Here is a 505,752-nt window from a genome sequence, read left to right on the forward strand (position 1 = left end):
TGTTCAGTCATTACAGTTATGTCTGATTTTTTGTAACCTTATTTGGGATTGTCTTGTCAAAGATAGTGGAGCAGTTTGTCATTTCTTTTTCTAGATTTTACAGATGAGGAAACTGATTAAATGACTTGTCCAAAGTTAGAAAGTGTTTGAGGCCAGATTTGAATTCATGAAAATTAGTCTTCCTGACTCCAGTTCTGGCACTCTGTGACAATGGCATCACCTAGCTGCATTACTGTTCTTTAATCCCCTTTTGGCTCCTTGATAGGCAATGTAATATAATTGAGAACCATTCTTGGAGTCAAAAAACTAATGAGGCTGAGGCATGAAAAAGCATTTTTAAAGAACCTATTCTAAATCATTATTCTAAGCAACAGAGATAAAAACATAAGCAAGTAAGACACTTTCTGTCCTCAAGGACCTTCCATTCTAATAGGGAAAAACAATACACAAAGAGGAAACAGGTAGTGTAAGGCAGCAAGCCTTGGAGATGACCAGGAAATTTTATGGTAGGCTCAGGACTGGGAAAGATACTCACCAGTCAGAGTCCAGGATCCCAAGGGCAGAAACTGGACTTCCAGTGCAAGGAGGAAAAGGCAGAAGCCAGAATGCAGGGTCTGAGATGTCCAGAAAGAGCATCTTAGAAAAAAGAAAGTGAAAGTCCAGTGGGATTTAAAGCCACTTTCTCTTGTCCCTTGATGCTGTTTGCTTTCCACTTCACTTTTTAATTTTCATTCATTCATTCATTTGTTAATTAATTTATTTATTTCCAACTATTATTTCCTAGTGATAGGAAACCCACTTTCTTCTGAAACAGCCTTATTACTCTTTTGGATGTTCTGATTGTTAGGCAGCTTTTCCTTACATCAAAAGCAAATGTTTCTTTCTGTCCATTCTCCCATCTTTCCTGCCCATTGATCCTAATTATACCCTTATTTATCTAGAGAATATGATCAGGTTTTATCATTTAGTTTTCATTTTGGTTTTTTTCTAAATTACACATAAGCAAAATTTTTTAACATTCATTTTTAAAAATTTTAAGTTTTAAATTCTCTCCATCTTTTAACTTCCCTCTCCTTGAGAAAGCACGCAATTGTACATAAATTACATGTGCAGTAGTGCAAAATATTTCCATATTAGCTGTGTTGCAAAAGAAAATACAGACCCAAAAAGTCAATATAATTTTTTTTCAAAAAGTGAAAACAATATTTTAAAATCTGCATCAGTTCTTTCTTTGGAGGTAGATAATATTTTTCATCATAAGTTCTTCAGAGTTGTCTTGGATCATTGTATTACTGAGAATAGCTAAGTCATTCACATTATTACTGTTACTGTGTACAAAGTTCTTTTAACTCTACTCACTTCATTTTGCATCAGTTCATATAAATCTTCCTAGTTTTTTTTTTTCAATTAGGTTCTATCTAACTTCTGATCACTTTGTCATTTTGGGGAAGGGGAACTCCAAGTTCCATAACCAAGGCTTGACCCCATAACCCTCTATTACCAATAAATACACATAGCAAATAGGAAAAAACCCATTACTCTCTCATTTATCCAAATCTTAGCAAAACAGAAATCAGAGAAGATATATACAGGAGAATATATACCAGACAACACAGAGTGAAGTCTTTCTCAGTGGGAGAGAACCAAGAGAAAGTGTTATGGATCTCACTCAAATAGAAAATTCCAAGAATAGCAAACTACTCTAGAAGAGCAAACTGGGGGATAGGAACATGATGGAGACTAAATACTGCTCTCATGTCTTCCCAGAGTGCTAGTCGTAAGCACCCTAAAGTGGGATTTCCTTTTTCATCTTTTTTCTGAAGCTGAAAGACAACTGGACACTACATTTGAAGAAGACTCTGGATTGAAGAGTTCTCAAAAAGGGATTCCACTTGAAAAGTCCCCAGAGGTGGACTAGTTGAGAAGTTCCCAGATCTCAATAACTTCATTCTATCTCTTACACAGGACAAAGTTTTCATCTCCACTAATAGCTAGAGAATGCCATACCAAATGGGCTTTGGGGAAGGGGTTACATTCATTACCATTGAGCTTGAAAACCGAGATAAAAGACATTGTCAAGGGATATCTCTGAACAGAAAAGAAGGTGAACTGGTCATATAGGGAGAGCAAGGGGCCATAGGCAGAGAGCCCAAGGAGCATGCTGGTAGCTATGAGGATAAGAAACATCAGAAAAATGCTGGTTTCTAATGTGTTTGGGGATAGACAGACAGATTAAGAATTGCCCAAGATGAGAAGGTATAGAGGAGTTATGATCTGATTCTGGGAGGAAACAAGTACCCACATCGATGAGATTATGCATCACTAAATTACTAAAGTGAATGCTTATGGATGTGTTACAATTAAAATAGTTAAGTGGTACAATGGATAAAATACTAATCCTGGAATCAGGAAGAACTGAATTCATATCAGACATTTTTTAATTCAGAGACCTTGAGCAAGTCACTTTATTGCTGTCTGCCTCAGCTTCTTCAATTATAAAATGATAATAACAGCACCTACCTTGCAGGTAGGTTCCTCCTTGTGAGGATCAAATGAAATATTTCTAAAGTGTTAATACCATGCTTGGCACATAGTAGGTGCTGTATAAATGCTTACTTCCTTCCCTTCCCTCTTCATTTTCCCATTAGATCATAAATTCCATGGAGATTGGTACTGTGTCTTATCCCCCAGATCTTGAGCACAAGATCCTGGATATGAGACAGTTAATAATTGATTTGAGATGATTTGAATTAACCAAATTCTCAGGAACATTTTCTGTCATAAATTGGAGACACTTCTCTTTCCCCCCTCCTCTTCTGAATTCTCTCATCCTATCTCACTCTAGCTTCATCTCTCCCTGGTCTCCAACCTTCTGGTCAAGTTGATTTGGTCTCATATTATCCTCCTACCCCATTACATTAATTCCTAGCTTTAATCTGGGCATCAGGGTGAGAAGGGGTCCCAAAGGGAAGCCATTTCCCTCCCCAGTGCTCAGAGTCTCTGTCAGTAAAAGCAGAACATCCAATCCGATTTATGTTTTTGGTGCTAAAGATACAATAACAACTTTTTCTTCGGTTTTAAGTTTCTGGTCTCAATGAACCTCTTCTTGAACATCTCTAGTGAAAGAGAGCTGATCAAACGGTTCATTGCATTCATTGTTGGACAACCTGAGAGTTATTGAGTACTTGGTAAACTATCCCTGGAGGTGTTCAAGCAGAACTCTCAAGTGTCAGGAAAGCGGTGGAGCAAAAGTCACAATGGAAAGGGCTAGATGCCTCTGTGGGTCTTTCCAGCTTTAAGGGTCTGCCAGACACTAATGTGGAGACTTTTACATTGTATTAACACACAGAGACACGTAGGGAACATATTAAAAAATTGAAAATGTTTTCCTGACAATAGCCCTGTGGAGGATGGAAGGGGAAAGGAGGATGACATATACAATCATACCCATTTTACAGATAATAAAACTGAATCTCAATGGTATGTGGACTTAACTGAATATGCAGTGAGTCAATGGTAAGAATTCGGGTCTCTTGGTTTCAGATTTAGCACTCTATCTTATCCCCTTCATTGCACTGCCTCTTAAACAGTCCTGGTCTCATTTCTTTCCTCCTTCCTTCTGCCTCTCTCTGGCAAGCTACACAAATTCCTATAATTCTGCACATCTGGTGCCTTCTAAAAACATCACTTGATCATTCAGCATGTCTCAGGGGCAGATAGAGCAAGTTCAGTGCCCAAAATAGCACTGGGCCAGACTTGGGCCAACACCCAGCTAGGGAGGAGCTCTCAGTCCTTCACCTACCAGTCATGATTTGGGTCATTCTCCACCCAGCCTCCTCCACAGAAACCGAGCAACGTTATTGTCCCCACCTCTGAGAACCTCAGATTCCTGACCCTCAGAACTAGCGCACCCTCCCTCCGACAGCTCAGGGTCCATTCTCCTTTCCAGTACAAGAATTCTGCTTGCAGCCTTCCTGAGTCCTACTTAAGCCTGACATTGACAAAGCATTTGTGAGGAAGAATAGCAAGGTGGCTGAGAATTTTAAGAGTTTTTTCTTCTCCAGAAACAGAATTTGGAGCTGGAAAGGACCTTAGAACAAAGAAGATCAGAACTGGGAGAGCCTAGAAACTTAGGGATCATCTAAATCAGGGCTTCTTAAATTTTTTCTATTCTGATCCCTTTTCACCAGAGAAATTTTTATACAACCCCAGGTACATAAAATAGGTACAAACATTTACTGATAATAAATCATAATTTCACAACTCCCATATTCATTTATAGGATCCCAAATGGAGTCACAACCCATAATTTAATCTTTGATCTCAGCTAGGGGTTCTTTTTGTGTCAGGAACCACATGAGTAGTCTGGGAAAGCTTATTATTATATTATCCTTCTCAGAATTAGTATATTAAATTCATAAAATAAATGGCATAGGATTATAAAGGATAGCAATTATCTTTATGTATATAACACATTTGTAGCATATATACTATCCATATACATATGAGATATATGTGCATATTGATATGTATGAATGTATATACCTATATACATACATGTATAAATAGATATAGACATAGCATCACACTTCCCTCCACTGCTGCCCATCCAGCTCACTATGGGGATGCACCTTGGACCCCTCGGGAGATGCTGAAGCAGCATATGCATATATATTAAAAACAAATTCCCAGACCCCAGGTTAGAAACTTCTGACTAGAATAACCATCTTATGATTTGCAAATTATTTTATAAATATCTCATTTATGTCTTCACAACAATTCTGTGAAACAGATGCTATTATTATCTTCATTTTATAGATAAAGACTCCTTCAGGACTTAAGCAAGATGTATTACCTTGCTCTGAGTCACAGAGCAAGTAAGTGTCTGAGGCTATATTTGAACTCAGTTCCTCCTGACACTGGGTTCTTTGTCCTATCCACATGGCTGCTACAATTATATAATTATATAATGTATATGATGAGATAATAAGGAATCACAAGCATGTTAGGCCCTCTCTAAGCTTATATCCAGGGCCATGTAAGCAGCCTGTCACTGATCTCTGAATGAAGATTAGGTAACTTGGACTCAGAACCCCCATGCTCATCCCCTGCCCAAAGATGCTCACAGAAGTAGCTCAGTCCATGGCAGCAGGTAAGGATCCCCACAGGGCCAATTTACTTTTAGGCAGAGGAAATACCCACCTCAGTGGTTATTCTGTGACACTGGAGGTCTCACCCAAACCACACCCAGCCCTTGAAACCGTGGCCCTTGAAGAGTCACTAATAGCACAGAATGTCAGAGCTGGAAGGAACTTTAGAAATAGTCCAACCTCCTCATTTTAGAGATGAGGAAACCAAAATCCAGAAGTGGGGAAGGGCCTAGATGGCCCAGCCAAGGCCACCAAGCCAATTAGCGGCCAGCTGGACCCAAATATAGAAGTGGATCCTAGAAACAAAGTCTGTCCTCAGCATCTCACTCTCATTTTACGTATAAGAAAGTCAGGACTCAGTAGGGCAGGGGCTCGGCCTCCCTCACTTGTTGAGTGACTGAAAGCACTCACATCTCCTACCACTCACTGAAAAGGTCTCTCTCTGCCAGGACTCCTCTGGCTTAAGCACCCCTTTGGCTTTGTTTCTGGTTTAAATCCCAACTCCCCTACATGGGGCCTCAACATTCACAAATATTATCTGTCTTGGCTGACTCTCTTTGGGCCCTTTCCTGAAACAAAATTTTCCAGGAGACAGTAGAAGGAGACTAGGACAGAGGAGGTGGAGGTATTGAGAATGGGATTTATTATGTTATTGTATTTATAGAGAGCAAAAAAAGTCCAGGATCCCTTTTCACTCTTAAAAATCGTTGAAGACCAAACTTCAAAGAACTTTTGTTTATGTGGGTTTTATCTATAGACTTATCATAGAAGAAATTAAAACACCTTAGTATTATGAAAATAGTCTTGACCTAAAGGACTCCCTACAAGAGTTTTTGGTATTGACCCTGCTTTGACAGCCACTGACTAAGGTGATTGCTTTAGAATTGCCAGGGACTTGACATGCCATTTTGTCTAACCTTCTTATTTTTAAGATGAGGAAACTTATATGATATATGAAAGTAATGGAATATTATTGTTCTATAAGAACAATCAACAAAATGTTCTGGAAAGATCTGATGAGACTTACATGAATTGATACTAAGTGAAGTGAGTATTAAAAAAGAGAACATTGTACACAACAACAACAAGATTATACGAAGATAAATTCTGATAGAGGTGGCTCTTTTCAACAATGAGGTGATTCAGGCAAGTTCCAATAGACCTGTGATGGAGAGAATCATCTGCATCCAGAGAGAGGACTATGGGGACTGAGTATAGATCACAACATAGTATTTTCATCTTTGTTGTTGTTTGCTTGCTTTTTTCTTTCTCCTTTTTTTCTTTTTGATCTGATTTTTCTTGTGCAGCATGATATTGTAGACATATGTATACAAGAATTGTGCATGTTTGATCTACATTGGATTACTTGCTGTTTAGGGGAGGAGGGAGGAGGAAAGGAGGGAAAAATTTTATAACACAAGGTTTTGCCAGAGTAAATGTGGAAACTATCTTTATGTGTATTTTGAATATTAAAAGCTATTATTAAAAAAAAAAAAAAGATGAGGGAACTAAGGTCCAGAGCACTTGAGTGACTCTTTAAGGTTACACAGGTATCTAGCAAACATCAGAGAAGGGATCTGAAAACTCTTATCATCTTGGTTATTCCAACTGATACTCTTTCTACTCAACCACACTGCCTCTCCCCATTGGTTTAAAATATTCAATTAAAATTGCCTTGCGATTCCAATAGACTTGGAATGCAAAATGCCATTTGCATCCAGAGGGAGAACTACAGAGAGTGAAGGTGGATTGAAACATAGTATTTTCACCTTTTTCTTTTTATTTGCTTGTTTTTTTCTCATTTTTTTTCCCCCTTTTTGATCTGATTTTTTTTTTTTTGCAACATGACAACTTTGGAAATATATTTAAAAGAATTGAACATATTTAACCTACATCAAATTGATAGCCTTTTTTGTGAGATTATGATAAATGCTTTTTTGCTTTTTCTTACTCTGAAAATCTGATTTTTTTGTGGTTGATACTGTCCCACACAGTTTGGAGACTCATCCAGGATATTTCCTGTTCATGCTGGATCTCTTGGACTTAGTTTGGGAACTCCAGCTCTGACTGACTCCCAAAGAGAGGCACTGGGAGAAAGCAAAAACAGAAGTAGATTAGCAAAGGTAGAAGATTAATTTAGCCCAGGAGATAAAGTTTGAAATCAGTCAGGTAGGTTGTGTAGCACAGCCCAGATGAGCAAGAACTTGTGGGGGTTGGGGGGAGTCTCTCTCCATAAGAAGATTATCCTCTGCCAAGTAACTGGTGAGCCAGCTGGCTCTAAACCTATCTGGTATCCTGGGAAGATAGCTCTTTAGGAAGAATTGGGATTAAGTACCAAAATGTACAGGGAAATACTGTTGTTTTGTTTGAGCAGGCGCAGAGAAACTGCCCATCCCCTGAGGGTTGGGTGCAAATCCAACTGACTCCTAAGATTTTGGCTCCAGAACTCCCCTCCTCACTTCCATTCCAAGGTGGGGCTTGAAAATGGGAGCTATATTGATTTAGAAAAGCAGTGTGTGTCTGTGTGTGTGTGTGTGTGTGTGTGTGTGTGTGTGTGTGTTTGTCTTCTGTGTTTCTCTCAGTCAGATGAATTACAAAGAAAAAAATTTGGCCACTGGGGATTTTAAAAGTGCTTATTTTGTACAAAGGAAGGACTAATTCTGAAATAGGGAAAGTTTTTAACTGCCACACCAAAAAGGAAAAAAAAAACCCTGATATTTCTGTGGAACTAGAACTGGCCAATATGGGTCTGCAGAAATAGTTAAAGTTATAGGACTGTTAAAACATTTTAGCAATTCTGGGGGTTTTGAGATTTAAGTAAAGTTGGTCTATTATATTTTAAAGTAGGCCTAATTTATATGATTAAAAGCCTTTTGAGGGCCAGAACATGAGGCTTATAAAAGAAAAAACAACTGCAGAAGAAAAAGGTCATCCTCTCTGGGATTTTCCAAGCTTCTCAGGTTTGTGGTATATATCCTGGCTAGAGGTATCCCTGGCTGGCCTGAATTCTTCTGAGGTTTGTACTGGTGCCCCGACATCTTTGACATGCCTCCTGCCCCCAGCATTTCTGGCATGGAAGGTAGGCTTATCACTGGGCCACAGAGCCAATGGGTCCACAAACACCTGGGTCCCGATTTCTCTGACCCTCTTCCTCCAGGGTCCTAAAGGCTGCAATTTCTTAAAGTCCTGTAGACGGACTTGAAAGGGCAGTTTTCTGCCACCTTAAATTTGGGGACTGTGTGTCTTTAAATTGGATTTCTGATTCTGAAATTGTATGAGATAATTACTATTACCTAGTGCATGCTAAAATTGTGAATTTGTTCATTCTGGTATACAATTTTAGAAATATTGTGTGCACTGATATTGAAGTATTGTTACTAGAAATTTAAATCTGTATTTGATTTAAGTTAAAAATTTTTGGTTCTCTGGTAACTTCCCTAAGAGGTCACATGTTTGTATCTCCTCATTAGATACTATAATTAGATAGTATATTAAAGCTACTATGTTGCTTGCTAAATTGTAAATTGGACAATTTGTAAAAATTATATGAGCTGTTCATTAACATTTTATCAATCCAGCTGGATATGTGGTATAAATTTTGTGCAATTTAGTCCAAAGCTATTTAGAATATTAATCTCAAAGTTTGTTTTGCTTTCTCCCTTTAACAAAGAGGTAAAAACAAGAAAATTTGGCATGTAGGAATACATGTAATTGCATATAATAATAATACATATAATTCAAATTATATCTGAAAGGTGTGTAATATGTCTAAAGATAAATAAGAAGGTACTGAGGAGGTGTCTCTCTGGCTTCAAAATATTTAGGTTAGGTTTTAATGAAATGATATAACTGAGTTATAAAGGATAGATAGAAGCTTTCCCCTGGGCTCTAATGCTTTAAGAGGGGTTAGTGGAATAACATTGGAACAAATTGTACCTAAGTATAGATTGGTAGAAACTATTGATTCTGACATACTTTACTTCTAAGGTTTTATAAGAAATAATGGGGAGGGATTGCAAATTGAGTAGCAATTCCATACACTTGGGCATCTGCCCTCATCTGGGAAAGTGGAAAGAATAAATTAGATTCTTAAGAAACGGGTTACTAAATTGATGTTAGAGACTAAATTGTCTTGGACCAAATGTTTGCCTATTGTGCGGTTAAAGAATTATAACTGTACCCAGAAGTCATGTGGGACTTTCCCCATGAGATACTGTTTGGTTTACTTTTATTTGGTAAGGGAGAAAAGGGAAATACCCTTTTTTGAAATAAAGGATAAATTTTTAAGGAATTATGTACTAGCCATGTCCTCATTCCTTTTTAGCCCTTAGGAAGCAAGGATAACTGACCCATACAACACCTTTGGAGTTTGCTGTTCCAAGAGTCCTGAAAGAAGCAGAGTGGAAAGGACCTTACAAGATGTACCAGATGACTAAGACTGCACTTTGGAGGCTGAGAGCACCAGGCCTAAAGAACCTGTGGAGGAACCTCAAGAATGGATTGTTGAAAGAGAACTGTTCAGTTCTGCACACATATATTGTATCTAGGATATACTGCGACATATTTAACATGTATGGGACTGCTTGCCATCTAGGGGAGGGGGTGAAGGGAGAGAGGGGAAAAATCGGAACAGAAGTGAGTGCAAGGGATAATGTTGTAAAAAATTACCCTGGTATGAGTTCTGTCAATAAAAAGTTAGTATAATTTTTAAAAAATGGACTGTTGAAGACCTTTTATATCCTCTAAAATGGACTTTGCAATTAGGAATGTTTTGGTGGGAGGTGAGAATATTTGTGCTTAGAGGAATTTTAACAATATTGATGTTATATCTGTTATTTATAGGGACTCCTTGACTGGAGGAAGTTGAATTAACACTTTTTAGGATGAAGAAATTATTAATGTTAATTCGGATAGGGTTCTTTAATGTGAGGTTAGGACAGTATATTCTATATTCTATGAGAATTTTAATTGGTTGTATTGAGTCATTTTAAAGCTGTTCCCATTATTTAGAGAGATTCTGAGAGCAGTGGTCTATATTTTTGTCCCTTTGGACGTGACTGATAACATGTTTTGATATAGATTGGTTATTGAGGATCTTAAAGTAAAATGATTTGTGTAATGTTGAATTTAAAACCCATCTACTTAGATATGAAGATAAGCTGTGAACTTTCTAGAATGAATCTCTTACTCTTATCAATGAAAGTAGGTATAGTCATTACTAATTTAGGACATATGATCCTTGAGAGCTAAATTGACTTGAAGTTTTGATTAATGACACCTGATATTTGAGATAAAATCTCTTGGAGATTTATTTATTATTATTTGGAGTTTTAAATTCAGATATGATTGCTGAGAATCATCAAGCCAGTAATTCACCATCTGAAAGGAATATGCCACAAGCTACTCAAAGGAATGTGATCCTGAATTGTTACAAGTAGAGGTTAGTATCTGGGCAAGCATTGAGAGGACAACTTTGGCCTCTGCTTAAGGTGGGATCCTTCTGACTCAGCTTCCCAGTAGTATAAGAACTCACCTGATTGTTCCTGAATCTGGTTATAAGGTGGAATTGTTATACTGAGCTAAAGATGCTTTATCCTGTCCTGTATGTGCTCTCAGGCTGAGGCCTGAAGGATCAATTTTTGATTATAATCATGTCTCTGCTTTTTCCTCTTATAGCAAATTTCTATAATAAGGGCAAGTGTTCAGTAGATGTAAGATCTTGCAGTTTCCTATATGAAAACGTGTGGTCATTATATCCTAAATAAGTAGGTGAGTATTTGGCCTAGTCATCTATCTGTTGCTAGAGGCAGATATCTGTCTGTTGCTTTTAGTATTTTTGTTGTTGTTGTTGATAGGCATTTTTATTTGTAAAAGGTTACCTACTTCAATCACTGGGGACACAAATGGACACAAAGGGGTGATAGATGGGAATTGGGGTCCCAGATGGGAGTTGGAAGTACAGAACCCCAATTTGTATGCTGAATAGGCTCATTAGACTCCATGCCAGGCTCGAAATAATTACTAACTGGATGACAAAGGCAATGGATTTGTTATAGAATTGAGAGAGCAAGAATTGAAAGTTAGCAAGCAAAGGGCTTTTGTAACTTCCTTGATATAACTCACAATTTCCCAGTAGAAAGTAAGTATCCCATGAGGTTGTGGTATACTCTTAGCTGGCAGGCTAAATCCTGAAAGGGACTTAGCACCCTAAAAGAGTTGGCTGTAAGGAGAAGTGGGGTCGGAAATTATAATGGAGTTAGGAGAGATACTATGTGGTAAGGGGAAAGGGAAAAACACCACAAAGCAGCCTGCCTTGGTGGACTGACCCAAAGGACGGTGGCAGCCATGGAATGGTGCCCAAGTAGGTTTTATAAAAAAAAAATTTAACCTTAGGGACATGACTAGGATATCCACAAAAGAAAGACTGAGCAACCTGGAAAAGGAAGTCCATCCAGTTAGACAAGGATGGATCCTAGTAGAGAAAGAGAACAAATCAGGTCCAGAGGGATTGGAGACTGAGAACAAGATAGCTGAGGAAATGCATCAAAAATGATGTGAGAGTCTTCAAAGGATAATAAATACAAGAGGAGAGAATAGATGGCATAAACTGAGTGAAGACACTCCCACGAGAATATAGCCTTAAACTATACCTGAATTGTTACTTGAAACTTCATAATATCAAGGAGAGCTATAGCTTAAAAAGTTGCAGGTGTTCCTCTCCTCCTGTTTCTCACCACCTCTTAATTAGCATTTAAGTGCCTCTTTTAAAAACAATATATTTTTTTATTTGTGGGATAGATTTCCCTTTGATTAGAATGTAAGCCTGGATTCCTTCAAACTAAAGGGGGGGGGGGGAGGATGCTATTCTTGTGTGCTCGAGTTTGTGTTTTGCCGTTTTTATTTTGCATTCCTTTTACTGATAAACATCTTGACAGATGGAAGATGCCCTTTCTCGACAGATTGTAATAAACTTTTTGCTTTCTCTTATTCTGAGAGTTTCTGTTTTTGTGGGCAATACTGTCCTACACAATTACTAAAGGATTTTTTTAATCTGTAAAATGAGAACAATAGTCTTTTCATTAATTATATGAGGTTGTTGTGAAGTCAATCAATAAACACTTATTAAGTGACTCTCCTGTTCCAGGCACTGTGCTAAGCATGGTGATTTTCAGGTCCAATCATATCATACACACTCCTACTCAGTAAACTCTAGTGGCTGCCTATTACCTCTAGGATCAAATATAAATCCACTGTTCGGCATTCAAAGCCCTTCATTATATAATCCCTTACCATCTTTCCAGTCTTTTTATTCCTTATTTCCCACCACATATTCTTCCATACAGTGATACTGGTCTCTTGGTTGTTCCATGAACAAGACACTCTATCTCTGGCTTAGGACATTTTTCCTGGCTGTCCCTCATGCCTGGAACACTCTCCCTCCTCATCTCTGTGTACTGGCTTCCCTGGCTTCCTTTAGGTCCCAACTAAAATCCCATCTTCTATATATGGGCAGCCTTCCCCAAGTCCTTCCAAGTACCTTCCCCCTGTTATTTATTTCCTATTTATCTTGTACATAACTACTTTGTACATACTTATTTGCTTATTGTCTCCTCCATTAGATTACAAGTTCCTTGAGAACAGGGACTGTTTTTTGCCCTTTTGTATCCCCAAGGCTTAGCACAGTGGCCTGGCACATACTAAGCACTATAATAAATTTTTATTGACTGGATTATATAAATTATGTTCCGATTATTGTTTTCTCAAATTTTCCTCCCCTTCCCCAGATAGATAGGATTTCTGAAATTCCAAGATCCTGATAGGAGAAGAAAGCATTCATGTGCACCTTCCACTTGTTCCTTGTGATAACTTTGGTCCACTCTCAGGGTCACTGGAAATCCCCTGGCCCTGGTAGCTGAAGAACTAGACATTTTTAACCCCAATTCAGACTTATGGAACAGTGCACACTTCAGGGGAGCGGAGGGAGTTTCTGCTAGTGGCTTCTACATCAGAGTGTGGGGGACTTTCCAGCTGTAGCCAGTGGCCCTGTTATGAATTGAATTTCTGAGAGATAATCTGGTGAGAACCATGGGGCCTCAGACTTTTAAATAGAGCCATGTCCTTCATTAAAATGAATCCCCTACTCCAACACAAAAAAGTGACTGGGCACTGAGGTTCAACTTGTGACTCTGGGAAAGCCATTAAACCCTGTCTCAGTTTCCTCATCTATAAATGATCTGGAGAAGGAAATGGGAAACCACTTCAGTATCTTTGTCAAGAAAACCCCTAATGGGGTCATGAAGAGTCAGACACATTTGAAATAACTGAACCACAGTGCTAGAAAGGTAGATTAGAAACCAATTATGAAGGACTTTTTTTTTTATTATAGCTTTTTATTTACAAGATATATGCATTGGTAATTTTACAGCATTGACAATTGCCAAACCTTTTGTCCCAACTTTTCTCCTCCTTCCCCCCACCCCCACCCCTAGATGGCAGGTTTACCAATACATGTTAAATATGTTAAAGTATAAACTAAATACAATATAAGTATACATGTCCAAACAGTTACTTTGCTGTACAAAAAGAATCGGACTCTGAAATAGTGTACAATTAACCTGTGAAGGAAATAAAAAATGCAGGTGGCCAAAAATAGAGGGATTGGGAATTCTATGTAATGGTTCATAGTCATCTCCCAGAGTTCTTTCACTGGGTGTAGCTGGTTCAATTATGAAGGACTTTAAATGCCAAACAAAAGAGTATGTATTCGACTCTGGAGGTAATAGGGAACTATTGCAGCTTATTACGTAGGAGACTAACATGGTTAGACCTGAGCTTTAGGAAAATCACTTTGGCAGTTGAATGGAAAATAAACTGAAGCGGGGAAAGCATTTGAGGAAGGGGAGGAAAATTCATTAAGAGGCCAGTGAAATTGTTCAGATAAGAGGTGGTAGCCATGTAAGTAAAGAGAAGAGGACCTGTGAGAAATATTTTGAACATAGTAACAAGAATTGGCAACTGATTGGATATGTGGGATTGTAGATGACAACATCATGAATCTTGGCTATCTAAACAGAAAAAAGCTAATCCCTTTAGCAATAACAGACTTTCATATACTTGAAATATCTAATAATGATAATGCTACCCATAAATTTTCTCTTCTCCAGACTAGAAACCCTCAGTTTGTTCAATTCATTTTTGTATGGCATGGTCTCTTAAGTTTCTCACAATCATTGTCATTGTCTTCTGAATTGGCTCCAAAGTGTCACCAGCCTTCCTAAAATGGTTTAATGTTTAGTTGTTTTTTCAGTTGTGTTCAACTCTCCAATTTTTTCATGAAGTTCAAGTTCACTAGCCTATAATTCTCAGATTTAGCTTTCTTCATTTTTTTTAAAAGAATGACAACATTTTTAGATCTGAAGTACTTTTATTCTCCACATTTTTCAAATATTATTGGCATCAATTCATCAATCACATTGACCAGTTGTTTTGGTACCCTGAAATGAAGTTCATCTTGGCCTAAAGACAGTGAAAATAATAGCAATAGTAGTTAATGATAGTAGCTAGCATTTGCAAAGTATTTAAAAATAAACACATGCTAGGCATTGCATTAAGCATTTTTACCAATATTATCTCACTTTATCCTCACAAAAATCCTTGGAGGAGGTGCTATCATTATCTTCTTTTTTATAATTGAAGAAACTAAGGTAGAAAACTGTGACTTGCCCAAGGTTACAGAGATAGTAACTGTGTTAATTCAGGTCTTCCTGACTCAGGGCCAGCACTATATCTACTTAGCTGCTTCTAGGTGGTGATTTGAGCTCATTAGAGACAGTAGGTATTTTTTTTTAAGGATTTCTTATCATCTCTGTGTTTATGTCATCACTTATGTTCTAAGAAAGTTTTTATTAACCATTTTCTATTTGATATTTCTTAATCTTAAATTTTTTGTAAATGGTTATTCATAGCTACATCTTCCAGGGTCATTGTTCCAACTTAAATTTGGGATTTGGGATTCCCAGTGAGGTAGCTGATTACTTATACTTTCAGGATTCTAGGGGCAGGAAGGTCTGGTTTTCCAGTCTTGCATTCATGAATTCCCACAAATGCATTCCCCCCCAAATTAGCTCCCAATTCTTTCTGAAAGTACAAAGCCATACTCTAAACTTGGCATCATCTGAATCTAAAGGTACAAGATGGAAGTGAAGTAATATCTATCAAGGTCCATCAGTGTACAGGAGAGTAATATCCAATAAAACCTCTGAAACCAACATCAACAGGAATAGTAAAAACACATCAACAGTCTTGATCCCATAAGTAGAAGAGACATGAGATTCCTCTTCTCACATATGTCTTGGCCATATGTATTCCCTACATATATGCTTCTCCACTTTTAATATAAATGTAATGCCTTTCTCTGGACCATGGAACTGAAGAAATATCAGAAGATGTTTTCTGAAAATGAAGCTAGTAGTCACTACCACCTCTAAGTTGGACTTATCTGATATACAAGTTAAAAATATTGTTCAGCACTTTTAGAAAGAACTGGAGACCAATTGTTTATAAAGAGCACCCTGATGGGGATTCATAAATTACAATACTGAAAAACACATTGATGGTTGTATATTCATGAAACAGTGTATTTCAGGCTCATGGAAAGGATTTGTTGCTACTGTTCTTGATATGCTATTTTAGTAAATGACTATTTTTCACCAAAAAAAATCCCCAGGCTTCATTAACTTTTTTAAATTAAATTTTATTTTTTCAATTACCAAATTTTTTTCCCTCCTTTGTATACCTCAAAATATTCATCCCAGCTCAGCCCCTACCAAAAAAGAAATGAGTTTAGATAAGCAGACCAAATTCTCATATTGGCAATGTCCCCAAAGTAACAACTCATTCTTCATATTAATCCAACACTTTTTGTCAAGAGGTCATTAATACCCTTTATCGTCAGTCCTATGAGATCATGATTAATCATTAATCATGTTGATTGGAATTTTAAATGTTTCAGAATTGTTTATTTTTATTATGTTGATATAGTAAGAATTCTGGTTTAAGTTGATTTCACTCTTCTTCAGCCAATGCACGTCTTCTCAAGTTTCTCTAAAACTGTTGTTTTCTTCATTTAAAAAAATTTGTTCAAAAGTATTTTATTACATTCATATATCATAATTTGTTCAGTCATTCCTCAGTTGGTAGATACCCCTTACTTTCTAGTTCTTTTCCACTCACAAAAACAGTTGCTATAAATATTTCTTATGGACATTACTTTTTCCTCTTTCTTTACTCTCATAAAATACAAGTCCAGTATTGCCAGGATGAATAGTATGCACAGTTTAGCAACTTTGGGGTCCTTATTCTAAATAACTTTCCAGAATGACTAGATCAATTCACAGCTCCACCAGTAGTGAAATACTGTGCCTGTTTCTCACAGCCCCTCTAGCATTTGTAATTTTCCATTTTTGTCAACTTTACCAATCTGAAGGCTGTGAGGCAGAAACTCAAGAGTTGCATTTCTCTAATTATTATTAAATTTAGAAGAAATTAAAATTAGAAGAAATTTTCATATGGCTATAGTTAGCTTGGATTTTTTCCATTGAGAATTGACTGTTCATATCTTTTGACAATTTATCAGTTAGGGAATGATTCATTTATATACAGATATCTTTCTTATTTTATAGTTTAATTTTTTTTAACTTTCAGTTCCAAATTCTGTCCCTCCATCTACTGCCTTCCCCATAAATTGAGAAGGTAAGAAATAGAATACCCATTACACATATAAAATTATGCAAAACATTTCCATTTTAGCCTTGCTGCCTTTAAAAAAAATGACTAAAAGTGGATTAAAGTATTTTCACCCTTTCTTTCTTCTTTCTTCTTTCTTTCTTTCTTTCTTTCTTTCTTTCTTTCTTTCTTTCTTTCTTTCTTTCTTTCTTTCTTTCTTTCTTTCTTTCTTTCTTTCTTTCTTTCTTTCTTTCTTTCTTTCTTTCTTTCTCATGGCTTCCCTCCCCTATTTTGGTCTGATTTTTCTTACACAACTTGACAAATATGGAAATATGTTTAAAAGAATTGCACATATTTAACCTATATCAGATTGTTTGCTGTCTTGGGAAGGGGAAAGGTAAGGGAGGGAGGGAGAAAAAATTAGAACACAAAGTTTTACAAAAATGTATATTGAAAACTATCTTTTACATTTATTTGGAAAAGTAAAATACTAATTTAAAAAATCTCTACTTTGGAGTCTTTGACCCATTCTGGATATAGGACTTACCAGGGAAGATAATGCTAAAATCTGAATTTGACAAAAATTCACTTATGAGAAAAGCCCTGCTTTCTAATGACACCATTTAATGAGAAACTCCTGTGGCCAAACCCCATAGTGTCCTAATATTGTTGAAAAATGTCCCTACCCAGAAGTCCTCTCTTCTTGGCAGAGCCAGATAATTAACTTGTCCCTACCCCTGAATTCCTGACTCCCAAAGATTCTGGATAAAGGAGTTCCTTCTGTCTCTAGAATCCCTCCTTCCTTCTTGGTGATTCTGGATAAATGAGTTGTCTTTGTGTTTAAACCCTTAACTCCCTAATTGTACTACATAAATGAAATATTACAGAACCAGATAGATGAGATCTTTGTGTCCTAGAAACTTCCTGTTCATTAATTCATTGTTGGTGAAGTTGTGAACAGATCCAACCATTCTGGAGAGCAATTTGGAACTATGCTCAAAGGGCTATCAAACTGTACTTAAGTACCCTTTGATCCAGCAGTGTCTCTGCAGGGTCGTTTCCCAAAGAGATCATAAAAGAGAGACAGGGACCCACATGTACAAAAATGTTTGTAGTACCCCATTTTGTAGTGGCTAGGAACTGAAAATTGAATGGATGCTCATCAGTTGGGAATAAACGAATGAATAAGTAATGGAATATGAATGTAATGGAATACATATGAATGTATTGTTCTACAAGAAATGATGAGCAGGCTGATTTCAGAAAGCGTGAAGTTACATGAAGTGATGCTAAGTGAACTTGAGGGGGTGAACCCTGAAACTGTCTTCCTTGACTTTTGGGGGAAAATAATTGGGGTCAGCTCTGAAACTCTGTCCCTTTTAATCTGTAAAAGAAGGGAGATTCGGGGTCTCAGATTCCAAAAAGTCTGGAAAAGAGCATACTTTCCAGAAAAACTTTTCTAAGATAAGCAGCGTTATTCAATTGATGATCTTGGTCAAATCACTGTCCATTGATCTTTTGGGGAATAGCCAGATCCTCTTCAGGAAATTCCAGATTCTGAAAAAAAAGGCCTTCAAAAATTATTTCAGTCAATTGGAGATCTTGGTCTGATAATCAGCTCAAACTGCCTCCGGCCCCCTGGCCAGGAACAGCAACCAAGTAGCTGCTGTTCACACACGTTTTGCAAATCTCTTCATTAAGAATTTGCCCACTAAGGGAATTCCCTCTTAGAGAACAATAAAACTTCCTTTTGCCACAAACAGATTTCAGGGTCATGAATTCTTTCACATTGGATCTACACTGAGACCAGAGGGGATTCTCACATCAATCCTCTACCACAAGAATCGCATCAAACTGAGCAGAACCAAGAGAACATTGTATACAGTAACAAGATTCTGTGATGATCAATGGTGATGGTCTTCACTCTTTTCAACTATGAGGTGATTCAAGGCAATTCCAATAGGCTTGTGATGCAAAGTGCAACCAGCATACAGAAAGAGGACTATGAAGACTGAATGTGAATCAAAGCATAGTATTTTCACCTTTTTGTTGCTGTTGTTTGTTTGCTTGTTGTTGTTTTTTTTCTCTCCTGTCTTTCTTTTTTTTTTTTCCCTTTGATCTGATATTTTTGTGGTAGCATGATAAATATGGAAATTTGTTTAGAAGAATTGTACATGCTTAGCCTATATTAGATTGCTTGTTATTTTGGGGGAGAGGAGGGAGAAAAATTTGGAACATGAGGTTTTGCAAAAGTGAATATTGAAAACTATCTTTGCATGTATCTGGGGGGGATACTATTAAAAGAAGAAAAGAAAGGAAGGAAGGAAGGAAGGAAAAAAGGAAGAAAGGGAGGGAGGGAGGGAAGGAGGAGGAGGGAAGAGGAGAAAGTCTTTCTGCTTCTCAGAAGAACCAAATAATCTAGCACATTAAGGTATGATGGTGAAAAAAAATGTCCTAACATCTTTTATCATTTCTTGGAGTTCTTTGCCTTACAGAGACAGCTTAGGTAGTATTTCATTTGCTCATTTGGAAGATGAAACTCATGGGTAAAAGTTTCTCTTACCTACCACAAAGAGGTTAGAAATAAAACTGAGTTGAGGTGAGAGGGAAGAAGACAAAAAAAAAAAAAATTTATATGTGAAGAGAATGGGTGTGGATGTGAGTTAAGTGTTAGTCTGAAGGGAAATGAAACATTATCTTAGGCCTTTAGGGAAGCCAGACCACAAAAGCAGCCACAGCTACTGTGTGAATGAATATGTGTGGTGGTTAGTTGTACTGAATTAATCTTTTTTCTTTGTTGTGAGTACAGCTGCTTGGATAAGGGAAGAGGAAAGGACAACATTCATAGGACCATAGGAATCAGAGCTAAAAGGAGCTTTAGCAAGTTTGCCTACTCTAATCTAGGTAGCACAGAGGAGAGAATGTGGGCCGGAGTCAGGAAGATCAAAGTTCAGATACAGTCTCAGACACTTACTAGCTGTATGATCCTGGACCAGTCACAGAACCTGCTTGTCTCAGTTTTCTCATCTGCAAAATAGGGATAAGAATAGCACCTCCCTCCCTCTCAGAGTTGTGAGGGTCAAATGAGATAATAACTGTAAAGAGCTTAGCACAGTATCTGGCACACAGTAAACAATCTATATAAATGTGAGCTATTATCAGCATTTGGGGATATTAAGTCCCAGAGAGAGAGAGGAAATAAATTGCCTGATATCCTAAATATGGTAAGAGGAAGAGCTGTGATTTGAATCCAAGTCCTCTAATTCCAAATCCAACTTCACAATGCAAAACTTCACAATGGCCATTTCAAATGTCATTTTATAGAAATATCAACAATAAATTCATAAAAATAGAACCTAATCTTACTTTTATAAAAGTTATAAAAGGTAGATAGAAAAGTTCATTTGAATCATATACAATTTAATTCCACTTCATCTTGTAAAATTTAGAGAAAGAATAGAAGCATGGTGGGGGATGAGAGCAGAGACACCACTAGTCTTGGGGCAGGGGGAAAGGGAAAAACTATCCCTGTTTTTCTGTAGTGGGATACCAAGAGGAATTCAGCTAAGATGGTGTGAGCCATAGACAGATTTATAGGGGAAGGTTTTACATAACTCGGATATCTGACCAGACATAGCAAGGTGGGGCCATCCATGATCTCCACAGATTGTGGATCCATGAGCCTAAACTCATCCCCAGCAGTGCTTTACCTTGCCTGCCTCAGGGCAATACTTCATTCTTTTGCTGCCAATAGCACCTAGTTACTTAGGATCTTATCACTAGGAAAAACCCCACAAATCACAATAGCAGTATTGTGAGAGTAAAGAAGCCATTCTTTTTGGGAACTGTGAGGAAGATGGATCATCAAGTTTATATTTTAGCTCTTTTATTTATAATTTTAAAATCTTATTTATACTTTTGGTTTTTTTACACTATAATCATTTACCAATTTACCTTTTATCACCTTCCAAAATGGAACCCTCCTTTGTAACAAAGGAAAACAAATAAGAAAACCCAACTAACACATCTGACAGTGTAAGAAACATTTTGCACCCATACTTCCTTCTACTGAAAGGAGAGAAAGAGGTTTCATCATGTGTCCTCTGGGACCAAAATTAGTCATTTCATTTCCTCTGAGTTCAGTTGCCTTGGGCTAGGTTAGAAAGTTTATTTTGGAGTTTTTGTCTTTAATCTGCCCATCTATTGCAATGGTATGTAAACTTTTTTTGGATCTTGTACTCAAATCAAAAAAGGATTTTTGAACACGTATAATTTTACTTACTGACAAATTAAATATGTGTTTTACTAAATTCCATTTGAAAACATCAAAAAATAGGCATTTTAAAAGGCTGAAATAAAGGCGAAATATTCTCTTCTAGGGGCAACAGACACTTTCTGGAACTTTTTGAGTGACAAGAACACTGGGGAAGATGGATTGGAGAAGGGAAATACAATAAGGAGACAGTTTAGGAGGTAATGACAAGACGTGATTTGTGAAAGTGGAAAGAGAGGGGAATACTGAGAACAAAATAACTGGAACGACTATAGGTAAGAGGAAGTAAAGCGTAAAGGCTGAGGTAGTGAAGCTTTGTGACTGGAAGGATGGTGGAACCTTTAATAGAAATGGGGAAGTTTAGAAAAGGCAAGGCTTTGGGGGTGAAGATAATATTATCACAAGTCAGACATGTACCTTGTGCTGTTGGAGGGGTCTCGCCCCTTTGCCACGGCTCCAGAGCATAGAGCCTGTTGCAAGAAGGATTGCAGCAACCATAGGCCAATGGCAGCCAACAGAAGAGTAGTGTAGGAGCAAAGTACAGGGTAGTGGGGCCATCTGGGAATTCTGCCTGCCAGTAGTTCTGGCTGCTTCCAGTATCTGGGTTGGGGATAATTTATTTATTTTTAACTTTGATTTTTATTTTATTTATTTTATTAAAGCTTTTTATTTTTAAAAAACATATGCATGGATAATTCTTCAATATTAACCCTTGCAAAACCTTGTGTCCCAATTTCCCCCTGTTTTCTCCCTCTTAGATGGCAAGTAGTCCACTATATGTTAAACATGGTGGAAATGTATGTTAAATCCAGTATATACATACATATTTATGCAATTTATCTTGCTGCAAAAGAAGAATCAAATCAAACTAGAAAAAAAATGAGAAAAAATTAAATGCAAGCAAACAACAGCAAAAAAAGTGAAAATGCTATGTTGTGATTCACATTCAGTTCCCACTGTTTTCTCTCTGAGTGCAGATGACTTTCTTCATCACAAGATCATTGGAACTAGTCTGAATCATCTCATTGTTGAAGAGAGCCATGTCCATTAAATTGATCATCGTACAATCCTGTTGTTGCCATGTATAATGATCTCCTGGTTCTGCTCACCTCACTTAGCATCAGTTCATGTAAGTCTCTCCAGGTCTCTCTGAAATCATCCTGTTGGTCGTTTCTTACAGAACAATAATATTCCATAACATTCATATACCACAATTTACCCAACCATTCTCCAACTGATGGGCATCCATTCAGTTTCCAGTTTCTAGCCACTACAAAAAGGGCTGCCACAAACATTTTGTCCCTTTCCCATCTTTAGTATCTCTTTGGGGATAAGCCTAGTAGTAGCACTGCTGGATCAAAGGGTATGCATAGTGTGATAACTTTTTGGGCATAATTCCAGATTGTTCTCCAGAATGGTTGGATTCATTCACAACTCCACCAACAATGCATCAGTGTCCCAGTTTTCCTACATCCCCTCCATCATTTAGCATTACCTTTTCCTGTTATCTTAGCCAGTCGAGAGGTGTATAGTAATATCTCAGAGTTGTCTTAAGTTGCATTTCTCTGATCAATAATAATTTAGAGCATCTTTTCATATGACTAGAAATGGTTTCAATTTCTTCATCTGAAAATTGTTTATATCCTTTGACCATTTATCAATTGGAAAATGGCTTGAATTTTTATAAATTTGAGTCCATTCTCTATTGGGGATAATTTATAACTAGCTCATGTGGGCTATATCCTGTTGACTGAGTAGGCCACCAGGTAGAGGAAGGGAGAGTTTATAAGGGGTGCCCTTATTTATTATTTATAGATAATATATTGACATCATAACTTGGCTTTCTGACTGGATATAGTAAACTGTGGGGTCATGGTGATTTTGTTAAAGTAAGGGACAAAAGGCCCACATTGCCCCTGAAGTAGCTTGGTTTCCAGACTGTTCACAGTAATTCAAGATATCTATGAGCACCTAATACCAAGGTCCAAGACATCATTAGTTTGCCATTTCCTTCTCCAGTGGATTAAGACAAACAGGTGAAATGATTTACCAGGGTCACATAGCTAGTAAGTATCCAAGGCTGGCTTTGAACTCAGGACTTCCTGACACTAGGTCCAGCACTCTATCCACCTAAGTCACCCAGCTGGCACACAGGTGGCACTTAAATGTTTATTGATTGATTGGAGATGTGGGGAGGTGAAACTAATGGGATAAACTCGGGTAGGAAAACAAAGCTATTTTTGTGCCACTTATACTCAAAACTCTGCAATGGCTCTCTAATATTCAGCAACTAACAATCCTGATCCTGGCATTCAAGGTTCTCCCCAAACTGTCACCAGTCTGTTTTTCCTCTTATTCCCCTCCAGGTATTCCTGACTTCAAACAAATCTGATTGCTCCCAGATCCAGAATGTGACCTTTGTTTAAGCTGTTCCTTGTTCCCAAAATGCCCTCCCCCTCAGTCCCACCTGGGAATTTTTCAAGGATCTGTGATTTCATACATGTTGTTCCTTCTTCTATTGACATGCAGAACTCCTTCATGTCTTAGTAGGCAGTTGCATAATGACCACTCCTAAGGTAATGAGTCTCACTAACAGGAGTAGCTAAATTGATGCTTAAATAATGAACCCATGGGCCTTCCTTGGGCAATCCTTGTGCTCTGCTACCATAGCCTTAGAGAATCCAGGGTCACTCCCTTTCCAGGGCTGAGGCCTCGGAGGACCAACCATTCTTTGAAGCTCATCTGAAAAATCTCCTCCATAATAGTTTTCCAGATTCTACACCTACACCCACATACACCTATATACTCCCCCCTTACCTTACCCCCACCACACAACCCTTTATAGGCAACAACCTTGCCTTGGGACCTTACAACCAACTTGATTTGCACTTCTCCTTTGCACTTATGATATCCTGTTGTTAGCTCTCTGGATCTGAGTTTTATTCTTCTGCTAGACTGTAAGCTCCATGAGAGCAGGAACTCCATTTCTATCTCCTTCGGCCCTCAGCATAATACTCTGAATTCGGCAAGTGCATAATAAGTGTCTGTTAACAGAATTGAATGAGGAATAATGAAAAGATCCATGGTTTGGAATCAAAAGATTTGGGTTTGAGTTCTGGTTTTGAGACCTGAAAAAGAGTAAATTATTTCACTTTGCCTCGCTATCTATTACAGAGAGGTGGAAGTGATTCAGTTCAAGTAATTTCAACACTCTTATTATGTACCTCTCCTATAAGTATAAGAACTCATAGAGTTCTTGTGACAAAGTATTTTTGTAAACCTAAAAGCTCTACAGAAATACAAATTATTCTGTGACAAGTTGTGTTTGCTGTTTGAGACCAGCCCAGCTAAGTCCAGTTATGCTGTTGACCATTTGGGGATAAATTCTTTGACTTTGGAAACCTGCCATCATCCCAGCAGAACAGTTCTTTAACATGTTGGTTCCAGTCATCAAGAGTCCTTCTTCCTTCCCCTTTTGGAAAGACTAAAGGTGATCCCCTCCAAAGCCTTTCCTGTGAGTCAAGTCCTGTACCCAGCCAGGGCATGGGCCAGACAAGAAAAGAAATTAAAAGAGGTCAAAGAGCTCTTTCCTTGACCATCTTACTTCATACACAGGAAGGAGAAGGACAGGGCAAATGAGGATGGGCTTGAGGGACCCAGTGGTACACTTTATAGTAAGAAGATCTAGATGGACATTCTAGCCTCTTTTCTTCCTAACTGGGTTATGCCATTGTCAGTCACTTAGCCCTGTGAGCCTTGGTTTCTTCATTTGTAAAATAGTAATATTTACATCAACTAGCTTGTGAGGAACATGCTTAGGAAGCATAAAAGCAGAAGAAAAGGGGGTTGATATATTCTTTCACTAGATGTTTACTGGACTTAATACAAAACCAGCTGTAGACTCCGTGTGTGTGTGTGTGTGTGTGTGTGTGTGTGTGTGTGTACGTGCACACATAAAGCACAGTAACCAACTTGGCTAAGTGAAGGGACTCATTACTCATTAGCCACCAGGAAAAAGATTTTTTTTTTCATCTGGAAGTCTACCAAGACATGGAGATTTTTACTAGGAAGGAATCACATAAAAGAGTGCAAAAATCTTTGAAGTTTCAAAGTAAGAGTTTGCATTTCACTATTGCTTTAAAGTTTACAAAGCACTTTCTCTAAATTAATCATGTGAAGTAGTTTTTTTTTTAAATCCCTTTCTTACAGATGAGGAAATTGAGATCTTGAGAGGCTATTGAACTTACCTAGAGCCACCCAGTCTGAAAGTATTGTGGGCAGATTAGAAAATCTGGCTCTTTGACTCCTATTCAGAGCCTTTTCTATTATTATGTCTGTCATTAAGGACTCATCACCAATGTAATGATTTTACTGTGTCCTAAAGTTTAGGATAATCCCTATCCTTCTGGCCAGTGAAGAAGAGGCAAATATAAGCCAAGATGACATACAAGACCATTTAAGTCAGGATCAGATGTTGTCCGGGGGGATTAGTTTCTCAAGGGGACCTATCAAGGAAGTGTGACTCAGGAAACATTGTTAGACTTTTTTGATTACAATTAGAAAAGAGAGTGGGGTGCCAAAAATGTAGAGAGAGAAAATGCCAACACATGCTTGAATCAGGGTCTTGGTCATTGGCTACATAACAAAAGTCACAATGGACTAGTTTTGAGAAAGAAGATTTAGAGTTCCTTTTCATATGACTAAGCACTACATTATTATTTCTTTGACTGAATGTAATTGTTCCATATCTGATAACACTAAAGTGGTTTTAAAATGCCAGTTGTAATAAGATTAATGATTTTGTATGGGACAATTTGGTAGCATAATAGAAGTTTTTTCCATGTTTTAAATACATATTATTGTATTTCTAAATTCTCTTATATTATGAAGTGATCATTGTAACAAATGCTGTTAGACCAAAAACATGCTTTTTAATCTGGATGCTATTACACATGAAGTGTGCATTTTAAGAGAGGCTGTTCTTACCAGAATGGCCCAAGATAAAACAGATCATGGAAGGACCCTGCAGTTTTCCTAACAAGGAATGGTGAGTCCAGCCAAGGTGGGAGCTCAGAAGATTGGAGCAGGGACAAGACAGGACTCATTGGACAAGGGGGTGGTCAGACTCCAGAGAAATAACCTTCCAGTGGTGCTTAGTCCATTCCTGCTGGTATCAGAGAGTCCAGTGGCCTGGTTCTGTGTCCAGTACAATATCTGATGTGAATTAATGTCAATTGGACTGAAATGACCTCTAACTTGTGGATGACTAGAGCCAAACACAGCAGGAGAGACAGGAATCAAACAGAAGTTTGATTTCAGAATTAGGGAAACAGCTCACAAACAAGGACATGTGTCCCAATGGAGGAACCCACCTTAGGGTGGTCAAACCTCAATACTTACCCTAAGGACTGCTTGTGAGCTGGAGCCCTGAGGGTTAACAGCAACAATGTGACAAATCTGATTCACTGCTGGCTTTATGACCAGAACATGGATACGGTAGGTGAGGGTCTGTGCTCAGAGAATACCTGCTGCTAGTCAAAGCAATGCAATCATTATATGAAACAACTCTTCTATGACTGAGTTTGCTTGCTGGAACTTAGCTCTGGAAAACAGGAAAATACCTGGACTCCACTTATTATTATAAAAGGTGTCATCAAAGAAATAGATGATCAGAAGAAGGGCCGGGCAAGTAGTGAGACCACTGGATGACCTGCTGGGACGCTTATACTATTAGGAGAACTGAAGGAACCCCGGTGGTAAGCATTTGGGAGGAGCTGGATAAGAGTGGCATAGACAAGAGAATGGAGAGGACTTCATCACTGCTGGAGCTTATGACACGCAGCTCTGCTGTAGTACACTTAGGCTTACTGGATCATAGATTTAGAGTTGGAAGGGCCCTTTAAGCCATATCCAGCTCTAGATAAGGAAACTGATGCTCAGAGACATTAAGTGGTTTGTCCAGGATCTCCTAGGAAGTGTCAGAGGTAGAATTTGAACTCAGGTCTTCCTGAATTTCAGGATGCTTAGTATCCCACCACACTTGCCCTCTTTATGTCACAAGATTGTTGTAAGACTAGCCTTTGTAAACCCTAAAAGGGCTACAGGAATGGGGATCTTGTTTATCTCTTCTCGGGTAGCTTAGAGATGGTTCAACTCTGGCCATAATAAATATTGGAAGTCCTTTCTCATTCTGAGAAAGAAGGAGTTATATTGCCCTGTGGCTAATTAATAGAGAGTTCTAGTTAGCCTGAGAGAGCTCAGCAATGTAGGGGCCTCCTTGTGCCAAAGTCTCCAGGATCAGGAGAAGTCCCAGCCCTGACTAACCCAAGATTCTGGATGAGAACTGGAGCACCCTCAGAGTGGTCTGTTAATGACTGGGACAGTGACTAGGGCAGGAAACAGAAGCATCCATTTAAAAGTGAAGACAAGCCCAGAAGGAAGGTTGACTCCAGAGGGAATCCTTCAGACAAACTTAGGTCGATCTTGGCTGAAGGCAGAACTAATCCTCTCAGGGACCATTGAAAATCTGTGCCTAGGTTTGAAGCCAGCTGGCTAATGCTCCCCTGGCCATTCACCCAGGAAGAAGAATCTCTTGGGCCAGCTGAGCAAAGATAAAGGCCAATTCTTTGATTATCTTCTTGCTACTATGATTGAGATTTGCCTGTATGGAGGAAGTGTTGATGTCAATGAAATGAAAGATCCATTGAAGCTTATTAATCCAGCCTGGTTGCATATTACTTTCCCTCAAGCACTCAATGTTCCAGCCAAGTTGAACTATTTGGTATTTTCTGAAGGGCAGCCCACCTCCTGCTTCTGTCCCTTGGCAGAGACTCTTCCACATACTCTCCTTCCTCACCTCTGGAATCAAGGAATTGATTGATTCCAATCCCTTGTTCCTCAAGGCTCAGATCAGCTACAATCTACTTTTCTGTAGATCTTATGAGCTTTTATGAGCTGGTTCCTTAGCCCTTTGGTTTTTAATACTCTTTCCTCAAGAAATCACATTGTTCCCTTACTCTGTACATGTTCTATCCTCCTATTACAGAATAGAATGTAAGTGCCTAGAATGAATTAATCAGTGAAAGAGGAAAGCATTTCTTAAGCACTTACTGTGTGAAAAGTGCTAGGGATACAAATTGAAAATTCTCAAGGAGCTCACATTTTAACAGGAGAGCCAATACATATGGTAGGTTTTGGCTGCAGATTCCTGAGCACAAGGATTGTTTCTTTTTCTTTTCTATTTTTGTCTCCTATCCCTAGCACTTATCCTGGTACCTTGTACATATTAGGCACTTAATATATGCTTCTTAAATTGAACACTTAGATATTTCATCAGAGCAACTCATAGATCATCTATGTCTTATCACCCATCCTGTGTGATTCCTGCCTGTATATTTCCCATAAAATCTCCAAAGAGGATATGGAAGGCTTTCCCTTATTATTTTAAGATTTCATGGATACTAATATAGTAGTTGGGATGTCCTCCCTCACTCTTGCTCTGTGATTGGTTCCCTTTCTTTTTTCTATCACATCTGTCATTGTTTTGTTTTTTGTTTATTTAAAAAAAATTTTTATTAAAGCTTTTTATTTTCAAAACATTTTCATGGATAATTTTTCTTTTTTTCATAATTATAACTTTTTATTGACAGAACCCATGCCTGGGTAATTTTTTACAACATTATCCCTTGCACTCACTTCTGTTCCGACTTTCCCCCTCCTTCCCCCAGATGGCAAGCAGTCTTATACATGTTAAATATGTCACAGTATATCCTAGATACAGTATATGTGTGCAGAACCTAACAATTTTCTTGTTGCACAGGAAGAATTGAATTCAGAAGGTAAAAATAAACTGGGAAGAAAAACAAAAATGAAAATAGTTTACATTCATTTCCCAGTCATCTTTCTTTGGGTGTAGCTGCTTCTGTCATGGATAATTTTTCAACATTAACCCTTGCAAAACCTTGTGTCCAAATTTTTCCCTTTCTCCCACCCCCTCCTCTAGATAGCAAGTAATCCAAAATATGTTAAATATGCAATTCTTCTATACATATTTCCACAATTACTACACAAGAAAAATCAGATCAAAAAGGGAAAAATGAGAAAGAAAACAAAATGAAAGTAAATAACAACAAAATGAGTGACGAGTGAAAATAGCATATTGTGCAGATTATTATTTGATATCATTGGAGCTGAAAGGTTCCTCAGATACCATTTAGTCCAACTCATTCATTTTACAGATGAAAAAGCCAAAGCTCAGAGACATGAGGTGATTTACTTGCTCAAGGTCACAGACATTTCTGATGTTCTTTATGATATTTCTTAAGCATACATTATGACTGGTAATGTACTATGGCTTACTTCTATATGTTATTATGAAGTGCTTTAGAAAATAATTATACTTATCACAGAGGTTAAGCTCAATGGAGTCTTTGGAGGCACTTTCCTATTCTAGGATCACAGTAATAATAATGATAAGTTTTATAGCACTTTAAGGTTTACAAAATGTTTCGTTCACAAACATCTCATTTTGTCTTTACAACAAACCTGGGAAGGAGACACTAGTAATAGCTCATTTTATAGATGAAGAAAATGTGGTAGACAGTTTCTGAGGTGTAACTACACTAAAAATTTAACAATCAGTTCTCCTGAGCCAGTACATCTTAGCTCCACTATACTCTAATTCCTTTATTCACTGCTCTCCCTGTTTTACTCTGTTATTAAAATAAATGGGCTTGCAGTAAGTATTTCAGTAGAAAAGGCTCATTCAGAGAATTTAGAAATTTGTAAGAGTGACTAAATTTTAATCTGGGATTAACTGTGTGATGTTGGATCAGTCCTTTCCCTTTGATGGGCCTCAGTTTCCTCCACTGCAAAGCAAAGGCATAGAGATTAGCTGAATCCAAGTTTTAAATCTATGATTCTATCATCTTAATGGAGGGCAACTAGGTGGCACAGTGGATAGAATGCTGGACCTGGATTCAAAAGGACCTGAGTTCAGATCTAGTCTTAAACACTGGCTATATGACTCTGGGTAAATTACCTAACCCTGTTTTCTTTCTCATCTGTAAAATGAGCCAAAGAAGGAAATAGTTTCACTTCCAAGAAAACCCCAAATCGGGTCACAAAGAGTCAGAAGAATAATTATCTTAATGAAGACCAAAATTCCATGAATTCAAAGATAAATTAGATATCCTGTTTCTAAGTTTAGCACTCTTCCCATAATACCACACATGACTTAGCTGTGCTCTAAATTTCCTCTGACTGGTTAGATTGGGTTGGGTAAATAAGTAAGAGTTGGGTTGGTGCCAGAGATCTTTATTAGCCAGTTCTAGGTGCTCATTCTAAATATTCAGCAAACATGGGAGAAGACTCTGTTATTTCTGAGATTATGTAAGAATTAAAGATGATGTGTCACATTTATGCTCCATCATTAATTCATTCATTTATTAAACAAATGGTCTGCAAGCATCTACTCAGTGTTGGGGTACAATAAGAGGAGACAAAGCTGGCCTCCCCTGCTTTGTCTTTGGTAGTTCAAAGTCTTTTGGGGAGGCATAGAAATATCATCCATAGGTCTTTAAGTCAGAGAACTCAGCATTATGATGGAAGAAGGAGGAGGAGAGTAATTCTAAGATCTGTTCTCTGGAAGTTCATTTTTTCTTAAGGGCAACAGACAGGGATAACTCTATCCACTATATTAGGCAGAATCTGAACAAGACCATGGAATTGGTGGTGAGTGAGACACATAGTGTTATGGGTATTCAGTGGGAAAAGAAAGCATTTTTGGTCTGGCGAGATGCAGGATGATTTCTTGAGAAGTAAAGATGAGTAGTGTTTCAATAGATAGGTGGATCAAAAAGTGTGGGAGTTTGTTGGGGAGGGGATAGTAAGTGAATCAAGATGTATAGGTTGGCTTGGGCAGGGACAAGGAGACTGGAATATTGAATGTGGATTGCCACAGAGAGACTTTGAATGGCAGGTTAAGAAATTTGATGGTCCCAATCTATTTCTTTCCTTTCTGTCCTGTCCTTCACAGGCCACATTTACAAAGAAGTTGGAGTATATATTGATAAAGAAAATAATAAGAGTTTTCTTAAAAGAGAGTGTAGATTTCATTGTAAAGACCCCTTGTCCCTTCAAGATATGGCTCTAACACTACCTTCTAATAATATCTAGCATTTATATAGTACTTTACAAACATCTCATTTGATCATCACAACAATCCTGGGAGTGGAGGTAGATGTTATTATCATTCTCCTCCTCCTCATCATCATCATCTTCACCATCATCCTCATTTTACAGATAAGGAAAGTAAGGCAGACAGAGGTGAAATAACTTGCTAAGGCTCACACAGTTACTTAGTGTCTGAAGCTAGATCTGAAATCAAATATTCCTGCCTCCAGACACAGGCATCCATTGTGCTATTTAACTTCTTTTACATGATGCCTTACCTTATCACTTCAGCTACTAAAATTGTTCTTTCTAAACTACTCTCTCTCTATCCTATTAAAATTTTTTTTAAATTGATTTATTTTAAACATTCTTTAAAAAACCTCTTTTTTTTGAATTCCAACCTTTTTCTCTTTCAATTCCTCCCCCACCCACTGAGAAGGCAAGCAATATGATGTCATTTAAACATGTGAAGTCATACAAAACTTATTTCTATATTAGCCATGATGGTAAAAAAAAGTAAGAAAAATAAAGTGAAAAAATTATACTTCAATTTGCACTCAGAGTTTATCAGTTCTCTCTCTGGAGTTGGAAAGCATTTTTTTTTTCATCATGGGCACTTTGGAATTGTCCTGGAAAATTGTATTGATTAGAATAGTCAAGTCCTTCACAGCTGATTATCTTTGTAACTATTCTGTTGGCTGTGTAGCCAGAAGAAACTGCATCTTTAAAACTAACCACATTAAAATAGTGTCTCTTTTTTGTGCTCTCTTGCCTGCTGTATCCAGAAGGTGAAGACCACTTATAGTGCAGGCTCCATGAACTGGAAGCTCTCTTTTACAATCCAGCTCTGAGAAATGAGCCTGGAGTTCTCTGTTCTGTGTTGTTTATCCTCAGATTCAGTTGGCTATGGGAATCCCCACAGGAGTTCAAACCACAGTGACCTTGGAGGCAGGATGTTCATGGGTATGTTGCCACCAGCCCATACTACATGAAAGCCCTGAAAAATCAGGACGCTTAAGATTTGAGTCTAAAGTGGTCTATGGATTTGAAATACAAGACTGGGCTCTATAATACCTGAGCTAAACAATAAGTCCAATTCCTTGCCCCTTCCCAGAATGAGGTGGTGCAGCATGAAGGACTAAATTCTACATACCTTTTAAAGTAACTATTGCTTTGTGAAGCTAATTTGACTGTTAAATGGTTAAATAGAATAGGAGTGCAGAGAACCTCTTCATCAACATTGAAGAGAACACAATCTGTGGAGATTGGAACTATTTGCAGAGAGCCTAGACATCCTTCTAAAGAAATAAATCTAGCCAGTAAACCCCAAAATATCTTGGGAAGATTCAGGAAAAGAAGGAAGAGAAAGCCTGAAGCATTGAGAGGATTATAATACTCCCTAAGGCAAGCAGGGAAGGTCAGTGATGGGATCATCTCAGCTTGAAGTGAGCTTCCTGGATCTAAATAGGTCTCATGTTCAAGTGCACTTTCAATTCCCAAATGGGGAAGTGGCCTTTAGAAACCCCACTTTTACTTATTTAATCAGAAAGCTAAATTATGATTCAAACCTCTGAGATTATATTTCCCCTATAAAAGGTCTGCTCATGGTGTAGATCTTCATTAACTCCTGTTTAGGACCAGCCTATTATGAAGTATTTTTTTCTTACCTCATAGCATCTTCTGTTTAATGGCTTCTTCCTCCAGGTTAATTGTGAGTTAGCCTGCCATGGAGTATAATTCTTTTAAGATGCTAAATCTCTTCTAGAGTTAGCCTGTCAGTCAATGGTGAGCCAGTTAACTATCTTTTGGGTTTAGTTTGCTAAACTTCTCTAAGAATTAAGCCCACCAATCAATGGCTTATTCTCATTTCTTGGTGTCTTCCCTTTAATGGCTTCTTCCTCCCGATCAACTGTGAGTTCCACTAGGGAACTTGTCTTTCCCCTTGTTAATTGTTTAAACCCCTTCCCTTGGTAATTCCTGTGTGCTATTCACATATTAAAATAGCAGAGTCTTAGTAACCTGTGATGGATGTCTTGTCATGATTGATCCATGTCATGAACTCTTATATAATATTCTTTTATAATTATGTTCTCCCAGACCACTCCTGGTGCCTCTATTCTATCACCTCATTCTTTGATCAGTAATATATCTCCTGCTGTCCCTTGAACAAGGCACTATCTCTCAAGATATGCTTAAGAATGTTTTTCCTCCTCTTCACCTATTGGATTTTCTGGCTTCCTTTAAGTCCCAACTAAAATTTCATCTTCTACAGAAAGTCTTTTTAATCTCTCTTACTTTCAGTGCCTTTCCTCTTTTAGTTATTTCTTGAGGGTCTTCCCCTCCCAGACTGGATTTGTTTGATTGTTTAGTTTTCAAGGAAAAAGAGGTCATTCTTTGCCTCAATTCTTATCTAGCCATAATTTCTGAAACTGTTGCCTCAGTCAAACTGAGACCTGTTAAAGGCCAAAGTCTTCCACTACATTCTGGGCCATCTAGATGTTGTCCTGATCTACATCTGGCCACTGGACACAGATAGCTCTGGAGGAAAAAGTGAAGCAAATCACCTTGCCCAGCCCTCCCTCAATTAAATCTTATTCACTTGCAAGTCAAGACTCTCCTGATATCATTGGTCCACTTGTAGAATGAAGGAAGAACTGCATTTGTCTTGTATTTGGCTTATTTGTACATATTGTTGTCTCCCATTAAATTGTGATCTCCTTGGGTTAAGTGAGGAGTTTGTTTTTTGTCTTTTTTTGTATCATCAATGTTTAGTGCAATGTATGTGCTCAATATTACATGCTCAATAAATGTTTTTTTTTTATTTTATTTTCTTTCCTCTGAGGCAACTGGGATTAAATGACTTGTCCAGCTAGGACATTTGAACAGTTAGGAAGTGTTAAGTGTCTGAGGCCAGATGTGAACTGAGGTCCTCCTGACTTCAGGGCTGGTGCTCTATCCATTGCCATCTATCTGTCCCTTAATAATTGTCTATTTCCTGACTGACTGAAAATAACATCAACACTATATAAACAATAAACTTTGAAAGCCTTAAGAACTCTAATACAATGACTATATGTGATCCTAGAAGTTCAGTGATGAACCATGCTACTTCCTAACTGAGAGGCGATAGATTCAGGTTAGGCAATGAGACAAGTACTATGTGCCAAATCTGAAGCTAAAAATGAACCAGTTTCTGCCTTCAAGATGCTTCCATTCTATTATGGAATATTAATGTTTTATAAGAAACAACAAGTAGGATGATTTCAGAGAGGCCTGGAGAGACTTACAGGAACTGATGCTAAGTGAAATGAGCAGAACCAGGAGATCATTATGCAAAGGCAACAACAAGATTATATATTGATCAATTCTGATGGATGTGGTTCTTTCCAGCAATGAGATGATTCAGGCCAGTTCCAATGATCTTGTGATGAAGAAAGCCATCTACACCTAGAGAGAGGACTGTGGGAACTGAAGGTGGATCACAACATAGCATTTTCACTCTTTTTGTTGTTGCTTGCTTGCATTTTATTTTTTCTCAATTTTTTTTTTTTTTACTTTTTGATCTGATTTTTCTTGTGCAGCAAGATAATTGTATAAATATGTATGCAATTATTGGATTTAACATATATTTTCCCATGTTTAACATATATTGGATTACATGCCATCTAGGGGAGGGGGGAAGGAGAGAAAATAGGAACATAAGGTTTTTCAAGAGTCAATGTTAAAAAATTATTCTTGCATATGTTTTGAAAATAAAAAATTTCAATAAAAATAAATTTAAAAAAAGATGCTCCCATTCTACTGGGAAAGAACAACACATATATAAGATCAATTAATGCAAGGTAATTTAGGAGAAAATAAAGGTTAACAAGTGAAAAGATCAAAGACACTGATGCCAACAGTTACCCATAGCTGCCAAGTAGGAAAGAAGGCTGACCAGGTTCCTTTTAATGCTGACAACCACTTTTCTATTGAAATCATCATGAAATAAGGCATGTCACAGTTATCTTTCTTTGTATCTTATCCCTTTCTCTACTGGTCTAAAAAATTCTTTAAAGGTTGAAACTCCTTCTTCTAGTATTGTGACCATAATTATAATAAAAAACATTTATACAGAGCTCTAAAATTTACAAGCCTTTTACCTATATCATCTCATGTCATCCTTTCTACAATTCTAAAAGGTAAGAATTTGGGGAATTATTATTCCCATTTTATAGAGGAAGAAACTAAGGATCAGAGAGGGTAAGTACTTTGCATTAAGTCAAACAGCAAGTGTCAGAGGCAGGATTTTAACACAGGTCTTGCCCAAATACAAGTCCAGAGCTCTTTCCACTTTTGATCTTCCTTAGAGTACAGGGTTCTGCACATAATGGGTATTACATAAATGTGAATTGCTTTAAATGTAATGCAAGGTAAGTGAAATTATTGTGAGGCTTGTTGCACTAAGTCCTAACTTGGTAGCAAGTCCCTGACCTTTTTCTAGGCTTTTTCCCCAGGAGGTCCTACCTGAGCTGCCAGTGGATTACATGACATCTATAGATAAGATGAAAAGGCATAGGCTAAGAGATATCAGTGGGGGTTAGGGAGAGGATCCCAACAGTTCTCAGAATGCAGCAAGGAGGGATCAGTGAGAGGAGAGGAGAGGAAGGAGGGGACCAAGAAGAAAGGTGGCAGGGTAGCAGTCTCTGCAGGGATTTTTGAAATTCAGTTGAGCTTGTGGGAGGGATCCCTGCACCAATTTGTAAACCTGTCCTTTGAGCATAGCATCAAGTCATGAATCACACTGGACCATTGCCTTGCAATGCAGAGAGTACCCACTTACCAATCCCCTCCCCCACCAGTCCCTAACCTTCTTACTATTCTGGACACATTAGGAGCTTCCATCTTTTTTGCTCATTTTTTCTCCCCTCTGCAGCCCCTGCAGAACAGGATTTTGTGCTGCATTGGATAGAAAAAACAGCTTACCTAGGAAGAGACTGTGTCTGTTTCTAGAGTTTGAGGCTAGATCTCTGATTTGTTCAGGGCATCCTAGAACTAAAACTCAGAATTCTAGAAAATCAGAACCAGAGAGTTATAGAATCAAAGAATCTTAAACCTTAAAATCATAGAATGTTGGTAACCTACAAACTTAGAATCACTGAGCTTTAGAATCAAAGAGCCAGAAGGAAATTTAGAGGACATCTAATCTCACCTCTTATCTGATACAACAATATCTTTGGTGGAAATTTATTAACCCAGGATCCATACATGAATTCAGAATTTCAGGCCCATGAACTTTAATAGAGAAAATATCTTATCTCTGTTTTCATTAATCTGTAATGGAAAATTAGCCTTTTCTTTAGTTATAATTTTTTAAAAAGACCATTACTTTGAAAAGATGTCTATAAGTTTCACTGGACTACTCATAGGGGTTCATGCCAGACAAAAAGTTAAGAACTTTGCTCTCCAACCTGCCTTGTATACTCCTGCCTGAACATCTCCAAGAGGCAAGATGTTCTCTCTCCTCTCTTCTCCTTCTTTATGTTAAGGAAACCAGTGCCTGAAAAGGCAAGAAAATTACTCATGGTTACAGAAGTAATAAGTGGCAAGAGTACTGTGTTGAGGTTGTGCAATTTAAGGGAACCATGATGAGTATCATAGAAGATCAGAACTGGAAGAGACCTTACAATAAAGAATGTTAAAGCAAGAAGATAGATTTCTGTCTCACTCTCATAGTTCTGGAAATAAAAAGGACCTTTATAGTTGTGGAAAGTAAGTCTCAGCAAAGCTGGTTAATTGACTTGCATGACTTGGTCATGCAGGTGGCAAGGTGAAATTTGAACCTAGGATTTCTGAAACAATATGTTTCCCCCATTGCACATTGTATATTTAGGGGCCAGAGGAAGAAAATGGCTCATGTCAAATCACTAAGGGAATTCATGAGAGCTGGAGTTAGTATCTAGAACACTCCTCCTAATTCACTTTCTATTTATCCATTAAGCCATAGAGGCTACATGATTTATTTAAAGTTCTACAAGTTAGCAAGAAGTAGATTTAGGATTTTACCTAAAGCCCTTAAACTCTAAGTCCTTTGCCCTTATCAATATATCATAGTGCCTTCTGGAGTTCATCATTTCTGTAAAAAATCCAGATTCTTTCCTCTATCATTCAATGATCTGTCTGATTTTCCTTCCCTAAAACTCATTTCTCACTATTTTCTAACAGAGGCTTCCACTTGGTAATGTAAATGTGAGGGGAACAATAGAATGTAGAATTCATATAAAACAAACATTTATGAAATGTTTACCACTTGTGTTGTAATAAGACATGATACTTGTCATCTAGTATGGAAATACTAAATAATGAAACTAACGTGTAGTTTTACATGATAAGTAAGTACAAAAAAAGTTACAAAAGAAAATAAATTTGTAAGGTCTGAGGTTCAAGATTGTTTCCTGGAAGAGGTAATATGTGAATTGGACTTTAAAAGATGAGCAGTAATTCATTAGGTAAAGAGAAGTAGTAAATTCCACACGAGATGAGCAGTATGAATATAAGAGAGTACAAGACATGTCCCAGTGGGAATACTATGAAATTAGGATAGAAGAGTAGAGGAGGAACTTGACTAAATGAATGAATGAAAAGACTGTATTCAGCACTTACTGGGTATGAGACATTTTGCTAAGTGCTGGGGATTTGAACAGAAAAGGACAGATGTCCCTATTCTGAAGGAGCTTACATCCTAATGGCGAAGAGACAGCCATAAAAGAAAGTTCATTTGCGGGCAAGATAGACTGGAAATCATAAAGGCTTATGTGTGGGTGCTTAGCAAGATCCAGAAATGTTTAGCTCACTTAGTTAAGATGGAAGTATGGGAAAATTGCTGGGAAGAATAGATACTACAGATGGAAAGACCTAGATTCTTTTCTTTCATCATAAGGAATGGAATTGTTGACTTCTGTCTCTTCCAAAACTTGGGAGCAGTCAAGTAGCCCGGGCATAGTATGCCAATGATGGTGGCAACTCTCCCCTGTGTCTCAATTATTCTGGATGAGTCCTGGGAACAATTCTGGAACCTAGAAAAGCTAATCCTGCTAGTCATATGAAGGGCAGATTAGAGAAGGAAAGAGAAGAGGATGGAAGACCTATTGGGAGGTTAATTTGATATTTTAGGCCTCCTGTAATCAGAGTGTTATGATAATAGTAGGGGAGGTGTTCAAATGGTGTTTTGAAGATAGAAGAGATAAGACTTGGTGACTCACTAAATAAAATAATGATGATAGCTGACATTTATATAGCATTTAAAGTTTGCAAAATTCTTTACATACATTCTTTCATTTGCTTGGTTAAGTATTACAGGACTCTCTCCCATTTTACAGTTGACAAAACTGAGGTTTAGAGAGGTTACAACTTGTCCAAGCTTTCATAGATATTAAATATTTGAAACTAAATTGGAAACCAAGCCTTTCCTGTCTCTAAGTCTAGCATGTGTTTTCCATTCTACCACAGTATGAGAAACAAAAGGGAAGTGATATCATAACCCTGATGATTAATAATCATGTGGGATCAACTGTATAGTGGGGCTACACAAAAAAGGGGAAGTTGAGGAGGAAAGGAATACTTTTGTCAACTGTAAAAGGATGGAGCTCAGTTATAGAGGGGTTAGTGGGGGTGTCAGTGAACCATGCCAATGGTCCTGCAGGCAGTGGAAGACGCAGATTTGGAGAGCAAGAGAGGTCAAGGATGGAGATCTAGAGTGAGGAGTCATCTGCATGGAAGGGATGGGACCATGTATGTAGATCTAGAAGGGGCCTCAGAGGTTGTCCAACCTTCTGTTTTTAAAGATAAGAGATCTGAGACCTAGAGAGATTAAGTAGCCTATCAAGGATATAAAGGAAAGAAGGAGCAGAGCTGGGATCTGGACAAGATTTGGGGGGACCCAAGATCAGTGCTTTCTCCATTTTACCAGGCTGCTCTAGGGAGGGCAGGGAAAGGCCTGGGTCAAGTGTGAATGGCATAAAAATGAATGTGTCAGAACACAAAGGCATCTTAGAACACAGAATGTCAGAGCTGGGAGGACCCTTAGGACATAGGATGTCAGAGCTGGGAGGGCCCTTAGAACATGGGATGTCAGAACTGGGAGGGTCCTTAGAACACAGTGTCAGAGTTGGGAGGGCCCTTAGAACACAGAATGTCAGAACTGAGAGGGGCCTTAGAACAGAGATGTTAGCTTTATAACTCTTAAAGTGATCTATGAATGCGAGTTATAATTACACAGCTAGAAAGAAGGTCTTCAAATGAAAACTGAGACCATTTTTGGGGGGGAGAAGATTATATTCAGCTATAGATTAGATGAGTTGATACTATACACAGCAATAGTGTCAAACAAATAGAAATTGGGGCCTCTTATTAAGGATTAAATAAGGATTCTTGTAGCAGTAGAATGGAACCACATATTATCATCTGTATCATAATATATTATTTTTAATTTTGTTAAATATTTTCCATTGTCATGCTTCTCCCTGGATCTAACATCTCTGGTGCAGGATTAAAGCAAGAGAGTCTCTAGGTCACAATTCTGACTCTATTGGCGCTTCCCACCTTGGGTAAGTCATTTAAGCTCTGAAATTACATCTGTAAGACCATATGTTCTCTAAAGTCACTTCTAGGTCTAATATTCTATGCTTCCTTCTAGTCCTAAAATCTGTAAGTGGTAGAGAATGATATTTCTTAGTCTGTCAAAAACAGCAGCAATAGTGGATAGAACCCTTTGAAATACCCTCAGGGCAGAGCATGGAACAAAGCCTAGAGATAGACACCTTGCCTTTAAAATCAATCCACAAGCCTATACTATGCACCAGGCATTGTGCTCTATGAGACTTAATAGTCTCAGAAGAGAGACTGCAGGGGAAAGAAACAACATAATCAGCAGAAATACATGGGAAGTAGGATAGATCTAGATGTGTGCTTTTAGGGGAGGAAGGGGATGCAGCAAAATTGACAATTAGAAGATGAATAGAAAGAGACAAAATTTCTAAGTGGAGAACTTGGAAATTTATTTTTTGTGGGAGAGGGGTTGGACGGGGAGAAATGAACATTTCTTTCACACTATATTTTTCGAGCAGCCAGGAACATGATTGAAGCCAACTCCTTTATTTACTAGTTTGTAAAACTGAGGTTCAGAAAAAAACAAAAACTGGTCAAGTATCACACAAATAGGAAGTAGTGCTGTGACTTGAATTCAGAAATTTTGATATGGAATGATTAGTACTCCTATACTTAACTCCCTATGTATTTGCTTATCTGTGAGTAGGTGATATTCCTGTATTAGAATGCAAAGTCCTTGAGGGCAGGGGCTGTCTGTTTTTATATTTGTATCTCTAGGGCTTAGCCCAGCACCTAACACATAGTTGGGACTTAATAAATGCTTGTTGCCTGAAGTACAAAGCACTTTACTCTTACCACTCAGCCAGACATGGGGAGAGGGGTTGTTTGGGACACATTAAAGCATTTCCATTTCCTCTATCACAATAATCTGAGCATGTGCCACATGTTTTTTGTCCATGCTAGGTCTTTGGGGATCGAGTTGTCCCTGAAAGCTGTTGAAAGGGTGGGTAAATGAGGTCTGCCTATTTAATATGAAAAAATTGAGCAGTTGAAGGCATTTAGCTTACCCTATCCCCAACTCTCTGAGTAGGTCAGTGAGACCACCTTCTGTGGTCCTTTTTCAGCTAACATTCTGTACTCTAGAATCTGAGGCCTTTAAACTGTTCCTGTGTGGGAGAAAAAAGAGAGAAGAGGAAAAGGTCAGGGGAGGGAATAAGATTGTTTCCTGTGGGGCAGAGTTCAGAATTTTATTTCAACTAGAATTCTTAGAAAACCACTCTTCTAGGAAAAAAACTTTTTTCCTCAGCTTCTGTTCTCAAGGAAATAGGATAGAGAAGAGGAAGAGAAGAGGGAACAAAGTCTTTTTTTTTTTTTTCTGTTTTCCTAAAGTTTTTTTTTTTTTTTTTTTATTTAATAGCCTTTTATTTACAGGATATATACATGGGTAACTTTACAGCATTAACAATTGCCAAACCTCTTGTTCCAATTTTTCACCTCTTACCCCCCCCCCCTCCCTCCCCTAGATGGCAGGATGACCAGTAGATGTTAAATACATTAAAATATAACTTAGATACACAATAAGTATACATGACCAAAACATTATTTTGCTGTACAAAAAGAATCAGACTCTGAATTATTGTACAATTAGCTTGTGAAGGAAATCAAAAATGCATGTGTGCATAAATATAGGGATTGGGAATTTAATGTAATGGTTTTTAGTCATCTCCCAGAGTTATTTTTCTGGGCATAGCTAGTTCAGTACATTACTGCTCCATTAGAAATGATTTGGTTGATCTCGTTGCTGAGGATGGCCTGATCCATCAGAACTGGTCATCATCTAGTATTGTTGTTGAAGTATATAATGATCTCCTGGTCCTGCTCATTTCACTCAGCATCAGTTCGTGTAAGTCTCTCCAGGCCTTTCTGAAATCATCCTGTTGGTCATTTCTTACAGAACAGTAATATTCCATAATTTTCATATACCACAATTTATTCAGCCATTCTCCAACTGATGGACATCCATTCAGTTTCCAGTTTCTAGCCACTACAAAAAGGGCTGCCACAAACATTGGTGCACATACAGGTCCCTTTCCCTTCTTTATAATCTCTTTGGGATATAATCCCAGTAGTAACACTGCTGGATCAAAGGGTATGCACAGTTTGATAACTTTTTGAGCATAGGGGAACAAAGTCTTAATGCAGTTTTTTTTTTTTTTTTTTAGGTATTTATGCTTGGGACACTATATATAAGTATATAGAAAATAGATAAACGATCATTACATTGGGGAGAGCGGGCTCTGTGGCATAGAGTAGTTCTTGGGCCTTCTTTATGAGTTCAAATCTGGCCTCAGACACAGTGTGTGATTCTAGGCAAGTCACTTAACTCTGTTTGCCTCAGTTTCTTCATCTGTAAAATGAGCTGGAATAGGAAGTGGCAAAACACTTCAATATTTCGGGCAAGAAAACCCCAGATGGGGTCACGAAGAGTCTACCACTGAAAAGTGACTGAATGACAACACCTCAGGGACAACACTTTGGGGAGGGGAATCTAGAAAAGCCTCAGTCTTGTGTTTTACTTAAGTATAGAAGGAAACTCGTCTTTGTAAAACAAGCATGTCAGCAGGGATAGGGAACAAGGAAGGAATTCCAGGAATGGGGCTCAGCCGGGTGCAAAGCAGGGGAGAGGGGAGATGGGTCATAAAGTACAGGAAGGGCAATAATGTGTAATTTAGCTGATAAAGTAGTTTAAAGCCATCAGGTTAATACTTTACATTTAAAACACAGGGGTTGAATTCTGATGGACCAGGCCATCCTCAGCAAGGAGATCAACCAAATCATTTCCAATGGAGCAGTAATGAACTGAACCAGCTACTCCCAGAGAAAGAACTCTGGGAGATGACTAAAAACCATTACATTGAATTCCCAATCCCTATATTTATGCCCACCTGCATTTTTGATTTCCTTCACAAGCTAATTGTACAATATTTCAGAGTCTGATTCTTTTTGTACAGCAAAATAACGTTTTGGTCATGTATACTTATTGTGTATCTAATTTATATTTTAATATATTTAACATCTACTGGTCATCCTGCCATCTGGGGGAGGGGGTGGGGAGGTAAGAGGTGAAAAATTGGAACAAGAGGTTTGGCAATTGTTAACGCTGTAAAGTTACCCATGTATATATCCTGTAAATAAAAGGCTATTAAATAAAAAATAAATAAAATAAAATAAAACAAAACCCAGGGGTCGGCGTTTGACCCTAGAGGCAGTAGCAGACGAACTCAATGGATCACAGGGAGCAAAGGGAAAACCGCCGCTTCTCGTAGTGTGAGCTGCAGGGCCGGGCAGCCCTTTCCCACCCCGAAAGCACGCGCCATCCTGCGGGGATACACTAACGGGTCTGAAGAGCCAGGGATGCACGTGGATCTCTGACACCGGCATAGGAACAAAATTGGGAGGGGGGTGAGGGTAACGTATAAAAAAAAGATGCTCGCAACAGCGCAAGCCCAGAGGCGACCCAGCAAGCCCGCTCCGCCAGTCCAGCGGTGTCGCCCGCACGCCACGGCGCACGCGCCCCAGCCCCAAGCACTAGCGAGTCCCGCACAGGCGCAGTGGCTCCCAAGCTGACTGGGGGGGGGTGGGGGGAGCAAAAAGTGGAAGGGGCGGAGCTTATGCGTACGCGTATTAGCATAGTTTTCCCTCTCACCCTCGGCGTGGAGGCGTGTGGGGGGTGGGGGCGTGAGCGAAGAGACGGAGTGGAAGGCTCCCGGAGCCTGCGCCCGCCGCGAACTGGCGGGAAGGCGCGTGTAACGTGTCCCTGGTGCATGAAAGGGGCTGAGGGGAGTGTTTGGGGCGTTCTACACGCCAGTATTCGTGGGGACGGAGGCTGCCCTTGTGTCCATCCGCCTCCTCCTCAGTGCAGTGCGTACAGCCCCACCCCCACCCCCAGCTGCTTGTTCTTCACGCCCGGCTGTTACGAGGGGAAATGGGGGCGCGGGCTCTAAGGTGGCAGAGGCCCCGCCCCTCAGAGGAGGCGAGGAAGCGCAACGAAGCCTCCACTGAGGAGGAAGGGGTCGGGCCAGTTCGGCTGCGCTACCTCCCTCTGGCGGCTTGGCGGGGCGGAGCGGCGAAGGGAAGAGGAGGGACGTAGGCGCGGAGCCGGGCCGTGGGCCTGTCAGGTCCCCCAGGCCGCGGGCCCGGGGAGGGGCGAGAAGGCAGAGTTCTCTCCTAGAACCCCGGCCGAGGCCGCCACTCTCCCGGAGGCACCGCCCCAGACCCGGCCCCTTGGGACCTGCCCCTCCTCCCCACTTCTGGCCAGAGAGGATCCAGCCTTGCCTCTTGTCGGCCAAGGGGATCAAAACTATCCCCTTCTCTGGTCCAACCCTCTACTCTGTCCCGAGGGGACAGAACTGTCTCCTCCTCTTGACCCGAGGGGATCAGCACTGCCCCCTTTTCTGACTCGAGGGGACTAGACCTCCTTGCCTCCTTCACCCAAGGGAATCGAGCTTGGTTCGAGGGGCCCAGATCTATCTCGTTAGTGACCCCGTGGGGACCAGACTTCTGACCCAAGGAGACAGAACTGCCCCCTCCTCTGGCGGACTAGGCTTTGGTCTCCTGTGACATTGGGGAAGAGGGGAAACCAGCCTTCTCCTACTCTTCTCTGACTTGAAAAGACCAGTCCTGCCCCTTCTGAGGGGACTAAATCTTTCTTCATTTGACCTACGGGGACCAAATCTGTCTCTTCCTCCTCTGATCTAGAAAAACCAAATCTGCCCTTCTCTGACCATCGGGGACCAGACCTAGTTCTTTCCCCCACACCTACAAAACTAGACCCCTCCCTTCTCCTTCTCTGACCTGAAGGACCAGACCTAACCTTCTCTTCTTCCTTTTACCTGAGAGTATTAGACATTTTGCTCTTCATCCTCTAACCTGAGAAGGAATGATTACAAAAGTATCTGGGTTTTCTAAATTTAAAAATTTTCCCCTTTCAAAAAATGAGGTTTAAGTCATTTGACAAAGAACACGTAGGAAGAAACAGAATTTGAATTCAGGTCCACTTGATCCCAAATCTAACGTTCTCACGGTATTAAACCTCTCTTGTCCTCGGAATAGAGAGACTAGAAATTCCTTTCTTCTGACCTGAAGGGATCAGATTCACTCCTAAGGCCTGGAGAGAACTCTTTCCTGTTCTTTCCCGGAAAAAGGGAGGAAGCTGCAGACTTTTCCCCTCGCCCACTTTGCCCAGAGTCGTCCTCCTCTCGTATCTTACTCCAAGCTTCCCCTTCTTTCAGCCCACTTGTATACCCAGTAGTAGACACTCCCTCGGGCAGGACCTGTGCCCCTGCCTTCCTTTCTAACTCCTGGGGTCTTCCCCCACCCCCACTCCGCTCAATTCCCGCCTCGATTAGGCCATACAGACCCCCTTTCCCTGTTTCCTCTCTCCCGGGGTTCCTCCTTCCCCAGCTATGGGAGAGAGTCAGCCCCCCGCCCCTCCCAGTTGCTAGCAGAGTCCAGCCCCAGCCCCCCGCCCGCGCGGGGTCCCCGCCTCTTCGGGAGCTCGCTCTCTGGCACACACACGCGCGCACACACGCACAGCCTGGGGTCCAGCCCAGCCCTCCCCCAGGTCTCCTCCTCCTCTTGCGGCCGCCAGGGAAACCTTGCACACACAGAGACAGACACACTGGGAGACACACACGTACCGGGCCCAGCCAGCCCTCCCCTGGGTCTCCTTCTCCTGGGGCTGCCGGGGAAAGCGGCATACCCGCACACCCCGGGGTAGGGTCCGGCCCGATCCCCTTCCCTCTTCCTTCTCCCCCTCCCCTTCTCCTTCCCCAGTCTCTTCTTCTGTTGCTGCTGCCGCTGCCGCTGCCGCTGCCGCCGCCGCCGCCGCCGCCGCCGCTGGGAGAGGATTCATGTCCCTCCAGCATCATGCAGCCGCCGCCGAGGAAGGTGAGCGAGCCGGCGGGGCTGCGACTGGGGCCGGGCGGGGGCGGGAGCACACGGGGAGCTGTGGAAGTGGGGGCGGCGGGCTCTGCAGCTACTGCGAGCTGGGAAGGAGAAAGGCTGCTAGTCCTGCTGTCGGCTTCTCCCCGCCTCGGGCGGGATCTGCAGCTCCGGGACTCGCGGCTTCCCTTGCCGCAGCAGCCCGGGATGTGGATCTCTTTCCTTGTCCAGTTATAACCCCGCTCCCCCCGAGGCCCATCTCCCCTCCGCCCTCACCCGCTCTCTCTCTGGGAATGAGGTGGAAGCCTGCTCTGTTTGCAGAAGTTGTATTGATGTGTGTGTGTGTGTGTGTGTGTGTGTGTCTGTCTGTGTCTGTGTCTATGTTTCTGTATGTTGTGCGCGCGCCAGGAGAGTGCATTCTCGTTGCAAAGTGCATTTCGGGGTTGCACGAAGGCAAAGCGAGCTTAGGAACCCAACAAGCCTCTGCAATTTTGTAGAGCCCTGTGCGAATCAGTGTATTATTGTTTAGTCTGCACCAAGGCTTCGCCCTCCGCTCCCGCCGCCCCCCATTTTGCAGGATTTGGTTGTGTTCTCCACTCCTCTGCTGGGCCTGGTTTTCCTCTGAGAGCCAGAGGGGAGAAGTTGAAATGGTCACACCCCTTCATCTCCTCACCGTCTTCCCCCCCCTCATCCTCCCCTCTCGAAATGAAGGTTTACGGGGCTTTCCCAAATAGACAAGCGTGGTAGAGTGAAAGAAGCTGGGTCTAATGTGAAGAGTCCTGAGTCTGAATCTTGCCTTTGACACTTCCTCTCTAGAAGCGTTATCTGGAAAAGTCCCTTTCCCTTTCTGGCCCTCAGTTTCTTTATGTGTAAAATGAGTGAGTTGTGCTAAGAGACCTTTAAGATCCCTTCCTTACTAGTAAAATGAGGCTCTATTTTTCCCCATTCTGGGATCCTATTCCACAAAGGTCCACATTTCTAAATACCCTTACCTGGTCCCTTGGGCAAGGTGTTTCAGGCCGAGTTCCCCATTATCACTAATATGGGTGGGTGGGTGGGGGAAGTTGTGTATTCATTTGCGGTTGTTTCTAGTCTAGGGCGGGTGAGTGAAGCAATAGGAGTGAGCGCCCAAGATAGAAAGAAGGAAGGATTTGTGTCAGGTGTGCCTGCTACCTTTTCTCCCATCACAAACTGCTATCCTTTCACCCTAACCCCAACCCCCTATAGCCTTGTAGAAGGGGTTGTTTCTTTTATGACGTTAAATGTTTGCTTAATGTCATATTCACTAATGTGTGCTCCCCCACCCCCTTTTTAAAATTTAAATCTGGGTTTCTTTAACAAATTTGGTCCTTGTCTGCTGGGAATGTCAGTCACATACAGACAGCCCCTCAGTGTAGCTGGGTAATAATTCTCAAAGTGCTAGACAAATTCTCATCCCAACGGCACTGGCTTCAAGACAGTGGTAGGAGATATTCTCCTGTCTTTCCCCCACCAAAAGCCTCAGTCCACCAAATAGACGTTTAAAGTAAACATTTAAAGTCATTAGGATATTAGTTTACTGCTTGGTTAAGGGGCTAGCCTTCCCTCTCTAAGTTAGCATGTATTCTCTTTTGTGAGAGTGTTTCTAATTGTTTGGGCTGTCAATGAAATGAGTGTATCATCCTCAGGCATTTTGCTACATGCAGCCATTATGGAATAATTTATTTAATCGATGCCCATTTCATGACTATGTAACTAGTATTTATTAAACATTATGTATGTGAGGAAGGACGGTTTCTTTTCATTTCTCTTCTCTCTACTCTCTCCTTGATTTTTGCGGATGGATATATCCATTTAGATTTGTGGAAAAAGAAAATTAATTCTTTTAGATGATAATAAGAGAATATGGGTGCCTGGTTGCTCAGATGATGATCCACCTTGACATCTTTTAAATAACATTGGTTATCTACCCTTTAGTTAAACAAGTACTTTGGCCTGGTTGGCTAGTTTATTTGTAAAACATTTTATTTTCTGGAAGTTCTAATACAATTAGTGAACTGGAAGAAGAGCATATAATATTTTAATTTAGTATTTTTTTGTCTTGTTCATATTTCAGTACTTCTTATTTACACCAATTTCTGGTATATTGTAGGTGAAAGTTACACAAGAACTGAAAAATATTCAGGTTGAACAGATGACAAAACTTCAGGCCAAACATCAGGCAGAATGTGATTTACTTGAAGACATGAGGTAAGGTCACAGCAAACACCTTTAAAAATCCTATGATATCTCCCTTTTGGAAGAACATTTGAGTTACAAAACCCCAGGAACTGATGATGGAATTTCCTCTTGGATTTCCTGCTTTTCGACTGCTGGAGCTTTGACACAGCTGGAAATTATAACTGAAGCAAGCACAATACAACCCTTTTCTTCAGTGGGGGAAGTTTACAGTATATAATGCAGTTGTGAAGAAATCAAACAAATGTCAAGCATCATAACAGTGAATCTAATTTTAAATGGCCTCTCAGCTGAATGCCTGAGATGTATATTTAAAGACAACTATTTGGTTGTCTTTAATCCTGTTAAACTGTTGAATTCTCAAAACCATTGTACACCAAAGTGGGCAGTTCCAAGGATTGCTGATAATGTCTTTGGGAATCAACAGAAAGTAAAAAAAAAAATATTCACTGGAACTCCCCCCCCAAAAAAATCTGACTTTAGATCCTGGAATGCTTAATTCAGGAGGGAAATTGAAAGTATTGGATGTAATTTTTGTTGTTGAAGCTTCCCTATGTTTATGGTTAAGGTAACATTGCAGTTAGTGGATGACTACCTTGCAAGATGGTGGAATTAGATAATTTTAGTTATAGAGGGAGTAGTGACTATCAAAAGAGAGAGTCTTTATTTCTTGTATTAATGTTCTAGAAATTTTGTTAAAAATCTCAACTGACAGTTGAGTGGACAAAGGTAATGATATGTAAAAAACAAAAAATAATTTCATATTAAAGAGTTAAATGAGAATATAGCTCTTGAAAATTTACAAAGTACATCATCTCATTTGTACAAATTGTACAAAGTACATCATTCCTTACATCAGTCCTGTGATAGATTATTTAAGTAGTATTATCCCCATTTTATAGATGAAATCTAAATGTAGTGGTGGTGAGGCTACAACAGAGACAACTGAGTAGTACAATGGAATTGATATCAGGAAGATCTGAGGTCAAATCTTGTCTCATATACTTACTGAGAGATAGTTATCTAGATGACCCGAGCAAATCACTTAGTCTCTCTCAGCTTTAGTTTCCTCATCTAAGCAGCTGAGTTCCAATGTTGCATGAAACACTTACCAGCTCTGGGATTCACCCTGGACAAATTAATTTAACCCATGTTTGCCTCATTTCCTTCATTTATAAAATAGGGATATAATAATGGCTTCTACCCTTCAGCTTTATTGTGAACATGAAATAAGACAGTGCTTACTGCCTGGAACATAGTAAATACTATATAGATATTAGCTGTTATTGTTACTGTGTCAAGTGAGATAATATTTGTAAATCTTTTTGCAAATCTTAAAGTTATGTAAATGCTAGCTACTATTACTGCTACTGTCATTATGATCCTCTGCCTCCTCCTAAGGGATAGGATTCAGTGGTTTATAAATTTCCTTTTGGCTCTCTTTGTTTCTGTGATCCTATGACTTGCTTGTAGTAACAAGTATTAGAAGTAGCATCTTTTCTGAGTCCAAATCCATTGCTTTTTGTCCCATTTTGGTATTTCTGGTTTAATATACTATTTGTTTCCTTCAATAATTGCTTAAAATATAATTAGGAATATGCTCAAATCTTATCAGAATAACCTTAAGGAAAAATTTTCCCATGTATTAGTTTAATGCCAACCCATATCTGCGTTCATAAAATGATTAACAGGTGACTAATGAATAATTTTTACTACTTGAACAATTTTACAGCCTGTAAACATTTTCTTTAAAAAGATTTTTTTTTTAATGTAGCCTAGGTAATACTATGGTTAGATTTTCTGAGATTTCTGATATGTATTTTTATTTTCAGGAAATAAAAATGAAATATTTAAATGTCTTTTGTAAAACAGCATATAGAATTATTAGCTTCACCTTAAAAAGTAAGGTATTTTTAATTTATACTGTTTTCTCTTCATTCTCATAGGGTGGCTTGATATGCATTCATATTGAAAACCTTTTCATTATTTTGAATTGATTCTTATGGTTTTGAAATTGTCCAGTCAGAGATTAGATAACTTAGCAAAATAGGTAGAGAAAGTAAATTCAAGTGTCTAGAAGGAGTATAAGAATACATAATTAAATCTGAATGTGAAGATCTCTGGGATAAACTGTTTCTCTCAGATGAGGTAATGAACATGAAAGTACTATATGAATGTGAGATTCAGTGTTATATTGTATCCTAATTGGTTTTCCTGCCTCGTTTCTTCCTTTTGCTATTTTTTGTTCTCTACATATCTGTCAAAGTATGTTCAGTATTTTATAACCATGTTCTCTTCCCTAACTCTGCAAAGAATTAGGGAAAGTGTACTTTTTACATTTACTTTTGGGGGCCATGATTGGACATCATGGATCATAATTGCATAGCCCTTGATTTCAAGTGTGTTGTTGGGTGTTCTTTCTATTTAAGTTATTGTAGCTTGTATATATTTTTTTCTGATTTTGGTTACTTTGTATCAGTTCATTTAAATCTTTCCAAGCTTCTCTGTGTTCATTGTACTCATTGCTTTTTACAGCACAATGCTAGTGTTATTACATATACCACAATTTGTTTAGTTATTCACCAATCAATGAGCATATATAGTATTTTGTTTCTAGCTCTTTGCTACTACAAAAAGTGCTGCTGTAAATATTTTGGTGTATATGGGACTTTTCCTTTTGTCATTAACTTCCTTACAGTGTGCTCCTAGCAATAGAATCTCTGGGTCAAAGGGTATAGACATTTTAGTCATTTGGAAATGCTTTCCAGATATGTTAATACCAATTCACAGTCCTACTTGTTTTAGTATGCCTATCTTTATACCATCCCTCTCACATTGACTATTCTCATCTTTTATAATTTTTGCCAATTCTCTAGTTCTGAAGTGACCTAGGATTGCTTTGATTTGTATTTCTCATATTATTAATGATTTGTTGTTAATCCATTTCAGAGTTTTTGTTTGACATTCAAGGCTTCCTACAATCTGGTGCTGTATAACCTTTCCAAATTTAGTCTCATATTACTCCTTAACAGTCATTCTATGTTCTAGCTGAACTAAACCCTTCTCATTCCCTGAACATGTCTGTTCTTGACTTAATGTCTTTGCTCATATTACTTCTTATGTCTGGATTATTCTTCCTCCCCTTTTGACCTTTTTTTGACACCCTTGAAACCGATTTAAATGTTACCTTTTTCCTGGAGTCTTTATTTGATCTTTTAACAGTTAGTGAGGACCATCCTCACTTCCCCACTATCTCACTTTGTAAGACCTCTCCAATATATTTGAATTTTATTGTTTTTTTATGTCTGTATTTCTATTGTATTCTACTATGACAAATAGTCCTTGGGAGACTATGTCTCATCTAAACTTTTTATCTGTTCAGTGTGAGGCACTGAATGTTATATACCATTGCTGCTCAGATGTTGAATGAATGAATAACTTTAAGAATAATTACTTCATAACATATTCATAAGAATAACAATAACTTCAATTTGTATAGCATCTTCCTATCTAATATTACCTTATTTAGTCTTTAGTGTATCCCTGTGACATAAGCAACAGTAGAATTACTCACATTTTCAAGTTTGATCCATAGATCCTTTAGAAAGGCTGACAAGATAGCTCATAGGGCCTAGGTTTCAATCTCAAGTTTTTTCCTACATTTTTGATTGTGAGTCGGTAATTTAACTTCTTTTGAACTCTTTTTCCTTCAAGTAAAGGGAACTGAATGACCTTTAAGATTTTTTTGCACTTTTTGCACTTCTTAGTATATGACTTGCCCCAAGGCTTTTATTTTTAGCTGGGAAAGGATTGAGCTGGGAAGGAACAGGAATTAGATACTCTTGACTCCCCACCTCATTGCCTTTAACTTGGGAAGACCTGGGTGAAGATTTAGGATCACATGATCTTTTCTCCATTATGCTCTCAAGAGTTCAGTTTGAATTATGGGAGAATGATAATCATTTTGTTAATATCTTTTAGGCCAGGCTTATCATTAGTTATATTGATTTTAAAAAAGACTTTTGAAAAAAAATTCTTTTTTTTATTGTGAATCTGTTAGACCTCAATAAACTTGAACACTTCATGAAGAATATGAAAAAAAATAGAAAAAAGAAAACTGTGTGTGAAACTATGAATCGCTATTATGAATAGCTTGATTTTTATTATTTAACATGATATTATTTAACATGTTATATTTATTTAACATATTATATTTAACATGATAGCTTCAATGCTGCCCTGCTTATCTGATACCTTCTGAATTTTCTTCTGCTTTCTTTATTTAAAAAAAATATTTCAAGGATGTTATTTTCTTTTTGGGGTCATTATTAGTCAATATATTAATCTGGAGTCTTGCATCTTATTATGACTATAATATTGTAGTTATTATATAAATTGTTCTCCTGGCTATAGTCTCATCACCCTATATCAGAAGATAGAATAGACATAGAATAGTAACTAATTAAATGAAATTTTTTGCTTTTAATAAAGTCACATTTCTCATGAGTACAGTTCATATTTTAATTTCTCACTTTCTAAACTCATTGCACTCTTGAATTCTCTCTGACTTGGAAATGTTCTGGTAGGATCCATACAGTTTGATTTGAGAAGTTAGATGTGGAATGAAAGGAAGCTAGGGATTTTTCAAGCCTTCCTAGCTTCCTCTGAATCTGCCCCCTTTGTTACTTCTGAATGCATGATATTTCGTTACATTTGTATATGATAACTTGAGCTATATCTCAATTGATGCATAACTACTTTGTTCCTAATGCTTTGCTACAATAAGAAATACTACCATCAGTATTGTATCCTTTCTCTTTTTCTTGATCTCTTTGATATATATGCATAGTAATGTGATATCATTGAAACAAAGATTTTGTACAATTTGGTAACTTTTGAATACAGTTCCACATTGCTTTCTTGAATGTCTTGAACTCTCTATAAGTCTCTAGCCATTAGCACAGTTCCTATATTTCTGTATCTCCAGCATTTTCCTTTTCCTTTTTTTGTCATCTCTGACAGTATGATGGGTATAAAATGGAACCCTAGAGTTGTTTTAATTTGCATTACTCTTACTACTAATGATGTGAAACGTTTTTTACATCATTGTTGGTAGCTTGCATTTCTTTTGAGGATTTTTCACAGACTTAGGGAACAATTGAGATGAATTCATCTTCACTCCATTCTTACTTTGGAAACTTAGCATAGAAATTTATTCCTTTTTCTTTAGTTCTATTTCTATATGCTTTAATTGACATGCCTGTCATGACAAAGGTCAGGACTAACCTTGCTGCATTTTGGTTTATACTTGTTTTTAGTTTATTATGGGTGTAGCACTCCTTGGAGCTGTTTAGCTGTGCTTTATTTGAACCTTCTTTCGGATCTCTTCTTGGCACATCTGTGTGCAGTTGTCCTCCACGTGTTTTCTGTTTTGTAAGCTCTGCAGTAAACTCAATTCCCAAGAAAAATGTTATTTCTACCATTATGAAAAATGTTACCATGTCCACTATTGCACAGAATCTTTTTCCTGCCTTTTTTCCTCTAGCTATTTTTTTTTTTTTTTTGCTATTACATTTGATCTTTCCCTTAGTAAGGCTGAGAGAAAATTTGAAATTGTAGAGTCATTATGTGTGTCCTCTACCTTCTCTTCCCCCACCCTGCCCCCAAACAATATCCAGTGCAATAGAGGCAAGGTCATTAACTATCACCACAATGTTGCCACTTCATAATTTTGAAAACACACAAGACAATAAATGTGTTAGCAACTAATTAAATTACATTTTTTCCCCTTTTAATAAAGTCACATTTCCCATGAGTTCAGTTCATATTTTAATTTGTCACTTTCCAAATTGATTGGACACTTGAATTCTTTCAGACTTGGAAGTATTCTGACAGAAGCCATACAATTTTGTTTGGGTGGTTGGATGTGGAATGAAAAGGAGCTAAAGAGTTTTCAGAGCAAAAGGGAAGAAATTAAACTCATTTGCTCAAAAATTGTTTCATGTGATATACCCATAATTCCTTTTTTTTTTTTAGCAGAAAATATTATTGAAATTTTTTAGTGCAGTATCTGTTCCCATTGATTGAAACAGCAAGGTTCATGAAATGCTGTTATGAAGCATTGCTTTTACCTATTACAGACCCCAATTTGACCAGATTTCTGAGTTTTCAGTCCATATGATCCAGAACAGAATACAAGAGACTTGAGATGGGATATAGCCCAATTTTTGCTGGATGCATCCTATACTAGTGGTACAAATGAGTCCATCCCACTGGTATTGTGGAGAGCAGTGTGTGTTCTCTGAGGTGAGCAAAAGGAGCTAGGTTATGAAAAAGTTGCCTCCCTTTCTCAGTATGGCCACAATTGTAGGTGGGAGGAGGTCATGGAGAAGTGAGAGCTTCGGGAGAAAGATTTTCATTTGTTATTTGTTCTGTACTTACCCCTTCAGAAAACCTGAAACATGGCCACATGTTTCCACTTTAAGGATTTTGTGGCCTGGCCTGAGACCTAAAGCCTATTTAGAACATTATTTCTATAGGGAAATGCTTTGAGTATTCCCCAGACTATTTAACAGGCAAATGAACAAGCAATAGTTCTGTCTAACTGCCCAACTTTTGTACTCTTCAGCTTTATAAATTTAGTAGTTATATGAAGATTTTTTTTTAAAAAACAGATCTCTGTCTTGACTGAAGAGGAACCTTACTATTTTGTATATTAAAAATCTGTATTATCTAATGATCGGAATTACAAATCATACAACCTTTTTGGTGTATTTCCTGGGGTATGCTGGTAAATGTTTAACTCTGCCAAAAAATGTTACATGCCACACTTTTCACTTTAATCTGCATTAGTAACATTTTAAAAATATCATTTTCTTAAAACAATAAATCAAGTCCTAATTATAGCATTTGACAGCTTCCCATATATAAATGCATACCTTGAATATTTATCCATCCCTGAGTGGGTATGAGCTGGAGTTAACTTACCCTTGTTACTGGACCACAATAGGCTAATAAATTGCAGAATTTGATTTTAGGAAAAAAATTAATTCTTCAATTCCTCCTCATGTAGAACAACTTAAAAAAATTTTTTTTAAAAGGTGAATTTGTAGAAAACCACCTTAAGTTGAAAAATTCTAGACAATATATCAAAAGTCATATCCATTGTAAAATATGCTATATATATGTGTGTAATATATATACGTATGTGTATATGTGTATATATGGAAAGTATTAATGCTTTTTAATTAAATTATTTATGAGGTGCTGCAAAATTCATCATGTAATCACATCTGTAATTAGACCATCATTTAATATGATATTCCTGCTCTTAAAAGTATTAAATTTTGGTAATGTTTGGGCTTGAACTAAGAACTGTTTGAGGAAAGAATGGGATGGGCTGAATTTATCTTGCCTGCCAGATACAGAAATTGAGATTTGCATGCACAGTTCTATTGTAAACATTTCAAAAATGTACTTTATTCTACATTAGTTTAGAACTACCTCATTTTTAACCTGCACATTCTTAATAATATCTAATATGTTTCCTGATCTCTAGTCTATTCCCATTCCAGTTGATCCTTCACAATGTTGCTCAAATGGGAAGAGAAAAGAAAGGAATAAACATAGCTAGCATCTGTGTGCCAGGCACTGTACTGCATATTTTACAAACATATTATTTGATTCCCTCAACAACACTTTTAGCTAGGTGCTATTATTATCCTCATTTTATAGTTGGGTATACTAAGTTGACAGATTAAGTGACTTGCTCAGGATCAAACAGTTAAAAATTTAGTTGTATGTGAACTTAGATCTTCCTTTTCTCCATGTTCATCGTTTCATGCACTGCTGCCTAGTTATCTTCCTAATACACCATTCTGACAGATGTCAAACAAGAAAGTTTTTTTACTAGAGACATTCAAGCAAGGCTGACTGATTGTGAGTCAGAGATGTTCTACAGAACTCTACAGAACTCCTTCTGCATCTGAGAGTTGATGATTCTATAATCTTCTTAATAGGTAGCCTGCAGTGGCTTTAGTTCAGAGGGTAGGCAGAGAGATCCCTGTGTTTTTAGTTCCAACTTTTTTTTAATTGGGAAAATACATTCTATGTTATTAAAAAATAGTGGCTACACTTGATAGTCTGTCACCATTTATATAACATTGATTCTGTGAAGAAATGTTCCAAATGCCAAAGAGCCATATTAATATTACTATCCTTATTTTGCTGTTGAAGACATAGTTCACAATGTAGGAGCTGAGATTCAAACCCACATCTTCACATCCATCGAGTGCTTTTTCTTGCTCTCTATTCTGTTCATTAAGGAGAGGAGCCATGGCAATTCCATTTCCTGCCCAAAGAGAGTAAAGAAAAACTATCCAAGAAAGCATTGTTGAAAAAGTGAGATTTTAAATGGTGGGAGAAAAATGGCATGTTTAGCTGATCAGGAAAAACATTCTAGGTACAAAACACTGCTTCAGAGAAAGCCTAAAGAAAGAATTGGATTGAGAAAATGAAGGGAGTTTTGAAGAGGATATAGAAGACAGATAGAGGGGCTGAGACTGAAATAAATTGGAATATGTGGAGAAAATCTGGAAGCCTGACTAATATATCATGGCAAGAGTATTTCAAGATAAGGAGGACTGAGAATTCAGGAGTAAAGGAGATGTCTCCAGCACTTCTCTTATGGGCCATAAAGAAAGAAACATTTTCTATTATGTTTTTGTCCTGTTGCCTAAAGGGATACTTAATTTGGAATGTTTGTGGTTGACTGTTAGGATCTTTGGGTGATACCTTACCAGTCAGAAAAAACAGAGAATATAGAGCTGCAGGCTTTCATTGAATCAGAGATTGACATAAGGCTCCCTATGGGCAACATACTGACTTATTTTTAAGATGTAGTGTTATCTATGTTTTGTTGTGGGTTTTATATATTTTGTTAGATATTTTCTATCTATAGTTTAATTTGGTTTGGTTTGCTAAATGTTTGACATTTCTGTCTGGTCCAGCCACCTCATTTTACAGATGAGGTAAAAATAGGTCCACAGACATTGTGACTTGATCAGAATGATACTGATAATGAGCCAGAACTGAGATTTGAACCTAAGTTCTCTAGCTTCAATTCTAGAACTCTCTACAATACCATGCTTCTTACCCCAGCCAGGTTTCTTCTCTTTTTTCAAGATGGTAATGACTAATGTCCTTTGAAATCAAATGGTGTTTCCCCAATGTTCTAAAAATGTGGGTATTTAGTCAGCTTGTTCCCATTGAAGAACTTGATAGAAACATATCCAGCATAGTTTTGTTACAGGTTTTTTTTCCCCCTTTTCCATTACTGATTTTCTTGGAAGAAGAAGGCACAAAATTGTCTGACTTCATGAATTTATTTGTAGACTTGAGAATGGAGCATTTTAGTCATGTGACAGCATGGTGGAATATAGTATCTAAGAAAGTAATCTTATTTCTAGACATATTTCTCACAGGGAATGCAAGATAGAAGGTGTGAGAGCCAGCATTTCAGCAAACTTGCCAGTCATCCTAACGAGAGAGGGACTAAATAGAAGTGCATCTGTGATCCAAGTCTTCAGTTTCCTTAGATGCAGTATTATTAGGCCTGTGGGAAATATTTTTTAAAACAATATTTTGTTATATACAATATAAACTAGAATGATATTTAATATCATCATAATGGATATATTATCACAAAATATCACTGTTACATCTGTGGGAAATATTTTAAGTTTCCTGCTTAATAGTATAGAAAGTGAAACTAACATTATTGAAAGTGAATTCATAGGTCATCTAGTACAATCCACCTTTGAACAAGATTCCCCTTGACAGCATCCCTAACAAATGAATATCCAGCCTCCTCCCAAAGACTCCTATGCTGGGGAATGCTCCAATGCAGACTGTTCTACTTTTGGATAGCTCTAGCTGTTAGGAACTTTTTCTGATGTTGAGTCTGATTTTTCTCCTGGGGAATGGGAAATGTATTCTGTCCCTTTCCCATGTGACAGCTTTACTGATACATGTGTCTTCTAAAATAAGTCTTGTGTCTTCTAAATCTACATTGGGTTGAAGTTGTCTTCAAGGTAATTGTGTGCTGAGAGGGACTAATGCCGGGTTTATGAGTTCACTAGTGTTAAACATTTACCTCCAGCAAAGGTCCATAGAAAGGGATTTTTGGAGGACCAACTAATAACATTTAATTATGAGCTTAATAATGCAAATATGATGGTGATTTGATAAAGTGAAGTTAATTCATTTTAATATAGGACCAGGTCATTTTGAGTAGAACCATGAATGAAATTTTATGTTTAATATTTTTTTGTTTATTTTTAGTACCTTGAGAATAAGCCTGCTTTACCATGCTAGTTTCTTTAACTCTCTGAATCATGTGAAAAAGCAATTATAATTAAAAAATTAAATTTACTGATAAATTTTGATATTAGTTATTTCCAGTTAAACAACTGTTGCATAGTAGTACCTTCTTGTAAAACTGTTGAACAGTCTCTAAAAGAGTGATTTCTGTTACTCGTCCATCTAACCATACATTTGTAGCTTATCATTTGTTTAACAGAAACAAAACTTAACTGATCCGAGACAGTTTTGAAGGACTTATGATGAACAATGCTATCCATATTCAGAGGAGGAACTGATAAGAGTCTGAATGTAGATCTAAGCATACTTTTTCACTTTATTTTTCTTTTCTTTTTTTGATCTGTTTTCTTATGCAATGTGGCTAATATGGAAATATGCTTGTCTTTACTTGTTTGATCTATGTCAAATTAGTTGCTTTTTCTAGGAGTGGGGGAGGGAGGGAGGAAGAGAGAAGTTAGGATTCAAAATTTTGAAAAATTAATGCTTCATTAAATTTTTTTAATTAAAACTTTTTATTTACAAAACATTTGCAAGGGTAATTTTTCAACATTGACCCTTGCAAAACCTTTTGTTCCAAATTTTTCCCTCCTTCTCCCTACCCCTCCCCTAGCTGGCAGGTAGTCCAGTACCTGTTAAATATGTTAAAAATATGTTAAACCCAACATATGTATACATATTTATACAGTTATCTTGCTGCACAAGAAAAATAATATCAACAAAGAAGAAAAAAATGTAAGCAAACAACAGCAGAGAGTGTGAGAATGCTATGTTGTGTTCCACACTCAGTTCCTATAGTCCTCTCTCTGGATGTAGATAGCTGTCTTTATCACTGAACAAATAGCACTGGTTTGAATCATCTCATTATTGAAGAGAGCCACGTCCATCAGAATTTATTGTTGTATAGTCTTATTGTTGCCTTGTATAATGATCTTCTGGTTCTGCTCATTTCACTTAGCATCACTTTATATAAGTTTCTCCAGGCCTCTGAAATCATCCTGTTGATTGTTTCTTACAGAACAATAATATTCAATAACATTCATATACCATAATTTATTCAGCTATTCTTCAATTGATGGACATCCATTCAGTTTCCAGTTTCTTGACACCATGAAAAGGGCTGCCACAAACATTTTTCTACATTTGGGTCCCTTTTTCTCCTTTAAGATTTTTTTGGGATATAAGCCCAAAGTAGTAGTAACACTGTTGGGTCAAAGGATATGCATGCACAATTTGATAGCTTTTTGAGCATAGTTCCAAATTGCTCTCCAGAATGGTTAGATCAGTGCACAGTTCCACCAATAATGTAACAGTGTCCCAGTTTTCCCACATCCCCTCCAACATTCGTCACTATCTTTTCCTGTCATCTTAGCCAATCTGACAGGTGTGTAGTGGTATCTCAGAGTGGTCTTAATTTGCATTTCTCTGATCAATAGTGATTTGGAGCATCTTTTCATATAACTACAAATAGTTTTAATTTCTTTATCTGAAAATTGTCTGTTCATTTCCTTTGACCATTTATCAATTGGAGAATGGCTTGAACTATTATAAATTTGAGTCAATTCTCCATATATTTTAGAAATGAGGCCTTTATCAAAACCTTTGAATGTAAAAATGTTTTCTCAGTTTGTTTCCCTTCTAATCTTGTCTGCATTAGTTTTGTTTGTACAAAAACTTTTTAACTTAATATAATCAAAATTATCTATTTTGCGATCAATAATGATCTCTAGTTCTTCCTCCTCCACAGATCTGAGACGTAAACTATCCTATGTTCTTCTAATTTGTTTATAATATTATTCTTTATGTCTAGATCATGAATCCATTTCTACCTTATCTTGGTATATGGTGTTAGGTGTGGGTCAATGCCTACTTTCTGTTCTGTTTCTTAGCTAGTACCAAATGGTTTTGATGACCGCTGCTTTATAATATAGTTTTAGCTCTGGTACAGGTAGGCCACCTTGATTTGCTTTTCTTTGGATTAATTCCCTTGAAATTCTTGACCTTTTGTCCTTCCAGATACATTTTGTTGCTATTTTTTCTAGGTCAGTAAAATAGTTTCTTGGGAATTTGATTGGTATAGCACTAAATAAATAAATTAGTTTGTCATCTTTATCATATTTGCTCGACCCATCCAAGAGCACTTGATATTTTTCCAATTTAGATCTGACTTTATTTGTTTGTAAAGTGTTTTGTAGTTTTGCTCATATAGTTCCTGATCCTCCCTTGGCAGATAGATTCCCAAATATTTTATCCTATCAACAGTTATTTTAAATGAAAATTTTTTTTGTATCTCTTATTGTTGGATTTTGTTAGTGATGTATAAAAATGCTAATGATTTATGTGGATTTATTTTGTATCCTGCAACTTTGCTAAAGTTGTAGATTATTTTTAATAGTTTTTTAGTTAATTCTCTAGGTTTCTCTAAGGATACCATCATATCATTTGCAAAGAGTGATAATTTGGTTTTCTCATTACCTACTCTAATTTATTTAATCTCCTTTTCTTCTCTTATTGCAAAAACTAGCATTTCTAATACAATATTGAATAGTAATGGTGATGGTGGGCAACCTTGTTTTACCCCTGATCTTATTGGGAATGGTTCCAGTTTATCCCCATTACATATGATGCTTGCTGATGGTTTTAAATAGATGCTTCTGACTATTTTAAGGAAAAGTCCATTTATCCCTATACTCTAGTGTGAAAAGTTAATGTTAAGAAATTATTTTATATTTAATTGAGACAGAATTTTAAAAGAAAAAATTAAAAATGTGTTTAAAATCTTTAGAATTTACATTCTTTTATTATTTTATAGGAAAATTCTGTAAATTTAAAGAAAAATTAAAAAAAAACATTTTGCTTAAATAAAGAAAAAGATCAAACATTAACAGTGACTTTTTTCAGCATTTTTTTTTTTTTTTTTTTACAAATAGTCTATATGTACAATACACAATATGTATTGCTTTAGGCTTATTCAGGTTAAGTCCCCAACCTTTTGTGTATTTTGTGACAACATTCTTTTAATAGAAGAGGAAAAAAGGCTCAATGTCTCATTTTATATGAGTAGCATGACCATGTAGGGGACTCTGCAAAATTTATGATGGAGCTTTTTGATATGCTTCATTTCTGGTACCAATATGTAATTTAAAGATAATGAATAAAATACTATATGCACTTGGAATCTTGAAAGACAAGCAATCTTAAGCAAATTATCTCTGTATTCTCTTATTTATAATAAATACCAAGTGTATTTGAGCACACTGAATGTGCAATAGGCTATGTGACAGATCTTAAAGGGGAGTGCATAATGAATTCCACTTTATTAAAGGAATGCATAAATACATAAATGCTTCTCTCTTTTCTTTGCAACAGAAATAGACATCTATTTAAAAAGACTCAAAAAATAACATTTCTCTATAAAAATAAATGAAAATCATAGTATTTAAAATGAGTTCTGATTATAGAGCTACAAATAAAGTAATTTTGATGAATGATTAAAAATTTTTTATCATTTTTTGTAGGTGCCTGGAAGTATCTTCATTCTTTTGCTGACCTTTTTTACTTAAAAACTGATCTTTAGTTGCCATTCCCCTTCTCCTTATTAGTTTATTCCTCTATGCCTGTGGCATCATTTAGAAAGCCAAAGAAACTAATGTTAAAGACACTTTATTTTATCATGAGATTTGTACAAAGTGTGCTACATAAAAGTTACTCAAATCATATAGTATTTGAGTAAGTTTAGTTAGCTGAAAGGGAGCATCTCTTTAAAACTCCTTATTTTTTCAAGGAGCCCAGTGAGAGAGAAAGTAACTTGTATTTCAAGTAGAAAGGTCAGTAGGACAGAATTATTATCCAGTATGACATTTGTCTTCCATAGGGAATGATTAATCATTTTAATCCATTTATCAAAATCTCTTAACAAGGGGACTACAGAGCCTGAACTAGATCATTGTATATCTATCCAGGAATAAGATCCTAGTGATATAAATACTTTTATATTTAAGTGAGACCATTATGTCATGTGGATGTCTTATTTGGCAGTGCAGATGATTTCTTCCTGAACTTCTCATCTTGTGTGATTTTTGTCCATGGTTATTCCATAAAAGTGTCCAGTGTGATTCTTCCTTTGAGAAGACTGTTATAATTGATTTTGCCATCATCAAAGATGGCTAAATTAAAAATGTTTTTAAGTACATTATCTTTATTTTCTACTTAGCCCTACTAGCTTACAAGAAAACTGTTGCTGCATTTTATCTTGTTTCCCTCTAATTCCTTTTAGCTGCATTTTGTGTTTGAAATTGTCCAGCATAGCCATAACTGTACTTTATTGGTTTACCCAAGTGTTGAGATTCCCATTTTTCAGGTTCATCATTGTGGGCAGCATTTTCTTGTTATTTTACCACAATTTGCTCAATAAAATAACAGATTTTAAATTTGACTTTTTAAAAAATTTGCCTTCATAGTAGTTATGGTTGAAATTCAGATTAATGTGATCTTATTTTTAAAAATACATTAATTTTTATTAGTAATATTCTCTCAAAAATTCAGGTGATGAAATCAGATATGCAATCCTAAATAGGAAGATGAAGAATAAAATTATAAAATCAAATATCTCAGAGATCATATAGTCTAGTCTAACTTTAGAGGGGAAGAAACTGAAACCTAGAGAGAAGTGATTTCTTTGAGGTCATGCTGGTTGGCAATGAATGTTTGGCCAACAATAGTCATTATATGGGCCTTGATGACTCAGAGTAAAGTAAGTGGCAATCATTTCTGTTCTTGCCAGAAACTCTGAAGGTCTCGCCCTCCCGGATTGATTCTTTTGAGAAGGTGTACTAGGCCATTTTTCGTCTCAATTTTTACCTAGTCTTAAATCACTGAATGGGTGTTGCCTCAGACAAACTGAGATCCAAGAAAGAAACTTCAAAAGGCCGAGATCCCCCACTGGTCTTCCCAATCTATATTTTGCAACTGGATGCAGATAGCTCCAAAGGAGAAACTGAGGCTGGTGACTGCACAACCCTGACTTCATTAAATCCAATTTGTTTGCATGTCATGATATCCCCTTCCTGATATCATGGCCCTCTTTGAAAATAAAAGACAAACAAAACAATGAGAAACAAATTGCACTTTCCTACCCTTAAAGAAAAAAGCATGAGATGTTTAGCTGGCACATTTAGCTTGGAAAAGGACCACTGTATTTAGGCTGACACTTTTAATCAGCTTGAGGTGTGATGTAATTTTTCCTTAATGGTGGAGAGAACAGAGGGCTGAGCTGAGGTGACTTTCTAGTTCTTCCTGAATTAGCTTTTTGTAGTGTAGCTTCATTGTTTTATTGGAAGTGTGAGTTTGCAGACTATCAGAAAGAACCACACATTCTACCATTATTTATTACAAAACCAAATGTGTATGGTTTTTAAAAAACTTACCTTTAGATTATTCATGTTAATACAGGTAATCGAGAATTGACTATAATTCTGCTTTGTTTCTTTTTTTACCTATAATCACTAGGGCCAGGTCTTTTAAAATTTTTTTCTGCTTGAGACTCCTTTTTGCTCAAGAAATTTTTATGTGACCCTGGGTATATAAGTATGTCAATAGGTATACAGACCAAACATTTACTGATGATAAGTCATATTTTCATGAACCCCACATTCAGTTACAATACGCCATAGGGGTTGCAGTTTAAGAAGTTGGGATTTAGACTACTTTTCTCCATCTTGTCCATAAAAACAACATGGGAGATATACCATATGCCTTACTGAAATGTAGATATGTCCTTGGTGTCTTTGGAAAACCAGATTTCAAAGGTGTTGAAATGAAGGGATAGATAGAATCTCATGGACTATAAGGCCATAGAGAAAGTCAACCCAAAAGGGATGAGAGATGCTCAAGAATGAAATTCTGAAGATATGAATGCAGAGGTCAGTGAGAAACATGGAGAATTATCATCCCAAGTTAGATTTGAAAAAGAATTATACAAAAGATGAAAGTAAGATGATGTTACATAGGATAATTGTGAAGATGTGGCATGGTCTTATAAAAATAGATTTAGAAGTGCAATAAATTGGAAGTACAGAATGAGTTTATATTGGAGGGTAAAACTGAGGGAAACAAAAAAAAGTTTTTTTTTCAAATTTCCTATTATTGCTATTTATTGTTTTGTTTTTATTATTATTATTATTATTTTAAGCAAAATTGAGAGAAAAGGAAGACCAGAGAAAGGATAGGACTTTTGCTTAAAGTATATGGGACAATGATAACTGACAGTGTAGAAGAGGCAGAGCTATCTTTTTTTATATTTTATTTTTAGGACAATGAAAATGACTTTTGCATTAGAAATTGAACAAAAATGGCTAACAAGGAGTTAATAGCCATGTTATTATATGAAGATAGTAAGAGAACACCTCTTTACCTTGATAAATTTGGGTTACTTTACCCAGATGAACTGTGTCCAGTTTAAAAAAACTCCCCCCAAAACTGGCATATAGGATCTCTTTGTTAGTTATACTTGAAAAATTGTGGAAAATGAGGAAGGTACCACAGGATTGGAAAAGGGCAAAGGTTGTCTGAATTTTCAATAAGAGGAAGAGAAGAAAAATACAAATTATAGGTCTCAGTATGACATTGATTCCTAGGAAAATACTAGAAGTAATTGTTAAAAAGGTAGTGAATATTTTTAAAGGGAGTTCTTTTCATAGTGGCAAAGAACTGGAAATGAATTGTAGTTATACATGTAGATATGTCCATTTATTAGAGAATGACTGAACAAATTATGGTTTATGAGTATAATGGAATAAATAACATTCTGTGGTAAGAGATGGTTTCAGGAAAACCTGGAAAGCCTTGTATGAATTGATGCAGAAGACTGTGAAGAATTTATGTTATAAGGGCAATATTGTAAGAAGGAACAATTTTGACAGACTTAACTCTGAATAATGACATGAGCAATCATGATTGAAGAGACTTGAGGATGAATGCTGTCCATCTTGTTCCAGGGAGGTGATGGATTATTATTCTGAATAATACATTTTTGGATATGGCCAATATGGGAATTTGTTTTGCTTGGATATACTTATTTGTTATAGGAAGCAAATTTCTTTTTTCCTTTTCAATGGAGAGAGGAAGTGGGAGGGGGAAAATGCTTGATAATTTTAAAAATTAAATTTAATTAAAAAAAAAAGGGAATCAATGACTACAAAGAACCATCATGGCTTTATCAAAAACAGGTCATGACAGATTAAGTTAATTTTTTTGGACAGGCTTACTAAAGAGGTGTAGATGAGGGGAATTTTATTCATAAATTTTTTCTAGCTTTTAGCAGTTTTTGATAAATTACTTCATACTGTCTTCATGGAAAAGATAGAAAACTATGGATGAGGTTAAAACAGTTATATGGTTTCATAACGGGTCATATGGTTGGACTCTGAGAAGTTATTCATGGTGCATTGTCAGCTTGGAAAGAGGTCTGTCCAGTGATCTGTGTTTGGCTCTCTCCCATTAAATATTTTTTCATTAACATGGAAAAAGGCATAGTTGGCATGCTCATCAAATTTATGTAGGAGGGATAATGAACACTGGTTGTCAGAATTAGGATCTTAAAAAGCTCTTAAGAGGTTAGAATATTGGGCTAACTAATAAAATCAGGAGAGTTTGGGACAGAAAAAAAATTAACTTGACCAGTAATGATGGGAGAAATATGATTAGATAGCAGTTTGCCTGAAAAAAAATCTGAGGGTATTAGTGGATTGCAAATATTAGTAGTTCAATGTTATATAGTTTAATTAGTAGCCAGAATGATTCCAGAGGACTGATGAAGCATGATGCTACCTTTCTGGTCAGAGAGGTGATACATGGCAAATGTGAGAGGGTCTTTTGCTTGAACATACAATACTCCCAAATGGAAGAGAATGGGAAGAAGAGAAAATAAATTTTTAATTGGAAAAACTAAAATAAAATTGAGGATTAATTCAGGCTTGGGCTAAATTGAATAGTAGTATTTTTTTCTTTCTTTCTTCTTCTTTTTTTTTTTTTTGGCTGAAGCATTTGGGGTTAAGTGACTTGCCCAGGGTCACATAGCTAGGATGTGTTAAGTATCTGAGACCAGATTTGAACTCAGGTCCTCCTGACTTCAGGGCTGGTGCTCTATCCACTGTGCCACCTAGCTGCCCTAGTAGTAGTATTTTTAGAATGAAATAGAATTATGGTCTTACTGAAGTCAGCTCTGGTCAATTCTCAACTAGAATATTACATTCAGTTCTGGGTTTTAATTCTTGAACTGTTTGACTCCAGCTGGCAAATTGAGCAGTGCATGGAAGTTATAAAAAAACCAAAACAAATCAAAACAAAAAACAAACTATGCTTAAGCTTTATGTTAGGTGAAATAATTAGGAGTTGTCCAAGAGTAGGATGAATTATTTGGAAAGGTGTTGGGCTCCCCCTTATTGGAGGTATTCAGGTACTCACTGGATGACTACTTGGTGAGTATGTTATAGTAGGAATTTTTTTTAGATCTAGGTTGGACTAAATAGCTTGAGATTCCATATAACCTTCAGATACTTAGATTTTGTTATTCTATGGAGTCGGTGGCTGTGGTTGTTGATTTCATGTCTTTTAGTGTTTTGGTTTTATAATCTACAAAATAAAGTGCTCAGACCCCTTTCAACTCTAAATTCTTATAAATGCATAGTACAAATTTATGTAAATAGAGATCTCTTTGAGAAGGAAAAAAAATACACACACACACACACACACATATATATGTATACACTGAAATTAATGACATAAGCATTTTTAATCAAACATATTTACTCTGAATTTGCTAAATATTTTTTTCAATTAAAATAAGTTCATGTATCCAAATGGATCTGTGGTCTCTGGGAATTTCCTCCAACATTACAGAATGAAAGCCATTCATTCCCACCTATTCTGCATGACTTGTTGTTTTCTTTAAGGGGCCTGCCTAATATGCTGGAGGTTTTCCTCTCTTTTTCTTGATATTACCAGGGTACCACTGGAGTACCTCTGGCACTCCACCTGTTTGTTATTTTTCAACTTGGCATAAACCCAGCACAGCCTGTCTTTCTGTCTTATAATTTTTTGATAATCTCTTTTATTATTGTTAGTCATTCAGAATTTCTTATTACTTTTATTTTTCAGTCTATACAAACCTAGCCATGTATTTCTCTATTTAATGTAAAGTTGATTTAAAATTCTACATAGTCAGTTGTATTTTATGTCTCACTGACATATAACAACACTGATAGAATGTTAGTGCTAAAAAATAGATCTTTTGTTTTCATGGGTCACAAAGTCAGGAGAGGAGCTTTGCAATTTTCTGGAAGTCGTTCAGTCAATTCTTCTTCTTCTGTTCATCTCTGGGTCACTCTCACTATACATCTGTACTGTCTGCCCTGATATACATACTAAAGAAGAGGCTCCAAATGCATAATGACATTCTTAATCTTTTTGGTTTTTCTTATGTGGGAAGACAGGCCAAACTGTTTTGAGTGATTATAGATCGCATCACTTCTTTACCTTTTTATTTTCATTTTTCTCTTATTAAGAATAATTGTAATCCATATTGAGGTCTCCTATTGAAGTTAGTTTGAATATTGAGGGGGAGAATGCTATTTTTAGACCAGTTTGGAGAATGATCTACTTGCTCATGTCAATATTGCAGAGACTACCATGTAGAGACTCTTTAGGAATACCTAAGGGCTTTCCCTAAGATATCTCGTAAGATTTTTAAATGCTGCAAAGTCTTCATTATGGAACATAGTCATTTTCTTAATAGTTACACCTTACATACTCTTAAATACTATGTATTTAAGTCAGGTCAGTTAGCTTTCTGGTATTAGGGATGCAACGTGTAGTGGGGGAAGAGAGGTTGTTTTTCTTAAAAAAACAAACAAACAAACAAAACCAGCTTATCTTGGTTTGGGAGCAGGGAGAGCAGAGTGAAACGAAAGATTTGTCTTATTGTTTTGTATTTAGGACACAAACTGAGGGCTGGTCTTGTCCCAGTTGATTATGGTGTTGCTCTCTATTACAATCACTAGGATGTACCTCATTAACTGTATATGACCTCAGATTGCTCTGGATAGCCTGAAATTTTAGAGTTTGGTATTAGTTTTGAACAAGTTTTTTTACTGCCCAAGAGGACATGGAATTAAATAACTATGCCATTTTTTCTTTTTAAAAATTGAAAGAAATTTATTTTCATTTCTGATTTGGTTAAGTTGTGGGCATCATTTTAAAAAGTACACTTTTTTGATTCCACTTCTGGGAGAGCAGTTTTATATTTTTCCTATCCCTTCCCCTATTGACTTAGAAAGGAAGATGAATACATTACATCTAAAATTGATAGTCAAGAGTTTATAAAAGGCTTTGAGTTATTGAGAATAAAATTAAGATTATAGTAAGAAAATTTTGGTTTTAGTTTAGCTACTCAGTGTCACTAGGATCTGCCTCCCTTTCACCTGGGGGAACTAGTGAATTATTGCTTCATTATCAATTTTATTGATTTAGATGAGCAGTTGGCCAGATCATAGTCTACTGGTTAACCTCTTTGCTTTCATAGTGTGTGAGGTTGAGTTTTTAAGCTTTAATTTGAGTTTTTAAGAGGAGGGGAGTGAACCAGGGATTATCATCCAAAAGAAAACCTGCTTAGTAAGACTTTTTTCCAAATCAACTGCAATTGCCAAATCTGAGCCAGCTTCATGAAATGGTAAATGAAAAGCTCGACATACCCTTCAGTTGTATGAAAAGAGGCAGTTGTATTTTTAATCTTCTACTAGAGCAACTTAGCCCACATCTGGAGCACTGGGTTTACTTCTGGGCACTATGTCTTAGGAAAGCTAGTTAACAAACTGGAATCACACGTAGGAGGTTAAGGAACTGGAGGGTATGCTTTGTGAAAAATTATCAGTTGAAGGAATTGGGGATGTTTAACCTAGAGAAGAGAAAACTTATAACTGGAGGAAAGGTCCATGATAGCTATCATCAAGTATTTGAAAGGCTTCCATGTGAAAGCAGAATTCAATATGTTCTTTGTGACCCCAGAAGCAGAACTAGAACTAATAGCTGTAAGGAGACAAATTTCAACTTGATGAAAGGAAACTTGGTAATGGTTAAAACTGTTCAAAAATTTTACTGGTCTGCCTCTGAAGGTAATAAAGGCTAGATGACTTCTGATCAGGGAAGTAGGAAAGACTCATGATTAAATATGAACTAGATGGAATAGACAATCTCTGAGCTTTCTTCTAAGTTTGAAATTCTGGAAACTCAGTGTGATTTGTGATATTTTTGGTATTTGCCAGGCATACTTACTTATGGAAAAATATTTAAACTAGAAATTTGATACCATCAGAAACTTCCTCCTTGCTTACCTACTTTCTGATCATGCAGAAATGGAAAAAAAAACCTGCTGTTGTGGTAGTTTTGAATATTGTTAGTGAAATATAATGTAACACAGCTGGCAGTCCCTAAGGAAATAGTGATGGGGCTTGATTTTGTGGGAGATTTCTCTGAAACTTTTTAATGGGCTTTAAAGTTTTGCTTTTTAAAAGAATTTTCAGGGAAGTAGTCAAATAAGATTTTTTTTAAAAAGCTAGTAGTTTTAACTTAGATTTAGAAGCGTTATCTAGAAACCATTGTTAATGGATTTTTAAAAAAAAATGCATAGGCTTAAATCATTAGAATATGCTAATATATTTAATAATAAAGCTGAATGATCTGTTTCTAAATAAGGTTTTTCTTTGAGTCCATTCAGGTTAGGCAATATAATGCATGTATTAGTTATCAGTTTGTTCTGAAAGCTGTAGGCCTTCAAAGGGGAGAGCAAGGCAAATGAAATGGGAAATTTTAGTTTTTCTACTTCCTTGAACTTTACAATAGAAGTGTTGACAACATAAAGTCACTTTAACTGTGTCCTAACCTTCTAAATGGATATGTATGTATGTGCTGTGATGTGTGTGCTGTGATTTAAATTCATAACATAGCATTCCCAAGCACCATCCTCTGCCCCATTACCTCTAGTCTTTGTCCTCCCACCTTCATTTTCTTTAACACTGTGTACCTGTTGTCCCAAAGAACAGAAATGTATACAGCATCTGACAACATAAGTCTTGAAGTTGATATAACACTGCTTTGAATGTGTAGTCTCTCATAGCTCCTCTGACTTTAGCTTAATTGGTTAAAACATCTGTGAGTTAAGGGTCCAGTCCCCATGTGTACTAATTTGCTTTGCTCTGTTTCTTCACTACATTGCAACCTAACCCTGGAAGTTTGTCTTACTGGATTCTCATGGTCACAAAAAGAGATTCATTGGAAAGTAAAAATCAATTCTTGTGATGAGAAAAACTTAGCTCAAGGTAGGCTGGCTTTATATTGTGGGGTAGCACCTTAGCTCATTCCCTTTGTACATCCTTGAGAATCTACTGTTTGCTAGTCACTGCATTTGGGAGATTTAGCAGTAAAAACAGGATGTTTCACATTGTAGGTACTCAGTAAATATTTGTTGAATATGATAAATACTTCCAGTACTGACACATGTTCTAACTCCTCTGTAACTTAGTAGTGGGAATAATAGCCCCAATTTATAAATCACTATCTGTAATGTTCTTCTCTAAAGTGTAATGTTCTCTGGGAGCAGTTTTCTTGGGGGGCTTCTGGGAGCAGCCTTCCTTTTAGCTCAGTAATCACCCCAAATTCATGTTAAAGTCCAAATCCTTTATTGTCTCCTTTAAAGTCTTGTCTCCTTCACTTGGGGCTTGGCTAGTTTTTCTGGAGGCCTATCTCTCTCCTTGGTTCTGAGAGGCCTGCCTTCTCTGGCTTCTGAGTCTCTTGGACTCCAAAGGTTTCTGCTTCAGCCTCCAGCCACAATAAAGGTGGAAGATGGAATGAATCTGTCTCAGCCTCTGAGAGCTTCTAGTGTGCTTGTCCTTTCTGGCCCTGACAGCTCTTCCTTATATGTTCCACACTGAGTATACACCAATCATTATATCACTAGGAAACCATCATTTGTTGTAGGATTAAATCAATGCTAAACTAGATTTAACCATTGTCTCCTCAATTCCACTTACTTAGCACCTTGTAAGAATCCTAACAACTATCCCCATTTTATTCATGAGAAAACTTAGCCTGAGATAGGTTAGGTGACTTGCCCAAGATCAAACAACAAGTAAGTGTGGGAGTAGGGATGAGTTCGAATTCTGCTGTTCTGGCTCTTAATCCGGTATTCTCTTTCCTTTTTCCCCCTACATATTACATCATATTTTTGAGTTGTTGTAGTTGAAAATTTCTCTGTGCCTTTGAAGGTGATGAGCTCCTCTAGATATAGCAAGTTTGACCCTCAGATGTTAGTAGGTCTGTGCTTACCATCTTTCTTGCTTGGTTATTATCGGCCAGAGTTTGTGCCTCACTGGTGGAGCCTTTAAGAACCCAACTACATTCATATCTTAGGTTAGTATTGACATGCAGAATATGTTAAAAAGATGAAGATAATGAGGACAAGTGCAAGGGAGGATAATTTGGTTAAAAAACAAAACCTGGACCACTCTGATACTAAATGAAACAAGGAAGTGATGGAGTTTATGTAATCTACAACGAGAACTACATTCCAGCCCCATGTGGGTTTTAAAATGTTTTTTGGTACTTAGGCATGAATATAGTTACAAAAGATAGAACTGGAAAAGTCTTCCATTTCCCCATCAGGCTCCCTAGTCATCTCCTTCCAGAAGCTTATTCCATCCTGGAGGATTGGATCATTCAAGATTTACCTTCTCTTAGAACTTCCCCAATGCTGGAGAAGTTTGGCCAGTTTTAGGAGTTTCCAGAAGGCTTCCTCTTGACTGTAGTCAGTATTGTAAAGTCTAACCTCTAGAGCTACTTGAGAAAGGAATCATTCTGGACAAGAGACAAAAGCCTCTTTGACCCTTTGCATTTCAAATGTTAATTATTATTGCTTTTTTGATTGCAGTTTCCTTTCCCTGATTTTTTCTTAGAACCTTGACATTAATTAGTGTTTCTGCTTGATAATTTAAGATTATCATCTTGAGCATTAATTGTATTAGACCATAATTCAGCAGATATAGGTGGTGTGATTGCTTTTTCTTGTGATCATATTGCTTTGAGGGGAGAATACTTTGCTTACCTCCAGACTCTATACTCTTTTTACTTTCTCCTCACCACAGAAGTTCAGTACCTGAACTTTTAAGGTTCTCTAGTATTGAGGTATCACCGTTTGTATGCCTCAACCCAGATATTTTTTTAGTAGTCATTTCAAACTTAACATGTCCAAAACAGAATTCATCATCTCTCCCACACAGCACTCCTGATTTTCTTATTACTGTTAAAGGCACGACCATACTAGTCTTTTGCACTCTTAGTATCATCCTCAATTTTTCTCTCTTGTTCACCTAACGTATCTAGTACATTCCCAGATCTTGTAATTTTTATTTTTATAACATCTCTCATACATGTTCCCTTCTCTGCACTCACACAGTCACAACTTTGATTTCAAGTCTTCATCATCTCTTGCGTCTCTAACCTATTGGTCTCTCTCTGTTTCAACTCCTTCTCTGTTCCAGACCATGCTCCAGTTGTCAGAGTTGTTTTCCTAAATGATAGGTTTGCCCATGTCACAATCTACCTTCTTCCCCAATTTCCCACTCAGACTCCAGTGACTTTCTGTTATACCCTGGATGCTGATGAGAAGACCTTCCATTGACATTCTTTAAGATAGTAGACAAGTGTGTAATCTGTTTTTGAATGATTTCTAAAATGGTTAATAACTCTTTAAAAGTGACACTTATGAAAAGGCTTTAGATATTTGGAGAACTCACTTTATATAGGCACCTCATTTCCCTAAATAATCAGATATTATTAATTATGGGGCAAATTCTACACTTATATTATACATATTATGTGTGTGTGTGTGCGCACAGATTAAATTTAACAAACTTTTAAAAACACAACTTTTGAGAAGATAAGTAGTAGCCCTACTAGAGCTTACAATCTAGTAGTAGTTGTAGTTCATATTCATATATTGAGAAATAGCACATATGTTAAAAATGATGAAATTTAATGGAATTATGAAGTTGTTTATATTCAGTGTTCAAAACCATTAAGTTTTATATATTGGTATTTGATTTTTAACTTATAGAATTTAGTTTTTGTTTAGTTGCTTTGAGAAATTCATGATGATACACAGTTAACTTTTTTTAATCTTTTAAAAAATTTTATTAAAGCTTTTTATTTACAAAATATATGTATGGGTAATTTTTCAGCACTGACCTTTGCAAAACTTTCTGTTCCAAGTTTTTCCCTCCTTTCCCCTATGCCCTCCTCTAAATGGCAGGTAGTCTAATACATGTTAAATATGGTAAAATATAGGTTAAATCCAATATCTATATATATACACATTTATACAGTTATCTTGCTGCACAAGAAAAATCACGTAAAGAAGGAAAAAAAAACCTGAGAACAAAAACAAAATGCAAGCAAACATCAACAGAAAAGGTGAAGATGCTATGTTGTGCTTCACACTCTGTTCCCACAGTCCTCTCTCTAGGTGTAGATGGCTCTCTTCATCACTGAACAATTGGACACAGTTAACTTTTTAAGGCCTTCTCACTTTTGTCCTATTGTTCCATATGCCTAGAATTAACTTTTTTCATCTACCTGTTGAAATCCTATGGATACCCATTGCAATCGGTACCCCTTCCATTTATCTTTTTTTTTGTAGCTTTTTAAAAAATAGTTAACAGGCATTGTAACTTTGCTTATTTATGATTCACATTTCTATTAAATTGCAACCCCCACTTGAGCAAGATCCATTATTTTTTTTTATCTCACTTAGCACAATGTTTGCATATAGGTACTTTTTAAATATTGAAATGAATGGACTACTCCTTCCTAGCAAAGGATAGGGAGAGATTTGCATATCTCAGGTATTTTCACAGGTATATATTCTCTATTTTATGTGTCCATGGCCTTCTTTCCCTTACTCCCTATCTTCTAAAGGATAGGACCATTACTTAATTTTTATTTCTTCCACAGTAGATTCTCAGAAAATGTTTGTTGGATTGAAAATTTAGCTTAAATCTTCACAGAGTATTTAACCTATATAAGTGGAACAAAGAAAACATCTGGCCAACTTTTTGGTAACTAGAAGCTGCATTGCATTCTCTAGCCTTTCCAGCTGTTGGTTTTGGTTTCTTAAATACAAATTAAAGTGATTAACCTTTTTACTATTAAATTTATAATATAATAATAATAATAATAGAGGGTTGATAATGGACTCAAGAAGAATAGGGTTCAAGACTTAATTTGATACATATTGCCTTTGTGACTATGGGCAAGTCATTTAATGTCATAGTTCCCCAGGCCAGTGGGATCAAACTCAAATAGATCCTTGGTTGACATTTATATCTATAGGGTTTTTTTAAATTTTGATAAATATTTCCCAATGACATCTTAATCTGGTTAAGGCCATAGCTGGGAGTATTAAGGCTGCTTTTCTGACAACTCTGCTCTATGACTAGAACTAAGTTGTCAGTCAGATGCTGAATCACTAGAAAGTGTTTTTACATTGGTATGAACCTCCCATTTCCTTAAGACAGTTGTATACACCCAGCAGCCCAGGATATACTACTTAAATTGTTTTGTTTTTACCATGAATATATGTGCATTCTCCCTTGTTTAAGAGTAAAATAGTTTCTTAATATTGCTCCTTTTTTAGGCGGGGTAGAGCCTGCTTCCCTTTTTCACATGATTTATCTATACATTGTATTTTATCATTTTGCATATATATTTCTTTTACTTTCTCCTTCTTCCCTACAGTTACTTTTTGGGGTACAAATTCTTCTGTTAAGTGTTTATATAAGACTGGATAGCCTAATAAGCAGATACTTTTTCAAAAACAATTCTGCACTGTTAGATTGCCTGATAGATGTTGGTCATCTTTGAGTGTAGTTTCTGGGTGTTTTTATCACTTCGAAGGGTGCCATTTCCCTTCATACCACACCAAGTTTTCATATGGTAGAAATAGCTTGATGAATGAATGGACAAAGAAAATTAGAACCTTTAAAAATGGATTTAGAAATAACATTGGAAGTAAATGTTGTAATGTTGAATGTTATAATACTGTTATAAGCAGCTGGACAATATAGATAAATATACTAATTGAATCCATGGGATGATTAAAAAATAGAAATTTTTGAACCATGCCTGCCATCTTATCCTAAACCTCAAAATCTTGTTTAATTCTGTCTCAGGACTGCTAATGTGCTTTATCTATAAGAGGTTGCTTGGATCAAAAGAGCTAATGGTTATAAAGTAATTTATAAACTGTTGGAATCCTTACAAAGTGTTAACTCATTAGAGTTGATAGAGACAATAATTATCTAATTTAGCATGGTTCAGTATGATTGATCTAATCTTACAAGAAGATGTTATGGGCCAGAACTTGAAACAAGGTACTAAGTGGAACTGATAGAAACAATGCTTGTGTTCACACCTTTAGAGAGCTCATATAAGCAAGAAGCTCTTGGGGCCAAAGAGCACTCTGGGAAGAAGACCACTAGCCCACTCTCGGAGGTGGAGTCAGATTTATTCACTTCATCTCACACCACCGTGGTGGCTGGGCTCCTGCACTTCCCCCACTGAGACCAAGGCTGGTCTGAAAGGCTCTCCAGAAAGCTGCCCAGCGCCCAGGCAAGGAGACAATAGATTCATTCCATTTTCCACCTTTGTGCTGGCTGGAGGCTGAAGGATAAACCTTTGGATTTGGAGACATTCAGAGGGAGCTTTTGGAACCAAGCAGAGAGCTAGGCCACCAAGAAAACTAACCAGGCTATTTTGGAGGAAGCAATAAAAGATCTGAACTTTTAACACCTGACTGCATTTGGAGTGATTATTACTTTTAACTGAAACTAAGGCTGCCTCCTGAAAACCTCCCTGAGAAATCTGCTCTCACAGAGAACCATCTTATATTATATAAAAGAAGAGAACACCACAATAAACTATAATGCACTATAGAAATGCCAATTATTATTATTATTACCGATTTTACCTTCTTCTTGATTTTAATCTTATTAATTTTCCCATTCAGATTTGCCTTTCTTAACTTAATTCAACTCTCCCAGAATTTAACAACCTCTTTCCAGTTTATCCTCCCTAAATAGAGACTTGTATTGTGAGGTAATGAATCGGGCCTCTTTGTTGACTGAAGCTCTATTCACTTAATACATTTTCCCCCAGAAAAGGTGTGGGGTTGCCTTTAGGCAGTGTTAGGAACATCTTTTAGGGATTACCCTCTCTTCAGAAACAAGACTAGAATGTTTTCCTTTCTAAATCATTTTGAAAACACACATAGACTCTACTAATGATTTGTAGTATTTTTGTTTTTGAAAACCACTTTATGACATATTATGACCCTTTGTCAGTGTCATGTTCTTTATTAGCCTACAGAATTAATATGCTTTTTAACTTTTGAGGGAGCTTTGGAAATAGCAGAATATAGTGGAATGTGCTTATTTTGGAACCAGCATACCTAGGTTTGAATTCCAGCTCTGATGCTTCCTTCTTGTATAGCTTTGGCTAAGTCACTGGCCCATGCTGAACTCCATTTTCCTCATCTGTAAAATAAGGGGCTTGGATTTGATGGCCTCCAATCTTTTTCCAGCTCTAAATCTATGATTCTATGAACTTAGTGTATCTTAGTGTGTCTCCTCCTTGCTTTTGAACTTTTCCTAGATCTTTGCTGTTACTGAAACATAGCTTTTTATTTTCTTTCTTCTTTTTTTTTAAACACTAGTATTCTCTGGTTAAGCCTTAGGCTCAAAATTTTGGAACACAGGAGTTCCAGAAGAATTCAAGTGAATGAAAGAATGTGCTAAGTGAAAGTAAGCTACTAAAATTACATTGAGTTCATTAGTGTGTCATATACATACATACACACACACACACACACACACCCCACACACAATGTGTGTATAAATATATTTTTTTTTTCCTGTTTTTACATATTGTTTCGTTTAATGTTAGGTAAGCTCCTTGAGGGTAAGGACTATTTCCTTTTCAATATTATATCCCCTGTGTCTAGGTATTTATTAAATATCAGTCAACAAACTTTTTTAAACTCTTACTCTATGACAGGCACTAGGGCACATTAGGTATACAAAGAAAGGCAAAATCATTTCTGTCTTCAAAGAACTCGCATTCTGATGGTGCATTTAAATAAGTAGGTACATAAAAGGTATATACGGTTGGAAGGCATTAGCAGCTGAAATAACTGGGAAAGTCTTCCTGAAGAGCCATAGGAGGCCACAAACATGCCCTAGTGCTCCCAAGCTAGATTAAAATGTAATTGGGAAGTGTTTAACAAAATAAAAATTCATTAGAACACTGAGAATGTTAATACTTGCTTTTTTGTTTTTTTTTTTTAAGTTAATATGTAGTATAGGGATCCAGAGGTTCCATTTAGTACTCCTGTTTCTGTTTAAGTTTGATACCACTACTGTAGAGAGTAGGATTAGAATAGATCCTTAAAGGAACCCCGGGGAGCTAAGAGGCAAAAGTAATTAGGGAAAGCATTCCAGGTTTGGATAATGTCCAGAGCAGATTCAGAGAGAGGAGAAATGGAGTGTCAGTTCCAGGAACAGCAAGTTGGCCATTGAAGCTAGATTAGAGAATGTGTGAAGGAAAGTCAAGTAGAAGAATATTTAGAAAGTTAGGAAGGGCTCACATTATGAAGGACTTTAATAACAAATAGAGGATTTTATATCTTTTTGTGGAGTTGATAGAGAACCACTGCAGTTTATTAATGTGATGAGAAAAGGATGACATAGGTAGATCTGTGTTTTAAGAAAATTTCTTTGGTGACTGAGTGAGGATGGGTTGGAATAGAAAGATTTGAAGGAAGGAAACCAGAGGGGTCAAACTTGAGGCACGGGTTTTATGGGAACCAGATTAAAATGTAATTAGGAACTATTTATCAAAATAAGTGAAAAGATAATATGACACAGGTAATGTTAATTTGTGCTTCTCTGGATCAATGTGCAGCTTGCAGGGAACCTTTTTCTATTTGACTTTGAGACCAGTGGCCTAAGCTGGGGGGTGGGTGAGTGGGTTATTGTGCAGGTCAAGAGAAAAGAACATATACAATTATAGCAAGGATTGACATAAATGCCTCATTGAGGATATAGGTATAACTTGAAAAAGATGTGGGCTGATTGTTCAATGAGAGTGAAGGAGAGCAACTTGAAGTTTGAACTCTTGAAGAATAACCAGAGCAAGTGCTTTAGTGTGTTGTATCAGTCTTTCGAATAAGAATCTTTTCTATGGCTGATATGTGGTCATTCACCTTTGAGTGGGGGATGTCTGAACAAGTTGTGTTTATGATTGTGATAGAATTGTGATAGAATACAACTCTGCTATAAGAAATGATGAACTCAATAATCTTAGAAAAGCATGGAAAGAGTTGCATGAAATGAGCAGAACCAAGAGAAAACTAGTAGTAGTAACAGCAATATTGTTTTAAGAACAACTTTAACTGGCTAAATCATTTTGACATTTTTAAATACATAAATTAAAAATAAAAGACATATGAAGAAAGTCACTATCTGCATCCAGAAAAAGAACTGACAAATTGAAGTATGTATAGAATATTACACACATATGCCTACTTATATCTAATGGTAGCCATCTCTGGGAAGAGGAGAGAAAAAAAGAAAAAAAAAAACAAGAAATATACATGATAATTGTATATTTGGAAGAAATAGTAAGTTGTATATAGTATATTTGTGGTTTATGGTACTGTTTTGGAAATGCTTGTTTCGTTCCATGAATTGAAAATAAATTTAAAAACAAAACAAAACTTTGAGTGGCCATTGCTAGCAAGGGGAACCAGCTACTATTTAGATACTTTGAAATACTATCTTGTTATTCTTGAGGTACTGAAAGGGAGCAGAATGAATTATTTTCCCTTCCCATTCTGATCTTGCTTTGTGACTATGACATTCTCCTTGGGGGGTCATGGGTGGTATACATGTGTGTTCAGCATGTTTAGCACAGTGTTTGCCACATACTACACATTTAATGTTTATTGATTCATTTCTGTCTCCCATAATACTTGTGATTTCCCTCTCTTGAGTGTCCCCATGTCATCTTGTCCATATCTTGTTTAACCATATTGTTTGCATGTTGTCTTTCCCATTAGACTGTGAGGTTCTGGAGAACAGGGATCATGTTTTTTGTATCCCTAGCACTTGGTACAATGCCTAGCACATGGTAGGCACTTAGCAAATGCTTATTGACTGATTATCCTTACTTAGTACATTTAAACATTCAGAAGCAGCTATGTGACATTTTTCCTGTGAATGTGAATATCTTTTGGAGATAACAAACAAATGTTCCCTATTTTTCACATAAGAAAATGGAATTCATGAGAAGTAATGGCCAGCTATAAGACATAAAGTGAATCAGCTACCACCTGAGTGACCACTTGAGTGACCACTCAGAGTTCCTGATTCACACGTAAGTTTTTGGATGGTAGGGTATTATTCAGAGGCTTCTAACGTGTCTGAGCACAGAGGACTCCAAGAAACAGACAGGCAGTCAGATTCAGGGGAGGGAGTGGACTCCAAAGTCAGATAGATCACTTGGCTGTATTTGAAGCCTTATAATATTTACACTATCTGGAAATAATGAAACTTTAACATTTAAAGCACTATAGAAATGCAAATAAAATACATAAAATGTTAGGGGAAAATTGATTAGAGAAATGCAAATTAAAATAACTGAGATAGGACCTCATACTTATCAGATAGGTTAATGTGACAGGAAAAGATAATGATAAATGTTGGAGGGGATGTAGGAAAACCGGGATACTAATGCATTGTTGGTGGAGTTGTGAATCCAACCATTTGGGAGAGCAATTTGAAACTGCTCAAAGGGCTATAAAACTGTGCATATCCTTTGATCCAGCAGTGATATTACTGGATCTGTATCCCAGAGAAATCATAAGAGGGAAAAGAACCCATATGTACAAAAATGTTTGTAACAGGTTTTTTGTGGTGGCAAGGAATTGGAAATTAAGTGAATACACATCAATTGGGGAATGATTGAATAAGTTATGGTATATGAATATAATGGATAATTATCATTCTATAAGAAATGATGAGCAGCTGATTTCAGAAAAGCCTGGGAAGACTTATATGAACTAATGCTGAGAGAAGTGAGTAGAACAAGAGAACATTGTACATACACAATGACAACAAAATTATGTGAGGATCAACTGTGATGGACTTAGATTTTCTTCTTTTTTTAATTTTAATTTTATTAAAAGCTTTTTATTAGCAAAATATATGCATGGGTAATTTTTTAGCATTGACCCTTACAAAACTTTCTGTTCCAAGTTTTTCCTTCCTTCCCCCCATATCCTCCTCTACATGGTAGGTAGTCTAATACATGCTGAATATGTTAAAATATGTTACATCCAATATTTATATATACATATTTATACCATTACCTTGCTGCACAAGAAAAATCAGATAAAGAAGGAATATAAAGACAAAGAAAACAAAATGCAAGCAAACATCAACAAAAAAAGTGAAGATGCTATGTTGTGCTCCACACTCCGTTCCCCAGTCCTCTCTCTAAGTGTATATGGTTCTCTTCAACAGTGAACAATTAGACCTGGTTTGAATCATCTCATTGTTGAAGAGAGCCTCGTCCATCAGAATTGATCATCATATAGTCTTGTTGCTGTGTATAATGATCTTCTGGTTCTGCTCATTTCACTTAGCATCAGTTCATGTAAATCTCTCCAAGCCTCCCTGAAATCATCCTGTTGGTCATTTCTTATAGAACAATAATATTTCACAACATTCATATACCATAATTTATTTAGCCATTCTCCAATTGATGGGCATCCAATCACTTTCCAATTTCTCACTACTACAAAAAGGGCTGTGACTTGGCTCTTTTCAATAATGAGATGATTCAGGCCAATTCCGATAGGCTTGGGATAGAGAGAGCCATCTACATTCAGAGAGAGAATGCTGGAGACTGAATGCAGATCAAGGCATATTATTTTTCATCTTTTGTTGTTGTTATTTGCTATTTCTTTCTCTGGGTTTTCCCTTTTGATCTCATTTTTCTTGCACAGTATACATGTTTAAAATGATTATAGATGTGTATAATCTGTGTCGTGGGGAAGGGGAAGGGAGAAAAAATTTGGAACTCAAAATTTTACAAAAATGAATGTTGAAAACTATTTTTACAAGCAATTGGAAAATTGAGTAAAAAATGTTAAGGAACAAATGGGCCCTAGAGTTAGTATCTCAGTTAACATCCCACTTCTAGTATTTTTCTAGGAATCAATTCCCTCATATTTCAAATGAGGAGTTCTCACTGGATGATTTTTGCAGGCCCTTCCATTTCTGTATCTGTGATCCTATGATGGCTTAATTCAGTTTCATCATTTATAGATGAGGATTAGGGAAGGGAAGTGATTGGCCTCAAGACACACAGCATTTAGAGTCCATTCACGTGTAGAACCTGGGCTTTTCAGTGTTCTTCCCACCACACCTTATTGTTTCCCTTAAAGTCACAGATTTTAAGGTCAGAATATGTATATTTCATGTTAGGTTATTATGGGATATATAAATCAGGGACTTGCTCTTCCCTGATCAGAACAGGTAAATTAAGATATTCAAACTTGTCAACAAATCCAGGTGAGTTGGTTTTTTATAATATTATTAGATGCTATGAATATTAGCATATATAATTACATGAATGCTGAGGGAAAAATGTTATGCTTAGTTCTCTGTTGTATCTTTATATGCATATGTTTAAAATGCCAATTTGAGATGAATGAGTAATCCTGTTTTTGGCAGTTCAGAAATTCATAAAACTGGAGAGTTGAAGAGGGATCTTAGAGAGCATCTAGTCTAAGTCTCCTCCCCCTCCATTTTACAGAAAAAGAAACTGAGGCTCAAAAATGTGAAAGACTTTGCCTGATGTCACTGTGTGAGGACCTAGTACTCTGAGAGATCAGTGTAGGTAGAACAGTGATGTCAGACTCAAAGAGAAATGGATCCTTGCAGGCCATATATTTATTTTGAAAACTTCAAATTAACATTACTGTATTACATTTTGTTGTTGTTGTATATGTATTTTTTATTTGGTTAAATATTTCTTTATTATATTTTTATCTGGTTCAGCAGAATTGGTGAATTTGATACTTCTGGTATAGAGAATAGAATAATGGGGATGAAGTCAGCAAGATTTGGATGCAACTAAGTTGTTACCTCTCTGAGCCTTAATTTCCTTACCTTTAAAATATTCAAATGTGATTTCTTAGTTTGGGATGTTTCTTTCAATGATGAAAATTCCAGCATCTTCATGCCTATCTGTCTTGGGCCATTCTTGTCCAGATCTCCTAAGTTAGCCCAGAAGGGTCCAGCCAGACTTGGTTTCTTTCTTTCTTTTCTTTTCTTTTCTTTCTTTCTTTCTTTCTTTCTTTCTTTCTTTCTTTCTTTCTTTCTTTCTTTCTTTCTTTCTTTCTTTCTTTTTTGTGAGCAAAATCACATTTGCTATTTTATTTATCTATTTACTTATTTATTATAGCTTTTTATTTACAAGATATATGCATGGGTAATTTTTCAGCATTGACAATTGCATAACCTTTTGTTCCAACTTTCCCCCTCCTTCCTCCCACCCCTTCCCCCAGATGGCAGGTTGACCAATACATGTTAAATATGTAAACATATAAGTTAAATACAATATATGTATACATGTCCAAACAGTTATTTTGCTGTACAAAAAGAATCAGACTTTGAAATAGTGTACAATTAGTCTGTGAAAGAAATAAAAAATGTAGGCGGATAAAAATAGAGCAGGATTGGGAATTCTATGTAGTGGTTCATAGTCATCTCCCAGAGTTCTTTCGCTGGGTGTAGCTGGTTCAGTTCATTACTGCTCTTTTGGGACTGATTTGGTTCATCTCATTGTTGTAGAGGCCCACGTCCATCAGAATTGATCATCATATAGTATTGTTGTTGAAGTATAATGATTTCCTGGTCCTGCTCATTTCACTCAGCATCAGTTCATGTAAGTCTCTTCAGGCCTTTCTGAAATCATCCTGCTGGTCATTTCTTACAGAACAATACTATTCCATAACATTCATATACCACAATTTATTCAGCCATTCTCCAATTGATGGGCATCTACTCAGTTTCCAGTTTCTGGTCACTACAAACAGGGCTGCCACAAACATTCTTAAACATACAGGTCCCTTTCCATTCTTTAAAATCTCTTTGGGACATAAGCCCGGTAGTAACACTGCTGGATCAAAGGGTATGGACAGTTTGATAACTTTTTGAGCACAGTTCCAAATTGCTCTCCAGAATGGCTGGTTGTGTTCACAATTCCACCAGCAATGTATCAGTGTCCCAGTTTTCCCACATCCCCTCCAACATTCTGCATTATCTTTCCCTGTCATTCTAGCCAATCTGACAGGTGTGTAGTGGTATCTCAGAATTGTCTTACTTTGCATTTCTCTGATTAATAATGACTTGGAGTATCTTTTTATATGGCTAGAAATAGTTTCAATTTCTTCATCTGAGAATTATGTGTTCACATCCTTTGACCAAATTTATCAATTGGAGAGTGGCTTGATTTCTTATAAATTAGAGTCAATTCTCTATATATTTTGGAAATGAGGCCTTTATCAGAATCTTTGACTGTAAAAATGTTTTCCCAGTTTATTGCTTCCCTTCTAATCTTGTCTGCATTTGTTTTGTTTGTACAAAATCTTTTCAGTTTGATATAATCAAAATTTTCTGTTTTGTGATCAACAATGATCTCTAGTTCTTCTTTGGTCATAAATTCCTTCCTCTTCCACAGGTCTGAGAAGTAAACTATCCTATGTTGTTCAGATTTATTTATAATCTCATTCTTTATGCCTAAATCATGAACCCATTTAGACCTTATCTTGATGTACGGTGTTAAGTGTGGGTCAATGTATGCATTTCTGTCATTCTAATTTCCAATTTTCCCAGCAATTTTTGTCAAACAATGAGTTCTTATCCCGAAAGCTGGGGTCTTTGGGTTTGTCAAACACTAGATTATTAAAGTTATTGACTATTTTGTCCTTTGAACCTAACCTATTCCACTGATCAACTAGTCTATTTCTTAGCCAATTCCAAATAGTTTTGGTAACCACTGCTTTATAATATAATTTTAGATCTGATACAGGTAGGCTACCTTCATTTGATTTTTATTTTTCATCAATTTCCTTGAAATTCTTGACCTTTTATTTTTCCATATGAACTTTGTTGTTATTTTTTCTAGGTCATTAAAATAGTTTTTTGGGAGTCTGATTGGTATACAGGCTTGGTTTCTTTTGACATCACAAGAGATTTGGAGCCTCAGCTTTCTGCTAGTGTCCTTCTCTATCACTGGCACAATTCTTTTCACTTTTATCCTTCAGAGTTGTTTCTCATGGCTTTGGTTTGGCAGCCTACTCATGCCTGCCACTCCTTTACATTGCCCTTGGCATTTTTTTAAATTCTTCTGTAAAAATTCTTTTTATAAAGTGTGCATAATAGTAACACTTAGGTCATAGGATATTGTAAAGACTAAATGTAAAAGTGCTTTGCAAGCTTTAAAACTTTATAAATAGTGGCTAGTATTATTCTTAGAGTCAGGATTTATTCAAACCCATGTTTTCTGACTTCAAATCCTCTGTTTTTATATTATACCACAAAGTTTTAATTCATTTTCTCTTAAACATAATAGAGAGGTTCAAAAATATGGAAGTTTACATGGACTTGTCTCCTTTTCTTACAATGTAGCAGAATGAGGATTTAAAAGCCCCTGATCCATTTTATGGTACCAATGGGCAGAGAAAATATAAAAATGTATTTTTTTCCTTCTTGCTGTGCTCAGATAGTAAGGGATTAGAAATGACTTTATAATGTTAGGATTCCTGTTTTGGGGTTAAAGAGGAAAAGTGAGTAAAAATTCAAGTCTTTATGAATTAAGATGTTAACACTGATTCAGAATCACATTGCTTATTCTGTGGTCTTATTCAAACTCTATGTGCAAAGTTTCTTCTTTGCCCCCCAGGCAAAGTACCCCAGGATCATGAAATCAGAGCTGGAAGAAACATTTAGAGATCATTTAGGCCCAACCTTCTTATTTTACAGATAAAGACCTTTCTGAACCTTAGTTCTAAGTGACTTAACCTTAGTTCTAAGTGACTTAATATCATCTGATATTAATTGATGGCATCTTCACAATTGATGCCACCAGAAATAGCATATTTCACTTTTTGGATAACATTGATTGTTAGCTTTTATTTGTCTGATGTCAAACCCAAACTTATCTTCTTTCCCTAGCATACATACTGCATTTTTTTCCCTGCTTCCAAGTGCAAAATAAAGCCTTTCTTATTTCTCCTTCTTTCTCTTCGAATATGAGAAGACAGTGAAATATTTGTTGATTGATCACTCCCTTCGTTTTCTCCAACATGTTTATCTCTACATGGTTCCTTGATCTTTTACCACCTTCCCTATTTACCTCTGCTTCATACATTCGGGGAGTAGCCCTAGAAGTACCCTCAGAGGCCATATAGCCCAATCTTCCCATTTTATATTTGAGGAAATTGAGACTCAAGGAGATTATGCCATTTGCCTGAGGTCATGTGGATAATATTAGAAATGGGGCTGGGATTTGAATCCAAGGCCTCTAACTCCAGGGTCAGTACACTTTTCACTGATTTATCGATATCTTTTAAAAATGCAACCCTAGAAACCTATTACAGTATTTAAAATGGAATGTTAGGTTTTATATAGTCAAGTAATGAGTGCATTCTTATTTTTTAGGATTTAAACAGAACAGAAGAAAGTTTACTCATCTGATAAAGCTAGTTTCTAGTTGAGTGTAAGAAAAGATTTGTCTCTTTATTTGTGCACATTTATGGAACAAATGCATTTCTGAAAAGTTGCTTGTAAAGCACATTTATGTTTATTAAATCCTATTCACATTAACATAATGAAATTGAATAATATTTCATTTTTTCCCGATTACCTGTGAAAACACATTTTAACATTCTTTTAAATAAAAATTTGAGTTCTAAATTTCTTTCCCACTACTTTCTCAGAGATAGTAAGCAACTTTAATAAAATTGAAGATGGGTGTCAGCATGAAAACCTTTATCATTCTTCTCTGCTCTACTTTTTCTCCCCATCTTCCCCTCATCCCCACCCCATTGCAATTTACGCTTAAAAATATACCAATTCATTCAGTTAAGTTCTATAAATTTGGTTGTGATAGGGAATATGGGTCTAAGGAAATGAGAGTTCCATGGAATCTCTTTGTAGATGAGGGAACCTGAAGCATTGGCTATCCTCTAGGCATTGTTTTCTCTTCTCCTTTCACTCTTCTCCCCTCCTCCCCCATTTCTTTCAGATTTTAAAGTCTTTCTCCATTCTCAGTACTTTTGAACTCCAGGGCTATAACTTTTTCTTTTGAAAATAGATACCAGTCTAGTACTTGTCAGAATGGTCAATAGGAATATTGAGCTCTGTGTGAGTGATTCATCAGATCATTGAACTTGGAGGCAGAAGACCTGGGTTTGAATTCTGGCACTGCTACTTGTTAGCTGTGTGCTCTTGAGCAAATTGTTTTTTCCTCTCTGAAACCCGGTTTCTTCATCTTACAACTGGGATAATAATTTGAACTATTGTCTTCATTTAAATGTTCCATTTAGCAGAGATTTTTGAAGGGATGGGACTGCATCATGGGGTAGATTGGTTGCTGATAACTGAAAAATGACAGGATTGCTCAATTCTTGTTTTGCTTCAGTTTTCTTGGCCAAGGACACTAACTTTTCCCCGGAAGTAACTAATGAGGAGTTGACAACCTCTATAGATAAATAGGGTGATGGTAAGAGAACACCTGGTTGTCATGGATAAACTCAGTTCACCAAGTCCAGATAAGTATCTGCTCAAGTGCTGGAAAAATTGGCAGGTGTGATTGCTGAGATTCTTTATAGAAGCACTGCAGGATGAAGAAAGTCAAATGTCTCTATTTTCAAGAAAAAAAAATAGAAGACACTATGTAAGTTCTAGTTAGTATTTGTCTTTCATTTCTGGTAAAATTTTAGAATACACTATTAAAGAGATAATTATTGAGCATCTAGAAAACGAAGTGGTAATTCTGACTTTTCATGACTTCACCAAGAAATAGTTATAAGCTATGCTAACCTCATTACCCTTCCTTCTCCTCCTTATCCTCTTCCCCCTCGGCTTCTTTTTCCTTCTTATTCAGCAGATAAGGGGAATGAATGTTAGACTCTTACATAGGTAGATGGATCTGTAACTACTAGGATAGTTGAATTCAAAGGAATTGTTTCTGGTTGGAGGTCACTTTGGCAGCAGTTCTGCAAAGGAATGCCCTGGGGAATCTGTTCTTGGTGTTGTGCTATTTAATATCTAGTATCTTTGATAAAGACATAGACATTATGCTTATCAACTTTGCAGATGACACAAAGGAAGTAATTGCTAACATCATTGAGGATACGTTGTCCAAAAAGAGCTTGATAGACCAAAACATTGGGCTGAATCTAACAAGATAAAATTAAGTAGAAACAAATTATGTTTGGATTCCAAAAATGAACTTTATAAGTATATTATTAAATAGCAATTTTTAAAACATCTGGGCATATAAGTGGACTACAAGCATGATATGAGTCAGCAATGTGATATGGCTGCTAAAAAATTAATATAATTTGGGGTTAATAAAGGCATAACATCCAGGAATAGGAAGGCTTATATATAGTTCCTTTGCACTCTGATCTGGCTAGATTATGTTTAGTGTATTGTATTTAATTCTGGATGCTACCATTTAAAAATGACATCTATAAGTTAGAGAATATCTGAGTCTTTTTCATATGAAGATAGGTTGAAGGAAGCTTGGAGAAGACACTTCAGAAGGGCTGTGACAGCTATCTCCAGTTTTTGAGGAGCTGTCATATGGATGAGAGACTAGGCTTACTCTCTTTGGTCCTAGAGGACAGAACTTAGAGCCATAGGTGGAAATTGCAAAGAGAAAAACTGAGACTTTATATTAGGAAAGCCAAAAATATAGAGCTGAATAAGATGGGCACTGTACTACTTCTGAAGGTTGAGGTTTCCCTGTCAATGAGGATCTTCAAGAAAAGGCTTTGTGGAGTCAATTATAGTTGGGATTCTTTTTGTATAGGACTTAGGTCAGATAGAAGTTGAGATTCCCTCTCAGTCTAAATGTTCATGATTATGTGGTATTATACAGGGTTTTTATGAGGCTCATAATGAAATGAAATGATGATATCTCATCTTCACATGTGAAATGGGGAATTATCTAAAAGTTTTAGAAAATCATAATATTTAATTCAGCAGTATGGTCATTCAGTAGCACCCTTACACAGTACCATTATTGTTTCATAGCATTTTGATTAGGAAACATTGACTTATGGTCTTAATTGAAGGAGATCCCTGTGTTTTCCATTTTAATCTGTTACACTTTGGCTTCTGTGAACACTGTTAACTGCTCTTCAGTGAATTGCTGCTCTTTGAACTTCAGGTGATATCTGAAATCTTATTTTGTTTACATTGTAAAGAGCAAAGGTAGCATGACATTTATATAAAGCTGAGCTTTGTAATGGATAAGGTAGAAGACAGGTAGAATACAAACTTTAGCTTCAGTTCATGTCAACAAATTAAGTATCTAGCAGATAGAGAGTATTAATAGAGAAATGTATAGAAGCTATGCCTTCTCACATACAATTTTAGGATTTTCTGGAGTCCTGAATGTTAGTGATAACTTATTGACTCAAACGTCATAAATTTTTTGAGACAACTCACAAAAGCAGTAGACTTTTGGATTTGGAGTCTGAAGACTACTGCTTCATACACTTACTAGCAGTATGACCTTGGGCAAATCATTTCGTTTCTCATTCTCAACTTCCTTATCTATAAAATGAGGCTTCTTATCTATAAAATTGACTCAAAGGATTGGGTATGTATATGTATTTTTTTGTAAGCCTATGTAAATTATTATTTTTATTGTAATTCCACAAATAAATTGGGACATTAATATTAAGTAGGAAAATTTTCAGCTGGAAAGGAAAATAATGTAGGTCTAATAAGAATTCATTTTTCCTCCATTAACTAGACAGATTTTCTAAATGTATGTGTAAAATTCTGTTTATAACAGTAGCTTTTTTTTTCCCCAGGAAAATCTTTCTAGTAATATATAAAGGATCTTTTGGATAGCTAGTAAATCCTGAGGGAGGATGGCATTTTTCCTGCAAGAATCAGGTAGAAGGGAGACAAACAAAGCAGTAAGAATCTTTCTGACGTGGAAAGGCCATGGAACCAGGAAACAGAAATTCCAGTTTCCTTCTAAAATTCTTTTTCTTTTTCTGGGCTTCAGAAGAATCATCTACAAAATGGAGACTGTTGGGAAGCAAGCACATGGTCAATCTTAAATCATTATAAAAATATGAATTGTTAGAATCATTAATGGATGGAGAATATTAGAATAGTAAGAGAAACTCATTTGAGAAGTCATAGTACCTTGGCTAAAACGTAAGTCACATCCTGATCTTTGGATCCAGTCTTTACCATCTACAAAATAAGGAATTTGGATACATTGTAACTTTAATGTAATCTTTCTTCTTACTTTCATCTTGTGGGAAAGGAGAATCTGGGTGGTCATGCTGGCCACTATCTCTGTGGCCTCCAGACACCTTGTTTATTCCTCTGACAAATAATGCACATAATCATCAATACCTTGCCTACCCCTCACTGCTCAAGAAAGAATAGATGATAAAGTGCTTTGAAAATTCTAAATGTATACTCATGGAATTATTGTTACTTTCTTCTCTTTATTGCTCAGGCTGTGTTACTTTATAAACAGCCAGTCTTAAATATAAACTGCTTTACTTCAAATGTTTTACAATTTAGATTGATTTTCCCCTTTGTTGTGCTTTCCCCTCCTCCATTTAAATGAGTGAGGCTTTACTGTCAGTTTAGGAGGAACAAAGTAAAGTGATATTGTCTTCATTGGTACTTAACTGTATTAGGTGTAAAATGTCCTTTGTGTTCCTTGGTTACCCCAAATGGGAGGCTCGTTAACTGGGTTGGAATTACGGATGTTAGCCACCGGTGACTCTTTTATAGCCTGAGGGTAAGATGAGTAGCTCTTAGTAGTAAGGAGGTGTGCTTACAATACCCTGGAGAAATGATTAAAGCTAGGACTGAGATGAAACTGAGCAGTTGGAGTGTCTCTCCTGCCTCCTGCCTTCTTAATGTTTTCCCCCAGCACTCTACCTTGCTTTGTCTCTACTTTCAAGACCAGCAAAAAGTACAAGAGCCTGGTGTACTGAGTAAAAATGGAATGTTAATTAACCATATAGTGAAAATTTCTTGCAAGGTAGTGTCTATTTTGGGCCCCAAAATTTGTATGTAGTGTATGTAGGATTTGACCAGGAAAGAGAGAGTTATAATGAGTTCTAATAGGTGATTCTCCAAATCAAATGATTAATGATTCTCAGAAACAAATTATGCAAATTTAAGCTGAGTTAGAGTAGAAGCAAGATCTTTACTTTTTGAGAGCTGGCATAGGTATTGCTTTTCTTTGTATCCCCACAGCTTAGTACTTATCTGGACATATTAAACACTTAATGAATATTTGTTGCTTGATTAATTTTTCAAAAGGAGAAAAACCTTTGTTGTGTACAGGCTAGAGTCAGGAGAGAAGAAAGACAATATCTTAATACTAAATAACATGAATTCAGTGCGCATATTAAGCTTCTGCTATGTTCAGAACTCCTGGTTGGAAGCGAAAATAAGGGAGAGATTTGTCTTCATTTACATCTTGATTTACTTTAATGTTTTTGTTTATTTACTTTTTAATAGAAATTTTATATCATTTCAAGAAAAAATAGGAACTGATTTTTAAATCTCTTTTTGAGGCCAGCTAATCTGTTGAGCTCCTATTTTGAAAAATATTTCCACATGTGAGTAGCAGCCATCTTTGCTAAGATTTAAGTGATTTTTACCCCTTTATGGAAATTATATAGCTGTTAAAACAATGGCCTGAAAGTAGTCAACATGAAGACAAACTATATATGCTGTGGCTCATAGTGGACGCAATATGGACAGGATTTAAGTCAGAAGGACCTGCAGTGGAGCCTAGCTCACTTAGCAGTGTCACCAGCTATCTCAATAACTTGGCCTCTGTCAACTTCCTTTTTCTCATCTGTAAAATAAGGGGTTGGATTGGGGGATGCTCTTAAAAGTACCCTCTCTTTTGACATTTGTATTTTTCAGTTCTCAATGGGGAAAGAATGTGGAATAAAGATATGTGATATATTGGAGGTTGGTGCCAATTTTTACACTTTTGAAACTATTTAATGAAATCAGTTTATAAATCTCTAAATTTTGTCAGGATTTCTTGATTTACCAAAAAAAAAAAAAAAGAATAGAAACTACTTTGTTTCATGGTTGGTCACTTCTTGGAGGACTTAATTGGTATGATATAAAAAAGATACCATCCTTCTCTAATTCCAGTTAAATGAGCATATGCAAAAGATTTAAAGGTTGTTGGGCTGTTTTTTAAATAGCCTTTTATTTTTCCAAATACATGCAAAGATAGTTTTCAACATTCATCTTTGCAAAAAATGCATCTTGTAATCCCATATAGTTTAAACATGTGCATTTCTTCTAAATATATCTCCATTTTCATCATGTTGTGCAAGAAAAATAAAATCAAAAGAAAAAAAACACAAGAAAGAAAAAGCAAACATACAACAGCAAAAGGTGAAAATACTATGCTTTGATCCACATTCAGTCTCCATTGTTCTCCCTCTGGATGTGGATGACTCTTTCCATTCCAAGTCTATTGGAATTGCTTTGAATCTCCTCATTTTTGAAAAGAGATATGTCTGTCAGAATTGATCATCACACAGTCTCATTGTTGCTCTGTATGATGTTCTCTTGGTTCTACTCACTTCATTTAGCATCAGTTCATGTAAAAACTTAAAAGTTGTGATGAAGGAAATATTCTTCCCCTCCTCACCTCCATATACACTCTTGCCTATCTACCTGTCACTTTTGCATCTTACTTTGATGGAATCATAATTTCATAGGTATAGTTCTTTTCTTCACTGAAAATGTTGCTGTTGACATCCTATCACTATCTTTATGTAAATCCACCATAAAGGAGATAACTCAAATACTAGAAGCCTTCCTCTGACTCTTTTCATATCTCGTGAGTACCTGTGTAATACTTAAGTTGTCTATAAATTAATCTTCTTTCATGGTACAACTTATCCACTTCCTTTTCTGGTCATATATTTCTTTGATGATGCTATTTATGACACTCTCCCCATACAAGTCATTCTTTCTAATGTCCTTTGATACCTACCATGTGTCTCTATTACTTCTTGTATTATTTAAAATTTTGATTCTTCTTAGACAGTTGTGATCCATGGTTCATAGCTGTACAGCCATATACTTTCACTAGGAGAATATTTTAAATAAATTAACTTTTGTGGCTGGTAGTTTGGGATCATTGGAAACACTGAACAATTTCCTAAATATGATCTAGCCTTATGTCTTTCTTTTAACTTTGAGCTCATCCTGTTATACATTTATGATACATTTCCAAGGAATAGATACTTATGACTCACTTTATAGGCTACTTCTTATAGTTTGGGCATTTTGTGGCTACTAAATATTAATATTTAGGAATAGTCTATTCATAATTAACTTGCTAAGTAGAGGATCATAGCTTTAGAGTTGTAAGGAACCTCAGAAACCATCTAATCTAAGCCTTTCTTTTTACATGTGAAGAGACTGAGGTCGAGAGAAATTAACTAAGGAGAGGATGGGAATGAGAATTTATGTGATGCTTACCATGTCCCTGGGCAGTTAATGGGTACAGTGTTAGGCCTGAAGTCAGCAAAACCCACCTTCCTGTGTTCAAATTTAGTCTCAGATACTTACTACCTTTGTGGCCTTGAGCAAGTCACTTAATCTTGTTTGTCTCAGTTTTCTGATTTGTAAAATAACCTGGAGAAGCAAATGGAAAACTTCTTTTATATTATCTGTCAAGAAAACCCTCAAATGACTTCATGAAGAATCAGACTCAACTGAAAACTATGGGTCAGGCCTTGTGTTGTGCACTTTTTAAAAAAACAAATATTATGTCATTTGATCCTTACAACAGCCCCTTGGGAAGGTGCTATTATTATTTCTATTTTATAGTTGAGAAAATGGAGGCACTTCCTGGGTAGTAGATGGTAAGTATCTGAGACAAGACTTGCACACAGGTCTTGGCTCATTAGATAAAGCACTGGGCCTAGAGTCAGAAAGACCAGAGTCACTTAACCCCTACCTACATAAAAACTAGAGAAAAATTGGCAAACTACTCCAGTATGTTTGCTAAGAAAGCCCCATGGACATATGGTGCATGGGATCATGAATAGTTGGACTCAATTGAACAACTTCCTGATTGCAGATCCATTGCTCTATCCACTGTCAAGAGCTTGTATCTGAACCTGGTCATCTGACTCCGGGGTGCACTCTTTTTACTGTATCTTAGGACACCCACACCAAAGGCATTCCAATTACTTCTCATTCCTGCTGTGAATTGAATGAGTTGTATGCCCTTCAGAATGTGTCTACTGGTGGTAAAGTGAGCATTGCACACTGAGTCAAGTCCACTGCTTCCTCTTTTGAACTTCCTCTTTTGGAGGTCAATTTTTCCTTCTGTAAAATGAAGGTAATAATACTTGCACTGTGTTATCTCAGGGGAGTTGGGAGGAAAGGTCTTTGTAAACTGCAGAGCACTATGTTAAGGTGAAGTATAAAACTGATCTGAAGTATTTGCATTTTAAGAGTGGGGGAGCCCATTGCTTTGCTGGGCATGTTTTATCATATTCTCAGATTTCTCTGTATATTTCCTGTTTCCTTTCTTTCCTTTGGAAGAATGGATGGGAGGATGTCGAAACAGAAAAGGAGTGGGGTGGGGAGCAAACTAAAGAAAAAGAATCGGTAAACAAACTTAATTCTAGTACATTTATGTATATTGAATTAGCATTCTTTTCACAAGGGAAGTCTTCTAAGTAGTGCATACTTCCTTCTCCTGTTTATAGCCACAGAAAGACTTGAATTGTTTTGGTCCTTTTTCTGTATTTAGCTGCAGTGATCAGATGGTGTGCAACTGAGAAGCAAGAGGCCCTTACTTTAATTTGAATTTGACCTCAGTATACATTGTTTGGGAAGTAATTATCTTTAATTTTTCTATCTACAAAATTTACATGGTAATAGAAGCAGTTGTGGCATTGTGGAGAAAAAAAATTGGGTTTAAAGTCGAATCCTTCCTGTCTCATTAGATATGTTTCATTTTGGGCAAATTCCTTAACATACTTTTGGACCTGTTTCCTTTGATGCAAAATGGAGACACTAATATCTGTGTTACCCAATTCACAGTTATTCTGAGGATCAGTTGATTTAAGCAATGGAAAGCATTTTATAAATAAATTATAGAAGCAAAGTTTTTGTATGTTTAGTTTTGTAATTTATTTTTGTCACATTATTTCTGACAAGCAAATTTGTTTTTTTTTAAAAACATTAGCACATTGTAAGTGGTCATTATTGTTTGTTCATTCTAAATATCTGAGATAGTCTTGCTAAGGAATTCTGTCACAAATTTACCCCATATGAGCCAGTCGGCTGAGCTTTGTTTTCTTCCTTGGAGCTAAATTATATTCACATCTCTGTCACAGATTGTACCCCCAAATCAGGTAAACCATTGTGAAAATGTTTACCTTTGGTCACAAGGGAAATTTGGTCAGAAAAGCTGTATGGGTACAAATAATCCATGACAGCTATTAAAAACAACTCATAAGCTTGTCATGTTGAGTGGGTCTACAGTGTTTTTATATACAAAGAAGACATTAATGTTTGACTCTTGTTGACATTGTAAAGGAAAAATGGGAGAATTGATGTAAAATAGGTATGAATAGACGTGGTAAAGATGAGTAAATCCTTTTGTGATTTTTAGGAAGATATTAGACATTTTACAAAATCCTCTGCCATACTGCAGTCATTTAAGAGGATTAAAAAGCTAGAAAGGTGAAAGAGAATTAGAATAATACAGTGTTGTTTGGAGATAATAATTGGAAGAATCTGACCCTTTTTTCTAGGTAAAATTATATTTATTTGCAAAATCTTTGGTTGGAGGTCAGCAGATTGGAGAGGTTGATGGATCTAATTGGGCATTTCTATTTTTCTGTCCTGTTTGTTTATATCATATCTATCTTAGTCTAAAGTTTATTTGAAGCTGTTTTTATTCTCTTTTATTAATCTCCTAGAAATGGGAAGCCAGGACAATTTAAAATCCAATCCTAGCTATAAAAACACTTAAAAGTTATTAAATGAAAGCAAATGATGTTGATAAAATTCTTTTCCCACACAGTTTTCAGGGTCTCCTCCTCATCCCCAAACATGCATTTAGTTCCATGGAGTATGTATAGGAATACCAAGTAAGATTGGTTTGTACAGAACCTCTGTTGTTTGTGGGAGTGTCTGCTCTGCTTGGGTCCTTGTTGTCCTGACTGCTGCTTCCAGCTGTCAGCTGGGAGCATCTGCCTTCCCTGGCTTCCTCTGTATCCCTGTGTTGCTGGCATCTCCCAGAGCTCCCAGAGAGGGCAAAACTGATCTTCTTGCCAGATCTGCTGCCTTTTTTCTCTTTGGCCTGGCCTCAGGTTCCCACTTCTTTATATGTGTTATAGTCTAGTCTCATTAGTATTAGCCAAGACCAATCTGCTAAAGGAAAAGATGCCTAGACAAGGCCTTTCTCAGAGACAATAGAATAAGCTAAAGCTTAGAACAAGTACATTCAGTGAATTTTGTCATTATGTTCTGTGTTCTTGGTAAGTTTATGAGACAGTCTGGACAGAATATTCCTTAAAAGAATTCTTAGGTGATTTGGTTACATTTTGAATTAGCACTTAATGATCCTAAAGGGATATATTTTTCTCTAATCATGTCATGTTCAAGCTGAAAACAAACAGGTTTTCTAACTGATCTTAACTCTCCAGTCTATGCTCCATAAAACTACCAAGTAAACTTAAAAGCATAGATGATAGGTCCATATCACAACCCTTATCAAGAATCTTTACTGTTTCCTTTTTGGCTCAGTACAAAGTACTAATTCCTCTGTTTGACTTTTCAAGTATTTTGTCATCTGACTTGGGCTAACATTTTTTAAAAAAATAATAGCTTTTTATTTTTCCAAATTCATGCAAAGATAATTTTCAACATTCATTCTTGCAAATCCTTTGTTCCATTTTTTTCTCCCTACCTCTCTATCTCCTTCCTCCCCTAGACAGTAAGTAATCCAATATGGATTAAACAAGTACAATTCTTCTAAACGTATTTCCACATTTATCTTGATGCACAAGAAAAATCAGATCAAAAAGAAAAAAAAATGAGAAAAAAACAAGCAAAAAAAAAAAAAAAGAAAATTCTATGTTATGATGCATATTTAGTCCCCATAGTCCTCTTTCTGGATGCAGGTGTTGAGCTGACTTTTTTAGACTTATTTCCACTTTTTCTTCTTCTTGAACTCTGGCATTTTAGCCAGCTGGACCCCATATTATTCTCTAAAATCAGTATTTCATCCCTTTCCTCTAATCTTTGCCCAGGCTGTCCTTCATGTGTTCCTTTTCCTTACTTGATAATCTTTCAAGGCTCATCTTATTTACTACGGTTTGTGGGTAACCTTTCTGGATCAATTTGTTAGTGTGCTCTCTCTCCTTACATTATCCTATATTTACTTATTTGTTTACATGTTGTATCTCACTAGTTGAATTTTGGATATTTTTTAGCTGTCTTTTTATTTCCATTTCCTAACATAGTGCCATACATGTAGTAGGTACTCACTTAATGATTGAATTGAGTTGATACACATTATATACTTCAACAACAATACTATATGATGACCAGTTCTGATGGACCTGGCCATCCTCAGCAACGAGATCAACCAAATCATTTCCAGTGGAGCAGTAATGAACTGAACCAGCTACGCCCAGAGAAAGAACTCTGGGAGATGACTAAAAACCATTACATTGAATTCCCAATCCCTATATTTATGCCCACCTGCATTTTTGATTTCCTTCACAAGCTAATTGTACAATATTTCAGAGTCTGATTCTTTTTGTACAGCAAAATAACGTTTTGGTCATGTATACTTATTGTGTATCTAATTTATATTTTAATTTATTTAACATCTACTGGTCATCCTGCCATCTAGGGGAGGGGGTGGGGGGTAAAAGGTGAAAAATTGGAACAAGAGGTTTGGCAATTGTTAATGCTGTAAAGTTACCCATGCATATAACCTGTAAATAAAAGGCTATTAAATAAAAAAAAAAAAAGAATTGAGTTGATACAAAGATGGAAAACTTGAATGCCTTTTACTGTATGACATGGCCTACTTGGTGACATGTTTCTCCATCTCATAGTGTTGAAGGATCTCTTCTGAGATTTAGACAGGACAGATGAAAAAGTCCTATAGATCTTGTCCAGTTTTTAAAATTAGTAATATTAAAGCTGTTCATGTTTTATTTGAGGCAATGTGATGTAATGGAAAGAGAGCTGTATTTGGAGGCAGAATCTGCATTCAAATTCTGACTCTGCTATTTGCTATATTTTTGACTATGGGCAAATCACATAGGCTTCTGGAACTCAGTTTCCTGATTTGTAAATTGCTATGGTAGCATTATATGACCTGTAAATACCCTTCTAAGTCTGAATCTATAATCGCATTATCCTAAGGTACTTAAAATCCATTAGACACATAGTTTAGAATTGAATCATAAAGGGAGAAGATCAAATAATGGATTTCAGATAGATTCATAATCTAACTGAAGAGATAGATTTGGAATAGATCTGAAGAGATCCAAAGGAGTCAGGAGAGTTGTTGCATGTTATTATATAGCTTTTGATTTTTGTAAACTGTTTTCTTTCCCCACTGTATTATGCTGCCTCCCAGCTAGACAAAAGGTTGTTAACATATGGTCTCCTTCATCTGGATTAAATTGTAGCAGGAAGAATTTATTTTAGATGAGTGGAACCAGGTCTTTCAACCCAGAATATGGATTAGCTGTAAAGATTATTGCTGAAGCATCAAAAGCAGTAGTCCTGTTTTTAACTATCTTCACAGATAGATTTCTTAAGTTCTTTTTACTAATTTTAACTGTGTTTTTTTCTGAAAGTTATATATTTTTTCATATTCTTCTTAGAATACAAAGCTCAGTAGTGGACATATATCACAATATGGGGCTGACCCATAAGTCCTCTGCAGAACCTTTTTTAATCTTTTAAAAAATATTAATCTGGGTACAGAAATAGTTAGATATATTTGTATGAATAAAAGAGAGTTTGTTTATTTTTTCCACTCTATTTCCCTCTCTTTAAGTTTCTTTTTTGTTCCTAAAGTAACTGGGAAATGGACAGGGAGCAGAATGCTTCTCACAATTTGTTACTGATCTGAAAGTAATTAGACTATTATTAGATAGTCATAATCACTGAAATATCCCTTCCCCTCACCCCCTTGCCTTCATTTTTATATTCTCTCCAAGATAAGTTGTATTACTGTTTTTATTTCATTTTTCCTTTGTGGCCTTTTTTTTTAAGTGCCAAAATCTGCTGTTACTGCCAGCTCTCTCACCCTTCTTATGGCTAAAAGAACCATAAAGAGTCCTGAGGATTGTCTATCTAAATACTAACAGCTGAAAGCTTGAACTGCAACAAGCCAAGGTCTGTTTTTATAGAAGTCTTGTTTTTTCTCCCTTAAAAGTTGGAGTAGATAGGCCTGGAAGATGCAGTGGAGAAGGCAAGATTGGTGAGTCTCTAAATTTAAGAGTGGAAAAATGTACTAACTTTATGCTTCTGAAGCAGCAAAATGTGCTGAGAATGCTAGGTTCAGGGACTCAAAGCTTGTGCATCATGCGACTTTACATTCCTGGAATACCCTTGGCATTCCTGGATCTGACCAGAGGAATGAATGGTGTTAGCTTAAATTTCCTCACACTTGTAAGATGACTAATAATGCTCTTGAAAATGAGGAACTTCCCTGTGTTAATTAAAGCCAATTGAGGAAATTGATTGGGAGATAGGTGCTATTATTATCTCCATTTTACAGATGAGGAAAACTGGACAGACAGAAGTCATTCGACTTGTCCAGAGTTAAATAGCTAATAAGTATCTGAGTCAAGATTTGAATTCAGATCTTCCCAACTCTGGGGCCAGTGCTCTATGTACCATGGACCACTTAGCTGCTATTCAAGCATTTTTCTTGTTAGCTGATTGGTCTACTGCTTTTCTGGTAATATGTGTGTCTTATGATTTCTCTTAGCTTTTGTATATTCATTGTTCTTAGTAATAATATCACTACAGTAATAGTAGAAATATCACTTTATTTGATGTCAAATCTGGTTTCTGATTCTAGTTCTGCCACTCTTATTATATACATAACACTGGGCAAGTCAACCTTTTTGGGCCTTAGTTTTCTCAGTCCTCAGTTAAGGAAGGGTTGGGCTGATTAACATTCTGTGATGCCTAACATTCCAAACTAAATTCCATTTTGCAATGCTGCAATATACTGGGCAAATTGCTATTGTCTTTTGGGAATGTTTGTAATTTTAACTTTTCATAGATTCATAGTGTTCTAATATTTATAGCCAAGAGATTATGGGTATTAAAATAATGAGCCTTTGCATAACAGTTTAGTTTGGAATTATAAAGAAATAAAACAAAAAAGTATACTATTTCCCAAATACTCTTAAGTATGGTCTAGGTCTGCTTTTGAGAACTGATAATATTATCCATCTAGTCTACCTATTAGAAGCAGTTCTAGAAGTTCAAATTAGTCTTGAAGACAAACATGGAGACCTTCATTGATAGACTTGGTAAGTGTAGTCAATAGATCTCAGTTAAATCTTTTCCTTTTTTTGCCAAATCTGGATCTAGTTTGTTAATCTGAGGCTGGAATCTCATTCTTCTTCTTGGTTCTTTAACTTTTAGGGAGTTTTATCTTATATCAAAACTAAAAAATGACCTCTTTACAATTTTCTTAGATTGACGAAGTCATTTAATTCAGTAAATGTTGGTTAAACATCTCTATTTACAAGACACAGTGCTTCTAAGTGTCCAAACTGTAACTTGAACATGGATTTCTAATATCAAGTCTTCAAGATTTGGATAGATGGATCAGGGTAGGGCAGGAAGACGGGAGAAGAGCTCTAATGATCAAGTTTATTGAAGCTAATGACTATGTTCTCTGTGCTTGCCTTTAAGCCTAATTTGGGCCTCTAGGACCATTGGTAATTAGCAGACTTGATGACTAGTATTACCTTCTCTGGTCCTGGAATCTCAAAAATAGGTTTAAAATAGACTTGAGTCAAGTAGTTAAACCCATACATTGAAATGTTCCTTCATCTTGCCTAGTTTGCTATTTACAGAGTATTCAAGAAATACAGGAAAAGAAGTTTTTGTTTGAAAATTTCACAGAACAGGGAATCCATTATATATCCTGAGGCAGGCTAGTTTACTTCTGGATAGTTCTAATTATTACAGACTTTTAACTTTATATCAAGCCTAAATTTATCCCATTTCAAGTTGTTCCTATTTCTGCCCTCTGGCATTAACCATAACAAGTCTAATCCTTCTTCCATCAAAAGTCATATTTCCTCCTAAGTTTTCTTTTTTCTGTGCTAAATGTCCCTAGTTCCTTCAACCAATTCTCATTTGTTAATATTTTTATGCTCATCATCTTGGTTGTCCTTGTCTGAATATTTTCTAGCCCTTCAATAGTTTTTCTAAAATGTTGCACTTACAACTGAACACAGTGCTCCAGATTTGGTCTGAATGTAGAAAGAGCAGTGAATATATATCATCTTTTTAGTCTTGGTCATTCATCTCTTAATATAGCCAACTCAGAGATTTTTAAATTTAACATGTGGCAAGATTGAGTTTGTAATCCACTAGAATCCCTAAAAGTTTTTGTAATACTATTTTATTTTTCCAAATACATGCGAAGATAGTTTTCAACAACCTCCTTTATAAAACCTCGTGTTCAACATTTTTTCCTTTCCTACCCCCTCCCCTTGACAACAAGCAATTCAATATAAGTTAAACATATGCAGTTCTTCTATATATATTTCCATATTCAACATGCTGTGCAAGAAAAATCAGATCAAAATAATAAAAAACACAAGGAAAAAAACTCAAGTAAACAACATCAAGAGAAAGAAGAAAATACTATAATTTCATCTACATTCAATCTCCATAGTTCTCTCTTTGGATACAGATGCCTTTTTCCATCCCAAGCCTATTGGAATTGCCTTGAATCATCTCATTATTGAAAAGAACCAAATTCATCACAGTTGATCATCACATAATTTTATTGCTATGTACAATGTTCTGTTGATTCTGCTCACTTATTTCACTTAGCATCAGTTCAGGTAAGTTCTTCAGGCTTTTTTGAAATCAGCCTGCTCATCATTCCTTATAGAACAATGATATTCCATTATATCCATATGCTATAACATTCAGCCATTCCCCAACTAAGGGGAATCCACTCAATTTCTACTACAAAAGAGGCTGTTACAAATATTTTTGCATTTGTGAGTCCTTTTCCCTCTTTTATGATCTATTTGGGATATAGACTCAGAAGAGTCACTACTAAATCAAAGAGTATGCACAGTTTTATAGTTCTTTGGGCATCCTACAAGTTTTTCAGATGAACTAGTCATGCCTCCTCCATTTCATTTTTGTGAAGTTTTTTTGAACTCAAGCATAAGACTTTACATTTCTTTCTATTATATTTCTTCTTATGAGATTTAATCCAACATTCTACGTAGCAGAAATATTTCATCTTTCATTACCTTAGCTGTAAGAAGCATACTATCTTTGCCTTTATCCAGACCATTGATTAAAATGTTAAATAGTGTCAAGAATACTAGAGACCTTCTGAGTTGACATGGAATCATAGTAGACTTTTCTTTGGACCCAGTCATTCAACTAGATTTTCATCTACATAGCTTTATTATTATTTAGCTCATATCTCTCCATCTTATCCACAGAATTGTATGATAGATATTGTCAAATGCTTTGCATTTTGCAATCTAGGAAAACATTTTCCTATCTATTAAATCTAACTTGTTAGAAAATGAAATGTTACCAAACTCAAAACTAAAGCAATATTTAATCAAGAACTCAAAGGAGAAAACTTCCCTTTCTCTCCCTTTTAGAGGGGTAGAGGATGAGAGGTAGAAACTACAGTTGTTTTATTAGCTGTGGTGCTCAAACTTCCCTTTTTAAAAGACAAAAACTTGAAGGGCAACAGGAGGGCTAATATTAGGAAAAAAGTGCTGATTTTTTTTTTATAAAAAGGCATAAATAGGGGAGGTAAGAAAATGAGGGTAACAGTATTATCTTTTCTTTACAAAGTCATGTTTTCTTGATATGTTTGGAAAGAAATAGGCTATTTGAAATGCTGAGGGGACATCTAATTGGAAATATTTGATAAATAGTTAAATATATGGGATGGGAATTGAGGCATATATTTAGGAGTGGCTATGTGGATTTGAGAAGGATCTTGGAATCTTAGATTTACAACTGGAGGGAACATTAGAGACTGTCTTGTCAAAAACCTCTCATTTTACAAATGAGCAAATGACTTGTCTATGATTGAACTGGTTGTAAATTTCAGAGCCTAGATTCTCTTGTTCTAGTCCTTATGTTTTCACTATTTGAGAGTTCTAGAAGAGTAGGTTTTAGCCTTAAAGATAATGAACTGTGCTTTGGACATAATGAATTTGAGTTCAAGTGGTGAGGTTTAAGTCCTATAGAACCAGGACTTCTGATTGTTCAAATAGTTGTAGTTGAAATGGACCCCTAGACACTAAAGCATTGTTGGTGAAGTTGTGAAATGATCCAACCACTGTGGAGAGCAATTCGGAACTATACTGAAAAGGCTACAAAACTCTGCATATTCTTTGATCCAGCAGTGCCATTGCTGGGTCTGTATCCCAAGGAAATCATAAATGAGGGAAAAGGACCCACATATGCAAAGATGTTTGTAGCAGCTCTTTTTATGGTGGCAAAGAATTGGAAAATGAGTAAATGTCTGTCAGTTGAGGAATGGCTTAATAAGTTATGGTATATGAAAGTAATGGAATATTATTGTTCTATAAAAAATAAACAAGCTGATTTTAGAAAGGCCTGGAAAGATTTATACAAACTGATGTGAAAGAAAAAAGCAGAACCAGGAATACATTATATACAGTAACAGCAAAATTTTGCACTGATGAACTAGGAAAGTCTTAGTTCTCATTCGTTCAGCGATCCAAGGCAATCCCAATATGGGGTTGAATGGGAACTTTGAATGGGAAATGCTGTTTCCAGAGACAAATATAGGGATTAAATGTAATAATACATATTTTATGTTCACGTTTCCCTTTTTTTTGTTTTTTTTTTTTCCGCTGATTTTTTTGTTCAGGTTTTTCTTTCCCAATATGATTCATAAGGAAATGGGCTTTTTTTTTTTTTTTAAAGAATGTATATGTATAATCTCCCAAAAAAAGAAAAAAAAAAAGAAATGGACCTCTAGTGCCCTTTGTTTTAATGTGTATTTAAGGAATATCCTTTCTAACATTCACTAGATCTTATCCAGCCTTAATTTGGAGATATCAGATGAAGGAAGTTCATTCTACTTTTGGAAAGTTCTAATTGTACAGAAGTTTTGGGGGTGGTTGTTGTTGTTGGGGTTTTCTTTCTTTCTTGATGCCTTAATTCCACCTATGATTTTTTTCCAACTGTACTTAGCCAGGCCAAACAAATTTCATTCCTTATCCAACTTGGACATCTTTCAAATACTTGATGACAGCTATTGTGTCTCCTTAAGTTTTTTCATTTTCAGCTTAAAATTTCCTAATTCCTTAAGTTAATTAGTGTGACATACTCTTTCAGGACAATTCCATTTGAAGGTTCTAAAGCTTGTTAATTCTAATATGGAGTTTAGAATTTAATATTGTATTCCAGATATGTGACCAGTGCACAGTACACAATGATCTGTGTAGATCATTGAAATGATGGAAATAGTTGAGATCACCATAAGAGAGGAAAAAAAGGGCTCAGGACAGAACTTTGTTAGGACATCCATATTTGGCAATAGGAAATGGATGACTAAGCAGAAAAGAATACTGAAGAGTGGTCACATAAATAACACAAAAACCAGGAGAGATTGGACAGGACAAAGAGGGTGATTAAGACTGTTGAGATTGTTGAAATTGACTAAGAGGTCAAGGGTACTGAGGACTGACCTTAGGATCGAATATTTAACATTTAAATTTTTGGTAACTTTTCAGGAAACTCTTTTATTTATTTATTTATTTTTTGCTGAGGCAGTTGGGGTTAAGTGACTTGCCCAGTATCACACAGCTAGAAAGTATTGTGTTTGAGGCCAGATTTGAACTCAGGTCCTCCTGCCTTCAGGGCCAGTGCTCTATCCACTGTTTCATCTAGCTGCCCTGAAATATTTTCAATACAAAGAGGAGGGATGAGTTCAAAAGTTGGATTATAAGAGAATGAAAAAGAGCTGGACATATTTGTAAGTATTGGGAAGGAATGTCTATCTATTTGAAGAGGTTGGAAAGAAGAAAAGGAAAATAATTACTGTGTTAAACTCCTGGAATAAAGGGCCTGAGTGAGAATATGGACTCAATTAGAGGAGCTAGCTTTGATAAGGAGAATGGCTGCCTTTTTTTGAGCGACTGGAGCAGATGAAGAGAGGATAATTGAAGCTATAACAATTTTGAGGTCTTAAGGAATGGATAAAAATAATGTTGTGTTAATAATAAAGTCCCATTTGAGGTTATATTGATAGTATCAATTCTTAGTGTTTTGTTGACAATGTTGTATGATTTCCTCTGTTATGCAGCATTATGGGATTAGGAACAAAGAAGGCAGATGATGGGGGAAACCCTACATTGAAGATTAACAGAATATGAAGGGAGTATTGCAAGGGAGTAGTAGAAGACTTTCATAATCCCACTCAAGGACTTCCAGTTTACTCTGTATATATATCTCATAACTGAACAATTACTTACATATTGTCTTCCCCACTAGACTGAGAGTTCCTTGAGGATAGCGATGGTGTTCTTTTAAAATTTAATTTATTGTGTTTTTTTGGTCACATATTTAGTTCCAAACTGCTTTTCTTCCTCCCTCCCCATACTAGAGAAAGACACACATATATAACCATACTATGTGTACTTTTATTTATCTGTTCTTTCTCTGGAGGCAGATAGCATCTTCTTTTATAGGTCCTTTGTAGTTGATGTGAATGGGAAAATAGCTTTGTCATATATAGTTCTTTGAACAATAGTACTGTTACTGTAGCAACAATCTTTGTTTTTGCTCATTTCATTCTTATTACTTCATGCAAATCTTTCCATGTTTTTCTAAAATAACCTGCTTTTCATTTCATATATACACTAGTATTCTATCATAGTCATATACCACAATTTGTTTAGTCATTCCACAATTGATGGACATCTCAGTTTCCAATTCTTTGGAAATATTTTAAATATTTTAGAATATATAGGTTCTTTTCCTTTTTCCTTGATCACCTTGGGAAACATTCCTACTATGTATATTGATATCTATCTATAGATTTAATTTATATGTCTATATTTATCTCTATTCATGTATCCATCTGTGTATCTATCAACCTTTTAAATAAATAGTTTTATGACTCTCTGAGCATAATTTCAGATTGCTCTCCAAAATGGTTGGATCAGTTCACAGTTCCACCAATGGGTCCCAAATTTTTTCACATCTTCAACATTTGTCATTTTCCTTTTCTATCATTTTAGGGAATCTGATAAGTGTGAGATGATATCTCAAGTTGTTTTAATTTAAATTTCTTTAATCAATAATGATTTAGAGCATTTTTATGAGTATATATAGCTTTGATTTCTTCATCCAAAAACTACTTGTTCATATCCTTTGGCCCTTTATCAATAAATGAATGACTCATATTATAAATCTGAAAAAAGTTCTCCATTTATTTGATACGTAACTTTTATGTGAAAAACTGACCTTTTCTTAGCCCCACCCAGTCAGTGTTAGTGCCTTCTCTTTGAAATTGCCTCCAATTAACCCTGTATACATCTTGTAAGTGAATAATTATTTGTATGTTTTCTTCTTCATTAGTGTTTTTGGGTCCCCCCCCCCTTTTTTTTGTATTGCCAGTATTTAGCACATTGTAAGTGATTAATGTTGGCTTATTGACTTGACTCAAACAAGAATAATAATGAATAGTCATACTTTTACCAAGACTGAGAATGGAGGAAAATGAGACCAGAGACTTGGGAGAAGAGGTTTGGATGAAGAGATTAAGTAAAAGTCATTTTGAGGATAAAGAATAGATTTGGGAGGTATGACCCACATGGAAAGAGATTTCTATTTCTAATTCACTTCTACTCAATCCAATTAATATGTTGTTATTTGTGAATTTAGAAAAGAAAACTTAACATGGTAGGCAAAGACTTTTTCAGATTTAATGGAGGGACATCTTCCATGATGTTGATAAATGCTTTTTTAAAATTATATAGCTCTTTAATTAATATCTTGCTTCATGTTATTATTTAGTCAATTGTTGAATAAAGTTAAATGCATAGTTGAGTCTTTTGTGGAATCTTATATTATTTTGATATTTTCTTGAGAGATATTTTAGTGGAGAAGAACTTTCTGTGTTCAGATATGTTAAAAATTGAATATGTTATTTAACCAGTGTCAGGAGACATGAAAGTTGGTAGTTGCTGCTGTCATCTTGGTTCCTTTGAGGTAGTAAAAGTTCTGTTTGTGGTTTTTTTTTTTTTTTTTTTTAGCATTCTTTTGCAATATTCTTCTTCTATTACTTGTTTGTCCACAAATATATTTTGAACATAGATAGATAAACAGTTGTCTCATTTTGAGTTCTCAGTGTGTCTTCACAGATGTATCTCCTCCAAAGATTACTTCTCTGTGTTCTTGGTTAGGTATAGCCATGTTTCCCTATTTTGTTGGTACTTCAGGTAAGGAAATGATAAGAGTCCAATCGTTGTGGTTCTTCTATTTTTGTTGTTGAAAATAAATGATTATAAAAAAATAAAGAAAAGAAAATGAATGATTATAAAAATGATGGCAGATTTGTTTTATGTTTATTCTATTTGTTGTCCTCTTCTAATTTCATTTGTAAATTAGGACAGTCTGGGTTAGCTGAATCTCATGTTAATTTCTGCAGGCTCATTTTCTTTAAAATTCTTTTCAGAGATGATATTGTTCATAGTTTTCCATCTTCCTTTCCTTAGAATTTTGTAGATTGAATTTACACTCAAAGCTAATGGACCCCTTTCCATTTACCTAGGAGAATATGTGTTAGTGACTAAGACATTTTCTGGGTTCTTTCAATCCCTTGGTTGTGGCAGCTATTTTAGGAAATTATTTGGTAATGGAGTCTATGTTTCTGTAATTATCTTCCTCTCCCTTTCCCTCTTCCTCCTCCTCTTTCTTTCTCTCTCCTTCTCCTTCTCCCTTTCCCTCCCTTTCTTTCTTTCTCCCTCTCCCTCCTTTTCTTTCCTTCTCCCTGTCCTCCTCTTTCTCTCTTTCCCTCTCCCTCTTCTTTCTCCCCCTTCCTTTGTTCCCTCCCTCCCCCCCTCCCCCCCATACTGTCTCTCATCATGAAAGCATAGGAATCAGAGCTGGGAAGAACTTTAGAGACTATTTAATTTTTCAGATGAGACATCTCAGGCCCAAAAAAGTTATGTGATTTCTCTATCTTGCTTTTAAACAGGTTAGCTTGGAGTTCCTGAAATTGAACATTGAAAACCATACATTTTCATCTTTATATTTTTGTCCAAGTTTTTTTTTTAATTTATTAAGTTCTATTTGTTAATGACTGTAACATTACTGATTCTGAAATACTGCAAAATCTGTACATTGGTCGAGGGAAAAGTAGAGTGAATTTGTAGTCTATAGGACTTGGGTTTAAATTTTGGCTTTGTATGAATTTGAACAGGTTCTTTTATCTCTCTTTGATCTTAATTTACTAAATGGAGGTGTCTGACTATATGAAATCTTTAAGGTCTAAGGTCTATTATTCTATAAATAATACTTTTAAAACAAAATTAAGTTACTTTTTAATACATTGATAGAGCTAATCTCTATAAGGAAGTCATCTTGCCTTTTGAGCAGATGGACAAGTGAGGTTGTAATACTGACTGAACAAAGGATTTTCTTTCAAAATATGAGATTCAGACTTTAGAACATTCTTCAAAATACATAATATATCCTTTGTTTGAAAGACTCTACTTAATTTTCTCTCAGTTCCCTCCTAGATTCATCCTGTATGTTAATAACTAACATAAAAATATAAAAATTTAAGAATTGTGTACTATATCATTTCTGGCAACATGATTAATTTTCTTCCCCTGGAAAAAGGGAGGAATATATACAGGTATGTTTTATGACAATTGTAAATATTATATATTCTATTTAGATTGTCCACCATTTATATTTTCAAGATTTAAAAAACAAAACCAACTTACATTCTTTTTTCTTGTATACTATTTAAGAAAACATCTCCATTTGAGAATGACTTGATGCTAAGTTTAAAAGGATAAGATCATACATTTAGAGATAAAAAGGAGCTCCAAGAAAATCTAGTTTAAAATCTTCATTTTACATATATTTTTTACATTTTTAACATATGGAAAATGGAGACTGAGAACTTTAAGCAGTTTGTCTGTCATCACGGGTAGTTACTGTTAGAGATAACTTTAACTTGGATATTTCTGACTTCATTGATGTAAATTGTTGGCTTTTGGGGAGCAATGGGGAAAAAAACTCTGAAATCAAGGATTTCAGGGAATCAAGTGATTTCATTCTGTTATCTTGGTGGTGACTAGCTGCACCCTCTATTGAGTAGCTGCACCCTCTATTGAGTTGAAAATTAGTCTAGGACCACTCCTAGGACCACTTAAGTGGTCTCATTTAACTGGAAATCTGGGCCAGGGGGCATTGACAATAGAAGCCTCAGTCTCATATTTCTTATAAAATGACCATTTTGAACTCCAAATCTTTGCAGAAGTCTGAAGTAGGAATTATGCTTTGCTAGGGGACATCTCCTTTTGGCATAGCTACCTACCAGGACTCTTGCCTGCTGTGAAGTTACCCTCTTCTCAGTGATAACCTCTGTTTCTCTGACAGGACCTTGCCACTAAAAAATCTGTTTTCCTAGCAAAGCTGGCTTTTCAGTGCCAACAATAAAGTTCCCTTTTGCCATTCAGACTTTTTGGGTTTGTGAATTCTTTCATGTTGGACCTGCGTCGACCAGAAGGGATTCCCACAACTCTCTGCACTGCCACTAACTGCATCATCATGACCAACACACTGTACATTAGGTGTCCTCTTAGTGTCTTTTAATGTCTAAGCAAATAAATCTTAGCTATAAATACAGTAGAAATTAAATCATGTGTACCCAAAGCTAGATGTTGCCTGTTGAAATTTCTAAATTTAAACTATTTTAAGACTCTTATTTTCTGTCTTACATCCATATAGCTTCACCAGAACATTGATATTAATTTTTTAAAAAGATCTTGTTATTATAAATGTTTTAGAATATTGTCCTATAAGAGATGAAGAAATAAAATTTCAGGGAAATCTGTGAAGATATGTATAAACTAGTGTAAAATGAGCTGAACCAAGGGGACAATTTCTAACATTAATATTGTTCAAAACAAAACAGTTCTGAAAAATTTAATGTTGATCAATGTAATGATCAACCATGATTAATGATCAATCATGATTCCAGAGGTACTGAAGACTGCTACCCAATTCATGCCAGAGAAACAATAGATAGATATAGATTGACATTCAGAATGAGGCACACATTGTAAGTCAAGGCCAATATTTTGCCCAATAATTTGAAAAAAAAAAGTTTTTTTAAAGGGCAAACATTTAACATAGAAAAAAATGTTAAAACAAATAAGGACTTTGTTTCAGGGAGTTTAGGATCATTAAAAGCACTGTTCACTTTACTGGATTACTAAAGTAATCCAGCTTATTATCCTCCTCTCTTTATTTTCAATTATGAGCCTAACTTATTGTCCATTTATAGTGCTCATTTTATAGTACTGATTGACATGAACAAATTCTGTAAGTAACCAATCCATCCTACTGCATAGAGGTAGCTTTCATCTTGTTGGTTTTTTTTTTTCCATGTGTGGATAGGACAAGCTTTTCCCATGATTTATAGATCTCATTGAGGGAACACTGCAATAGTACAACATTTGATATAATCAAAACAATGTTATCCTTAAACAGGAATATCTGGAGCATCTCACCATCTGTAGACAATCCCTCTTTGATTTGTTCTTTATGCTGGACACCCTCCATGATGGTAGCAAGACTATTTTATTCACTGATATTAATAACTATACTTTCCTGAAACAAAGATATCTCTGTTGTAACATTTTTAAGGGATCTTGAAATATACATGGAAGGTATCCTGTTAAAAAAGAGCATTTAAACCTATATTTTGCTATTTTGAATCAGTTTTTTTTTAAAGATGTCACCCAAGCCTAGTAGAAGCTTAGATTCTTCATACCTTTCAGCTAGTTGAATGAACATAAAGAAGTGGTCTCCACTATACCAGATTTTTGGAAAGCCCACCTAGACCTCTGTAAAATGATGGAGTTGGATCAATTGATCTTTATAATTCCTTAAACTATCAGTTTATAGTCCTATGATTCTAGAGTCATGCAGGATGCTACCAGATGGTTTTTTTTTAAACAATTGAAAGTATCAGCTAATTTATATTCATTTTGTATCCTAGTATATATTGAATGTATTTTCCCCACATGTTGGTTTTGAAATTGCTGAAATAATATTAGTTGAGAAACTGTGTAACTTAATTCATTCCAACTCCAATTTGGGGAGGGAGCAATCATGTAGACAGGGAAAAGAAATAATTTCTTTGAATTACAATAAATCTTTTTCTGATATGTCATTGTGGCTTGGACGGGGCATAAGGTTCTCAAAGGCAATGCTGGATGAATGCAAACTTTAGCATGTCTTACTAAGATGCAAAGGTTACCAGGACAGACAGACAGAGGGACGCACTGATAATCACAAATATATTTTAGGTGCTTACTTTGTGTTAGGCACTGTGGTAAAAGACTAAGAATACCAAAAAATGTTAAAATCTGGTCTCTGTCCTAGAAGAGCTCACATTCTAATGAGGGAGATACCACTTAAATAGCTATGTAAATAAAGCATATATATCGTATTGTATAAAAGGAAGGTAATCTCAGAAGAAGGTCATCACTAACAGTGGGGAGAGGGAAGGGATGTGGGATGGACCAAGAAGGAAAAGCTTATTGCAGAAGATGACATTTGAATTGAGTATTTAAGGAGTCCAAGGAAGCTAGAAGACTGAGGTGCAAGGGGAGACCATTCAGATATGAGAGAACTAGTAAAAATGCATGGAGTTGGAAAATAGAGTATCCTTCGTGAGAAGCAGTAATTAGACCAGTTTAGTAGAATTGTATAGGAGGGAGAGCAAAGTGTAAGAAGATGGAAAAGATAGAAATGGGCCAGATTATAAAAGACTTTAAATGCCCAGCAGGATTTTTTATATCTGATTCTAGAGGTAATAGATATCTCCTGGAGTTTATTATGAGTGAGGGGGTATTGACATGGTCCTACAATTTAGGGAAATCACTTAGGTAGTTGAGTGAAGAATGGATTGGAATAGAAAAAAAATTGAGGCAGGGAGATCAACCAGAAATATTTTGTAATACCGTAGTCGTGAAGTAGTGAGGGCTCATACCAGAATATGACTGAGTAGAGAGAAGGGCATGGATATGAGAGACAGAAGAAAAAAGACTTGGCAAGAGATTGGTTAGATTGGGTAAGTTGAGTGAAGAGTCAGTTGAGAATAAAACCTAGATTGCAAACCTGCTCGATTTGGGGATGAGATGGGGGTAGGACTAGTAGTAATGCCTTTGATAGCAGTAGGAAAATTGTGAAGAATAGTTTGGGTGAAAAGACAATGAGTTCTGTCTTGTACATATTGAGGTTGAGATGTCCAAGAGGTGGTGTGGGACTGGAGAAAGCTCAGGCAAGAGACTAGGTCTGGATAGAATGATCTGGGAATCAGCAAAAATAAATAAATAAATAAATAAATAAATATTAGTAATATTCACACCTTTGGGTACTAGTGAGGTCACTGAGCAAGCTTGAATGGACAACTAGCTAGCTAGCTAGACAGATAGATATCTATCTTTTTATTTCCTGCCCAAATTCCCTGAAATCTATCCATATACTCCTTGAGGGTCCATGGACTGCAGATTAAGAACCCCTGATTTTAAAAAACCTATAAATTTTCAGTGAGTTCTAAATACTCAGTTTTTCCAGTGGCAGAATAAAGTTGTGTCAGTATTGGTAAAGCCCAATGAAAATGAAAAGTAAGAAATTTTGGTTAGTCTCTGAATTGTCTGCAACTATCCTTTTCTTATTTTGGGGAAAAAAAAAACACTCGTCAACTTAAAATAGTCATTTTAACATATGAATATATATTTAGGCCTGGAATTGTTGTATTTAATTATATTGCCCTCAGAGTTGTCAGTCTGGTAAATCATTAGAGTGGAGGAAATAGTTTTGTGTTGATATATGTTGATTATTGAGAACCTTTTATCATAAGAGTATGAAATTCTTTTGTGTAATTTTCCCTTTTCTCCTTGGTGAAACAAAGAATGTTTGAAAGTTATTTTTTTCACTGAGTTTTTTACTTATTGTGCATTTTTTTTGAAATAAATGTTTGTTCTTTTTTAGGACATTCAGTCAAAAGAAGGCTGCAATTGAGAGAGAATATGCACAGGTAAGGGCAAGATTCTTTATCACGCTCATTTAAGGTATTTTAAAATGATTGACTAAGGAAATCAGAGTTGCCAGAGGCTGCCCTCTTCTCCCATGCTTTGATGGCTGCTCTCTCTTGGAAGTCCCAACTGATTCCTTCTTCACCTTCTATTTTTGAGGATTCTCATGAGGCAGTGAATATTTCCTTACCAGAAAGTTACTTCTTCTCTGGAAAAAAACATCCTTTATTATTATATTCTATGATTATAATTCTGTAAGTAATTCCTGTGGTTGCCAGTAATTTCTATGGATAGTTAGAATCCTTAACTTCTAGAAGCTTCCCTCTTCTCCACTATCTCTCCTCCCCCCCACCTCTATTCTTGTACTGTCTTCCTGCATAAGAGGAATTGATTTAAATATTTTATATTCTGTAATAGTTATTGAGTTTCTAGCTCTATTAGTAGAACTTATAACCACACCTTAGGAGCAAGTGGGAGTATCTGATAGAACTGCAAGGATTTTCTTTAAAATTATAGCCTTGGTTAGGCCAAAATTGTTAAATGCTATCTGTGCCAGCAACATACTGATAAAATCATGCTATAAGTGTACAGGAGTTAATAAGTATATGTTCTAGCAAAGAATAGCTTGTTGGAGTTTGAAAGGTTCATATGTGTCCATTAGAGGGAATTACTTTTCTGCATAGAAATGTTAAATTTTAAAGTCTCAAACTTAAGCTTGTTTAGACACATTATTTCACTAAACCCAATCATAAATAACCAGTTTAGTGACTTGAGACAATTGATTACCCAACTTTTTGTGACAATGTCTGACAACATTTTATGGCAAACAGAAGATGTATGTGTATGTGTTTTTATGTTTATAGAATATCATCGTGATTTTAAATTTTTGCTTTTTGCTCTTGCCCCAAACACTCATCTAAGGAATTAGGAGTTTTAGCATGGGGAGCAGAAACAATTTTGGGACCTAGTACTCTTCTAGTTTAAGGTGGCATGCTATAAGGCATGGGAATGGAAGAGGAATGGTTTACTTTTTACTAGGTGCAGATTAGGAAAATATTAATACATTTGTGATCTTAAAGATTCTATTTAAATCTCAGAAACTTTTAACAGTAGACATTTTATGAGATAAAAGAAGTAAGGAAATAATTCTATGTTATAGCATTCACATTAGAACCCCAGGACTATTCTTAATAATCATAGATGCCTAGATTTTAGCTCTGGAAAGGACCTTAGAGATTAACTAGTTCAATCACCTTATTTTTTTAATAATAACTTTTTATTTCAATCACCTTATTTTACAGATGAGCCAACTGAGTTAGTGAGGCCAAGAAAGGTTAAATGATATCAAAGGTCATAGTAGTAAGTGACATCTGGTATTTGAACGCAGGTCCTCTGCCTGCAAATACAATCCTTTTGTGCTGCATCATACTGCTTTATAGTGTCTTTATAAACAGCTGGTATACCAACACATCTGGGAGTGATTCCTTTCTTTCTCTTTGCTATCATTATTCTTCCTTTTTAGATGCAACTCCCTTTTTAGATGGAATCTAGAAGAATTAAAATACAGGATTGGGAGGAATAAATGATCATCCTACTTGAGATAAGTAGAAGGGAAAGAAAGACAAAGTTTAAGATTAGGGAATAGAAAAGGAATGGAAGTAAACTTTTAAGAATTAATAAAACAATTAGGAAGTAATATGCAACTTAAAGAAAAAGGACACCTAAGGAGAAGAAGGGACAATCCCACTCTTATCTGAAAGAAGAAAAGGTAAATGCTATTTTAGCTTAAGTTTTTGAATTGAGGCACAGGTTCAGTTTAAGAGAGAGCTATTTAAGTTATCAGTCATTTTATTGCTAAATCTAAAAAAGGAAAGGACCTCAGAGGGGATTGCTAAACGATATCCTGAAGACTGTGCAGATGCTTTTTTTTTTTTTTCTTTTAATCCTTGAACAAATAACAAGAGGTCAAAATTCTTGCCATCTTAGCTGTCAATAATATAGCCCTTAACTTGAAAGTGAAGTGGGGGAGGAAGACCTCCAAAATAGTCACATCTTACCACTGCTTGTTTCTTTAATCCTCAAGTCCTTAAATCCTTAGATTTATTTTTAAATTTTTAAAATTTTTACTTTACTACAATTCTAATAGTCTTGGTTATCTGAATTTATAATCTGTGACCTATTGAAGGTTTTTTATGGGGATTGGGCCTGTCAGAGATAGGTACAATGATGCAGAAGTGATAGCAGCCTTGATAAATAAGATGGAGGTAGAAAATATAAGTAGGCATATATTTATATTCTGTGTTAAAGCTGAAGATGGCAACAGTTGTACATTAAGATGAAGGCATATGCTAAAATGTCTGAACTCGATTAAAAGTTATCATTATGACAGGGAGGCAACCTTTCACAAGCTCTGCAGAAGAGCACTAAATCTGGGAGATTCTGCTAAGATGGTAAATCTTTAGGCAAGGACCTGGTATATCTAGATGTTGGCATCAGTGCCCATGTTGATGTACTCCATGCAAGCGTATACATGTACTCCAGCCAACAGTTAAAAAAAGAGCAGTTGAAAGAAAAATGATCAAGAAATCCCAAAACAAAATAGATTAAGCCTAGCCCAGAGCTCCACAAAAAGACAGCCAGGGTTACTAAATAAAGCAGAAAGAGCACAGATGTCTATGTCATTAATGTGACAACATAGAAAAGAGATACTCTGGGAGAACATGAAACCTGCCACAAGGCCTCTGGATCCTGGGGCAGGAAAACTTTATCCCTTAAATGAGAAACTACAGGGTGATTATAAAGCCATAGCCCTCTGACATGGCTGACTGAAGGGCATAGGGCTGGAAACTATCAGCCTTCCAACTAGGATGCCCTGTATTACCAGAAGGTTGCAGCACTCAAAACTTTGAGGGATCAGGGGGGCCTAAAACTTGCTACTTCTTTGAATACAGAAATATTGGGGGAAACAGAAGCTGGCAGCACAGAACAATGGATGGGTCAGGAATATCTAAGCTCAAACACCAGCCCAAACTAACTAGATGTATGACCCTGAGTAAGTCACCACACTACTCTGCTCTGGTTTCTTATTTCTAAAAAATGAGAAGTTTGGACCCACTGGCCTCAAAGGTGTCTCTAAAATTCATCTCATTTCTTAGTCTGTAATCCGTAAGCCTGTGAACATGAGGTCAGCATCAATCAAGGTTTTCCCAGACTATCCAAGAGTGTAGGTGGCCCAGAGACAAAATACCAAATCATAAACTAAAGCTGGAGCTATGAATAAACAAGATACCAAATATGAAGAAATATCATGAATCTAGAGATACCCAAGAGACAAACTGAGATGTAGAGAACAATTCAAAATCATTGTGAGCCCAATTTTAGGGAGAAGAAAATTAGCCTAGTCACAAGCACTACAAAAGTAACTGGGAACCCCTACCCTTCTCAAAAATAAATTATAAATGAAATAAGAGTTCTGAAAGAAGGAACTAGAAAAGAATAAATAACTTCTGAAAGAAGATGGAAACTCTTACCCAAATAATGGACTCTCTGAAAATTAGAATAAACCAAATAGAAATCAGTGACTCAACAAAACAAGAAAAATTATAATAAAATCAAAACATGGAAAATAAATTAGAAGAGACTTTCAGATATCTATTATTAAAAACAACTGAGCCAAAGAATTGGTGAAGGAGAGATCAGAATCCCTGAAAACTATGACCAGAAAAAAAAGCCTACATATCTTTCTTTTTTTAAAATAATATTTTATTTTTCCAAATATATGCCGAGATAGTTTTCAAATTCATCTCTGCAAAACTTTGTGTCCCAAATTTTTCTCCCTCTCTCCCTCCTTTTCCTCTCTCCCTTCCTTCCCTCTCCCCAAGACAGTAAGCAGTCTGATTTAGGTTAAACATTACATCCCATTCTTCAGGAAATCAATTGTCGAGAATCAAAGGGCTAAGTGAAAATAGAAGGAATCTACTTTTCACTTCTTGAATTCTTTGTAACTCTAACATTTAGCAGTGTCTGCCATATAGCAGGCACTTAGTAAGTGCTTGTTGAGTTGACTAAAATGAAAGCTCTCAAGAATATCACAGTCCAAATTTAGAGATTCCCAGTGGAAAAAAAAAATAAGGCAAGCAGTCAGAAAAAAAAAGAGTTTAAATACTCAAGAACCCCAGTCAGCATGACATTAGGCTTAGCAGCTACTCTTTTTAAGGACAAGAAAATTGGGGATAAATTATTACAAAAGAGAAATGATAAAGTTTATAACCAAGAATGATTTGCTCTGCAAATCTGAGTATAGTCTTATGAGTTGGGGGAAGAAAGGGAAGATTAATAGAATACTGGACTTTCAAATAATTTTGATGAAAGACCAAAGTTTAGTAGAAACTTTGAAATGTAGAGAGAGAGATTATAAGGAACTTGAAAAAGTAAATCCGTTTGAGCCATTGGAAAAGGCTATACAAATTTAACGTGCTTATATAGGAGCATCCAGGAAAGGAGAAAATAGGGATAAGTGACAATAAGTAATGATGCTCACATTGTTCCATGTATACTAGTGGTTATCCCTTGGACTAAATGAGCTTGAAGATCTTTTGTACTCTAAATCCAATGATCTTGTCTTTCAGCAGAAATAGCTGAAGTTTTCTTACAGATCTTCTTCACATTCTGTAAGACTCTAAATTCCTTTAGAGCCAGCTTTCAGAAACACTGATTTAGTCTAACCTCCTAATTTCATAGGTGTAAGAACTGAGCCCAGAGAACTGAAGTGAATCATCCCAGGCAATAATGAAAACAGATCTCCCAAGTTGATTAATTGCTCTTTCCACTAGACCACGTGGGAATATCTTCATGACACTTGGATAACATTTCTAACACTTATACTATTTTCAAAGAGATTTTTATGAAGGAAATGATTGAAAATGTGTCTCCTCATTCTCTGTATACTGATTTTTTTTTTTTACATTTTCAACTATTAGTTTCATTAACATTTTTATTGCATATTTTCTTAGAATCAAAATTATTCTTTTATCATTGAGAGTGAAAAAGCAACCTGTTTTTTCAGCCCCTATTTTCTTGGCTTACTGTACAGCCAGAGAATCTTTCTATTTCTTCTCTAACTGGGAAGAGTCTAGCCTCTGGATGAGGCTGAGTGACTTTAGCTCCTTGAAGGCTTATTGATAGTCTTCTTTCTCTGCCTTTCTCTCCAACTTCCTTAGAGGAGCTATCCAACAGATTGGCATCTTATCTTTTATTTTGGTTATTATATCAGGATATTGGTTATTATATTGGTTATTATCTCAGGAGTATCAGTTCATCTTTGACTAATTTTAATCAATGTGCCTGGAATATATGAAGACTTACATGATGAACATCTTATTTATTACTGACTTACATTACCTCCTATTCTGAATCACATAACTATTATTACATTATTTCATCTGACTAGCTGTGTGATCTTGAGCAAATCCTATTCTAGTTTACTTTAGCATTTCATGTCCTCCCTCCTTTCTGTTGTAAAAGTATCAACAGTAACTTCATTTTAAAAACAAATTTGCTTTAAACAACTTTTATTTTGCTAACTTAAAACTGTTTGATTTTTGTTTTTTGTTTTTTTTCCTGAGGCAATTTGGGTTAAGTGACTTGCCCAGGGTCACACAGCTAGGAACTGTTAAGAGTCTTGAGACCAGATTTGAACTCAAGTTCTCCTGACTTCAGGGCTGGTGCTCTATCCACTGTACCACTTAGCCATCCCCTCAGGTTTATTTTTAATATATAATTATTCTAAAAGCCAAGTCCCCTTTTTCACACATTTGAACATTTGCAAAAGACATCCAGTTTTTGAAAGATTTTATTCTTCATTTTTAAACACCTAATTTAACAAATTCCCAAATGAGGAAGCTTCCCCTTGCCAATGTCATTGTCTTCTTTGAAACTTGTAGTTTTACCAGTTCCAGTTGTTCAGTCATGAAGAGAGCCATCTACAGCCAGAGAGAGGACTATGGGAATTGAGTGTGGACTACAATGCAGCATTTTCACTCTTTCTGTTATTGTTTGCTTGCATTTTTGTTTTCCTTCTCAGGTTTTTTTTTCTTTCTAGATCCGATTTTTCTTGTGCAGCAAGATAACTATATAAATATGTATACATATATTTAGCATGTATTGGACTACCTGCCATCTAGGGAAGGAGGGGTAGGGGGAAGGAGGAGAAAATTTGAAACAGAAGGTTTTGCAAGGGTCAGTGTTGAAAAATTATCCATGCATATGTTTTGTAAATATAAAGCTATAATATTAAAAATAAAAAAAGAAACTTAGAGTTTTAGAAAGTTGCCTTGAGCACTGAGACAGAGCACTGGGCTTGGAAGACCTGAGTTTAGATTAAGCCTCAAAAACTTAGAAGCTGTATAATACTGGACAAATCACTTACCCTTTTTGCCTCAGTTTCCTTATTTGCAAAATGAGAGAATCTTCCATGGTGTTTGTGAGGATCAAATGAGATAATAGTTATAAATCACCTGGCACATGGTAAGTACTATATAAATGTTTGTCATTGTTGTTTATTATTATTATTACTTGCATAGGGTCACAAAGCCAGTATGTGTAATAGATAAGATTTGAACAGATAGGTCTTTCTATCTAGTTCTATCTGCTACACCATGCCAAGCTGTCTCTCTGTAAATTTAATAATTCAATATAAATGCAGTGTAGAATACTAATTATACAAGTGCCTTGCCATAGCCAATTTCAGATGTTCATCCCCTGGGAAAAAGGGAAGGGGATTTCACTGATGTATATGTAGAGGAGGGTTTTACATGGTTTCTTGTGAATATTCAAAGATAAAAATATAAAGTATATTCTATAGAACATGCCTAAATTAACCCCTTGATTATTTTTTTCTTTTATTTTATTAAAGCTTTTTATTTACAAAACATATGCATGGGTAATTTTTCAACATTGATCCTTGCAAAACTTTCTGTTCCAAATTTTCCCCTCCTTCCCTCCATCTTCTCCCCTAGATGGCAGGTAGTCCATTACATGTTAAATATGTTAAAATATATGTTAAATCCAACAAATGTATTCATATTTATATAATTATCTTGCTGCACAAGAAAAATCATATCAAGAAGGAAGAAAAAAACTGAGAAAGAAAACAAAATGTAAGCAAACAACAACAGAGAGAGTGAAAATGCTTTGTTGTGATCCACACTCAGTTCCCACAGTCCTCTGTCAGAATGTAGATGGCTCTCTTCATCACTGAACATTTGGAACTGGTTTGAATCATTTCATTGTTGAAGAGAGCCATATCTATCAGAATTGATCATCATATAGTCTTGCTGTTGCCATGTAAAATGAATGATCTCCTGGTTCTGCTCATTTCACTTAGCATCAGTTCATGTAACCTCTCCAGGCCTCTCTGAAATCATCCTGTTGATTGTTTCTTACAGAACAATAATATTCCACAACATTCATATACCATGATTTATTCAGCCACTCTCTAATTGATGGACATCCATTCAGTTTCCAGTTTCTTGCCATTACAAAAAAGGCTGCCATAAACATTTTGACACATGTGGGTCCCTTTCCCTCCTTTAAGATCTCTTTGGGATATAAGCCCAGTAGAAACACTGTTGGGTCAAAGGGTATGCACAGTTTGAAAACTTTTTAAGCGTAGTTCTAAATTGCTCTCCAGAATCTGTTGTGATATGGGAGCCACCTGCCAGTGACTGATGGAGGTCTAACTTAGATCTGTAGAATGGATCTCTTCATGTGAAAGGATGATGATGATATAAGGAGACTCAGAGGCAGGTGCTTTCTCTGACTTTTCTCCTCTTCCCTCCAATTTATTTCATTCCCAGTCCACAAGCAACATCTGTGTCAGTAAAGGCTGTTTTGCAACTTCTTCAGATGTTATGATCCACAGCTGTGGAGGCTCTTGGAGAATTGACCTGTCTCTTCACTTAGGCATGGTCCTTAATAATTCTCTGTTTTTTGTTTTAGATGCGATTATTTCCTCCCCAGAGCATGGTCAATAAGTTTGTGCATTTGCTGTTATCTGAGTTCACACACTGAGGAATGCACTCTGGATTAGGGTGAAATACTATAGTAGGTGTTGATCTTGTAAGATATCATGGAGGCAAACTTTCAAATGAAGAAGAGGACTACAGTCAGAACAGGCATTTAAGTCTTTCATCAGTATCCTGTCTAGGCCCTTTGATGTGCTAGCCCATTTAATTACCCTGACTAAAAAAGTCTTACCGAGGTCTCTTCTCCCTTTCCGTCCCTGCATGTTACCGAAGGAACTCTGGGAGGATCCTACTCACGAACAGCTCCTGGGGGTGCTGCTGTGTCTTTGTTTCTTGTGGTTCTTATGTTCCACATTCAGGTGCCATATGTTGTGATATGGGAGCCAGCTGCCAGTGGTTGCTGGAGATCTTACTCAGACCTGTAGAATGGATCTCTTCATGTGAGCAGATAATGATGATGATACAAGGAGATTGAGAGGCAGTTGCGTTGTCTGACCTCTCTCCTCTTCCCTCCAATTTATTTCATTCCCAGTCCACAAGCAACACCTGTGTCAGTAAAGGGTGCTTTGCAACTCCTTCAGATGTTATGATCCATAACTGTGGGGGCTCTAGGAGAACTGATCTGCCCCTTCACTTAGGTATGATCCTTAACAAGAATGGTTGGATCTGTTCACAGTTCCACCAACAATGTATCAGTGTCCCAGTTTTCTCATATCCCCTCCAACATTTGTCATTATCTTTTCCTATCATCTTAGCCAATCTGCCAGGTGTGTAGTGGTATCTCAGAATTGTCTTAATTTGCATTTCTCTGATCAATTGTGATTTGGAGCATGTTTTCATATGACTACAAATAGTTTCAATTTCTTCATCTGAAAATTGTCTGTTCATTTCCTTTGACCATTTATCAGTTGGAGAATGGCTTGAACTATTATAAATTTGAGTCAATTCTCTATACATTTTAGAAATGATGCCTTTATCAGAACCTTTTAATGTAAAAATGTTTTCCCAGTTTATTGTTTCCCTTCTAATTTTGTCTGCATTAGTTTTATTTGTATAAAAACTTTTTACCTTAATATAATCAAAATTGTCTATTTTGTGATCAGTAATGATCTTTAGTTCTTCTTTGGTCATAAATTCCTTCCTCTTCCACAGATCTGAGAGGCAAACTATCTCATGTTCTTTTAATTTGGTTATATTATCATGAACCCATTTCAACCTTATCTTAGTATATGGTGTTAGGTATGTAATTCCTTGATTATTATAAGGGACAGTTTTCAAGTATATACATATACTTCTAAAGAAATATTCTGAGAATGCACTGTTGGTGGAATTATGAATTGGTTTTGATAATCATTCTGGAGAACAATTTGGAACTCTGCTCAAAGGGGTATAAAACTACATACCTTTAATCTAACAATACAATTACTAGGCTTGTATCCTAAAGAGATTTTTTTTAAGGAAAGGGGTCTATTTGTACAAAAATATTTATAGTAGCTCTTTTTGTGGTGGCAAAAAATTGGAAATTGAGGGAGATATCCATCAATTGAGGAATGGCTGAACATAACATTTATGATGTCTCCCTTCCCCAATGAATTATAGGTTTCTTGAGGGCACAGACTAGTGCTTCATCTTTGTATTCCTAGAGCTAAGAACTTACCATACACATAAATAATATCTTATAAATATTCATTGAATCAAATAGAAAAGAGTGTGGGGTGTCATGTGCTAGGACTAAATGATGTCCTTATTATCTCTTCTTTCTTATCTAAGTGTGTACTGGCCTTGGAAACTGTCATAATTCATCTAGAACTTCCATATACAATTTGTGTAGACTTAAAAGTTTATTTTTAATGGGAATTTTAGTATATAGTGTAATATTTTAATCAATTGGCTGGACAATGTAAGGAATTAATTGGATGAGTGTGAGAGAATAGCTGGATGATAAGTGATGACCAGTCAAATGTAGAAATGTCAAGCAGAGCATTGGCTTTATGATGACAGTGGGAAAAATAGGAACTTCAGCTCATTCAAGGCACAATTTCTAAGAATGATAATAACATTATGCCCTTTTCAAGGAATACTGAAGTAAAAGATTACACAACTTGGCAAATAATTATTTATACTGGATGAATATGCGAAAAACTGCTTTTCAGGGTGCCTCTATATTACTTTATTATTATTTATTTATTCAGAAACTTTTTTAGCTGACTATTTCAGAGTTAATATCGTTCACAAGTCCTATTAGTTATAATAGAGAAGTGCAGCAAATTTACCAATATGATTATTTACAAAAAGAGAGGGTTTTTTGTTTTTGTTTTTTGCATTGGGTGATAGATTTGAGTTTAGCTTTGATGTTGACTACCTGAATTGTGAGTCAATTACATAAACTCCTTGGGCCCAAATTAAAATTAGGAGGTTGAACTAGATGATCTCTGAATTTCCTATCAACTCTGATTTTAAATCACTTAATGGCTCTGAGCTTTAGTTTCTTCTGTTATAAAATGAATAAATTGGATGCTGTGATTCCTAAGCTAAAAAAACCTGTAATTCTTTGAGTTAATTATGAAGTCTATTTTTACAAAATGTCCAAGGATATCTTTCATGTTAGTAATTCTTTCATTCAAACAAAATAAATGTATCTTTAAAGAAAGAAAAAGAAAGTTTATAACAGCCATCGAGTAGAATGAACAGCTGTTGGGATAAAAATCAATGCTAGCTACTGACTCGACAGGTAGTTAACCACTGGGACATCAGGAAAATCATTTGGGGTGCTCAAATAGAAATTGCTACAAGCAAGTCCTGTCTAGGAATTCACTCCCTGAAGTCTTGATAGAATGTGGCCAGTGAAAGAAGGATACAAAAGGTTACTGTGGTTGTTGAAAAAGCAGGAAAAGACTGTAGACTAAGGGCGGCTCCCTGCCTCTGGACAAGCATTGAAGGAGCAGACGTGGTCCCACTGGCAAATAGCCTGTGGTATTACACCACTTGTGGTATTATGCCAGTGTAGAGAAGTGATTTGTCTGCTATTTTTATTCCTAAAGGAAATTACTTTATGAATAAATTAGACATACTGTACTAATAAATTCCTTACTCCTTATTTTATTCCAAAATAAAAAAATTTAGTTGGCTCTTGTTTTCTTATCTTTAAGGATTTTTATTTTCTTGGTGAATTCTTTTGGGATAGGGAGCTTTTAAAATGCTACTTCATTTAAATTAGTTCTGTCAGGTCTTGATTCTATATTCCTTTGGTAGCATGCATTCACATAAAAAAATACAAAATAATGTGTAATCTAATGAAAGCAATCCCAGTGACAGAGATTCCTAGTGAGACAAATGAAAAATGATATTGGGGGAAGAGGTCCAGAAAGGAGAGGTTGAGAATGGAAAAAAAATATTTCTGACACTTATATTCTGAATAGTCCCTTTCAGGTCCTTATCATCCAGCATTGGGTAATAATGACATTTCTGGGAAGACTTTGCTGATACTATCATAGATATGTAATCATATTGATGTAGGTATTCCTTCCGGAATGAAACTCATTCTCATCTGCCCATCCTGTTAGATTCTTATCCTTCCATTATATTCACCCCTGGGGACCTTTCCAATATTTGGGTGGGAGAAAGGACTTTATGTTCATTTTATTATGGCTGTGATATTAGTGGAGCTCACAAACTCCATCAGTTTATTCCTTACATTTACCACATGATCAACCAAAGTAATAAAAATTAGTAGGCAGACAAAATTGTTTTTTGTTCATTAAAGATTTTTGGCCTTTGCTCAATAGTTTTTTTATAAAAATGGGAAAGAAAAGGAACCCTGACTCCTGTAAAACAGACTGATTAATCTTTTCTCTAATAGATAGTTCATCACAAATCTACTAGCAAAGTCATTGAATAGAATTTTGGAGGAAGAGAGGCAATCACCCATTTCACTCCTAATCTAGTTCTTTCCCTTTTCCAACTTTTCATTCTCACCACTTGATGAAGGAAGTGTTAGGCCTGGAATAACATGGAAAGAGGGAGGAGGTTGACCTTATTGATATCTTTTATGGAAATGAATCTTCACTTTTCAAAACCTTTTTTCCAGGGCAAGGATTTTGACATAGTAAGATTTCTTTAATCCACTCTCTTTTTTTAAATGCTATGGTGGTATTTTTACAATTTATCTAGTATACAGGTCAGATTTCTAAACTTTTCTATGTAATACTGACAGTCCATATTGGGGCATATGCAAATATACACATAATATCAATCACTATACTTTGGTTTATTTGCTTAAATCTGCAGGAATGTTGGCTTACACAAGAGAGAAAAAAAAGAAATATTGTCCTTTGGGTTCATAAAATGCATTTTATCTGAATCTTAGCTTGCCATTTATGGTAAAACAAAATTTTTGGGTACAAATTTTCTTTTAGCTAAGCTTAAGTATAGGAGAGTTGGTGAATATTGGAAAAAGTTCTGCTGTCATTAGTCCTGGGTCATGGTAGTGATAGCTGTAATACTCTTAGCAAGATTTTTTACTAGCTAAAGTCTTTACTTTTTAAAGATATAAACTGATTTCCTTTCACTGTCTTGCTCCCCTTAGCTTGACACCTTTCTTTGTCATTCTATATTTCCTCAAAATTATGGAAGGCAGGGAAGAAGAAATTTGTTTTTTGACTTGAAGTATAGTTTGTGTCCATAATCTCCATTCTACATGGTAAGGAGGGCCCATGAAGAGATCTATCTTCCAGAACTAAAATATCCTAGTCCTCCTGGTAGTGAGTGGGTAATCCCATTTGACAGCCAAGAGAGCATCTTTATGCAGTGCTGTTGTCTTTATCTCTGATGACATTTCAAAAGGCATATTCTCTACTAGCCAACATTTAGCTTTAAGTTTGCTAAGTGCTTTATACATGTTATTGCAATTAATCATCCTTCCCACAATCCTGGGAGATAAGTTCTATTATTTCCATTTTACTGAAGAGAGAAATGAGGTTGAGAGAAGTTAAGTTACATACCTTGCTTCAGGAAGCTAAGTAATTTAGATGGACTTTGAATTCTGGTCTCCAACTTTAGTTATCTACTAGGCTACATTTAGCAGCTTCATTTTGGTGAATTCACACTATAACACTAAAAACTCCCTTCTGTTTGGCATTTTGTAGTTTACAACTTTTATATCCATTTTTACATTGGAACATCAGAGAGAGAACATGATTGTGTTTGACTCCCAAGACAGTCTACTATCCCAGGCTAATCTAGGCTGTCCTTGGACTTACCTAACCTGTATTACCAATAGCTTCAGAATAGACACCATATAAGTTTTATATACTAAGGTCAAGTGTGGTGCATTGGGGAAAATGCTAGATTTGGAATTTGAGGACCTCTGTTTATATTCTGACTGCCACCTGTGTGACCTTGGCCAGTCACTTACGTTTCTATGGATCTCTGTTTCCTCATCTGTAAAATGAAGGAGTAGAATAAATAACTTGCAACATCCCTTCTGGATCTAAATTAATGACCTTCTATATAGGAATCTAAGAGTTGGTGGCTAATATAGCAGGTGGAAAATAAGAACTGGGAGGTCATGTTGGATAGAAGCAAGTTATTGAACCTTTCTGTGCCTTAGCTACCTATTCTGTTAAATGTGGACTTTGGACTTGAAGATTTTGTCTGTCTACAAAAATGCACCAATTCTACTTGTTAGTTTAGAATTTTATATTAAAAGTATAAAACAAAATGCTATATGAGATTGGAAGGAGAAATGTTTCTGATGGGGGGGAACAGGAAAAACTTTCTAGAAGAGGTAGCATTTGAGATGGACTTTTAAAAAGATAGGAATGCAGTCATAAAGAGGAAGGAAGCAGGTTATTCCAGACATAGCAAAATATCTGAATACTGAGGGGCATATGCTCAGATTTTGTTTGTTTGCTTGTTTGTTTTTTTGCTTATAGTCATTTGTTATCAAACTTTGGAAACCACTGCTTTAAAGATTACTTTTTATATTTTACATTTTCTACATTTTACAAATGGGGACACAAAGTTAGAGAGATTGTGACTTGTCATAGAACTAGTTCCTGCTAAACTCGGAGCTACGAAACTAAGGTTTTCTTCACACTAGTACTTTTGGTGGAATTTGTGAATAAAAATGTTTTTTCCTCTTGAGCATAGAGACTTACTGTCGGTTGCTGTTTTCTGTGAAAATATTTAGCTTTTAAAAAAAGATTTCATAAGAACTACATTATAATCCCAAACTCCAAGTACCCCCCTCCCCTGGCCTCAGTATTTCTGAGGACAACTTCTTTTTAAGTTAAAATCATGAAAATGAAATTATTTGAGGCTTTTGTGGCCATTATTTTTCTTTCCAATTAGTGCTTTAAAAAAATTACTACCTTTTAAAATCTGGTATGCTTAGGTATTAAATTTTGTCTTCTAGCAATTCTAATATACAATTTAAAAATCTATTCATTTTAAAAACTGAAATATTATTTCCACAAATTGTATTGAATGGGTCCTGGACTGATAGGTAAAGCATTTATATAACACTTTTTGATTTGCAATATAACGCATTTGTAGTTTGAAGTCATTTAAAAGGTTTAAAAGAGAATTGTCGAAGTTTACAGATATTTCTAAATCCAGTTCAATGGTTTTAGTGACAATGATGTGCATAACTAACTTTATAGGACTTTATTTTATCTTTAACTCTTCTGTTACAGTTATTTGTGAATCATAATAGTGATAACTTACTTTTACATAGGGTCTTATGGTTTATAAAGCATTTTATATATTTTTGTTAGGTTCTCAAAATAACCCTATGGTTCTACTATAGTCTCTCTGAGATCTCTTCTTTGTGGATATGGTCTCCAGCCATGCAGACCCCCATCCATCCATATGACAGGCATCTTGCCATAAGTTTGCCTTAAAGTCCACCAACATTATGGGAACCTTCCTTGGAGTTCTTGGGAAATCATGCAGCTGCTTATCAGTCACTCTTCACTTTCATGGCATGACTCTTTCCAACCATATTTTCTTAATGGCATCCTTTACAGATGTGCCAAGCCCCTTTCCTTCATAATTCCTTGTTTGTAATATATTACATTCTACTTACATACTATAGATTTTATTTTCCACATATTTTAGTTGTGGAAATGGCATTTCAGATTAGCTAAGTAACATGCCTATCACAATTAGTAAATGTTAGAGGTGGAATTTGAACTCCAGTTTCATCAGATTCCAAGGTCAGTGAGATTGTCAACTCTTCAATAGCAGAAACTTAGTATTATTTCAATCAATCGACATTTATTAAGTGCCTGCAATATGCCATGCCAGGCATTATTATTAGCACTGGGGTACACCAAGAAGGAAAAAAAAATTTGTGCCTCAAAGAGCTCACTTTGAATGGATTTTTAAAAATGCAAATAATTATTATTTTATCTTCTCTTTGATATGAATATATTTGTGATATGTGTATATCTTTTTCTTTTTAAAATAATATTTTATTTTTCACAATTGCATGTAGTTATATTTTAATATTATTTGTTGTTGTGTTTTTCAATTTTGAGTTCCAAATTCTCCCTCTTCTTTCCCCAATCCTGAGATAATGAGTAATTTCATGTAGGTTTATATATATATTTTCTATCCATCTATCTTAGATTGCTTTACATATAGTGTTTAGTGAACATTTGTTGAGTGAAACACATATGTGTGTGTGTGTGTGTGTATATATATATATATATATATATATATCTTGTAGTATTGGATATGAAAACCTTTGTCTGGATTAGTTTTTATTGTTTTATCTAGTGCTATTAATTTTTGTTTAAGGGGGGAAATATCATCACTTTTATCCTAACCATCTTAGTAGTACCTGTGACATTTTGGGTACAGTAGACTTCCAATTAGTATTTGTTCATTGAGTGACTGAATTTCCCCTGTTCATTTTTTTTTTTATTGTATGTCTTCATGAATTCTATTATATTCTCATGGTATAACAATATGAATGAAAAGTGAATAGATCCTAAGAAATAAAGTATGAGGCAAATCCAGAGTAAATATAACTCAAGGATAGACTAAAAATACCCACAGAAAGTTGATAGTTTGAAAATTACCTACAAATAGTCTCCTTAGGCATATGTGCTATATAGGCTATTTCTGAATATAGGGCACATTCCTAAAATGAGATCTCTTTGAAAGGAAAAAAAAAATAGCAAGACACACCAAACACCAATGTAACTCCATTTTTAGACCTCATTCAGGATTAATATGTTACGTAATTAAAGGGGAAATAGTAAATATGCAGTTTTTTTTAATTACATTTCTATGTGAAAGCTTTAAGTAAATTCCTATATATTAAGATGCCACATTCACTTGATAGTAGTTATTTACATGTCCCTCATAAAATGCCTTAATCATTGACATTATCTTACTTTAGCCTCACAGTCCTATGAGGTCCTGTGGAATTACAGATGAGGTACCCCATACTTCAGGAAGGGAAGGAAATCGAGATTCCATAGCCCAGGAAGTGGGGGAGCTGGCTTACCATTATATATATTCTAATAAAAAAAAAGTCCTTGCTAAGAGTTAGCTAGTTGTGGTGTAAGTCTCTTCTTTCTGCCACAGCCTGGGGAAATATGAAATATAAGCAGTTTGCTTCCAGAGAGAAAAAAAATAATGTTGAACTAGAGTCATCAAAATAATGGCTTCTGGCAAGATAAAAGATGGGAGAGCCAAAAAATGTACCATGATCTATTCTGTACTAGCTACATTCCTAAGTATCACCGTGAAAATGTGGCGTGTGTATTGGGAAGCAGGGTTGATCTTAGCTTATCTAAACAAATAATATTTCTTTTGAATTGATGCATTGTTTATCAAACTTATTTTACAAAGTATTATTTGTAGAGAATTTTTGGGACTACAAAAGAGTTTAGATATTCATTGAAAATTATGTCAGAAGATTTGACCTCTACATATATTCCTCAGTCAATAAACATTTATTAAGTGCCTACTATCTGCCAGATATTGCTAACCCCTTAAAATTTTTTTTTGAATTTTTTATTCAGAGTTAATAACCAAAGGAATCAGAAAGAAAAGTATAGGCAAGTAGAAAATAGATAGTATAATATGGGGAACTAAGGGCAAGTTGAGAAATAAGTCAGGAGATACTGGTTTTGGCAATTAGGAAAGAGGACATCATGGAGATAACGAATTCAGAGACAACTGTTTGTTAAGATGTAACTCCTTATTTAAAAATATAACCTTGCAACATTATTCTCCTATTTAAAGATAATAAAGTAGATAAAAAGAATAATATGCAGCATTGGATATTCACAACATAGTCTGATAAGGAAATCTGTGAACTGGAGGGAAGAATAGCAATGTAAAGCATTTTGTGATATAATGATTAGATATAATAGATTACAGATTACGATAGCAGAAAGAAGAAATATGGAAATTAAAAACAAACAAAAATAAAACCCTAACTTTATTTAGCCCTAGAATAATCATGGGTTTAACTTTTTAATACCTTGTTCTATTTGTACTCATTTACCTTTTATGTATTTCCTTTGTTTGATGAGTTTCCATGCCGAATGTCCTTTTCCCTTCTGGTTTCTTTTAAAGAAACAAGTCAAATTCTTATTTTAAAAAGCCCATTAAAAAAGCTTAATTTTATTGAATATTTCCTTTTAAAGACAGGCTGCAAAGAAATTTTTGCTTTTAGAATGTCATATTCCAGTTTTCCCTTTTAATTATTAATAAATGAAGTATAGTTTTGAGTAATTTGGATTTTTTAAAAAAGAATATGAAGGGTTTCCTTCTGGCTGACTATCATATTTGTTATTTAATACTGAATTTCTGAAAATTAATTCCATTTCTTAAAGAACTAAATATGTAATTTCTCCCTGTCCATATCTTATAATTGTCTTTGCTTCTACTACTAATATGTTTGTTTCTTTTTCTTTTTCTTTTTTGTTGTTGTTATTAAAGCTTTTTAATTTACAAAGCATCTGCATGGATAATTTTTCCATCATTGACCCTTGCATAACCTTTTCTTCCACATTTTCCCTTCCTTCCCCCGTCCCCTCCCTTAGCTGGCAGGTAGTCCAATACATGTTAAATATGTTAAAATACATGTTAGATCCAATATATGTATACATATTTATACAGTTATCTTGTTGCATAAGAAAAAGCAGATCAAGAAGGAAGAAAAAGAAAAACTGAGAAAGAAAACAAAATTCAAGCAAATAACAACAGAGAGTGAGAATGCTGTGTTGTATTCCACACTCTGTTCCCATGGTTCTCTCTCTGGGTGTAGATGGCTCTCTTCATTACTGCAGAAGTGGAATTGGTTTGAATCATCTCAATGTTGAAGAGAGTCACGTCCATCAGAATTGATCATCTTATAGTCTTGCTGTTTTCATGTATAATGATCTCCTGGTTCTGCTCATTTCACTTAGCATCATTTCACATAGGTCTCCTACATCCTGCTGGTTGTTTCTTACAGAACAATAGTATTCCATAGCATTCATATACCATAATTTATTCAGCCATTCTCCAATTGATGGGCAACCACTCAGTTTCCTATTTCTTGCCACTACAAAGAGGGCTTCCACAAACATTTTTGCACATGTGGGTCCCTTTACCTCCTTTAAGATCTCTTTGGGATATAAGCCCAGTAAAGATACTGTTGGATCAAAAGATATACAGTTTGATAACTTTTTGAGCATAGTTCCAAACTGCTTTCCAGAATGGTTGGATCAGTTCACAATTCCACCAATAATGTATCAGTGTCCCAGTTTTCCCACATCCCCTCCAACATTTGTCATTATCTTTTTCTGTCATCTTAGCCAATCTGCCACGTATATAGTGGTATCTCAGAGTTGTCTTATTTTTCATTTCTCTGATCAATAGTGATTTGGAATACCTTTTCATGTGGCTCCAAATAGTTTCAATTTCTTTATCTGAAAATTGCCTGTTCATATCCTTTGACCAATTGGAGAATGGCTTGAGCTATTATAAATTTGAGCTAATTCTTTATATATTTTAGAAATGAGGTCTTTATCAAATGGCCTTTGGATGTAAAAATGTTTTCCCAGTTTACTGCTTCCCTTGTTATCTTGTCTGCATCAGTTTTGTTTGTACAAAAACTTTTAAACTTAATATAATCAATAAAGATCTGTGGTTCTTCTTTGGTCACAAATTCCTTCCTTTTCCACAAATCTGAGAGGTAAACTCTCCTATGTTCTTCTAATTTATTTATAATATCATTCTTTATAACTAGATCATGAACCCATTTTGACCTTATCTTGGTATACGGTGTTAGGTGGGTCTATGCCTATTTTCTGCCATACTAGTTTCCAATTTTCACAGCAGCTTTTGTCAAATAGTGAATTCTTATCCGAAAAGGGTTTGTAAATTACTAGATTTTTATAGATATTGGCTATTTTGTTCTGTGAACCTAACCTATTCCACTGATCAACTTCTCTATTTCTTAGCCAGTACCAAATGGTTTTGATGACTGCTGCTTTATAGTTTTAGATCTGATATAGTTAGGCCACCTTCATTTGCTTTTCTCTTCATTAATTCCTTTGAAATTCTTGCTGTTTTGTTCTTCCAGATGAATTTTGTTGTTATTTTTTCTAGTTCAGTAAGAGTTTCTTGGGAGTCTGATTGGTATAGCACTAAATAAATAGATTAGTTTAGGGAGTATTGTCATCTTTATTATATTCGCTTGACCTATCTAAGAGCACTTGATATTTTTCCAATTGCTTAGATCTGACTTTATTTGTGTGGAAAGCATTTTGTAGTTTTGCTTAAATAATTCCTGACTTTCCCTTGGCAGATAACTGTTGATAATATAGATTTGGGAATTTATTTTAAATTCCATTTAAATTTAAAATTTAAATTCCATTTAAAAATTTTTTGTATCTTTGTATCTCTTGCTGTTGAATTTTTTTAGTGATGTATCAGAATGCTGATGATTTATGTGAATTTATTATGTATCCTGCAACTTTGCTAAAGTTGTGGATTATTTCTAATAGTTTTTTAGTTGATTCTCTGGAGTTCTCTAAGTATACCATCATATCATCTGCAAAGAGTAATAATTTGGTTTCCTCATTACCTACTCTAATTCCTTTATTCTCTTATTGCCAAGGCTAGCATTTCTAATACAATATTGAGTAGCAGTGGTAATATGGGCTATCTTGTTACACCCCTGATCTTATTGGGAATGGTTCTAGTTTATCCCTATTACATATGATGCTTGCTGGTAGTTTTAAATACATGCTACTGACTATTTTAAGGAAAAGTCCATTTATTCCTATAGTCTCTAGTGTTTTTAATAGAAATGGGTGTTGGATTTTATCAAATGCTTTTTCTGCATCTATTGAGATCTTATATGGTTTTTGTTAATTTGGTTATTGATATAGTCAATTATGGTAATAGTTTATTGAACCAGCCCTGCATTCCTGGTATAAATCCAATTTGGTTGTGGTATATTATCCTGAGGATGATTATCTGTAATCTCTTTGTTAATATTTTATTTAAGATTTTTGCATTAATATTTATTAGGGAGATTGTCCTATAATTTTCTTTCTCTGTTTTCATCCTACCATGGTATCAGTACCATGTCTGTGTCATAAGAAGAATTTGGTTAGGAGTCGTCCATTCCCTATTTTTTCAAATAGTTTAGATAGTATTGGAGTTAATTGTTCTTTAAATGTTTGGTAGAATTTACATATAAATCCATCTGGTCCTAGGGATTTTTTCGTAGGGAGTTGATTAATAGCTTGTTCTATTTCTTTTTCTAAAATGGGGCTATTTAAGTAATTTATTTCCTCCTCTGTTAATCTGGGCAATCTATATTTTTGTAGGTATTCCTCCATTTCACTTAGGTTGTCAAATTTATTGGCATAAAGTTAGGCAAAGTAATTCCTGTTAATTGCTCTAGTTTTCTCTTCATGAGTAGATAGTTCTCCCTTTTCATTTTTGAGACTAACAATTTGATTTTCCTCTTTCCTTTTTCTAATCAAATCAACTAACAGTTTATCTATTTTGTTGGGTTTTTTTTTCATAAAACCACCTCTTAGTTTTATTTATTAATTCAATAGTTTTTTTTAGTTTCAATTTTATTGATCTCTCCTTTTATTTTTAGAATTTCAAGTTTGTTATTTGGTTGGGGGGGTTAATTTGTCTTTTTCTAACTTTTTTAGTTGTAAACCCAATTTATTGATCTTGTCTTTCTGTATTTTGTGCAAATAAACATGTAGAGTTATAAAATTTCCCCTTATTATCACTTTTGCTGCATCCCACAAATTTTGGTATGTTGTCTCATTATTGTCATTCTCTTGGATGAAATTATTAATTGTGTCTAAGATTTGCTGTTTTATCCATTCATTCTTTAGGATGGGATTATTTAGTTTCCAATTTCTTTTTGGTCTATTTTCCCTTGGCCCTTTTTTGAATGTAAGTTTTATTGCATTGTGATCTGAAAAAAATGCATTTACTATTTCTGCCTTTCTGCATTTGATTTTGAAGGTCTTATATCCTAATATATGGTTAATTTTTATGTAGGTTCCATGAACTGTTGAAAAGAAAGTGTACTCCTTTCAGTCTCCATTCAATTTTCTCCAAAGAGCTATCATATCTAGTTTTGCTGGTATTCTATTTATTTCTTTAACTTCTTTCTTTTTGTGGTTTGATTTATCTAGTTCTGAGAGAACAAGGTTGAGATCTCCCACTATTATAATTTTGCTGTCTATTTCTTCTTGCAACTCTCTTAACTTCTCCTTTAGGAATTTAGATGCTATACCACTTGGTGCATATATGTTTAATATTGATATTGCTTCATTACCTATGATAATATAGCAAAATATAGTTTCCTTCCTTATCTTTTTTAATTAGATCAATTTTTCCTTTTGCTTGATCTGAGATCAAGCCTTTTTTATTTCAACTGAAGCATAATAGATTCTGCTCCAGCCTTTTACCTTTACTCTGTATGTATTACTCTACTTTACATGTGTTTCTTATAAACAACATATTCTAGGATTTTGGCTTTTAATCCAGTCTGCTATCCACATACGTTTTATGGGAGATTTCACCCCATTCACATTTACAGTTACAACTATAATAATTCTGTATTTCCTACCATCTTATTAATCCCAAATTATACTTTTCTCTTTGCTTTTCCCCTTTCCTTCCTTCCCAGTATTTTACTTAAGAGCACTACCTGCCTCAAGCAGTCTTCTCCTTTTAGAGATTCTCCTCCTTTTTTATACCTTTCCCCTACTATTTCTTTTTTCTCTTCTATTTAGCTTACCCCCTCCCTTTTCCACTTTTCCCTCCCACTTTTCTATAAGATGAGAGATGTTTCTCGGTGAAACCAAATATATTCTTTCTTTGGGCCAAATCTGATGAGAATATGATTCACATAATATTTGTTATTCTCCCTTCTTTCCCTCAATTATAATATGTTTTATTTGCCTGTTCCTGAGATATTATTTCTTATTTTACCTTCACTTTCCCCCTTTATTCTGTTACAATCCCCTTTCCATCTCTAATTTCTTTTTCATATTATAACAGTAAAATCATATTATACATGTACTCTCAATGTATACCCATAACAGAGTTCTCTAGAGTTTTTTTTTTTACCTTTTTATATCTCTTGAAAAAAAGGTCAATTTTTTTTTTAGCTCTGATCTTTGCATCAAAAATAAATGGAATTCACCAGTTTCATTGAATGTCCATCTTTTTCCTTGAAAGAAAATGCTCAGTGTAGCAGGATAATTTATTCTTGGCTGCATTCCAAGTTCCTTTGCCTTTTGGAATATCAGATCCCATGCCCTTTGATCCTTTAAAGTGGAAGCTGCTAAGTCCTAAATAATCCTTATTGTGGCTCCTTGGTATTTGAATTGTTTCTTTCTGATCCATTTTTTTTTTTTTTTTGTCCAATAGTTCTCAAATTTAGCCATGATATTCTTTGGGGGTTTAATTTTGGGGTTTCTTTCAGGAGGCGTTTGGTGAATTCTTTTAAAGTCATTTTACCTTATGATTCTGTGACACCCAGGCAGTTCTCTTTGATGATTTCCTGAAAGAAAGTGCCTGGGCCCTTTTTTTTTATCATATATTTCAGAGAGTCCAATAATCCTTAGTTTATCTCTCTTAGATCTGTTTTCCAGGTCGGTTATTTTCTGAATTAAGTATTTTACTTTTTTTTCTATTTTTTTCATTTTCTTTTTGGTTTTGCTTGACTGATTCTTATTGTCTCATTAAGTTATTCATTTCCATTTATTCAGTTCTGAATTTTAGTGAATTATTTTCTTCATTTACTTTTTTGCTTCTTTTTGTATTTATCCAACTTAATTTTTAAATGAGTTGTTTTGTTCTATGGAATTTTTTTTTCCCATTTCACAAATTCTGGTTTTTAAGGAATTATTTTCTTTTTCTGCTTCACAATTATGTTTTTCTAGGAGTTGCTTTCTTTTTCAATGTTATCAAATGTATCTTTTAATGAGTTATATGCTTTTTCCATTTAACTAAGTCTATTTTGTAGTGAATTTTCTTCAGATAGTTTCTGTGTTGCCTTTTCCAAACCCTCTTGCAAATTTTTTTATTTCCTTTCCCCATTTTTCTTCTAGCTCTCTTTTAAGACCAGATTATATCACCTTTTGGGGCTTCATCTAGAGAAAATCTGCCTTTATTCTCCTCAGGGTTTGAAATCTATTCTTCTCTTTCATCATAGAAGCTGTCCATCATCAGCATCCTCTTTACTTTTTTACTCATTTAAAAAAAATGTTAAGGTCTGCCTTTAGGGCAGAGGAAGTTTTCCAAGAGGCTGCTGCTTGTGCTGGGTCAGTGCTGATTCACTCCTGGTGCTGGGGGATCGTGGCCAGCTCCCGTGAGATTCTGAAGTTTTAGGGTTCACTATTGATCTTTCGTGTTGGTGTTGGATGTTTTATAATTTCTCTGATGATCTACTGGCTTGCAACCAGGGCAGAGTGGCCAACATTGCTGTATATTCCTGTAGATTCCTCCCTATAGATTCTCTGCCCATGGAGACTGTACCACCCTGGGACTCTGTGCTGTCTGCACTGAGGTTTGTACTCAGCTGCTTACACTAGCTGCCTCCCTACTATTTCCAATTGAAACAGACTTTTTCTGGCAGTCTTAGAAATTATCTTCTGCTGATAATTTGTTGCACTCCCAATATTTGTGGGTTCTGCTGGTCCAGTTTCGTTATTAGTGTGAGGGTTGTAGAGAAGGTCAGAGAGAAACACGTGTTGTCTATGCCATCTTGGCTCCACCCCTTAAAATTTAACTTGATCTTAAACTGCTTAATGGAAACATAATTTCTTTCAAGGGAATTAATATTCTTCTTTTGTTCTGTGCTTCTTAGGACACTTGTATAATGTATTCACTTTTTCAACCCACATTTCAGAAAGGATGACACCAAATGAGAACCTGTTTAGAAGAAAACAACCAAGATTATGAAAAGCAGTTAAGACCTTGGTGGATGTCCATCTTTGGGAATCAGTGCTTTTTTACTTTGAGTGGCTCCTGAGGTTCCTTTCTGTCTGATACCTGAAAAAGAATCCTCTCTCTAACACTCTTAACAAATGGTCAGCTGCTTTTTGCCTTAGACTTCTAGGCATCTCAAGGCAGCTTATTCAGTTTCCAACTAAACAAATATTTATTAAAGGTTATGTGTCAGGCATAGTGCAAGAGCCCAGGAATACGAATACTGACTAAGGAGAAAGTACTATAAATAGAGCTATAAGTGATAATCTTCTGATTTCTGAAAGGTGATAATGGACCAAAGGAAATAAGCTTGTTCTTTCTATGTGACTTTCAAGGGCAGGGCTGCAACAAACAACATAGGGTGAAATAAGAATTTATCTTCACATAGGAAAGAACTTCTTAATAAGTTAGGGGTGATCCTCAAGGAAATGAACCATCAATAATTTTGAACAAATCTGGATTGCTGTGTTTCAAGAAATATTTTTCATCTGGAACCAGGGATCCTTGTTTGAATTCAGTGATCTTGGGAGATTTCCATATATGAATTATATTTCAATAAAATATATCTCAGTGCTTGATTTTGTAAATGTGTTTCAGAATATCAGTGAAGAGAACTGAGATCAGGACATTTGAGAAGATGGTACAATTCTTCTTTATGAAACATTTCATAGATTCTCTGTGTGTGTATACATGTGGATATTATATATATTATGAAATAATATTGCATAGATGAAACTATATTCATATATAGTATATATAATACATTATATTTATTTTAATCAGTTCAGTTTTTTTTTCCAATTTTGTCTGACTCTTTTTGGCCTTATTTGAGGGTTTTGGGGAAAAGTACTGGAGCAATTTTCCATTTCCTTTTCTAACTCATTTTATAGATGAGGAAATTGAGGCAATCAGGGTTAAGTGACTTGCCCCAAATCACATGGCTGCTAAGTGTCTGTGGCTAGATTTGAACTTCAAAAGATAAATTTTCCTGACTCCAGGTCTGACACTCTATTCACTGTCACCTGTCACGTTTATAATCAATATCTATCTAAATATTTCAGTAACCTTTTCCAGTCCCTCCTAATTCTGGTGCTTTCCCTCATGATTATTTCCTATTTATTCTAGTAGCTTATTGTACATAGTTGTTTTATCTCTCTGTTTGGACTACTTGTTTATATGTCGTTCTTTATTAGATTATGAGCTCCTTGATTCCAGGGATTTTCTTTTGCCTTTCTTCATATCCCCAGTGCTTAGCACTGTGCCTGGCTCAGAATAGACACATAATAATTGCTTTTTGATTGACTGAATAGCCTTATAAATATCTCTCTATATAATTTAGCTAGCCCCAGTGTTTCCCATGAACTTCAGCCCTATGTCACCAGTATTCTTTCTCAAACTCAGTATATCTAAAACTGAATTCATTTTTCTTTCCCAAATTTTTCTCATCTTCCAATCTTCCCTATTTCTGTTGAAGGGACTACCAGCCTTCAAGTCTCTCAGAATCATAATCTTAGCCATATCTTCCAGTCTTTGATCTTCCTCATTTCACATAGCCAATTAGTTGTCAAATCTTGCTATCTCCCTCTTCTTTTTCTTCTTCTTCTTCTTCTTCTTCTTCTTCTTCTTCTTCTTCTTCTTCTTCTTCTTCTTCTTTTTTTTAGGCAATTGGAACAACTTGCTCAGGGTCACACAACTAAGAAGTATTTATTGTATCAGGCTGGATTTGAACTCAGGTCCTCCTGATTCCAGGGCCAGTGCTCTATCCACTGTACCATCTAACTCCTGGGAAATCTTGCTGTTTCTAGCTCTAAAATATTTCTTGAATTTGCCACTCCTGTTTCAAGCTCACCTATTTCTGTAGAAGAATATTATCATTGTATTTCAAGTTCATAACGCCAGTGCTATTTTCCATTCTTCATTCTCTCCCACTCTAATCCACTGCCCAATTTTTTTTCTACCTCAATAACATATCTCCTATCTGATCTTTAAAATTCCTTCTTTTCTTTAGAAACCTGGTCAAGCAATCCTTTCCACATGAAGCTTTTTCTGATTCTGTCTCATTTAGCTACTAATATCTTCTCAAAAATGTATGCAGTGTATATATGTATATATGATATATATACACATATATATTTACATATCTATTTCTTTACATGTTATCTGTTGTGATTGATAGTAAGAACTATAGTCTTTAAATTTCCTTATAGCCAAAACCTGGTTCAGTTGTTGATATGTAGCATTTATTTAGTAAGGACTTACTGAATGAATGAGTGAATGACTCAATTCTAATACAAAGTACAGGTACAGATGAAAGATACATAGCAAAACCTCTTTGACTGAGATACTAGAAATAGAGGAATTTGTGGTGATTAAGTATGGCTTTGTGAAAAAGGTGGCTTTACACTTTAGATTTTAACAGGAAAGTTTTAACAGAAGATGTTGGAGAATCAATTTCTGCTATAAGGAATATCATGAGCCATAGAAAAGGTTGGGGAGAGAACAATGGGGAGGGAGAGTAGGCCAGTTTGGCTATAGTGAACAGTATGGAAAGGAAGTAAAGTCATGTGAAATATGTCCTGCAAGAGGATTTGGAGCTCAGTCATGTGCTCTGCCCTTATCATGAAGGACTTCTTGGAAGAAATAATTTCTATTCCTTTTCTCTGATGCTCTAAGAGGAAAATAAGACTGTTTCCTGGAATAGTATTCTATCTCTAGAAGGAGTGGAATGAAACTGAAATCTTCTTAAAAAAAAAAAAAAAGACCTGGTGCTAATAAAACAAATTGGAACAGGACCAACCTGGAATGGCATTTATCTTTATTACATACTGTTTTGAATTGTATATTCTGGAAAAAAAAAAGTTTTCTTTTTGATTTAGAATCATAGGCTTTTTTTTTTTTTTTTTTAGAATTGAAAATCATCAGCTCTTCTGAAGGGCACTTTGGAACTCTGTCCAAAGGGCTATCAAACTGTACATATTCTTTGATTCAGCAATGACACTACTGGATCTATATCCTTTTAAAGCACTCATAAAAGTAGGAAAATAGTTTCAATGTACAAAAATATTTTTAGCAACTCTTTTTGTGACGACAAGGAATTAGAAATTGGAGGATGCCCATCAATTGGGGAATGGTTGGATAAGTTGTGTTTTACTGTTGTTCTATAAGAAATGAAGAGGGCTGATTTCAGAAAAATCTGGAAAGACTTACATGAATTGTTGCTGAGTGAAGTGAGCAGAACTGTGGCAACATTGTACATAGCAAGAGCACCATTCATTGTTTGATGATCAACTATGATAGATTTAGCTCTTCTCAGCAATACAATGATCCAAGTTCTAATAGACTTGTACTGGAAAATGCTTTCCATTTCAGAGAAAGAACTGTGGAGATTTAATACAGATCAAAGTATTTTGTATAACCTATATCAAATTGCTGGCTTTCTTAAGGGGGAAAAGAGAAAAATTTGGAACTCAAAATCTTATAAAAGGAATGTTGAAAACTATCTTTTCATTTAATTGGAAAAATAAAATGCTAATAAGTGAAAATAAATTGAAAGGGATCTTAAAACTCCTTAATTCTAAGACTGCATGGTGAGTTTATGGCAATATGGCCACAAACCATGTCTCTTGATTTCTATGAAAAGAGTATAGACATGAGCATATGAAAAGAAAAAAAGTCTTTGTTTTCTAAATGCTAAAATACAGTGTAATCACAATTCTTTTTTCCTTTATTTTTTATTACAGCTTTCTGTTTTAAAAATATATGCAAGGATCATTTTTCAACATTGATCTTTGCAAAACCTGTGTTCCAAATTTTTCCTCTTTCCTTTCCCCATGCCCTCCCCAAGATGGCAAGTAATCCAATATATGTTAAACATGTTGAAAATATAATTAAATCATACACACACACACACACACACACACACACACATTTATACAATTGCCATGCTGCACAAGAAAAATCAGATTAAAAAGGGGAAAAAAGAGAAAAAACAAAATGCAAGCAAAACAACAAAAAGAGTGAAAATGCTATGTTGTGATCCACACTCAGTTCCCACAGTCCTCTCTTGGGTATAGATGAGTCTCTTCATCACAAGATCCTTGGAACTGTCCTCAGTCATCAATCTGTTACCGAATCACACAGTTCTTTAAAATGTAACCAAAATCCAAGACACTCCAGTACAGTGGGAAGAATGTTGGGCATCGAATCAGGAGGTCTGGATGTGAGTACTTGGCTCTGCCAATATTTATAGGTCTGACCTTGAGCAAGACAATTATCCTCTATAGGCCTCAGGCTTCCTTATGTGTAAAACAAAAGAGTTAGACCAGATAGTAACAGATGAAGAGGTGAATATTAGGCACCCCAGGTTTAGGGAATCAGATGAGAATTCCAATTATATAGGAATCTAGGTTGGGTTTGAGGGACTCAGTTTGATGATCTCTTTAAGGTTTCTTCCAACTCTAAAATTCTCTGAGCTGTGATTCATGTTCCCTTTTAAGCATGTTATTTTCTAGGGAAAATGACTTAGTTTTAATCCTATGATTATCCTCCTAACTTCCTTTTCCTTAACCACAATAAGGCAAAAGACACTAGGACTCCTTTTCTATTGTGTTATATAATATGATATCTGAAGCAAACCTGTTTCACTTGATTTTTCTGAAAGACTTCAGAAATGATACTGTTTTCAGTAGTATAATGTTTATTAAGCTTTATGTGTAACAGACTTATGTGATGCCTGGGAATTTGTGTTCATTCTGTCAGTGTGACACAGTTGACTTAAGAAAAATTTCTGTCTCTATTAGCAAGACTTGGCACAAGACCTTGGCTAAGGTAAAACATTCCTCATGTTTTAGACTTTGGATTATTAGTATGTACAATCAATCCATTCTGTCATTCCTTCCCCTTCACTCTACTTGCAGAAAGGACTAATATTTTAGACTGTTAAAGCTTGAAAGTGTGGAGAGTTAGAAAAAACAGAAAAGGTTTAATAAAATTCACCATTAGCCAGTTTTTCACTACTTTGGTTCGAACTTTTCTCTTGGCTGATTTACTTTGCCTGTGGAATCGAGAATACAAATGTCGGAACTACATAGAATCACCATAGGTGACATAGCTACCATTTCTGCATACTGTGTTTCTTGGGCAAGGATAGACAGCTTTGGTCCTTAAGAGAATGTATTTTTATCCCTAATAAAGTCAGTATTAGAGAGTTAGAGCAACAGTTTTGTTTGATAGAAATGAGGAAAATGTTTTTATTTTTTATATATTGATACATATGTATCTGTGGATATTTATAGAAACATCTCTACAGATAAAGATATGTATATATGTTTGTGTGTGTTTGATTTAGAAGTATGTTTGTGTGTATGTGTTTATTTATACACATACACACCTAAATATTTGATTTAGAAATAATAACAGAGAACATCTAGCTTGAACCTTTCTTTTTACAGATGGAAAAAAGAAGACCCAAAGAGAAGCTGAATTGTGATAGAGCGGGAAGAGTCCTGGGTTAGGAAGCAGGGAACCAAGTTTAAGTTCCGGCTCTGTTACTAACAGTATGAGTTTGAGTGAGACACATAATCTCTCTATGATTTAATTTCCTTATCTGTAGAATTAGTATTTTAGGCTAAATCATCTCTAAAATGCTTATCAATACAAAGTTGATATGCCCAAGATTTAGTATTTTAGGCTAAATCATCTCTAAAATGCTTATCAATACAAAGTTGATATGCCCAAGATTTATACATCTCAGTGATAACTAGGTTTAGGCTAAGAACAAACAATAATTCTCATTATAGTAACATTTTACACTGTACAAAAGGATCATTTGATAGTGAACAAATAGTAAACATTTGTTAAATATGTACTATATATACCAGTAATTACACTAGAGTATACAAATACAAAAAAGCAACATTCCTTGCTGTCAGAGATTATATTCTTTTGGGGCATGTTCACACATATATGTAAATACAAAGTAGACATGAGGTAATTTGGGAACAACTTATGAACAACTTTAGTAGTTGACAGAATCAGGAAAGTCCTCATGTAGGATGTGAACTTTGAGGTAAGTGAGGGATTTTAAGAAGTGAAAGTGAGAAGGATGGACATCCCAGGCTTTCTCTGTAAGGGTAGGATTGATTACTCAGGGCTTCTTGGATATCAAGTAAATCTTACCCTATGGACCTGTAATCTAAAATGATTACAAACTAGAACTGTTTCAACGGAAAAAAAGGGTAGAGGGAGGAGAACATTGATGTGCTGTAGCAGTGGGTGCTTGTACACCCAAGGCAAACTGCTAGTAATTCAATATTTTAGAGATGCAAGATTCATACTTCTCATATTAACTATAGTTCCTATGGTTATCTTTCTGAACTGAATGAAAGCTGTTTTTCATTCATTTCATTTTAGTAAAGGCCAGTGCCTCTAATTGCATCTGGGGCCATCTCCAGTTGTTCTGATTTTTATCTTTCCACTGGACCCAGATGGCTCTGAAGGAGAAAGTGAGGCTGGTGACTTTCCACAGCCCTACATCACTTAAATCAAATTCACTTGTAAGTAATGACTCCACCTTCCCAATGTCATGGTCCTTTCTGAAAATAAAGGGCAAACATCAATCAATTATAATTCACTAGTTCCCACCATTGCATTTCTTATGCTAATCAGTTGTGAATCATTTGCTTAGACTTTAGAAATAGATTTTTATATTAAGTTGGTATCAAGGTTGATACAAAATACACGCCCAATCTATGACACACTCTCCCATTAGTATGTCCAGTTTCCATGGGAAATTATACTCAAGCTTAGAAAATACATGTGGTATCACTTCCATGTCACATGACAATGAAAGAAGGGTTAGATACTTTTCTCTGATCTTCAAACTATTTCAAAATTTTCCAAAATAAAAATTATGTCAAATATAAAGCAATATCAACTGACTCTATAACTTAGGATACTAACCTTCTTTTACCAGAAGAAAGCAAAAACTTTGTGAGATGATATCTAACTTGTGATCATTCGACACCCCTTCCCCCACTGCCTGTCGTGCTTACAGCTATAAGGCTGCACTAACCACCTGACTTACAGGCTTGCAAAAGCATGCATCCTCATACACTGATTCCCTCTCCTTTTTTTCCCCGATGACTAGAGATCCAAAATACCAGACTGAAAAAATTTGATAAGTCCATGATCTGTGTGCTTCAAGAGTTGTATGCATAGCCACTCTCCCATTGATAAATGGTCAAAGGATATATAGAACAGATGATTTTTAGACAAAGAAATTAAAACCATCTCTAATCTTATTAAAAATGCTCTAAATCACTATTGATTAGAGAAATACAAATTAAGACAATTCTGAGTACAGTGGTACCTCACTTCTGAAGAAGTACCATATTTCTCAGATTGGCTAAGATGACAGGAAAAGATAATGAAAAATGTTGGAGAGGATGTGGGAAAGCTGGAACACTAATATATTGTTGGTGGAATTGTGGACTAATTCAACCATTCTGGAGAGCAATTTAGAACTCTGCCCAAATAAGCATAAGTAGCACAGTTTGATCGGGCAGTGTCTCTACTGGGTCTGTATCCCAAAGAGATCATAAAAAAGGAGAAAGGACCCACATGTGCCAAAATGTTTGTAGCAGCCTTTTTTATTGGCAAGGAACTGGAAACTGAGGGGATGCCCATCAATTGGGGAATGACTGAATAAGTTATGGTATAGGAATGTTATGGAATATTATTGCTGTATAAGAACCAATCAGCAGGATGATTTCAGAAAGGCCATGAACGGATGCTAAGTGAGTAGAACCCAGAGAACATTGTACATAGTAACAATAAAATTATGTGATGATCAACTGTGATGGATTTGATTCTTTTCAACGATGAGGTGATTCAGACCAATTCCAATAGATTTATGATGGAGAAAGCCCTCGGCATGCAGAAAGAGGACTATGGGAACTGAATGTGGATCATCTTTTTTGTAGTTTGCTTGCTTTTTTTTTCCTTTTTCCTTTTTTTTCCTTTTTGATCTGATTTTTCTTGTGCATCATGATAAATGTGGAAATATACATAGAAGAATTGCACATATTTAATTTACATTGAATTACTTCTTGTTTGGAGAGGGATGGGGAAAAGGGAGGGAAGAAAAATTTGGAATACAAGATTTTGCAAGGGTGAATCTTGAAAACTGTTTTTGCATTTTTTTTAAACATAAAAAGCTACTTTTTAAAAACTCTTATGCAGGAGAGTGAAGAAACAGAAGGAAAGAACAAGTAGATAGTCCTGTAATAGAGTTCAACCTCACATGCTCCAACCAATCCCTTTTCTTTTCAAGCATCAAAGATCCAAACTCCAAATATCCATCCTAGCTGTAGTAATACCAGTATGGCAGCATTCTGTACTGCTGAGCCAAAGAATTGAACAGAAGGAACGGGACAGAACACTATGTATGTAGGACTGTGTGACACTACCCTAACTATGAGGGAAAGAACCCAGAATTTAGTGGAGTCCGGTTTTTCTTCCCCAGAAATCACTTGGAGTAGAGAAATAAACTGGTGAACCATTCATTGCCCCATGTGAGAGGAGACTAAGACACTTTAAGAGAGTGAGACAGAAAGTTAACAAAAGGGAGAAATAAGAAGAAAAATTAAGACTTAAATCATCAAAGATCTCATGAAGAAGAAAACTTGAAGATCTTGTTCATAAGCAGACATACTAGTAGGGAAAACATTAACAGTGTAAGGAAATATGGCTTCCAAATCTAGTAAATGAGTTCAGACATCTATGAATAGACATTGTAAAACAAAGGAAAATGATTCAACATATGATTAGGCAGAGAATCCCTGTGGATCTTTTGAGCAAAACATGGAACCGCAACATACTTTTCCTGAATAGTTTAAAACAGAAATGAGACTTAAGAGAACAGAATTTATGATTTTGCACAGTTGAAATAATTGGTAGAATGGAAAAACTTGATTATGTAGTAGCAAATCTTGTCAAAAAAAAACCAGAAGATAAAGATAAGTGATCGCTTGCTAATACACAAAAATGAAGGAATAAATGAACACATAGAGCAAAGGAATAACTCAGCTTTGGGTTACTAAAAGTCCCTTTTTCTCCTTAGAGGAAATTACCCTTATTCATGGTATAATTTGTTTCTTCACATCTTTTATAATTGGAATCTATGTCCAGTTTGCGTTGGTTCCCAATGCAGATATTACTGCCAGCCTCTGCTATTCCAAGGAAGTGAATGTGGTGGAGTTGGGAACAGTTCTAGGCTCCTGATGGGAAGATAGGAAATCCAAAATTCTCTAGACCCTTTGCAACTTGAAAAGTTCTTCTTTGTTTTCTTGAAAAGGATAAGGGGTGGAGGAAGCCAAGGGTGAAGCTGAAATATCCCCTTTTCTTATCTTTCATATGATTTCTTACATAATTCAATTGGACTTTATTCTTAGAATCCACTTAAGTTTTCAGTTACTTTAGATTTAACTGTGCTAGCTGATTCACCAATCAAGACAGTGTAGCTCCAGGTTAGTGGTTCAAAGTTGAGTGTATTAAATCATGGAGAATATGGTCTTAGGTGGTCCAAGGGTCTGCAGTACAATAGCAGACCAGATGGCAAAAAAAAAATGGTCATGGTAAATACTTAGATTGGGGGATATAAGATCCAAATTGAGAAGTTTGTATTTTATCCTAGAAGAAGATAAAGAATCACTGGCTCTTTTTGGACTACAACCCTAGTAATATTTGCTCCTTTTTTCAAATGTGGAAACAGTTTCACATAAATGAAGCTCCAACTCAGATCCTAGTCTTATGACTCTGAATGTCAGGGCTTAACTTAACTGAGGGTTCTCAGCTGCCAGTACTCTTTCCTATGAAATCATGTCATCCTTTTGCTTTCTTTTTTCTTCCAGGTTAATTTTCTTTTGTTTTTGTTTTTTACATTTCCACAATGATAGGATGTTTTACATTTTAAGGCAGAAAAAATATGTTTTGCTTTCAATTTCTATTAACTTACCCTCTATAGGTATGACTTAAAATTAATCCTCCCTTAATGGTTTTATGGCATTTTGCATTCTTTCCCCTCCTTATAATTCATGATATTGCTCTTATCTATTTATTTTGGTCTGTCATACTTTTTCTAATTTTAAGTAGTATTTTATATTTTCAAATACATGTAAAAATAGTTGTCAACATTAATTTTTGTAAGACTTTGTGTTCCAAGTTTTTATCCCTCCCTTTTACCACCTCTTCCCAAGACAGCAATCTGATATAAGTTAAATATATGCAATTCTTTTAAATATGTTTCCATATTTGTTATGTTGTGCAAAAAAAAAATCAAATCAAAAAGATGAAAATACTATGTGTCGATCCATATTCAATATCCATAGTTCTCTCCTGATTATTGGCATGGGAAATGATTGGCATTTCCCATCGCTAGACCATTGGAATTGCCTTGAATTGCCACACAGTTCAGAAGAGCCAAGTCCATCATAATTGATCATCATAAAATCTTGTTGTTGCTGTGTACAATGTTCTCTTGGTTCTGTTCACTTCAGTCATCATAAGTTCATGTAAGTCTCTCCAGGACTTTCTGAAACCATTCTGCTGATTGTTTCTTATAGAATAATAATAATTTCCCTTTTTTATCATCTGTTTGGGATACAGGCCAAATAGAGACACTGCTGGATCAAAGGGTATGCACAGTTTGATAATCTTTTGGGCGTAGTTCCAAAATGTCATATTAATCAGTGTCTTTATCTTAACATTTTTAGAATGTCATAGAATTAGGGTTAGTTCATCTCTTTAATTTAACAGAAGACAAAGCAGAGGCCCAACAAAGTAACTTTATTACTTTAAGCTAGGCTGTAAGTTTCTTGAGGATAGAGACCATGTTTACTACTAATCTTTGCATCTTTCTCAGAACCTTACATAATATTCTAAACAGGGTTTAACTATTTGTTGAATATATACATAAGAAATACTCTTTTGTATTCATTCAAGAGCATACTTTGTTGTCATATTTTGTAGCCCCTATTGAGTGTTGCCATTCTCCATCCCATTGTGGCTGCTGAAAATCTATTTTGAGATAGACATATTAGTAATTGTTTATGAGTACATGTTATTTTTTATACATTAGTTTTAGAAAAAATCTATCTCATACTGAAAAGTGATCACTTAAATCTGTATTTTATAATTTTAAAGCTCTGCCCTTCAAAATATAGTCTTCAGGTTCTGACAAAATTGCAAAACATCTTATGAAAGAGATATTTGGTGAGCACTGAGAGTTGCTATTGCTGGCAGTTGGTATCAAGAATAGATCATATCAGACTCACTTGATTTCCCCTGTATCATGTTACTTAGTAGATCAAATGGAGAATATTATAGTGTGAATTTTGGCAAGGCATCTGACAAGCTCTCTCTCATGGATGAGGAGAGCTATCAATTTGATGATAGCACAAGTGGTCAGAATTGGAAATGGTTGAGACATCTATAGGGCTCTTGGAATAGCCCAGGAATGTGTCCTTGTCACTAAACTGTTCTACTTTTTTTGTTTTTGATTTTGAAGGAGACATAGATGTTGTTCTTGTTTAATTTATAGATGACATGAATCTGAGAAGGATTGGTCACATTAAATAATAGAATGCAAAAAAAAAATTTTGGAAGGCTGGAATAAAGGCTTGAATAATGTAGAGAAGATTGTAGTCTTATATTTGATTTCAGAAAATTTGCTGAATGATTTCAGGATAGCATGACTAGATGATAGTCCTTTTTTAAAAAAATATTTTATTTTTCATTATATTTGATTCAAAACAGTTTCTCTTCTTTTTTCCCAGTCCCACACTAGAGAAAATCAATGTATGATTCTGATACATGTGTGACACTGTACAATTTATAGTTATAGCATCTTCCTTCTTAGATCCTTTGTAGTTGATTTTAATATTCAGATAATTGCTATCTGCTTAGTCGTTTACATTTACTCTTCAATCAGCATTGCTGTTATATAGACAACATTCTCCATTTTGCTCAATTTACTCTTCATATATCTTTCCATGTTTTCCTAAAATCAACCAGTATTCCATCACAACCATAGTACCATACCTTATTCAGCCATTCTCCAATTGATGGATATACCCTCCATTTCCAATTTTTTGTCACCATGAAGAGAGCTGCTATAAATATTTTGAAACTTAGAGATTCTTTCCCGTTTTCCATGATCACTTTGAGGAGACAGACCTAATAGAGTCTTTGCTTGATCAAAGGTTTTACACAGTTTTATAACTCTTTGGGCATAATTCCAGATTATTCTCCGAAGTGATTAGATCAGCCCACAGTTCCACAGTGTATTTAGTCTCCTTTTTTTTTTTCACATTCCCTCCAACATTTTTTCATTTTTCCCTTCCATCATTTAGTGACTCTGATCAGTGAGACATGATATCTGAAAGTTGACTTAATTTGCATTTTCTGATCAATAATGATTTAGAGCATTTTTTTTTATATTACTCTGTCTTCCATTGGGAGAATGACTCATATTATTTTAAATTTGACAGAGTTCTCTCTGTTTATTTGAGATATGAGGCCTTTATCTGAGAAACTGTATAAAATTGTCCCCCCCATCCCAACCCCTCTCCAATTTTCTCCTTTCCTTCTAGTTTAGGCTATATTGCTTTTGTTTGTATAAATCCAGTGTTCTCAATCTCTTATTCAAAAATTCTTTTCCTATCTATAAATTTGATAGGCAGTATAGACAATAATTTTAATGAAAAATACCTAAGGTTTTGTGATGTTCTTTAGTAGACTGCAAGCTTAGTATTAGTCATTCTGCAGAGAAACATGATAACCAACAAAGCACTCAGGCTGCATTGATAGGTACTACCTCCAGGGAGGTTGCTTTCTTTCCTTGAAATGATTCAGGGTCTTCTTAGTTACCTTTGGGATCATTTGTTGGTATTTAAAACTTTATACAGTTTGTTCCAGAGTGTTTTTTGGTTTGTTTGTTGCTGAGGCAATTTGGGTTAAGTGACCTTCCCAAGGTCACACAGCTAGGAAGTGTTAAGTGTCTGAGATCAGATTTGAACTCAGGTCCTCCTGACTTCAAGGCTGGTGCTCTGTCCACTGTGCCACCTAGTGATTTTTTTTAAAAGACTTATTAGATAATATTCTTCTTCAAGGATTTTTATTTTCCATCCATGTTGGCATTTAGGTAAGATTCCCTCTCCTTTCTCAGTGTCTTTGTACAGGCTATTCTTCTATACCTTGAATATATTCTCTTCACCTTTACTTCTTAATATACATTGAAATACAAGATAACTTGAGGATAGGGAAGAGTACTTCTAAAAAGATTAGGAAAGGCTTCCTTTGGAGGCAGAATTAGAGCTGAGTCTTGAAGGAAATGCAAAATATAAGTGAACCAAGTTTGGGATGGGGGAAAGGCTTGGGGAAACATCTTTAGACTAAGAGATAGCATGATGAGTTTACTAACAGCAAATAAGACCATTGGGCTAGAGCACAAAGTATGTAGAAGAGAAGATTGTGGAAATAAGTATGGTATCAGATTAGAGACAATAGGGAGCCATATAAAATTCTTGATAAAAGGAGTAACATAGTTTTACCTGTGCTTTAAGAAGACTATTTTGGCAACCCTCCAATTAAGAAGTTATTGTACTAGATCAGATGAAGGTTTGAACTAATGTGGGCTGTGTGAGTGGCAAGAAGGGGCCCATGCAAAGGGATCTTGTAGAGGTATAATTGACCCTATCTGTCAACTTATTGAAAGTGGGAGTTGACACTGAGATTGTAAACTTGTGTGACTGATAGTATCCTCAACAGAAAAAATGGAGTTTGGAATAAGGATAGAGAAGACAAATACTAATTTGTATATGTTGAATTTCCTATGTCATGGAGATAATCTGAGTGGAAATGTCTAACAGCCAATTGCTTATATCAGACTGGATTTAAGGAGAGTTAGGGATGAATATATGGATTCAGGAATCATCTACATAGAGTTGATAATTAAACCCATGAAAACTAATGGGATCACCTCATGAAGGAAGACAAGGACATATGACTGTCTTCTAGTGGTAGGGGAATACCCATAGTTAGGAAGAGGAATATGTATGATGATCCATCAGAGAAGATTGAAGAGAAATTAGTCATATCAGCTCGGGGAGAACCAGGAGAAAACAGCCTCAGAACAGCATACAGGGAGAGAATATTCAGAAAAGGAGGGAGTAGTTAGTCAATTGTGTCCAAAGCTGCAATGAAATGAAAAAGGTAGCAGAATAAGAAAAGGCAGTTTAATATTTACAAAATTATTGGCCCTCTTGGCGAAAGCTGTTTATGTTGAGTACAGAGTTGGGAAGATTGTATCCCCTTCATATTCTCCTTATCTTCCTCTTTTAGATCCTTTTTTTAGTGTCTTACTCAGGCTTCAGATAGAAGATAAAATTACAGTAGAGCCATTGTATCCAATATATGTCTTTCTGATTGGAAGAGACACTTGTTGTTTTAAGGATTTGAATACATTGGGGAATGGGGGAACAGGTGGATTTCTCACATTAGCTAAACAAAATGCATTTAATTTCTGATTGTGTTGAAAAACACCTTCCAGATATTTTGATATACTTCGCTGCATTGACTTAAAACAAACAATATTCTTAAATAACATTCATACTTATGATAGCCAAAAGAATTCACACAGACCAAATGTTCAAACATGAAAAAGTCATTGAGAACAAATGATCTGAATTGTAATAACAACAGCTTCTGTTTCTGTACTACATTAAGGTTTACAAAGTGTTTGTCTCACAGACCATTACAATACATTGTGTAATTGTTACTATCTTCATTTTTCAGATGAGGAAGTTGAGGGTTACTAGAGTGATCACAAAACTAATGGCAAAAATAGGATTTGACCTTGTATTTCTTGACTTTCAAGTCCTGCTCTCTTTTCCACTATAGCAGGTTACTTTGAACAGGGACCTTCCTAGTTCTTGCTTTCAGTTTCTTTATCAGTAAAATTGGAAGCTAGATCAAAATGCTAGGTTCAGAGTACATAAGACTTGAATTCAAATTCTGCCTCTAGCTCTGTGAACCTGAACAAATCACTTTCCCTTAGTTTTAGACTCAGTGTCTTCTAAATCCCCTCTACATCTAAATCCATGATTTTTTTTTGATGCTGTAGCCGTGGCCTCTTCCAGCTCTGATGTTGTGTGAGCATCTGTGCATTATTTACATGTACAGATATAAGATTTGCTGACATGTGATATATAAAAAATATAAAAAAGACTGCTTAAGTTGCTTCTACACTGAATTTATATAGATTGACTACAGTTTGTGGCTACAGTTGCTATCTTTGCTATGGTTCGACATTTGAAGCTTTGTATTTGTATGTTCCAGTTTGATACTTTTGTTCATTTTAGATGAATAAAAAATTATGGTATCTTGAAAATGCCAATCTTTCAAAAAATTGGAGTTATAGTCCCTATTTTTGGTATGCCCTTGAATTTCCTATTTTCAGCTAGAGGCAGAAGTATTGAAATGTACTGTACAATTCTATTCCTTTGGGATCTCTGAATAGCTGAAACCAGGAAATGCTACAAATTTCTCATGAGAGTCTATACTCAAGGGAATTTAGAATGTTATCTAGAAAAATAGAGTGATTAGAATGAAAGCCCCTATCTACTATAGAGATCAGAAATGAAAAAACAGCCTTCATTCAGTTAAGAAAAGTAGCTAAATGGTCACCAACTCACATTTAAGAGAATCCAGTGAAAACTAAGAATGGAGGTCACTGCAGTATGGTGTAGGAGACAAAATGCTAGGCTTGGAGTTAGGAGAGATGACATTTTTAATCTTGACACTAATACTTCATGGGAGAAAAGGGTAGCTGAGAAGATAGAATGGAGTGGCAAAGCCCAATGCTTACATTATGTCTCTGAGATTAAACATCAAATGATTCTGTAAATGTGAGTGATTGATGTTATTATATACAAAATATTTGCTCTCTATATATCTTATCTGTGCTAGTTGTTTGCATGTTGTCTCCCCAATTAGAATGTGAAATCTTAGAAGGCAGAGGCTAGGTTTTTTTTGCCTTTGTACCAAAGTGTCTAGAACAAAGTACTTAATAGATACTTGTTTTTTTGACTGACTCTCAGATACTGTATTATTCCTACTCTAAAAGTGGGGAAACTGAGGCTCAAAAAGTTGGCCTGTCCATGAACACATAAGTTATAAGTGGCAGGAATTAGCTCTTCTTTTTGTAATAGTGCTGTGTAACTGGTGCTAATCAAGGGCTTGGAAAAAGGACAGAGGAAAGAGACATTAAAACTGAATGGTATTTGTTCTTAGATTTTAAAATAGTATTTCTGGGAATTCATAGCTCTTATCAAAATGAAGCAACCATACTGTGAAGAGACAGTATAGGAGGAACTTGAAAGTGTCAGATTTCTCCATTTAGGCATTTGCTCACTTAATAACTCCTTGCTCAATGGAATTAGAGTTTAATAAATATTTTTTTAATGACTCAAGTCAATGACATCACCATCCAAATAGAGACCAGAAACTAGTCTGTATTTATTGCTTAGTCTTTTTGTTGAGATTTGCACACAGCCTAGCTTTCCTAGAAAAGGTAAATCAGTATTTAGGTTTAAAAAATGGGAGCCTCAAACTCTCTTCCATTCACTAAATAGGATTTAGAACTTGAAAGGATCTTAGATTATATATAGTCCAACTCCCTTATTTTACAGATAAGAGTCTGAGGTTAGAGAAGAGGTTTTATTCTCAAATCACATAACTAGTAGTAAGTATTAAAATTCAAACCCAGAAGACCAGATCTACTGACTGGAGAATTTTTTCTACTACTTCAACTTCTTGCTTCTAGCTACTATGTGGGGTACTGTATTTTACCAGGAGAATTAATAGACATAATTATAATATTCTTTAAGCAGAGAAGGTGGTAATGTCAAAAGGAAATTAAAAGCAAGAATGGACATGGGAATAATTTGTCTTCCAGTAATTGAGAATTGGTCACATGTAACTTATATAATAAAGATTTTTAAAATATGTCCTTAGAAATGAATATTCCAATGTTGTTTAAGGGAATTGAAGCTAATTAGCACCACCAGTTCCCCATACTTTTAATGCTATAGATTACCTATTCATAGTAAACATTTTTCTTTAAGTGCACCTTTTAAATAAGATTAATCTTACTTCTTTTTAATAATAGTCATGGAACTCTCATGTATTATGGAATCTTGTATGATAGTAACTGATGTGGGTGAGTAGATTGACTTTTTAAACCAATTCTTCCTGGCAAGATGTGTCTTTTCCATTGAAAAAAAGTGATGTGATAATCTTTATGTTGTGCAACAAAATACAAACAATTGAATACCCTTTCTTTTGCTCTTCTAACAGTGCAGCAGGATAGGCAGAGTGTGACAGAAAGGCTTCTAGGCTTCCAGGGAACTGCTGAGTTAAAACACCACATGTTAGTTGTGGAACCATTGGGCAAGTTAGAATCACAGAATCTTAGGGATGAAAAGAACTTCAAGAGCCAAGTGATTTCATCTCTCAACCTCAGTTTCATTATCTGTAAAACAGAAATAATATTTCACAGTCTATCCCAAAGGGATGTTGTAAGAGAAGTGTTTAGCTAAAACATTTGGCTATATAAATATGTACAATACAAAAATAGTTTTTACTAACATTTAAGCTCATATTATATCAAATGTGTTGTTTAAGGTTCTAGAGGGAATAATGTAGCTTAAAAGAAAGACATAAGAGTGAAGTGAATAGTTAGGAAAGTTGGGATTTGCATGCTACCTCTACCACATCTTGACTGGTTGTGTGCCCATGGTGCCCCTGGGACTTATTTAAGATGATAAATGGCAGAGAAACTTATCTTCATAGGCATAGGAAATTCCTCACCAGGAGCTCTTGATATCTATGAGTTCCCAGGTTGAGGAGAAAAATTTGCATTGTACTATGTTCACAATACAATTTCAGTTCAGGTCTATTCAGCAAGCATTTATTGCATGTCTGCTCTGTGCCAGGCACACTGCTAAATTCTGAGAGATGTAAAGACAAAGTGATACTTGCCTGAAAATAACTTAGTCTTTCTGGGGAAGAGTGTGTGTGTGTGTGTGTGTGTGTGTGTGTGTGTGTGAGAGAGAGAGAGAGAGAGAGAGAGAGAGAGAGAGAGAGAGAGAGAGAGAGAGAAAGGGAATAAGAGAGGGAGGGAGGGAGGGAGAGAGAGGGAGAGGGAGAGACTGTGTGATATATACAATGTGAATAAAGATAATTATACTTATTCTGAACTTAAAAAAACACTAAATAAAATTAAAATTTCTACATGCCAAATAGAACCGAAAAGGATTATGCATGAAATGGTGACTGTTACATATATCACTTGCTTTTTAAGTATACAAGAAATTCTACTTCTAAAGATAACCTTCTTATCTTTGTCTCTTTCTTATGTTCTCTTCTCCACTTAAAAAAATTCTTCAATGACCCTTGTTTCTCTTTCTTTTCTTTTTTGGCAGCCCTATCTATCACTAATTTCTTTTTAGTCTCTTCTACATCTTATCTCCTATTGTTTTTTTTTTTTTTTTTTTTTTTTTGTTAAGTCAGATTTCTTCGAATATTCTTGGTTTTTCTGAGTTTTTAAAAGTGTTGCCCTTAAATTTTTTTTGTTATAGGGAGAGGTAGGAGAAAAAATAAAGGTGAAATCTAGGTAATTTAAGAACAAAAGATACCAGTAAAAGTCCATTTTCCATAAAAGAAAAAAAGCAGTTAAATCCTGTAAGCATATATGCATAGTTGGGTAAAATAAATTCCCACATTAGCCATATCTGAAGATATTTCTTATCTTCATTTGTCAGTGGATAAATGCTTCACCATCATTCTCTGGAATTGTGTTTAGTCACTGCATCAATTAGAGTTCTCAATGACACAAAATTTTGTGTCATTGTAGTGTTGTTCTTGTATGGATTGTGCTTTTGATTCTACTTGCTTCTTTGTAGGATTCATGGTATTTTAACAAGAAAGAACTGGAAAAGGAGGAATTCTGGATTTAGGCAATGATTTGAGCAAAGATAATGGGGTGAGAAGGCATAGGATATATTTGGGGGAAGTGAATTATCCAACATAGTAATAGCAGAAAAGAGTAAGGAATGACAAGTGAAGGAAGTTGGAGTCAGGTAAGTCAGGTAAGGTAAGTGCGTCTTGAACTCCAGTGTAAGCATTTGGGTGAGTCATGTGTTGATATGGCAAGTTGCCTGAGTAAGGAAAGAATATGTTTAGAATTGACTTATGGAAAGATAATCCTAATTCTGGTCTATCAGAAGAGGAGGAGCAAAAACTGGAGATGGGGAGTCCTTGGAATGGATTGTTGCACACAAAAGGTAGTGCATGATGCACTGGTATAATTTCATTATTATTTTTAAAACATTTTATATACATAGACTTCTTCTCTGTGGACATTACTTGTCATAACAGGAGGAAAGGTATTAATTAAAAACAAGAATTTAATTCTCAAGATTTTGTACTTTAATACTTGTTAAAGACCATGTAATTCATAGTCTTTATTCATAATTCATATAGTTTGCTAATCTCAGTATAGCTATCTATAATTTTTTATAAAATCTGAGTATGGTCTGTGATTGCATAATATTTATATAAATTTTTTCTTTTAACATAATTTTGATAGCTTCTGTTTTTATCTCACCTTTAGTTCCCACCATTTTTAACTTTCTTCCCTATTCAGAATCATCCCTTTGAAAAAATAGTAGCTCAGAAAAAGTAATTGCTATAACATTCAAGTCTGACAGTATATACTATGTTTCTCCATTGTAATCCTCTAGTTCTGCAAAGAAGGGAGGGAGGTTCATTTTTATATCTTCTTTCAGGTCTGTTTCATCATTATAATTCTATAAGATTTAGTGCTTATTCATTCTTTTCATTTACATCATTTTTTTCTGTCTGTGTTTTGTTTGCTATTTAAAGCACTCATGTTTCTGCCATTATTAAAACTTAGAGTCCAGTTTACATTTTTCCATATGTATGTTTTTCTCCTTGCTTTCCTTTATTTTTTTAAGAATTTAAAAAATTCTGAACTGCACAACCACCAGATAAAATCAGCACATTTATAGTTAGTCTATAAGCATTTGTTGAGTACTTATTATATATCAAGCATTATGCGAAGTATTGGGAAAATAAATAAAAGAGACAGATCCTACCCTCTAGGAGCTGACATTCTAATGATAAAGTCAGCCAGTAAAAAGAAACTGAAAAGAGTTGGCAGGAAGGTACCAGGCACAGCATCATGATGGAAAAATCCTGAGGAGTGCAGCCTGCTAAACAATGATGAGATGATATGATGATCAGTTCTGACTTAAATAGCACTTTTCAATAGCGAGGTGATTCAGGCCAGTTCCAATGGTTTTGTGATGAAGAGAGCCATCTGCACATAGAGAGAGAATTGTGGAAACTGAGTGTGGATCACAACATAGTATTTTCATTTTTTTGTTGTTCTTGTTTGCTTGTATTTTGTTTTCTTTCTCATTTTTTTCTTTTTGATCTGATTTATCTTGTGCAGCATGATAATTGTGGAAATATGTAAAGAAGAATTAATTTCATATATTTAACATATATTGGATTACTTTCCATGTAAGGGAAAGGATGAGGGGAAGGGAGGGAAAAAAATTTGGAACACAAGGTTTTACAAGGGTGAATATCGAAAACTATGCATATGTTTTGAAAATAAAAAGCTTTAAAACTAAAAAAAAAAAAAGAAATGATAAGATGATTGGCTTGGGTACCATCTTTAAATGGAAATTTGGAGTAGCTGTCCAATTTAGAGGGAGGGATCCTCAGGGCAGAGGGCACTTTCATGGTGTGAGTTTTAAAACTGAAGTGATCTTCCAAGGTGGAAGGTAGATGGCAAACAGAAGTTAATGACTTGTCCAGGGCCGCATACTAAGAGTCTGAGCTCAAATTTGAATTCTGGTCTTCCTGATTCCGAGGCGAGATTTTGGCTCAGGACATCTCATTTCTCCCCTGGCTGTAGTACTTTAGGACTTTGATTTCTCTTAACCATGCTTCCAGAAAATACATTAAAGAAAAGCTCATCATCTTACAAGATGTCATGTCATCAGACCCTCTAAATGAAGAGCAAAGCCATGAACTCCAAAACCTCCATTTAAGGAGGGAGTTCAGCTCAGAATATCTCATTTCTCACCTGGCAGCACTATTTTGAGATGTCTCTGACTTCTTTATCATACTCTAGCAAATTCATTATTGGGAAAATCTCATCATCCTGCAGTTCCATCAATATGGTATTTGGCATTGTATCTCATCACTACCACCACCCCTTCTTGGATGGTGGGGCCATAAACTCCAAATCTTCCATAGAGGAAAAGAAGAGGGGTTAACTCAGACACCTCATTTTCTCATCTGGCTATTCTACTTTGGGACTTCTCTGACTTATCCATCATACTCTGTGTTGGGTTCCTTTCCCTTTCCTGGACTCTACCCCCTACTCTTACCCCCTATCGGACTTTCAGTTTCCTTTTGTATGCTCTTCTCCTTAGAGTGGAAGATTCTTAAGGGCAATGCTGTCTTTTTCTTATTTGTATCCCCAGTACTTAGCATAGTACCTGGCACATAATTAGTGCTTAATATATATTTATTGAATTAAATTGAATCTCTCTTTACAATATAAAGAATTCATACTTTTATATTCTCTTCTGATTACTCATTTATATTGGTTTTTTAAAAATATTTCTCTTGATTTTTGTGTTTGTATTTCAAAGTTTCTATTCAGCTGTATTCTTTTTAATAGGAATACTTGGAAATCCTCTAATTCACTAAATGTTTGCTTTCCCTCTGTAGTATTATACTCACTTTTGATGGTTACTTTATTCTGGTTAGTAAGTTTGTATATTTTGCCTTTTGGAGTATGACATTTCAAATTCTCTGCTCCTTAATAATGATACCTACTAAATCTTATATAAACCTGATTGTTGCACCTTGATTATCGAACTTTTTCTTTGTCTTCTTGTAGTAGCTTTTCTTTGACTTAGAAAGTTCAAGATTTTTCTTATGAAGTCCTGGAAGTTTTCATTTCATTTCATTTTAGGAGGTTGATGATTAGGTTCTTTCTTTTTTCATTTTTCCTTCTGGGTTTTTTTTGTCATGGTTTTCAGAAAGTTTGACTATTCTGTTTACCTCTGTTTAACCTGTTTTCTAGGTTATTTTGTTTTCTTTGTATATGCCTTATTTTAATTTTTTTAATCTTTGATTTTGCTTTAATATTTCTTGTCTTATGGAGCCATTGCTTTCTCTTTGGCCCATTCTAAATTTTAATGGAGTTTGTTTCTTGAGAAAGACTTAATACCTTCTGTTCAAAGCTATAACTTTTTGTGTGTTCTTTTCTCCTGAGCTATTGTTTTCCTCTAATATTGCACTTTGTATTTCTGATTTCAGTTCGTCCAAGTAATCTTGTCATTTTTGTGGGCAAGACTTTTTTTTTTTCTCTGACACCTTATTTGAAATAGCTTTAGGATTGCTTTTTTTTCTGGCTTTATCTCGTGAGCTTCTTTCAGCCCAAGGTATTTCTTCCTTGTGCTTGGTATTTTCTCCTATTTATTCTTTTCTCTAGTGTTTCTGGATTGGGATTTTGTGTTTGGGTCATCTCTGCTCCCTTTCTTATTGTTGGATGATGCCAGCAGATCCTTTTTTGTCCTGACTGTAATACCTAAGTAATTACCAACCTTCTGCCTGGATGACTGGATTTTGGCTCAGTCTCCTGGTAACTTGTCTTTGGTTTTGACCTTATCTCCTTCTTGCAGTTCTCAAAACAGTTTTTGGCTTTGTCCCTTTGCTCTTTTTCCAGATAGTTTTCACCCAGACTATGTTTATGGTGCTAGTAACAGGCTTCCTGGGAGACCCTTGGTGCATGTTTTCCCAGCTGCTTCCTTGGCCCACTATCCTGCTATGGTTGTCTCAGACGAGTTATTTAGGTGCCAAACTGTCAGGACACTAAGGATCACTTACTGGGTTCTGTTCTTGGCTTTTATAGGGCTATTCCTTAATAGGAACTTCCTCTCTGCTCTGGTCTGGCAGCATTGCTTTTCTTAAAGGAGGGTTTCTTCTGAGCTGGGGGCTGAACTGCTTGGGTACTGGTTTGCCCTGCCTCCTATGCATTTGGCAGGGTGCTTAATTCCTAAGCTGCCCAGGTGCTAAGCTATCTGGACACTGGTCATTTTGTCCTTGCTCTAGATCCAGAATTTGACTTGTGCCTGCCTGGGCTTCTCTTAGCTCTGAACTTCCAAAGAAGTCTAGCTATCTTTGTGTGCAGTACTAGGACTACGTAGCGGAACTCATACTTGTTTCTCTTTGGTTTTCTTTATCCTTGTTTCTTCTGATATGTTACTGGAAATTTTACTGAGGAGTTTTTTTTTGAGGGGGGGAGTGGAACAGAGGGAGTGGGAGAGGATTGGAACTCTTCTTGGTTAAATACACTGGTATCTTCTTATCTTCTTGCTGCTAAAAATTAGGTGATTCAACCCTCATGTTAATCATTCTTACTCACTTTTCTTTTATAGTATTATTTAGTCACATGAACTGAGTTCACTCCAACAGTATTTGTCATGTGTGTATATGTGTGTCTCTTTCATTCTCTTTCTCTCTTTTTCTCTCTTACTAGTTTATTTCCCTCACCCAAACACATTTTATTTCAGTCAATTTTGGTAGGAGAAGGGTCTCTCTTTTCAACATTGCTTATTTATGCAGTTCCCAACCAGAGTAGTAGATTTTTTTTTATCAGATTCTCTCTTGTTGAAAATTATATTTCATTCAAATTTCTCATAGCACTTTGTCTGGCTTTCTTTTCTATCTTGCATCATATTTGTCTGTATAATAATAAAAGTTAAAATTTACATGGTACTACTATGTAGCAAGTACTTTACAAAGATGATTTCATTTTATTTTCACAACAGCATTGGGAAGGAGATTCCATGATTATCTCCATCTTATGGTTGAGGAAACTAAAACACGTAGAGCTGAAGTGACTTCCCCAGGGTCTCACACGGCCAGCAGATGTTTGAGGCTGGATTTGATTTCAAGTCTCCTCAACTCCAGGATCAGCACTCTGTCATTTGGGGTGTATATGTCCTATCTCCAGTGTCCCCACTAGACCACTTTTCCTAAGGAAAAGGACTTTATCAAGTTTTAGCTTTGTATTTGATCAGCATCTTACATATATCCTTAATGAATTTTTTCTTTTATTTTATCTACTTGCCAAATTAGAGGACTACCACTAAGTAAGCGTTCTCCTTGTAGGATCATATTCCAAGAAGCAGCAGGAGCATGGAAAGAGTACTAGACAGTAGAGTTAGTAAAATCTGAGTTTGCGTCCCAGCTCTGTCCTGTGTAATGTTGGGCAAGTAGTCTATGGATCACTGAAAATCATGAAGTGGATTTTTAAGAGAAATAGTTACATCACACTTTGTGGAGTTCAGCAGACAATGCCTTCAATGCCTGAAGGATTTCAGTGATAAAGAATAGAAGTCTTTGCCCTCTAAAAGCTTATATTTCACTAAGGCTGATTTGTTAATGACATCACTAATTATAACAGATATGGGATAAGTAATAAAGTCATTAATAAGATGAAAGTTCCTATATACACCAAAATATTGAGAGCAATACTTTTTGTGATAACTAAGAATTAGAAATATAATTAATGCCCATTGATTAGGGAATGGCTAATCAAATTATGGTACACGAATGTAAAAGAATATTACTGTCCTGTAAGAAATGATGTATATAATGAATACAGAGAAGCATGAAAAGACTTACTTGAGTAATGAACTAAGAATTAGGAAAACAATACATACATTGACTACATTACCCATTTAAATGGGGAAAACAACCACAACATAATCAAAAATGAATGTTGCAACATTACATAGAACAAATTTGACTCAAAAGATAGATGATATTTATACCCCATCTCTCAAGATGAGAGGTCCACAAGTATTGTATACTGCACATATTTGTAGACTTTAAAAAATGTATTATGTTTTACCGATTTTTTCTCCTCTTCCTGCTGCTTCTTTTCCTCCTCCTCCTCTTTTTCTTTCTCCTCTTCCTCCTTCTCCTTGTCTTAAAAAATAATATTTAAGCTGCCCTTTTTGTAGTGGCAAGGAAGTAAAAATTGATTCTATGCTCATCAGTTGGGGAATAGCTGAATAAATTATCTTTTAAATAATGAGGTGATGGTGATTCAAGACAATTCCAAATGACTCATCATGGAAAGATTCATCGGCATCCAGAAAGAGAACTATGGAGACTGGATGTGGATCAAAACATAGTATTTTCACCTTTTTTTTTGGTGGTGGTGGTAGAGTTTGTTTGCTTGTGTTTTTTGTCTTTTTCATGTTTTTTTTCTCCTTTTGATGTTATTTTTCTTGCACAGCATAACAAATGTGGAAATATGTTTAGAAAAATTACACGTTTAATCCATAGTGGATTGCTTGCTGTCTAGGGGAAACAGGGAAGGGGAAAATTTTGGAACATAAGGTTTTGCAAAGGTGAATATTGAAAACTATCTTTGCTAGTATTTGCAAAAATGAAAAGCTATTAAAAAATAATACTCTGTAGAGGAAGAATGGGGAGGAATACTCAATTATGATATTGTCTACAAAATAAAAGATATCAATAAAAACTTAAAGAATACAACAAAGTACATTTGAGAAGAAAGCCCATTTATCAGGAAAGGTGAATAAAGGCCTTAGGATGAAGTTACCAGAGTTCAGCCTTGAAGGAGAGAAAACATTTATCCAGGCAGGGATGCAGAGGTATTTTGTTTTTTCTGTCAAAATTGTTCCACTTAATTTAGCTGATTCAATTCCTTTCATTACATAAATTGCTAGAGAAACTAGTAAACCAGTTACTAGAGGCCGAATACAGGGGCAAATTAAAAAGACTGATTTTACATTAAATGCTATTTGGCAGTGTTCAGTGATATGGAGATGGGAATGGGATTGCAAAAATGAATGGAAAGATACAATAACTGCTTAGGAATACCAGCAGTATTTACTCAGTTTTCGGATGAAAATTTTGGGATTTGGGGTCTTTTTGTTTTATCTGAGATAATGGGAGGATAATCTGTATTCCCTTTGAAACTTACCTTCTGCTCTATTATGTTCATTTTTCTTTATGTGTGATTTAATGTGCCATTTTTAGGCAAGAACTAAATTTAGGAAAGTGAAAATTTCCTCAAACTTCTTATTGTTTAGTATTGATGTATGTACAGATATTTTAGATGTACTGAATTTTTAGTATATCTTAACAGCTTAGAAAACCTGTTCAGAGCATGATGATAGGACAGAGAATATTGATCTAGGAATATGGAGAGTTGTGCTATAGGTCTGATAAAATCATAGTCAAATGGATTGTTATTAGTTAAAGGAATTTTTCTTAATATCTAGTCCAGCTCTTTCCTTTTGTGCAGTAGAAAACTGAGGCCATATACTACACATGGTAGCACAGGGACTTCAGCCCAGAACTTCCAATTCTGAATAAAGTGCCTGTTACGATTAGATGTAAGAAAGACAAGGTTCTGTAAAGGGGTTCCTAAGAGATTAGGACTCTAACCCTGTCTCTTAGTGCTTAGAAATTATGTGATCCTGGACAAGTCACTTCTAAATTTTCAGATTTTTCATTGCAAAATTGTAAGCAAGTGAAGAACATACTTTGTAAACATTAAAGAATTTTTGTCTCTCTAGTGTTAGTAAGAATGTAGTTATTTTTCTGGGGAAGATCAAACAGAAGACTAAAAGGAAATTTAAAGAGGAGAAAGGCTGCTTATACTGGAGGGATAAGATATGAAAAACTAAAGGTTCGATTAATCACAAGGAACTGCATTCCAAGGGTAGAGATTGTCTTCTGATAGTTCTGACATACTGTTTTAACAATAAAAATAAAACAATAATTGTCACATTTTGGTCTTTTAAATTTTGAGTATACATATCCATGACACACCAGAAAAGAAACTGGATTCTTTTCTTAAGGAATTTGTACAATTTTCTTTACTTTTAAACTCTTTTCAGAGTTGTCTGTCTAGGATTCATTTGAATTGATGGAGTCCATTATCTTTATCTCCTGGAGCATTTGTTTAATAAAAGTGAATTTGGCTTTCCTCAGCCCTGTTCTATATGATTTACAAATACTTAACTGAACCATGTTTTATGTACCCGTGATTTACCAGCAAATTACAAGGTAAGCATTTTGTTTCAAACTGATGGAGAAAATCTTTTGCTCAAGATGTTGAACTCAAAGGATGTGTAAGATTTTGGAAGGCATGTGGGATATAGTTTTCAATTTAATGCATTCAAGAAAAGGAAAACTAAAGCTTAGAAATATTTTCTTATTAATTGCTTTCTAGGAATATTTTCTAGATTTATAGGACATTTTCTTAGGAGGTGATTGCTCAAGATCATCCCAGATTGCTCAATGCAGATAAATAGTTGAGATCTTGATTCTGATGCCAGCTTGAAACTCATTCTTGCTGTGACTTTGAACCTATCTCTTAATTTTTTTGATGCTCTCTTCTCAGGTTTTAAAAAAATCCTTTTGTAACTCTTCATCCTTAATGTTAAGCAGGGAGCTTTTCAGGGCACTGTGCTGGTCTTCTTCTCTTCTAATTCTATATTATTTTACTTGATGATTTCTTCAGCTCTTATGTATTGAGTTATTATCTTGTTACTGATTATGCTCAGATACACTTGTGTAGCCCTAACCTCTGTTTAGTCTTTCATCTCCAACTGCCAGTTAGATGTCTTAAACTGAATATCCCATATTCAGCATGGATAAAATGAACTCATCTTTCCTCACAAATTCTTTCCTCCTCCCAAGTTCTTATTGCTGAAAAGTTAATACCATTTTATTAAACCTCTAGGGTCACAACTTAAGTGCCATCCTGGACTCCTCACTCTTTCTCATCACACCTCCCAATATTTGATTTGTTGCCAAAACCTGTTGATTTCATCTTTCAGTGCTGAAAATTGAATGGATGCCTATCAAGTGGGGGAATGACTGAATAAATTATGATATATGAATGTAATGGAATATAATTGTTCTGTAAGAAATGATGAGCAGGCTGATTTCAGAAAAGTCAGACTTATTTGGACTATGTTGAATGAAGTGAGTAGAACCAGAACATTGTACAAGTAACAACAAGATTATGGGATGATCAACTGTGATAGCCTTGATTCTTCTCAACAATCTGGTGATTCAAGGCAGTTCCAATAGATTTGGGATGGAAAATGCCAGTCATATCCATAGAGAGAACTATGGATATTGAATATGGATTGAAGCATAATATTTTCATCTTTTTTTGTATTTGTTTTTTTCCCTTTCTTGTGGTTCCCTCTCCCCCAGTCTGGTTTTTATTTTACAACATAACAAATATGGAAATATATTTAAAAGGATTGCACATGTTTACAGATTGTTTGCTGTCTTGGGGAGGGGGATGGTAAGGGAGGGAAAGAGAAAATTTGGAACACAAATGTTGAAAACTATATATATATATTTGGAAAATTTTTCTGAAATCAGTCTGCTCATCATTTCTTATAGAACAGTAATATTTCATTACATTCATATACCATAACTTATTCAGCCATTCCCCAATTGATGGGTACAGTAACAAGATTATGTGATGATCAATTACGATGAACTTTTCTCAACAATGTGATGATTCAAGGCAATTCCATTAGACTTGGGGACTGAATATGGATTGAATCATAGTATTTTCATTTTTATTTGTTTGTTTTTCTTTCATACCTTTTCCCCCTTTGGATTGATTTTTGCTGTACAATATGGTGAATATGGAAATGTGTTTTATTTTTTCAGGATTTCCTCACATGCCTCCGTTTTTTTGAAGGTTCACCTTTCTGTCATTAATTAATGATTAGGCTTAGCTTTGCAGGATGTTATTTTTCATTGGAGTTTGATTCTTTGATCTTTGAAATGTCCTGTTATATTATTTCCTCTTATTTCTCATGACTATAGAATAATACTTTTTTTACTGGAATTAGTATTCCTTCACAGATGACAGTACTTCTCCTAGCTACTGACAAAATGTATTGTTTCTTAATAAAACTAGGAAACTTAATCACTACATGCCATATACTTTTAAATGTGGATTTTTTGGTCTGATGAAAATCCATGAATTCAATTGGTCAAGAATTCTTCAGTTTTCTTGTATAATTTCTTTCAGTGTGATATTCAGTATAGTATGAGAATCTCCTGAGCTTTTAAAATATTACTATCTTTTGCTTCTCTTCTGCCAAATTTTCATATACTTAGGTATTTTTGTGTTCTACATCTTCCATTTTTTTCTTTTAGATCCTTAACTTTGCAGAAAATCTTGATGTAGTATTCTATTTTTTAAAATTTCTGTATTAAAAGTTCTGATTGCTAACCTAATTTCATTCCTAATAACTTTTTTTTTCTTTTTTGAACTAGTATGAACTTTGTTGCTGTTGTTTCATGATCTCTGTGGAATCCTTAATTTGTTTTTTTGTTTATTTTCTTGTGGATTCAGCTTCAGCTATTTAGCTATTCAATATTGCACATTTCCTTTTCCTGAGGTTTTTTTGAGTTATAGTGTTTTGCAGGAAAAAAACCATTCTCTTATCATGCTAATCACTAAAAATCTTTAATAGCCTCCTTAAAAAGTTCAAATTGGAGTTTTGAATTCTATTTTCTCATTTATTCTAGTTTTTAATTGGTTTTTGCTCTAACAAATTATTAGTCTTAACTCTCTATAGACACTTGCTTCAGGAATGACTCCCACATCAGCTTTAAATTGTTTCTTGTCTGTTAAAACATAATCCATGTTTTTGATGATATTATTTGGTAGTCATCATAGTTAAAGCACAAATTAGTTTCCAAAATATTTGTGATATATTGGTGTGAAACTTATGTGTATGTAGTCTGTCCTCTAACATTCTTTACTACTAAACCTTATTTTTCCACATTTTTTTTACCTTCCTAATCTGTGCCTACCTTTGCATCAAAGTCACAGAATATTAAAGTATATGTTAATTTTCTTTGAATGGTCTATTTGAGTTCTTGGAAGAATGTCTATCATCTCTCTCTTCTTCAACAGATATTGGTAGTCTTTTTCAACTACTTATCATGAGTACTACAATATGAACTGACCAAATGTTCCACAAAATATTTTTTGTTTTCTTTGAATGCATGATAAAATCAATTCTACTAGTGTGATGGGCTGAGGCTTGAGTTGATGCACTGAGTTCCCAAGCACGTGAGGCTAAATAGTAATTGGACTATACTCTATTAATATACATGCTTGGATAAAGAATGCCCCCCGCCCATTCTCTGTGCAAGTCCTGATGTGTTGTATAGGAAATGACGATTTTGATGGGTGGAGGCAGAGGGAGACAGGAAGAGAAGCTGGGGGGGATTGGGCCTGGGTTCTATGCTGGTAGCTGCTGGTCGTGTGGGTGCTGGTCTAGCTAGCTTCTTGACTCAGCTACACACATTGCTATTGCCCATTTTCTTCCACCTCCGATCTTTCTTCACTGAGAATAAAGACTGACGATTTTCTCCTAACCTGAATTCCTGATTCTGGCTGATTTTAAAATACGCGGTCTTCACATACTAGTTCCTTTCTTTTATTTTCCAAGGAATGTCCTTAAGCTCTCCTTTTATTTAATTATGACTTATTTATTTTGATTTCATTTATAGTGAGGGCAGCTAGGTGGCACAGTGGATAGAACACTGAGCTTAGAATCCAGAAGACTCATCTTCATGAGTTCAAATCCAGTTTTTAATACTTACTAGCTCTGTGAACATGGGCATGTTCCTTAACCCTATTTGCCTCAGTTCCTCATCCATGAAATGAACTGGAAAAGGAAATTGCAAGCTACTCTAGTTTCTTTGCCCCCCCCCCCCCCCAAATAAAGAAAACAAACAAAGGAATACCAAGAAAACCCCAAATGTGGTCATGAAGAGTTGGACATGATTGAAGTGATTGGACAGCAAATTTATGGTGAGCATGTCAAGATTGATACAGTTCAGTTTCTTTAGTTGGATGTCCACTAATTGAGCATTGGAAAAGTATCTCATATTTAGAGTAACTATCTCACATTTATCGATTGTCTGAAATGGATGATTCTTATTACTCTCTTGATCTTTTTCTTTGATTCTGAAAGAATTAGAAAGAACCTGTACAGAACTGAAGGTCATTTTGTATTTTGTTTCTTTTATTGTATACATGGTCAAAAATCATATTAATAAGGGACCAATCCACAGATGATGAGAATTTTCTGGAATACCACATAAACATACACATGTGTGTTTACATATATGTGTATGTATATAGGTATGATTGATCTATACATATATATGCATGTATATATCTACCAATGATTCTTATCATCAGTGAATTGGTCCTTTAGTATACTATACAGTGTGTGTGTGTGTGTGTGTTTGTGTATGTGTGCTGTCACTTCTTTGGACCTTAGTATCTCCATTTGTAATATGTAAAGCTGAATGATTTCTGAATTCCTTTTTTAGTCTTCACTTTCAGTGATTCTCTAAAATAATTTATAGTATCAAACATTTGTTTGTTTAAAGTGTTCTGATTTATATTTTATTTCGTGTTTAAATTGTAGATTAATAAAGAAACGAATGATGCTATGTAGAAATAGAGTGGAGTTAAAAAAAAAAAAAAACCAGGCCTAAAAAACTAGAGATCCAGGTTCTAGATCAAGTCAAGGTCAGACCTTTTGGCCCAAGTATGTGACCTTGGACAAATTATGTGACTTCTTTGGTTCTTAGTTTCTTCTTTTGTTTCATAAGCATATTGAATTAGGAGCAGAGACAGAGTTAGAATGAATATTAGAGATCATTTAGGCCAGATGAGGACATTAAACCCCAGAAAGCATGAATAATGCTCTGTCTGAATTCACACAAATACTGTCAGAGGCAGAACTCAAAATTAGGATCTCAGATTCCTGACGCAGAGCACATCATCATCATCATTGTTAACCTTTAGCACTTTAAAATTTTCAAAGCACTTTACAGATATTAAAATATTATCTCATTATATCCTCCTAATAACCTTGGAAGATAGATGCTATTATTCCCTCCATATTATAACTGAGGCAACTGAAGCAGAGTTTGAAAGTGACCTGCCCAGGATCACATAGTTATTAAGTATCTAAAGCTGGATTAGAACTCAGGACTTCCTGACTTCAGGTTCAGTGTTCTAGTCACTGCATCATGTAGCTGTTGTTCTCTGTGGTCTTTTGGAGCTCTAGCTATATGACTTATTCTCTGTATATATATGGGTACATGTACTTGTTGCATAAATACATATACACATATATGAGGGACAGAGTAATACCTGATTAAATCCATTTATTGAAATTTCCTTATTTGACCATCATAACATTCATTCATATTGCTGATAACTTTTAAAAATTGAAACATAAAATAATGATGTGGTAGCTAAGGTGCTAGATTTAGAGTCAAAGAATCTGTATTAGAATAAAAGTTTTGCTACTTCCTACTTGAATTCATTTAATTTTTCTGGACTTCAGTTTCTTAATAAAGTCCCTTAATTTTTTAAAGTCCCAATTCTAAATCTGTGATCCTTAAATAAATTTCCTATTTACTTTAATGTTCTTCAGGGAAAAGAATCAAACACAATTTTAATATCTTTAAGCTTTATTTGAAAAAATCCCCAATTCCAGGGCTAGTACAGCTCTGGAATTGGTTTTCCTAGAAGGCATACTGTCGGTAAACTGTACCTTTGCTCCCACCTAGGTTACAAAGGCAAGAGCCTAGCCATTATATAAAAAAATTGCATTTCCTGGGGTCTGTCACTTGGCTGCCTCTTACTTCTGAAAGCCTGAAGAATATTAGTCCTCCACAGATGAGCTCCAGTCACTGAAAATAATTTCAGAAAGAAATGAATAAAAACATGTGGGTGTCATGTGTGTTTGTGTGTCTGGTGCCTATTCTAAAGCTCCACTGGGCATTTATGGAAGATTGAGTGGCAAGATGATGACAGAATTATAAGATTTAAATCTGTATAGGTCTTCCAGAGAGCATCTAGCCTAGATCTTATTTTGCAGAGCAGGAAACCGGAATATATCAGGGTAGAATGATGGAAAGAACACTGATCTTGTTGCAGTCAGAGGCCCTCGTTTGGGACTCTTTCTTCTATACTTACTTCTTCTGTGATTTCAGTTTTCTCCTCTGTAAAAGAAAGAATCTGGCTTGGATCATCTTTCTAAGGTCGTTTTTCAGCTCTGAAACTTATGGAAATGGCATATATGAAATCCCACTGTTAAAAAGCAGTAGAAGGGGAACTTGAACCCAGACCTTCTGCTCCCAAGTCCATAACTTTTGCTACACAAAACAGGGTCTTTCTCGCAAAACACTGTTTCTTCTACACTCTTTGTGTAAGCCTTTCAGCACCCCAAAGTGTAACTGGCCTAGCCTAGTAACTGGCACATGCATAGTAAGTTCTATTTAAATATTAGCCATTCACTACTGAGCAATAACAACTTTAGCATCATTACTGTCATCATTATCACTGTCAGGTTCAGAATGTTTTTGTAGTGGGCAGTAGTAGGGCGCCTTGCACCTCATATCACATGAACGTATCTCTTCTTGTGCTTTCATTTCTTCCTGTTAAGTTTCACAGGTATTGTACATATGCTTCAGAATTGAAAGGAACCTCTAAGATCATCTAGTACAGCTCCCTCATTCCACAGAGGAGGGAATGGCGATTGGGCAGTTAGTAGCAAAGCCGGGATTTTAACCAAGGGCCTTTGAGTCTAACGAAATCTAATGTTCTGCTCACATATTATATCCTGTAGTGAGAGGCTAGTGAAGTGCTCCAACTGCAGAATAAAGCCTGGCCCAGTGTATTTTATGTATCTATTTAGATACAGTGCTCTTCTTGTATGCAGTCTCCTTCTGGGGAGAGAAGGGGGAGAGCCTCTCCAGGGTTTGTTTTTCCACATGACTGGGAAACAATCACTGCTTCCACCCAGAGCCCTTCTCCTCTTCCTGGGAAAATAGCGGGGAATGGTGCTCATTTGCATAATCGTCTTTAGTGCTATTGTGGGCGGGCTGGGGATGTCAGCATAGCTCTGCAGACTGGCCACCTGTCCAGAACAAATGAACTTAGCCTTTGTGCAACATTATCTGTTTTGCCACAGTGTGATTTCTAAGTAATGAAGAACTTGATTAAAATATTATAAACTACAGCATTCAGGAAGTATTTGTGTTGGCTTAAAACCTTCTTTCAGGAGGGGGAAAATGCCCTTCCTCTCCCAAAGACACAGTTATATTTGCTGGCCCCCACCTCAGAGCCTTATAACTGCTTTGTGAAATTATCCTCATGAATATTAATTAGGGGTGTGGGAAGAAAAACTCCAAACCACAAAATGATTTGCATTCACTCTTGTATAAATTATAAATTAAATGTTGTCTAATGTTTGCTAATGGTCCATTTCACCTATGTGAAACAATTAATTATGCAATGACAGTCTTTCCACTGAAGAAGGAAGGAATAACATAAAGGTATCCTTACTCCGTTCATTTGCTTGGAAAATCATTCCTATTATCCCTACCCTCTGTCAGAGTGTGTTTTTATATGTATTAATAGTGCCAATATATTGCTGTGCAAATAAGAAATATTAACTCCAAGCCCATTAATACTGATTATAGGGTTTCATAATTAATAAAAAAAAGTTCAATAAGTAGAAAAAGGAACTAATTCTTATACCAGGATTAGAGGAAATTGCAAAAGTTAAAATAAATAATTTTATATTTAGTAGCAGTAATTATTTTTTCCATTTACATTGTACTAGTCATTCTGTACACTAAGATTGTTTGTATGAATGAAATTAGTACAACTAGAATAAAAATGGAAATAACTATCAGATATCCTTGATAAGCAGCTAAGATTTATAGATAATAATCAAGGACCAAAATCCAGTTCCCATTAAATAACTATTACAATAGCATGTGAGTGCGTCTGCCTGACACAAGTCTCTCCCTACTCCAATCTACCTTCCCTTTAGCCAACAAAATAATTTTTCTAAGCTCAGATCTGACGCTATCACCCCCCTATTCAGTAAACTCCATTGACTCCCTATTGTCTCCACAATCAGATAGCAGATTTCCTATTTGTTGTTCAAAGCCCTTCATAACCTGGGGGGCTATCCACTTCTACCTTTTCCAGTCTCTACATCTTACTCCTCAACATGTAATTTTCAGTCTAGTGGCATTTACCTCCTGGTTATTCCTCTAAGAACAAACTCCATCTTTTTACATCCTAGCATTTTCTCTGGCTGTTTCCATACCTGGAGTGCTCTATGTCTTTATCTGTGCTTCTCAGTTTCCTTCAAGTTCCTGATAAAATTTTGCCTTTAATAGGAACTCTTTCCCAAAGCTTAATTCTAGTGTCTTTCCTCTTATTATCTTTTATTTTTCCTTATGTAGCTTATTTGTATGTGTTTGCTTGCTATTTTTTTCATTAGATTGTATGCTCCTTTTTATCCCAGTGCTTGGTGTTTAACATATGTTTATTAAGTGTTTAATATATGCTTATTGACTAATTGAAATAAGAGGTCAAAGAATATGAGCAAACACTTCTTAGGAGAATTTCAAACTTTTAACAACTACGTGAAAAACTGCTCTAAATTATTAAAAATTTTTAAAACATGTAAAAATAACCCTGAGTTTTTACCTTAAACCCAAAAAGCTGGCCAAGAAAAAAAAAAGCTGAGAATAGTCAGTGTTGAACAAGTTATGAAAAGACCCTCCTGCATTGCTGATGCAGTTGTTAACTAGTCTTACCAGTTCTGAAAAACAATTTGGGATTTTGCAAAAACAATCAAAAAAAGAATGAACTATTTAGTTGAATCCAATGTTTGGTATAAGCTCCAGCTAGATCAATAACAAAGGAAAGATCCCATATATACCCAAGTATTTGTAGCAGCACTTTCTGTAGTAGCAAAGAAAAGAAAACAAATAGATATCTGTCAATTAGATAATGGTTAAACAAACTGCAGTACATAAATTTAATGGTATATTTTTTACTCCTCTCTTTTAAAAAGTAGTGAATATACTGAATACAGAGAAGCATGGAAAGATTTATACAAATTAAGAAACGAATGTACAGATTAACTACTACAGTATAAATGGAAAAAAATAACCACTACTGCTACCAAACATTTGAAACTGAATATTTCAACATCACCACCAAATGGTTTATAGTAACTAAATTTGACTTCTTCAGAAAGGTATGAAAAGTCAGTAAAAACTTTCTCCCCAATTCTTTCTAAGGGAAGAGGCATAGTTGTAGAATACTTTATAGCATTAGATATTTTCTACATGTTGATTAATCATGCTGAGCTTTTTTTTGTCTTATTGTCTTGGTCCTGTGTTATAAGAGATGGAGTTCAGGGGAGGAAATGGGAGTAGTAAGAGTGGGTTTAAAAAATATGTGAAACAAATACAAGTAATATGAAAATAAATAATTATAATTAAATATATTTAATTTATATAATAATAAGTAACGATAACTCATTTTGATGAAACTTTACAAATCTTAAAGTCCTTATAGAAATTGAACTATGATTGGTGTAAGTGGAAGTAGAGAGCTAGATTTAAGAGAACAAAGTCCAAATTTTTATGCTGAGGTTTGCAAACTATGTGACTTTGGACAGTTTGCATTAATCTTAGTTACCTCATTTGTAAAATTTGGACGATAATTCTTGTGCTCTCTTCCTTACAATATTATCAACAAAATTCTTTGCAAGACTTAAAAGACTATAGAAATGAGGATTCATGTTATTTGACAACAAAGGCAACTAAACCTCAGAGAGAAATGACTTTGCCACAGTCCCACAGATGGAGTGAGTCTTTTGACTCCAAGTCCCCTGGATCTGTACTGCATTAACTTATATTATGTGTAATCTGAGATTTAGAGGTCATGGAGCAAATAATAGCCACTATTTGCTGAATTTCTATGGAAGAAGATCCTAAGCAAGCCTGATTCCTCCAAATACAATGCTTCCCAGAAGTCTTATTGAACATAACAGTGTTTGATGAATTTTGAAGAAATAATTTTAAATTAGAGAAGCACTATTTTTTCTTGCTATTCATTTTAATTTTTATACATGCAGGTAGACAAAATTAGTTAATAAATCTAGAGAATCTTAAACGCTTTATCATATTCTTGATATTCAAGGATATCTAAAATGAAGAACATTGTAGTATTTCTGTGTGACATTTGGAATATTATATGTATTTATTGGTAGACTTCAGGAAAGATGTTGCATTGAGAGGAGGTTGATATGAATAGGGAAGGAATTGGGATTGATTTCATATGAAGATCAGTTAAAGAAACAGAAGACATTTAATCTGGTCAGGAAAAGCAAATGAGTTGGGTAAGATATCTGAAAGATTGTTACATGGAAGAAAGATTAGATTTTCTTTGCTTGATTCCAGAAGTGAGAACCAGTCAGTCATAACCATTTTTAAACACCTATTATGTGCCCGGAACACTACTCAGTTCTGGGGACACAAAGAAAGGTAAAAGATAAGCACTTCCTTCAAACTCACCCATCCAATAGGGTGGGAGAGAACAACATGCAAATAACTATATATAAACTATATATAGGAAATTTTGGAAATAAAAGAGGGAAGACACTAGAATTAAGAGGGCTTAGGAAAGGCTTCCAGTAGGACTTGTAGGAAACCAGAGAAACCTAGAGGTAGAAATAAGCAGGTACCTTCTGTATGGGAGACAGAGAAAATGCCCAAAGCTGAGAGAATGGAGCACTTCATTCAAGGAACTGCAAGGAGACCAATAATACTGGATCACATAGTACATAATGGGGAATGAGAGGTTAAAAGAAAATGAAATGGGAAGCTGGGAGAGATGATGCCTTAGGTTATGCTATGAAAGGCTTTGAATCCCACCAAATAGAGGATTTGTTTGTTAATCCTGAAATTAATAGGGAGCCACTAAAGAAAGTCACATGGTTGGTCCTGAGCTTTGGGAAAATCACTTTGGTGGCTGAATGATGGGGAGAGACAAGGCAGACAGACCCCATACCAGTGTTCAGTGATATAAGGATCTGCTCTAGGATGGTTGCAATGTCAGCAGAGAAAAGGGGGAATGTGCAGCATCTGAGATGTTTTAAAGATGAAGTGAATAGACCATGGTAATAGATTAATGTGGAGGATATTAAGTTTGGAAGTCTAGAAGACTGGGAAGATGGTGGTGCCCTCTACACTAATAGGAAATTTGTAAGGGAGGAATTTTTTAGGGGAAAACTGATAATATTGGCTGCCTCAAAAAGTAATAGATTCCTGGTCTTTGAATATCTTCACAAATCAAATTACTATTTTTAGTGCATTGTAGAGCAGTCATTCATCAATGAAAGATGGGTAAGATGACCCCTGAAATCCTTTGAATCTCTAGAATCATAGATTTTCAGAACTGAAGGAGACCTTAGATATCTTTTTAGAGATGGAAATTACTCATTTTACGGTGAAGAAACTAAGTCCCAGAGAGGATAAGTAATGCCATCTCCCACCCTACATCTCCAAGGTTACATGGCTATTACTAGAATCTAATCTCGGGATATCTGCCTACAAATCTTATGTTTTTATCTATTTAATCCCACTCGCCCTCTAGCTCTGATATTTTACTTTCTGTGACCCAAAGTAGCAGAATAAGATTCTTTTGTCTGCAGAATCATAGAATAAAGGAAAAAAGAGAAAAGTTTGGGATTTATATATTTAGGATCTGCAGGCTAATGTGAAATAGTTCTCATTTTGGGGGTTTTTTTTCATCTTTTTACAATTTCCTGTCTACTAGTGAAAGATTGGTTTGATTTTCACTTTCTGTCTGCTAAGAACAATGTGTCATTGCCAAATCTCTCTATGTCTTTAAGCATCTTGAAAGTGTGCTGATAAAGTCAACTTTAAGAATTATTTCTTATCTCACCTATTTACTTAAACATCTGAGTAAACCAAAAATTTTGTTCTGTTACAAAAAAGTTATTTCAGGTGGCTATCCTAGCATGTCTTTATGAGTTTTACCTACTATAAAGAGCCTAGACTTTACAGTATTTTAAACTGGTGAATTATTTGTACTAAGTACAATTCTAGTTATATAGATCTTAGGTTCATAACATGTGAACCATCTTCAAGCTCATTTTGTAACTTTCTCTAGGCTAGAGTTCAGTGGTGGAAGATTATCCAAAGTTGAGGTCCTATTTGGTGAGCATAGTGGCACTTACTTGTGTGAGACCTACTTTAAACAACAGAAGGCTTATTAATTGTTCCATAATTGCATTATAATTTGTGTTTTGGTGATCAAGAATGTATAAAGAATCTTGGTTTTTATTGGTGTTTATCCTTCATTCTCAAAAGGGACCATGACATCAGGGAGATGATGCCATAGCATGCAAGTGGATTGGATTTAAGTGAGTGAAGACTATCCAAAGTCACCAGCCTCTCTTTCTTTTCCAAAGCCATTTGGGTCCAGTGGCAAGATATAAATCAGAACTACTGGAGATGGTCCTGGATACAGTGGGGGACCTTGGTCTTTTTAAGCTAAGTTCTTTAACAAATCTCACTTTGACTGAGGCAATGCTCCATTAGTGATTAAAGCTGGACTCTTGGACTAACTTGGTCTAGATCCAGGTCTACTACATACTAGATTTGTGACTTTGAAAAAGTCATATTAGATAATGAGCCTTGCTTTTCTTATCTGCAGCAAGAGACCCTTTCTACAGTAAATTGATCCCTCTAAATCTCATTTACCATACTGTTGATTCATATTTGGATACATTGTATTTATCTATCTCTCAGCCTCCTCTGAGAAGTCCTAATCTGGTGATTCTTAAGTTGTTATTTCTGTTGTTATTTTAACATATTTGACCTGTTTTCCAAGTTGATTGTTTTTGCTATCAGTTAGCCATATGTTTTCTCCTATTTTTCTTTTAGTGTTTTTGTTTTGCTTTAATGTTTCTTGTTTAACATTTAATGTTCAAATCTGTTTGATGCATTCTCATTTTCAGGCAGTTTCTTACTTGGGTAAGATCTTATATACTAAATTATTAATTCTCCTTCTCAGTCTTTTCTAAAGTGCTCTTATTTGCCTCCCAGGGTTTTTTTTCCTAAAGATCTTATTTCATTTATAATTTTAAAACTCTTGTTTTATTTCTTTCAGGAATTCTACATAACTTGTCACTAAACTATACTTTTCTTTGATATTTTGCTTATAAATGTTGTGCCATTATTTTCTTCTTCTGGGTTTATGTCTTTGATGTACCTGCTTTCATAATATTTATCCTAGATGTCTTTTTTAAAACTCATTTTTTAGCCTTACTAAAAGGCTAAATTGGTACTTTGTGTTATGATTAAGCTCTATGCACTTCTAGAGAGTATGTTGAGGCCTTGTTTGGTCCTTTTCTTTGTTCTCTGGATTCTTTTTGTTACTTTCTTTGGGTATTACTTTTTTTTTCTTCTGGGATCTCAGAGGTATCTCAGGACTGAGATCTATGTTTATCAGAAAAAAGACTGATTGCTGTCCAAGTCTGAGCTTTGCAGGATCTGGCTGACATAACTGCAGGGTTGTCTCTGGTTGGAGTTCTAGTAGACTGATCATGGTCCAGTCTTATATCAAGTGGAAAATTTAGTAGGTTCAAAGTGACAAAACTACAGGCTCCACTTTTTTCTGAGCTTTCTTTCCTGGTTCTTGTCTTTGTTCCTATCCCCTGTCCAGTACAAGCCCTCAGAATATGCTCAATTGATCCTCCAGGGTCTGACAACACAGCTGCCAGATAGCTCTCATTTCTGTTCCCTGAATACATCAAAGCTGGATCTGTAATTCTGTTCCTTATTTGGTAACAGCTATAATCTACAATCCTGTCCCCAAGATGGAAGTCTCTGTGTGATCCTTCCTGACCATACTTTCCATACCCTTCTTCCCAGTCCCTTTAGGCTTCTGATTATCTCTTTATACTAATTGAACTGGAAAAATAATTCATTGGTCACTACATAATCTGGTGCTTTTTCTCAGTTCTTTTTGGAGTAGTTATAAGAGAGCTGAGTTATGCTGCTTCCTCCTACCTATTTTTCCTAGTCTTGAGTTGAGTCTGAAAAGAAGTCATAGATTCTATCTCCCTTGCTGATATTAATAAAATAATTAATAAATAAATAAAATCTTTCAATAAAATATTAATATTAATAAACAGCAAAATTATCTAATACTTTAAAGGAATTTTCTGAGGTTTTTGATATATATATGGGAAATACTTTTTGGGAAGAGAATCTTTAAGCTGATTTGTAATTGTCCTCATTCAAATGCTATTTTTAGTTAAACAAAAATTACAATGAGATCATAGAATTGGAGCTAAAGGACCTAAGAGATGATCTAGTCCAAGACTTTTATTTGATTGGTGAGGAACCTGAGGTCAAGAGAGCTTGTAACTTGTCCAGAGTCACTTAGCTAGTATTGCTTATTTGAACTAGTAGGCAGGTCTTCTGAATGTGATCTTTTCTCTTACATTACTAAGTTTTTCTAAAGAAATCCTGTTGATGATTCTAAATGAAATGAGCAGAACCAAGAGATCATTGGACATGGCAACAAGATTATACAATGATCAATTCTGATAGACGTGTTTCTCTTCAACAATGACATGATTTAGATCAGTTCCAATGGTCTTGTGATGAAGAGAGCCATCTACAGCCAGAGAGAGGACTGTGCCCAGAACTTGAAACACTGAGTGTAATTCACAACATAACATTTTCACTCTTTTTGTTGTTGTTTGCTTACATTTTATATTCTTTCTCATTTTTTCCAGTTTGATTTGGTTTTTCTTATACAGCAAGATAATTGTATAAATATGTATGCATATATTGCATTTAACATCTATTTCTACCGTGTTTAACAAATTGGATTATGCCATCTAGGGGAGGGAATGGGGGAAGGAGGAGAAATTGGAATTCAGCGTTTTGCTGTTAATGTCAAAGAATTATTCATGCATATGTTTTGAAAAATGAAAAGCTTTAATAAAGAAAAAAAGAAAAGAAATGGAAGGTAGAATGGCAAAAATCTTAAAGAGAGAGAGAGAAAGAGAAAGAGAGAGAGAGAGAGAAATATAGTTGAAGGACCTTCAGTCAATATGTGGAAGATGCTCATTGAGAGAAGGATCTCTTGATCCTAGAATAAGAATTTGTCAAATAAAAGTTTGAACACAAATTTTGAGGAATGTCGTATGGTTGTGGCTTCTAGATGAGTTTGGTCATTGCCTACATCAAATAGAACTTCGAAGTATTCAGATGCCAAAAAAATAGTCCTAGAACAATAATTTCTAGAAGGAAAAATTGAGTACAAGTGTCAGTTTCTCACTTCCTGAATTTCTTAACTCAGATTTCAATTTTGTTATGTAAACACAGCTATTTCTGACAAGTTTTCTAGTAGGCTTTAATAATTTTTGAAGAATTACTAAATGAATGACAGTTTCTATCATTTCTTATGGGAACACAAATAATGAATAACTAAAGATAAGGCCCCTAAATATCAGAGAGGTACTAAATTGCAGAGGGATATTAAAAAAAAAAGATTTTGAATATAATCACCATTAGCTTTTCTAAGTCCAATCAGGCTGGTTTATAGACCTTCAGGGATTGAGAGAGGCCCTTTTTTCCCTTAACCTAATCTGATAAACTCAATTCAGTATTTATTGAACACCGACTTTGAACGAATTACCCTATTGTTCTTTATGCTTGTGATTCTTTAAAATTTTGTTTGGCAGCTTAATATCAGGATAGCCAAACTAAAGCAGTCTGCCAGTTTCCAGTACCCTTATAAACATACACAGAACAATACTTTGTTCCCTTAGCCATAGAAATTGTAGCAAGATATACAACTTTTGTAAAAAAAAACTAAATGTTAGATCACTTTTTCAAATGTTTGGGCTTTCCTGATTCCTTTTTCAAGAAGGCTGAAAAGAATAAATTCTCTCTGTCTTTGGGGCCAAAGTGATATTAAGGCAGTGCTGAATGAAGCATCATGACATGCATTTAGAAATGCATTGGATCTAACATTTCCTTTCTTTTAGGGTCCAGATTGAGCAGTTTCTTTTCCATAATCTTTCCCTAATTTGTTCTTCCCAAATAGAAAGAGCACTAGATTTAGAATCAAAGGAACTTGAGTTCAAATTATGATTTTGGTTTTTACTATCTGAATGACTTTGGACAAGTAATTTAACCTGTTTGTACCACAATTTTCTCATTTGTAAAACTATGTGGGTTGGACCAGATGACCTAAATTCTAGATCAGTGATTCTGTGTTCTTTAATTTATTGAATTTATCATAGCACTTTTCCTGGAGCCCTCTTTTCAACTTAACACTTATTAAGTACTTGCTGTGTACAGAATAGATAAGACAGCTTTTGTCACAAACTTTAAAATTATAATAAAAGGGTAAGACACAAATAAAGTCCACACATATATAATGTGATGTGTGCAATAAAGAACTGTGGAACAAGGAAATTGGACAGAGTATTAACAGATTGGCACAAGAGATATAAAGACTTACCCAAACATCAAATTCTCTAAAAATCATTCCTTAAAAATTAAAATTGGGCAAATAGAAGCTGATGATTCCATGAGATAATAAGAAAGATTAAAAACAAAATTAAAAGGTTGAAAAAACCTTGAACCTTGAAAAGCCAAAATGTCATAGCAAAAACTGTTGGATTGGAAAATATATATTGAGGAGGAAAAACATGCAAAAATCATTGAACTATCTGAACATTGTGACCAACCTTCCCTTTCCCTCCCTGCAAAGAACCCTATTTACCATACTTCTAGATCTCTTAGAACGACAGAGAAAAGTGGAAAAAGAAAGAATCCATTAGTCCTCTCCTGAAAGAAACTCTCAAGTACAATTCCCAGAAACATTATAATTAAAATCCAAAGTTTCTGGGTCAAAGAAAAAAGTATTACAAGCAATCAGAAAGAATTCAGGTCATCAAGGAGTCATAGTTTAAGGTCACACACAATTTAGCAGCTATTACTCCAAAGAAGTGGAGAGCTTGGAATATGATATTCCAGAAGTCACAGGATGTGGGATTTACAGCCAAGAATAACTTTAATAAAACAACAAAGTATATTTCTACAGAGAGGAAAATGGACATTTAATGAAAGAGAAGACATAGAAGTATTCCTAGTCCTTTATTTTTCAGTGAAGTATTTTATATTTTCTTCTATTTTTTCATTTTTTTGCTTTTGTTTGATTAATTCTTGATATGTCATAGAGTCATTAGCTTCTAATTACCCAATTCTGGTTTTTAAGGAATAATTTTTTTTAAGTTAGCTTTTGTACCTCCTTTTCCATTTGGCCAATTCTACATTTTGAGGAGTTGGTTTCTTCAGTGGATATTTTTTTTCCACTTGGCCAATTGTATTTTTTAAGGAATTGTTTTTTTAATCAATTCTTATCTTTCCTTTTCTAAACTATTGACTTTTGCATGCCTCTTATTCTCTCTTCCCTCTCCAATTTTTCTTTTACGCTCTTATTTAACTTTTAAAGTCCATTTTGAGCTCTTCCAAGAAGATTTGTTGGGCTTGAGCCCAATTCATATTACCCTTCGAGGTTTGCCTCTTTTGAGTTGGTACTCTGATCTTCCCTCTCATCGTAGTAATTTTCTATGGTCAAGGTTCTTTTTCTTTTTCTATTTCTTGTTTTTTTTTTCCTTTTGTTTGTTTCTTGGCTTTAAAGTTGAGTGTTTCTTTTGGGATACAAAGGGTGCTGTTCCAAACTGCTTGTGCTATAGACCTGGGCCTGGGTCACTCTGGCTTTTGAGTTCTGGCCCCTCAGATGCTGGCAGTTTGCTGGCTGCTCTGGGGTAGTCCATCTTAGTCACACCTGTTGTTGCCTTATTTCCAGGGCTAGCAATTTGCCTGAAGGCTCCACTGCTGGTCTGCTATGCTACTGGCCTATTGATCTTGGATGAAAGGCCTATGATTACTGAGCTGTGTGGTTGTCTAAGAGCCTCATGTTGGCTTGCCCAGACACTGTCAGCACTGGGCTGTGCTCTCTTTTTATCCAAGTGAGATAGACCACTCCTGAAGTCCTTCTAAGTTATCTTAAGCTGGAAAATTGTTTTACTCCAGTTTTTTGTATGTTCTGTCACTCCAGAATCTGTTTAGAGGCTTGATTTAATATTGTTGGGGAGAGAGAGATCTCAGGCAACTTCTCCACTTCTCTCTACCATCTACATCTAAACATTCCTGGTGAAAAGACCAAAGCTCTGCAGAAACTTTGAGGTTCAAACATAGGGATTAAGAGAAATATAACAAAATAAGCATGAATGCACATTTATAAGGGACTAAACAAATATAAACTACTAATCTTAAAAAAGTAGAGGTGATACTTGTGTTTCTTCTGAACTTTTTCATTATCAGGGGTCATAGAGCTTGTCTAATTAGACAGAATGCCTGGGAATGGTTCTGTTATGTGTTGATAACCTTAAAAGACAAAGAAAGAGAAGGGAAGAGGAACACATTAGTGGGGGAAGGGAAAGGAAGATTAGGAGTAATTATCTTACATAAACAGGATATGGGAGTAGATGTGTCTGTACTAGGAGTCTGGAAAATGCTGAGACTTGAACCTCACTCAGATAAAATGGTCAAAATAGGGAAGAATATATAATACACAAAAATACATTTTACTCAACAAAGAAGAAAGGAGGAAGAGGAAGAAGGGATTAGAGGGAAGAAAGATTAAATGATTTAGCACTAAGCAAAACAAACTCAACTAATAATGTACAAAAATATTTGTTAGTACCTATTGAAATGCCAAAGAATGGAAATCTAAGAAGTATTCATCAATTAAGGAATGATTGAATGTATAGTATATGGACAATTATATTGTGCTATAAGAAATAATGAAGTAGATGGTTTCAAAGAAACCTGGGAAGATTTTGTATGAACTTATTCAGAGTAAAATGTACAGAGTAGAAAATTTATATAATGACAACAATATTGTAAGGATAAACAATTTAGAAAGAATTAGTTACTATGATAAGGATAATGACTAACCATGATTCTAGAAGACAAATGATGCAACATACTACTTACATTCTGAAAAGGGAAGGGAAAGTACAAAATGAAGGTATGTGGGTGTGTGTGTTCAGATTTAGCCAATGTACAAATTTATTTTGCTTGACTATAAATGTTTGTAATGGGGGCTTTGTTTTTTTCTCATTCTCAATTGAGGCAGATCTTTGCCTCAATTAATTTAAAATTAAATTAATTAAAAAATTAATTTAAAAAGTACAAAAGAAAGTCTTGGACACAATGAAAATCAATGTTACATTAGCAAAAAAGGATTATATCAAATAAACTTTCTCTTTCTGCTGTAGATTAGTAGATTGGGAGAATACTGTAGATAAGGTTTACTTAGGTTTTGGCAAAATATGTGTTCCAACATGAAGGAGAGATTCTAATCTTTGACTTGGGAACCTAAAGAACAAAAATAGCTAACTTTTGCTATGTTTTGGTTCTCAGTTGTTCAAGCCATTCATTTGTAAATAGGAAGTTTGTTCTTTTCCAATCTGTATTTTCAGCTTTGAATCTTTTTTAAAGCCCTTTAGCCTTAATCCGGAAATTTGAAATAAAAGAATAATTTAAATTTAAATTTGTGGTAATATGCAAAGACTAATTTAAGTCATTAAGTGAGGGATTAATCTTTGTTTGTGACCCTCCAAAAATCATGTAATGAGTAAGCTAACTTGAAAAGCCACATATAAAACCTTAGACTTTGTTAATTTGCTATTAACTGGGGAGGTTAGGTTGAAAGTAAATCATATCTCTTTAGTCATTAAGAGTTATTGAGAACATCACTTCTGTTTTTCCCATCAATCTTCATCCAAAACATTTTTATGTTTTCTTAATCTGGTTTTTGAGTTACCTCTCATGAACATACCTTCTCACTATATAATGCTACTTTAATTGAGTATAAAATACTATATAGTAAGTGAAAAGGTTGAAGCAGTGTATCCATAAATATGTATTAATCACTTAATATGTATTAGGTACTTTGCTAAGTTTTGGGGATAAAAAGATAAAATGAAACAGTTCTTGCCCTCAAGAGGCTTATATTCTAAGAAATAATCTATACATATGTAAGTATAAAAAAGACACATACAAAGAGTGTCTTTGAAGACATAGTGAGTATCTTGAATAGGAATCCACTAGTAACTATGGGATCCAGGAAGGTCAAAAAATTTAGGCGGAAAGAACAATATAAATGATATTTTATAAAAACCAGTCCAAAAATATAACTAAACCATAGACTTTATCACTAAAAGCTTATCTTATAGAGAGGAATTACCTACCATCAATTGAACATAGAGTTCCAATCACTAAAAGAAGAGCATTTTCAAGCACATTTAGTTTCTGAAGTGTTCCTTAAGTTGCTCTCTCCAGCTATGCAAATCATACATTAAAAGAAGACTCCTCCTTTAAGGCTTCTTCCTATGATGTTGATTGTTTGCTCCATACCATCTATGTCTTCATTACTCTCTAGGCTGCATTCAGGACTCTATCAGACTTTCTCTACCATTACCTTGCACTGGCACCTTCATCTCCCCTTCATCATCCTTCCCTTTTCAGCTTCTTTTTATAAGTTGCCTTGCTCTCATTAGAATGTAAGCTTCTGGGGGACAGGGACTGTCTTTCTCCTTGTATTTATTTTCAGGGCTCAACATGGTGACTAGCACATGGTAATAATATGCTAATAATAATAACTGTTTATTGACTGACTGAATCAAATATATCTATTCCAGCAATTTCAGCAATATAACAGTATCCAGTTTGGGTAGAGTAGCATGAAATAAAGCTAGAAATGCTGGCATCTAATTGTGAAGAAAGATGTTTGAACTAGAGTTTGAATTACAAGATATTTTAGTATTTAAATCTGCAAAAGACCATTAAAGTCATCTAGATCAGAAGTGTCAAAACTTGCCATCTATCCCTAGCTGCAGCAGAATTTCCATGGGTGCCAGAACTAGAATAAAATGTAATTGGAAAATGTTTAACAAAATAAATTAAAATATAGTACAACAGATATATATATGTGTCTGTATATACATATAATGTATGTATGTGTGTGTATATATATATATATATATATATATATATATATATATATATATATATATTTGCTGAGGCAATTGGGTTTGTCACTTGTCCAGGATCACACAGCTAGGAAATGTTAAGTGTCTGAGGCCAGATTGGAACTCAGGTCCTCCTGACTTTAGGGCTGATACTCTATCCACTGTACCACCTAGCTGCCCTGAGATATGATTTTTCTAAGTCAGTTTTTTTCTATTTGAGTTTGACATACCTGATCTAGACCAATCCCCTTATTTTGAAAATAAGACTCAAACTCAGAGAGTATAATGAACTTACCCAAGATCACATTAGTCTATAAATGACTAATAAAATTTGAACTCAGGTTCTTCATATCTCAGTTCTAAAATTGTTTCTGGGTTTAATATCTGTGTAGAAGAACCAAGTCTGGCATAACCTATGTAAACAAATTGATTGTACTTTTTGCCCTGTCCCCTGTGTCTACTGGGCTAAAGGTTAAGCAATCAATACATTCTCCAGTTTAAGCCAACAATTGCCTTCTTTGTACTGTTCCCCTTGCTGGAGCAAAACAGCAAATCATTGAAAGAAAAAACAAGGAGTCTCTTACATACTGTCCAGACTCAAGTAGAGATGGAAGTAAAGCAAGGCCATGTGGTACAATGGGAATGGTTCTGGATTAAGAACTGAAAGACTAGGGTGCTTGACTGCACTCTTTCATTAACCAGTTTTATGATGTTGGACAAATTATTTTTTTTCTGTGGACTCCATGTGAAAAATGAGAAGGTGGATTTGGGTGATCTCTAAGATCTCTTCCAGTTCTTAAAGTCTGCATTGTATTGTAAGGGTCCTTCCAACCCTTTAATTCTATGATTGTTTAGAAAGAATGCTGGACCTGGAGTTAGAATTAAATTCTAATACTGCTTCTGACTTTTATTGGTTTTGGGACCAAGGTATATAAAGGATATATATGTTGGCGGCAACAGGGTTCTGAGGACTTTTAGGGATTAACAAGATATTTGAAAGACAGAGGAAGATAACTAAGCCATGGAAAACAAGAAGATGTATACCAAAAGAGATCCAAGACAAGGGCTCAACTGGTATTACCCAACGGGCTGTGAAATCTTCAAATGCTGTTGTTTATGAATGATATTGTGCAGTCTGCATTAAACCACAAAAATTTGCAGATTCCTTTGGAAGAGATTTATGCTAATTCAAAAAGTGACTTTATATATCTATCTATATATATATATATGATTCTGAAATATACAAATGGATTCTTGATATTCAGAATTAAAATAGAGAAAGAGAGCAGACAGAATTGCCTTCAGGAAATTTTAAAACTCATTTAAAGATCTGAAGCTTCTCCTGAAAATAAGAGCTTATCTTTTTAACACCAACTTTCTACCAGTGAACACAACAGTTTTTGAATAATTGAACATGAATATCATAAAGAAGGCAAATAAGGAGAGGTGTATAGTAGTTGTGAGCAGGTTGGTATAACTAATGAGAAATTTTGAAGAAATACTATAGCAAAATATATCAAGAAAATATGTGATGGAAGACAGGGATAGAGAAAAGATAATGCATTCTGTTTAGGATATGTTGAGTTTGAGACAGCTACAAGGCAATCTGTTACCACATATCCAAAAAAGCAACTTATGATATGAAACTGAAGCTCAGGAGAGATATTAGGATTGTTTTGGGAATCATCTTCATAGAACAGTATAATAGAACTGTTGGCAACTGATAAGATCACTAATCAAAGTTGTATGATGAAAAAAGAGAAAAGTATCCAGGGCAGATGGTTCTTACAAAGGAGACTAAGAAGGGATCATCAAAGAGGTAGGAGGAAAGCAAGGGAAAAAGTAGTTTTCCAAAAGTAGAAAGGATTGTATCTGGGATTGTATTCCTTTGATAGAGTACTTTGATCATCCATACCTCTCTATTCATGTACTCTTATTTTGTCAAAAATAGAATAACAATTTCTTGACTTGCCTTAATGATTATTTTCAAAAAGTGGAGGAATCAACAAGGGTAATTTCCATTTTGAATCTCATTCATTAAGAGTGTTACTGGTTCCTAGGATAGAAGTAACTGGAACCTTGTAGCCAGAAATGACTAATTCATTTTAGAATTTATAATAAAAGATGAGGAAAAGAAGATACAATGTGATGTATATCTTAGATTTTGGAAGAGTAGATTTCAAAGGGCCCAAAGACATAATAAATAGGATCTTATGAACCAAATCCTACAAGGGAAATCTTATCAAAAGGGATAGGGGCATGTCAAGAATAAATTCTTAAGCCACAAAAGGAAGTAAGTCTGATAAGGGAGGAGCACCTAGGCAGTGCAGTACATAGAGCATCAGGCCTGAGTCAAGAGACCTTAGTTCAGATTAAGCCTCAGATTCTTACTAGCTATGTAACCTTAGACAAATTACTTAACCTCAAATGCCTCATCTCCCCTTTCCCCCAAAAAAAATCTGGTAAGGGGAATAGTAGAGGTTGTCTCAAGAACACCAATGTGGATGCAACAACAACAAAATACAACCAAACGCACTAAAGAAGTCAAATTTTACAAAGAAATGCACAGAAAATTGAAACTTGGATAATCAAAAATGCAACAAAGGTGTGGCATAACATTCTAAAAAGAGTGTCAAGTGTTAATTGATTAACTGATTGATGTAACAGGGTTCTGTATCAACTCTCAGCTATTTTTTCAGTCATACTTTGGTTCTAATCTACCTTTCTGTGTGAACAAATGCCGGTGAGAGCTGAAGTTATGAAGGAAAGCTTAAGGCCCAAATCAACAGATGTGTTTGAGCTGTGTTGGAGAAGAGGAGGAACAAAGGAGGGAAAGACTCATTGCTGAGGATAGATGGTGTGATAATTGCTGATATAGGGAGAAAACCAAGCAGTTCAATTCCTAGTTAATTTCTTTTTTGTTCTTGGGCTGGAAGGGACAGAACAAAAATGACTAAAAGTTTGTTTTTTAAACTGAACCTGTGATTACATCAGTGTAGGGAACCTTGAGTGAGGAACTTCCTACATTAGTAGAGGTAATCCCCTTTGGGGAAACATATAATCTTAGAGAATTGCCTGGGACACTGAGAAGTAAGGTCACATAGCCAGGATGTGTCAGAGACAGGACATAGGCAGCAATAGATTTGCCATCTAATGTAAATAAAGAGATGTTGAGATCACCTAGCTTACTTTACTGAAAGAACTAGTGTATAGAATTAATGAATTATTTACTATCAGTGATACTTGAAAGATTGTGAAAAATGAGGGAGGTGCAGAAAAATTGGAAAAAGACTAATGTTTGACCCATTTTCTTAAAAAAAAAAAAAAAGAAAAAGAAAAAAACTGCCATCTATAACTAATGACCTTGACTTTGATTCCTGGAAAAATTCTAGGTTATCTTGTTAGAGAGACAGTGAACATTTGAAAATGGAGGTAGTATCGTAGAAAGATGGTGTGGCTTCATCAAGAACAGGTCGTGCTAAGACTAACTCAGAATGATAGATCAGGTTAATGATGTAGAATAGCTTACCTAGATTGTAGAAAAGTATTCAGGAATGTTATTGATAAGGTTTAGGTTTTGGGATTCCCTTTTGTCAGGAAACCAAATGATGAGGTCTAGATTTAGGGAACCAAAATGAGATTAGGGTTTCTGGTGGCCAGAGAGTTAAATGATAAGGTCTAGTGGCAGGTTTAGGGAACCAAATACACCCCCTTGGGATTCAGCGCAAGGGTAGGAGTTTTGGGGACTCCCTTCTGGTGGTACAGAGATTCTCTGTAAAGGAATTTACAAAAAAAGCTAGATTGATAAAAGAGGTTTATTATTGGCATGGGAAGTCAGCCTTTACTATGCAAGAATAGAAAGCCAAAGTCTGACAGAAAGTTTAAAGAAATCCCAACAGAAGGGCATAAGTTTCGTTAGGGAAATAGGTGAAGATAAAGAGAGGGCAACACTGGAAAAGAATATTATTCCAGTGGCAGAGGCCTGGTATGCCAGGAAGAAAGAGAGTTTCCTTGACATCTTTGGCATCCTTTGCAAAGAAATGAGTTTAGAATTGGCTCTTTTATAATAGGAGCTTTGGCTACAAGCAGGGTTTCAGTTTGAGCTGAATTTGAATAGAATTGAATGAGTCTCTTCAATTCAATAGGGTTAGCTCAGGACTGAACCAACCCCACCTAGATAACAGAATGAAGCTGTTTATCTTGTTTCCTCTGTGGAGCAGGGTCTCACACACACAGGGTTCAAGGAGAATCTCTCTTTCAAGGAGTTTTAGAGTTTTGGGGTCCCTTTTTCAGTTATGTATGCTGTTTTTTTAATAAGATGGGAAAGAAAGTTTTTTTTTTTTTTTTAATAAGATGCTACACTATTGTACAGATAGATGGAATTGAAACTGATTGGCTAGATTTAGAGTAGTCATTTATCATTTAATATTAACTAGATCTGAGATCTCCAGTGGTGTACCCAAGACCAAGGATTCTGTTCTCAGTCTGGTGCTGTTTAACATTATTATTAATAAATTTGATAAAGACTATTTAAAAAATCTTTATCAAATTTGCAAATGACATAAAGCTGGTAGGGATAACTAACACTGAAAGCTAAAATCAAAAACTAAAAAGCTCTTGACAAGTTAGAAAAAATTGAATGAATCCAATAAAGTGAAATTTAATGTAAAGTATTGTTCTTGGTTTCAAAAGTTGGCTTCATAGGTACAAATGAGGAGAGATAGTTAGATTTTAGTTTGGAAAAGAACTAGGGGTTTTAGTGGATTACAAGTTAATAATACATGAATATGTAATATGGTAGACAAAAAAAAAAAAAAAAAAAGACATTCAAACCTGACCTCCATTAAGAGAGTATCTGGGAAAAAGAAAATGATTATCTTGTCATTCTATGCTCTAGTCAGACCACATCAGCAGGATTGTGTTTTGTTTTGGGCACATTTTTAAAAGAACATCGACAAGTTGAAGAGCATTCTGGGAAAAGTAATCAAGATGATACTAGTTCTTAAGTCTATGCTGTTTCCTTGTCCCCAATGAAGTTCATCTCATAGATTGGACGGCCAATTGATGGTTTTTTACAAGTATTTTTTTTTTTTTCAGTTAATCCTTTGGCTAGATAGCTAATTAGATTCTTTCAGATTGTACATTTTTATCATTCTGATTTTTTGACCAGTATTGTATTTTAGTTAATGTGAAATATATTGTAAGGTTCTCTTCAGCTTTGATATGCATTTTATTTAATTAAGGTCTGTTGCTTTAAGCCCTGACATTTCAATTTTGAGATTCCTCCTAGCTCCAGCATGCTGTGTTCTTCAATTTTTTTCTGTTGATTTCTAAGGTTCCTTATAGTTCTGATGTCTATTTTTTTTTTAATAGCCTTTTATTTACAGGATATATACATGGGTAACTTTACAGCATTAACAATTGCCAAACCTCTTGTTCCAATTTTTCACCTCTTACCCCCCCACCCCCTCCCCTAAATGGCAGGATGACCAGTAGATGTTAAATATATTAAAATATAACTTAGATACATAATAAGTATACATGACCAAAACATTATTTTGCTGTACAAAAAGAATCAGACTCTGAATTATTGTACAATTAGCTTGTGAAGGAAATCAAAAATGCAGGTGTGCATAAATATAGGGATTGGGAATTCAATGTAATGGTTTTTAGTCCTGATGTCTATTTTTAAGATCCTTCTAGCATTGATATTCTTTGTGCAGAGTGATGGGTTTATTCAGAAGGGGCATCTATTGTTCCTTATAGCTACCTATTCATGCTTTCATTGTGAAGCTGCAAATCAAGTCATCTAAGAGCATTGTTAAGTCAGATTTTCCTTTTCTTATAAACAATATCATAATGTGGAATGCCTATAGTTTACCATCTTCACAGATTAGTATAAAATATCTATAGTTTTTTAAAGTGAGATTTTGTGGTGGTGGTGGTTAAAGAAATTATAATCTACAAATTTCATGTTTACATAATTTTGGCTTCCTTTAAAAATTAACCACTTAGAAGTCAAAGGAGAGCAAGAGACCCAAAGTATACTGTAGCGGGTTTCCTGAGGCTGCCAGTGTTTTTCCAGTGGTCCCTTTGCTCTGTCTTCAGTTTTGGGGATTGAGTACCTACTCTGTATTCGATATTGTATGAGAATTTCCATGTGACATACTTTAGAAATACAGGAGCCTCATTTAAATGAAGGCTTTCATCTAAAAAGCTTAATATTTCCTTACTGACTTCTATGACAATTTTGAGATTCTGATATGCTTATTACAAGTCTGTTTTGTATCATTAGGCCCCTGAAGTCTCTAACAGATTTTTAAAAACAGACAATTTTAAAAAATAAAATAAAAAACAAAGAGTTTGCCAATTTCAGAAGTGTAAAGTTCTCTTCCAGTTCTTCTACATGTTTTGATTTGCATTTTTTGTCAATATTTTTCCAAATGCATGTAAAGATAGTTTTCAATATTCATTTTTTAAACTTGGTGTTCTAGATTTTTCCCCCTCCTTCCCTTATCTCTCCCCTCCCCGAGACAGCAAGCAATCTGAGATAGGTTAAATGTGTGCATCTGGTCTGTAATTTCAAACATTTTTCAGACAAGAAATAGCACCACAGAGTAATCCACTAAATATCAGGAGAGCTGTAGCAGTGGTATTAGCTAATTATGCAACTATATTAAAAAAAAAACCCAAAAAATCCTACTAAAGACTAAAAAGAAATTATAACTTAATAGGTGGTGATATGGACTTGGTCTCAGAGCACTTGAAGTGGGGGGAGAATTTCATGGATGTAGTATAATCATTTAACCATAAGAGCTACCTCTTATAGACTCCTTTTTAAGGAGCCTATTGTTAAATTTTCTGTGTTAGCTTTTATACTTCTGAAATTGGCAAATTCTGCTGCTCTGGGCTTGATTTGTTATTTTGTTGATTGCCTAGATTTAGAAAAGTGATAGAGTAAATGTTCATTAAAATGTTAATAATGCAGATTAAACTTAAAAGTCTATCCTGCAATACATACTCACCCCTCCAAACCCAAGCAATAATCAAACGCTTATGAGATTAGAAGCTATAAAGAAATAGAATTGGGACAGCTAGGTGGCTCAGTGGAGTGGCTCACCAGTCCTGAAGTCAGGAAGAACCGAGTTCAAATCTGGCCTAAGACACCTAATACGTCCTAGCTGTGTGACCCTGGGCAAGTCACTTAACCCTAATGGCCTCAGGGGAAAAAAAAAAGAAAGAAAAGAAATAGGGGGTAGTAGGTACCTGCTTTTGGGGTGTCTTTAAGCAAAAGGTTAGATAACTGATGTTTTATAGTAAGGATATCTGGCAGATAACCCAGATGGCTCTGAGACCCTTTCCAACAAGCAAAAAGATAGTGCTCCTGTTTGATTAGAACATATTGTTTTTTAATATCCATTTCAAAGTCCTTTCCAAAGGATCTATATATATTTTAAAAATATTTATGGAGAACAATAAACCTGAAGATAATTCCAACTCTGCCACTTACTACTTTGTGAATTGAGACAAATCTTTTCCCCTCTGCCCCTCAGTTTCTTCATTTGAAAAAAAAAATGGAATGAAATGGATAAACTATCATTCTGTGAGTCTGGGTATTCATGATGATAGTGGTGATTGCAAAGTAGAAGATAGAACTTGATGGTTCTATCTTTTATGTCATCATGGTTATGGTCACACTCCCTGAGTGTTTCCTTTTGAAAGGACGGTTATTCACACCTGACTCACATTTCATTTTGAGGGAGATATTAGGTAATTTTCTATAAGAATTCCTATAAATCCCTTCAACTGATAAGAAATATAATTCACATCTCATACACTCAAATTGACATCTCATTACTTCAATTGTCCGCTTTGCTGCTTGTAATAGAAATTATTTAGTGAGTTAGAAAAGGAGTTTTTTAATTCATTCAGAGTACCAGCTGTTACAGAATTTTTCTTTCTACTCTAAACTTTATACTATGTGGCAGGGAATTAAATTTATTAATATTTGCAGGTAAAATCCATGAATTTAGCTTTCACTTCTGCTATTCAGCTGTTAAAGAAAGGAAGGAAAAAAGAAAGGAAGGAAGAAAGGACATTTTTAAAATTCCATAAATGATCAGTCCTCTAAAGGAGGTAGGGAGCTAGTTGTTTTTACATAGCTTACATAAATGTTTAAAGATATTTAGATTAATTTAGGTCACTTATGCTACTATGAAATTAGTCAATTCTAACTCTGTCATCATAAATTTCATGATTGACAATCACCTCAGAATACCTCTAACTAAGTGGGTTCCTCAAAAATGATGAGAAACCTCCATTTGAGGAGAGAAATACAATGCAGTGGGAAAAGCTCTGGATTTGGGGTTAGAGATTTGTTTGATTCCCATTTCTATTACTGCCCTTGGATTATGGACTAGTCCTTTAACATTTTGGAGCCTTAGTTTCCTGATCTGTGAAGTGAGGGGTTTGTCCTAAATGACCTCTAAGGTCACTTAAAGCTGTAAATCTATCTTCCTATGACCTGTGACTTTCCATGACCTATGACCTTTTACTTCTTGAGGCAGCCCATTTTTCATTTGTAGATAAGCCTAACAAGACTTTTTTTTTTTCTTATTATCAAGCAAAAATCTGCCTTTTTACCTTCCCCTTTTATTGCTTGTATTTTCTGAATCTGTGTGTCAGCTAACAAGTATTAGTGAAGTCCTTACTATGGGACAGGCCATAAGCTAATCTCTAAGGATACAAGAAGGCACCCCAATTTTTGGTCTCTCAGGGAGCTCACGTTCTAGTAGGGGCGGCAGTATGTACACACTATGTCGTCTTACAGACTAGATGGAAGGTGATCCCAGAGGGGAAGGAACTGGCAGCTGGGGGGACAGGGAAAAGCCTCTTGTCTGAGATAAGATTTGAATTGAGACTTGAAGCAAGCTGGTGAAACTAAGAGGCAAAAGTGAGGAGCCAGAATATTCCAGGACTGGGAGATAGTGAGTCTAAAGGCATGGAAATGGGAGAGTACCAACAGGGACACCAGTATAGCTAGATCACACAGTTCATGAGGAAATGTAAATTAGAAGGTAGAAGTAAACTTCTGTCTAATACTTCTATCCCAGGAGATTCCTTCAGATATTTGAAGATAGATATTATATATTGCCTTTCCCCTGAAAAATCTTTTGTTGCCTCCAATTTTCTTAGAATACCTTATCTGTATTTTTCCTTTACTCCATCATCCCTTACCTTGTATTATATTCTTGTAACCACACATTGTCTTCCTATCAAATAAAATGCAAGCTCCCTAAAAGAGGGCAATATATAATTTTTAATCTCTGGAGTGTGTGTGTATGCTCCCTGTGCCTGGCATATGGCCTTATACATACTAAATATTTAATAAATAGTTAATGAATTTGTTCAAATGAAATATTTGCATTGATTTCACTTTAAATATTCTAAGAGCATTTTGTCCAAATCTTGTCTCTCTCCCCAGTATTCCATATCTTATATAATAGTTAACTTTTGTACATGCTTTGTACATTCCCTTACCTGCCCCAACAATAAACAATAGAATGTTATATCTTTGAAAGAAGAGACTATTTTTTAATTTTTAATACACATTTCTTTATGAATCATGTTGGGAGAGAAAAATTAGAATAAATGGGGAAAACCATGGGAGAGGAAAAAAAAAAACAGAAAAAAAGAAGTGAATATAGCATGTATTGATTTACATTCAACCTCCATAGTTATTTTTCTGGACTGAGATGGCCTTTTCTATCCAAAGTTTATTGGAATTACCTTGAAAGCAGAGACTGTTTTGTTTTTATCTTTGTATCCTCCTTCATGGAAGCTTTAGCACTCAGTCATCTGCTCTGTTAGGGAGATGACTTTGGGTTCTCAGAGACTGTGATCAAAGAGTAAAGCTCTACTAGATTTTACTAATCTGGAAAGGTATGGAGTAAGACCCAGTTAGGGCCTGTGCATGTCATTTGAAAACCAGCCCAAGCAAGGGAGACTTATTTATTAGAATAGCCAGGAGAGGATGGATTTTTCAGTCCAGCAGTTCTTGAAGACCATCTCCTAAATTGTAGAGGAGTTACAGTTTTTGTCAGTGGGAGGAAGACCCACACTAAAGAAAGAAATAGCAGTGAATCCCTGATCCTTCACTCTGGGTTATTCCTTTCAGCACACATTCTTTCCTATCGCAGAAAAAATATTAGTAGACTGAAAGCTGCTGTCCAGTCCTTGGAAGGGAACAAAAGTGCTCAAAACCCAAATCTGTCATTTCAAAAAGAAGAGATTTTTAAACATGTCATCATCTTTCAAGTACTTACAAATCATCTTCCTTTATTAAGGGGAAGAATTACTAAAAACGGTATTTTAGGAGGACTAGATCTCAGTTTACTTTACCAGTGAGGTCATCCTTTATCACAGTCATACTTAAACAAGGAAGCAGAGAGGGTTGGGAACATAAAAGATGACCAAAGATGGCTCTGGATGGAAAATCAGATGCTTGCATAAATAGACTATTTCAAAGTAAAATTATCAGATGGAAAGAAAAGAAAAAATGTTATTACTATATGCACTTATATATAAAGTACTTAAGATAAAGCTGAGGCATGAGTTATAAAACTAAAAAAGAAATACCTTTTATGATTCTCAAAAATCAAAGATATTAAAGCTATATTTAGGTTAAATATGTTAGGATGGTGAGAGTTCTAGATTTCCAAATAGATACTCACATTCAAAAACTGCTGTGATGTTAAAGACATGACAATAATTTTAACTATTCTTAAGCTTCAGTTTCCTTATCTGTGAAATAGGGACACTACTTGTTCTGCTTATTTTATAGGTTTGTTGTGAATAAAGCAGTTAATTTTAAATCACTATGAAAGTAGAAGCTGCTATTTCAACAGATTCCACAGAGTAAATTAGAAAGAGCATTAACTGGAATCAGGAGACCTTGGTTTAGAAATTATCTCTGACAGTAACTGTGTGATGTGCCCTACTTGAACTCTCTGAGCTTTAATTTCTCCATCTCTGAAAAAGATTGAATATTTCTACTCCTATTTCTTACAGTGCTTTTAAAAAGAAAGTACTTTGTAAGTCTTAAAATATTGTATAAAAAGTATAGTATTATTGATTTATGTACTTTGCTATATTCTGGGGCTGTAAAGATTAAAAAGTATCCAGAAAAATTATACACTCCTATATTATTGCCCCTAGAGCAATTACAGCTTGATAGAAGACATATACCATATACAATAAATGAGTTTGAAACAAAATAGAATGCGATGAGGGCAGATAAATCTATACTATGTGATGAGAAGGAAGAAATCACTTTGAAAAAGGCTTCCTGAAGGACATAGCCCTGGAGTTGGCTGAGTCTTGAAAGAAGAAAGATTAACAAGTAGAAAGGAGGAATGAATGTCTGTTCTGGTAGACAACCTGTGGGAATTTTATAAGGGCTAAGTGCTCAGATCAAATTTGGGAAACTGCTGGTAGTCCAGCTGGACATAGAGCATGGAATCCTTGAAGGAGAAGAAAATGAAGGCAGGCTGGAGCCATGCTCTGAAAGGCCTGAAATCTAAGTTTCATGTTTTATCTTAAAGGGAAGGAGCCTGTGAATTGTTTTTGAGCCAAAGAATGATATGGCTAAATATGAATTTAGGAAAGCTTCATGGTGAAGAGGGAGAGATTAGGAGTAGGGACACTAGTGTATTGGGCTGTTACAATAAGATTGTAGGCAAAGGCAATAAGGACTTTAGCTAGGCTGGTGAGATTGGGAGAAGAAAGGAGGAGAGATATCAGACTTCATCAGTCTGACTAGCACATACTACTAGATCTCTCCTAGACTTTTTTGGGAATATTCTTGGTGTCAAATAGTCCTGAAATTTGTTTTTTGTTTTTTCAATACTAGCATACACCAAATGCTGTAAGTAATACTTAAACCCTGGACTAGGAATTAAGAGAGCCCTTGTTGTAGCACCAGTTCCACCACTAACATCATCTAGATCAAAGTTTTCCTTTACCTTTTTATGGCTTCATTTTTTTTCAAACAAAGTATTAAGACTTGGTGGCCTCTAAGATCCCTTCTAATACTGTCTAAATTTAATTAGTGATTGGGGTCATGTTGAATTTATTTGGGTTTTACTTGACTTAGGATTTACTTGACTCTGGATAATTTGTCCTTCTGTTCCAGTAGAAGAGGGTTTTATGGGGACATATTGATATATGAGACAAGCCTAAGTTTCAGTGCTAGGCTTTGCAGTTTATTAGGGATATAATATGGTGGTCACTTTATGCCTTTGGTCCTCAGTTTTCCCCTCTATAAAGTCTGAAGTCCTTACAATGATGCTACCTCATAGCATCATTGTAAAATTTCAAGTGCTATCTAAATGGAAGCTGCTATTTACTCTTTCTTATCTGTCAAAAGAGAGGGTTAGACTAAGTGACCTCCAAAATTAACTCCAGCTCCAAGTCTTTGATCCTTTTAAAGAGATGCCCATGTAAGAAAGTCAGCTTGGCTGATTCAATGGATTTCTGAATTCCTGATTCAATCAACTTATAAAATCTACTCTAAGTCTTAAAGTCATTCTGTTGCTGAAGAATGAAATAAGAACTTGAAGGGAATAGAATGTGGGCTGTCATGGTTCTGCTTTCATAGCAAATTAATTTAAATTTGATTCTGAAAACAGGTATCAAAATGAGCAGAACTGTATTTTGTTTATGGAAGAACAAAAAGTATATAGACGAGGACTTTGTTATTAAGAAACAGCTTCCTTTGATTTCATACTTATGTTGAAAAATATCTTCCCTCCTTTGTCAATAGGGCATCCAGAAATTGGCTAGTCAATACCTGAAGAAAGATTGGCCTGGAATAAAAGCTGATGAGCGGAATGATTACAGGTAATTCAGCAAGTGGGTCTTGACTTTTTTTTTTAATGGCAACTTTTTTGCTTTCCATTTCACAAACTGACATTTTAATTCCCTGAGGAAAGATAGTACCTTTACTGAATGACATTAAAATTATATATCTTTCTAAAAATCTAGAAGATTTTATAGCTAAAGCCTATCATTAGAGATGTACTGAAATTGGATAAATCCTTCCAGAAAGATGAAACAGGGTTTGGGAAAGAAAGGAAAGTTTACATGCTTTGTTACATCATTTTGTTATATCATTCACTCCTAAAAGTTCAGTTATCAACTCAATGTAGTTTCATAAGCTCCTAGGTTTATAACCTTGGTATTTTTCTTGTTCCCTATCCCCTGTATTTGGCAAATATGACCACTTCTCTCTACTCACAGAGCCATCCCATTAGTTTAGTCTCTCATCACCTCTTACCTAGATTATTGCACTATACTACTACTTGTTTCAGGTCTCTCCTACCTTCAGTTTGTCCCCCAGACTGTTGCCAAAGAGATTTTCCTTAAGTATAGATCTTAATATTTAATCCCCTACTGAAAAAAGTTCCCTATTGCCTTTAGGATCAAACATAAACTCCTCTTTTTAGTATTTAAAACCCTATATAGCCCGACTCCCTTATTTTGTTACTCCTACTTCTACTCTTCAGTCCTCCAAAAATAATATTCTTTCTCTTCATCAGAAATAGCCCAAGGTCATAAGTATTTGAAACGGGATTTGAACTCAGGTCTTCCTGTCATCAGTGAGGCAATTAGGTGGGACAGTATATAGAGTGATGGGCCAGGAGTTAAGAAGAAAGACCTAAGTTCAGAAGTGATTCAGATCACCATCTTTCTCCTGAATTGTTGTAATAGCCTTCTGATTCATCTCCCTGCCTCATATTTCTCCTGTTTGAAATCCATATGGCTGCCAAAGTAATTTTTCTGAAATGTAAGTTTTGACCACATTGATCCCATACTTAGTAAATACTAATAACTCCCTATTATCCCTAAGATCAAATTTTATTTCATCTTTATCTCATCTTTTTAAAAAATTCTACTTTTGTACAAGTTTTATAATACATATAATTATCACTATAATAACTATGCATAATTTATGAATAAACAAATCCATGCATATTTAAGATACATATTCAATTTTTTTAAACTGATGGGTATCTAAAATATTTGGATATTTTTATTCTGTAAATTAAAAAGCAAATCCTAAACCTTGTCATTCAAAGCCTTTACAATTAGCTCTATTTCTAGCTCCATTTCCCTCTACTGTCCTTCCTCTACACAGACTTCCCTCCTATCCCTGGAATACAAGGATCTCCATCTAGTATCTTAAAAGGACATACATTTTATCTCCATAGATTAATTACTTTTCTTTAAAAGCCCAGCTTAGGTGCTTTCTTTCTCTTTTATGGATCTTTTCCTGATTTCCCCAAGGTCAAAAATTACCTCCTCTGGAAATTTCTTATTCAGTTTATCTATTATAGACTGCATAATACCCAGTGCCTGATGCATAGTAAATAACAACTGCTTGTTAACCCACTAATAGCCCCTTGGTCTTGTTGAATTCTTTATTAGAGAAGTATAAACATCTCTTAATACATGAAGCATACTCTCCCCTAAATTATGTAAGTCAAGGAGGAAAGTGCCCAAACTTAAAGTGCTTTGTCTATAGCACCCATGTTAGCATCAGGGTAGCTAAGTGGCTTGGTAGGCAGAATGCCTCACCAGGAAGACCTGAGCTCAGGGGCAGCTCACTTACTAGCTGGATGACCCAGAGCAAATCACTTGGCACTCAATTTTCTTCAGTTTCTTCACCCAATAAATGGAGATAATGCCAGCTTCTACCTCAAAGGGTTGTTGGGATCCAATAATGTAAAGCACATTGCACAAGTGCCTGGCATATAGTAAATGCAATGTAAATGTTAGTTGTAAATTAATCCAAAAGGAGGAAAGAACAAATGCACAGAACATAGGCCCATTTTCATGGGATGAATGTTGGAAGTAGTTTGGGAAGTAGAGGGGTCCAAAATCTCTTTATCAAGAGATTTATAGCATGTTTCTCATTTGATTACAACCAGACAAGAAAAGGAAATTCCTGTGTCAGTTTGTCTTTTTTTTTTAAGTATTCTCAGTTCTGGCTCAGCCACCTGTAGAAAAGTTCCTTTTCTTGACATGGTATAGGAACCAGAAACAGAATACCTGCCTGTGCCCTGGATCAAGGAACAAAGCCCTTCAATTACATTTCATCACACTTTACCAGACACATTCTTCCTTGCCTCTTTCACACGAACAGCCCCAAACAGAATCCTGCATATGATCCAAAGATAAAGCTACAACAGGTCCTACTTATACTGCCTCAGATGGGAAACTCCTTGTGAGTAAGCTTTTATCTTTTTACATCCTCTATCATTGATTTCAGGCTTTGTATTGAATTCAGTTGAGGTTCTGTATGTGAAAGAGCTTTAAAAACTGCTCCCATACAAATGTATGAAGTAATTAGTCAATAGATAAATCACTTTCTAAAAAGTGGCTTGAAGTATGGAAATGAAAAGCAGTTGGGAATATCTAGTAAGAGCTGGTAAGAATGGTTTTGCCTCACATCTTGCCAAGCTTACCCAAAAGATGTTAATCTGGAAAGGAAAACTGATGGAGAAAATTACCCAAGCCTATCCAACACATCAGATACCCCAGAAAATAGCCATATTGTAGGGAAAATATCAATAGAGACACCTAAGAATTCACAGGAAACAAAATCCATAGCTTCAGATGATTATGCAGATGCACAAAGCATGGATGTAACACTAAAGTAAGCCATATAGCTTAATATAAGGAAGCAAATTCAACCTATTAGGACTCACTAAAACATGGTAAAATGAGACCAAATTCTAGAATTACCTCTAGAAGAGGATACCTTATTAAAAGTAAATAGGATGGGTAAAGTGGGAAGGAGGGGGATCAGCATAGTAATATGATATAGTAAGGATTAAGGATATGTCCTCATGAGAATAAAGATGGTGTAGAGAAGTGAAGTATGGAGGAAATAATTTGGATGGAGATCAATGGAGAAAGAAATAGAAGTGATAGCTTCAGTAGAACATACTACAGACCAGTTGGACAGAAAGAAAATAAAATAAGCGAATAGTTTAAGAAACAGATTTACAGTCCTGGTACAGAGGAGTGATAAAATAGTGATAGAGACTTTCTGTTATCTAGACTTTTAATGGAATATTTCCTTTGCTAAAAGCAGAGCAACTCTTAAGTTTTGCCTTAATGATTTTAAAAGTTAGTAAGACCAAGGAAAGGAGCTTCTGCTTTGGATAAGATTCTTCTTTTTTTCCCCCCACTTAATAGTATTTTATTTTTTCTAATTACATGTAAAGATAGTTTTCAACATTCAATTTTGTAAGTTTTTGAGATCCAAATTTTTTCCCTTCCTCCTCCCCAGTACAGCAAATAATCTGATATAGGTTATACATGTACTATAATTTTAAATGTATTTCCATATTAGTCATTTTATGAAAAAAAATCAGAATAAAAAGGAAAAACCATAAGAAAGAAAAAAATGGTGACAAAATTATGCTTTGATCTGCATTCAGTTTATATAGTTCTTTCTCTGGATATAGATGGCATTTTCCATCACAAGACTTTTAGTATTGATCACTGTAGTTCTGAAAAGAGCTAAGTCGATCATAGTTGATCATCAGACAGTCTTACTGTTACTATATGCAATGTTCTCTGGGTTCTATTCACTCACTGTCAGTTCCAAGTTTTTCTAAAATCTGTCTGCTCATCCTTTCTTAGAGCATATTAATATCTTATTACATTCATATATCCCAACTTATTTAGCTATTTCCCAATTGAGACCCCCTTCCCCATCAATTTCCAATTCCTTGCCACCACAAAAAGAGCTGTTATATATTTTTTGCATTTGTGAACCTTTTTCCCCTTTTTAATTGTCTCTTTGGAGTTTAGATCTTGTGTTGGCACTGCTGGATCAAAGATACCCTTTGGGTATAGTTCCAAATTCCTCTCCATTATGGTTGGATCAGTTCACAACTCACCAATATTCATTAGTGTTCCAATTTTCCCATATCCCCTCCAAAATTTATCATTTTCTTTTTCTGTCATCTTGGACAGTGTGGTAGGTGTGAGGTGATACCTCAGAGTTGTTTTCATTTGTATTTCTTAATAGTGATTTAGAGAAATGATTCTTCTAATAAGGGGTTGTTAGTTCCTGAGTTGGAAATTATAGGAATCTTGATAGGGAGTGGGGTTATCAGAAGTGGACAGTAACACTGTGTTTTAGGTTTTGTTATAAAAAGTATAGTCTGACATTTACCATAAATAGAGGAAGAACAGATTTTGAAGGATTTTTTTTAAAAAGAATACATAGAATCCATTGATTAACATTCTCTAGCAGTCTACTTAGGAGTGATGGAAAATACAGAAGCCATTCTGAAGAAGATTTTCTACAGTGTGAATATTAGTGTGGCTACACAGAAATCATGAAACAATTTATTAGATTTTATAAAGAAATCTACACAGAAATAAGGGCAAGTTAAGAGAGGGTGAATACAAAGTTTTGACAAAGTTCTGTAAAAATAATACTGTGTCAAGATGGCTAAAGTTTAGAATAATTAAGCTTTGATCAGTACCAGTTAGGAAAAACTAAGAACTGAAAGTTTTTAAAGTGATGTTGAAGAAAAGAAATAAGATCAAAGAAAGGATAAAGACCATTGCTTGTTGTGAGTGGCATTGGGATATCAAAAAGGGGAGAGATGCTTAATTAATTCATTCTTTTGCTTCTAAATATTCCATTTTTAATGCTACAATTTTTGGTGCTACTTAATGGCAATGAAACATGGAATAGAAATCTCTAAAGTAATTAAAAATTAATATCACACAGAGGTTAATGGAGAAACATGTGGTGGATGTGAGTAGGTTGTAACATATAACCAATGAGGCAGTTGGATGAAGGACAGGAATGAGGTATGTCATCACAAAATGATTGGAAGATTATATGGGTTAGTCATATGGTAGGATGAGGGATAAAGAACTAGAGTATATCCTCACAATAGAATGAGAAAATGAAAAAGGTCATCAACACATTAAGTGGATCTCTATGATGTTATGGGAAGACAAGTACAAGAGTCTCACAGGATAGAAAGGCATAGATTTTACAATCTAAACTGTTGAAGAGAACTTCTGAATCACTGAGATTACAGATACAATTTAAGTATTTGATTTTTTCAAGGAAAATGATATTTGGTAAGGATAAAAATAGGTTTTAGGCAATAGAATCCCAAGACAATAATGCCTGGTGTTTATGTAGTGCTTTAAAGTTTGCATAATGTTTTCTATGATATGGTAATTAAAAGAATTCTATGAGGGGGATATACTGCAGGTATTCTCGTTTTACAGATGTGGAAACAGTCTCAGAGAGGTTTAAGTGACTGACATATGATCACACAGTGTCTAAAGTGGAAATTGAATCAAGTCTTCATGACTTCTATCCACTGTACCACAAAAAACTTTCAGTAGACAAGATAAATCAACAGAATAGTCATAGAACATCTGCTTACCTTGATTAATCAGTTAGTCATTATTAACTGCCTATTATGTATGTCAAACTGGGCTAGACATCAGGAATATTAGTGCATAGAGTGAAACAATTTTATACATTATCAGATCCAGATGTACTTCATCTAAGTACTGAAATGACTAGGCAGAAATGATTGTTAAGACATTTTGAGTGAACTTCAGAAGATTGTAGAGGTTTTCATTAAAAAAAAAAAAAAGGAAAAACCTATGAAAAACTTTAAATATCTTGGAGTCATTTTTCCAAGGCACATTGAAGACATACATTATTGTAACCATAAAACACTTATTAAAAATAATGGAGGGGGATATTCATTCTTCATAATTGAGTTATGCAGTATAATGAAAATGAAGTTACTGTTTAAATTAATCTATAGATTTGATTATCCCAATCAAAATACCTAGAAAATACTTTATATGGATAAAAGGATAAAATTCATTTAAAGAGACACTGTTGTCTAATATCTCAAGGAAAATAATTGGGGGGAGGAGAACAAATGAAGAGAAAATAAATACCCCACTTTTCAAACCACTTACAAACAATAATCATCAGAGCTATTTGATACTTATTAATTATAAAGTACATTCTTGGAACAGACTAAACCAGGAAGAATCTAAAACAAGCTAATTCAGCAACCCAATATTCAATAAACTTGAAAGCATTAATTACTTGGAGAACTCTCTATTTGATAAGAACTGTTTGGGAACTTAGAAATAAGTTTGACAAAAATTAGGTTCAGATTAAAATCTTAGATCATATGCTACAATAAGCTAGATTAATATAATCAGTGACTATTTTGTCTTATGAACTTAATCTATTCCACTGATCGACTACCGTATTTCTTAGCAGTACCAAATGATTTTGATGATCAGTGTTTTTTAATATAGTTTTAGGTCTGGCACAGTTAGGCCACCTTCATTGGCAATTTTTTTTTCATTTATTCCCTTGAAATTCTTGACCTTTTGTTCTTCCAGATGAATTTTATTATTTTTTCTAGATCTGTAAAATAATTTCTTAGGAGTTTGATATGGCACTAAATAAGTAAATTAATTTAGGTAGTAATGTCATTTTTATTATATTCACTCAGCCTACCCATGAGCACTTGATATTTTCCCAGTTGATTAGATCTGACTTTATTTGTGTGAAAAGTGTTTTATAGTTGTTGTGTTCATATAGTTCTTGACTTTGTCTTGGCAGATAAATTCCCAAATATTTCATAATATTGACAGTTATTTTAAATGGAATTTATCTCTGTTTCTCTTGCTGCTGGTTTGTTGACAATATATAAAAATGCTGACGATTTATGTGTATTTATTTTGTATCCTGCAACTTTGCTAAAGTTGTGAATTGTTTCTAGTGGTTTTTTAGTTGCTTCTCCAGGGTTCTCTAAATATACCATCATATCATCTGCAAAGAGTGATAATTTTGTTTCCTCATTACCTACCCTAATTTCTTTAATCTCTTTTTCTTCTCTTATTGCCATTTATTAATTGGAAAATGGCTTGAATTATTATAAATTTGAGTAAATTCTCTATATAGTTTAGAAATGAGCCCTTTACCAGAACCCTTGAATGTAAAAATTTCCCAGTTTATTGCTTTGGTGGTCTCTTCTTGGCAAAGACACTGGGGTGCTTTACCATTTTGTTCTCCAGCTCATTTTACAGGTGAGGAAACAGAGACAAAGCGGGTTCAGTGCCTTGTCTGGGATCCCATAGCTAGGAAGTGTCTGAGGCTGGATTTGAACTTCGGAAAAGGAGTCTTCCTGACTCTAGGTTTGGTGCTCCATCTACTGGGCCTAACTGCCTTGAGGAAATTGAGACTCAAAGAGGTTTAGTGTCTTCCCCATGATCACATACCTAGTAAGCATCAGAAGCAGGATTTCAATCCATATCTTCCTGATTCTGATCTCAGAATTCTTTCAATTTAAATTCAATTTAAAATCTGCTCTTCTCATTGCTAACGTTTATTTGATACTTTCAAATTCACAAAACACCTAACCTATGTTATATAATTTTCTCACAACTCTCTGAAATAAGTAATGTTTTTACCCTCACTTTACAGATGAGAAAAAAGGCCTAGAAATTGTGAGTTGCCCAGGGTCACATAACTAGTAAGCACTTCAAATGAACTTCAAGACATTGAAGGTCTTCTAGACTCCCAGGATTAGCTCACTATGCCACCTCCTAAAGTTCTTAAGAAAGTCATTCATACTATTTTTGTGGAAAAGATGGAGAGAGATGATCTAAAAGTGTGGTAACAAACTCAAGTAGAAACAGGAGCCACCTGGACTAATCTTCATAAGCATCATTGTAGGCCACATAATGATTTAATTTTTAAAATGTAACATCTTTGTTTTTTATATTGTTTATTTTATTAAACATTTCCCAATTATATTTTAATTTAATTTAATTTTAATATAACAATTTGAATTGTTTGTGCCTCCATTGGTTTAAACTATAGGTATAATAGAATGAATTTGGAAATTTGAAAGGCCAGTAGTAGTCATTTTGGGTTAAATGGAAGCTATTCATGAAGTATTCTTTCTTCTCTCCTTCCCATCTCATTTCATTCAGATGCCTTCCCTCACTGTCTTCTCTTTTGTCCCAGTCAAAAATGAAGAGGTAGCTCTTCTCTTTGCCTAGCCAAAGCAATCCCTTCTCCATTCATCCCTAATCCAATTCCATCCTGTCTTCTAACAGATTAGCTCCTCTGTCATTACTGAATGTCTCTCACAAATCTTGAATCTTTCCTATCAATTGATGCTAACTCATATCTCTCTCATCCTTTAAAAAAATCTCACTTGATCTGTCCTTCCCCTTTAGCTAGCATCCAGTATGTTTTTTTCCTTTCATGACTGAACTTCTCAAGAAATCCATCTACATTTCCTCTTCTCTTAGACCCATTCAATTGAAATTGATGTCCTTCAAGTTACCAGAAGTCTCTTAGTTGCCAGACCTAATGATGTAGTCCACATCTCTCTTGACCTGTCTGCAGTCTGACCTGTTGGTCCTTGATACTGTCTTCTCTCTCAGGCTTTCATGATGTTGCCCTTACCTGGTTCTGTTCTTTCTCACTCAGCTTTGCTGGATCTTAACTCAGATAATCCCATCTAAGGTCCCCAGGGCTCCATCTGAGCCTCTTCTCTTCTCCCTGTACATTGTTTTACTTGGTGATATCATCACTTCCCATGAATTCAATGATAATTTCTATGCAGATAACTCTCAGATCTATTTATGAAGTCTCAATTTCTCTTCTAAATCTTCAGTCTTACATTTCCAACAGCTAGGTAACACAGTAGATAGAGCACTGGTCTTGTAGTCAGGAAGATCCAAGTTCATATCTGGCCTCAGGTAATTGGTATGTCACCCTGTGCAATATCTGCCTCTGTTTCTTTAACTGTAAAATGGGGAAATAATAGCATCTATTTCCCAGGGCTATTATGAAGATCAAATGAGATAATATTTGTAGCAGCATGGTGCCTGACACATATTTAGTGCTTATTAAATACTTGTTTCCTTTCTTCTTCTTTTCCTACCAGATGTTTTTACCTCTAAAACTGATCCTTTTTATATACTTCTTTTTTACTGTGGAAGACCCTAGCAACATTATGCTCCATATTCTAACCCAACTGACCTAATAGCTATTCCCTTAATTTAGCAGTTCTTGTATGCCTTCTGTGTTTAGAATGATCTCCTTTTTTACTTCTACCTAGTAGGATCATTATCAAGTTTCCAGGGTCATCCCAGGTAACAGCTCTTACATTAAATCTTTCCTTTTGTCTCAAATTCTCACTTTCTTTTCCACCTGAAATCTTTTTTCACTTTTTTTTTCATAAATATTGTATTGCCTCAGTTGAATGTAAACTTCCTGAATGAAGCAACTTTTTCATTTTGTCTGTCTCCAGTACCTAATACTACATAGACTTTTGATAAATAATTGAATTAAAAGAATCATATAAACCACAGAAGCAGCAGCTCCATTTGTTAATCAGAAATCCTTGTTTCTTGGGACCTCCATACTTGAACAATACAATAACATTCCTAACTTATGACCTAAGTCCTTTTAAGGAAGATGCAATCCTTATCAGTATCATTTTAGTGTAAGGGGCATTTGATTGTTTTGTAATTTGAATATGTTATACTCCTAATATGGTATATTTATGTGATATTATGGTCATCCAAAATATGTAATAAGTTGAATCACCCCAAAAGAGTTTCAAGCCATACAATAAAATACAATTAATCATATGTTATTTGTTGTTCTTGAATCATTTCAGTTTTATCTAATTCATTGTGATCTCAGTTGGGATTTGTTTAGGGTTTGTTTTTGTTTTTGTTTTTGTTTTTTGGCAAAGATAACATTTTCTTCTCCAGCTCATTTTATAGATGAGGAATCTAAGGCAAACAGAATTAAATGACTTGCCCATGGTCACATAGCTATTAAGTGTCTGAGATTGGATTTGAACTTAGGCCTTCCTGACTCTAGGCCCAGAAGACCTGAGTTCAAATGTGACACCAATTCAGTAATAAATATGGTTAAACTATAAAGTAATGCTATTTCTCAACAAGTTTACAATTATAATCAAGACTACATTATTTCTACTCTTTTGTGAATAATACTTAATAATGCTCTTTATGAGACTTTAAGATTTGCAGAGCATTTATATTGGAAAGCATTTGAAATAAGTAGTACGAGGATTATTTTCATCAGTTTACATGGAGGAAATTTTGACTTTAGATAACTGATAGGATAACTGTGGAGCACATTGCTAATATTGGAGCAAAGAAATGGTTACCTTTCTTCCTTACTAATTCTTGTGTCCCTCTCTTGGTTTTAGGAGCATGTATCCTGTTTGGAAATCATTTTTAGAGGGAACTATGCAGGTGGCCCAATCCCGAATCAATATCTGCGAAAATTATAAAAACCTTATTTCAGAACCTGCCAGGACAGTGAGAAACTTAAAGGAACAACAGCTAAAAAGGGTAATATTTCCATTTTTGTCCCATATTCCCCCTTCTCCTTTCATCCCATCGAAGACTTGAAGTAGCTTTAAAAAATACTAATGATAAATTTATAATTAATACTTTGTCAAATTAGAGTTGTAAACCACAAGTGTACAAATATACCTTTTTACATGACATTTTTATTATGTTTAGGTTTGAAATGGAACATTTTATAAAAGTTTTTCCATTTAAATGAAAGCCCTCTAATTATATACAGCATCTCTGCTCATATGAGTTGGATGTTTTTTCCCTGGAACCCTGTGAACCTTCACCTTAGATGCATGGTAAAAGACATTATCTTCTGATTGGCTGAGGGAATACTGAACTATAAAACTACATACCTATATAAATGGAGAAGGGAATTCTTCAGAGATGTCCAGAGAATCTCATACCTGTCTTGGATGATGGGTTAGAGAAGGAGGAAATATTCAGCCACTCCCTCCTCTGGCTCTCCACAGAAGTTAGAAATAGGAATCTTCCTTAGAAAGGTGGTCCAGAATTATATCTATCCAATTAGTATTGGTAGTAGAGAGGTACAGTACTTTAGTTTCTTTCTTTCTTTTTTTTGGCAAGGCAATTGGGGTTATGTGAATTTCCCAAGGTCACACAGTTAGTAAGTGTTAAAGTGTCTGAAAATAGATTTGAACTCAGGTTCTCCTGATTTCAAGGCTGTGTTCTATGCACTGTACTAGCTGTCTCAGTTCAGTACTTTAGAGCTCAGGATAAAAGCCACTTTCTTTAATCATTCTCAGAAAGGGATGGTACTACTTTTAGCCAACTGTCAGCAGTATAATTCTCTCCCATCACACAATGATTAGACAAAAGATTATCACACATAGTTAATATACTTATTTATCAGTATAAACCAAAAACAGATATTGGGGAAGTTATACTGAATAGAAGAGACCAAAGAATACACTAGATGAAGTTGAATAAATGAGATGAGATTTCTGCTCCCAAAGAAAAAGAATACTGTGACCAAGGGGAGGCTGCTCTTAGCACTGAAAGTCAAAGATTGTGGGCCAGATCCCTGTATGACTGTGACTGAAAAGTTTTCTCTCCTATTCAAAAATATGAGCTTGTTTCTCTCAATTTCTTCTCCTGAAGTACTTTAACTATTTCTGAAGTGTGTTGTCTTGTAATCTAGTATTCTTTCAGCCAGTTAGCAGTCACATCATCTTCTGTGATTATAGCCTACAGTTTTACAACATCTTCCAGAACTCATTCATGTTGTTACACCTTTACTATGTTTAATATTAATAATTAAGCTGATTTAATAATTTCAGTCAGCACTAGAGAGCCTTCTTATTTTGTGATCTAATGAAATGGCACAAGGGAAGCATTTTGCAAATCTTAAAGTTCTTTAAGTATTGGTTACTATTGGCTACTTTTATTATATGGAGTTATGTATATTAAAAATCATAAAGTCTTTTCATTGATCATTTCAAGGATAATGCCACTAATAATCATTTCCCTTGAATTACTCATCTAGTATGAAGAATCAGAATTGCTTCTGATTGGAAGTAATAGAGCAGGAGTCACATGACCTAAATCCTACTGTGACCATGGGCCTTACTTTTTCTAGGGCTCAACAACTTCATTTATAAAATTAGGGTCTGTCCACAAAGTGGAATAGACTGCTAGAGTTACTGAGACTTCTGTTACTGGAGATCTTTGTGAGAATGCCAGATAGTCATGTTCTGGGAATTTTATAAAAGGACCATACATTTAGAGCTGGAAGGAACTATGTAGTTATACTTAGTCCAACTCCCTCAAATTTTAGATGAGGAAACTGAGGCACAGAAGAGTCAAATTACTTATCTAGGAGTTACATAGCTAGTTTGTAGCAGTCCAGACTCAACCCCAGGTTTTCTGAATCTTATTTCCCTGTTTCTGACAACATTTTCCTTATCAGGAGATTACTTTTCTTCAAGTAAGAATTAAACTAGGTGACTGATTTCTGATAGTCCCTTTCTTCCATCTCCTTAATTCTCTAGTTCTGCCATTTGTTTCAAACCTATTTGCATATCTGTACCACTTCTTCTTTTCTCAGATTTCCCCTTTTTCAAAATAAATACAATAAGAAAAATATTTTTGATAGAACAGTGAGTTCACAGGAAAATACAAATGTTGTATGTAGAGTGAAAGACTGATAATGGTCTAACTTTATGGATCCCAATGCTCTGTTCATATGGCTGGGTGAGTAATGAGAGGAAATATTGGGTTTCTGATTCACAGAATTTTAAAGCTAAGTATAGAAATATTTTAGTGCAAATTCCCTCCCCTATCACTTCCCCCAAAATTCAAAGACTGTCATAAAAATTCAAAAGAAAATTTATTTTTTCAACTTTTTTCAGGTTGCCTTAAAAGGATTTATCTACATTTCATTTTAATGCACCTATCAAACTATGTTTATGAATGAAATATCCAAAAATCTTTAGTATCAAAAGAGAGTTTTATTTAGGGCAAAAAAATAGTATAATTTCGTATTTGTATGATGTTTTATGGTTTTCAAGGCTGTTTCCTTAAACTAGGTCTTTTAGGTAGGTAGTGAACATTTTACAAATGGGGAAACTGAGGCTAAGCTTGAGGTGAAGGGTTTTGCCTGAGGTGGACCTTTTACTTATGCTATGTCGTCTTATGTTAGTACAAGTAGTGTGCAAATATTACTTTTACAGAGCCATTTATACTTTGGAGCTGCAGAAGTTTAGGATAGCCTGCATCAGATATAACTTGATGTTTGTTAAAGCTGGAATTCTTGTAAAGGGCTCTTAGCAACTTGAGTGAGGACTAGGCTTCTTTTCTCCCCTGGAGAAGCATCAAACACATAATCACTTCTTCTTGTTACTCAAAGAGATAATATCATTAGGGATATGGAAACACATTTTTCATTAAAGTGGAACCTTTTTGGGTAGAAATACAAATAATCCCTTTTTTAAAGAATGTGACTCTAATATGAAAAAGCAGTTCTTTTCTTTCCTTTACTTATATGACATTCTAAGTTTGGTCAACAGAGACATGAAATTTTCCAAAGACCATCCTTATTTCTGGGTTCCTTTCCAGTCTTCAGATGAAATCTGATTCTTTTGACCTTTCAGCCACTATGCAAAATCTTCCTCCAATTTATCCCCTCTCTGGTATTCCCTGTGGCCTGACCAATATGAAGTGATGCCTCTGCATGTCCAAGGAACTGCCTTCAGCTACAGGTTCTTCTCTCCTTGAAGCAGCCTTCTTTCTTTTTTTCCCCCTTTTACTGCTAGCTGACATTGATTACTGAACATCAAGGAACACCTCCCTACTTCCAGTTTAGCCCAACCAAGGATTTTGGTGGGGGGAAAAAGTAAACATAAATAAAAAGAATGAACAAACGCATCAAATGAACATAGTCTCCCATGTTACTGCCACCATGGCCCTGGCCTCACCTTTGGGTTTTTCTGAATCTGGGTTAGTAGTTATATTCCCACAAAGCCTTGCTTATTTTACATTTGCCCTATATTCACAAGACTTATTTGTGTAGGAATGGGAAATCTGAGATAAGCTCAGTTGGTATTAGTCAGAATTTGACTATGGTCATATCATAATTAATAGCCCAATTGCATTGGGCATGGGGGCAACCCAAACTATGACCCTAGCCTAACACAGGCTTTGGGAGGGAAGCCAGAAGCTAAATAGCTGCATCCCAGAATTCCCTTTTTGGGGGAATTCTATCAAGGGCATTCCCTTTTTTGGTATGTTGAACTATATCCCTCTGCTTCCAGTTCGACTCAATCTTCCTTACTTTATTAGCTTCTGAGTCTTGATAAGACCTCATTAGGTCAATTCAGCACCTTTACCTAAAGAGATATTCAAGCCAATATAGGCCCAGGCAAGCCTAGGCAATATTTAATGGCTCTAAGCCAAACCTTTGAATGTCTTCTTCCTTTCCCTTCTTTCTAGAATTTACTTACTGGACTAGAAGTTTCAAGCAGCTGGAATTAGATATTAATGGAGATTTTCTCATTGCTAACATCCTTCTCAGTACTCTATATACTTTACTTTTTACACATTTGGCCAAGTTGAATGTAGTTAAATTCTTTTCTTATTTCAAAAGATTCTGCTTCCCACCAAGTTCTAACTCTCAGCTAAAGATATAGTTTTTCATCTGTCTCAGATCTAAAGATCAGTATTCACTGTGTCCAGTTAAGCTCTCACACCATTCTAGTACACTGTTTCAAGATGATAAATCATCATCATTCTTTCTTAAAACCTGAATTTGTAGACTTATGATACATTATTATTAAACACAGAAATGTGTTTCTATGTATAAAATACACAGAAAAGTTTAGAAGGAAATTCAGAAGAGGACATAAAAAAGATAATGTTGATACTACTTGATTAAATTTTGCACATATGCATATTTAAATATATGTGTTTAATACATATATCATATATACTTATATACACATATCATATGTACTTTATGTCATATACACTTATTTTTAAAATAAACTGTTTATAATAGATTCAGGTTTTTATATACAGTCTCCTTTTTCTGTCCTTTGCATATGGAAACTTTTTCATGTTTGTTGATCATTTCTAGTTTATAACAAAAATATTTAAATATTAAATACTTTAAAAGTAATGTAGTTTTCAACTACAATGGCAGTTAGCATTTTATACTACTTAACACTTAAAGATTTACTGATTCCTTTGCATACATTGTCATTTAAATAGCACAAGTGTTATTGTTCCTATTTTAGAGATGAGGAAATGAAGGTGTAGAAGAATGTTATAACCCAAGTACTTTTTAAACTGTAAAAATGCTAACAAATAGCAGCAACCTGTTCTCTCTAAGGTCCTCTTCCACTTGTATTCTATGTACCTGAAATGTATATTGTTGGTTGCAAGTTATCTCCTCCAGGAGAATGTTTCTGTTTTTGTTTAGGTTTTGTGGAAGCAATGGGGATTAAGTGATTTGTTCAGGGTCGCTCAGCTAGTAAGAACCTCAGGTCACATTTGATCTTGGGTTCTCCTTATTCCAGGACTGGTGCTCTTATCCATTGTGTCACCCAGCTACCCCTTTCCCCATGAGGGTAAGACCATGTTTTTTGCCTGTCTTTATATGCTTAATGTTTAGCTCAATATCTGGAACATAGTAAGTGCTTGATAAATGTTTGTTGACTTGCCCAATGACACACAAAAACATGGAAGAAATGAGTAGCAAAGATGGAATAACCATGTTTTCTCACTCCAAATCCAGTTTTTCTTTCCTTTGAATTATAACTACTTCTTTTTGATAGTTAGTCAGTCCTCTCTATGTTTTAGGTAATTTGGGGCTTTTCATTTCAATGTAAAAAAAGAAACCTGATGCTTTACTTGATAGAATCATAAAAATTTAAGATTTGAAGGGTATTTAGAGGTTCTAGGTGTTAAAATCAAGAAAACTGGATTTAAACCACAACTTTAATACTACCTATTAAATATTAACTTTGATCATAGCTATTTTAGCTATGTCATCTGACCTGCTCAGATTTTGACCATTTGACCAGAGTTTACATCTCTGTGAAATGGTGATAGTCCTTAACAATGACTACCTTCTAGAGCCTATATTTTTTAAAAGTTTCAGAAATCCCAAAATGCTATATATATTGTTATATTAATTAGCAGTAGCATGTTCTACTAGTGCAACAGATTTGTAATCTTAATTCATCTCTTCTAACATTTCCTAAGTGTGAGACTATGGAGACTTAACCTTTCTTAGCTCTGTTAGACTTAACCTTTTGGAGTTGTTATGAGACCCAAGAAGTATAATGTGCGTAAAGTATTTAATAAATATGATAGCTTTCTGTAAATGTCAGTTATCATTATTATTTGATCCAATATCTTCATTTTGCTAATGAGGAAAATGAAGCCTCCGGAGTAGTGACTTTCCCAAGGTCACTCAGCTACTGCAGGACAGGCCTGGGTCTTCTGACCAACCTGAAATCTAATCTCCTTCAATGGTCCAGTATTTCCTTTGTCTTTTGCACCCATCTCTCATTCTTGTTAACGTGCACTGTTCATTCTTGCTCCCTCCTTACCTTCTGTAATTCTCAGTGCTTCTCTCCTGCTATTTTTCATTTTCTGCTCATCTCAATTTGTCAGTAGCATTTCTTTTATATTTTGGCCTGATTTAATAGAGAGCATGTCAAGCCAATACTAAACTAGATGGAGCAAGTTCTAAGTACTACCCAATGTGCTCTTAATTTGTGTAAGGGCAAGAAGGCTAAGAGGTCAGTGGAAAGGTCATTCTATTTAACAGCTAATGGCAAATAACCTTGAATAGAACAATTTGAATCTAGTGGTACACTTGAAAATCAGATTTCAGTATTTTGAAAAATGAGTAAATAGTAAGCAAGTGGAGGCAATAAATATGGATAACATTTTCTAGTTGTTAAGCTATGAAAGGGAAGAAAGATATAACATTAATACCTTTAAATGATAGCAAGGTCAAAGGAAGGTAGTTTTTTGGTTGTTTTTTAAGGGAGGGTGGTTTTGGGGTTTTTTTGAGGCAATTAGGGTTGTGACTTTAAGGGTCACACAGCTTATAAATGTTTGTATTTGTATTCAGGCCTTCCTGACTTCAGGACCTATGCTCTATTCACAGTACCTCACTGCTCTCCTCCCTTATTTTAAAAAATAAGGAAGATTTAGAACTCTTTAAGTAGTTAATAGGAAAGAAATCAATAGATCAAGAAAAATGATGAATCATAGAATTTAGAGCTGAAAAAGATCTAAAAATAACATTTAGTATAATTAATTGTGAGATGAGGAAATTGCAGCTGAAGTAGTAAATAACAGAGCCAGAATTTGAACTTAGGCCTTGTAGCACTAGATCCTTGTTGTTTACACTATACTATGTTTTCTGTCTTGGCACTTGTGTTTTATACTACTCTTTGCTAATTTTTTCCTGTCAAAACTACATTACTGATTTTTAAGTAGAATTTGGTCTGACTCTCATGGTTTCTCCCCTCCTTTTGGGCTAAGTACCTCTGTATGCTCATTTTTCCTTCCTCAATCATGCCACCTTAAAGTTCTGTATTGAACTTTGTCCCTTTTTTGATGGAGTATTTCTCTAATATATTGATGACTAATATTAAAAGTTACCCGTCTTCAAGGTGAAGCAGGTTGTGGTCTCTTTAAGAAACTATTTCCTATTGATCTGTAATCCCTTTCAGAATCTCAACCATTCCTGGGGAAAACATATCCTCCCCAAATAAGTTATCTTTCCAGGATGCCAGGGCCTTAGATTCAATTAGAAATCTGGTCAAAAAGCATCCCTTTGAAGAATTGTTAATTCTAATAGGAGATCTGGGCTGTCCCAGCCCCCACTGGGTCTGACCTGCTTGGGCTGTCCCAGCCCCCACTAAGACTCAATATAATAGTTTCCTTCAACAAAGGTCTTTGCAGATGGACCTTGGTAGCTCCCCTTAGCTACCAAGACCTTCTGTTCACTGAGAATTTTCTCAGTGCAAAACTCCATTTTCCATAGATCTGCCACTATAGAAGTCAGTCTCTTGGTAAACTGATTTCTATCTAACAATAAACTTTCATTTTGCAACTAATAATTCGGGAATGAGTGAATTCTTTCACTTCTAAAACCTGCGGCTGATTCAAAGGGTATTCTTAACAACTTATAGCCACTAACCTCTAGACCACTAGGAATTTAGACCACTCAAACCACATCAAAGGTATTCATAGTCCACTGAAGTGTCTTCTACAAAACTTAATTTAAAGCCCTTCATAATTGGATTCCAAACTCTCTTTTCAAACTTATTAAATGTTATTTACCTTGACAATCTACCAGCTAACTATATGTACTGTTCTTCTAGTCTGTTCCAGATCTCTTTTCTGGAGCCTTAAACAGAGTGTCCTCCATCCCTGCATCTCTCCTCTCCTCCATATCTCAAAATCTCTAGCTTTCTTCAAAGTCTATTACCTCCTATTTGAGATATCCCCTGATTTGTATTTATTATATTTGTATTTTGTATATATTTATTTATGTACTTGTTTTCTACTTCCCATAAAATGAAAGTTATTTGTGAATAGGGATTGCTTCATTTTTTGTCTGTGTACCCACCAGCACCAAACATAGTGCCTAGACTTTTTAAAAATTTTTTTTTATTTTTTTAACATTAATATGTGATTTTCTTTTTTTATTATAGCTTTTTATTTACAAGATATATGCATGGGTAATTTTTCAGCATTGACAATTGCAAAACCTTTTCTTCCAACTTTTCCCTTCCTTCCTCCCACCCTCTCCCCCAGATGGTAGGTAGACCAATACATGTTAAATATGTTAAAGTATATGTTAAATACAATATATGTATACATGTCCATACAGTTGTTTTGCTGTACAAAAAGAATCAGACTTTGAAACAGTGTACAATTAACCTGTGAAGGAAATCAAAAATACAGACAGACAAAAATAGAGGGATTGGGAATTCTATGCAGTGGTTCACACTCATTTCCCAAAGTTCTTTTGCTGGATATAGCTGGTTCTATTTATTACTGCTCTATTGGAACTGATTTGGTTCATCTCATTGCTGAGGATGCCCACGTCCATCAGAATTGATCATCATACAGTATTGTTGTTGAAGTATATAATTATCTCCTGGTCCTGCTCATTTCATTCAGCATCAGTTCCCATAAGTCTCTCCAGACCTTTCTGAAATCATCCTGCTGGTTGTTTCTTACAGAACAATAATATTCCATAACATTCATATACCACAATTTATTCAGCCATTCTCCAATTGATGGGCATCCACTCAGTTTCCAGTTTCTGACCACTACAAAGAGGGCTGCCCCAAACATTCGTGCACATACAGGTCTCTTTCCCTTCTTTAAGATTTCTTTGGGATATAAGTACAGTAGAAATACTGCTGATCAAAGGGTATTCACAGTTTGGTAACTTTTTTGAGTATAGTTCCAGAATGGCTGGATGTATTCACAATTCCACCAACAACGTATCAGTGTCCTGGTTTTCCCACATCCCCCCCAACATTCTGCATTATCTTTCCCTGTCATTTTAGCCAGTCTGACAGGTGTATAGTGGTATCTCAGAGTTGTCTTAATTTGCATTTCTCTGATTAATAATGACTTGGAACATCTTTTCATATGACTAGAAATAGTTTCAATTTCTTCATCTGAGAATTGTCTGTTCATATCCTTTGACCATTTATCAATTGGAGAATGGCTTAATTTCTACAAATTAGAGTCAATTCTCCATATACTTTGGAGATGAGGCCTTTATCAGAACCTTTAACTGTGAAAACATTTTCCCAGTTTGTTGCTTCCCTTCTAATCTTGTTTGCATTAAAACTAAGACTTTTAATATGATGTGGATTAATATTGGCAGGGAACAGTTGAATTGATTCTAAAAAAATATTAATAATACTGGGGTGAAGATGGACTATAGCAGAGATGGTCTTCTACTACCCCACTGATCTAGAATTGATCCATCTCTCCCAAAAGACGGAAATCTGTTGAAGACCTGCCTTTAAGGTCCAGTTCCTCTCTGAAGCCTGCCTCACTCCCTGCCAAAGATGAAAGGGATTTCTCCTCCTTTGATTTTTCATAATACTCTGTCTTGACCTCTCTACCTCACAATTTTCTTAATTTCCTTTGTTTCATACTTATGTATATCCTGGTCATCCTACAACTAGACCTGTTCCCTCTACTTTCATGGATTTGAAACTCAGAAATGAACCTCGGTCATAGCATCTCTTTATTCCCCAATATTAAAGACTGACCACATAAAAGGGATTAAATAAATGTTTGCTAAATTAAATTGAACTCTACTTTTCTTTTAAATAGACATTTAAACATCCATTCTATAGGAAAGACAAAGCTACTCATTTAAAGGAAATCCTATGTTTAGTTAACAAAGCCACTTATATTATGCATGTTTCACACATTCCTGGCTTTTAGTCAATTCAATTCAACAACAAATGCTTAAGTGCTTATTATATGCTGTTTTAGGAATTAAATACTGCCCACTTAGAGTTGTCTAAATGGGGGAGCTAGCACATATACATATCAAGCCAATTTAGCAAATATGTTAAGCACTAGCTACATGTCTGCATTGGTAAAGATACAATCATCAAGTATTACAAGTCTTACAACAACAATACTGTATGATGAACAATTCTGATGGACCTGGCCATCTTCAGCAATGAGATGAACCAAATCAGCTCCAATGGAGCAGTAATGAACTGAACCAGCTACACCCAAGGAAAGAACTCTGGGAGATGATTAAAAACCACTACATAGAATTCCCAATCCCTCTATTTTTGTCCACCTACATTTTTGATTTCTTTCACAGGCTAATTGTATACTATTTCAGAGTTTGATTCTTTCTGTACAGCAAAATAACTGTTAGGACATATATGCTTTAACATACTTAACATGTATTGGTCAACCTGCCATTGGGGGAAGAGGATGGGGAGAAAGAGGGGAAAAATTGGAACAAAAGGTTTGGCAATTGTTAATGCTGTAAAATTACCTATGCATATAACCTGTAAATAAAAAGCTACAATAAAAAAAAATTTTTTTAAAAAGTCTTAGTTTTTCTCATCAGTAGGTACCTTTTTTTCTAATCCTAGGTTGTTTGGAAAATGGGTATAGCACCAACATTTAGTGGCTACAACAGATTATTACAATGGCCCTTTTATAATAAGGGTTGGTTATGACATAGAAATCAATCAATTCCTTAAATGGTGGGCATTGCAGTAGGCCCTAGGCATACAAAGACAAAAATGAAAGACAACCAGCTCTAAATGGACTTATAGCCTATTAGGGGAGACAGCATATACATTATACAGCTATATAAAAATGTAACAATAGCTTCTCCCACAACAATTATAGATATTTATTACTACATCTTTAAGAGATTTTGGAATTATGAGCAGTGATTGTTAATAGCTGATCCCTTGAGGAGGCAATGGTGAATGTATTTATTTGAAATCTGATTTTTGAGGAGTTTATGAAGATGTATTCAGGGCAGTAATTTCTAGTTCCAAATGATGTGTTTAAAGTTTCACTTCAAATGTTGGGGTTTAATCATGTGAAGAATTCACAGTGACTATTCTCTTTGGCCAAAGGCAGGCTTATTTAGGAGAAGAGGTAACAGACAAAATGAAGAGATACAAAAGATATCAGGAATGGAAAATATGAAATAGAATTGGGAGAGCAATAAGATTACCAAGCAAAGGGTTTTTTTTTTTTTAACAATTAACAATGGAAAAGACAAGTTAAAGATTTAAATTTAATTTAATTTTTAAAGTAATTTAAGTTAAGGACAATCAAAGAGGAACTAGACCTTGAAGGAGGGACTTTTAATAGTTGGAAATGCTTCTTGGTGGATGGATCCAATTCTGGGAATGGGGCAAAACCTGATAAAAAGATTGCTCTTATTAATTAATAGATTATGTTTTTTCAAAAGATTCCAAATGTTCAATAAGAAGTCAACACCATAGTTTACTTCAATTTGGAAAAACTCTTGTTGTAAGTTTACTATCAAGAAAAGCTGATTACAAAAGAAAGCGCTTCCATTTACAAAATGTAACTTGGTAATTTCAGCACAAGGAAAGGATTCCCTAGAAATAAATACAATTTTCCTGATGAGACTTTTATAAAATCTATTTAAGGAATTGAATTGTCAACAAATTCAATTTACCTCTGTGCTTCTTGTATAAAGCTAATTAATTAATGAAATCAATGAATGACTAGTCTCCAGAGAATGTTCAACCAGGATATGGATATGAAAGTAATGCTTCATTCAGAGACTTTAGCATAGATTAAAATCCTCAAGCTGATACCTGAACTATTGTGCCTGCCATGCCTACCAGACATCTTGAGATGTGAAATCTACTTAGCATCTACTCTTTCACAGCTTACATATCGTGACAGATATCCAAGTCTGTGACACTTTGGACTATGGCAGACATCCTGAAGTTTGGCAAATATTTATTAAGTAATTACTTATATACATGTAGATATTTATACATTGTCTCTCTAATTAGAATGAGTGCTTCTTAAGAGCAAGAATTCTGTGTATACGTGCTGTGTGTGAACCTTTCTTTATATTCTCAGTGCCTAGAACATGGTAGTGTTTGTTAACTTATTATACACAATATCCTGCTTGGTTCCCAGGGGCATAGGAAGAGGCCTATTAGGAGCTTATCAGATGTATAATATTTACAGAAATGATTACAATACAAGGCAAAATATGACAAGGACAGAAGAGATCTCTAGATCAGGTAGTACTCCAGGAAAATTTAAAAAGAGGAAGACTTCTGTTTGGGAGAGGAAGAATCAAAAAAGGCTTCATGGAGTAGCATGGTTTTCAACATAGATGGCAGATAAGGAAATTGATTTTGTTTCCCTTAAATACAGGAATATAGGCTGGTATTTCAACTTATAAACAGCATTTATGTTGTCCCTTTGTGTGGGTATTTTAGAGAGGATTCCTTTTGGGTCCACCCCCCACCATCCCTTTGTCTTATGGCTCTCTGCTCTTCGATCTATCTGCATAGCTGCCAGAGTGTTTTTCTACAGCACCCATTTGATCATGTCACTACCATGTTCAGTATAAAGTCCACTTCTTTTATATTCATCTCCTCAGTTCATGCCTATCTTTTCTTATCTCTATCTCTTACAATCCCTCCCTTGACATTCAAAATTACTTTATTTTTACTGTGTATTTACTTTTATTTATAATTGTGCAGGCCTGTATTATTTTTGTCTTTGTTTAGTCCCCAACACAGTGCCTGATCATAAACTCTTCTCTTTTCCATAGATCTGAAAGATAAAGGCACATAATAATCCTTGCTAGTTGTTGAATCATTGTCAGATTGATTCATTTGAAAGAAACAATTACATAATGTAGACTAAAAGATAATTTATTTTTAGACACAAATGATGATATCATAAGCAAATTAGATGAGCATGGAAAAATTATCTTTTAAACCTATTGATAACAGAAGAATGGCTGAACAAGTTTTGGTATATGAATATTATGGAATATTATTCTTCTATAAGAAACAATCAGCAGGATGATTTCAGAGAGGCCTGGAGAGACTTATAGGAACTGATGCTGAGTGAAATGAGCAGAACCAGGAGATCATTGTACACAGCAACAAGATAATATGATGATCAATTCTGATGGACATGGCTCTCATGAACAATGAGATGATTCAGGCCAGTTCCAATGGCCTTGTGATGATGAAAGCCATCTGTACCCAGAGAGAGGACAGTGGGAATTGAAAGTGGATCTCGACATAGCATTTTCACTCTTTTTGTTGTTGTTTGCTTGCATTTTGTTTTCTTTTTTCATGTTTTTTTTCCTTTTTGATCTGATTTTTCTTATGCAGAATATTGTGGAAATATGTATAGAGGAATTGCACATGTTTAACATGTATTAGATCACTGGCTGACTGGAGGAGGGGGTGGGGGGAAAGGGAAGGAAAAAAATAGAACACAGGGTTTTGTAGGGGTGAATGTCAAAAATTATGCATGTATATATTTTGAAAATAAAAAGCTTTAAATAAATAAAATTCCATGCTCTATAGGAAAAAAAAATAAAAAGACTTCACCTTATTAATGTCCCTTCTAAAAAAATGAAATGATGAAGGGGATAGATTTAGTAACACCAAAGGAGTCTTTTGAGCTGATTCAAATGAAGTAACCAGAACTAGGATATCATTGTATACAGCAATATTGTAATAACAATCAACTGTGAAAGATTTAGCCACTCTGATCAATACAATGATCTATGACAGTTCAACCAAGTGAACTGAATTTCCTTCCTCCCTAAGCCCCTAGTTTCCTATTTTCCCTCTAATATTGGATGTACTGGTTTTGTTTGTACAAAACCTTTTTAATATTTTATAATCAAAATGAACCATTCTACCTCCTGTCTCTAGCTCTTCTTTGATCATAAACTTTTCTCTTATCCATAGATTTGAAAGATAAACTCATGATGGAAAATGCTACCTACCTCTTAGAGGGAGAACTAATGGACTCTGTAGATTGAAGCATATTTTCCTTCATTTCTTTATTTTTCTTGGTCTTTTTCTTTTCATAATATGACTAATACAGAAATATGTTTTACATGACTTCATATATATAATGGTCATCATATTTCTTGACTTCTCTATATGGAGTGTTCAGAGGGGGAGAGAATTTGGGACTGAAAGTAAAAATTAAAAATTAAGTATATAAATTCAAATAAAAATCTAGTATAGAATTTAGAGTCTAGAGAGATCTTAAGTAGCTTCTTGTCTAGACCTTTCTTTTTATATATTGAGAAAGAGAGGTTCAGAGGTTTCCCTAAGTATGTGTGTATAGCAAGTTTCATAGAAGTTATATGAACCCCCAGACTTTTGACGATACATATCACATTCTTTTTACTACATCATATCTGTGTTTACATACAAATGTGTAGAATTTTCTTTTTATTCACAAGTTAGATTTTTTGTAAGTGGTAGGAGATGAAGTGAAAATCCATAAAAATGAGATAGGAATGTAAGTTATAGGAAGAGCCATGCACATAGAAAGAAAAGATAGGTAGAGGTCCTGATCCTGAATCTTCTATATACTGGCTATGTGAAACCAGCAGAAATCATTTAATGATGCAGGAGGGCCCAGTTAATGAAGGACATTAGAGAATGACTAAGGACTCTTCTATTTCTAATATTATGCACTTCTGAAAATAGCTAAAAAAAAAAAAAAGGGGGGGTGGAGGGGGGAACAGAATTAGTTGGATTTTTTAAGAGATGGAGCAGGAAGTCAAATAAAAAACCATGGGTAATCAATTGAACCTAGATTTCTTGCCTCTAAGTTTACTGTTCTTTATCCTGTAATACACTAGCTTTTAACTTTGAGATGTTGAGCCCCTTATTTTAAAGGTGAACATTCTTATAAAGTCCTAAAGTCAAATGATTTGTCAAAAGTTTCAGCATTTTGTCATAGATCCTGCCTATGAGTCTAGACCCCAAGGCCAGTGATCTTTCTCCTGTGCCAATCCTTTTCTCTTTGTACAGCTGAATTATTCATTTTTCCCTTAGCCATCTAAGTGGGAACTTGAGTATGGGGTAAAAGTGAGAAGATAGGAAGTAACAGAGAAAGAGAGAGAGAAGGGACAGAGGGGGAGTGGAGACAGAGACAGTCACAGATGGAGAGAGATAGAAAAACTGAAATACTGCCATTCTTCTTTTCCTGCCTCCTGCTGGCATTGTAGGCATCTAAAAAGGAACAGGGTCCCATGTTGTTCATCTCTTGCCAGCTTTAGTGTAGTCTCTGTCAATTGCTGGCAGCTCTCATCTTCTTCCCCTTGCCAGAAGAGAGAAAGGCAAGGCACTCTTCTTTAAGGAAAGCCAAAAGTATTGACTATAATAGCACAGTACAGTGCAGTGGAAAGAACATTGTACCAGAACTTGGGAGACATAGGCCTGACTCCCAGCTTTGACCCTAACCAGCTGATAAACCTTGGCCAAATCATTTCACTTCTGGGCCTAGTTTCCTTATCTGTAAATGGGATTTAACTAAGGTAATGCCTTAAGGTCCTTTCCTTCTCTAAGACTGTAGGTCATATTTAGGCTGCTCAGAAGACAAAGCCAAGAGATGTGTGGTTTCACAGCTCTAACTTGAAGGTACTGTGCCCAGAGAAAGCTCATTTTGTTTGAAATTGACTGCTAAAATACTGATTATTTCACGTTCTCTTTTGCAGTGTGTGGACCAGTTGACAAAGATCCAAACCGAGTTACAAGAGACAGTAAAAGATTTAGCTAAAGGCAAAAAGAAGTACTTTGAGACAGAACAGATGGCTCACGCGGTCCGAGAAAAAGCTGACATTGAGGCCAAGTATGTGTTTCTGAAAAACTTGTATGTCATTATTGAAAGTTTTGTTGCCTGCTTTTATTATGAGATAGAAATTTGCTTTTCTGTCTCAATATTGTCTTAGACTTTTATAGTGACCTTTCCTTTTCGACTGACATCCTTCAAATGGAAAATATGCAAAAAAGATATTTACTAAGGCATCTCCTTATTTGAAATAGACTATAGAAAATATTCAGAAGAAAAATGATATAAGGGCTGAGCAGAGGGGGCTGACCTTGTAATTAGCAAGACCCAAATTCAAGCCCTGACACTGACATATACTGGCTGCCTTACACTGGTCACAAGTCATTTAACCCTCTCTTTGTCTTCAGTCAATATTCTAAAGTTACTCCCCTTCTGGTTTATACCTCATATCAGTGAAATGCCAGCCTATATTCTCCCTCTCCCAACCTCTGCCACATTATTATGCTTTCAGCAAAATCATATATAGTCATCCCATGACATTCATGGGTTTCACATTCATGATTTTGGTTATTCAAGGATTGGCTATTGATAATTAAATGAGAATTTTTTGAGATTTGTGATGTACTAAGGAAAATCACAAACAATACATGTTTGGAGAGCAAACTAAAAAATATTTAAGTCATAAAAGCTTAAGTTCTGTATATTATTAATCTGTTTTATTATTTACCACTACAAGTATACCTAATTAAATTTATTGTAAACAGTTAAATTTTGTTAAAAAAAAAAGTTCGGTGCACTAAAGAAACTGCAGCTTTTTAAAGGGTAAAATGTTGTTTTACTTGTTTTGTGTGTTAAATTAATATCATCAAAATTATTTTAAAAATAAAAGTTTGGGGTGGGGCTACAGTTATTCATAGTCTTTCACATTTGTGAGGTCCTGTGCTGCTAACTCCACAGATGTCAAGAGATAACAATAATAATTATTTAATCTTGAGGAACCACTCATAGCCAAGTAAGAGCCCAGAGTCTCATTTGTATTAACTTATGGTAATATTTCCACAAAAACTGAAATTAGAATTGTTGAGTCTTGCTTCAATAAGCCTTTCATATCATGACATGTCTAAATTATATGAAAGAGAGATATTACTCTATTGAGAACTAATACATATTGTGTTTATAAATGTGTATATATGTATATGTGCAAGAATATGCATATATGTATGTGTGTATAAACAAATATGGGGAGGGCAGCTTGATGTATTGCTTTTCACTTGTACATAGGGACAACAACCACATCTACATCCAACTTGTTCCTTTGCTGGTTGATTTTTGCCCTGGTTTAAGCCCTTATTACCTCATGCCTGAATCTTTACAAAAGTCTGCTAGTTGTTTTCCTTTTCTCAATTTATTTTCTACTATACTTCATCCTTTATTCAGTTGCTAAAATCAATCTTCCCAAAATTCAGATTCTGACTATGTGGTTTCCTGTTATCTATAGGATCAAATAAATATAAAATCCTTTGCTTCCCTTCCAAAGCCTTATCCTTTCCTATTTTCTAAGTCTTCTTACACCTTAGTCTCCTCCATATACTCTGCAATCTAATGACATTGGCCACTTGGATGCTCCTCACTCAGGACATTCCACCTCCTAATTCCAGGCATTTTCTCTGGCTGTTCTCCATGCTTAGAATACTCTCTCCCTGCATTTCCACTTCTTGGCTTCCCAGGCTTCCTTCAAGTCCCAGCTAAAATCGCACCTTCTGCAAGAAATCTTTCCCATTCCCCCTTGATTTTATTGCCTTTCATCTGAGACTACCTTTAATTTAATCTGCATATATCTTGTTTTACATAACTGTTTATATGTTGCCTTCCCTATTAGAATGTAAGTTCTTTTAAGACAGGGATTGTTTTTTGTTTTTCTATGTATATTGTATTAAAACACACACACACACACATATATATATATATATACTTATAAGAGAGTCAATTAACCTGTATATGCAGAGTTATTATAATTCTCAATCTCTTAAATTCAAAGGCAGTCTGATGAATATGTCTTGCAATAATCTCAAAAACAATCATTCAGAATATGCCCAGTCTCTAGATCTCTATAATACATAGGAAACTATTTCCTATGGGTTAACTTCTGTTGAATTCAAACAGAAGTCATAGCAAAGTTGCCATGTGCAGTACTGGGAGATAGATTCCCTTTCTCAGAGAAGTCATACTAAGGTTTCAGAGGAAGCAAAGAGTTTCTAAAAGTCCCACAGCAATTAAGAGACAGAAGCACAGCTGGCTCTGAGTACTTCTGCCTCTAAGTTCATGATAATTCCTTCTATATATTGATCCCAGGTAAGAGTTCAGCTAAAGTCTAAAGAAGGTCCTCAAATGCCAAATCACATAGTTGTATTTTCCCCCCAAAACTATAAAAAGGAATTGGACTTTGCATCAGTAGTGGAGTTGTTCTTTATTATTCTAAAGATGCTCATAATGAATCCTTTCATTTCAGAACCTGTCCATCCTAGGAGAGTATGGAGACCCCTCATAATATATTCAAATAATTAGGAAACTTTTTTTTGTACTTTTCGAATAGTACTCTACATGGCAGAGGAAAGGAGGGGAACATGCATTTATTAAGCACATTTTCTGTGCTAAGTATTATGCTAAGCGTTTTACAAATATTCTATCATTTGATTTTCACAACAGTCCCAACAAGCTCTGACCTGAGAGAGCTGAGGTCAATGTAACCCCTGCCCTCCTAGAATTTATTATTTGTTTGAAACATTAGGACAGCATAAATGCTTTCAGAATTTAAATGGATTTGTAATCCCATCACTCCATTAAGTCCAAGACCCATAAATAGATAACCATATACATAATAATATATTTTAATATGTTCAAGAGAGAAACATCAATTGTTAACTGAAATCTTAGGGGAAAGGTGATTTCCAGTATAGATCAAGGAATGTCTCATGGAGTAGGTAACATTTGAGTTGTATTTTAAAAGCTGGGGAAAATTTCAAAAGCCAGTAAAGTAGAAGAAGAAGGACATTGCACTTATATAAATGAATTTTCCTAGTCATCAGAAGTTATGGGACAAAGAACTCAGTGATAGATGTCACAAATTAATGCCTAGGGGGGTCTTGGAAGGTTGTTATGTGAAGAAAGTGCGACGGTACAGTAGGGCCAAATTGCTATCATCATTTTTATTGTTATTATTTTATAATAATGAATGGATCAGGAATATAACATGTTAGGCCTACAAAAAGGAGTTGGCTCTTCAAAGTGGAATGCACAAACCATTAGAAGTATGTGAACTGAGCTTAAAGAATCAAGTCAAGTTATACACAAATGAGAAAAACAGAACATTTCAACAGACTGGTATCCTAAAGTAGTTCACAAATTGAAAGTCATCTTTACTGTTTGATCTGCTACTCAGACTGCTGCTTGTGCCTTTTTCTTTAGACTTGGGGGGGGGGAGATTCTGAGAATCAATACTAAGAGACCAAACTGAAGACAACAAAATGGGACTGAGATTTTTGCAACCATATGATTCTAGAAATTTTCAAATGACTCATCAACCCTGTTCACCAGACTTCTGTTTTAAGGAGATTTGTCGTGCATACACTTGGATGGTCTTCTTTTACAAATTATCCTTTCTGTTGTTTTCCTAAGGTCTAAGATCATTTTCTGGGAACTTTTTTTTGAATATCAAATCCTCACTGTGTTTTGAACTAGCAGAATAAAATACATATGGAGGAGATCAGAGTTTAGACATATATGTGTACTTATTATATTACTTATTCAGTTCACATCACAGAATTGTTATAAGGCAAACATTTTTTTAAACATAGGGCCCTATGGCGTACAGAAAAGTGACTTGCTATTTATTAGAGGCAATGGCACTAATAAGTGGAACCTAAGACCTGGCAAAGAGATTTTTAGACTATATGGAGATCTACGTATGTGATTTAGAATATACCTCAAAGTACTTATATAAACATCCATACATATATATATTACTTCCTATTGCTAAAAAAAAAAGAATTTATTTCTTGAATGTATAGATTTACAAATCAATTTGTGATTTTTGTGCCTTTGAGTTCTTTTTTTTCCACATTTTTACAAATGTATAAAAATACTAATCGTTTCTATTGATTTTTCCTATAGGTCCAAACTTAGTCTTTTCCAGTCAAGAATCAGTTTACAAAAGGCAAGTGTAAAGGTGAGCTTCTGCAAACTTTTGTTATTAAATGGAAAGTCCTATAGAGATATTAGAAATTTGGTGATTAGGCTTTTAGTCCATCAGAAAGATTTAGACTCAGGAATTGCCTCATCCCCAGTGCTCAGGAATTTAGAGGCTTTCTGTGCCTGACTCTTAGCACCATTGGAACAATGATATACTTCCCCCCAAAAAATGGTTCAGGACCAAAATAGGCTCAAAGGATCCGTATTTTCTTGAGTTTTCAGATGAAAACTGTGTTTGACTGTGTTTGCAGTAAACTTCAGCTCACTCTTATCTGTTCATAGGTTTGCTTTTGCCTCTACATTTAGGGCTAGAAAAATGTCCTCAAGGTCAACTACATCATTTTACAGTTGAGGGAACTGAGACCCAGAGTCGTGAAGTGACTATACTTCTAGGCAGTCTGATATGAGATCAAACCCAGGTCTTCTTGACTCCAAATTTAATGTTCTATCTACTATACCATCCTACCTCTTGATGGAGTTTTGTCCTCATTTAGGGCAGTTGCCCAGGATTATAGGGAGAAGATTTTATTTTTTCAGACTTAAAGCTAAGGATGCAAGATTAGTGAGTCCAGGAGCCTGAAAGTTGCTTACCTGATCCAGCCTAAAGTAATTTCTCTCTTAATGAGAATCTTGGAATGAAAAAAAAAATCAGATTTTTTAAAAAACAGAATTAATTACTAAGCTAAGAAAAAGAGTAAAGATAAGGCTGTAGATATTGCAGCCAAGCATTTGTTTTTCAGGGAATTTTCATTGAGTATATTAAGACCGATTATTGGATAATAGATCTAGAGGTCAGACTAAAGAAAGAATTCATTCACTAATGGTCTGTTTTCAGCTTAGCAAGAGGTCTCCAGCAAGATACTCCAGGGATCTTCTTCTTGACCCTGTGCTGTTTAACATTTTTTATCAATGACTTTTGTAAAGAGTGAGGGTATGATCAGCACATTGCCAAATAACATCAAGTTGAATGGATAGCTCACACAACAGATGACAAAGTCAAAATCTTAAATGTATAGAGATAAATACAGTGTTTTACACATAGGTTCAAAAATCAACTCTACAAGTACAATTATAGGATAAACAGGGTTAGGCAACAGTTCATTTGAAAAAAGACCTGAAGTTTTCAGTTGGCTTCAAATTCAGTTAGCATTCACAGTGTGATATGGCAACCATGAAAGCTGTGATCTTCAGCTGTATTGAGGAGCTATGTCACCTCTGAGAATAAGAAGGGAACAAATAAGGGCTTCTGAAATTAGGAAAGGGATAGCCCCAGTGTTCTCTATCCTGGAGAATGGGGGTTGGTCAGTTCTAGTACCACACTGTAAGTAGGACCTCCAGAGCAGAACACCACGTATGCAGAAGGACTTTGCTGTCTTTGATCCCAGGAGGCAGAACAAGGAAATGAATAGAAGGGACAAAGAAACAAGCTTAAAGGAAAATCTCCTAAACAATATGAGCATTCCAAGTTATATGAGCTCCTTTGGGAAGTAGTCAGGGCCTCTGCCACTAGATGTTGATTTAGCGGGTAAGTTGTAAAGGATTTCTTCATACCTTTGTAAAGGTATGAGTGGGATTGGTGGTCACTAAGGCCCTTCTAATTCTGAAATTCTGTGATTCTGTGCTAGAGACTTAAAACAGGATGTGATCTCAGAGGTCATCTAAACTAATCTACTCTAATCTCAGTTATAACATTTCTGCCCAGTGATCATCTGGCCTCTGTTTGAAGACCTCCACTGATGGGGAGCCATGACAGTCTATTCATTTGTGAAAAACTCTGCAAAACCTTTGTGTCTCCCCACCCTACTTGGTCCTGGGGCTGGCCTTGATGGCCGACCAGAAAAAGTATCTCTTTCCCAAGGAGTCTCCTTGAAATATTTGAAGACAGTAGTTATGCCTCCCCAATCTTCTCTTTCACAGACAATATTCCTAACTTCTTTAAAAGATCTTTAAATGGCAGTCTTTGATTCTCCTCCGCCACCAAGTTTGGCCCATTCTAGTTGTCCTTTTACAGATGTACTCCAGTTTGTCAGCTTCTTTCCTCGATTGTGATGCTCAGAACTGAGCCCTGTACCACATGTGGCGTGGCCTCATCTGATCTCACAGTATTTTATACTTTTCTTAAAGCATTTCATGTTTTAATCTGTATTACAATTTCCACATACCTTATCCCTATTGAACTTTATGTAAGCTCCTAGAAGTTGGCGATTATAATTTATTTATTTCTTTTTTACCCAGTACATGCCCCAGAACATAGCATACACTTAATAAATGTTTGAATGTATAAACTTAATTGTTCACAAGTTGCAAAATACATTGGGGGCATTGCTAATTTGGGGGCATTAATTTGGTTTCTATCTCCAATATATATTTAAATAAGTACAAGTATCAAGTGATTCTCTGTGTGTTACATAAAACAAGTTACTTATCTTTGTGTCTTTATTTTTCCATTTGAAAATATGAACATATATGTGATTGTCCTTTGGAAATCTTCTCAACTCATGGTTCTTGATGGTGTGCTATTACTTTCACTTATTTAGAATCAATCAACAATACCTGGAAATTGTTTGCAGGTATATCACAAATATGGTTTCTTCTGTAGACCTTCATAACTTAGACATACAGAAAGTAGGAAGATGAGGGGAGAAAGAATGAAATGGGTTGTTTTATTTACCTCACTGCTTTTTCTTGTTGGAGCCCTTGATAGAGATCGATGAAAATTTACCATTTATTTGTGTTCCATAGTTTGAACAAAATTGTATTTTTTATTACGTTTTGTTTTTTGTTTCTATTTTAGTTAAAAGCCCGGCGGTCAGAGTATAATTCCAAAGCTACCCATGCCAGGAATGACTATCTTCTCACATTAGCTGCAGCTAATGCACACCAGGACCGTTACTATCAAACTGATTTAGTCAACATTATGAAGGTAAAGTTTCTGTGGTGTCTGCTCTAACCTTATGCATTGGATGGTTTGGCTCATGAAATGTATTCTCTATGTATTTCATTGAATCTCTGTGTAATCAAAGTAATAGGTATAGATGGAATATTGAAAACTATCTTCACAAGTAATTGGAAAAAAATAAAATACTATTACATAAGGGGAGATAGTAGGTATGTAAGTCCCTTAAGAAGTAGAGACATGGATTTTAGAGGTTCAGGTTGCAAAGAACTAGATGTGGAAGATGTTGGGATAGATAAAAGAACATTTCTTTGACCATTTGTGAAATAGCCTAGGGAGATAAGGATGGGATGTCTTTGCAAACTACAAAGTACTTAGCTGTTATCATTTGCTTTTATTGTCTAATGGAATGTAATCTTTTTGATGGATTGTAATTTTTTATCTTTGATATCCCCATTGCCTAGCACAGTGCCTTTTGTCTAGGTACTCACTACAAATCTTTATGCTCTAGAAGTTAATGGTAACTTATTTATTGTTACTAAATATTACTAATATTAATTTGTTATGGGATTGTTGACAAGTAGAATCCTTTTTTTAAATTGTTTGGAATGGTCTTTTTTAAGAATTGAAAAAATTTAATTTAAATAAGTTATTCCAGAATTTGAATTGATTTGTTCCAAATAAGTATGAAAGATAAGTTTAAACACATAATGAAGAATTGGAACTCTTTAAAGGAAAGATGTACAGTTTGAAATATAAAGGAAAAACAGGAATAAAAGGAAATTTCCTATCCATAAGTTGTAGAATTAAGGCAGGGGAGCTTTTTTCCTCATTTTTTTCTCATTTTTCTCTTAGTCAATAAGTAATATTTCTAGATTTTAAAAAGTTCTAGAAGTTTTCTTAACAGTTTTTTTTACCATATGTTCTGCAAATATTTATGAATTGAACATCTTATATATGCATATAACATTGCATTTGACCTCTTGCTGGGAAATTGTTCTAACTTCCCACTTAACATTACTGTGTCCTTGTATCAGATGAATGATTTCATTAGAAGTCTATACAAGACATAGCAATGACTGGTCTGAAAACAAGGCAATTTCATCAGGAAGTGGGTAGTTAGTGGTTTGGACTAGAGAGCATCCTGAAAAATGCAAAATGCCTCTCTGCAGAGAAGGCATAGGCTTTTCATAGAAAGAGTTCTATTGGGTGTCAGGATAATGAAAGATGAATGTTTGCCAAGATCTAGTGACTGGGCAAATGTTTGTTGTCTCTTGTGGAAATGAAAGTCATCTGGATTAATAGATAACCAGGAAAAATCACAAAAGATAAATAACTTATGACAGAATCATGCAAAATAAGACTGTCATATTAGTATATTGTGCACAAATGTTGGCATTGGTCAGATGAGCTGTAAAATGTCCCTACAACCTGATTTTTATGTAATATTTGCATTTTTTATGCCCCACATTCTTCCTCTTTTCCACACTGCTTTGAGTAACACTTTGTGTAACAGCTTTGTTCAGTTCAACAGACGTATTATTAAGTGTGGAAAACTGTTTGAACTAGCAGCATGTGTTGGCTTCCAGACCAATATCTGGCTTAAAACAATCTTACTCTTTCCAGTTGCATATGAAAATTTCCACTTGGATTCTCCCCCAGCATCTTTAATTTTACAGTGAAAATTGAAACCTTTTGTTTTTTTTCTACAGCATCTTTGTCATATCTACATTGTTTCTAACTCCACCTCTATTCTCCCCATTTCTAAAAGCTCTTGATCTTGGAATTGAAAATAATTTCTTTCATCTCTTTCAACCAATATGGCACCAAGTCCTGTTGCTGCCTCTTTCCAGCTTTCATTGCTTTTGTAGTTAGGAATCCTTTAATAAATTAATTATTCCTTGATGTTCTCTACTCACCCTTTTTCATCTATTCAAATACTTACTTTATATTAGGGCCTTATCCACAATGGATTGTCAATAAATCAATGGACAGAATGTTGAACTTGGAATAAGAAAGATCTGAATTTTCCTGACTCAGAAACTTAATAGCTACATGACCCTGGGATCAGTTAATTTTACAACCTGAAGAGTTTCCTCTGCTGTAAAATGGGGATGACAGTATCTGCTTCACAGATTGTGAGGATCAAATGAAATGACCTGTGTGGAATGTTTTGTAAATCTTAAAGCATTAAATAAATGCTAGCTACGTTATTATTAAATGTTAATTAAATTGTTACTTTGATTAGAATAAGTGATTTTCTCTGCTTCCATGTTAGGTATTCAGGCTCTACAGTTAGATTGTAAACCCCTTGAGGCAACATGGTATAGTAGATAGATAGAAAACTGGTCTTGGAATCAAGAAGACCTGGAGCAAGTGCCATGACTATGGTCTGTGTGACCCTAGGCAAATCAGTCATCCTCTCTGCTGTGACAGCCGCATGTTGTAGCACAAGTGCTGATTTAACATTGTTAGAGAGACTTTGCACATCTCAGAATTCACTGTCTCAATGGAATCACTGGCCCAGCTCCTGTCTTGCCCTTAATGTCAGAGGAGAATCAGAGTGCTCCTCTGACCCGCTAGCTCTTTGTCATTGGAAATGTCTCTTTACTCCTCTCAGAGGAGATTGGAGTACATCGTCTGTCACAGGATCATCCTTTCTCATCTTCTCCTATCCTTTCCATTTTAGTGTGAATTCTTCTGCCTTTTTAGAATCTCAAACCACTGCTTCTTTAATAGTTTTCCCTCTTTATCTTTCACTGAAAGGGCTTGTCAGCTTTGATCCAGCAATACAAAGGATTATCATTCTTGGACAATCCTGGCCTCAAAATTGAAGGAGGACCTGCTGGCTTTTTTTTTTTTTTAATACTCTAGGGATGTTTATGCCCTTCCCCCAGATTTAGAGCCTTAGAAAAATCATTCTCATTCTCCGAGACTTCACAGCATACATCGTTGCTGTTTATGGCACTAGAGAAAAATTTAGGAATCTTCTGTTTTTCTAAGACAAGATTCCTGGTTGTTCACCATGCTGGTTGCTCCCATCAGGACCCTTTCATATCTCACAGGGATTTCCTTCCCTCTGTCAGTTAGCAAGGATTTATTAAGTACCTAAATTTAGAGGTATAGCCAGCAGCCTCTCCATGATGTCCATGGTTTATACTCACAGAGGCCCCATATGCTTCAGGAAATTACAGGTGTAAATTTGGGGGATGGGAGCAATTTTTAAAATATGCTCAGAAACAAGCCTAATTTGAAGCAACCCAAAATGTTTGGGGAATCAGGGTTAGAGAATTTTATACATATGTGCATCAAGGTTTTGTGAATTTATGAGTGTTTATTCCCTCTACCAGAGTGGATCATAATCCTTCTTTCTACCTTAATTAGCAATTTTTAAGAGTTTTGTGGCTAAAACACACATTACCTTCATGATGAGGTAATGAGCTTATTAGCAATTATCTAAGAGGGATGTTCATAGATGGCAGATAGTCTCATCATAGGACCTGTATAAAGCCTTTGGGGAACTCAGAGTCATGTCTGTGCCACAATTAGAGGAAAATTACAGTAAGTATGTGCTTATAACTTCAAAAATCAAATAGAAGCAGCTTGGTATAGAAATAGATCTTGAGTTTGGCTTCAGAGAAGAAAGAGTTGGCTCTAAACCTGCCCTTTACTTATGTACCAACTTTTTTTTTTAAGTTCAGTCAAGGACATTTTTTTCTCAGTAGTATGTTATTTTTTCAATTATATGTAAAGATAGTTTCAGAAGTCGTTTTTGTAAGATCTTGAATTCCAAATTTTTTCTCCTTTTCTTATCTTCTCTGTGCCCGATAGCAAGAAATCTAATAATACATATACAATCATTTTAAACATATTTACGTATTTGTAAAAGAAAAACCAGAACAAAAGGGAAAAAACTATAAGAAAAAGAAAATGAAAGTAATATGCTTTGATCTGCATTCAGTCTACATAGTTCTCCCTCTGGATGTGGTATAGCACCCTCCAAAATCTATAAAGAAATAAGAGGCAGAGGGATAAGGCAAAGTATAAAAGAGTGTGCAGATTAACAAAATAAAATAAGATATATAAAGGAATGGGAAAGGGATGCAGAAGAGGAAAAAGGATATATAAGGAATTCTTGGAGTGTAAATTAAAAATTTTTAAATGCAAAAAAGAAAAAAGGAATAAAAATGTAATAAAATTGAAAAGAATATTGATTAAAAGTCCTGTACAAATGAGATATAAAAGCAAGAACTGACACTAAGCAATTAGACAGGGGAGGAAGGCTGGTAGTTCTGAAATTCTGGCCAAATTGGGAATGGATTAAAGAATGGTGATTAGTGGATTTTTTTCCTATTTTTACTTTATTCACTTGTTTTATCATTTCAGGACAATTTGATTATTTCTTGTTATTATATCAAGATTCTTTTTTTGGTTATGGCTTTTAGGTAGTCCAGTTATTCTTGTATTTTCTCTTCTTAGTCTGTTCTCTAGATCTTGTTTTTTATGAGATCTCACATGCTCTTCTTTTTCTTTTATTCTTTATATTTTGTTTTATTATTTCTTGATCTCTCATAACTTCCCCTCATTCAATTCCCGGAATTGAATACAAGTGAGATGGCACAGAGATGGGAGATGGAATTTTGTGTAAAAAGATCATAGAATGTGTAGAGAGAGGAGAAAGATTAGAAATGTAGGAAGGAGCTAGGTTGTGAAGAGTCTTAAATTCTAAATTGGATATATGCAGATAAACAAATTGTATAATAATACATGATAAATGCATCAGAAGAATGAAATCTAAGTGTAAAGGATATCACTGATGGCAAAAGGAGGAATCTGTAGGGACTTACTGAGCACACATAGAGTGTGTGTGTGTGTGTGTGTGTGTGTGTGTGTGTGTGTGTGTTTCCTCTTGCCCAATTCTAATTTTCTTTTCTTTTTAAAAAAATAATAATTTTTATTTTTCAAAATACATGCAAAGGTAGTTTTCAGTATTCATCCTTGCAAAACCTTGTGTTCCAAATTTTTTTCTCTCTCCCTTTTCCCTACTTCCTCACCTAGTTGGCAACTAATCTAACATATGTTAAACATGTACAATTCTATACACATTTTCACAATTATCATGCTGCACAAGAAAAATCAGATCAAAAAGGGGGGGGGAGATGAGAAAGAAAACAAAATGCCTAGCAAATAAAAAAGAGTGAAAACGCAATGTTGTGATCCACATTCATTCCCCATAGTCCTCTCTCTGGGTATAGATGGCTCTCTCCATCACAAGACGTTGAAACTGGTCTGAATCATCACCTTGCTGTTGAAAAGAGCTATGTCCATCAGAATTAATCTTGTTGTTGCTGTGTACAATGTTCTCTTGGTTCTCACTTCACTTAGCATCAGTTCATGTAAATCTTTGGCATTGAATTTTTTTTATCTATTCTTCCATCTTCCTAGAATCCTCTCTAGTATTATTTTCACTATAGCCCATTTCCTATCCCATTTGTATTCGTGGAAGAGAAATTAAAACTAGGAATCACAACATGCATACATGTTCGTGTTCATACACATACATACACACAAAAGACTAGGACTGGATGGAATAGATTTGCTTAGAACTATAACATTACAAAAAGAAAAACTGTAGAGGAAGAAAAAGAGTTGAAAAAAGACAGCAGGCAAAATCGAGTTGGAAGAGGGTGGGGAACATTGTAACTGGAACCATGTGAGGTAGTAGTATATAGAGAGTATAAGGAGGGTAAAATATGTGTTCATTCATTTTGGAGTATTGAGTACATGGAATAAATGAGGTCAGCATGGTAAACTAGTGTGTCGCCAAATTCATAAAAGCATATTTGGGAGAAGCTAAAAAGATCAACTTCCAATCTTTATCTGACTAGTAGTCTTCTTTGTAATCTCTCTGGCAATTGACTATTAAAGGCCCTGCTTTAAAATCTTTCTTTCTAGTGATAAGGGATGCTTTCTTTCTAGTAGCCATTCTGGACTATCCTGGACCCTTCTGGGGATTAAGGAAAGTTTCTTTTTATTAAGTCATCATCTGCCTAGTGCTAAGCACCAGAAACCTTAGTTCTAAAAATCATGGAAGGCCTTGAATATTTTAACAGAATTTCAGTTTACTGTATGACAAATTGAAGTATATATGGGCAGAGAGGTCCAGGTTAAGGCAGTTTACATGAAACTTACACCTAATATGTAAGCATAACATTTAGCAATGTTAGTGTCATGTTTGAAAGGGAGTAGAATGGCAAGAACTGGTAGAACTGCTTTTATAATTTCCAAGCCAAATCATGTTTTCTTTATGTTAACATTATAAGCTAAGTCACACATTATCCCTTACTTGTAGGAGGAAACTTTCTACACATACCTGGAGGGAGACTGCTTTTGGAGGAAGGCTATTAAACCCTCACTTTATTCTGCCATCCCTGATAATTGTCATCCTCTATCTCTCCTCACCTTCTTAGCTAATCTTGAGAAAACAGCCTATATTTGGTACTTCCACATCCTCTCCTCTTACAGCCTTCTAAATGATTTGAAGTTTGGTTCATAATTCAATTGAAATTGCCCTCTAGAAAATCAATAATCATCTCTTAATTGCTAAATATGATGTCCTTTTCTTAGCTGTCGTCTTTATTGAACTCTTGGTAACATTTGGCTTTGTTGTATTGGATATTCCTTCTCCTGTATTCTTTCTCCTCTCTAGTTTTTCATGATATTGCTCTTTTCCTGGGTCTCTTATTTGTCTAATAGTTGCTTTATAATTTTGTTTGCTAGCTCTTTATGTCACATCCATTAACCATAAGCATCTCCCAAATCTCTATCTTGACCCCTCTTCTCTTTCCTCTCTATACTTTCTCACTTGTTTTTCTCATCTACTCCCATGGATTCAGTTATCATCTTTACATAAATGATTTCCATATCAGTCAATCGATAAGTATTTATGTGCCAATTGCTGAGGCAACAAAAAGAGTCAAAAAGATAACTTCTGCTCTCTATGAATTTTCAGATAATAGAGGAAACAACATGAAAACTAATAAACACAAAGCAGACTATATACAGGGAAAATAGGAAATAATTTTTAAAAGGTTAAGCACTTGAATTAAGAGGGGTTAGAGAAGACTATATATCTATCCCTGTTCTCCCTTTTGAGCTTCAATCATTTATCACCAAGTGCCTTTTGGACATATTGATCATTTAGGTCTCTCAAATTCAACATGTCTAAAATGGAATACCTTTCCCCCCTGGATCTGTCCTTCTTTTGAACCTCTCTGTTAGTATCAAGGGCACCACTATCCTCCAAGTCACTGGATTTTGATGTCAGTCTTAGTATCATGTCAAACCCCTCACTTTCATTCATCCTATGTATCTAAAGTATAGATCTGGTCTATACCTGAATGATTCCAAATCAAATAAAATTTCCTTTAGAATTTAAGACTCTTCACAACCTAGCTCCTTCCTACATTTTTAATCTTTCTCCTCTCTCTACACATTCTATGATCTTTTCACACAAAATTCCATCTCCCATCTCTGTGTCTTTGACCTGGCCATTTTTGAGACTCAGCTCAAATCTCAAATTCTGCAAGAGGCTATTCTTGGTGAACTTACCTACTAATGCCTTACTTTCTAAAGTTACATTTCAGATTTCTAGTTTGTATAGGTCTTATATGTATCCAGTTATTTACATGTCATCTTCCTCCACTAGGATATAAGCTCCTGGAGGACAGGGACGATTTTTGCTAGCATATTAAATGCTTAAAAAATGTTTGTTGACTGATTGGCTGGCTGATAAGACATTAGCTGTATATTGATTATTTAATACTGTTCACCAGTAAGTCATGAAGGTTAGGCAACTGATGGGAGTAAAGAATATCACTTGAAAATATGACCATTAGTATTTTGGGAAATGACAAACAGTCTCTTTAATCATATGCTATGAAATTTACTATTTTTCAGGAGGGCTGTATAGATGTGTGCTTTGGATAAGATTTGGATTTGCAAGATTGTGTTTGGATCTGGAGCTGCTATTAGACTATCCATTTATGTAGCATAAGTAGCTTCTAAAAGTAAATATTCTTTCATTGATATATAATTTCATTGTTATGGGCTCTCCTTCTGCCAATGAAGTTCCTCCCTTCACATCTCAGCAGAATAATTTTAAAAGTTTTAGTCTGAAAAATTCATACCTACAGTTGCTCATAGCAGCTATCTATACAGACTATCCTTGGATAACAGACTCATCCCCTAGCTTGTGGTCAAAGATCAGACTAACGATTACCTCAAGAACTTCTCATTCCAGAGTGAAGGGAGAGTTACTTGAAAACAAAACAAAACAAAACAAAAAAACAACTTCTATTTTAGATTTAAATAACAGTTTGCTGAAGATCAAATAGGGAAATTTACTAAGTTATTATTAGCATTCCCGTGACCAAGGAGAAACTTTGGACATATAGGATCATAATGAATGTTTATAAACTTGAACTGAACAATTGAATTAAATATAAGATGAACTGTGCAATCATTGCTAGTCATTCATCTGCCTGGAAAAGAAAAGTTGAAAAAGGTCACATTGAGTCAGCAATGTAGAAGGTCAGATATTTTTAAGAGGATCTCATTTCTTTCTCTAAGATGCAAATCTATTAGAAAGGGTTTGCTTGCATGGTTGTTTTAAGGTTTTTGAATAACAAATCCCATTGAAATAAAAATACAAATATATTTGTATTGTGATTCGCATTTTCTTAAAGTCTGCAGAGGTGCTCATCAATTTTGAAGAATTTTATTCTGCTAGGGATTTTCCCCCAAAAAAAAATGTGTTGTCAACTTGAGAAAAAATAAGAAACTGCAAGAAAGAAATAATGGATGGTAGCTGGGTTTTGCTGCATTCTTGGTTTTGGAAATGTGTTCTCACACTAAATAATAATAGGTAGCATTTATATAGCATCTTCTATGTGCCAAATACTATGCTAAGTGCTTTACAAATGTTATCTTATTTGATCTTCACAAAAACCCTGAGAGTAGATATTATTTTCTCCATTTTATAGTTGAAGAAACCAAAGCAAATAGAAATTCTATGGTTTACTGAAGGTCACACAATTAGTATGTACTTTAGATTCCATTTGAATTCAGGTCTTCTGGACGCTAGGCCTAATATTATCTACTATACCATTTAGATGTTTTATTTCTTTAACCTCAAATGTGAATATTCTCTTTTTTGAGGCAGTTGGGGTTAAGTGATTTGCCCAGAGTCATACAGCTAAGAAATATTAAATTCTGAAAAAAACAGGATTTGAACTCAGGTCCTCCTGACTTCAGACCAGTGCTCTATCCACTGTGCCATTTAGCTGCCCCTAATATGAGTATTCTTAATAAACAACACTTTTTTCTCAAATTGTGTTTTCTGCATAAATCAAATTAGTGATTATTGAGAGGAAACACACACACACACACACACACACACACACACACACACACACTCTATGTGTGCTCAGTAAGTCCCTACAGATTCCTCCTTTTGCCATCAGTGATATCCTTTACACTTAGATTTCATTCTTCTGATACATTTATCATGCATTATTATACAATTTGTTTATCTGCATATATCCAAGCTCTGTGAGCTCTCCCCAGCCCTGTATTGTATTCTATTGTACTCTGTTCACAGTGTGTGGTTGTATTTGTTAAATTGATCAAGGTGACTCTGCAATGTGCCCTTTATGTAAGTATAACTACATCAGAACTATTGCATGCTGTACTTTGCTTTAATTTCATATGTTGTCTGTCCAAGAATATTTTACAGCATACGCTTCTATAGTATTAAAAACCCCATGGAAAGTTTTATAACTTGTTTATGTTCCAGTCCTGTCATGTTAGAATCCTTACAAAGTGTTAACTCACTGGAATTGATAGAAACAATGCTTATGAACTTAAGTTTACACCTTTGAGAGTTCACACATTAGCTCACACATTAGAGTTCACAAGTCAAGGAGATTCACAAGTCAGAAACCCACAATCCCACTCTCTCAGAGGAGGAGTCAACCTTTGGGTTCACATCTCTAAGAGATCATATATAAGAAGCTCTTAGAGCCTCAGTCAGGAGTCAGTGAGGAGACTTCAGGAGTCAGTTGGGGAGTTTGGGAAGCCAGAATTCAGTTGGGCAGAACAAAGGATTCAGAGAGAGCTGGAGGCTGAAACTGGCAGAGGCAAAAGACTAGCAACAAGAGCTCTCAGAACCAAAGAAAGGTTACTGGATTATTTTGAAAGAGACAGTAAAAGGACTGGACTTTTAACACTTAGCTGCATTTGAGGTAATTATTGATTTGAACTGAAACTAAGGCTGCCTCCAGAAGCCCCCTGACAACGACAAGCTCCCAGAGAACGATTATATTTTAGAAAAGAAGAGAACACTACACTGTCATTAGTACCATCTTCCTTGGGTGCAAATAAACCTATTTATTATCTTCTTAGCAGTTTCTTTTCAAATTTAATTCTTATTATTTTATAACAATAATAAATTTAACAGAAACTGTAAATCAAGGAGCTTTTTATTTTTAATTTTAAGCCTTAATAGCAATGGTGAGCCAACTTAAAACTTAAGTACTAAGCTCATTCATTCACCAAGTAGGAATCAATCACTGGCTATGTTCTGAGCCTCGTATATAGTTCTAAGTGCTTTAAAAAGTAGAATAAGGCATGGTCCTTCCTACGTGGTTCTATTTACAGGGAAAGTTATTTATTCTCTGTGCCTCAATTGTTTCTTCTTGTAAAAATGACATTAGTATCTATTTAATCTTTATGGCAAGATTGTTGTAAGAAAAGTACTTTATAAATTGCAAAGTACCATATAAATGTAATATTTAATTAAGAGGAGCACCCAGATAATATGATATTTGACAGAAAGCAAGGCAGAAAGAAAAACAGATTACTAAAGGTGTCCAAAATAGAAGAAATTATATTTTCACAAGGAGAAATTGGAGGAAGTGTCATGAAGGAAATACTGTTTGAGCTATAGTTTGGAGAGTGAGTGTGATTTCAAAAGATAAAGATGGAGAGAAGAGTAGTTAACTGAATGTAGAAGAAATAGGATGTGTCAGGATCTGGAGGCAAGAAAATGCAAGGGAAGGAGGGATTAAGTAACAGGATCCATTTGGTCTATGGTCTTTAGGGTATATGCAAAATTGTTTTCATTTTGGAGAATTTATTTAGCATTGGCTTTGGAGGGGGGGGGGCAGTGTTTCTAGATGCTTCAGTGTGGTTACCTTCAGCTCCAATTTTATTGTGTTGGCAAACTCCATGGTATTGGTTTTGAAATCTTAAAAGGAAGCAGCAATGAAAGAAAGAAAAACTCAGCATTCTTTATCATTTTGTGTTTCAGCAAGTTTTTGCCTCTAGCCTATCAGGCATTTATCAAGAGCCTTCCCCCTTTTGTCTTTTCTTTTCAAATTGTTTGAACAAGAGGAAATAAAATGATTTAGCCTACCTCTCTGGTAGCTATTGATTAAGATTCCCATGCTGATTTTTATTGTTAAATAATAAAGTAGGCTTAGATCATATTTCCTAAAAGTCTCATTTAGTCTATAATTGAAAATAATCACAGATTGCAGATTAGAATTTTATTTTCTTTAAAGAAACTTTAATTTGCTTTCAGTTTATATGATGTTGAAGACTTACATCTTTCTTCAATGGCCTTTGACTTTGTTTGCCAATGTATTATTATCAGCAGTGTTTTAAATTCAGCAATGTGGACTGTTGGAATGATGTTTCTTCCACACAAACAGCATTCTCAAAGTATTGTAGTTTGCTAAAAATGCACTTCCTAACTTGAACACCAACATATTTATGATAAAATGAAAAAAGCACTGTACTTAGATTTAGAAGCTTCAAATTACACCTATGCTTTTAATTTTAAAATATATATATTTATTTAGATATAGATTTAGATTTAACAATCTTTTCTTTTTTAATTTTGAGTTTCAGATTCTTTCCCTCTTTCTAACCCACTCTCCCTTACACGCCTGTCTGCAGAGAAGGAAAAAATGTGATCTTGAATATACATGTGAAAGTATGTAAAACATAATTTCAAATTGGTCAATAATGCCTCTTCCCAAAAATGCCAGAAAAATAAAGTGAGAAAATTATACATCAGTTTGCATTCAAAGTTCATCATTTCTCTCTCTGAAGGTGAATAGCATTTTTTCATAAGTCCTTTGCAATTATCTTGAATCATCATGATCAGAATAGCCACATCTTGTAAAACTGATCATCCTTACAACATTGCTGTTATTGTACACAATGATCTTTCACTTCCTCTCACTTTATTTTGTGTCAGTTCACATAGGCCTTGTTGTCAATTAGCACAGTAGTACTCCATCATAAATCATATTCCACAACTTGTTCAGCCATTCCCCAACTGATACAGATTCTTGCAATTTCCAACTCTTTGCTGTCACAAAAAGAGCTTTTATGCATAGTATTGTACATATATGTCCTTTTCTTTTTTCTTTGATCTCTTTGGGATACAGATCTAGCAATGTTCTTGCTGTAGCTGGCATAGTTAAATAGCCTTTCAGGCATAGTTCCAAAATATTCTCCAGAATGGATGGACTAGTTTTCTATTTCTTGACTTTGAACTTTATGTTAGTGTTGAACTTTGCACAATGTTGTCCCAAACTTTAGGCATTTCTTATTGCTGTTTTCAAGGGTTTGCAAATTGTTGGTGCTTATAAGATGCTATGATCCAAGTAGAGGTATAGTCACTACTTTCCTGATCTGTGCTCTGGTCTTTACCCAGGAAGGGTCTCTGCTATTCTGTAGCTTTAAGTACTAGCTCTCCTTTCACTCCTAGAACTACAGGGGTACTCCCTTGTGACCCACCACAAGCTCCCCTTTCTTGCATGGAACCACAAACCGGAACTGTGTATGGTCAATAGAGTTTCTAGTCAGCACCAGCTATACCCAGTGTAAGCAAAAGGTGCCCCGTAATCTCCTTGTGACCAGTTTTTTTGACCCCCTTACCATCTCTGGGCTATTTGATGTGAAATGTTATCTTAAAGTTGTTTGGAGAGGACTATTGGAAAGTTTAACTGGGTTGCTACCTGTAATGTTCCATTTTTGGTTCAGTCCTCCCCCCTCCATTATCTTTACTTTTTCTAGTAATCATGGCCAGTGTTTTCAGGGTTCTAGATTCTTCTTGATAGACAGACATATACTTAAACATATTAATGATAACCTGTTGGGCATAGTTTCAAGTTCCACCAAGAAAACTTGTTCAGTCTTCGGGGGCCCTACTTCTTCTCTAAAAAGACCTATACAATCAAAAAGGCTTTCCTCTTTATTCTCTTGACGAAAGGCAGCAGTTAGAACCCATTATTCCTAATGGCCACACACCTTACAATAAACCTTTACCATCTTAGATAATACCAGAATAAGCAGAGCTAAGTGATCCATAAACTGGATAGGCCATACCATCTTGCAGTACTCTGTTTCTTTATCTATAAAGTAAAAAGATTGACAAACTTAATTTTCTCCAAGATTCTGTTTGACTAAATCCTGTGCCTATGATCTAAAGAGAATGGGGGTGTCATTCCTTGAGAGGAAAAATAAGAGGAGACTCAGATACATTCTTAGTCCTGATATGAATTAGCTTTATCTGAAGCTAGAATGTATCAGCACCTATCACACACACACACACATACACATCCCTTCCTCACAAGAAATCTGATCAGCTCCAGCTAGTTAGTTCCCTGGTTATTTCTCTCTGTCTGCAGAAAAAAGAAGACCCTCTTAGACATAAGGATAAACTACATCAGCCATGCATTTCATATGGGCTGATCTATAGGTCTGGGCAAGATACTCACAGGGTTGGTTGGATCCCCAGACATAACAAGATGGAAATTTCTAGAACCCTTAACCCCTATCCTATTCTTCCTTTGCAATTTCTGAGTTTATGCTTACTAGCCTGATTAGATAATTGACACTTACGGTTCTGGATCCTGGCAAATTTAGATCCAAAATGTTTTCTTACTATCTCCTCATTTTTCTTAGGCTGTGGTTCCTTCCTAATCATGTTTATTTTAACCTTCCTAATTATCTCTGTACTAAATGAATGTTTGTTGAATTGGAATAGTAAAACATGATGGAAGAAGATTCTTTTGCTTTCATTTTTTCTTATCAAGTAAACTATCTTTAAACTAAAAAGGTACTTTTTTAGTGATAAAGATAAAAATATGAAGAATAGCATAGTCTTCATAGAGCTTATGTAGAAGAGATATAGTATACACACACACACACACACACACACACACACACATAGATATATACAAACACTGCTTCTACTGTTTCTACTGGGCTTGTTTTCCAAAGAGATCATAAGGAAGGGAAAGGGACCCACATGTGCAAAAATGTTTATGGCAGCTCTTTTTTTAGTGACAAGAAACTGGAAACTGAGTGGATGCCCATCAGTTGGAGAATGGCTGAATAAGTTATAGTATATGAATGTTATAATATTAATGTTTTATCCTTTAGAAAACAAGTAGACATCAAAAAATTTTAAACTTGAAAGTGACACAATCAGACTTGTATGCCAAATTGCTCTTCAAATTGGACTATCCTTTCCATGATTGTCTTCTTCCTTAGAGATAGTGTACAATAAAAAGGCTTCTTGTTTTCTCTAGTATATTTTTGTCAGTTTCAGCTTATTCTGCAATTAGCCTTCCTGACATTCTTACACTGAAATCGTTTTAAACTCAGTTTTCTGTCTTTTATTCATCTGTGACCATTCAGGCTACACTTCCTGTATTTCAAAGCTGCTTTGAAAGCAGAGTTTTTAAATGACCAGGAAGCACCTGGGCATACTGTGGTTGTGAAACAGATGAGATGGGCACAAAATGTTTTAACTCACAGCATAAAACACACAAAATTAGGAACCTCTAAGTATTCTAGAAAAGGGGTGATTGTGCATTGGTCCCAACACCAGATTGTATAATGTGATAGATATATCACTGGACTAGAGATCAGACCTGTGTTTTAATCCTGGCTCTGTTCTAGACTAGCTATCTGACTTTGGGCCTGTCACCCTTTTACTACTTTGTATCTTTATAAAACAAGTTGTTCAGATTAGATTATATCTAAGTGCCTTCTAGCTCTCTCTGTGATTCTATGAAAGTGGAGAACAGATCAGACTTGCCATGTATACTATCATACATTTTTAAGTTGGTTAGGTATTCAAGATACTACATCCTTCATCACTCTACCCATCCCAGTGCATTTAAATTCTTATTTTGGGGTAGGCAAAAGAGAAAAGCACTATATTTGGTTAATAGATGTCACTTTTTAAACTAGAGTTCATTGAGAATCTAGATCATATGACTTACAAGATGGAAAAGTAGGTATTTTTCCATGTTTTTAAGGTATCATAAATATCCTCTCAAAACATCTTAGAAATAGCAATAATGAGCTAGAGATAAAGCAGTTTCTGCTGTTGCCATAATCTGGGACACCAAGAACTTAAGGCAAAAATCTTATGAACTAACAGTAGAAGATTAATTCCTAACCCCTTAATGCACTCATTCAACATCCTCTTCCCTACCACCTTTCATACTGGCACTAAGGTTTCTAAAGTAACCTCCATGCCTGCAACAGAACTCATCTTTATACCTTATCTCTCCTTTCCACTACCCACACTATAACCACTTCTGCCTCCAAATGGGGAAGGTCCAAATGGGGAAATTTGCACAGACTTTTGATAGCATTCAAGAGTTTAACAGCGTGAAGAAGTGACAGCACTCCATCCTGAAAAAAAGCCTACCTAGAAAACTGAGATACAGAGGGAACTATCATAGTCGCGTAGCTGAGGAAAGTAGTATATGGTAGTTCACTAAAGTTGAGGGCAAGAACTCAGCATTCATCTGGGGCCAATTCTTTTCCTCCAGAAGTAATTCAGGGAAGAGACCAAGGTGATGAATTGGGAATTTACCCAGTTTGGGAAGAGACAGCTTTGAGATCCAGCTCTCAAGAAAATTTCCCATCAAACAGAAAAGAGTCAGAAAGTGAGCAGTAGGGGAAAATTATGAAAAGTCTCAGGAGAAAAACACTAAAGGCCTTGAACATCAACAGATAAAACAACAGGAAAGATTAATAGCAGAAGGAAAAATAACTTCTAGATTGGGCAAAAGAGTTTAGACATGTATAAATAAGTTTTGGAAAACAAAGCAAAAAGAATCAACACCTGATGAGGCACAGTGCCCCATGCATTCCCAAGAGAGCATGGAACTACACCAGAATGTTTCTGAAGGAAGTGCATTAAGAGATAGGGGAATAGATTGCGCTGGTTCTGTATTTCTAAGAATAAATACCATTCTACAATATTAGCAATAAAGCAACAATATTGCCAGCTTTTAAATTCATTCATTCTATACAAACCACACACACACACACACGAAGGTTCCAATGATTTCATTGATTTTGCTAGTATGCAGGAAACCAGCCCTGCCCAAAACTTCAGGACGGTCCTTGGCAGACATAATAGTTAGAACTAACATTGATTATATGTTGAAAGACAAAGAAAGCGCTAACTTTTTCCTTTTTTCTTTTAGAATCCTTCACAATGTAGCCCCACCTGTGTTTCCAGACTCATTTCATGTTTTGCTCTTTATATAATCTATTCCAGTCAAAAGGGCCCACTAGTTGAACCTTTCTTAACTGTATTTCAGCATGTTCCATCTCCCATATTTGTGCCTTTACACAGGCTATTTCCTATGCTTGGAATATATTTCTAGTAATAGCTCACATTCCTGTTGTGTTTTAAGATTTATAAAGTATTTTCTTCACAACAGTTCTACATTGGTTTTACCATTTTACAAGTGAGGAAATTGAGGCTGAAAGTGTTCCTCCCTTATGATACACACAATTTGTTAGTGTCAGAGTTAGCACTTTAACTCAAGTATTGTAATTCCAATTCTTGTGTTCTTTCCATTACCCTGTTCCCTCTTGATTTTATTAAAAAAAAAAAAAGAGGTTGGAGGGAAGGGATAAGCAGGCAATCAGCAAGAAACTTGGCACCAAAAAGAAACCTATTTGGGGAACCATGCAAGAGTAAGAAATATATTAAGTGGAAGTCCAGCAACAGGAAAATGTTATCAAGGAAAAGTAGAAACTGGGGAATGTAAGGGAGAACAAATAAATTAATGCTTATTCTAGAAGCTGCCAGGAGGGGAAGGACAAGAAGAAAAGTTGAAGTGATTAAATTAAAAAAAAAAACTAATAAAAACTTCCAGTGTTTGATTGGAGGGAAAATGACAGAATGATCCCAGATAAGAAGTGTGGATCTAAGGTCACATGAAAGAACCTTCTTTAGTGGATCTGTGGGGTGATGATAGTGGTAGTGGTAGAAGCATCAGTAGTAAATAAGCTGCATTTATGTAGCACTTTAAGATTTTCACATCCCTTATATATTTATTCTCATTTGATCATTTCAGCATCCTATGAAGATGGTGTTGTTATTATCTCAATTAAGATAGGTTCAGGGATTTGCCCAAAGTTATATAGCTAGGGTCTGAGGAAGATTTCAAATTCAGGGTTCTAACTATCACATTCTATTCACTGCATTATTTATTGGAAGTATAAGACAGAGATATGGACTTCTCTTCCTCTTTGTTTGTTTGTTTTAATTCTTAATCCCATCTTGAGTATGATCACTTGGTTACTGTTAAAAGAGTTTGGTAAAGCCTGAGTATGGTGTAGTAGAAAGCACCAAAGTAGAAGTCAGTATAATTGGGTTCACACTTCTCCTATGAAGAAAAGGAGCAAGCCATTTAAAGACTTTCATAGTTCCTCTAGCACCTAGCTCAGTACTCTGCACTTTTATTGGTGTTTTTAAATTCCAAATTCTATCTTTTCCCTCCTTCTACTTCCCTGAAACAGTAAGCATTCTGATATAGGTTATATATGTTCAATCATGTAAAATATTTCCATATTATTAATTTTGTGGCAGAAAACTTGAACAATAACAACAACAAAAAACTTGAACATTTTCACAAATGTGAAAAATAGTCTTCTTCAGTTTGTATCCAAATGATACAAGTTCTTTCTCTGGAGCTAGACAGTTATTTTTCATCATGAGTCCTTTGAGATTGTTCATCATACAATGTTATTACTATGTATACAATGTTCTCCTAGTTCTGTTCACTTCACTCTGTATCAGTTCATCTAAGTCCAGGTTTTTCTGAAATCATTCTGCTCATTCTTTCTTATATTAAAATAACATCCCATTTTAATCATATACCCTAACATTTTTTAGCCATTCCTGAATGATGGACATCATCTCAATTTTTAATTCTTAGTCACCACAAAAAGAGCTACATAAATATTTTTATACAAATAGGCTCTTTTCCCTTTGGGGAGGGGGAAATCTCTTTGGAATAGACCTAATAATGGATCAAGGGGTATGCAGAATTTTATAACCTTTTAGACATAGTTCCAAATTGCTTTCCAATTCCAGTAACAATGCATTGATGTCCCAAGTTTTCCATATCCTTTCCAACATTTATCAAAAATAGAGGGAATGGGAATTCTATGTAGTGGTTCATAGTCATCTCCCAGAGTTCTTTCGCTAGGTAACTGGTTCAGTTCATTACTGCTCTATTGGAACTGATTTGGTTCATCTCATTGCTGAAGATGGCCAGGTCCATCAGAATTGATCATCATATAGTATTGCTGGTGAAGTGTATAATGATCTCCTGGTCCTGCTCATTTCACTCAGCATCAGTTCATGTAAGTCTCTTCAGGCCTTTCTGAAATCATCCTGTTGGTCATTTCTTATCGAACAATAATATTCCATAATATTCATATACCACAATTTATTCAGCCATTCTCCATTTGATGGGCATTCACTCAGTTTCCAGTTTCTAGCCACTACAAACAGGGCTGCCACAAATATTCTTGCATATACAGGTCTTTTCCCCTTCTTTAAAATCTCTTTGGGATATAAGCCCAGTAGTAACACTGCTGGATCAAAGGTATACACAGTTTGATAGCTTTTTGAGCATAGTTCCAAATCACTCTCCAGAATGGCTGGATGTATTGACAAGTCCACCAACAATGTATCATTGTCCCTGTTTTCCCACATCCCCTCTAACATTCCACATTATCTTTCCCTGTCATTCTAGCCAATCTGACAGGTGTGTAGTGGTATCTCAGAGTTGTCTTAATTTGCATCTCTCTGATTAATAATTATTTGGAGCATCTTTTCATATGGCTAGAAATAGTTTCAATTTCTTCGTCTGAGATTTGTCTCTAACCAGAAATTTTTAAACTTTTTATGTGTCACAAACCCTTTTGGTGATCAGTCTCATAAAGTGGACCTCTTCTCAGGAAATTGCTTTTAAGTTGATAAAGTGGCATACATAGAATATCAAAGGAAACTAGTTATGTTGAAATGAAGACACTAACTCAAGATGTGCACATGTTACACACAGATTCCCCAAACTATACACAGCCTCCAGCTGTGTTGGTTCTTGAGGTGCAAGTTTATTCATTACCTTTGTTTGGCTATTTCTGAAAAATTTAGATAACAAGGAAATAGCTGCTATTATGATTGTTAAACAGATGGGTGATAATTATAAGCATTTTTATTCCTTGGTCCAATTTTCACATACAGAAGGCAAATCTATTAAGCCTAGAGGATCACCAGTTGCTGAACTACTTCCATAAGGGGAGTCTTTACTTGCTGCAGGATTTTATGATACAGTCTCTTTCCTAATTTCTCTTTTGTCAGGTTCAGGCCATCAATTTAAATGGCTTTATACCCTTGACCAGGAAAATGTTGTAAAGTGGGCTTTGAGTAGCCCAGTAAAGATCCACAATTCAACTGGCTAGAAAGGGATGGGGTTTATAGGGAAAGGAAATAGGACCATAAATCCCAGAATTTGAGAACCAGCCTTCAAGGTAATGATCCAAAATCTTCATTTTAAGAAAGCAGAGGCTTGTTTTACCAATAGAAGCAAATTCATGCTTCCTTTTTTGGTGATGTCTGGTTTCCATTTTATTTGGAAGTTTTTTTGGTTGTGGAAGATCCAGTAAACATTTTTTCAAGTTTGATGGACTTTAAGCAACTTGGAGATATTAGTAGCTGCTTCTCAAAGACTTGGAGGAAGTGAGTCTCAATATGCTTCCTGAGTGGTCAAATTTAAATGAAGAAATTGGAATTAGTCAACAGCAGGGAGGAGGTCAGTCCAGACACAGAACAGCTTAGAAGAATGTCCAGATCAGCATTATCACTCATGAAATATTCACATGGTAACCATTTATACTTTTTAGGAGTTGCTGCTTTGCACCTTGCTACTTTTCTCTCTCATAGTGTGCCAAATGTATATTGGTTGATAATAAATCAACTGTAACATACTGCTGATAGAGCTATGAATTGGACCAGCCACTCTGGAAATTGATTTAGAAATGTCAAAAGTCACTAAGTTGTCCCATGTTTTCAGAAGGCCTAATAGCCATGCAGTATTGATTATATGCTCCAAAGAGGTCCCACATATAAGTACCATCCTGTGTGTTTTTGTTCCATTTTCTGCCAAATTTACATAAAAGGCTCTGTCTATTAGTTGCCTCTACTCCCTCTTCTCAGTCATTTTAATCTGACATAGTTCCATTTCATGGTCATTTCTTATTTGATCATCAACTCTGAATTCACTACTTTTTCTCAGTCATTTTTCTTGACCCTACTACAGCATGATGAACATCTTCTCTTCTTGGATATCCTTACTTCTCTGGGTTCTCATGACATTGTTCCCTTTTGGTTCTCCTATTTGTCTGACTCTTCCTTCTCAGTCTCTTTTGACAGATGATAATCCAAATCCTATCTCCAACTTTAGTATAAGCCCCAAACTCTGTCCTGTATCCTCTTCATTTTTTTTCCTTTAGCCTCTTTTATGGTGATCTCATAAGCTCCTGTGGATTTAATTTTTATCACCATAGTGATGACTCTGCTGAACTATAGTTCCACAACACTCTTAAATGAATATTTCATAGGCATCTCAAATATAACAAAACATAACTCATTGTCTTCCTTCCCCATCCCCTAACTCATACTGCTTCTGAACCTATTTGATCAAGGGCACTACCATCTTTATCACCCAGATTCCCAATCTTAGTGTCATCCTTAACTCCTCACCCTACTTATGTAAGCAGTTGCCAGATCTTGTACTTTTTACCTCAACAGCATCTCTCACATCCATCTTTTTTTCCTCTATTCTCATTGTAATTACCTTGATGTTTCTGAAGTATATATCTGACTCTCACTCTTCCCCCAGTACTTCAGTGGGAGCCCATTACCACCATATAAAAATAGAAACCTTCTTCTTGGCATTTAAAGCCATTCACAACCTGGCCTCAACCTCATTGTATAGAATTCCTCTCCATAATCACTATGGTCTGGCCAAATATACCTTCCTATTCTTCCTCACATATGGTCCTTTATCTCTTGGCTCTGTACATTTGCACTGACTGTTCCCACAACTGGGGTACACTCTTTTTTCTTATCTTTGCCTCTTAGAATTCCTTACTCCTTTTAAGATTCAATTCAAGTCAGGTTAATGTCTCTTCCCTTACCAAAATGACCTTGTAACCACTTTGGATGTGTGTGTGTGTGTACGTACTGGGCCAATTTGGCCGAATTATTATAGAGTCTAAAAATGACAGAGAATACATCTCTGTGTTAGATCTCTCTTTTTTCTCTGGAGACATGTTTCCCTCAATTGCCTATTCCCATTACACTCAGACTAACAAAGGATAGAGATTTAACATTGCTTATAAAGAAAGACAGAGTAAATATGTAAAACAGAAAAGCAAGCAAACTTTTCCTGTGCTCAGAAGAAAAGGTCTCACATTTCTGTGAGAGAGAACAAAAGGAAGGATACAGGATCACAATCATATGTATGTACATCCAGGATTATCCCCTTGGAAGGTGCTGTCCAAGGGAATTTCTGCAACACATTTGTTCTGAGAGTCTTCATTCCTGATCATCCTAAGCAGCTTCTCCCCCCTTTCCCTGTTGTAATTGCCTCTGCCTATGCTATCATTCTCTCAAATTCACATGCATTCTGGTACCTTCCCATTGTGTTTGTCCTTTTTGAAACCGCTTTCTTTTTCAAATCTGTTTCTTGAACTAAGTGAACTAGCTTTTAAAGGTCACCCTGAAGCATGGCCCATCATTCTTCATCTTACCTCATTGCTTCCTGTTTGATTCACTCAAGGGATTAATTTAAACTTCATAAAGGGATCATATAGTCCCGGCTACATCTTTTATAATTAGTTTAACAGTTTTTTTTCTACTACTTTCTGTGGTAAGATTACTCCCTTTCACAAGTACAGAGCTTTTTGTTTTTAACTATCACAATTTGTTTTAGTATAAAGCTAAACATGAGATCTTAGAACCAAAGAACCTAAGTTTAAATGCCAGTTCTGTACTAACCATGTGCCTTAGCAAATCACTTAACTTTGAGGCTTCCACATCCTCATCTAGAAAAGGGCATGGTTGAAGTAAATGATCTCTAATATCTCTTATGGTTATGGTTCCATGAGCTTATGAATACTTTATCTATAGCAAGTATTTGCATCATACACTTTTCAATGTGTAATTGTGCACTAAATGGTTGATCCCTCATACAATAATATCTGCCAGTTGCTGGGAGATTGTTTGTTTAGGCTGAAGGTATGGTGTTCTGCCAGGAAAGTCCTAAAAGACTTCAAGCTGAAAGGTACCATAAAGATCAGAAAATCCAACATCTTCACTTTACCCAGGTAAAGACCCTTGACCCAGATCACCTGGGTCATGAATTGCAAGGCTAGGGCTTATTCCCATTTTAGTTCATCAGATATGTACCAATCACCTGCTTTGGGGTCAGGTACCATTTCCCTGTTGTGCATGAATAAAAATTTTTTATATAAAATACTGCAGAGGGCCAGGAGATCATTATATACTTCAACAACAATACTATATGATGACCAATTCTGATGGATCTGGCCATCCTCAGCAATGAGCTGAACCAAATCAGTTCTAATGGAGCAGTAATGAACTGAACCAGCTGCGCCCAGCAAAAGAACTCTGGGAGATGACTAAGAACCATTACATTAAATTCCCAATCCCTATATTTTTGCCCACCTGCATTTTTGATTTCCTTCACAGGCTAATTGTACAATATTTCAGAGTCCGATTTTTTTTGTACAGCAAAATAACGGTTTGGTCATGCATACTTATTGTGTATCTAATTTATACTTTAATATATTTAGCATCTACTGGTCATCCTGCCATCTGGGGGAGGGGGAAGGGGAAGGAGGGGAAAAATTGGAACAAGAGATTTGGCAATTGTCAATGCTGTAAAGTTACCCATACATATAACCTGTAAATAAAAGGCTATTAAAATTTTTAAAAAAGATACAGCTAAAAGATTATCTTCTAAAAAAAGTAATAAAAATAAAATAAAATAAAATACTGCAGAGAAAATACAAAGAAATTGAAGGAAGGAAGAGTCCTAACATCTAGAAGGCTAGAGAAAGGTCTCCTTTAGGAGGTGACACAGATTCTGCATTGAAAGAAGCAGATTTGTTGTGTCCTGCCTTCTAAAGCCTCCAAGTTGGGGTGACAAAACATGCCATGCTTTCTAGAGCCCCCATGCCGGCGTAATTAAAATATACCATCTTAGTGAAGAAGTGATGAGGCAAGACTCCTGAGGGTGGTGGAAATATGGAGTCTGTTTATTCCCAGTTCTTTCCCCTTTTTATACCCTAATACATTTATGTAACCAAAACAACACTGGACACGCACTAAGTATATACTGCGCATATGGGACCACATAAACAACTTGCTATTGTTATGTAGTTTGCCACCTGCTCTGTTTCAATCACACACAGGTTGTCACCACCCTCTAACTTCTCAAGAAGGCCAAGTGCCCTTAGAGGAGATGGGAAGCTGAGCCAGACATTGTCAGCAGGTTCCCTCTCTGGGCTGAAGGGTCTTATATCTCACCCAGAGTTTCCCCACTGACTGTGACGCTCTACAAAGATTCTACTAGGATGAAATGAGAAGAAATATCAGAAGAGAAGAGAAGAAATTCTGAATATGCAGGAAGTCAGAGCAAGGAAATTTAAGAGCAGGAAATGGGATGTCCTTCATAGAAGGGGAATAGAAAGAGCTAAAGGGAGTTTAGAGATGAGTGCTCTGAAACTGATAAGTGTATAGGAAAGGAAGTCAGAGAGACCCATCTGTGAAGGGATGCCCATAAAAGAGGCACCAGTGAGTAACAGGAGCTAGATTTTGATTGTAATATAATAGGGTGTTAGATTTTGATTCAATCTAAGGGAGAAAAAATTTCCTAACAATTAAATAAGGATGGGAGCAGCTAGATGGTGCAGTGGCTAGAGCAGACTGGTGTCTTGTAGTCAGGAGGATCTGAGTTCAAATCCAGCCTCAGACACTTAACACTAGGTATGTGACCCTGGGCAAATCATGTAATCCCAGTTGCTTCACACGCAAAAAACTCACACAATCAAATAAAAATGGATACTGGACCTGTGATTTCACAGGTCTAAAAGTATGTTCAATACATATTGTCTCCACCTCTTTATTTGAATGAGAATTACTTCACTACTATATCTCTAAAAAAATTATTACAATATAAATGGAAAAGAAAAAAGAAAAAAAGGAGACTAAATGTTGTCTAATAACTAAAATTTGCCCTAAAAAAGAGATGAAAAAATTTACTTTTCTCATTCATTCATTTGCGGTGACCCTCAAAACTACAGGGTCCCTTAGACCTCTTCAGATGATCTGCAAGGTCAAAATTGCTTTAAAATCCTAGTAAGGCATCATTTTCTTATTAAAATATTCCTCTTTTCCAACTCTACATCTGCGTAAGGCCAGATTTTCTTTATATATTTCCAACTAAAATAACTTATCATAACAGAATGAATGCAAAAGTAAATATGAGAATCCAGCTGTCTTTTATTTAAGACATATATTAAAGAGTGTTGAGAAAATATGTAAAAACGATGCTACTCCTTGGGTTTTTGTTGTTTTGGAAAAAGTAGGGTTTTTTAAAAATGTTATTAATGTTCATGTGAAATTAATCTATTATAATTATTTTAAATGAATTAAATAGTCTTATAATTTGTTTTAATAATGTGGCAAATAGCAGTAGCTGTAACACATATAAATACAAGTTCTTTAGATTTCTTAAGAAGTGTTAAAACTATAAAGAGTTCCTGAGAACTTGTTTGTTTGACAGTTGCTTTGGAGTAGTGAACACAAGGCTTACTTTGAAAACCAAAAGGGCCTACGTTCAATTCCTACCTCTGATACACACTGGCAGTGTGTCCTTGGATACATACTTCATTTTTCAGTGTTTGTTTCAACTCTAGAATATTAGATTATTGTTGCAGAGTTGTTTACCTACATTCTTTTTTTCCCCCTTTGCTGAGGCAATTGGGGTTAAGTGACTTGCCCAGGGTCACACAGCTAAGACGTATTTAAGTGTCTGAGGTTAGATTTGAACTCTTGTCCTCATGAGTTTAGGGTTGGTACTCTATGTACTACACCATCTAGCTGCCTCTTGACCTATATTCTTAACCAGGAATTTCCTATACCAGTAAAATCAGTCCCTATTTCTATCTCTAAGCATTATTTATATTGTTTTCTTGGTTTATCTCAGTTCATATAAAGTCCTTGTGTTCCTTCATTATTCCTATTCATTGTCTCTTATAGGCACAGCACTATTCTGTCATATGCATGAGCCACAGTTTATTTATCCATTCTTCCATCTCATCCATTTCCAAGTTTTTTGTTATTAAAAGAGCACTGCTTTGAATATTTTGCTATCTATGTAATCTTTATTCCTTTGACTTCCTTGGGGTATTTACTTAGCAGGAGAATCTTTGAGTCAAAAGGTATGAATTATTTAGTCACATTTCTAGCATTATTTCATGATAGCTGAACTAATTCATAAATTCACCAACAGTATTTTAGTCCCTATCATTCCCCAAAAGGAAGATTATAATATTTAGAAGAGGGTGCTGATCAGTAGAGAAAAGGGGAAGAGAAGAGGAAGGAAGAAGTGATAGAATCCAGAACTGACTATTTTCTCTTCATTGCCCCACTTCTACCGTGAGAGCTAAATAGAACAAATCTGATTACTCATCTACTTGACAGCTTGTCTAGTATTTGGAAGGTAGCCATCAAGTTTTCCCTACTTTGTTCCCTTTTCTAAGCTGAACATTCTCAGTTAGAATGATTCTCAAATGAAATACTTTCTAGACACCTCTCCACTCTAGTCATCTCCCTTTGATTACAACTCTGCTTTATCAAGCATAATTCCTATTTTATAGTATCCAAGCCTACACAGACAGGTAGCTACTGCTTTCTTGACCATGTAAAACTCTTAAGGATTGTTTAGAACTTGTGTTAATTATTCTCCTGAGTGATCATGTGGCTTTAAAACCTAATTCATTGGGTTTCTTCCTCTTATTTCTGAATTTAATTTTGTCATCTCTCTGAAGATGGTATTCAGGGAGGTGTAGCTGGAGAAGGATAGTGGCTGGAATCTTTTTCTCAGAAGATTAACATTACATTTGATTTCTCTGGCTGATGAAGTCCAGCTTAAACTGAAGTATTAGGGAATTTCCAAGCATTTGACTGATGAGTATTAGGTGTTGAATTTATTTTCATTTGAAAAGATAAATGTGGAAATACAGTCTTACTATTTCAGGGACTTTTTCTACCCTGGTTCAGAATAGAATTTGCTGTGAACCTTTTGTGGGGGTTGCAACCAAATGTGCAAGTTTCAAAGTCTTTTTAAAAAAAAAAAAAAAAAAAAGAGGCAAAGAGCATATCTGTTAATAGTTCATGTCATTTGGAGTTTCCCCTCAGTCTTAAGGGTGGGAATTGGAAACATTCTTCAGTGTGGTTTCTTAAGCAAGCATTATAGTTCAAAAGTAGGAAATTTTTCCTGGGAGAGCAAATGGGAGCCAAGTGAGAGTTAATACCAAACTCTCTAAATTTTGTACCCTAAATTTGCAGGAAATTTGAAAGAAAACCCTAGAGGAGAGTTTAAATGTATTCTTACGGAAAGTAGGCAATTCAATGATCAAGTTACAGAATTTTTTTACTCTATGGATACAGACTGTCTGATCTGGAAGAAATTTGAAGAAATTGTCAGAGCTATGCAGAATGTTTATGGAAGATTAGACATCATCTGATCCAGTTCCTCTCATAGTTTTGGGTCTCAGGACCCTGAAATCCCCAAAGAGTTCTTGTTTGTGCAGATTCTATCTACCATATTTACAGTGTTAGAAATGGAACTGCCCATATTATTATGAAAATAACTTTGACTTTGTGGACCTACCAAAAGGATCTTGGGGACTCATCAGATTAGAAGAATGATTGATCTAGTTAACCTCCTTACTTAAAAAAAAAAAAAAAAAAAAAAAGGAAAATGAAACTCTGAAACAAGAAGAGATCAGCCTAGGGCTACATAGAGAGTGAACAGCAGAGCCTCAACTCTTTGTAAACAATAATAGGGAGAAAATGGAAATCAAACTCTTACAAAAGTAAGTGTTGAAAACTAAAAATTAAATGCTTTTAATTTTTTTTAAATAGGCACAGTTTATGCTGTAACAATGTAAAGAAAACAAATAATTTCAAAGGACTTAGGAACCTCTGATCAAGGTAGTGATCAGTCATGATTCCAGAGGACTAATTATGAAAAATGCCACCTATCTGATGACAGAGAAGATGCAGAATAATTAAGTTGTATTTGGACATGGCCACTATGGGAATTTGTTTTGATTGATTATGCTTGTTTTAGGAATTTTGTTCTTCTCTCTTTCCTCTTTTCCTTCTAATGGAATTAGGGTGAGGGATTAGGAGAAAAAAGTAAATTTGATAAAGAAAGTAAGTTTAATTTTAAACAATATCACCAAGGTGAGTCTTCGGATTAGACCTGTGACTTCATGACCACATGGAACTTGTTAATGAGAAAACTTCCTCTAAGAACATAAGTAACACTTTTTCTATATAGATTTCTATATAGCTAGATTACATTCTTACTTATCTAGAGCATTAAAACATAAATTTCTTGCTTTTTAAAATGATTTTGAGATTCACATTTTATTTACATGTGAATGAAAAATTCTTCAATGAAGCCTAGTGGAAGAAAGCTATTGGTTCCACAATCATGTGTGAAAAAGTCTGTGTTCCTTTATACAGTGACTATTAAGAAAAGAATAAGACTACATGATTTCTTCATGACACACGTGTGAAACTGAAAATTCAAAATAAAAGCATTTCCCAAAACTCTATAGTCTTCAGTCTAATGTAGAGAGTAATTATATCACTTAAACACCAGTGAAATTTTTTGTTCTTAGGAGAGCAAGGTTCAGAGCAGAACTCATCCAGGGTATCTGCTTGTGTTTATGGATAGTATAGAGGCCCCTTTCCTTGAGAACTTGGAGGTCACATAGCCAATATATATATATATATATATATCTGATGTAGAACTTGAAGCCAGGTCTTGTGAGCTCAGAGGCCTTAGATGGATTCTAAATCTCTTTCTTTTTGCAATTTTTCTTAAATCACAGGCAGAGAATAAGTGGAAATAAGTGGCAGAGACAGCATTTGAGCCCTTTCTGCTTTACTTCACCGTTGCCTGATTCCCAGCCCTATCAGTGGTGACTTATATGACTGAGCAGAATAGTTCCTTAGTCTGCCCTGTGTTAAATAGGGATAAGTATACTCATAGTACCTATTTCATAAGATTTTCATAAAATGTAGCTTTAAAAAGAAGAGTAACTGTTATTATTACTTATATACTTTAAGGATCTGGGGTTTCTTTCTTGTGGGTATTCCTTCCATTAGAATAAATTACATCCCCTCCAGGCCCTAGTAGACAGTTTTGTGAATTGCTATAACAAAAATCATTATTGGCTGGCGACAGGCCTCTCAGACCTTAACTAAGCTATTTTTCTGTGAGCTCATGAGGTTTTGCTGAGATTGTATTGCACTGGCACAGGCTGCCATGTTGAACAATTTAGGATCAGTGTTAAATAATTGAAAGAACAAGACTGAGATTATGGAATCCTAGTTTTCACATTCATTAGCTATATCTCCTTAGACAATTCTATTTCTGACATTCCTTACCTCTAATTTTTGGCGAAAGTCATTTGGGCAGCCCTGTAGTGATCTTAGAAAAATAGTAGCATGTTAGAAAAGCTTTTAAAGAAGATTGTTCTTGTCAATGCACATACGATGGGTTGCCTGGGCTGGACCGAGCTGAGATCCAGTTGAGAAGGAAATCATAGGGAAACTGTGGCAGTAATTAAGTTGTAAGATGACAAAAATGATGGTTTTAAAAATAGAGAGGTAGCAAGCAATTTGAAAGATTGCAGGATGAAAGAAAAAGGAGAATAAAGAAAAAAATTTAAGGAAAAATAATTGTAAGACTGGCATTTCTAGTCCTATTCAAAGTATGCTAATACCTTTCTACTTGTAGTCACCTGTTTACAAGATGAGATACTAGACACTGAAATCCTTTCTCAAACTAAACTTCCAAGCATTCAAATTGCTATAAAAAGTGCAACTTCATTGGGTTAGCCACGTTGTTCAAATGCCAAATGTACGTGCCGAAAACAGGACAAGTGTTCACAAGGTGGTCAGAAAAAGCAATACAAAGACACTCTCAAAGTCTCTCTTATGCACTTTAGAATTGATTATATGACATGGGAGACACTAGCATAGAACCACCCAACATGGAATGCTTTCATCAGAGAAGGTACTATACTCTGTAAGCAAAGGAGAATAAATTACCTTAGAAGAAAATGGTGATGGACAGACTTAGAGAAACTACTCCAAATGTTCTTAGGTGTAAAGTCCGAGCTAGCTCCCTGGAGGCCTCAGGAACAGCCTGAGGATAAGTAAAAGTCCTTGGTCTTCAGGGGGAGAAATGAAGGAGATGGACAAACTGCCACAAGCTCTCCACCAACCTCCCTTCTCCTGGTCCTGATGCAAAGTGAAGTTCTCTGGCCTCTCTTACCCCATCCCTTAATCTTACCTACAATTATCTGTATACACCAAACATCAAGCCAGCACAGAACAGTGAAAAGGGTCATTTTCCCAAACATATGCTAATAGAATCATTCTATTTATTTAGTCACATATCACTTAGCCTTAAGTGCTCGGTTGTCTGATTCAAGCACATCTTTTAAGAGTTTCATCCCTTTACACTTAGGGAGTATTTGTGTCCGACCTGTGACAGAGCATTCTGAACTCATGTTGGTCTGATCTGCCACAGTTGGACACACTAACTTGACTCTGACAGAGTGATATGATTTTGGTCCTTTTTGAGAACAAAGAACAGCAACCAGCCAACCAATTTGAATTTATAAAGAGTTAGTGAATTCTTGTACTATGTCAGATATTAAATTTGAGCTTTGGTATCACATTCACCATTTGGTATAATAGAATACTACTGCTATCTACTCAATATATACTTCATTTTTCCCTGTTACAATAGCTAATGTTAAACTTGTTCTACCAGCATACTTTCTTAGAATTAGATTCATATTATAGTAAAAAAACAAGATATCTATAGCATAACCCTCCAAAAGATTCAAAGTTTGTTCTTGATTATTGTTACTTTGTAAATAGCAGAAGTTGTATCTTTCTTGCTATCTTTGTTGCTTTATCTTTTTTACCCTAAACCAAAATTGAGTTTAATTAAGCAAGGATGTCCTTTGTCAGTATTGGGGAAGATCCAAAATTTAGAGGATACAGTCCTTCCCTTCCTGGAATTCATTTCTAGTAGATAACAATGATAGCTAATATTTATATAGTATTTACATTGTGCCAGGCACTGTGGTAAGCACTTTATCTCACTTGATCATTTATCTCATTTGATCCACACAGCAGTCATGGGAGAAAGGTCCTTCTATTGTTCCCATTTTATAGATGAGGAACCTGAGGCAAACAGATTAAGTAACCAAGGTCACACAGCTATTAAGTGTTTGAGGTTGGATTTGAACTTAAGTGTTATCTTCAGACTACCACTGACCCATCTAATATAGTGAGTGAATATAAGACTCATACCCAAATTAACTATTTCATGAAAATTGTGTCATAAAGGTATAAAGTTCTACATGAGGTTTCAGGAGGGTCTTTTATTGACAATAGGGATCAGGAAAGTGTGTGTGGCTTGGTTTTCTATTTAAACTGTTATAACCTAAAATAGAGAGAAGGCCTAAGGAATAGAAAGACAGATATTTTAAAAGTAATTGACTTTCAAAAGTTGCATTAAGAATAGACTCATAATTTGATTAACTTTCTCTTCTGATTCCTGTAAATACTTCTCACTCACATGCAAGTTCATACTAGTTTCAGAATTCCTGTGGTAAAGCAAATTATAGGACTCCTATCAGAAACATTCAGACTATTCAAAAGATTTTTTTCAAATCCCAAGCATAGATGGTGGAAATATTCTTCCATTGGTGAGTAGCAGTTACACAGATTTCTTTTTAGCCTAGCCCTCAATGGAATGAAATGTGTGATGGATTGCCTAAAGGGAATAATTGGCATTCACAATAATCAAGTATGATTTAAAAATTAAAAGTACACCTCAAATGTAGTGTTCTCTTCTTTTGTATAATATATGATGGTTCTCTGTGGGCAGGTTTCTTGGGGAGGTTTTCTAGAGGCAGCCTTAGTTTCGGTTCAATATAATAATCACTTCAAATGCAGCCAGCTGATAAAATCCAAACATTTATTTTCTCCTTCCAAGTCTTATCTCTTTCCTTGGGCCCAGTTAGCTTTCTTAAAGGCCTCTCTCCCTCCTTAGTTCCAAGAGCTCTTTCAGCTTGCCTTTTAGCTCTTCCAGCTTCTGCCTCTAGCTCAACTCCGACTCGTGGCTTCTCAATCTCCAACTGATGCTCCCCTCTCAATCTTTTCAACTGAACTCTCCTGACTGAGCTCAGCTGTTTTTATGCTCTTTTAGAGGTGTAAACTCAAAGGTTGACTCCTCCTCTGAGAGTGGGATTATGGGAGGTGTGAATTTGGATATCTCATATTGAACCCTGAAATCTCCCTAATGTGTAAACTCTCAAAGGTGTTAACTTAAGCATTGTTTCTGTCAATTCCATTAAGTTATCATCTTGTTTCAAGTTCTGGCTCATAACACTCAAATGTTCTTATTCTTAGGTGGGTGATTCTCTTTTTCCTTCTTTTTCATTTTTTTCCCAGAATTAAAATTTTATGGTTTTTTAAAATGACTTTCACAACCTGTTGTTAAGAATATACTCTTAGGAGAAACCAATTCTAGGAAAAGTCGTCCCAATTTGATCTTGTTAGCACTTGAATTAGAAAAAAGAAACAGAATTTGAGTTGAAAAAGACCTCAGAGGTCATCAAATCTAATCTACAATGAGAACAGGAATTCTCTCAGCCACATCCCTGACAAAGTCTAATCACCTGACCTTTACTTGAAGACCTCCAATGAAGGGAACCACTGCTCTTCAAACTGTTTTATTCTTAAATCAGGCAGTTTTGTTAGTAAGCTAGCATTTATTAAGCACTTACAGTATTTGTTACTGTGTGTTAGTTATCTATCTAATGTGTAAAATAGGTTGGACTAGATGATTTCTAAAGTAATTTTATGATCCTAAGTTTTAAAAAGCATTTTGTAAGGCACTTGAACAGATACAAAGTATAGGTAGTATGGGGGGGGGGGGGTTGCTCATAGTCAAGGGAAATACAATTAGAATCATGACATGCAATTATAATATACAATGTTACATATACATTATGTTACATATACATAATGTTACATATACAATATACATTTATAAAGTTATGGAACAAGATCCTGTGTCTCTGAGAGGAAATATCTTTCAGGAATTCTTCCCTGAGGAGGGAATAGCATTTGGTCAGGTTTTAAAAGATGGGCAAGAGTTTGTGAATAAAACAGGAAAGTAAAGCATTCCAAGAATAAAAAACAGCAGGAGCAAAAGTGTGATAGTGGAAGCCTATTCAGGTTCTGTCCAGGTTGGCTGAAGCGTAAAGTACATTGAAGGGCAGTAACAGGAATACAAGACAGAAAGGGGAGGTAGCACTTTAAATGTTGGGCAAGAAGAGTTTGAATTTTATGCTTGGTAAAGAAATCAGTAGATGTCATATAAATTTTTACACACATTTTTACACTTGGCCAATGCTGGAATCCTTGTTTGCCCATGCATATTTGTCATAAAGATTAATTATTGAAAAAAAATAACACTTAAAGAAGAAAAGGTTCCTAATTCAAATAGCCAGAAAAAAAAGATGAAGAAAAAAACAAGAGATAATCCATAAGAAGATATAGATAGTTCACTGGCAAGTTTTTTTCTTACTTACATTGAACTGTAATCTGCCTTTCTAATTCCCATTTGTTGTTCCTAGAATGGTATCAAGATAAAACATATAAAAAATTGTTTGGAGGACTAAGATTAAAATGTGTGCAATATGTCAAAATGAAGACTTGTCTAAATACAAGCTCTTGAAGCTGTTTTTTTAACAAAGGACAAAAAAATAGTTCATAGAATCTTGTGTAATAGTTCAAATGCTAGTATTCTTGACTTGGCCAAATTATAAACAAAGAAAAGAAAATATTTGAGTAATTAAAATATAAATAAAGGTATAAATTCAGCCTTTTAATCTTGAATGATGTCAGTGAAAAAAAATGATAGGTATGAGGACTAAAAGTCAGCTCCATTGTAGAATGCTGCTACAAGTTATGAAATTTCATAAGCTTAGAAATATGAACATACAGCAATGATATTTGGAACTGTGTTTCAACATATTCTAGCAAAACCAAAATCCCAAAAGAAGACTTGTCCAGTTATCAATCAGAAGTTATGAAGAAGGTATTCAGAAAGTAAAGTCAGCATATCAGACTAAATGTAGTACTCTGAGCAACTCATCTAGGAGCAGGTTCCAGTCCATTTATTAAGTGGTATATCTGGCAAGCCAAAGGGAAAGGAGGTGTGTGTGTGTGTGTGTGTGTGTGTGTGTGTACCTATTATATATATTTACATGTATATTTTATATACATATATAAGATATATTTATTTTCTGTATGTCTATATCTAATCGTAGGTAGGTAGGTAGGTAGATCAATCGATCAATTGATAGAATACTACTCAGTCAGGAGGACCTTGATTTAACTCTGACTTTAGATATTTATTAGCTACATGACAAGTCATTTCACCTCTGTTTCCCTCAGTTTCCTCATTTGCAAAATTTAACTGTGATAAATGCAATGATCATAATGAGAGAAATTCATTAGAAGGAACTAGTGAATTATTTAGGCCTAGAAAACTTAAATGTTCTTATAATGGAACTTGAATGAGTTAGAAAGGGAGGCCATGCCAGAACTAAAAACCACTTGATCAAGAAATTATTCCCTATGTATTTGAAGATAGATTCAAGTATCCAAATATCTTTGGATATTTTACATCCTACTTCTCAGTAGCCTTTGCTTACCAGAAAAACTAATACCTTCTTAGGAGTTTGGGCAGTGCTGCCTTTCCCTTTCCAGCTTAGCTGCCCTGCTTCCAAATCAAGAACTGAAGATTGATTATTCTTATTAACTTTGTTGTTTATAAACAGTTGAGGGAAAATGGTATATAACATAATCTGAAGGAATAACTTACATTGTAGTTCTGCTGTGCTTTTTCTGTATGTTCTGCTGTGTTTTTTTTAAATTGTGTCTTTATTTTAAGAGGGAAATGGTGATATGAATTCACTTGATAGTCTGTCTTACCCTTCCTTCCTTCCTGAATGTCCTTGGCTCATATTCTTGCTGCTGATTTAGATACTGCTGAGCACAGCAGCCACTTCTGCTGGTATTAACTAAAGTGAGTGAGAGAGAGAGAGAGAGAGAGAGAGAGAGAGAGGGAGTGTGTGTGTGTGTGTGTGTGTGTGTGTGTTTGTTTAAAATAAGAACAGTCTAATCTCCACTTTCAAAAACATTATTCAGCAGGTCTTTTATTTTGAAAATCTGAATATCCAAGACAAGTACAATGTGGTTGGTAAACCAAATACAATATGGACTGTCAGCTATTTATCAAATGCCCCAAATTGTCCACTAGTATTCTGGGTATAAAGACAATCAAATGAGAGCATTCATTTAGGAAATTTCTCTTAGGAAATATTTTACCTTCTCAAAACTAAGGAGGAACATGCTGAGAAAACAGATTTCAAAATCTTTCAGATTCATCATCCAGAATATTATCCTCACAATATGGAACTGTGGTACTGTGTCCACTTTCACTGACCCCACCCCTAGAAGCTAGCTTCAATAGTATCACCAGTATGTATTTTACTCATTTAGGGCAATCTGCATTGTTTGTGTCACACACGGCTTATTTGTGCCTTTCTGCTGTTGTTCTTCTTGCCTGAAATGCCCTCTGCCATCTAAATATCTGTCTCTGGTAAACTCATACTATTTCCAGCACAAAATAAACATCTATTCAGGTTTTGGGGAAAGGGCAGCCATCAGTGCAATCCAAACTAGTTATATTCCTTAAATCCAAATCACTCTGGCTCTCATTGATTAGCCAGCAATAGATCCTAGGCCTAGTCCCAATTACATTTCTGTTTTGTCCAAAAATTCTAATGATCTTCCCTTCCCAGATTGACCTCCCTTCCCCACAAAAAAAGAGGCCAATCTCTGCCTCATTTCTTACCTAGCCCTAATCATTGATTGGGAGCTCTCAGTCTCAGGGAGACCTTTTGAAGATCTTAGCTTTAAGAGGCCGAGGTTACCTATTGCATACAGGGCCATCTCTTGTCTTGCTGTTCTATATCCAGATGGCTCTGGAGGGGAAAGTGAGGCTGGTTAACTCTGCATAGCACTCCCTCACTTAAATTCATTTCACTTGCATGACATGGTATCACTAGTTCACTTGCATGTTACAGTCCTTTTCGAGAATGAAGGACAAACAAGAATCTCTTCTTTAAGGCCACTTGAAATTCTGCTTTTTTCACAGAAACTTTGCCTCTGTCTCTATTCAGGATTCATTTCTTCCCTTTCTTACTAACTGAATCACATATTTTCTGATTCACATAATACAGCCTTACTACATTTAACTTTCTATTAGATAAATACTCTTTTGCCTAGTTTTCTAACTATTGATGGGGACTTTGTGTTTGAATATTGTCTCCTCACAAAATTATAAATTCTTTTAAGGCATAGGCTCTATCTTCTAACAGTTAGAATATTGGAGCTGTAAGGAGCCTATCCCCTCAGCATTGCAGATTAGGAAACTGAGGCTCAGAGAAATGACATGGCTTGCTCTATCTAGTAGAGCAGTAGAGCCTCTACAAAAGAGATGTTTGATTCCAAGTTGATGCCAAAAACATTGATAAAATATTTCTTATATTATAGGAGAGATGATAATGGGAGTGGCATCTTGGATTTTAGGTCCTGTCTTTGCCACTTACTTAGCCGTGTGACCCTGAGTGAGTCTGTCCCCTTCTTTGACAGGTTTTTCACATTTTCACATCCAATTGTGTCTTCTAGGGAGCTGACACTCTCAGGCCCTGGTTCAGTTCTTCATTATACCAGATTTGTAGGACTATACTACTATGGCAAAGGGTCTGTGGCATATTAATGCTATATAATTGCAAATCATAAGGCATACTAATCTTTTAAGATCCAAAAATGTGGGGTGGGGGATTAGGGATCAAAAACCTAAGAAGGCTGCAGCACGTTGTAAATGGATGGCTCATATGTGAGAAGTCTTATGAAATATAGTTATGGCTGAAAAAGAAGGTAGAAAGGTCAGAAAGGACCTAAATAGAAAGGCAAGAATGAAGAATAATCAGATGGATTGCACATTAATATGCTGCACTTTTGCCCCTGAAGTAACAGTACACCAAGAAGACTTTCATTAAGGAGTAAATCCTTTACATAGGATGTATGAAAAACCATGGACAAGAAGAGAGATGACTAGACTGTACTGGTAGAATGAAGTGTTCCCACCATTGATTTCATAGATGGGTCAGGATAGAAACATAAAGTCCTAGAAACTGAGAATTTGTTTTGACTAGTTGACAAAGAGTCTTGTGACTTACAAGTTAGAAACTGGAAAGCATATTTCCTTCAAGTTTTCTTGTGAAAGGTAAATAGGTTGCACCAGATATTGGAATTGGGGTGGGGTGGGGTGGGATGGGGTGGGATATGGAGAGACCTTTTAAAAGCAAAATTGCAAAAGCGGATTCAAAGCAAATTTGTGGAATCCTCCTGATCTGAAATGTACATTTGCTGCTTGCACTTTGAGAGGACAGAAAAACTTTGTCATGCAGTCCTTCGTGTATTCACCTCATAAATTATTTCTTAGAACCCCTGCCTCTGTATGTTTACTCGCTGCCATCTCCTTCCTCTGCTGCTGCCCCAGCATCTTCTTAGCTCTTGGATCCTCTGACCAACCTGTACTTCATAATCCAAGTCTCATCATAGCTCAACATAATGAATTGTTGCACTAGGAATTGGGACACTTGGGTTCAAATCTTAGCTCAGTCATTTGGTAGTTGTGTAAATCTGGGTAAGTTGACAGAGTATGGTGGAAAGAACACTGAATTTGGTGTCTCAACATTAGGATTTGAATCTTGAATTTGCTCCTTACTGATTATATTGATTGTATAAGCTTGAGTCACCTTACTTACTTAGCTCCTGTAGACCTCATTTATAAATGGAGTTTTGTTCCAGATACTAAGTTCTAACACTTTTGCGTTATCACTTTACCTCTAAGATGCTTGGATTTTCATCTATAGAATGGGGATAATAATATTTGTATTAACCTTTTGCCATATTGATATTGCTAAAACACAAACCTACCACATCACCCTCCTATTCAAAAATCTTCAATACTTTCTGCTAAGTTATAAGATTAAAATACAAACACCTCAATCTGGTATATTTATTTGAACCTCTTCATATTCCTGATTCCAATTTACCTTTCCTGGTAGCTTTTTTTGAGAAGCACTTTGTGTTCCAGTTAGGTTTTCTCTTTGCCCTATACACAGTATTCCTTGTCCTACCGTCAGCCTTTACATCATGGCTTTATGCACCTTAAATATCTTTCATTACATTCATCTTCTAGGATCCCTGACTTTCTTTAAAACATGGCTCTCTAAAAGTCTCCTAGAAGAAGCCTTCCCTGATTCTCCCAGTTACCAGCACTATCTCCCTTGTGAAATTACTTTGTATAATTAACGTAACATACTTCTATATTTCTCCTATGCCCTGTTCCTCTTCATATACAACTTAAGGGAAAGTTGTATATGAGACTTGCTTTCTTTTTTACTTTGTGTCCCCATTACCTTGTACATAAAATGCTTGTTAAATTAGGCAAACACAAGACTTTTGATGAATATGGCTCTCACGACTATTTCTATTCCAGCAACACTGTGTACCTGAAATCTACTATAGATTTTTTTCAAATTGCTTAAGTCAGAGTCTGTAAATTACCAAAATTACAAATAAATATAAAACACAAATTAGACATTTATTTAAGCACTTAATACCACAGAACACTACAATAGTGCTTGAAGAGGTAAAATTCAAATAAGATACAAACCACTAACATTTAAATAATACTTAACTATGTTCCAGGCACTACACTAAGTACTCTACAGGTAATTATCTCATTGTTATTCAGTCATTTCAATTGTGTCTGACTCTTTGGGACTCCATTTGGGGCTTCCTTGGCAAAGATAGTGGAGTGGTTTATCATTTATTTCTCCAGCCCATTTTATAGATAAGGAAATTGAGGCAAACAAGGTGAAGTGACTTGCCAAGGATCACACAACTAATAAGTTTCTGAGGCCTTATCCTTCAGATACTCAGAGCAACCTTGGAGACAGGTGTTATTATTCCCATTTTGCAAATGAGGAAATAGAGATTTGCCAAAGATCACACTGTAAGTAAATGAGGCCTGTTTTGAAGACAGAAAGGTCTTCCTGACTACATACAGGCTCAGCGTTCTAACCATTCTTACTGTGATGAGCCATCTAGCTGCCTGATAGTACATTTTCTTATTCATAACAGTATGTTCAGAAAGATTTCATTTTCTCTATTAATTATGTTGAAGGCTTTCCTTCATTTCTTTTCCATAAAGAACGGATAAGGTGAGGTACCCTTAGTTCCAATTTTAGCAGTGCCTCCACCCATGTAAGGAAGTTCCTAATTGTCAACACAAACCATATTGTTACCCAAATATAATAGAAACTTTCAGATTCATAATGCTAAAAAAATTTCCAGTATTTAAATACTTTGTTGGAGGAAAGTTCACAAACAGTTTGCACAATAGACCATATTTAAATGGCTTAGAAGACAAATGCTGGGAGAATTATAAACCTTAACTGAGGCTCTCATCATTGTTCTCAATCTTGGAGCACCCTCTCCTTGGAAATGGTAATAGAGGAGGCCAAATTCAGTCTTTTTTTGTCTTTTTTTTTTTTAATTAAAACTTTTTATTTTTCAAAACATATACATGAACAATTCTTTAACATTAGCTTTTGCAAAACCTTGTGTTCCAGTTTTCCCTCCTTTCCCCCAGCCCTTCCCTAGATGGCAAGTAGTCCAATATATGTTAAATATGGTAGAAATATATGTTAAATCCAATATATGCATACAGATTTATATTATTTTTGTGCTGCACAAGAAAAATCAAATCAAACCAGTAAAATAAAAAAGCAGAATAAAATGCAAGCAAGCAACAACAAAAAGAGTGAAAATTGTATGTTGTGAACCACATTCAATTTCTACAGTCCTCTCTCTCTGGGTGTAGATGGTTCTCTTCATCACTGAACAATTAGAACTGGTTTGAATCATCTCATTGTTGAAAAGAGCCACGTCCATAAGAATTGAGCATCGTATAATTTTGTTATTGCCATGTATAGTGATCTCCTGATTCTGCTCATTTCACTTAGCATCAGTTCATGCAAGTCTCTCCAGGCCTCTCTGAAATCATCCTGCTGATTATTTCTTACAGAAAGATAATATACCATAACATTCATGTACCATAATTTAGTCAGTCATTTTCTAACTGATGGGCATCCATTCAGTTTCCAGTTTCTTGCCACTACAAAAAGGGCTGCCACAAACATTTTTGCACATGTGGGTCCCTTTCCCTCCTTTAAGATCTCTTTGGAATATAATCCCAGCAGAAACATTGCTAGGTCAAGGGGTATGCACACTTTGATAACTTTTTGAGCATAGTTCCAATTGCTCTCCAGAATGTGTGGATCCGTTCACAGTTCCACCAACAATGTATCAGTGTCCCAGTTTTCCCACATCCCCTCCATCATTCATCATTATCTTTTCCTGCCATTCTAGCCAATCTGACAGGTGTGTAGTGATATCTCAGAGTTGTCTTAATTTGCATTTCTCTGATCAGTAGTGATTTGGAGCACCTTTTCATATGACTAGAAATAGTCTCAATTTTTTCATCTGAAAATTGTTCATATCCTTTGACCATGTCAATCTTGACAGAACCAAGAATACATGGCTTTTCTCTCACTTGGGAACTTTGAAGTTGGCAATTCTGGAGTCTTAAATATTAGCTGAAGCTGCTGCCAATCCAGAACAGTAATCTACTACAAGCAGATAATTCCTTTCTGCCTTCTTCCAACTAGATTCCTTGCTTCTCTTGGTTAGTGAGGAGATATACAAAAAGATGCTGCTATTTGAAAGCTGTCTTTTGGAGGAGGAATGAGACTTGTTCTGCTTGACCCTGAAAATGAAGACTAGGATCAATAGGAGTAAATTACAGGGAGGGAGATTTTAATGCCCAATATAAAAATATACTTCCTAACAATTTGTATTATTAAGCAGGATCTGGTGGCCACTTGTTGGGAACATTATGTATTAGATCCATGATTTGGAAATGAATTGGACTACTTAACCTCTCCCAGGCCCAAGAACCCTTTCAACTCTGCATTTTAGGTCATTGTTCAAGTCTGATTTGGTAAAAATAGAAACATAACTGTCAGGTTTTTTGGACAGGATCCTCACCCTGCCAGATAATGTGATAATTATCTTGAGCCTTACCCTGACAAAAGAAGCAGAAACCAGATACCTTTAACTATTCCTCTATTTTCAAGGTATATTTGCAAAACTCCAAAGGTGTCCATGCATAAGCCTAGGCAAAAGGGTAGTAGGCCCCCTTAGCTCATATTTATTGATCACACATTAGATGAGTTAGAAATGAAGGTTAAATATACAAGCACACTGACAGATAAAGTCTAAATTTAGGAACATTGGAACAAGTTATAGGGGAACAGTGTGGCTACTTATACTGAAACTTTTTCTTACAACAAGAGCTGTACAAAAGAACAAGCTGCTTTGGAAGCTAATGAGTTCAGTCTCACCTAGCATTCATTAAGGTTTTAGTATATGCCAAGCATTATACTAAGTTCTAAGTATACAAAGAAGGGCAGAAATGTCCTTTATCTCAGGGTGCCTACATTGAAATGGGAGAACCAGGAAAGGTCTTCTGGCCTTGGAGTTGAATAAGCCCCAGCAAAGGTAGGAATTAGCAGCAAGGGATACAGCCCCTGCAACTACCATTTATATAACACCACTTACCAGGCACTATGTAAAGCACTTCAGAGTTATTCTCATTTGGTTTATAGTCAAGAGATAAAGGTAGGGCAATATAGGTGGGAGGGAGGAGAAGGAAGGGAACAGGAAGAGAAGGGAGTAAAGTAAAACAAGGCTAGTTAGGTAGGAAAAGGAAAGGCTATAAAGGCCTTTCAGTGCCAGACTAGAATATTAGGGGACCAAATGTCAGGATTATGGTAAAAGAGATTTTTGCTTGGGATGTAAATAGTGACCCGTTTGGACCAGAAAAGCCTTGGATCCTTTTCAGGTCTAAAAATAAAATCCTAAAGCTAAAGATCTCATTCCTTTCTTGAACAAGAATGAAATTCATGCACAAATTGTTGACAGTGATGGATGGGAGAAAGTGCTGATATATTGAATGAGAACAGAAATTCACTATTATCAGAACACAGTAAAAAGTCATATATTTCATGATCACTGAAGTAGAAAATGCTTCAAAAAAGTTTACCTAATGAAACATTTTCTATTAAATCTGTTGTATTAGGAGAACTCTTATGTTCTTTGGAATTTGTAATAATGAGGAAAATTTTAATATATCAAGAATTGGAAAAAATAAAATTATCTATTGTCACTTTACTTTTGTTATAATTTCACAGATGATTCTGAAAAATGGCCTAGGTAGACAGTAGCTGCCTTGTTCCTTTACAGAAAGGATATGGATTTTGTGGTTATGCAGTTTGGCTGAAGTCTCTCAAGTTTCCTTAATGTACATTGAAAAGTAATTGTCTTCTTTTTGAAGAATGAGCATCTTTATCTACATAACATTATCCTAAAAACTCCAAATTAGATTGTACTAAGATAAACCAAAATTGAGATGAAGCTGATGCTGAATGCAAAATTTTGTAAAACTAAATCTTGAAATAGATTAGAACCTCTTTGCAAAGATTGATATTGAACATCAGGACTGCCATCTTAGATTGTGTGTGTACTTGTTTTGGGGAATAGAACTTTACCTGTAGAATATACAAATCCATATATTATAAGATAAATTTGAATGAGATTTTTACTCTTTTCTCTATGGATATGGGGGAAAAGAATAGGATTATTAAAAAAATAAACATGATACAGTGAAAGGAAGCTGAGTTAGGAAGGCCCTGCATTCTGATTTTAGTTTTGCCACTAACTTATTTTGTGATCTTGGGGAAGTAGTTCAGCTATTTGACTTAATTTGTCTATATGTAAAAATAAGCAAATTAAACTAGATGTAGATAGCTTCTAAGTTCAAGCCAACAAGCATTAATCCTAGTATAAAGTCTTATTCTTAGGCTTCATCATAAAAAGGAAGAGACACTATGTTCTCAGAGGCTTTGGTAATAAAATATAAACTTTAGAGTTTTCTACCATCCTGGAAAAACCTGTAGTTACAGTCCTGGGGAATAGGATATATCTGCTTTCTGATGGCCAGCTATGCACTGAAAGAATATTTTAACAGTAGACTGGCCACCTGATAATGAATGACTTAACTCTGATTGTCCAAATAACAAAAATTTAAAATGACCCTTCCTAGCACCAAAAATAACACACTCTAGATCACCGTCTAGTGACTAAGTAGACATACTACTAGAGAAACTTATATTGACATAATTGCCAGAAATGAAACCAAGAGACAGATGAAAGTTTCAAATAAATAGGAGAATAATTCACAGATTCTTCTTAGAGAAATAAATAAAGAAGTTAGAATTGGGCTTTTTATAAAACAAGCAAGCAAAAAACACATCATTTCAAAAGATTCTGGGTCACATGATAAATAGGAGGAGGAAGCAGCATATAACTCATGAAGAATTGATTTCATCAAGGTGACATCAGTGTGTGACCAGAGAAAGTGGATTGGTCACAGAGTGAGAATACCAATGGCCAGCCCACATTTTTCATTGGTATCTCTAAAATGTTAAGTGCTGTCTCTAGAGTTAGGGATGGAGACTAGACCTGGGATGTCATTAATATAGGGAACTCCAAGATGAGGTAGCACCCTCTGCCAGTGGAGGGCAGCACCTCTGCCTCGAGCACTGAGAGGCCACAACCACAGAGTTGCCCACCTTACCCAGGCAGTAGTGCTGGGCCCCCAAAGGACATGCAGAGATGCAGCAGAGACGTGTAAGGTTCCTGAAGAGTAAACATCATTTGGCTGACCTGGAGTGCCCAGCTGCTGATAATAAGAGCTATATATACCAACTAGAAATTCCTTGAAATCAAATGGGAAATTCTGTGTTTCAGCTTTGACTTGTAATGACTAAAATGTGTCTAGTAGACTTGAAATTTAAACACAAAGTGAAATTTGTCTCTTCTACAATCATTTAGTGAGTTAGAGACAATACATCAAGTAAAAGCAAAGCCTCAGCTCTTATTAGAATTCTTGCAAGTGCTTAAGAGACAGTGCAGCTTTTGGATTGGGATCTTTCATTTAAAATCAGTTAAAAAATGGAAACCTTCCTTTAGAATGCTATTATAGTGAATCTCATTGTTTCAGATCTGGGAGGTCTCTTGAAGACAAACACCAATACAAAACAAAACCAGGAAGCTTGTGTCTGTGAATCACAAAATCAGGAAAAAATACAACTTTTCAGTAAACTATGGTCTCAGATTGCACACAGGGCCGCCCCTCTCAAGCAGGGTCTCTTAGCGCAGTTGTTGGTGTATGTGTGATTCACCTCAATTCATCTCAATTCACCAAGTATCTATTAAGATCAGAAATATAGTGGGCATAGTACTAGGTGTAGGGTGTATAAAGACAAGATTGAGTCTCTTATTCAGGAAAAAACATCAATGTATATATAGAAATGAAATGCAAAATATATTCAAAGTATTTTCTTTAGAGAGGGCAAAGATCCACTATGAAAGTAGTTTAACAATAGAACTGGTATTCAAGAGAGCTCAGTGGGAGACCAAATTAAATAGAACAGGATGCTGGAGGGATGGGTCTGACAAGGACAGATAAGGAAGGGAGCAGGAGAGAAAGCCATAAGACAGTGGATTGTTGTATCTTTTGTGGTAGCAAGGACAGATTGATGTGATTTTCAATCCCTGAACAGGAGTTTGAAGCCAAGGGAGCCCATACTTTGGCAGGACAGAGTTTGAGTCCCCAATCAAGGACTAGGGTCGGAGGAGTCCTGGAGCCTAGCTAGTTCTAGAGGGATAAGGCATAGTTGAAAGGCTCCCTCTTCAATCCCCAGATAGATCATCTCTATCCCAGAAGTCCAGTGTTAAGTAGTTGTTGCAGTTGACAAAGCAGGACTGGGCAACAGTTCCTAGACTAGGACTTTGCCTCTCCTATTCAGTGGGGAAAAAAGTCACTCAGATTGCTCCCCAGCCCAGGTCTGACCAACACAGTGGCATTTAACAGACCTTTACTTTAATCACTTTGCCTCTACAGATCTTGGACTTTATTTTACTCTTAAGCATAGATGTTGCTTCTGATACAAATCAGGATGTAGTATATGGTATTATTAGTTTGAGGGATCTTCAGACCTCTTCCCAAGGAACTCCTGGCAGAGCACTTTCAAGGAACAACAACCAAAACAACTGACATTTATATAGAATAGTGGTAGATAAGCATATTAGAAACCCACCTTTGATACATTATACAATATGGCACTTTATCTCACAGCAAGGCAACTGTAAGTACTTGAGAAGATGCCAAGTGGCATTGGTAGGGATGTTGAATCTATAACTTTATGTGCTCTATAGAATATCTAAAAGTCTGTAAAAACAAAGATATGTGACTACCTACCAAGAATATCTACATAAAACCTGGGCCTTGCCCAGGTAAGTTACATGTATTCTTACTGACAAGATCATGTACTTCACATAAAGAATATATCCAAAGGCAAAGCCTTTTATCTAAACATGACATCAGCAGTTTATTATAGACATATTGCATAACTGGATAAAATGCATTAATAATAAATTATGATTTTAGGGCTCTATTGTGCCATCTCATGGCACAGAAGAAATTAGCATTTTTTGCTTCAATTATTTAAAGATGGAACTTATGGAATTAAAATGTTGAATCTGGAGGGAACCATAGAGATTATCTCCTATGATTTTTACTCTCATTTTAATAAGGAAGAAATTTAGGCTTAGAGGAGAATTGCTATAGGGAAAGAAGACTGGCCCCAAACTGATCTCCTGGTTATCAGATGTATGATTCAGGGTAAGTCTCTTCATTTTTAAAGTAGGGGCCTAGAATTTACATAATCCCCAGGGTTCCTTCTCACACCCAATCGTATGGATGTTTATAAAATTAGCTTCCATATTTATAAGCTAGAGATAATAAAAATCACATTCATACTATGTACCTCAACAATATATTAAGAAGATAAAGTGATTTTATAAAAGCGTCACATAAAAGTCAGCTGTTATTATGTTATTATCATCATTGACTTGTTCAAGTCACATGGTATGATGCAGTGCTGGGCCTCCAACTTCCTGGTCTCCTGGAACAAAGCTGCCTGATTCTTCATGGTAATACTGAAAGATTTCAAAGTTTTGTTGCAATCTCTTAGCTTTTGTTTTTCTTCTTCCTCATATAGGCCCTTGATGGGAATGTATATGATCATCTGAAGGATTATTTAATAGCATTCAGCAGGACTGAGCTAGAGACATGCCAAGCTATACAGAATACATTCCAGTTTTTATTGGAAACCTCAAACAGGGTAAGTGTGAATCCAGTTATCTAATATAATAGCCCTTAAGCAGGTAGAATGTTATTCTTACTTACTTATTCTAAAATGAAATAAATCAACTAGAGCAAAGTGCCTCTTCTAAAACAAGTCTGGGAGCACTGGCTTTTGGGTGAGTTCTGTCTTCTCTGTGCTATCAGATAAGAAGGAATTATAAAAGCATAGACCCAGAAAAGATCTAAACTATCTAGGCCAATGTGTATCTGAATAGCAACCTCCTCTATAATGAGTCAGTTAAGGAAATGAACAGACATCCTGAGAAGTCTCAGCCAGCTTCTACTAAAGAGCAGAAACTCTTCCTGGGAGCCCCAAGCCTCTTAGGCAGCCCATTTGAGCTTGTCAGACTCTGATCATTACAAGGATTTTCTTTACATGGCTTCTAATCTCCCTCTCTGCACCTTCTATCAGTTGCTTGTAGTTCTCACATTTATGTTCAGGCAAAACAGATCTAATCCCTATAGATTCGTATCCTTGAAAACAATGATCACATCTCACCTAAGTCTTCTACCACTGGTTAACGGAACTCTTTCAACATTAAGCTGAGGATTCCAGCCAAGCTGAGACCAGAATGCACATTTCCAGGATTGGAGTAGCTTGGGCCCCTGGAAGATGGAGAAGCTTTCCTCCAGTAGTTGTCAAGTGTACTCTCTACATCATTGGCGCTGGGGACAATACCAGAGAAAAAGGGTTAGTGGTGGCTTTTGAGAGAGCATGAGGGGCTCCCCAAGTATGCAGGGAGACAGTCTACTTCCTTGAACACATCCTTGTACCTTTTATGTTATTTTTGCCCAGGATAACAAAGTTTGACTTGATTTTTGGAATGCATCCTCATAGTAAAGTAAGTCTTTATGTGTCAGCTTACTTCACGCTTCTTCAGAATGTCATAGTGAAAAGTCTTTTAGAAACTTGGCTGTTGTGAAAAATCTTCTTTTCTCTACAGTACATTTCTTTTCTTTGAGAGATGTGAATGTTCAACTGCTCCTTGCCAAAGGCAGCTGAAAGATCCTAACAATATTTTTCTTTTTGCTCCTTTTCCTACTAATATTATGACTAATACTCTAGTATTATCACATTAGTAATATCACTATTACTTCAGTGATCTCTGGTTTCATCACTGGATATTCCTTCCACCGATGGAAACTGAAACTCTCCCATTGCTCATAGATAGTTTTATGATTTTCTATGGCAAAAACAAAATTTCATGAACAACCTTCAAAGGACAGTTCTCCCACCTTTAGTGAAGGTGATTCTCTAAGCCATTGCTTTATTCCCAAGGGGTGTGTGATCATTCAGTAGAAGAGTTGGGAAGATATATTACATCCCATCCTCCTTCCCCAAAACCAATATAGGCTTATCTCCAAAATACATATGAAATCTTTTTAAACATTCAACCACTCTGCCCCTTCTCAGTACTAGCTTTTTTTGATTACAGATAGTGTGAACCTCTGAGATCTGTTTTGTGCCCCAGATACCAGTATCTATGGTAGGCAGAATTCCCATACCCTTCCCTGTCACCTCATAGATTATTGTAGGCACTTCTTATACAGTGACCTCTGTACTCCCAAGTATAGGCATACCTTGGAGATATTGCGGGTTCTATTCTAGGCTACCCACAGTAAAGCAAATATCACAATTAAGTGAGTAACATGAATTTTTTGCCTTCTCAGTGCATATAAAAGTTACAAGACTCTTTTAAGTTTACCATGGTATTATATCTAAGAAAAAAACCTTCATAACCTTAATTTTAAAAATGCTTTATTACCAAAAAACTAACCATTTTCTCAACTTTCAGCAAGTGACAGTCTTTTTCTTGATAGACAGTCTTGCCTCAAAGTTTTTGGCTGCTGATTGAACAGGATAATGGTTGCTGAAGGTTAGGGTGGCTGTGGCAATTTCTTAAAAATAAGACAACAGTAAAGTTTGCCACTTCAATTGATTCTTCCTTTCACTTGAACATTTAAAGGCCATTGTAAGATTATTAATTAGCCTCATTTAATATTGTTTTTTCTTAGGGAATAGGGAGGCCTGAAGACAGGGAGAGAGATGAGGGTAATTACTAGTCAGTGGAGCAGTCAGAACACACACATTTAACAATTAAGTTCACCATTTTATATGGGTGCAGTTTGTGGGTTGAAACAATTACAATAATAACTTTAAAGATTACTGATTACAGAGTACCATAAGAAATAAAATAATTATGAAAAAGGTTGAAGTATTTCAATAATTATCAAATGTGACACAGAGACACAATGTGAATATATACTTTTGGGAAAATGGTTCCAATAAACTTGTTCAATATAGGGTTGTCACAAACCTTTAAGTTGAAAAAAAATGATACTACAAAGTATAAAGTGAAGCACAATAAAATATGCCTCTAGTGGCCTATGAGTAAGGCACTGCCTCTCCTTGACCCTCTCCCACTCATTATTTTCTAATAGAAAACAAACAATCACTAGCTGTCAATCAGACAGAAAAGAAGAAGAACAAGTAAGAGATATGGATGTACAACAGACCCTCAATTTTTTTTTCTTTTGTATATATTAAAGGTCATGCTCTGCATCCAAAGTTATATTCTATATCACTAATAAATAAGATTTTCTGAATCGATACTATGATACTATATATATATATATATATATATATATATATACTATTAAATCATAGTATCTAAGACCAACTTTCTACTTTCCCCCCAAAATTACTTTCTCTATAAAGTGAAGTAGTTTCAGACCTATATTTTGTACACAAAGTTATCTTCCCAGTACAAAAGTCCTGTCCAAAGTGCCTTCATTTCTTTCAATTCCATTCTGAAAGAGCCTGACCCTCAATGTAATCTTGACCAGGCATCTACTAATTTGCTAACTGTTCCTAATAGATATCCAACATTAAGATTACAAAAACAAGTCCTATATTTGACTTGCAGCCAGACACATTCTGATATTGGAAGACAACTAGTCTTTACCCTCTCCAGGCCTTTGTTGAGGTTCTGCTTCAGAACACCTATAATTAAGCCATTGGATCCATTTCCCAAGCTCCAGCTGTATAGGCTCTCATTTTCAGGGGCATCTAGCATTTACCAAAGAAGAGTCACAAATGATGCCTGTGATGGTGAAAATCATTAATTGAGTTAAGCCTCATTGTCAATAAGACAAAGAGATGTAGCTGATAGGCCTTATTAGGTGGGAAATTACATGAACTCCTACTAGTAGATATAACCTATTTGTACTACATTTTATCTACATGCTCATGTTAGTTTGAGAGATATTTTAGTGGTTGCTGTTGGTTTTTTGTTCTTCATTCTCGAAGAGGATCATGACATCAGGAGGTGATGTCATGACATCAAGTGAATTGGAATTAAGTGAGACAGAGCTGTGCAAGGTCAGAAACTTCACTTTCTCTTCCAATGCCATCTGGGTCCAGTGGTAAAATATAGGTGAGGATAACTGGAGATGGCCCTGAATGCAGTGAGAGGCTTTGGCCTTTTACTAAAATGAAATGAAAGAAAAATAGCTTTTATTCAGTTAAGAAATGTAGTTAAATAACCATGGGAACTGTAGCTGATATGAAAGTATGAATTGTGCATCTCTAAAATATCAATGACTAACAGTTTGCCCTGGGTGCAAGATGACATCGTATTGATATTTACTTTTTTCCCCTTTTCCCTTTGAAGCAGTTCTAGACTGGTTGCCTTATTTGTGACATTTTAGACTACAGGTTCCTAACATAGGAATCCTAGGCTCATTCAAGGCCTGTGATGTCCATCCTTCTCAGCTCCCTCACTTGGTGCTGCACAATCCCACATCCCATGAAAGACACCAAAAATCATCATTGGCTCCTCCTATACTAAAGTTATCTGTTTTATGTTTAAGCAAAGAAATGTTAAATTCCAGGTACATGTGCTCTTACTCTGATTTACAAAGAGGATGCATTTTAACAATAGACTTTCATGTATAACTATGTTATAGCCATGACTCCCTATCCATCTGGAATTCCTAGCAAATATGGAATGTTCAGCACAGTGCCAACAAATCTGAGTGTTTGCTATCTCTGATCCCACCTCTACTCTCTGAATGGATAGTAAATCTTCCCTTTATTAGAGTTTGTGGAGATAAATGTGTAGAAAGAGCTCATCCAACTTCTAGCCACACCCATTGGATCTTAATGCTTCTTGGGAATAGTGGTGGATTACACTTTTGCCCTCACCCTTCAGAAATGGTACTCTTGGACCAATTAACGTATACAGTAATGTTTATTACTATCTGAATTTGCCTAATATAAGCCAACAAATGAAATATCCCATTTCAAACATCATATGACCAGAATATACTCTAATAACATTAAAGCTGAATCATATTCCATAGTTGCTGTACCATGGAGGTGTGTTCAACCTGATTGACATCTTGGTATGCTTCTAGGACTACAACTGGCAATCCTGGGGCACACTGATTTACCTCTGAATCACCAATTCATTGTAAGATTTTAAAATGTGAGCTCAAATAGGATTAAAGAACTCTCATTCTATTTCATGGGCTAATAAGGTAGAGAAATGAACCTTCACAAAATAGTTACCATACTGAAGTGGGACTTTCAGAACTGGGAAACTTCATGGATTATTGCTGCCATTTTTTGCCTGAGTTCTCCTTCAACACTCTTCTTCATCACCTAAGTTCATAACCTTTTTGTCATTCTTAAATCTTTCTTCTTCACCCTTCATTTTGAATCAGTTGCCAAGCCTTATCTTTTCTTCTCTATAATATTTCTTGTGTCCATCCCCTCTCTCAGTTTATATATTTACCACCTTAACTTAGGTCCTCATCAATTCTCATCTAGATTATTAGCCTTCTTTTATGTTTTTTCCTCCAATTCATCCTATCTGTGTATAGGTGCTAGAATTATCTTCCTAAGACACAGATATCTCTGTTACTTACCGACCCAAAAGGTTCCTATGGTTCCCTATTATCTCTAGCATAGAATACGAAATCCTTAACCTGGCATTAAATTCCCCTGCAATTTATCTCAAACTTTCATTTCCTTTATACACTACATTTCAGTCCCCTATGCTTTTAGCAGTTTTCTTTACTCAACAATGCATCATCCCTCACCTCTTCACTTTCACACTGAAGCTCTCCTCTTTTCCTAGAATACACTTCTGCCTCATCTCTGACTTCCAGAATCATTCCCTTTTGCTAATATTCAACTTAAATACTACCCTTTTTTATGAAGACTTCCTTCTCTCTTTCTTAAATTACTGTGTGCGTGTGTGTGTGTGTGTGTGTGTGTGTGTGTATGTGTGTATATGTTCTATTTCCATTCACTGGAACATAAACTCTTGTGAGAGGAAGGACTGTTATCGATTTGTCATTAAATCTCCATTGCTTATTCCAGGTACTTAGTGTTTATTGAATTATATTGCTTAATTCTACAGATATGAAAACTGAGGACCAGAAAAGTGAAATGTACAAGGTCCCTTAACTGCTAAGTGTAGAAATGAAATTTGAACCCAAGCTTTCTAACATGGACAATTGAAAGAATGTTAGAACTGCAAATAGAAGTAATGAAGTCTTAAAAGAAAAGGAAAGGTTTAGAGAGAAAAAAATCATAATAAGATCTTAAAAGTAGATCTGAGAGGTCATTTAATCCATAATCTCATTCTATGGGTGTGAAGACTTTTAAGCAACTTGTGAAAAGTAATGCAGGTATTAAGTGGCAGAACTAGAATTTTCATTCTGAGTCCTGGATTTTCTAAGTTCAAAGGATTTTTTTTCCTGTGCTTTTTACTGATGATATACTTAGCTTTGGACCAGCTGAGTTTGAATGCCATTAGGAAATCACTTGAGGGCAAATGACAGTGCTGGTCTGGAACAAAAAGAAGATCTCTATTTCTTTAGGAGGAATAATCAAGTCTTTAATGAAGGCACCAACTTTAAAGAGCACAAATTTTAAATGACTTGCTAATTGTGCATTTTGAAAATGTTACACTTTTTTTTCTTAAAACTGTTTTATTTTTCCAAATTCATGCAAAGATAGTTTTCAACATTCAACTTTACAAAACCTTGTATTCCAAATTATTCTCCTTCCTTTCCCCTGATTCCTTCCAGCAAATAATCCAATATAGGTTAAACATATTCAGTTCTTCTAAATATATTTCCATATTAATCATGCTGTACAAGAAAATTCAAATCAAAGAGCAAAAGAAAAAACCATAAGAAAAAAAAGTTAATAAAAAGTGAAAATATTATGGTTTGATCCACATTGAGTCTCTATAGTTCTCTCTCTAGATGTGGATGACTTTCAATACAAGTCTATTGAAATTGCCTTGAATCATCTCATTGTTGAAAAGAACCAAATCCAACACAGTTGATCATCACATAATATTGTTGTTGCTATGTAAAATGTTCTCTTATTTCTACTCACTACACTTAGCATCAATTCATATAAGTCTTTCCAGACTTTTCTGAACTCAGGCTATTCATCATTTCTTATAGAATAATAGTATTCCATTACATTCATATATGATAACTTATTCATCCATTCCCCAATTGATGGACATCCATTCAATTTCTCATTCCTTCTACTACAAAAAGGATTACTATAAAAAAAAAGTTAGTAATATTAGTTCTTTCCCCTTTTTTATGATCTCTTGGGAATACAGACCCATTAAAGTCACAGCTAGATCAAAGGGTTAATCCTTTGATAGTCCTTTGGGCATAATTCCAAATTCCTCTCCAGAATGGTTGAATCAGTTCACAACTCCACCAACAATGTATTAATGTCCTAGTTTTCCCACATTCTCTCCAACATTTATGTTTATCTTTTCCTGTCATCTTAGAAATCTGAAGGTATGAAGTGGTATCTCAGAGTTGTTTTAATTTCCATTTCTTTAATCAGTAATGATTTTGAGCATTTTAAAAAATATGACTAGAAATGACTTTCATTTCATCATCTGAAAATTGTCTGTTTATATTCTTTGGCCATTTCTCAATTGGGAAATTGGAGTTGATTTGATCTTAGAGAAAAATGGCTTGTATTCTAATAAATTTGAATGACACCTTTATCAGAAACACTGAATATAAATTTTTTCCAGCTTTCTGCTTCCCTTCTAATCTCTTGCCTGCATTGATTTTGTTTGTACAAAACTTTTTAATTTAATGTAATCAAAATTATACATTTTTCATTTCATAATATTCTCTAGTTCTTCTTTGGCCAAAATTTCTTTCTTTTCCACAGATCTGAGAGAAAGACTATCCCTTGTTCTCCTTGTAGTATTACCCTTTATGTCTAAATCATTACCCCATTTCAACCTTATTTTGGTATATGAGATAATAGCTTAGTGTATCTGTTGGCTTTTAAAAGGATAGTACCCTGTAATTTCCTCCTTCAGGACATTGTTCTGGTTTCTCTTTTACCATTTAATTGAGGTTTAAATTTTTTTTCTGTACTCTCTTAGTCATTACTCATAAATACAAGAAATTTCACATCATGAATTACAAAGTTGATGTAGAGGGCATGTTTCATGCTACTTGTTCCCGGTGTCTAAAATTGCTAATACAACTCTATTTTTGATGAATTTTCCTTCAGAAAGCTTTCATCTTTTTAGAAATGTCCTGGTCTCTTCCTTCACTGCTTACCTATATCATGTACATGTATATTCTGACTATCTTCTTTATTAAAATGACAAAGTAACATGTTTGGAAGAGCTGCTCATTCTAACAACAAAAGATGACAGTTGATGCAAAGGAAGGAAATGGAAAAACCCTTCTAGCCATTGGCTATCAGTGAAGGATTCTATTTTGATTCTGTTTTGGAAAACAGGGGAGTGTGTAATATATTGTAGAAAAGTTTTTCTAGGTATTAGTTAAATTGAAATTTAGTTTTGGCTCTTAATAAGTTTCAGAATAATTATGATGGAATAAATAGAAATTGTGCTCACTTTGTAAAAAGAGGAATTGTTCTTGAGACATTGTTGCATGGTAGACTTGGAATCAAGAAGACTTTTGTTTGAATCCAGTCTTGGAGACTAATTTGAGATTGAGTAACTTGTTTCATGTCATTCAAATCCAGTTTCCTCATCTGCAGATTTGAATCATAACACCTACTGCACAGGGTTGTTGTGAGGCTCAATGAACACATGAGTGAAAAAAGATATTATTAAATGCTTACTATATGTAATGTATTTTGAAAACTTAAAATACTCTATAAATGTTAGCTAAAATTTTATTATTACATCTCTGATGGGAGGCCTCATTGAAGTAGCCCTGGACTGGGAATTATCCTTAATTTGAATTCTAGTTTTTACATCTTCTAGCTTTGGGACCATCAACAAATAACTTTTCAGACCTCATTGTCTCCCTCTATAAAATGGTGGTGATAATTCCTGCAGTGCCTATCTCATAGGACATGAAAAATGCAGTTTGTGAATTGTAAAGTATATAAATATTTAATCCAGTTCCATAAGCATATATTAAATACCTACTGTATGTAAGATATTGGCTTAGGTTCCAGGGATACAAAAACAAATTGAAAAGCAGTCTCCATCTCAGAGGAGCTTACATTGTGCTGATATTGTCATCAGTAAATTGTTTCCATATTTAGATAGTGTCATCAAGAAAAATTCAGTTCAGAAGTCTTCCTAAGTAGATGAAGAATCCCTATTTCTTTTATCACAGGTACTAGAAAAGGTTGCTCTTCCATTTCCATGCTAATATTTCTTGTTTCTTCATACAAAGAGCTTGTTACCTAAAATTTTTGTTACCTAATTGAACCCTGCTAATTCCTTTCTTGGATGCCTCCCTGTGGAATTATGATAACAAGGCTGTTCACCCATGGCACTTGTAGTGATTTCAGACTTTCTCAGGATCTACCAGATAGGAAAAACTTCAAAAGCAGACCTGGTTGAGGCCCAGTCTATCAAAAATAGGCTTATAATCTATATAATACAGAATGTATTCTTTTGGCCATAGCAGCTCATGAAACCGGTTAATGAGTTTAGCATGGTAGGTGTTAGTGAAGGTAGCATTCTTAATAAAGTTATCTGTGGAAATATGTTTAAAAGGATTGCACATGTTTAACCTATATTAGAGTGTTTACTATCTTGGGGAGGATGGAGATAAGGGAGAACAATTTGCAACCCAAAGTCTTACAAAAATTAATGTTGAAAATTATTTTACGTGTATTTGGAAAAATAAACTACTATTGAAAAACAAAACAAAAAACAATTCCTTTTGAATTAAGGAATAGTATCCAGTTGAGTACAGGCCAGTAATCTATTTACAGAATGGTGAGTTTGAAACTAAAACTTGACTTTTAGGTCCTAAATAAGAAAATAAAATTTACTTATTCACAAAAAATTTTTTGGCATCTATCGTTTACAAAGCAGTGCTAGAAAAGAGGAAAGATACAAAGTTTAAATAAGAACTCAGTCTTAGAACGATAATGAACAAATACAAATTAATTTAAAACACAATATTCTGTGGCAAATATATTAGAGATTAACAAAATAGATGGATGTTTGAGTCTAAGAGGACATGGAATTCAAAAGCTCAAGACAAAAGATTATTCTGTTTCACTGGATAGTAGAATGCACTAACGGTATAATATGAAATAATACCATAAAGATAAGATGGCCCTAGCTTTTTCAAAGCCATGTTTGAACCTTGCCCAGTAGGCTATAAAGAGTTTTGAACAGAAGAATGATAGACAATATCTATGTGTTGTGGTTGTTCAGTAGTTTTCAGTTGTGTTTTACTCGACCCCATTTGGGTTTGAGGATTTTTTGGTTAGTTGTTTTGTTTTGTTTTGGATGAGATACTAGAATGGGTTGCCATTTCCTCCTCCAGCTCACTTTACAAATGAGGAAACTAAGAACCAGGATTAAAAGACTTTCCCAGAGTCACACAACTAGTAAGTGTCAGAGGCCACTTTTGAATTCAGGAAGATGAGTTTTCCTGATTTTAGGCCTGGTACTTTACTATGCCACCTGTTTTATAACTATACATAAAAGAATATTATGATGTCATTATGAAGGATAGATTAAAGGGGAAAAAAGTAGAATTGGGAAGATCTCTTATCAGGATTTTGCAAAAATATAGATGGGAAGTAAAATGGATATATAATTTTGATTATAGGAAATTAAAAAGATTTTGTACAAACAAAAGCAGTGCAGCCAAAATTAGAAACAAAGTAAGAAATAGAAGGGGAACTTTTTTACAGCACATTTCTCTTCTAAGGGTTTCATTCCTCAAAAAGATAGGGAAATGAGCCAGATTTATAAAAAATAAATGTCATTCCCCCATTGAGAGTCAAAGAATATAAACAGGCAGTTTTCAGAAGAAGAAATCAAAACTATCAACTGTTATATTTATAAAATATTCTAAATCAGTATTTTTAAGAAAAATACAGATTAAAACAACTTGGAGATTCTATCTCACAGGTACTATCAGATTGGCTAATGACAGAAGAGGCAGAATTATGAATTATTCTAACCATTCTGGGAAAAAATGAGAACTATGCTCAAAGGCTTAAAAAACTGCATACTCTTTCACCTAGCAAAACTGCTACCAATACTGTCTCCTCAAAGAGAGCAAAAAAAAAGAGAAAACAAGGATATTTATGGTAGCTCTTTTTATAGTGGCAAAGAATTGGAAACTGAAGGGATGCCCATCAATTGGGAAATGGCTAAAAAGCTATGGATTATGATTGTGATAGAAAATGATTGTACTATAAGAAATGATAAGCAGAATGATTTTGTGGAAACTATGAAGACTTACATAAACTGACGAAGTGTGAAGTGGCTCAAATCAGAAGAACAATGTGCATAGTAATAGCAATATTGTATCAATGATCAAGTGTGAAAGGCTTAACTATTCTAATCCATACAGCAATCTAAGACAATTCCAAAGAACTCATAATGAAGAGTGCTATCCAAAGAGATAGAAGTGATGAACTCTGTGTGCAGATTTTTTTTTTCACTTTCTGTATTTTTTTTGCTTTTGAGGGGTAGGGATCTATATAGCTAACATGGAAATATGTTTTGCATGACTTTACAGTTATATTTGATATCATGTTTCTTGCCTTCTTTATGGGTGGGGAAGGGAATGGAAGGAGAGAAAGAATTTGGGACTCAAAATTTTAAATGAATATTAAAGAATTTTTTTTTCAAAATTTAGATAGATTTTAACAAAGCCATTTGCTAAAGGGCTAGCAGTTGCCGGGGGAAAGTATTATATAAGATAAATGTTATGAAGAATAGCTACACCTTGGAAACAGATTCTTAAATAGAAGACATAAAGGAGACTGGAAAGTTAGGGGCAGGGTTTTGAGTTGTGGGGTAATGCTGCAAACAAGTCATGAAGTCAGAAAGGAAAAACAGGTTTGGAAAGAAGATGACAGGTTCAACATTGTTACACTTATAGAACTTCCATGTAAAGATCCTACACTGTAGACATTTGGCAAAATGGATATGAAATACAAGAAGAGAAATCAAGATTGGAAGGACATATTTGGGGATCATTTATATAATAGTAGTAGTCATTAAAACTGAGAAAATGAAATGTTGCCTGGGAAACAGTATAAAAACAGAAAAGAGAAGGACTTGAGATAGACATTGGCTGTCCTCTACATTAAAACATTAGGAAAATGTTATACAGGAGTGATTACAGAAGTAGAAGGAAGGAAATCCAGGAGAATATAGAATCTTCAAAGACAGAGGAGAAAAAAATCTTCTCAAAGAGAAGGGAGTGTATAACTCATTAATGGCAAGAGCTGCTGAAAGTTCAGGGTATCTAGAGACTCACAAAAATAGGTCATTAGATTTGGGTTAATATTACTTATTTTCTTTACAGGAATATTATTTGGGTTAATTAACATGAGTTAGTTGATTATATAATCTTTCTGTAAACATAGGGCAATTATCCCTAAAACTCAGCCTTAAAAAGAGGGGAAAAACCTAGCCCCTGGTGCCTTTTGTTAACGTGTAATGATTAACAGATTGGAGTTGCCTTTTCACCTTAATATTTTATGAAATGCTTTGTATTTTTAACAAAAGCAAATATTATTTTTGAACTTTTTCTCACTATAATCCTTTGCATTATCACCATGGCATAGGTTTTGGGTGTATAGAAGCTTTTCATAGGCATAAGGCTTCTCCTCTCTACCTGGGATGTTGTGAGAAAAATGTGTGCTACAAAAGGTCAAATGCCCATGTATGGACAAAACTGCCTGTCCACATGAATTATGAAAGACAAGGTAGGAGAGCAGAAATTGGCAAGCTGCTTTCTGATTTTCCTTTTTGAAGAGATTTTTCATTTTATGAGTTTAGCTAATATTTGGAACAACACAATACTTACGTTGTGTAGAAAATATTAATGTTTGACCTTCCCACAACTTTAGGGAGGGTGGAAATAAGCAATAATTAAATTATTTTTTTCTGTTTAGACTTGATTTCTTCAAGTAAACAATAAAAAGGCTAAATAAACACTAGGTCAGAGTTATGAATTATCTTGTGAACCTAGCAGGAATTATAACTTCTTGATATAGAAGATAAATTTTGTACACTTGGTTCCAAGGCATAATGTTGGAGGGATTGTATATTTAGATTAATCCAAATACCTCTCCTTCTGGATATTCTCTTTTCTCTAGTTTGTTTTTGGGGAAGAGGAAGGTATATAGGTTTTGGGGTTTTTTTGTTGTTGTTGTTGGGGGTTTTCTGGTTTGTTTAGTTTTGTTTTAGATTCTCTCAGTTCTTCCTGCTGCCTTCTCAGTCTCTTTTATTGATTCTTCATCCTTGCCATGTCCACTAAACTACAGGGGTATTTCATGAGTCACTCACTTTTTTTTTCTGTCTATACTCACTTGATAATCTCATCAATGCCTATAGGTTCAATTATCTATCATTTCTCTCTGCAGATTATTCCCAAATCTATGTTTCCAGCCCTAGTTTCTCTTCTGAACTTCCTCCTGAAAATACTTGAATGTTCTGTAGGTTTTTCCAACTTAACATGTCAATGCCAGAACTCATTTTTTTTTTCCTGCAATGCATACCTCTTCCAGACTTCCTGTTACTATCCCAGGCAGGACTATCCTTCCAATTATCCAGCTACACTTCCTTGGAATCTTGACTTCTCATTTTTACCCCACAAATCTATTCAGTTGCCAAATCTTGTCATTTCTTTATCCCAACATTATTCATATACATCCTTTTGTCTCCACTCACATATCCCAATCCTAGTTGAAATTCTATTCATCTTTTACCTAAACTATTCAAATAACCTAGATGGTCTCCCTGCCTCCAATCTATCCTCTTCACAAATCACAAATGATTTTCTTAGAATAGATTTGGTTGATAGATGAGAAAACTGAAATTTGGAGGAGAGAAGTGGTCAATACAACTAGAAAAAGTGGCAGCCAGCACTTCAATGCAATTGAATGAATATTTGTCTACTTTGTGGCATAGTGATAGACTCTGGTAATTCAAAATGAAAAATTAAATAGGCCCTGTTCTCAAAATGCTTATATTCTTCTCAGGATATGTATGTACCATGTTTTCTTCCAACTCCTTGAAATTAGATATAGACAAATAAATTGAAAGTCATTTCAAGAAGGTGAGAGCACTGACCACAGAGGATCAGGAAAGGCTCTACATGGAGAAGGGCAAAGAAACTGAGCCTTCCATGAGGGGAAACTGAAGATTCCAAGAGGTAGAGATGAATAGTGTGTTCCAGGTAACAAAGTATGACAGGGCATGTGACAAGGAGACTGGAGATGGCATGTTGAATTTAAAGAAGAAGCTAGGAGCTCAGTTTGCCTGGAATGGAGATGCAAGAGAGTAGTAATATGAAAGAAGTATAGAAAGTTAGATGAGACCATAATGTGAAGAGCTAAAAAAGTTAAGCTCACAAATTCATATTTTAACCCAAAAGCAATGAAGATGTTTTTGGAGGAGAGTGACATGGTTATCAAACCTATATCTCAGAAACAATATAAAGAATAACTTTCAGTCTAACAAGCATATGTTACATACGGGGAATACAAAAACAAAAGCAAAACCTTCCTTAGCCTTAAGCATATTATATTCTAATGAGGGAGACAACATGTATGGTGTGTTTATAGCTATCTATACATAGATGTAATACACATGCAACACACATGTGAGTTTATCTTGTGGGCAAGAGAAGCTTCTCTCTACTTCTTTTTAGGAGTTAGTTTTGAAAAATAGTTCTAGGCATCTCTGCTATTTGGAAGAATATGAGTAATGTCAGTCCTCTCTAAATAATACCTTATAATGGATGTTATCTTGAAATTTAAACTTTCATTTTTTACCTTTATATTTTTCCTGAACCGTGCCTCAATGTTTAATAAATGTTGTGAAATCAGATGTGATTTTTTTTTTAATCCAGCATAAATTAATCCTCTTCCCTCACTTTGAATAAGCATTACAGTAGCACAGTGGATAGAGCACCAGCTCTGAAGTCAGAAGGAACTGAGTTCAAATCTGGTCTCAGACACTTAACACTTCCTAACTATGTGACCCTGGGCAAGTCACTTAACCCCAATTGCTTCAGCAAAAAAAAAAAAAAAAAAAAAAAAAGAATAAGCACCACAATCATACAGTGTTCTCTGTAGTGCTAAATCCTTTCTTTTTTCACTTTTTCAAATGTATCTGGAAAAAAGTCATTCCCTTCTAGATTGTTTCTTTTTTATCATGAAAATTTCAGTTTCACAACACTTTGTTTTTAATCCTTGTTTTTTGTTTTTAATCTCTTGTTTTCTCAATAAAAACTCAATATGATCAATTTAGGAACTGCATTCATGCCTCCCATTCTTTACATTCATAGAGTTTCTGGACACAGGTAGTCCTTTAGCTTTTTGGCCTTAGTTGAGGACCTTGATGGAAAATGTATCTACTAAATAAAAAAGCATTTTGGTGTCACCTTTATTAGTACAAAAGCCAGTATTTTCAGCTATCTCCATGGCATAACCACAGAACAAACTGTTAGAGGTACAAAGGAACTCAGGACAAAGAATGTTAGAATCAGCAGGGACCTTAGAGAATATAATGTCAGATGTATGAAAAATACTAAATATTGCAACTAAGCCTCCCATTTTACATTTAAGGAAATTTAGATTTAGAGAGAAATGATTTGCCCAGTGAATCAGTAAAGATTTTTAATTCTTCCAAACCTGGCGCTCTTTCCATTATACCATGTATCTTGCTAAAATATAGCTTGATATTTTGTTTCTTTTCCTTTCTTCTATTATCTATCACTGAAAATCTTAATGATGCGCAAAATGACTATAGACAGGCATAATAAGAAAGAAATAATCCTGTAAAATTTGAAAATTAACTTCTTTTCATTCCCTGTAAGTCTGACCATGTCACACTAAAACTTACTTTCTCTCTCTCTCTCTCTCAATTCCATCAGCTTTTAGAATCAAATACAAAATATTTTGCTAGGCATTCAAAACTCTTGATAACTTTCTTCCCTCCTTATATACTCCCCCATTCCACTTTCTCACATCTTGCTCCTGCCATGTGCTCTTCAGTCCAATGACACTAGCCTCCTGCTGTTCTTCAAACCATACACTCCATCTCTTTGTCCTTGAAATTTTCTCCTTCCTCATCCCTGCCTGGCTTCCTTGACTCCTATCAAGCTTCAACCTCTATATCCCAACCTTGGTCTCCCTCATTTGATTATAATCTCCTTGAGGAGATCCTTAAGGCACATAAAAAACACTTCTAATAAATGCTTATTGACTGAGTTACTCTTTCTCAAGGTGTATAATATGTAATAAAGTCACTCAGTTAAAGGGTAATTCAGTCCAACTCCATGCCTAAAGGCCAGGTTGGAGCAGGGGAAGGCACCCGGTACAGGGCCATGGTGTGAAAGTCAGGGAAGGGAATGAGAGGGGGTCAGCTTAGATCCTTAAACCAAACAGAAGCTATAGAAGTAATTCACTAATAGAAGAGGAAGGTGAGCCTTGCAGAGGAATATGCCAGGGTAAGCAGGCTGCAAGGGAAGTATTCTATTCTAGAGCAAGATGCTACTCTGAAGGAAAACCCAGGATAAGCCTTCTGTAGTAAAGGCACAGGTTTTGAAGTCCAGAAAGTCAGATGGGAATTGATTCAAGGTATAAGATCAAATTTGTTTTGCTTGACTATGGATATTTATTACAAGGATTTCTGCATACACACACTCTTTTCCAACCAATCCAGTGGATAGGGGGGAAAAAAAGAAAGAGAAAAAATTGTTGTTAATTAAAAATAAAATAAAATTTATTAAAAACTAGCAAAAAGTCAATTAAGTAGTAAGAATCAGAGCTGGAATTTAAACCTAAATCACCCAACTCCAGATCCAGCATTCTTCCCACTACACCTGGTTGCCTTTCTACATATTTGATGATGAAGACTCAGTTTCCCTGGCACACCTCATTCTTCTTCTAAATAATCAGGATTTTTCCTTAATAACAAACTGAAATATGCCTACTTACATTCTCCCCCAGCATTGTTCTTCAGCACACCTTCTGGGACAAAGCAGAGTAAGTACAGGATACTTTTAAATGCATCCAATTAAATATATACAATTTCCAAAAAACCCAACTAAATGGAAATGCAATTTTATAAAAATAAGTTCATGGGCTCAAATTAAGAGCCCTATCTAGAGGTTTCAATGTTAGATTGGTGTCAGTGAAGCCAAGAATCTTACCTACTAGTATCTTACCTTGCCCCACATGAGTGACTGGCTCACTTCCATTTCTAGTCATACATAATAATCTTTTAAGATATACATATCTAGTCATACATAATATCTTTTAAGACATTGGTAATGCTAATAATAAGAATAATCTCATACTTCTGAACAATATGGAATTTTGCTTTTTTGAAGAGATCTCAAAAACCATCTAACCCAAACCCCAAAATGAACCAATATTTTATTAAATCAAACTGGCAATCATGACTGATTTCCATTGGAAAATATACTTATATGCAATCTCAGATCCTAAACTTTGGGATAAGCAGTGGTTTGCACAATTTGGTTCTTAGAAAAACAGATAAATTCTTGATGAACTCTTGTATTTCTCTTAAGGTGAAAAAGTTTGTAGCCTAGATATTATGCATACATTTTTAGACAGCTCCTTCTTTGAATCAAAAGCATGGCCAAACCATTGTTCATTGAGGCTCTTACCTGAATGTTCTGAGATTGGTGAAAAGTCTTACCAGCCCTCTGTTCTTTCTGCAGGTGGTGCGGGATTACAATCTTCAGCTGTTTTTACAAGAGAATTCTGTGTTTCATAAACCGCCACCTTTCCAGTTCCATCCCAGTGACAGTGATACCGTAAGGAAATTCTTCTGCCTTCTTGTCTTTGTTTTACCTTTTTTTATTATGTTCATAGCCTTCTCCAGGAAGCAGACAAAAGCCAAGCTGGCCTTACTAAATTTTCTACTTGCCCTCAACAGCTGGCATTCCTGAATTAGATGGAAAGCCCTGACTAGTTCTCACCAGCTCTGTGGAGCCAATTTTATTACAAGCAACATGGAAGAGAAGGCTAAGCCATCCCCTGCAGAGAAACTGTAGCAATCTTAATTCTAGCAATGTGATAAAAATGCTCATCAGGTCCTGATACTATTATTCTGAACTAACAGCTCTTTACTAAGATGTGTGAAAATCCCAGAGAAGTTAGTGAAATTCTGAAAATCTAAGTAGAAAAAGGAAAGAGCAAGAAGGAAAACAACCCCAGAAAAATCATAGTTGTTTCTGTTTAAGCAGGTAGAAATAAAATACCCTGCATAATGTTGTCCCTTCCTAGGACTCAGTTTCCTCATTGATAAAATAAAAGAGATTGGACTAGGTGACCTCTAACTTTGCAACTCTTGATCTTTGATCCTGTGTTTTAAACTAAATGGCACCAACATATCATGAAACCTTGCTGTAATGTGATAGCTTTAATCCAATCATCTGAAACATAGATTGAATAGCTAACATGGGCTTGAGTCCAAGCAACCTTAACTCCCCTCAGTGTCTATTTCTTTTCTCATTTATAACATTGTTTCTAAAAAAAAATTGCGTGTAACCCATAATTTTCATTCTACCATCTTCACATAATTAATTAACAATATTAGTCTTCACAGAAAGTCACCTTGTTCTGCACATGACACTTTGTGTCTTAGGTCTTCCCCCAAAAATCCTTGGTTAAATATTAGAGGAGTAAATGATATAATGCTGAGTACCTTCATGAATTTTTAACTTTGTCTTCTGGTTGTTCCTTTCTCTTCTTCAATCCAATTAGAGTACCATAAATAACTCTTTATTTCTGTGGTGCTTTACATTCTATAAAACATTTTCTTTATAACTATAACTATGAGGTGAGTAATGTAAATATTAATAAATATTTTACAGACGAAGAAACTGAAACTCAAAAAATTTAAGCAAGTTACTTTCCTAAGAGCTATACAGTTAGCAAAACTAAGATCCAGTCTGTGAACCCAGATCTCCTGAGTCTAAAGGGCGTTTTTCTTACTGTGTACTATACTACCTCTTTTGTAACCTTAGCAGTGATTTTGCAAGAAAAGAATTACATTCAATCTTTCTGTTCCTGGGTTCACTCTCTAAAACATGAGAATGAGAAAAACTTTTCTAAGAAATAAGTCATGGATCAAGGCAGCTGGGGTATAATAGAGTAAGACTGACCTCAGAGTTAGGAAGCTCTGTGTTCAAGTCCCATCTTTCATATATATTAGTTATAAATGAACCATTGGACAAATCACTCAACCTCTCAATGTCTTATTGAGATAATGAATTGTAGATTATCTGTCAAGCTGCATCCATGAATGAAGTTTCCTCACCAAGAGTTCCTTACACAGATGAAATTATAGATTCAGCCTACACCTATTGGATGGCATAAGGAAAATAATTAACATTAAGATTATAGCAGGCATTTTTATTGTGCTTTGCATTCAACAAATTGCTTTAAGACACATTATTTAAGTTATTGATTAGTTCTACACTGGTTTTACAATGTTAAATAAGAACAGTGCTATAGGAATCAGTTACGTAGAAACAGTGTTATAAAGAGAACAGCAGACCTGTTGGCCTTGCAAGGAATCATTGACACTGGGGTTCCAATGCTAGCTCATCCATTAAGTCATCCATCCAATTTGTGTCTCAGGTGATCAAGTAAATAGCATTTCTCAGTGTTACAGGGGGTTTGGATATATTGCACAAATAATCTTCTTGTGACAACATTATGTGGGATTTCCCTTTGTTCCATCAGCTTTCACTGCAACAGTATTAGGTAGGTAATCTGATATTATTATCCTTATTCTTAAAGGAGGGCAGTGAGGCTCATACAAGTTAGTAAATGTTGGGCCATAACTCAAACCCTGGAGTTTTCCTTCCATCTAGACCTCATTCCACCACATTAGCTACATCTTTTAAGGCAGGTTTAAAATTTGTTACACTTAGCCAGGTATCCAGTAGTTGTTGTGTTGTATAGATTTGTCAGATATAGTGGGATCTGATCGTAATTCTTCTCTACCAATATAGGTCTCAACTTGTTTGTTACTTTCTGCTGATGACCTGTAAATTAGCTTGGGATTATCCCTATAGGGAATGGAGGTTTGGTTGTGATTGCGAGGGGGAAAGACCAAGAAGAGTAGGGAAAAGGAGCTATGGTATTTTTTGGTTAAAAAAGAAATTAAACCTTTAACTAAAATTACAACCTAAATTATCCTGACTTTTATCATCAGAAAAAATAGGCCACTTTAGCCCTTTTCTAACTTTTCTTAAGCCTTCCTTTTCTCACCTACTTCCTGCTAAATGTTCTTAATTGCTCTCCTTGTGCCTTTGTGCGTTGCAGCTCTAACTCTATGCTCTGTTTCCTCTGTCTCTGGGCTTTCTCTTGGACAGAGTTTAAATGCAGTGCAGCTGGTGGATATTGAGCCCTCACCCGTCAGTGCTATGAGAATGACCATAGCAGAGGTACATGATCTGGGAGTATCTGTCAGGGTGGGGTTCCCCTGGGGAGCTGGGGGATGAACACACAGACACTACAGTGAATCATGAAGAAAACCCATTCACTGACTGAATTGACAGTTAAATGTACCATGGTGTTAGTTCCCAATTCCTCCTGTTTTGTGATATGTAATCAGCTATAGGATTTTACTTCCCATCATTTTCATGTAGAAATTCAGATTCTAATTTGACCAACTTTGATCTTGACTTGAGGAAGAGCTTTCAAATCTCATATGTGTCATTATTAATATCTTAGGAACTGGCATCTCTGCTTCTGGAAACATGATTGGCATCCATTTGTTACTTTTTTCAATGTGTTAACCAGGTTTATATATTGAATTTATATATTTATATATTGAATATTTTGGATTTATACTGAACTTTTGTAATTAGTGCTACAGTTAACTTATTATATTACATAGGGTAAATGGCGTTTTTTTCTATTTCAAATAAAACCAACCACATATAGAATTGTGAAATATCTATTCTAAATAAAATTCTTTTGAGGTTAATATCTATCTGTTAAAGTTAGAGGTTTAGGCTAAGCCAGACTGTAGAATGCTTAGATTGCTCTTCTAATTCATAAATTCAGCAAATATTTATTAAGCAGCTGCTCTATGCAGAACATGAACAATACAGGGATAGATGTTTAAAAGTGTAGCTAACACGTGATTCCTTCCTGCCTTGGGCAAATTCCCAGCTAAGTAGAGGAAGAAGATAAAAGCACAGAGAATTTTATTTAAACCATGGCCCAAGACACTCCCCCTAAAAAATTATTTCATGGGACTTGGACTTAGGACTTAGGTTAATACTATATGTTTGAACTGTCTGACCCATGTTATCGTTGGGTTCCATGCATTTGCTATGTAGTGCAAAGCCATAGATTTTCAGAGTTGGAATAGACCTTTGAGACCATCTGGTCCATCCCTTTCATTTTAGAGGGGAGAAAATTGAGTCCTAGAGAAATGACTTGCCCAAGACAACTCAGTTAATAGATATTTCTACTTTCTTTCTCTGAACAAAGCCAAAAAAGCCATTCTAGTGGGAGAATTTGTTTCACCTTGCCTTGCCTGGAGAGAAAGTTGCCTGAAAATAATTAGGAGAGTCATTGTAAGAAAAGGCATGTCCCTCCCTCCACCCAGTCCCCTAAGCAAAAAAAGGAACATTCTGTGTGCTGAGTTGTCAGTTGTTAGAATAGATTGACAGGGTCAATTATCAGGAACCCTATTTGGTGGACAAGGTTACCTTACTCTGAGTTGGGGAAAGAAAAGAAAAATAATGAAAATACCCACATCCAACAAGCTGAGCTAAGCACAACTATAAAGGAAAAAATGCTGAGGGGAAATAGTTCTTTTAGCCAGCTTTTTAATGTCTCCTAGTATATGGGGGAGACACCCTTTCCTCTCCACTTTCTTTCATCTGCATATTACAGATCACAGATTGTGGCAGAAAAAAGCTGACAAAGTTCTGGAAATCAGTCATTTTCCTGTTTTTAGCTCTGATGTGTTTGTCTAATTAGAGCTGAGCTCTAAGGATCCTTGATTCATTCACTCAAACATTTATCAAGCAAATCTTCCACAGAAAGTACTATGGTTGGCACTAGGAGAGATACAGACTTTAGATTGTGAATAAATGCATGCATGCATGAATGAAAAACACTGATTATGTGCAAAACTCTATGCCAAGTGCTGAGGAGACAAACAGAAAAGTAGTCTCTGCTTTCAAGGAGCTCACATTCTAATAGGAGAAACAACACATATGGGAATTTCAGCTACAGATATGATGAAAAGTTCCATAGACCTTAGGATGCAGCAACAGAGATGATGGTGATGCCATTTCTTTCATGGCATCTTTATTCGACAATACCAAGAACTTAGTTAAGACCTGGTCCCTGCCCTCATGGAGTTTACTGTCTAAGGTTGTTATTAAAGGAGGAAGGATTCCAGGAAGAAGGTGGCATTTGAACTGAGCTGTCAAACATAGGTAGGAATTTAAAAGTAGAAGGGGAGAGAAGACATTCCAGGCATAGGGAACATCATGACTCCTAAGGACATGCAGAGGATCTAATCAAGAGAAAGAAAGTTATTCCAGTTTAACTGGAGCATACTGTACATGGAAAAGAGTAATGAGATAACACTGGAAAGACAGAGTAACATCAGATTGTGAATTCAGTGAAAGTAGTGGAAGGTTTGGTCTTTATTCCAATGTGATTGAAAGATAGAGATGAGGGCAGCTAGGTGGTGCAGTGTAAAGAGCACCAGCCCTGAAGTCAGGAAGACCTGAGTTCAAATTTCGTCTCAGACACCTAATACTTCCTAGTTGTGTGACCCTGGGCAAGTCACTTGACCTCAATTGCCTCAGCCAAAAAAAAAAAAAAAAAAGATATAGCTGAAAAGCCTATATCTCTGTGTATTCCAGACTGTGCATGTAAGATTAAATGATTCTCTGAAATGAATATAAATTACTTATCAGCCTCTACCTGGCTGAGGGATGGCCAAATCATTAGAATATATTCTTTGTAAGATATTTTCTCTAAGTAATTTCCTCACTGGACAAGGAAATTCAGTCCAATGCAACAAATATCTTAATATAATACCAAAGTTTTGGTACTTATTATATCTAGTATATTGTACTTGGTTCTGAGATCACAAATAAAAGCCCTCCCCTCCTTCATGGATATTACAGTCTTTTAGAGGAGGTGAGATTTGTCAGATACTTTAGTAGATGTGTGATTTTATCTGTTTGGTTCTCCCTCCACTGGAGCGAACTCCTCCATGACGTCTCCACCTACTAGATTCTTATCCATGTCTATCCATGAATCCTTCATAAAGATGCACCAATTTTTTGTTATGTTTCCTCAAATGCTTTTCCTCTTTTTTAAATAATATTTTTCTCAATTACATTTAAAAACAATTTTAACATTCATTTTTAAACATTTTGGGTTTCAAATTCTCTTAATCCTTTTCTCCCCTTCTTCCTCTACAAGACAGTAAACAATCTAGTAGAGGTTATATGTATGAATATGAACTAACCTTGAAACAACTCTCCCCTAACTTTACTAGCCTTCTGACTTTTCTGCTCATACCTGACCTCAGTAACTTCTTTTATGTCATTTCTCATATGTTAGTCATCACTAGTAATACACTTCATCCTGTTATATATATCATGTTTTTTTACATTGCTATTTTTGGTTGTTTCTAAGTTTTGTTTTTCCAGAATTATAATACTCTGAATTATAAATATACAGCATCTAAAAGAATACTGGTAACTAAAGGAATGAATTTCCGTAGCAGCAAGCAATCTGTGATAATTTCTAATGTTCCTTCTAATGCTATGATTCTCTGTAGCTTCTTTATAACCTATTAAATTGACTTATAAGTGTGTTGGGAACAACATATATTATCTAAATTCTAAAACCCACATTTGCAATCATCTTTCTGCATTGTTTTGTTTAGTTTGGGGTTTGTGTGTGTGTGTGTGTTTTTGTTTTACTTCATTTTGGTTTTGGTTAGTCAAAAAGAAGAATAAAAGAATTCTGAATATTATGAACAAAATGAAAATAGTGAGGCATAAAATGAAATAGATTGGTTGTAGGATAAAACATTATTTATCTTTTTTTCTCTTCAGAACTAGAAGAAGTTCCTTGGCCCTACAATATCTAAACTTGTTTTTATATTTACATTCAAACCAAAAATCCTTCTATTTTCTTTTTCCCAGCATTTAAGTAGATAGTAGAGGGGAGAGGGAAAGCAGGAGGATAACAACTATCTTTTTAGTAATTCAAGACATTTAAAATACTTTCCTCACAATAACCTTATGAGGTATGGAATAGAGGGACTATTATCCCCATCTTCCAGATGAAGAAGATAAATTATAAAAATCATTTGGCCTTTTATAATTTCACTTCATAATAAATAAAGAAATTATTTGACTATAAGGTATGGAGCTAGTAAAACCCTTAGAGATAATTTACTCCAGTCCACTCACTGGACAATTGAAATATCAAGAGAGAAAGGATTTAGCCAAAATAATCTTGATGGTGAGTGAGAGAAGAAGAATTAAAGCTCTATTCTCCTAATTTTAAATCTAGGACTCCTTGAAGGATGTAGTAGAGTTGGTCCTGCAGGCATGGTCTTAGAGGCTCTGCATTGGAAAGAACCTATATCTGAGTTAAAATTCACCTTACAGCACACCTGGCCATAGGTACCCAGAGAACATAGACTGCGTCTCCCAGAACATTTAGCCCACATTTCCTATAGATCTCCTGTTCATCTGGCAAGTGCTCCAACAGCCTTTTCTGGAAGATCCACCATTTGAGGGAGAGCATACTACCTTCCCTTGTAACCCTGTCCCTCTGGGGCAGCTCTAATTTTTGTAAGTTTTTCTTCATATCAAGCCAAAAATTTGCCACTTCACAACTTCTACCTATTGTCCTTCATTCTGCCTCCTGGAGCCAAGTAGAACAAGTCTAATCTCTTTTCTACAGAACTGCTCTTCAAACACTTTGAAGACAATTATCATGTACCCATTAAATCTTCTCTTTTCCAAGTTAAAAATCCTCAGATTCTTCAGTTGATTCTCATTTGGCCTCAAGTGTAGGTCCTGTGCCATTCTACATATCTTCTGCGCACTATCCAACAAACAATGCCCTTCCTAAAATTTGGTTCTTTAAACCAAACACACTAATTAGCAGCAAACTTAATAAGAGATAATCAGGACAGAATATAACAGAACTCTCACCTCTGTTGTACACTGTATTTCTCTTAGTATAGACCAAGATTTTGTTAACTTTCTTGCTTACTGCATCATACTGATAACTCTAAATGAGTCTGCATTTCACTCAGATCTCTGGATCATTTTCAGATGAACTACTGACAGTCATATCTTCCCAATCCTGTACTTGTGAAGTTTGATTTTTCTTACAAATGTATCACATTTATAATCTTATTCAATTTGGCCCTGTATTCTAGCCTCTTGTTAAGGTATTCTTGGATCCTTATTTTTTATCATTGGGAAGGAAGAAATGGCAGTTCCTCTCATCTGCATGTCATCTACAAATATGATAATCATGCTATCTATCTATATCTTAATCCAAGTCATTAATAAAATGGCATAGAGGCAATCTTCTATTCCATGCATGGAGACCTTCAGAGTTGGCATAGAATGATCAGTGACCATTTTTTGAGTTTGGTCATTCAACTGTTTCAAAATCACATTATTTCATCATCTAGGCCACAATTCTTCATCTTTCCATAAGAATAGCATTATAAATTTTGCCAAATATTTTGCTAAAATCTACATAAATTTTATCTGTGGAGATCATTAGATCCAACTACATAGTAACTCTGTCCAGAAAAATGAAATGAGGTTAGTTTGGGATGATCATTGTAGTGATGCCATTTCAGACCTTTGTGATCAACACTTCCTTTTCTAACACCTCTCTAACAAGATCTTCTAGAATGTTACCAAGAATTGAAGTCAATTTTTTTCTGGCTCATAGTTTGTAGCCTCTGTTCACTTCTATTTTTGAGAATGTGACCATTTGCCTTTCTCCAGCCTTTCAGTATCGTTTCCATCATTCTTGATCTTTCAGAAGTCACTAACAGTCTATTAGCAATCACATCTGCCAGTTCTTTCATTACCACAATGTATAGCTCATTAGAACTGGGTGACGTCTTCAAGGGCAAGTCCATGCCTTCAGATTATACCATTGGATATATTGACTATCTAAGAACTGTTTGTGGCCTCCCCAGTGCAAAAATCATTCTTACTAGAAGAAATTATAAAAGTGAAATAAGAGTTGAACCAACACTTTGTCTTTTCTCCATTATTTCATTGTCCTGTTCTCCCCTTGCCCCTTTTATGTAGGGGTCCTCAAACTTTTTAAATAGGGGGCCAGTTCCCTGTCCCTCAGACTGTTGGAGGGCCAGACTATAGTAAAAACAAAAACTTTGTTTTGTGGGCCTTTAAATAAAGAAACTTCATAGCCCTAGGTGAGGGGGATAATCGTCCTCAGCTGCCGCATCTGGCCCGCAGACTGTAGTTTGAGGACCCCTGCATGAGTCTCTTTGTTCCCTAGTATATCTTTAAAAACACAAAAGCAACTCTCTTTTATTATCCTTAGCTTTCCTGGCCAGCCTTACTGCATGTGCAGCTTTCACACTCCTCATACTATTTGAAGAGGACATGCCACATTGTATTCATCCTTCATTCTCTTTTGTTGCCTCCATGTTCTTTACATGGCTTTTTAAAAAATCTAAGTTAGTTAATTAGTTCCCTGTGTCCAGGTTGGTCTCTTTAGGTAATTCCCCTTTTTATCTCTTCTTTGGAATTCTTTATATTTGTGCCTTTAGAACTTAATTGCTAAAGGCTCCTATGCTGATTTCCCATACAGAAGTTCAGGCAATAAAATCCTACCTTTCCTTTCTCTAAATCCTTTGAAATCTTTCTCCAAATATAGGATGCACATCAAATATACTGCGATGACGAGAACTTAGGTTTTTGTTTCTTATGACTTTTACTTAATACCTTCTTCATATGCTTACTCCCTGTGATTCCAAAATTTCCTCATATGAGTTTATTTTTCTGTATTGATGGAAAATATTCGCTACATTTCTTATTTGCTAAACTGTCTTATTTCTCTTGAGTAAAAGATATTCTTCCATAGTATACCTCATCCCTCATTCCTCACCAGACTAACTTTTTCTACAATGACCCAAAAGTCTCTCTATTATGAAACATCACTCCAAATCTAGAAATTCACATTTGAGAAGTATTCTCCATCTCTGTGTCCTTTCCCTCTGATTGTATGTCTCATTCTAGAACTTCCGGGGCCCAGACAGCTACATCATATTCCTCTTCAGACTGAACTCCAGATTTTCTCTACTATGTCACCATGTCAAATACCATCATCTCTTCCTATACTTTTTCAAATCCATATCCCCTCCCTTTTCAAAGCTTCATTTTTGTATTGTTTTCTCTCATTAATTGTTTCATGAGAGTAGAAACTGTCTTTCTTTTTCTTATTTGTATTTCCATTGCTTAGCATAATACTTGACAGAGAGTAGAGGCACTTAATAACTATCATACTATATCATGTCAGGAAGAGAAAAGTGTTCAGTAGTGTTAAATGCTGCAGAAAAATCAAGAAGGATGAGGATTCAAAAGAGGTCAATGGGTTTAGCAAGTAAGATATCATGAGGGCAGAAGCCAAATTGCAGACTATTTAGAAGAAAATAAAGGAACTGATATTGAGGAAAGGACTCAGGTCCTGATAATTCAGTGATTTAATGACAAAGTTGGGACACAAATTTAGTTGTAGCACTTGTTTCAGAGCTCCTGACCCCACACATTCTCCCTATTCCTCCTCCATCTCACCTCAACCTCCTCCCAAAAAAACCATAGTAAAACAAAAATGGTTCTGTTTTAGCTTGGGGTTTGATTCCACTTGACCCGTATAAAATTGATCAGTATTGTGGGTAGTTAGATAATCTCATTAAATAGTGCTTTTTAAAATTCACCAAATACTATAAATTCTTTTGAATTTTCAAGGGGCTATATCAGAATATGATAGCAATCATGAGCATGGGGTTAATAATGATGATCACTATCTCTACAATTCTTAAAAGTTCTTTAAGTTTCCTCAAAATAAAGTGTCTCAAAGGAGGTAGTACCAATATTATCACCCCCATTTTGCATACAAGAAAAACGAGATTTTCAAGTCAAAATGGTTTGCTCTTAAACCATCCTATTCGTTGTGTCATCATCTTGAAACCAGGATTTGAATCCAGACCTGTTAATTCTAGTATACTTTTCTATATCAAAGCCTTTTAGCTTTGAAAAACAATTTTTTCTTCACTGAGTTTGTCTTGATTTGTGCTCAAGATATAGAAGAAGTAACGCTTTCCATGCCTGAATGGCAAAGAGATATAATCACTGAAAGCAGTCTCCTGTTTTTTGCTGACTTTTTAGACTTGACTTTACTGTCAGGACTGACAGAGTGGAAACCATCTAGTTGGTCATTCTATGCACTAGAATGATGACCTAATCTCCCCAAGTCATCACTATTTTTCTTCTCCCTATTTTCTCTCTTATGTTTTAGAGCCGACAGTTGGAATCTGAAACAGGGACCACAGAGGAACACAGCTTAAACAAGGAGGCCCGGAAGTGGGCTACAAGAGTGGCTCGAGAGCACAAAAACATCGTCCACAACCAGAGGGTATGTTACAAGGTTCAGTGTATTCACTTTCCAAAAAAATTTTGAATTTAGAGCCAGACAGAATTTGAAGTTTTCAAAGAAAGAAAAAAACTGGAAGAGAGCAAGTGAGGCAACATAAAATGCTAAAATGGGAAGGGATCTAAACAGGCATTTGTTCCTGTGCCCTCATCTTGCAAAGAAAGAAACTGAGTCCCAGCGAGGTGCCTCTCTAGCCATCCTTAATTCTTGGATTTTACATGGTGCCAACAGAAGTCCTTCTGCTCCCCAGTAGTTCTCAGAGTTGTTTTGTTTATTCATCAGTCATTTAGCTTTTTAGACACACACACACACACACACACACACATATATATATATATATATATATATAGAGAGAGAGAGAGAGAGAGAGAGAGAGAGAGTTTATTTATTCATGACCTTATGGACCATAGCATGCCAGTACTGCCCATGAAGTTCTCTCAGCAAAGTCCTGGATTTCTTTGACATTTTTCTTCTTTAGGGGATTAAAGCAAACAAGTTGAGTATGTTGCTTAGGGTGACATGACTAGCAAATGTCTGAAATTGGATTTTAATTCAGTCCTTCCTGACTCCAGGTCCAATGTTCTATCCACTGAGCCATATAGCTACCTGTTTTGCTTCTAGCCCATTATTATTCATTATTGTAAGGAATGGCAGAATACAGATTATTCAGGAAGTTTCATATGCATGTGGGAATTCAAATGCAAATGTAAGTTTTGAACAATTCTTGTCTCCATAGCATGTCCTTTTCTTAAAAAATTTTTTTTCAATAGTATTTTATTTTTCCAAATACTTTTAAAGAAAATTTTCAGCTTTCATTTTTTTTTTTGTAAGGCTCTGTGTTCCCAAATTTTTCTCTCTTTATCTTGCCCCTCCCCAAGAGAGCAAGTAATCTGATATAGGTTGAATATGTGCAGTTCTTTTAAACATGTTTCCATATTTGTCATGTTGTGCAAGAAAAGTCAGACCAAATTGGGGGGGGGGGGAGGAGATTAGAAAGAAAAACAAACTAACAAAGTGAAAATGCTATACTTTGATCCATATTCTGGCTCCATAGTTTTCTCTCTGGACATGGCATACCCTTTAAGAACCATTTCCCTCCTTATTGCATCCTTCCCTTCCTATCCATTCATTGCATCCATCTTGGAGCAATGAGCAGAATAACCACCTCAACAGCGTGTATCTTATGGCAACTAAGAAGACCAAGAGGGAGTCATCCCTCACCCCTCAATTGGATCTCTGTTTATTTTCAAGTTACAGTGACAGGAGAAATCAAACTGAAAGGCACAAGGATAATCTTATGTACTCATCATTCCAGGGAAGATTATGCCAGCTGTCCCTGTTCTGTGATAGAGTTGTTAAGCACTCTGAGAAACTACTGTCTGGCATTAGTGTTTGGCCATAAGTTTAAAAGATTGTACTATACCACATTTAGCCAAAACTAAATGCTAAAGTCACTTTAGAAACTATCAGATCCATGAATAGAGAGAATACCCTACTAGTTTCTCTTGAATTGAAATCCTTATCAGTTAGAAATGCAAGCTTTTGGAGTTGTCTGGTTTGTACCAAACAGCCATCTTTTTCTGGTTTTCAATTATCAATAGAGCAGAGCTATTTCTTCCAAGGACAAAAATAGGTTACAGTTGTAAGTTAAAAGCTTTTCCCTTAGCCTGGAAACTTCTCAAATCCAGTAAAAAAAAGTAACACATCAATTCATCTTTCAATCAAAGAACACCTTTAAAAGCCTGCTGATGGCTTAGTATTTTCCTTTGACCAATAAAATTGGTCTGAATCTACTGAATTTGCCTTTTATGCCCAACTGAAATTGTGTCTTTAGAAACACAGCTTCTTGGATATTGTTTTAGTACATGAAAAAAAAATGCTCTCAGGATTGATCTCCAGACTTGATATTTTTTTTCTCTACACTTAGGTATTTTCCTCAGAAATTATACCAGCTCCAAGTAAGAATCTGAACTTTTACCAGGATGATGATGATAATGATAATTCTTACATCACACTTTACAAATTACTCTCACATGCATTCCTTTGATTTTTTTCACTTTCTGTGAGATGCCTAGGCATTACTATCCCTGTTTTACAGATGAAGAAACTGAGGCCCAGAAAGGTTAAATAACTTGCCCAAGATTATACCATAGGTAAGTAGAAGAGAAAACTAGGACCCAGGTCTTCTAACTCCAAGCCCAGGGCTTTCTCCATTGCACCATGATGGAACATGTAGAAAAAGAATTCCTAGGCAGCAGGCCTTGTCTGGCAGGCCTCTAGGCCCATATGCTGCTGTCCTTCTCACTTAGACTCTTACCAGAAAAGAAAATGAAGCTGTTCATGCTACATACACCCTAAGGATTTCAGGGTTTGGGAAAATGAAGAAAAGTTCTTAATCACAAAAGTTGCTAATACAGAATGACTCTCTCCTTCTGAACTCTAGTTGTCTTTCCATACATTTTCTTTTCTTTTTCTTTTTTTTTTCTTTTTTGACTTTTTTTTCCAATTCCATCATAGTTCACTTTTAAAATTTTGTCTCTCATAACAACCTCAGGAGATAAGCAACAAAAATATTATCCCCATTTTTCAGATGTGGAAATTGATACTTTAGAGATTATACTGAGAAAATATCTGAGCCAAGATTCAGTTAGATCTTCTGACCCCCAAATCCAAATTTCTTCTCCTAATGTCCTATTTCCTTTCTAAATAAGAGAATTGAGAGGACTTCAAAGAAAAAGATCACGGTGACTAAAAAGGCCTTCTTAGCATTTGGGTCAACCTCATTACATAAGATAAGGAAATTGAAGGCCCAGTGATTCCCCCAAGAATTTCTACCAAGTAAATACCATCATACTTGGAATCTGAAGGAAACCTGAATCACACGCATTCGTAGAAGCTGAGCAGGGAGCTCTGTACATTGGAAAAGACATCCAGTCTAACTCCTCTGCTATCATTCTAGGGATACTGTCTACAGCATTCCCAGCAGAGAGCCATCCATCCTCTGAAGGCTTTATGAAAAAAATACACACACTCCTCTCAAAGCAGTCCATTCCAGGCTGGGGGCAGTTCTTAAGTATTAAGAAGTTTTTTCATTATATCAAACTTATATCTGTTTAGGGGGCCAAGTAGAAAAAGACTAATGACAGGCTTTCTAAAAACTAGTTCTTTAGATACTTAAAAATAACCTTCATTATTTAGAGTATGATCTGTCTTTCTACCACTCATTCTGGTATGTTCTCTAAAATCTCACTAGGCCTTCCTCTGAATGTGCTCCAGCTTGCCAGTGTTCTTCCTAAAATGTAGCACCCAGAGCTAAAAACATTGCTCATGGTGCTGTCTATCCAAGCAGATAAATAGTTGGTCTGGGACTTCTCTCACTCTGAACTCTCCCCTTTTTTTGGCTGCTGTGTCATATTTTAGACTTATATTGAATTTGTAGACTATCAAAGTCCTCAGATTATTTTCTCAGATCCTTCTTACACAAATAATCATCGAGTTACCTCTTTCATCTCAGAGTCATGTGACTGAATTTTTTTTTTAACTCAAATTAGGTCTTTACATTTCTCCCTATTAATTTAACCTCTTTAGATGTTTTATGATGTTAACTCTTCACTAAGTTTTGTCTTTGACACTAATTCACTATGTGAATTACTGACTCCACCTCTTAGTGACTCAGTTTCCTCATTTGAAAGATGGAGATAGCATTTGCATTATGTTCTTCACTGGGTTGTTGTGAGGAAAGCATATGAATATTGTAATTCTTAAAGAACTATAAGAATGTAAGTTATGAGAAAACTGAAGCATCATATATCTCTGGGAAAGGGAATGATAAGACCATTATTAATTTACACTAAAATGTTGACAATCATTACCTGAGATCAGATTTTGATTGGAGGGAAGAGGGGAAGATGGGAGAAAAGACTATGGGAGAAAAGACTACAGCCAAAAGGATACAGAGTATACAACAAACTGCCAAGAGGGAGAAAGGGGCAACAAAGGCACCAAACATAAATTTCACCTATGCTATTAAATTTAACCTAATACCCTCAAATGAACCAGCAGGTGTTGCCTTCACCCACATCTTCAGTAAGTAGCTCTGATTTTGCGTTATCTGCACTGGAAAGATATATACCCTTAGCTGCAGAGCTTATAGCTGTGGCATTCCAAGAAACAAGAAGACCCAATAGAAAAAAAAAATTTCTCTCCAGATTACTTAACCCCACATCTGTTTGCATGAAAGGTGATCAGATATTTCTGAAAGTATCTAATAGTTTGAGGAGCATTGTTTGAAATATTCAAAATCCCACCAGGTTTTGGCTTCTAGACAATAATGTGGAATTTGGCAGAATAAATATCTAATTATATTTGGGGGGGAAATTTTGTTCAACTTAAAACAGATGCTTCATTGTTAATTTAATGAGCTTTTTCTCTTATATGAATACCAAGTTTTAATATAACAAAATATTTGTGCTTTTCCTGTTTTGTTTTATAGGCCCTGGAAGAGTTAGAATGTCATGGTGTTGCTGTATCAGAGCAAAACCGAGCAGAACTGGAACAGAAGATAGATGAAGCCAGAGAAAGTATCCGTAAAGCAGAGGTGAGACATCTCTCCTGACCCATTCCCTTGTGCACTACCCAGAGGAGCTGGCTACCAATTCTCATTGTTTATTTGCATGGCTCAAAACCCCCAGTTCACAATGTTTTCGGGAATTGAAAGATATCTATAAATATGTATATAAATATATATATATATATATATATATACATATATATATATATATGTATACACACAGAGAGAGGAGGAGGAGGAAAAGGAAAGACTTCTATTCTAAATCAGTGAATATTCAGTAGATATTCACTGAGCACAAACTTTGTTCTGTTTGCATGGCAGAGAGGGGAGTGTGATGATCGCGTATTTTAAAATCAGCCGGAGTCAGGAATTCAGGTTAAGGGAAAATCTTCAATCTTTATTCTTTTTGAGGTGAAGGGGGATTAGCAATGTGAGCAGCTGTGACAGGAACCAGCCAGCAGTCTCTCCCGCCTCCCTATCTGCCCCTCTACCTCCACCCACCAAAATCATCATTTCCTATCCAACACATCAGGACTTGCACAAAGAGTGGGCGGGGCCATTCTTTCTCCAGGCATATATATTAATAGAGGCTGATCCAATTACTATTTAGCTTCACGTGCTTGGGACCTCAGTGCATCAACTGGAGCTTCAGCCCATTACAGGGAAAAGGAAGATAGGTGGAGAGATGATTAAAGGAGTAAAAACAAGCATTAAAAAAAATGTATATTCTTTATCTTATATAAAAGTCTAAGGCAAAGATGTGTGAAAGAATAATCTCTAACATAAGTTCAATTGAAAATATTTCTAAGTGCCCTAAAGGACTGTGCTCTTGACATTGCTACAAATATAAAAAATTATATGTATACAAATAGGAAACCCAGGAAAAATGCTATCAAGAGAAAGAGGTTCCGCAAACATTAAATTCAACAAATATTTATAAATCACTTTCATCTGCAAGAGAGGAGTTGGCTTTATGGAAGAGTGGCATCTGAGTTAGATCTTGAAAGAAGAGTAGAAATATGAAACAGAAAAACTTTGAAGAATAGTTTATTCTAGGTATGATGGACAGTATGATCATAATCATGAAGAATATAAAAAAAGAGAAATGGAAAATAATCTACTTTGACAGAAACAGAACACATGAAGGGGTTTGTAGAAGAAAAAATTGAATAAATATGTTGGACACTTGTCAAGGTCCTTGAATGTAAGAATCAAGAGTTTAAATTTTCTTCAGAAAGCAGTAGAGAAACATAGATTAAGGTGGGGTGCTAGAAAGACTAGTTGGGCAAGAGTGTAGAGAATGGATTTGAGAAAAAATAAAATGGAAAGAGGAAAGCTAGTAAAGAGTTGCTATTACAATAGTCCATTCAATAAGAATTTGAACTTCAACTAAGTCAATTGTAGAAATAATGAAGAGGAGCGGGTCAGTGTGAGAGAGATTGCAAAGTCAGAAATGGTAGGATTTGACAACTGTTCGAATATAGAGAGTGAGAGATGGGAGAAAGTAAAAATTGGCAGAAAAGAATAAAAGATGACACCATAATTACTAGCCTCATTAAATGGAAAGTTAATGATATAAAAACAGAGAAGTCATTGGGTGAGAAAGGCAAATTTAAAGGAAAAGGTGATAAGTTTGAGGACTTAAAAAATAATTCTAACAAGCAATTGGAACTAATCTTTGGGACTACTATTCTGGAGAAAAATGGAGACGAGGCAGAGATAAAAATTTGTAAATCATGTACATTAAAATGATAATTGAAGAGTTGAGTAAGATCATCAGAAGAAAGTAGTAAAAGCAAAGCATCCTCATAATACATTTATAATCCATAAATGTAAATTACAGTATTTATTGTTATATTAATAAATAATACCAATCAGCAAGTATTTGGTCAAGTATTTTATGTCAAGCACAGGAGTAAGCACTGGGGATATAAAGAAAACAATAGAAGTCTGTCTTCAAGAAGCTTATATTCTAATAGGAGAGATAATGTACATAAATAGATACATAAAAGAAACATTCAAAATATATAGAAAGTAATTTCAAAGGCAAAAACACTAAAACTGGAGAGATGGTAAAAAAAAGTTAGATAAACTCCTACAGAAGTTGGGATTTGAACTAAGATTCTTGAAAGAGCCAAGGACAAAATTACAGAAGTACATTTCAGGAATGGGAGGCATCTTATCTTATCAACTATTGTTGGCCTCAGGACTTTGTCCTGGGTGTCTTCCCTTTTCCATACAGAGGCATGGAATGCAAAGACAGAGAGATGTGGGGTCATCTGTAAAAAGTAGCCAGCAGGTTACTGTGGCTGAAGTGTAGATGATAGAACATAAGACTGGAAAGGTGGGAAAGAACTCAGTGTGAGGAGCTTCAAATGCCAAACAAAAGACTTTCATTCCAGAGGCAAGAGGGAGCCATTGGAATTACTGGGATGGTGGAGGAAGTGACAAATTCTACTTTGAAAAAATGTTTTGAGTGCTGTTTGGAGAATGTATTGGAGAAAAAAAAGACTTATGGCTAGAAAATTAGCTAAAAGAATAGTGTGGTAATCCAGACAAAAGGTGATGAAGATCTGAACTGTAGTAATGATCATGTGAGTGGAGGGAAAAGGACATAGATGAGCATTGTTGTAAATGATAAGACCTGATTACTTGGTTCATTCAGCACAAAATATCAAGAATAATACTGAGGTTGCAAACCTATGTTACTGGGATTGTGCTAGTATCCTCGTCACTAATACGGAAGTTCAAAAGAGATAAAGGGAAATGAGTTTTATTTTTGACATGCTAAGTTTGAAATTCCTATGAGAAAGCTAGATCAAAATGTCCAATAAGCACTTAATTCTGAGACTAGGAGCTCAGCAATGAGACTAGAGTTGAATGCAGAAATTATCTGCATAAGGATGATAAATGAACCCATAAGAGCCAACAGACTTGCCAAGAGAGATAGTATATATAGAGTAGGGGTCCTCATACTGCTGCTTACAGGCCAAATGTGTATGTCAACCTATTTTTATAGCCTCCATCTAAGAATGACTTTTTACATTTAAAAAAAAATACAATAAAGCTATTTTAAGATGTAAAAATCATTCTTGGCCTTCCAAAGCACATTAAAAACAAGCTCTGGTCCAAATTTGGTCTGTGCTGTGCTTTGCCCAACCCCTAGATAAGGAAAAGGGAAGACATCCTAGCACAAAGCCCTGGGGGCCAACAATAGTTGATAAGAATGACTTGGACAAAGAACTAATAAAGTAAAGGGAGAAAAAGTAGCCCAAGAGGTAGGAGAACCAGGAGAGAATAGTATCACAAAAACCCAGAAAGAAAAGTGTCCAGGAAGAAAATGTGATTAGTAGTATTAAATACTTCAGAGAAGTCAAAAAGGATGACTATTTTTACAAGGAGTAAGCGATGGTTGGTAACCTTGAGAAGAATGGCTTTGAGTGAATGACATACTTGAGTACCAGATTAGAGAAGATTTAAAAGAAAATCAAGGAAGGGAAGTGGTAGTATCAAGTTTAGATGGCCTTTTCAAAAAGTTTAGCTGAAAAGTGGAGGAGTGATATAGAATATAGCTTGTAGAGAAGATGGAATATTTTTTAAGGATCATAAAGACATGAATATGTTTGTAAGCAATAGGGAAGATTAGAGAGAAAGTGAGGTTGATAGAAGTGGCAATTTGTTACAGAAGATAGGACTCACATAGGCAGGTACAGGCATTGACTTTGGGAAAGACTGAAATGATGGAAATAGTAGGACAATATTAGTGAACAGTATAGTGGAAATAGTAGGATAATAGTAGTATTAGAGGAATGCAAGATGAAGAGAAATGGACCTTGGTGAATGACCTCAGCTTTTTCTGGTATGTATAAGGCAAAGTTCTGAACAGAGATGATTGTGGGAAGAGGTGCCATGGGAGGCTGAAGAAAGGAAGAGAAGGTTGGGAATAGCCACTGTTTTGACGAATGTAATAGAGAAGTGATTAGGGAAAGATAGAAAGGTCGCCTTGCTACAGATAAGAGCTCAGTTCCAATCACAGTTTCTTCATGTGTCTTCTTCCATTTCTATTCAATAGCATATTAATAAGAATGAAGAGGACAACAGTTACAAAACACTCCTTACACAAAAAAAGATAGATCTAATGAATTAGACGACAGCTAGATAGTGCAATACATAGAATGCCAGGCCTGGAATCAGGAAAGCTCATCTTCCTGAGTTCAATTCCAACCTCAGATAATTCCTAGCTGTGCAACCTTGGGCAAATCACACAACATACATACATACATACATACATACATATATGTATATATATATATATATATATATATATATAATATATATATATATTTCTTCAACATACAGATTTCTTCAACAAATGTGCGAGTGTATATATATTCACATTTGTTGAAGAAATCTGTTTTTATCATATTCAAAGTACTTTGCTGGCCTTAAAGTACTAGAGATAGAGATATGTAGATATATGTATATGTGTATGAACACACACAAATATATGCTTACAAAAGAATGAAATTATAAAGCATTGGATTTGACCTCGGCTTGTCCAAACACAAGAATGACATCATGATTAATTAAACCTTATGACTAGTTGCTTATGAACAGTCCAAATATTGGGTTATGTCATTGTGCTATTTACAGTTATCACAAGTGTATTTGCATTTGATAAGATGGGATTCAAGTACATTATGGCCCTGTTTGGATCACCTGATTAATTCAGGAACTGAGCAGGATCTGCTATTGCTTAAAGTAGCTTTTAGTTCTAAATCATACTTTCTCCTGATGTTTTTTCTTTTTTAATCACATTTCCCAGTCATACATTATCTTTATCCAAGAAGAGTAGTGTGGGAAGTTCCTGAATTTGATCACAGGATCCCTGTATTCAGATCTTAGATCACATCTCTTAGAGCATCAGTCACATAAACTTTGCTCTGCCTCCCACATCAGGTTGTTGTGAGGATCGAATAAGATAACATATGAAAAGTTTTAAACTGCAGTAGCTTAAAACTGTACTGTAACTTTTGGGACATCTTATCTAATATCGAGTACCTAATTCTTTAGCACTTTAGAAGCTACACAGTTCTTTCCTGACAATAACCCTGCTGCAACCAAGGAATACAGTTGTTACTAAAATTCCATTTTGTAGTCAAACAAATTAAGGCTCAGGCTGTTAATTTGCCAGAGGGTGGTGCCTCTAAGTGATGGCTCTACAAGTCAAAGTCAGGTCTTCTAATTTCTTTGCCTTTTTTTTTTTTTTTTTTTTTTTGGTACATACCAGAACACATACAGAAAGAAACAATGAATAGCAAGTGAGCAGCAATTAATATTTTCATTTTAATTTATTCAATGTGTTGATATTTTACTGTTCACTTAATTAACTACAAAAATCAGTCACAGGAGTATGAAGAATAACTACTGGCTACATTGCTATTGTGCAGCTAGTGCAGTGAATAGAGCACTGGGCCTGGAGGCAGGAAAATCTGAATTCAAATCTGATCATAGGCATTTCCTAGCTGTATGACCCTGGGCAAGTCACTTCACCCAGACTGCCTCCATTTCCTTGTCTGTAAAATGAGCTTGGATGATGAAGTAGAACTACCCCAGTACTTCTGCCAAGAAAATGCCAAAGAGGCTCATGATGAGTCAGACTTGACTGAAAAACAACTTAACAACTTAGTGCTTCAAAATTTAGAAAATATATTATTCACAATAATTTCGTAAGTGATGGTACAAGAGTCATCATTCCTATTTGTAATTAAGAAAAAGAAGGCTCTTGAAAGTAGAAAGAATTGTCCCCAAGTCAGAGGGGACAGAGACAAGTCAGAGAGGGGTTGAAATCCCTACCTCCTGCCTTCAGGATCAGGCCACTTTATACTACACTGTGCTGCCTCTACTCCGTGTCACTCTGCTAGTTAGGCCTTGGGGACCTGTACCTTATAGATTCTTGTTTACATATTCACATTGTCCACTCTTTTCTCTGCAGCCTCTGATGCCCAGTGGTGTCTAGTTTTAACCATGTAAGACTAGGATTCCAAAAATTGTGCTTCTGAAGTACACTTATTTATAAACACATGTGGAATCAAATTGGAACCCAAATCATTTCATTTCTTCTTCAGCAGCCGTTTCTCCCTGCAATAGTCTTTTTTTTTTTTTTCAAATATTTATTTATTTTTTATTTAATAGCCTTTTATTTACAGGATATATGCATGGGTAACTTTACAGCATTAACAATTGCCAAACCTCTTGTTCCAATTTTTCACCTCTTACCCCCCCACCCCCTCCCCCAGATGGCAGGATGACCAGTAGATGTTAAATATATTAAAATATAAATTAGATACACAATAAGTATACATGACCAAAACGTTATTTTGCTGTACAAAAAGAATCAGACTCTGAAATATTGTACAATTAACTTGTGAAGGAAATCAAAAATCCTGCAATAGTCTTAATAGCTTAGAAGACTCCCTCTTTCTATAAACTGCTTTCTGAAATCCCAGACTCTTGGTTCTCCAATATATGCTTTTGTCTTCATATGTTTTACCTTTCAGTTCCAAGAAGTTAAAAGATACCTAAGCACAAGACATTATGTTCCTTTGTCCCAAGACTTTCCATTTAAACTAATGAAATTAAACTGAGGCTATATCCTGTTAATTTTTAACCCTTGCTACTTATATCACATACTTTCCAAATAAACTCTGCAGCCAGTAACTATTCAATTATTAAGTGCCTACTGTATGCAGCATATTGTGCCAAACATAAATTGATGGTAAGCATATACTATATGCAAAGCACTGGGCTGAGACTAGAATATTATTAAGCAAGTACTTAATGTGTTCATAGTTAGGAACTAAGAGTAGATAATGTACTTTTTTTCTAGTTTTAAAGTAATAAGCTTAAACATATGATACTTTATGATGACAGAGCATTTTTATGCATATTTCATTTGATTCTCACTGAAGTCTTGTTTAATCCATAACCTTTAATTTGCAAATGAGGAAGCTGCCTGAAAGAGATGAGAGAGAGCATGAGGCCACACACAGACAGTAACTATACTGAGGCAGTAGCACTTGAGCAGGGGGCTCCATTCCACCATGTTGCCTCCAAAGACTCTATGTCAGTTGCTTTAAGAAGGACATTAGTCCTAGACCCTCAAACTGAAAGCCAGATGCTCCACTGCTAAGACAATCCCAGATGCCTTACCTGTCCAGTGAGCCAAGAGTCTTGACTGATTATCCAGACAAGATGATGAAGGGCTAGACTAAGGAAAGGGAAAATACTTTTCTTTGCCTGTATACTATTGGCCTATATATGACATCATGATGAATCATCTCACCCTATTGCTTCAAGCAGTGGAGCAATTAGGAGGCACAGTGAATAAAACACCGGACCTGAAGTTCAGAAACCTCCTCTTCCAGAGTTCAAATCCAGACTCAACATAGTCACTAGCTGTGTGACCCTGGGCAAATTACTTAATCCTATTTGCCTAAGTTATCTTCTCTGTAAAGTGAATTGGAGAAAGGAAAGGGCAAATCTTTGCCAAGAAAGTCTCAAATGGGTTCATGAAAATTTAGACATGACCAAAGCCAAGCCCCATTGCATCGCATGACAATGAAAAGTAGTAAATATGTGTCACTGAATTTCACAAAAAGAAACGGAGAAAATGTGAAAAATTAAATACCAATAGAGGCAACTTTTAAATAGATAAAATAAAATAGATGATATGACTTTTTTCCCACTTCTGTAGCATTCTACAAGTTACAAAGCACTTCCCTCTAAATATCCCTATAAAATAGTAGTACACCTATCACCCTCATTTAACAGAGGCCAAAAGTAAGGCTCAGAGAGGGCAATTACTTAGTTAGGGACATGCACTGAAGATGTCTTAGAATTCCAGATCCAGTGTTCTTTCCACTCCATAAAGATGTCCCCCTACAAACAACACCTGGTAATAAGAGTAGCTAATTCACATTCTTAATTTGCTTTAAAGTTTGCAAGCATTCTTATCACAACCTTATGAGAACATAATAGCATAAGGATAATTGTCACCATTTTTTACTTGAGGAAACCAAGAATCTTAGGGAGTAACATTTAGCCCTTGGTCACTCAATTGGTAAATTTCAGAGCTGTGTAGTACCTGAACACAAGGTTTCTGACTTTTAAGTCCAGAACTCCTTCTCCTGTCTCACAGTGCTACAGAATTTAATCATTAGATGTTTTTGAACAGTGAGTGTACAATGGCAAATGCTGTCACCTGCCAGTGAATTGATGGAGAATGTTTCTGTCTCTAACTCCCTGAAACACCTTCAGTGAGCCCTTCCCGTTTTTAGAGTCTCAGTTTTTCCCTTTGAAAAATTTAAAGTTTGAATTTACTTGATCATTCAGGTCCAAATATCCATTTGGACCCAAGTTAAATTGTATTCATTTTTAAAATGAGAGTTCTTAAAACAAGCCCATCCTGAAGCCTGTTGATCTTTAAGGTAGGTTGTGGGCTCCATTTGACATAAAAGCTATTGGACAGACTTGACACATGCAAATCATTTGTTTTATTTTGTTTTTAAAATTAATTTACTTAACCTTGCAAGGGACAATGAAGGTTTGAATTGCCATCCACTTAACTGAGAGGTTTGCCAGGCTGATTTTCAAAATTACTGGCATATCTTTAACACACATTTGGAAACACTAAAAGATTCTTTTTAACTAGTTGTCAAAATGAAATACAAGCAGTTGGTACTTGAGAAAAAAAATAACCTTCTGGAATGCAGTTTTTTCTTTAAAAACTATACTTATCAGTGACTTTACAACATTATAACAGAAAGAATTAATTAGTGTTATTAATTTAGTTGAACCAAAATAAAGGTAAAAAATAATAAGTGGGCTTTCTGAGAAGTTATCTCCCTAAGACCACTTTTTCTCATGTAAAATGGTGATTATCATACTTTTATTTCCTGTTTTATATAGCTTTAGTGAGAGTAATACTTTCTCAACATTACAATATTATTATTATTTCAAAGATTTGCTATTTTATCTGTATTGAAATGACTTCCCCCATTGTATGTTGTTCCCAGGGAATAGCCTGCAAGTTATGTGGGATTTTCACCATTTTGCATAAGAAAAAACCCAGCTCAGCGAGGTGACTTCCCAAAAAGCCTATTTGGATCTTGGTTTGTGAAAACTATGTGTGGCAACTGATAATCCTCACAAGAATAATCTTAGAGAAGTGAGATCAATGTCTTGAACAAGAGACTATTTTGTACAGTGTTTTTCTCTGATTTAGAAAATTATATATTTATTTTCTGAGGCTAATATTCCAGTTCATCCTCCAAACTGCCACCAAAGTTATTTTTCTTAAGGGCAGGTGAAACCATGTCAAATACATTCAATACTCAGTAAACTTTCAGTGGCTTTCTAATACCTCTAGAATTAAATATAAACTCTTTTGTTTATTCTTTAAACCTAACTTGATTCCAGCCTGTCTTTCTAAGCTCATTGGGCAATATACTCTTTTTCCATACTCCTTGATCCAACCAAGCTACCTTCCTCTCTCTCATTCGTTACACACAGTATTATAGTACCCGTCTCCATACCTTCCCAAAGGCTGTCCCATGTGCTTCAAGTGCCTTCCCTATTTACCTATTCTCCAGAGAATCTCACTCTTCCTTGGAGATTCTTTTCAAATGCCACCTTTTATATAAAGCTTTCCTTGATCCTCTCAACTGCTAATTCCCTTTCTCTCAAAACAGTTAGATTTAACCGATTTGTATTTATTTGTAATTGTTACCTTTTATTTTCATCCTGCATAGACTTTGTATAGTCTTTAATTTCTTGTAAGTGTTGTTTCATTTATATCTCCAGCACCTAGTACAGTAGCTGACACATAGTAAGGACTTTAATAAAAGTCCTTTTTGACTTTTGTCCTTTTAAAATGCTTTCCTCCTCTCTTGGCTCAGTTTCCATATTTGTAAAATAAGAGGACTGGCCTTGAAAAACTTTGTGATTATGCAAAAAAAAAAAGTCATTAAACTCTTCATACACTTTGATCTAGCCATAGGAGTCACACTGTTTGGTATAAACCCCAAGAAGGTTAAAGACAGAAACAAAACTTCCTTGTGTACCATCATATTCATAGTAACACTTTTTGTGGTAGCAAAAATCCTGGATAGAAGTATGGTGCCAGTCAATTAGAAAAAGGCCAAGCAAATTGTAATATGAATGTACAGTATTATTGTCATTATACTCTAAGAAATTCTGTGAAGAATTCAGAAAAATAGTTAAGATTAATATAGGGTAAAGTAAGCAGAAACCGTTTACATGGTATATAAATAATAACATTAAGAGCAGTTGAACCCAGACTAAAATTATTTTAGTAAAAACAACAATAAAAACTAACTGAACTCATATTAATAGTATGAATTATGGAAAATGATGAAGCGGTAGTAGCTGCCATACTGAATGTAGACTAAAGTTCACATGGCCTCAGTGCTGTCCCCAGCACTGTCCAACCCAGAACTTTGATTTTCCAAAGGAGAAATTCCTATTATCTGTGTTCATAGGAGAAAACATTACTGTATCTACCAGAATATACATCTCTAGTACTGACTTTTACTGCATCGTCCTGCTCCAGAAATGTAGTAGTAAAAATGCTGATGTTGCTACCCAGAAAATGCCTAAGCTTTTCTTTTGCATTGAGAGCCTTTGCATTGAAAACTGGCTCAAACTGGTTCAAGATTAAATCTCTCAGAAAATAATTGGTCTGAATCAAATGCAGTTTTGAAGAAGTCTGTGGAAGATAAGTATGCTCACAAATCATCCCATCAGACAATGGTCTTTGAACTATGTGTGGCTGTCCAGAGACATAACCTAAGTAAAAGAGAGCTTATGAAAGGGGAGAGAAATGGATAACAACAGACCAAATCATCTGGAAGCTAGAAACATCAGTTAAAAAATTACTGTTCTCATCTTTTCATTGAGTGTTAGGGACCTTCATACATATCACACTGCAGCACACAGGCCTGTCACCTTCTTGAAAGCACCTTTTTAACACAATAAAAGTTTTATTTTCTATGGGTGTTCATATGCTGCCTGGTTTTTCATAAGTAGATTTTATACATACAAATAGATATAAATGTGAAAGATGTAATTTGTGATATTGTTAGCCAGAGGGTTTCACCTAAAATATGCTGAAGTCTTTGAGAAAATTATTCTGCAGAATCATTTCCTGCTCTTCTTCAGAAACATTTCTTTAGAACATTATTTAAAGAAAATTCAGAATGGATTTTATGATATTCCAGATGAGGTTATTGCAAAAGAATATATCTCTAGCCTGAATGTGTATGGTTAGCTTTGGAAAATGACATTAAAACAATCTTATTATGGTAAGGTGAGACAACAGTTGCTCAAACACGCTTTCTTTGTGTGTGTGAAGGGGGTGGTGGTGGTGAAGAGATTACTGGAATGGAATTTTATATATGCTATTCAACAGGGGCCTTTCAATTATCAGTTTTATTTATCTTCATTATAAGAAAAAGATGGCTTATAGAGGACATAATGTTTTAAAAAAAAAAACTGATGTTTAAAAAAAAGGAATCAATAAAACTAGTTAAATTAAATGAAAGCATTGAACTAGATGATTCCTTCCCATTCCAAATCCCAGGAACTGGAAGAATGTAGCTCTGTCCTCAGTTGCATGACAGCCTGATAGGCCAGATAATGCCATCCTTTTTTCATTGCATTCCTGTAGCACCTTCAAGATTATGAGGCATTTTCCTTGCACTGGAGAGGTAATTTATTATAGCAAAAGTTCCTGTCAGTTAGATCTAAGGGAAAACTTAATGATTCTGAGTTACAAACAAAATAGAATAGGTTCTCAAAGAATATTTTTAAATATTTATATCTTGGCAAAATAAAATGAGCTTTTTCCGACAATGTTTCAATCAGTCAACAAGATTTAAATACCTACTATGTGTCAGGTACTGTGCTGGATATTGCAGATATAAACAGAGTAAATGAAATAGTTGCTATTCAGAAGGAGATAACAGGGAGACAGTAAGAATGCAAATAAGCACATATAGCATGTCTATAAAAAGTTGAGATAGTTGAAGTCAGGAAAGCCTTTGCTCTAGCAGGGTCTTAAAAGAAGAGAGGATTTCTGTGAGGTGCAGATTTGGAAGGGCAACAAGCATACAGGGGCAGAAGTGGGAGATGGTGAAATATTCTATGTGGAGAACTTTGGTTGGATCATAGAGTGCTGAAAGAGGAGGGAGGCACAATTAATTATTCTGGAAAGAGAGATTAAGATAAGGTCGTGAAGGGCTTTTAAAAAGCCAGGCAGAATAGTTTACATTTAATCAATCCTAGAGATAATAGAGAGCCACTGGAGCTTACTGAAGAGAGAAGCAATGTGATCAGATTTATTCTGTAGCAGGGGGTAGAGAGGTAGTATAGAGGGAAGAAGTGGATTAAAATGGAGCAAAACTTGAAACTAGGAGACCATATAGGAGTCCACTGCAGTAATCCAAGTCAGAGGTGAAAAGGGCCTACTTAAAGATGGTAATAATGTGAGTAATGAGAAAGAGTCCAATGAGAGATTTTTTTTTTAATTTTATTTTTTTTATTTAATAGCCTTTTATTTATAGGTTATATGTATGGGTAACTTTACATCATTGACAATTGCCAAACCTCTTGTTCCAATTTTTCCCCTCTTATCCCCCACCCCCTCCCCCAGATGGCAGGATGACCAGTAGATGTTAAATATATTAAAATATAAATTAGATACACAATAAGTATACATGACCAAACCATTATTTTGCTGTACAAAAAGAATCAGACTCTGAAATATTGTACAATTAGCTTGTGAAGGAAATCAAAAATGCAGGTGTGCAAAAATATAGGGATTGGGAATTCAATGTAATGGTTTTTAGTCATCTCCCAGAGTTCTTTCGCTGGGTGTAGCTGGTTTAGTTCATTACTGCTCCATTGGAAATGATTTGGTTGATCTCATTGCTGAGGATGGCCAGGTCCATCAGAATTGATCATCATCTAGTATTGTTATTGAAGTATATAATGATCTCTTGGCCCTGTTCGTTTCACTCAGCATCAGTTTGTGTAAGTCAATGAGAGATGTTTTAGAGGAAGAAACAAAAAGATGTGTCAACTGATTTCATATTGAGAATGAGAAGCTGAGAATAACACCACAATTATAAACTTGAGCAACTAGGAGAATATCTTCGAAAGAAATAGGGAGTTTGGAAAAGCAGGGGTTTTGGGGGGGGAGGGTAGTAATAAATTCTGGGTTAGACTGTTGAGTTTAATATGTTTTCAGGGCATACAGTTTTAAAAATCTGATGGTTGATTGCAGAATTGAACTTCAAAGGAAAAACTGAATCTGAATATTTACAGAAAACCTGGATAGAATATGGAACCACCTCCCCCTCCCCAGAAAATAGAACATGGATGATAAGTCACTGAAGAGGATTGAATGAGATGCTAGACAATAGAGCAGAGAATCATGTCAGAGTATGTATCCAGGAAGATATGGTGGTTAAAAGGGTCAAATTCAGCAAATAAATTAAGATGGATGAGGGCTAAGAAAATTGGAATTTTAATAGATCATTGGCAACTTTGAAATGAACAGTTTTCATTTGAATGAGGTCAGAAGCCAGACTGTAAAGCTAAGAGAACGAGAAGAAGGAAATTAAGACAAGGAGTGTGAATCGCTTTTTCTAGGAGTTTGGCTTGAGAAAGGAAGGAAAACTGTAGAATAGTAGCTTAAGGGGATAATAAGATCTAATGAAGACCTTTCTTGAAAGACAGGAAAAATTTGGTTGCTTTTGAAAATGATGAGGAATTAGTGATGAGAAAGAGGCCTGAGGTTGTAGTCTTCTGGAAAAGATAGAAAAGGATGGGAGTCACTTGAAGATAGTTTGGCTTTAGCAAGGAGAAAGACCACCTCACTGTTAGAGAATGAGATGGTATAAAAGGTTTTTAGGTCAAGAGAAGAGAAAAAGAAAGAACTCTCATCAAATGATCTCAATTTTTTCAATTCGGAGGTAAGGTCCTTACCTGAGAAAGCTGAGCTAAGAGGTGTAGAAGTGTGATGACCACGTATTTTAAAATCAGTCAGAGTCAGGAATTCAGGTTAAGGGAAAATCTTCAATCTTTAATCTTTGTGGAGGTGAAGGGGGATTGGAGGTGAAGGGGGATCGGGATAGCAATATGAGCAACTGTGACAAGAAGCCAGCCAGCAATCTCTCCTCGCCTCTCTTCCTGCCCCTCTGCCTCCACCCACCAAAATCGTCATTTCCGATACAACACATCAGGACTTTCACAAAAAGTGGGAGGGGGACATTCTTTCTCCAAGCATATATATTAATAGAGTATGGTCCAATTACTATTTAGCCTCATGTGCTTGGGACCTCAGTGCATTAACTCAAGCTTCAGCCCATTACATGGAAGGCTTGAAAGAAAAGAAAATTTAGAACAACTTTTGTGGGGACTGAAACAGGAATCAATTTGGAAGGAATAAAAGGGCCCCATTGCAGTTGGATGATATAAATTTCTAATATACACAACCAGCATGGTTGTGAAACTTCCTCTAGTTTCCTTCAGGACCTGAAGTCCAACTCTTCATGAGTTGGATGTTGGAAGCCATCCAGGATTAAGGTTTATCCAGGAATGAAAGGTTAAAGGACTGGTAGGCAAGGGATTTGAGATACCCAGAGAGTCATCTTTCTATAGATTCTTTTAAAAAAATTTTATTAAAGCTTATTTTCAAAACATATATGCATTGATAATTTTTTGAAAATCTTGTGTTCCTATGGGAAATGAGCATGAACCACAACATAGCATTTCCACTCCCTCTGTTTTTGTCCACTTGCATTTTTTATTTCCTTGTCAGGTTATTTTTACCTTAAGTCTAAGTCTGATTTTTCTTGTGCAACAAAATAACTGTATGGATATGTATACATATATTGTATTTAATATATACTTTAACATATTTAACATGTATGGGTCTACCTGCCATTTAGAGGAAGGGGGTGGAAGGAAGGAGGGAAAAAGTTGGAACAGGTTTTGCAAGGGTCAATGCTGAAAATTACCCATGCATATATCTTGTAAATAAAAAGCTATAATAAAAAAAAAAAATCTTGTGTCCCAAATTCCCCTTTCCTCCCACCCCATCCCTTAAATGGCAAACAATCCAATATATGTTAAACATATTAAAATTTATGTTAAAATCAATATATGTATATATATATTGTATATATATATGTATACATATTATCTTGTTGCACAAGAAAAATCAGATTAAAAGGGGAAAAATGAGAAAGAAAAAATACAAGCAAACAACAACATAAAGAATGAAAATGCTATGTTGTGATCCACACTCAGTTCCCACAGTTCTTTCTCTGGGTGTGATCTGGATCACAAGATCACTGGAACTGACTTGAATCATCTCATTGTTGAAAAGAGCCACGTCCATCAGAATTGATCATTATATAATCTTGTTGTTGCTGTGTACAATGTTCTCCTGGTCCTGCTCATTTCACTTACCATCAGTTCATGTAAGTCTCTCCAGGATTCTCTGAAATCATCTTGCTGATCATTTCTTACAGAACAATAATATTCCACAACTTTCTATAGATTCTTTCCAAGGTGTCAATGACTACTTGTAGCTTGACAGAGTGCTTTCTACAATGACAATTAATACAATTTATCTTTACAAAGTAATTTAGAATTTACAAATGTTTTCCTCATAACTCTGCAAGGCAGGGAATATCCATATTAAAGTCTTTATTTTACAAATAAGAAAACAAGATCAGATAAGCAACTTGTCTAAAATCTCTTTGCTCATAAGTGGCCAAAGCCAGAGTTCACACTCTAAGTTCTTCCCACCATGTTAGTTTGTTTGCTTCTAGTACAAGATATTTTCCATATACAACATACATTGTAGCTTCTAGATCTCAATCTGTGGTTCTGTGCTTCTGCCTAAGGAAAGACCTGGGTTCAAGGGTCAGATATACCACTTATTCAAAAGTCATAGATTTTTGTTTTTATCAGAAGCCAGAATATAGAGAAATTAAGTGGTACTTTTCTTTTCTTATTCACTAGTATTTTATTTTTTCAATTACATGGAAAGATAGTTTTCAACATTCATTTTTATAAAATTTTGAGTTCCAGATTTTTCTCTCCCTGCTTTTACTTCCCCCCTCTCCAAGACAGTAAGCAATCTGATATAGATTATATGTATACTGTCATTTTAAATATATTTTCATATTAATCATTTTATGAGAGAAAAATCAGAACAAAAGGAAAAACCATAATAAAAAAAAAAGCAAACAAAAAGAAAAAAAAAAGGTGAAAATACTATGCTTCAAAATACATTAGGTCTTCATAGTTCTCCCTCTGGATATAGATGGCATTTTCTGTCTCAGATCTGTTGGATCACTGTTACTGCTGAGAAGAGCTAAGTCTATCACAGTTGATCATCATATAATTTTGTTGTTGCCCTATACAATGATCTCCTGGTTCACTCACCATCAATTCATGTAAGTCTTTCCAGGAAAAGTCATAGATTTAGAGCTTGATCATAGAGATTGTGTAATCTAGCCTGAATCTCTAATACCAGTCCTCCATTGTTGCTGTTCATCTATTCAGTTTTATCCAACTTTTCATGACTCTAGTGAACCACACTGCCCATGTAGTTTTCTTGGCAAAGATATTAAAGTCATGTGCCATTTTCTTCTCATGACTTAAGGTGTGACTTAAGGTAAACAGAGATTAAGTCCTTGATTCCGGGGTCACACAGCTAGTTAGTGGCTAAATCTGAGTTTGAACTCAGGTCTTCCTGACTCCAGACCTAGCGCTTTATCCACTGAGCTGCCTCGCGCCTCCTGATATTATAGAGCTGACCTCCATTACTGTCTATTTGTTAGAAATTTCTACCTGGATGTTTTGATGGCACCTCAAATTCAACATGTTGAACATAGAACTTATTATCTTCCCTGCAAAATCTGTTACAGGGAACTCACACCCTGCCCAAGCTTCCCTATTTCCATTAAGTATATTACTCTCAATCCACCCAGCACCACAACTTTAATGTGACCTTTGACCACTCTTATTCATTCTTTCTCCTACTCCTTCCCTCCCTTTCTCCTTTCCTTCCTGTCTCTGTCTCCCTCTCTCTCTGCTAAACTTCCACAGCATCTTTTGTGCCTGTCTCCTCTCCACATCCATAGCTAAAACCTAATTCAAACCCTCAACCTCTTTGACCTAGAATTTTGCAATAATTTCCTCATTAGATTCCCTGTTTCTGATACTTCCCTTCTCCAGTTTATCCTTTGCAGTCACCAGAATAATTTTCCTAAGGCACAGGTCTGGCCATGTTATATCAATTATCAGAAATCTTCTGTGGCTCTTTCTTGTTTTTTTTGATACCTTAAAGATCCTTCTGCCTGGTCCTCTGGATATTACCCTTTTGCAACATGCCATTTTCTATCTCTGAACATTTGCAAAAGTCATTCTGTGTACCTAGAGAAAGCTCCCTCCTCGCTTCCAACTCTCAGGACACTTTCTTTAAGGTTCATCACGGAACTCTCTTCTAATTATCTTTCCCTCATCCCAACTATTGGTCATATTTTCTTCTTCTCATTACTTTGTATTTACATATCTATGTACTTGTATTTTTCCTTTTTTTCTCACCCCCAATGGAATGATTTAAAAAAAAAAAAAGAAAGAAAAAAATCATCAAAAGTCATCATTTTTGTGGTATATTGCCTTTTTCCTTTCCTTTGTTTATACTGGTTGTCCTCTTAATCTCCTTTCCTTCCTCTTTCCTTTTCATCAACTAAGCAGTTTTGGCTTATCACTGGTTCACAATCAATAAACTCCTCTGTTTATATAAAATCACTGAGTCAGTAAGCTCTTCCTGTTTTTAGAGGACACCCCCTCCCCTCTCCCACACACACACACAAGAATATTTTATTCCTTAGTCAATGAAGTCTTTATTGAGTGTCCCAGCATTATGTTAGGTACTTTGGGATACAAAGGCAGAACTTATAGTCTAGTTCAGAAGTCCCAACACATGCTCTGCCATTGTAGATAGGCCCATGTTGGCTGGAATTCTTGCTAACAAGATACATCATGTGTTGTTATGGTCTTGAATTTTATAATTGATTTTATCTTGAGTCTGGGTCTGGGATCTTCGACTTCATAAGTATTGATATTTCCTCTACCCATGCAAATCTCAAATATATTCCCCTGAAGCCAGCATAGTAATAAACCTTTCTATACTCAGAAAAAGACATGTGCCCCATATGTTTCATGTTTCAGGTCTTTTTAACTTTGTAGGACCTGCTAGAACTTACATTCTTCTGGCATGTGACCTTCAGGGTTACCTTCATACCATGATGAGCATTTAATTAGGATTTAAGTAGAAGACTTTGATAATTTATTAAATATCACTTTTGCCTCACTACACATTAAATATTCAGTTGTGTGATGCCTTTGTTTAACAAACATTTCTATTAAGTGTCTTCTAATTGTAAGGCATGATGGGGAATACAAAGATGAAGAAAAAATGGTACTCTCTTACATGCTCATTCTCTAACGGGTAGCATAAGATGTTAAATACAAATTAGAATATAGGGAAATAGAAAGTCTCTAGTCTCATAAATAAAATCTCCACTGAAGTTCTTCTTCAGTGCCTATTTATCACACTGAACTACTTCAGTACCTTCCTATTGGGTCTCCTTTAATCCCTGAGTCTCTCCCTTTTTATTCCATCTTGAGATCTGGAGGGCTTTGCCCATAAAAACTAGGCACTGATAAATCCATCCAAGCAGCAAAAGCTAACCATATCAACCCAACCTGTGTGTTTGCTACTAAGAACCAGAATAGCTCAGGGCAGATAAGTTATCATCAGATAACAGGTTTGCCTGTGGCAATTCATGATTTTAATGACTTTCCTCTGAGAATATCCCTGGCGTTTTTTTATTTATCTTGTTTATACATAATTATTTTGCAATTTGTCTCCCTCACTAAATCTCCTTGAGAGAAGATTGGTTTATTTTATTTTATTTTTTGCCTTTGTATTTCTAAGATTTTGCATAGTATCTGACACATGTAGGCTCTTGATAAATGTTAGTTGATTCATAGATGGATAGTATCACTAAGGCGTAGAGAGACAACACAACCACCAATAAATCACAAATCTCCAAATATCCACTCATAAAAATTGTCTTTTTTTTTCCCTCCAAGGCTCACTTCAAATGTAACCTTCTCAATGAATTTTTCCCTAACTCCTCTAGTTAAAAGTTTAATTATTTAAAAAAAAGGTTTATTAAATTCCAGAAGGATATGAGAGGTATAAAAAATTATGAAAGGTTGAAAGGAGGAAAAATTGATTAAAGCATGGCAAGAAGGGAAAGAAATATTTCTCTATATTCAAATTTGTAGGATTCTAATTTAACATTCCAAGGCTTCTTGGATACTTCCCTAGGCTGAGACTCCAAGACTAATCTAGGATATTCTTTCCTCTATCCTAAGATTTCTTTGTATTCATATAGTATAAGTTTTACTAAAATTTTCAGTCCTAGATTGAAATATTAAGCCTGTGACTTTCTTAGATGCCACAGTTTAAAGATCTGCTTGCTGTACCCTGGTTCCTATTTTTTAATACAGAAAAATTAAATAATGTACACGTAAGGTTTCAAAGCTAGTTTTGTATCTGGATCTATAGGAATAATGCCAACTGTTATTGCCATGAATTTCTAAAGTATATGACAATAACTGGCTGTTCAACATACAGTATAGAATGTTAGGGACCTTAGAGATGATCTACAGAACTTATAGAAGACAACAATATGGTTCGAAATGGGTTGTTGTTCATTTTTAGTCCATTCTATTAATTAGGACCCAAAAACATAGTCTTACTGATAGCAAGTAAGCAAACCTAGCTAATTACTAGACTGATAGGTATCAATGATTTGTGGATATGAAATATGAGTCTTTAGTTGTGACTACATATTGTAGAGACTATATTTTATTTTGATTTTTATAATAGCTTTTTATTTTTCAAAGTACATGCAAAGATAGTTTTCTACATTCATCCTTGCAAAAACCTTGTGTTCTATACTCCTTCCCTACCCCTCTCCTCCCCTAGATAGCAAGTAAGCCAATATAGGTTAAATATGTGCAAGTAGAAACTATATATATATATTTTTTTTTCTTATATATATATATTTTTTTCTTTTGCTGAGGCAATTGGGGTTAAGTGACTTGCCCAGGGTCACACAGCTAAGAAGTGTTAAGTGTCTGAGACCAGATTTGAACTCAGGTCCTCCTGACTTCAGGACTGGTGCTCTATCCACTCCACCACCTAGCTACCCTTAGAAACTATATTTTAAGAAGGATATTGATAAACTAAAATGTTCCAGAAGAAGAAAGCAAGGTGGAAGAAAAGACTAAAAACCAGCTCATTAAAGGATAGCCTGGGGTGGAGAGATTCACTAATAGTTTTGAAAGTAATTAAGAAGCTTTTATATGGAAAATGTATTCAACTTTTTCAGCTTGGTCCCCAAAAGTAGAATTTGGAGCAATGAATAAAAGAAAAAGTCAGAGGAAAAGCTTCCTGTTAAAGGTGTAGAATGTTCTGACATGGTAGCTAGCTTCCCATCAGTAAAGGAACTTGTGAAAAGACTGGATTACCATTTTTACAGATTATAGATGGTTACATTACTGATATACAAGTAGAATTCCATGGTTTCAAAAGTTCTATCTAGCTCAGAAAATCTGATCCCATAAAATAAAAAAAAATGTACTTTTCTATCATTTAAGAAAGGTTATGATCTCTCATTTTCCGTTTTTCTTTAAAAACAAAAAAGAAAACTTGAAAAACACATCAAGAAGAGCTAATTTAAGAAAACAGAAAACTCAGAAACCATATTTCAAGAAATCATAAAAGAAAATGGCACATTGAAAATAAAACATATCAATCACCTCATAAAAGAAATGCCGAACTAAAACCAGTTCATAAATATTATAGCCAAAACTTGGTGGTTCCAGTGCAAAGAAAAATTATTGTAAATAGAAAAAAAAAGTCCAAATACTAAGGAAGCACAGTACTTAAATAGCAGCTACTAGAAAGGAAATCAAATCTTATAATGATGTTCAGTTATTTTTCAGCAATCTTTCAGTAGTGTAGTTTTCTTGGCAGAGGTACTGGAATGGTTTGCCATTTCCTTCTCCTGTTCATTTTACAGAATAAGAAACTGAGACAGAGTTGAGTGATTTGCTGGGATTACACAGCTCATAGTGCCTGACTCCAGATTTCAATTCAGGTTTTCCTGATTCTAGGCCCAGTACCCTGTCATACTATACCACCTAGCTACCTAAATCTTATTATGAAGTATTTTAAAAAGATAAAGATTACAACCAAGAGTAACAAAGTCTTACAAAACTGAATATTATCCTAGGACGGGGGAGGGGGGTGACTTTTATTAGAATAAAGGATATAGAAGAATTTTCTGATGAAAGGGGCAACTAGATGACACAATGGATTAGAGTACTGGCCCTAGAGTTAGAAGAACCTGAGTTCAAATGTGGCTTAATGTACTCAACGATTGGTGTGACCCTAAGTCATAACCTCAGTTTCCTTCGAAAGAAATTTCTAATGAGTAAAAACTTTGAAATGCAAACACATGAAGCAAGAAAACTCTAAAAAGTTAAATATATTTGAGTACTTATAAGGGATAAAAACACACATTTTCTTGGATGTGCTTATGATTTAATAGAATGAAAAAAAACAAGAGTCCTATGAGAATCATAATGTCTTCAAGAAAGACTGTTAAATAAGCCAAACACAATCCCAAATGCATTTGGTCTATTTTGTTGGTTTTAGATACAGCTGATAGTCTGGGAAGGTACTAAAGTAGAGAAGGTCTAAGAAAGATTTCTTGGAGAAAGTAAAACTTTGACTGGGACTTGAAAGAAACCAGGAGTGAGAATGAGGAAGGAGAGAATTTCAGGTATGGGGGAATAGGTAGGAGAAATGTCCAAAGCTGAGAGGTGTAATGTCTTATTTTAGGGAGAACAGAGAGACCAATGCCATTGGTTCAAACTGCATGTAGAAAAGTATAAGAACACTGTAAAGATGTGGGAGACTTAACAATTAAAAAGAGGATGTTGTAATTGATCCTGAAAGTAATAGGGAGCCACTGAAGCTTATTAAATGAAGAGACATAAGGGGGAAGAAGTAACATTTAAGACTTGCATTTAGAAAGATCAAGTTGAAAGCTGAATGGAGGATAAGGTGAGGGGGAAGAAAGAAGCTTGGAACAGTAAAATCAAAGCTACAAGCAATTGCAATAATCCAGACATAAGGTGATGAGGGCTTTCAGGGCAACCACCACTAGCATGGTAGCAATGTCATAGGAGAGAAGAGAGCATATACAAGAAATGTTAGAGAAAGAGAAATGACAGGATTTGGCTTGATTGGTTATGAAGCGTGAGAGAGAGTGAGGAGTCAAAGAAGATGCCTGGGTGATTGGGGATCGGTATTACCTGTGATAGTAACAAGGAAGCTAGGAAGATGGTAAGATTTAAAGGAAATGAGTTCAATTTTGGTCATGTTAAGTTTAAGTTGATAATCTTACTTTTATCTTAAACCTCCTTTCTCACTCCTTCTAACTTCTGATACTCACTGAGACCTTGCTCCTTACTGATTTTATATTATATCCTTGACCACCCTTTAAAGTATTAGTTGTACTTTTGTTTAATACCCTTCAACTTACTGGTGAGTTGAAATCCATTTGTTCCTCCCGCTTTCTTTTGTTTTAGAATACAGTGATCATGCCCTCCCTGACTTCTCAGTGAGAGAGATGAAAAACACCAAAGGAAGTGGGGAGTCAAACCAGATATTCTTAGCAGGTTTCTGGGGTGAAGGGTCTTATTAGAAACAGGTATGCACAAACCCATTAGCATGTGAGGTATTACACAAGCACATAGCAATAATGCACAGGCTAGTAGTGATGACTCTTCCCACAGCCAGTGCAGGCTCAATGTGGTATAACAAACATGAATTATACATGCAAGGAGTGATATAACAAACAATATGAATCAACGTGGTGTTGTAAAAGATTTCCAGAAGTCCTAGAAGGAGGGTATGTAAACAACAGTCCCACATACACCTTCTTCAGCAGCCAAGAGATAGATTAAACCAAACTATTGTCCATTGCTTCACATGTCAGGGAATACAGTGATCCCTGCAAGTTTTTGAAGTCCTGGAACAGTCTTTTTATGTGTTAGGGAATCCAATGATTCCAGCAGATTTTGAAGTCCTGCAACAGTTTCATCATGTTTCAGAGAATCCAATGATTCCTGAGGGTTTTGAAGTGCAACGATTTTTGTTGTCCATGAGTCAATCACCATAACTGCCATGCTCTTTCTGTGGTGAACACTCTAAAATTTCTTTATCTGATCATCTTTTGGGGGGAGGGTGGGGAGGTGAGGCAATTAAGTGATTTGTCCAGAATCATATAGCTAGTAAGTGTTGTGTCTGAAGTCAGATTTGAACTCAGGGCTATTACTGTACCCTCTGTGCCACCTAGCAGCTCCTATTTGATCATCTTTTCTATTTTACCATTACACCTTTCCTTCTGTCCTAATTCTGTTCTTCATCCTCTAGTTCTTTTATTTTGAAGTTCTTTCCCAGGACATCACCCTTACACTGGCTACACAATTTTGATTTACCTTTTTCAACCCCTTGATGAATGAATTCAGTTTTTCATTGTACTCTATATTCAGACCCCCTGTCCCCTTTTTCTATTGCCAGTATTATTAAACCCTAGCTTTACCTTATCTTAGATTACCCTCACCATTCACTTTTGTTTGCTACTATTAACATGCTGCTGAGCAGAATTGGACAGTCATTGAACTATGTTGCTTGAGTTCACGTTTCACCTGGGCTCTCACTCTAGCAAGACCATCTTTCCCATCATTCTAATTGGTTCATTATCCTACTGACCCCTGCAGCTATTTTAAACTTTTTCATTCTTTCTGGTGCCTACAGGTATCCTTCTGTCTCCCTCTAAGCTGAGGGTGTTATTTCATACTGCATCAAAAAATGGAGGCTATTCATGGATTGCATCCTTTTTTCTTTTCCTCTTCTTACTTCATTAAGATGTCTTCTCCCATCATCTCCTTATCTACTCTTGTTTCCAGTAAAAACAAAAAAAAAAAATGACCCTTTTTACCAAAGTAAAGCTCTCTACATCAAGGATTCTTAAATTTTTTTTTTTCCCATAGACTCTTTTGGCTGTCTGCCTAGGGACCTCTTTTCAAAATACTGCTTCTAATTGCATAAAATACATAAAATTACAAAGGAAAATAATTATATTAAAATGCAATATTAAAATATTTATTTTTATTTTCAATAGTAATTTAATTTTCCAAATATATGTAAAGACAGTTTTAAGCATTCATTTTTGTAAGACTTTGTGTTTCAACTTTTTCTTCCTCCATCCCTTACTTCCCCCTTCCCCAAGATAGCAAGCAATCTGATATAGGTTAAATACATGGAATTCTTTAAACATATTTCTGTATTTGGTTATTGAACAAAAAAAAAATCAGACCAAAAGGGGGAAAACACAAGAAAGAAAAAAGCAAACCAAAAAACAAAAGGTTAAAATACTGTACTTTAATCCACATTCAGTCTCTATAGTTCCCTTTGTGGATACAGATGGCATTTTCCTTCCCAAATCTATTGGCATTTCCTTGAATCACTGCATCATTGAGAAGAGCCAAGTCTATCATAGTAGATTATCACCTAATCTTATTGTTACTGTGTACAACATTCTCTTCGTTCTGCTCACTTCACTCAGCTTCAATTCATATAAGTCTTTCCAGGCTTATCTGAAATCAGCCTGCTCATAGAAATGAGATATTTATTAGAAACACTGACTATAAAAAAATGTCCCACCTTTCTGCTTTCCTTTTCATCTTGGCTGAATTCATTTTCTTTTTGTTTTTCTATCTCTTGCTGCTAAGCTTTGATGGTAACTTAAGAGAAATGCTAGTGATTAATGTGAGTTTATTTTGTGTCCTTCAACTTTACTAAAGTTATTCATTCTTTCTGTTAGTTTTTTAGTTGATTTTTTAGGGTTTTCTAAATATACCATCATATCATCTGCAAAAAGTGATAGTTTTGTTTCCTTATTACCTACTCTCATTCCTTCAATTTCTTTTCCTTATTGCTAAAACCAACATTTCTAGCACAATATTGAATAATAGTGGTTATAATGGGCAACCTTGTTTCATTCCTGATTTTTATTGGGAATGCTTCTAGTTTATTCCTGTTGCATATAATACTTGCTGATGGCTTTATATAGATTGTACTTATTTTAAGGGAAATTCCATTTATTCCTGTGCTCTTTAATATTTGTATTAGGAATGGGTGTTGTATTTTGTCAAATGCTTTGTTTATATCTTTTGAAATTATCATATGATTTCTGTTAGTCTTGTTCCTGATGTTGGTAAGTTATGCTGATAGTTTTCCAAAATATTCGTTTTTAAAAATAAGTTCATAGACAGACCCTAGGTTAAAATATGAACTATGTAGATTTTAATCTAATCCTCAGCCTCTCCTATCTTCTCCAACAGATCTTACTATCATCCCCACTTTTTCTCTACTCTTTGCTTCCTCTCTATGCACTATATCCTTCCCTTCTGCCTAAAAAAACATTAATCCAATCACCCCTGGTGCTATCATCTTATATTTCTTCTCTACTTGGAGTAGACTCCTTTAAAAAGCTATCTATACCTCCTTTTCCTCCTTCCATTCTCTTCTAAATCTGTGCAGTTTGACTTCTGATTTCATTACTCAACTGAAAGCTCTCTCTAAAGGAACCAGTGGTTTCTTAATTGCCAGATCTAATTGCCTTTTCTCCAAATTCATTTTTCTTGGCCTTTGACACTCTTCCCAAATACTTTTTCCTTTCTAGGTGTTAATGGTATTGCCCTCTCTTGGTTTTCTTTCTTCCTCTTTGAATGCCTCTCTAACTCTCTTATTAGAACTTCATCTAAATCACTTCCATCAACCACGGTTGTCCCTTTGATATTCTATACTAATCCTGTTTCCCTTTTGCTTCTATATTAGATCACTTGGTGATCTCTTCAGTTTCTATGTATTCAGCTACTACTTTTATGCAGATGATACCCATATCTAGATTCCCTGGCCTTTCTCCTTCCCTCATTGGTATACATTTTATCTTACCCTCCCCCCATTGACAGATTCAAACATTTCACATCTTAATAGATAGTTTCATAGATTGCTGTGGACAAAATAAAATTTTAATGAATTCCTCTAGATTTAAGATTCAATCATACTGGGGCCATACTTGAAGTCTTTCTAGGCTGATAAGAAGCCAGAGCTTGTCGTTTCCTGGCATAGGCTTTGACAACATAGAGTAACCTCCATACTTTGAAGCAGCTTTGGAGCATGACTTTAGTAAAGAATGAAAACTTGTTCATTCTCTTTTTGACTTTTAGCTTTGAAACATTGTGAAAACACATCTTGTTATATGAATCTTGTTCTCAGAACATTGGATTAGGCTGATTGATTGATAGTAAACATTCTAAGTATCTCAGTACTGTCAAGTGATCTAATGTATGAATTTGCTTTGGAAAATGCCAAGCTTCAAGAAAATCCACAGAATTACTATTATTGATCAGTAACAGCCAATATGGTCTAAAGAAATAGAGCCCTAGACTGTTTAGAAGATATTCCTCTCCAGGGTCAGATTGGACTAGATGACCGGATGGTCCCTGAAGGAGCATTGAGAAACCATTAACTCACCTGGTAGTTTTTTTAATCTCTTTCCCTCATTGCCTCAGTTTCTTCCTCTGTAAAGTGAGGGTGTCGGCACCAGATCTCCATGTCTTGTGGTATACCTGAATACAAAAATCTAAGATCACATAGCTCTTAAATGTCAGAGTCAGGACTGAAAGCTAGGTCCTCTGACTCCAAGTCCAGTGCTCTTTTAATTATACTAAATATTAAGTACTTAATTGTAATTCTGATTTTTTTGGAACTTAAATTTGGGGAATTTCACTCAACAAAAGCCAAGACCACACAGAGTAGGATAACCTTTGGAGAGGTGTTGTTTATATTACTGATTGGATCTGAAAATGATTATATAGTATAATTATTTTTTAGAAAAGAACCATGAGCTATGTCACCATGTTAGCAGAGTTCCAGCTGCATCCTTTGTGATCAGCCAGTAAGCATCACTGGAGCAGCTGCTCTCTGCCAGCTCCTTTGTTTCCCTGGAAATTAGAGGAATAAAGATACTGGCAAAAAACAATCTCTGACCTCAGGGAGCTCACAATATAGCCATCTGCCAAGGAAGACACATACTCATTAGGTAGGTGGGTGTTGGGCATTGTTTGGTTGTATCCAGCGAGTGTCTAAGTTCAGTGACTCCACCAAGATGAATCCTTCTACTTCAGCTCTCTCTGCATGTTGGTGCCACCTGGCTGTCCCAGGTGGGTAGGCAGACATTCTATAGGTATAAATATGATAGAAGTGATTGAGGGGATAGGACACAGCAGGGGATCAGGAAAATCATTTTGTAGAAAATAGAACTTGACCTGATCCTTGAGGGAAACTAGACATTTTAAGAAGCAAAAATGAAGAAAGTATATATTCCAAGCCATGGGCTAGTCTCTTGGTGTTTAAGTGATTTACCTATATACAACTATTTAAGTGCCAGAGAATACAGATATAGAGTGCTGGAGTTGAAACTAGGAAGACCTATACTTGAATCCCTCTTCAAGCCAAGGTACTTTACAGCTTTTAATCTATGGGATCTTATGGTCTGTGGGATCTTATGATCCTTTGAATTGGGTTTAGAACTCATGAATCCAGATACTAATCCTGTTCTTACTTTTAAAGAAATGTACAAGCTTTGGCCTTGGTGACATAGCTCATGGTTCTTTTCTAAAAAATAATTATACTATATAATCATTTTCAGATCCAATCAGTAATATAAACAACACCTCTCCAAAGGTTATTCTACTCTGTGTGGTCTTGGCTTCTGTTGAGTGAAATTCCCCAAATTTAAGTTCCAAAAAAATCAGAATTACAATTAAGTACTTAATATTTAGTATAATTAAAAGAGCACTGGACTTGGAGTCAGAGGACCTAGCTTTCAGTCCTTACTCTGACATTTAAGAGCTATGTGATCTTAGATTTTTGTATTCGGGTATACCACAAGATCCTATTTTTGACTTACTGAAAAGTCCCCAAGCAAAGGAGCAACAGCCACTCTGATACAGACTTGGTGGATAGGAGAGGAATTTATGAATAAACAAGAGATAGACAACATGGTGAGATGTAAAATGTATAATTTTGATGACATTAAATTTAAAAGGTTTTATAGCCCTTTGTACATAGTTCCAAATTGCTCTCCAGAGTGACTGGATCAGTTCATAGTTCTACCAACAATACATTAGTGTCCCAGTTTTCCCACATCCCCGCCACTATTCATCATTATCTTTTCCTGTCATCTTAACCAAACTAATAGGTATGATATAGTACCTGAGTTATTTTAATTTGCATTTCTCTAATCAGTAGTGATTTAAAGCATTTTTTCATATGACCATACATGGCTTTAATTTCTTCATCTGAAAATTGTCTGTGCATAATCTTTGATCCAGCAGTGTTACTACTGAGTCGGTATCCCCAAGAGGTTATAGAAGAAGAGAAAGGACCTACATGTACAAAAATGTTTCTAGCAACTCTTTTGTGGTAGAAAAGAAATGAAAAATAAATGGCTGCCCGTCAGTTGGGAATGGCTGAATAATTTATGGTATATGAATATAATAGAATATTATTGTTCTATAAGAAATGATGAGCAGGCTGATTTCAGAAAAACCTGAAAAGACTTGTATGAACTGATGCTGATTTAAGTGAGCAGAACCAAGAGAACATTATACATAGTAACAGGAAGATTATATGATGATCAAATTATTTGGCTTTTCTGAGCAATGCATTGATCCAAAACAATTCTGATAGATTTGCGATGGAAAATGACATCTGCATCCAGAGACAGAACTATGGAGACTAAATGCAGATCAAAGTATATTATTTTTCACCTTTTTTTTGTTGTTATTGTTTTCTTTTTCTTGTGGTTTTTCCCTTTTGTACTGATTTTTCTTTCACAAAATAACTAATGTGGAAATGTTTAAAATGATTGCATATGTATGACAAAAGAAAATATAAGATTTTGTACAGAGAAAACCATTATAGCCAAGATTTGAAGGAAAGCAGAAAATTGGGGGGAAATGTTATAAAAAGTTTCTTCTATAAAGATCTCACCTTTCAAATATATAGAGAACTTTATTATAATGTGCATCATTCCCAATTGGCAAATTGTCAAAGGATATGAACAGGCAGTTTTTCAAGTGAAGAAATCAAGGCTATTCATAGTTATATGGAAATATGTTCTCAATCATAGCACAAATAAGCAAATAAAAACAACTTTAATATATCATCTCATACCTGACATTAATACAGTGTTGGTGGACCATCTTGGAGACAATCTGCAATTATGCTCAAAGAGTTATAAAACTACATTATACCCTTTGACCCAGCAACACTATTAGATGTGTTTCCCTAAGTGATTTCTAAAATATTTAAAGCAGCTCTCTTTGTGATGGCAAAGAACTGAAAATTAAGGGGATTCTCTTCAATTGAGGAATGCCTAAACAAATTGAATCATATGATTGTAATGGAACACTACTGTGTGGTAAGAAATGATAAGCAGGTTGATTTTAGAAAAACATGGAAAGACTTGCATGAAATGAAAAGTGAAATGAGTAGAACTAAGAGAATCTCGTATACAATAACAACAATATCATTCAAAGAATAATTGTGAACAGCCAACTTATTCTGAGTATTATGACTACTCAGGTCAACTATAAAGGACCTATGAAGATGCAGAAAAAGAAACTCCAGAAAAATAACAAATTTTAAAAAGAAATATTATAGGATCAGGTTTTCTATTATATTCTCTATGTTGCTCATTTTTTCCATTATTCCTTGCTGATCTTTTTAAAGCAATTCTAAATTGTAATTTAATTTCTTCCCCATGGTTTCTGTTTTGTTTTGTTTATGACTTTCTCTTTGGTATTTATTCTTATTCAACTTATTTGAATTTGTTATTCATCCATTTGGAGTCTTCTCTTGGTGTTCTTGCATAGTTTCATTTTTCACCCATCACTTCTGATCTTTTAGTTGGTTCTATTGCAATTAATTTTTAAAATTTTTATCTTATTTGTATTCCTTACTTTTCTTATATTTTATTTTTATGTGGGGTTTTTTTTTAATCGTTTCTTTCTTTGTTGTTTCTTTTTTCAACTCCATTTTCCATAGATCTGCCCACTGGAATAATATTCTTTTCCAGTACCATCCTCTCTTTACCCTCATCTATTTCACTAACCAGACTTTATGCCTCTCTGTCAGGATTTCTAACCTTATTTCCAATTCCTATAATTTTATATTTTATCAATCTAGGTTTTGGGGTCTGTAAATTCCTTTACAGAGAATCTCTGCGCCACCAGAAGGGAGTCCCCGAAACTCCCTACACTAGGGCCAAATTCCAAGGGAGTATATTTGGTTCCCTGAACCCTGAACCTGCCACTAGACCTTATCATTTAATTCCTTGACCACCAGAAACCCTAATTTCATTTTGGTTCCCTAAATTTAAACTTTATCACTATGACCTTGAATTTACAGGCTTTATTATTATTATTTTAGAAATAAGAAAACAGAATCTCAGGGAGGTTAAGTGAACTTATTCAGAGTCGCATACTTAGTAAGTATCAGAACCTGAACTAGACCTAGACCTTCCTGACTACAGATCCTACACTCAGTGCCACCCTCCACCATACTGGCTCTCTAATTCAGCCACCTCATTTTTATAAAGAAAGAAAGAAGTAAGGCTCCAAGAGGTAAGAAGTTACCTGCACATAGTTACTCACTTGGAAGTTTGTGACTTAGAAAGACCTCTATCCCTACAGTGACCTCCTCAGAGAGCAAGAGTTCCCCTGGTGAGAAGTTTGACTCTTTACAAACCTCAAGTTAATCTCAGGGGAATACAAACGGGGTGCAATTCAGTAAAATTCACTACAGGGAAGGGTCATTTGGCTTTCCAGATACCCTACATTCTTTCCCTTCACAAGGTGGACTGAACCTGTAGTAGGTAGAAGCAGAAGTCTGGAGATTTATGTTAGATCCCTGGGGGATCTGGAGAGGGAAGCAGATTTTTCTTGATTCTTTGTGTGCTCAGGTACAAGTCCTTCACATGTTTTATGGGCTGAATAAAGCCTGGCCTATATTCATTGTTATGTTAGTCTAAGTGTTTATATGAGAGCTTTACTTTTTTCTATGGAGACTTAGACACCAGCCAAATTTTTATGTTCCCAGGGGTAAATGGAGAGAAGAAGCAAGCCAGATTCTGATATTGCTAGGGCAACCCTGAATGAGAAAGATTATATGAGAAACTTGCATGATTGAACTTGGCATATAAAAACCCAAAGCTTTAGTTGTGGGCCACAGGTTATTTGCCTAAGGTTATACAGGTAGTAACAGAGCTGAGATTTGAACCTAGTCTCCTAATTCCAAAAGCAGGGTTCTGCCCATAGCACCATTCTGTCTACTTCCTTTACTCTTCTAAAGCAGTTTCTTTAGCTGGCGTACATAGATTCAATCAGTGACTAAGCTTCAGGGGATCCAAGAACTTGAATGGGGGAAAAAATCACATTTTTATTTTCACTAATCTCTAACTGAAATTTTATATATCCTTCAATCATTTATTCTATGAAGTAGTCCATAAGCTTCCCCAGACTGCCAAAAGGAAGCCTAGTCCAAAGCTAAGTAGAACCAAACTCATCCCTCTTCCATATGACAGCCCTTCCTGTACTTGAAGACAGATGGCATAGTTTCCCTAAGTCATTCCCACACCAAGCATAAATAATGATCTTGACAACTCTGAGATACCACTACATGCTTGTCAGACTGGCTAGAATGACAGGGAAAGATAATGCGGAATGTTGGAGGGGATGTGGGAAAACTGGGACATTTATACATTGTTGGTGGAATTGTGAATACATCCAGCCATTCTGGAGAGTGATTTGGAACTATGCTCAAAAAGTGATCAAACTGTGCATATCCTTTGATCCAGCAGTGTTACTACTGGGCTTATATCCCAAAGAGATCTTAAAGAAGGGAAAGGGACCCACATGTGCAAAAATGTTTGTGGCTGCCTTCTTTGTAGTGGCCAAAAACTGGAAACTGAGTGGATGCCCATCAATTGGAGAATGGCTGAATAAATTGTGGTATATGAATATTATGAAATATTATTGTTCCGTAAGAAATGACCAGCAGGATGATTTCAGAAAGGCCTGGAGAGACTTACACGAACTGATGCTGAGTGAAATGAGCAGGACCAGGAGATCATTATATACTTCAACAACAATACTATATGATGATCAATTCTGATGGACATGGCCCTCTTCAACAATGAGATGAACCAAATCAGTTCCAATAGAGCAGTAATAAATAGAACCAGCTTCACTCAGCGAAAGAACTCTGGGAAATGAGTGTGAACCACTACATAGAATTCCCAAACCCTCTATTTTTGTCTGTCAGTATTTTTGATTTCCTTCATAAGCTAATTGTACAATATTTCAAAGTCTGATTCTTTTTGTGCAGCAAAATAACTATGGACATGTATACATATATTGTATTTAACATATACTTTAACATGTCTCACATGTATTGGTCAACCTGCCATCTGGGGGAGGGGTGGGGAAAAGGAGGGGAAAAATTGGAGTAAAAGATTTTGCAATTGTCAATGCTGAAAAATTACCTGTGCATATAACTTGTAAATAAAATGCTATAATTAAATAAATAAATAAATAATGAACTTGAAATGGCCTATTCAATAATCTCCCAGAAATTCACAATCCTAATTACCATTTCTCCTTCCAACACTGCCATGAATATCCTAGTGTCCTTTCCTTGTATTCACTCCCTTGTTGCCTTTCTTTCCCTTATTTTATTTACTTTGAGGCTGCCTTAATGTCTTAAGAAGATCATTGTTAAACTTCAGAATATAACAGAGGAGGAAAAGTAAGGTGATGAAAGACCTCAAACTCATACTATTCAAAAATTTGTGGAAGAAACTAGAAATGTTTAGCCTGAAAAAAAGGAAGTCTTACAAATATGAAAATATATTTAAAAGACAAAAGAGTTGTACATGTTTAACCTATATTGATTGCTTGCTGCTTTGGGGAGGAGGGAAATAAGGGAGAGAGAGAGAAAATTTGGAATACAATAGTCTTACAAAAATGAATGCTGAAAACTGTCTTGACATGTATTGGGAAAATGAAATACTATTGAAAAACTTTAAAAGGAATAATAAAAGAAAAAAAAAAAAGTCTTATTGAAAGTGCTGTCCTCTGTAAGATCCAACCCTAATTCAACTATTCTGAGCATGTTTCCTCTGCTATTAAAAGGGTACTTGTCAACCTAGCTGATAGGATTACTTGAGGATTACTATGAACTCAACTGGGTTGTTGCTTAAAGTATTTTTGTAAATGAGTGCAAATGAGTCATTATAGCATCATTATAAAGATAAATAAATAAGTTAGGGTTCCTACTAATGGGATTTTGGCTCCAGTAAGGAAAATAATGCACACTTTGACAACAACAAAAGCAAACTAAAACATGAAATATAAAGGAATATATAAATAGGTTTCTTTTTGCATTCTGAGAAAGGAAAAGCTCTTACCAAATGAGTGGGAGAAGGCCAATGAAGCTCAACAAAAGAGGATGCCATTTACATAATGGTGTCAAGTATTAATAAAATTAAGATCAGAAAGAAAGAAAGGGCAATAAAGAAAAGTATTACTAAGAGTAAGTAGATGACATTCTTAAAAATTCAAAAAATAATTTTAAACTAAAACATCTTTTCATATGGACTTATTAGAGGAAAAAAGACTTTTCATGGGTCAAAAGGAGCTAAAAAATACTTTTCTTCCAGATTCCATAAACTGACAGTGTTCCTTGGACATAAGTTTAATACTCAAAGTCCCTGGGGAGTAAGAGGCCAACATATCCTTTTATGGCCCTTAGCTTTATGCTATTTATGAATGCCCCATTCATGCCCAAACACTATCCATTAATTTTCTGGAATATAGTATTTGATCTGAATTAGGCCATTCCACTAGGGATGAGATTAAATGAAGATTGTCTAGCTAAGGAATGAGTCAGGAATATAACTTCAGAGTCTGAATCTCATATGTATTCATTTCTTTAAAGGTTTTGGAGAGGAGGTTTATATTTCATATATGGATTGGATTGTATGGTCTCTGAGTTCCCTTCTAGCTTTCATATGAGTTTACATATAATATTTATCCTGGATTACCATTTTTATATTAGCAGTTGGTGGTATGGGACTAAAACTAAGGGGAGGGAAGAAGAGTGAGAGAATGAGAATTTATTTTCATAGAGATGATAACTAAAATTAGGAGTTGGTTAAGGTCACCATGTATGATGGTAAAAAACAGAAAAGGACACAACAGAGTCTTGGGATGTGCCAACAATGAGTGCAGATTTTGTGGATGTTGGTTCAGCAAAAAACACTGACTGAGGAGTGGTCAGACAGGTGGGAGTTGAAACAAGAGATAAACCCTGGAAAAGAGAATCCAGGAAGAGAAAAGAGTCAACAAAATTGCACATTTCAGAGATTGAGAAAGATCAGGATTGAGAAAGACCAATGAAAAAAACAGGATCTTGCTGTCATTACATTCTAGAAACTTCATGAGTTCTTGCTTCATCTAAATTCTAGCAGTTGGAAACTGAACATTGAACTTGGAATTAAAAGACCTATGATTAACTCCTGATTCTGGTAGTTAATAACTTTGTGGTCTTACATAAATCACTAGATTTCTTGAAGTCTCAGCTTCATAATGTGTTAGAAGGGGATTGTCACACTTAGACTACTTGCTTCAGTGGAATGTTGTTAGGAAAGGGTGTTTAAACTTGAGGCACTATGGAAATGTAAACTACAATTACTGTTTTCCTTGCCAAAGAGGAGCCCTAATGGCTGTGTGCACTCTGTGTGTGTTCTCTGATTAGCAGACCAGAAAGTGATATGTGAAAGAAGCATTTATTAAGTGCTAATTTATTATGTACAAAACACCTTATGAAGCACTAAAGATACAAACAGAGTGAGAATGCAGACACTGGGGTTCAACTACAAGGCAAATGGAAATTCCCAACGATCCTTAAGGTACAATATAGATGATAAACATCTTCTCTAGTGTTTTTCCACTGATAAAATTAGTTTCAGATGTTGAATCTTTGACAATGCCAAAGGCTTTGGCGGAAGAACTTATTTCTGGGTCTTGGGTAGTTGTGGCTCTGGAGGAAGCAGTGGCCACAGCACCTGCAGAAGCAATAGAAGGTTCGTGTCTCTACAAGCATTGCTTCACTGGGTGATAGACAATCAGATTAATCAAGAAGCATTTATTAAGTAATTACTATAGGCCAGGCACTATGCTAAGTTTTGGGACACAAATACAAACTGATATTTTATCAGAAGAGACAAAAGTACAAATATAAATTATATGCAAAGTAAACATATACAAAATATTCATTGTCATTAAATATAAGGCAGTTAGGAAGGACTATAAAGGGACATCAAGCAAAAACAAAGTAATTGCTCCATTTTCTAATTCTTTTCTCTCCATTTGTCTCCATAGATTATTAAGCTGAAAGCTGAAGCACGCCTAGACCTCCTGAAACAAATTGGGGTTTCTGTAGACACATGGCTGAAGAGTGCAATGAACCAAGTAATGGAGGAATTGGAGAATGAGCGATGGGCCAGCCTTCCTGCAGTGGCCAACAATGGCTCCTTGCACTTGGTACTGTTTTTTGTTTCCATTATTGACTGGTCTTCTTACTAGCCTAGCTGCTGCTGTTGCTGTTGTGTTGGGCCCACATGCTTAATAAGTTGGGTTAGGGAAAAGTTAAAGAGAGCCTCAGGACAATGAAGACTGATAGGCTTCAAGTTCCATTAAACCTCTGCTTCTCATTTATAAAAATGGATAATAGTATTATTAGCATTCTCTTCCCTCCTCTCCCTTCTTTTCCCTTCCCTCCTCTCCCTTCCCTTTGGTAAAATATTTTACAAAATTTGGAGCACTATAGTAATACATAGTAGTAGCTCTTGTTTGACTAATGCTTTAAAATTTACCAAACACTTGCCTCCCATATCCCTGAGAAATACAAAACCCAGCCTCCTATCCTTGGCTTTCTCTGAGTGACTTTCTCCTTAATTGTTAATATGAATAATTATAATCACTTCTCTAACTACATTTTCTCTCATCTATAAAAAAACAATCTTCATACCACTTTCCTGGTAGGATTATTCAGAGGGAAGTACTTTGTGAACCAAAGTCTAGGAGAATGGGAGCTGTGGTTGTTCCCACTCGTCAATAGGTGGCTTTTCTGAACACCAGCATAGAAGAAAAGAGAACAAAACTGAGCCCAAGAACTAGTCAAGTCCAAATCACATGTGGACTTAGAACATGGTTCTTCCGATTCCAAATCCAGCATTCTATTCATCATACCCCATCAGACTCTAATAGTAGTCTTTAAGGATTAGAAAGCATTTTACATTACATTAGAAAGCATACATTACATTTACATATGCAAATAATACATTCTTATTTGAACTTTATAGTAATCCTCAATAAGAAATATGAAAAGTTTTAGTTTGAATCTATGATTTCAAATCCATCATATTCCTACAGTGCTGCTTCTCTTCTGTGTACAAAAATAATAATGATTGCCTGGTTTATTTTAAAAAGTATTTTGTTAATTTCAAGATCCTGAAAAAACTTGAGCATATCATTTTTCAAAGCACTTTTACATACAGTATTTCCTTTGGTCCTCTAGGTCATGTGGTATTAGGAGAAACAGTAGTATAATAATCTGACAAAGCCACCATAGGTCTGAGTCTAGCTGTGGGATCTGTGCCTCTTAGAGCCTTGGAGTTCAGCTAGCTCAGGGTGGGTTAAACCAGGTGATCTCTTGGGCTCATTGGATATGAAATCCAATGAGCACCATTTTGATGGATGAGACCCAGAGAGGTAATTTGTCCACTGTCTCTTACCAATTAGTAACAAGTAACTCTCATTCTTTTTACTACTTCTTTTTCCCCCCATACCATTCAGTTATCAGTAGCCTTACTGGAAAAATCAAAGACCAAAATTAGAATTCCTGGAAGGTTCGTCATCTTCACATCTAGTTTGTTTTCCTGTTGGGAGAACATTTGCATGATGAAAGATGAAACTGCCATGTGGGTGTACATTTGTTGACTTTGAATGTCTGTGGGAAGATTTTATGTCAGATTTATTTCTAAATCACTATTAGCTATAATGATGTAAGTGGGTGGCTGGTTTTTTTTTTTTTACTCGGCTCCTACAGACTCAAGTTAGTAGCCAACTTGGCTCAGGAAAATGGGAAGGTTGTTTTTGTTTTTGTTTTAATCTTTTTTACAGGACCAAGGACTCTGGGCCATGGTTGAGGCCTTCCCTACTGGGGCGTGGTATCTTCTATTCATTCATGTTGTGTAGTCCCTGGCTGTGGGTTGGAGAGAATCTGGGACCTTTGCCATAAATGGATCTTAACCCAACAACTTAATTTGTGTTTCTCTAGACTAGGACCTTTACTGGTCAAGATAAGTCCAGGAAAAAGAACCCCATAGGATATGAAAAGACGCAGGGAAAAAAATGCTTATTTATCTAATTTTGCATTTCCAAGCTATCATACTTGTCCCTTTTTCCTTTGCAGGTATTCAAAACTTTCTGTAGCTCTTAAAAGTTTACAAAGCATTTCTTTAACAATTCCACCTGGTAGGGAGTTTAAAAAGTATTATTCTTATTTTATAGATGAGGAATTTGATCTGACTCTCCTAGGATCACATAGTAAGTATTAGAGTCAGGACTCAAACCTGGATCTTCTAAACTATAAATTTGGCACTAGTATGATGACTCTCTTCCTGTTGTGCCCATCCTGCCAGCCTGGGCTCTCAGAGAATCTTGGAGCTACCTCAGAAAGCAGATGGTCCAGTTCTTGTCTGAAATACAGATTCCCCAACAGCTCCCTTGATGACTGCTCATTCAACCTTGCCTTTGACCTGCTGAAGGACCTGTTCCCTTATGCAGTGACACCAGTGCTTGCAAAGTCTGATTGAGCTGTCACTGTGTAAGGTCACACATTTGAAGCTGAATGGGATTTCATAGACCACCCATCACAAACCCAACTTTTGCAATGGAAGATAAGATTCAGGGAGATTTTATTACTTGCCCAAGGTCATGTAGGTCAATGCTGTACAGATGGAATTTGAACCTAAACCTTTAAATCCAAAATCATCAATCTTTTTCTGCTGTATCATATTTTGCCCCCTAGAGGCAAAATGATTTGTCCAGGCTCTTGGGGGAGTAGTTAATAGCAGAATCAGAAAGATGAGTCCAAATGTTCTGATTTACTATGATAATACTCAGTATTTATACAATGCAGTAAAGCTTACAAATTGCTTTCTAGGTATTATCTATCTTATCTGACACTTACAATAACCCTATCAGATAGGGTCTCCAAGTTATCAATGTTCCCATTTTACAGATGAAGAAACTGAGGCTCAAAGAAATTAAATAAATTGCCTGTTGTCACATAGCTAGTATCAAAGGCAGGATTTGAATTCTGGTCTTCCTTCCTCTAAGACCAGCACTCTTCTTCATAGCAACCTTTTCAACATTGAAAGCCAGTGGTGACAGTAACTATGAGATAAGATCTCCAGATATTACAAATGAGGAAACTGAGGCTCAGATTAAATAGCTTGTTTTTTGTCATATTGCTAATGTCAAAGAAAGGATATGAACTCAAGTTTTCTTCCTCCAATATTAGCATCTTCTTTATAGCAATCTTTTAGATGATAGAAGGTAATATGATATTTAAGTGGCTTTTTTTTTTTCAGAAAAATTAGAATTTTTTGTTAGATGTTGTAAGGTTTTTATTAGATTCATATGGCTTCCCTGGCAAGACTCTGATAAGCTAATAGTGGTCATTGTAAATGTTTTCACATTAATAAACTTTAAACTCTGTCTTAATCTTATAGAAATCCAAGGTTGAATGAAGCTTATAGAATGATGTCCAAACTAAAAACCTGATATAGCCATAGGCATATTTCATGTAAAGGAAGATGATACCAGGTCAATATCAGGTCAACTTTCCATGAGCTTGCTCTTTAATTTGCTTTTCTGACTAGTGGGGATAGATTTATACTTACAAGTGACCCTTTGTATTTCTTCTTTAGGACCAATAATATACATTTGTAAGATCACTGGCCAAAGTTAAATTCATTTGTGAATAATAGCTAACATTTATATGGTGTATGTAGTAATGTTCCAGGCACTATGCTAAGCACATTACAGTTATTTCATCTGATTCTCATCTAGCTAGGAAGTAGTTGTTATCATTATTTCCATTTTATAGATGAGAAAACTGAGACAGACAGATTAAGTGATTTGTTCAGTGTCACACAGCTAATTAAGTGTATCCAAGACCAGATTTTAACTCAAATCTTCGTGACTCCAGGCCCAGTGCTCTATTCACTACACCACCTAACTGCCCAGTTTCTAGCATCCAAAGCATGTAAAGATAATTAGTTTCCACCCTTCTCAAACCTGTGTTCTTGGCTACACAAGTACCAGCCTCTAAACTACAATTGCATATCTTTTGAAAACTGATGTGCCACAGTGACAACTCCTCTCCTACACCCTAAAGTTGGAGAAGCTGGTGATGAGCCAGCATCACCATGATCAAGATGAGGGAAGTAATGTCCAACTCTTCTCCCCTTTTCTAATAAGATCACATTTATAATATGTCATACAGTTAGTTCTACATATTCGTTTTGAGAAGGATATTAATAAGCTGGACTGCTTCTAGAAGAAAATGATCTAGAGGGGACTGGAGACCAAGCCGAATAAGAACTATTTTTAAAATTGAAGTTATTTAGATGGATAAAGAAAAGATTTGCTGAAAAGCATTTCAGGCTTTAAATATTTGGGAAGGAGAGGGCAGATTACCCAGGGAGCAGAACTAAGACCAGTGACGAAGTCACAGATAGACATTAGATTAATTAGATTAGATGTATCGTTAAGAAAAAAAACTTTCCAACAATAAGAATTGTCTAAAAGGACTGGACTTCCTTGGAAAGAAATAAATTTCCTTTCACCTAGAGTTCTGTTCAGATAGATTATAGAAATATAAATGTAGAGCTGTACAGGACACTGATGGATGACCACTAATAATTTCTAAAGGAATCTCATGCAGTAAATTGTATTAGACAAATTTTGAGCTCCTTCCAACTTTGATTCTCTGATTCTGCTCCTCCCAATCAGGTTAGAAAAGGTATCCTATTTTCCTAAGCTCACACATCTCTCTAATTTACTTGGACTTGATGGCAGCATCCAGCCCACAGGTCAAGATCAGGCCTATTGCCCTCCCTTCACAATGCTGTTGATCAGATTGGGCACAATTCAATAGTGTCCATCATCATAACCAGTGACTCTCTGATGGTATGAGTGGGTCTAAAAGGAATTGTTACCTGGGCATCTCCTCAAGTGCTTTCAGTTTTTCCCTTGTGTGGATACCACACCCTCAAATTTTTTATACAAGCTAAAAGCTCTGACACACAACATTTGGCCCAATACCATAATAGATGCCAGTCTTTAAGCAAACTGCCAGGTTATAAAATGCAGGAGGTTAAAAATCTTATTTTAGTTTCCCTGTATTTCTCTTTGGTGTTATATAGTTCAAATCCATTTGCTTTTACAAAAATATACTCCACAAAGTATTCAGCTTAAAATGTCTATGAACTCTACCTAAAATGAAATGACTCCCAATCTATCAAATATACTCCATTATGTCCTGCTTCTGTCCCTTTTCTCACACAATTCTTCCCCTCTTCTTTTCATAATCAAATTATTAATTCATCTTTTGGACTTCATCACTTCCAAGAAACCTGTCTTGATTTCTCCCAGAATCTCTCTTTCAAAAATTCCTTCTTTCCTTAAGCGTTGCTAAGTTTCTTGTGTGTTTGTCACATTCTAAATCATATTTTAATCTGTATGGGTCCTAATCTCCCTCACAAGACTATAAACTGTATGGCTATAGAGACTGCCTTGTTGATTGGTTATTTATTGTAAAACAACTTGAGGTGCAGAGGAAGGGAATATTAGACTTGGAGTCAGGGAGACCTAAATTCAGGTCCTACCTTAGACACTAACTATGTGATCTGTGTAAGTAATTTGATCTCTTTCAGCCTCAGTTTCTTCATCTATTAAAAAAGGGGATAATAACAGCACCACCTCTCAGGGCTATTATAAGAATTAAATGAGAAACCATTTGTACAGAGCTTTGTAAACCATAATATGCTCTATAATTGCTCATTACTATTTATAAAGTATATTCTCACAATTCACTGAGTTTTGAAGTGTATTATCCTTGTTTACAGATGATAAAACTGATATTCAGAAAGGGGAAATGATCAGGTCCTCAATCTGTCACTTACCAGATGTGTGACATTCACATCACTCTCTGAATCTGTTTCCTCACCTATAAAAACTAGTAGAATAAGTCTGTATTACCCATTCACAGAGATGTTGTGAACACAGAGTGTTGTGAAAACACTTTATAAAATTTTTAACTGTTCTAAAAATGGGAATCATAATTGCTTTTTCTTTGTATTTGCCCCATTGCTGAGAACATTACCCTTCAATACCATACCACAGTAGGCATTTGATCTTTGCCAAACTATGTTGAATTGACATGAATCTTTTGACAGACGAAATGAGAAGAAGAACCAAGAATATTTGGGGAGGACAGATGTCATTTGGCAGGTGATTAATAAGAACTTGCCTTCTCTTTGCAGCTTGCTCTATCCCTCCCATTGGATACACTTTCAAAGTGTTCTGTCAAAGCAGCTAATTTCATCTGTAAAAGGAACTCTCTCACAGCTTAGTCCTTCTAAGCTCTTCCGATATTTTGAAATATTTTCCTCTACTGATCAAGTCCTTCCTTCCTTCCCAGACCCCTCCAAGCCTCCTCCCAACACTGCTCTTTATATCACTCTAATGCAATTCTCTTATAAAATTCTCTATTTAGTTCTTTTTTTTTTTTCACATCTTGCCCTATGGTGTGATGGCAAGGAATATGCCTTATATAAGCTTTGTATGTACTTCAGTCTGTAAGCAGATCCCTTGTGGAATCTGACAAAATGAGAAAGGGGCAGACAGGGTCTCCTTGTGATGACAGTCAGCTGGCTCAAGAGTTGGTGGAAGAAACATACAGTTTGAGGACCAAATTATTTGTTCCATTGTAGATGCCAACAAAAGCTTCAGTCATCATGTTAGAATTTAGTGCCATCTGGAAAATGTGGTTAAAACCACAGTTATGTATTAATAGCATAATTGGAAAATGTTCACACTGCCCAGAAGAAGATAATTATTTTTTAAATATGATAGTCTGTTTACTTATAAATGGTAAAGGAACATGGACATTGACTCACTATTCTCAGTACTATAGAGGTCATTTAACTGCCTCCTCTATTTAAGGTCCTTGGCTTAGCACCAGGGAGAAATGACAAAGGAGACACTCTCCCTAAAGAATCTACATGCTGATTGGAGGCAAGACCCGTGCACAAACAGTATACTTTGCTTTTTTTTGGTGGCTCATGAGGCATGTAAGATAGTTACTAGGAGAAAGAAGATAGAGCTAGTCCGAGGGACTAGGAAAGACTTTCTGTAGGAAAGACTCTGCTGGTGAGAAGGAGGCAGCTCATAACTGTGGAAGAAATGCTGCACTAGATGTGGAGCAGAAGACCTGAGTTTGAGCCTAGCTCCCCTACTTCCCAGCAGCATGACTGTGGACTAATTGCCTTACCTCTGAGCCTTGGTCTCCTATTTTGTCACATAGAGGTCAAAATTCTTGCCCATGCAATATCACAAGATCATTGTAAGGAAGTTGATTCATAGGCTATAAAGCATTGTAGAAATGAGAATTTGATGAAAAGATGCTCCAAGTCATTATTAATCAGAGAAATGCAAATTAAGACACCTCTAAGATACCACAACACACCTGTCAGATTGGCTAAGATGACAGGAAAAAATAATGATGATTGTTGGAGGGGATGCGGGAAAACTGGGACACTGATGCATTGTTGGTGGAGTTGTGAATGAATCCAACCATTCTGGAGAGTAGTTTGGAACTATGCTCAAAAAGTTATCAAACTGTGCATACCCTTTGATCCAGCAGTTTTACTACTGGGCTTATATCCCAAAGAGATCATAAAGAAGGGAAAGGGACCTGTATGTGCACGAATGTTTGTGGCAGCCCTCTTTGCAGTGGCTAGAAACTGGAAAATGAGTGGATGCCCATCAATTGGAGAATGGCTGAATAAATTGTGGTATATGAATATTATGGAATATTATTGTTCTGTAAGAAATGACCAACAGGAAGATTTCAGAAAGGCCTGGAGAGACTTACATGAACTGATGCTGAGTGAAATGAGCAGGGCCAAGAGATCATTATATACTTCAACAACAATACTATATGATGACCAGTTCTGATGGACCAGGCCATCCTCAGCAACGAGATCAACCAAAATTTCCAATGGAGCAGTAATGAACTGAACCAGCTATGCCCAGCGAAAGAACTCTGGGAGATGACTAAGAACCATTACATTGAATTCCCAATCCCCATATTTTTGCCCATCTGCATTTTTTATTTCCTTCACAGGCTAATTGTACAATATTTCAGAGTCTGATTCTTTTTGTACAGCAAAATAACAGTTTGGTCATTTATACTTATTGTGTATCTAATTTATATTTTAATACATTTACCATCTACTGGTCATCTTGCCATCTTGGGGAGGGGGTGGGGGAAAGAGGGGAAAAATTGGAACAAGAGGTTTGGCAATTGTCAATGCTGTAAAGTTACCCATACATATAACCTGTAAATAAAAGGCTATTAAATTAAAAAAAAAGAAATAAAGAAATGAGAATTTGAAATTCCAGGCCCAGCCCTTGGCCTGGGATTTCTTCAGCAAAAGATAAAAGTGTCAAACTCAGGGGCTGCATGGAGCTCCTGTGTGCAACCATTTGAGTTTGACACTCCTCATAAAGGGACATTGTCATGAGCAAACTCTCATTACCAACAAACATCAGCCATTTCTCTGCAATTTACAGAATTAGAAAGTGGTCTTGAGGACTAAGGGACTTGTCCAAGTACACACCAGCCAATCTGTATCAGAGGGAGAACTTGAACCCGAGTATTCCTAGATCCAAGGTTGACTCTATTTATTAGGCCACACTGCCTCTTTATTCATTATTAATGCTCAGTGGTATCATTATTGGAAAAGAGCATGAATGGCACCAGGAACGCACTACTGGACAGCAAGAAGCAGAGCCTGAAACTCAAAAACAGCTTCAAAGTCTAAGCCCTCTTTCCACACCATCCACTAAGATTATAAACCAACATTTATAAATATTTCATGTGAAGAACTCCAGACTGGCAAAGGAAATGATGTCACTCGATCAGCACCTCAGAGGAAACAAAAGCCCAGGTCAGAAAAACTGTGTTCTCATCATCAATCATGACATTAGTGAATATGTATTGGAAAAACTCAATAGCAGCATTCAGATCAAGAAAACAGTAGCTGAAAGGAGCAATAAAATCTAGACCCAAATGGAACAGCCCTCTGCTTGGCCACTACCCCTCTTATATCATTTAGAGCTCAAGTGAAACCAGCAGTTGGACCAAAATTTCTCCTGTGAAAAATAACCTTTCACCTGAACCTCAACTGGATGACATTAAAACAAAGTTGAAAGCAAAGGTTGAAATAATTGAACAAACAGGTAGTAGCTGGGGGAGCAGTTTGTCAGATCCCAAGAGCAACTGGGCAGTGATGATGAGGACAGTCCCAGCAGCCAAGGGGAAGAGTCCCCCATCCCCCAGGCCTTCCCTAAAACTCCTCACTGGCAGTTCAGTCACAGAAACCTTGTGACCATGGCATCAGATGGCTTGGGAAATAACCAGCTAATGAACAGCCTACAAACTGACTTAGAATTGGGTACGTCAGACATGGCATCTATAACTAGCACTAAAGCTTTCCTCCTCCATCTCTGTGGGGAGACCACTCTGAGGCAGCAGGACACTGGCAGAAAGCTCATGATCAAGCAGAGTGCTTGGGAATTAGTGGGTAGAGCTAAGCCCTTATCAGATCCCAAACAGGAGTATACTGGTATCCTATTCTGTGAATAATCTGTTTTAAAAGTTTTACTAGGTCTGTAGAGTAAGTAACTGAGAGGATTTTGTGGTGGTATTTGATTAATGGTGTGAATGAAAAACCTAAACAATTGGGGTGGGGGGAAGTAGAAGGAGTGGGTCTTGGTTATTCAAAGCTTGAGTGATATGGTAATCTCCAGTTTGAACGTGTATCTTCATTGCTGAGGCAAATTATTTGGCCTTTGGGAGGAAAACAGCACCCCAGAGTGTATTAAAGCTTCTTCAGATCATTAACCATGTGGAGATGAATGCTGACAGACCAAGAGAGACAGGCTTAAGCATAAACTTTCAGAGGCAGAGACAATGTGTTATGGGATCTAGTCCAAGCCCCTCATTTTTGTTTTTGCTTTTTTAATAAATGGTTTTTTATTTTCAAAATATGTTCAAAGACAATTTTCAACATTCACCCTTGCAAAACTTTTTGTTCCAAATTTTTTCTCCTTCCGTTCTCCTCACTCCTTCCCCAAAGAGAAATAAGCCAATATATGTTAAACATGTGCAATTCTTCTAAAAGTATTTCTACAATTATCATGTTGTACAAGAAAAATCAAATCAAAAAGGAAAATGAAATGAGAAAGAAAATAAAAAGCAAGCAAAGAATAAAAAAGTGAAAATACTATATTGGGATCCACATTCAGTTCTCACAGTCCTTTCTATGGATGAAATGGCTCTCTTTGTCACTAGACCATTGGAACTGGTCTGAATCACCTCATGTTGAAAAGAGCCACATCCTTCAGAATTGATCATCATATAATCATTGTTGCTGCTCTGTACAATCGTTCTCTTTTTTTTTCCTTTTTTTATTAAAGCTTTTTATTTACAAAACATATGCATGGGTAATTTTTCAATTCCCTTGCAAAACTTTCTGTTCCAAGTTTTTCCCTCCTTCACCCTATGCCCTCCTCTAGATGGCAAGTAGTCCAATACATGTTAGATATGTTAAAATATATATTAAAATCAGTATATGTATACATATTTATACAATTATCTTGCTGCACAAGAAAAATTGGGGCTAGAAAGAAAAAAAAACCTGAAAAGGAAAACAAAATGCAAGCAAACATCAACAGAAAGCATGAAAATGCTATGTTGTGATCCACACTCAGTTCCCACAGGACTCTCTCTGGGTATTTATGGCTTTCTTCATCACTGAACAAATGGAACTAGTTTGAATCATCTCATCGTTGAAAAGAGCCATGTCCATCAAAATTGATCATCGGATAATCTTGTTGTTGCCATGTATAATGATCTCCTGGTTGCTCTCATTTTACTTAGCATCAGTTCATGTAAATCTCTCCAGGCCTCTCAAAAATCATCCTACTGATTGTTATTTATAAAATAATAATATTCCATAACATTCATATATCATAATTTATTCATCCATTCTCCAGCTGATGGGCATCTACTCAGTTTCCAGTTTCTTGCCACTACAAAAAGGGCTGCCACAAACATTTTTGCACATGTGGGTCTCTTTCCCTCCTTTTAAGAACTCTTTGGGATATAGGCCCAGTAGAAACACTGCTGGATCAAAGGGTATGCACAGTTTGATAACTTTTTAAGCAAAGTTCCAAATTACTCTCCAGAATGGCTGGATGTATTCACAATTCCACCAACAATGTATCAGTGTCCCAGTTTTCCCACATCCCCTCCAACACTCCGCATTATCTTTTCCTGCCATTCTAGCCAATCTGAGAGGTATGTAGTGGTATCTCAGAGTTGTCTTAATTTGCATTTCTCTGATCAATAATGATTCAGAATTTGTTGAGTTTAAAATGTGTATAGAACACTTATTTTGAGATGTCTAATAAATAATTTTTGATTGGGTACTAAACATTCAGAGAAGTTAATCTGGTCAGAAGAAGATTGCAATTGTTTAGCTAGCACTGAAGTGCAGGACTCTATTACTTAACCCATTTTTGCATTTGGACATTACTATGGTGACAAAGAAGAATAAAATACACATGGAAAAGATAACAAAGTTGAAACTCCTACATTCAAACTTCCAAGAAAAATAAGTATTGGTATCAGGCCATGGGAAAGCTCAAAAGGAATTTTAAAAATCAAGTAAGAGGAAGAGGAAAAATTGGGGAAATAAATGAAAATGATGAAAAAGGAAGCACAAAAAGCCAATTAGGAAAATGTCTTAAAAAACAAATCTGGCAAAAAATGAAAAAGGAGATGCAAAAAGTTAATGAGGAAAATAATTCCTTCAAAGTTATAATTCAGCAAATGGAAGTTAATGACTTCATGAGAAATCAGGAAAAAATAAAATAAATCAAAAGAATAAAAAAAGTGTAAATAATGTGAAATACTTCATCGGAAAAACAATGAACTGGAAAACAAATCCGAGAGTGATATTCTAAAAATTATGTCTACCGGAAAACCATGATAAAAAAAAAATCCTAGACATCATCTTTCAAGAAATTATTGTGAAATATTTACTTAATATTCTAGAATTAGAAGATAAATAGAAATTGAAACTCAAAAAAAAAAAAAGAAAAAATAGTGATTCAGAACAGCTTTTCGTATGACTAGAGATGGTTTCAATTTCTTCACCTGAAAATTGTCTGTTCATATTCTCTGACCATTTATCAGTTAGAAGATGGCTTGATTTCTCACAAAGTTGAGTTAATTCTATATTTTAGAAATGAGGCCTTTATCAGAACCTTTGAGTGTAAAAATGTTTTCCCAATTTATTGCTTCCCTTCTAATCTTGTCTGCATTAGTTTTATTTGTAGCAAAACTTTTTTTTTAATTTTTTAAAAATTAAATAACTTTTTATTGACAGAACCCATGCCAGGGTAATTTTTTACAACATTATCCCTTGCACTCACTTCTGTTCCGATTTTTCCCCTCCCTCCCTCCACCCTCTCCCCAAGATGACAAGCAGTCCTATACTTGTTAAATAGATTACAGTAGATCTTGGATACAATATATGTGTGCAGAACCGAACAGTTTTCTTGTTGCTCAGGGAGAATTGGATTTAGAAGATATAATTAACCTGGGAAGAAGAACAAAAATGCAAGCAGTTTACATTCATTTCCTAGTGTTCTTTCTTTGGGTGTAGCTGCTTCTGTCCATCCTTGATCAATTGAAACTAAGTTAGATCTTGTCTTTGTTGAAGAAATCCACTTCCATCAGAATACATCCTCATACAATATCGCTGTTGAGGTATATAATGATTTCCTGGTTCTGCTCATTTCGCTCAGCGTCAGTTCATGTAAGTCTCGCCAATCCTCTCTGTATTTGTCCTGCTGGTCATTTCTTACAGAACAATAATATTCCATAACATTCATATACCATAATTTACTCAACCATTCTCCAACTGATGGGCATCCATTCATTTTCCAGCTTCTGGCCACTACAAACAGGGCTGCCACAAACATTTTGGCACATACAGGTCCCTTTCCCTTTTTTAGTATCTCTTTGGGGTATAAGCCCAGTAGAGACACTGCTGGATCAAAGGGTATGTACAGTTTGATAACTTTTTGGGCATAGTTCCAAATTGTGTAGCAAAACTTTTTAACTTAATATAATCAAAATTGTCTATGTTGTGATCAATACTGATCTCTAGTTCTTTGGTCACAAATTCCTTCCTCCTCCACAGATCTAAGAAGTAAACTATCCTATGTTCTTCTAATTTGTTTATAATCTCATTCTTTATGTCTAGATCATGAACCCATTTTGACCTCATCTTGGTATGTGGTGTTAGGTGTGGGTCAACACCTAATTTCTGCCATACTAGTTTCCAATTTTCCCAGCAGTTTTTGTCCGATAATGAGTTCTTATCCCCAAAGCTGGGGTCTTTTGGTTTGTCAGACAAGATTACTATAGTCAGTCATTGACTGTTTTGTTCTATGAACCTAATCTGTTCCACTGATTAACTACTCTGTTTCTTAGCTAATACCAAATGGTTTTGATGACTGCTGTTTTATAATATAGTTTTAGATCTGGTACAGCTAGGCCACCTTCATTTACTTTTTTTTCCATTAATTCCCCTGAAATTTTTGACCTTTTGTTATTCTAGATGAATTTTGTTGTTATTTTTTCTAGGTCAATAAAATAGTTTCTTGAGAGTTTGATTGGTATAGCACTAAATAAATAAATAGTTTAGGTAGTATTGTCATCTTTATTATATTCACTCGACTTGTCCAAGAACACTTGATATTTTTCAAATTATTTAGACCTGACTTTATTTGTGTGGAAAGTGTTTTGTAGTTTTGCTTATATAGTTTCTTACTTTCCCTTGGCAAATAGATTCCCAAATATTTTATACTGTCAACAGTCATTTTAAATGGATTTTTTCTTTGTATCTCTTGCTGTTGGATTTTGTTAGTGATATATAAAAATGCTGATGATTTGTGTGGATTTATTTTGTATTCTGCAACTTTGCTAAAGTTGTGGATTATTTCTAATAGTTTTTTCATTGATTCTCTAAGGTTCTTTAAGTATACCATCATATCATTTGCAAAGAGTGATCATTTGGTTTCCTCATTACCTACTCTTAATTCCTTTAATCTCTTTTTTTTTTTCTCTTATTGTCAAGCTAGCATTTCTAATACAATATTGAATAGTAAAAGTGATAGTGGACAACTTTGTTTTACCCTTGATCTTATTGGGAATGGTTCCAGTTTATCATCATTACATATGATGCTTGCTGATGATTTTAAATAGATGCTACTGACTATTTTAAGGAAAAGTCCATTTATTCCTATACTCTCTAGTGTTTTTTTTTTAATAGGAATGAATGTTGGATTTTATCAAATGCTTTTTTTTTTGCATCTAATGAGATAATTATATGTTTTTTGTTAATTTGCTTATTGATATAGTCAGTTGTGCTAATAGTTTTCCTAATAGAACCAGCCCTGCATTCCTGGTATAAATCCTACTTGGTCGTGGTGTATTTCCTGGGGATGATTTTCTGTAATCTCTTTGCTAATATTTTATTTAAGATTTTTGCATCAATATGCATTTGGGGGATTGATCTATAATTTCCTTTCTCTGTTTTTGTCCTACCTGGTTTAGGTGTCAGTACCATGTTTGTGTCATAAAAGGAATTTGATAGCAATCCTTCATTCCCTATTTTTTCAAATAGTTTATATAATATTGGAGTCAATTGTTCTTTATATGTTTGGTAGAATTCACATGTAAATCCATCTGGTCCTGGGAATTTTTTCTTAGGAAGCTGATTAATAGCTTGCTCTGCTTCTTTTTCTAAAATGGTACTATTTAAGTAATTTATTTCCTCCTCTGTTAATCTGGGCAATCTGTATTTTTGTAGGTATTCCTTCATTTCACTTAGGTTACCAAATTTATTGGCATAAAGTTGGACAAAGTAACTCCTAATTATTGCTCTAATTTCCTCTTCATTGGTGGAAAGTTTTCCCTTTTCATTTTTGAGACTAACAATTTGATTTTCCTCTTTCCTTTTTCTAATCAAATTAACAAAGGTTTATTTATTTTGTTATGTTTTTCATAAAACCAACTTGTAGTTTTATTTATTAATTCAATAGTTTTTTACTTTCAATTTTATTAATCTTTCCTTTTATTTTTAGAATTTCAAGTTTGGTATTTGATTGGGGATTTTTAATTTTTTTTTTTCTATCTAGCATTTTTAGTTGGAAGTCCAATTTATTGGTTTTCTCTTTCTCTATTTCAGTGGTCCTCAAACTTTTGTTCTCAATATCTTTATCCTATTAAAAATGATTGAAGATCTGTTCAAAGAGTTTTTGTTTATGTGGCTTATAGTTATAGATATTGATCACATTAAAAATAAAAACTAATTATGAATTTGTAGACTCTCTGAAAGGATTTCAGAGATTCCCAGGATGCTGTGGACCAGACTTTGAGAACCACTGCTCTATTTTGTGCAAGTAAGCATCTAGATATATAAAATTTCCCCTTTTTACCGCTTTGACTGCATCCCACAAATTTTGGTATATTGTCTCATTATTGTCATTCTTTTGGATGAAATTATTGATTGTGTCTAAGATTTGCTGTTTTATCCATTCATTCATTAGGATGAGATTATTTAGTTTCCAATTACTTGGTGGTCCATTTTCTCCTAGCCTTGTATTGCATGTGATTTTTATTGCATCATGATCTGAAAAAATGCATTTACTATTTCTGCCTTTCTGCATTTGATTTTGAGGTTTTTATGCCCTAATACATGGTCAGTTTTTTTTATAAGTTCCAGTAACTGCTGAGAAAAAATTAACTCCTTTCTGTCTCCATTTAATTTTCTCCAAACATCCATCATATCTAACTTTTCCAACATTTTGTTTACCTCCTTAACTTCTTTCTTATTTATTTTGTGGTTTGATTTATCTAGCTTTGAGAGAGCAGAGTTGAGATCCTTCACTGGTATAGTTTTGCTATCTATTTCTTCTTGCATCTCTTTTAACTTCTTTTCTAGGAATTTCCATGCTAAACCACTTGGTGGATTAGTATTGATATTGCTTCATTATCTATGGTACCCTTTAGCAAGATATAGTTTCCTTCCTTATCTTCTTTTAATTAGATCTATTTTTGCTTTTACTTGATCTGAGATTAGGATTGCTACCCCTGCTTTTTTCCCTTCACCTGAAGCATTCATAATATATTCTGCTCCAGCTCTTTACCTTCACTCTGTATGTATCACTATGTTTTAAATGTATTTCTTGTAAACAACATATTGTAGGATTCTGGTTTTTAATCCAGTCTACTATCTGCTTCCGTTTTATGGGAGAATTCATCCCATTCACATTCACAGTTATAATAACTAATTTTGTATTTCCTGCCATCTTATTTAGCCTAGATTATGCTTTTCTCTTTGCTATCCCCCTTCTTTCCTCCCCAGTATTTTGCTTTTGATGACTACCTCCCTCAAACAGTCTTTTAGAGCCCCTCTCCTTTTTTTATACCTTTCCCCTAATTCTTCAGTTTTCCCTTCTATTAGTTTTTCCCTTTTACCCCTTTCCTTTCTACTTCTGTATAAGGTGAAGCAAGTTTCTTTATGATACCAAATATGTCTGATATTCTCTCTTTATAGCCAAATCTGATAAGAGTAAGATTCATACAATGCTCATCCCCCTCCCTTCTTTCCCTCAATTATAATGGGTTTTCTTTGCCTCTTTGTGAGATGTAATATCCCTTATTTAATCTCCTTTTTCCTCTTCTTCCAGTATGATCCCCTTTCCACCTCTAGTTTTTTTTTATATTATCATAATAAAATCAGATTATGCCTGCATTCTCTAAGTATACCCATAACAGAAATATAATTTTCAAGAGTTCTTTCCTTTTTACCTTTTTATGTTTCTCTTGAGTTCTGTGTTTGGAGATCAAATTTTTTGTTTAGTTCTGGTCTTTTCATTAGAAATAGGTGAAATTCACCTATATCATTGAATGTTAATTTTTTTCCCTGAAAGATAATGCTCATTTTAGCTGGATAGTTTATGCTTGGCTGTAATCCCAGATCCTTTGCTTTTCGGAATATCAGATTCCAGACCCTTCAATTGGTGGAAACTGCTAGGTCCTGGGTAATCCTAATTGTAACTCTTCAGTATTTAAATTGTTTCTTTCTGACTGCTTGCAATATCTTTTCCTTGGTATGATAGTTCTGAAATTTAGCCATGATATTCCTTGGGGATTTAATTTTGAGGTCTCTTTCAGGAGAGGATCAGTGGATTCTTTTGATGGCTATTTTACCTTCTGATTCTAAAATATCAGTTTTCTTTTATGATTTCCTGTAAGATAATGTCTAGGTTCTTTTTTGGGCTTTTGGCTTTCAGGAAGCTAAATAATCCTTAGATTGTCTCTTCTAGATCTATTTTCCAGGTCAGTTGTTTTTCCTATTTTCTTCTATTTTTCATTTTTTTGTTTCTGTTTGACTGATTCTTGAAGTCTTATTGAGTCATTCATTTCCATTTGTTCAATTCTAATTTTAGTGTATTATTTTTTTCAATTACCTTTTTTCGCTCCTTTTGCAATTGGCCAAATTTTTTTAAATTGCATTCTTTTTCCGTTTTTTCCATTCCTTATTGCTCTCATTTCATTTCCCCATTTTTCTTCTAACTCTCTTTTAAGATCCTTTATGCAATCTTCGAAGAAAGCCTTGTGAAATGGGAACCAGTTCATGTCTCTCTTTGGGGCTTCTTCTGGAGTTACTTTGCCTTTAGGAACCTCAAGATTTGAGGTCTGTTCTCTCCATAAAAGCTGTCTTTGGTGAGAGTTCTTTTTTATTTTTAATTCATTTTTTTAAGGCTTGAAGTCTGTTCAATGCAAAGGAGTGACAGCTGCTTTAATTTGCCCTAGGGCAGTTTTGCTAATTGATTTCCAGTGCTGGGTAATAGCGGCTAGGTCCAGAGTTCTTCCAGGGTCAGTGGTTTACAATTTGTCTTTTACTAAAGGCAGATTTGCCAAACTACCCACTTGCAACCAGGACAGAGTAGCCTAAGAGACTCACAGAAGATTCCGAGGTGCATGGAAGCTACTATGGCTCTGGCTCCCCGCCCCAGTTTCTTGCCTCGGTCTCCCTATGCTGCAGCCTGGGATCAGCAGATAGTTCCCCTATCCATTTGAAACAGACCTGTTCAGAAGTTCTTCCAAAATATCTTCTTCTAGAAGTGTGTTGTACTCCAAATATCTGTGGATTTTTTTTTTACTTCAAAACCAGTTTAAGGGTTAATCTACTGTTGGTTTGAGGGAAGGTCAGAGGAGGTCACAGAGAGTCTTGTCTGCTCTCTTCTATCTTGGCTCCGCTCCCAGAAGTCCCTACAATGTTCTCTTGATTCTACTCACTTCACTTAGCATCAGTTCATGTAGGTCTCTACAGGCCTTTCTGGAATCATCCTGCTGATCTTTGCTACAGAACAATAATATTCCATAGCATTCACATATCATAACTCATTTGTCCATTCCACAACTGATGGGCATCCACTCAGTTTCCAGTTTCTTTCCACTACAAAAAGGGCTGCCACAAACATTTTTGCATATATGGGTCTATTTCCCTCCTTTAAGATCTCTTTGGGATATAAACCCAGTAGAAACGCTGCTGGCACAGTTTAAAAGCCCTTTAGGCATAGTTCTAGATTGCTCTCCAGAAGGGTTGAATCATTTCACAACTTCACCAACAATTGTATTCGTGTCCCAGTTCTCCCATGTCCAATTTATCCTTATCTCTTGTCATCTTAGCCAATCTGAGAGGTATGAAATGGTACCTCAGAGTTGTCTTAATTTGCATTTCTCTGATCTACAATGATTTAGAGAACCTTTTCATATGACTATAAATGGCTTTAATTTTTTCACCTGAAAATTTTCTGTCCGTACCTTTTGACCATTTATCAATTGGAGAATGCAACCTCCTCATTTTCCAAAGAAAGGGAGGACGCACAAGTGGTCTGTAACAAAGATGGAAGTGAAACCTAAACCTCCAGCACTTCCTCTATTACACCACAATGCCTCTCATTATATTTAAAATTCAAATATTTATTGAACATCTACTGTGTGCAGAGTTTAGTTATCTTTGTACATAGAGCAATCACATACAATATCTAGACTGGGAAAGTCAGAACTACAAATTTAGTTTGAATTTGAGTCAGTACAAGTTGGCTGTGTACAGAACAGAAGGATCCTATCTGTAGGTGTAGTGACTGGATGAAATTGGAGGTTTAAGTACCACGTTGATAAGAGAAATCCACAATCCCATGTTGCTCTTTCATTGGACATAATTGATTCACTGAACTTTAAAAGAAACTTTTATTTTTAAAAAAATAATAGGAATCAATGTGAGTAGTAGGAGTGAAGGACAAAGCTACTGAATGTATAGACAAGAAGTGATTTTTATAAAAGAATTGGAAACATCAAATGAGAGTACCATAACTTTCCTTGATTAGGGAATTTCCTCCCAGGCTTTTACACAGCTACATTTAAGCCACAAGTCACATTTTTATATAGGTGGAAACAAAAATAGACTTTCTTATATATAGATCTTCTGCAAAATGCTTATAATACTGACAAAATGAAAAAATTGTTCTAGAGCAGCAAAGCTCAGTTACAATTAAGGGTATTTTATTAAGTATACATGCAGTGGGTCTCCATATAGTCTAAATAAACACCCATTGTCTATAATTAGAATACAAATTACTTAACACAAGAAAATTCTTTTATGCTTGCTTATGCTTGCTGGGCATACAGATTTTAAATTAATTTCTGGCCTGTTACCTCCCTAATTCATGCCTCCTTTTCAACCCCACTATTCCTCTTCCTATTATCTCTTTAATACCAGTTCTGAACTAGAAAGAGAATAATAAATAGCTCAAAGTTAAGTATTCTTTGATTTTTATCCAAATTATAGCCTTCTAAATTGAATTTAATGGAATCTAAGAACATTTTTATAATAGAATGATAATTTATTTATAATCTGTTGATAGTATTGGCATTAGAGATGAACACTACCATTATCTGTTTATATTGTTGCTGAAAAATGGAATATTTAAATATTTCAGTGTTATCATTAATTTGCCCAATTCTTCAAGCTAGATTTTAGTCATCCAGTAATAGATTTCATGTATAAACTTTTAAATTTTAAATAAAAACAAACACTAAAAGAAGCAGGAAGGACCTTAGTTCTAATATCTCTGGTCAAGATATTCATTTGATAATTGTTGAAAAGGATTGTTTGAACACATTATTTGCACATAGCACTATGGTCAGGTATTCAAATATAGTAGACTGCTAGAGAAAATGTGGAGGGCAGGACATTCCAATAATATGAACACTTTGAATGACAACTTGAATTTGGAAGCCATGGGTATTTTCATTTTTTTTTTTTTTTAACATTTTGAAGCATTCAATGGAATTTTTCAAATTCTCTTTTCCCCTTTTCTCCCCTCCTTTTGTGTTTCTTTAGAGACTAGTAGTTATTGTAGATATCAAAAATGTCAGAAAGCCCGTCTCTTGGAAATTCTTGTTATACAGTGTTTACATTTTATATCTAAAATCACAGTAGGATTTGGATGTTAGCAAACTCAAGAGATTATTAGCTGAAACAAAAACTGATTATTAATTCTTCATTTGTCTTTTGCTGGTAACAACTTCATGTTTTCTAGTGTTTATATTTACTTATCTTTGGTGCTAGGAAAACTTTGAACTCCAGAATCCCTATTTCCCCAATTAAGGTAACAGATTCAGAAGAATTTATGTGTTATGTACTTATATGTTTTTCTGAAAAAAAATTCTCATGTGGATGTCTATTATGTTATTGTAAAAATGGAATTATTATTCCACTATGGTATGGTAAGTGGCATTTCAGAAACTCAAGTATAGGTGAAGCAAAAAACCAGTAGAATGATTTTAACACTTTCCCATTATCACTTTTTCCCCCAAATTCATTTTTTAACAAATTAAAGATATCTAATTATATAATTACAAGTTTTAAAATCTTGTGCTTAGCATTTTTTGTCCTTTTTTTTTTTTTTTTTTTTTTTGGCTGAGGCAATTGGGGTTAAGTGATTTGCCTAGGATCACACAGCTAGGAAGTGTTAAGTATCTGAGGCCACATTTGAACCCAGATCTGCCTGACTTCAGGACTGGTGCTGTATCCACTGCACCAACTAATTGCCCTCTTAGCATTTATTTTCAAGGCTATTTTATCACAGGGTAGAAATATGCATGTTCACATTTATGTAAAACATTTGCAGTCTAAAGTTTTATAGTTGACATTTTTTAAAGATCACTATGTTTAAATAAGAAATTAGAGTCAACAATCCTGAATACATTACACACACACACACTCTCACACACTCACATATATTATTATTGATAATTATTATTGAACCTTGAATGGTAGGGAGATTTTGAGTAAGAATTGATTTGGGAAGAAAATGTTCCAGGAAGGGGACACAATAGAAGCAAAGACACATATTCACGCTATTTTTTAATGAATACAGTTGTGTATAGTGTACAGTATTGGAAAGTGAGAGAGGAAAGGAACTTCATTACTATATTTTACCAGAAGCCTTTCAAACGGATAGTGAGTGATCAATAGCTTAGTAAATCAAATTAGAGCTTATTTTTTTTAATCATAATTCTCTATAAATAAATAATCATAGATAAAACTTAGCTCGTCCTTTGGGATTACAAAGTATTTTCACACATATCACATTTGATGCAGAGAATTATTATCTCCATTTTATAGATAAAACAAAGGCTCTATGAAGTCCTGACTTGTTAGATATATAATCAAGGAGCTTCCTATTCAGGGATGGGTTAAAGAAGAGGGCAGAGGTTGAAGCGAAATCAAAAAACCTGGGTTTGAGCAAGTTATATATCTTAGGTGACTGACTTCCCCTTTCTATCTCTCAAGGTTCTCATCCATCAAGTAAAAAGATTGGACTAGATTCTCAGTTCTTTTGTAGCTTTAAATTCTGTGAGTCCCTTTTCGTAGCCAAGGCCAAGTGAAGATTTAAACCCATCTGGCTCAAGGTCTAGGATTATTTGCATCACGTCAGACTGCTTTCCATGTAAATACATATGTGACTCTGTGTGGATCTCTCCATAAGTCCTTTTCTATCACAACTTGAAGTTGTATAGCCTGGCTCTTGGCTGAATTTAGGAGAAATCACAAACCTGGAGTTGAACCAACAATGGCTGTCAGTTTGTAAAAGAGAGATGAATTCTAGGAAAACATGGCCTAGATACAAATTTTTAAGTGTTAAATTTATTGTGAAGAGCGAGTCTAATGATTTAGATAAGAGGTAAGATGCATTTAATACCTCAATCACTGGATTTATTCTCTTCCAAAACAGTAGTCCCCAAAGTCTTTGCTGTCTAATTGGATGGATTTAACTGTTCTCTGACCTTTGGCCTCCAGAATAAAATATAAACTCCTTAACCTACCATCCAAGAAGCTTTTTACAGTCTGACTTCTAACTAAGCAATATAGCCTCATCTCACAATGATGTTCTTTCATTCTAGCCAAACTAAATTATTCATTGTTTACTCATCTCATTCTCTTTTCTTCTACCTCTGAGTGAGTCATCCCTCTTTTCTCTAATGCAATCCCTCCTGAAATCTCTTCCTTCAGGGCCCATATCATTTGCCATGTCAGCCAGGAATCCTTCCTTGATTCCTCCTCCCTCCCCCTAACTCCTTCATAATCTTCTAGCATACTTTTGTCTGGATCATGTTTTGTGTTCCTGTAACATTCCACCTTGTATCAGACTTACTTGTATATATGCTATAAAGCATAGGATTTATTTTTTTTATCTTAAAGTCATACAGTGTTTTTATTTTATTTTTTTTAACTAGCAAATTTTTTTTAATAGCTTTTTATTTACAAGTTATATGCATGGGTAATTTTACAGCATTGACAATTGCCAAACCTTTTGTTCCAATTTTTCCCCTCCTTCCCCCTACCCCCTCCCCTAGATGGCAGGATGACCAGTAAATGTTAAATATATTAAAGTATAAATTAGATACACAATAAGTATACATGTCCATACCGTTATTTTGCTGTACGAAAAGAATCGGACTTTGAAATATTGTACAATTAGCCTGTGAAGGAAATCCAAAATGTGGGCAGACAAAAATAGAGGGATTGGGAATTCTATGTAGTGGTTTATAGTCATCTCCCAGAGTTCTTTCGCTGGGTGTAGCTGGTTCAGTTCATTGCTGCTCTATTGGAACTTATTTGGTTCATCTCATTGTTGAAGATGGCCATGTCCATCAGAATTGATAATCATATAGTATTATTGTTGAAGTGTACAATGATCCTCCTGGTTCTGCTCATTTCACTCAGCATCAGTTCGTGTAAGTCTCTCCAGGCCTTTCTGAAATCATCCTGTTGGTCATTTCTTACCGAACAATAATATTCCATAACATTCATATACCACAATTTATTCAGCCATTTTCCAATTGATGGGCATCCACTCAGTTTCCTGTTTCTGGCCACTACAAACAGGGCTACCACAAACATTCTTTCACATACAGGTCCCTTTCCCTTCTTTATGATCTCTTTGGGATATAAGCCCAGTAGTAACACTGCTGGATCAAAGGGTATGCACAGTTTGATAACTTTTTGAGCACAGTTCCAAATTTAGAACATAGGATTTAAAACTGGGACGGGTCCTCTGATCCAACCTCAACTTATAAATAAGAACTGAGACCCAGAAAGAGAGCATCTTCTGCCTAGGTCACATGAGCATTAGTGACAGAGCTGGGATCTGAACCCAGGCCTTCTGCTGTCAATCCCCACCCTCTAACAGCATTTCTTCTGACCCTCTTAATTTGTGAGCTCCTTGAGATCAGGGTCATATCTGTCAATGAATCCTGAAGCAACCCAGATGATGTGGGAAAAGTCGATGCTTAATAAATATTTGCTATAATTCATAAAATCACTCTTGAGGACAACATACAAGACCAGAATGATCCGAGTTTAGAAAGATTTAGGAAAGACTTTTTCACTTCTAGCCACTTCTTCTGATGACAGATACTAGCTTCAGGTCTTCTGATGGAGCTCTTTCAACAATAGAGGCAGTACAGTAAGAGAACATCTCTCCTAATCGTCTCTTTTCACAGATGAAGAAACTTGCACTAACTCCTATTTATTATGGTTTAAAGCAGAGATATCAAACTTGCAACCAGCATAACTTTTCCCCAAGTGCAACCCAAACCAGATAAAAATATAATTGGGAAATGTGTGACAAAATTAATACAGTACAATGTAGATAATATTAATTTATGGTTTTCTTCAATCAATATACAGCGTACAGGGATCCATTTCTATATGAATTGTTTGTTTGTTTTTGCTGAGGTAATTGGGATTAAGTGACTTGCCCAGGGTCACATAGCTAGGCAGTGACAAGGATCTGAGAACAGATTAGAACTCAGGTCCTCCTGACTTCAGGGCGGGTGTTCTACCCACTGCACCACCTAAAGCTTTTAATAGCTTTTCTCTGGTGAAGTAATATGAGTGTTTAACTCCATTCTGCTGATGAGTAGAGTATGTCTAAGGTCATACAACTAATAAGAGACATCAAGTCAAGATTTTGGGAATAATAAAATCTTAGATCTGGAAGACTTCAGTATTATCCAGTTCTTGGCTGAAGCATGGATCTTCTCTACAACTTGCTTCACAAGTAATCATGCAGATTCTGTTTGAAGCTCTTTCTTGTAGAGAAATATGCTAATCATAACTATGGCATCCAGGCTCTAGGTATGAAGTTTCTTCTGTGGGCAAATAAGAGAGCCAGGATTTGAACACAGATCTTCTGACTCTTAACATTCTCAGCCCTACACCATGCTGCTGCCTGGCTCTGTTATTTTTCTTCTCATTATCTTTTGTTTTCATATTATAGTCTGGGGTATTGAATTACTTCCAGATCTTTTCAAGTGGTATGATGTGGCTGGCTGACATCGGGATTCTCACAACTCCCTGACGTTTTCCCATTATCACCATCATTCATTAACTTGAGAGGAGGGTAACACCAGGCTGGTGCAACTTTGTTCTGGTCAACTGTGAAATGAGCTTGTGGAGGAGAGACTTCATGAGAGAGCCACTCCTTGGACTGAAGATTCCCAGATTCCTTCCCTACTTCACCGTCCACTGATGATAACAGCACCCCACAGCTGTCATCTGTGTAAATGGGAGACATTCACAGAGGCCGTCCACCAGCCACCAGAGGCCAGACAGGTAGCATGATATGGACAAAGGACTATCAGAGTGAGCTTGAGAGACCCAAGCTCACATCTAAGCCTCATCCGTCCTCCCTGAAGGGCTCGCTGGGTCTAGGAGCGAGGCCCTTCTCTCTGAGGCTCATTTTTCTCCTCTGTTGCAGGGTGAAGGACATACTTTACCAGCTACTTCTCGGGGTTGTTGTGAAGAATGTATTTTGTAAACCTGAAAGCACTGGAGAAAGAAAAGATAATGTTATTAGTCACCAGGGGCTCAAAGAATATCATCATGTTATAGTAGCTGTCAAGAAACATGAGAAGAAGGGATAGGAGCCATAGTTCTTGAAGAGAAAATTCTAGTTCAGAGGATCAGAGAGGACAAAAAAGTGATTTTTAGAGATCAACATGTGAAAAACAGCAAGGCTAGGCAAAGACCCAGTGTAAGAGGAGGCACAAAGAAGAAGAAATGTCCCCAGCATGCAGCACCTTGGCAGTCTGGAGCAAGAGTTTTCCTGAATGGGAGCTCGCACGTATATAGGCACGCACACACATGCCCAGCCCAGCCCGAGCTCCGGTGGCCACCACTGTACCGTGGCATCCCTTCTATGAGAAGCAGAAAATTTCCTCCAGCCAGACAAATGACAACCACAGAAGAAACAAGCCATGTTTCATACCAGAAATGAAGTGTTGTTGCCAAAATGAAATGTTCTTCCTGGTAGAATTGAGGCTTCGGGCCAAAGGACAGGGCAAACAAGGGAAAATTCCACAGATATTTTTGGAAACTAGTATTTTTTTTTCAGCCTGCCAACATCAATTTTCAGTGGGCTTCATAAAAGGTCTAGATGGAGTCTTCATTGTCATCTCCACTGACAATCTTGCATATATATATAACATGCTGGACAATTCAAGGAATATGGGATAACATGCAAGAGAGTTAGTTTTAATTAATTTTTAGGGGTAGGTTCCAACAGAACATAAATCCTTATGTGACAGGATGATTTTGGAGCCACAAAACAACTCATGTAACAGAATCCAAATGAGACTGCTTAGAAAATAGAATGTCAGAAAAGGGAAGAACCTTTATCTACTCTGGTCAGATTCTACAAAGAAGGAAACTGAGCCCCAACAAAGGAATATCTTTACTCATCTGTCATGTAAGTGGAAGAGCCCAAACTCAGACCCAGCTGCTGTCACTCCAGGTTTGCCTCACTACACGCCTACACAGTAGATCCACTTACTCACCAAGTCACAGGAATGAGAAGTTGGCACAACCAGGATTTGAGATAGATCTGATTTTAAAAAGTGTATCTATACTATACCATGCTCTCCCTTATTCATCTCTGTGAAGTGGTGCAATTCTTTATTGGAAAGAAATTTAGAGAATCACAGAACTGAAGCTGGAGAGCTCTGGGTTATAATGTAACTGCCATTTGAGAACTACTCGGTATCATTACTAATACATATATGATGCCAGTTTCTTTGAGCTTATACACTGGGGGAGGGATTAGGACATGTACCTAAATAACTATGATGCACATAAAAATGGAAAAATTAAGAAAAGTTCATCATAATATGAAGGTTCACAAGCAGGTCATCAGGGAAACATCTACTAAGGAGATGACATTGGAATTAGGTCTTGAAGGACAGGAAAGATTTTAGCAAGTTATGTTGAGACAATAGACCATTGCAAGTAAAGGAGGCAAGGGCTTTCTCAGCTAAGGCAGACAAACAAAAAGGTTTTGAGGGGGTAGGGGAGTGGTGCAGGATTGGGAAGGCATACATTTAAGCAAAAATTGGGGGCATGTAAAGGGGGTTTCTTTTCTGAATATATTACCCTTTCCCTACCCAGTAAGCCTTTTCTTCAGATAAAAATTTTAAAAGGAAAAAAAATCACTAGAACTGTTATGGGTAGCATCTGATCATATAGAGTATTGCACACCACCCCATCTCTAAAGTGAAGGGAGAAAAAGGCATCTTCTTTATTCTTCTCCAGAGCCAAACTTAATAATTATCTTTATGTTTCTTTTTAAAATTGTTTTTTGTATTTACACTATCATAATCACACATCTTATTCTCCTGATTCTGTTTATTTCACTGTATCATTTTTTTAGTCTCCCTGTGCATCTACTTTGTTTTCATTTCTTTGCTTCCACAAAAGGTAATAGAGTCTGTGTGTCCGTCTCTCTGTCTTTTATTTCCATATGCCTAGGAGTAGGATCTCTCACACAATGGATATCAGCATTTTAGTCATCTTTTTATAAATCACAATTCTGTAATAATTCTTTAAGGGAATTTCATCTCACCATAAAAAAAATCATTTTAGCATCTGCCCAAAAGTCATATCTCCCAACTCTCAATTTAGTGAAATTCTATCCCTGAGTATCATTAAGCAAGAAGCTAAATATAGTTTATTGGGGATGTTTTAGAGGGGATGACTGTTTGCCTGGGATAGATTGGATTAGATGTCCCCTAAGCCCTTTTCTAAACCATGTTCTTTGAGTAATAGGAAATTAAAATAAAAAGTAAGATTGGAAAGCAAATTGTACAGGGTCTTGGATGTCTGCCTGAGAATTTGGGACTTTTATTTGTCAGACACAGTGTAGATACGCAGAGGTCCTCAAACTTTTTAAATAGGGGGCCAGTTCACTGTCCCTCAGACTGTTGGAGGGCTGGACTATATATAGTAAAAACAAAAACTTTGTTTTGTGGGCCTTTAAATAAAGAAACTTCATAGCTCTGGGTGAGGGGGATAATCATCCTCAGCTGCCGCATCTGGCCCGCGGCCATAGTATGAGGACCCTGGTGTAGGGGCTCCGAGAGATGTTCTTCATCCATAAAACGAGGATGACAATACTTGAACTATCTACTTCACAATATAGGAGGAGGAAGGAAAAATACTTTGGAAACCTAGAAGACTAAGACTTAAATTTCTTAGACTTAGTCCTAGAAGAGGAGGCTGGGGAACATTCATCCAATAAATATTAAGTACCTTCTAGACAACGCCACTGAGTTTACAAAGATACAAAGAAAGGCAAAAGACGTCCCCAAGGAAATCGCAGTCATCATGCAAAGAATTATGTATGGCCAAATTGTATACAAAATAAATTGGAAATAATCACCGAGGGAAGACAGAATCAAGAGGAATCAAGAAATGCTTCTTGTAGAAGTTGGGGTTTGAGCTGGGACTTGTGGGTAGCCAGAAGAACATTCCAGGCATGGGACATGGCCAGAGAAAATGCTAAGAGTCAGGAGATGACTCTTTATGAGGAGCAGCAAAAAGGTCCATATCCCAGAATGGCGGACTATACTGGGGTGATGGAGAGGAAGAGAAAGTGTGAAAAAACTAGAAAAGTTGGGTGGGGGCAGAGGACACAGACTTCATTTAGCTTTGAACACTAAACAGAATTTTACATTTGAGCCTAGAGGTGATAGGGAGCTCTTGAATTTATTTAGTAGGCAAAGATGACAGAAGAAGAGGTACTCAGCCCTGTGCTTTAGGAAGAACACTTTAACAGCTGAGCAGAAAATGGACTGGAGTAGGGAAAGATTTGGGTCAGGGCAACCCACCAGCAGGCCACAGCAATATTCTAGGCATGGAATGGTAGAGGCCTGGATCAAGGTGGTGACAATGTCAGAGGAAAGAAGGGAATATATGGGAGAAATACTAAGAAATTAAAATTGATTCCCTTCAGGGATCATCAGTTTTGTGGAAAACTCATATATCCTTTGGAAAGATAATACCCTCATGATATGTTGGCACTTAAGGAGGAGCTTGCAGATTAATCCACTGATCCTGTTGAAGATCACAGTGTAAGAGTACACAGTACAAAACAAAAGTTCCCAAGCGCAGCATTCCTGTCACATCCCCACATTAAAGTCATCTCATTGTGTTGACCAGTCTTGAGAATTGAGGGTACTGGCCTGATGACATAAAATCAGGGGAGCCTTAATGCACCAGCATCCCCTTCTGTCACAGTTGGGCATGATCAGGAATATCTTGCAATGTGTGAATTGCAAGTGGGTATCTGAAGTGTGAATTGACAATGGGTAAAGATAGGGCCACTGTTGAAAGATTACTGTGATTTAGTAACTGTACACTGGGCAACAGTACCAACTTCGACTAGACAAGAGAAGCTGCAAGAAGAAAATGAACCAGAAAATAGAGGGCAAAATGAATGTTTACTTCCTTCTGGAGGATCTGGCAGGAAAGAAGTCTTTACAGATGTTTCTTCTCCAGAAGGTAACCCAAAAGTATCTATTGGATGGGTTCTGGATCTCAGTGACCTGAAGATGGAGACCATGGGGCTGGCCACAGCAGGAGCAATAGCCACCTGAGCAGGCTCAAATCCGGAGTTTCCTGGTTATTTGTTGATACTGTAATAATTGTAAAGGATACAGAATAGATAATCAGTAGAGTCTTTCTTTTTGTTGGGAGGAAATACACACACTGACTGTATGTTAGAGGTTTTATATTTGCCTGTAAAGTAATATGGACATGAATGCTCATGTTGTATTTTCCTTTTTTTAAGTTTTCCCTCCTTCAGACATAAGGAAGATATCTTTCTTTCTCTAAGGGATCAAAGTGAACAAAAATGTTTTCAGAAGAAATGAGAGACAGGGTTAGGCATTGGTATTGTATAGCGATTCACTCTGGTTTTCAAATAATTGTAAGTCTTCCTTGCAAAGAGGGATAGAATCCAGGGATCGTGCAGAACAAGAGGTTACCAATAAAATTGTTGCATTCAAACAAACAAACAAACATCAACAAAAATATAAATAAAAATTTGCTCACCTCACAGCAAAGAATAACAGCCCCTGTTCAAAAAAGAAGTTTGGGGTTTAAGAACATAGAGCTTGAAAAGGCATGTGATTGCCACCTTCTAGACTCAGCATGCTGCTTAGGAGTAAGAGAGATGGCTCAGGAGAAAGGATAAAGAGCTGAGTTAAGCCTCATCTCTCATACACACTAGCTGTGTGACCCCCTGGGATAAAGGGGATCCCTTCCCTTCAGAGTCCTGGGGGCAGCTCCTAGCCCTGTGCTGCTTGACATATCTTATAGTGCTCAGAGTTAACATTGGTGAAGCATTCTGAGGTTTACAGAAGACTTTGTTTACATTTATGTTTTCTCCTTGGATCCTCAGAGTTTCCTATGGTTAAACAGTGTGTTGTTTTTCCCTCACTTTACAGGTGAGAAAGCTGAGTCTCAGAGGAATGCATTGACCTGGTCAGGGTCATGGAGCTAATGAGTAACAGAGCAAGCAGTAAAAACCCAGGGCTTCCTTACCCTTGCCATGGTCCTCTGTTGCTTCCCAAATGAGCAAACCCAGAGGTTCCTCACCCTTCTTGGCCTGGGCTTCCTTGTCTGTGTGAACCTCCACATCAAGATTTGGATAGGGAGGAGGAGTGGCGGGGGAGAAACCATGCAGACCTTTATTAGCCAGCCCTGAAAAATGTGGCAGCAAAGCCCTTGGGCGTGGAAAGTATATTCTGAGTATTCAAGAGAAAGTTCAGTGACTCTCTAACTCATTAAGAACAAGCTGGAACCAAACTATTTACTCTATACCACCTTCTTTTTCCCCAGATCAGTGAATCGAGACCAGAATTCCTTTTTCATTACCAAACTTTTCTTTTCTTTCAAACACTTCTATGAAATAAGAAAGCAAACTTTTTTTTCTTGTTTTTCCCCTAGCTTAATGTGGATGCAGAAAGAGAAGAAGGGGAAGAATTTGAGGATAATATGGATGTGTTTGATGATAGCAGTTCCAGTCCATCGGGTACCCTACGAAACTATCCACTAACCTGCAAAGTTGTCTATTCATACAAGGTTTGTACTTTTTACAAATACATGAGGTTGTGTAAAAGTGGGCACTTAATGCTATATCTCCATGTGACATCTTGAATGTTACATACTCCCAGCTGCCCAATTAGTGCTGAGGCACCCATGTCTGTGGTGCGTCAGGAATCACCAAGCCTCAGAGCCTGTAGAACCTTAGGTGGTATTTCTTTATCCCATCCCTTCTGGATGAATCTCTTCTTTGGCATCCCCAATAAATGTCCTTCACTTCTCCTAGAAGATCTGCAGTGATGAGGAATTTACTTCTGATGACCAACCCCACGATTCGACAGCTCCAATTTCTAGGAAGTATTTTCCTTAAGTTAAATAAAGTCTTCCCTCTATGATTAAACAAAAGAAGACTAATCCCACACCCTTTTGTGTTTTTGAAGACAGTGAAAATGTCTTTCCTGAGCCTTCTACTCTCTGGGCTAAATATTCTTTTTGGTTCCTTGTACTGATTCTCAGACTTCTCATTCTAGGCACTCTTTTCCAGACTCACTCCAGTGTTTTTTTCTAAAATGTGTTGTTCCAATCTATTTATTCAACCTTATTTGGTTTGACGAGGACAGAGGTCTACTGGACCTAGAACTATAGCACCATAGATCGTCAGAATATGTAGCACTTTAAATGTAATTCAATTCATGAATCTTTTATTAAGCATCTTTTATATATAAGGAATCATCTTTAGCACTGGGGATACTGAGATAGAAAGAATAGTCTTTACCTCGGGCAGATTGCATTCCACTTTGGAGATCCAACAGATTCACAGATCAGTAAATAGAATATTATTTGAACAGGGTGAGAGCACTAGTAATCAAGGGAATAAGAAAAGACTTTCTGAAAGAGGCAACATATGAAAGGACCCTGGACCCCAGCTAGGAGTTTTGGGAGACAGGGGAGTAGGAGAAGTATGTGTCAGATGTGGACAAAGGCACAGTGATGGGACAATCATGTGAAGCTGGAGGAAGTGCAAAGAACATGGCACGTCTGGAGTCTGGCATGCCTGAAAAAGAGTAATATAAACATCTATAAGGGCCATCTGGAGCCTTTATTTTAAGCTTGCCAAGGAGTAGGTCTCTTAGCCTCCTGGCAGGAGGGAGCTACCCGAGCTAGAACAGGACTAGGGCATGATCAGACCTGTATTTAAGGAGATTATTTTGGCATCCTGAGGAGAGACTGGATGAGATCTAGTCTAGTCCCTTCGTATTACAGATGAGGAGACAAAGACCCAGAAAAAGGAAGGGGTTTGTCTGAGGTCACACAGCATGTGAAGGACCAAGCCTGGACAGAACTTGGGTTTTCCTCGAGGTTTCCCCACTCTGCCCTACTCTCCCACCTTGGCAGATTTTAACCACTGTTAGTTAGAAAAGAGCTTATGTTTAGAGATGTATTTATGATTTGCAAAGCATTCACATACCTCTTCTCATTTGCTTCTCCCATTAATCCTGAGAGAATTGCCATTGTCAGCATTTTGCAAATGAAATCCCAAGAAGGATGACTTTTCTAGGATCTCTTGGCTAGTAAATATCTGAGACAGAATTTGGATCCAGGTTTTTCTGATTCCAGGCTCACTCTTTAACACACTACATCATCACGCCTTCCAAAGTTCCTCATTCTGGATGCTGGGTGCTTGTTTTCATTTGGCAGAACTGAGAATTTTGATGGTGTGGGGAATATCTAATGGAACACCTCCAATTGCTACTGCAGGTCAGAAGACACTGTGATACTGTTAGAGAGGCTTGGGCACCTGAGGGGTCTCAGGGTCATAGAACCAGGGGCGCAGTGGGGACACTGGAATCCAGCTTGGTCTGCTGCTTTGTTACACAGGCCCAGAACATGACTGTCCCAAAGCAATGCTAATTGTTTAATACTAATTAATAGTTAATACTAATCACTGTTATGCAGAAAGCCACGAGCTCTTATTCCCAGTAACTGTCTGTCCAGAGAGAATGTTAAGCCCAGGCAGGGACCTCAGTCGGCATCCAGGCCGAGTTACCCCTGGCCAAGATCCCCCCAATCCCCGTTGAGTGTTGCTTGTGCCACCAAGGGTGAGCCCGGTGCCTCACTTCGGTCACATCCACATCTTGGTGACCCCTTTTCTTTTTGGAGGGAATGGCTCTCGGCAGAGATTCTGGAATGGTTTGTCATCTGCTTCTCCATCTCATTTTACTGAGGATCTGAGGCCTACAGGGTTAAGTGACTAGTCTAGGGCCACACCGCTAGGGAGATCTGAGGCTGGAATTGCAGGTGGGCCTCCCTTGCCCCCTCATGTTGAGGCAGCCCCAGAAACAGAAAGCAGAGAAGACCAATCTCTCTTTGTATAGCCGAAATTGAAATTCTTTCCCCTCATGCCCCTTTGCAAGGCCAAGGAGAAGGTACCAATCCCTCTGACGCCAGCATCCCATTTGTTTGGTGGCCGCCGCACTGTTTCCTAGTGTTCACTTCTCCCGGCTCAGCGTCTTTGGCTCATTCAGGAAGCCCCAGGAGATCAGCCTCTGACTCCCAGCTCTGACCCTGCACAAGACTCTGAGCGGGTCCTTCAGGCACCTGCAAAGGGAGGCCTAAAAGTTGCTGTGCTGCTGCCCCACAGGGGGCTTGTGAGACCTCTGAGCTGTCTTGGAGCCCTGCAGAAGGGGGGAGCACCAGGTCTTGCTCCTCCCCCTTCCCACACCTAGATGTTGACGCTTCATGCCCAGCCATAGGGTGTTCTCCTCCTCTCCTGTGTGGGGCTTCACAACATCTGGGGGCATGGACGTGCTCTGGTTTTGTTTCAGGAAGTTTGAGGGGAGAAGAGGATCTCGAAAAGCCAGTATTAGAAATGATTGCCCTTTACTATTTGGGCCTCTAAGACAGGATCCATTTGAAAGCTCCAACTGTCAACTTTTATCCCCTCTTACCCCCTGGGTCCTGGAATGCAGGCAGTACATAGTGGGGATTTTTTCAGCTAGAAGAAACCCCTTGCCCCGGCCAGTGGGGGCAAGGCACATGATAGTAAAGGGCTGAGGTCCTACTCCAAACGAATGCCCTTTTGACTGTCCCAGGTATTGTTTTGCTTCATCACTCAGGGTGGAAGCAATTTGGTATGTTCTTTGTGCCTCACTTTATCTTAGCAGAAGACTCATGTAACATTAAATTCTGCCCAGAGTCACAGGCAAGCACATCCTCATCCTTTCTTCTACCATTCTCCTTCATTCTAGTTCTTCTTAAAGTAGCCTGTGAGTAAAATTCTCTCATAAAAGTAGTTTTCATCCAATCAGTGCTTCGGGTCCTGCTTAGGTGTCTTTAAGATTGAACTTCTGGACAAACATGCAGTTCTTAGATAACTGACAAGTTGATTATCTATTGCCTTTGATCTCCTTCCCATTGAAAAATGTCTAAGCTGGCTCCAGATTTTAATATCTTTGATGAAGGAAATAGTAGTACCTGAGCAATTACAACTTAGGCCCTTTGTAGGCAGTTCCACTGTCCCCAACATCACCCAGGACATGATTCAGTTCAGATTCAATTCAGATGTTGAGACAGAAACAGATGGAGACATATTCCTTGCCCCCAGTGACCTCACAGTGTGCTACACATCCATGTACATGTAGCCCCCATCCCATAGAAGCCTCCATAAGAACATGAGTTGCTGTCACAAGCATATCAGGGAAGGACAAAAAGGGGATAATCTGGAGAAATCAAGGCAGGCTTCCTGCAGAAGGGAGCATCTGAGCTGGTCTATAAAGGACAAATCCAGTGGGGGGGTGATGAAGAGCTCTTGCCAGCTCTGTAGATGATCCTGAGTGGAGAAGCCCCACAGAGGGGCTTTGCAGCTGGCGATGCTGAAGAACCCCGAAGTTTCTTGGAACTAGAATAGCCTTATGCTTGAGGGCAACTGCCCTTTTCTTCTTTTGTTCCCTTATTAAAATAGCCCATTAGTGTCCTGGAAGGCAGCATAGTCTAATGGAAAGGGCACAAGATGAAAAGTCAGGCAGCCAGAGCTGGCACGCTGCCTCTGCCAAGGTCATTAGCTGTGCAGTATCTGTGAAGGAAGGGGTTGGGCTGGAGGGCCTCTGGGGACCTGGGGGCAGGGACAGGCCATGGTCCCGCCACTCTTCAGACTCTCCCCTGCCCCCGGATACAGCGACACCCCCTCCCTGGTGCTCCCACATTCAGAGCAGCAGGGGAGGAGGGAACTTAGCCACTGATGAGGGGAAAGTTTTCCCCTCAGTGGAAAGCTGCCAGGAATTGATGAGTTGTTGCCTCCTGTGTTTTGAGGTAAGTGACGTTAAAAAGCCTGCCCGGGTTGAATTTCTATTTCCATAATTGGGCAAACCTGTCATAATGCTGTTTTTTTTCCTGTCCGTGGATCTGGGACCAAGTTGAGAGGGTGCCCTACAAACACTGCTCCCTGCAGAGTGTGCGCCCTGCGGCCAGGCTGAGGGGGTGCCTGTACAGACCCACCCCGGCCCACGGTGCCTTGCGGCCCCCACCACCACTCTCCTGTGACGTGGACTACTCTGCAGTCGATGACCCTCAGATCGAGGCCTTGTCTGAACCATCTTCACACTGGAGCACCTCACGCCACGTTCGCATGCCAGTCCCATCGTGCTCAGCATCGTCACATTGCCGTTCTTTGTTCAGTTATCTCCATGGTCCTGAGAAGCCATGCATTCATTTTTACGTTCACTTCCTCTTGTTCACGAATGTGAATCATTCCAGAATCCCCGGGAGAGGGCAGGGATGTCAGCCCTGTGGTGCAGATGAGGAAGCCGGTTCACAGAGACCTTGAGGAAACTTGCTCATGTCCAGAGCAAAGCTCCTGCCAAGGCCTCCGGCTTCCCATAGTGCCTCAGGAATGACCCATCCCACCACTTGTTTTCATTACAGTTTCACTTCATCAAACCCTGAGAGCATTGAAGTTTTTGTACTTGAATTCTTTTCCAAAATCATTTTGCTCTGGCTTTTTTTTCTTTTTGATGACCAGCCTACATCTGCTCTTTATCTAACCTTTTTAATTTTGTCCATGACCATCCTCCATTGCAGGCATCTCAGCCAGACGAGCTGACGATTGAGGAGCATGAGGTGTTAGAAGTGATTGAAGATGGAGATATGGAAGACTGGGTAAAGGTAGATTCCTTTGCTCATATAACCCTTTCTCGTGGCATTTTGAGGAGTTTGTTTGGGTTCTCACGAGGCCCCTGGCCTTCCTGTCTGTGAATGCGCCACCCTCTTGTCCCTCTCTTCCACAGGCCCGAAACAAAGTTGGCCAGGTGGGTTATGTGCCCGAGAAGTACCTGCAGTTCCCGACGTCCAACAGCCTCCTGAGCATGCTGCAGTCCCTTGCCGCGCTAGACAACCGCTCTCACACATCGAGCAATTCAACTGAGGCAGAACTTGTTTCCGGGAGCCTCAATGGAGATTCCAGTGGTAATAATTGATAGAACTCAACAGGTCACGCTAGCAGCAGAAGTGTATGATAGACATGCAATTGTAGGGGGCCAAACTCAGTACTAGGAGTTGATTGAGGTGTAGATTTGGGGTGAGTCATGGTCTTGATGCTGAAGGGGTGCCTCACAGTTGCCACATGGGCCTGAGGGGAAAGATGGTCCTGGACCAGAGGGTCAAGAAGGTTCTGCAGATGAGATGGCCCTTCATTCAAAAGAAGATCTAAGTGGGGGGAAAGGGAGAATTCCTGCAGCGTTACAGATGCAGAAGAGTCCATTTAGAGCCAGTGAAGGAAATGCCTGGCCCGGGACTCAGTGGTGTGGAGGTACAGAGATAAAAAACAATTAAAAAAAAAAAAAAAGGTTCTGCCCTCAGGAAGCTAGGGAGAAAAGTGCCAGGATGCGCACAGAGAACTTTCCTCCATCACATTGTTCAATGGTTCCTAAAACACACATTAGATAATTGAGCACTGTAGGTGGCATTAGGTCCCTAGTTGTGGCGCCATCAGACATCACCTTATAATGCAGACTGATGTGCAAGGAGTTAGGGCCTCAAGACTCAGCAGTTACTTTATATTTCTCATGATCAGTTCAAGAAGGGCGGGGCAATGTTTGGCTGAAATGAGTTAGAGACATTATTATAATATGACATTGATCCAGTTGTATCATCCAGAGTCTCCCTTTAGGCTTCAGGGTGTGTTTACTGCATAGGAGAAGTATGGCACAAAATGTTGGGAAGGATTTGAGGGAAGGGTCAGTCATCTGGTCAGCAGTTTATTAAACTACCATATGCATATGCTCTGCATTGATTAAATTAGTGTAGGAATTGTTCAATATCCTGGTTCAAAGAAGAAATATCATTTACCTTGGAAAAGAGAAGCGTTAGAGGGAGCATGATTGATTTCTTCAAGTATTAAAAGGAGAGCTTGTTCTGACTGGCTACAGAGGGTAGGACAAGGATCAATTTAGTTTGTTCATTTATTCAATGATATTTAACAAATATTTATTAGATACTGGAGCTAGAGGTAGAGAGTAGGAAGCAAAGTTTGCATAAAACATATTCCCTGCCTTCATGAAACTTAATCGGTTACAAGACACAAGACTTAACCTGCATTGTTTTGGTAAATCCAAAAATGTCTCCTCTCCTTTGGTAAGAGTCATGTCAGTGATTGGTTAGTGGTCCTATAGGCATCTGGGAAGGGGGGAAGGGGCCAGGAGCTCAGCTGGAAATGGCTTCAGCTACAATATTCTGTTTTTTGTCCTACAGTCTGTTTTGTTAAAGCACTTTATGACTATGAAGGTCAGACAGATGATGAACTATCCTTTCCTGAGGGAGCAATCATTCGCATCTTGAACAAAGAGAACCAAGATGATGATGGTTTCTGGGAAGGGGAATTCAATGGACGCATTGGCGTTTTCCCATCAGTGCTAGTGGAAGAACTTTCAGCCTCAGAAAATGGTGATACTTCATGGGTGAGAGAGATTCAGGTGAGTAGAAGGAAAGGGGCAGGGAAGAAGTTCATTAACGATGACTCAAAGCAATTTCATACATCTTGTGTAAGTGTGATCTTCCCAACAATCCTAAGAAAACTAGTAATACCATTCACCATGATTTGTCAAAGGTCTCACAGAATAGCAAGTCTTGTCAGGATTTGAACCCAAGATTTACTCTAGTATCCTTTTCATCATATAGGTCAGCCATTTATTAAAACAGAAATACCCAGTGTCTGAGATGCTCCATTATCTGATGCTTACTGACTACTCATTGAAAATGACTCTTCAGTTTGGCAATTGTTAATGCTGTAAAGTTACTCATACATATAACCTGTAAATAAAAGGCTATTAAATAAAATTTTTTTTAAAAAAATGACTCTTCACTTCAGCTTTGGACATTCTCTTTGGCTAGCCCCCCTGACTGGGAGTGCTCTCCTTCCTCCACTCCCTCTATTGACCTCTCTGACTTATTTTTAACCCAACTAAAACTCTACCTCCTTCAGAAAGCCTTCCCCAATCCCTCTTATATTCTGCATTTTCCTTCTTTTAGTTATTTTCTGTTTTACCCAGTACTTAGCTTACTTTGCACCTATTTGTTTGTAGCCTAATGGGCAGATAACAGGCAGTCTCCTTTAGGGCAGGGCCCGTCTTCTGCCTCTTTTGATATCCTCAGCGCCTAGCACAGTACCTGGCCCATAGTAAGCACTTAAGGAATATTGATTAATTAATTCTGTATGCAGTCATGTGCGGGGTGCAAAAGATAAAGATAATGCAAACCCTAAAAAGCCCACATTGGAAATGTGCCAAAAGCATCTGTGGAATACCCATGTTAATTTTCTATTCTGTAGCACTCCACAAGAATAATCTGTGCTTCATGCCTACAAGTGCCATGAGGACAGGCTTCTGAGGAAAGATTTTTCCCACCTCAATCTTAATGCTATCCAAGTCCCAGGAACGGTGCCTAAGGAAAGGAAAGTATCTTTACAAAGTAAAGATGCTGGAAATCTTTGAAGGTCCTGGCGAGTTGTGGACATAGCTACCTCATCTTTGTGCATCTGCTGTCTGCCCCTTACCAGATAAGGAAGCTGTCCTCAGGAGGAGCTTGGTGCAAAAGGAATGTTTGTCCCATAAAGCAGAAAGGGCTCAATGAAAAAGTTGAGTCTCTTCACATCAAGTAATGGGCAAGAGAAAGAGCAACAGATTTCAAACAATTGGATCTGGCTCCAATGCCAGTTACACCAGCTATTCTCAACAACTTTGGGCCTCAGCATTTGGGGAGACTGTGAGGAATCATCTAATGCAGGGGTGGTCAGCTCAGATTAAAAGATCCCTTCAGGCTACATAGTGACTTAGAGAACCACAAACTCACATTATCTGTGTTGGAGCATTTTTTATTTATTTTGTTAGATATTTCCCGTTACATTTTAATCTGATTCCTTGATTTGATGCTTCTAATCTAGTCCAGCCTACTACTCTCCAGATGCTTAAGTGTTCTTCCAACCTGTGCCTGAAAACTCTTAGTCTCTGGATAAGCCTTAGCTCATTAGACCAGCCTCCACTTTTGTATGGTTCTAATTATCAGGAAGTTTTTCTGAACATCCAACTGAATTTTTTCTCTCTTCAGCATCTTCCCATTACTCTTAATTGTGCCCTCTGGGCAGAGCAAGTCCCATGCCTTCAGATTCTTACAAAGAGTCATCACATCCAACTCTCACAAGGATTCTCTTCTCCAAGCTAAATGTCACCATTTCCTTCAGCCAATCTCATCATGACATCAAGGCCCTCCACCATCTAGTCACCATCACCTTTGGATTCTCTCTAGATTATCAGCATCCTTTTACAAAATGTGGGGCCAAGAATTGAGTATAGTGCTGTTGATATACTCTCACTTAAAAAGAGCATGAAAGGATTCTCACATCTTCATTTTGAATACTTTCTTATAAAACAACCTAAAATCACATAATCTTTAGGGTCATATTGCATTGTAGACTTATATTGGCCCACTAGAACCTCCAGACTTTTTAAGATGAACTGCTGCTTAGCTGCACTTCTACCATCTTTTATCTGTGAAGTTAATTCGTTGATGTCATGTCTGAGATTTGTCATTCATCCCTAGTATATTTTATCTTAATTGATTTGTTCTATTATTTTAGCCTGTTGAAATCTAATTTAATACTGACTCTCATCTAGTGTGTTAATTATCCCTCCCAGGTTTGCTTCCATCTCTGCCTTCCTCCAAGTCATTGATGAAAGTGTCCAATAACACACGAGGAAAGATCCCTTAAGTGGCCCATTAGAGACCTTATTCCTCATTGTCCATTTCCCATTGTGACTACCCTTTAGTTCTACTTCTTCACCCAGTTCTATTCCCACCTAATAGTATTGTCTATACTTTCCAACCTATCCACAAGGATAGCATAAAAGGCTCTGGAAATCTCATCTATAAAATTCCTACATTGTATAGCATTAAATAATCTTCTAGTTTCTTTCTGGCTCTGAATCCTATGGCCTGTCCATACTGTGTTTTGCTTTTCAAAAAAAAAGCTTACAGATAGTGTATTTTTAAATGTTTATTAGGGCCTACTGAAGCCAGGCCCTGTACTTCATAATTCATGCCTTCTTAGAATTTATAGTCTAATAGGAAGAGATACAACGTATACATAAAGAGAATCCAGAGTACACTGGGATAGAGCTAAAGTAATTGTCTCAGGCAGAAGTGAAGGGATGCACATGGAGGATTAATATCAAAAGAAGCTCCCTGACATATAAAGCTATCCCTATTTGGAATGACTTGTAAAGGGCTGAAACTCTTTGAGTCCATGTGTTGAGGTCAGACAACTAAACACTTAAGACTAATTACCAACTGGGCAATACTCTATTAGCTTATTCTTGGAAAATGGCCCTGCCTACTATTCTGTGCTGGCTCGATAATTGGTGTTTACAGAGAACTATAGGAGGGACTAGGGGGTAGAGTAAGAGAATCCAGAATCACTTTTGGGCGGGAGACAAAGAGGAGAGGTCGTGGAGATCCCGCGTCCATCCAATTCACTTCTACCCCTAAAGTCCAAGAATAAAAACCAAGGACTTTTGCTTATCCTGACTCCGGCTGATTCTAAGGTACCCAGAGTGCTAACTCGGTCTTCACAATGACCCATTCCTCACAAGGTCATAGGAGGTCCTCAAGGAAAAAAGTGGAGCACTATTTGTCTGGTGTGTTACCTAGGGAATCCTTTTTAGGGATAGGTTGAATGAGATTCTGGAATTCTGTGGTTCTGTGACAGGTCCCAGAAAAGAACTCCATGACCTTGAGAAAGGGAGATCTTTGGGAGGTGTAATAATCAGGGAAGACATTGTAGAAGGAGAAATACAGCCTTTGAGTGAGCCTACAAATTAAAAAAAAAAAGTCTGCAGTAGTGATAAAAATAACCACTCTGATTTGGGCTTCAAAAGTTGTTTCTTCATCTTTTTATGGGTGAAGAAACTGAGGTTCAGATATGAAAATTGCCCATGATCACACAGTTTGGATTTCTAGAGATGAGGATGAGAAATTTCTGAACCTGGAAAACAGCCTCCATAAAATGCACTAATTGGAAGAGCAGATCAAGATGTGGAAACAGCTAGTTACCCAGTTTGGCTAAGCGGAAGAGAATGTAAAAAGAATAATGCGATATAAGGTTGGCACCAGATGGTATGAGGTCTTAAATGCCAGGCTGAGAAATTTGTATCATATCTTAGAGACAATAGGAAATGACATTTGTGAGAAAAATCAAATTTTTGAGGAAGAGCATGACATTGTGAGACATTGAATATTAGGAAGCTTATTCCGTCACCACATGAAGAACAGATTGGTACAGAGACCATTTAGGCGGCTGTTTCAATAGTCTTGGTCAGTGCATGAATGGTTGCTAAGTACTGCTGGGACCTTAAAATACTAAACCCATTTCATCTGCCTATATGTCCCATAAATTTCTAGCCTGGACCCTCTTTTCTCCCTCTCTCAATATCTCATCTGCTCCCATAGATTTAATTTTCACCTCAACACAGGTGACTTCTAGTTCTATCAATCTCTTCAATCCTAAACACTCTTCTGAACTCCAGTCCCACATCATTAATTGCTTCTTAGACATCTCTCATTATATGCAAATGAATTTCTCTCTTACCTTAAATATATCCTTCCTCTTGACTTTACTTTTGCTCTTGAAGGCACTGCCATCCTTCTCCCTATAACCCAAGAATATAACCCCATAGGTTTTTTTGATCCTTCCCTTTTACTAATACTTGCCCCATATCCAATTAGTTGTCAAGTCTTTTCAGTTCTACCTCCCTAATATTTTTTAACTCAATCTCTTCTCTCTACTTACATGTCTGCTACCTTAATCCTCATCACTACTCCCTTCCTAATTGGCCACCTACCTTCAAGCCTCTTCACTTATTCATTCTCTGTACAGCTGTCAGAATAATTTTCCTAAAGCATAGGTCTGGCTATATCAATTTTCTGTGCTTATTCCACATATGGCATTAGGCAGGTTCTGTCCCTTCTCTGCTCTGCCTTTTCCCTGGGCTTACTGGGGAGAACTGGTGTGATTCTGATTGTGATACTGACTGGAACAATATATGGCACTGCTGTCGCAGAATAGTCATCCTGAGCTAAGCATAAGCACAAGACACTGTCTCTCCTTGACATGATTTGGTTTATCCTCAGCCCAGAGTTTATTCCAGAGAAATTTCAAAAAGAAAGAATAGGTATAACTCATATCTAGATTTCTTCAAATATGGGTAACCTCCAGCTCCTCTGCAAACATTCAGTGTAACAATTGCATTTTGCTTGGACAGCCTTTATTTTACCCCACAGAAAATATGGCAGATTCAAAGGACTTAAAAGTGCCTAAGCAGGCATCCTCAGTGGTGCTAGGACTCCCACGGAACACTGTACAGGATGCACATCCTCTACCTACCTTTTGGAGCTACTAGGCATCAACCTATTTCCCATCAGACTTGCTCTATACTAAGGAGGGTGCACAAGGATTGGAAAGGATCCACGTATGTTGCCTCCCACCACTCTTTAGAAATTTAAGTACATAGAATTTATAGGTGATGCTCTTTTTTTCTCCAAGGCTAAATGCTTTTCAGGAGTTCCCTGAGCAATCCTCTTCTTTCTTGAGAGGGAATTTATGAATTTTCCAACTTGTGGCCATCCACCAGGCAAATCCAAGGCTGGCAGTGCCCAGAACTTTCCTCTTCTCTGACTAAAAGGCCGGAGTCTGGGATCTGGCTACCCAAGAGATGGATATCTCCTCCTACCCCACCTCTACATGGCAGGTTATCGTTCAGGAATATCCTTTGTGAGCTACTTTTACAAGCCAAGTGGTTATGTTAGTCTTTTGTGAATGCCTCTGCAGGAAATTAATGAGTGAATTCCTCATCAGCAGGTCACCTCTTTAGCAGGGAAAGTCAACTCTCAGGATCTCTCTCCTCAGGGTGAGCTCATACAGCTCCTGTGAGCTCTTCTACCCAAAGGCAGCCATTGCCATGCATGGGGAGAGATGAGACTGAGAAAGCCACAGAAATCCCTTCTTCTTTCCCTTGGCTCCCCAGGATCAAGGTCTCTTGTGTGGTTAGTCAAAATACATTGCAGTACATGCATGTGCAGCCATATATTTACCACAAAATAGTTTCAAGCATACTGCTAATGGGCCGCAGCCAGCAAGTGAGCACTGAAATCAGCACAGCTGAGCTCCAGAGGCCCAGCTACAGGCCATGGACTCTTGCTGACTTGCAGTGGGTACTGCGCTGGTCACAGAGGAAAGGTACAGATGTTGGCTGCATATGGCCTTTCTGGGGAATATAGGCAGCCAGTCCTCTCTCTCCCTGTCCTGCATGGGCAACGTGTAATAGAAAGAACACAACTGGAAGACAAGACCCAGAGTTTAAATATTAGCTCTTACACTCACCATGGAGCTGTAATAGGCAAGTCCCTTTGCCTTGGCAGTCCCACCTATGTTTCCTTATCTCTCAGTTCTCCACTGGATCTATGATCTCATGGGTGTGAATGTCTCCCCCAGATATTCTCACCCCTCCCTCCATAATGTCCCTCCCAGGACTGTTGTTCCTTCATCTGTGAAATGATAATAACAAAGCTGGCACCGTCACAGCATTGTTGTGAGGAGAAAGTGCTTTATAAACCATAAAACACAGGAGAAATGTGAGCACTTATTATTCCTGAGGCTCATTAAATGTACAGTGAGAATAAGCTGCTCTTTGACTAAATGAAAAGGTTAGAGTTGCTCATGGATTTTTCCGTTCTTTATGTCAACTTTATGTCAACTTGAATTTGGATTTAAAAAAGGCAGCAGGATGTTTGAGAAAGAACTGGTCTTGGGTTCAGTAGACCTAGATTGGAGAACAAGCTCTACCAGTGAGGGCTGGCCGCCGCAGGACAAAACCCTTGGTCTCATGGCTTCTCAGTCCTTCTCTCTGCTAAGTGGGTCACAGTCTTCATCCTCTACTCTCTCCCTGCCCTTACAATATGGGGGGACGGGGCACTCAGTGTGTGTGGCCACATGCTGCTCTATGACCATTGTCATTATTTCCATTTTTCCACTTTAGGCCCTGTCACCACTCAGTATTTGGGGGTTTGCAAAGTGTTCATGAATATGTTTATTCCATTGAGATTATCATTACCCAGCTCATTAGAAGGCTTTTAAAGACTCAGTCTGCCCACTGATAGTCGTATCTCCATGAGCCCAGGCCCCTGGCTGCTCAGCATCTTTCACTGAAGTGGCCAAGCGGCCGGACGCCCTGTATATAGCCCTCGGCTAATGATCCCCCTGGAGGGAAGAAGGGCAGGTATCATTATTCTCCTCCTTCAGATGAGGAAGCTGACGTCCAGGAAAGGAAGTGGCTTGTTCCAGGGTTATAACAGTAAGAGTCAGGGCTCAGATTCAGACTCCACATCCAGCACTCTTCTTGCTCCATGGAACTGCCTTAGAAATTATTTTCAAATTACTGTCTCTGTGAGTTGGAATCAGAAGGCTGCAGAAGTGACCAACAAAAGGCAAGGGTCAAGGCCCTCAGCAGTCTAGATCAAGCCTCATGACTGTTCCAATTGCTTCGAACCAGGGGGATCTAATAGAAAGCTCTCTCCTGTAGGAAGAGGTGCCATGTAGTTAAACTCATTGAGGCCATTTCCTTCTCATTGCTATATGTACCCAGCATGTGGCATCGTCATTCCAACATACTGGGCAGCTGGTGTAGTTCAGAGAGAGCCGACTGGGTGACATTGGGCAAATCACCTAAACTTTTTTTTTATTTTTTAATAGCTTTTTGTTTACAAGATAAATGCAATAATTTTCCAGCATTGACAATTGCCAAACCTTTTGTTTCAACTTTTCCCCTTCTTCCCTCCTACCCCTTCCCCCAGATGGCAGGTAGACCAATACATGTTAAATATGTTAAAGTATAAATTAAATACAATATATGTATACATGTCCAAACAGTTATTTTACTGTATAAAAAGAATCAGACTTTGAAATATTGTACAATTAGCCTATGAAGGAAATCAAAAATGCAGGCAGACAAAAATAGAGGGATTGGGAATTCTATGTAGTGGTTTATAGTCATCTCCCAGAGTTCTTTTGCTGGGTGTAGCTAGTTCAGTTCATTGCTGCTCTATTGGAACTTATTTGGTTCATCTCATTGTTGAAGATGGCCATGTCCATCAGAATTGGTCATCATATAGTATTATTGTTGAAGTGTACAATGATCCTCCTGGTCCTGCTCATTTCACTCAGCATCAACTCATGTAAGTCTCTCCAGGCCTTTCTGAAATCATCCTGTTGGTCATTTCTTACCGAACAATAATGCTCCATAACATTCATATACCACAATTTATTCAGCCATTCTCCAATTGATGGGCATCCACTCAGTTTCCAGTTTCTAGCCACTACAAAGAGGGCTGCCACAAACATTCATGCACATACAGGTCCCTTTCCCTTCTTTAGTATCTCTTTGGGGTATAACCCCAGTAGAGACACTGCTAGATCAAAGGGTGTGCACAGTTTGATAGCTTTTTGAGCATAGTTCCAAATTGCTCTCCAGAATGGTTGGATGTATTCAAAATTCCACCAACAATGTATCAGTGTCCCTGTTTTCCCACATCCCCTTCAACATTCCACATTATCTTTCCCTGTCATTCTAGCCAGTCTGGCAGGTGTGTAGTGGTATCTCAGAGTTGTCTTAATTTGCATTTCTCTGATTAATAATGACTTGGAGCATCTTTTTATATGACTAGAAACAGTTTCAATTTCTTCGTCTGAGAATTGTCTGTTCATATCCTTTGACCATTTATCAGTTGGAGAATAGCTTGATTTCTTATAAATTAGAATTAATTCTCTATATATTTTGGAAATGAGGCCTTTATCAGAACCTTTGACTGTAAAAATGTTTTCCCAGTTTATTGTTTCCCTTCTAATCTTGTCTGCATTAGTTTTGCTTGTACAAAAACTTTTCAATTTGATATAATAGAAATTTTCTATTTTGTGATCAGTAATGATCTCTAGTTCTTCTTTGGTCATAAATTCCTTCCTCTTTCACAGGTCTGAGAGGTAAACTATGCTATGTTCTTCTAATTTATTTATAATCTCATTCTTTATACCTAGGTCATGAACACATTTAGACCTTATCTTGGTGTATGGTGTTAAGTGTGGGTCAATGCCTAGTTTCTGCCATACTAATTTCCAATTTTCCCAGCAATTTTTGTCAAACAGTGAGTTCTTATCCCAAAAGCTGGGGTCTTTGGGTTTGTCAAACACTAGATTATTAAAGTTATTGACTGTTTTGTCCTTTGACCCTAACCTATTCCACTGATCAACTAGTCTATTTCTTAGCCAATACCAAATGGTTTTGGTAATCACTGCTTTATAATATAAGTTTAGATCTGGTACAGCTAGTCACCTAAACTCTTAATGCTGCCGGTAACTCTCTAAGACTGTAAATTGCATACTATCCAACTGATCTGTGTGAGTAGAGGGAATTTCCCTATTAGGAGTTCCCTATATCAATGATATCATAGATTCAGTCCAAAAAATTGTTGTATCAAATCAAATTGATCATGAGATTTGAAGTTGGAAGGAGCTCTAAACATCATCTAATTGAACATCCTCAATTTATAGTTGAAGAAACAGACTCTGAGAAGGAAAATGACATGACCAGTATCAGGCTGTGAAAGGGTCCCCTGAATCTCTTTTTTAGTTGCTGTTTTTTCCAGAAACTCTGGGCCCAGAACATGATGAAAGGTCCTGACCACTCAGGCTGCATTCCCTGTGTGTCCTGGGGAGGCAAGATGGGCACCAGGCACTCTGTACCAGGCTGCGATCTTGCTTTTGTAGAGAAGCCGACCCTCTAATCTTCAGTCTAGCAGTTTCCAAGGGAAAGAATTGCACCTTGTTCCTCCCCTTCAGGAGGGCTTACTGTACCTTTCCCCTTCCATGCCATGCCCCTCCTGTTTTATCCTGTTTTTGGTGCAGATTTCTCTGGGGATTGTGAACTCTTTGGGTTCCACATGCATTTTCATCTCTTATAATGAACCCAGTTTGCACATAAATCTTATGACTTGGTTGCCTATTGACAGGTATAAGTACCAAAGTTCAGCTCCCCATCCCTGGCCTCCGCCTCACTCTACAGAAGGTATGGGAGTGTGTTAGCAAAGCCGCTACACTGATGTTCCTTCCTATCAATCATCACTGACCCTTTAACCACTTCTCTATTTCTTCACAGATCTCTCCCTCCCCCAAGCCACACAATTCTCTGCCTCCACTGCCTCTCTACGACCAGCCACCCAGCAGCCCTTCTCCCAGCCCTGAGAAGAGGAACTCGAGGTACTTCCCCAGGTCTCCGTCCATGAACGGTGAGGCTCCAGGGATACTTTGCTCCTTCTCTTACCCATCTGTACCCATTAGCACACCCATGATTCTGGTTTTCTCCCACAGAAAACAGCTTCAGCTCCGATTCTCCAGGGTTCTCTCAGCCCCCAAGACACACACCGGAAGCCTCCTATGGTAAATTGCGACCTGTAAGTATCCAGGCCCCGTTTTGGGGGTGCTTGGCTCTCTCAGGTTAGAAGGTATAAGCTCCTGAAGTGCTCTGGAGCTGGGTTACTCGACTGATCATGGTGCTAGGACTGCTTGATCCTCAGCTTCCTCATCTATAAAATGAACATCAGCCTGCCTCTGACCTCAGCTAACTAGGACCATCGGCTTTAAAGACAAAAAGATCTTCGGGTGGCCTATCTAGTCCTTATCCCTTCTTTTTACAGATGGGGAAACCTGGAGAGCAAGGATAGTTTGTCCAAGGCCATCCCAGGCAGTGTCTCTGGCTCTCAGTCCAATGCTCTTTCTCCTAAGTCTTTGAAGCTTCACTTTTTTTTTTAACCTATAAAGTTAAAATAATAATAACTTATACCTCCCAAGGCTTTTCTGAGGAGAGTGTTTTATTCTGTAGAAACAGAGCTGATTGCTTTATCACTTATTCTTCCTCAGTAAATGCTTTGCTAAAGTCTGAGTTGATGTCATTCAAGGCCATGAGATATGGTAAAAAGTCTTTAGCCTTGGAGTCACAAAGGTAATGCTCTTCCGATCTCTTTCCCTCTCTGAGTTTTCTTTCTTTCTTTCTCCCTTCAATTGAAGCCCTACTCAGTTCTCTGCCCTCTGCCTTTCTCACCATTTTGCTTATCATTACTCCATTAGCCTCAACTACCATTTCTCCCCAGGAATTCAAATCTACATGTAGGTCAAGCCCCACACTATCCTCTGAGGGCCAGTCCTGTCTCTGACTGCATCAGAATTGGAAGGGAGGAGGACATGTCCAGAGCAAGAACTGGGTATCTTATGGTACTTGATCTTCACCATATCTGCCAGCTGCTCAAAAATATTATCTACTTATGATATCCCCATTTCTGTTATCAGTGTTATTATTAACCCAGTCACACTTTTTTGTTTCTTTTTTTCCAAGTTCTCTCTCGTATCAATGCATTCAAATCTTCCCAGGTTTTTTGAAACCATCCTTTTCATTATGTCTTAGAACACAATAGTATTCTATCACATTCCTGTACCATAACTTGTCCAGTTATTCCCTCAATTGATGAGCATCCCCTCAGTTTCCAACTCTTTGCCACTGCAAAAAAAGCAGCTGCAAATATTTTTGAATACGAGTCCCTTCTCCCCTTTATAAAAGTGTTATTCCTGGAGAAAGGGTATTTACAGTTTAATTACTTTTTGAGCATAATTGCTCATTGTTTTCAAGAATAATTTAGTTGATAGTCTACCATGAGTCCCTTAATATACACATTTTCCCGCAGTCCCATCACATTTGTCATTTTTCTTTTTTGTTCTTTTAGCCAGTCTGATAGGTGTGAAGTGGTACCCCTCAGATTTTACTTTGAATTTCTCTTAATTATGAATGATTTAGAGCATTTATTATGTGGCTGTTGATAATTCTCTGAAAAGTGCCCATTCTCCTCTTATAACTATTTATCACTTGGGGGAATGGCTTTTTATTCTTATAAATTAGAAATTAAACCTTTATCAGAGAAACTTACTGCAAAGATTTTTTCCCCCATTTACCTGCTTTTCTTTTCATTGTAACCATATTGGTTTGCCAGTCACCCTTGACATCCCTCTCCTTTATCTATTCATTTCTTGAGCCTTATCAGTTTTTACCTTGTAATACCTTGAAACCACCTCTTCCTCCATCCCTTCATCTCCTTCCTCAGAGGCCACCTGTGCCTCTCCTCCAGCTTACTGACCCTCGCAGCTCTTTACCTGCACCCTCTGCTTCCAGGCTCTCCCCATGTTTCTTTCTAGCCTTTGGGGCCAGAGTCACATTCCTATATCGCAATTTCATTTCTTCCCACTGAGCAGAAACTCACTATAACTCCCTCCCCCCCACCCCACTTACAGCCCCGAGAAAAAAAGCCAGATTGCAAAGCCCAGCATTTGAAACTCTCCACAATCTGGTCTCAATCTTCCCTTCCCCCCCCCCTTTTTCTCACAACACTCTAATTTGATTCTGCTTCTCAGTTTCTTTATCTGCAACATGGGTTGCCTCATGTTGAGCAGAAGGATGGGTGGACTGATAGGTTTCTCAATCTCTAAATACTATTATATCCTCTGAGTCCCCTCACCTTTTCTGGACTGATGTCCCCTTCTGTAAAATGGGAATAACAGTGTTGGTTCTATCTCAGAGCTGTCACAAGGAGTGTGTTCCACGTCAGCACTATCATCATTGACTTTCACTATCAAAGCTTCCCAAAAGCCTCCCTTGGTCTCTTAGCGATAATAACGGAGGTCAGGATTACCTGGTCCTACAACAGTCATGAGTCACCAGAGGTATCCCTGTGGTCCTTTGTTTTCAGAGGAGACCCAGGTGAATCCCTGGGTCAGGGTCAGAGTGCGGTGTGTGGCTGTAGCTGGTCAGACCAATCAGAGCTGCCCACAAAGCGCACAAACAGTCCATATGGGACTTCTGGAGGGGCACAGGCTCTCGCTCTCACACTTCTCTTGAGCTACCGTGGTTCTTTGCTCACAGAGCACAGCCCTCGCTGATGCGGGCCCTGGGCCAGGGTCTCCCACAGCCCATTTCAGCGCAGTGCTCCCCCGTACCGAAGGCGCTGAGGATGCCCCCCTCCTGGCACCCGCGGTGGGAGCTTTCTGCCGAGCACTGGGCTTCCAGGCACTCGGCCTTTGCCCCCTCCGGGCCCCTCCTGCGAGTACATGGAGAAGGAAGGTCGATAAGTGCCCGACTCCCTTGGGCACACGTGCCGCTCTTGCGGGAGCCCCGCATACCCACGTGTGGTTCTCCCCTCAGGTACGGGCTGCGCCCCCCCCTCCCACTCAGAGCCACCGCCGGCCCGCAGAGAAGATGGAGGACGTGGAGATCACGCTGGTGTGACGCCGCCGAGGCCCGCCCCGCCCAGCTTGGCCAAGACCGTGTTTCAAGGCACCTTTGCATGAAGATGACTAGAGTAAGGAGCAGGAACCAGGGAGGACTCCGTGCGGCAGCGGCCTGCCCTCCGCCTCCCCCTGTGCCTTTGCTTGTCGTTCTGAGTCATCTCCTTCCAGAGCACAAGCCCGGAGGGGCCGTGGCCCCGGCCAGGCAGGCCCACCCGAGCCCGGGGCAGGCTCTTGGCCACTTGTGTGGCCCGCCCCAGCCCCCTCCCCTCACACGTTAGTACAGTATATTACTGTGGCCATAGGAATGTGTTAGGAACGCGCCCGGAGCCCCCAGCATCCCCCGTGGGATGAGTGAAGCGGAACCAGTTTCTCCAGCCTCAGAAGAGAGACAGAAGCACAGAGTTCAGGACAGGCAGGTCGGTGCCTCTTCCCAGGCCCCGGAGCCCGCCCAGGACAGGCCGTGTTGGGCCCGCAAGGTCCTGGCGCCCTCGGGCTCCCTCCTCCAGCCACTCGTCCAGTCATCACACCTCACCCTCCCACCCCACCAGCCCCACCCCCCGCTGGGAGGGGCCAGGACACTTCAGATCAAGAAGACCTCATCTCCATAGGAAGGCCCCCTTCCTCCAACGAGTATTTGCCTCATATGTGTCTCAGCACCCACCCCAGCCCAGTCAGCCCTGTGGACTTCCCAGGAGCTGCATCCCAGCCACAACCAGTCTGTCTTTGGTGACCTGGGAGGGTCCAAGTCCGGGGGACAAAGTGTTCTTTCCCACTTGGCTCATGGGCCCAGCTGAAGGAAACCCAGCAGGTTCAAGCTGGTTCACAGCCATGAGTCCAGGGACATCGGCCCCCCTGTGGCCTTGGGGCAGCGGCACAAGCGTCTGCCTCCTCGCGACTCGTCAGGGTCCAGAAGGGTTTTGCCGGGGCCGGGCGCCTGCGGTAAAAGGAGACTTTGCCGTTTGGCCTCGTTTTGGGGCTTGGCACAAACACAAACCGATGATTCCGTGAAGAATCCCACCCACTCCCTGTTAAAGGGAGAAACTGTGGCTTCACTAGCGATATTCCGGGAGAAGCAGCTCCCAGGTATTTAAGGAAAACTATTTTTGTCTGCATGATTGGGTAGGAAGTTTTTCCACCTAAACCAGAAAATAGATTATTGATGGCTTAGCTTAAAAGGGCTGTATTGGGAGGTCGCTTTGCTTTTACTGTTTTATTTTTAAAGAAATCAATATTACATTTAGATGACATTATCTGAACTTTGCACACATTACTTCAAAGAGTCTGACCTCAGAAAAAGATCTCTGAAGCAGAGAGTGCTTTCCAGGCCCCTTGACCAAAAGTCACATCCAAGGAAACGTTTCCTGGATCGCTCCATTTCATCAATAACAAGGACTTGTATGAATCTCTTCCGTATTTTTTGTTCTTTCACACCTCTTAACCTGTTGATCTGTTTGAGGTCTTTTTATGTGTTTATCAAACTTATTCTTAAGTTTAAAAAAGAAGTTTTTTTTTTTAAGATTTAAAAGTTTGCAGAAGTGTTAAAAGCATCACAGTGCCCAAATAAGTATCACTTTGCTATTCTCTTCCTCCAGCCAGTCTGTCTGTCTGTGCCCACAAATCAAGGTTCTCCAAATTGAGAGTGTTATTGGAAATCTCTTTAGTTATATTTTAAATATTTTCTGTAAGAGCTGCTAATTTTATTTAAAACAAAAAGTTGTAAAAATGCCTCCTTTTTAACTATGACTTGTTTGTACAGGGCACATAATCCATGTATCCCAGTGTACAGTGTCAGTACACTGAGAACACCTGTGCAAGGGCTTCCTCTGTACTGGCTGTAAAAAGTTTGTATTTATTATGTATAAAATGTTGAATAATAAAACAAAGTGGAATTAAGGCTTTGAGTTTCTTAGCTTTGGCAAAACGATTCCGTTGATAGCCCTGTGTCTTCTAAAACATCCAGCAGAATGACTGGCCCACTGCCTCCCTCCAACCCACACCTCCTCCCACTCCACACATCCTCAAAATCCCTGCTAACTTAGATGAACTTGAGTAAAAGTCTGTGAATATATCTCTGGATAGGAGCATCTGAGCCTAGCAGCCAGAGAGGCAGGAGGTCAGGATAGAGCCTAAGCAAACTGCTGTTCTCTTCCAAACTCACAAGCCCCAATTTAAGCTATATTCAGAGTCAAGTCTGATCATCCCTCTTCTGTTCCCTTATGCAAGCTCCATTCTGCAGACGGCTGTTAGGCCCCCAGACTGTCAGTGAGGCAGGAAAAGCCATTGGAAGCAGCATCTTTCCTCTCAGTGCTGGAGTCTTCACTTGGGGGGCATCTCAACTGATTGGGGACTCACTCACTGCAAAGGAGTCAAAAGAGCAAATGAGGTATTGTATACCAAATTCTTCATAAAGAATGATCTTAAAGCACTTATACATCCAACACAGCTCTTGCCTTCAAAAAACCTGTAGTCTCAGAGGAAAGAATCAGGTAGAGATCTCAGTCAGCCCATACAAGGAAGATCAGGGGCAAAGGGGAGGTCCAAACAAAATGCTATGAGAAATTAGATCATTTTAAACTGGAGCGGTGGGGAGGGGCCACTAAATGACATGCACGCCTGGCTGGAGGGACTGCCAGTATAAATGTACGAAGGGAAGAGAACGCAGGACAAAATCGAGAAACAGCTAGTGATTCAGTTTGGCTAGAATGTCGTATTTGTAAAGGAGAGAGAAAATTCTAAGAAGTTAGCTAGGAGAGGACCCAGATCATGAATGGCCTTAATGACCAAAAAAGGAAGTTTTATTTTCTCCAGTAGGTAACTGGGAGCCCCTGAAGGTGTTTGAGCAAGAGAGTAAGGTAATCAGACAGACCTGTGCATTAGCGATATGATAGCAGGCCATGAAGAAGGAAATGCAGAGACCAGACCAGAGACAGGAGGTGATATGTGGGTCTTGGGATGGTTCTGAGCTTTGATGTAGTGTGGGCCCTGAGAGTGAGGCCAGAAGGCAGAAATGAGGAACTAGGACAGAGCCTCAGGGGAGGCCCCCACTTTGAGGACCAAAGAAGCAAGAACAGGCAAGTAATTCTTAAAATCTCTTCTTAGATTGAGATAACATTTGCCTCTCTTGCTCCTACTTCTACTACTTGGACTCAGATTTGTTTGTCCAATAAGCACTACCAAGTGCTTGATGGTGGTGCCTCTGCTAAGCTGTGGGGACCCAAGGCAGGCCCTGCCCTTACGGACCTTTTATGGGAGAAAACTGTACCTCGCTAGGTGATGTGTTAATACTTTAAAAGTATGTGTAACCATAGGAAACATGAGGAGAGGTTCTTGAAGAGGAAGAAGCTTGAGCCGAACTTTGGAGGAAGCTGGAGATTCTAAGGGGCAGCTTAGAAGGGAGAGTCCCCGACTTGGGGGAAGACCTGGGGGAGGGGAGGACTTTGCCTTGAACAGAGGGCAAGGAAGGTGTGACAAGGCATGACAAGCCTGGAAGGTGGGGCTGGAAGGATGTTAGGTCGGAGTAACTGTCACTGGAGGGCAGGCATGGGAATGACATGACTTCGGCTGTGTAGGAGAGAAACTTAGCGTAGGAAATCAACTGGACTATTGTAATATTCAGGAACGAGGAATAACGTTCTTAAGTGTATAAAACACCTGGAATTACAAAGGAAGCCAGTTCTATTGAAAAGGTCATCTTTTGTTTAAGTGCCTGGACCTTAGGTTAGAACCTGCGCTCTGCCGTCTTTCTATCTCTCAAGTTTATTGGGAGGCTCCAGTTATTAGATAAGATATGGAAAAGCCTTTGCCGAGTTCGGTTTCTTTACCAGCCGTTATCACTGCGAGGTTCCGGCCTTGGTTCCCCGGCTTCTGCAGAGACCAAGCCGGCCTTTGGTGGGGGAGGGATGCCCTCTGGTGGCCCTTGGAGAGAAGGCAGATCTCTGTCGGCCAAGGGCAGACCGCGGCCTGGACAACGAAGCGGCTTGGTCAGCGTCACCCTCGCGGTGGGGGACAGAGGCGGGAATCGGGCCCGAGTCTCTGCGTCCAGCCCAGGTTCTTCCCGAAGCCGGAGCTCTCCCAGCCGCGAGGCTGAAACGTGACGTCGGAGCCGTTCACACGGCCTCCGGCCGGGGGCATTCTGCCTCAGAGGGGACGCCCGGGCTTTGGGGCTGCTCCCTCCCCTCTGGCCCGGGAACCCCCGCTCTCACCGGGCTCGCCCGACCTGGGCCGCCTTCCCCCTCCCGCTAACAGAGTTCTCCCGGAGACCGCGCACCGTCCCACAAGCTCAGCCTTTGTTGCGGGCCAAGGCTGAGGGGGAGGGACCCGGGGACAGCCTGGGAAGGGCTTTGAGCGGAGCGGGCGTGGGTGTCCCCTCTCCCACAGAGCGGAGGCCGACCGGGGGCGGGGGGTGCCCGAGGCTTCTCCAGCTCGGAGATCGCGCCCCCCTGGCAGGAACAAGGAGCTGGCCAGTGCGCGGGGGGTGCCCCCGGCTCCCTCTGCTGTTCTTCCCTCCGCGCAGCTGAGGGCACGTCTCAGACCGACTGGGGAGCCCCAGCTCTGGGGGGGCCCTGCTCATCGCCTGGCAGAGAATGAACTTTTCAAGTGGAAGCGGGATTTAGAGCCGGTGCAACCTTAGCGATCCCGCCGTCTGGTCCCTTCACCTCACAGATGAGACCACCAGGGACTGAGCCCAAAGTCCCAGCAGAGGAGCCCCGCCTTGAACAAAGGACCCCGCACTCTAAAACCTTGGCTGCTGCCCCCCCGCCCCCATGTCTCCGAAGAGCTGTTGTGCACCGAAGGCTGGAGGGATAGGATGGAGGCGTTCCCCTGCTCCTCTGCCCATTCACCCCACTCTCCCATCCAGGGCCTTCTCCGCCAAATGCCCCAACCCCAATGGTCCGGCTCTCTATCCCACCATAGGCTGTCACTTAAGGATCTAAAGGAAACAGACCTGGAGCCTTCCTTACCATCCCAAATGGGGCCATACTCATCCTCCTCTTCCAGGGGAACAAACCTGGCTGCTGAGCAGTCCAGCCAGTGGGACTCATCACTGCGGTTCCTTAGGCAGAGTCCCCGCAAGCAGCCTCTACCTGGCCACGGCCACAGCCACCAGCCCCGGCTCCAAGGGGTGACTTGGCCGGCCATCAGGGAGCAGAAAAAGGGACTCGGCACGCAGCACCCATGACGCAGGAAAGAGCCCGGCATTCCTGCCTTAGGCCTTACGTGGGGGGTGGGGGTGGGGGGCAAGTTGAGAGCTTGGTCTGGGACTGAGATTCCGATTGTTAATTGTGGGAGATAACTTCCTCTTCGCCCAGGGACAGCGACCCCTTGGCTCCCCAAGCCCAAGGCTAGCCCGTCAATCAAAAGTTTTAATGCAAAAAAAATGCGAGTCCTCTTTCCCTTTGAATGTTTACAAAGACAGAGTACTTAAAATAGGACCCAGTCCTTTCCCTCCAGACCCAAAGCTCCCCACAATTGTCCTTGGTGCACCTCCCTGGCACCTTGGGCTCTGGAACCAGCCAGAGCCTCATCCAGGACCATGGGGAGGAGGCTCCCAGCTCCAGGGGCTGTCAGTCAAGGCCAGACTAACTCCAAAGCACAGCCTTCTTCCCCTGATCCACGCTTACGACATGTGTTCCAGCACAGCACCAGGCCACCGCATTGATGGAGACGCTATCAACAGAGGAAGGAAAGGGATATTAATACTGGGAGGAGAGAGGGAGAGGAGGAGGCTGAGTAGGGGTCAGGCCGCAGCTCTAACTCAACCACTGGTGGGCTGTGTGACTCAGTTGGTGTCTATCATCTCTGGACCTCAGCTTCCCCAGACATTAAACAGGAGTGATCATCCCTTCTCTGACTGGAGCCTCATGACAATCCTATGAAAGTACAGATTGGGCTTGTCCCCAATTTACAGGTGAAAAATTAAAGCTGAGAAAGAAAATGACAGGACCAGGAACACCATCATCACAGGGAACATTTCCAGGATACTTTGAGGTCTGCAAAGCACTTTACAAATCTTGTATCATTATCCTATTGATGCTCAACCACCTTGGGAGTCCCTTGGGAGGAAAGTGCCATTATTATCCTTCTTTTATAGATAAGGAGACAGAGGCAGACTCAGGTGAAGTGATGTCTGGGGCCAGATCTGACCTTGAGCTTCCCAACTTGAGGTCTAACTCTGTCCCCAGAGTCACCTCGCTGCCTCCCAAGGTGGTGGGATGGTGCTCAGGTGACAGAGATGGTCTCAGAGATCCCCTGGCAAGTGGCCACCTGGCCTCTGCCCGAGCTCTCTGGTGTGGGGAGCCCTCCTGAGACAACCCACTCCACTAGGAAGCTTTCTTGCTATTGGTCCAAACTCCGCCTCCATGTACCTGGTCCTGGAGCCCTCTACACACACTTAAAGACAGTTAGCATGTACCCACAGCATCCTCTCTCCCCCGGATTACAACGTCCCCAAGTTCCCTTTGACCCATCTGGGTGCATTATGATCTCCAAGAGGAGGGAAGGGGCCACCGCCTGAACTGTGGGATAAGGAGCTGGGCCCTTCTTCTGGCACCGGGAGCCTCTGCTGGAGCCTCCACACTGCGTGGCAGAGCCGGCCCCACAGGACCCTCGTCCCCATCCTGAGGGGCCAGAGCCCACGCCCAGAGGGAGGCTGCTCGGGCAGGAGGCCGCAGGCTCACCTATGGGGCCCATAGAGGCTGGTCTCCAGCTTGCCACTGTCCAAATTCCAGATGTAGAGGCCGCCATCGGCAGAACCAGCAAGGGCAAAGTTTTTGTCTGGGCTGGAGAAAGGAAATGTGAGACTGAGCTCTTCAAAGGTCACACACAGTCCTGCGTGCTGCTCAGGGTCTGTCTTCTCCCCATCACCAGCCTTGCTCTGGGCACTTCCCTGCTCCTTCCTTCCCCTCCCTCCTCAGCGGCCCCACTGAGGATGGGGCGGGGGCTGGCAGGAGAGATCGACCCCAAGGGAAGGGTGGGGGGGCACAGCGGGCTGCCAACGAGTGGGCCCAGGGGAGAATTCGAGGGGTGGGAATTCTGTCCTCACCTGAACACGGCTTTGGTCCAGTCGGAACCACACTTGAAGCCATCAGCCCTGAGGACGCAAGAGAGACAAGAAGGTGGGAAAGGATGGAACTCCCGGGCCCACCCCCTCTCTACCTCTCATCTAGGATCCAGAAGACCCTGGGTTCTGCCACAGGGGACGGGAATAAAGGAGGGGCTGGGGGCTCCCATCACCTGAAGACCTGGCGAATGTTGTTGGCTCGAAGGTCAATGACCTTAAGGGCATCATCCCGGGAGCAGCTGAGGAGGTGCAGCTGGTCACTGCTGATGCTGAGAGAGGTGACCCTTCCCTCCACAGGAATCACCTGTATGCACCGGGGCACCCTGGAAGGACACAGGACCGGGGTGGGGGGGTGTTAAAGGACCTCTCCTCTGCGAACACACAGACACACGAACACCACGAACACACATACACACACAATGCATACATATACACACATACATATATGCACACATATATACCCACAATACCCATACACATGCACACATCACACACACACACAATACACAAATTACATACACACACACTTCTGCCTCTCTCCATGCTAACAGAGTCCCTTTAAGCAGTGCTGGTTATAGAATGGTCTCCAGTTGGCTCAATGTCCTAGTGGACACTCTCCAACTTGTCCTTCCTGAAATATAGCCATGCTCTGTTTGAATGCTCTTATGACCTGATTGTCTAACTCTAAGCTAAAACTAAAGGGTTTCCAAAACTAAAGGTGATGGTTGAGCCAATTATGGTAAATGAATGTAACCCAGCACTACTGAACCCTAAAAAATTATGAAAAAGAGGGTTTCAGAGAAGACCCCTATCAAGTGATTCATAGTAAAGTGAGAAGAACCAGAAAAAAAATTTAGATCATAACACTGTGAAAAATAAATTTTGAAATGCTTAAGAACCCTGATCAACTAAACGAGTGACCATGATTCTAGAGGAATGACAATAAACATTAGTCCCATCTCCTAACAAAAAGGAAGGCATCCAAGTGCAGAATAAGACATATATACATACATACACATTGGCCTTGTCTAAATATATATATATATACATACATATAAATATATATACATATTTTTAGACAAGGCCAATGTGGGATTTTATTTTGATTGACTATACATATTTATTTCAAAAGTTTTGTTTTTCTTTTTTTCCTTCTGGGGTGAATGAGAGGGAGAGAAAATAAATGCCTGTTAATTGAAAAAAAAAAACTTTTAATTTAAAAAAAAATCTTGAGCTTATCTTAGTTTCTCACTTAAACTAAGATAGTATGACAGTGAGTGTTGGTGGGTGAAGGCCCAGTCAGTACAAACTCAAAACAAAGGGTTCACAGAGCAAAACCAAAGTTAACATATTGGGTTTCATGATGGCAAACATGGGAGTACCCTGGGAGCCACCCTGAGCTTTTTTTCTCTGTGCATATGTTCCATAGAAAGAAAGAATGAAACATAAATTTATTGAGCACTACTTACCACACCATGCTAAAAAAATATTATCTCATTTGAGCCTCACAACAACCTTGAGAGAGGTAGGTTTCCTACTTTATAGTTGAGGAAACTGAGGCAGAGATGAAATGACTTGCCCCAGGGTAACAAGCCTTACAAGTGTCTGAAGTTGAATTTTAATTCAGGTTTTCTTGACCCCAGGCCCACAGCCTATTTGACTCTAGGAAGTCCAAAAATTAGGCTTCAGAAGCGGGGAGGGGCACTAGAGGATATCTAGAAAGCAGGAGCAATACCAAGCCATGGGGTGAGCCATTCCTGGAAATAACTCTAAGATCAGGTGCTGAAATCCTTTCCCTTGCTTTCCCTGGACCTTCCTGACACATCGGCCAAGCAGTCATCACTGGGGAGAAAGCTCCGAGGACTTTTAACCTCACACAGTGGGGAGGCAGCAGCCCAGGAGGCAAGGGGAAGGCTGGGGAATTTTCAACATCAAAATGAAGTAAGGAATGACGCGTTTCTCTCATTATAGTCATAAGGAGACAAAAAGGAAACTATGAAAGCTAATAATGACAGAATGGAAATAAGACTAATAAGAAGAATAAAAGTTCTACTTATTTGTTTCGATTGAGATTCCTACTTTTGGTATATATTCTTTAAAAGGTCAGTGGAGGGACCTAATCTGCTGCAGCGAAATTTGAATCCCATCTAAGGGGCAGAGAGTGTGCCATCCCTTCACACCAGGGTAGGGATCTCCCCATCCCCTGTAGAGAGGGGACATTTCACAGATACTTCTTGACTGGCTGATAGCACATGAGGAAGGCAATCTGGACAACTCCTTCCCTGCCTGCTGCCCAATTTCTTTGGGGTTCACTGCTAGGTTTTTCTCACCTGCTGTCCCAGAATCGAATCTTCTGGTCGTTGTGACCACTGATGATGAGATGGTCTCCACATACCACGTCGTTGCAGTAGGAGACACCATCGATAGTTCGCGAGCCTGGGGGTTGAGGGGCCACAGGGTGAATGCCACAGGACCCAGAACCTCCAGAAAGGCCCTCAGTGGGCCAATGACATTGGCCCCTCAGCCTGTTAAATGTCCAACACACCACATGGGTGTGAAGGAGGGGAATGGGGAGTGGGGGTGATGAAGGTCTCAGAGGGCCATGATGTCACTTATAGGAACGAAGGCCTGGGTCAGAAGGAACATCGGGGACATGATGCAACCCGTTCTTTTTACAGCTGAGAGCACTGAAGCTCACCAGAATAATCTGCCCAAGGTGGCCCAGCTGGCAAGTAGTGAGACTAGGATTCACACTCAGGATCCCTTACCAAGTGAAGTCCCCAGGTACCTTGCCAGGCCCCCTTGGCTAGCTGCTTGGTTCCCCCCTCTGCAACCCCTGCTTGAGGGATGAACAGACCCCTAGACAAGGAGAGACCAGGGCATAGGGGAGGAGGGGTAGTGTTCTGGGGCCCGAGGCACAGCCTGGACTCAGTGGTCTCCCTGCACTTCTGAAAATACAGAAGATCAACAGGGATAAACAGTATCAGAGGATAGATGGGAGGGAGCAGAATTAGGAGAGAACCTGAGGGGATGGCTGACACATTGTTGGGAGAGAGAGCCTAAGTGCTGAGGGACAAGAGGAATTGGAAACAGGAACTGAGGTTGAGGTCTCGCTCACCACGGACACTGAAGGAGGACCACTCTGGGGAAGGAGCAGAAGGGGATTTGGCCCATGGAGTGTAGAAGGGAGGCAAAGAAGGTAAAAAGGACAGGGGTAGGGAGTGACTTACAGGACACTTTATTGAGATCCCACTCTTTCACAGTCCGGTCTCGACTCCCAGTCACTGCCTGCTGCCGGGTCAGCTTGAACTTGGCTGCTGTCACTTTGTCTGTGTGTCCAGACAGTGTTTCCTGTACCAATGATGCCATGAATCAAAGGTGTAAATTAGAAGCATCCAAAGAATGCTTCTAGTCCCTCCCTGCCCCACCATCCCCCCTACCCCAGTTCCCATCCCAAATTCAACCCCAACTCACCTTGGATTGGCTCTCGCCCACCTTCCAGAGCTGGGCAGCTTTGTTGTAAGTCGCTGCTAGCAAATAGCAGCCCTGAGGGAAAGGATGGAGATGGCTGGTGTGAGGACCCTGATCACTATCAATAATAGCCTCCTCACTGCTCTCCTTGCCTCTGGTTTCTTCCTCCTCCAATACTTCCTCCACATGCTGCCAGAGTGTCACTCCTCTGCTCATAAGCCTTTAAGGGCTCCCCATTGCCTACTGAACAAAGCAGAAACACCTGGCATTGGGGCCTCCAAGGATCTGGCTCACACCTAATTTCCCAGCTTCTCCTCACACTTCTCCCTTCCATGTTGTGTCTGCTTGGTGCCAACTAGACTATTCAGTGTGAACTAAGATCAGAATTTAGAAGAAATAGGAAGAAAGATTACTAATGAGTAAAGGACGTGACATACAAATAATCTAAATTACTTGAACAGGCTATGGAGAAATAAAAAATGGGAAATGAACAACACAAGTGACATGGATACCAATTGTACCAATTTTATCCAAAAGTCAAAACAATGTAAATGAATTGCTTTAAGAACCCAGAGAGCTTTTAAGTCAGTAAATATCTGACTTAACTGGCAAATGGAAAGATATTACTGTCAAAGGCAACAGTGGGTTAGAATCTCAACTCATCTGTAAAATCTTATGAAGAAGGACGATGGACAATTAAGGTGGAGAAGAACTGAAGGTTCCCCAGTTTAAAGAGGACTTGGAAAGCTTCCAGTGACATAAGTCATCCCAAGGATTCTTAGGGATGACATGGGAAGGTGGATGGAACCCGGAGGAAAAAAAACAGAAATATTTTACAAAAATCGTTTAGGCAAACTTTTGATTCCAACAAGTTGAGTTATTAAAGCACTCTTGAACACTAACATCAGAGTCCCTGAGGTGTTTACAAAGGAAGTAGAAATGACAAAAAAAGAAAAGAATAGAGATAGGGAAACATTTATAGAGATCTGAGATGGCCCCTTGTGGAGTATTAGGAGACTTGTGGGGTATTACAAGTTATCTGAAGGAAGGGAAGATGCCAAAGGTATCTTTGTGTGATGTGTGTGTCTTATGGCTGGTGGGAGGAACAGAATCTCTAACCCTGTTAATGCCCCAAAAAGGTGACTGAAAGAATATCAGGAACTCTGAAATGCCTATTCTCCCACCTACACCCATATCTTTATGACTGAGAATACCCTTGTTGAAGCTTTTGGAAGCAGCACTGCACAGTGGACTACATTGTCAGCACCTCACAACTGACTGAAAGATGTAGAGACAAGATATCGTATTGCTTATTGTTTAATTGATTCCTTATCCCTCACTCTCCCCAAAAACACATCCAGCTGTATAGGACAAAATATAGCCTTCAGGGTCTTTTTCAAGGTAAGTAGCTTCTTTGCACAAAGTTTTTTTCATATTGTCTCCCCTATTAGATTTTAAGCTTTTTTTCAAGATTTTACCAGTAAGGTAATCTAAGAAGGAAGTGAGGTCAAAAGATGTCATCAAAGAATGGTACAATAAGAAAAGATGGCCCATTCACATGGCAAGAGCAAGGGAAGATAGGCAGACAGCTGGAGTGCCCCTCAAAGACCCCTCACAATGGGGCCAAAGCGAGGAAGGCCTCTATTAGGGTAAGGGGTTCCCTTGTGTTGAACAAGAGTACCATAGGAGGGGGGTGGAGCAACAACATTGGCAGGTTCCTGAGTCCGTGAGACCTTAGATCCATCTGCAGTCACTCTTTAGAAGCAGCCCAGCATAGCAGGCAGGTGACACGGGGAGAAAACACTGGGCTCTGTGTTATAAAGATCTTTTCCAATCCTGCATCAGATTCATACTAACCGTGTGACCCTGGGCAAGTGACTTTGGCCTCTCCCAGTCTCAGTTTCCCCATTTTACAGATGAGGTATAAGACCTTCATAAGGTCATTGGGAGGATCAAATCAAACAAAGTAATACTGATAAATAAAGCACTTTGCCAGCCTTAAGCACTATGTTAACGGCTATTTTCACTACTATTACTGATCTGTGAATTGAAGGGTCACAGGCTCCCGAGTCCCCAACCTAACTCTGGGCCTCCTTGTCTCAGCAGGAAGATGAGTGCAAAGGCTGGGGCAAAGATTATCCCACATTTTACAGAGGAGGAAACCATTTTAAGCAAGGGAAGCCAAGGACACACAATTAAATTCAACCCATATGTCCTGAGCTACTCAGTGCAGACTGAGCCTTGCTTCTAGGAAAGAGACAGGTCAAAAAGACATTCCCAACAAACCCAACCACCCCCACAGCCAGGACGGGCCAGGGGACTTCTTCCCCTTTTCCTCATCCAAACTCACAGATGGTTCAAACTCCAGGCTCGTCACACTCCCCCCGGCCCCTTCCAACATCTGATCGGCTTCCAGGCGGCCTGGGGGAGATGAGAGAAAAAGGCAGTACTATGGACTCCCTCTGAAGCTGATAATGCTCATAGCATTAGCTCCATTTTTGCTGAGAAAATAACTTGACCAAGATTTCGTATCTAATAAGTCAATTCAGAACCTGAATCCATTGCTTTAGACCTAGTGCTTCTTTCTACAGGAACCACCAATTCATTTGGTTTCTCAAAAGTGTAGCATGAGGGTGGCTCCCCACTCAGGGTTCCCAGTGGGACTCAGCACAGAACCGTGGCTCAGAGGCTGAGTCCTGACTTTTAGGCCCAGTTCTTCCTTCAGGAGCTGTGAGGGACACATTCTGGAGTCTCTCTTTCCTCATTTATAAACAAGCTGAACTTAAAGTGGCTGAAGTCCTACCCTACTCTAAGTTTCCCGTTATTCCCCAATCTCATCCACTATCTCACTCCCAACAGTCAGTATTACTCTCACATAAATGGCAGGTTGTCTGTGAAACTAGAAATGGGTATGGGGCAGGGCCAGGAGACCATTAATATCCGGGGCTCAGGACACTCACCCCCATCCAAGACCCTCAAGGGGAGAAAACGACCGTTGGTGAAACTGGGGGAAGAGGTATAATATCCACTCACCTCCAACCACATTCCAGAGGCGGATGAGCCGATCAGCCCCGCCTGTGGCCAGGAGGCTGCTGTTGGAACTGAAGCAGACGGCATTAACCTCAGAACGGTGAGCCTCCTGAGGGGAAGCAGAAAGGGTTTAATGCCCTCCCTCACAGCAAGGACCCAGATTCTCCTTGTCTCCTGCCCCCATGACTAGCCAGGCTATTCTTCACACGGCTGGGGCCCATCCATCTCCTCTCTGTTTTCCCCAACCCATCCAGATTTCAATTTGTATTCCATATACACATTCATCTCCCATACAAAGTCAGTACCTTTCCAAATATTGCTGCTCTCTTTATTGTCTAGGGACCTCCTTAGCTCTCATGTGCCCACCCAGTCTAGTCAGGTTATCTTCCATCACTATTTATCTGACCCAACATCTCCCCATGGCTCTCTCAAGCATGCACGTATGTGTGAATACATGAACATATGTACTCACATATACACCTGCCCCATGTCCATCCTCTCCCTTAGTCCCTTTACAGTGGGTCCCTCTGCCTCACCTGGATATCCTGAGCTCTGGCTGGGAGACAGGAGACCCCACACACAGGAATACTTGTATATCGGGCCTCAGGGGTCCCACTCACAGAATGACCCCTTCTCTTCCTAAAACTGAGTGGGTGAGGTAAGAGTCAGTGATAATTCCTTCAAAAGCTTCCCCCCCAAAACCCATCACCTGGGTCTGGACCAGAGGCTGGGGCCACAAAGGCCCAGGAAAGTGACCACTGGTCGGAGGTGGGGAGAGGGCTGGCAGACCAAGAGCAAGTAGGAGAAGGAAGGAATGGCAGAAACTTCCAAGCCACAATTCTCCCAGAGCAGAGGCAAGAGGGAAAACCAGAAGAGACTTTGGCAGAGAAGAACATGTCACGTAGGAATCACTGGACTGGTCTAAGGGCCTTCTGGGGGTGGGATCTGCCCATTCTGCAGAAGAAATGGAGTCGTAGGAGTTCCATGTGGTATCCTGACTTAGCTTGGGGTGCTTGGCCCTGCCACGGGCTCAGTGTGATCTTGAGAAAGTTTCCCTTCCTTAATCTAGCTTTCAATTTTTTCATCTATAAAATAAGAATGATCTCTGTTCTTTGACCCCCAGAGAGCTGGCGAGGAGCACAATCGAAAAGAAGGGAGCGGTGAAGAAGAGCCCATGGCCAACATGAGGGATTCTTGACAGGAAAAAGAGTGGAGTGATGGACAAAGTTCTGGCCACGAGAGAAGGCAGAAATTCAGACAAAGCTGCAGACAAGCGGGGAAGCATCCAATAGTGTAAAAAGAAACAATCTGGATGGAACTGAAGTTCATGGTTTCATATACAACCCTTATTTTCAGTTCTTCTTTGTATGGGGAAATGTGCCTATTCAGGGATGCTTGGCAAAATTACGATACTCAAAAAGAAGATTTTGGAAGGACAAGGGTTAAAGAAACTTTTGGGTGGGAGATACAGCTTTCAAGAGTTCTCGATCCCCCTGTAAAACAGGTAGACTCCCACTTCACTTCCTCACCTGAGCCCTGAGGGTTCTCCAGAAAGAGCCTTGCCTGATCTTCCAGCAGCGATTCCTAAAATTAGGAACCAAAGTGGGCTGCCTCCCAAAAAGGAGAGGAGGGACAGGACCCCTCCCTTTCGGGGCCCTCATTCTGGATGAGCCCATGGGGCAGAGTGGACAGGCAGACACAGAGAGAACAAGCACACACCAAGTGAGTCTAGCAGAGCTTCAGCATCTCAATTCAGCCCTCAGCCTCTGGGAGCCTGTTCCTTGCCTCCCTGACTGCTGGTAACAGGAAGACACCTCTTCCCAAAAACCCAGCCCCAAACCATAACCTGAGAGAAAGGGCCAGCCTAGAAAAAGTGTCCTCAGAGAAATGACAAGAGGCAGGGTACAAGCTTTAGAGATCCAGGGGGCTCCCAGCTTGCTCTGGCTGGAAAGGACTAATGGCCACCATAGCCCCTACACTGCCTCACCTGTTCCACCCTCCAGACCTGGGGCAGACCAGGGGCTCCCCCAGAAGAAACAAGATAATGGGAAGGGAAACACTGCAGGAAGGGGATACTAAAAGAAAGGGACTAAGGGGAGACATTGGAGAGAAGGGGAATGGGATGGAGAAGAGGAAAGGAGGGGGACCAGAATGCAGTGAATCATTGGAGAAGAAAGCAGGACACTTGGAATATGGGGAAAGAGAAGCATGACAATGGGGGAGACATTGGAAGGAGCAAGAGTAGAAAGAGGGGAACACTGAAGGAGAGACTAGCAGAGATGGATGTGGGCATGGGAATGGGGGAGGGATGTGGCTATAGGAAAGAGAGAAGGGGGAGCACTGGGGGGAAAGAGGCAAGATGAGTTATTCAGGAGCCTCTGGTCTCACCCAGGAAAGCTGAGGGGCCACATGCCCCCCTGGCTCTCCTCACACCCACTTACTCCAATAGCCCCTTCATCACATCCATACAGCGTGCCAGGGTCATGGACGTGGCGGAGGCCGACCTGGAGGCAGAACCAGACAACGAGAGAGAGAAAACCATCAGGAGGATTGGGGCTGTAAGGGACAGATGAGGTCAGTGGACCCCAGGTGATGAGAAGGGAGATCTTAGGATCTCTTGGCTAGAAGGGAGCTCTTCACCTGTCCTCTGGGCCCTGACTCTGCACTGTCCACAAGGGCCAGAATAAGGATACCAGGAAGGTCAGGGAGTAATAGGGTAATGGGGCAGACAGAGCAACAGGAGAGATTTCACTCCCAAGACTCAAGGGGAGGGAGCTATAATTCCCATCTTTCAACATCTGAAAGGCCATGCTGAGGCAGAGGGCAAAACCAGGACCATGAGCAGTCCCAAGTAGACAAATTTTCTCTCAAAATAAGGGAGGGAAATTCCCAAGAGTTGGAGCTGTCCCACAGTAGAAAATACTGCCTTGATAGAGACTGAACTTCCTATTGTTGGAGGAAGTTCACTCTCTATCAAGGCAGCATCTTCCATGTCTATTGTTGGAGGTATTCAAGCAAAGGCTGAGGTAAGTATGTCAGCGAGAAGGTTCATGCACAAGGTCGGAGATCCTTCCAGCTCTCGTCACCTAGAATGGTTCTTCCAATTGCCAAGGAAAGCAGGAAGGGAGCTTGGAACAAGCCTCCCATCTGAAGATACTTTTGGAGCCTGAGTGACACCATAAACAAAAAGTTAGGTGACCCAGTGGAGAGAATACTGCTAAAATCTGCAGTCGTGAGGAAGAACTGAGTGCAGCTCAGACACATTTAGCTAGCTGTGTGATCCTGGGCAAGCCACCTCACCTCGGTTTCTTCAACTGTAAAATAGGGATAATCATAGCATCTATCTCCCAAAGTTGTTGCAAAGGTCAAATGAGATAATAATTACGACATCATATATTAATTATTATTAATTTCTAATATTGTTGTAAGAATAAAATGAAATATTTATAAAGCACTTCACACTACATCTGACAGAGAGCTTAATGAACACTTTTTTCCTCCCTCCTCTTCACTTCAGTGGGATCCATAGTATCATTCAAACACACTGCAAAAAGCTCCTGGTTTATCATGGTATCAGAGCTGGGAGGGGACCTTAGAGATCTCCAAGCCTCAGGCTCACCTATAAATTACTTCAACTTTGATAGTAAGTTATTCAGTATCTCCACAAAAAAGTAATGGTTTACCAATAACTTGCTCCATAGTTATTCTCTGACAATGTATCACAGAATTGGAGGGCATTTTCCAGGCCCTGAAGTTATTTTGTATCTCTAGGGCTTAGCACAATGCTTGGCACATAAGTGCTTAACAAGTACTTGCTTACTTGCTGACTGGCTGATGATCCCATTAATCCAATTTCTTGCTACAAATGCTGCCCTGTGGTGTTACGTTTTAGCTCTATGGTATGCTACATCCTGTTAGTAAAGCCTTAAGGAATATTCTTCCATGGCACCTGTTTAACATATTGGATTACTTGCTGTCTAGGGGAGGGTGTGGCAGGAAAGGAAGGAGAAAAAAATTTGGAACACAAGGCTTTGCAGGAGTGAATGTTGAAAACTATGCATGTGTTTTGAAAATAAAAAGTTTTATAATAATAATAATAATAATTAAAAAAAAAAGAAAACCTATGGACCGTGTTGGTATACTATGGTCCATGTGTCACAAAGAGTTGGACATGACTGAACAATTGAATATGAAGTTGCATGTAGGAAATTCCAATCATTTGTTAAAAAAAAATCTTTCAGAAGTTTGGAGTTTTTTTGGTAGTCACAGATTCCAAGTTAAGAACGCATTCATAAACTCATATTATCTCTGATTTTACTGAATAAAATAATTCTTGAATTGAGAAAAAAAATAAAATAAAAAGTTTTTTTAAAAAAATAAAAGATCAGGGTTAAAAAAAAAAAAAAAAAAGAAAAGAAATGTTCTTCCTTGGAGGATAAATTGGATCTTTGTTTTTGGTTTGTTAGTTTTGTTTTTCAGACTGGGTCTTCCTATCTTGCCCTGCTCCACAGGGACTGTGGAGGGTGGCTCCCCAATACCCCCCACCCTGATGGAGGTTCACCATGTTGGTGGCAGACGAGGCACTGGCCCCCAATCAGCTTTAATTCTAATGCGGCACTCAAGCAATTCTCCAGCCTCAGCCTCGCCAGGCCTGGGGACCTCAGGCGTGGGCCACTGGGACCATCTAAGTTAGCGTTGAAGGGAGACTGGGCGAGGAGGCCAGAGGAAGGCGGAAGGGCCATGAAGTATATGGGGTTGTTTAACTGAGAGAAATGAAGTCTTAAGTGAAGGCTGGATGGCGGCTTCAAGTATATGAAAGTCCTCCTGCAAAAAGGAGCCAGGCTTGCTTTGTCTGGGTCCTGAGGGCAGGACTCAGCAGGAGGAGCAGTAACCAAGAGGCTGGATACTGGCAAAAGCTTCCTATCAGAGGCTGTCCCAAAGTAGGAATGCCCTAAGGGGGAGGGCTCCCCCCCACATAAAATGGAGGAGGGCTAGATAGCTAATTATGATGTCCGTAGAGGCCCTCCAGCCTGTCCAGAAAGAGGCCCCTGGCCAGCTCGGAGAGCCTAGAATCCAGCCACAGCAGCCTCGTGACAGAATGGCTTCACCTGGGCGTCCCAGGAGCTCTGGGAGCCCCAAGAAACCTCGGTTTCCTCCTCTGGAAGATGAGCAGGTGGCAAGTGACCCATGTGACCTTTTAGGGCCCTTCTGGCCCTGGTCCTGTGCTCAGGAGGATCTGGACATCACTTAACAAGGGCCATGTCACACAGAGCGGGGGAAGGGAAGGAGAGAGGATGAGCAGAAAGCTCAAGATCAACTTTTGGCTCTGCTTATATGACCTTGGGTCAAAAATCCCTCCTTGAGCCTCAGTTTCCTCTCTGTAACATGAGACGGTTAGTCTCAAAGGACCTTTCCAGCCTTAAATCTAAATCCTATAATCTTAGATGGGAAAACACAAACCATCCCTGGAAGTCAGTCTCACTGTGCTTCCCCTCCATATCCACAGAATATTTGTCAAAGGGAAATGAGGTCAAAATAGCCAAAATAATGACTTGGGCCCTTGGTTTTTTCCCAAGGTCAGTTAGTTTGTGAAGCCACCGTATCCCTGAGTCACTGGCCAAAAGGATGGGACAGAGCCTGAGGATTCCCATCCCCGAGGGCAGAGCTAAAGAGAGGAGTTTCAGGATGCTTTGGCCCAGGGATCTGGCCTGCAGGGCCTCAGTCTCTTTCAGTTTGTCTCACAGCACCACTTACCTAAAGGGTCGTTTCCATCGTTTCTCACAAGTTTCTACCTCCAAGAGCTCCTCCTTATGGGCAGGGGCCTCCACAATGTTTGGAGGGTCCAGGGTCCTAAGGAAAGAGAATCAGGACAGCTCAGAACGCCCCAAGAGGCTCTACCCAAGGCTAACGGGAGTGGAGGTCTCTGGGGTTTGGATGCCCTGTCAACCCAACTGAACCCTATCTGTCCCCCAAGGTGAGCTACTGTATTGTCCATACTTCCATTCCAGTTTCTTCCTCTGTCAAATGTTAAGCTAGTCAAATGTTAAGTTAGCTGGTCCCTAAGGCCACTCCCCCCCAACATCCTATGACCAAAGACATGGCCCTTTAGATTCCAGATGACCACCCCCACTTACTCAGAGATGTTAACTGTCCTCCTCATGGCCTTCTTCAGCTCCTTGGAAAGCCTGGCTTGCTTGACCCTGAGAACAAAAGGACTCCAGGAGTCTGAAATGTACAGTCACAGCCACCGTCCCCCAAGGTCTAGGATGTATATCTCCCCTCAGCCTCAGGTCTCAGTAGGAACAGAGGCTACTGCTCTTCCCTCAGGGACTTGTCAAGGACAGGAGGGTCCCTCCTCAAACTTCACCTCTCAATCCGCTCATTGCAGTAATTCTGGTCCTCAGCTGCTTGCATCTTGACTTGGATCAGCCTTTCCACTAGCTCACGGCCTTCCTCCTCCAGCTGTCTCAAGGCCCCTTCCTGGTGGCCGGTATGGGCCCACAGTGTGTCATAGGCCTCCTTCCCTTCCATGATCCTGTCCTGCTGCCTGGCCACCTGCTCCGCCAGCCACTGACGTGTCTCTTCTAAGTCATGCACCCTGGCATCCAGAGCTGACAGCCTGCAGGAGATGGAGGCCAGGGAACAAGACAGATTTGGAGGTCAGGTTCCCCCTTCCTGCTCCCTCACACGGAGATGGGAGGGCCTGCACAAAAGACCCCAAAGCCCCTTTACAATGTAAGGCTTTAGGAATGACTGCTCCTGGGACAAACCACCAGATCATCAGAGGGAGGGAGGGAAAAGTCTGCTGTCTTTATAATGTGCCTGAAAACAGGGCATTCCCAGTGTTTCTGATAGAGATCTTATTTCTAAAATAGAGAATTAATTCAAATTTAAAAGAATAAAAGCCATTCCAATTCCAATAGACTTGTGATGGAAAGCGCCATTCACATCAGAGAGAGAATTATGGAGATTGAAATTGGATTAAAGCATAGTATTTTCACTTTGTTGTTGTTTGCTTATTTTTTTTTCTTTTTCATGTTTTCCTTTTTCCCTTTTGATCTAATTTTTCTTGTACAACATGATAAATATGGAAATGTGTTTAAAAGAATTGCAGATATCAAACCTTTATCAGATTGCTTGCTGTCTTGAGGAGGGGGGAAGTAAGGGAAGGAGGGAAAAAATCTGAACACAACATTTTACAAAAATGAATCTTGAAAACTATCTTTACATGTATTTGGAAAAAATAAAATACTACTAGGAAAAAAAAAAAAACCAGGGCATCCCTAAGAGCCTAATCTGTCCTACAGAAACAGATCATGGTTATGCTTGGGAGATCTCTTAGTGTCTCACCTGCCCAGCTGCTCCTCCAGCATAACATCCTGGGAGCTCAGGGTCATATTCTTCTCTACCACTTGGTATGCCATCTGCAAATGGGAACAAGGTAGAGAAAGAATAGAAATGATTTCTAGAAGTGGCCTCAATCTCTGAAGTCTGAGTCCATTTTTTCTTGCTCTGGTGCTGGACTCCATACAACCTATTATACAAGATTGACACCTACGATGATGTAATTATAAGTACATAAGAGCCAACAAGGACTGGACGAGGGGCATTCACTCCATCTCCCACCACCATGGCAACTGGCCAGTCCTCCTTCATTTCCCCACTGAGACCAAGTCCTGTCTGAAGGCCTTCCTTAAAGCTAGCTGAGCCCCAAGTGAAGAAGACAGACTGTGAAGTGGATAATAAAGAATTTGTGCTTTATTTCTGGCTATTCTCGTGGTGATTACTCAGCTGAAACCAAGGCTACTGCAGAGACCTCCAAAAAGTTAACCAGAACATTATAGTGATCTGCCCAGAGTTACACAAGCCAGGCCCTACTATTTACTCTGTGTGCCCCTCATCTCTCTAGGGCTGTTTTCTTTTTTTCCTCCATTTTGTTTCATGTTTCAATTAATAAGCACTTATTTTCTATCCCATTCTAACCTAGAAAAAAGAAAAACAAGCCACTTATTAAAAAATGGGAATAATAAAACAAAACCAATTCCTACAAAAGCAATGGCCAAACAATGTGACTCATTCTGTCCTGAGTCCATCACCTCTATAGGGATCCAGATAGCACTTCTTTTGATTGGGTTTTTGATTGGGAATCGTGACAGGTCACTGTATTGATCAAAGTGATCAAGGATTTCAAAGTTGGTTGTCTTTACAATGTTACTATTATATAAATTGTTCTCCTGGTTCTACTCATTTCATTTAAGATCAAAGGAAAGCTTCATCAGTTCAAATAAATCTTCCTAACTTTCTCTGAAGCCATTCCTTTTATCATTTCTTAAACACAACAGAATTTCTTGACATTTATATACAATAACTGGAAAGGGAAGAAAGAAACATTTACATAGCACCTATTATGTGCCAGGTAAGCACTTTACCTTATTTAATCCTCAGTACAACTCTGGGAGGTAGGTGCTATTATTATCCCCATAATAATATGGGGCAAGGTGGAAGTCTCTTGCCCATGGTCACACAGCTAGTTAAATGTGTCTAAGGCTGGATTTGAACTCAGGTCTTTCTAAGTCCACTCAGGTTTTTCCTAATTTTAGGCCCAGTGCTCTGTCCACTGAGCCACCAACTGCCCCTGATATTAGGTTCAGTCATTCCCCAACTGACGGATACATTCTCTATTTTCAGTATTTTAGACCCATAAAATAAAGTGGACGTTCTCTAACATCTTAAACATGTACCTACCTCCCCACAGACCAACTTGACCTTATCCACTTCTTCCTCCCATTTCCTTCTGAGGTCCTCAGGTGACTGGGCAGAATCCAGCACTGGCCTTGCTTTCTCCTCCTCCCTGTCATCCAGAGAGAAGCTTTGGATCACACACACACACACACACACACACACACACAGCCTGTATCCCTCCTGGCTGGGTCTTATCTCTCATTGCACTCTGGGACTGGAAGATGCCCAAATCAATCTTCCCTCCCCCACATATTCTAGGAAAGGTGTGAGCCAGTCAGTGAGGTTAGAGACAGAGAGGCAGCTCTGATATTTAGTCAGTGCTCTGCACCCCGAGTCTGAGAAGTGATACTTTCCATGGCTAGCACAGACCAAGAAACAGGATACATATAAAGGTCGGAGGGGAAAAGCAGAAGTTTTCCTCTTGTCCACCATCTCAGCTAGGGCTTCATGATCTGACTTTAATCTCTTCTCTGTATCATGGTAAACTCCCAGAATGTCAAGCCCCTCCCCTACATTCCCACTAAAGTATAAATCATGTGCTCTAGTCAAATGAAAAATGATGTTCAAACTACCTGTGACTTGGGTCCCTTCACTTAACCCAGGGAATGGTAGGACCCAGACTCCCTTTCTTTCCCACTTCTCCCTTGCCTTGCCTAGGAAGGCCATGTGACATCCTCCCTTCCCTTCATTTGTCATTAAAACATGTGGTACAAATATTTCAGAGTCTGATTCTTTTTGTACAGCAAAATAACGTTTTGGTCATGTATACTTATTGTGTATCTAATTTGTATTTTAATATATTTAACATCTACTGGTCATCCTGCCATCTAGGGGAGGGGGTGGGGGGTAAGAGGTGAAAAATTGGAACAAGAGGTTTGGCAATTGTTAATGCTGTAAAGTTACCCATGCATATATCCTGTAAATAAAAGGCTATTAAATAAAAAAATTAAAATTAAAAAAAATAAAAAAAATAATAAAATAAAACATGTGGTACAACTGAGGAGCTCATATCTCCATGCTTCTTTCTGAAACACAGATGCAAAAACTTCTCCCAATCCTAGATCATCCCACATTCAAATCAACAGTTGGGAGGCCAAGCAGAGGCAGAGAAGAGAGGAAAGGAGGGACACAGACAGACAAGATGGGAAAGAGAAGCAGTGAATTGGGAGTCAGATTCCTGAGCTCTGCCTTGGACTAATGATGGACCCAGTGCCTCAGGCTCCTAATCTGTTAAATGAAGTGCCATCTAACCTATGAGAAGAAGAAAGAAAGAAGACAGACAATTAAGAGGGATGGAGATGGACTGTCAAGAATGAGGGAGGGGAAAAGACAGAAGGAAGAAGAAAGGAAGAAAAAGTGAAGAAGTCTAGGAGAGAGGGAGAGAGACAGAGGCAGAGAGACATCCACAGCTGGAGGGAGGGCTTGATCACGTCTTGCACCAGGCAGAGAGTCAGTTAATGTTTGCTAGATGAATAAATAGGAGGGGGAGAGACTGGAACAACCAACCTCCTGGAAGGGTCTCAGTCATCAGGCCACAGAGTCATCTCTGGCTTGGGGAATTTGGTGGGGAGGGGCTCAAGGGAGAAAGGCCTAATTGTCCCTGGCTGGAGGGAAACTGGTGTGGCCTCTGGGGCAATGAGGTGCCAGGAAGAGAATTAACCAGGGGAAGTGCACAGGGCAATCATTGTATGGGCCTGTGGTTGGGCACCATGCCCGCCCTCCCTCCCCTTAGAATTTCTTGCCTCAGGCCTCCCCTCCTCACTCTCTGAACCCCCTACCCATCCATGGTCACTCTCAACTCCACTATCAAGGGCTCCCCTTCCCTATTAAAATCTTCTTCCCTTAGAGTCCACAGACTTTTCCACATGCCATTCCCCAAATCTTTCTGTCCTCCCCTTGACCCTCTCTCTTACCCTGAAGGGAGATGAACAAGTTCACTGGGAGGTTCAGGTGGCAGCTTTTCTGTGATATGGGCCAACAGGTCTGATTTTTCCAAGAGTCTGTGATCTGAGAGGAAGATGGCAAAAGCAGGGATTTGTAAGGAGGAGACTCTCCATATCCACCCAAGTCCCGTCAATACTTCCATTGAGCTCTATTCCCAGCCCTAGACACCAGCACCAGAGAAGGAGTCAAAAAGTATATCCACTCTCCTGGATAGTGGATACTCAGAGTATCCTTCAGGACACTCATAATCCTGAATCTTTTCCATCTCCCCATATTTATCAGGCTATAATCTGCTCTTTTCTCCCACTCCAAAAAGTGGGTGACCTATAAACCCCTGCTCTGCCTCTGTGGGCTCCAAAGAGAGGATGTGAACCTGGTCCTCCCTCCCAAGACCTAGAGAGATTCAGAAGAGGATAGAAGGTACCATATTATTTCCTTTCCCAATAAAGAACTGGGAACCCCCAAGTATTACAGGTACTGAGTGAATTTAGCAGCCCCAGATGGGTAGGGGAGGAGCTTCGTTCACCACACTTCCTCTTTCAACACTAAGTTTCCTCTAGGGTGTATGTAGAAAGTTAAGAGGCCAGGCCAAAGTGTGGTTTATCCATCCAGGACCACTTCTCTTCCTTCAGTACCATGCACAGCACCCTTCTCCCCCACACAGCTTTTCCTGATTGGCCACAACAACCTTTGCTTATCCACAAATTCTCAATGCCTTCTGGCTGCCTCCTCTCCACCCTCCCCATACTTATCTAAGGAGCCATCACCAAGTCTGATATTTTACCTGGGCAGTTCCAGTTTGGTACTCTCTTCTAGGCCTCAGTTCTAAAAGAGAACTGACCTTCTCCCACTCTTATCAAAGACTCCCTGAGGGCAAGATAGTCTCTCCATTTTCCTGGCTCCCTAACCTGATAACCCTTTCTCTCCATTTGAGTCATTTTCTATGGAAAGGGGAAGTCATAACATGGTCTCAGGAAAGTTCTTCATAAGTCTATACTGAATACTTTTTTTAAAAAATCAAATGTTTCACTTTTATTACAGAATTCAAAATAAAGAACTCATTCCAAGGCTTGCATTTAGACTACCATTCCAAAAATGGTCCATTTTTATTAACTTTTGTCTTGACATATTTCCATCCCAACAGGACTATTTTGCCTACAAGGGCTTTAAAGTTTATCAAAATTGACGTTAACAGAGTAGTTTATTTTCATAATCATCTCAAGCTGTTTAAAGTATGATTATCATTCCATGTATGTTAAACATAATAGCCTTTTAAAAGCCATATTTAGTTACTATTTAATTCATATAAATTAAATTCTATTCTATTGATAGCTCATATACAGGAAAAAATTTAAAATCCTCATGTGATATTACTCTTCAACCTTACCCTTCTTTCACAAGTCACTTTAAGTGCTCTAGTTAGCGAGTGTGAAAACTTTTAGCTTAACTTCCTAAATTATCTATATCACTCATTTTAACTTTATTACCAAGTTGTAATCAATTATTTCATCTAACAGCAGCACAAAGGTTTTAACCTGTTCAGTTGCTATCTTTACTTTGTAAAGTGGATGGCCCAAATGTATCTTAATTTATGATATGTTTGAGATGTTTTAAAAACAACTAGTCATAAAAATGTGAAGACTATTTAAATAATAACACAGCACATATCTACCAAGACCAAACAAAACAGGTTTTAAAGCTCTTATCCCTTGTTTACAAAATACTTGTTGTAAACAAGGGACAAGAGCTCACTTGCTTAGATATTTGAAATATGAATTTCTTATGATCTAAAGGGGAAAAAATAAAAATATTGGGCAGCAGTCTTATATCTGAAATTCAATGGGACATAACTGAGACACAAAACAGCTAAATCTACAGATCCAAAATATGAATTTTATTTATAAACATGCATAGATATGTATATATTTAAACTGTCCCATTCATTCAGAAGTCTAGTCATCTCCTTCATCATTCCAAAGTTTAAGCACATGTTCTGTTCAGCTACATAATAAATTGGCAAACATTACACCATTGACATTACAGGACAGTTGCCTATGAAATTTGACTTTTGGTCTAGGACTCCAGCTCCATTTCCTTATAGATTAGCCTCTTCCTCAGAGAGCATTTTAAATAACCATGAAGTGCTGCCAGGTCCATGACCATCTCTGGAGGTACAAAAGCAGGGTTGGCAACAAACTGCAAATTAGGGTCTCCAATAAAGTTTTCTAGCAAGCCAAGGGTAGCTAGGTGGTTCAGGGGATAAAACACTGGGCCTGCCATCAGGAAGCCTCATCTTCACGAGTTCAAATCTGGTTTTGTGACTCTGGACAAGTAACAACAAAGTCATAACTATGCCTCACTTTCTTCATCTCTAACAATGAGCTAAAGAAGGAAATGGCAACTACTCTAGTATCTGCCAAGAAAATCCCAAACGAGATCATGAAAAGTCGATACAACTGAACAACAACAACATCAACAAAAGCAAGCCAGAGAAAGAGTTTCTCACAATTGTGGTTACTTTTGGCTGAAATATCATGGTCCTGTGGTCTTCTTCCTGAGGAAGACAATTGATTTTGCCTCAACTATTCTGTCTTTAATATCTACTTTGTTGCCACACAACACTATAAAGATACTTTCACACACATAGCAGATTTCTGTCAGTTAGGTACATGTTTTTTAAGTAGTATGCTATTTTTTCAAATACATGCAAAGGTAATTTTCAACATCCACCTTTGAAAAACCTTGTGTTCCAAATTTTTCACCCTATCTCCCCTCTTCTCACCTCCACTAAGACAGCAAACAATCCAATATAGGTTAAATATGTAATTCTTCTAAACATATTTCCAGATTCATCATGCTGAACAAGAAAAGTCAAATCAAAAGGGGAAAAAAAATCACACACACACACACACACACACACACACACACACACACACAAAGCAAACAACAGCAAAAAAGGTCAAATTGCTATGCTTTGATCCACATTCAGTCTCTCTAGCTCTGTCTCTGGATGCTGTCGTTACTTTCCAACACAAGTGTACTGGAATTAGTTAGACACATTCTTGGAACTTTTTTTTTTTTTTTGGTGCCTTATGATTTTTTTTAATAGTTTTTTATTTACAAGATATATGCATGGGTAATTTTACAACATTGACAATTGCCAAACCTTTTGTTCCAATTTTTCCCCTCCTTGGAAGTAACTCTTAATGTTATATAAAGCATTACAAGGATACATTGAGCTGGGATGTAATAACTACCTCTCAGATCACCAAATGTCTCTTGGACAAGTGTCCATCACATATAGAGTTAAATAGGATCCCTGTTTGCATGGAGCACAAGAGGATGAACCTTATCACTCAAGAAGGCTACATACTTTTTCCCAAATTTGCCAGTCAAAGGAAAAAATAATGATGATTGTTGGAGGGGATGTGGGAAAACTGGGACATTGATTCATTGTTGGTGGAGTTGTGAACGAATCCAATCATTTTGGAGAGTAGTTTGGATCTATGCTCAAAAAGTTATCAAACTGTGCATACCCTTTGATCCAGCAGTGTTACTACTGGGATTATATCCCAAAGAGATTATAAAGAAGGGAAAGGGACCTGTATGTGCACGAATGTTTGTGGCAGCCCTTTTTGTAGTGGCTAGAAACTGGAAACTGAATGGATGTCCATCAGTTGGAGAATGGCTGAATAAATTGTGGTATATGAAAATTATGGAATATTACTGTTCTGTAAGAAATGACCAACAGGATGATTTCAGAAAGGCCTGGAGAGACTTACACGAACTGATGCTGAGTGAAATGAGCAGGACCAGGAGATCATTATATACCTCTACAACAATACTAGATGATGACCAGTTCTGATGGATCAGGCCATCCTCAGCAACGAGATTAACCAAATCATTTCTAATGGAGCAGTAATGAACTGAACTAGCTATACCCAGAAAAAGAACTCTGGGAGATGACTAAAAACCATTACATTGAATTCCCAATCCCTATATTTATGCACACCTGCATTTTTGATTTCCTTCACAAGCTAATTGTACAATAATTCAGAGTCTGATTCTTTTTGTACAGCAAAATAATGTTTTGGTCATGTATACTTATTGTGTATCTAAGTTATATTTTAATATATTTTAACATCTACTGGTCATCCTGACATTTAGGGGAGGGAGTGGGGGGGTAAGAGGTGAAAAATTGGAACAAGAGGTTTGGCAATTGTTAATGCTGTAAAGTTACCTATGTATATATCCTGTAAATAAAAGGCTATAAAAAAAAAAAAAAAAAAAATTTGCCAGTCAAGTGATGTTTCACAAAAGTAATTTTCCCAAAACTTTCGTCACCAATTAATGAAGGTTTGAAATGCATTTGCAGGGCTTTTTTGGGGGGTGGCCATCATGACAGTTCTTCCAAAAGTGTCTCCTTCTCCACCTGACTGCTGTAATAAATTCTTAATGATGGATTTTTCATTCATTCATGTTCTCAGGAAGGTAGATAAGAGAACTTTTCCTGAAGCCCTCTGCATAGTAACAATAATGTTGCTTATGTTAGAAATAATAGGAGCTCCCATTTCAATAGAGACAGTATTAAGGTATATAAAATACTTAGCTCACAACAACTGTATGAATTGTACATAAGAAGTATCACTGCTTGATAGAGAAACTGAAGCTCAACTATGTCAAAGCTGGGCCTTCAATCCAAGGCTCTTCTGACTCAAAAGACCACCTCTTCCTACTTTACCTTACTACTGCTCTTTAGAACCTCCTGGAAGTCAGCCCAAACCATAATAAGCTCAATGGATATGTAACCCAATACCTCCATTTAACAGATTAGGAAACTGAGGCCCACAGAGGTGGTTGGCCCAAGGTCATTCAAGTAGAATTAGGGTTGGAATCCAGAGCCTCTTGCTCTAAATCCAGAGTTCTTTCCATTGTCCTATCCTTTGATTAGCAAACTAGCTCCTTGAAAAATATAGAGAACATGACTCTAGGTGCCTTTGAGACATTGGTAGGGGCCTGTCAGGGGGAAAAATATAAGAACGTGCCTGGAGAAGGGAGTCAACACAAAATTCATCATAAGAACTTTCAGCTAGGGAAATGAGCTTATGAAACAATATAGTATAATAGAAAAAGACCTGGAATTGAAGTGAAAAGACCCACTTTTTTGAATCTCAGTTCCAATTCACAGACAAATGATTAAATCTCTTTGAGCCTCAGTTTTCTCCTTTGTAAATTAAGGATAATCATCTTTGCATCCACAATTCCAGAGAGTTATTATAGGGAAGAAGCTTTGCAAGCCCTAGAGCTACAGAAATAGGAGCCACTGGTATACTAGAGCTGCCACCTCGGTCCCTACAGGACAGCTTTGGCCTCTCCTGCTCACCACAGAGCCCACCACACCTGAACTTTCCTCTTGTTGTAGGAACCCAGGGTTTGCCACAGAGTCCAGGAAAATAGAAGAGCTCATCAGCAAGCAAAGAGCTGAGCTAGCAGTCAGGAGACAGGTACTGGAAGCTTCCCCAAGGTCACCAAAGGGCAGAAGAAGCTGACCCAGGCTCAAAAAGGAAGGATGTGTCATTGTGCAAGGAGCAAAGATGAGTTCTCAGGAAGAGGTGCTCCTGAGGCTTTGGGGGATGAGAGAGGTAGAGTTCATAGCAGAGGCAGAGAACATAGCAGCAGGTCCCACCAATGGCAAAAGGCAGCAGCAAGAAGGCCAAAGGACAAACTTAAGACTTTCATCTCCATGGATACAAGGGTATAGAAGAACTGAAACTGCATTACCAGACACATGTTCAGTAGACTAAATGAAATCTTTGGAGATGAATGCTATATTACTAAGCAAAAAGAATAACATTCGCCCTGAGCAGAGATTAGAGATCACCACAAGGCCATCACCACATTCCCTTCACTCTATATCAGAGCTGGAGCTACAGTGGCCAAATCAGACTTTTGTCCAGGTGCTGAAATGGAAAGGCAAGGTGGGCTCTACAAATTAATGGGGATAGAAAGTACTGCCCTGGACCTGGGAGGTCTCATGGAGAGTAGATACTTCAAAGACTCTTTAAGACATCATTTTGGGGCAGAAGGTAGCCTAGCTTCTTAGAAACCAGGGCCTGAGCAAAAGGCTAGAGAGTGGTCCCCTAATCATGATCTATATACAGAAAACAAGCATTTTAGGGACCTAGATCCTCCAGGGCAAATGGAAGACAGAGAATATACGTCTCCATATCATGTCCAATCAAGAAGGCCACTAAATCTCTAGGGTGCTAAAACATAGTCCCCCTCCAGACCAAAATCTGTTCTCCATAAAATATACATAAACAAGATTTTGTCCAAAGGCTATTATTAGTTACAATTCTACCTAAATCAACCCACAAGCAATTACTAAGCAGATAAATATATAGACTATAGGTAAATGGACACTAAGGGCCATACTAAGAAATCCACATAAATATGTTTAGAAGAATTGCACATGTTTAACTTATATTCGATTGCTTGCTATCTAGGGGAGGAGGAGGTGGAAAAGGGAGAAAAATATCTATTTTTCTTTTCCCAATTCTTCCACCTTCACAAGGAGTAAACCTGGGAACCAGGTGGCAGGACTATCTCTCCTGGGGGGATGGGGTAAGGATGAAGTCTGCTTTTTCATACATATCAGTTTCAAATCCCGAGCATTCTTAAAGAATCATTCTATCACACCTTCACCAGTCTGCTCCTCCCTCCACACTGGGCTAACCCTAACCACCCAGGACAACCAAAGTCTCCCTCAGGTCATACATTCTGTCCTGAGATCACCTCTTCCTCAATAATGTTTTTCTTCCTTTCTCCTGAGTCCAACCCAAACCACAGCATTGCTTCAGCAGAGACTCCACTGGTCACCAAAGGGACTCTACTGGATCATTATAATATATGTAATATACATACACACATATACACACACGTGTGTATATCCTTTCCTCGGATATAGGTTCTCTAAACCCCATTTCTACTAGTTTCCCTCAGGCCCTCTCTGTCCCTGGGGCCACCATTCTGTCCCACCCAGTCTCACTCTAAATCTTCCATACCAGATCGCCTTTCCTCTTTTCAGTTCTTAGATCCTTCCCTTTCTTTTCCCAGTGTCATTGTTTCTTAGTCCCACCTCCATCCCAAAAACCACCTTTCTCTCCCACCTGAATTCCCCTAGAATACTACATGACTGTCTCTTCCAGGATCCCAAGGGGTGCTATTAGGAGTGGGAGGTACTTCTTCATCCTGCTCTTAATTCTTCTTTCTCTTCAGGGTGGAAATTTCAGAGTGGGCATCTGCCCACCTCACAAGGTGCCCCCACCCGTCTCTAGGTCACGCGTGTCTGTATCACCCCAGGCCTTTCTTCCATCCTTCCCGTTTCACTCACTCGGGTTGGCCCCCTCCAATCGCCAAGAACCTCCAGTCCTGTGCACGCCCAGTCCCACTCCGACGCCCCTAGTCCGCTGCTTCCCACCCCCACCCCCTGCCCCTCCCCAGGACTGTCACTCACAAGCCTCCACCAAGTCCAAGAACAGAGCTTTCTGCCTCCGGTCCCGCTGCTGCAGCTGACGAATGATGTGCAGCTTCCAGCGGCAGGAGGAGGGAAGGGGCGAACGTGGGGCAAGAGTCCCGGGTCCTGGCATGGCGGCCCGCGCTCCCAAAGGCACCGATTCGCTCCCTCCGCCCGCCCGCCCAACAGGCACAAAAGCTTCGCCGACCAAGGCCTGAGGGACGGGGGCGGGACTTGCGTGGGGAACTCCTCGTGGCGTCAACTTGGAGGCGGAGCCTCGGGATGGGGAAAGCCTCGGAATGTTCCATCCCTTGGACGTCGGGGGGAAGACGGGTAGGACGCATAGCTAGAGCCCGCCTGCGAGAGAGAAGAGGGAGTCCGGCGACAGAAGCTGATACCAGCGACTTTTCTCCCTTCAGAATCTATAGGTCGGCGGGCAAGGCCGTCCCCGCTTCTGCGGAAAAAACGTGACTTTGGAGCATATTCTCCCTAATCTAGAGATGGTACGGTCCTCACCTGGGGAGGCAGTGCCGATTTACACTTGACCCTATAGCGCCCAGAGCCCAAGGTAGTAAAAACTTCTTCAAGCAAATAGATTTAGAGCAGGAAGGGACCTTGAGAGTCTCTACGTCTTCCTCGTTTTGCCTGTTAAAACGTTCAAAGCCGGGAAGTTAAGAGATTTGCCAGAAGTCTCACACCTGCTGGAGGTAGAACAGAAATTCAAACCTCCCAAGTCTAATAATAATGATGGCTAACATTTACGGAACACTCTAAGTTTTACGAAGATCTTTATATAATATTATCTCATTTAGAGATCAACCAAATCATTTCCAATGGAGCAGTAATGAACTGAACCAGCTATGCCCAGAAAAAGAACTCTGGGAGATGACTAAAAACCATTACATTGAATTCCCAATCCCTATATTTATGCCCACCTGCATTTTTGATTTCCTTCACAAGCTAATTGTACACTATTTCAGAGTCTGATTCTTTTTGTACAGCAAAATAACGGTTTGGTCATGTATACTTATTGTGTATCTAATTTATATTTTAATATATTTAACATCTACTGGTCATCCTGCCATCTGGGGGAGGGGGTGGGGGGTAAGAGGTGAAAAATTGGAACAAGAGGTTTGGCAATTGTTAGGCTATTAAATAAAAAATATATATATATATTATCTCATTTAATCCTCAGTACAACGCGGGGAAATAGGTACTATTATTATCCCCATTTTCCAGTTGTGAAAAAACTAAGGTAATGGAGTGACTTGCTCAGAGCCACACAACTAGTAAGTGAAATTGAATTTAAATTCAAGTCTTCTTGACTCCAAGCCAAGAAAATTTCAGGGGTCCTCAAACTACGCCCTGGGGGCCAGATGCGGCAGCTGAAGACGTTTATCCCCCTCGCCCAGGTCTGTGAAGTTTATTTAAAGGCCCACAAAACAAAGTTTTTGTTTTTACTATAGTCTGACCCTCCAATACTCTGAGGGAGAGTGAACTGGCCCCCTATTTAAAAAGTTTGAGGACCCCTCAAATAATATTAAATTATTACCGCATTGTTTTCGAAGAGGACCAATGACATCTTGCTCAACAACTGAAGTGAAGCCAACCAGGGGAGGACAGGAAGAAAGTCTTGGGGCAGCACAGATAGGCAAGACTCTGGAGTGCGGGCACCCTAGGAGTAACAGAAGTCACTGCAGAGGAAGCCTATGGGGTAGGCAGATGCTAACTCTGGAATCGCCACCCTGAAGAAATGGACGCCGTGGATAACCTTGGCGTCTTCCATGTCTGAGCAAGCTCTAAGCGCCCCACAGTACTTGCATTAGTGGCTGTTAAGACAAATTGTTCTCATCACTACTTCTGCAAAGGGAAGTCTTCACGCGCTCGGGGTGGCTGTTTTTTTGTTGATTATTTTGTTAATTCTTGTTGTAACTACATTCTGAAGGCTTGAGGGGCTTAGCCGGGTGAGGAGCTCTCTGTCTCTGCTTCTCACAAAAAGCCACACCTGGCAACAATTTTCTATTTCTGCTGGAGTGCCCTTCCTCTAGTTTTCAGAGAGAATTATTTGCCACAAGAGTAGTTCATGATGCTAAGTGAGATGAACAGAACCAGGAGATCATTATACACAGCAATAACAAGATTATACATGATCAATTTTGATGGATGTGGCCCTCTTAAACAATGAGATGATTCAAATCTGTTCCAATTGTCGAGTGACGAAGAGAACTGTCTATACCCAGAGAGAGGACCTGGGGAGCGGAGTGTGGTTCACAACATGGCATTTTCACTCTTTTTGTTGTTGGCTTGCATTTTATTTTACTTCTCTTTTTGTGTGTGTGTGGCACGATAATTGTATAAATGTATAATAAAAAGCTTTAATAAAAAAAGAAAATTATGCTTCAGCTTGTATTCAGTATTCACCAAATCTCTCTTGGAAGGTGTACAGTATTTTTTATCATGAATTCTTTAGAATTGTCTTGGATTATTGTCTTGGTTAAAGTAGTTAATTCTCTCACAATTCATTATTCTTACAATGTTGCTGTTATTGTATATACTGTTTTCCAAGTTCAGTTCACTTAACTTTGCATTACTCTACAAAATTTAAAAAAAAATAAAAATATAGTTAAAATTTTTTTTTAAAAGAGTACGAGTTCAGTCCTGGGTCTTGGGAATCGGAGTCAGACTCTTTTCCTAAGATGGTGGCTCTTTCTGACTATACCCCAGAACTTCAGGGAGAAGCATGCAAAGCTTAGATTTGACCCATATGTAAGGTCTTCCTTAAAAACAGGAAGAGAAAGATATTCAAGATACAATATACGATATATTGGACAACTATATTTTTCTTTTACACAAAAGAAATGCTTAATACAAAGGATGCACAAACATGCATTAACTGTAACTTAACCCAACAATAGTAACTTATGATTATTATCAGCTATGGAGGTCTAAATTTAAAATACCAAAACTTGAAACACTTTCAGTAGGACAACTCTACTTCACCTTACCTCCCTTGGAGATCATGTTTCCTGGAAAGCCAAGTCAAGGTTTGGGATCTTCCTATCTGTGTTCATTTCCCCAAGAAACAGTGGAGCAACTGTAGAGATTCCTATCATAGTTCAGGTGGTGCTCCCAAGTAACTCAAGGATTTCCAACTGTCCCTCCTCATGCCTCCCAGGGTAGAGATATCCTTATCAAGAACTCCTTTCAGTCACCAGTGCTCAAGGAAAGAAACACTTTGAAGGGCTTTGAAATTCAATCTCAAACTCACTTAAGCCAGCAAGTCTGTCCCAGTTTTAGGTGAGTAGCCTGCCATTTCTGCTGGAGTGCTCCTTCTTCACCTTTTATGGGAAATCCCTGGGAGAAAGAAAGAATTGGTAGCCACAAGTTCTGAAAAGTTGAAAGAGGGAAAGGCAGAATGGACCTTTAAAGTCTATTGAATAGGTAACTCTTCCTGTTTCTTGTCTTGTGTGCTTGCTGAGGCCCAATCTAGCTAAGCATGAAGAAGTCATTACCAGAAGGTTGGATCTTTTTTTTTTTTTTTTTTAGATGAGGGCAACCCAGAAAGAGGGTGAAAAGATTTTTTTCACCAATTATTGCTAATAAAAAAAATCTATCATCAAAACTATATAGAATACAGTAGTATATAAGATTTATAGGTGATCATATAATATGAACCATTTTCAAAATGAGTCATAGGCTATCAACAACTAAATGAAAATATCTCAAAATCACTTTAAGAGAAATGCTAAATTAAAAGCACTCTGAGGTTTACCTCATACACATATGGTTGGTAGAGATAACAAAGGACTGAAACATTAGGGCTGGAGGGATTGTAGGAAAACTGTGGGTAGAGCTGTGAATTAGTCTAATCTTTCTGAAAAAAACAACTTGGAATTTTCCAAGCCAGTCACTAAATTATTCAAACTCTGGCTCAGCAATCCAAGTAATGCTCAGGAAGATTCAATGACAAATAGAAAAGATGAAAATGCATACAAATAATTATAATCAAACTTAAAACAACAGAAACAAAGTTATGGGATGGCTGGATAAATTGGGATCTATGATTATAAGGAAGTCAAGTCAACAAGTATTTTTACACACCTTCTAAGTGGCAGGCATTGAGCTAGGGGATGGGGTTGCAAAACAAAAAAGAGATCCTGCTCTAAAGAAGATCATAACCTAAAGGAGGAAAGAAAACATATAAAGGACCCTCTACAATCAAGATATATGCAAACCTAACTGGAAACAATCTATATGGAGAGCCATTGAGCAGGAATGGTTCAAATAGGAAGGGTTCAAAGAGACAAAATATAGGGAGCAGATCACAAAAGTGCTCTGATCAACCAATTTAGTTTAGAGGGAGGTAGACTTTGAGACTTTGGTTGTTGCTCTCATAAGAAGTATGGACATGCCCCAAGGCACCTCAAGTTGAGAAGACTGAGAAAATCTCTTTAATTTTCAAGTGTTTGGGAAATACATCAGTGGATTTGGGTTTATGTAGGTCTGAGCTAGCCCTTTGTGCCAGGCCAATAAAAAAGAGCATTCACTGAAATCTCTTTTTTGCTCCTTTTCAAGAGAGATCCAAAGAACTGAAAACAAAAAAACCTAAAAGCAGATTTAGATCCTAAGAACAGTGTAAGAATAGAAGAGAAGGGGGATGACAGCTACACCCTCCCCTGCCAGAACCCAATTGTCCATATCCACTTCAGCCCCTGTGATGACAGCTTCTTGATCCAAGACATGTCAGCCACTAGATAGTAGGGGTACTAGCAAGAGCTTTTGGACCCTGAGTTCATGAGCTATACATTTTCAGATCCAGACAGAGAGAAGCAGTGGCGTAATCTTTTGATCTGAGAGAAGACAATTATATAGAGGTGGTCAAGTGGTGAGATTCTCTGAACCCCAGATTTATGAATTGTTAGAAGTTCTTCATCCTTACCTTTATGCAGGAATGACTCTTCCAGCTCTTCTAGAAGAGTTGTTTGACCCTACAACCTCTCTCTGTAAAAAGAAAGATGGAAGGAAGAAAGTAAAGAAGGAAGGAACAAATGAACCAACTAAGAAGTGAGCATTCATTAAGTGTCATAAGTGCTTTACAAATATTATATGATTGGTCCTCACAACAATCATGACAGATGGGTACTATTATTATCCTATTTTTCAATTGAGGGAAGTTGAGGTAGAAATTAAGTGACTTGCCTTGGGGTCACATGGCTATTCAAATCTGAGGCTAGATTTGAAAGTTTACTGAATTGGTTCACACAAATAAATAATTTCAGTTAAACTGGTGAGGTTGGGAAGGGATCCCAAAAGGCTGGGGGTCACAAACCAATGTTGTGAGGTATCTCAAAAGGCTTGAGGCTTGAACCCATATCCAAGTCAAGAGGCAAAGTTTATTGGAATTAATTGTAACACCAACTGAAGTGGACTAAATTCCAAAAGAATTCAGCAAAGAAGCCACAAAAAAGGAGATAAATTTATAGGACAAAAGTTGATCAGAGCTTCTTGTTACTTATTTACTAATTTTATGGCTTACAAGTAGGTTTGAGAAGTGGTCTATTCTCTATTGTCTCAGGAACAGATTATCTATCTGACAATCAATTATGTTTGTAGGACTATTCTAAGGCCAGAAAACTTTGAAATCACTGACAGACAGATTGTTAAAACAATAGCATTCTAAAATCAGAGGGCCTCAAGATCACTAATATATCTTCCCTAAAATCTAAGGGAAGAAATATTATTATATTCCTAGGCCAGACAACTTTTACAATCATTGACAGACAGATTACCAGAACAATAGCACTCCAAAGTTGGGGGAGGGGGGAACCTCAGTATCACAGATTCCAAAGCCAGAAGACTTGAGAATCAGGGACAAATTGTTAGAACAGAGGTACACCAAAATCAAGGAGACCTCCCTACTGCTATCTTCCCTAGAAGCTAGACTCCTTCAGAACCACCTTTATATAGAAGGCAATCCTGTGGGCAGAGTTAAGATGATAGAGTAAAGGCAGGAACTCACCTGATCTCTCCCTCAAATTCCTCCATATACCTTTCAATAATGACTCAAAACAAATTCTAGAATGGCAGAAACCACAAAAAGATATAATGAAATCATTTTGCAACCCAAGACAATTTAGAAGGTCATCAGGAAAGGTCTGTTGCACATGGGTAAGAGGATACAATCAACACAGGCTGCACCAAACCAGATCAGCTCCCAACAAAGCAGGATCAGGTCTTGGGGGCAACTAAAACAATGGCAGCAAAGGCAGTTTCTAGACCCTTACCCCATAGGAAATAGCTGGATTGGATAACAGGACAGGAGGTGATTTACAGGGGTCACTTTATTGGAACCAGAATCAGGATTCTGTTGTTTTGCCCATATTTGGATCTGGATCGCAATTCTGTGTCTTAGTCTCAGTGCAAGGAGGAAAAAAAGCACAACAGAGCTTGTGACTGCTGGTCACAAGGAACGCTGGTCACAATTCCAGGGTTGAAAAAAGTGCTTGTGATCACTCACAAATCAATGCATAGTCCAGGAGAGTATTAAACATACCTCTACCTAGATCATAGGAAGGGCCAAAAACTTACAGGTACCCAGAGTTAACTCTGAAAACAGCTGCACAAAAACCTGAAGCTTGGGACAGTGTCCCCTTCACTTGAAAAGTAGAATCCTACTTTAACACAGTTAAAAGTCAAGAAATAGTCTGAAAAATGAACAAATTGAACAACAAAAAGAGCAACAGAAATAGAGTCTTACAACAGAAAGTTACTATGGTGACACTCAAGAAGATAATAGTAAAAACTCCTCTATCCAAAGCCTCAAAAAAAAAAAAACTAAGAGTTGGTCTCAAGCTATGAAAGAACTCAAAAAGGATTTTTAAAATTAAGTTTAAAAGATAAAGGAAAAATTGGAAAGAAAAATGAGAGCGATGCAAGAAAACCATGGAAAAGAATAAATAGCTTAATAAAGGATACACAGAAAATAACACCTAAAAAGGGATCAAATGATTAAAAAAAGGTACAAAGGCATAAAAATCCAACGAAAAGAAGAATGCCTTAAAAAGCAAAATTGGTCAAATTAAGGGGGGGAAATATACAAAAATTCACTGAAGAGAAGAATTTAAAAACTAAAATTGGACAAATGGAAAAGGAGGTACAAAAGCTCACTGAAGAAAATAATTCTTTAAAAGCTAGAATTGGGCAAGTGAAAGCTAATGACTTTATGAGACCCTAAGAAATAACAAAACAAAAAAATAAAATAATAGAAGACAGTGTGAAATGTATCATTGGAAAAAATAACAGATCTGGAAAATTCATCCATGAGAAATAATTTAAGAATTATTGGACTACTTGAAAGTCAAAACCAAAAAAAGGGCCTAGACATCATCATTCAAGAAATTATTAAGAAAACTTCCGGGTACTCTTAAAACTAAAAGGTAAAATAGAAATTTAAAGAATTCACCAATCACTATCTAAAAGAGATCCCAAAATGTATAGATTTCTATAAGAAATGATCAGCAAGATGATTTTTAGAAAGTCCTGGAGAGACTCCCGTGAACTGATGCTAAGTGAAATGATTAGAACCAACAGAACATTGCATACAGCAACAAGAAGATTATGTGATGATCAACTGTGATGAACTTGTCTCTTTTCAATGAGGTAATTCAGGCCAATTCCAATATCTTGTGATGGGAGAGAGCCATCTGCATATAAAAAGAGGACCATAGGGACTGAATGTAGATCATAATATAGTATTTTCATCTTTTTTGTTATTGTTTGCTTGCTTTATGTTTTTATTTTCCTCGGGTTTTTTTTTCCCTTTTGATCTGATTTTCCTTGTGCAGCAAGATAATTGTGGGACTATGTATAGAAGAATTACACATGTTTTAACATATATTGCATTACTTTCTGTCTAGGGGAGGGAATGGGGAAAGGGAGAGAGAAAAATTTGGAGCACAAAGTTTTACAAAGGTGAATATTGAAAACTATGTTCACATGTATTTAGAAAATAAAAAGCTATAATTTTTTTTTAAAATGAGGGAGAGAGAAAGAGATTCCAAAATGAAAACTCTTAGGAATATTGTAGCCAAATTGCAGCCTCCCAGATCAAGAAGATTATACTGTACCAGTGAAAAAGAAACAATTCAAATATCATAGTGCCACAGTGAGGAAAGCATGAGGTTACATTAAAGGACTGGAGGGTTGGTTATTCTGAAGAGCAATTTGGAACTATGCCCAAAGGGCCATAAAACTATGAATACGCTTTGAACACAATAACAGCAAGATTATGTGATGATCAATGATGATAGACTTAGTTCTTCTCAGCAATACAATGAACAAAGGTAATTCCAATAGACTTGTTTTGAAAAATGCCATTCTCATCCAGGGAGGGAACTGTGGAGACTGAATCGAAGCATACTGTTTTTACCTTTTTTTTTTTATTTGCTTTTTATTTCTTGTGATTTTTCCTTTTGTTCTGATTTTTCTTTCACAATACAACTAACATGGAAATGTTTTAAATGATAGGACATGTATCTATATCAAATAGCTTTCTGTCTTGGGGTGGGTGGAGAGAAGGAAGAGGAGAAAAAAATTGAAACTCAGAATCTTACAAAAGTGAATGTTGAAATGAAGTGATTCAGGTCAATTCCAATAGATTTGTGATGTAGAGAGACAACTGCATTCAGAGAGAAGAGTGTGAGGATTAGCTGTGGATCACAGCATAGTATTTGCATATTTTTGTTATTGTTTGCTTGGTTTTTTTTTTCTTTCTTATTTTTTCCCTTATGATCTGATTTTTCTTATGCAACATGATGTGTGGAAATATGAATAGAAGAATTGCATGTCTAAAAACCATTACATTGAATTCCCAGTCCCTATATTTATGCACACCTGCATCTTTGATTTCCTTCACAAGCTAATTGTACAATAATTCAGAGTCTGATTCTTTTTGTATAGCAAAATAATGTTTTGGTCATGTGTACTTATTGTGTATCTAAGTTATATTTTAATATATTTAACATCTACTGGTCATCCTGCCATTTAGGGGAGGGGGTGGGGGGGGTAAGAGGTGAAAAATTGGAACAAGAGGTTTGGCAATTGTTAATGCTGTAAAGTTACCCATGTATATATCCTGTAAATTAAAGGCTATTAAAAAAAAAATTAAAAAAAAAATAAAAATAAAAAAAAAAAAAAAAGAAGAATTGCATGTATTTAATATATATTAGATTGCTTGCTATCTAGTGGAGGAGAGTAGGAGGAAGTGAGGGAGAAAACTCAGGGTTTTACAAGGGTGAATGAAAACTATCTTTGCATGTATTTTGAAAATTAAAATCTATTATTAAAAATGTATATATACATATATATCGCCTAAAGTTGTAAATAAAGAAGTGAATGTTGAAAATTATCTTTACATGTAATAGGAAAAATAAAGTACTATTAAGGAAAAACTAAAGGGTAAATGAGCTTGGAATATGATATTCTGGAGAGTTAAAAGGCTAGGATTACAACCAAAAATCACCTACTCAACAAAACTCAGTATAATCTTTGGGGGGTGGGGTGGAGAATGCATATTCAGTAAAATAGAGGACTTTCAAGCATTCCTAATAAAAAGACGAGTCCAGAAAAAAAAATTAACTTTCAAATACAAGATGGAAAAGAATTATAAAAAGATAACTAGAGATTCAATAAGGTTAAACGGTTTATATTCCTATGTGGGAAAATGATATTTATAACTCCTAAAAATTTTCTCATTATTAGAATAGTTAGGAGTATACATGGACAGAAAACAAAAGTGTGAGTTGAATATATTGGTATGGTTACTTAAAAAAGTAAAATTAAGGAACGAGAAAGAAAGGTGACAGAGGAGAAAGGTGAGAAGAGAAGGTGAAAGGGAGAGGTAGAGTGGGATAAATTATCTGACATAAAAGAAACTAGAAAGAGTTTATAATAGAAATATGGAAAGTGGGGAATTGGGTCAAAGAAGAATAGTATACATACTTAGTTGGATGTAGAAATCCTTCTTATCATACAGGAAGATAGGGAGGAAAGGGGATAAGAGAAATGAAGAGGGAGAGCTGATATAAAGGAAGGAAGTTTGGGGGAGGTAAAAATCAGAAAATACTTTTGAGAATGGACAAGGTAAAAGGGAGGGGGGGGAAGAGGGAAGGAGGGAGGGAGAAAGAGAGAGAGAGACAGAGATAGAGACAGAGAGAGAGACAGAGAGTATATAAAATAAACAGGGGAAATAGGATGGAGGGAAATACCTAGTAGGATGGAGGGAAATATCTAGTTGGCAATTATTACTGTGAAAAAAAATTTTACATTGATTTTCTCTGATAAAGATTTGGTTTCTCAAACATATAGAAAACTACATTAAATTTATAGAAGTAAAAACCATTCTTCAATTGATAAATGGTCAAAAATATAAACAGGCAGTTTTCAAAGTAATTAAAGCTATCTATAATCATATAAAAATGATTTAAATCACTATTGATGTGAGAAATGTAAATTAAAACAATTCTGAGCTACTACCTCACACCTATCAGATTGGCTAGTATGACAGAAAAGGAAAATGACAAATACTGGAGAGGATGTGGGAAAATTAAAACACTAACATATTATTGAAGTTGTATTCTGATTCAACCATTCAGGAGAGCAATTTGGAACAATGGCCAAAGGGCTATAAAATCATGCACCCACAATACCACTAGTAGATCTGTATCCCAAAGAGATTAAAAACAAAAAAGGAAAAAGACCTATGTGTACAAAAATACTTATAGCAGCACTTTTGGTGGTGACAAAGAATTGGAAAATGAGGGGATGTCCAATTAGAAAATGGCTGAACAAACTGTTCTATATGATTGTGATGGAATACACAGTAACAGCAATATTGTATGATGGTTTACTATGTACAGTTTAGCTATTCTCAGCAATACAGTGACCTAAGACAATTCTGTAGGGCATATGATAAAAGGTTCTGTCCATCTCCAGAGAAAGAGCTGGTAGTACCTCAACACAGATCAAAAACTACTTTTTCTTTATTTTTCTTGGATTTTTTTTTCGTTTTCTTCCACTGAGTGACTTATATGAAAATGTATTTTGGATGACTACACATGTACAACCTTTGTCAAATTTCTTGCCTTCTCAATATAAGGGGAGAAAGAAAAGAGGAAGAGAATTTGGAGGAGAAAAAAGAATTTGTTTTTTACATGTAATTGGGGGGGGGGAGAAATAAAATATTAAATTTTAAAAAATCTTTTTATACTTTCCTGTGGTGTTCTCTTCTTTAAAATAATAATGGTTCTCTCTGGGACCAGGTTTCTTGGGGAGGTTTTCTGGAAGCAGCCTTAGTTTCGGTTAAGAGTAATAATCACCCAGACGCAGCCAGGTGATAAAAGTTCAAATGTTTATTTTCTCCTTCCAAAATAACCAGGTTGGTTTTCTTAGAGGCTTATCTTTCTGCTTGGTTCCAAGAGTTCTTGCAGTTGTCCTTTGCCTCTGCTTTCTTCAGCCTCCAGCCAGCACAAAGGTGGAAGATGGAATGAATTTGTCTTGCCTCCGAGAGAGGGCTTGGGGGCTTCTGTATCTCTCAGAGTGCTCCTGGCTCTCAATCTCCCAGAATGCTCCTCTCTGACTCTTGGCAATGTTCTGAACTAACCTGAAGCTCTAAGAGCTTCTATATATATGATCTTCCAAAGGTTGATTCCTCCCCAGGGAGGGATTAAGGGAGGTGTGAATTTGGATATCTCATACTAAACCCTGAAATCTCCCAAACATGTGAACTCCAATTGAGTACTTAAATACATTAGTGAGCTAGAGGATTTGCTAAGTACCATGCTAAATTAGCACTTTGTAAGGATTCCAACACTTTCCTAATCCTTTCATCATTTCTCTCATTACAACAGCTATTTCCAAATCTTTCCATCATTTCTCAAACTACCCATAATACCTCTATCCCAATTTCCTTAGCTGAAAACGTTCTCTAACTTCAACAAAACAACTGAGTCTGTTCACCAACTCCCTCTTCTCTCCTCCTCATATCACAACACAATTGTTTTTCCCTATTCTCTGTCTTAAAAAAAGAGATGGCCCTTCTTCTTCCCAAGGCCAACCTTTCTCCATCCCATTGCATCCCACCTTCTCCCCTGACATTCCCACAATCTTCACCTATCTTTGATAGTTCTCTGAGTAATGATTATTTCCAAGCTATTCATTTCTCCCTCATCCTCTAAAAAAATTCTCATTTGATCTGTCCATCTCTACTAGCTATAATTCCAGAACTCCTTGAAGAGGTCATCCACAATTTGAACCTCCACTTCCATTCCTCTAACTTTCTTCTTTTAAAAAAATGTCTCAATAATATTTTAATTTTTCAAATTACATGTAAAAATAATTTTCAACATTCATTTTTATAAGATTTTGAATTCCAAATTTTTCTCCTTCTTTTCCTCCTCCATCCCCAAGACAGCAAAGAATCACTGATATAAGTAACACATGTACAATCACTTAAAACATATTTCTATGTCATATTGTGAAAGAAAAATCAAAACAAAAGGGGAAAACCATGAGAACCCCACCCCTCCAAAAAAGGTGAAAATTGGATGCTTCAATCTCCATTAAGTCTCCATAGTTCTTTCTCTGGATCATTTTCTGTTTAATTCTGCCTTCTAGATTTTAACCTTATCATTCCCCTGAAACTGTTCTTTCCAAAGTTACTAATGATCTCTTAATTGCCAAATGTAATGGCTTTTTCTCCGTCCTCATCCTTCTTGACCTCTCTGCATGATACTGTCCTCCTTCTCCTTGCTATTTTCTCCTGCTCTAAGTGGTTGTGACACTGCTCTCTTCCTACCTGATTGATCCAATTCTATTTTGTTTGCTGGATATCTCTCTGGATCCTTCACTAGCCCTATGTGTCTCCCAAGGGTTTGTCCTTGGACCTCTTCTCCCCTCTATACTATCTTGCCCTCATGAATTCAGTTATCATATTCACATTAGTGATTCTCAAGTCTATTTATCTATTCCTAACCTTTCTATTTACTGCCAGTCTTAACATTTGTTGTTTTGTTGTTGTTCAGTCATGTCTGATTCTTTGTGACCCCATTTGGGGTTTTCTTAGCAAATATACTGGAATGGTTTGTCATTTCCTTCTCCAGCTCATTTTACAGATGAGGAAACTGAGGCAAACTGGGTTAAGTGACCTGCTCAAGGTCACACAGCTAAAGAGTCTGAGACCATATTTGAACTCTGGAAGATGAGTTCTCCTAACTCCAGGCCTGGCACTCTAGTCGCCCATTTGCCCATGACGCACATTATCAACTCTCTACTGGAAATCTAGAACTGGATACCCTGTAGATATCAAGAAATCAATATGTCCAAAACAGAACTCATCTTTTCCCTCAAAGTTTCCCCTCTTCTGAACTTCCCTGTTATTACAGGACACACCATCTTCCTCCTAGTCACCCAGGCCTGACACCTTGGAATACTCCACTAATTTTTACTCAAACTCATCCCAAAAAACACAGTTACAATCCCTCTCTCTCCATCCACACAGCTTCAGACCCTATTTACTGCATGCTCTTACTTCTGCAACAGACTCTTGGTTATTATCCTAAACTTATGTTTCTCCCTGTTTCAGTCTATTCTCCACTAAGCTATCAAACTTCAAAAGTCTGACCATTTCACCCACCCACTCCATTCTGGGCTGTGCTGGGGCCAGTTCTAATTGGCTCACGAGCTGATTGTTAGATTTTCATTGTGACAATGTACAACTCAGAAATTTGGGCTGGATTTATTGTTCTGTTCATTGTCTAGACTAAACAAAGTGATAGAGAAATGATAACAGATTAAATTTTAACATGTGTCTGGCATACATTTCTCTTCAGAGAGCTAGTTGCTAAATATATACCAGTACACAACCGCCTCCACTCAATAAGCTCCAATAGCTCCATATGACTTCCAGGATTAAATACAAAATTTTGCATTTGGCTTTCAGAGTCCTTTATAACTTAGCCCCTTTGTACTTTTCCAATCTCCTTAGTCCCCTGCACATCGGTTGGTTGTTTTCAAGACCGAAATGGCATTGCTTTATTATTAGAGTCAAGTTACAGTGTGTCTGACTATGATTGATCAGACCAATATGAGCTCGGAGTGATCTACTACAGATTGGAAATTAGTCCCTATGAACATTTGGGGTGACTTCTCTAATTTCGCACATATTGTGTTTCTTTTGGGCTGAATTCACTTCTGCTTTTCCTATAGAGCACAACACCTTCTCTGATGAAGGCACCTCATGCAAGGCAGTCCTATGCCAGTGTCTAATCAAGTGACATTGGTGATCTTGTTCCTTGAATGCAACAGCCCAACTCTTGACTCAGACTTTTTACTGGCTTCCTAATTTTCTTCAGGACTTCAAAAAAAAACAAAACCCTTACCTTATATTTCTCTGAGATTGCCATCCATTTATTCTGTATATATCTTAAATGGGCATAATTTGTGTGCATGCTTTCTTCATGCATTGCGTTTTTGCCTTGCAACGTATCTTCAGCACCTATTACAATGCTTAGCACATAGTAACAGTTGAATATATACTTAACTGGGGAGTAGTGGATTACTTCTCACTGCACGTTTCCAAATAAAAATTAAAATAATTTTGTCAGGGGATTTTTTTTTTTACATGTTAGGTCTTTTTAACTCAGATTCTATAACTCCAAGAGAAAGGAACATACAGGTTTTTGACAAATAATATTCCAGAGCAGAGTCATCTAAGTGGTCCAATAGAGAGAGCGCTGGGATTTGGTTCAAGAAGTCCTAAGTTCAAAGTCGACCTCAAAAACTTGCTAGTTTGGTGATGCTGGGCGAGTCACCAAGCCTGTTTGAGATTCCTTATCTGCAAAGTGGTGATACAATAGCACCTGCTTCCCAGGGCTGGGTAAAGATAAAAGGAGCTAAGTGTAAAGCGCTTAGCACCGAGCACCTATACAATACAGTTATCAGTAGTAGTCGGACACCAAGGTAGCTCACAAAACTAAAGCTACAGAGAATACCAGATCCCATCGTCTTTATTATTTGTTGAATATAGAGAAAAGATTTAATTCTTTACAGGCTCTCCTCCAAAAGGGTCTCTCCCTTACACGTATTAAAATCACAGAAAAGTCCCTGAATGATGTAATGAGATAACTGTGACCATTCTTATTAATATCCCATGAAGTATCGAGCAGATATTGGCGAAAGGGGCTTGGCTTCACCATGGAGACTGACCAGAAATAGGTCTGAGTGTCAGAATCACCCCCCCACCCCCACCCCCACCCCCCACCCCACCCCCCACCCTTCGTTAGAACAAGTCTGTGCTCTTGTCAGACAATCCTTTTTCTAACTAGAGATGTTCTACTGGTCACCCTGCCATCTGGGGGAGGGGGTGGGGGAAAGAGGGGAAAAAACGAAACAAGAGGTTTGGCGATTGTCAGTGCTGTAAAGTTACCCATACATATAACCTGTAAATAAAAGGCTATTAAATTAAATTTTAAAAAAATAGGAAAAAAAAAACTAACTAGAGATGTTGAACTCGAATTCCCAGAAGGCCCAGGGGCAGCCATCTCGCGGCTGAGCCTGTCGGGAATTGTAGTTGCTGCCACCCTCTACACTGGACTACGACTCCCAAAAGGCCTTGGTAACTGGTCAGCCTGAAGATGGGGCGCTGCCGCGGCCTGGTCTACGGCCTCCCAGAGCGTAGTTGATGGCGGGTGTTAGTATAAACGACATTAAGGTGCCGCGGCTCCAGTATCTATGGAGAGACACGGAACCACCTCGGCGCGAAGCCACGTAGAAAAGAGAGAGACGCAGGGCTTGACATCGCGACGTGCACTCCCACCATTCACACCAACATTGACTAAAAGCGGCCGGCAGGGGGCGCGGGCGCAGTGTGACTCAGGGTGGCCGGCAGGAGGCGCAGGCGCAGTAGTAACTGGTGGTGGCTAGTCTCAGTGCGGCTCTCAGTCGCGGTCGGGAAACCCTGACAACGACGCATGCGCAGGAGCAAGCGCCCGTTATTGATGGAGATTATCTTAACAGCGCTGTAATTCTTCACCCTTGACACTTTCCTTACCACATCCCTTATCTGGCGGCTCCCAGGAAAGACTCGCGAATGTATTATCCCTGTCTTAGGGAGAAATTAACGGGCACGAGACCAGAGATCGTAGCCCCGCCCCGCGGCTCCCGCGAGACCTGCGGAGCTTGCCGGGGGAAAGAGGGCCGGTCTGTGTTTTAGGGGCTCGCACCGGGGCGCTTCCGGGGGTCATAGAACTGTTGAGGCCCCCGGGGAATCTTGGCCCGTTTGTCTCCGGGCGAGCCATCGAGAACCCAGCGTCGCGTCAGTGTTGGAGGAGAGACGCCGCTCCTGCCCTCAGAGGCTTTCTGATCTGGGAGGGAGGGAGACCCTCCGCGGGGAGGGGGGGGGGCGCGCAGGACCTGCCGTAGCGCTGGGGTGGCGAGTAAATACTCGGGCATTTAGTAAAGATAAGACGCTGGGGGCAGCTAGGGGGCGCTGCGCCCTGAAGTCGGGAGGACCCGAGTTCAAATCCGGCCTCAGACACTTAGCTGTGGGGCCCTGGGCAAGTCACTTAACCCCAACTGCCTCAGCAAAAAAAAAAAAAAAAAAAAAAAATCTAGATGCCCGCTTCTCAGTCCTCCTGGAGGACTCTCCTCCCCCCTGTCTCCCAACGTGCCCCAGTCCTCCCTCCCTCCCGTTTTCTTCGTATTCTGGGTGCGCCCCTGGAGCGCATCGATTCCCTTGTGCGCCTCTGCTTGGGCCCCAGTGCGGGAGATTTATGTCAGGCCCCTTAATTTATCCAGTCAAACATGGCGGGTGACGTCCTCACTACGACTTAGCCTGCGTGATTCTCACATCCCCAATGCATCAGCGAGCTACAAAGGGCTTGGCGAGCTCGGAGGAGAGCGGCTATTTATCATTTCGAGGACGGGGAAGATTTAGGGGCTGTGAGGTTCCTGGAGCGGAGCTTTAGAAGAAATCAGAGATGGACCTGGCCATCCTCAGCAACGAGATCAACCAAATCATCTCCAATGGAGCAGTAAGGAACTGAACCAGCTACGCCCAGAGAAAGAACTCTGGGAGATGACTAAAAACCATTACATTGAATTCCCAATCCCTATATTTATGCCCACCTGCATTTTTGATTTCCTTCACAAGCTAATTGTACACTATTTCAGAGTCTGATTCTTTTTGTACAGCAAAATAACGGTTTGATCATGTATACTTATTGTGTATCTAATTTATATTTTAATATATTTAACATCTACTGGTCATCCTGCCATCTAGGGGAGGGTGTGGGGGGGTAAGAGGTGAAAAATTGGAACAAGAGGTTTGGCAATTGTTAATGCTGTAAAGTTACCCATGCATATATCCTGTAAATAAAAGGCTATTAAATAAAAATAAAAAAAAGAAGAAATCAGAGGATGATGGAGAGCTGGGCATTCCAGAGACCGGATACTAACAAGCCGAGGGGTCTTTAGGGAGTGCCCTCTTCCACACAGCCTTCCAAAGGGAAGAGCAACTCATTCTCTTAAACCTGGGGTCAGAGCATGCTGCTCCCTTGCTTGAGACACTTCAGGGACTCCTCTGGCCGTGAAAACAAAATGGAAAATGCTGTTTTGGCATCTGTTGTTCAGGTTTTGTTTTTTTTTTTTTTTTTTTTTTTTTTGGTTGCGTCCAACTGGAACTGGCATTTGAACCTCATACAATCTGACTCAAGCCTTTCTTTTAATACTTATTACACACATTACTGTCTTCAGGCATTCTGACTGCGGCCAAATTGGCCTGCTTTCTGCCACCTCCCGTCCTTTCTGCTGCCAGATGTGCCCTCCCTGCCTCAGAAACCTTGGTTTCCTTCCAGTCTAGGCCCCCAAAGTCTCCTCTGGTCCCCCTGGAGCCAAGGGTCTCTTTCACCCCTTCCAAAATGACTAGTTAAGGATTCTCCTCCTACTTCCCCTCAATAAGAACGTAAACTTCCTGAGGGCAGGAACTATTTCTAGGCTTGTTTGTGTTGTTGGAGTTGGCTTGACTTGTAATTTCTTTGGCGGAGAGAACAGCTGATGAAGAAATTTCCCCTATCTCTGTAGATCTGCAGCTGTTCTACAGCTTACTGTATTAGGGAGTAGATAAAAACAACTTACTACACAACAACACAGTGACAATGGTAGATAAAAGACTTAATTTCATTTTCTAGAAGAGGAAACAGGTTCAGCAAGGGGGATTGAGAGGCTCAGCGTGTGTCAGATAAGCTTGAATCTAGGGGATGTCCATATTGGCTGTGAGCTTTCCCAGTTCTGTCTTCTCTTTTAACTCTTCACCAAAACTGCCCTCTCCAGAGTTACCATCAATCCCTTAGTTGCCAAATCCAATGGCTTTTTCTCAGACCTCATTCTTCTTGACCTCTCTGCATCCTCGGACACTGCTGGCCAGTCTTTCTTAACTCTTTTTTTTTTTTTTTTTTTTTTTCTTGCTGAGGCAATTGGGGTTAAGTGACTTGTCCAGCGTCACATAGAAAGTGTTGTGTCTAAGGTCAGGTTTGAACTCAGGTCCTCCTGACTTCATGATCATTCTCATAATCCCTTCTCTCTAGGTTTTGGGGACCTTACTCCTCCTGGTTTTCCTCCTCCTATCTGCCTATATGACCACCTCTGCTTCTCTCACTGGATCCTCCTCCTTATAATAGCTTCTTACCTCAGATGCCCCTGAGGGTTCAGTCCCAGGCTCTCTTAGCCAATCTCTATGCTACTTCACTCAATGATCTCATCAACTCCCAAGGTTTTAATTAACATATTTATGCTGATGGTTCTCAATCCACCTATCTTCCCCACAGTCAATCTGTTGTCTAGTCCTGTCACTTTCACAGGCAACATTTCTCAACTACACCCCTTTTCTGCTCTTAACTTCACCATCACTTATCATCTCTGGCCTAGATTTTTATATTAGTTACTGGTGGATCTGTCTGGCTACCCCAACCCATCCTCCATTCAGCCACCAAAGAGATTCTCCTAAAGTACAGGTCCAGCCATGTCCCTTGTCACCCTACCCTACCCCTAATAGTGGCTCCCTTTCACCTAAGAATCAAATGCAAAATTCTGCTAGATGTTCCAAACTCTTTTTCACTTGCCTCCTTCAGTTCCAACCCCTATCCAGTCTTTTTATACCTCATTTCCCTGTATATACTCTTTAATCCAGTCTCTACGTCTTGGCTCCAGCCATTTTCTCTAATGGTTGCCCATGTATGGAATGCTCTCCTTCTTCATCCTCTTCTGGCTTCCTTTCAGTCCCAGATAAAACCTTTTCAAATTCCTCTTAATTCTAGCATTTTCCTTCTGCTAATTACTTCCTGTTTTATCCTTTATATAGCTTATTTGTACATATTTTTGTGTGTGTTGAATCCCTCATTAGGCTGTGAGCTCTTTGGGACCATTTACTATTTTTTGCCTTTCTTTTCATCCCTACTGCTTAACACAGTGCCTGGTACATAGGAGGCACTTTTAGGAAGATTTACTGGCTTGAAACTAACATGTGAAATGCTTTCCCAACTTTAAATGTTATATAAATGCTATTATTATGATGATTATTTTCCCTAAACCAGGTACAGAACCAGGATTTCAGCCTTAGATTTGCTTCAAGTTTCTCAAAGGTGAAACCTCCTTTTCCTCCTTAACCTGTTCTGCCTCTCCCCTGCACCATCCAGCAGTGATGGGCATATCTGTAAATCTATCCTCAGCCCAGATCTGCCTTTGAAGAGTGAAAAATGGTTTGTGCTTAGGGAGGACGGGTAATAGTAAAGAATTGTGGGTAGGATGGGAGTAGATTGTGGGGTATCTTTGTTCGTGACTCATTGCTTATAAGGTGCTTAATGATGCCTTTCCAATGAGCAGAGCTACTACTGGACACTGTATGGGACTCCAGGGCTGAATGAATCAGCTTGAGGCTACAGTAAGAGGCGGCAGAGGATAAAAATACCAGGAGAGAAGCAGAGAGAGAAGCTCCCTGGAGGTGGGGCCCCCAGCCAGATTCAGGCATGAGTCACCCACCCCATAACTAAATTTAGAAGATGCTGAGGGAGGGACCTTCCTCCCCTTGAGAACTATAGAGACTTGAGAGATATTGATGAAGGTGTTTAGGGGCAAGCTGAAGGGGTCTCCACTGGTCATTTGAGGAAGAGAGGCCAGGAGCAAAGGGAGACAGGGTAGGAGAGAATGGGGTGTGGGGGAAAAAACTAATAAACTGATCTGTAAGCCCTGGATCCAGACTGTGGTATTAGCATGAGTCCTAAGCTCACACAGAGAAATGCCTTTACTTAACAGGGGACTCATAGAGAGGGTGAGAGGATGATACAGCCTATCTGAACTGAACAACTGGAAAACCATCCTAAACACTAGAATCATAGACCCAGAGAATGTTAGAGCCAGAAGGAAGTTTAACCAGTCCGAGGGCTCTTAAGCTGAGGTCTGTGACATTTTAAAAAATATTTTGATAACTTTTAATATTACTGGTTTCCTTTGCAATCCTATATATTTTATACATTTTAAAACATTCTTTTGAGAAGGGGTCCCTAGATTTCAAGATGGTCAAGAATGGTCCCATACACAAAGTTAACAGCTTAAGTGATTTGCTAAGGGTTACACAGCCAACATCAGAAGCAGCTCTCTTGACTCCAGGTCTTTTTACTTGACACACCACATTGGGCATGCTCATACTGCCCCAATAATCTTGGCAGAGGAGGGGTCAGGAAGTAGCCTCAACTGCTCCAGAAAGATCAGAACACTAAGGACCTGGCGATACAGTCACCGAATACCCACTGCTGCAGATGGAGCAAAGAGTCTCCCTGTCGGTGCTCCAGATGACCTGGACATTCACCCCAGCAGGGTCTGAGGGGTCTTTAAGCCCAGAAGGTAGAGAGCTGTGCTGACTTCCTGGATTTCCCTCTTCCCTGCCCCAGGCTCAGCGGGAGAAAGGCTGGAGAGAGTTTAGGTCATGGAAACAGTCAGACAAGAGATCATACCTTATTCATGAGCCCCTGCCTGGGCCAGGCCTGGTCCTCTACAGGCTGTTAACCCCAAGGTGATAAGCTCCAGGAGAGAAGGACCTTTTCCCCAAGGTCCCCATGCCCTCATTCTCCACCCCCTACCCCAAGGACAGGGAGATCACTGATCTCTGCTCCCAGTAGGATCCCTCTAGCCCCTTAGAGGAAAATAGGTTGTAAAGTGGTAAGGCACTTCATATCATCTAATGTAACTTCATTTTATCATAAAAGAAATGGGTCCAGAAGCTGTGATTTTCCTAAAGTCTCCTGGGTAATTGAATCCTATGTTTAGTATCCAGGAACACCTATCCCAAGAGGACCCCATCAATTTCCTCAGTTCTTCTAGGTTTTAAGGAAAGAACCCAGAACTTTTGCTAATAAAAGTCAGAGGATTTAGATGTAGGAATCCTTTTTCCTTTATAACTCAACACTCATGCTGTCTCCTCCATGATCCTTCCAGTTGGATGTGATTTCTTAAACTACCTTAAGTTTTCCTGGATTTTAAATTTTGCTTCTAGGGACTTAAAATAATATCCTTTAGAGGTATGCTGGTAAGTGAAAGAATCTTGGAGTTTAATCTATATTGTTAATATTTTCTCAATCTCTTAAATCTAGATAATCAAGAAATCAAATCAAGTCCTAGTTTGTAGCATTTGTCGATGTCTGAAGTGTAAATATTCACACTGAAAATTTTACAATCCAGTTCTGCCAAATACTGAATTCTCCCCATTTTGGTTTTGGTCTAGGTCTGTGATCCCTCCCTCTAATATATCAATAATTTCTCTTTAATTTCCACCATTTGAGATTTGTTTGGAGAGCTGAGAGGTCAAGCTTTGTCCATGTTTCTGTTAGTCTACATAAGAGGAAGGGCTCAAAGCCAGATCTTCCTGGTCAGACCAAGCTTCCCATAGCCCTTTCTTTATGACTTCACTTCTGCCTTTCTTGCTGGCATACCTTATATCATATTTGTATTGTCATATTTTTCTGAGTAGACTTTAAATTCTGTGAAAACCAAGAAACTGTGATTTTCCTTCATCTTTATATCTCTGACACTTAGTCTTATAATTAGTAGGTACTTAATAAATGTGGGGATCCAGATCTCAAAGCAGCCATCAAAAAGAATCATAGCATTTAGAGCTGGAATCCATTCCTTTTTCCTCTTCTTCTCTTCTCTTTCCATTCCTTCCTGTTCCTGCTCTTCACCTCATGCCCCAGGCCAGTTGATCTTATTTCTCCAGGTCTACACCAGGACTGCTCCTGCCTGATTCTCTGCCCTACTCTTGCTCTTTTACATCCTTCTCTCATTTCCCATGGCTGTGACTAACAGGAGGTACCTCCTGCCTTTTAGAAAGGTCTCCCCTCACTCTATTTGTTACTGACTTGTTTTTTACTGTAGAATTGCAATGCCCACTTGCCCTTATAAGATGGATCTTCTCACTCTGATTCTCAAAGGATGCTTGCAGTCATTTTAAAATTATATTCTTGACAGGATCACGATGCTCTGTGGATCCAGATGCTCTCTTAAAGTGCTAGCTCATCTGTCAGTGGTTGGCCAGAAGAAACAATTAGCTTATAACAAAGGCATTTTCTGGTATAGCAATAGTGAGAACTTACATCAGAGACAGGGTCTCTTATAAACAAAGACAGTTTCAGTAGAGAGACTTGGAGCTCATCAATAGACGTACACAGGGAACCTGTGTGGCCCACATGTGTAAGGAGAAGCTCTAGGATCCCTTATCTTGAATTCTTTCTTCTGATCTTGGTATCCAGATCTTCTTCAGACACGGCCCTCCTGGGCCATGGTGGAGATTGCTTGACTATATTTTAATGCTTTTTATTTTCAAAATACATGTATAGGGGCATCTACAGTAGATAAAGCACCAGCCCTGAAGTCAGGAGGACCTGAGTTCAAATCTGTTCTCAGACACTTAACATCCCCTAGCTGTGTGACCCTGGGCAAGTCATTTAACCCCAATTGCCTCAGTAAAATATGTGTGTGTATATGCATAGATAGTTTTCAACATTCACCTTTGTAAAATCTTGTGTCCCAAAACATTTTCTCCCTCACTCCCTCCCATCCCGTCTCCCAAACAGAAGTAATCCAATATATCCTAAACATGTGCATTTCTTCTATACATATTTCTATAATCACCATGCTGCAGAAGAAAAACCAGATGAAAAAAGAAAGAAAACAGAATGCAAGCAAACAACAAAAAAGTGAAAATACTATGTTGTGATCCACATAGTCCTATCTCTGGGTACACATGTCTCTCTCACTCACAAGACCATTGGAATTTGCCTGAATGCCTCGATGTTGAAAAGAGCCACAACTATCAGAGTTGATGGTCATATAATCTTGCTGTTGCTGTATATAATGTTCTTTCTTGGTTCTAATCACTTCACTCAGCATCAGATCATGTAAGTCTCTCCAGGCCTCTCTGAAATCACCCTGCTGGTCGTTTCTTACAGAACAATAATATTCCGTAACATTCATATACTATAACTTTTCATGGATTGTACTCTTCATTGCTTCCAGCCTCTAACTCAACTGAAATCTTTGGAGGTTTTTCACTTCTAATAAGAAACCACACCTGAATTAAATATGTCACTCTTGTGATCACTGTTCCATGGACTTGCTCTTTCTAGGGTAAGTTGACCCAGCAGTTATTTGGAATTTCAACTGTTTCCAGCTCCTGGATTGGTTGAAATCTTCAATCAGATAAGGCAAGCTGTTTCATAGGGAGCCAGAAGCCTAACCCTAATTGGTGGGAAGTCTCCCCAGTTCTGGCCTCTCAGAGTTGTCCTGCCCATTCCAGGTGCCAAGCTTTCTGTTCTAACCCCTTGTAGAAGCCGGGGGATTTAGGAAGCCACTTTATGAAATCCCTTCTCAGACTGGAGCCTATGCATTTTCCTGAAGTTTTATTGCATAATGCAAGATCATTTATTGATGAGTAAAAGAATCACCTCTTGTTTACCTAATGTACTTTATAGGAGGCTCTTCAGAAGCTCCTTAACTCACTGTGGAGACAGCTTTTTTATGTAGTCCACAAGGGGCATGCCCTCGGGATCTTCTCAGCCAATCAGTAAAAGTTCTCCGTGTTTTCATCCAATGGCCAAAGCCTTCTCAGGCTATCAGGTTGTCTAGGAAACTCCTGCCTACATTGTTGCTGGGTTTAGTGAATTCCTTTATACCACATTAGTGTGTGTGTGTGTGTGTGTGTGTGTGTGTGTGTGTGTTTTAAGGTAAACTCAGTTTGATCAGAACCTTTCCTTGATACACCTCCTTTACATTTATAAAAGCAAAAACTTTCTAGGAATCTTTGGGGGCCACCCACCCCCATTTGCACCCCCACCCCTCAGAGTATCATTTTTATAGAGAAGGCCCAAACATTTTCAAGGACCAAACAGGCTAAGTGATCCAGGCAATAATGCTAGGATGGTAACATGGGGATTGACTGCACACACACACACACACACACACAAAGTTGCAAGGGCTATTGTTACTGTTACAAGCCCAGGTAGAGCTTTTCTAGGTCATCTAGTTCAGACTCTGTTTTAGCAAATGAAGAAACTGAGACCTATTGAGGTTAAGGGACTTGTCCAAGGTCACAGAAAATAAGTGGCAAAGACCAGATCTACAGCCTACAAAGCCTGGGCTCTTCCCACTGCACCACACTGCCTCCCATGGAGTACTGTGGATTTTAAAAGTGAAAAGCATATGAATTTGGCATCAGGAAAGCCAATTCTGTAGCTACTCAATACTAATTACTTATAATTAGCTGCTCCTCTGGGTATGGCTAGAATTTTTCACCATAAGTCTTTCTGAGTAAAAAATTAGGATGTTTAATGTTTTAAAAAGTATGCTTTGATCTGTATTCAGTCTCCATAGTTCTCTCTCTGGATGCAGATGGCATTTTCCATCCCAAGTTTATTGGAGTTGTCTTGGATCACTGTGTTGTTGAGAAGAGTTTAATCTATCATAGTTGATCACCACACAATGCTGTTGTTACTGTGTACAATGTTCTCCTGGATTTGCTCACTTCACTCAGCATCGGTTCATATAAGTCTTTCCAGAGAAGTTCTATGTTTGAATTCCAACTCTCTCAGGACCTAGCTAGATGACTTAAGGGAAATTTCTTTACCTATCTGATCTTCAGTTTCTCCAGCTCTAAGACTGGTGAGGAGAAGCAGTGTGAATCACAAGTCCTGAGTTCAAATTTTATCTCAGTAGTGAGCCAGCTTTGTGCTCTTGGTCTTTGTGCTTATTTTCTTTCTCTAGATTACTTATTTCAATCCATCAATTAACAATTATAAATACTCTTTAAATATCTCCTATAGGCCAAATGGACTAGAGTGTGTCTGTGAAGAAGGGATGTAACATATAAAAAGGCTGGAAAAGTAGATTGGAGCTAGTTTGGGAAGAGCTTTAAAAACCCAGCAGAGAAGTCTGGCTTTTATTTTCCAGTAAATGGAGCTTGGTGAGTAGTGGCCGCCATGGTCACACCTGTGCTTTAGGAATATCACCCTGGCAGCTGTGTGGAGAATGGGGTGGGGAGAAGCCTGAAGCAGGGAAACCAGACGGGGAGCTGATGCACTAGTGAAAAGAGCCTGTGTGAGTGGAGAGAAGGGAATGGGTGTTAAAGCTGCTATCAGCGTGGGAAATGTGAGGTGAGAGAGGAAATAATAATAAGGGACTGCCCTAGATCCCTGCTATGTCTTCTCAGTTCGGTGATTCTGTGACACTCTCTGTGATCCTGGGTGCAGTGACAGAAGGGCTGGGGAATCACTCTGTAAACTGTAAAGTCCTGTGTTATATTCGGAAGTGATTCATCATTCATTAGAAGTAGAAGCATAGACTTCCAGGCTCTCAGCCCCTGAAGCAACCTCTGGGAATAACTACCTGTCCCTGAAGATAGGATATTCTTTAAATCTACTGAGAACTGTCCAGTCTCCAACCTTCCCCGAAGTCCTCCCTTTCTAAGCAAGACATTCAATTCGATCCTGGCTCTCCTTGCCTTCCGAGAGTGTTGTGATCAAAATGCTTTGTACAATCTATCTCTGCAGCCTTCCCAGTTTGATAGGATCTTCTAGGCCTTCAACGGCACAGCCTTCAAGAAGCCATCGTCACCTCTTTGGAGGAGGCTGCAAAGATAGAGAGTAGCATCATCTGAAAGCAGCTCAGAGATACTCCCCATTAAGTCAGAGGATGATGAATCATTTGGTCAGCATGATCCTGATAACAGGTATAGAGCAGGGAAGCTGATCGTGAGAAAGCTGGGCATCCTTAAGTGCTAATGCATTCACAATTTTTAAAAAGTTTTTTATTTTCAAAATATATGCATAGTTTTCATCAATCATCTTTACAAAACCCTGTGTTCTAAAATTTTCTGATTTTTCTTTCACAACATGACTAATATGGAAATGTTTAAAATTATTATAAAAGTATAATCTATATCAGATTGCATTGTTGTTTTGGGGAAGAGAGAAGGAAAAGGGGGAAGGGAAATCAGAATCTAAAAAAATGAAGTTGAAAACTATCTTTAATGTAATTGGTGATGGTAATGGGGAGTATTCTTAAGAGGAAAAGAAAAAAAAAGCCTAAGACTTCTGATCCCAAATTATTGTTTTTTTTTTTTAATTTAATAGCCTTTTATTTACAGGATATATACATGGGTAACTTTACAGCATTAACAATTGCCAAACCTCTTGTTCCAATTTTTCACCTCTTACCCCCCCCCTCCCTAAATGGCAGGATGACCAGTAGATGTTAAATATATTAAAATATAACTTAGATACACAATAAGTATACATGACCAAAACATTATTTTGCTGTACAAAAAGAATCAGACTCTGAATTATTGTACAATTAGCTTGTGAAGGAAATAAAAAATGCAGGTGTGCATAAATATAGGGATTGGGAATTCAATGTAATGGTTTTTAGTCATCTCCCAGAGTTCTTTTTCTGGGTATAGCTAGTTCAGTTCATTACTGCTCCATTAGAAATGATTTGGTTGATCTCGTTGCTGAGGATGGCCTGATCCATCAGAACTGGTCATCATCTAGTATTGTTGTTGAAGTATATAATGATCTCCTGGTCCTGCTCATTTCACTCAGCATCAGTTCGTATAAGTCTCTCCAGGCCTTTCTGAAATCATCCTGTTGGTCATTTCTTACAGAACAGTAATATTCCATAATTTTCATATACCACAATTTATTCAGCCATTCTCCAACTGATGGACATCCATTCAGTTTCCAGTTTCTAGCCACTACAAAAGGGCTGCCACAAACATTCGTGCACATACAGGTCCCTTTCCTTCTTTATAATCTCTTTGGGATATAATCCCAGTAGTAACACTGCTGGATCAAAGGGTATGCACAGTTTGATAACTTTTTGAGCATAGTTCCAAACTACTCTCCAAAATGGTTGGATTCGTTCACAACTCCACCAACAATGCATCAATGTCCCAGTTTTCCGCATCCCCTCCAACAATCATCATTATTTTTTCCTGTCATCTTAGCCAATCTGACAGGTGTGTAGTGGTATCTTAGAGTTGTCTTAATTTGCATTTCTCTGATTAATAATGACTTGGAGCATCTTTTCATATGACTAGAAATAGTTTCAATTTCTTCATCTGAGAATTGTCTGTTCATATCCTTTGACCATTTTTCAAATGGAGAATGGCTTGATTTTTTATAAATTAGAGTTAATTCTCTATATATTTTGGAAATGAGGCCTTTATCAGAACCTTTGACTGTACCAAATTATTGTTGATAGTTGATGGTTTCTCCATGCTTGGGATGCTCTTCCTCCTCACTCCCTAGCTTTTTTCAAATTTCAAATAAAATTTCACTTGAGCAAGTTTTTTCTCTCAATTATCTCCAATTTATCCTGTCTTTAATTTTGTACATTGTTATTGGCATGTTATCTCCTTCATAAGAGACTGGGAGCTCTTTTAGAATAGAAACTATTCTTTTACCTTATTTTTTTTATCTCTTGTACCGGACATACAGTAAGTGCTAAAAAAGTGTTCATTGGCTAAATAGAAATGTCCCACAAAATCTCTCTGAAGTAGGTGTTCTTAGCCACTAGACCATTTAACTGCCCCTTTTTCATATGCTTCTAATTCTTATATCTGTATTGGAAGCCAAGCAAGGCAGATATTTTATCTGTGTGACAGAGGAGGAAATAGACCTACAAGGTGAATAGATGTACCTAGGGTCTCACAACACGTGACTGATCCCTGACTAGAACTTAGATCTCTAGACTTTTGTCCCAAATCCTTTTCTCCCAATTTGGGCTGCTTCCCTTTTAACTGGGGGGGAATTTCAGATATTTAGGAGAGAAGGATGTTATCATCCACTGAGGACTTTTCAGGAAGACAAGTTTATCTAAAACCTCATGCTAAGAAAAATTCAAACAAGGGAAGGGAAGAGAATAGCCTTTGAACTCAGTACTCTTGAGGATGGGGTTAGAGAATGGGGGGGGGGGAAGAGAAGGAACTCAGGACCAGATATGCCTTATCTCTGATTACAGTTTAGCAAGCAGCAGCAATGACAGAGCTTTATTTAGTGTTCACTGCCTGGAAGGCCAAAACACTATTCTGAGGTCAATATGTCCAAAGAACTCTTAAGGAGTTTCCTGTCTACCTTTTTCGTCTCTTAGACCATTGTGCTTCCAGAGCACTGTTTCTCCTCCAATCCCCCAATATCAAAGGCTCCCTGGGATCAGTTGCTATAAGGGCAGAAGGAAATGAACCCCTTAAACCCTACTTCCAACTGTGAGCCCTCTGAAGGCTATGCTGGGCTCTGTGCCCAGTATGCTGAGGACCAGCCTGGTGTGGGTATAACTGTCTGGATCTTTGTTTTATACTTGTCAGGAACTCTATGTTCCTGGATGGGATGGACAGATAAAGAAGCCTGTGAAGAGAGTTCTGGAGGTCATTCTGTCCCCCTGATAAGAAGCCCAAGCATGTCTAAAATAAATGGAGACATTTCCCCTTCTCCTCTTTCTTAGTCTCTAGACCTGTCATTTTCTTGTTTGATTCTTCAAATTTTGGCTTCAGGGGAAAGAAAAGGAATGTCTGCTCTCGTTTTACAGAAGTAGAAATAGGCTTACTGAGAGGAATGGGCAAGACTGAGGTTGCACATCCAATACATGGAGGGACTCCAGACCAACACTGATGAGAAGAAGTCCAACCATTGTGCCTGTGGTTGCATTTCACTGGCTTTTCACAGCAGATGTGAAAGTGCACTTCACAGAGGGGAGAACCAAGGCCCAGAGAGGAGAGATCACCTAACCTAAAGAGGATACATAGCTTTTAGGATTAGAGCTAAGACTCAAACTCAGGCTTCTTGTCCCCTAGTGAGGATTCTGTAGTCAATTTTCTCCCTAAATTCTCTCATTCTATGACCTTCTGGATAATTCAAACCAGAAATATTGTAGGGGAAGGAGAGGAAGGGAGCGTGCATTTACTGAGGACCTGGAAATGTCATAGCTGCCTCAATCTCAACGTGCTCAAAACAGAACCTTTTTTTTTGCTGGGGCAATTGGGACTTATTAAGTGACTTGCCCAGAGTTACACAGCTAGGAAGTGTTAAGTGTTTGAGGTCATATTTGAACTCTGGATCTCCTGACTTCAAGGATGATGCTCTATCCACTGCACCACCTAGCTGCCCCCAGAACCCTTTTTCTTTCACCCTAATCCCATCTCCCCTGCAAACCTTTCCAATTTCTGGCCCCCTGGGTTCTTCACCTTGAAGTTATCTGTTTCTGCACTTTTCTCATCCAGCCACTCCATGACTCCCATACCAGTTCAGACCTTCATCTCATCTTAGCAGACCTGCTGCAGGAGCCTCCAAGCTGGTTCTCCCTCCTTCAGGACTCTTTTCTGTCTCCCATCCACTCTCCTCACAGCTGCCAAAGGGACTTTCCTAGATCACAGATGTGATCATGACTCTCTACAATGAATTCCAATGGCTTCCAATAAACTCTAGTTTTTAAAGCTCTTTACAGCTTGCCTTCCAGTCTTCTCATACAATTTCCTTTATTTCTTTCAAAATCATAGCAGTGCTAAAATGATCTCTAATATCCTTTCTGGGTCTGATGTATCTGTGACCTGTGACCCATTATTTGTAAGTCTCTGTGTTAAGTGTGTGAGTAATCTGAGATGTGTTTGTTTAGAGCTGGGGGTGTGTGAAAGAGAAGGGACAAACATAGGACTGTCTGTCTCAAAATGTCAGTGTGAATGAAGTAGGACAAGAACTAAAGAACTTAGGAAAAAGTTGGGGCTAGGAGGCTTGAGGATTTGCTGGAAAGCAGCTACCCCAGCCCTCCTTCCACCATTCCTATATTTGCTTCTTCAGAGCCTGGAATCCCCACCCTGGGCAAATACTACCTCCCTTTCTTTGAGCCTTAGATCCGGGTCAACCACTCCCAGATCTTGCCAGCATAACCCTTTGTTTCAAAGGGCCCAGATATACTTGGGGACTTCTTTCACCTGGAGCTCATTCATCCTACTCTAGTAAAATTGAAATTTCAATATCTGACAGCCTTTGTGCCCTGGAATAATCTTCTCCCTTAAAAGCACATGGATTCACAAAGCTCATAATGTCTAGAGTTTTATTTTAGAAAATTAGAACATATCTATTCTCGGGACAGCTAGATAGCCCAGTGGATAAAGCACTGGCCCTGAAGTCAGGAGGAACTGAGTTCAAATCCTCAGCTACTTAACACTTACTAGCTATGAGACCCTGGGCAAGCCAACCTCAATCGCCTCTCAAAAGACAATAACAAAGAAAATATCTATTCTCTTAAATTAGTAACCCTACCCCTAGAGATCTGTACAGTCTTAATCACAGGATATATCTGGGGTTATTGCTTTGTCTGACCCAAACAACTGTATAAATCTTTGCCAAGTAATAGCTTTTTCTGGGCTTTAGTCTTCTCATTTATGGCAAGGGTGGGGGGAAGAGTAGGGGCAAGGAATGTGTAATCTTATGTGCCCTGGAAGGAGCATGAATAGTTACCATTTTGCCTGAGAGAATCCTCTACCCCAGAATTTCAGAGTATTGAGGTCAAGGATCCCTGTGATTTGTAGTATTGAAAGGTTATGGGTAAACCTGGAATGTTTAAGTTTAGGGGCTACTTTGCTTTGGGTTTCTGTGAGGGGAACTAAAGGAGACCTTCCTCATACCCTGGCTACATTCAATCTCTGCTGACATCATAGAGGGATTCACTCAATCCCCAAGGGAGTCCAATCTCTGCCTCTCCCTTGGGACCTCATCACCCAGGTAACCTAACAATTGGCTTGGCTGGAAACAGGTCTCAGCTGTCTATCCCAAAGAAGGGGGTGGGGGGTGGAGGGGCAGGGGGGCCTTCTCCCTATCTCCTAGAGTGGGAAGGACACTGAGGCAACCCTTTCCCACCCTCTGTCTGTCTGGATGGTGAGTAAGAGCAGACTCTTTCTCCTCCTAATATTTCCTCTAACCTGGTCAGTTAAGGTTTAACCCAAGGCCTTGCCTTGCTTTCTCTCAGCTCACGGGAACTTGTATTGCTTGCTTCCACTGTGGGTGGATGACATTAAAGCGAACTCAATCCAACTCTAAGGACCTGAGGCCCAGAGGTAGATTAGGGACTTGATCAACATTATGTAACTAGTCAAAAACAAAGCTAGAACCTGCCGCCATTGTTTCACTGTTTTACCATCTATAAAATGTTGGGAATTGAAACAGTTAAGATTCTGTGCTTGTGGCCAAATTAAAGCCAGGTTTGAATCAAGGAGGGAGCAGATTTAGTGTCAATAAATGTTTCTCTGATGAATTAATGAACAAAGGAATGAATGACTGAATTAAAAGCAGGTCCTCTGAGAACTGTTGTAGAGAGGGGTATAGGGCAAAGAGTTCTGGGCTGAGACCTGAAAGCCCTATATTTTATATAGGGTTTCTGTCAGTTGCTTTCTTTCTTGGACCCTCAGTTCCTCCTCAAGTCAAATAGGGACAAAGACCCCAAGGGTAGAGTATTTAGTTAAGTGCATTGGAAAAAGAATCTCAGGATTTACAACTGAAAGAAGCCTTAAAGATGATCTATTCTTTAACCCTGTCATTTTACAGAAAGGGAGGCTGGGAGACCCTGAGAGCAGAAGTCCAAAGATCAAAGGTCACACAGATCACACAGGGTGACTCCTAAATAGGTTTTAGTGTGAAAAGGGGCATTACTGGGAAAAGAGAGCAGTTTATTTGATAATCAGCTAGGAGTGCTCCCTCTGCTCTCCCAGCTCAGTCTACCACTACTTCATCCCCACCCCACCCTCTGGCTCCTAGGGAAACACTGAGGTGGCATTCTGTGAATAGAATGTCCCAGTCTGTTTCCCTGGACAACCCTTCCTCTGGACTAGAATCAAAGGTTAATGGCTAATCTGTTTGGCCTTGGGCTGCCATTTCTGTTTCTCTGAGTTTTTCACCTCTTTGCTTTGTGGTCTCCTTCAAAAACTAGGTGTTTCCTGTGGGTAGAGGGGACTGGTCTTCAGTTCTGGGAAGGAGCTGGCTCACTGAGGCTGCATTCCTCTCTCTTCCCCATCCCTACACTTGAGTCTGAGAGCAGTATCTTTCCTCCGAAGATCCTTAATCTGAAGTGGAATGACTGGAGAAGGGAGACCTCTCCGTCCCCCCACCTCCACCCCCATTGCCCCCCTGTCTATTCCTCCTAACCCCCGATTCCCAGTTCTGGGAAGGATCAGCCAAGAAAAGGCATAATCTTAGATTCAGAATAAGGAGAAATATTTGTCCATAGTCATGCATCTGGTCACTGGGAGTATTAGAGCACCAAATCAGTGACATCCATTCACACTGGGTTTTCACCTTTCCTTTCATCCCCAGTGTCTAAGCTGGCTGGCCCATTGTAAGTACATAATAAATGTTTGTGGAACAACTCGCTGACATCTTAGACCTCAAAAATGAGCTTAATGAGCATCCAGTCCCCTTCCTTCATTTTGTTGAAAGGAAAATCAAGGCCCTAAGGTCAAATAGCAAGTTAGAGGCAGAACAACAGGTTCAGTCTCCTAGCTTCCCATCAAACATTTTTTTAAATTCATCTTTGCAGCACATTCTACCTGATATAAAGTATTAACCATACTATAATCCAGCTCTTTCTTAAAATACATATTGCAATACACAAATAAATAATACAGTACAATTATAAACCATTAGTTTTGTTTTAGAACAATTTCTTCATTACTAAATGAGGAATACAAGTATGTCTATTTCTAGAGAATCTATCTATAAACAGTTGCTATTTTGCCAAACAGGTCAAGCTGAGAATCATGATTTGCTTTACAGAAGAGTTCTTCTATAAACAGAAGGGTCCCTTGTAGGACCTGTTTTTGTCCCAGCGTCTTGGATGTGCTTAAAATAGATTCAGCTGCACCAAGATTCCTGGGTGCCTATAGCTCTTCAAGAACACAGCTATTTCTGAGCACCTGCCACCGCCACCCCTGGTCTTTCTATTAGTGCTTTCCCGAGAGAATTCTGTTAGGTTTAGCTTTGCACCCTAGTGGGAGGTGGGGAAATAGAAGAGGCAGACTGATGGTTAGATTCTATCATCTTCCCCAGGTCACGCAGAGCTGGCCACGGTGGGTAGAGTTGGAACAGAACAGCCTTGGATTCTAGGATTCCACAAATTAGAAGCTTGAGCAAAGTCCCTCTCCCTTCTGAAACTTAGTTTCCTCATCTGTAAGATGAAGGTTGGCTGAGTTTAGGATTCCTTTTAGCAGCCTGGGGGAGAGTAAAACAAAAACGGGAGTTGGAGGCCTCTGAGACCTGGATTAAAGTTGTCAGCTCCAACATTTACCAGTTGTGTGATGTTAGGCATGGGACTTAATTTGTCTGAACCTTAATTTCCTCATTTACAAAGTGGTAGTAATGATCCTTGTAATGTCTGTTGGTAGGGAGGGTAAGGGCCTCCCCCACCTTTTTTTTTTTCTTTTTGGAGAACTCTGTATGTCTTAAAATGCTATGAAAATTGGAGTTTTTATCAGTATTACTATGACAATGCATATACAGCACTTTATATGTTACTTCATTTGATCCTTACAATAACCTTTTAGGTGCTATTATCCTCATTTTACAGAATTTAATAGTGGTAGTGGTATCAGCAGCAGCAATCTTAGATTTCTTTTAGAACCTAAATTTTCAGAACTGGAACCCAACCCAATCATTTTATAGATGAGGAAGAAGTTTCAGAAAGGGGAAGACCTTTACATACAGTGTTAAATGTTTGTTGTACTGAAGTCTAGCTCAAAATCCTATGATCACCATGCACTGGATGCATGGAGAGTAGGGGAAATATCCAGACTGGGAGCTTGCTGAGCCAGGTTCTACCTCTCAGAGCTGACCAGCTTTGTGATCTGGGTTGTATCTTCTTTTCTGAACCTCTAGTGGCTGTCATTCTTGGACATGTCAGGGACATCAGGTGTGTGCAAGGTTCCCAGCTCAGCTGCCTTGTTTATGTGTATGATTTTGGGCAAGCCCCTTCCACAAAACCTTTCCTCTCTGGGCCTCAGTTTCCTGAAACTCAAATAGGGATGATGACATTTGTCCTGTAAACCTCAGAAGAAAGTAACTTTAAAGGGATACAGAATTAGAAGCTGTTCTTATCTGTTCTCGGGGAAGGTCCAAGTGTGTATACAAGTTAACATTTAGTGTAGGCCCTTGTTTTTGGAGTGGTACAATGTGCAAGAGCTCTGATAGCCTTTGGTGCTGAACCCCACTCAGCCTGGCCAAGGATGTCCTGGTCTTCGGGGGAGGGGAAGATCATCTCTCCAGGCTAAGCACTTCCCCTGCTCAGCACCTTCCTCTCCCCTCCCCCATCTTCCCCTTCCCTCTTCTCCCTCCTTCCTCCACTTTTCCCTCTCCTCCCCCATCCTTCCCTTCCCCTCCTCCTCATTTTCTCCTCTCCTCCCTATTTTCTCCCCCTCCCCCTCTTCTCCTCCTCCTCTCCTTCCCTGCCTCCTCCTTTTCCTCGGGTCCCTCCTTAACCCTCCTCCTCTGTGAAATGAGGGAGTTCGCTTAGACGATCCGGCAAGTGCTTTGGAGCGCCAGATCTCCAGATCCCGGCTCCCACTCCTCAGCTGGGACCAACTCCGGCTCTCTCCCCTAGGCCGTCCTCCCCCTTGGCAATCCTCCCTAACTCCATCCCCCGCGGGCCATCCCACCCCCGGCTCCCTTCTTCCCAGGTCCCACCCCTTTCCCAGCCCCCTCCCCTCCTGTCCCCTCCCTCTTTCCCGACCTTCCCTCCCTCTCTTCTCACCTGGCCCCCTGCCCCGCAGCCCTCTTCCCTCGGGCGAGGCCGGGAGAGGCCAGGCTGGAACTGACCGGGCGGGGCGGGGAGGGGCGGGGCGGAGAGGGAGAAGAAGGAGACTGTGGAGCGGTGGGAGGCGGCGGAGAGGTGAGGTGGGGGCGGGCGCTAGGACCCGGGGGGAGGGCGGGGCGGGGCTGGTCTGCGGGCGGGCGGCTCATCAGCTTCACCTCCGCAGCTTGGAAAAACCCCAGCTGGAGCGGGCGCCGGCTCGGGGGCCGGGAGGGGTCCGCGGGAGAAGGGCGGCCAGGGCACCGGGAGTCGGGAGAGCGGCGGCATCCGAGTCCAGTCCCCTCGCCCCCTCAGAGAAGCGGCGGCCCCGGGTTGCAGCGGCAGCAGAGGCGGAGACTCCTGCACCCCGGGCCTGGGCGGGGGCGGCCGCCGGAGCAGGTGAGATGTCTGGCCGGGCCGGGGCCGGAAGGATCTGCGCGGAGCCGGTCACTGTCCCAGCCCCGTCCCCCAAGCCCTCCGTCTCCGTGCATGCAGCCCCTGCAGATAGAGTTAGTCGCAGCTCCGGGCCCCTTTGGGTTCCAAGAGAGGACCATGCCAGCCTTTCCTCCGTCCTCGTCAACTTGGGGTCCCCCAGCCCCTCAGCGCCCCTGGTTTGCCCTGCTAACCTGGGACACCCCGATCTCTTCCAGGATCAGACCTCATCCGCCCCAGGACACCCTCCCTCTAGGAGCCTTCTGTGTCTTCACTATCCTCGAGTCCCCTCCAGCTCTACTGCTCCCTTTGAATCTCTCCTTTGCTGATCTTGCCCAAGTTTCCAGCTCTCCCTGTTCCCGAGGCCCCGGAATTCCCATCTTAGCTCTGGGGACACCTCTGTCCCAAAGATCTCCTTGGAGCTCCCTCTGCCTTGTCCCTGGAGTCGGCTCTGCGCCCGCTTCTGTGTTCCGGGATCCTAGACTTGGCTTTATTCCGCTCAGCTCCCAAGGTCCTCTTGCACCTTTCCATCGGGCCCCATGTCTCCTCTTTCCTCCCTGTCACTTTCCCCTCAGTTTCCCCTAGGTTGTCCTAATTGTTATTCGCTCAGAGCCTTGAGCCTCTCCGGTTTCTTACATATGCCCCAAGACACCTCAGTTTCTTCTTTTATACCTTCATTCTCCTCTGTCTAATGACATGATATCCTGCTGTCCCTTCTTTTTCCTAGGACCTGATATTCGCTCTACGTTTCCCCATTATTCCCCCCTCCCCCCAGTCTTCCTATACCCCACCGCCCGGCTTTTCTGCTCTGTTCTTCCCTGGAGGTGGGTATTGTCTCCTAAAGGGCTCCCTCTGGGTTCATTAGGGAAAGTACCCATTCAACTCTCCTCTGGTTGGGGATGGATGGACTGGTGGGGGTCCATTCTGATCTTTCTTGAGCCTCAGAGAGTACTGGCTATTGTGCGGTGAGGATAACCCCGGTCCCTTTCCCAGTCTTCTCTTAGCCCCTCCTCCATTCTGCCCAGAGGATAGGATATGGCCCTCAGTTATGGTACACTGTATTCCTGTTCCCTTCTCTCCCCCACTCCTGTTCTCATCCTCTTAAGTTGTCTTGCTCACTCCAGTCCCCAAACCGGTCTTTCAGGTCCGGGGAAGGCTGACTCAGCCTTCGCAGAGGCTTCTGCCCTGGTGAGGACCCGGGTCCTGGAGGTTCCTCCCCCTCGATCCTCCCTTCTCCATGGAGTCCTCAGACCCTGATGGACCCCAGGCCCCCCGACCAGCACTGGGCAGAGACAGCGTGCAAGTGCCCGATGACCACGACTTCCAGAACTTCAGAGCTGAGTGTGAGGCTGAAGCAGGCTGGAACCTGACCTACAGCAAGGGCGGCTTGGGGGTGTGGGTGCAGGCTATGGAACTAGACCGGCCCCTTCACAAGATCAAGGTAAGGACCCTGGGTCAGTTGCACTGTCACTGTCTTCTGGCAGAACAACAACAAGGGAGTGGGGAGATGGTGCCAGGTCTGGCATCTTCATCATTCATAAAACCCTGGAGCTAGAAAGATCTTGGAGGTTATTTATAAATGAATAAATATACAATAAATGGGGAAACTGAGGCTCAGAGAATACTGTGGGCTTGTCCAAGGTCACCCAGTAAGCCATGGATGGAGCCGTAACTCCAGTCCAGTTCTCCTAGCCTCTAGCCCACTTATTTTCCTACCCCAGCTACCCAATTCTTTAACAAATTCTCTTTTCCCTAAAGACAAAGTTTTAAGTACTTTTCCCCAACACCTTTGGGATGGAGGTCATGCATTATCATTAGCTTGCAAAGGAGGAAACCAAGGTACAATCACACAGTAAGTCAAAGGCAAAGTCAGGTAACAAGTTTCTCTTTCTTTCCCCATGTTCCCCTTAGTACTCTACTTGGCTTCCTGAGACTTTGTCTTAATAACAATAATTCTCAGATTTTATATAGTCTTACATTTTATAAAACTCTTTCTTTACAACCATCCCTGTGAAGTATGCAGTGCAGATAGCCGTGTACCCATTTTACAAATGGGAAAAATGTAGGCAAGAAAAGAGAAGTGATTTGGCCAGTATCCTATATGAAGTCTGTAAGAATGGGCAAGACTTGTGTTCAAATCTCATTTCTTTTTCATTGACAGAGGTCAGAAACTGGTCTCCCCCTCCCCCAGCCTTCACTGCCCCATATCCCAGGCCTCCTACTTTCCAATTCCCTTGGGCCTGGTCTTCCTAGTGCTTCCCTTTCACTTAAGCAGAATAGAGGCTCAGGGCCTGGTTCTGTTAAGATTTTGTTCCCACTCTGAGGGGTGACTCTTTTGCTCTGTGTGCTGATCCTCACCCTTTGCACAAAGATCCCCTCACTTCTACTGTTCAGCTGAGCACTCCTTCCCCCCACTCCTCCAGGATCACCACCAGGCAGCAGTTCGATATTCCCGATAATATTTTTACTTGGTCATATCAGCTTGGGCAGAGCAGGGCTTCTCTTCAGTTCAACCAGGGAAGATTTCCATGATAGAGAGGATTATTGCATCTCTTAATTATTCCTCTGCAACTATTGGCCTTCCCTCAAGGGCTGACTCCCCCCAGAACTGTCAGTACAAGGACAGAGCTAATGATATATATATATATATATATATATATATATATATATATATATATATATATATGCAGAGCTCAGGACAGGGAAAAAACTGCATCTACCCCCAATCCTTGTCAAGTTAGGTAGCTAGAATTAAGTCGAGAAAGACCTGGGTACAAAACCTCAAATTCTCTGTCACATATCAGCGCTATGATCTGGGCCATCACTCTTGAACTATACTCTCCTCAGTTCTAAAATGGGAATAATTGTGTCTCCCATAACCTGTCTCATAAGGGTACAGTGTCTTAGGTGAGTGATATATGCAAACCTTTAAAAATGCTTATGGTACCTGGCATGTAGTAGGTGCTTAATAAATGCTTATTGACTGACTGACAGTTGTCAGGTCTGTGCTTATTTGGTTGAGGGAGGGGAGCACAGTATTCCTTTTCATTAATCTAATACTTTGGGATTATAGGACCCTTCTAAAGAGTAGGAAAGGGGGAGTCCCCTTCTGTGAATCCTATTTCTTTTGAGCCCTCAGCTCTTGGCTCACCTTTAGTGGGAAGATTTCTGGGTTCCATTTATCCTTTTTGGCTCTTTGTCTCTTTTAACTGCTTAGTATTTTGTACTGACATCCTAGATTGGGAGTTGAGAAAGGGGCCAATATCTTCCAACTCAGGCTGGGGCTCCCTGAGGTCAAGGGCTCTTTCTTTTTGCCCATCCACAGTACCCTACATCAGAATGCATCATTCAGAGTCTGGGGATTTGAGTTCAGGTCTTTGCTTGTATCTTTGCTCTCAGATTTCATCACTCTAATTTCACTTGCATGCATACACACCATGCCTTGCTGTAGAATGGGAACATCCATCTTTGGAATGGAAACTGTTAACAACTATTTATTTCTGAGGGTGCATGTTACTTCTGTCCAATGAGAAAGTTCTTTCCCGTCATTTAATCTCACAAAACCTTTTCTCTCATTGGGGGTAGGGGTATATGTCTCAAATGAAATTATCTCCAACCAGTGGTAACTGTTGAGATCCTCTTGGAAAAGTTTATCTTTGTGCAGAGACCACTGTCTTGGGGCCATGCCTGGCATGCTCCAGGGTGTTGTGTCCTATGAAGTGTAAGCCAGAGGATTATTAATTGAGTTCTGCAAACTTGTTTTTTGAAAACTATTTTAATATGACACGTTTCTTTTGTGATCATATTTAAAATCATGATTCTGAGAAGGAACATGTGGATTTTATCAAGCTGCCAAAGGGGTCTCTGACACCAAATTAGATTAAGAATCCCAACAGCCCTATCCTCGGCCAGCCTCCCACTGGCGTACTGCAGAGAAACAGGTTAGAAAGTATGGAGTGGCTAGCTTGTGGCCCAACTTGCAGAGGGAATGGGGAAAGCAAGGGGAGTCATGGGCAAGATGTTAGAGCTGGAAAGACCCTGGAATATACAGATTGGCAGAGAGTGGGAACACTTTTTGGAGATGATCTCCATCAGTGGCCCTGGTGCAGAGAAAGGGTCACCTGAGGTTAGCTGGCAAATTGGTGGTAAACCTGGTTCTGAATTTCAAGCTTAGGGCTCTTCTCTTATTCTAACATTTATGGCCTTGATCATGATTCAGTTTTCAGGGACTAGGACCAGCTTCTCCCCTAGGAGAGGGTTTCATGGAATAAAATCTGTTCCCCTTTCCTTCCCCAGAGATTTGCCCCTGTGCCTTCTACACATCCTACTGTGAAATTTCAGAGCTGGGCAACAACTTCTCCTCTTTCCCTCCCTTCAGGTCCCAGGTCTTCTTTTCTGTCATCTTTTTCTACAAATTTGTCTCTCTCTGGGTTTCCTGTTGTTAGTGTTTATTCTCAAAAAAGTATGAGTAGAGGGGGTGGGAGGAGACAGACTCACTGACCTCAACTCCATCCTACCTGATCCAGGTACCATAATTCCAACACCCAGTACCACCCTCCCACTATATGTAAACTCATTGAGGGGAAAGATACTTTGGTTTCCATGTTTGTATCTCAGCTTTGCATGTAATAGTGACTTAATAGATGATTATTGAATTGCATTGATTCAGAGACCCTCCTCCAGTGTTCTGTGGGCTATAGAGGGAGCAATTCATTTCATGGAATATTTTCTCAGGAAGGAGACACAGTGTCCCGCTTTCAGAGATCCTCCCGGAGTAGTTGACACGATAACCCTGGCAGCCTGGACTATAGACCCTAAGGGAAGAACAGATGCAGGCCTGGGAGGGGCTCTCCCAGGAGGGGACAAGCATCACTTCTCTGGTTGCCTTTTGGCCCTTAGTCCCTCAGGGCCTCTGAAGGCTCTTCTGTTGTCGTCTGAGGCTGGTATTTTAATTCAATTCAACAAGATTGATGCCATCCCTCCACTGTGCTGAACTCTGTGCTCTATGCTGGAGGAAATGAAAGATTTAGCCCTCATGGAAGCAGCTCGGTCTAGTAGAGGGAGTTAAGGCTCTCTTACAGATAATTCAATTAGACATTTATTACGTGCCAGGCACTGTGCTGGGTGTGGGGATTATAAAGACAAGAATGATAAGGTCCCTGCAGGGAGAGCTTCTAGGAGGAGGTGATGTCTTAGGCAAGTTTAGAAAGCAAGCTAAGGATTCTGAGGGGCAGAGGTAAGGTGGGAGGGCTGTTTATGTCAGCATGAAGACAGCCTTTGAGAAAGCAATCCCTCAAGAAGCCATCTTTAAAGCAGTTACTATGTGTCAATCACAGAGGAAGATAAATCAGTCCTACTGTGAAGAAGTTTACATTCTAATGGGGGAAACCATGTGTAAATATCTCAGTACACATACAATGTATCAGAGTTTACAAAGGCATTCTGAGAAGGGAAGGTCTTAGCACCCAGAGAGCACCAGGAAAGACCTCCTGCAGAGACTGAGGGAGGTGGGCAGAGGTATGAAGGTTCTTAGAACTAGTAATCCAGTTCACAATAGTATTCCCTTTACGCACTTAATAAATATACTGGGGCAGAACTTTGAACTGGACACTAATGGAAACACAAAATGTAGATAAGACTTGGCCCCTGCCTTCACACGGTCAGCTGGAATGGCACGGGTTGCTGATAATTAAACAAAATACCATTTTATTTGTTGAATGTGCTAGAAAGGTACAAAAATCTATGAGAGTAATGGGAGGTCAGAAGGGCCTTCCTGGAGGGAAGAGATCATTTGTGCTGGGCCTTAAGGATGGATAGGAGAAATTCAAAAAGTGAAGAAGACAGGAAGAAGGAGGAAGGTTCTTCAGATTGAGGAGAAAGACTGAATGAAGCAGAGTTGGAAGGGCACATTCAGGGTAAAAGCAATTCTCTTCTGGCTTTTATTGAAAGCTTGCTCTCTTAAGTAATTTCAGTCTTGTTTGATACCTCGTGACTCTCTTTGGGGTTTTCTTGTTTAATTGAATTTAATATTTTATTTTCTCCCAATTACATGTAAAACAATTTTAAGTTTGTTTTTAAAAATTTTGAGTTCCAGATTCTCCCCCGTCTCCTTCCCCACATTGAGCAGGCACATGTGAAGTAATACAAAACATATTTGGGATTTTCTTGGCAAGATGCTGGAGTGGTTTGCCATTTTCTTCAGTTCATTTTAGAGATGAGGAAACTGAGGCACATAGAGTTAAGTGATTTTCTCAAGATTACATAGCTAGTAAGTGTCTAAGGCTGTTGAACTCATGAAGATGAATCTTCCAGATTCTAAGCCCACTGCTCTGGCCACTGTGCCACCTGCTAGCTGCCTTTCCCTGTTGGTTAGCATGTACTCTTTGGTGTAGAACAGAAGTATAAGAAGACAGGAAAGAGGGGCATTGAATGCTGGGCAAAAGAGTTCTAGCAAGGGATCCACTGAAAGTTATTAGAGTGGAAGTGTGACATGGCCAGATCATTGGCAGTTATTGGAAGCTTATATAGGTCAGGATGGGGTGAGATGGAAGCACATGTTTATGCCAGGCATGAATAATGGGACATATGGATTATGGGACACTAATCCAGAGAATCCACAGACATTGGATCCTAGAAATAGGAGAGGTAAGAGGTGAAAGCTATTGTCAGTATTTCCTATTCCTTGTTTGTACTTTGAGGGCTAATTTAACACAAATATTCAAAGCTTTACCCATCTGTCTCCTTTGAAATGGGGTTCAGTGACTGAAAGTGGTTACTCTCTCTGCAAGTGACTTTATGGTATTTAGAGGAAAATTGTGAACAATATGTTCCCAGAAAGATTTGCTACTCTCAGGAACACTAGTACCTCCTTGACACTGGGTACTGAATCCTTCCTGGAAGCCTCTGGAGAGCTTGTGCAAGTCTTATTGTTTCCATAACTGAGGCTGAGCATCACAGTCTGGCCTGTGAATGCACTTGAAGCCTCGTGTCAATGTCTCTTGGTCTACACCAGCTTTGCTTGCTTTCATCTGTTCTTTTCTTTACTACTGTAGGCATCCCAAGGGATCTGAAGGCAAGAATGTTGCTGTGGAAGAGATAGCAGCTTCTGTGAGCACAGAACAGCTCCCTGTAGCAGGGACTGTTGAGAGACAGATGCACCTTATATTGTGTAAGGTGACTTAGGATGAGTCCTGGCAGGGCCTTAATGGGTGTATATATAAAAAAAGGGAATGGGGAAGGCTGAGACCTGATTCGCTTTTTCTTCCAGACCTTTTGGTATTTACCAGAAGATCAGAATAAGATGAGACCTTGTTCAGGGCTTCCCAAAGACCCAATCCCCCACCCACCCACCCCAGGGACAGAAAAGGAAGAAATAGTCTGAATAGATTGAGTGTGTATGTGAAGAGGGCAGGTGAAGACTACAGAACACACCTTTTTTTCCCCTTCTAGACTTCCCAACTCTCATCCCTTTGATAGTCACCTCAGCTAACATAGAATGATACAGTCTCAGGGCCAATAGCACTTTTAGAAGTCATCCAACATAATCTGTTCATGATGAAGAATTTCTTACAACACTCCTGAAAAGTGGTTATCTGGGAAACTCAACAAGCTTCAACTCGAGTTAGGAAATTTGAACCAAGGTTTATTGTCCCACTAACTGGGAAGGAAGAACAGGCTAGCATGACCATATTCATTTTAAAGCTGAGGATATTAATGCCCTGAGAATAGAGAAATGATCTGTCCAAAATCACTCAAATAAGTTGCATAGACAGGACTGGGCCCCAGATTTCCTGACTATATTCCCTTCTTTAAGTCTGTCCCAGTCAAGTCCTTTGGGGTGAAGAGCAGGCCACTTGACAAATGGGTAAAGAGTTTGACTTGGAGTTAGGAAAGCAAGAGTGAGTCCTGATGAGCTTTGCAACATGCTGAACTCTCTGTCTTGGTTTTTTCATGTATAAAATGGAGAATATAATAGCACTTACCTCACAGAGTTGTTATTGGGAAATGAAGTAATATAGCTAAGTCATTTTGCAAATATTAGAAGTTCATATACATGTAGTCTATTGTCCTCAGTATTATTACTGATACACTTTTGTAAAGTTTACAGAATGCTTTCCTCGACCCATGGAAATAAGTTTTTCTTTTTAATTTTTTATTAAAGCTTTTTATTTTTAAAACATGCATGGATAATTTTTAAACATTAACCCTTGCAAAATCTTGTGTTCCAATTTTCCCTCAGAGAAATTGTTATACAAATAGAATTATACCCATTTTTTCAGATTAAGAAACAGACTTCATGAAATTACAGAATGCAGAGTCTTAACTTAAACCTAGATTTCTTTGAAAAGTCTATTTCCAGGTTCTTTCTCCTTGTTTCTTTGCTCAGATTGTTTCTCCCTACTAGGGTCACGGGAAATAGATGAATAGGTACCATCTAGATGAATGGGTGTATCACCCTGGCTCTGTTAAGAGTTGAATGAAACTAGTAGTAATAAAAATAGCTGGCACTTATATAATACTTTCAGGTTTACAAAGCATTTGCTAACATCTCATTTTATTTTCAACCCAGTCTATTAAGCAAAGTGGTATTATCATTCCCATTTTACTGATGAGAAAATTCTGGCTCTGGTGACAGAATGCCAGTATCTTAGGCAAGATTTTAGCTGGGCTTCCTGACTCTGGACCCTAGTACTCTGTCCACTGTGCCTAAGGGTGGCTTAGAGGACCTCTGTCCTCAAGCTGGGATCCTCTCCATTGATACTGACATACAAGCTTTCAGGGACAAATGGGAGCTTCCCTCATAGGTTGAGAGTCTTTGGGACTCTTATGAATGAAATATGTCATAGATACTCTCCTTTATGAAGACACATGGTTTTTCTTTACCCTCACTCCTAGGATAGAGGTGGAAAGCCATACATACCCATCGTCCCCTCCTGTCTCTCCTTTTACGCTCCTGCCCATCCCCCAGCCATTGCTTCAGACCAGCTGCTGCTTACCTTCAGGGCTGGGCCTGGGTAGAGCAGCCCCTTCTCCTACCTCCAGTGTAAACATAGGAAAGACCAAAGGGCCTGTCCCTTCTTTGTACTCTCCATCTGGCTCTGGGTTAATATATAAGCAGGCTGATATCTCCTTATCCCTGCTTTGTTTTTGGAACTCTTTTTATCCCAGCCTGAGATAGTGAGGGGGAAAACGTATCTAGAATGGACCCTACTAGTTGAATCAACTTTCCCTCCTTTAAGAGCTGGAAGGCACCTAGATTCTGTTCTCTTGCATTCCAAGAGTGATACTTCCCTTCACCTCTTCTCCCCTGGTCAATCTCTTCCTTTCCTGTGACCCCGACCCTCTGGACATTTGATTCACTCAGTCTTAAAATTCTAGAACTACAGGATTTGGGAAAGGATGTTAAAATAAAAGGGTTATATAAATGTGAACTATTTGTACCAGTAAGGGCCCAGAGATATGATGGGGTCTTGCCCCAAATCACAAAGTGATTCACTGTGACAGAACCAAAGTTCCAACTCTATAAGCCAGGGCTTTCCTCACTATGTTGTTCTAATTCATTCTTTTCCCTTTGTCCCACTAAACACATACTCTAGCTTTTAGCACCTCTTTCCTTCTATCCTATACCTATAAATATGTTTCTCCTTTGGGTTCTGTTCCCTTGCTGAGAACTCTCAAGGCCAGCCACTTGAGAACAAAGGAGCAGAGAAGGCCATCTCTTTTCCTCCATACGACAAGTCTGTCTGTCTGTCTTCTGTCTTTCTCTCTCCCCTGATCTCTAGATTATGTCAACTTAGCTAGATATTGAATGTTTGAAGTTTGGGGGAGTTCTGTTAATAGAGAGTTAAGAGAAGCTTCCATAATTCTTCCCCAAATAATGGGGAACTCTTAGAATTCTTAGAAGCAGTGTGGCTTTAGAGACAAATCCCATTTCAGAAGCAGGATAGCCATTGTCCAGGTCCAGTTATCCCTGATACTTTCTGGCTGTGAGATATAGTCCCTTACCTTCTCAGAATCCTGGCTACTCCCTTAATATTATAGGCTGCCTATCTAAATTGGAGAGGATAATTTGCCATACTGATGAAATTATAGATCCAGATATCTCCCATCTATTCCTGCTCCATTCATTTCATTATATTGGGTTTTGTGTTTGGGGTTTTGTGTTAATTAGGCTGCCTCATAGGGAGATAGGGACAGATCTAGAGATCCTATTCTTTGGCGACACAGAGTTGGAGAAAAAATGGTTCCCTGACTTTGGGGAACTCCCCAACTCTGAGTAGGAGACAAGATTCATACAGATGGCTTTAGAGCCATCACAGCACACACACTTTAGCACTGGTAAAGTTTGAAAGCATGAGATCGAATTCACATGTTTCCTCTTATAGAATGAAATATATCACTGATACTTTCCCCTATGAAGACACATGGTTTTTCTTTACTCTTACTAGGAGATTCCTAAGTCAGCCCCTAGGGTAAAGGTGGAAAGCCATACATACCTCTCTCCTTTTCTATTGTGTCTCCTTTTACTCTCTTGCCACCTTCTTGAAGACTTACTTCCTATTACCTGGGGTTTCAGCCTCTTAGACATTAGCCATTGTTTCCTTTATTTCTTTGGGCCTTAGTTTCCTGCTCTGTGAATTTCAATTTAATAGACGGATTAAGACTTCTCTTGCAGGCTGTGCTAAGTCCCTTAAGTCCTGGGTGTGATGGGGGTGGGGAGTTAGATGGCCCACTTTGGGAAAAGGTAGAAGCTAGGCTACCTAGCTGTTGGTGTTCAGTCCAAGAGGTTTGCTGACTGACCTCTCAGTCTCTTCTGGCCTTTGACTAAAGTTTTCTCTGTTCCTCCACTTTCTTTGAGCTTTTCCTCCAGCCACTTCCCAGAAATTACTCCCAGGTTCAGAGATAGAACATCAGATGTCCTCTGGGTCAGAGATCCATTCTAGAACATTTTTGACAAGTGGTCATCCGACAACTGCTTAAAGACTCATTTGCCTCCTCTCTTCTCCGGCTACATCCAGGCCCCATACCATTTGTTCCCTGAACTGGCTTCTGTTCCTCTCCCTTCCACTGAGATCTCAGCTGGATCCCAGTGGGGGCTTAGTGTCCAGAATTCCCAGGCATTCCTAGGACAGATAGCTCTTTCACACTGACTTGCTTTGTGACTTTGGACAAATAACTCCCCTTCTCTGGGTGACTTTTTCTTCCTGTTATAAAATAGTTGATGGAAGCTGCAAGGACCATCCATGTGGACAAATGAAATACTTTTTGTTTACAACATGCAGCCTTCCTATAAAAAAAGTGGAGGTCTCTGTCTGGTTTAGGACAGCTGGCTAAGCTTGATCGTTCCCCTCCATACAATGAAAAAAAATTAAGAGGTTGAGCTACATGATCACTGGTACTCTGAATTCCCAAGATATAGGGCACCATTAGAGTAGATGGGCAGAGGCTAAAAGAAGACGAAACCGGAATCTGTCCAGCTTAGGAAGGGCGATGGAGAGAATGTTCTGGTTATACTCTATAAACCCCAGACTAGAATGGTTCCCCTTGGAAGATGTTGGGGTCTCTACAAAATCAGTTCAAGTCCCAACATTTTGGGAAAACAGGAAGAGGAAACACTGTTTCCATTTTTGGGCATGGGAGGGACAGCCTGGATGGGGAGGCAGAAGATTGTAGCAGAAAGCCTTACAAAGTCAGGAGGATCTTGGTTCCAATGAAACTGTCTGAACCTTCTCCATTCAACCATGATTTCTACATCCTCAAAAGGGAAATATGATAAGCCCTGCCCTCCCTCCTTCCTTTAACTTTGCAAATGTGCTGTACTGTAATAGAAACAGGAGCTGTTATTAGTTAACAAACAATACAAGGTAACATAATCAAGTACTGCCCTGAGTGCTGGAGCTTGGGTTGAAGAATGGCCACAGGTTGAAGAGCAAACAGATCTCTGAGATCTGGGCTGGTCTAGGGAGACCTCCTGAAAGATAGGGAGCTGAGCTGGGCCTTGGAGGTTGGTTGAAAGATGTAGTTTTGAGGCGGGGTCTAAGCCGGACAGGAAGGAGATCCCAACTATCCTGTACAGTGGAATTCACTGGAATGGATTGTCCTCCCCTAGGGTGGGGATAGTCTTGTTTTTGCCCCTCTCCTTTACCTTCCAAGTGCCTCCCATGGTACCTTCCCTGTAGTAGGTGTCTGCTGATTGATTTATTGATAGCATTGAGTACAGGTAGACCTAGTGGGGAATCTGACAGGAAACTACCTTCCCGAGAAGGGTCCGAGTTTGTGATAGAGACTGCTCATGGAAAGGGTCACAGAATGTCGGAGCTGGAAGGGGCTTCACTTACGAGAGTAGTGAGAAATCACACAGCACGCAGGTTATCTGAAGAAAGAGACCCAGAAATCAGCCCATTGCTTCTTGGGCTCTCGGGCTAAAAACTGCCTCTAGAAAAATGTGTGTGTGTGTTTCTCGATTTCAGGAAACGCTGTATGGTGGTGGACTTAGTGACCACCTGGTCTCCTCCAGCCCTGACCACCCTCAGCCCAGGGTGTGTCTATTCAGACTGATGGAAAAGGGCCAGTAGAGGTGAAAGTCAGAGTACCCACCTCAGAGTTGGCTTTGTGCCCATTCCCCTCCACCCCCTCAGGGGTTGGGCCCTTTAAACTTTAATGAAGTTGGGCTCAGTTTCCAGCGGAGACTCTTTAAAGTTTCAAGAGCCTAGAGAAAGGAGGAAGGGAAGCAGAGAGACAGATGGATTTCCTTTCTCTTGCTCATGTCAATGGTTGGCTAGACTAATGAGCCAAGGCCGAGCCAAGCAGGGGTAGGCAAGATATGACCTCTTTGGCCTTTAGAGCTGGGCTGTCCAAAATGGAAGTGGGGAATAAGAGGTGGCATGGGGGCAAGCGTGAAACGTGGGAGGGCCTGATTGCTACAGTGGTTAAAAAGGGATAAAAGTTTAGACAGATCAGATATCACAGCCAGAAAGGATCTCTGAGATCATCTGGGCTGACTTCCAGGAGGCCTCAGTTTCCCTATCTGTAAAATGAGCTCCCAGGACTAAGTGATCTCTGAAGTTCTTTCAGGGTCAGACATTTAATCTTTCTGGGAAACTGCAGCCAATAGAAGCAATTGGTTTTAGGAGATGGAAAATCCAAATTCAATATCTAGGCCTGACAGTTGCTAAATTGTGTACACTTTGGGAAGTTCTTTTTCTGAGCCTCAGTTTCCACATCTGTCAAAGAGGAACAGTAATCCTTTCACTGTCTTCAGTGGCAATGTGTTGTAGACAGCTTGGGACTTAAAGTCAGGAGACTGAACTTCTAAACCCACCAGTGAGCTATGCTATCTTTGACAAGTGATTTTAGCTTTCCAAGCATTGATTTCCTCATCTGTAAAGTGGAGATAATAATACTTCACAGGAGTGCTATAAGGATCAAATGAGAAAGTGGATATAAACAAATGTCTTCTCTATGGATTATTATTTTTAATAACTATAAGTGAAAGATATTTTGAGAAAACGAGTGGTAAGAAAAACCTGGACTGAGGAGTCAGGATCTAGGTTAGAATTGTGGCTCAGCTTATTCTGTGGTCTTAACCAAATATCCTCTGGGTTTCCTAGAAGAGGTGACATTAGTTTTGTTTGGATAGAGAATGAAGCTGTTCTGAGATTCAGTGAGTGGGGGAATGGGGAAAGGAGTGCTTGCCTGACTAGTAGTGCAGCAGGCTGAGAGAGGGACAGGCTCTGCCACAGTAGTTCAGTTTGGCCCCAGTGGGGCGTTCATGGAGAAGCGTGGGGGAGAACTGTATAATGTTGAGTGCACGGGTGGCGGGAGGGATGGGAGCGAAGCTCAAGGAGTGAGAGCCAAGCACTCAGGTAGGAACATTATTTAGTGGGCAAGAGGGAGCTACTGAAAAGGGTTTTAAGCAGAGGAGGGTCTGACTGAACACATCAGTGTATGAGGATGAGCAGTCTGTCAGCCTGGGAAGGATGGATGTGAGGTGGGGAGAGGATGTGGGAGGCCGGGAGGCCTATTTGGAGACTTTCTGGAGTCCAGGAGGATCATCTATTGAACCTGTGGTGATGGCAGCTGCACAGAGAGCAGGACACGAGGTTAGGAGGTGGGGCGACAGGACCTGGTGACTGATTGGACAGAAGAGCTTGGGGGGGAAAGATAAGGCTGAGGAAGTGGTGGGGCCTCTGATAAACGGGGAAGGAGGAGCCTCTTTGGGGAGCGAGAGGCAATAAATAGAAGCTGCTGAGTGTTTGGTTATTTCGTGTTCTAATTACTCTAGACTATTATTTAATCATTAAAGCAGAACCTCTAGGAGGCAGCACATGGGCTGCCAATTTCAGTTACACTCCTCTTTAAAGTAATAAAGCTAAATATAGGTTTTTATTTGTTTTTTGTTTATTGATAAAGACAGAGACAATGGCTCTTTCTTAGTTGAGGACTCCTTGAGGGCAGAAGCTGTTTGTGCTCAGGCTATGTCTGTCCTGAAGTCAGGAGCACTATCTCCCCCCTTAGGACCCCCTGAGAGTGAAGGCTGAGGTTTTTCTTGCCTTCTCCTATATTTCTTTCATTGCTCCCTCCTCAGAGCTCCCAGAAGGTGTTCCATTTTGTGACTTACCTTTCCGGAAGCAACATCCCACTGAATCTGAGTCAGGAACATTTGAGTCCCACTTCTGCCTCAGGCAGGATTTTAGCTCTGTGATATTGGGCAAGATACTTCATTTCTCTGTTTCCTCATTGTTTTCCAATGAAGGGGTTGAACTCTGTGATCCCCAAGGCCTCTTCCAGATCCAAACTTAAGACCCCGTCATCTCTTGGGATACTACTAGCCTCTAACCAGTTGACTCGCAGCTTTGCCATCTGTCTCAGAGTCAGGGTTGGGGAGAGGGAGCCTAGGACCCTTAGCAGCTTTCCTGGCAGCCCGTATCACCCCACCCCCAAATCCCCCAGGACCAGAGCCCTGACCAGGCTATAGTCAGCTTGGAGCCAATCTGGGAGAGCAGAGGGTTCTGAGGGGAGGCAATGCAGAAAGATATGTGGTTCTGAGGGGCAGTGTGTGTTATTTGTGAGACTGGGTGATTCATCCTTGGTCACTGCAGCAATAACATTGTATCCGATCCAATTATTTCTGTGGTTCTGTTTCCCAACTCTTCCTTCTCTCTGCTTTTCCCCAGCTTTTCTCCCTTCCTAGCAGTCATCTCTAGCTCTTTCCCCTTCCAGTCACTTTCTGTCTTTTCGTTTCACTTGGTCTTTCTCTCTCCTCCTGTTTCTCTCCCAGTCCCCCTCTTAACCTCTCTGTTTCCAGCCTTTCTTCTTGTCTCTTTGTCCCTTAGTATTTCTCACCATCTCCTTTCTGGCCTCACTGTCTCTGTTTACTTTTTCCAGTCTTTGTGGCTCCTTCCATTTCATCCCTTCTCCCCCTTTCTCCTTGTTTCTTTGTCCCCTTCCTTTTGATTTCTTACTCTGACTAGTCTGGGCCTCTGGGTGGAAGGGCAAGTCACGGGGGTGGGGTACAGAAGAAAATCAGGAGAGGGGCTCCATGTTGGGCTCAGGGTTAGGAGGAGAAACCTTGGAATCAGAGAAGGATGTGTCTGATGGTCTGGTTACTACAGTGCTGGTCCTAGAGTCCTCCAGGGAATGGGTGTCCAGGGAAACGGGGCTAGAGAGCAGGGAGGATGAGTCACTCGCAGAGAGGGCAGAGGGAGGAGACACTGAATAGCTTCCTTAGCTCTGCATGGAGCAGACATCCAAAGATGCTTTCTGCTGCACTAAGCAGCTTCTTGAGGATATAGCCAGGCTGAAACTTAATCCAGTGGAATTCCCTTCCTTCCCTCCTCCCCAAGCATCTTTCCTTTTTTCTCTTTTACTATCCAGCCGAACAATATTTAGTTAAGGCATCCAGAGATCAAAAAGTGCCTTTTCACCTCTATATATTATATTGTGTTGTGTTGTGTTATATCATCATATTATATATGTAATATAGGATTATATTTATAGAATATAGGTTATATTATGTATGGAGAATCATTATATATTGAAACAGCTTGGTGTAGAAGAAAGAACCACAATCTTGGAGGTAGAAGGCTGAGGTTTGAGTCCCAGCTCTGGCCTTTATTACTTTGTGAAAGTTAGTTATTGCACCCTGAATCTTAGTTTCCCTTGGGGCCTATAACATGCTAACTCTCTCCCAGGGTGGTTGTGAGGGAGATGCTTTGAAACCTTAACAAAATATAGAAATGGGAGAGCAGCTATTATTGTTTATCTCTCTGTGTGTGTGAATTTTCTTAATAAAATAATGTATGATGGAAAGACCACTAGATTGGAAGGCACAGGACTTCTTTGTCCTCAGTCATTTCCAGACATATACCCATTCCTCCAAAGAGCACCCTACCTCAAAAAGAAACTTTTAAGCAAAACCAGCTAACAAAATGACTATGTTTGACACTGTGAAACATTCTGAACCTCCAGTCCTCACCTCTTTACCTGTAGAAGGGTGGTGTGATTCATCATGTGTCCTCCACAGCTAAGATTAGTCATTGCTTTGTTTTTTGGTTTCATGTTAGTCTTTTTATTTTTTGGTTCACGTCATTGTAAAAAAAATATAATAATATGAAGAAAATAACTCATCTTTGTAGAATGCTTTGGAGTTTTCAAAGTACTTTTACATCTTCGGGATTATAATAATTTGTAAATTGTTCTCTTGGTTCTATTCCCTACATTCTGCATCAGTTCATACAAATCTTCCTATATTTCTAGGAATTCTTTATATTCATTGTTTCCTATAGTACACTAGTATTATTTTATAATATTCATATATCATGATTTGCTTAGCTATCCCTTGATTAGTGGGCATCCACTTTTTTTCTAGTTACTACCACAAAAAAAGGAATATTTTAGTATGTATAGGACCATTTTCCTTTCATCTTTTAGCTCATTGAAGTACTTAACAGTAGGATCTCTTTGTCAAGGAGTATAAACAATTTAGTGACTTTTCCCAAATAATTCCAAATTATTGGACCATAACACCCCCCTTCATTTTGCATTTTTTCTAAATAAATCATGTTTTTTTGATCACTAAAAATCCCCTTTTATCTTTCCCTTTATCCCCTCCCCATTGAGACTGAAAGAAAAAAACCTCATTACAAACACATATAGTTGAGCAAAAACCATCTAAATTGGTGTGTGTGTGTGTGTGTGTGTGTGTGTGCGCACGTGAGAGAGAGACAGAGAGAAGAGAGAGAGAGAGATGGAGACAGAGATGGAGAGAGAGAGACAGAGAGACAGACCGAGAAAGAGATGCGAATGAGATTCATGCATCAGCTGCTCCCCCACTGGTATATTCATCTTTACAGTTGAACAAATTGGACCTCAGAGAGGTAAGTGACATTGACCCAACCAAACATTTGAACCCAAATCCTCAGACTTTGAGTCCATATCCTGCTGTTTCTCTGCACAATTAGGGTTTGAACCAGAGCAGGGTTCTTGCCCCTTTCAGTGGCTGGGGCCCTGTTGGCACTTGGTCTGGGAAGTCTATGGGCTCTTTCTCAGAGTATATTTATGAGCTGGGAGCGGGCTTGCATGCCTGTGATCTCTTCTGCAAGGGAGGCCGAGGCCAGTGGGACCCATGAGCCCCGGAGATCTGAATGGCAGTGGGCTAGGCTCATGGGGCTGTTGGAATGAAGCCTTGGGAAATTGAGAAGGCGGTTGTGAAGAATAGCACCCAGGCTGCCTGGAGAGGCGGGGAACCTGCCTGCCCAGGTTAGAATTGGAGCAAGTCAAGCTGCTTTGTCCAGCTATCACAGGCTGCCTTGTGAGTGGCCAGACTTCTGCAGAGGAGACTCAGTACCAAAAAGTCTTTTTCTTTAAAGCCATAGAATAAAATACAAAGGAGTGTAAAGAAAGCCAGTTGCAGTGAAATGTAGTTTTTGAAGTATTTTTTAAAATAGTTCATAGAGCCCAAGTTAAGATTAAACTCCAAGATTAGATTATCTCTTAAAAATCTTTTCCAGCTCCATTCCTACTCTCTTATAAGGAATGTCCGGTACTTTTAAAGTCATCTTCCTCCTCTGAAATTCTGTTTCTCATCCTGACATTTCCACTTAAGGAGCCAGATGATCCTGGGCATGTCATTTATTTCTCTGAATCTCACTTTGCACATCTATCACAGAGGGCTAATCATCTCTGCACTCGCTTTCCTGTAGGCCTCTTGTGGGGAATCTGAGATTAAGGCAGGGTAATTTAGTAAACCATGAAGCAGTGGAAGAATGTGAATGCTGCTAGTCTTGTTGTTAATACTTCCTCTGTTCTGCAGTAGCTATCTTTGGGGGGAAAAAACAAAACCCTAACCCAGTGTTGAGTGCAGCTTAATGATTCAGCAGCTCAATTCCCACTGCTGCTTTGCTGCAGGGAAATTTAGCCAGACACTCAGACCTTTGTGAACAGCTTGAGGTTTGGGGTTTTTATGTTTTTTTGGTGTGTGTGTGTGTGTGTGTGTGTGTATTTTTTTAAAGAAGTAAGCCATCTAAGTTATCCCAAAAGGCGCTCCTAAAAACTCCAAGGCGGCAGGGAAATAATGCTCAATTAAAAGTCTGGTTAATGTTTATCCTAACAGCACATTCATTTTAGAGATATGCATTGTATAGTAGCAGCAAGTTGTACTTGTGTGTGTGTGTGTGTGTGTGTGCGTGTGTGTGTGCGTGTATTTTCTGCTCTACCAGGGTCTCTTTTATGATCTTGCATGCAGCTTATTCAAGTCTATTTTATTTTTTTATTGTATTTATTTGTTAGGTTTGCCATACAGTGTTTTTATTTAACATTTTTTATGACATCTTATATGTATATGTGTGTGTACACTTATATGTGTGTACACACACCCACACTCTTCACACCAACACACTCCTTCCCCTTTCTCTAGCCAGTGAGTTCTTACAAAAATAAAAAAGAAAGGAGGAAAAAAAAAGCAGTTTAGCGCTATTCAACACATCGGAGGGGTCTGACAGTATATGCAATCATAAACATTTTTTAAAAATAACTTTTTATTGCCAGAACCCATGCCAGGGTAATTTTTTTACAATATTATCCTTTGCACTCACTTCTGTTCTGATTTTTCCCCTCCCTCCCTCCACCCCCTCCCCCAGATGAGAAGCAGTCCTATACATGTTAAAGAGATTATAGTATATCTTAGATACAATATATGTGTGCAGAACCGAACAGTTCTCTTGTTGCACAGGGAGAATTGGATTCAGAAGGTATAAATAACCCAGGAGGAAAAACAAAAATGCAAGCAGTTTACATTCATTTCCTAGTGATAAACATTTTTTTTTAATGTTAAAAAGTTTTATCTCTGCCTTACTGATTAATTAATAAGCATTTATCAAGTACCTATTATGTGGCAGACCTGTGCTAAGTACCAGGGATACAAATAGAAATCAAAAAGCTTACAGTGTAGTGGGGGGAAGAACAACCCACAAAAGGAAGCAGAATGGGATCGGGGAAGGTATCCAGCATAGGGGTGTGATGGAGAAGTCCAAATATCTCCAAAAGGGAAGAAAATCGCGGTGGTCCCCTTCCTCAGAAGCTCTGGAACTCCTGGACCTGGCCTCCAGTCAGAGGAACCATTCAGAAGGGCAGAGGGCATTGATGAGATCTGAGGACCGGGCAGATTCAATCTTGCAGCATAATGAGATTTCCTAATGAATTTCCTAGGGAAGGAAGGCATGATGGAGACTTGCAAAAAGTCCATGAGCTGAGAAGCTGGATGGAAATGGGGGTTTTGGCTAGAGAACATAGTCATTTCTGTCTATGTCTGCTCCCTCCCATGCCCCAGGGACCTTTCCTTGTCACCAAAAAAACCCAGATAAGCCAAACCAGCTCAGTGACCTCATAGATCGAGGTGGAGGCATCCCACACCCACAATCCTTTGCTGCATAAAAGAGGGAGGGAGTGTATTTTATCCCTTCCCTAGGCCAAGATTATCCCAGTGCACACTGTATTTGGCTTTATTCTAGGGCTCTTTGTTCACTTTATAGCTGGACTCTTTTGTGTATGATTTTCCTGCTGCTGCTTAAGTCTCCATCGGTTCTTCTGTGTCTTCTCAGGCTTCTCTGGATTCCTCTGCTCATCATTTCTTAAAAATGCCCTCAGATTCCCTTGCAGTCACATCCTGCAGTTTGGCCATTCACCTCAGGCCCGTTTGAGAAGAGCTGGGCTCAGCTTGAGCATCCTCTGGGGTCCGAGCTCAGGATGGCTCCACCAGTGCAGCCCACGGCTGGTCTCATGGATCTGGCTGATCCATGGCTTCCTGCATGGCTCCCGTGCAAAAGGGTTTCTGTTTCCCAAAGACCAGTCTCATAGCTCACACCTCTGTTACCATCTCAGCTCTATAGATTACTTTTCTCACAATCTTATGAGAGGGGGGAGGTCCTAATGTATCCCATCTTGCAGTGAGAGGCAGGCTTGCTTTCCTGCTCTGCTGTTGAACTGTAGGCTCCTAGAATCATAGCATCTTAATAGTATAACAAGTGACTTGCCCACGGCGTTTGCCTAGAATAATTAATCTTGGCCTAGCAAGGGATTTATGCAGCAAGGGTGTGGGATGCCACCCACAGACCAATGAGGTCACTGGGCTGGTTCAGCATAATTTTTTTTTTATTTATTTTTTTGGTGACAAATGCATGACGCAGAATTTGAACCCAGGCAGGCTGTAAAGGCCAAACAATGAATTTTATTTTTTTTGCCCTAGAGGTGATAGGGAGCCACTGAATAGATGTATAGCATAATTATACCTCTGCTTTAGAAGATCACTTTGGCAGCTGAGATGAAGGAAGGAAAGAAACAAGCATTTATTATTGAAGTTGGGGGCAGGAAACAAAACCACTTAAAGCAAGGACTCCAACCAGAAGACTTTTGCAAGGGTCCAAGCCATGAGGTGATGAAGGCCTGAACCAGTGTATGTCAGGAGGGGCAGATAGGGAGCTCAGCAGATAGAACTCCAAGCCTGGAGTCGTGCATTCAAATGTGGCTTTAAAGGCTTACTGGCTGTGTGAGGCTGGGCAAGTCACTTAATCCTGGTTGCCTTGATTTCCTCAGCTGGAGAGAAGGAGAGATAGTAATTTATTTTTGTTTTTTGTTTTTTTTTTTTAATAATAGCTTTTTATTTTCAAAATACACCCAAGGATAGTTTTCAACATTCACCCTTGCAAAACCTTGTGGTCCAAATTTTTCTCCCTCCCTTCCCCACTCCTTCCCCTAGAAAGCAAGTAATTCAATATAGGTTAAACATGTGCAATTCTTCTACACATATTTCCACATTTATCATGTTGCACAAGAAAGATCAGATCAAAATGGAAAAAAGGGAGAAAGAAAAGAAAAGAAAGGTAAACTACTACAAAAAAGATGAATATACTATTTTGTGATCCACATTCAGTTCCCACAGTCCTCTTTTTGGATGTAGATGGTTCCCTCCATCACAAGTCTACTGGAATTGGCCTGAATTACCTCATTGTTGAAAAGAACCACATCCATCAGACTTGACCATCATACAATCTTGCTGTTACTGTGTACAGTGTTCTCTTGGTTCTGCTCACTTCATTTAGCATCAGTTCATATCAGTCTCTCCAGGCCTCTCTGAAATCCTCCTGCTGATCATTTCTTACAGAACAGTAATATTCCATAGCATTCTTATGTCATAACTTAATTAGCAATTCTCCAACTGCTAGGCAAGTGATGATTTTTTACTGTAAGAATGACAATAATAATAGCTTGTATTGGTATGGTATTTTATAGCTTTCAAAGAGCTTTACAAGTAATGATCTTCTGATTTTTCTTGTGCAGCATGATAAATGTGGAAATATGTTTAGAAGAATTGCAGATGTTTAACCTATATTGGATTACTTGCTGTCTAGGGGAGAGAGGGAGAAAAATTTGGAGCACAAGGTTTTACATAGGTCAATGTTGAAAACTATCTTTTCATGTATTTTGAAAATAAAAAGCTATTATTAAAAATTTTAAAAAATAATGATCTTGCATATTTATCTTCACAATAGCCCTGGGAGGGGGGTTGATGCTGTTATTATCACTTTACATCACTTGACATACACTTTACAGTGACACTTTTACATGCATTATCACTTTACATAAATGATAGGCAATAGAATTTACGTGACTGGACCAGGTCTTATACGTTTGATGTTGGATTTGAACTGAGATTTTGATTCCAGGTTTGATACTCTAACCACTACACCACCTATGTGCTTTATAGAGGGACTCTGTTCTGCATTATCAAAGACAATGGAAGGCAACACAGGAGGCAGCAAGATCTTGGCTCTTTTGAAGTATGTGGGGCACAGAGGTTTATAGCTACCTCATTATCCTTATTAAAAATTATTGGTCATTTCTAGCATGATTTTGGTGATGGGTCTTTGGTCAGTAATGTAGCTCCCCATGGTGCACAGTGCTCCACTTCCCTGGCTCCCTGCCCAGGATCTCCTGGTGGGTCTAGTTCCTGTGGATCATCCTACACTGGTCTAGCTCAGCCTCTCTTCCCAATGGCTGACTTTCTGGGGCTCCTCAAACCTGGGAACTGACCTTTGTCCTTCTGTCTGTCCACCTATAGTGTCGGATGGAGTGCCGAGATGTACCGGCTGAAACACTCTATGATGTGCTGCATGACATCGAGTACCGTAAGAAGTGGGACAGCAATGTGATTGAGACTTTTGACATCGCCCGTCTTACTGTGAACGCTGATGTGGGCTACTACTCCTGTGAGGACCTGGGAATCTCTCCTCCATCTCCAAGCTCTTCCTTCTCACTTATCTTTCCTGAGCTCCCCTTTATTTTTCTATGCCCCGGTAGACTAACAGACTCACACAATCATAGAATTTGAGAATATGGAACCATAAATCTCTTAGGCTACAATCTTTAAGACTCTACTCATGGTGTCTCAGAATCATGAAATTTTAGCATGATAATCAAGTGCTTTAATATTTGTGAAGCATTTTTGTAGGCATTATTTGAACCTCCCAGAAAGATTCTGAGATATTTTTAGAGATATTATCCCCATTTTACATTTGAAGAAACTGAGACTCAGAGAATTTTAAGTCCAGGATCATGTAGCTAGAAAATGTCTAGACTGGGTTTGAAGTCAGATCTTCTCCCAAGTCTAAAACATTTTCCTCTCTGCCGGGATGCCCCCTAAAGATTAGAGTCTCAGACATTGAGAGCCAAAAGGTTGTGTAGTCTAATACTCTTTCTTATTCAGGAATCCTTTAATGCTTCCCTGACACCAAGGTAACTCAGTCTTTGCTTGAAGAGCCTCAGTAATAGTTATTGCCACCTTCCCTCCTGATACAGCTCGCTTCTTCATTGTGGAAAAGTCCCAACTGACATTTACAAATTTTAATCATTTTAATATTATTAAACATTTGTTTTTGTTTCCACCCAACCTTTTTCCTCCCTTCCTGCCCTGTCCCTATCATCCCTCCACAAACAACAAATACTTGTAATGTATATGCATAGTGAAGCAAAACAAATTACTACACCGACCATGACCAAAAATGTATCTCATTCTGTATATTTAGTCCCCTTTCTTTTTTTGGAGATGTCTTTTAGACTCATAGTTAATCATATTACTTTGTTCAGTTTTTTGAGTCATCCAAAATTGTTTTCACAAAATTTTTATTGTATCACTTGTTTTGCTCACTCTGTATCAGTTCATACAAGTCTTTCCCAGTTTCTCCGAGAATGTCCCTTTCATCATTTCTCACAGCAGTATAATATTCCATTACATTTCTGTACATAATTGGTACAGCCCTCCTGCAATTGATGGGGTACCACCTTGGTTTCTAGTTCCTTGCCATCTGAAACAGTTTTTATATTTTTACATAGGATGACTTCCTCTTTGTTTGCTCTTGTTGGTGTAGTGGCCTAGTATTGTGGGTCAGATAGTTCCAGTTAAGAATCTTTGCTTATGTTGATCAGAAATCTTTCTCTCTATAACTTGCCTCTCACCGATCCTAGTTTTGTTCTCTGGGATCAGGCAGGACAAATTTGTCCTCTCTGTTCCAAGCTAGCCCTTCACAAATGCAAAAATTGTGCTCCTGTTGCCTTCCCTTTTTCCCTTCCCCCATCTCACTTCTCTTTTCCTAGTATTTCCCCTTTACTCACCCTCTCTATATTAACCAAAGTCTCCCTGGGAGCTTGCCCTGTACAGGATGGTGTCATATGTCTGACAGGAGAAGGAGCTCTTTCTCTGTCCCAGAGGAGCTCCCAGCCCATGAAGGGGAAGTGATAATCCTCGACAGGAAACAATTAGAGAAAGCCAGTGTTCCTGCGTGTGGCTCTGCCATGCTCAGGGCGGAGGAGGGCACAGGCCTAGGTTAAGCAGAGAAGGCCACCTGGGGACGGGAGTGTTGCCAGGAGGCCGGCTGGCGAGCCCTCGGACCACTGCTGCCCCTCAATGGCCCAGTAACTCTTGGGTGGAGTCTCTGGGAGGGACCCCGAATCCCCTCTGGGAGGGGCTTGTGGGATGTGATATGGCCTGTAGTTTCCAGTCTAATGGCCCTTTTCTTCTGCTTAGGGAGGTGTCCGAAACCCCTGAAGAACCGGGACGTCATCACTCTCCGGTCCTGGCTGCCCATGGGAGCCGATTACATCATCATGAACTACTCAGTCAAGCACCCAGTGAGTGTGCTGGAAGCCAGGCGCCGTTGGGAGCCTTAAGAACAGTTCTAGAACTGGCTCGAGAACTTGGCCCAATGTATTATTTGGGGCAAGTTTCTTCCTTTTTCTGAGGCTCAGCTTTTCCCATTTCTGAAATGGGGGTGACATTGGTTTCTACCTAGAACTGATCCAATGAAGAGAATAGATAGGAAGGTGCTTTGGGAAGGATGAAGTCCTGGACAACTTGAGTCCAGTGCGCCAAATGCTTAGAGACATCAGCGGTGCACAGGGCTGGGGTCTGGGCATCCTGGGAGAGGTGGAGTGACAGTGCCATGCGGTGGACAGAACGCAAATCTTAGAGCTTGAGTTTTTTTTTTATTTTATTACAGCTTTTTATTTACAAAGCATATGCATGGGTAATTTTTCAGCCTTCACCCTTGCAAAACCGTTTGTTCCAAATTTTCCCTTCCTTCCCCCCATCCCCTCCCCTAGATGGCAGTAGTCTAATACATGTTAAAATATATGTTAAATGCAATATATGTATACATATTTATACAGTTATCTTGATGTACAAGAAAAATTGGATCTAGAAAAGAAAAAACTGAGAAGGAAAACAAAAATGCAAGCAAACAACAACAGAAAGAGTGGAAATGCTATGTTGTGTTCCACACTCAGTTCCCACAGTTCTCTCTCTGGGTGTAGATGGCTCTCTTCATCACTGCACAAGTGGAACTGATTTGAATCATCTCATTATTGAAGAGAGCCACGTCTGTCAGAATTGATCATTGTATAGTCTTGTTGTTGCCGTGTATAATGATCTCCTGGTTCTGTAGAGCTTGAGTTTTAATCCTATAATTAACCCACGATGTGACCAAGTCACCTAGTGCCAGTCCTAGTTTTCCTAACTGTAAAAAAGATGCAACAATATACCTTTGAGGGAGGAAAGCCACTTTGGCTCATCTTAAAAATATGAAGGATTATGTTCCAAGATAGTCCATCCAGAATAACAGCACTGAGAGCTGCAAGAGACTCTAAAGATCATTTACTCCACTCCCCTCCTTTTACAGCAGCCCACTATCTCGTCTTGCCCTGCTATGTTCTTGCATCATGGTCTTCTCTCTTCCCTCACTTCCACATCATTCTGCTATGTCTACCTCAGTTCCTTCAGACTCTGAGATTACATATCTTGTGGGTTGACCAGTGATCTTTGGCTCTAACTCGTGCTATCTGATGAATTCACCTCATTTTTCCTGGCCTGTTTCCTCATTTGTTAAGTAGGAACCATAACATAATTAATCCACGTATGTGAGGGGAAAGTCTTTTTTTAAAATGAACCTCAGAGTTCTAGAGAAATGGCAAGTGTTATTCTTTCCCTGATTAGAATCCTGTAGTGGGGGCCAGGAAACTTGAGTTCACATCCTGGATGGACCAACTTGCAAGGGGCAGTCCCCTGCCCCTCTCTGGGCTTCAGTTTTCTGCTTTTTAAAAATTGAGGTTAAACTAAATGACCTCTTGAGGTGATTGTTTGAAACCTGAGTGTCATGACCACAGGAAAAAAATTGTTCAAATAAAGATACAGATGTTAAAAAAAGAAAAACTAAAGGTTATGAAGAAACTCAATGTTTAGTAGGGGAATGAAAGGAATAATTTTATAACAAAAACATTATTTGATTATTTAAAACCTTGAAGTGGGAAAGGGCTGAGGGCAGGCCAGAGCTGGGAAAATAGGAGAGAGGTAGAGATCCAGACTGAGTCTCAGATGATTCTAGAAGTGTAATAAGAACAAGGTGGAATAGAGCCCGAAGTACAGCCCAGAGAAGAGAGTGTGAGAAGATGTTTGTGGGTAAGAGGGTAAGGACTACTTCCCTTCTCTAATGTCTTAGAGAATGGCCTCTGTTACTTCTCTCTTTTTCCTGCCTCAGGCACCAGCCATGGCTGTACCTCATGCCTATCCTTCCCTTCCTAGAAATACCCACCCCGAAAAGACCTGGTCCGAGCTGTGTCCATCCAGACGGGCTACCTCATCCAGAGCACAGGCCCCAAGAGCTCTGTCATCACCTACCTGGCCCAGGTAGACCCCAAAGGTGAGACACTGCACCTGCCCTGCCCCCTTCTCCTCTTGTCCTTTCCCTTCTGAGAGTCTCTGACCCCAAAACAGAGCAACATATCTGTCCTTAGCCTTCTTCCACACCCTCCATGCCTCTGATGTGTCCCTTGCCTTGTGCCAGGTGAAGTGGTAGAGCATGAGTAAGAAATATAGGTTACAAATTGGATCTCTTAATGAGGGAAGCCCCTTCAAGGAGCTTGCCATCTGGTAGGAGCCCAGACAGAAGCAGGTAACTCTAATTCAGAACGCTTTAAAGAGCTGTCAGAAGTTAAGCAGAGAACCTGTGTTTGGTGAACAGTGTTACAGATCACAGTCTAGAAGATGAGGCTTAGAGGAAAACTTTTGAATTTGAAGATTAGCTCAAGTTATTCATGGTCATTGAGGATGATAAGAGGTAGGGAAGGAATGAAGAATCAAAAATGACTCCTGGACATTTCTGGCTACGGGAAAAGCTGGAGAGGGGGTGGGATGTATGGCCACCCTTTTTTATGGTTTGCCCTGTTTGTTCTAGGAGTTGGGCTTAATCTCTATTTATTAGGTTGTGAGACATAACATAACCTGTCATAGGAGTAGACTCCTGGGTGGCAAGAGTCAAGTGCTCTGGGTCCGGGTTTTTCCACTTGCCAGCTCTGTGATCTTGGACAAATCCAGTTTCTTTGACTAGGCTCAATTGTATTTTTTCTTCTTGTTAAATGGGAATAATTTAGGGCAGCTAGATGACACTTAATAGCTGTGTGTCCTTGGGCAAGTCACTTAAACTCAACTGCCTTAAAAAACAAAGAAACAAAGAAAAAAAACACAAATGGGAATAGTTTGACATTATACCTTCAAGGACTTTGCCAGGTTTAAAATCTTATAAATTCTCTTCATGCTATTCCTCTTCCTTCCAGTAACAGATAAATGCCATTAGTCTCTAAGCCACTGACTAATTTGTCTATTCTTTTCTCCATGAAAAATTGTAATTTATTGTCTTTGGAGTCAGGGGGGGGGGAGGACAAAGAGGAAGGAATTGGAAAATAGGAAGAGAGAACACCTGAATTTTTGGGAGACAACTGTGGTAGAATGGAAAAGGAATGAATTCCAACTATGGAACTTACCAATTGTGACCCTCAGGTCTATGTTTGGATTTGTGTTGGGGAGTTATGGGGAAGCAAGGAAGAGAAAGGAGTTAGATTGCTCCTATCCAGCTTTCCCTGCTCACCTCTACTCCTTGGAACCATGGACTCCTTTCAAGACTCCGCTCAAGTACCACTTTTTTTCAAGAAACTTCCTGTTTCCTCACTTTGGATTTCCTAGTTAATGTCTTCTATGTACTTATCTGTGAAGCTATATCCTGTTTCATATATCATAAGCTCTTGAGGGCAAAGATTATCTACATGGTTAGGTACTTAATAAATGCTGCCTTGATTGACTGATCTTGAGGACCAGGAGGGTAGAGCCTGGGAGAGAGGGAGGAAACTGAGGAGGAGGACCCCTTTGAGTCAGAAGTATAGCATAGCAGAAGTGTGGCTTAGCAGATAGAATGTTTACTAGAGTTGGAGTGACAACTACCTGGATTTAAATCTTATCTCATTCAGTTCTCAGCAGATGGGGCAGGTCACTTGATTACTCAACTTCATTTTTACTTAAAAAGAGGAAACAAAAATGACCCCCACTCTTAGTGTGAGGCAGTGTGACATCATGGACAAAGCCAGCTCCCCAACCAGGAGGATTTGAACTTACGATGGTCTGGCTGGGTGACTTTAGGCCAGTCATTTCCCCCCTCTCTTAGTGCTCTAGGAGACTCTATGTTAACTTCTCCTACCCTCACTTAGTAGAAGGATTTTCCTCTCTCAGTGAAATCAGTATTCAATCTCTGTCCTTCCTGTATCCAAGGACACATCATGGGACATCAGAGAGAGCACTGGATTTGAGGGTCACAGACCACTTATTACCTGTTTGATCTTAAGCTTTTTGAGCCTCAGTTTCTTCATCTGTAATAAGTGGGTAAGGTGAGAAAGCCTTCATGGTCTTGTGGCAGGTCAAAGATGAAATGACTTGAGGAAACAAAAGTTTGATCTTCCAAGGAATTGATTTCTTAAACTACGCCTGCCACTTGCCCAACACATCGATATCAGCCCCCCTTCCTCAGCTTATCCCTGGACCCCAAATATAGGGGGAGACAAGACTTCTATACATAGAAAACAATTACTCAAATAAGGCCGATCAATTAAATGGAGACAATATAACATTAGGTAACCTGCTGCTTTTATCCCTTAACCAAGGACCTAGAATATCAAGACCAGTAATTCAGCCAGATAAAAGGACTTTTCTCATAGTTTCACATCTTAAGCAACCCATGTTTCTTATTTGAAAACTGGCCCCACACTGATCAGTCAACTAAGTTTCCATGTTCTTTTGATTGTTCACAGATACTTGAGGGGAGGAGTAGGACACCTTTTTTCTGATTTCAGGAAACTACTTGTTCACACTCCCCCTCACTTCTTGGAAGTCCCTAATCTTCTCTTCAATTACAAATCAGATTACCTAATGTTGTATTGTTTCCTATTAGTTAATTGACCTTATTTGATTTTTTTTTTTTTAACATATAAAAGTCTGTCTCCCCCTATATTTTGGGTCAGGCCTAAGCTGAGGTGATCTGGTCCCAGTTTGTTGGGTAATTAGCATGTATTTCTTAATAAATCTATATGCTTGGAAGAATGAACCTTTGTTTCCTCAGTCATTTCATCTTTCACCCGCCATAATCTCTTTCAGCTCTAAACCTTTGAAACTATAATCCTAAGGTGATTGTGTTTTCTCCTACATTATCCAGTATATTTTCTTTTTTCCTTCCAACCCCTTCTGGAAAAAACAAAACAAAACAAAACAAAACAACACATAGTCAAATAAAACAAACTCCCATATAGGCCACATTAAAAAATGATACTTCTTTCTCTATGTTCCATTTTACTCTCAGCTTGGAGGTGTGGCTGTCATACTGCTTTGCCAGTCTTTCAGATTATGGTTGATCAGAGAGCTTAAGTCTTTTAAAATGAATTTTTTATGGCGTCATCTTTATAGTACAAATTATTTTCCTGGCTCTGCTCGCTTCTCTTTTAAGTCAGTTCAAAATGATGCCTGCTTTCCCACATGACCCTTATTTTTATAGACTTTTATTAAGTCTTTTCTACCTCCACTCTTCCTTTTTCCTTCCTTGGTATATATTTTCCTCCTTCTTTTAAGATTACCAGAGTATAACAAAAATCACATTGGGGGATGCTTGTATTTCCTCCCCTTCTCCCACAAAATCCATCTTTCTCTACCCATTTAAAGTTTTTACCCAACTCAAGTTTTTTCATCAAGAATGCTTGGAAGTTTTCCATCACATTAAAGGTCCATTTTTTCTTCTGTAGGATTATGTTATATTTTACTGAATATTTTATTTTTTCACTGTAAGCCTCTATCCTTTGCTTTTCAGAGTTTTATATCCTAAACTCTCTGCATAGTGTCAGCTATTGGATCTTTTTGTGAGCCTGACTGTGGTTGGGACTTGGATTGTTTCTTCCTCATGGTTTACAGTATTACTTTTTTTTTGACATGGAAGCTCTGAATTTTTACTGTAATGTTTCATTAGAAATTTCATTTTGGAGCTTTTTTTCAGGAGGTAACTTATGGATTCTTTTTATTTTCATTTTGCCTTCTGATTCAGAGGTCTAGACTATGTCCTTTCATGATTTCTTGAAATATGGAATTGAGATTTGTTAGTTTGTTTTGGTTATGGCTTTCAAGTAGTTCAATAAGCCTTAAGTTACTCTCCCTGATCCCTTTTCCAGGTCAGTTATTTTTGATATGAGCTTCCTTACATTTTCTTCTATGTTTTCAGTCATTTGACTTTGTTTTATTATTTCTTGTTTTTTTCCACAGTCGTTAATTTGTTTGGCTCCTTCTTATTTTTATTTTGTATTCTTGTGTCAGACTTTTAATTCTCTTTATGAATCTTTTTTCTGTAGCCCTCATTTCTTTTCCAGTTCTTACCTTCATTTATACTATTTTTAAACTCTTGTGTTATTTCTTCTGAGAATTCTAATTGGTCTTGTAGACAAGCTCTGTGTGTGTGTGTGTTTTTTTTTCTTTGAGACTTTTCTTATAGATGTGTTGATGATATTTTTTTCTCTGGGTTCGTGTGAATGGACATCTCAGGCCTTGAACTAGCTCTTTTTATTTATTTTTTATTTTTTTGGTTTATTCATTCTTCTAGTGATCTGCCTTGGGCAGCAACATATTGTTGCTGGTTTTGTTGGAAGCACTGGGGGCAAAGTCTGAAATCCTGCCCCTCCTTGTGGAACCTCTTCACTCATCCCCCCATATACTTCCTTCAAGCTTCTATTGTGTTACAGCTCTTGAATACTGGCCTAGGTCAGGGACTGAGTCAAATAAGATCTATTGGCTTAACTTGAAACTCTGAGCATTCTTTTGGATTTTGTCTTATTTTGGTTATTTTGTCTTTCAATTTAAATTTTAATGTTTACTTTCAGTTCCAAAAGAACCCTTGCTCACTCCTTGAAAAAGCAAAGAAATGCTGTTACCTACTATACAGATGAAATCTGTATTTCCATATTAAATATGTAGAAAAAGAAAAATAAAGAGGTGGGGGGAATGCTTCAGTTCTCTGTATTTGGAGTCCACCAATTCTCTTTCTGGAGTTAACGTTTTTATCATGATTCTTTTGGGTCCTATTGGGCCCACACTGTGTTGAAAAGTTGGGTCCTATTGGGTCCACAACCTCTCTCTACCTCCTCTTGTGCCTGGAGACAGGGCATCCTGTGCTCTGTGCTGTAGCCCTAGCTTGGAACTCTAGGCAGGATGTCTGTGATCCTGGCCTACCTTTATTCCATGGTTCCTGTTCTGGGCACTCACTCATGGTCAGATTTGTGGTCTTGAGCTGGAAAGATGACCCTCTGTAGTTGCTCTTTCCATTTTAGGTATGTGTACGTACACCCACACCCACACCCACACAACCCTTCATAATACAATTTATATGCATTATATGTTTGCATACTATATATATGTGTGTAAATTATGTATTCATATATATAGATAATATAATTTCTATTTAACGGATTATACACTTATAGGTGCATATACACATAAACCTTATATCACTTTTGTAAATGTGATCTGTTACTATTCACACCTATTCAGCCTCCAAACATTTAAAAAAATAAGTGTCTGTGGAGTCAGTGTGTGTGTGCCCATTTGGCTGATCAGGCATAAATGTAGCTAGAGCCCTCAGTGACAAAATAAACGTGCCCCAGGGATGCAAATCTAGGGATACTTGGGAAGTGTTTTTCTCTAGGGGAAGCTAGTTTCTGCTTCTCAGGATCAGGACAGGCTTTATGGAAGAGGTGGCATTTTGAAACCTTAAAACCCTCTAGAAATGGAAACTATCATATGTTATTCCAATGAAAGAAGGAAGGGAATGTGGTTCAGAGTCTTAAGTTTCAGGTACACCTGGCATTTTTATCCTCCTCTGCTTTATCTTTGCCAGGCAATCCTCTCCATTAAAAAAAAAAAAGCCCTTGGGACACAGTCCCCTTTTGTGACTAATGCTGTCACTGACCAGCCTGGACATGTACTTTTCCCTTTTAGTCACCAGAGACACAGGTTGTGTTTTTTGGAAATCACCAGTAGGGGCCTGTGGAAAGAAATGAAGTTCAGCAGACCTAGAGCATCCAGAGCCGATCATTAGCAGGGATTGGCAAAGGGCCCACAGAGGCTCTCTTCACTTTGCAGACTGATTGACCTTCTGACTTTGACCCTTCTGAGTGAGCACCTCACTGCCTCTGAAGAGCCCCTGTCACTATCCTCTTCCTAGCTTCCCTCAACTCATTTGGAGCACGGTTTTTGTTTCTGGATTCCCCCTCACTCCAGAATTACAGTGTCTGCCTGAAAATCAGCATGTATCTGAACAGAAATCTCCCCTGTGGTTCCTGAGAGCAGCCTCCACCTTAGTCAGCAAGCCTTAATTAAACACTGTACCGGCACCGTGATAAGTGCTAGGGATACAAAGCAAGGCGTAAGCAGTCCCAGCTCTCAGGGAGCTCCCCCTCTAATGGGAAAGACACTATGTAATAACAATGTGCATACAAGAAGGAACCAGGAATGGGGGGGAGCCAGAAGCGGCCTTCTTTGGGTGACCCTCAGGAAGGGTAAACCTCTTCCCAAAGGAGCTATCTCATTTGATGCTATCTGGTGTTTAGAAAATTTGTTGTGAGCTGGTCTATGTCTCCATACGTTCCCCATGGGGCTCACCTGTCCTGCCCTCAGAGGCCAAGCAGAACAAATCAATTCTCCTTTCCACGTGAAAGAAGGAAGAAATAAGGGAGTGACTTGCCTATAGTTACCCAGTTACCTAGCAAGAGTTTCCCAGGACCCACATTTAGCACTGGTTCCAAGTACAGAGCTCTTTCAGCCATTATATTCCACTGCTCTCTAAGGAGAGGGAATGGTAGTCACCAATCTGAGCTCTGGGCAAGATTGCCTCAAGCCAAGAGTTAGAACTTAGGTTGCCTTAGAATCAATAATAATCAATAATCCCTGGGCCCTGGAAGGTTAAGAGTGTGAGTCAACAAGTCCTGCTTAGTGCCAAGCACTGTCCTAGGTGATGAGGACCTTTCTGCCCCTTCCCCTAATACACGCTAAGCCACGGCACTGAGTATATAGTGTAAGAGAAAGATGGTCATCTGGCTATACGAGAGAAGATTTGAAGAGAACAGTTCCTGTGATTGTCCTTTGTCAAAGGAAGGGGCTTTAAAAAATTGTTCTTTATCACTTTGTAGATGATTCCATACTAAATACTTACTGTACATATTGGTTGTGGACATTTAGATATTGAAGCTCATGGTCTTATAGTGAAGACTTAATCTATATGGCACTGAAAAGTATAAAGTCTTGTAAACTCAGAGGGGAAAGGTTGATACTGAGAAGGGATATGTCCAAGAAGGCTTCCTGGAGGAGGAGGCAGCTTGTGAATTGGCTTTTAAAGAGTGAGGTAGAAATTCAATGGCAACCGAGGGAGGGTGATCATCCTAGAAGCCAGGAACAATGTGAGCAAAGGCATGAAGGTGGATCGTGCAAGTTGTATAGTTTGGTTGGGATACCGTGTGTCTAGTTGGAAGATCAGAGAAGCTTCCAGCGTGGAAAGCCTTGATGCGAACTTTATTCAGCAGTAAGCTATATGAACATTGTAGGTAGGTGAATAATGGTATTCCTGAGAAAATTGTGAAGTCAGAAGCATATGGGTGGCTTTGGATATGTTGGCTTGAAGTGCCAGTGAAGAAGACCCTGCAGGTAGTTGCAGAAGCCACTTTTCCAAGATATCTATAGGTAGAAGGAGAGAGACTAATAGAAGAGTGAAGCTCTAAGGGACCTCGTAGACCACAGAGTCCAAATTGCTGATTTTTAGGTGTAATGTGGCCAGATTTAAATATATATATATAGTACCTTTTGTTTTCAAAGGTTCTTAGAATGTCTTTTGGCTCCCACTTTGTTCACATTCCCATTTCAAACATTTCCTTTCTTGATGGTGTTGAGACTTTAGAGAGCATCTCATCTTACCCCATGCTGAATGGGAAGCTTTTCATTTTCCCTTATTGTTGGTTATTCAGCCCCCAATAGGAGAAAGTTATGGAGTTTAGGAAAAGCTTTTCAATAATCAAAGCCACACAAAAGGTTAATTATCTTATGTGGTAATGAGTTTCTCTTCACTTGGAGGAGCTCAAGCAGAGCTGGATGAGCCATCTGTCAGGAATATTGGAGAGGAGATTCCTACTCAGGCAGATGTAGGAGAGATCCCTTCTGAGGTACCCTCCAGCTCCCAGAGCTCAGTTCTTTGTTTTCAGTCACTCTTCTGTTTTCACAGGATCCTTACCCAAGTGGGTAGTGAATAAGTCATCTCAGTTCTTGGCTCCCAAGGTGAGTGCCTGGTGAGTGGGGCAGAAGGTGGGAAAGTTGCTGAGAGTAGTGGTGGAGGGCCAGGTCATGGATGTGGGTGGATGGGGCAGCCAGGGATGCAGGCAGTGTGGCTGTGTAGCCCTGATCCCGGTGCCCAGCCCTGATCCTGGTGCCCTCTCTTCTCTCTTCTGCTTGCCCTGGTCCCGGTGGTACAGGCGATGAAGAAGATGTACAAGGCATGCATGAAGTATCCAGAATGGAAACAGAAGCATCGGCCCCACTTCAAGCCGTGGCTGCATCCAGAGCAGAGCCCCCTGCCTAGTGTGGCCCTGTCAGAGCTGTCTGTCCAGCACGCTGACTCCCTAGAAAATATCGATGAAAGCACTGTGGCAGAGAGCCGGGACGAGCGGGGGGCAGGGGGCGAAGGCAGTGATGATGACTCCTCTCTTAACTGAGGGATCTGTCAGAACCTTGGGGTGCCCCGGGCCAGTTTCCCCCGTCCTGCTGCTGGAGGGGAGGGAAAGAGAAGGCTGGCACCTGGGTCAAGCTACTTTGTCTACCTTCTCCCAGAGAAGGGGAGAGGGCTTCTGGTGAATTGTCCCCCTACCTTGGGGTTGATGATAACCCCTGGGGGGTGCCCCCTCTCCCAACCCAGGCTGGTCCCCTTCTCCTAGGGCAGGGGTGGGAAATGGGGGTGGCAGATTTTGTATAGAAATAACCCCCATTAAACTGATACAACAACCACAGCCTTGGGTCAGGGCCCTAATTTTTCTCCATTTCTCTCTGCTTTTTCAGCTTTTTCCTATTAAATGATTTATTCATCTGTTCTGTAATGCAACTTTAATCATTGATTCATCTAATGCTTTTTTTCCTAATTGTCCAGTCTTGCATTTATCCTTCTACCCCTTCATTCAGCCCTTCAGTTTTATTATCATTTTTTAAATCTTTGACTCATTCTTTTATTGATTCATTTATTCATATAGTTGTTTGTCCATTCATTCATTCTACAAGTCTCCTTTCCTTGTTTACTGTACTCAGCCAAATTCTATTTGTCATTAATTAATCATTAATAGGTTGCTTTCTAATGGGGAAAGCTTTGGGATTATTCATTTGAAAGGTCTTCAGTCCTGAACTGAAGGTCCTGGGGAGCAGGAGCTCTTAGTGTAGTTGTAGGATATGTGTCTTACACAGGAAGCAAGAAAGCCTAACCAGAGGTTGTGATGGCTCCTGTGCTGAGTCTCTGGGCCCATTGACCCATCAACTTTGGGTGGATGTCTGGGACTCAATTCTTTATTTTTTTAAAATAGCCTTTTATTTTCAAAAGATGCAGAGAAAGTCTTCAACATTCACCTCTGAAAAACCCTGTATTTCAAATCTTTCTCCCTCCTTTCCCTCTACTTCCCTCCCCCAGATAGCAAGCAATCCAATGTACACTAAACAAGTGCATTCCCTCTACACATATTTCTATAATCATAAGAACAATCAGATCAAAAAGGAAAAAAAAAATTGAGGAAAAAAAAGAGCAAACAAAAAAGGTGAAAATAAAATTTTGTGATCCACATTCCCACAGTCCTCTTTCTAGATGCAGATGGTTTTCTCCAATGCACATCTATTGGAATAGGTGTGGGGTCCAATTTTTGAAGGCTCTTAGGGTTCTCACTGTTTCTCTGCTCCCCTGGCTCTAACTCAAAAGTCTTCCAGACCTTCATGGTTCTGAGCTTCCTTTACTCTTTTATTTGGAAGAGCTACTATTCTGATCCCCCAGTTACCTCTTCCCTCTCCTTATTGTTTCCACTGTCTCTGGTGACACTCAGGTTTAGTTCTCCTTTTTACTTTCTGGCCTCTAAACATTGGATATCCAGTGTATACATATAACCAGATGCAGAAATTACCCACCAAAGAAGCCTGTGTCTTCTACATCAATTCCAGTCTTCTCTGTGTTGCTGGCCACCTCATGGCCCCAAAGGAGAATAGATTCTTAACATCCTGTCACTCACCTTACCCATCAGTTTAGGACTTGTTCACCCAAGTGCACCAGACCCAGTCCTTGATCCATTTTTACATTTTAAGTTCCTTCTTCATCAACTGGTTGAGTAAGCCTTCCCAGGCCAGAGTGGGTTTGGGGAGCTCTGCCATTATGAAAAAAACCCCACATAATTGTTAATTTTTTTAAAGGATCTTTAAGGATCTCTGGTTTTAATGTGAGTACTTCTTATGGACATCATTCAGCGCTCCCTCCCCCCCCCCCCCCCCCAGTCTTTATGGAGAAAGCAACTTCCAAACTAGTCCCTCCTGGGATATCCTTGGGATGATCTAGTCATAGGCTCCTAGATCAAGACCTGGAAAGACCTTGGGGGCTGTGGAGTCCAAATCTTTCATTTCACATACAAGGAAACAGTCTCAGGATATTGTCATCTATGGGTTCCCATAGGTTGAAAGTGTCAGAAGTGAGATTTAAACATCCCCACCCCTGGCGCACACTGGTCCCTTGAGTATATCAGAGCTTATTTCTTCTATAGCCTATGAAGACCCCAGGGGTTCTCCCTAACTAGTGAGTGTGTAGATAACTATAGAAATGTTAGCTCTTATTGTGAGGCAGAAGGGCATCCATGGAAAATTTTTAATAATAAATTGCATGTCTGCAATGTCTTGGTTACAACTCTCTGAGGAAGGTAATACAGGGATTATTTCCATTTTATAGAGGAGGGAGTCAGTCCAGAGAGAGGGATATGACTTAGGGTCACATATCTGATCAGTGGCAGAGTGGAGGCTCTAACAATATAAGACATTTTCTGTCTATATGGGGCTTGCTGAGTGATTGCCTTGTACCCATTATCTTAACTCACAACCTTAGGCAGCAGATATCTCCCATCTTTTTTTTTTTTTTTTTTTTTTTTAAATACAAATGAGGAAGCTCAGAAAGATTAAGCTACTTGTCCTTAATTACATAGCTACAAAGTGTTGGAGGTAGGAGTAGAAATCAAGTCTCTTCTGACTCCCTAGTCCAGGAGAGTATTTGTATTTTATTGCCAAATCACCTACTCCCTCACCAAGAGAAATAGGTATGGGGCTCTCTTCATCTCAGGTTATCTTTGTTTCCCGCATCACCCCACGAATTTATACAGCAATCTCCATTCTTTCTGGGGAGTGTTATGAGCCTGAGTGTGTTTAGGGCCCAGGGAAGGATAAAGATGGCTAGCAGCGTGGGCTGAAACGGTCAAAGAAAACTGCCTGGAATTGGTGGCAGAAGGAGAATTTGGAAGAGTGGTAGCATAAGGGAAAGAATACTGATTATGCTTGGCTGAGACTCGTTAGCTGAATGACCTTAAGTAATTCTTAAATCACTTTCTTTCATTGGGACTCAGTTTCCTCGTCTGTAAGTTTAAAATATTTTTTCATTCGTATCTCAGAACTGTGAGCAAAGTATCTTGTATACCTTTAACCGTCTTAGAAATAGGAACCAATATGTAGAAAGAGCACAAAATTTGGGGTTCAAATCTTGGTTCCGGTGTGATTTCCTCACTCCGGACCTTAGTTTCTTCATCTGTAAAATAAAGGAATTGGACTTGATGGCTTCTAAGGTCCCTTCAGATTTTATATCTGTGACTCAATCTGGTCTCCACCAGCGTTTTGTAAAACCGTTTAAAGACAACTCCATCCCGCCCCATAATTCTGGCTCCCCGAGCGCGCTCTAGGAGGTATCCTAACACCGATCCCATTCAGGGAAAGTTACCCTCGGGCTTGGGAAGTTGCAGTTCTTGGTCAGAAACAGTGCCATTGCCCTCTGGTAGCCTGCAGTTTGAGGGGGGGTGGGGGATGGGGGGAGAAAAACCTAATCCCTTGGTGAGACACACACACAGGGGAAAGGGGTCTGCTCCGAGTCTGCTGCTAGCTTGTCAGTGGCTGAGTGGGACCAGTGCGCCCACCTCCCTGAATCAGAGATCCTCATTGACTGTCCCCCCTCTCTCTGGTCCTTGCTTAGGAATCTCGGATCTAGGAATGCCCACTAACTCTCGGATCTAGACTACCTAGCTCATTCTTTCAAGATCTTGACCGGGCCAATACGCGTATTTATTAGGCACCTACTGGGGGTTTTCACATTTCTATGTACCAGGTACTGTGCTAAGCGCTAGGGATACAAAGAAAGGGAAAAAAAAGAGTTCCGGTTCTCCAGGACGCTCACAATCTGGCGAGCGAGACAATTCTGTGAATAAGATATATCCAGTGTAATGCAGACTGGAGTTAATTTCAGGGGGAAGGCACTAGTATTATTAGACTGGCAAAGGCATCTTGCAAGAAGTGGGATCTTAACTGAGAAGTCGGGAGGCAGAGATGGGGAGGGGGAGCATGGGGAACAGCTAGGGAAATTTCCCGGAGGCGGGAGATTGGAATCGGTGTCCCTGGATTGCAGGCTGAGGGGCTGGGGTGAAGTGTAAGAAGGCTGGCAAGGTGGGAGAGGGCTAGGTGAGGAAGACTAAGAAGAATTTTGCTCAGCGTCGGGACGGATCAGCGGACATCCCTGAGGAAGGCGGAAACAGAGTTAGATCAGGAAAGGGAGCCTAGGGACCAACTCTTGTTTTGGCTTAGAGAGAAAGATGGTCTTCCAAAGTCTCACGAGGACCAAGTACCCGAGGCTACATTGGGACTCAAGCCCCATTCTTACG

At 37.6% G+C, this 505,752-nt stretch overlaps 3 protein-coding genes, 1 non-coding gene and 1 pseudogene across 8 annotated transcripts; 4 read left to right on the plus strand and 1 right to left on the minus strand.

Moving 5' to 3' along the window:
• Positions 1-44,918: 44,918 nt before the first annotated feature.
• Positions 44,919-399,125, plus strand: FCHSD2 (FCH and double SH3 domains 2). 2 transcript variants are annotated; one of them, XM_031961492.1, is made up of 20 exons: positions 44,919-45,855; positions 47,981-48,078; positions 113,451-113,496; positions 199,099-199,175; positions 209,624-209,768; positions 225,538-225,671; positions 229,782-229,836; positions 232,654-232,782; positions 278,980-279,102; positions 296,364-296,459; positions 307,237-307,353; positions 311,864-311,968; positions 347,774-347,935; positions 378,760-378,894; positions 383,932-384,015; positions 384,138-384,315; positions 385,600-385,820; positions 395,601-395,730; positions 395,813-395,895; positions 398,688-399,125. In XM_031961492.1, exons 1-20 carry the CDS (start codon positions 45,835-45,837, stop codon positions 398,769-398,771), a joined length of 2,223 nt encoding a protein of 740 aa, XP_031817352.1. In that variant the 5' UTR covers positions 44,919-45,834; the 3' UTR covers positions 398,772-399,125. The 2 variants fall into 2 exon arrangements, with proteins under 2 accessions (XP_031817352.1, XP_031817351.1); XM_031961491.1 differs by lacking the exons at positions 395,601-395,730; positions 395,813-395,895; positions 398,688-399,125 and adding an exon at positions 386,026-386,189 and having other exon boundaries at positions 45,055-45,855.
• On the plus strand, positions 356,072-357,788 carry LOC100915497 (annotated as a pseudogene).
• A 4,997-nt stretch (positions 399,126-404,122) lies between the features above and the next one.
• ATG16L2 (autophagy related 16 like 2) lies at positions 404,123-430,770 on the minus strand. 3 transcript variants are annotated; one of them, XM_003764692.4, is made up of 18 exons: positions 430,537-430,768; positions 422,990-423,083; positions 421,080-421,185; positions 419,685-419,758; positions 418,702-418,953; positions 418,469-418,534; positions 418,089-418,184; positions 414,776-414,838; positions 412,871-412,979; positions 412,338-412,443; positions 411,655-411,725; positions 409,308-409,379; positions 409,064-409,184; positions 408,164-408,269; positions 406,007-406,156; positions 405,816-405,863; positions 405,451-405,552; positions 404,123-404,440 (listed from the first exon to the last, which is right to left on the minus strand). In XM_003764692.4, the coding sequence occupies exons 1-18, from the start codon at positions 430,667-430,669 to the stop codon at positions 404,353-404,355; spliced, it is 1,857 nt and encodes a 618-aa protein (XP_003764740.1). In that variant the 5' UTR covers positions 430,670-430,768; the 3' UTR covers positions 404,123-404,352. The 3 variants fall into 3 exon arrangements, with proteins under 3 accessions (XP_003764740.1, XP_031817354.1, XP_031817353.1); XM_031961494.1 differs by lacking the exon at positions 405,451-405,552 and having other exon boundaries at positions 430,537-430,770; XM_031961493.1 differs by lacking the exon at positions 414,776-414,838.
• Positions 430,771-461,964: 31,194 nt separating this feature from the next.
• On the plus strand, positions 461,965-501,893 carry STARD10 (StAR related lipid transfer domain containing 10). 2 transcript variants are annotated; one of them, XM_003764687.4, is made up of 8 exons: positions 461,965-462,059; positions 466,145-466,356; positions 467,534-467,830; positions 489,005-489,152; positions 490,967-491,070; positions 493,016-493,133; positions 501,057-501,109; positions 501,304-501,892. In XM_003764687.4, the coding sequence occupies exons 3-8, from the start codon at positions 467,627-467,629 to the stop codon at positions 501,541-501,543; spliced, it is 867 nt and encodes a 288-aa protein (XP_003764735.1). In that variant the 5' UTR covers positions 461,965-462,059; positions 466,145-466,356; positions 467,534-467,626; the 3' UTR covers positions 501,544-501,892. The 2 variants fall into 2 exon arrangements, with proteins under 2 accessions (XP_003764735.1, XP_031817356.1); XM_031961496.1 differs by lacking the exons at positions 461,965-462,059; positions 466,145-466,356 and having other exon boundaries at positions 501,304-501,893.
• LOC111719872 lies at positions 477,610-477,748 on the plus strand. Its single transcript, XR_002769823.1, has one exon.
• Positions 501,894-505,752: the final 3,859 nt, after the last annotated feature.

This window comes from Sarcophilus harrisii, chromosome 3, assembly GCF_902635505.1.
Source record: "Sarcophilus harrisii chromosome 3, mSarHar1.11, whole genome shotgun sequence".
NCBI lineage: Eukaryota > Metazoa > Chordata > Mammalia > Dasyuromorphia > Dasyuridae > Sarcophilus > Sarcophilus harrisii.

Bases quoted from the DNA above. Each gene is read 5' to 3' on its own strand.
- FCHSD2 (XM_031961492.1), top strand. From the start codon at position 45,835: ATGCAGCCGCCGCCGAGGAAG. The intron at 209,769-225,537 runs GTAATATTTCCA...TCTCTTTTGCAG, and splicing joins AGGAACAACAGCTAAAAAGG to TGTGTGGACCAGTTGACAAA. The intron at 384,016-384,137 runs GTAGATTCCTTT...TCTCTTCCACAG, and splicing joins ATATGGAAGACTGGGTAAAG to GCCCGAAACAAAGTTGGCCA.
- STARD10 (XM_003764687.4), top strand. From the start codon at position 467,627: ATGGAGTCCTCAGACCCTGATGGACCCCAGGCCCCCCGACCAGCACTG. The intron at 491,071-493,015 runs GTGAGTGTGCTG...TTCCCTTCCTAG, and splicing joins ACTACTCAGTCAAGCACCCA to AAATACCCACCCCGAAAAGA. The intron at 493,134-501,056 runs GTGAGACACTGC...CTGTTTTCACAG, and splicing joins GGCCCAGGTAGACCCCAAAG to GATCCTTACCCAAGTGGGTA.
- ATG16L2 (XM_003764692.4), bottom strand. From the start codon at position 430,669: ATGCCAGGACCCGGGACTCTTGCCCCACGTTCGCCCCTTCCCTCCTCC. The intron at 418,954-419,684 runs GTGAGACACTAA...CATCTCCTGCAG, and splicing joins CTGGAGGAGCAGCTGGGCAG to GCTGTCAGCTCTGGATGCCA. The intron at 406,157-408,163 runs GTGAGAAAAACC...GTGTCCTTCCAG, and splicing joins ATTCGATTCTGGGACAGCAG to GGTGCCCCGGTGCATACAGG.